At 37.6% G+C, this 487,587-nt stretch overlaps 1 protein-coding gene, 1 long non-coding RNA gene and 1 other non-coding gene across 45 annotated transcripts; 2 read left to right on the plus strand and 1 right to left on the minus strand.

The window, feature by feature from the left end:
- The first annotated feature begins 2,731 nt into the window (after nt 1–2,731).
- TRNAC-GCA lies at nt 2,732–2,803 on the plus strand. Its single transcript has one exon. It is a non-coding gene; the product is annotated as a tRNA-Cys (tRNA).
- A 180,536-nt stretch (nt 2,804–183,339) lies between these two features.
- Nucleotides 183,340–484,515, plus strand: MAP2 (microtubule associated protein 2). 43 transcript variants are annotated; one of them, XM_025278148.3, is made up of 20 exons: nt 183,340–183,626; nt 196,630–196,656; nt 262,110–262,159; nt 335,658–335,724; nt 380,761–380,838; nt 406,794–407,078; nt 431,209–431,322; nt 433,832–433,909; nt 443,480–443,731; nt 445,482–449,237; nt 449,454–449,660; nt 449,834–449,968; nt 452,795–452,856; nt 456,752–456,922; nt 457,832–457,979; nt 462,958–463,298; nt 473,533–473,625; nt 475,548–475,629; nt 480,317–480,429; nt 480,652–484,515. In XM_025278148.3, the coding sequence occupies exons 6-20, from the start codon at nt 406,817–406,819 to the stop codon at nt 480,865–480,867; spliced, it is 6,030 nt and encodes a 2,009-aa protein (XP_025133933.3). In that variant the 5' UTR covers nt 183,340–183,626; nt 196,630–196,656; nt 262,110–262,159; nt 335,658–335,724; nt 380,761–380,838; nt 406,794–406,816; the 3' UTR covers nt 480,868–484,515. The 43 variants fall into 43 exon arrangements, with proteins under 43 accessions (XP_025133933.3, XP_025133935.3, XP_025133932.3 ...); XM_025278150.3 differs by lacking the exon at nt 196,630–196,656 and adding an exon at nt 330,892–330,930; XM_025278147.3 differs by lacking the exon at nt 196,630–196,656.
- On the minus strand, nt 287,623–288,143 carry LOC123332172. Its single transcript, XR_006548935.1, has 2 exons — nt 288,026–288,143; nt 287,623–287,851 (listed from the first exon to the last, which is right to left on the minus strand). It is a non-coding gene; the product is annotated as an uncharacterized LOC123332172 (long non-coding RNA).
- Nucleotides 484,516–487,587: the final 3,072 nt, after the last annotated feature.

Consider the following 487,587-nt stretch of genomic DNA (forward strand, 5'->3'; position numbering starts at 1 on the left):
AGGGAACAAAAAGTGACTTTTTTCTTTAAAAGATAAAGAATTTTAAGTACATTTGACACATCTCCCAGCATTTTATATCAAAGATTTGCCATGTCTGTTTCTGAAAGGGATTAGGATGACTTAGATATGAAAACATACCAGAAAGAGGCATTTAAGCCTAAAACAAACCAGATTCCATTTCAAATAAACAACATGAACTTTAGGTGAATAGATCTAAAGCATTTTTGGGCAGTGAAGTAATTGTCTCCAGGCTCTGAAGCATCTACCACAAATACAGAGAATACAATGGGCTGTATATCTTTCATTTTCTGACAATATAAAGTGGGGTCATTCATCTCTAGATACACATTTTTGCTTAGGCTGATGTATGTGCTCAGTCACTCAATCATGCAACTCCATGGATTGTAGCCTGCCAGGCTCCTCTGTTCTTGGGATTTCCCAGGCAAGAATACTGGAGTGGGTTTCCATTTCCTTCTCCAGGGGATCTTCTGCACCCAGGTATCAAATATGCATCTCTTGCTTAGACTGAAACCCCAGCTTAAATTTAGCCTGAAAATCCTTGTTTACAAAAGGAGGAACTTTCTTCTGGAAAATGTATAGTCAGGAGAATGTGGCTATCTAGGAGCAAGTAGATACTTTCCTTCATCAAGTAAAATCAACTGTGCCAGGAGTAACAGGACTTGGGCACTTGGAAAAAACAGAGTAACTATTACAATTTAAAATTAAAAGAAACAGAACTGAGTTTAAAATGAGTGAAAAGGGACTTCCCTGGTGGTATAGTAGAAAGGAGTCCATGTGCCAATGCAGGGACACAGTTTGATCCCTGGTCCAGAAAAATCTCACATGCCACAGAGCAACTAAGCCCATGCGCCACAACCATGGAGCCTGTGCTCTAGAGCTCACATGCCCATGCCCCAGCTACCGAGCCCACATGCCTGCAACTACTGAGGGCCACACGCCTGGAGCCCTGTGCTCCGCAACAAGGGGAGCCACCACAACGAGAAGTCCGTGCACCGCAAGAAAGAGTAGCCCCGCTCACCACAACTAGAGAAAGCCCACACAGAAATGAAGACCCAGGGCAACCAAAAACAAATAAATAAATAAAATAAAATAAAATTAGTGTAAAGATCTGAATAGGTATTTCTCCAAAGGAAATATAAAAGAAGCTCAACATTATCAGCCATCAGAGAAATGCAAACCAAAAGCCCCATGAAAGAACACTTCACACCCACTAGTATGGTTAAAAATTAAAATAAACAGATAAAACAAGTGTTGGGCAGGATGTGGAGAAATCAGAAGTCTCATATATGACCAATAGAAAGGTAGATACATAGTACAGTACAAGAAAACAATCTGGCAGTTTCTCTAATAGTTAGTTACATTTATTATGCTACCCAGTAATTCCAATGCTAGATATTGACCCAAGAGAAATGAAAACATATGTTCAAAGAAAAACTTACAAACAAATGTCCATAGCAGCATTATTTATAACAACCTAAGGTGGAAAAAACCCAAATATCCATCTACTGATGAATGGGTAGAAAAAATATGATATATTCATACAATGAAATACTATTCAACAATGAAATAACTGAAGTGGGACAACATGGATGAATCTTCTGTTAAGCAAAGAAAGAAAAATCACAAAGGATCATATATTATATGATTCAATTAATAAGAAATTTCCAGAATAGACAAAGACAGAAAGTACTGATGGTTGCCTAGGGGTCAGCGAATTATTTGTAGTATGTGAATTATATCTTAATAAAGCTGTTAAACTAAAACATAGACAAAGGCTTCAGGGTATATGGCTCACAATGCTATAAACAAAATAACCTTAGAATTTTTAAAACCAATTTTCCCTTCCTACTCATAACTTTCTTAATTTCCTGCACTGCAGTAGGATTTTATATTTGATTCTTTAGCAGTGAAGTTGATAAAAAGATAAATTTTTTGAACAAGTGGATAAGCATAAGGTATAAGTGATTTTCACAATGTCCTGCATGATCAGTAACAGATGTGCACAAAGAATCCTAGTTTTCTGATTTTCAGCCTAAATTTGGTCTCTTAGCAACATAACCCTTCAAGTTTCTGGTTCCAAATACTCAAGTCCAGAAAATAGAATTGTTTTAAAAAGCAAGGAAATATAGTCACATGGATGTCTATTAGAATAAAAATGTATGTAATTTGACTCCAGACCTTTAGAAAATACAGTACAAATAGGTCAGAACTCATTCAAGCCAAAGTTAAATAGAATCATTTCTTACCTCAAATTGTGATTTTTGTTGTTGTTCTTCCTTGCAAGAGTGATTTCTCAGGGAAAAGACACAATCTGTTGATTGACAATCAGTGTTTTTCCCCCTGACCTCTCATTCACTGATTTTAAAATTATATTTAGAGCTCAATATATGGTTGGGATGAAGAAATACTTGTGGAAAATAGGAGGACAGGAAGAACAGAATGCTCCAAAACAAACTAGGAGGAGCTGAAGGTTGAAGAGAGCTTTTGGGGGCAACTCAAACCCTCATTTCAATCAGCTCTGTCCTTTTTAATAGCTCAAATGAAGTCTTTAAAGTCATCTCTGTTCTGCAGAGAAAATACAGAGCTCTCTAGCTGAAATGGACAAAGAAAGGCAGATACAGTCCTAAAAATTTTGTTTGGTCTTCTAAACCTTTTTTAAAAATTTTATTTGTTTATTTATTGGTGTGCATATAACATCAATATCTCAGCTTTCCTGGTGGCTCAGAGGATAAAGCATCTGCCTGCAATGCAGGAGACCCAGGTTCGACCCCTGGGTAGGAAAGATGCCCTGGAGAAGGAAATGGCAACCCACTCCAGTACTCTTGCCTGGAGAATCCCATGGACGGAGGAGCCTGATAGGCTACAGTCCACAGAGTTGCAAAGAGTCAGACATGACTGAGCGAATTCACTTTCACTGATATCTACTTTCTATCCATTTACACATAGTTTTTCTTTTTAAAAAAAAAATTCGTCTAATTTTAATTGAAGGATAATTGCTTTACAGTATTGTGTTGATCTCTGCTGTATATCAACATGCATCAGCCAAATGTATACATATGTCCCCTCCCTCCCATCTTCCACCCCATCCCATCCCTCACAGAGCACTGGTTTTGAGCTCCCTGTATCATCCCCCAAATCCCCACTGGCTATCTATTTTGCATATGGTAATGCACATGTTTCCAAGCTCCTCTCTCCATTCAGCTCACCCGGGCTTAACTCACTGTGTCCACAAGTCTGTTCCCTATGTCTGCATCTCCATTGCCGCCCTGAAAATACCTCCAAACCTTTAACTTCTCATTTTTTTGTATTCCTGTTAACATTTCTATTATCTTCCTGTTAGGGCTCAGAGCCATATTTCAGACATTTGGTCTCTGGTACCTAGATGAGTTCCTTCTTATAGAGTAGAGACTCAAAAATGTGGCTGAAGGTATTGGTCTTTGTTTCAGTGGATAGTGGGGTTTTATTCCCCTTCTTTTATACTGTCAGCACCTAAAAATCCCAACTGTTTTGACCTACCTTTGTCTTCTTCCTGTCTCTTCACAAAATGAATTATAGTTCTAGGAATGAGCCCATGTCTAGTTTGGGACCATGCTTTGGTTTTTCTGAAAATCAACTTGAAAAGGGTAGAGGTTGCTTTGCAGCTGACAGGATGGAACAGAAAGGTCAGCAGGAAACAGAAAGGTCAATCACTAAGACTTCAGAAGAAAACACCAAGCTTTTCTAAAATCAAAAACAAACTGCATTTGTTTATATGCTGTCTCAGTTGGCTGTATCTTTGTTGTACACTCAATTCACAATTTGGCTGATTAACCACGTAAAGGTAAGTATTGCTGGCCTCTGGTGACTGGAATTAAAAGGAAGCCAGGCATGGCCTCTTCACAACCCCACGTATACCATGCAGAAAGGAGCTAAACTTTGGCTAAACATAAAAGTATATTAGCAAGTAGGCAAGGAGAAAAAAGAAAAAACAGGGGTCAGTGATTGAGTCAGAGAGTGCACAAGGCAAAGCTGTTCACAGCAGCAATCTTTGGACAATGTGACTATCTGTGGCAGACGATTTGGTCATGTACCTCCATTATTGATTCTCCCTTCTTAAAATTTGATTCTTATCTTTCTTGTTGTTTTCCTAGTGTCTGCTTTTTGAGGATTCACAATTTTACTTCAGTTTTGGGAAGTGGAGTATAAATAAATTTAACAGGAGGCATTGTGTGAGGTGCCATGCTGTGACAAACTGCTCCTTTAAAAATAACATTGTGCCCACTTAAGCCTCACCCAGTGCCCTGATAAATTCTTGAGCGATTTCACTCACTCACAAAGATACCTAAAATATCTTTCCCTTTTTAGACTGCCAAAGCATGTCATTCTCTCCTTCACAACCTTGTTTTCAGTTTATATCCCTCATCCTTCCTGTTTTAAAAAGATTTTAAAAATTTTAAATTTTAAAAAGATCAAAATCAACAACTCTTGTGTTACATTTGATTAATCTTCTTTTACTCTTCTATATGTAACTCACCTTCCAGCTTTCTCTTCAATGCATATCAAATAACAACATCGTCTCTCATTAGCTCTGATACTTACACACAACACCGAGACTACTACCATTATTCCTTGCCTGGATTACCACAATAGTTTCATAATAAGGTTCTCTGCTTCCACCTTTTCCTTCTACAGTCTATTCACACAGCAGCTAGCATGATCCTTTTTAACATAAGTCATACGATACTACTTTCTGCTAAAACTCTGGTAAATGTCTCCATAAAATCAAAGTAAAAGCTTAAGTCCTTAATATGACTTACAAGTCTCTACATAACCCAACTCTGTTATCTCTCTGACCTCCTTGTCTACAATTCCCCCATTATTTTACTCTGAAACACTTACACGGAGGAAGTCAGTATGCTCTTACTCTAAAGCTTTCTCTCTAGCCATAACTCTCTCTGGTAAATTATTCTCCAGATTGCTTGACTAGCAATTTCATAACCTTCAGATCTACTCAGTTAACCACTTTCTGAACATCCCATTTAATACTGCAATCTGCATTTTATACTCCAACTCACCTGGTTCAGTCACCATTACTCTACTTCCTTTTTTAACCAATCGAAATTCCCTCCCTCTAACATACACTAAATTATTTATTGTAGCCTGTCTTTATGCACTAAAATTAAGCTCCATAAATACATGAACTTTTGTTTTGTTCATTGATGATTCCCTTGTCCATTAAACAGTGCCTAGTACATGAAAAATAAATCGATGAGTCTATATATGTTAAGATACTCAGTCACTTAAATGGAGACTTGAGTTGTACTAGTTTAGTCAGTTTTGTAATAATTTGTGTTCTTCATGGAACTACATGGATAGCAGCATGTTGGGTGTTGACACGTATATTTATCATCCTCATTACCTCAACTTAAATAGAATGTCTAATAAAGATTCACTTATGGACCAATGGGTTTTTAAAGAAAAATACCTAACTCATGACAATTGTTTATCATTTGCTTCACCAAATCCTCATGCAGAACAAGAGAGAGAGATGATTAAGCTCCATGATTCATCAATTTTTTCATTATCTGCTAATAGATTCTTTTCACTGTTTCTATTCTGCAAGTCATTTTCCTTTTTATAGTTTCTCCGTCTCTCTCTTCTTTTTCCTATAATAAAGCTTCAATAAAAATGATAAAAAAAATTGGAAAAAATGAAGATAGTTATAAATTTTTTTCTTATGATGAGACCGTTTACGATCTATTCTCTTAGTAACTTTGAAATATACAATACAGTATTATTACAGTCACCATGCTGCATGTTACATCCCCATGATCTATTTACTTTATAACTGGAAGTTTGTAACTTGGTTTGGGAGATGTTGAGTTCAAGACATGTATCAAATGTCTGAGTGGAGATGTTAAATAACCAATTCCTTCCAAGAATCTAAAGGTCAGGAAGAAAATTTATGTGAATATGAAAAAGAAGATATCCTGGCCTACTTCCTTGTTTTATCCATGGCATAGAGGAAAGGAGATGAGAGGAAGCTCGCAAAGGAAACTGAGAAAGAGTAGACAGGGGCATGGGGGAAGAAGAGGGATGAGAACCAGCTGGGGGTGTTATCAGGAAAGCCAAATGAAGGAAGTATTTCAGGACCATGTCAAACATAACCAACATAACCATATGTTATGTTGGAATTGCCTAAATTATATGAAGCTACCATGGGCCCTATTAAAACCCATTACCATTGGAAAAGTTAAAAACACTGTTAAATATACACTTGCTTGCCAATTTTTAGCACTTCTTGTACTTCTTGGATTTTTAAAAACGTTTCGTTTAGGTACTTTACTGATAGAAGCTGAGGAGATACAAGCATAATGATGCATGGTCCCTACTGAGATCTGCAGTCTGATGAGCACCTCATGGTTTTCTTCCATCCTTTGATTTTTCTCCATCTTACCACTTTGTAATTTGTGTGAGAACAGAGTGAGGCAGAAGGACAGAAAACAGCACTCCTGGCAGGGCTACCATGCTGTAAGTGCCCTAGTCCTACCCAGAGAACAATCTGCCCAGAGAACATTCCGTGACTTTTTATTGACCAGTTCAGTCAAGAAAATTCCAATAGAGCTGGATAATACAGTAAAGTTCTAGGGATGAAATGTCAGATACTTCCAGCATTCTAGTTTTGAAAAAGGCAAATATTCATTATAGTTGAAAATCAAATTTGTAGCACAAGGATTAGAAAGAGACTAAAATACTAAATTCTAATTTTGCAAAGAGTTATTTTTCAAAACAAATGGGATTCAATATTAGGTGATTTTTTTTTCAGATTTTTAATTAGACCTTAATTTGGTCATGACATTTTGATAGATTTAGACAACTTTCAGCCTTCCCACAGAGATTCATCATTTTCCTCTTCTGACAATGAGTTCTTCCCACACAGAGAATCTCAGCTTAAAGAGCCTCAGTTGAACAAATATAATTAATAACACACAGCCTTCAACTTCATGTTTAAATGCATTTAAAAGAATTATTAATGACTTTGAAATAATGAAAGAAGTGGAAAGAAATTACTTTTCATTATGAAGAAGAGAATCAAAATATTTCAGGCAAGTCTTTGGGAAAAGTGAAACAAGGAGAAAGGTGTGGGGGAGGAAAGAGAAGGGCAAAGAGGAAAAAGAGACATATTCAGAGCTTTTAATGACTTTATAGGATCTCTGTGCAGGATACCCCCATTTTCATGCTACTCCTCTTTTTCAACAACAGAAATAAAGGAATTTCTGATACCCTGCACATTTCACAAAGAGCCATTTCCCTAGCCATCAGGTTTTAAGCTACTCCTAAGTTATAGGGATAGTGATATGTGCAGTCTCAAAAGTGATAAATGAAATGCATAAAAGGCAGATTTGGTAGATATTAATAGATCAATTGTAAAATTTAAAAACAAGTCAAAGCAACAACAAAGGCACACATGTATTATTAATTTGTTATTTATCTTAAGTAGGTATAAATATTGAGTGAAATTATAACATAGAGAACATTATTTTGTTTTTTATTCTTTATTTTTATTGAAGCATAGTTGATTTATAATATTGTGTTGATATGCTTGTATGTAGGACTTCCCTGTAGCTCAAATGGTAAAGAACCTACCCTCAATGCAGGAGACCAGGGTTCAATCCCTGGGTGGGGAAGAGCCTCTGGAAAAAGAAACGGCAATCTGCTCCAGTATTCTTGCCTGTAGAATCCCATGGACAGAGAAGCCTGGCAGCCTACAGTCCATGGGGTCACAAAGAGTTGGACATGTCTAAGTGACTAACACACAAACACATGCTTGTATGTATTACTAACCAGGAAAATAAATCATAACAAGATATCATTACTTATATAAAAAATAGGATAAAATGTTAAGTCTTGTTTTAACAAATGTTTGTGAAAATAAGAACCAATAGTTCCCTGACACAAGGATAGATGGAGTGTAAATTATTAGAACCACTTTGTAGACAGTTGAGCATTAGTAATATTAACAAAACTCCACCTATCTCTTCTTCTGCTACTAATATATGTGTCCCATGTACAGAATAGTTTATTATACTCACAACCTGGAAATATTCCTAGAATGAAGAATTCCTCTTGCTACACAGTGACTTTCTGATATTTTCAACTGTCTCATAAGTAAGTTACATTTAAAGAATATTTTCTCAGTACTCACCACCGTTCTTAGACTGATTCAGAAAAGGCAAGAAAGATGTGGGAGAGTTGCTGACCACTTTTTAGAAAGTTGGCATCATGTCTGAGAGAGCCACATGAAGAGTTGGACAACAGGATGCCTTTAGACTCATAAGAGACTGTCAGGACTTATAGGACTGATGCTAAAGCCGAAACTCCAATCCTTTGGCCACCTAATATGAAGAGCTGACTCATTTGAAAAGACCCTGATGCTGGGAAAGATTGAGGGCAGGAGGAGAAGGGGACAACAGAGGATGAGATGGTTGGATGGCATCACCAACTCAATGGACTTAATGAGTTTGGGTAAACTCCAGGAGTTGGTGATGGACAGGGAGGCCTGGCGTGCTGTGGTTCATGGGGTCGCAAAGAGTTGGACATGACTGAGCGACTAAACTGAACTGAGGAGACTGTCATGCTGTCATGCTCTAACAGGAGACTGTTAAAGCTATTCTACAAACAGAGTGAGGAAGAAGTTCACATCAGGGATGGTATAGACTAGGGACAGAAAGAATCATAGTCTTTGATGACTGTATTAGTCCATTTCTATGAATAAACTCCTGTGTGTGTGTGTGTTAGTTGACTCAGTCGTGCCTGACTCTTTGACCTCATGAACTATAGTCTGCCAGGCTCCTCTGATCACAGAATTCTCCAGGCAAGAATACTAGAGTGGGTTGCCATTCCTTTCTTCAGGGGATCTTCCTGACCCAGGGATCAAAACTGGGTCTCCTGCATTGCAGGCAGATTCTTTACTGTATGAGTCACCAGGGAAGTCCAAGTTTACCCTACTGCTTGATGTATTGATTTCTTCAGCCATATTGGATCAAGGTTTCTGTTACTTTGGATGAAACTATCCAAACTGCTACAGGAAGCAAGTGTATCAATGCCAGTATTGTTCATATGCATAACTTTCTTCTCCTTTTGTTACAATACATCTAACTACAATATCAAGATAAACTCTTCAGGTAAGATCCGTCCACAGCCCATACAATAATATAATGTATTTAAAAGTATCATAACATAGTTCTGAAACTCCAATACTTTGGCCACATCAAGCGAAGAGTTGACTCATTGGAAAATACCCTGATGCTGTAAGGGATTGGGGGCAGGAGGAGAAGGGGACGACAGAGGATGAGATGGCTGGATGGCATCACTGACTCGATGCACGTGAGTTTGGGTGAACTCCAGGAGTTGGTGATGGACAGGGAGGCTGCGAGTCATGGGGTCGCAAAGAGTCAGACACGACTGAGTGACTGAACTGAACTGAACTGAATATAGTCCTCTAACTATTTGTAATCCTAACAGGAAATTATAGAAATCTTCCTATTGTTATTCTTGAAGACATAAATTGCAGGACTTCCTAGCAATGCCCTCCTATGTATGTGACCATGCTAGGCTAAAATATATCTTGCTTATTTTTCTGAAAAGGAAATTTTAACACTTCAAAAAAAATTTTTTTTTAATTTTATATAAATAATCCAGGTTTTACTAGAGAAAAATCACAAATTATATACAACTAAAAAACTATCCAAATATAGTCAGTCTTTACATTTTGTTTTTATATGCTTTCTGAATTTTTAAGAAACTATGAACACAGACTTTTACAAAAACTGGGCTAATTAATGCACGTTGATCTGAAATATCCTTTTAAATTCCCCATTGTACTAGAAAAACTGTTCCAACCACATAATTCATCTATCTGATTTATCTGGAACTATGTGGAAAATGTCTTTGGATAATTTTAATGAGTACTCATTGTAGAAGGAGTAAATCACTGACCCAGAATCATGGTCAAGTTCTTTTCAGTTATAGTAGCCACCTCAAAAGTCAGTGCTGAAGAAGTCTTGAATTAGAACAACAGGAGACAATTGATTTGACAATCTTTAAAGAAAATAATTCTGGAAATACCATCCATTACTCAAACCAGAAAGTCATGAGCATATTCTGAAAACATGCATTATGTTTATGTTTTTCTCTTTAATTTTGTCAGTTCTTGGCTGAGAGATACAGAAAGGTCTTCCTTTTTCTTATGCATGTTATAGGATATTAGTTTTGCCTTTATCCTTTTCTTTCCTGTGTAGTAGTGTAAACCTACTTAATGAGCTCTGCCATTAAGTGCTGCCAGAAAGTACCAGTAATTTCACTGTCTTGACATCAGAGCTATAAAAATTAATCTATTTGGATAGTTACTATGGAAACAAGCAGATGCTGCCTTTATCTACCAAAGACCATAAACGCTGTTCTCACTCATATCCTATGAAAAGCCCTAGAGGTTAGTGGGCTAGAAGAAAGCTATTAAACCTCAGGGAATGGAAAATATCTGTACATATTTTATTGGAGTGGTTTGGACTCAGTGTAGTTTGCTGGCATGGAAAGCACCTGCCTTGGCATGCATTAAACACAGAATTAACTGTGTTTTAAATTCTTTAAATTTGAGATAAAGAATTCTCTCAAATTCTTTCTCATTGCAAAGATCATCCTGGTTCTCAGTTTATGGCCCTCTAATGTCATCAGTCTGCAAGGTCTCCTTATTTTACTTATTCTTTTTTATTTTAGTTTCTCAATCCCATCCAACTCTACCCACCTACCTTAGGTAGGTAGGCATAAGACATCTGTTTTAGGATATAGTTTTAATGTGACCTAATGCCACCACACCACTCTGCGGGTGGGCTGCAGAGTTTACAAGTTCACCCAAAAATGAATCTCTTTCAGTATCCAACATCCAAATTTGATTTTTGATTATAAGTATGTTTCTGATTATATTTTGATTATAAGTATGTTTGATTATATATGTGCTTGATTAGTAATCTTTTAATTATTGCCATAGCCTGCATCTGAAAATAGACAGCCTTCTGTGACTTCTCTTTTCATTTGTTCTGATTTTGCACTACTCATCCCACAGATACCCTGTGTCCTTCTGTTACCCCAGGGACCTCCGAGTAGTGAACTTTTAAAGCTTTCTCCTCTTTGAGCATCACTGCCATGATCTAGCAGAGAAGGCAATGGCAATCCACTCCAGTACTCTTGCCTGGCAAATCCCATGGACAGAGGAGCCTGGTAGGCTGCAGTCCATGGGGTTGCTAGGAGTTGGATACGACTGAACGACTTCTCTTTCACTTTTCACTTTCATGCATTGGAGAAGGCAATGGCAACCCACTCCAGTGTTCTTGTCTGGAGAATCCCAGGGATGGGGGAGCTGTCTCTGGGGCTGCACAGAGTCGGACACGACTAAAGCAACTTAGCAGCAGCAGCCATGATCTAGATTTTCTCTGCCTCTTCTCTTCCAGAAGAAATGTGACGCTTTTCATAGTCTTATTTCCCTTAAAGAGAAATGGCAAAATAATGTAATGGATTAGTCCATGAAAATGAAAAGTGTTAGTCTCTTAGGTGTGTCTGACTCATGGCAACCACATTGACTGTAGCCCGCCTGGCTCCTCTGTCCATGGAATTCTCCAGGCAATAATACTGGAGTGGATAGCGTTCCCTTCTCCAGGGGATCTTCCTGGGATTGAACCCAGATCTCCTGCATTGCAGGTAGATTCTTTACTGTCTGAGCTACCAGGGAAGCTCTGAATTAGTCCACGCTGGCATCTTAAAGAACTTCAGTTTCTCTGATTACCCTTTCAATTGCTTGCAGGAGATGAACACTATCATCTCAGATTGTTTGCTAGTCAATACAAACCAGCTACCTATAGATTCATAGGCAGCTTTCGGTTTTTTTGTTTATTTTTCTTTCTTCTTTTCTTTTTCTTGGTTCTTCAATTATTTTTGATGAGTATTTATTCTCTAGAACATTTAATTTGTCAATCCTCCTTTTTTTTTTTTTTGCCTTCTCTACTTTGTCTCTAACCAGGAAGCATTAAGCATTGTATCTCAACCGGCCCATAGATCACTTTTGTCCATTTTCAACCAACACCAACAATTTGTAATAAATCCCCAAAGCTGATAACTTACACATTTCATGTATTTGGTATGTATTCCTGTGTTTTAGAGGACCATGCATTATCTTTCTCATCACTTAAACTCAGCATGTGCTGGTGTGTTGGTGGTATAATGGTGAGCGTAGAAGCCTTCCAACATGTGCTGGTTATTTTCTCAGTTTTACTTTTTATCTAATACATTGCTAAATCCGCATTCCTCTTTCTTACTCTATCTCTCAAATATCTCCCTTCCTCTTCAAATCATTGAAGTCCTGATAACCTGGATTTCTTGGCTAGGATGATTTCTATATCCTTCTCTCCAGTCTTTTCTCCAACAGTTTCTTATTTTTTTCTTTTTTGAAATAAGAGATGTGAGTGAGAAGAAAACATATTGAATTGAAAATAAGAAATGGATTCAGCATCCCATTTTACATTATCTGGTTGACAAGTCTAAAGAACACTACTTGACGTGGTTTATTTATCCCTACATATGAAAACTGCATGCAGAAAAAGAAAGTCTGTAAGAATTACACTTCTACAATAAGTTTCTGTTGGGAACATACCCTCCATTTTTCTGATCACATCACTATCTTCTAATCCTATAGAAGCTCAAGAAAAGCACAGAACCACTGGCAGGGGTCCAGTTTGGATGTTTGCAGTTGCATATTCACCCCATCTCTTTCTCCTTGGCCACTGAAGTGAGGCTCCTACCTCCCCACAGAGACTGGGAAAGAGGGGTGCTGTCATATTTCAAAGAGAAGGCTTCTAGGTCTTTGAGAAAGGAAGTCCTGTGTTGTAAAACTGGCAAGAAGTTTTTTAAAAAGATTAATATTTCAAAAGGCTTTCCAGGTGGCACAGTGGTAAAGAATCCACCTGCCAATGCAGGAGATGCAAGAGACACGGGTTTGATCCCTGAGTCCAGCAGATCTCATGGAGGAAGGAGTAGTAAACCACTCCCTCCAAGTATTCTTGCCTGGAGACTCCCATGGACAGAGAGGAGCCTGGTGGGCTACAGTCTATGGGGTCGCAGAGTTGGACATGACTGAGCACGCACACACACACACACGTGCATATCTCAAAAGGGCAAAGAAATAACATGTTACCTAGAGTAAATGCTCTTAGGAAAGGAAGTTCAGACAGGAAGAAATCTAAAGTTTGGGTAAGCTGAAGGGAATTTTTAAGGCAGCCCTGGTCAGTTCATTTCATTCGTGGCAGCATTCATGAATAAATATCCATGCAGTTAAAGGCACTGGATGTTCCCAATGGACATTACCTTAGCTTTAATTGTAATATTCTCCCAATTCATTCCCCAGGCATTCCCTAGAATGAGCTCATTTTCCTCCTGAATCATAACTACGTGGGTACCTCCTGGACTAGTCCAGACACCAGGAGGATACTCACTGCATTAAAATTCAATTCAATCCAATCAAAGGAAAACAGTATTAACTGCACTGCAAAAAAAACATGTCAAGTCCTGCTCAGCATTATTCTAAATAGAAATTTTTCTACTCTCTCCTTTAATGAATTTCTAAATACCCCCAGAGGCTCTTCTCCAAACAGAAGTTGACTTTGTGCATGATGTGTTTGTTAGTTGCTCAGTAATGTCTGACTCTTTGTGACCCTATGGACTGTAGCCCACCAGGCTCCTCTGTCCATGGAATTCTCCAGGCAAGAATATTGGAGTGGATTGCCATTTCCTTCTCCAGGGGATCTTCCTGACCCAAGAATCTAATATGAGTCTCCTGCATTTCAGGAAGGCTCTTTACCATCTGAGCCATCAGGGAAGTTCCACTGCATGATACCAATACCTAAAAACTAGTTTAAAATGGAACAAAGGGACACATGGTGTGAAAGGCTCACAGTTGTAAAAGTATAGAGCAAAACAGTAAAATTTTGAACATAGTAACTTGTTGTACCAGGCTTTAAATATATGCATTGGTCACCGCCTGTCTACTCATTCATTGAGACAGACCTTTCTGCCGACATCACAGCTGACAGTGTCTGCTGGGACACTGACTTGGTTGGCATATATCTGGTCCCACATCTACATATGCTGTTTGCACAACCACCCACATCTTGGCAGCCCAGTTTTCTGAAAAGGTACAGCTGCCTGATGAGATGACTCAGGAGTATACCAACTGAAAACAGCCTGACTTCAGCTGGCAGGTTGCTCTGTGTTCAAGGGCAAAGCCAAGAAAGCAAAGGACTCAAAAAATGTTTGTTAAAAAAAAGTGGTACCTCGGGTTTCCCTGGTGGCTCAGTGACATGCCCCACATGTCGTGGGGCAACTGAGCCCATGTACAACAACTGTTGAGCCTGTGCTCTAGAGCTGGGAAACCGCAACTAATGAGCCCAACTACTGAAGCTCGAGCGTTCTAGAACCTGTGCTCTGCAACAAGAGAAGCCACCACAGTGAGAAGTCTGAGCACCAGAACAAAGAGTAGCCCCCGCTCACTGCAACTAGAGAAAAGCCTGCACAGCAATGAAGATCCAGCACAGCCAAAACTAACTAAATAAATATTTTTTAAAAAGTGGTGCCTCAAAACTCACTATTCCCCAAACATATGACATAGTCTTCTGACATCATGTCTTTCCAAATTCACACTTGTTTAACCAGTAATACTGTGAATTTCTCTTGCTGTTCTGCTATTTTTCCATCTGGCAAATCTCAACAGTCAATTTCACTCAAGAATCATCACTCCTATAAAACCTCTTTGATGTCTCATGAGGCTGAATCAATCTTCACTTCCATATTCCCAGAGCACTTTATATATGCATCTCTCCTGGCACTTACCTCATTTACTTCAATGCTCTGATTGGTGAAAGATGAATAGGGCATATTTCCAGCTCTGAAAGAACCCACAGTCTAGCAGAAGAGACAGAAAACCAATTACCTTCATCAGTCTAAACCCTGATAAATCTGCCTGATCATTGTCCCAGGTATTCCCTGGTTGGGTTTCTTAAACAGTCTTTGCCTTCCAGCTTTTTTTTTTTTTTTAACTTTACAATATTGTATTGGTTTTGCCATATATCAAAATGAATCTGCCACAGGTTTTTAAATTCCTCCAAACTGGGGTAAACTATTTCTGAATTGTTGTAGTTATTTATGAAATAATTTTATTTTTCAAAATAGAATTTTAATCCAAGAGCAAATTATAAAATTTTTTCTAAGCATAATACAAACAAAAAGTTAGCTTTTTTGTCATTAAAATGAGGTAGAGCAACTAAATTTTGTTGACAAAGCCCTCTCACACTCAAGACTCACCTGTGATTCACTCGTGACTTACCTACATAAAAGGTGGAGTTTGTAACAAATAATTTCCACACTTTCAGCCTAAAACTACAATTATTGTCCCAAGAATTTATAGGCATATCTCTTTTAGGGCATAAAAGGGACTTATTTCCCTAACTTTTGGTAGTATTGATGGCTAACAGCTCACAGTTGAGTCTCTGTTCCTGGAAATTATTCTCAGCTGAAGAGTGTCCCCCAGACCAAGCCCAAGGAAAGCTAGCTTCCAGGGGGAATCTAGTGTTCGGTAATGGATTGATGTGAGGATACAAAGACCAAACTCCTTGCCGGCTTAAGACAATTCTGCAAGGCCATCCCAGCTCTAGAGCTCCTGGTGGGTGGCTGAGGCCCTGGTTACAACTGCATCACGGTTCAGTCTCTGCCCAAGTCTGCTTCCTTTACTCTCCATGGGAATGTTGATCTCAAGAGCATTCACCCCCCAATAAATTTCCTGCAGTCAAATCCCCATCCTCATGTCAATTTCCAGGGAAGCTGGCTAGCAACACGGAACACCCTGGGAAAAATATGTAATATGATCACCAGAATGGCTCAGGGCTGAGGTTCTTCCCCTGGCAAGTGTGTTCAGCAGCACTCTGACTGCAACTTGGGTCTCTGACAGATGAAGGGAAATCAGAGGGACCTGAAGCTGTCTCTTAAGGCTGATCGGACTCTTTGCCCAAGAAGCCTATTACTTAACCCGTGCTATGTAACAGGATAGAATAAACCCTGAACCCAGGCAAGAAGAGGGAGAAACGACAGTACCCAAACTAGAACAATAATAACAAACTGCCTAACGGGGCAGAGCAGTAAACCTGCCTTCTCTGAAATGTAATCTAAATATATTTTCCATACCTTTTTCTTACATTGAGATACGCATTTGAAATTGCACCATCTTTGTCACAGAGAGATCATAGATTCTTAGCTAACAATTGTATCTAAATTAATATATGTGGAATTTTGTAAAACTGGGGATTTTCTGTCACATATGCTTGTATACTTTGGTATTTAAAATATTTCATGCTCGACTCTGACTTTTATGAATTTAACAACTGATTTCAAGCCCTGATCTTGTTTCTCTACCACTCAGAACTATTTGGATCATCCATCACAAGCCTTGTTTGTTTATCTATATGAAATAACTTTAAAAAATTTATTCAAATTGCATTAGAATGTAAATATGCTTTAAAAAGTAATATATGGTGCTGCTGCTGCTAAGTCACTTCAGTCGTGTCCGACTCTGTGCGACCCCATAGACGGCAGCCCACCAGGCTCCCCCGTCCCTGGGATTCTCCAGGCAAGAACACTGGAGTGGGTTGCCATTTCCTTATACCTATATAAATGACTTTTTCACTATTAATTACCCTTCACTTCAGGTAGGATTCTTCAGTATAGGCAGTAATGGACTATTTTTAAAGGATAGAATTATAGACAGATATAGTTATAATTCATTAATTCTAATAATTATTGTCATTGTTGGAGGAATACAGTAGAGTCCAGATTCTGGGTTGGAATACAGCTATGTCTGTATCTTCATCTACCAAATCCAGTGGAAGCAGATACCACTGAATCTTGTTCTTGGAGAATAGAGACAGGTGGTTTTGACTGGTCATAAAATTATGCAAGAGAGCTGGTTAATTTATTTCCTTTCTTCTGCCCTAGAGTTATAAGGGAAACTAACCTTAATGGGTTAAAAAAAATTACCAAAACTTTATTATACACTCTTCCTTAAAAAAAAGCTACCAATTATTCTGGATACTATTCTCCTAACCTAGTTTGAAAAATACAAATATGCTTAAAAATACCAATATGATTTGTAACCCTTCACTTGTTGTTTAACCTGGAAGAAAATTAGGAGACCATAAATAAAAAAATGTTTTTAATGAGAGAACACCATCCAGGTGTCAAGAGGTTTGAACTGTATTCCTAGGTCTTACCTGGATAAATGACTCCAGAAAATTTCTTATCTTCTCTGAATATCTAGGCCTTACTTAAAAAATAAAAATAAATTAAAAAATAAATATTTTGAACATTGGGGTACACGCAGCACTGTTTATAATAGCCAGGACATGGAAGCAACCTAGATGTCCATCAGCAGATGAATGGATAAGAAAGCTGTGGTACATATACACAATGGAGTATTCCTCAGCCATTAAAAAGAATACATTTGAATCAGTTCTAATGAGGTGGATGAAACTGGAGCCGATTATACAGAGTGAAGTAAGCCAGAAAAAAAAAACACCAATACAGTATACTAACTCATATATATGGAATTTAGAAAGACGGTAATGATAACCCTGTATGCAAGAGAGCAAAAGAGACACTGATGTATAGAACAGTCTTTTTGACTCTGTGGGAGAGGGAGAGGGTGGGATGATTTGGAAGAAGGGCATTGAAACATGTATAATATATGTGAAACGAATCGCCAGTCCAGGTTTGATGCAGGATACAGGATGCTTGGGGCTGGTGCACTGGGATGACCCAGAGGGCTGGTACAGGGAGGGAGGTGGGAGAGGGGTTTAGGATGGGGAACACGTGTATACCTGTGGCGGATTCATGTTGATATATGGCAAAACCAATACAATATTGTGAAGTAAAAAAAATAATAACAATAAATGATAAATGGTTAAAAAAATAATAAATTAAAAAAAGAAAAAAATATAAATATTTTGGGTTCTTTTTGGTTTGAAAAGCTTATGAATATTATCCAATATATTATTCAATATAACTACAAGAGGCTGCTCTATATACATGCTGCTAAGTCGCTTCAGTCGTGTCTGACTCTGTGTGACCCCATAGACGGCAGCCCACCAGGCTCCCCCGTCCCTGGGATTCTCCAGGCAAGAACATTGGAGTGGGTTGCCATTTCCCTCTCCAATACAGGAAAGTGAAAAGTGAAAGTGAAGTCGCTCAGTCATGTCTGACTCTTAGCGACCCCATGGACTGAAGCCTACCAGGCTCCTGGGTCCATGGGATTTTCCAGGCAAGAGTACTGGAGTGGAGTGCCATTGCCTTCTCCCTCTATATACATATATGCCCATATTAAATATGTTAACAAAGAGACCTCAAGATTTTTACTATGTAATTACATAACCTCACCCACACTCTATCCTCTTGTTATGATTTATTTTTCTCTACCTACATCTGACATATGAAACATTTATGTTTAACCTGTATGCCCCCTCCCAAAAGAATAAGCCCATGAAAGCAAGAAGTTTATTTCTTTTCTTTTTTTTTTTTTACAGTACTACTTGCAGCATCGCTGTTATTGACAAACAAAATATTTCTGTAAGATCTCTAAAATGGTGATGCAGAAGAGATTTCACATAAAGGCTCTGGTAACCAAGTTAAGATAAACCACATCATTTGAACACAGTAAGCAAAATGATTAGTAAATTAATAATAAAATTAATTAAAAATTAAAAAAAATAAAATTTTATTTATTTATTAAAAAAGGTTAGGCCTAATCACACCCTAAAATAAGAACAAATGAAAAAGACAAAGCTTCTCTAAACATAGACATACCTAGCTTTTAGTTCAAAAAAAATGAATATAAGAAAATAAAACTGGAAATTTAGTTTACATTTATACAAATGAATAGGATTACAAAAATATTTTTCAAAAAAAATTCCTTAAGATATTAAAACTTCTTGATATGTTTCAGAATCCATGCTTCTCCTTTGTGAAACATCTTTTCTTGGTTTTGGTCCTACTGGGTTATCAGCATTTATATGGATTAACACTTATACTTTATTAAGCATTATATTTGTTAAAGTATATCTATTATAAGAATTTGGCCTGTAGATACAAGGAATTTTCCCTTTAATATTTAAGGTGTGTGTGCATGCTTAGTTGCTCAGTCGTGTCTGACTCTTTGCGATCCTTTGGACTGTAGCCTGTTAGGTTCCTTAGTCAATGGGATTCTCTAGGCAAAAATCTGGAGTGGGTTTTCGTGCCCTCCTCCAGGGGATATGCCCAACCCAGGGATCAAACTCACATCCCTTATGTCTCCTGCATTGGCAGGTGGGTTCTTTATCCGCTGAGCCATTGCGGAAGCCCTTAATTATGTAAGATAAAGAGTTTTAAATTTTGCCAAATCAAATTATTTTCTTACTCCTTTTATTTATTTTTAAAATAAAGATTATTATTTTGAAAGGTAATACTTCCTCATGGTCAAAAAGTAAGGAAAGTCTATTATGTCGCTATTCATTGTAATCAGTTTCTTCCAGCAACAGCCATTAGCTGTTAAGTTTAGTAAGTCCTTTCTTCAGTCAAACAAATATTTTCACTTGGCCCTTCTATTATTTGTTTTTCTTCCCATTTAATTCTTTAAACTATACAGGACTTATTTTGTTTTATATCAGGTAAAATTCTTTTTATTTCCAAAATCACAAATCACTCCTATCAGTGACATGCGTGGGTTGAAGCCCTCCCATCTCTGCTGATTTGTGGTATCTGCTTTAAGATACATTAAAATTTAACATACAGAACAAATGCTTATGAGTTATACCTTCCATTTCATTGATAGGTGAGTGCCTGTGCCAAACCCTTAATTATCTTATGAAGTTGAGAATGTTGTAATATTTAATATTGGAATATATATTAATATTTAGAGTTACATAAGGAGTTAGCCCTCCATCATTACTCTTCTGTTTCTAAATTTTTCTGGCTATTCTTGTTAGTTTCTTGCTCTAAATGACCTTCAGAATAATTTTGTGAAGTTGCAAAACAATTTAACCAAGTTACTTTAATAGAGACTCTGTGAGAATTGCTCTAAATTATAAATTATTTTGAGAAAAGTTATTACCTTTACAGATAGGTTGTTAGTAGAAAAAGCAGGATTAGTGATAAGCCTTCTGACACTCTTAAGCTGGATGGCTTTTTTTTCTTTTTTCTTTTTTTTCTTTTTTAACTTTACAATATTGTATTGGTATTGCCATATATCAAAATGAATCCGCCACAGGTATACATGTGTTCCCCATCCTGAACCCTCCTCCCTCCTCCCTCCCCATACCATCCCTCTGGGTCGTCCCAGTGCACTAGCCCCAAGCATCCAGTATCATGCATCGAACCTGGACTGGCAACTCATTTCATATATGATATTATATATGTTTCAATGCCATTCTCCCAAATCATCCCACCCTCTCCCTATCCCACAGAGTCTTAAAGACTGTTCTATACATCAGTGTCTCTTTTGCTGTTTCATATACAGGGTTATTGTTACCATCTTTCTAAATTCCATATATATGCATTAGTATACTGTATTAGTGTTTTTCTTTCTGGCTTACTTCACTCTGTATAATAGGCTCCAGTTTCATCCACCTCATTAGAACTGATTCAAATGTATTCTTTTTAATGGCTGAGGAATACTCCATTGTGTATATGTACCATAGCTTTCTTATCCATTCATCTGCTGATGGACATCTAAGAAGTTTATTTTATTCACTGCTGAATGTCTCAGAGTTTAAAATAAGGTTTATCGCAGAGACATTTATTCAACAATAAACATATGATCGATGAAATGAGTAGGTTAATGCATGAATTAATGAATAAATTGAGGCTTTGAGGAAGGAGAAAAGAAGGGAGGATGGAAGGAAGAAAGGGGAGAGAAGGAGGGAGGGGGGAGAGAGGAAGGAAGAATATTCACTTTTTACCTCACTGATACCAACTCCTATTACTCACCTGCACACTCTTTACACACTGGTCACCCTGGCCTCCTTTCTCTTCCTCAGATGTGTTAGACATATTCCCAACTTAGAACTTTCTGGAGTGGATTGGTTTGCACCTGTGTATGCTCAGTCTCTTCAGTCATGTTTGACTCTTTGCGACCCCATGGATTGTAGCCCCCCAGGCTCCTCTGTCCACAGGATTATCCCGGCAAGAATAAGGAGTAAGTTGCTATTTCCTCCTCTAGGGGATCTTTCTGACCCATGAATTGAACCCGCATCTCCTGCTTGGCGGGCAGATTCTTTATCACTGAGCCATCTAGGAAGCCTGGATTGATTTGTAGCAACACATAACTGATAAACCTTGTCTGGTATATTCTTTCTCCAGATATCAATATGGCTGTTTTATCCTCTTCAAGTTTTTGCTCACATGTCACCTTCTCAATAGGACCCACCCTGACCACCATATTTAAAATTGTAACCCACATCCCACCCATCCACACTGTCTGGCTCTCTGGATATGTTTACTTAAACTCTAACACTTCTTAACATTTTTTTCCTCTGAGACAATATTAATACTGTATGATTTACTTATAATTTTTCTTGGTTATGGCATTCTCCTCATATACAACAACCAAAATGTAAGTCCATAAAACCACATATCTCAATTGAATGTATTCACAATAACATGTTAAATAAATATTTTTGAAGTTAAATAGAGATGAATTCAAAATGAGTTAGAAACACTACCACCCAATCTGGCTTCTGGTTTTAAGCTAAAATAAATAACACAGAGTTGATAAACAGTAATTATGTTTAAAATATTAATTTACACTTTTGAAGAATTTGCACAAATATATAAAAGTCTTTATTTTATCTTCCCTAAATAAATCCCTTCAGTTGGCAATGGTAAAAGAGAAAGAGAACTTATAAGATTAAGTATCAGGGATAAAGTATAGTGGACTTTTGTTTATTCTAAATGAAATTTTTTATGGTTAGAAGTCATTGGTACAAAGAACAATAAAATGATTTTTATAGTTTTACTAAGGTGGTTAATACATTTTTATAATGTATTGGCTAAACTCTTATTAACAAAAATAAAGATTTGCAATAGGTAATGTGTTATAAAGTTCACACTATATAAATATGAATATACAAGCATATTGAGGATTCTGTATATATTTGTATTCTCTATACTTTTGTTTCTGTCTACCTGTTTAACTAAGCCTTGTGTAGGTAACCTAATTTATTAGTTTTTTTTAAGGTATCATTAAGTGTCTCATTTAGTTACATATGCACAAACAAATATGTATTATTTTAGAAAAGATAAAATATATACTCACTTACAAGGTACCTTCCTCATTTCACAGTATATTCTTGACTTTTTTCCCTCTCTATCATACATAAAGACCTCCATTGCCCAGGATCTCATTAGGTGGATGGATGAGAGTTTAACTAATGAGTCCTCTATAACAAAGTACTTTCTCAAGCCAAATTAAAACAGATATTTTTTAAGTGACTAAGTCTGACTACCATACATTTAAGATACAGAAATTTGAGACATCTCATTATGTAACATTTCTTAAGGTCACACACAGATATCTATTTTTCACATTACACAAGAACAGAAAGAAAACTTATTAATAAAAAGGTACTGTTCTTGCAGAAGATGTATTACTCTGTGCTGGAAGAACTCTCTGCAATAAGGAAGGTGATATATTGAATGAATATAAATCAAACAATAATTCACAAGATACAAAATCTATTGGATTTCTCAGTTTTGACATTTTGAAATTCTCTGAGAAATCTTTTTCCTGGTGGGAAATACGAAATATTTTTAAATTGTTTTAAGGATAGTCATCATTCTGATGATAACTCTAAAAATAGTGAGATTCAATTGTATAATTCTAACACTGTAAAACAGTTGTTCTTGGGAGTAAATCAAAACCAGTGTTGTCTTAAAACTTTTGAAATTGAACATTTGACAATATATGGACATTTTTAGTATAAGAAAAACAACTGAGCTTTTAGATACTATTTAGAGAAATGCCATTGATTCTGGTTTTTCATTAAATCTTCAGATGTCCTTGCTTTTCTCTCAATATTGAATTTATCAACATAGCCCTTGAACTGCCCTCCATTTAAGACTCTCCTTTTGTTACAATTACAAGATTTCATTCTAGCCTTCTTCCCTGGCCCACTACACTTGGATATCAGAGTAGGGAATCAAAAACATTTATCTTCATAGAGCCCTCACCAGCTTCATTGCAAGGTACTATTATTTTAATTTTCAGATAAAGAAAATGAACTTAATGTCATGACTATGAAGTTGAAGAGTGCACTCAGATTGACTCCAAGAATAATGTCCTTCCTTTAAACTGACAGACTACTCTTGTATGATATGAATACAGCATGATAGAGTAGGAACAAAATGAACTTGGGTTTGGAAAGATTTAGATATAAAACTCACAAACATACAATTTGGATGATGTTGGCAATTAATTTATCTTAGCTTTCCCCACTTATACCCTGCCCCATAACTTGAGGACAATACTTTCCATGTAGCAGTTATTGTACAGTGCATGTCTGGTCCAGTTGGCTCAATTTTTATTACCATTATCTTTATCATTATTTGCTATAGGGCATCCCAGGTGGGGCTAGCAGTAAAGAACCCACCTGCCAGTGCAGGAGACATAAGATATGCAGGCTCAGTCCCTGAGTTGGAAGATCCGTTGGAGGAGGGTATGGCAATCCATTCCAGTATTCTTGCCTGGCAAATCCCATGGACAGAGAAGCCTGACAAGCTATGGTCTATAGGGTCACAAAGAGTTGGATATAGCTGAAGAAACTTAGCACACACACAAGATAATGTAAAGCTCTGTATATCAAAGTGTTCTAAAATAACTTATATGTTTATTATAACTTTCATATGTTATGTGAATCCAGTTGTCACTTTTAAAAACTCAGTTCTGGGAGGAGCTAAGATGGCGGAGGAGTAGGATGGGAGAACACTTTCTCCCCCACAAATTCATCAAAAGAACGTTTAAACACCGAGTAAATTCCACAAAACAACTTCTGAATGCCGGCAGAGAACATCAGGCACCCAGAGAAGCAACCCAAGTCTTCAAAAGGAGGTAGGAAAAAATATAAAAGACAAACAAAGAGACAAAAGGGGGAGGGACGGAGTTCCATCCTGGGAAGGGAGTCTTAAAAAGAGAGAAGTTTCCAAACACCAGGAAACCTTCTCACTGCCGAATCTGTGCCGAGCCTTCGAATTCCGTCCTGGGAAGGGAGTCTTAAAAAGAGAGAAGTTTCCAAACACCAGGAAACCTTCTCACTGCCGAATCTGTGCCGAGCCTTTGAAGCACAGAGGGCAACATAACAGGGAGGAAAAATAAACAAACAATTAAAACCTGCAGATTGCAAGCCCTACGGTAACTCCCCCAGCGGAGAAGCAGTGCAGATGCCTGCACACGCCACTAGCAAGCAGGGACTGGGCAGGGAGGCGCGGTGCAGGCTGCATCGCTTAGAGTAAGGATCTGGCCTGAATACCCTGAGCACTATCTGAGCGGAATAATCTGAGCTAGCAAACCAGACTGTGGGATATCTACCACGTGAAAAGCCAGCCCTAACCTAAGACACCGCCAGGCCCGCACACAGAACAAAAGACTGAACAGAGATAGCTGGCTGCAGACCACCCCCTCCGGTGACAGGCAGCCAGAGCTAGAAGGGGACAATCGCACCCCAGAGAGACATTATCTATAAAACTGTAAGCAGGCTTCTTTGCTAACTAAAACTTCTTGGTGGTCTGGATGGTCAACATCTGCCTGAGAAGGTGCGCCGGTAGTACACCTAGATAACCGAGCGGAGGGGAGGCGATAAGTCGCAGCAATCACGCTCGCCAAACACCTCATCACCTGAGCTGCTCGGACCTGGGAAGAGCACAAAATGCAGGCCCAACTGAGTCTACGCCTCTGAGGACTACCCGAGTGCCTGAACCTGAGCGGCTTGGACCTGGGAGGTGCAGGCAGCCCAAGGCTGGCCACGGATGGTTCCCGGCGGAGCAACCTAGAGCCTGAGCAGTGTGGGCAGGGAGGCTACATGCGCTGTGAGTGGGGGCAGACCCAGTGTGGCTGAGGCACTGCGAGCACAGGCCAGTGTTATTTGTTTGCAGCATCCCTCCCTCCCTCCCCACAGCACGACTGAACAAGTAAGCCTAAAAAAAAAAAAAAAAAAGTGTCCTCCACCGTCTCCTTTGTGTCACAGCGGAAACCAGACACTGAAGAGACCAGCAAACAGAAGAAGCTATAACAGAGGGAACCGCCTTGGAAGCTACACGCAATAGATCAAAACCCTGTGGTTAGAACCGACTACATAGGAAGGGGCCTATAGAACTTGAGAAATATAAGTCGGACCAAGGAACTAGACAAAAATGAACTGAACCCACAATACTCACAACAAAATCAGAGAAAGACCTAGATATATTTTTACTATTTTTACGATCATTCTTTCTTTCTTTTTTTTTCTTTTAATTTTTTTTTAAAATTTAAGTCCTCTATTATTCCTTTAATTTTCACTTTTATAACCTATTACTTTGCAAAAAAAAAACCCTATTTTTTTAAAGCAAACTTCATATATACATTTTTTATAATTTTTTTGACCTTGTTTTTTTTTTTCCTTCTTTTCTTTAACATTGTATTTTTGAAATTCCAAACTCTACTCTAGATTTTTAATTATAGCCTTTTGGTATTTGTTATCAATTTTGTACCTATAGATTTTTTTTTATAATTTCTGTGACTTTTTTTTCTTTTTTCTCTGTTTCTTTCTCTTCTTCTTTTATATAACATTGTATATCTGAAATTCCAAACTCTACTCTAGATTTTTAATTTATGCTTTTTGGTATTTGATATCAATTTTGTACCTGTATTTTCTTTATAATTTTTGCGACTTTGTTTGTTTATGTTTGTTTGTTTTTTCTCTCTTTCTTTTTCTTCTTCTTTTTTTTAACATTGTATTTTTGAAATTCCAAACTCTACTCTAGATTTTTAACTTTTGCTTTTTGGTATTAGTTATCAATTTTGTACCTATATTTTCTTTATAATTTTCACGACCTTGTTTGTTTTTTTTGTTCATTTTTTTCTCTTTCTTTTCCTTCTTCTTTTCTTTAACATCGTATTTTTGAAATTCCAAACTCTACTCTAGATTTTTAATTTTTGCTTTTATGTATTTGTTACCAATTTTGTACCTTTAAGAACCCAATCTTCAATACCCATTTTTCACTAGGGAGCGAGATAACTGGCTTGACTGCTCTCTCTCCCTTTGGACTCTCTTTTTTTTCCACCAGGTCGCCTGTGTCTCCTCCCTAACCCCTCTCTACTCTACCCAACTCTGTGAATCTCTGTGTGTTCCAGAAGGTGGAGAACACTTAAGGAACTGATTACTGGCTGGATCTGTCTCCCTCTTTTTCATTCCCTGCTTTTATCCTTCTGGCCACCTCTGTCTCCTTCCTCCCTCTTCCCTTCTCTGTATAACTCTGTGAACATCTCTGAACGGTCCAGTTGTGGAGTGCACATAAGGAAGTGATTACTGGCTAGCCCACTCTCTCCTCTATTGATTCTGCCTCATCTCATTTGGGTCACCTCTAACTCCCTCCTCCCTCTTCTCTTCTCCATGTAATGCTGTGACCCTCTCTGGGTGACCCTCACGGTAGAGAAACTTTTCATCCTTAACATAGATGTTTTATCAGTGGTGCTGTATAGAAGGAGAAGTTTTGAAACTACTGTAAAAATAAGACCGATAACTGGAAGCAGGAGGCTTAAGTCCAAACCCTGACTCCAGGGAACTCCTGACTCCAAGGAACATTAATTGACAGGAGCTCATCAAACTCCTCCATACTGACACTGAAACCAAGCACCACACAAGGGCCAACAAGTTCCAGGGCAAGACATACCAAGCAAATTCTCCAGCAGCAAAGGAACACAGCCCTGAGCTTCAAGATACAGGCTGCCTAAAGTCACCCCAAAACCATAGACATCTCATAACTCATTACTGGACACTTCATTGCACTCCAGAGAGAAGAAATACAGCTCCACCCACCAGAACACCGACACAAGCTTCCCTAACCAGGAAATCTTGACAAGCTACCTGTACAAACCCACACACAGCGAGGAAATGCCACAATAAAGAGAACTCCACAAACTGCCAGAATACAGAAAGGACACCCCAAACTCAGCAATTTAAACAAGATGAAGAGACAGAGGAATACCCAGCAGATAAAGGAACAGGATAAATGCCCACCAAACCAAACAAGAGAGGAAGAGATAGGGAATCTACCTGATAAAGAATTCCGAATAATGATAGTGAAATTGATACAAAATCTTGAAATCAAAATGGAATCACAGATAAATAGCCTGGAGACAAGGATTGAGAAGATGCAAGAAAGGTTTAACAAGGACCTAGAGGAAATAAAAAAGAGTCAATATATAATGAATAATGCAATAAATGAAATTAAAAACACTCTGGAGGCAACAAATAGTAGAATAACAGAGGCAGAAGATAGGATTAGTGAATTAGAACATAGAATGGTAGAAATAAATGAATCAGAGAGGATAAAAGAAAAATGAATTAAAAGAAATGAGGACAATCTCAGAGACCTCCAGGACAATATTAAACACTGCAACATTCGAATCATAGGGGTCCCAGAAGAAGAAGACAAAAAGAAAGACCATGAGAAAATACTTGAGGAGATTATAGTTGAAAACTTCCCTAAAATGGGGAAGGAAATAATCACCCAAGTCCAAGAAACCCAGAGAGTCCCAAACAGGATAAACCCAAGGCAAAACACCCCAAGACACATAGTAATCAAATTAACAAAGATCAAACACAAAGAACAAATATTAAAAGCAGCAAGGGAAAAACAACAAATAACACACAAGGGAATTCCCATAAGGATAACAGCTGATCTTTCAATAGAAACTCTTCAAGCCAGGAGGGAATGGCAAGACATACTTAAAGTGATGAAAGAAAATAACCTGCAGCCCAGATTATTGTACCCAGCAAGGATCTCATTCAAATATGAAGGAGAAATCAAAAGCTTTTCAGACAAGCAAAAGCTGAGAGAATTCTGCATTACCAAACCAGCTCTCCAACAAATACTAAAGAATATTCTCTAGACAGGAAACACAAAAACGGTGTATAAATTCGAACCCCAAACAATAAAGTAAATGGCAACGGGGTCATACTTATCAGTAATTACCTTAAACGTAAATGGGTTGAATGCCCCAACCAAAAGACAAAGACTGGCTGAATGGATACAAAAACAAGACCCCTACATATGTTGTCTACAAGAGACCCACCTCAAAACAGGGGACACATACAGACTGAAAGTGAAGGGCTGGAAAAAGATTTTCTATGCAAATAGGGACCAAAAGAAAGCAGGAGTAGCAATACTCATATCAGATAAAATAGACTTTAAAACAAAGGCTGTGAAAAGAGACAAAGATGGTCACTACATAATGATCAAAGGATCAATCCAAGAAGAAGATGTAACAATTATAAATATATATGCACCCAACACGGGTGCACTGCAATATGTAAGACAAATGCTAACAAGTATGAAAGGAGAAATTAACAATAACACAATAATAGTGGGAGACTTTGATACCCCACTCACACCTATGGATAGATCAACTAAACAGAAAATTAACAAGGAAACACAAACTTTAAATGATACAATAGACCAGTTAGACCTAATTGATATCTATAGGACATTTCATCCCAAAACAATGAATTTCACCTTTTTCTCAAGCGCACATGGAACCTTCTCCAGGATAGATCACATCCTGGGCCATAAAGCTAGCCTTGGTAAATTCAAAAAAATAGAAATCATTCCAAGCATCTTTTCTGACCACAATGCAGTAAGATTAGATCTCAATTACAGGAGAAAAACTATTAAAAATTCCAACATATGGAGGCTGAAAAACATGCTGCTGAATAACCAAGAAATCACAGATGAAATCAAAAAAGAAATAAAAATTTGCAAAAAACGAATGAAAATGAAAACACAACAACCCCAAACCTGTGGGACACTGTAAAAGCAGTCCTACGGGGAAAGTTCATAGCAATACAGGCATACCTCAAGAAGCAAGAAAAAAGTCAAATAAATAACCTAACTCTACACCTAAAGCAACTAGAAAAGGAAGAAATGAAGAGCCCCAGGGTTAGTAGAAGAAAATAAATCTTAAAAATTAGGGCAGAAATAAATGCAAAAGAAACAAAAGAGACCATAGCAAAAATCAACAAAGCAAAAGCTGGTTCTTTGAAAGGATAAATAAAATTGACAAACCATTAGCCAGACTCATCAAGAAACAAAGGGAGAAAAATCAAATCAATGAAATTAGAAATGAAAATGGAGAGATCACAACAGACAACACAGAAATACAAAGGATCATAAGAGACTACTATCAACAATTATATGCCAATAAAATGGACAACGAGGAAGAAATGGACAAATTCTTAGAAAAGTACAATTTTCCAAAACTGGACCAGGAAGAAATAGAAAATCTTAACAGACCCATCACAAGCATGGAAATAGAAACCGTAATCAAAAATCTTCCCGCAAACAAAAGCCCAGGTCCAGACGGCTTCACAGCTGAATTCTACCAAAAATTTAGAGAAGAGCTAACACCTATCCTGCTCAAACTCTTCCAGAAAATTGCAGAGGAAGGTAAACTTCCAAACTCATTCTATGAGGCCACCATCACCCTAATACCAAAACCTGACAAAGATCCCACACAAAAAAGAAAACTACAGGCCAATATCACTGATGAACATAGATGCAAAAATCCTTAACAAAATTCTAGCAATCAGAATCCAACAACACATTAAAAAGATCATACACCATGACCAAGTGGGCTTTATCCCAGGGATGCAAGGATTCTTCAATATCTGCAAATCAATCAATGTAATACACCACATTAACAAATTGAAAAATAAGAACCATATGATTATCTCAATAGATGCAGAGAAAGCCTTTGACAAAATCCAACATCCATTTATGATAAAAACTCTCCAGAAAGCAGGAATAGAAGGAACATACCTCAACATAATAAAAGCTATATATGACAAACCCACAGCAAACTTTATCCTCAATGGTGAAAAATTGAAAGCATTTCCTCTTAAGTCAGGAACAAGACAAGGGTGCCCACTTTCACCATTACTATTCAACATAGTTTTGGAAGTTTTGGCCACAGCAATCAGAGCAGAAAAAGAAATAAAAGGAATCCAAATTGGAAAAGAAGAAGTAAAACTCTCACTATTTGCAGATGACATGATCCTCTACATAGAAAACCCTAAAGACTCCACCAGAAAATTACTAGAACTAATCAATGACTATAGTAAAGTTGCAGGATATAAAATCAACACACAGAAATCCCTTGCATTCCTATACACTAACAATGAGAAAACAGAAAGAGAAATTAAGGAAACAATTCCATTCACCATTACAACGGAAAGAATAAAATACTTAGGAATATATCTACCTAAAGAAACTAAAGACCTATACATAGAAAACTATAAAACACTGGTGAAAGAAATCAAAGAGGACACTAATAGATGGAGAAATATACCATGTTCATGGATTGGAAGAATCAATATAGTGAAAATGAGTATACTACTCAAAGCAATTTATAGATTCAACGCAATCCCTATCAAGCTACCAATGGTATTCTTCACAGAGCTAGAACAAATAATTTCACAATTTGTATGGAAATACAAAAAACCTCGAATAGCCAAAGCAAACTTGAGAAAGAAGAATGGAACTGGAGGAATCAACCTACCTGACTTCAGGCTCTACTACAAAGCCACAGTCATCAAGACAGTATGGTACTGGCACAAAGACAGAAATATAGATCAATGGAACAAAATAGAAAGCCCAGAGATAAATCCACACACATATGGACACCTTATCTTTGACAAAGGAGGCAAGAATATACTATGGATTAAAGACAATCTCTTTAACAAGTGGTGCTGGGAAATCTGGTCAACCACTTGTAAAAGAATGAAACTAGAGCACTTTCTAACACCATACACAAAAATAAACTCAAAATGGATTAAAGATCTAAACGTAAGACCAGAAACTATAAAACTCCTAGAGGAGAACATAGGCAAAACACTCTCCGACATACATCACAGCAGGATCCTCTATGACCCACCTCCCAGAATATTGGAAATAAAAGCAAAAATAAACAAATGGGACCTAATTAAACTTAAAAGCTTCTGCACAACAAAGGAAACTATTAGCAAGGTGAAAAGACAGCCTTCAGAATGGGAGAAAATAATAGCAAATGAAGCAACTGACAAGCAACTAGTCTCAAAAATATACAAGCAACTCCTACAGCTCAACTCTAGAAAAATAAATGACCCAATCAAAAAATGGGCCAAAGAACTAAACAGACATTTCTCCCAAGAAGACATACAGATGGCTAACAAACACATGAAAAGATGCTCAACATCACTCATTATCAGAGAAATGCAAATCAAAACCACTATAAGGTACATTTCATGCCAGTCAGAATAGCTCGATCCAAAAGTCTACAAGCAATAAATGCTGGAGAGGGTGTGGAGAAAAGGGAACCCTCTTACACTGTTGGTGGGAATGCAAACTAGTACAGCCACTATGGAGAACAGTGTGGAGATTCCTTAAAAAACTGGAAATAGAACTGCCTTATGACCCACCAGTCCCACTGCTGGGCATACACACTGAGGAAACCAGAAGGGAAAGAGACACGTGTACCCCAATGTTCATCGCAGCACTGTTTATAATAGCCAGGACATGGAAGCAACCTAGATGTCCATCAGCAGATGAATGGATAAGAAAGCTGTGGTACATATACACAATGGAGTATTCCTCAGCCATTAAAAAGAATACATTTGAATCAGTTCTAATGAGGTGGATGAAACTGGAGCCGATTATACAGAGTGAAGTAAGCCAGAAAGAAAAACACCAATACAGTATACTAACGCATATATATGGCATTTAGAAAGATGGTAACAATAACCCTGTGTACGAGACAGCAAAAGAGACACTGATGTATAGAACAGTATTATGGACTCTGCGGGATAGGGAGAGGGTGGGAAGATTTGGGAGATTGGCATTGAAACATGTATAATATCATGTATGAAATGAGTCACCAGTCCAGGTTCAATGCACGATACTGGATGCCTGGGGCTGGTGCACTGGGATGACCCAGAGGGATGGTATGGGGAGGGAGGAAGGAGGAGGGTTCACAATGGGGAACACATGTATACCTGTGGCAGATTCATTTCTATATTTGGCAAAACTAATACAATATTGTAAAGTTTAAAAATAAAATAAAATTTAAAAAATTAAAAAAAAGTCAGTTCTTATGTATGAAACAATTGCATTTACCATCACAAGAAAAAGAAAAAAATACCTAGGAAAAATCTATCTAAGCAAGCAAAAGACCTGTACTCTGAAGTGTGAAGCAGTGATGAAAGAAATTGAAGATGACACAACCAGATGGAAAGATATACCATGTTCTTGGATTGAAAGAATCAATGTTGTCAACATGTCTATACTACCCAAGGCAATCACAAATTCAATACCATCCCTATCAAATTACCAACATCATTTTTCACAGAACTAGAACAAAAAATTTACAAATTTGTATAGAAACACAAAAGACTCCAAATAGCCAAAGTAATCCTGAGAGAGAGAAATGGAGCTGGAGTAATCAAACTCCTTGACTTCAGACTAAAATATAAAGCTACAGTAAACAAACAGTATGGTACTGCCACAAAAACAGAAAGATAGATCCATGGTACAGGATAGAAAGCCCAAAAATAAACTCATGCACCTATGGTCAATTAATCTATGACAAAAGAGGTAAGAATATACAATGGAGAAAAGAGTCTTTTCAACAAGTGATGCTGGGAAAACTAGACAGCTACATATGAAAAAATTAAATTGGAACACTCTCTAACACCATATGGGCTTCCTGGTGACTCAGATGGTAAAGCATCTGGCTCCAATGTGGGAGATCCAGGTTCAATCCCTGGGATGGGAAGATCCCCCGGAGAGGAGAATGGCAACCCACTCTAGTATTCTTGCCTGGAGAATTCCATGGACAGAGGAGCCTGGCAGGGTATAGTCTACAGGGCTGCAAAGAGTTGGACATGTCTGAGCAAGTAACACTAACACCATACACAAAAATAAACTCAAATGGATCAAAGACCCATATGTAAGACTGAACTATAAAGCTCCTAGAGGAAAACATATGCAGAACACTGTTTGACATAAATCACAGTAACTTTTTGGATCCACCTTCTAGAGTAATGGAAATTAATACAAATTAAACAGGACCTTATCAAACTTAAAAGCTCTACACAGCAAAGGAAACCATAAACAAGATTAAAAGACAACCCTTAGAATCTGGGAAAATATTTGCAAATGAAACTACTGACAAGAGTTTAATCTCCAAAATATACAAATAGTTCATGCAGCTCTATGTCAAACAAACAAACAAACTAATCAAAAAATGGGCAGAAGATCTAAATAGACTGTTCTCCAAAGAAGACATACAGATGACCAAATAACACATGAAAAGATTCTCAATATTACTAATCAGATAAACACAAATCAAAACTACAATAGGTATCATCTCCCAATGGTCAGAATGGTCATCATTAAAAAGTCTGCAAACAGTAAATGATGGAGAGGTTGTGGAGAAAAGAGAAACCCCTTACATTGTTGGTGGGAATGTAAATCAGTACAACTACTATGAAGATCAGTAAAGAGGATCCTTAAAAAACTAAAAATAGAGCTACCATATGATCCAGCAATCCCACTCCTAGGCATATATCCAGAGAAAAACGTACTTCAAAATGATACATGCACCCCAATGGTCATTGTAGCAGTATTTACAATGGAAGCAACCTAAATGTCCATTGATAGAGGAATGGCTAAAGAAGATGTGTTACATATATACAATGGAATATTACTCAGCCATAAAAAAGAATGAAATAATGCCATTTGCAGCAACATGGATGGATCTAGCAACTATCATACTAAGTGAAGTAAATCAGACATTGAAAGACAAATATATGATAGCACTCATATGTGGAATCTTATTTTTGTTAAAAATGATACAGATGAACTTTTTTTATAAAACAGAAATAGACTCACACATTTAAAAAGCTTATGGTTACCAAAGGGAAAAGATAGAGGAAGGAAGGAATAAATTAGGAGCTTTGGATTAATACATATACATGACTATATATAAAATAGATAAACTATTTATAGGACTAGATATAGGACCTACTGCATAGCACAGGGAACTCTACTCAATATTCTGCAATAGCCTATATTGGTAAAGCATCTCAGAAAGTATGACTATGTTTATACATAACTGAATCACTTTGCTGTATACCTGAAACTAATACAACATTGTAAATCAACTATATTCCCAAAAAATTTAGAAAATTTTTAAAAGAATAAAAATTAAAAAATAAAAAGGAAGGAAAAAGAAGCAGTTCTATGAACTTGTGAAATTTTGCAGGTGGTATACATAATGAACCTATAGAATATCTACTCGTCTACATGAAACTTCTGTGTGAAAGTTTTTCTATATTTCTCTGATAATTCAGAATATGAATCTAGGTTGTGGTTTTTAATGGTTTGAAAGGAATAAATGTAATGTGATACCTAGAGTATTTAATACCTGGACCACTGAGAAATTAGAGTTAATTTGATTTCAAAACTGTATGTGACAAATATGAACTATGGAATTAATAAAGCATAAGTATAGTGAAAGAAAGAAAATGATTTTAAATAATGAGGCAAAAGCTCAGCTAGCAAGAAGAAAAATTTACCACAGACTCTCTATGAGCCTAGAATATTTTTCTAATTGTTTTATTTCTGTAAAGAATAGTCAGTGTGTGCAGCCCTAGCATTGTGCTATGGATTCATTTCTTCTCCCTGGAGTATTTGGGGGGTGGGGTAAGGGGGAAAAGCAGAGGGCAGAGGTATTTCTTTGTCTTTTAGATGTTTGTTTTAAAAGTAATGTTGTTCTTGTTATTTAACTTCTATTCATTGTTGAGGCCTCTACCTGGAGATCACTTTCTCTCAGAAACCTTCCTAGACACTTCTGAAAGAGCCCTGGTATAGTTGCTACAGACTTTCCCAACCAGAGTATTGCTACTATTTCAATTGCTACCAGTCCTCCTAAGGCTTCGGCTTCTATTTCTTTAATACTATTAGCCCCTATTTCCATATTACATTCATTAATTGAGGATTTTTTTTTATTTTATTTTTAAACTTTACATAATTGTATTAGTTTTGCCAAATATCAAAATGACTCTGCCACAGGTATACATGTGTTCCCCATCCTGAACCCTCCTCCCTCCTCCCTCCCCATTCCATCCCTCTGGGTCATCCCAGTGCACCAGCCCCAAGCATCCAGTATCGTGCATCGAACCTGGACTGGCAACTCGTTTCATACATGATATTTTACATGTTTCAATGCCATTCTCCCAAATCTTCCCACCCTCTCCCTCGCTCACAGAGTCCATAATACTGTTCTATACATCAGTGTCTCTTTTGCTGTCTCGTACACAGGGTTATTGTTACCATCTTTCTAAATGCCATATATATGCGTTAGTATACTGTATTGGTGTTTTTCTTTCTGGCTTACTTCACTCTGTATAATAGGCTCCAGTTTCATCCACCTCATTAGAACTGATTCAAATGTATTGAGGATGTTTTATGCACCAATATTGAATTAAATAATTTATGTGTCAGTTAATTAAATCATTTTAAAATTCCTACATGAAAAAGATGCAATGTTATTCTCCTTTTCCTTTAGGAAAGGAAGGTTAACTTAGGTTAAGCCATTGGAATAAGTTTGCCCAGCTAGAAGACAGCAAAGTCAGAATTTGAATCCAGGTCCACATAATTTAGCCATTTTCCTGTATCTTCCCTCTCATAAAAATAGTTTCTCTTCTCTGCTAGCTAGGAAGCTCTGTGAATGCAAGAGGGTCTGTGTCTGTATTTGTTAACATTAAATTTCCTATACTTAAGAGAAGCCATGGCACTTGGTAATAATACATAAGTGTTGAATGGATGCATGTAAAAATATTTGGACATCATTTGAAAACTTTAGGGGAAAACTGATAACTCAAAAACCAGACTCAAATTAAATAAAGGCTCTAGAAGCTAACAGAAAAGTAATATTGTTGTGAAGTAGGTAGCTACTTAATCATACTATTACTTAAGGTAATGCACAATGTAACTACACTGGCAAATTACATTGCTTTTTCATTGCTTATGTTTGACTACAACAGCAAAGCTTTCAGATCTGATTGATGTTCTACTTTCTTCTTTTTTTTTTCATTTAATCCACTGTTACTAGAAAAAAGAACAATATGAAAAATGAACATTTCAGTGTTCATTCATCATTGAGCCCCTAGAGAGAAACACAGACAACTGGGGAGTCTTCCCAATGTCCATGAGAAGCCAATTAAAAACTTTCTCTAGGCATCCTGCAGACAGGCAAAGATATGTGTGGAGTAGCCACAGGACAGTCTGCCAGACTTATCATGAATAGTGGGAGACATACTATCAAGGTTTTCTTTTCTGTTTATATAAAACAACCAGATCTTACTAATTAGTAATTCCCTGAACAACTCAGTATTTATCTAGAACTTGAAGTTTACAAAATGCTTTCAGAGATGGAGTTTCACTTGGCAACATGAAGAGTCACAATCTTAGTTACAAGGTAAGAACATTATCCTCACTACACTCTAACTGACCCTGAGAATATACTACAGCTAATAAATGGAAGAGAAATCATGTCTCCTAATCATTCTCAGCTTGTATTAACTTAAAGCTTAAAAGTAATCAATAAACAATATCATTCTAAAATTATAGCCAAACAGATGATGATGACTCAATCAATAAACACTGCAGAGCCTTCTACTACTGAACATAGTACTTTTGACACAAAATAGGAATTTTGTATTGAAAGGCACGTTTACTACTGCCCATATGGAACTCCTGGTTTTGTTGACAAGATGTTTTCACATTCAGTGTTTCAGAGAGACAGATAATATGTACAAAAATTGTATGAAACAATCTAGAGATGTAACGTCATAGGAATTTAATAGGAAACTAGATTATGTAATAGAATATATTTTAGATATATTTTAGATGATGCAGCATTTAAAAGTCACAGTTTTCCTTTCTGAACACCACAAATGCAGGTATTTCATATGTAATTTTATTTTGTGAACAGAGAAATTTTCTACCAGATAATTCCACATGTATAGTAAATGCACCGCCATAAATTCACATCTTAACAAAAATATGAATCGTTAAAGAAGGCATGATAGGCAATAAAGTATTTTTTACTTTAAAAAGTGAATGAAGACCAAGTAGTAAAGATCAAAAGGATAGAAATAGTAATGAGGAGATGCCGGGAGCCGGCATATTGCATATTGAGTGCATATTGCATATTGAGTGAGGATCTGGAATAGCTCAACCGGAATTCTATCACTGCCGGGAGCCAGCGTGAGGAACTCCGCCCATGACAAAGGTCATGAGGAAGGAGGCTCGGCATACGCAAAGGCGGGATCGAGCCTCAGGAGTCCCCCTGGAAATTCTCGAGCATCTACCCCCCAAACCAGAGTCTGCCTACTTTCTGCTTTGTGCTTTCACCTACACCTCTGACTTTACGGGGGGCTGTCTCCCACTACCTCTCTCTGAAAAAAGAGTTAGCTTACAGCTCCAGTTAATAATTCCTGGGTGTGACAGTGTTTCAACCTACAAACTCCTTTGGAAATCCTCTAGCCTGCCTGAATGGGTTTTTCCGGCCACATGTGATTGTTCAGAGCCTCCCAACTGTGAGAGGCAGGAGATGTTCTAAACTGCCTAAACACAGATTCCTTTGAGTAGTTAAAAGATTGATTAGAAATTGTATTGGTGAAGGGTTTTTCACTTGTTGGGCCAATGTTTGCTGCTAAGTCTCCATACTCCTTACCTACTGTGTCCTTGGCAGTGTATTGATTGATATAATGGGTGTATAGAAATGTAAAATGCAGCTTTGTCCAATGCTTTTTGGAAGGCTGGTGCCTGACTTTGGAATAATCACCTTTAGAGAAAAATAAGTTTCTTAAAATGTTAACAGGCCTCCGGGCCAGAAGATGATGTCAATCACCTGAACTTTTGCATATGATAAGTTTGAAAGCCTGGCTTACATTAGAAACAGGAACTGCTGTCCTTGCATGACTCCACCCCTTCCCCCATTATCCTCTATGCATAACTTAAGGTATAAAAACTACTTTGGAAAATAAAGTGCGGGCCTTGTTCACCAAAACTTGGTCTCCCCATGTCACTCTCTCTCCCAAATTCCAGCTGAGTCTCCATCTGGAGCGCGGAACCCACCAAGCTTGCTAATTATGCCTGGGCTTCTAAGATCCGACCGGGGACGCCTCAGTGTCTCCTCTCCTTCGGGAGAACGGAAGGACGCCTGCGGCCTACGTAAGTGGTGCAAACTTCTTGTCTTGAAGTTTTATTGGTCTCCCGCGTAAACCAAGCTACTCAGCCTCTTTTCTCCACTGAATTTCCTCACTGAGCTATCCTTATTCTATTACTCTTTGTATCCTTAATTAAAGTGTAATTAAGCAGTTGTTTCCTGACCCTCGCCTATGCCGTCTCTCCTTCGAATACCCTGGATCAGCTGAGGCTGGACCCCGGCAAGGAGACTGACAATTAATGTAAGAAAAACTCTTCAATGTACAATGGGAAAAACATAAATGTGCATTCTTGATTCCTGAACCTGTTAAAATAGCTAAAAGGTGAGGCCTGTCAGTGCTATTACAAAGTCAGTATGATTGCACTGGCAGAATCTGTCCAATATAAATATTTTGAAACTCTGGTGTGAGTTGAAATCTTGCAACTTTCAAAGGGGCAGCTCAATATCAATGAGTAGGCAGCATGCTAACTTCTTGATTTTTAAACACCATTATGTATTTAAAAAATAAACATGGATCCTTGGAAAAATTGATGATTCTAGGTCTTTACTAGAAAAACTACAAAACAACCCAGAATTTTTTTCATCAAAGAGCAAAAATATGTTCAAAGAAAGATGGCAACATATTAAAGGGACAGAGAACTCAGCTTGAAATAATCTTCACTGGCCAAACTAGAAACAGTTTGATCATCAAAGGAGAGCAATGCATTGTAACAACTTGACTAACATAGTACTGAATTCAAAACAAAATTACCTCAAACTCTGCAAGTCTTTTCTGACATTCTCTTTCTGAGATGCCCCATGATGCTCTATGGTTTGTAGTCTATTGTATCACATTGAGGCTAAAACACCTTGACAATGAAAACTAGGAATAAATAGCACAAAAAAAGCATGGGTGAAAGGAATCTTTTGTTCATTTATCAGATTCAAAACTTTACATTTTATTGTATCAAAAAGTTAAGTATACTTTCAGCTATAAAGTGTTTTGTAAAAAATGCTATTGCTATTGCTTAGTCACCTCAGTCGTGTCAGACTCTGTGCGACCCCACAGACGGCAGCCCACCAGGCTTCCCCATCCCTGGGACTCTCCAGGCAAGAACACTGGAGTGGGTTGCCATTTCCCTCTCCAATGCATGAAGGTGAAAAGTGAAAAGTGAAAGTGAAGTCGCTCAGTCGTGTCCGACCCTCAACGACCCCATGGACTGCAGCCTTCCAGGCTCCTTTGTCCATGGGATTTTCCAGGCAAGAGTACTGGAGTGGGATGCCATTGCCTTCTCCTTGTAAACAATAGACCCTACAAATTCAAAATTGCTGTTACGACACAAACCATGAGAAAGGAAAACACAAAATAAATTTAAAAAATGAAACTGCTTGTCTTTTTGAGGGCGGGGTCCTCAACATAAATACTTATATTTCCCATAATGTGTATTTACTTAAGGTAGAAATTGAGGTTTTTTGATAGATAATAAACTGAAACACCAGTACTTTGGCCACTTCATGCAAAGAGTTGACTCATTGGAAAAGACCCTGATGCTGGGAGGGATTGGGGGCAGGAGGAGAAGGGGACGACAGAGGATGAAATGGCTGGATGGCATCACTGACTCGATGGATGTGAGTCTGGGTGAACTCCGGGAGTTGGTGATGGACAGGGAGGCCTGGCGTGCTGCAATTCATGGGGTCTCAAAGAGTCGGACACAACTGAGCGACTGAACTGAACTGAAACTGGAATCCTTGGGCATTCTGATTTCTGACAAAATCTGTGTATGAAAATATTCTTGTTTGATGCTTGGCAGTAAGGAAGTGACTGCATGATATCCTCAGGATGAACACTCTCATGTGATGTATGCACACTGCTGTCACTTCTAACTGCAGGGCGATTGGGTTGGTTATTATGATGGTGGTAAAATACCATTTTTAATAAAAATGAAGAAATAAGACCAAATCTTTTTATGTACAGAAATCTTTTATGTATGAAGATGAAAGATAAAAAAGATCCAGGAGTTGAATTTCCTTATTTATGTGAAGATAATGAGTCAGGGACAGGGGATAATCAGAATGCAAATGAAGAAAAAGAAAATATAAACCTTTAGTATTCACCTTTATTTTTATATTCATCATGTTTTATAATACAGAGAAACGTAAAATCATTCAATTTCAATATTTGTCTTTAATTCAGCAAAGACAACCCAGGTAAGATACAACATTTTTCATTCTGCAAGAGTATAATTTATTTTTCATCCAAATTTATTAAGTTTGGCAAAATCGAAGTAAGTAAAATAGCTTCACATATCAACACAGTGTAACATAATTCTGAGGATTTATTTAGTCAGATAAAACTTAAAATTTTAACTATTTTGGTCCACATGAGTAACGAAAAGACGTTAAAGCAACTTCTCTAGGGAAGCCAATATATTGCACAATTGGAAGAAATGTTGAAACTATGTTCATTGTGAATTACTCAAAGATTTCTACAAAATGTCTATAATATTAATTATTATTATATATCTTACGGGATTTCAGTAAGAGGAATTCAGAATCAAAAAATGTTTAAACTGCATAGAAAAAAAAGAGATTATGCATTTTATCATGGATGATACAATTTGTTTTAATTACTGAAATGCTTTCAACTATTCACTCCATAGTCACAGAGTGACTTAGTTACAGAGGTAAGAACAAAACCCTCAAAAGACAAAGAAAGGTCATAAGTAGTACAGGGAAACATTGAAGTCAAGCATGGTGACAATGGAGCATTGTTTCAGTATTATCAGTTCACCTGTGTTCTCTCTTAAACCTCTTTGGGGCAAAGGCCACATCTTAATCACTGGACATTCACAATCTATATATTGCTCCAGTATCTCAGTTGCTATTGTCTCTGTGACCCCATGGACTGTAGCCTGCCAGGTTCCTCTGTCCATAGAATTCACCAGGCAAAAATACTGGAGTGGGTAGCCATTTCCTTCTTCAGGGGATCTTCCCAACCCAGGGATCGAACCCATATCTCCTGCATTGGCAGGCAGATTATTTACCACTGAGCCACTAGCAAAGCCCTCAGTATCTCAGTAAAATATGTTACTTTGAAAATGTAAGATCCAAGGAAAAATAATTTTAAGTGAGAGAATCTTTTATCCGTATTTACCTACAATCCAGACAAAATTCTACTGGTACATCAGCAAAGGCTATAGAGTTCACTCTTTCAACAAAGACAGCAAATCTCTCTCCATGGCCACTATGGCAGAAGGTAGATAGGCAAGACAAGGTTATGGCCCCAGAGTATTTAGGAGGAATGATGCATTGTCAAACATCTGTGGTACAAGTAACTATGTAACAACTTCCATGTGTGGTCCCGAAAGCCACAGGCCTACAAACAGAATGCCATGACTAATATTACCAATCTGCTATGTAATTGTATGATCTGATGTACTTGGAACTAATTTAGTAGATATTTTTTAGCCTGCAGATAAAGTACCAGAGGATTTCGCAAGCATTGTTTTCTCTTGAGATTTCTTTAGGCTTTCAGATAGCTCCAGGCCATGTTATTCAATGTAAAAAAAATGCACTGAAGTTTTGTGCACATGACAACCAAAGGCTTTAAGAACTTTCATCTTGCAGATATTTTTCATCCAGAAAATGAACTGCTAGAATGTGTAATGAGACTAGGAGTTACATTTTGAAACTCATAATATGTGTATGTTTCTAAAACTAGAAACCAGATTCTCTTACTATAGACAGAAAAATAGGCATGCTCATATACATCTCAAGGCCACTCAATTGGCCCAAATACATGGTAAATACAAATAATTAAAAAAGCTCTCTTTTATAGGAAACAGAGTCAATCCAAGCACATTAGTAATGTAAGTGGCTGATTTGTACTTTATTAAAAATGTCTGACTTGTTGGCTGAGAACTGTCAAGTTGAATTGTACAACGACTTTAACTTTAGTCATACAGATGTCATCCAACATTTGATGAGCATCTACTAGGTGTCAGTCCCAGTGAACAAGTCATGAAGAATCAGTTTTACCTTCAGCCCAGAATCTGGAGTGGTGATGGTATAGTTAGTTGCTAAGTCATGTCTAATTCTTATGACCCCATGGACTGTGGCCCACCAGGCTCCTCTGTCCATGGGATTTCCCAGACAAGAATACTGGAGTGGGTTGCTATTTCCTTCTCCAGGGTATCTTCCTGACCAGGGATTGAACTCTCATCTCTTGCACTGCAGGAAGATTCTTTACCACTGAACCACCAGGGAAACCCAAAATCTGGAGTAGGATGCCAATATAACTTATTTGTGTGAGGTGTTAGTCACATGGTCACTATTTACATATGCTCAAAATAAATTACACTGTAATTTTAAATGAAATTTTGCAAATTTTAAATTCAAATTTATATCTTTTGGAGTAATTCAATACTTTTCTTACATTTAATCAAGTCATCAAGCTTATAAATGGTGTTATACTTTCCAAAAACTTAAGCAATATAGCTAGAGAGATTTCTTTTTTTTTAAACCAACAAATATTAAATGCCTAATCAATACTAGTGAAGAACAAGAGAATCTTTCTACAATGGTTATAAAAATTAATACATAAAACAGCAATGGAATGGTGATTAATGATGTGTAACACTTTCTATATGATTACTATATATCAAGCACTGATGAGGGTAAATGTTTTCATTGGGTTGTTTCATGTAATCCTTGCAACATTCCAATAAAATTTTCTCTTGCTATTATCACTTTACAGAATTAGAACTGAGTTTTCAAGGTGCTAAATAACATACTGCTATACTAATTCACAGCTGCTCTATACCTTAAGCAGACTCAAATTCAATTCTCAGATATCATACTGAGATATCATATAATTGGTCATTGGGTTTGCTGTATTTCTTCTTCTGAAAAACAGTTTTCTTTATATGGGACTCTTATACCCCATCAGCCAATAGTACAATTGTTAAGAGCAAAATTTAGCCTGCTCTGTTAAAGAAAAGAGCAGCATTTTTTAATATTCAGAAGAAATGCTTTACCAGAAACACACAACTATTGCTTTCATTTGTCTTTATTCGTGTGAGCTCTATCACCTGTACTTGGCTTTAGAACACAATTATTTATTTAAAAACAAAATTAAAAATGATTAGAAACTTAAATTTTAAATGGGGTTAAGAGGATAATGTTTTTCTACAAGATGAAATACATTCTCCTTTAAAAATGTATTTGAGCATCTATCACAGGTGATACAAAACTGTTTCTAATCTACCATGAAACTAATAGAATTTTAGTCTGCATGTGTTTCCAAAAGAACGAATTTGGTTAATCAGACTTTTCTTACTAAGCGCTTCTTAAATAAATTTATTTACATATGGAGTTTCAGCTCTCATTGAATTAAGATCTTAAATCTGCACCATGAATCCAGTCCTCTTTCTAAAACTCTGTTATCAAAGTATTCAACCTGCTTAGACTTCAAGGAGGCTACACAAACATCTGACCTAAAATTGAACATAGTTTTTCTCTTCATTCATCTTCATTTCACTCTTTCCTAAACTGCTATATTTATCTTAACATTAGTTCAGTTTAGTTCAGTTCAGTCGCTCAGTCGTGTCCGACTCTTTGCGACCCCATGAATCGCAGCACGCCAGGCTTCCCTGTCCATCACCAACTCCCGGAGTTCACCCAGACTCACATCCATCGAGTCAGTGATGCCATCCAGCCATCTCATCCTCTGTCATCCCCTTCTCCTCCTGCCTCCAATCCCTCCCAGCATCAGAGTCTTTTCCAATGAGTCAACTCTTCGCATGAGGTGGCCAAAGTACTGGAGTTTCAGCTTTAGCATCATTCCTTCCAAAGAAATCCCAGGGCTGATCTCCTTCAGAATGGACTGGTTGGATCTCCTTGCAGTCCAAGAGACTCTCAAGAGTCTTCTCCAACACCACAGTTCAAAAGCATCAGTTCTCTCCCACAGAGTCCACAAGACTGTTTTATATACATCAGTGTCTCTTTTGCTGTCTCATATACAGGGTTATTGTTACCATCTTTCTAAATTCCATATATATGCGTTAGCATACTGTATTGGTGTTTTTCTTTCTGTGGGAGAGGGAGAGGGTGGGATGATTTGGGAGAATGGCATTGAAACATGAATATCATATATGAAACAAGTCGCCAGTCCACATCGTTCATCGAACCACAGAAAGGTTCGATGAACGATACTGGATGCTTGGGGCTGGTGCACTGGGACGACTCAGAGGGATGGTACGGGGAGGGAGGAGGGAGGAGAGAGGAGAGTTCAGGATGGGAACACGTGTATACCTGTGGCGGATTCATATTGATATATGGCAAAACCAATACAATATTGTAAAGTTAAAAAATAAAATAAAGAATTACAAAAAAAACAAAAGCATCAATTCTTCGGCGCTCAGCTTTCTTCACAGTCGAACTCTCGCATCCATACGTGACCACTGGAAAAACTATAGCCTTGACTAGATGGACCTTTGTTGGCAAAGTAATGTCTCTGCTTTTCAATATGCTATCTAGGTTGGTCATAACTTTTCCTTCCAAAGAGTAAACATCTTTAATTTCATGGCTGCAGTCACCATCTGCAGTGATTTTAGAGCCCAGAAAAATAAAGTCTGACACTGTTTCCACTGTTTTCCCATCTATTTCCCATGAAGTGATGGGACCGGATGCCATGATCTTCGTTTTCTGAATGTTGAGTTTTAAGCCAACTTTTTCACTCTCCTCTTTCACTTTCATCAAGAGGCTTTTTAATTCCTCTTCACTTTCTGTCATAAGGGTGGTGTCATCTGCATAATCTGAGGTTATTGATATTTCCCCCGGGCAATCTTGATTCCAGTTTGTGTTTCCTCCACCCCAGCATTTCTCATGATGTACTCTGCATATAAGTTAAATAAGCAGGGTGACAATATACAGCCTTGATGTACTCCTTTTCCTATTTGGAACCAGTCTGTTGTTCCATGTCCAGTTCTAACTGTTGCTTCCTGACCTACATACAAATTTCTCAAGAGGCAGATCAGGTGGTCTGGTATTCCCATCTCTTTCAGAATTTTCCACAGTTTATTGTGATATCTTAACACTAATAATCACTATTTAATGCAAGTTAAACATTTGTTACACACTAGCAGAAGAAAGTGAATGACTTTCTCTTGGACCTTTAAAATAGTATGTTCGATTAACTTTGAGCCTATTTAATTGGCAGCATTAACTATGTATTGTAATACAACTGTCTTTCAAAAATACTATCATACATGTACTAATAAAAATAGCAACTAAATATTGAATATTCAAATTGCATAATATCTTCAGATAAGTAAGTGAAATATCAGAACAACCATAACTCAAAATTGAGCCTGAGAATTGTGGAGTTGAAGAAAGATTGGTCTAATGACAATGTTTTAAAAATTAAGAAACTGAAGGTCAAAAAAAGTGTTATGTGTAAACATCAATTTCATTTAGCGTTTAGATTTTTTGAAGCATCAAATACTTGGTCCCTTTTCATATGTCATCATAAATCACCATTTTATATGATTCTCATAAATTCTCATTAGTTTAAAGTTACTTTGAAAAATAACAATTTTTGGAAAATATTTGGGAAAATAACAATTTTCCACTATAGTTTGTTTTTTTAACACTAGATGCTAATTGTGATTATAAATACAAATATCATATATATAATCCTGCAGTGATTTTTCTCTTTGCTCAACAAAACAGCAACTCTCCATTACCTTAGAAAAAGGAAACTGGAACACTTCTGCTGGAGAACATACATTGTTATAGTTCATTTGTACCATTTATAAGCAAGAAATGTTTATAAGTATTTTATCCCAGTAACCCACTCCAGTGTTCTTGCCTGGAGAATCCCAGGGACTCGGGAGCCTGGTGGGCTGCCGTCTATGGGGTCGCACAGAGTCGGACACGACTGAAGCGACTTAGCAGTAGCAGCAGCAGCAATCCATGAGATAGAAAAGGTTTAAGGACCTGTTTTTGTACCAGTGTCATGCAAATTTAGTACCGAAGTCTTTAAAGATAGATAGATTCCTGTGCACTCATATTCCTCCTACTAACTCAGTGGCAATATTCAGGGTAAATTATGAGATCAATTTACATTCAACATGCGTTACTCATTTAGTTAGCTATAGCATGCAACGGAAGTGGCTCGACTTTAGAATCAGTCTATTTTATACTTCTGAACACACTGGTTAAAGTCAAAGAACTTAGAGATGCTTTTCTTTAGTAGGAATAACTTATTTTGATTGACAAGAAATTTAAAGGGGAATTGTATTGGGGAATAATTGAACTTTTATCTAGTCATCTGAAAGCCAGTGTACTGTATTATTTCACGAATCAATAAGGAAACATGCGCCTTAAACTTTCATCAGACGATCTCAGCGCGCCCCCTACCATACAGGGTTTAAAATAAAATGTAACTAAAAGCTGAGTGTAAATCTTAAACTTATTTGGTTCAATAGATCTACAGATGAATGGTCATTTTCATATCCCAGAGGTACCACTGTGAAATACTCCACACATTGTCTAAACTGATATATATATATAGTTACTTTATGAAACCAAACTCTTCACTACCATCGCTAACAATTCTTTCCTCCCTTTGTGTGTTACTGCATGGATGTGTTAGCCTGAGTGCCGTCTCGCGCCTTGTCTACCGTCTCCCTAATGCAGAGTCCTGGCGGGAGGCTCAGAGGAACTGGGGGCCACGGGCTCGTACCTGGATTCCAGCCAAGCCTGGACCAGCCCGAGGAAGGAAGGGGAACGCTCTCCACGGAGCCCCAGGGAAACACCGTACTCCTAAGGCGAGCAAGCAAGTTTGTGAGCTGGAGCCCCGCCAGCTGACCGGCGAGGTTTGGGGAACATCACCGGGGGTGCCTGGCGCCAGGCTGCCTGCGCCCCACACCCGCTAGGATCTCAGTCGTGCAGCGTGTCCGCTCCTGACTAGTGCGGGAACGGGTACAGCCATTGACAACCAGGGGAGTGGGGGGGGGGGCTTTGACTTCTGCAGCTGCAGGAGGGGCTAGGAGGTGCTCCCGTTCCTCCTCGGAGTCGCTGCCATGCAGCTCAGGAGGAACCAAGAACAGCGCATCCAGGGCACGGCTCCTGCTGTCTCCAACTCACACCGTCTCTGCCTCCCTCCTCTCTGTCCCAGGTCCACCCGACCTGTCTCTAGAGCTGCCCTGGCTCCTCCCAGGGTGTCTGAAGGTTCCCTTCTGTGTAGCTGCCTGCTGACCAGCAGCCTCCAAGAACCCGGACAGTGTGGTTGAAGCAGGGGTCCCCGACCTCTGGGATCTAATGCCTGATAATCTGAGGTGGAGCTGATGTAATAATAATAATAGAAATAAAATTCTCAATAATGTAAAGCATTTGAATCATCCCCAAACTATCCCACCTCCTTCCTCCATGGAAAAATTGTCTTCTATAAAACCAGTCCCTGGTGCCAAAAAGGTTGAGGACGGCTGGACAGGTTTCTGGGGCCAGGGGAATTCTCCACCTGTGTGTGGCTCTGGGCTCAAGTCTTAACAGTTCTACATTCTCTGATTATCCCCTTCTGGAAGCATGATAGCATTGCCCTTCCCTGGTGGCTCAGATGGTAAAGAATCTGCCTGCTAAGGCAGATGATCTGGGTTTGGGCCCTGGGTCAAGAAGATCCCCTGGAGAAGGAAATGGCTACCCACTCCAGTATTCTTGACTGGAGAATCCCATGGACAGAGGAACCTGGTGAGTTACAGTCTATGGAGTCACAAAGAGTTAGATGTGACTCTAATACTTTCACTTTTATTTTTACTTCAATATTTATAGTGAAATTTTGTCAACTTGTGGCCTAAAATACTGAACTTGGGCATAGATAAGTTTTAATCTCATATCTATTAAAGAAGTACTTGTGTTTACATGTTAGTCACCCAGTTGTGTCTGACTCTTTGTGACCCCGTGGACTGCAGGCTGCCAGACTCCTCTGTCCATTGCCTTCTCCAGGCAAGAATACTGGAGTAGTCTGGGAAGATCCAGGAGATCTTCCCAACCCAAGGATGGAACCTGGGTTTTCTGCATTTTAGGCAGATTCTTTACCATCTGAGCCAGGAAGCACTTTAGCTAGGTATGAAAAGATAAGTTTTTATTATGGTGGTTGATACTCCAGATATTTAATGAAATTTAAGAACAAAAGCTTCAGCAATCAATGCAAAGAAATAGAGGAAAACAACAGAATGGGAAAGACTAGAGATCTCTGCAAGAAAATTAGAGATACCAAGGGAATATTTCATGCAAAGATGGGCTTGATAAAGGACAGAAATGGTATAGACCTAACAGAAGCAGAAGATATTAAGAAGAGATGGCAAGAATACACAGAAGAACTATACAAAAAAGATCTTCACGACCCAGATAATCACGATCGTGTGATCACTGATCTAGAGCCAGACATCCTGGAATGTGAAGTCAAGTGGGCCTTAGCAATCACTATGAACAAAGCTAGTGGAGGTGATGGAATTCCAGTTGAGCTATTTCAAATCCTGAAAGATGATGCTGTGAAAGTGCTGCACTCAATATGCCAGCAAAGCGGAAAACTCAGCAGTGGCCACAGGACTGGAAAAGGTCAGTTTTCATTCCAATCCCAAAGAAAGGCAATGCCAAAGAATGCTCAAACTACCGCACAATTGCACTCATCTCACATGCTAGTAAGTAATGCTCAAAATTCTCCAAGCCAGGCTTCAGCAATACGTGAACCATGAACTTCCTGATGTTCAAGCTGGTTTTAGAAAAGGCAGAGGAACCAGAGATCAAATTGCCAACATCTGCTGGATCATTGCAAAAGCAAGAGAGTTCCAGAAAAGTATCTATTTCTGCTTTATTGACTATGCCAAAGCCTTTGATTGTGTGGATCACAATAAACTGTGGAAAATTCTGAAAGAGATGGGAATACCAGACCACCTGACCTGCCTCTTGAGAAATCTGTATGCAGGTCAGGAAGCAACAGTTAGAACTGGACATGGAACAACAGACTGGTTCCAAATAGGAAAAGGAGTTCATCAAGGCTGTATATTGTCAGCCTGCTTATTTAACTTATATGCAGAGTACATCATGAGAAACGCTGGGCCTTACGGCAGAAAGTGAAGAGGAATTAAAAAGCCTCTTGATGAAAGTGAAAGTGGAGAGTGAAAAAGTTGGCTTAAAGCTCAACATTCAGAAAACTAAGATCATGGCATCCGGTCCCACCACTTCATGGGAAATAGATGGGAAAACAGTGGAAACAGTGTCAGATTTTATTTTGGGGGGCTCCAAAATCACTGCAGATAGTGACTGCAGCCATGAGATTAAAAGACGCTTACTCCTTGGAAGGAAAGTTATGACCAACCTAGATAGCATATTCAAAAGCAGAGACATTACTTTGCCAACAAAAGTCCGGATAGTCAAGGCTATGATTTTTCCAATGGTCATGTATGGATGTGAGAGTTGGACTGTGAAGAAGGCTGAGCACCGAAGAATTGATGCTTTTGAACTGTGGTGTTAGAGAAGACTCTTGAGAATCCCTTGGACTGCAAGGAGATCCAACCAGTCCATTCTGAAGGAGACCAGCCCTGGGATTTCTTTGGAAGGAATGATGCTGAAGCTGAAACTCCAGTACTTTGGCCACTTCATGTGAAGAGTTGACTCATTGGAAAAGACTCTGATGCTGGGAGGGATTGGGGGCAGGAGGAGAAGGGGACGACAGAGGATGAGATGGCTGGATGGCATCACTGACTCGATGGATGTGAGTCTCAGTGAACTCCGGGAGTTGGTGATGGACAGGGAGGCCTGGCGTGCTGCGATTCATGGGGTCGAAAAAAGTCTGACACGACTGAGTGACTGAACTGAACTGAACTGATAGCTCAACTGGAATTGCATCACCTCCACTAACTTTGTTTGTAGTGATGCTTGATAAGGCCCACTTGACTTCACATTCCTGAATGTCTGGCTCTAGGTGAGTGATCATACCATCTGGTTATCGGTGTCATGAAGATTTTTTTTGTATAGTTCTTCTGTGTATTCTTGCCACCTTTTCTTAATATCTGCTGCTTCTGTTAGGTCCACACAATTTCTGTCCTTTATTGTGCCCATCTTTGTGTGAAATGTTCCCTTGGTATCCCTAATTTTCTTGAAAAGATCTCTAGTCTTTCCCCATCCTATTGTTTTCCTCTTTCTTTACATTGATCCCTGAGGAAGGCTTTCTTATCTCTCCTTGCTATTCTTTCAAGCTCTGAATTCAAATGGGTATATCTTTCCTTTTCTCCTTTGCCTTTGTATCTTTCATTTTCTCAGCTATTTGTAAGGCCTCCTCAGACAACCATCTTGCCTTTTTGCATTTCTTTTTCTTAGGGATGGTCTTGATCCCTGCCTCCTGTACAATGCCATGAACTTCCGTCCATAGTTCTTCAGGCACTCTGTCTATCAGATCTAGCCCCTTAAATCTATTTCTCACTTCCACTGTATAATCATAAGGGATTTGATTTAGGTCATACTTGAATGGTCTAGTGGTTCTCCCTACTTTCTTCAATTTATGTCTAATTTTGGCAATAAGGAGTTCATGATCTGAGCCACAGTCAGCTCCCAGTCTTGTTTTCCTGACTGTATAGAGCTTCTCCATTTTTGGCTGCAAAAAATAAAATCAGTCTGATTTCAGTGTTGACCATCTGGTGATGTCCCTGTGTAGAGTCTTCTCTTGTGTTGTTGGAAGAGGGTGTTTGCTGTGACCAGTGCATTTTCTCGGCAAAACTCTATTAGCCTTTGCCTTGCTTAATTCTGTACTCCAAGGCTAAATTATCGTGTTACTCCAGGTATCTCTTGACTTCCTACTTTTGCATTGCTGTCCCCTATAATGAAAAGAACATCTTTTGGGTATTAGATCTAGAAGGTCTTGTAGATTTTCATAGAACTGTTCAACTTCAGCTTCTTCAGCGTTACTGGTTGGGGTATAGACTTGGATTCCTGTGATACTGAATGGAATCAGTATCCTGTGATACTGAATGGAATTATTTGCCTTGGAAATGAACAGAGATCATTCTGTCGTTTTTGAGATTGCATCCAAGTATATCCAAGTGTACATCAACTAAACTACTTCAAAAGGTAAAATTTTATTCTATGTAATCCTTTGGCCAATTTCCTATAATGCATTTTCTTACTGATCACTGTTATATACTCAAACATACTGAGATATGAAAGTACTTATCTTAAGAAGGAAAAGAAATACCAAGGAGGAAAAGGAATTGTATAGGCATCAGTTGTGGGACCTGATATGCTTTCAATAAAACCAAAATCTTTTTCTTATCATTTTTATTTATCTAGTAATTTTTCTTTGATGTAAAAACAGATGTAACATGAGGAGTGGACTCTTTGCAATAATAATAGACCCCTTTTTCTTTACATTTATTCAATATTTCAGCCCAAATATATAATAACACTTGAGATACATTGAAAAAACTGTATTACGTTTGTAGTGCTTCTGAATTCTCATGTAGAGAGTCAAATCTCTGTCATTCCACAACTTTCCTTCCCTTTCATCTTGGGATGATGAATGTTCTTAGGTTTCCTCCTGTTCTACTCCAGTGTGAACATCTCAATAATGATGTAAGGTAAAGACATGATTATTTATACTTTACTTATTTTGAAAACAAACTGAGGTAGCCTATCTGATGATATTAAGAATTGGACTCTGGCTTATGACCCAAGGATAGTCACTTTACTCAAAGCCAAATGATCTACTATTTAATAAGCACATGTCATAAGAGCAAGAATGGATACATAGCCATTAGTGCATATGCAATAAGTTAAACATGACATTTGCTTTGGAAAATGTTTATGAAAATTAATTTTCAGTTTAATTAGGTGGCATAATTTTCTGGATGCTCCAGAAAACTTACCCTTAATCATATCTCCAGCTTATGAAGATCTTTTTTTCTCTAATCATAATCTGGATATCATAAATCTCCAGAAAACATAGACATTTGATTCTGATAAAAGGCCAGTATTTTCACCTGTAATTGGAGATGGAATATGCTTCACATCTTGAGAGATGACGGTATTTCAGAATAAATATCCTGAGTGTTATAAAGAATTTTAAAATAATTCTTTAATTCTTAAGTGTATAGAATTTCAGTAGACAAAATAGCAATCTGTCAGTGCAGTAAGGCAATGTTTTCTGTTTGATGTCAAGTTCCAACTTTCAATAATGCTGGACAGAATCCAAAAAGCATAGCTGAGAACATATATTGAATATGCTGTAGGCTTTGCAAATATTTAAAAGGAAGTAGAAACATTTAATATTACTGGAGCAAACAAAAATGTCCCCTGGTAAATGTTCTTTATACATGAGGTATTATTTTTTACTGAGTAAATATCTGAAAACAACTTGAGTCAATAAAAAGAATAGTGAAACAGTCAGGATTATACCTATGCATAGTATTTCCAGGATTTTAATCTAACTAAATATACTACTTCATATATTCAGGACTTAAAAGAAAGAAGGATGAACTTAAGAAAATGGCAGTAATGCTTTATTGACTGTCTTCTCATTTTCCTGAATTTAAAATTTTTCTCATTGCTTTTATGAAATGCTTGACTTTAGAGTGCTCCCTACTCTAGAGTGAAAATGCCAGCATATTTCTAATCTTTATATATTTATAAGGTTTTTATTTTTCATTTTGCTTTTACCTAATAAAACAGGTGTGTAACAGACCTGGGTGTGTGAATTAAAGCCATATTTGCAAGATGCTTTGAAATCCGCAGAGTGGTATAATTTAGGGAAAGTATACATATTTTCAAAATTCCCATGTTAACCAGGTCTATCTAAATTTAATTTATAAAGAAACTAAAACAAATTAAAGCACCTATCTAGCATCCTTTATCAAAAATAGATCTAGATTCTTCTACAGCTCAAGTAAATCTTAGATACTGAAGAAAGTTAGCTTTCTCTAGGAGACAAAATGCATCTGCATAATTGAATGGATTCATCTATTTTATTTTGAATTTTTCTTCCTATGTGCACAGAGAAAGTGATTTTCTCAAGCCCCTGGGATGCCCTCAGGACACTAAACACAGTAGGTGATTATATTCTACATTCAATACATTAAAGGCATTTTCCACGAAAGAGGATGAGGACAGGAGTATATGGTACAGGGAACATAAGAAAGGGAATAAAATGCATGCAAGAGAACACATATTTATTAAATTTAACAGAGTTAAGGCATTCTGCTAACTAATATGAGCTACAGAAACTGCACATTGGATCACTGAGAATAGCCACAATACACACAGATGATTCAGATGATGATTTTCTTTTATTACTTCTGTTACTTAACTGTCTGAGTGGGTTGGAATGTCAGTCCTAAAACAACAATTAAAACTTAGAGGCACTTTCAAAACCACTTTGCATATTTATGTGTTTCTGCTCAGTCATTTTTGTGGCAACAGGAAATTGTAACTGCATATATGCACAAGGTTTGCAAAAGTATTTAATCTTCAGTTAGGCAGAGACTATGAAGAAAATGACATATTTGTCTACCTTAAGTTTATTTAAATTGCCAAGAAAGAATTCTTTTAAAATGTGCTTTAATTTGAATAGTAACTATTTTATTTTATTTTTAAACTATACAATATTGTATTGGTTTTGCCAAACATCGAAATGAATCCACCACAGGTATACATGTGTTCCCCATCCTGAACCCTCCTCCCTCCTCCCTCCCCATACAACTTAGATCCTAAAATCCCTTCTTGAGATTTCCTTTTTAGTTTTCTTCATAATATTTTTTAAAAGATGTGTGGTCATAAAGAAACCTGATATTTCAATCAATAGCATTCCGCACAGTTCATATGATTTTGGCAAAAACATACAATCATTGATGACTGTACACCATTAGAAATAGTATAAAGCTAAATGTTAATGGTATGGGGTGAGATTGGCTTGATGTTAAGAGTGTGTGCTACAAAGACAGAAATATAGGTCAGTAGAACAAAATAGAAAGCCTGGAGATAAATCCATGCACCTATGGACACCTTATCTTTGACAAAGGAGGCAAGAATATACAATGGAGAAAAAACAATCTCTTTAACAAGTGGTGCTGGGAAAACTGGTCAACCACTTGTAAAAGAATGAAACTAGAACACTTTCTAACACCATACACAAAAATAAACTCAAAATGGATTAAAGATCTAAATGTAAGACTAGAAATCTTAAAACTCCTAGAGGAAAACATAGGCAAAACACTCTCTGATATAAATCACAGCAGGATCCTCTATGACCCACCTCCTAGAGTAATAGAAATAAAAGTAAAAATAAATACATGGGACCTAATTAAACTTAAAAGCTTTTGTACAATGAAGGAAACTATAAGCAAGGTGAAAAGATAGCCTTCAAAATGGGAGAAAGTAATAGCAAATGAAGGAACAGACAAAGAATTAATCTCAAAAATATACAAGCAGCTCCTGCAGCTCAATTCCAGAAAAATAAACAACCCAATCAAAAAATGGGCCAAAGAACTAAACAGATATTTCTCCAAAGAAGACAGATGGCTAACAAACACATGAAAAGATGCTCAACATCACTCATTATCAGAGAAATGTAAATCAAAACCACAATGAGGTACCATTTCACGCCAGTCAGAATGGCTGCTATCCAAAAATCTACAAACAATAAATGCTGCAGAGGGTGCAAAGAAAAGGGAACTCTCTTACACTGTTGGTAGGAATGCAAACTAGTACAGCCACTATGGAGAACAGTGTGGAGATTCCTTAAAAAACTGGAAATAGAACTGCCATATGACCTAGCAATCCCACTGCTGGGCATACACATCGAGGAAACCAGAATTGAAAGAGACACATGTACCCCAATGTTCATCACTGCACTGTTTACAATAGGCAGAACATGGAAGCAACCTAGATGCCCACTGGCAGATGATGGATAAGAAAGCTGTGTTACATATACACAATGGAATATTACTCAGACAATAAAAAGAATGCATTTGAATCAGTTCTAATGAGGTGGATTAAACTGGAGCCTATTATACAGAGTGAAGTAAGTCCGAAAGAAAAACACCAATACAGTATCAGATCAGATCAGATCAGTTTCTCAGTCGTGTCCGACTCTTTGCAACCCCATGAATTGCAGCACGCCAGGCCTCCCTGTCCATCACCAACTCCTGGACTTCACCCAGACTCACATCCATCGAGTCAATGATGCCATCCAGCCATCTCATCCTCTGTCGTCCCCTTCTCCTCTTGCCCCCAATCCCTCCCAGCATCAGAGTCTTTTCCAAGGAGTCAACTCTTCACATGAGGTGGCCAAAGTACTGGAGTTTCAGCTTTAGCATCATTCCTTCCAAAGAAATCCCAGGGCTGGTCTCCTTCAGAATGGACTGGTTGGATCTCCTTGCAGTCCAAGGGATTCTCAAGAGTCTTCTCCAACACCACAGTTCAAAAGCATCAATTCTTCGGTGCTCAGCCTTCTTCACAGTCCAACTCTTACATCCATACATGACCACAGGAAAAACCATAGCCTTGACTAGACGAACCTTTGTTGGCAAAGTAATGTCTCTGCTTTTGAATATGCTATCTAGGTCGGTCATAACTTTCCTTCCAAGGAGTAAGCGTCTTTTAATTTCATGGCTGCAGTCACCATCTGTAGTGATTTTGGAGCCCAGAAAAATAAAATCTGACACTGTTTCCACTGTTTCCCCATCTATTTCCCATGAAGTGATGGGACTGGTTGCCATGATCTTCGTTTTCTGAATGTTGAGCTTTAAGCCAACTTTTTCACTCTCCACTTTCACTTTCATCAGGAGGCTTTTTAGTTCCTCTTCACTTTCTACCATAAGGGTGGTATCATCTGCATATCTGAGGTTATTGATATTTCTCCCTGCAATCTTTATTCCAGCTTGTGTTTCTTCCAGTCCAGCGTTTCTCATGATGTACTCTGCATAGAAGTTAAATAAACAGGGTGACAATATACAGCCTTGACGAACTCCTTTTCCTATTTGGAACCAGTCTGTTGTTCCATTTCCAGGATACTAACGCATATATATGGAATTTAGAAAGATGGTAATGATGACCCTATATGCGAGACAGCAAAAGAGACACAGATGTAAAGAACTGTCTTTTGGACTCTGTGGGAGAAGGCAAGGGTGGGATGATTTGAGAGGGTAGCATTGAAACGTGTATATTATCATATGTGAAGTGGATCGCCGGCCCAGGTTTGATGCATGAGACAGGGTGCTCAGGGCTGGTGCACTGGGATGACCCTGGGGGGGATGTGATGGTGAGGGAGGTCGGAGGGGGATTCTGGATGGGGAACACATGTGAGCCCGTGGCTGATTCATGTCGATGTATGCCAAGAACCCCCACAATATTGTGAAGTAATTAGCCTCCAATTAAAATAAATAAGTTTTTTAAAAAAGAGTGTGTGCTATAGTAGTAGCATTAAGTTATTTATTTCATTTTTATCAGTGCATAAACATTGTTCAAGATTTTTGTAACAAGGATTTGGGAATACCAGGGTCACCTGATAGAGATTTGTTACCTAATGCCAGAAAGTAAGGAAACCCAGAAACTGTTCTGAACCTTTGAAGAATTGGAAGACTGTAACTACTCAAGACACAATTTCAAGTTAGATGAACCAAAAGAATTACTGTAGTTCTGGGTGTCTTATCCCCTCAGAAGCCAGCTCACCCTTGCTCTCCACTCTAATGACAGTACCCTACTTACAAACCAGGTCCTTGTCAGATCCTCCCTCAATATCCTGCGGTATACTTACCGTTCTTACTTCTACCACCCTCTCTACAACTCAAAATGTCCCAATAAACAGGATCGAAATATATTTTTCAATCACTATGCAACACAGAGCATTATTATTGGATAAGAGTCATGTCATAGGTTGCTGTGCTCTGGTACATCTAGCGATGCAGCTAATAATCAGAGTCATTTGTGAACAACATGCAGGTAACAAGCATATATATGTTCATGAGCACATTCACTCAGTTGAGTCTGGTAGGCAAAGAAGGCGGCAGCTCCAGGAGTGTGGTTCAGGTTGGCTTGCTCCCAGGTACGTGGTCTGTCCTGAAGATGGTGGCGAGTATGTGTGTCACTACAATTGGTGACGCCACAGAACATGGACCCTCATCCCTATTCTTGCAGACTGAATTGAAGGTCTATCTTAATTCTAGTTATCTATTCTGATTTGTCAGAGAAGGCCATGGCACCCCACTCCAGCACTCTTGCCTGGGAAATCCCATGGATGGAGGAGCCTGGTGGGCTGCCATCTATGGGGTCGCACAGAATCGGACACGACTGATGTGACTTAGCGGCAGGAGCAGCAGCATTCTGATTTGTAGCATTTCATGTAACTTCAGTTTTAAGGAGGAAGTGGTGGTTGAAGTTTTCAAAATTATTTTGTCTAATAAATAGATGAAAAATATTTTTTATTTTCATAGGGAAAACGTTTCAAAAATCCGACATAAGTAATTAACCTGGTTACAGTTCTTATACTATAACTGAGTGACATCTTTGGTTTGACTTTATTATCCCTATAAACAGAACAACAAATTAATTTATTGTGTTTTGCTACTATTTAGAAAAAGATATTTCTTTATTCAGACAAAGGGCTTGCCTATTGTCACAAAGATACATATCATTTGTTACCACCATGGAAACCAGTGAAATTGAAAAAATTCAAACTAAATTTGAAACTCATATATACTACTTTCCATTTTTTCATAAATTAATTTTTAGAACAGTTTTAGGTTCACAGCAAAATTAAGCAGAAAGTACAGAGATGTCCATATATCCTTGCTCCCTCACATACACAGACTCTCCCATTATCAATATCCTCCCCCCAACCTCTGGTGAGGTATATTTTTTACAACTGATGAACCTACATTGAAACATGATTATCATCCATAAACTATACCTTACATTAATGAACTCTAATGTAAATGATAGATTATAGATGACAATGGTGTTTCCGTGTAGGTTCATCAGTTGTAAAATATATACCTCTCCAGTGGGGATACTGATTTACATTAGGGTTCAATATTGGTGTTGTATGGGCTTCCTAGGTGGTGCAGGTGATAAAGAACCTGCCTGCCAAAGAAGAAGACAGTAAGAGACCTGGGTTTTATCCCTGAGTCAGGAGCATGGCAACGCACTCCAGTATTATTGCCTGGAGAATCCCATGGACAGAGGAGCCTGGCTGGCTACAATCTATGGGGTTGCAAGGAGTCAGACATGACTGAAGTGACTTAATATACACACATGCATTGGTGTTGTGCATTCTATGGGTTTGAACAAACATCTGACATATATCCACCATGAGAGGATCACAAAGAGCATTTTAACTGCCCTAAATATCCTCGGTGGTCTATCTATTCATATCTCCTTTCCATTGAAACTCAGCAATCACTAGTTTTTTCTTACTGTCGCCATACTTATGCTTCTTTCAGAATGTCATTGGAATCATACAGTAAGTAGCCTTTTCAGACTGACTTCTTTCACTTAGAAGTACATTTAAATTAAATACATCTGAATTTATTTCATTCATTTTTATTGGATGATATTGGTGAAGATGATGATAATGACAATTCTGCAGTAGGATGCTGTGCAGTGTTATATAAAGAATACTGAATAGAATTTTTTGTGTTGTTACTATAATTTTTACACATTTCCTAAATAATAAATGTCATAAATGATATCCAAGCAGGACACAACATGAACCCAAGGGAAATCTCACTGTCTTCTAAAGACACAGAAAAACTTACTTGCTCAGCTCTTTCAAAAACACAGAAAGCCTGTCATGCAACCTGACATTATGTCACATAACAGCTTTGATATCTGATTACTAGAAATATTTAGTGATATTTATGTAAACTGATCAACCAATGATCTACAGTATCTATCTGATTAAAAACACAATGCATTTGCTTTCTTTACATCATTGTTGTTTTGTAACTCCAAAGGGAAAAATTATCACCCTCATGCTATAATTACAACAACCAGAACATTTTCCTACTAATGCTGTTGATTGCTTTAGGCTTATGCTTGACTCTACTTACATTTCCTTCTTTCCTATAATAATGATTTATTTTTATAGAGAATAAGACATGTCATTTAAAGAAATCCTATGTGGAGAAATTAAGGGATATATATGAAATGTCTTAGAATAACATAGAATTTTAGGTATGAGGTGAGGAGACAATGGTAAGTGCTATTATCTGTGAAAAGTTAGTTCTATGAATCTTGAACTCTCGCAATTTTTATTATCAGAAGTTATAAGAACAATGCCTAAATGTCTGGCCTTCAGCTGCTATAAAAAATTTGACAAGATAGAACTCTAAAATCTCACATTCCTTTCTATTTGTATGTCAAAGCTATAATACTATACAAAGTTCCTCACCATTGCATTCATCAAACAGCTTCATGCTGAGAAATCCTCAGGATGACAAGGACTTAAGAAAAATGGAAACAATGTACAGACATCCTCTATTGTAGATATGGGAATCTGATGCTGAGAAGGAGGCTTAACTTGAGAATCTTTAATTTTTACTAACAATAGAAATCGCTGTCTCGGTTTGGAATTCTTAGACTCTTTTGTTTCAAACACTGGAGTAATTGAAGCAGAATGGTATATATAGTCATTCACTTTGTGACAAACGTGAAGCAGTGACAATACTTTAACACTTCTTTAAATCACATGGAGTTACTGTGATCTCCATACGTACAAAAGGAATCTTGATCCTTCTACTTTGTTCTCTACATTGATTCTCAAATATGACTGGAAAGGTTTTACAAAATGAAGATTCCTGGACCTTCATCTGTGGGCTTCCCTGAAATCTCAGTCGGTAAAGAATCCACCTGCAATGCAGGAGACCCTGGTTCGATTCTTGGGTCAGGAAGATGCGCTGGAGAAGGGACAGGTTACCCACTGCAGTATTCTCAGGCTTCCCTTGTGGCTCAGCTGGTAAAGAATCTGCCTGCAATGCGGGAGACCTGGGTTTGCTACCCACTCCAGTATTCTGGCCTGGAGAATTCCATGGACTGTATAGTCCATGGGGTCACAAACAGTAGGACACAAGTGAAAATGCAAAATTTGTTGTTTGAGATACAGAAATATCTATACATGTTTTTAATTTTCATGTAATATTTTCATGAAGTTAGCACATTAGCAAGAAGAATGAATGGACTTCAGATATAAATTGATTTTTTAACCTAGAAATTAAATCTATCTCTTCCTGGAGACTTGTATTCATTTGAGGTAGCTATGTTAGCTCTCTCATTTCTCTTCTCTTCTGAGCTTTCTCTTAATTATTTCTGTGTGACCATTTCCAACCTGGAAATTCTTCTTAATAGAAAAGATGGAAAGATCAATCAACTTATGTATTTTCGTCTATTCAAAAATGTCTATCAAGCAGCGCCTGTGTTCCAGGCACTCATGTGCTGGGGTAAATGGGCACAGAATATTAAATAAGTACATTTTCAAATCCACAAACCACAATTGTGTTACATGCTATATGGGAAAATGCAACAAGCCCTATGCTAGGTAAAAGAGACAAAGAATGCTTTCTCTACCATTATAACAAAACTTCTCCACTAAGATGTAAGGTAGATTTGTGTCATACATTTTAATTTTTATCTGAAGTAAATAATTCTGATTAGCCTGAGTTTATTTAAGATTAGACTCCCTGAAATGACAAGTTTTAGTTGGTAAAGTAATCTGCAGTTAATTGAACCAAACACGATTTTAAGATTCATGGTATATGGTTTTATTATCTTATCCTTTATTATAAAAGGTAGGTTTGGCATTATTAGTCATTTGGAATTTGTTATTAAAGTTTATGATATTAGTGGTTAAAATGCAGTAACAGGGCATAAATGTAAATGAATCTGCAACTAATTAGTTTTAGGATTTATAGTAGTGTCAAATTTGGAGACCAGTGCTTTCCTAGTTTTTCTTTAAAAATTCTATAATCTTTTTCCCTTCACTCACAGGCATACAATCTTACTATGATATAAAGATTGCTTTAATGGTTAAAAGATATCAGAAGTACAAATATGTCTTCTCATGTAAAGTTTATAGTTTAAACTACTAACAACAGGTCTAATTTCCCAAGCAAATGTTAAGGAGAATTGTTTTTCCAGAAATTTTAACCTGGAAGGAAATACAACTTAACATATCATGCTTGGGTGCTAAGTCGCTTCAGTCCTGTTCAACTCTTTTCAACCCCATGGACTGTAGCCCACCAGGCTCTTCTACCCATGGGATTCTCCAGACAAGAATACTAGAATGAATTGCCATTCCCTCCTCCAGGGGATGTTTCCAACCCAGGAATCAATCCCACCTCTCTTACGGCTCCTGCATTGGCAGGCAGGGTCTTTACCACTAGTGCCACCTGGGAAGCTAACTTACCATACTCTTATTCAATAAAATGTCACAAAAGAAAGGAGAGTAATGCAAAAATTGATAATAAATTTTGAGTGAATTTGGGGTAAAGAGTGACATTTTCATTAGATATCTTAGGATATCCCACATTCAAATCCAAGCAGTTTTAGTCACTTAGAATAACTTGAAAAGGGAAATCAAGGCTAAAAATATTATTCCATTTCTCATTACATTTACTGTAGCATAAAAAGTAGTAACACAGATATTAGAGCCCAATTGTCTTGGTTTACGTTTTGGTTCCACCTATTCTAGCTGTGTGACTGGACTAGTTACTTCTCTGTGCCTCAGTTCTCTCTGCTCTAAAATGGGCACAAGACAGTACCTACTGCCACGTACTTGTGAGAATTAAATGAGTGCACACACATAACACAGCACCCATCTGTACAGAATTAGCGTCCAATAAATGTGACTTATGATTATTGTTGTCCCTACTACTATTTCCTCTAGTTCAAAAAATGGTTGGGAAGATTTGACTTCTTTGTAAAAACAGCTTTTGTTAGCTGTCATTTAACAGGCTAAGGGCATTAAAAAAATTTGGAGAAGACTCTTGAGAGTCCCTTGGACTGCAAGGAGATCCAACCAGTCCATTCTGAAGGAGATAGCCCTGGGATTTCTTTGGAAGGAATGATGCTGAAGCTGAAACTCCAGTACTTTGGCCACCTCATGCAAAGAGTTGACTCATTGGAAAAGACTCTGATGCTGGGAGGGATTGGGGGCAGGAGGAGAAAGGGACGACAGAGGATGAGATGGCTGGATGGCATCACTGACTCTATGGATGTGAGTCTGGGTGAACTCCGGGAGTTGGTGTTGGACAGGGAGGCCTGGCGTGCTGCAATTCATGGGGTTGCAAAGAGTCGGACATGAATGAGTGACTGAACTAAACTTTGTAACTTCTCTTTGTTATCTTTGTATTTTATGAACACAATCATAAATGTTTATTACCTTACTTCCATTTCATAGTAATTGGAGAAATTAACTTCTCAAAGTGCCTTAATTTCTCCAAGTGCTTTGGAACTAACTCTCTTAAATGTCCTTAAAATTATTGAGAAAAAACAAATCAGAGTAGACTAAACCCAAACATTTTTTGAGTGTCACTGTACAACTGTATCCATGGTTTGAAGTTTCAGGCATACAAAGTCCATGCTGGACGTATAACTTACCTATACGTGCCACATCTCACATTAGCACTCATGTCACAGTGAAAGCCTCAACTCTGTCTTCAACCAGACATTTCACCAGGATATACCATTAGTCAAAAAATGTAAGCAAGGGTCAGATATTTCAATATAGCTATCAACCCACTGAAGAAACAATACAAATGCATGTTCCGTGAGTCCATGGAACTAAACATACAATGAGCATTAACTCCTTTCATTTTCAACGTACAAGAAATTAACTGAATTTTAAGGACATTTAAATAATCATATTTTAAAATATTTTCCAATTAAGTTTATTCATGTTGATTATTAAGAACACTTAAAAGTGCATATACAAATGAAAGAAAAGCAAAAATCATCTGCATGCTCACAACCCAGAGATAAAGTTATCTGCTCACCCAATACACACTCCCTTGCCTCCCCAAGCCCAGGCATTTGGTCACACAATATAACCCCACTCCCTGGCTACCAGTAATTAAAGCAGGAGTCAATTAGGCTGATCTTGGTTAATCATAGTCCCTTCAGCAGGAATTTATATGTGAAGGCAAGAAAGTTCAGAGCATTTGCTATATTCATCTTTTTTCCATTAAGACTTTAATAAAACATTTTTAATGTTTAAAATGTTTCTTTTATTAAAAATTCTTACTTCTTATGGATTGAGTCAGATGTATTCATTACTCACAGACATTCAAGTTCTCCACAGATATAGTCACAATTTTGTAGTTGTTGATTTTGCTATGTCTCTTAATTTGAGCTCATAATTAATAAGCAATTTTCAAGGTAAATTTCTCATGTGTTATGTATTAGTTTAATTGTAGTAGGACATTTTTCTCAAACCTCTGTGAAACATAGCTTTGGCTTCATCTGTCACAGAGTTCAAGCATCTAAGAATCCCCCACCCCTTTTGCTAAATGATCTCAGCCAAAATGCCGAGCTCTTCAATTTTTCTATAAAAGATATCATATGATGTTCATAAACATCCGTAGTTATATGTGAGAACCTAAATATTTTGGCTAACACTAAACATCTAGATATTTAGAAATATTTGAAAGAATACACAAGTTTTCAAATTGTTATACAAAGACACTTTCTGTCCTTCTTCCATTATTCAATCTATTTAATTTGATCTATTTAATCTATTTCAATTCTTTAAAGAATTGAAATTTTTCTTGACTACATTTGTAAGCTTTGGAAAAGAAAGTAAGTTTGCTTGGCTTAGACCTCTTGGGGGCTAGCTGCTCCAAGAGCATGTGGCCTCTACCAAACAATTTCAGCTGGAGAAGTTCCAAGTGTTTCTTCATCACCAGACCTGAAGGCCAGTCATTCTCTGTCCGGCTAGTAGGTCTACTAGGTATGTGGTAATATAATAATTGCCACCATGATTTTCTGGTAAATCTGCTCTGCAGTTGAGTTTTGGATGAGATTTCTCAAAACACAAGGAAGTGTTAGGGCCTGGAGGGTGACCACAGACCCAAGTCAAATTCAATTTGTCTAAAGAATTTGTGGCTCAGATGGTAAAGAATCTACCTTCAATGTACAAGATTCAAGTTCAATTCCTGGGTTGGGAAGATCCCCCTGGAGAAGGGAAAGGCTACCCACTCCGGTATTCTTACCTGGAAAATTTCATGCACAGAGGAGCCTGGCAGGCTACAGTCCGTGGGGTCACAAAGAATCGGACATGACTGAGTGACTAACACTTTCACTTTCAAAGAGTTTTTAGTTGATCTCAAAACACAAAGAAGAAATAATGCCATTATCATATCTACAAACTCCAACATAAATATTTGTAGCTAAGCAGTCTTGTCTCATATAACTACTTTTAAAGAATGCATTGTTCTACTGAAATTATTTACTTTAAAAACTTCAAATCTCTTGTGTAATGACATTACACTTTAGAACAGGACAGACTGTCAAGATACAGTTCACAGACTACTTTCACGTCATTTAATGTTAACCAACAAAAGAGAAGACTCTACACATGGACATCACCAGATGGTCCCCACTGAAATCAGATTGATTATATCCTTTACAGCCAAAGATGGAGAAGCTGTATACAGTCAGCAAAAACAAGACTGGGAGCTGACTGTGGCTCAGATCATGAACTCCTTATAGCCAAATTCAGACTTAAATTGAAGAAAGTGGGGGAAACCACTAGACCATTCAGGTATGAACCTAAATCAAGTCCCTTATGATTATACAGTGGAAGTGAGAAATAGATTTAAGGGGCTAAACCTGATAGATAGAGTGCCTGATGAACTATGGACAAAGGTTTGTGACACTGTATAGGAGACAGCGATCAAGACCATCCAAAGAAAAAGAAATGTAACAAAGCAAAATGGCTATCTGATGAGGCCTTACAAATAGCTATGAAAAGAAGAGAAGTGAAAAGCAAAGGAGAAAAGGAAAGTTATACCCATTTGAATTCAGAGTTCCAAAGAATAGCAAGGAAAGATAAGAAAGTCTTCCTCAGTGATCAATGCAAAGAAATAGAGGAAAACAATAGAATAGGAAAGACTAGAGATCTCTTCAAGAAAATTAGAGATACTAAGAGAACATTTCATGCAAAGATGGGCTCAATAAAGGACAGAAATTGTGTGGACCTAACAGAAGCAGAAGATATTAAGAAGAGGTAGCAAATATACAGAAGAACTATGAGAAAAAGATCTTCATGACTGAGATAATCACAATGGTGTGATCACTCACCTAGAGCCAGACATCCTAGAATGCAAAGTCAAGTGGGCCTTAGGAAGCAGCACTATGAACAAAGCTAGCGGAGGTGATGGAATTCCAGTTGAGCTATTTCAAATCCTAAAAGGTGATGCTCTGAAAGTGTTGCACTCAATATGCCAGCAAATTTGGAAAATCAGCAGTGGCCACAGGACTGAAAAAGGTCAGTTTTCATTCCAATCCCAAAGAAAGGCAATGCCAAAGAATGCTCAAACTACCACACAATTGCACTTATCTCACACCTTAGCAAACTAATGCTCAAAATTCTCCAAGCCAGGCTTCAGCAACACATGAACCGTGAACTTCCTGATGTTCAAGCTGGTTTTAGAAAAGGCAGAGGAACCAGAGATCAAATTGCCAACATTCTCTGGATCATCGAAAAAGCAAGAGAGTTCCAGAAAAGAATCTATTTCTGCTTTATTGACTATGCCAAAGTCTTCGACTGTGTGGATCACAACAAACTGCGGAAAATTCTCAAAGAGATGGGAAAACCAGACCATCTAACCTGCCTCTTGAGAAACCTGTATTCAGGTCAGGAAGCAACAGCTAAAACTGGACATGGAACAACAGACTGGTTCCAAATAGGAAAAGGAGTACGTCAAGGCTGTATATTGTCACCCTGTTTATTTAACTTATATGCAGAGTACATCATGAGAAATGCTGGGCTGGAAGAAGCACAAGCTGGAATCAAGATTGCCAGGAGAAATATCAATAACCTCAGATATGCAGATGACACCACCCTTATGGCAGAAAATGAAGAAGAACTAAAGAGCCTCTTGATGAAAGTGAAAGAGGAGAGTGCAAAAGTTGGCTTAAAGCTCAACATTCAGAAAATGAAGATCATAGCATCCGGTCCCATCACTTCATGAGAAATAGATGGGGAAACTGGAAACAATGGCTGACTTTATTTTTCTGGGCTCCAAAATCACTGCAGATGGTGATTGCAGCCATGAAATTAAAAGACACTTACTCCTTGGAAGGAAAGTTATGACCAACCTAGACAGCATATTCAAAAGCAGAGACATTACTTTGTCAGCAAAGGTCCATCTAGTCAAGGCTCTGGTTTTTCCAGTAGTCATGTATGGATGTGAGAGTTGGACTATAAAGAAAGCTGAGCACAGAATTGGTGCTTTTGAACTGTGGTGTTGGAGAAGACTCTTGAGAATCCCTTGGACTGCAAGGAGATCCAACCAGTCCATCTTAAAGGAAATCAGTCCTGGGTGTTCACTGGAAGGACTAATGTTGAAGCTGAAGCTCCAATATTTTGGCCACCTGATGGGAAGAGCTGACTCATTTGAAAAGACCCTGGTATTGGGAAAGATTGAGGGCAGGAGGAGAAGGGGATGTCAGAGAATGAGATGGTTGGATGGCATCACCGACTCAATGGACATGAGTTTGGGTAAACTGCGGGAGCTGGTGATGGACAGGGAGGCCTGGCGTGCTGCAGTTCCGGGGTTTGCAGGGAGTGGGACATGACTGAGCGACTGAACTGAACTGAACATTTATAAGTAAATATACTTAGAGTTTTCTTTCCTGGTGAAAATTGCTTAGATTTCAAATGCACAAAAATAAAAGGTTCACATTAGAAATGTGGAATATCTTAAAATTTTGAAAGAGGAATATATTCTAAGGCATTTATGATGATAGGGTCAGAAATAGATACAGATATAGTTTTCCCACTTCTACGATTCATAATACAGCTAATTGACCTCATTTAATTCATTATTTTTTAAACTTATCTGACCATTAAACATGCCAGCTCTCACTTTTTATAAACAAAAAACTAACAGCCCTTTGAACTCATATTTTAGTGACTATCTCTGGAAAATACTTGGCGAATTGAGTGTGTATAAGGATAGTCTATTTGTTTACAGAATTTATATATAGATTGAAAGATCCAAAGTAGTGTTGTTAGAAGTAAAAGAACCATTTAAAGCTGTAAGCCATTTAGTTTTCTTTGTTCACTTAAGGAAACATACTACTTTGACAGAAGCTTAAAAAACTTTTATGAAGCTATGAATCTAACTTTTCCCCACAATAATTTTATGTTCACTTTTTATAACAGTAATTGTTCACCCTCCTGGGGAGGTAGTGAAGTAAGCTAGTCAGAAGAAGCATAGCACACCACTTCACACTGGGCTGAGTCATGTCTTGGTTCACTGGGTTTGGGGGGGAGTTATTACTTGTTAAAATTTTTTCTTCTTTTTCTCACCAGAACCTTGTCATTTTAAAATGTGGTATTTTATTCAAATATTGTCAGACAGGAAAAAGCACAATACTAAAAAACATAAAAAATATTCGGTGAAATCAATTTGCTTTTAAAGACTGTTAGCTGAAGGAGCAATTGCAAATTATTTTTGAAAGCCTTTTGGTTAGCACTTTTGCAACTACAAATCGGAGAAGGCGATGGCACCCCACTCCAGTACTCTTGCCTGGAAAATCCCATGGATGGAGGAGCCGGGTGGGCTGCAGTCCATGAGGTCGCTAGGAGTTGGACACGACTGAGTGACTTCACTTTCACTTTTCACTTTCATGCATTGGAGAAGGAAATGGCAACCCACTCCAGTGTTCTTGCCTGGAGAATCCCAGGGACCGGGGAGCCTGGTCTATGGGATCATACAGAGTTGGACACGACTGAAGTGACTTAGCATCAGTAGCAGCAGCAACTACAAATAGAGATTATGCTCAACTTTCTTTTTTTTTTTCTTTTTTAATTTTTTTAAAATTTATTTTATTTTATTTTTTAACTTTACAATATTGTATTGGTTTTGCCATATATCAAAATGAATCCGCCACAGGCACACACGTGTTCCCCATCCTGAACCCTCCTCCCTCCTCCCTCCCCATACCATCCCTCTGGGTCGTCCCAGTGCACCAGCCCCAAGCATCCAGTATCGTGCATTGAACCTGGACTGGCGACTCATTTCATATATGATATTATGTTTCAATGCCATTCTCCCAAATCATCTCACCCTCTCCCTCTCCCACAGAGTCCAAAAGACTGTTCTATACATCAGTGTCTCTTTTGCTGTCTCGTATACAGGGTTATTGTTACCATCTTTCTAAATTGCATATATATGCGTTAGTATACTGTATTGGTGTTTTTCTTTCTGGCTTACTTCACTCTGGATAATAGACTCCAGTTTCATCCATCTCATTAGAACTGATTCAAATGTATTCTTTTTAATGGCTGAGGAATACTCCATTGTGTGTATGTACCATAGCTTTCTTATCCATTCATCTGCTGATGGACATCTAGGTTGCTTCCATGTCCTGGCTATTATAAACAGTGCTTCGATGAATATTGGGGTACACGTGTCTCTTTCAATTCTGGTTTCCTCAGTGTGTATGCCCAGCAGTGGGATTGCTGGATCATAAGGCAGTTCTATTTCCAGTTTTTTAAGGAATCTCCACACTGTTCTCTATAGTGGCTGTACTAGTTTGCATTCCCACCAACTATGTTCAACTTTCTATCACAGCTTTGATCCACAATGGACTATTAAAAAATCCTAATGATTAAGCAATGTCCATTGCAAAGATGACATAAAAGGGAGAAATATTTTATTTACAGTAAAAGTTTAAAACATTCATGCCATAGTAATTAGTTTACCATGAGTCTAAAATTACACATAAATATAAAACACTTACATATCATGAACTATATATATCTTTCAGACTATTTCACATTTCAGACTTCATAGGTATGTCCACAATGTAATATAGCCATTAAAAGAAATGACAAGTAATTTTCAACTTTACTTGAATCACTTGGTCGTTTATTCTTTATACTAGATATAAAGTAGGAACAGCATGATAGGGTAAGGAACACAAATTTGTATATCATGTTGAAAAATTTATAGCACATTGATGAATAAAGAAACCAGAAATGAGAAACAGCAACAGAAAGCATATGTGAAGACATGGTGTGTGTGTGTGTGTGTGTGTGTGTGTGTGTGTGTGTGTGTATGGGTGACTGAAATGATGATATATATTTTTTTAGGAAAAAAGTCTAAATAAGGATACTGAAAAATCACAAATTTTACACAATATTATTGTGTTTAGTCAGATTTTGAAATGTAAAACCAGAGGCTTAAAAGTAATTGCAGAGATTTTAATCTCACTACATTCATAACAAAGACAGTGGCATTTTAGACCCCTTATTTGATCCTGAATACTGGAATCAAGATTGCCTGGAGAAATATCAATAACCTCAGGTATGCAGATGATACCACCCTTATGGCAAAAAGCAAAGAGGAATTGAAGAGCCTCTTGATGAAGGTGAAAGAGGAGCGTGAAAAAGCTGGCTTAAAACTCAACATTCAGAAAACTAAGATTATGATATCAGGTCCCATCACTTCATGGCAAGTAGATGGGGAAACAATGGAAACAGTGACAGACTTTATTTTCTTGGGATCCAAAATAACTGCAGATGATGACTGCAGCCACAAAATTAAAAAACGCTTGCTTCTTGGAAGAAAAGCTATGACCAACCCAGACAGCCTATTAAAAAGCAGAGACATCACTTTGCCAACAAAGGTCTGTCTAGTCAAAGCTATGGTTTTTCCAGTAGTCATGTATGGGTGTGAGAGTTGGACCATAAAGAAAGCTGAGCACCAAAGAATTGACGCTTTTGAACTGTGGTGTTGGAGAAGACTCTTGAGAGTCCCTTGGACTGCAAGGAGATCAAACCCGTCAATCTGAAAGGAAATCAACTCTGAATATTCATTGGAAGGACTGGTGCTCAGGCTGAAGCTCCAATACTTTGGCCACCTGATGCAAAGAGCTGACTCATTTGAAAAGACCCTGATGCTCGGAAAGATTGAGGGCGGGAGGAGAAGGGGATGAGAGAGGATGAGATGGTTGGATGGCATCTCCAATTCAACGGACATGAGTTTGGGTAAACTCTGGAAGTTGGTGATGGACAGGGAAGCCTGGCATGCTGCAAGTCCATGGGGTTGCAAAGAGTCAGAGATGACTGAGTGACTGAACTGAACTGTAATGCCTTAAAAAATGGCTACAATGATGATAGAAGAAAAAGACCAGGGGAACATTTCAAGAATTTTTCTGAATATAAAATAAACTATTTTATATTAATATTTTAATTTACCCATATTTATTTTTATTCACTTCAGGCAAAAATATAAGTTTAAAACTATCAACATATATAGAGCCTTTCCAAAATAGCTCCTTGTAGATAAACATGTCAAAAGATTTTTGCTTTTTTTGGGGGCAGTAATTGAGAGCACAGGTTGATTAACAGAGCTATAAGTAGAAAGACAGTAGTTGTGATTATTAGAATCATGTGTTAAATATGAATAACCTAATGGTTCCTAATAAATCTACATACCAAGGCTAAAGATTTTCTACTAATCAAAAAATGGGCCAAAGAACTAAATAGACATTTCTCCAAAGAAGACATACAGATGGCTAACAAACACATGAAAAGATGCTCAACATCACTCATTATCAGAGAAATGCAAATCAAAACCACTATGAGGTACCATTTCATGCCAGTCAGAATGGCTGCGATCCTAAAGTCTACAAGCAATAAATGCTGGAGAGGGTGCAAAGAAAAGGGAACCCTCTTACACTGTTGGTGGGAATGCAAACTAGTACAGCCACTATAGAGAACAGTGTGGAGATTCCTTAAAAAACTGGAAATAGAACTGCCTTATGATCCAGCAATCCAACTGCTGGGTGTACACATCGAGGAAACCAGAATTGAAAGAGACACGTGTACCCCAATGTTCATCGAAGCACTGTTTATAATAGCCAGGACATGGAAGCAACCTAGATGTCCATCAGCAGATGAATGGATAAGAAAGCTGTGGTACATATACACAATGGAGTATTCCTCAGGCATTAAAAAGAATACATTTGAATCAGTTCTAATGAGGTGGATGAAACTGGAGCCGATTATACAGAGTGAAGTAAGCCAGAAAGAAAAACACCAATACAGTATACTAACGCATATATATGCAATTTAGAAATTCCTGTATACGAGACAGCAAAAGAGACACTGATGTATAGAACAGTCTTTTGGACTCTGTGGGAGAGGGAGAGGGTGGGGTGATTTGGGAGAATGGCATTGAAACATGTATAATATCATATATGAAATGAGTCGCCAGTCCAGGTTCGATGCAGGATACTGGATGCTTGGGGCTGGTGCACTGGGATGACCCAGAGGGATGGTATGGGGAGGGAGGAGGGAGGAGGGTTCAGGATGGGGAACACATGTATACCTATGCAAAATCAGTACAATATTGTAAAGTTAAAAAATAAAATAAAATTAAATTAAATTAAAAAAATTCTAATAATAAAACTTCCTTTTTAAATTTGAAAAAAAAAGAAAATAATAAAATTAATTCAATAAAATATATAAATGTGAAAATGATCTTTCAAAATTTTTTGAAAATATTTAATTGACAGAGGAAATGTAAAGAGAAGCATGCTGAAGAATTGTTTCAATGGTTTCATAAAAATAGGCTGCAAATATGTCTTGGCTCTAAAATCACTGCGGAAGCTAACTGCAGTCATGAAATTAAAAGACTCGTGCTCCTTGAAAGGAAGGCTGTGACAACTCTAGATAGCATATGAAAAAGCAAAGACATCATTTTGCCGACAAAGTCAAAATTATGCTTTTTCCAGTAGTCATGTATGGATGTGAGAGATGGACATAAGGAAGGGTGAATACCGGAGAATTGATGCTTTTGAACTTTGTTGCTGGAGGAGACTCTTAAGAGTCCCTTGGACTTCATGGAGATCAAACCAGTCAATCCTAAAGAAAATCAACCCTAAATACTCATTGGAGGGACTGATGCTAAGCTGAAACTCCAATATTTTGACCACCTGATGCAAACAGCCAACTCATTGGAAAAGACCCTGATGTTGGGAAAGATTGAAGGCAAAAGGAGAAGAGGGCAACAGAGAATGAGATGGCTAGATAGCCTCACCAACTCAATGGACATGAATTTGAGCAAACTCCAGGAGGTAGTGAAGGACAGGGAAGCCTGGCATGTTGCAGTCCATGGGGTCACAGAGTTGACACAACTCAGCGACTGAACAACAACATATCTTGATTCTTTTGAGATGCTCTCTATAAATGAGTAAAGACAAGAGTTTTTATTTGAACGGAAGTGTTATCATCCAGCACAGGAATACAACAAATACAAACTTCATAAAAGCAGAGCGGAGGTTCTTAATAATGGGATAGCACATTTTGACAGAGGAATGGTTGGGAAGTCCCCACCAAACTAATGCACCTTCAAAAGCTATCTTTTCTAATTCAGTGTCTCCATTGTCCAAAAACAGAAAACAACAGCAACAACAAAACCTATCAAGCTTGTGCATTGACACATGAGCCGAATTTCATTTGGTTTATTGTCTCGCTCAAACAATCCAATCATCACATCTTTTACCCAGATGAAACAAATGCTTTTGTCTTTAATATAATTTGCTACCGTGGTTAAGAGAGACTTCAGTGACATTGAAGTTGTATTTCAGTTTTAGGGGCTTTTTCTTTCTCAATAGCAATGGAGGGATAATAAATTGATCTCAGTCAAAATAACTCATTTTTGTCAAATTATGATAATAAGGAGTTCATGAAAGGTAACAGAATGACAACCTTGGGAGAGTAAGGTTTTTAACTCAATAAATGTAGGCAGTTGTGTTTTCACTGCTTTGTATGTTATGTTTCTATTTTTCTTGTTTAGTATATCCTTTGTAGCACTAGTCTCATTGAAAGCTCAGGAAGCAGACAGAATATGAATGCTGTTTTGTCGAATAAAACATTGTCTATTCTTAATGAGGACAAGCGTTTATTTACTGATCTCCAAGCTTTGAGCACAGGACTCAAAGTTCCTGGTTCATATTCACTGATGTGGATGAACAAAACAGAGTTACACTGGACAGTCTCTGGAGTACCTCATTCAAATTATTCTTACCCTCAGCTTAGTTTAAATGGTAACATTCAGCACTTTCAAAAGAGAAAAACAGTGTAGGAACTGCAGTGGAGTGTGTGGACAAGGAAATCATTCAAGTGACACCAGTTGTCCTTCCCCCTTTTATTGCCCCCAACTGAATAATGGTGTGAGAAGCTAATAAACACCGTAATTTCCTTGGTTTGTACATGGCCCTATGTTTGCCCATGGACTTTATTTTGAGGTAAAATTTTTAAATAGGTAATTTAGTTAAAGGAGCTTTCCTGGTGGCTCAGTGGTAAAGAATCCGCCTGCCAGTGCAGGAGACAAGGGTTCAATCCCTGGGTCCAGAAGATCTCCTGGAGAAGATAGTGGCAATCTACTCCAGTATTCTTGCCTGCAAAATCCCATGGACAGAGGAGCCTAGTGGGCTACAGTACAGGGGTTTGTAAAGAGTCAGACATGACTCTAGCTATTTAGCATGCAAGCACACACACACTCTGTTTTCTGATTCAAAACTGGGCAACCTGGACTAATAATAGGACAACCAGAGTAAATCATATAATTATGTAAAATTTGTGCCATGCTGTCATGGTTTAGAAAGGGTTAATCAAGATTGCCGGGAGAAATATCAATAACCTCAGATATGCAGATGACACCACCCTTATGGCAGAAAGTGAAGAGGAACTCAAAAGCCTCTTGATGAAAGTGAAAGTGGAGAGTGAAAAAGTTGGCTTAAAGCTCAACATTCAGAAAATGAAGATCATGGCATCCGGTCCCATCACTTCATGGGAAATAGATGGGGAAACAGTGGAAACAGTGTCAGACTTTATTTTTCTGGGCTCCAAAATCACTGCAGATGGTGACTGCAGCCATGAAATTAAAAGACGCTTACTCCTTGGAAGGAAAGTTATGACCAACCTAGATAGCATATTCAAAAGCAGAGACATTACTTTGCCAACAAAGGTTCGTCTAGTCAAGGCTATGGTTTTTCCTGTGGTCATGTATGGATGTGAGAGTTGGACTGTGAAGAAGGCTGAGCGCCGAAGAATTGATGCTTTTGAACTGTGGTGTTGGAGAAGACTCTTGAGAGTCCCTTGGACTGCAAGGAGATCCAACCAGTCCATTCTGAAGGAGATCAGCCCTGGGATTTCTTTGGAAGGAATGATGCTGAAGCTGAAACTCCAGGACTTTGGCCACCTTATGCAAAGAGTTGACTCATTGGAAAAGACTCTGATGCTGGGAGGGATTGGGGGCAGGAGGAGAAGGGGACGACAGAGGATGAGATGGCAGGATGGCATCACTGACTCAATGGACGTGAGTCTGAGTGAACTCCGGGAGTTGGTGATGGACAGGGAGGCCTGGCGTGCTGTGATTCATGGGGTCGCAAAGAGTCGGACATGACTGAGCGACTGATCTGATCTGATCTGATCTGATGAAGATTACAGATATGTAAGGGCAAGAGCAAAGTATTCAATAAAACATCCAGGCCAATATGAAAGCCATTAGCTATGACAACATTCCCATTCCAAAGAAAGGCAATGCCAAAGAATGTTCAAACTACCACACAGTTGCACTCATCTCACCCACTAGCAATGCAATGCTCAAAATTCTCCAAGCCAGGCTTCAATAGTACATGAACCGTGAACTTCCAGATGTTCAAGCTGGATTTAGAAAAGTCAGAGGAACCAGAGATCAAATTGCCAACATCTGCTGGATCATTGAACAAGCAAGAGAGTTCCAGAAAAACATCTATTTCTGCTTTATTGATTATGCCAAAGCCTTTGACTGTGTAGATCACAACAAACTATGGAAAATTCTGAAAGAGATGGGAATACCAGACCATCTTACCTGCCTCCTGAGAAATCTGTATGCAGGTCAAGAAGCAACAGTTAGAATCAGACATGGAACAACAGATTAGCTCCAAATCGGGAAAGGAGTACGTCAAGGCTGTATATTGTCACCCTGCTTTATTTAACTTATATGCAGAGTACATCATGTGAAATGCTGGGCTGGATGAAGCACACACTGGAATCAAGATTGCCAGGAGAAATATCAATAAACTCAGATATTCAGATGATATCACCCTTATGGCAGAAAGTGAAGAGGAACTAAAGAGCCTCTTGATGAAAGTGAAAGAGAAGAGTGAAAAAGCTGGCTTAAGACTCAACACTCAAAAAACAAAGATCATGGCATCCAGTTCCATCACTTCATGGCAAATAGATGGGGAAACAATGGAAACAGTGACAGGCTTTATATTTAGGGGCTCCAAAATCACTGCAGATGGTGACTACACCCATGACATTAAAAGATGCTTGCTCCTTGGAAGAAAAGCTATGACCAACCTAGACAGCATATTCAAAAGCAGAGACACTACTTTACCAACAAAGGTCCATCTAGTCAAAGCTATGGTTTTTCCAGTAGTCATGTATGGATGTGAGAGTTGGAGTATAGAGAAAGCTGAGCACCAAAGAATTGATGCTTTTGGACTGTGATGTTGGAGAAAACTCTTGAGAGTCCCTTGGACTTCAAGATCAAACCAGTCAATCCTAAAGGAAATCAACTCTGAATATTCATTGGAAGGACTGATGCTGAAGCTGAAACTCCAATACTTTGACCACCTGATGTGAAGAACTGACTCCTTAAAAATGACCCTGATGCTGGGAAAGATTGAAAGCAGAAGAAGGGGATGACAGAGGATGAGATGTTTGGATGGCATCACCAACTCAATGGACATGAGTTTGAGCAAGCTCTGGGAGTTGGTGATAGACAGGGAAGCCTGGTGTGCTACAGTCCATGTGGTCGCAAAGAGTCTGACATGACTGAGTGACTGAACTGAATGGGATCATGTTTCAGAAATAGACTGTGTCACTATTACACAAATTCAAAAATAAGATCCAGATGTCAGACCAATGTAAGGACATAGGCAAGTTCAGATTTCACCAGGGAAGCAAAAAAAAAAAAAAAAAAAGGACATACATCATAGCCTTATACATTCAATTTCTTGGGCCAATTAGAAAGGGTTCAAGGAAACTAAGTCTAAGTATATGGTTTAGATAATGATACGTGTAAAAAATATGAATGTAGCTTGAACCACACACTGGCCTCATCCTTCAGTACTTGGGACATGCATCTCAAGATTCAGCATAGATGCAACTGGCTTTTAAGTTTCAATTCCAGGGAGTGAAAGTTGCTCAGTCATGTCTGACTCTTTGCAATTCCATGGACTATACAGTCCTTGGAATTCTCCAGGCCAGAATACTAGAGTGAGTAGCTGTTTCCTTCTCCAGATCTTCCCAACACAGGAATCAAACCCAGGTCTCCCATATTGCAGGCGGATTCTTTACCAGCTGAGCCACAAGGGAAGCCCCAATTCCAGGGAAGAGACAGTTAAACTAGTTTTGACTATTTTCTTAGGAGAGTAAATGACAGCTGGCTGATGATGATGCCTCCAAGACTACAACAGCCTTCTAAAGGTCACTGTGGTGACGAGAGAGGGTTGAAAAGCTGGGATTAACTAGTTAGGTGAGCAAAGAGTAATGTCTGTTAATGATGTTCAATGGGTATGTATGTTCAAAATTCAATGTTTATTGAATTTTGTCAAAAGGTTCTTCTGCATCTGTTGAGATGATTATGAGATTTTTTTATACTTCAGTTTGTTGATGTGGTGTATCACACTGACTGATTTGCAGATATTGAAAAATCTCTGTACCCTGGGGATAAATCCAGCTTGATCATGGTGCACGATCCCTTTAATGTACTGTTAGATTCAGATTGCTAGTATTCTGCTGAGGATTCAATGTCTATGTTCATCAGTGATATTGACTTGCAATGTTCTCTCTTTTTTTGTGGTATCTTTGGTTCGGTATCAGGGTGATGGTGGCCTCATAGAATGAGGTTGGGAGTATTTCTTCCTCTGCACTTTTCTGGAATAGTTTCAGAAGGATGGGTATTAGCTCTTCTGTAAATGTTTGATAGACTTCACCTGTGAAGCCATCTGGTCCTGGACTTTTGTTTGTTGGGAGTTTTTTAATCACAGTTTCAATTTCAGTACTTGTGACTGATCAGTTCATATTTTCTATTTCTTTCTGGTTAAGTCTTAAGAGACTGTACCTTTCTGAGAATTTGTCCATTTCTTCCATGTTGTCCATTTTATTGGCATATATTTGCTTGTAGTAGTCTATGATCCTTTGATGATCTTTTGTATTTCTGTGGTGTCCATTGTAACTTTGACTTCTTCATTTCTAATTTTATTAATTTGAACCCTCTCCTGATTTTTCTTTATGAACCTAGCTAAAGGTTTATCAATTTTCTCTATCTTCTCAGAAAACTATCTTTTAGTTTAATTGATCTTTTCTATTGTTTTCTTCATTTCTGTTCCACTTATTTCTGCTCTGATCTTTAAGATTTTTTTCCTTCCACTAATTGGGTTTTGTTTGTTTTTCTTTCTCTAGTTGCTTTACGTGTTAAGGTTAGGCTGTTTATTTGAGATTTTCCTAATTTCCTGAGATAAAATTGTATTGCTATTAGCTTCCCTCTTAGAATTGCTTTTGCTGCATACCACAGGCGTTGAATCATTGTGCTTTCATTTTCACTTGTCTCTAGGTATTTTTTTTAATTTCCTCTTTGATTTCTTCAGTGATACATCAGTGGTTTAGTAGCATATTGTTGGCAGGTTTCCCTGGTAGCTCGGTTGGTAAAGAATCGGCCTGCAATGCAGGAGATCCTGATTCCTGAGTTGGGAAGATCCCCCTGGAGGAGGGCTTGGCAACTGAATCCAGTATTCTTGCCTGGAGAATCCCCATAGACAGAGAAGCCTGGAGGGCTGCAGTCCATGGGATCACAAAGAGCTGGACATGACTGAAGCGACTAAGCACAGCACACAGCATATTGTCTAGCCTCCACGTGTTTGTTTCTTTTTTTTTATACTTTCTTTTCTTGCAGTTTATTTCTAATCTCATAATGTGTGATCAGAAAAGATGCTTGAGATGATTTCAATTTTCTTAAATTTATTGAAGCTCTCTTTGTGGCCTAGAATGTGATCTCCAAAAAACTCCAAAAAACCAAAGCAATCTTGAGAAAGAAAAATAGAGTGTGAGGAATCAGGCTCCTTGACTTCAAACTATTACTACAAAGTTACATTCACCAAAACCCTATGGTAGTAGCACAAAAACAGACATATAGGTCAATGGAACAGGATAGAAAGCCCAGAAATAAACTGACACACCTACGGTCAATTAATTTATAACAACGGACACAAGACTATACAATGGAGAAAAAGTCTCTTCAATAAATGGAGCTGGGAAAACTGGACAACTATATGTAAAAGGATGAAGTTATAATATTATTTAGCATTATATGCAAAAATAAACTCAAAAATGGATTAAAAGCCTAAATTTAAGACTGGATACTATAAAAGTCTTAATAGGAATACATAGGTAAAACACTCCTTGACATAAATCTCAGCAATATCTTTTTTGAGCCATCCCCTAGAGTAATGGAAATAAAAACAAAAATAAACAAATGAGTCCTAACTAAACTCAATATCTTTTGCACAGCAAAGGAAATCATAAATAAAACAAAAAGCAACCCATTGAATGGGACAAAATATTTGCAAACAATGCAACTGACAAGGGATTAGTCTTCAAAATTTACAAAAAGCACACATGGCTTAATATCATCAAAACAAATAAACCAATCAAAAAACAGGGAGAAGACCTAAATAGACACCTCTCCAAAGAAGATATACAGATAGACAAGAATCATGTGAAAAGATGTTCAACATCACTAATTGCTGTTGTTTTGTCGCTCAGTCTTATCTGATTCTTTGAAACCCCATGGACTGAAGCACACTAGGCTTCTCTGTCCTTCACCATCTCCTAGAGCTTACTCAAACTCATGTCCATTGAGTCAGTGATGCCATCCAGCCATCTTGTCCTCTGTCATTCCCTTCTGCTTTTGCCTTCAAACTTTCCCAGCATCAGGGTCTTTTCCAATGAGTTGTCTCTTTGTTGTCAGGTGGCCAAAGAATTGGAGTTTCAGCTTAAGCATCAGTTCTTCCAATGAATATTCAGGATTGATTTCCTTTAGGATGGATGGGTTGGATCTCCTTGCAATCCAAGGGACTCTCAAAAGTCATCTCCAACACCACAGTTTAAAAGCATCAGTTCTTTGGTGCTCAGCCTTCTTTAAGGTCCAGCTTTCACATCCATGCGTGACTACTGGAAGAACCATAGCTTTGACTAGATGGACCTTCGTTGGCAACATAATGTCTCTGCTTTTTAATATGCTGTCTAGGTTGGTCATAGTTTTTCTTCCAAGGAGCAAGGGCCTTTTACTTTTGTGCCTGACGTCACCATCTGCAGTGATTCTGGAGCCCAGGAAAATAAAGTCTGTCACTGTTTACATTGTTTCCCCATCTACTTTCCATGAAGTGATGGGACCAGATGCCATGATCCTTGTTTTTTGAATTCTGAATTTTAAACCAGCTTTTTCACTCTCCTCTTTCTCTTTCATCAAGAGGCTCTTTAGTTACTCTTCACTTTCTGCCACAAGGGTGGTGTTATCTGCATATCTGAGGTTATTGATATTTCTCCTGGAAATCTTGATTCCAGCTTGGCTTCATCCAGCCCAGAATTTCACATGATGTACTCTGCATAAGTTAAATAAGCAGGGTGACAATATACAGCCCTTGACGTACTTCTTTCCCAGTTTGGAACCAGTCTGTTGCTCCATGTCCAGTTTTAACTGTTGCTTCTTGACCTGCATACAGATTTCTCAGGATGCTTACAAGGTGGTCTAGTATTCCCATATCTTTCAGAATTTTCCACAGTTTGTTGTGATCCACACAGTCAAAGGCTTTAACGTAGTCAATGAAGCAGAAGTAGGTGTTTTTCCTGGAATTCTCTTGCTTTTTCTATGATCCAACAGATGTTGGCAATTTGATTTCTGGTTGCTCTGCCTTTTCTAAATCCAACCTGTACATATGGAAGTTCACAGTTCACGTACAGTTGAAGCCTAGCTTGGAGAATTTTGAGCATTACTTTGCTAGCATGTGAGATGAGTGCAATTATGCGGTAGTTTGAACATTCTTTGGCATTGCCTTTCTTTGGGATCAGAATGAAAACTGACCTTTTCCAGTCCTGTGGCCAGTGCCAAGTTTTCCAAATTTGCTGGCATATTGAGTGCAGTACTAATTATTAGAGAAATGCAAATCAAAACTACACAGAGGTATTATCTCACAAAGGTCAGAATGGCCGTCATCAAAAAGTCTACAAACAATAAATTCTGGAGAGTATGTGGAGTAAAGTGAATCCTCCTACACTGTTTGTGGGAATATAATTTGGTACAGCCACTATGAAGAACAGCTTGAAGGTTCCTTAAAAAACTAAAACTAGAGCTACCATGTGATCTAGCAATTACACTCCTGGGCATATAACTGGAGAATGACATAGTTCAAAAGGTTATATGCAACCCAGTGTGCACTTCAGTGCTGTTAAAATAGCCAAGATATGGAAGCTATAAATGTCCATTAATAGATGAATGGATAAAGAAGATATGGTACATATACACAATGGACTATTAGTCATTAAAAAAGTGAAATAATGTCATTTACAGGGGCTTCCCTAGTGGCTCAGTCAGTAAAGAATCAGTTTGTAATGCAGGAGACTGCCTGCAATGTAGGAGATGTGGGTTCAATTCCTGGGTTGAGAAGATCCCTTGGAGAAGGAAAATGGCCTCCCGCTCCAGTATTCTTGCCTGGGAAATCCCATGGACAGAGAAGCCTGGCAGGCTACAGTCCACGGGTTCACAAGAGTTGGACATGACTTGGCGACTAAACCACCAATGTCATTTGCAGCAACATGGTTGGACCTGGCGATTATCATACTAAGTGAATTAAATCAGACAGAGGAAGACAAATGTCATATGATATCATGTGTATATGGAATCTAAAAAAAAAATGATATAAAGGAATTCATTTACAAAACAGAAACAGACTCACAGACTTAGAGAATGAACTTATGGTGACCAGGCATGGAAGATGAGGGTAGGGATACACTGGGAGTTTGGGATTGACATGTACACACTTGCTATTTAAAATAAATAGCAATGACCTAGTACTCAATAGTCTGTGTAATTATTTAAATAAGAAATTAATTTGAAAAAGAATAGATACATGTCATATATGGATGTGAGAGTTGGACTATAAAGAAAGCTGAGTGCCGAAGAATTGATGCTTTTGAACTGTGGTGTTGGAGAAGAGTCTTGAGAGTCCCTTGGACTCCAAAGAGATCCAACCAGTCCATCCTAAAGGAGATCAGTCCTGGGTGTTTATTGGCAGGACTGATGTTCAAGCTGAAACTCCAATACTTGGGCCACCTGATGCAAAGAGCTGACTCACTTGAAAAGATCCTGATGCTGGGAAAGATTGAGGGCAGGAGGAGAAGGGGACAACAGAGGATGAGATGGTAGGATGGCATCATCAACTCGATGGACATGGGTATGGGTGGACTCTGGGAGTTGGTGATGGACAGGGACGCCTGGCGTGCTGCGATTCATGGGGTTGCAAAGAGTTGGACACGAGCGACTGAACTGAACTGAACTGATACAGGTAAGTGGTTCACTTGGCTGTATACCTAAAGCTAACAAAACAATATTAATTAACTATACTCCAATAAAATAAAGATTAAAAAAAGTAATATCTGTGTCCAAATTTATCAACCTCTAGAGCCTATTCCCATTCACTTTGTCAATGCAGGAGGATGACAGAATTTAGGAGGATCATAATTAGGAGTACATATTTGCTTGCATTCCCAACCTCTATCTGCAAATTTCTAAGGCAAATATGAAAAAGGAAAGAGTAATTGTAACAGATAGCAGGGTCTAGAATTCTCTTAGAGAAATGTCTCATTTTGCTGTCTCAATTTAGTTTCATAAGAGTGATAATGACAGATGACCAATTCCCTCAATGAGTTCATGATGTCATCAAGTTTTAAACAAGAATAAGTTAAAAAATTGTTTCAAGAAGTTATTTCATCACTTTGTAGAAGCCTTAGAAGATACCAGTTCAATATTACACTGAAAAAATAAGCTTACATATGTCCTACATCCTTTCAATGAACTGAAGACCCGAAATAACATCTTATAATTTCCCCCAAATTATAGTTAAATGATGATGAAAATAATCAAATGGTTATTTAAAGATAGTACATTTTTAAAACCTCCCAATACCTAGATAAATTTAATACTTACTCAGAGATAAATTGTTGTGATACAATGCTATTCAATCTGCTAAGACTAGATTAAAATTTTTCTTTTGAAGGGCAGTCAAGTAAATTAATTTTGCATTGTCCTCTGATGTTAAATCTTCAATTTATGTCTTTAGGATTTATAGCTCACTTCTTCTTATGTGGTAAAATTACTTGGTTGAACAAAAGAATATATCTCAAAATTTAAAAATCAGCATCATCTTTTCTTTGCAATTTTGGCTGTTAAATGATTCCCATCATTACCTAAACACAAAACTAAATAAATAGGCAATTAGATTTTAAAAATATCGGTTAAATTCCATTTCTTTAAATTGGACTCTTTTCATCTGAATTGATTTCTCAAGAGAAAAACTATCAAATCTTCTTTTTCTATGAAAAGACTAAATCATCTGGACTTTATCATGTATTCACAAATCCGAAACATCTGAAAGTGCAGATATCACACTGTGATTGGTGAAAGAAGGCAGAATACTTGGCTTGTGACATGAAGCAGTGCAGACGTGTGTGATGGGTCCTGTGGTGCTGGATCAAAGGTGCCACATGAGCATAGGAGTGTCAGGGCCGTTTGTTCCATTCTCATCCCAGTGATTTATTTGCAGGTCACTGGAACATACATCAATGGCTAAAAATATGTAGGCATATTTCTTCAGTGATGTTGCTTTCCACTATTTGATGTCATAGTGGTAAACAGGATCTCCCCAGAAATACTTGCTCTCACCATCAGCAACACCTGAATCCCTTATAAGAATCTGTTAGCAGCTTATTGGCTTATAAGAGAAATGGACAGATCTTTCTTAAGAGTAAGTTCACAAATATTAGTTTACCTTAAGAAAAGTCTGAACACAGAATTACTAGATTTCTTCAACTTTCACAATTGCCAAAAATAAAATTTTAAGTGTATTGATTAGCTTAATTCTGAGACTTCCTACAGTGTTAGCATGAGGCCTCTCATCACTCATCTTCCATCAGCTGATCACCTCAATAATCCATCTCTGGTTACCTGTGTAGGGACATAGGTTTTGTGCAGTATTTGTAACTCTTTCCAATTCTTATTACTGCATATTGCAATTATTTAATGTGAGACTAGATGTCTGTCATAACAAAGAATTGTTAGAGAAAAAAATGCTGTCTTTTGCCACCTTCAGTCTACTACTATTCAATATCAAACAACACTTAAATCTTTCATAAAAGGGTGTAAGTAATAGTTTATGTCAACCAGAATAATTCAAACTGCTAAGAGGAACAGAAACTAGGATGATTTGGCAAAGCATGAAAAGCAAATGGGAACCAGAAATTCTCAAGAAGCAGAGTTTAGAAAAGGTTATAAAGAGATAGGAAAGTAGGAATATGATACTAGTATTATGGTTTTGAAAATGTTTTCAAAGATAACCCAATTTTAGCTCACTGAACAACAGTATATTGATTCAATTAGATAGCTCAGTAAACAGGGAAAACCGGTAGCTGAAAGTCCTCCAGGTAATTATGAAAAATTTTAAGTGTGTTTGAGACATTCATGTGTCTAAAAACAAAGCCAAATTTTAGTTTCTCATGTCAACTTAATATCAAGTAGACTAGAAGTAAAAAAAAATATTTAACTGTTAAGACACTAACATACGTGGTTGAGAAAGATTTTTCAATTAGGATGTGTGACTTAGCTTCCCAATGTTAAGAGTAAAAGAAGGGAGAAACTAGATTCCTGTATTTAGTTCTGAGATTATTCTTTAATTCTACAGATATATCTTGGGTATCAATAAAGTTCCCAATAGTGTAAAAACATGAGTCAAGCTCTCTCTTCTCGAAGAGTTCACAACCTAATGCTAAGAGTAACACACAGGCAGTTAATGAGGCACAGATGTAGAGAATGAACTTGTGGACATGGGGTGGGGGCAGAAAGAGAGCTGGGGACAAATTGAGAAAGAAGCATTGACATATATACACTACAATGTGTAACAGTAGATAGCTAGTGGGAAGCTGCTGTATAGCACAGAGAGCAAACAGTGTAGGGCTCTTTGATGACCAAGAAGGGTGGAATGGGACCATGAAAGGGAAGCTCAAGAGGGAGGGAATATATGTATACATATGGCTGATTCACAGTGTTGTACAGCAGAAACTAATACAACATTTATTAATAAAGCAATATCCTCCAATTAAAAAATAATTGAGTAACTAACAGGAAGTGAAACAGAGAGGCCAAGTGTTTACCTCTGTGTGGGACTGTTGGTGGTGGTGGCTTAGTTGCTAAGTAGTGTCCAACTTTTGTGACCCTGTGGACTGTAGCCTGCCAAGCTCCTCTGTCCATGGGATTCCCCAGGCAAGAATACAGGAGTGGGTTGCCATTTCCTTCTCCACGGGATCTTCCCAACCCAGGAATCGAACCCAGGTCTCCTGCATTGATGGCAGATTCTTTACCATGTGGGGCTGTTAGAGGTTTCACAAAAATCATTTGCTAATTTTTATGAGAAGATTTACATGATGCGAATCTTGAGGTATGGTTCAGAGTGTGTTCCTACAAAGAGAACAACCGGAGCCTGGGTTAAGTAGCAGAGAATGAAGTATTCACAAGTCATCTCATTGCTTTCAGTTTAGAACAACCCAGTTTAGAGCAGTTTTTGTCTCTTTCTGTCATACAGTACCACCTAGAATTACTTGCTTTATTAGCTTTATGAGCAAACATTGAGCTGTTAAAGAATGATCAAAGTAAGACTGTTTATAGAGACCAAGGGACATTGAGGTATCCTAATGATCTGAGACAATAATACAGTTTCAATGTGATGAACTTATAAATGGGAGTCTGTATGTATCTTAGAAAACAATTAGGTCTCAAATTCTGAGATTCAAAAAATTACCTAGTCAACACTTTAATGTTGTGGTCTTGCTCTTGAGTTATTTAGAATCCAATTTTTTGTGTGTACTGAAACCACCCCGTGGTAGCAAGTTAGCTATGTTCTAATAATTCCTGAGGTTATTACAGTACTATTTCTCAGCAGATAATGCGCTGAAGTGTTTATTTTCCAGGTCAAGAATCTTTAAGCTGCAATAGTGTACACCATGAGTTTCAGATTATTATAATGTCATTAAAACAAATTCTAAGAATATACCTACTTGTAAAATTCTAATTAGTGTGATTACTATGGAATTGGAAATTATTCTTTTAAAAAATATAAGAACTTATTTTGGAAAATAATCAATGGTAGAATAAGAAACTGCCAAAGTAGCCATTCAGTATGATAAAATACCATTCCCTTGTATTCTGCTCAATATGTTATTTTTCAGGTTCAAAGATACCACATTAAAAATTGCTTTGCAGAATTTTTCTAAGAAAAGCATGATATAAATAACTCCAAATCAACAAAAAAGGGGGAAAAAATCTAAGAAATGTAGACAAATGAGCCAAATTATAACCATTAAGAACTGATTTGGAATTTAGTTAGAATTATATTAGCCCATACCTCAACATAATAAAAGCTATATATGACAAACCCACAGCAAACTTTATCCTCAATGGTGAAAAATTGAAAGCATTTCCTCTAAAGTCAGGAACAAGACAAGGGTGCCCACTTTCACCATTACTATTCAACATAGTTTTGGAAGTTTTGGCCACAGCAATCAGAGCAGAAAAAGAAATAAAAGGAATTCAAATTGGAAAAAAAGAAGTAAAACTCTCACTGTTTGCAGATGACATGATCCTCTACATAGAAAACCCTAAAGACTCCACCAGAAAATTACTAGAACTAATCAATGAATATAGTAAAGTTGCAGGATATAAAATCAACACACAGAAATCCCTTGCATTCCTATACACTAATAATGAGAAAATAGAGAAATTAAGGAAACAATTCCATTCACCATTGCAACGAAAAGAATAAAATACTTAGGTATATATCTACCTAAAGAAACTAAAGACCTATATATAGAAAACTATAAAACACTGGTGAAAGAAATCAAAGAGGACACTAATAGATGGAGAAATATACCATGTTCATGGATTGGAAGAATCAATATAGTGAAAATGAGTATACTACCCAAAGCAATTTATAGATTCAATGCAATCCCCATCAAGCTACCAACGACATTCTTCACAGAGCTAGAACAAATAATTTCACAATTTGTATGGAAATACAAAAAAGCCTCGAATAGCCAAAGCTATCTTGAGAAAGAAGAATGGAACTGGAGGAATCAGCCTACCTGACTTCAGGCTCTACTACAAAGCCACAGTCATCAAGACAGTGTGGTACTGGCACAAAGACAGAAATATAGATCAATGGAACAAAATAGAAAGCCCAGAGATAAATCCACGCACATATGGACACCTTATCTTTGACAAAGGAGGCAAGAATACACAATGGATTAAAGACAATCTCTTTAACAAGTGGTGCTGGGAAAACTGGTCAACCACTTGTAAAAGAATGAAACTAGAGCACTTTCTAACACCATACACAAAAATAAACTCAAAATGGATTAAAGATCTCAACGTAAGACCAGAAACTATAAAACTCCTAGAGGAGAACATAGGCAAAACACTCTCCGACATACATCACAGCAGGATCCTCTATGACCCACCTCCCAGAATATTGGAAATAAAAGCAAAAATAAACAAATGGGACCTAATTAAACTTAAAAGTTTATGCACAACTAAGGAAACTATTAGCAAGGTGAAAAGACAGCCTTCAGAATGGGAGAAAATAATAGCAAATGAAGCAACAGACAAACAACTAATCTCAAAAATATACAAGCAACTCCTACAGCTCAACTCCAGAAAAATAAATGACCCAATCAAAAAATGGGCCAAAGAACTAAACAGACATTTCTCCCAAGAAGACATACCGATGGCTAACAAACACATGAAAAGATGCTCAACATCACTCATTATCAGAGAAATGCAAATCAAAACCACTATGGGGTACCATTTCATGCCAATCAGAATGGCTGCGATCCTAAAGTCTACAAGCAATAAATGCTGGAGAGGGTGCAAAGAAAAGGGAACCCTCTTACACTGTTGGTGGGAATGCAAACTAGTACAACCACTATGGAGAACAGTGTGGAGATTCCTTAAAAAACTGTAAATAGAACTGCCTTATGATCCAGCAATCCCACTGCTGGGCATACACACTGAGGAAACCAGAAGGGAAAGAGACACGTGTACCCCAATGTTCATCGAAGCACTGTTTATAATAGCCAGGACATGGAAGCAACCTAGATGTCCATCAGCAGATGAATGGATAAGAAAGCTATGGTACATATACACAATGGAGTATTCCTCAGCCATTAAAAAGAATACATTTGAATCAGTTCTAATGAGGTGGATGAAACTGCAGCCGATTATACAGAGTGAAGTAAGCCAGAAAGAAAAACACCAATACAGTATACTAACGCATATATATGCAATTTAGAAAGATGGTAACAATAACCCTGTATACGAGACAGCAAAAGAGACATTGATGTATAGAAGAGTCTTTTGGACTCTGTGGGAGAGGGAGAGGGTGGGATGATTTGGGAGAATGGCATTGAAATACGTATAATATCATATATGAAATGAGTCGCCAGTCCAGGTTCGATGCACGATACTGGATGCTTGGGCCTGGTGCACTGGGATGACCCAGAGGGATGGTATGGGGAGGGAGGAGGGAGGAGGGTTCAGGGTGGGGAACACATGTATACCTTTGGCAGATTCATTTTGATATATGGCAAAACCAATACAATATTGTAAAGTTATATAAAATAAAATTTAAAAAAAGAATTATATTAGCCCTAAGTTTCTGTCCTGAAGTTTTGAATAGTAATAAAGAATAAATCAAGAATGAAAAACAGAAGTATTTTTTAATAAAGTAATTATCAGTTATTTTAGAAACAGTAAATACCAAAAAATTATTTACAGATGTATATCAGTAAACTGCTTCCACAGAAATACACATATCAGACAACCCCAAAACTCAGCAGTGTATGACAGGAAGAATTTATTTCTCATTCACCTGGCAAGTTCTGGGCATTCAGCTGTTTTTAGAGAAGATCGAGAGGGATTGTGTTTAGATTATAGGTTTGTGTCTACTCCATGTGCCTTTTGTTCTCTGGAAACCCAGAGGCTGCCCATGATATGCCTTTCTCTTGGCAATGACAGAAATGCAAGAAACCAAGCATCAGTGGGTTTAACTGTTTTACTTTGTGCCAGAAGACACACTACATCCTGGTGTTAAGAGCACATATGATGACTCTGGCTAGATTCAAATCCAATTCCCCACTTACTCTTTGGCCTTGCTAAGAAACTTCAAAAGGGGATAGCTTATAAAATGTAGGTACATTCCTCTCATGCTTTAAATAACTATGTATGTTCTTGGAACACTTTGTCATTATTACTATACTTTCAGAGTAGTTTCTGTAGGAATCTCCAGAATGCCATAGCTTATTTTCTAAGTCCCACAGATTGTAAGCTCTTTGGGTAATGATTTATTTCTTTCCTCCCTGTGGTTACAGAAAAGAGATGGCTGACCAGTTGACTGATGGTGTTAGGAGGTATAAGGGCAGCTAGAAGACAGTAATGGCATCCCACTCCAGTACTCTTGCCTGGAAAATCCCATGGACAGAGGAGCCTGGTAGGCTGCAGTCCATGGGGTCTCTAGGCGTCGGACACGACTGAGCGACTTCACTTTCATGCATCGGAGAAGGAAATGGCAACCCACTCCAGTGTTCTTGCCTGGAGAATCCCAGGGGCGGGGGAGCCTGGTGGGCTGCCGTCTATGGGGTGGCACAGAGTCAGACACGACTGAAGCGACTTAGCAGCAGCAGCAGCAGCAGAAGACAGTAAAGTTGTTGCAACTTTGAAGTTAATGAGACCTCCATGAAAGCCAGCCTCCAACTCTAAGTCAGTATTGACCTGAAAAATTACACTCACAACATAAAGGATGACACATGCTATGGCCCCAGAGTGTCCACATGACAGAGCGAAAGAATAAGTATTTTCTTTAAATGGATGACATTGGTTAAAAACTCAAATGGCTAGTATAAATCTTTCATAACTTATGCAAAATCCAAAGAAAGCACATTTCTCACTGACTCTGAGTAATCGTAGCTTAGAGATAAAAATCAGCATTTGAATGAGACCCATAAGTATGGATGTGCTTCCCAGGTGGTGCTGTGTGTGCTTAGTAGTTTAGTCGTGCCCCACTCTGTGTGTGCTTAGTCCTTCAGTCATGCCCCACTCTTTGCTACCCAAGGACTGTCCATGGAATTGCAGGCAGATTCTTTACCATCTGAGCTACCAGGGAGGGAAGCTCTCCAGGTGGCGCTAGTGGTAAAGAATCTGCCTGCCAACACAGGAGACCCAGAGATGTGGGTTTGATCCCTGAGTTGGGAAGATCCCTTGGAGTAGGAAATGGCAACACACTCTAGTATTCTTACTGGAAAATTCCATGGACAGAGGAGCCTGGCAGGCTACTGTTAGTCCATGGGTCCCAAAGAGTCGGACACAACTTTGAGATTGAGCATGCATGCATGCTTTTGTGCTATTAATATATTTATTATTTAGCCCTTTCAGAAAGTTTACCAACCTCTGATTTAAACAGTGGGTTTTGGCATAAGTTAATTTCTTCGTTAGTTTGATAGGTTAACTATTTTTTTCTCAAATAGTTATTGAAAAAATAGATGCAACCTAACAGTCTAGTGGGCCTTAGGAAGCATCACTATGAAGAAAGCTAGTGGAAGTGATGGAATTCCAGTTGAGCTATTTCAAATCCTAAAAGATGATGCTGTGAAAGTGCTGCACTCAATATGCCAACAAATTTGGAAAACTCAGCAGTGGCCACAGGACTGGAAAAGGTCAGTTTTCATTCCAATCCCAAAGAAAGGCAATGCCAAAGAATGTTCAAACTACCACACAATTGCAGTCATCTCACACCCTAGCAAAGTAATGCTCAAAATTCTCCAAGCCAGGCTTCAGCAATATGTGAACTGTGAACTTCCAGATGTTCAAGCTGAATTTAGAAAAGGCAGAGGAACCAGAGATCAAATCGCCAATATTCAGTAGATCATCGAAAAAGCAAGAGAGTTCCAGAAAAACATCTATTTCTGCTTTATTGACTATGCCAAAGCCTTTGACTGTGTGGATCACAATAAACTGTGGAAAATTCTGAAAGAGATGGGCATACCAGACCACCTGACCTGCCTCTTGAGAAACCTATATGCAGGTCAGGAAGCAACAGTTAGAACTGGACATGGAACAACAGACTGGTTCCAAATAGGAAAAGGAGTACATCAAGGCTGTATATTGTCACCCTGCTTATTTAACTTCTATGCAGAGTACATCATGAGAAACGCTGGGCTGGCTAAAGCACAAGCTGGAATCAAGATTGCTGGGAGAAATATCAATAACCTCAGATATGCAGATGACAACAAGCTTATGGCAGAAGGTAAAGAAGAACTAAAGAGCCTCTTGATGAAAGTGAAAGAGGAGAGTGAAAAAGTTGGCTTAAAGCTCAACATTCAGAAAACTAAGATCATGGCATCTGGTCCCATCACTTCAGGGCAAATAGATTGGGAAACAGTTAAAAACAGTGGCTGACTTTATTTTTGGGGACTCCAAAATCACTGCAGATGGTGACTGCATTCACAAAATTAAAATATGCTTACTCCTTGGAAGGAAAGTTATGACCGACCTAGACAGCATATTAAAAAGCAGAGACATTACTTTGCCAAAGAAAGTTCATCTAGTCAAGGCTATGGTTTTTCCAGTGGTCATGTATGGATGTGAGAGTTGGACTATAAAGAAAGCTGAATGCTGAAGAATGGATGCTTTTGAACTGTGGTATTGAGGAAGACTCTTGAGAGTCCCTTGGACTGCAAGGAGATCCAACCAGTCCATCCTAAAGGAGATCAGTCCTGGGTGTTCATTGGAAGGACTGATGTTGAAGCTGAAACTCCAGTACTTCAGCCACCTGATGCAAAGAGCCAACCCATTTGAAAAGACCCTGATGCTGGGAAAGATTGAGAGCAGGAGGAGAAGGGCATGACAGATGATGAGATGGTTGGATGGCATCACTGATTCAGTGGACATGAACATGAGTTTGGGTAACTCTGGGAGTTGGTTACGGACAGGGAGGCTTGGCGTGCTCCAGTCCATGGGATTGCAAAGAGTCGGATGTCAGCGATTGAACTGAACTGAAGCTTTGTGAAATTGGAAATTTGAGTATTTTTTATAGTAACATAGCACCATCTTGTGGAATATTACATAAACTGTCAGAAAATCTTATTGAACTACTGTTACTGAGAATGTGGCATGCTTTGGTCTAACTTCTAAATTTTACTGAAAATAATGTGTAAAAAAAAAAGTCCAACGTTTTGAATAAAAAGAATTTATAAAAGTTAGAGAATATCTTACCCAAATTAAGATTATTAATTAACCTTACCCAGATTATTTTCTGGATAAGGAAACTGGTCTTCCATAATCAAATAACTTAGTATACTTCCATAGTAAGTTAAATAGTGGGATTTTAGAATTTGTCTATGAAAAATGAAGGTGCATTTATATATATGAGCATGCATGTTTAATATATGGAGTTACAATTTCAGTAGTACTTTTAAAAAAAATCAATTCAGGAAATTTTAATAGAACTTTTTAGTTATAAGAATTCTAGATTTACAGAAAAATTGCAAAGGTAGTAAGCAGGGCTAATTTTCATAGACAAAAATATGAAATTACTTACATGGATACCAAAATTGTAGAGATGAGGTTATTTGGGTTATCATGTTCAGTTCTGCACATGCAGATCAGGAGGAACGGAGAAAAACTGGAACATGTTAAGAAGAATAAATTGCAAATAGGTAGATGAGATAATGTGATTCAGCAAACCATTCCACCCAATAAGCTGCGGAGGGGACTGGGGGCTGGTAATTGTGGAGAAAACATGGTATCAGGTCAGGATGTGAGGCTTTACGTGTCTCAGTGGCTGCTCTGGGAAATGTGGGTTATGCTTCATTTCATGCAACCATTAAGGGAAGAATGAGTTCTGATGGACCAAAGGTGTAGGAAGACAGTTGTTTCATGGCCAATCACATCATTCTAACTGAAAACAGAAAGAGCAATCTGATGAGTAATGAGTTTTCTGTCATAAGGGATACTCATTCAGAAAAATCAGACTCTCCTTCAGAGTTTGGTATGGCAGGGGATACTGTTCAATAGAAAGTTAAGAGATGACATTTGCTCCTGAAACCACTATCATATATTTGAATTTTTATATTTCTGGTATAGAAATACAAGTGGGATGTAGGTGATTCCCAAACCATGACCAGCTAAGGGTGCTCATTTAAAGGTTAAGTATATTCTGATATATCTTGTTAGATAGGTGCCACTTGTGTCTCACTGACCAGGAAGGGCAGACAGGAGGAAATCTGTGGGACATTCTAGAATTTTTGAACATGCTCAGATCTGATGAGGATGTTCTGGACTCTGCTGGTGGAAAATGTTGGTCAGTGTTTCTCTAAGAAACCAAGGAGACCAGAGCAACTGTTCCAAGAACATCCCTTGCTTTCTCATTGACATTTCCTGAGTTGAGATACTATAAAATGTGGAACTTCATAAAATCCAATGCTGAAGACAGTTATTAACATCATAGGATGACTTTGTATCGTAACGATAAGAGCAAGGATTTCGTCCTAGTAGGCAAATTTGATTTTTAGTGCTTTCAGTCTACTGTTTTAAATCCAAGTGTGCTGAGACCCATTTTCATGTCTACCACCCCTCGCAGGACTACCTCAGATGCTCAGTTATATGCTTTGCAGGCTGTGACTCTGCATACGAGGCCATCGCCCACTGCCACATGCATGCCCTTATCACCCTGCTTGGGCTTGTACACACAAGGTCATGCTGCCCCACTGTGAGGTCGCCATTCACACCGAGTCCTCATGTTCAGATGCTCCACACTGGGTGTTCAGGGTCACCCTGCTCAGCCCATTCTGACTTCCATCCTGTGCCTTCTTCCTCCCACATGCATTTCTTCCTCAGCCTGAGTGGGCTGACTCCCCACATCAGATCTCTTCCCTGCCCGGATTCTCTCCTAACTCTCCTATGATACTGCTAGCTTATGGCCCTCTGAGTTCAGCTTCCTTTTGTCTTTGTTCAGGCTCTGCACCAAGTTGCCCTCCAAGGCAGATGGCCTTGTATTCTTTAGTCTCTCTCTCTTCCTCTCTCTCCCTCTCTCTCTGTCTCTGTCTGTCTGTCTCTCTTTCCTCCCTACATTTCACTGCCCTGTCTAAAGCTTTAGGGCTAAACTGCTCTGGAAAAATATTTAGGAATGAAAAGAAAGGGAAGAGAAAGGAAGAGGAAGAGAAAGCACACAACTGGTTTGGTTCCACAATGCAAACAGCAACAGCAACAATGACAGACTCAATGACAGATTCAGGAAATGAAGTGTTGTAAAGGCACATGTTTATATATAGAGGTTATTTATATACAAACTGAGTGTTTGTAAATTGGAAGTCAAACGATCAATGTATTCCACAAGACAATGCTGTCAGAAAGAATAATGTATCCAGGAAAAACATCAGAAAGGATAATGTAACCTGAGTCCACAGCTCTCTATAAATAAACCTTATCAGTCAAATCTTCAAAGTTAACTTTTAGCATATAAATGGTATGCACTCTCAGAGCAAAATATACCTTTTCCTAATATGAGAAACTATATATTTTGAGTAAAATAGAAAAATAATATTCAATAAAGCATTTGTCACTGGTTTCTAAGCCAATGAAAGTTTACATATGACTTCTCAATCCCATTCTTATTTCTGTTTAGTAGTAAAACATGTCCAATTCCCATCTTTAGCATATGTCCAACTCTCATCTTTAGTACAATCAATTGACTATTTACAATTCATCAAAACTCTAGGCAACACTGTTTGCTATTTCTCTGATTGAACTGCATCTCTTATACTAAAACTCATTTTGGAGAAAGCTGTTTTTAATGTTCCATCCACTTTCCTGATGTCACTCACCTGAAAAATCAATTCAAGAAAGGTATTGTGAGTAATTTTTAGTATTATCCATTAAGTTTTACTGTACTTTTTATACTGAAGAACTTAGAATTAAGAACTAACTTAATGACAGCTGTCAGAATGTGTACTTCTCTAAAAGCTTCACTGTTAGCATGTTTTCCTATTTGCACTTTTTATTCCTTTGTGAAAGCCTGCCTAGTTTGTCAAATATATTAAATTTAAGTATTTTTGTAAATTGCTTAAATATAAGTTGTATTCTGTAACTTTTAAAAGGTATATAACTGTTAAATAAAGGGAAATAAAAATACTTTAAATTCTCTGGAAAAAATTAAAATATAAGGCAAACAGCACCATCTACTGATAAATCCACTTATTTATAAGACAGCTTAATTTTAATTCAATGAAAATTAAAGACAAAAATGACAGGAAATATGATTCTATTTATTCTGTGCCATTCCAAAGATTTTAATTCCTAGTCTGTTGTTGATGGTCGTTATTGATACAATGCAAAAGAAAATAAGATCCATTTTATTAGAAAGAGGTTTCAGTGTGCCAGCTACCAGCTTATTGCCTCTCAGTTCCAAATCCATTCCATTCTTGATTGTATGGCTTGTGGAGCTGAATCTTAAAATCGTTTCTCTTTCCAGCCGTCTAGATGGCATCCTGAGGGACACAGCAGGGTAGGAAGGACCGTCTCTTATAATTCCCCTGTGCTTTTCTTTTTTTTTTTCCTTTCTTGCTTCTACAGCATTCAGCTGACAAGTGGGACACACAGCTGAACTTACTCCCAGTGAGCTTCCATGACACATCCGTGGACTTCTTCCCAGAAAGTTCTGCAGGCAGCACACGCGACTTCTCAGCAAGTCCAGCAACACCCTCCCTGGGTGACTGCCAGCAAGAGCAAACGATGGGCTCTCTTGAAACGTACACAGAATTCTTACTAAAATAGACTATATCCTGAGCCTTAAATAAACTCTCAGTATATTGGAAACAAATGAAATCATGCAAACTATTTTCTCTGAACAAAGTGGAATTGAATCACAAATTAACAAAGGAGAGCTATCTGCAAAATTCCCAAATGTCTAGAAAAGAAATGATACCTCTAAATAACCAGATGTCAAAGAAGTTATAAGAAAAAATTTAAATATTTTGAGCTGAATAAGAATAAAATACAACATATTAACAATTTGTGAAATATCATCAAGGCTGCCAGTAATTGGTTGTGCACCTATTTGAGACAACCACTTAAACTCTCAATGTCTTCATTTACCTGACCACGGTTAGCTGGCTGAGTTGGGTCTCTTCCAACTTTGAGTATTTATGAATTTATAACATGAGAAAGCATTAAATTTGAAAACACAACCTCAACAAAACTTTATAGGTCATAGTGTTAAGGAAAATTATGACAGATTTAGAATTTTAATTTCCTTATGAAGTATCAACTGAAACGGAGTTTTAGTCTAGGCTTGCCATTTTTACTCCATTCCTCAAAACCTAAAGCCCATAGTGTTGGCAGACTAACAAAACACTCATTGTCATATAACCTCAGGTGCATTAGTGAAGTAAGACACTCTATAATGTCCTTTGTAATTCTACAGCTGAAAAAAAATGTCCAAACATACAGAAATACTTCAGAAATAAGTGCCCTTGTTACTTATTGTCAGAAATAGAAAATTATGATTTTGTATTTGTAAATTATATTTTATTTTCTTTTGGGTAAAATAGTTCAAACTCACATTTCAAGTTTTGAAAAATAAAAACAGCAGCCTAGAATTCTTATTGCGTGCATATTAAGTTGCTTCAGTCGTGTCCGACTCTGCGACCCTATGGACTGTAGCCTGCCTGGCTCTTCTGTCCTTAGAATTCTCCACGCAAAAATATTGGAGTGGGTTGCCATACCCTCCTCCAGGGGATCTTCCTGACCCATGGATTGAACCCACGTCTCTTATGTCTCCTGCACTGGCAGACAGGTTCTTTACCACTAGCACCACCTGGGAAGCTCAGAGTTACCGCTAGCTCTAGCTAAAACTGAGCTGTAATACGATAAAATAAAATATTGCAAAATAAATTATTCATAAAAATTGAGTTTAAAACATAACTATTTTTTTCCAGATAAGACTCTCTGGTTGGAAAAGAAAAATTGCAGTAGTATAAGCTTGGTCTGATATTTTGAAATTTGCTTAGTAAAAAGCCTCCAAGCTCTTGTCTGCTCTGTCACTGAAGAGGATGAAAAGCTTAAAGTACAGCAAGTACAGGGCAAGAGTCAGGGCAACTAAAAATAAAACACCTTATTAAGCCTTTATTGACTTGAATTAGCTAAAGGTGCCAGGTGCACCAAGTCCTAAGCAAAAATAGTCATTATATACCCTTAAAATCAGATGTTATCAGATAAGAAGTAAAAAACCACTCCAGCTAGAATTGCCACTCATTCTAGACTGATACTAACAATTACATAATTTTAGAAAATTAATTTATTTTACCTTGCTTGGTAAACACTGATTTGTAAAATAAAGACTTCTAGTCCTAAAGTTCCTTGGTCTGATGACAATAGGCATTTTCTTTCTTTTAAAATTTCTTCTTACATCATCTCTTGCTTAAGCATTATGTGGCTTCTGCTATGATTTAATAACCATTTTATTTGTTTATCACTCCTCCCATCTGAAATCCCATTAAAATGATGGTAAATCTAGGACTTCTCAGCCTCCAAAACCGTGAGAAATAAATTTCTGTTTATAAGCCACCCAGTCTATGGTATTTTGTTATAGCAGCACAAATAGCCTATTCTATGCTATGCTCAGTCGCTTCAGTCGTGTCCGACTCTGTGCGACCCCATAGACGGCAGCCACCAGGCTCCCCCTTCCCTGGGATTTTCCAGGCAAGAGCACTGGAGTGGGTTGCCATTGCCTTCTCCAATGCATGAAAGTGAAAAGTGAAAGTGAAGTCACTCAGTCGTGTCCGGCTCTTAGCGACCCCATGGATTGCAGCCTAACAGGCTCCTCCATCCATGGGATTTTCCAGGCAAGAGTACTGGAGTGGGGTGCCATCACCTTCTCTGACAAATAGAGTAAGATAATTAAATTATTTAATAATTGCAAATATATACACAGATCCTGTTTTTCCTGTTTTTTGAGTACTGTAGAAAGACATTTAATAATGGGCCAAAGAACTAAATAGACATTTCTCCAAAGAAGACATACAGATGGCTAACAAACACATGAAAAGATGTTCAACATCACTCATTATCATATAAATGCAAATCAAAACCACAATCAGGTACCATTTCACACCAGTCAGAATGGCTGCAATCCAAAAATCTACAAGCAATAAATGCTGGAGAGGGTGTGGAGAAAAGGGAACCCTCTTACACTGTTGGTAGAAATGCAAACTAGTACAGCCACTATGGAGAACAGTGTGGAGATTCCTTAAAAAACTGGAAATAGAAGTGCCTTATCATCCAGCAATCCCACTTCTGGGCATACACACCGAGGAAACCAGAATTGGAAGAGACACGTGTACCCCAATGTTCATCGCAGCACTGTTTATAATAGCCAGGACATGGAAGCAACCTAGATGTCCATCAGCAGATGAATGGATAAGAAAGCTGTGGTACATATACACAATGGAGTATTCCTCAGCCATTAAAAAGAATACATTTGAATCAGTTCTAATGAGGTGGATGAAACTGGAGCCTATTATACAGAGTGAAGTAAGCCAGAAAGAAAAACACCAATACAGTATACTAATTCATATATACGGAATTTAGAAAGATGGTAACGATAACCCTGTATGCGAGACAGCAAAAGAGACACAGATGTATAGAAGAGTCTTTTTGACTCTGTGGGAGAGGGAGAGGGTGGGATGATTTGGGAGAATGGCATTGAAACAGGTATAATATCATATAAGAAACGAATCGCTAGTCCAGGTTCAATGCAGGATACAGGATGCTCAGGGCTGGTGCACTGGGATGACCCAGAGGGATGGTATGGGGAAGGAGGTGGGAGGGGGGTTCAGGATGGGGAACATGTGTACACCCGTGGCGGATTCATGTTAATGTATGGCAAAACCAATACAATATTGTAAAATAATTAGCCTCCAATTAAAATAAATAAATTTAAATTAAAAAAATAAGTTTACTTTCAAAAAAACAAAAACATTTTAATTAAATATCTAAATGTCATAACCTGACCTAAACATCATACCCTAAGGTACCATGCTATAAGTAACGATGCACATTTGTGGCATAAAGTTATAGAAAAATTTAAGCAACCGAAGAAAATCAAACCTATTTAACAGAAAAGAAACATCATATCCCATTCCAGTATAAATGGTGCCAAAATTATGGTATCCAAACCTCTAAGAATAATGTTTAATTTTGATCATTCTAAATGGGCCCATGCTATTCATATTAACTCAGTTTAGCTGAGTGTGAGAAATAATGACCTGATTAGTATCAATCCTTATAACAATGCCTTAATTTAAATATCACTTTATAAAAACATGCTAAGATTGAATATATGATAAAGCACATAGATAACTGGAACCAGATTTCCCAAGATGGATTTGGGTTCAACACTTATAAACTGTGTCAACTTTGGCAATTTATTAAAATTTTTTCTACCTTGCTTTCCTCTTTTGAAAAATGAGGAAAATAGTCCCTTTGTTGAAAGATTGTTGTGAGAGTCAAGTTGTTATATGTGAAGAACTTATAACTATGTCCAGCATGATAAGTCTTAGGTGTTTTTACATGAATTTCTTATTTAGCCTAAAAAACAAAACAAAAACCTTAGCAGAATTTGTTGTTTAGTTGCTCAGTCATGCTTGACTCTTTGTGACCCCATGGACTGTAGTCTGAGAGGCTCCTCTGTCCATGGGATTTCCCGGCGAAGAATGTTGGAGTAGGCTGATATTTCCTTCTCCAAGGGACCTTCCCGACCTAGGGATCGAACCCATGTCTCCTGCGTCTCCTGCACTGACAGGCAGATTCGGTCATAATCTGACAGGCTTAGATTACCACTAAGCCACCTGGGAAGCCCCTTAGTGGGGTTAGGATGCTGTTATTCTCCATACACAGAGAAGAGGACAAAACTAGAGCTTGTCTCTTTACAAAGAGTCAGTGAGTTCCAAATTAGTCCATGTCAGAAAACTGTCAAGAAAAAGGTTGTAAATAAATCTAACCAACAGCTTAAGTTTGACCCTGGGCAAAGACTGCAAGCTTAGGTTTCTAATTAAGAAAAAAATACGCATAACATTGACCTTACATGGCTTTTCTTTATTATGCTTGAAACGTGTTTATATTGTGTCCGGTTTTCAATTTTTTATACAAAATGTATTTACTGAGACATATTTTCGTTGAAGACTATGTAGAGCCTTTGTCCACATTGCCTGCTTTCTTCCACAACCCCCAGCCGTTCCATACTCATCCTAGCTTGCTCTTTTCTCACATAAAATTGTAAAACTTAATTGATAGAGTGATAATTCTTTCACTCTAGTTCTTTCAGAGGTCCTGTACGCCATGTGCTTTACATAAAATATTTATCTTACAATAAACCAATTAGTAAGATAGTAATTTCATTGCACAGATAAGAACTCCCAGGCTCAGAGATGTTCAATAATATGTTGAAAGTTGTGAGGCAGTGAAGGAGAAAGTGAGGTTCTGATCACTGTGTCCTCATTACAGAGAGCATTCTTCACAAGATGAAATGCAGCCTCTCAAAGACTTTAAAGAAAAATCTACTCTCGTCATCACCAGGTCTGTTTCTCTACTCCCCCTTTTAAAAATAATCATCCTGAATTAACTGAACAATGTAAAAAGTTGTTATATGAGTGTTGCATTACAGTTACATAACACCTATATGCAGAAAAAAGTTAAAAAACAACTGAAGGGCATTAGGAAAACATGTTCTTTGACATTTCCAATTCACCCTATGACCACTGCCATGCAAACAGCCCAGGGTAGCCTGCTGAAGGCTGAGAGACATGTTATTAGCATCTCCTTGGCTAATAGCTATTCAAGAACAGCCATAGAATGCCAATAGGAGGCAATTTGCCTCAATGCTTCCGCTGCGAACACTTTAGGACTGTAGAGCATACATTTGTCCTGCAGAGGGCACCAGTGACCCAGAAAGCAGAATTTAGTGCCTCTCATAAGACAGCCTTGGAAGGAAAAACTCCCCTTACCCCGTGTACTGGCTGTGGACTGTGGGGGTTACTGAATGCCAATGCTACCGTTTCCTCTCCTGGAGATCTGAGTATCATCCAAGACTTTCATGGCAGAGTTTTCACATTTTTATCAAATATTTGATAATCATCTATTTTGACATATGATGAAAAGTGAAAGTGAAGTCGCTAAGTCGTGTCCAACTCTTTGTGATCCCATGGACTGTCACCTACCAGGTTCCTCCGTCCACGGGATTTTCCAGGCAAGAGTACTGGAGTGGGGTGCCATTTACTCTGCCAGAGGATCTTCCCGACCCAGGAATCCAATCTGGGACTCCCGCATTGTAGGCAGACGCTTTACCGTCTGAGCCACCAGATAGATATTATTCATATATCATACATTTGCATACTGTAGTTACATTGAAAACTCTGCAAACTGTTTAGATCATTATTTTTTATTTTTAGAGAAAATCAACATTTTTAGAATATTGGGATGCCCTTCAAGTTCTAAAACCATTCAATCCCCAGTATTATAATACAAAAATGCTAATAGTGAAATTTCCTTACTTTACCCTTCCCAAAAGACCTAGCTGATCTAGTAGAAACCCCAATTCACATACTTAAATACTGTTAAATTGCTTTTTTGTAAACATATTTCTTCCTTATTAAGCTAACATCCTTTTATTCACTCAGGTTGTTTCCTAGGAAGGGAATATTAAACATAAGAGCAAAGCTGATGAAGTGTATGCTCTTTGGCATCAAACTGACCTGGGTCTAAATTCTACTTCTGCCACTTAGTAGCTGTGTAGCCTTGAGAAGTCACATTACATCTATGAGCCTCAATTCTTTCACCTGTAAGTAAAAATAAGGATACTTGCTTCACATAACATTGTGAGAATCAAATTACATAATGTACAGAAATGCTTAGCACAATGTTAAGTGCACAGAATATGTGCTGAGAAAATAATGGTTATATAACTGATTAGATAGATCATATTGATTTGTAACTAGCATGGTAGTAATATTTGTGTAGTGCTTGTTGTAGGGAGGACAAAAACTTTGATATGTGTCACTCTAATATATGAACTATTCAATATTTTATATGGTTTTTAGCAAAATCTTCGACCCCAACATTCACTTTCAAAGAAGAAAATATTTTTAGGGCAAGTCAGAGTGTAGTTATTTAAATATCTATTTGCAAATAAAATATAACTTCCAAAATACTAGAAAAATTTATTCTCTTGGAATTTTTGCAAGATTAATCCTTATAATTTGAACATTTGATTAATAATTGAATACATTTATAATTTGATAAATGATTTAAATAGTTTATAAAAATAATTCATTAATTAAATATAACTGTAGCTAAAGTTTTGTCTGAATTATGAAAAAGTGTGAATTACCAAACTTTCACCAAGTTTGGAACAATCTATTATTAAAATAAGGGCTTCCCAGGTGGCACTAATGGTAAAGAACCTGCCAGCCAATGCAGGAGATAAAAGAGATGTGGGTTTGATACCTGGGTTGGGAAGAGCCCCTGGAAGAGAGCATGGCAATCCACTCTGATATACTTGCCTGGAGAATCCCATGGACAGGAGCCTGATGGGCTACAGTCCATAGGGTTGCAAAGAGTTTGACACAACTGAAGCAAATTTGCACACATTATTAAAATAAGAATGTTAAGTAGGCACTTATAAACTTGAGTTCAATCCATCGATCATGAACTGAGCAAAATAAATTTTATAATCATCAATTAGAGCAAACCACATTAACTACCTGTCAATAACATTTATGCATCAAATTATAGACCATTAAAATAAAACTGCAAAAATTGTAAATGGGATTAGATAGAAACAAAATAGTTGGGAACAATCTCATCTCTGTGAGCTCAGCACAAAGGGAGATCTAAAACAGAGAATCCAAATCAAAAAAATGACTGAGCAGGTCTTACAAATAGGTATCATAAACTGAAAATTAATTGATGCATTTTATTTTTCTATAATTATCCATGACATTTCCAAATACTATTTTCAAAATAAATTGCTAGTAAATATAGAAAAGTAAATGTTAACTTCACTATTATGTTATTGTTGATAGTAATATTAACAAAAATATAAATAACAGAAATAAAATTAGCAATTAACATACACCTATAAGAAAAATTTTTCAAGTAATTGAAGGACATAAGGAAGACTTACTCTTTGAAATTTTCAGTCTTCCCTGTGACCTCTACCATGTGAATGGTGCTGGCTGGCCTACTAATGATGAGAGATGTCCCTATCATCACGCCAGCTAACACCAATGACCAGATATAGGAATGAAGGTATTCTAGACAGTCCAGCCCCAGCCAACCTTCCAGCTGACCCAGAATAGTCATGTGGTTGATGCATTAAAATGACAAACATTTGCTGTGTTAAACCACTAAAGTTTTGGTTGGTTTCTTTCACAGCAAAGTCTAACTGATACAAGACTTAGGCAAGAACAAAGACAAGCTCACACTCTTCTGACATGACCACTTTCAGGCATAGGAGAAACGCATAGCTTTGCTCTGCTGAACTTCTGAGTGTAGCACAATTCTGAAGCTACAACAACCTCCCTTCTATCAGCCCCAGAAAGGCAGCCCAAGACTTGCCCTCAGAATTTTCTCAGGCACGGGTCAGATGGCCATAGGAAGGGAATGTACTGAGTTGGCCAAAAAGTACATTTGGACTTTTCCATACCATTTTAACAGATGAATCTGAACTTTCTGGCCAACCCAATATTAAGCTCTCCAAGTTCTTTTCTTGCATCCCCATTATTTGTCTGAAAAAGAAAAAAGGAAAAGCACTTTGCTTTTTGCAGTTTGGAAAAAACCATAGAACAGCAACACTCTATTCAAAAATTCTATTTGAATTTCTGATCTATTTTCTTAGACTATCCAAGATCTATTAGAGGTAAGTAATCAACCAATGATGGAAACCAAAATTCTGATACAACCTTTTTTATATCTCATGTCTCACTGTGGGTTGTGCATCTGTCATTATAATGCCTCAGCCAAAATTGGGTCTAAAATAGTTCTATTATAATGTCCTTTATGATAATTTTATAGAATCTTTGCAAATAGGAGAACTTTGCCATTATGTTCAAAATGAAGATGCTCTAAAGAGAAATTATGGTGTGTTATTTCTTAATCTGGCTATTGTTCCTTGTGCTTCTCTGTTCAAAATCCTACTGCTAAACCCACAAGTGCTCCATAATCCTAAACCCACTGTTTCATTTCAGTCCTCCTATCACTCAGCTTCTCAGGAGTATTAAACACAGCAGAAATAGTTGGCACAGTTGGTTTGCAGGACACAAAATGATCCTGATTTTCTTGCTACTTTGTAAGCTAACTTTGCTCATCTTTGTTGAATTTACCACCTCCTTCTGATCTCTAAATGTCGGAGTTCTCTAGGTCTTTATCTCCTCACTGTCATTAAACTCTAAGTGATCTAATACAGTAACATGACTTTAAATACCATCCATACACTAGTGATTTTCACATTTATATGATCTGTTCTGTCCTCCTCTTCTGACTTAATTGTCTACTTGATATCTCTACTTGGATACCTCATAGTCATTTCACAAATAATATGTCAAACACAACTTGATCCCCTTCTATAAATCTATTCTTTACTTTTTCTTCTATATCTCAGTAAATAATACTGTCATCCATTGCTCAAGCTAAAACCTTTGGCATCATCTATGAGTCTCCCTTTTCTCTCTTCCCCATCATTTCCTAACAAAATTCTACTTTCAAACTAGCCAAATACAACTACTTCTTATCAATTTCCTTACTACTACCTTAGTCCAGGTCACTATATCTCACACTTAGATGATTGGGTAGTGAGGGTAGTAACTCCTAAAAACATACCAAGTCACTTACTGCTGAAAATCTTCCAATAGTTTTTCTTAACATATAGGAAAAAAATCACAAGTATTTCTACAGCCTTTCAGACCATATGTGATCTGATCAACCTATTCAATTCCATTTGTTGTTTATCCCCATTTGCTCACTAATGTTCAAGTCATAGTGGCCCTTTCTGGTTCCAGAACATATCAAACCTGTGCCTGAATGAGGATTTGCATTTGCTGTCCCATCTGCCTGGAACTCTTTTAAAATTAATTTTTATTAGATTATAGTTGCTTTACAATGCTCTGTTAGTTCCACTGTACAGCAAAATGAATCAGCCATACATATACATATATCCACTCTTTTTTAGATTTCCTTCCCATTTAGGTTATCACAGTGCATTAAGTAGAGTTCCTTGTGCTGTTCAGTATGTTCTCTTTAGTTGTCTATTTTACAGATAGTGTCAATCAGTCAGTTAGTTCAGTCACTCAGTTGTGTCTGACTCTGTGACACCATGGACTGCAGCATGCCAGGCTTCCCTGTCCATCACCAAATCCCAGAGCTTGCTCAAACTCATGTCCGTCAAGTCAGTGATGCCATCCAACCATCTCATCCTCTGTCATCCCCTTCTCCTCCTGCCTTCAGTCTTTCCCAGCATCAGGGTCTTTCCCAATGAGTTAGTTCTTCACATCAGGTGGCCAAAGTATCGGAGTTTCAGCTTTAACATCAGGACTTCCAATTAATATTCAGGACTGATTTCCTTTAGGATGGACTGATTGGATCTCCTTGCCATCCAAGGGATTCTTAAGAGTTTTATCCAACACCACAATTCAAAAGCATCAATTTTTCAGCACTCAGCTTTCTTTATAGTCCAAATCTTACATCCATACATGACTACTGGAAAAACCATAGCTTTGAATAGATGGACCTTTATTGATGAAGTGATGTCTCTGCTTTTTAATAGGCTGTCTAGGTTGGTCATAGCTTTTCTTCCAAGGAGCCAACTTCTTTTAATTTCATGGCTGCAGTCACCATCTTCAGTGATTTTGGAGTCCAAGAAAACCAGGTCTCTCACTGTTTCCATTGTTTTCCCATCTATTTGACAGAAGTGATGGGACTGGATGCCATGATCTTCTTTTTGAACGTTGAGTTTTAAGCCAGCCTTTTCACTCTCCTCTTTCACTTTCATCAAAAGGCTCTTTAGTTTTTCTTCACTTTCAACCATGAGGGTGGCATCTTTTGCATATCTGAGGTTATTGATATGTCTCCCAGCAATCTTCCTATTATTAATATCAAATTATTGATATTTCTCCTGGAAATAGTATCAATAGTATATATGTATTAATCCCAATCTCCCAATTTCTCTTATTCCTCTCCACCCCCATGGAATCCACACATTTGTTCTCTATATCTGTGTCTCTATTTCTACTTTGCAAATAAGATCATCTATACTATTTTTCTAGATTCCACATATGTGTGTTAATATATGATGTTTGTTTTTCTCTTTCTGCCTTATTTCACTCTGTATGACAATCTCTTAGTCCATTCAAGTCTCTACTAATGACCCAGTTTCATTCCTTTTACGGCTGGGGAAAGAGCGGAAACAGTGTCACCTTTATTTTTTTGGGCTCCAAAATCACTGCAGATGGTGATTGCAGCCATGAAATTAAAAGTCGCTTGCTCCTTGGAAGGAAAGTTATGACCAACCTAGATAGCATATTCAAAAGCAGAGACATTACTTTGCCAACAAAGGTCCATCTAGTCAAGGCTATGGTTTCTCCAATGGTCATGTATGGATGTGAGAGTTGGACTGTGAAGAAAGCTGAGCGCCGAAGAATTGATGCTTTTGTTTTTTTTTTTCTTTCTTTCTTTTTTTAAATTTTATTTTATTTTTAAACTTTACATAATTGTATTAGTTTTGCCAAATATCAAAATGAATTGATGCTTTTGAACTGTGGTGTTGGAGAAGACTCTAGAGAGTCCATTGGACTGCAAGGAGATCCAACCAGTCCATTCTAAAGGAGATCAGTCCTGAGCATTCTTTGGAAGGAATGATGCTAAAGCTGAAACTCCAGTACTTTGGCCACCTCATGCGAAGAGTTGACTCATTGGAAAAGACTCTGATGCTGGGAGGGATTGGGGGCAGGAGGAGAAGGGGATGATGGAGGATGAGATGACTGAATGGTATCACCGACTCGATGGATGTGAGTTTGAGTGAACTCCGGGAGTTGGTGATGGACAGGGGGGCCTGGCGTGCTGCAATTCATGGGGTCGAAAAGAGTCAGACACGACTCAGCGACTGAACTGAACTGAACTGAACTGAATATTCCATTGTATATACATACCACATCTTCTTTATCTGTTCCTTTTGCTGATGGACATTTAGGTTGCTTCCATGTCCTGGTGACTGTAAACAGTGCTGCTACAAGGGCTTTCCTGGTAGCTCAGTGGTAAAGAACTGCCTTCCGATGCAGGAAACGAAGAAGATTCAGATTTGACTCCTGGGAAGACTCCCTGAGGGAGGAAATGGCAACCGACTCCAGTATTCTTGCCTGGGAAATCCCATGGACAGAAGAGCATGATGGGCTACAGTCCATGCGGTCGAAAAGAGGTGGACACAACTTAGTGATGGAGCATGTATGAATGCTGGGTACATGTGTCTTTTTCAGTTATGGTTTTTTCTGGGTATATTCCCAGTAGTGGAATTGCTGGATGATATGGTAGTTCTGGAGAAGGCAATGACAACCTACTTCAGTACTCTTGCCTAGAAAATCCCCTGGATGGAGGAGCCTGGTAGGCTGCAGTCCATGGCGTCGTTGAGAGTCGGACACGACTGAGCAACTTCACTTTCACTTTTAACTTTCATGCATTGGAGAAGGAAATGGCAACCCACTCCAGCATTCTTGCCTGGAGAATCCCAGGGACGACGGATGGAGTCAGACATGACTGAAGTGACTTAGCAGCAGCAGCAGCATGGTAGTTCTATTTTAGTTTTTTTTAAAGATGCCTGGAACTCTTAAGAGGCATTTCCATGGAGCATTCTTTCACTTGTTATGATCTTCATTCAAATATCACCAGTTTAAAGCAGCTTTCGCTCCTTTCCTTCTCTATGTTTTTCTACTTTGCCCTTAAAGTACCTGGCATTTCCAAGACACTGACATGATACAGTATATCTATTTGTAAATTTCCTGTCTACTTGATAGAATACAAATTTATGAGGGATTTTTATATATAACTGTGCCACATATATACATCTTAGATGAAATAACATTTTTGCCCATAGGCAAAAATTTAAACAACATAAATAAAGTCAAAAGAAAATAATCAAGCTGTGAAAACAAAAGGTTGCATGTATGTGATACACATAAGGCTAATTAATTAACAATATAAAATGTGTAGCTCAATAGCATATAGGTCAATAAGAAAAATATACATTTTTTTACAAATAAAATCAGGACATGAATAAGCAATTTATAAGATGAGAAGTACAAATTTCCAGTAAACTTTTGAAGAGGTGGAGGGGCTATAGGCATTTCACAAGCATTACCTCAAGCAATCCTTGAAATAACCCAGTGTGGTATGTTTCATTATGATGGTCACCATATAGAAAAAAAATAAATCTAAGATGAAGAGATGTTAAGCAATTTACCAAAGACCAGAATACTAGGTTCAGATGTATATATTATGATATTAAAAATTTTTAATTTTATCTCTATGTGGTAAATATAGGGAGATCATTTTGCAGAGTATGACTCCATTCATGACAATAGCACATCAAAGCTATGATGCCCATAGTGGCACGAATGTACAAATGTACAGGAAAAGTGTCTGGAAAGGTAAAGACAAAACTGATTGACATGGTTCCCTCTGGGGATAAAATCTGTAGCGGCTGGAAGAGTCACCACGTTTTAACTTATTAGTTTTCATGTGTAATTGATTTTTTAACAATAATAAAATACTTATGTATTACTTTTACAGCAAGGAGAGATAAGAAAGCCTTCCTCAGTGATCAATGCAAAGAAATAGAGGAAAACAATAGAATGGGAAAGACTAGAGATTTCTTCAAGATAGAGATACCAAGGAACTTTTTGTGCAAAGATGGGTTCAATAAAGTACAGAAATGGTATGAACCTAACAGAAGCAGAAGATATTAAAAAGAGGTGGCAAGAATACACAGAAGAACTATACAGAAAAGATCTTCATGACCCAGATAATCACGATGGTGTGATCGCTCACCTAGTGTCAGACATCCTGGAATGCGAAGTCAAGTGGGCCTTAGAAAGCATCACTACAAACAAAGGTAGTGGAGGTGATGGAATTCCAGTTAAGCTATTTTAAATCCTAAAAGATGATGCTGTGAAAGTGTCACACTCAATATACCAGCAAATCTGGAAAACTCAGCACTGGCCAGAGGACTGGAAAAGGTCTGTATTCATTCCAATCTCAAAGAAAGGCAATGCCAAAGAATGTTCAAACTACCACACAATTGCACTCATCTCACACACTAAGATTGTAATGGTCAAAATTCTCCAAGCCAGGCTTCAACAGTACATGAACCGTGAACTTCCAATGTTCAAGCTGGATTTAGAAAAGGCAGAGGAACCAGAAATCAAATTGCCAACATCCGCTGGATCATCGAAAAACAAGAGAGTTCCAGAGAGACATCTATTTCTTCTTTATTGTCTACACCAAAGCCTTTGACTGTGTGGATCACAATAAACTGTGGAAAATTCTTAAAGAGATGGCAATACCAGACCACCTGACCTGCCTCCTGAGAAATCTTATGCAGTTCAAGATGCAACGGTTAGAACTGGACATGGAATAACAGACTGGTTCCAAATCGGGAAAGGAGTACATCAAGGCTGTATATTGTCACCCTGCTTATTTAACTTATATGCAGAGTACATCATGCGAAATGCCAGGCTGGATGAAGCACAAGCTGTAATCAAGATTTCTGGGAGAAATATCAGTAACCTCAGATATGCAGATGACACCACCTTTATGGCAGAAAGTGAAGAAGAACTAAAGAGCCTCTTGATGAAAGTGAAAGAGGACAGTGAAAAAGTTGGCTTAAAACTCAACATTCAAAAAATTAAGATCATGGCATCTGGTCCCATCACTTCATGGCAAATAGATAGGGAAACAGTGGAAATAGTGAGAGACTTTATTTTTGGGGAGCTCCAAAATCACTGAAGATGGTGACTGCAGCCATAAAATTAAAAGGCACTTGCTCCTTTGAAGAAAAGCTATGATCAACCTAAACAGCATATTAAAAAGCAGAAACATTACTTTGCCAACAAAGGTCTGTCTAGTCAATGCTATGGTTTTTCCAGTAGTCATGTATGTATATAAGAGTTGGACTATAAAGAAAACTGAGCACCAAAGAATTGACGCTTTTGAAATGTGGTGTTGGAGAAGACTCTTGAGAGTCCCTTGGACTGCAAGGAGATCCAACCAGTCCATCCTAAAGGAAATCAGTCCTGAATATTCACTGAAAGGACTGATGCTGAAGCTGAAAGTCCAATACTCTGGCCACCTGATTCGAAGAACTGACTCATTTGAAAGACCCTGATGCGGGAAAGATTGAAGGCGGGAGGAGAACGGCATGACAGAGGATGAGACGGTTGGATGGCATCACCAACTCAATGGACGTCAGTTTGAGTAAGCTCTGGGAGTTGGTGATGGACAGGGAAGGCTGGCGTTTTGTAGTCCATGGGATCACAAAGAGTCAAACTCGACTGAGTGACTGATCTGAACTGAACTGAACTTTTATAACTTAATAATTCCTAGTTAAAACATAAAAATTACTTTTGAGGGAGAGTAAAAAGAATCTTGCTGTCTTTAAAAATTAATATTTAATTCTCCATTCTATGTGGGGTTCAAAGACAAAGCCTAAGGGGGCTATGCATGAGAGACTTCTGCTTCCACATCATATTAATTTGCCTCTCTCCTTTTTGTTTAGGAAAAAAAAGTGTTTGGCGAATATACAGAGTACATTCAGATCTTAATAACTGATGCCACAAAATACAGAGTTGGCTAAAAATTTCATTCAATTTTTTTTCTGTAAGATGTCCGCAATGAAATTTTTGGCCAATCCAATATAGAGTGAAAACTGACATGTAGAATTGCATAGGTCAGTGTCACACATCAGGAAACAACAACTGGACATGCTCATCCACAGGGTCCATCTTAATTCATTGCCATCAAAAGTTAAATGGGAAGCTAACATCCAATGTCTGTCCTCTAGGAAATGCATAAGGTGCCAATACAAATACTCCCCTGCTGTTACTCCTGTACGAGGAACTAATCAGGAAGAAGAAATTGAGGTCTAGAGAATTCTCAGCCTCTTGATCAGTACTCTTGGAAGAGTCCTCTCTACAGTTTCATAGCAACATTAACTCATAAGTTGCAACCCAGCTGAACTGCTCTATACCTGGGCATCAGGGCACTAGAAAGGATGAGAAATCTTATTTTTATCTGCTTATACTTACACAAAGAAACTTTAGAAGAATACATTAAATACTGATATTAGTGGTTCTTTGTGGGAGTGGGAGGTGAGGACCAAGCCAATTATAGCAGAAATGTGAGACCTTTTATGAATCATATAAATATACATATTCAGAAATATTTTAATTATAAATAATGTACCAAAGAAAACTAAATTGGGTATAATGACGCTTGGTGACAGATTCTGAGGCCAATAAAAAAGCATATTTGGAGATCCTTTTGCCTCATTGGAAAAGACCCTGATGCTGGGAAAAATTGAAGGCAGGAGGAGAACGAGGAGACAAATTCAAGATGGTTGGATGGCATCACCAACTCAATGGACAAGAGTTTGAACAAACGCTAGGAGATGATGGAGGACAGTGAAGCCTGGCTTGCTGCAGTCCATGGCATCTCAAAGAGTTGGACAACTTAGCAACTAGACAACAAAGCTTTGGTTAAAAAAAAAAAATTCTTGCTGGGTCAGTTCAGATGATTTGCCTACAGTTTATAGACTTTATTGTTTTCCTAGGTAGAATCCAGGATCAGGATCTTCTTTAAAACATCCCATTAATTATCTATTAAAAGGTTGACAGTTCTAAGAGACAGTCTCTTCTGATGTAGAATCACTATTATCATATCCATTTCTCCTAATTAGCTCTTTGCTCTGTCATGTTTCTCCTGGGATGAAGTGAAACATAAAACTATCCTATCTTCAGACTTAAAAAAATTATAAATGAGCTTGCTATATTCCTTAAAATTTATAAACATATTTTCTTTTAAACACTGGAAGATTGGGTTCCTCAACTCTGAGAAATGAATCGAGTTGAGGTATGCCTGAACTTTACTGTCCTGCCTCAGCTCCAAGAGAGAAGACTTTAGGGTTTTTTAGAGTTCATCAATTATTGTGCTAGACTGAATTTCCCAGAAACTGATCTTACAAAGAGGAAAAGAGATTCTATGCACAAATAATTTATTCAGGAAGTACTCCCCAACTGATCCTGCAAGGGAACCCTGAAGTATGGGGTACTCTGCAGAGCTGTCCCTAGTAGGGATGAGGGAACTGAGATTTAATATTCCCACAGGGGAGTGCTGGGCCACATAAACTAGGCCTAGGGCAGTGGGCTGAAGGAGAGCCTTAGGTCTGGCCATTGAAAACATTCTGAAAGCCAAGGAGTGAAATGTGTTTGGGGAAGTAGGCAGGGAAAGAAAGTACAGAAATGTGCTAATGGATTAGGGGTTGGGAATGCAATGCCAACATTATCTTACATGATTATTCAACAGATCTTAATCCTAGACTCAGAATGCATTTACATATAATCTGTGGATTATATAATACTGGGGGACAGAATACATATTTAGTAGTTTTGTATGTTCAGGTGAATTTAGACATTTTATTTCCCCACATGAGGAATGTGATAGCTATTTATGTGAATACTTTCTGCTCTTATATCCTGGAATTCAGATATAAATTTTAAATGCAGTAAGAGTAGCTTTCTAATCCCAAATTTCTGATGCAGCATTCAGTCTCTTTTCATGTAGATCTAAAATTAAAAATTTTATTTCAAGTGTTTATTTTGGGTGTGTATCCAAACCATTACCAAATGGTTACCCCAAATCCTTTTAGAAAATAGATGAACTACAAGACACTTAAACAAATAGAAAACCATATTGAAATGCATGTATTTAAATGCTTTTTATCCTGCATTCTCCATTGCTATCCAATATTCGCTATTAGACATCAACTCAGCAAAGTAACTCTGAACCATACTTATATTACAAAATAATTCTAGGACACCTCAAAAGTGACAGTACAAGAGTAGCTCTAAGGAAATCCAGGTGTTAGAGTTTGGGTAGGAGCAACAGCATCCACCAATGGACTGGTCAAGTACAAACAAAACTGGAGTACGCAGCAGCTGGAGGCAATAAATGTTTCAGTTGTTTTCTATGCAATACATCTCAGAAATGTAGCAAATAACATTTTCCTCAAGCCCTCAGGCTCCTAACTAAAAGCTCATTTCCTCTGTTTGAACCGTGGAAGGTCTGTAGGCTTATCCCAACTTGGCAGTCCTCAGATAGAAGCCTGACTCAACAACCAGCTTCCTATTGTCTCTTTCTTTAAACTTTATCAGTGTAGGGAACCAGTGGCTCTTCATATGAATGTGCTAATTACCCATAACAAGTGACTCTCAGAGTTATTTGATGACAAAAACAACAGCAACACTATGGCAAGAAGGAAATAATGTCTCAACAGCCTTACCATGAAATGTAAAGGTGTTAATGGCAAAAGCACTTCTGGGTTTTAGTCGTGTACTTTTTGACTTAAATTCATCTTTAATTAACTGAGCACCTTCTAAGCATATTAACGTATTTAGTCCTTGAAGCATCCCTGAGAGATAGATATAATTTTCCTTATTTTATACTAATATATCATTGACGCTCTGGGATAATAATGGCTTGTGCAAGATAACATGGTATGAAATTGAAGTTATTTATAAAGGATGTATATTAGACATGCTATTTAGACCACCCAGGATCTCAAGAAATAAAAATCCCAGCTTATCCATAATTGTATATGTTTATTGCAAGGATGGATTGCAAGGATGAAGGTGCCTGGGGTGGGAGCAGTAATCGGTTTATGCAACACATCAACTAGGGTTCAGTTATCCAAATTCCATGATAGAGATGAGTCTTTATAAATACACAGAAAATGTGTTTGAGAATTTTCAAGACAGAAATTCTGGCCACACAAACCACCATTTTCCAAAGGGAAGAGTTAGCTTGGGGTGGCTTGGATATCATTCCGTGTGCTCTAGTTCTATGAGGCAGTTTTAGCCAACTATCTTGGTGAGATCAGAAACCTACTGTCCTTATATTCAAGCAAGAGGGACCTCTCCACTGAACCACTCTATTCAGAGAGCTCTGCATATCATGAGTGCTAAGTTCCTCAGTTGTGTCCTACTCTTTGCGACCCCATGGACTGTAGCCCACCAGGGTACTCTGTCCATGGGATTCTCCAGACAAGAATACTGGAGTGGGTTGCCATTCCCTTCTCCACGCTCTTGCAAACTAATAAGTATACTGAAGAGCACAGGATGTGTTCCTGGGGCAGACAACCTGTAACCTGGGTGTCCTCCCTTTCGGTAAACACCTTTCAAGCTCAGGAAAATAAAGCTTCTCAACGTCTTCTGCTCTATGCTATCAAAAGAAAAACACACAGACAAATATCATCAAAATTTATAGGTTTTACTATGCTATGTTGGAAAAATACAGTGCTTCAGAATATGGGAGATATTTGAGCAGTTTCAGCCCTTAAGTAATTGAAAAGATTAAGTAATGTGGCAATATTCTTCTCAGATACCATGTTTTTGATTCTTAAGTCTTAAATATTGTTTCCCATGAACAATGATAGTCCATCTTATTGCTTCCTTTTATATTGCAATTTGTAGAAATTTACAAATCAGTATTTTCAACAGTTGCAAAAGGCTACTGAATAATATTTTGTGGTATTAAATAATAATATATATATAAATAATGAGAGAGACATAAGGAGTCATATTGTTTTATTTCACTGGCAACTGGGAAGACACTGAACACTAGAACTCTAGATAATTATTTTCTTTATAAAAGATTTTTAAATGTACTTAAAATTTTTAAATTAACTTGAAAATCTCAGATTCATCAAAGTAATGCTGTTTCAATTTATGACTTCAACTAATTTGGAGATAATGCTATGTGGGGTTTCATTTGTTTTCCTGATGCAAGATGCCAATAGTTAGGAACCAGCCTACTCTGGGGTCAGGCAACTGTCAAGATAAAAGTGGATATGACCAGTTCAGTGCCTAGGGCTTCCCTGGTGGTTCAGTGGTAAAGAATCTGCCTGTGATGCACAGACACAGGTTCAACGTCTGGGTTGGGGAGATCCCCTGGAGGAGGAAATGGCAACCTACTCCAGTATTCTTGCCTGAAAAATCCCATGGACAGAGGACCCTGGTGGGCTACAGTCCATGGGGTCACAAGAGTCAGACACAACTTAGCAACTAAACCACCATCATAGTGCAGTGACTGGTTACTTCCCCCTTGGTAGCAACGGCTGCTAAGATGGGGAAGGACCAGGATGGGTCAATTTCTTCCAAAAATGGCAGTGTATGTGGCAAACACTGAGGATATTTGGACTCTTCTTTCAGTTCATCTGCAACATAATAAAACCTGATAGAAGATATTTTTCAAGCTTTAAATCAGAGATCAGCTCTCTTTCTGGGACAGGAAACTTTTTATTTCCTCACTAGCAACAGAGGAAGTGAGTCTAGGATCTGCCACAGAGACAAGTATTGGATCACAAGAGTGAATCATCACTCTTCCCTATAATTCTAGAGTGAATGACAGGGTGTGGATGCTTATCCAGACTCCAGTAACAGTCCAGAAACAACTGAGAAGAGAGGTGACCTGAAGGCCATTTGGACAATGTCCTTCCATGACCAATAGTCTTTTAGACTCTCCTTTTGAAAGGAAAGCATAGAAAGAGATGGAGGACTTCCCTGGTGGCTCAGTGGTTAAAAACATCCGCTTGCCAATGTGAGAGATGCAGGTTTAATCCCTGATCCAGGAAAATCCCACACACTGTGGAGCAAGTAAGTCTGTGTGCCACGCTCATAGAGCCTGAGCCTGGGACCCGCAACTGCTGCAGCCTTTGTGCCCTAAAGCCTGTGTTCTGCAACAAGAGAAAGCCACCACAGTGCAGAGCCTGTGCACTGCAACAAGAGAGTAGCCCTGGCTATCCGCAACTAGAGAAAAGCCCAGGCAGCACTGAAGACCCAGCACAGACAAAAATAAATATATATATATATATATATATATATATACACACACACATATATATATATAGATAGATAGATAGATATTTTACCAAAAAAAGAGATGGGGAGATTAATCATTAAACCATTTTTAGTTAGACTTATCCCTTAGCTAACATGAATTATGCAGGGAAATTCAGGGTTGTAAAAATGATTGGAATCATAGCAATAATTAAAGCTACCAGTTATTAAGCCTCAAATATGTGTCAGAGACTCAACAAACATTAATTAACACAGAAAACATGTGATGAACGCATTAATGTGCATTACTAAGATAAGAAAACTGTGATTAAGGAAAGCGGAGTCAGTTATCCAGAGTCCCACAATGTAACTAACTGTGAGCCAGGAATCCCAAGTTTGTCTGACTCCCAAACTCAGGAAAACATTGACCTTTTGCTAAAGCCTGTTGCCTGCTTTGCCGAAGAGAGAATTTGTAGAGAAGAAGGAGATACACAAAGAAAAGTACAACTTAGGGTAATGTAAAAACCATCTAAGATAGTGCTTTTTAAACTTGATACACATAGGAAGAATCCATAGCTTATGTTAAATACTATTTCTGCTTCAGTAGATCTTGGTATAATCCAGTATTCTGCATTTTTTAAGTTTCCAGTAATGAGCATCTGGTCCAACTTCATTATTAATAGTAATGCAGATGAATAAAGTGAGGTGCAGACAAGTTGGGTGACTGGTTCCAAGCCAAGCAATTTTTTTCAATGTAGACAGATTGCTCTGGTACTCTTTCCAATTCCCTGAACAAGTTGTTCAAAATGGGCACATTCCCATTGCCAGAGCATTTCAGTCTACCCACATTATCTATTTAGTATAAATGCTGTTCGCACATCCCTGCAACCTTGTGCTATTATATATACCCATAATCTGACATTCCCATTTTTCCCTTCCTATCTGCTATCATATTAAAGATTGCCTTGCTTTATGAAGTAAATAGACTCCTAGAAATTACATGAAAACTGGTTTTTTTTTTGTTAAATCACACTTTAAATGCTTTGAAAAATCTTTTTCTTTTTTTTTTTCTGAGTAGAGAATGATGCATTCTACCAAATGTAAAAATTTTTAGAAAATCTCAAAAGTTGGGATTTTGCTTACTATAATACTTAAATTGGAAAAATGCTAGAAAATTAATAGAGTTTAAAAACAAACTTAATTTATTCTAGATTCCAATTTGATGACATGGCACAGAACCATTAACGATTAATTACATTAATAATTTGAATATGTAAGGTTATATTATCTCCATTCAGATATATCATCTTGCACAAAGGAGAGCAACCCAAATCTATTTTCCATTTCTTAAAGGTCATTATCTCAATTTGGGGAAAACTTTTTTCTGATCAAAGCATTGTGAGTAGATTTCTCTAGAACCTACTGCAGTGCAGCCTATTCTTGGCAAAAGGAAAAGTAATTCATTTTTTATTTCATAAATCCTTTAAAAATAGTGTCAAAAATAAAAGTGTCAAAAATGAAAGTGATGTGTCATAATTGAATTTCTTATTAGAGATGGGGCATCCAATGGAGTAAATACGTACGAAATGGAATAAAGTCCTCAGGCAAACTGATATCTATTTCTCTAAGAGTCATTCTAATTAGGAGCAAAGTATTGCTCTTGAACAGAATTTGACCTATTATCACAAGCCGCAATGATGTTTATATACACTATTCTTAGGCAAATCACATATTACACTTACTTGAGTCATTTCTTGGGAGCCTTTTGAACTGACTGTGTTTTAAAATCGGGTCTATTTCTTTTGCCTTCCTCTGTACAGTTGCCAGCTCATAAGTAGCTTTTTTATGCCAACCTTAATCAGACACAATCACAGCAACCCCAGCAATGGGATAATGTTCTTCACAGCACACTGCAGCTATCTAGTCTCATTCCATTCTGCTTCTCTCCCTGCTCCTCCCTCCCTCCTGCTGTCTGCTTTTACATAATTTCACTTCCTTGTCCTTTCACTAAAGGATTAATCTGAGAATTAAATATGATTAACTTTTACAGAGTTTATTGTGATTACTATCAGAAAAAAATAATGTCAGCTCTTTTTCCCTCTCCTTCAACCTACACTCCTCCCCCACATGCACAAAATTATTCACTTTAAAATTTCTAGACTGCAATAAATCATTGAGAAAATCAGCACATCACTAGATCCTAGTCAACCTGGATCACTAACTACCTCTTCACATAGCACACGATTGTACATCTCTCTACCTAAGCCTGGGTCCATACTGTCCCCACTAATTAAGATGTATTCAATCCAAGTCCTGTTAAAATGCTACTCTTCCTCCAAGCATCTTCCCCAATGGCTCAGATGGTAAAGAATCTTTCTGTAATGCAGGAGACTTAGGTTTTATCCCTGGGTCAGGAAGGATCCCCTGGAGAAGGGAATGGCTACCCACTCCAGTACTCTTGCCTGGAGAATTCCATGGACAGAGGAGCATGGTAGGCAACAGTCCATGGGTTGCAAACAGTCCAACACGACTGAGTGACTAACATTCACATTCTTTAAGACCCAGCCAAACGCCACTTTCTTGCATCTATTTCTGCTTTTACCTGGTCTGCCTGGCTTTACTCCCCTAAAAAACTAGGCACCTTGAAGTCAGAGCTAATGTCTCTACATACGGACTGTATTAGTGTTTCATTTGTGATGGAAGTCACTACTACTTTGACAGAGCTCAGAGGATAGCAAATATCAATATTCCATAGAGAATCAGTGCTGTAAAAAACACACAGCTTTCTTGGAATGCCACCATGGATGGTACCCAGCCAGTCTCCTGGGTACTCACAACAGGTGTTGAAAAAATTATTGACTCAATTGATCCATGTTGATCACTTTATAACAGAGAGTCTCAAAGGGTGGTATTCAGATTCTGATAACAGAACGAACAGAAGCTCTGGTTTAAAATGGAAATTGCTGAACCCTATCTGAGATTTTCTGAATCAGTATCTTTAGATATATCGTCCAGGAATAAGGATTTTTTTTTTAATAACAACTCTATTTGGATCTTAAGCATACAGGTCTTTGAGAATCACTGATTTAGAGGAAGGACATCTCACCTTATTTATAACCCAGGGCATTAAAGGGCTGAAGGGAAAGAAACAGCTAGCAAAAATAAACATTATACTAAATGCAATCTCAGACTATATCTGACTGAGTCTGATCTAAGGTGGATTTCTCAAAGGTAGAGAGAAGTGTAAAAGAGATCTATAATTCCTGCCAGCTAAATGTTTCCCTAATTTTTGTCACAGTTTGAGAACCACAATTTTCATTTATGAAATTGAAAACTGTTTGATTTTGAAAAGCTGATCAACATGCCAAACTACAGAAAAGATGGAGAAAGATGAAGAAGCAGTTTGGCAAGATGATTCAAAATTAACCTCTTGTTTCTGTATTAAATAACATTCTGCCATTTCCCACACATTCTTCTCTTTTCTAACCTATCTTCCTTATTTTCTTTTAACCCAAGCAGCGTGTGATCTATGTAGTCTGCTGAGTTGATATATGGGGGTTAGCTTTTCCTTAAGAGAAGCTCTTGAAACGGCAAAATCTTGGTTTTGCTATAGGCTGTGCATGATCGTCCCTGGAAGCGTAAAGTCAATGGTCATATAATGAGTGTTTTCTCTTTTCCAGTCAGTTTACATTAATTGCATCTCTTCCAGTGAGTAAATAAAGGCAAACAGATTTGACAAGAAATTTCTCAATAGTTTCTGGTTATAGTTCGTGTTTTCCTGAAAATTGATTAGTTTTTTTTTTTCCTATTTTTCTTTAGAAACATTTACATCTTGATAAAAATGTAAAATGAAATGGATTTTTGGTGCCTGTTTTGGGTAATAGGTGCTACTGAGGCGTGTGCATAGGTGAATACTTTACTTCGGAGAACTGAATCTCCCCACCATCTTACAGGGCTTCGTAGGGGGCGCTAGTGGTAAAGAACCCGCAGGCCAAGGCAGGAGACATAAGAGATGCTGTTTCGATCCCTAGGTCGAGAAGATCTCATGGAGGAGGGCATGGCAATCCATTCCAGTATTCTTGCCTGGAGAATCCCATGGACAGAGGAGCCTGGCAGACTATGGTCCAGAGGGTCACAAAGAGTCAGATACAACTGAAGCGACCTAGCACGTATGAACGCATCCTCTTATAGCTTTAGGTATTGCCACTGGACTTGCTTTGGTGAATGGACAGGGAGTAAAGGAACGAGTCATTTCTGGGGAGCAGCACTTCTCTGCTAGTGGTTGATGCTGCTGGGGCAATTGTGAGAGCATGTGTTAGTACAAAGGTGCCTCTCCTGAGAGAGAAGATCCAGGAACTTGTTTTAAGATTGTGTTGCTTTGTTTTCAGCTTCTTTCAGCAGTTGCCAATTTCTCCTCAAACACTTGCTCTTAATTATTGGGTTAGACTGACATAGAAAACTGAGGAAGACATTGTAAAAACCTTCTTCCTGCTTCACAGAGGTCTTCAGGATGAAATGCTACCTGAGGTTATCTCTTGCCATTCATCCTGTTCTTTCTGGGGTTCAGTCTCCTGGGTATTTTCATTCAATGTTCTCACCTACACGTGCCTAATCTCTTAGGGATTTCTCAAGGTCAAAGTACCTCATTAATCTGTTGTACAGGTCTGCAACTAGCATAATTTAGCTAGCAAAACAGTTTCACTTTCTAGAATTACAGAAACACAGGTTATTTCACCAGAAATGGGAGGAAAATTGGTTTCTTGCTCCTGTATCTAGTATATCTCTCAATCCTGTAGCTAAAGTGAACCTTAGTCCCTCAAAATATTCCAAGAAACATGCTTAAAATACTAAAATCAATCCCAGAATTAGACTAATACAGCACAAGAGTGTTTTGTTATTATTTTCTTATATGTTGATATAGTAAATGTATACAAAATATTTACAACTTTATGTAAATTTAACTATCAGAAAGTGGAGAGTGAAAAAGTTGGCTTAAAGCTCAACATGCAGAAAACGAAGATCATTGGCACCTGGTCCCATCACTTCCTGGGAAATAGATGGGGAAACAGTGGAAACAGTGTCAGACCTTTTTTGGGAGGCTCCAAAATCACTGCAGATGGTGACTGCAACCATGAAATTAAAAGAGGCTTACTCCTTGGAAGAAAAATTATGACCAACCTAGACAGCATATTGAAAGCAGAGATATTACTTTGCCAACAAAGGTCCGTCTAGTCAAGGCTATGGTTTTTCCAGTGGTCATGTATGGATGTGAGAGTTGGACTGTGAAGAAAGCTGAGTGCCAAAGAATTGATGCTTTTGAACTGTGGTGTTGGAGAAGATTCTTGAGAGTCCTTTGGACTGCAAGGAGATCCAACCAGTCCATTCTGAAGGAGATCAGCCCTGGGTGTTCTTTGGAAGGAATGATGCTAAGGCTGAAACTCCAGTACTTTGGCCACCTCATGCGAAGAGTTGACTCATTGGAAAGACTCTGATGCTGGGAGGGATTGGGGGCAAGAGGAGAAGGGGACGACAGAAGATGAGATGGCTGGATGGCATCACTGACTCGATGGACGTGAGTCTGAGTGAACTCCGGGAGTTGGTGATGGACAGGAAGGCCTGGCGTGCTGTGATTCAAGGGGTCACAAAGAGTAGGACATGACTGAGCAACTGAACTGATTCATATATAAGTTGTCTCCCACTCAGTATTTCTACCATGAGATTCATCCAGGAGACTACATACAGCTCTCAATTGTTAATTCTCCATCACTTCAGACCACTGGATATTCCAATGAAATATACATATTTATTTATTTATTACAGTATTGATTAACATTTGGTGTTAGTTCAGGGTTCTTTTTTCACAATTGTAGATGATGTTTATCTGAAAAGTCCTCTGCATATATTTTCATATCAAAGTTGATTCCAATGAGCCATACAAGTAGGTGCTATTGAACTCAGTCTCAAAAATCTGGTTTGGTTGTGGTAAGACACTGCAGAAGCAATTTGGTGCAGAATATTTTAGGGAGGCACACTGTGTCTGAGAGCCCTGAGTGTCTCCATAAATTATCATAGTACATGGAGATAATTTGGGATGAGGAGATAGGAAGATGACTTCAGCATTCACCACAGAACAAAATTGAACCGTATCCTTAGAACTGGAAGCAACTGAGGAAGTAGTGTTCATGCAAGGATGACTCAGCCCAGATGCAGAAATAATGAGAAGCAAAGCCCTTTCCTGAAACAGCTGAATTACAGCCTGAAGGAGGGAATAAGTGGTGAATAAGAACCTTGAAGAAGAAGGTGAAAGATACTCCCCGTGTTAGGTGGAAAGCACCAGTCAAGAAGACTCCAAGCATAAGGAAAGGCAACAAGGCATGAATCAGAAGCATTTAAGAATTATAAGTATTTTTTTCTTTCAAGGGAGGAAGGTATAACATGACAGATAATAATCGGCACTCATAACAATAACTTCTGTCTAAAATCATTGCTCTGTTCTTCAGAGCACCTTGAAATGTTTATGTGCAAAAATTGGCAGTAGGAGTTAAATAACTAAGGCAAATGGAAGGACAGGAATTGAAAATTTGGAAGGGAGACAGAATTCAAGGAGACTCAGAGCTGTGTGGAAGGAGAAAGGAGACGGGGTCACTGGAGTATGAGAGCAGTGAAAAGCATCTTTGGAAAACAGAACAGTAAATAAGCATTTTTAGGTTGCATGCTGTCGAGTCTTCCCTCACTCCCCATAGAGTCTTCATACAGGTCTATATTGCCCTTGTAGCTTTCATATGGATCTTTAAGACAGAACCTAAGGATTAAACAGGAACAACAAAATGGATGGTTAAGGCTTCCCTGGTGGCTCAGTGGTAGAGTCCTCCTGCCAATGCAGGAGAGTAGCAGGTTCAATCCCTGAGTGGGGAAGATCCTGGAGAAGGAAATGGCAATCCACTTCAGTATTCTTGCCTGGGAAAGAATACTGAAGAGGAGTATGGAGACAGAGGAGCCTAGCAGGCTACAGTCCATGGTGTCTCAAAAGAGTCAGACATGACTTAGAGACTGAACAACAACTAGGATTGTTAAGGTATATGTGTAAGCCCATCTGCTACAATCATACAGCAAATGAAGATGGAGGAAGAAGTACAAAGGCCCATGAAAAAGTAAATTCCTGGAATCCAGAGATTAGGGATTCCTTAGGCCATGGAAGTGAAGTTTTATGGCACTCCTATCTAGATTTCCTTGGGCAGGAATGACCCAGCTAACATCTTGATATATTAAATTTTATAGAAGTGTCAATCAATATTTTAGCTACATTAGGGGTTGCATGCATTCTTTCTCATTGTTAAAAAAAAAACTAAGCAGAAACTTGTAAATAAGTAAAAAATGAAAGTCTCTAGTGAAATCTTCACCATCTTTTCCTTATCTCAGTATTATCCCCAGAGATATTCACTGCTAATTATTTGATGGATTTCCTCATGGAAGATTTTCTTTTCATTAGCATTCCTATATCCTGCAGATTATTTCATATGTATATAAAGTTCTATTTTTTTCAATAGTATGATTTCACAAGAGATTACAAATGTGAAATTTCTATATTTTCTGTATTAGGAGGTTGTCTGAGTTCTTAGAGGGATGGTGATCTTCTGAGATCACCATGGATCTCAGAGGATTGAGAATTGGACTCATGGCTCTCTCCAAGGGATGGGAAACACTCTTTCCATATTCTGAATAGAACTTTTTGTCAATGCCACTTAATGGAATATTGCCACAGTGTAAGCCTTTACTAATAGAATGATTGGCAGCACGGGTGAAAAGAGGGAACATTTTGCCCCTTCTCCCACTTGGGTGGAATCCTATTTTTAAGAGTGACTCTGGATAGAGTGGTGTGCCTCCTGATCCCTCTTGAGGCTGCAATCTATATTCTGAGAAAATTAATTAGGGAATTTCATTACCTCTACTTCCCATTTGCAGCTAGGAATATCTTAAGGGAGAATGATTCCTTCATTGACGTTTCAGAATTGCTTAACCAAATCATTCATCATTCTGCCTATAATTTCCTTTTTATGTATGCTTTCCCAGCATCAGAGTCTTTTCCATTGAGTCAGCTCTTCCCATCAGGTAGCCAAAGTATTGGAGCTTAAGCTTTAGCATCAGTCCTTCAAATGAATATTCAGGGTTGCTTTCCTTTAGGATTGACTGATTTGACATCCTTGCTGCTCAAGGGACTCTCAAGAGTCCTCTGAGGCATCACAATTTGAAAGGAAAGGAGACTCAATGCATAAATTATTCTGGGTCTTGATATTCATTTGGGAAAAAAGATATGTTTGAGTCCTACCTCACACTAAGTGCACGTGTGCTGTCGCTTTAGTCGTGCCCAGCTGTTTTGTGACCCCATGGACTGTATGCCACCAGACTGCTCTGACTATGGGATTCTCCAGGCAAGAATACTGGAGTGGCGGAGTGTTTGTCATGTCCTCCTCCAGGGTATCTTCTAGAAACAGGGATTGAACCCGTGTCTCTTGCACGTCCTGCATTGTCAGGAAGGTTCTTTGCCACTAGTGCCAGCCGGGAAGCCCACCTCATACTTTACATATTAATTCCAGATAATAAAAAGTTTCAATGTAGAAAACTAAAAGAAATATAATAATAATAACTGGCATATGGGAAAGTGTAGAGAATCATGCATAATTTGGGTGGGATATCAACAAATGCCTGTATGCAGGTCAAGAACCAATTGTTAGAACCAGACATGAAACAATGGACTGGTTCAAAATTGGGAGAGGAGTAGGTTAAGGCTGCATATTGTCACCCTGCTTATAACTTCTATGCAGAGTACATCATGTGAAATGCCAGGCTGGACAAAGCTCAAGTTGGAATAAAGATTGCTGGGGAAAGTATCAATAACCTCATACATGCAGATAACACTACCCTTATGGCAGAAAGCAGAGAAGAACTAAAGAGCCTCTTGATGAAAGTGAAAGAGGAGAGTGAAAAATCTGGCTTAAAACTCAACATTCAAAAAATCAAGATCATGACATCTGGTCCCATTGCTTCATGGCAAATAGATGGGGAAACAATGGAAACACTGACAAAGTTTCTTTTCTTGGGCCCCAAAATCGCTGCACACATGGACCACAGACTTGTCTAATTCAATGAAACTATGAGCTATGCCTGCAGTGTAGGAGACCCGGGTTTGATCCCTGGGTTGGGAAGATCCCCTGGAGAAGGAAATGGTGACCCACTCCAGTATCCTTGCCTGGAAAATCTCATGGGCAGAGGAGCCTGGTGGGCTGCAGTCCATGGGGTCACAAAGAGTCGGGCATGACTGAGTGACTAACACTTACTTATGAGCTATGGCATGTAGGGCCACCCAAGACTGACGGGTCATGGTGGAGAGTTCTGACAAAAAGTGGTCCACTGGAGAAGGGAATGGGAAACTACTTCAGTGGTTTCATTCCTGCCTTAAGAACCCCATTAACAGTATGAAAAGGCAAAAAGATAGGACACTGAAAGATGAACTCCCCAGGTCAGTAGGTGCCCAATATGCTACTGGAGATCAGTGGAAAATAACTCCAGAAAGAATGAATAGACGGAGCTGAAGCGAAAACGACACACAGTTGTGGATATGACTGGTAATGGAAGTGAAGTCTGATGCTGTAAAAAACATTATTGCATAAGAACCTGGAATGTGAGATCCATGAATCAAGGTAAACTGGAAGTGGTCAAACAGGAGATGGCAAGAGTGAACATCGACATTTTAGGATTCAGCAAACTAAAATGGACTGGAATGGTGAATTTAATTCAGATGACCATTGTATCTACACTGTGGGCAAGAATCTCTTAGAAGAAATGAAGTAGCCCTCATAGTCAACAAAGAGTCCTAAATGCAGTACTTACGTGCACTCTCAAAAATGACAGAATGATCTCTGTTCATTTCTAAGGTAAGCCATTCAATATCACACTAATCCAAGTCTATGCCCCAAACAATAATGTTGAAGAAGCAGAAGTGGAATGTTTCTATATAGACCTACAAGACCTTCTAGAACTAACACCCAAAGAAGATGTACTTTTCATCACAAGGGACTGGAATGCAAAAGTAGGAAGTCAAGAGATACCTGGTGTACCAGGCAAGTTTGGCCTTGGAGAACAAGATGAAGCAGGGTAAAGGCTAATTTAGCCAAGAGAACGCACTGGTCATAGCAAACACCCTCTTCCAAAAACATGAGAGAAGACTCTACACATGGACATCACCAGATGATCAATACTGAAATCAGATTGATTATATTCTTTGCAGCCAGAGATGAAGAAGATCTATACAGTAAGCAAAAACAGGACTGGGAGCTGACTGTGGCTCAGATCTTGAATTCCTTATTGCCAAATCCAGACTTAAACTGATGAAAGTAGGGAAAACCACTAGACCATTCAGGTATGACCTAAATCAAATCCCTTATGATTACACAGTGGAAGCGACAATAGATTCAAGGGATTCGATCTGATAGAGTGCCTGAGGAACTATGGACAGGTTTGTGGCATTGTAGAGGAGGCAGTGAGCAACACCATCCCCAAGAGAAAAAATGCAAAAAGGCAAAGTGGTTGTCTGAGGAAGCCTTACAAATAGCTGAGAAAAGAAGAGAAGCAAAAGGCAAAGGACAAAAAAGCAGATATACCTATTTGAATGCAGAATTCCAAAGAATAGCAAGGAGAGATAAGAAAGCCTTCTTCAGTGATCAATGCAAAGAAATAGAGGAAAACAATAGAAGGGAAGGATCAGAGATGTCTTCAAGAAAATTAGAGATACCGAGGGAACATTTTATGCAAAGATGGGCACAATAAAGGACAGAAATGGTATGGACTTAACAGAAGCAGAAGATATTAAGAAGACATGACAAGAACACACAGAAAAACTATACAAAAAAATCTTCATGACCCAGATAACCGTGATGGTGTGATCACTCACCCAGAGCCAGATATCCTGGAATGTGAAGTCAAGTGGGCCTTAGGAAGCATCACTACAAACAATACTAGTGGAAGTGATGGAATTCCACTTGAGTTATTTCAAATCCTAAAAGATGATGCTGTGAAAGTGCTGCACTCAATATGCCAGCAAATCTGGAAAACTCAGCAGTGGCCAGAGCATTCTAAAATGTCACTTTTAAGCCCAATCCCCAAAAAAGGCAATGCCAAGAATGTTCAAAACCAAACAATTGCACTCATCTAACATGCTAGCAAAGTAATGCTCAAAATTCTCCAAGCCAGGCTTCAACAGTACATGAACCATGAAGTTCCAGATGTTCAAGCTGGATTTAGAAAATGCAGAGGAACCAGAGATTAAATTGCCAACTTTCATTGGAACATCAAAAAAGCAAAAGAATACCAGAAAAACATTTACTTCTGCTTTATTAATTATGCCAAAACCCTTGACTGTGTAGATCACAACAAACTGTGGAAAATTCAAAAGAGGGGAATACCAGATCACCTTACCTCCCTCCTAAGAAATTTGTATGCAGGTCAAGAAGCAACAGTTAGAACCGGACATGAACAACAGACTGGTTCCAAATTGGGAAACGAGTAGGTCAAGGCTGTATATTCTCACCTTGCTTATTTAACTTATATGCAGAGTACATCATGTGAAGTGCCAGGCTAGATGAAGCACAAGCAGGAATCAAGATTGCTGGGAGAAATACCAATAACTTCTGATACAAAGATAACACCACCCTTATGGCATAAAGCAAAGGAGAAATAAAGAGCCTCTTAATGAAAGTTAACGAGGAGACTGAAAAGCTGGCTTAAAACTCAACATTTAATAAATGAAGATCATAGCATCTGCTCCCATCACTTCATGGCAAATAGATGGGAAACAATGGAAATAGTGACAGACTTTATTCTTTTGGGCTCCAAAATCACTGCAGATGGTGACTGCAGCCATGAAATTAAAAGACACTTGCTCCTTGGAAGAAAAACTGTGACCAACCTAGACAGCATGTTAGAAAGCAGAAACATTACCTTGCTGACAAAGATCCATCTAGTCAAAGCTATGGTTTTTCCAGTAGTGAGTATGGATGTGAGAGCTGGACTATAAAGAAAGCTAAGTGCCAAAAGACTAATGCTTTTGAACTGTGGTGATGGAGAAAACTCTTGAGAGTCCCTTGAACTGCAAGGAGATCCAACCTGTCAATCCTAAAGGAAATCAGTCCTGAACATTCATTGGAAGGACTGATGCTGAAGCTGAAACTCCAATACTCTGGCCACCTGATGTGAAGAGCCAACTCATTGGAAAAGACCTGATGCTTGGAAAGATTGAAGGAAGAAGGATAAGGGGATGACAGAGGATAAGATGGTTGGATAGCATCACCAATTCAATGAAAATGAGTTTGAGCAAACTCCAGGAGATAGTGAAGGATAGGGTAGCGCGGCATGCTGTAATCCATGGAGTAGCAAAGAGTCAGACGCTATTGAGTGACTGAACAACAACAACAATCAATGACACAATCTAACTCTTGTGAAAAAAAATTGGTATTATCTATCAAGATATTCAACATACAATTCTGTAGCAAGATTTTACTCCTAAAATCCTACAAAACTAAAATACAAATTGCAGAGATTTATACATGAAAGCATTTATGACAGCCTGGTTATCTACAGAAAACAAATCAGCCTATGGAACTGACAATAGATATTGTGGAATAAATTATGGAATGTCCCATAATGAGTTATTCTGCAGCATTGTTAAAGACTAGACATATCTTGCTACTGGAGATCAGTGGAGAAATAACTTCAGAAGAATGAATAGCCAGAGCCTTAGCAAAAACAGTACCCAGTTGTGGATGTGACTGGTGATGGAAGTAAAGTCCAATTCTATAAAGAGCAATATTTCATAGGAACCTGGAATGTTAGGTCCATGAATCAAGGCAAATTGGAAGTGGTCAAACAGGAGATGACAAGAGTGAACGTCAACATTTTAGGAATCAGTAAACTAAAATGGACTGGAATGGGTGAATTGAACCCAGATGACCATTATATCTACTACTGTGGGCAAGAATGTCTTAGAAGAAAAGGAGTATCCATCACAGTTTACAAAAGAGTTCGAAATGCAGTACTTGGATGCAATCTCTAGAATGACAGAATGATCTCTGTTCATTTCCAAGGCAAGCCATTCTTTATCACAGTAATCTAAGCCTATGCCCCAACCAGTAACACTGAAGAAGCTGAAGTTGAACAGTTCTATGAAGATCTACAAGACCTTCTAAAACTAATACCCAAAGAAGATGTCCTTTTCATCACAAGGGACTGGAATGCAAAAGCAGGAAGTCAAGAGATACTTGGAGTAACAGGCAAATTTTGCCATGGATTACAAGATGAAGCAGGGCAAAGGCTAATAGAGTTGTGCCAAGAAAACACACTGGTCATAGCAAACACCCTCTTCCAACAACACAAGAGAGGACTACACATGAACATCATCAGATGGTCAATGCTGAAATCAGATTGATTATATTCTTTGCAGCCAAAGATGGAAATTTTCTATAAACTCAGGAAAAACAAGACCGGGAGCTGACTGTGGCTCAGATCATGAACTCCTTTTTGCCAAATTCAGACTTAAATTGAAGAAAGTAGGGAAAACCACTAGACCATTCAGGTCAAATCCCTTACAATTTTACAGTGGGAGTGATAAATGGATTCAAGGGATTAACTCTGACAGACAGAGTGTCTGAGGAACTGTGGATGGAGGTTCATGACATTGTACAGGAGGCAGTGATCAAGACCATCCCCAAGAGAAAAAATGCAAAAAGATAAATGGTTGTCTGAAGAAGCCTTACAAATAGCTGAGAAAAGAAGAGAAGCAAAAGGCAAAGGACAAAAAGGCAGATATACATATTTGAATGCAGAGTTCCAAAGAATAGCAAGGAAAGATAAGAAAGCCTTCTTCAGTGGTCAATGCAAAGAAATAGAGGAAAACAATAGAAGGGAAAGATCAGACATGTCTTCAAGAAAATTAGAGATACCAAGGGAATATTTCATGCAAACATGGGTTCAATAAAGGACAGAAATGGTATGGACATACCAGAAGCAGAAGATATTAAGACAAGGTGACAAGAATATAAGAAGAACTATACAAAAAAGATCTTCATGACCCAGATAATCACGAAGGTGTGATCACTCAGCTAGAGCCAGACATCCTGGAATGCAAAGTCAAGTGGGCTTTAGGAAGTATCACTACCAACAAAGCTACTGGAGGTGATGAAATTCCAGTTGAGCTATTTCAAATCCTAAAAGATGATGCTGTGAAAGTGCTGCACTCAATATGCCAGCAAATCTGGAAAACTCAGCAGTGGCCACAGGTCTGGACAAGATCAGTTTTCATTTCAATCTCAGAGAAAGGCAATCCCAAAGAATGTTCAAACTACCGCACAATTGCACTCATCTCACACACTAGCAAAGTGATGCTCAAAACCAGGCTTCAACAGTACATGAACTATGAACTTGCAAATGTTGAAGATGGATTTAGAAAAGGCAGAGGAACCAGAGATCAAATTGCTAACATCCGTTCAGTTCAGTTCAGTCGCTCATTCATGTCTGACTCTTTGGACCCCATGAATTGCAGCACGCCAGGCCTCCCTGTCCATCACCAACTCCCGGAGTTCACTCAAACTCATGTCCATCAAGTCGGTGATGCCATCCATGTCATCCCCTTCTCCTCCTGCCCCCAATCCCTCCCAACATCAGAGTCTTATCCAATGAGTCAACTCTTGCATGAGGTGGCCAAAGTATTGGAGTTTCAGCTTTAGCATCAGTCCTTCTAATGAACATCCAGAGCTGATCTCCTTTAGGATGGACTGGTTGGATCTCCTTGCAGTCCAAGGAACTCTCAAGAGTCTTCTCCAACACTACAGTTCAAAAGCATGAATTCCTTGGCGCTCAGCTTTCTTCACAGTCCAACTCTCACATCCATACATGACCATTGGAAAAACCATAGCCTTGCCTAGATGGACATTTGTTGGCAAAGTGAAGTCTCTGCTTTTGAATATGCTATCTAGGTTGGTCATAACTTTCCTTTCAAAGAGTAAGCGTCTTTTAATTTCATGGCTGCATTCACCATCGGCAGTTATTTTTGGAGCCCCCCAAAATAGATCATAGTAAAAGCAAGAGGGTTCTAGAAAAACATCTACTCCTGCCTTATTGACTATGCCAAAGCCCTTGACTGTGTGGATCACAATAAACTGTGGAAAACTCTGAAAGAGATGGGAATACCAGAACACCTGACCTGCCTCCTAAGAAATGTGTATGCAGGTCAAGAAGCAATAGTTAGAACTGACATGGAACAACAGACTGGTTCCATATCCAGAAAGGAGTATGTCAAGGCTGTATATTGTCACCGTGCTTATTTAACTTATATGCAGAGTACATCATGAGAAATGCCAGGCTGAATGAAGCACAAGCTGGAATCAAGATTTCCAGGAGAAATGTCAATAACCTCAGATATGCCGATGACACAACACTTATGGCAGAACACAAAAAAGAACTAAAGATCCTCTTGATGAAAGTGAAAGTGGAGAGTGAAAAAGTTGGCTTAAAACTCAACATTCAAAAAACTAAGATCATGGCAGCAGGTCCACCACTTCATGGTAAATAGATGGGTAAACAGTGGAAAGTGTGGCAGACTTTATTTTGGGGTGGGGGCTCCAAAATCACTGCAGATGGTGACTGTAGCCATGAAATTAAAAGACACTTGCTCCTTGAAAGAAAAGTTATGAGCAACCTTGACAGCGTATTTAAAAAGAGAGACATTACTTTACCAACAAAGGTCTGTCTAGTCAAGCTATGTTTTTTTTGAGTAGTGATGTATGCATGTGAGATTTAGAGTATAAAGCATGCTGAGAGCCAAAGAATTGATGCTTTTGAACTGTGGTGTTGGAGAAGATTCTTGAGACTTCCTTGGATTGCAAGGAGATCCAACCAGTCCATCCTAAAGGAAATCAATCCTGAATATTCATTGGCAGGATTGATGCTGAAGCAGAAACTACTATCTTTTGGCCATCTGATGCAAAGAACAGACTCATTAGAAAATACCCTGATGCTGGGAAAGATTGAATGGAGGAAGAAAAGGGGACAGCAGAGGGTGAGATGATTGGATGGCATCACTGACTCAATGGACGTGAGTTTGAGTAAATTCCAGGAGTTGGTGATAGACAGGGAGGCCTCGTGTGCAGTCCATGGGGTCATGACTGAGCAACTGAAGTGAACTGAGACATATGTCTATGAAATAAGCTTAATAATTACACATGACTTAGTCCATTTAATGTATTTAGGAATCTAAAATGTTGATACTGCTCACATACACTAAAATCTTGAAAGATATCCAACAATGATCATCCTTGAGGAGGGGGAGACTGGTGAGAAGGGAATGAAGGTTGCTGCTGCTGCTGTTGCTGCGTCGCTTCAGTCGTGTCAGACTCTGTGCCATCCTATGGACAGCAGCCCACCAGGCTCCGCCGTTCCTGGGATTCTCCAGGCAAGAACACTGGAGTGGGTTGCCATTTCCTTCTCCAATGCATGAAAGTGAAAAGTGAAAGTGAAGTGGCTCAGTCGTGTCCGACTCTTAGCGACCGCATGGATTGCAGCCTACCAGGCTCCTCTGTCCATGGGATTTTCCAGGCAAGAGTACTGGAGTGGGGTGCCATTGTTGATAACATTTTATTCTGTAATGTTGGGATTTATTTCAATGAACTTGATTGTTTTCATAATTTTAATAGCAATAAAATTTGAAAAATAGAAACAGCCTCTTTCAAGGCAATGTAAATATTTTTTCTGCTTCTATTGAAGCAGAACAATTCTTTCTCTGGAGGCTCTTAGCTATAGATTCACTGCAAGTGTTTAAGATTCTATGGGACTTTTTCCTGGGAAGATAAACACATCAGTCCAGTACAGGTAGTAGCTATTGTTTAGAACACTGTTGCCAAGTCTGCTCAAATAATTTAGGGTCTCCATCTCAACTCACGCATTCATTAATCTGGGGCAACAAATATGCCTATGTTTTCATAGGTTAAACTACATTTTTCCTTTAAAATATATGTATTTCTCATGATTTTTGTATATGTAAACAATCAGAAGCAATAAATTTTCCTCATTTTGTTTCATTTTTCTGAACTCCATTTTAACCCACATTTGGGTTTATGAAACAAAAAGTTTTGGTATAACCAGGGAAATGAAATTAGATCTACAAAACATATATTGGCTATATGTGTCTATGTGTTAGTCGCTCAGTTGTATCCGACTGTGCAACCTCATGGGCTGTAGCCTGCCAGGCTCCTCTGTCCAAGGAATTCTCCAGGCAAGAACACTGAGATGGGTAGCGATTCCCTTCTCCAGGGGATCTTCCAAACCCAGGGACCGAACCCAAGTCTCCTGCATTGCAGGCAGATTCTTTACCATCTGAGCCACCATAAAAGCTCTATATTGGCTATAAAATAAGAAAATAGTCATTGCTGGAAGAAGTACACGTTTAGATATCTTCTTGTAAAGCAATAGTCAACTGCATCACAGAACCAACTCAAGAAAAGTAAACTTACAAGCAGAGAAAACTGAATTTTGTTTTGACATTGAGAAATTTGACAGTTAAACTTGACAATTAACACAGAACAGATCAGAGTATATCTGAAATAAGGAGGTTGATTTGTCCGATTCATTTTAAGTTATTTACATGTATTTGTCTAAGGCTTCTGGCTGACTCTTAAGAAAAGCTATTTATATTCCAACAATGTGAAAATCAAGTTAAGGAAAAAATAATCTATATTTTCAGCTAAATAAGAAATGCAAATAATTTTACTTCAGAATTATATTAACAATCTCAATGGTGCTCAAGTCATTAAAATCATGTTATGAAAAGCAATATGTACCGCTGATATTAAAGCTGCTTATTTGCCAATGACCCAAAGTAAGTTAACTGAATGTTTACACTGAAGAAAACTTAATAAACTTTGTGATGCTAAACAAGGAAACGATAGAAAATAATGTGAAAAAATCATGTTGTTATTAGTTAGAAAATTAAATACTTGTCTCTGTTTACCGTAATGTTTTCTAGCAACATCTCCCCCAGAATATACTGATATTAAAATGATCATGGTTTGAGGCAACAATGACATTAGGCAGAGCTATGCCCTTTTCTTTGCATGTCACTAAACTCTTCTTTGATGCTGATTTTACTGAAACTTAAAACTTTACTATTGACTCCCATTCACATACTTTCAAAAACATTAGTCAGGTCCCTTCCAATTTCAGCTCTGTATTGTAATTCTGTGTGTATATAAATAGGATGTCTTTCTAATCTTTATCTTCTCCCAATTCATAGCCCAATACATTAACCAGAATGCCTCAGTAATAAGTGCTTTATGAACAAATGACTGACAACCAGTGCGTAGGTTCACTGAAGATGTCCCATCATCTTAACTATAACATGATAATGCACTTTTTATTTTTCAGTACCCAGCAATTAAATGTTCTTGCCTCCATAGAAACCTAAGCTTTTGGTTACTGTGACATGTTAGTGAAAATAAAAGTGTTACATCTCTTCCTCTAGGAAGGCAGTAAATTTTGCCTCAATTCAGTTATAGACTCTTTAACCTGATTTTTAAAAAATGTACTTTTTGAGAGTCTATAGAGTTGTACTAACACATATAAAACTAACCTCAGAAAGTTTTTTTTTTTTGTCACTGCTGTTTGTTTTTTCCTTAAAAAGCTTTTATGGCAGGGTGTGGCGGTGGGGAGGGGAGACTTCCCGGGTGGTCCAGTGGTTATGACTTTGCCATTCAATGCAGGGGTGATGGTTCGATCCCTGGTAGGGGAGCTAAGATCTCACATCTTCATGGGCCAAAACCCCCAAAGAACATAAAACAGAAACAATATTGTAACAAATTCAAGACTTTAAAAATGATACACATTTAAAAAAGTTTTTATGGACATTTAAGGGAAATCAGTGTCCAAATATATAATGCTCTTTTCTTTTCTTTTCTAATATCACATTATGAAAATTTCCCAACTACCAGAAATTTTACTAACCATTTTGGCTAAATAACACTTTTTAGGAAAATTTAATTCCCTTTTAAATGTTACCTATTTGAACATTGGCAAGTGCTAATGCTAAAGCACAAAGTTAACCATTTCAAAGGCAGTTATTAATTTTCCATAATTCTAAATTATTATATTTAGGGTACTATTTACTTCCTGATTCTCCAAAATGTGATTTCTCCACATTTCTTGGATGTTTAATAAAAGAATATGAAATATGCATTTATATCATTTATATCTGACAATTATGTAGCAAAAAGTTCCTAATTATAAATTCAAAATAAAGACAGACAAAAATTTCTCCTGTATCTCTGTAATGATTTTACATGCAAAACATGGTGGGAATCAACAAGCTATTCTGAACACAATAATCAGAACAGATTACCACTGGAAGAATAAAATTTATTATCATGGAAGTGCATGTTATATCTTCCCCCCAGAGAGAAATCATGATTTAATGTTTACATTTTAGTCCTTGCTAAATCTTCATCCTTGTTTCAGAGTAATGGCAATATTCCTGTTCTTACCCTCACATCCCCTGACTCCTCTTCCTTTAGAGGCATCTTGGTCAAATCTTTTCTTCTGAAATAGAAGGATGAAAGAGCTCTCATTAGCTCTTATGACAGATTATGTTGGATCTTCCCTCTGATAATAAACAGTTAAAGAATAGATCAAATAGAGGGAATTTTAGGTACCATTCTACAAGTTTCTAAAACATAGATATGTGCATAAGTGAATAGGTCCTTTTCAGAAAAGATTATGTCAAAACCATGAACTTGTGACTAGGAAAAGATAATATTGAACAATTATTATTTACCAGCATATTCACATGCACTTGCTAAGATTTAGCATGTGGTGGTGGTGGTGGTGGTTTAGTTGTTCAGTCATGTCTGACTCTTGCGACCCCATGGACTATAGCCTGCCAGGCTCCTCTGTCCATGGGATTCTCCAGGCAAGAATACTGGAGTGGGTTGCCATTTCCTTCTCCAGGGGATCTTCCCCACCCAGGAATCGAATCTGGGTCTCCTGCATTGTAGGCACATTCTTTACTGATTGAGCTATGAGGGAAGCCCAATTAGCATATACCTACTACTCAATAACATCAACAAACATCTTCTGAGAACTTATCATGCAAGACACCTGTAAAAAGAAATAAAGACCTAATTTCTATTCTCAAAAAGCTCACAACTTAAAGAGGAAAATAAAAGTAGATTAAAGTGCAAAATTGTATGTCATAATTGCAAGTCAACTTATTGGATTGATAATGACTAGTGGGCAATAATAATAGCAAATATATATCTAATGTTTGTTATGTACCAGGAATCTACTCACAATAAACAACATTGCTACTATTATACTCTCCATCTTACAAATGATAAAAGTGAGGCAAAGAGGTCAGTAATTGTTTCAAAGCTCCAGAGCTAGTGTGCAACCGAGCTGTGATTGGCAGTGGAGCTATGGGCAGAAAGGAGACTAACACAACTTGGTAATAGTGTTTTGATTTGACGGTCTGGTTATGAAGACAAAAAAGAGTCATACATAGCACTCCACTCTAAATGGTAAGTTTATTTCTCACAGAGGTATACGTTAGCAATCTGAAAATTATTTTATACGTGTACTGAAACTCAACAAATAAGTAAGTATACTGTAAATGTTGAGAGCTCCTCACTGTCAAAGAATACTACTCAGCAATGTAAGATTATAAATATGCACAAGGGGCTTGTTAGAATGCATCTTGTGAGAGTGGCTTGGAATTGGAATATTTCTAAGAATTAGGCTTCCCTGGTGGCTCAGACGGTAAAGAATTTGCCTCCAATGCAGGAAATCTGAGTTCGATCCTTGAGTCAGGAAGATCCCCTGGAGAAGGGAATGGCTACTCACTCCAGTATTCTTGCCTGGAGAATTCCATCAACAGAGGAGCCTGGTGGGCTACCATAAGAATTCATCTTATTTTAAGGTATATATTTTAATGCATATTGTATGTGTTGTGCGCTCAGTGGTATCTGACTCTTTGCGACCCTCTGGACTGTAGCTTGCCAGACTCCTCTGTCCATGGAATTTTCCAGGCAAGATACTGGAGTGGGTTACCATTTCCTGCTCCAAGGCATCTTCCCAACCCTGGAATCAAATCTCCATTTCTTATATTTTCTGCATTGGCAGGTGGATTCTTTACCACTGTGCCACCTTGGAAGCTCAAAAAGAGGATAGTGGCTTTGTTGTGGAGAAATCTGACAGGCACCACCTGAACTGATGATCAAGATTAACATCACCAGTCATCAGACATATTGATAACATTCAATTCTAATACAATACACTAAAAAAGGCAAAGCTCTTCTGTGGTTTTCTTCCTCAAAATTCATATTCTCAGTCTAATCATTATGAAACATCAAATGAACCCAACTGAGAGACATTCCATGAAACACCTGACCACTACTCTTCAAAAGTGTCAAGGTCATAAAAGTCAAGGAAAGATTGAGAAACCATCGTATGTTGGAGGAAACTATGGAGACATGACAACTAATAAATACAGTGCACCATCCTGGGTTGAGTTCTGGAACACAAGAAGGACATTAGTATAAAAAGTAGGGAACTTTGAACAAAACCTATAGTTTCATTAGTAGCATTGTACCAAGATTTAATTGCTAGTTTTGATTATTTTACCACTGTTATGTATGATGGTAACACTAGGGAAATTAGAGTGAAGAGTAAATGAAAACTCTTAATACTATTTCAATTCTTCTGTAAGCCTAACATTTTTTGCAAGACTTAGAATGAAATCCAGTAACAAATACAAAATGTGCTCACACAAATGTCCAAGCAGCAACACGCTTAATTGTATTTTTAAAAAAAGAAAACAAAACTAGAAACAACCTTAACATCCATGAACAGTTGAGTGAATAAATATGTTGTGACATTTATACAATGGAATATTACTCACCTATGCAGGAAAAAAAAAAAAAAAACTATAGCATGGATCATTGTCAAAAAATTTATGCTAAGCAAATGAGACGCATCAAAAAGTAACTACTGAATAATTCTATTACTATGAAATCTATGAAATTTTAGAATTAAAAAAACCCCTAATCTATAATGATAGAAAGCACATAAGTCATTGCCTGGAGTTTGTGGTGCTGAAAATAAAATACTGACTGAAAAGAGAGAGAATGTAATTTTGGTGGATGATGAAAATACAATTTGATCAAGGTGGGTTCCATGGATAATTGTGTTGTTCAAAACTTATCAAACCTTGCACTTAAAATGGGTTCATTTTATTGTATGTAAATAATATCGTGGGCTTACCAGGTGGTGCAGGGGTAAAGAATCTGCCTCCCAATGCAGGAGATGCAAGAGAGGAGGGTTTGATTCCCGGGTTGGGAAGAACCCCTGAGTAGGAAATCATAAGCCACTCCAGTATTCTTGCCTGGGAAATTCCAAGGACAGAGGATCCTGGTGCGCTGCAGTCCATGGAGGTCACAAACAGTCAGGCATGACTGGGCTGCTGCTGCTGCTAAGTCACTTCAGTCTTGTCCGACTCTGTGCGACCCCATAGACAGCAGCCCACCAGGCTCCTCCGTCCATGGGATTTTCCAGGCAAGAGTACTGGAGTGGGGTGCCATTGCCTTCTCCTATGACTGGTCATGCACACATAAATTGTATCTCAATAAAATTAATTGAAAACTAAGAAAAAATAATCACCAAAAGATTTAATTTACATGCTTTGCTAATTTTGCCTGGTGGCATAACCTGGCCACGGTTTCTGGTGTATGAATGGATTTCAGTGCCCATGTTTTCCTATTTGGCATTGCCCCAGAACTATTTTCTGTGGAAACATTCTCTGCCAGCCCTGTGCTGAGATAGAAGAGCCGTCTCTCCAGACAACTGCTCTGATCGGCTTCTTCAGTTTCACTGAAAACTTTGATTCTTCTCCTCAATCTGGCACATTATCAAAGCCTATGGATCTGTCCTGAGATAACAATATAAAATATCGCCTTTCAGGTCTCACCAAAAATTGAACCCTGGAGCACCATATTGCTAATTCTCATTAAAATTGTGACCGTTTTTTTTTGGTTTTTTTTTTTTTGGATCTTTGTTGCTGCGTACCTTCTTTCTCTTGTTTGGGTCAGCAGGGCCTACTTTCTAGTTGCCGTGCGCAGTTTTTCATCGTGGTGGCTTCTCAGTGCAGAGCACATCCTCTAGGCGAGAGGGCTCAGTAGTTGTGGAGCACGGGCTTAGTTGCTCCTTGGCATGTGGGATCTTCCTGGACCAGGGATCAAACCCCTGTTCTCTGCATTGGCAGGTAGATTCTTCACCACTGACCTGTCAGGGAAGTCCCTAGATTTTCTTTGAATATATCGTACTTTGGCATGACTATCAGTTGAGTTGAGAAAACTATTAGGGAAAATATAAAACTCAGTATTGTATATACTAATTTATTCAACTTTTAAAAACTTGATTTATGATGTGCTAACATTGAGGAATCTGTGAGAAATCCAAGTGGCTATGTAACATAGCCAATGGAGTTTCTAAGTCTCAGGCAGTGAATTGTTTTAATTGAGAGATGGTAGCCAATATATCGAACAACCTGTGAGCTGTTGAACAACCTGTGAACAACAACAACCAGCTCACAGACACTGGTCCACCAGGAGGGACACCTCTGGAGTGCTGGAGCAGTTATGAAGTATCCTTGCTTTGCCAAGTTTCATCCCTGGTTGCTGGATGTTGTGGACAAGCAAGGAATACAGAAGGATGGAGAAAAGGCATTCAAGGCAATGGCTATTTTATCAATCAGTAAGTTGGACACGACTGAAGCGACTTAGCAGCAGGAGCAGCAAGGAAGTACTTCAGCATTTTAATAACCAGGATGGCCATGCTAATAATGCATTCTCACTGAATAGCAATCATGAATGGAGTTGAACATATTTATTAGTGCACCAGCTAATAGCTTATTTATGAAGACCACTGGGATAAATTTCTTTCAGAATGATATAAAGCTATATAGTTCTTAAGCATCTGGCTTTTTAAAAATGCATCCCAAGGACATTCTGAATCTCAAAAATCTCTTTTTCTCTCTGGCTACTTGGAAGCATGGAACTGTATTTGCAGACAGATTTAACTATGCTATTAAATATTTTAAAAGAAGATACCTTGTATTTCTGCATTTGGTTGTGCTTTATCTTTGTTCTCATTTCTTATCTTTTGAGTGCTTCTTCTTGTAAACCTATTTGTATACTATTCTATACATTTCTTAGGGAAATTTTTAACTTTAATATATTTTCAATTAAATACACATATTATACACACAAAAGGGATGAGTTAACTTTATCTGAGTTGGTGAAAAGAATGATATCTGAACTGGGAATTAAAAGACAAAGGTGTTTACTTAGAAGACATGGGAACAAGGACATGCCAGAGAGAAGTCACTGTATGTTTTAAAGGCATAAATTTGTAACAGCAGGACATGCTGTTGAACTTCAAGTAGTTCATTTTTAATTAGAACAAGTGGGTGGAGGAGAGGTTTGCAGAGGCCAACTCACAAAACAAAAACAATGAGCATGACTCCTGCACCTACTGGCTATGTGCACATGGGCAAGTTATTTAACCACTCTGTCTCAGCTTCCCCATCTGTAAAATGGGGATAAAAATCGTACCTACATCATGGATGATTTTAAGGATTAAACGAGTTAATGCTTGAATTCACCTAAAACAGTATTTGACTGATTATATACATATAAACAAATATATATAATAAATATATATATATATAAATAAATATGTATTATAAACACTTATATATATATATACACATATATATATATATATATATATATATAAGAGTTTGCCCTTTTTGTTACATATGGTCTATTAGGGTAGATCTGATGAGATGCAAACTTAACCCCTCCTATGGTGAGATGAAAACTTAATTCCTCTAACTCCAAGCTCAGTGCTCTTTCCATCCCAACCACTGACTTATTAGGAACCCAAAGAGAGGTGCAAGGAAAGGACCATAGCAAAAGAGAGACAGTAACCACTCCAGCATTCTTGACTTGGAAATCCCAGGGACAAAGGAGCCTGGCAGGCTACAGTCCATGGAGTCGCAAAGAGTCGGACACGACTTAGTGACTATACAACAGCAACAAAATCTCAAACACTACTTTCATCCCTTTGTGATTTTCCTGAGGGCTAGTGCATGCCTTGGAGAAGGCAATGGCACCCCACTCCAGTACTCTTGCCTGGAAAATCCCATGGATGGAGGAGCCTGGTAGGCTGCAGTCCATGGGGTCGCTAAGAGTCGGACATGACTGAGTGGCTTCACTTTCACTTTCCACTTTCATGCATTGGAGAAGGAAATGGCAACCCACTCCAGTGTTCTTGCCTGGAGAATCCCAGGGACGGGGGAGCCCAGTGGGCTGCAGTCCATGGGGTCGCACAGAGTCGAACACAACTGAAACGACTTAGCATCAGCAGTGCATGGCTAGGGAGTCTGTGACTTTCAATATTTAATAAAGCTTCATGCAGCCCCTGCATATCTAAGAGAAAGGAATATCTCAATCTATCATGTAAAACACTATTTCTTAAGATGAGACTAGCTTATGTATTTGAAACATTTAACAAGAACATTATGGTTCTTCTTGTTGCCTAGAGTAAAATTCAAATTTTCAAATGGTTTTAGATTCTAATCATAGTACAGTAGTTCTAATTCTAGACAACAGCAGCATTCTCTGTTCCCTCTCAGGGAAACCTGGCATCACAAGCTGGTTAGATTGTTCCTTGTCTGATTGGAGCTTTGTCAGTAATTCTCATCTCTTACACCTGTCTGTAAGGTCTAAGAGGCAACGCCACTTCAGATCATTGACTCATGGCACTGGAATGAAACTAACAATTGGGAATGAAACTAGAAGTCTTATTGACAACAATGGCATCATAGGCTCATGAACCAGAGCTATGGCTTCACGTTGATAACAAGTCGTGGCTAGAACATTTTCCCTGAAATTAAATTCCTGAGACACTTCTTTCTTGAATCAGATCAACTTCTTCCAGCCTCACCTGTGAGTATAATATATTAAAAACATTAGAGCTGCAACCTGGCGCAGGGTGAAAATGGAGGGGGGGGCGGGTAGAAGGGAAGTTTGAGAGGGAGAAGACATATGTTATGGTAAGGCAGAAACCATATAACATTGTAAAGCAATTATTCTCCAATTAAATAAGCAAAAGAAGATATTGTATAAAAGGAAAAATAAAAACATTAGAGCTGTATATTCCAGACAAGTGTTGCAACCACTATAGGGTGTGTTTTTAAAAAGTGAAACATCAATTATCTTATTCTATTGTGAAGACAAAGCAACTATAGAATAAAACAAGATATATGGACCTAACAATTGCCCTTAAGAAAGAAAATGGTTCTGCTGTTAATAAACACAAGCATTTGGCAGAGAAGACTGCCAATCCTTCTTCGATCTCCGGACATAGTCATTTAACAAATGCAGCCATAAACAATCTAACGCCATCCCTTTTTTGTGTGCTTGTTTGTTTCAAAGTCTGGGCAGGACACTTCACTGCTCTGTATTCCTCTTCTTTATACACCATGAAGATGATAAAAAAAAAAGTACTACTATCTGAAACTAATTAACTTTTAATTGATCTGAATGGTGATAAAATGCTCTATAATAATGACAAGTACAATATAAATTATGGACAAAAAGCAGTCATCTGGCAGACTGCATTACTGCGGAAGCATTTATGATCTTTCTCAAACATTCTGCAAAAGTGTAAATCAATATGGAGGGTGCTAGACAATAGAATGGGTGGAGATGGTTTTCATTCAGAATAAGTGAGAGCCACAAGAGTCTAGGCAGATGGTTCAAAGGTCAAAGAGCTTTCACAGGTACTCACATACACATGAATTAGCATCCTTACATTTAGCATTTACCCATTCAATTCTACTCACCTGAAACTGCTCCTTTGCCTACTTTGTCAGCCTCATAAGACTATAAGCCACAGGGTGTGAGAGAATCTTGGGGTTCATAGACCCTGATAACTATGACAATTACACCGAGTTAAACTTTATAGCAAATGTCACATTAAAAGTGGTAAGCATTGTTATGGAAACATAAATGATGCACAGTGTCTGCCATTAGTAAGCATTTAAGAGAAATGTATGTATTCAGTGAATGAAAAGTTCTGGACAAGGATTCATGGAATATGGACTTAGGTGTTTACAACTTAGGCATGGTAACTACATATTCAAATCATTATATAAATCAATGGAAATATACATGTAAAAAGAGAGTCATTTCTATGAAAACTAAGTTGAATGCTTTGGAAAGAGTCCATAAATGTAAATCCATCAAAAATCTTTATCAATTCAGGTATATCAAGATAACTAAAAATTTAAAGGGAAAATCATAAAATAGGTCAAAGAAATTTGTACTCTAATGTCTTCACAAGTATCTTTAAATTCTCCTTCCTCTTTAAGTAAAATAAATCTGGAAACTGTATATGATATATGATGAATTTTATTTTATCTTAAACTTTTTATTTTGTATTGGAGTATAGGAGATTAATGATGTTGTGATAGTTTAAGGTGGACAGCAAGAGGACTCAACCATACATATACACATATAAGTATCCATTCTCCCCCAAACTACCCTCCCATATGATGAATTTTAGATGTGTATTAGGCAAGAAGATGAAATTCAAAGCACAGAATCCAGAATAAAGGAAAAGACCTGACATAATATAAGCATATTGACAAATTGAAATTAATTTTAGAGCTACTTAAATAAAAATAAACCTAATATGTATTATTTTTAAGCTTTCTCAATGAAATAAGTTTGTTCAGCTACCCAACCAATCATTGAACCTGATGTCAGAAAACAGGACTTTATCTCAAATATACATGAAAGAACTTTACAGATCTTTAAGCTTTATAGAAATTTTACTTATATGCACCGTTGTGTGTTTTTTACCAATAATCTACAAATTTAATAAATAGAGATTCCCCTGAGCACCAGTGAACTGGCAGGCATGTGCTTGGTTATGAAGCCAAAAGGATGCATACTGTGACTTGAAAGGAGAGAATGCAAAATGCCAACAATCATAAATTGGAAGTGGAATCCAAAGAGCCTTCCTTAACCTCAAACTCAGTGGCTTTACCAGGAATAACCAACTAGCTAACTAACTCTTCTCTCACTCTCTCTCCACTCACTCTGTGTGTATGTGTGTGTATAATATTTAGATATATGATATGTATATCATGATTCTGTACACCTATACCATATATAAGACCCCTGTGGCTCAGACAGTAAAAAGTCCTCCTGCAGTGCAGGAGACTGGGGTTTGATCCTGGAGTTGGCAAGATCCCCTGGAGTAGGAAATGACAAGCCACTCCATTATTGTTGCCTGGAGAATTAAATGGACAAAGGAGCCTGGTGGCCTACAGTCCATGAGGTTGCAAAGAGTCGGACACCACTAAGCAATTAACACTATACCATATATACTTGTGCACCCATATCAGATCAGATCAGATCAGTCGCTCAGTCGTGTCGACTCTTTGTGACCCCATGAATCGCAGCATACCAGGCCTCCCTGTCCATCACCAACTCCCGGAGATTACTGAGACTCACATCCATTGAGTCAGTGATGCCATCCAGCCATCTCATCCTCTGTCGTCCCCTTCTCCTCTTGCCCCCAATCCCTCCTAGCATCAGAGTCTTTTCCAATGAGTCAACTCTTTGCATGAGGTGGCCAAAGTACTGGAGTTTCAGCTTTAGCATCATTCCTTCCAAAGAAATCCCAGGCTGATCTCCTTCAGAATGGACTGGTTGGATCTCCGTGCAGTCCAAGGGATACATGTCTATAAATACAGTCACACATGTCTACAAAACACTGAACACTCCACTTCCCCTTAATCTTATTCTTATAAACTCAGTTTCCAGCCAATAATGTGATGTTTCGGAACCAAAATTTCTCAAAAAAGAACTTCACACCTAGCTTGAGCCTTTTTAGATTTTTTTCCTGTGGCACTGTGTTCTCAAACTTTACTTCTGACATTTAAAAAGCCTTGCTGCTGATCTGAAATCATAGAACCTAACACATTAACAATATAGCCTACATTTTACAAACACTTTGAGTCTATTCATTAATCTATATAATATCCTCGCAAAGTGAATAATTATAATTTTCACAGGTTTCCCCCGCCCATGACAAAACTGAGACTCAGTTAAATAAAGTATCGGATAAAAAAGGACATTTATGAAACTTAATTCAACCCATAATTCAACTTAATTCAACACCAGATGGTCAATACTGAAATCAGATTGATTATATTCTTTGCAGCCAAAGATGGAGAAGCTCTATAAAGTCAGCAAAAACAAGACTGGGAGCTGCCTGTGGCTCAGATCATAAACTCCTATAGCCAAATTCAGACTTAAACAGAAGAAAGTAGGGAAAACCACTAGACCATTCAGGTATGACCTAATTCAAACCCCTTAAGATTATACAGAGGAAGTGAGAAATAAATTCAAGGGATTGCATCTGATTGTCTATCAGTCAGCCTGAAGAACTATGGATGGAGGTTCGTGACATTGTGCAGGAAGCAGTGATCAAGACCATCCCCAAGAAAGAGAAATGCAAAAAGGCAAAACTATTGTCTGACAAGGCCATACAAATAGCTGAGAAAAGAAGAGAGATGAAAGGCAAAGGAGAAAAGGAAAGACATACCCATTTGAATGCAGAGTTTCAAAGAATAGGAAGGAGAGATAAGAAAGCCTTCCTCAGCGATCAATGCAAAGAAATAGAGAAAAACAATAGAATGGGAAAGCCTAGAGATCTCTTCAAGAAAATTAGAGATACCAAGGAAACATTTCATACAAAGATGAACACTTGGTATGGACCTAGCAGAAGCATAAGATATTAAGAAGAGGTGGCAAGAATACACAGAAGAACTGTACAAAACAGACCTTCATGATCCATATAACCATGATGGTGTGATCACTCACCTAGAGCCAGACATCCTGCAATGTGAAGTCAAGTGGGCCTTAGGAAGCATCACTATGAACAAAGCTAGAGGAGGTGATGGAATTCCAGTTGAGCTATTTCAAATCCTAAAAGATGATGCTGTGAAAGTGCTGCACTTAATATGCCAGCAAGTCTGGAAAACTCAGCAGTGACGACAGGACTGGAAAACGTCAGTTTTCACTCCAATCCAAAATAATAGCAATGCCAAGAAATGTTCAAATTACCACACAATTGTACTCATCTCACACGCTAGCAAAGTGATGCTCAAGATTCTCCAAGCCAGACTTCACCAGTACGTGAACTGTGAACTTCCAGATGTTCAAGCTAGATTTAGAAAAGGCAGAGGAACCAGAGATCAAATTGCCAACATCCACTGGATCATTGAAAAAGCAAGAGAGTTCCAGAAAAACATCTACTTCTGCTTTATTGATTACACAAAAGCCGTTGACTGTGTGGATCAAAAAAACTGTGGAAAATTCTGAAAGAGATGGGAATCCCAGACCACCTGACCTGCCTCTTGAGAAATCTGTATGCAGATCAAGAAGCAGCAATTAGAACTGGACATGAAACAACAGACTGGTTTCAAACAGTGAAAGGAGTACATTAAGGCTGTATATTGTCACCCTGCTTATTTAACTTATATGCAGAGTACATCATGTGAAATGCTGGGCTGGATGAAGCACAAGCTGGAATCAAGATTGCCTGGAGAAATATCAATAACCTCAGATATGCAGATGACACCACCCTTATGGCATAAAGTGAAGAGGAACTAAAGAGCTTCTTGCTGAGAGTGAAAAAGTTGGGTTAAAACTCAACATTCAGAAAACTAAGATCATGGCATCTGGCCCCATCAGTTCATGGCAAATAGATGTGGAAACAATGGAAACAGTGAGAGACTTTATTTTGGGGGGCTCCAAAATCACTGGAGATGGTGATTCCGCCATGAAATTAAAAGACGCTTGCTCCTTAGAAGAAAAGCTATGACCAACCTAGACATCTTGCTAAAAAGCAGAGACATTTACTTTACCAACAAAGGTCCATGTAGTCAAAGCTATGGTTTTTCCAGTAGTCATGTATGGATGTGAGAGTTAGGCTATAAAGAAAGCTGAGCACCGAAGAATTGATGCTTTTGAACTGTGGTGTTGGAGAAGACTCTTGGACTTCTTGGACTCTTGGACTTCTGGTTGGACTTCAAGGAGATCCAACCAGTCCATCCTAAAAAAAATCAGTCCTGAATATTCACTGGGAGGAGTAATGCTGAAGCTGAAACTCCAATACTTTGGCCACCTGATGTGAAGAACTGACTCATTGGAAAAGACCCTGATGCTGAGAAAGAATGAAGGGAGGAGGAAAAGGGAATGATAGAGGATGAGATGGTTGCATGGCATCACAGATGCAAGGGACATGAGTTTGAGTAGGCTCCTGGAATTGGTGATGGACAGGGAAGCCTGGCGTGCTGCAGTCCATGGGGTCTTCAAAGAGTTGGACATGACCAAGGGCCTGAACTGACTGAATTCAACACCATTATTTACAGAAGGAGAATGACATAGGAAAGATGAAATGATAGTTCAATAATATATACTGGGCCCTTATTATGTGCCTTACAAGTGAAGGAGAAAAAGCAATTATTTCTGTCCTTAATATGATTACAACACAGTGTGATGTATGCGAAGAGAGATTTGTTCAAAGCACAGTTGAAATACAGGGGTAGGAACAACTTACTGTCATTTGTTGTGGGTGGGTAGAAGTGGTAGAAAATTTGTTCTAAAATAACTTTAATGGAGTATCTTGAAGAATAGGATCTCCACTTAGTATACAAAGAGAAGGACATTCTTACAAGAGAAACATCACATATCAATGCACAGAACTCCTTTTTGGTCCAAATAAAAACATAGCAGTGCAGTAGGTCTGAATGAACCCCGAGGTTTCAATAGGAAATTGCAGAACATGATGAATAATCTTTATCCCATCTATGGAATTTTAATCTCCTTTGGACCTCCTGGAGCTACTGCATTCTAGAAGACTTTCTCTATAAGTAAGCACTGCTCCAGTTCATTAATTTGAACAATAAGGAGAATAAATTGAAGGGAAGGAAGAACAGGATTAAGTTGTTGGACTGAGAATGAAAAGATGGTGGCAGTTTCCATTCTTATTTTAGAAGCAGAATTAATAACACTCAATGCCTTTAAATATAATTGATGACTTTCGTTCACTAGTGGCTTCCGACAGTGTGCTGAGCTTTTCCACTCCAAGTCATTCATAGGTTAATTGGGGGACAAGGTAGGATAAAGTAGTATATAACCCAGCTCACTGGACTGCTGCATCAGCAAATGGACTAAGTATAGATTGAAAAATCACACAACTCAGTGTTTTATCTGAAGATATTCTCATTTAAAGTGACAGCAGTGTTTACCTCTTAACTTGAAGTCTGTTGTTGTTGTTAAGTCACTCAGTCACGACAGACTTTTTGTGACCCCATGGACTGCAGCACACAAAGCTTCCCTGTCCTTCACTATCTCCCAGAGCTTGCTCAAACTCATGTCCATTGAGTCAGTTATGCTCTCCAACCATCTTGTCCTCTCTCATCCCCTTCTCTTCCTGACTTCTATCTTTCCCAGCATTATCTTTCCCTAACTTGAAGTCTAGGATTAAGTCAAATTTACACAATCAATATCTACTTCTCTCCTAAATTAAACCCAGATCAAGACTGACTGACCTTTGAATCTGCAGAGGGAACTTGTCCAGACAGCATTTGGGTTCTCATTTCTGCCTTACTTGAGAGAGAAGAAAAAAATGTGAGACATAATAAAGCGCACTTAGTTGCCCTTAATTTACACAATCAATCAAATTGCCAACATCCATTGGATCACAGACAAAGCAAGAGAATTCCATTAAAACATCTATTTCTGCTTTACTGACTATGCCACAGCCTTTGATTGTATGTATTACAACAAACTGTGAAAAATTCTGAAAGAGATGGGAATACCAGACCACCTGACCTGCCTCTTGAGAAACCTGTATGCAGGTCAGGAAGGAACAGTTAGAATTGGACATGGAACAATGGACTCATTACAAATTGGGGAAGGAGTATGTCAAGGTAGTATGGTACGTCAAGGTTGTATGTTGTCACCCTGCTTATTTAACATATATGCAGAGTATGTCATGCAAAATGCTGGACTGGATGAAGCAAAAGCTGGAATCAAGATTGCCTGGAGAAATACCAGTAACCTCAGATATGCAGATGACACCACCCTATGGCAGAAAGTGAAGAGGAACCGAAGAGCCTCTTGATAAAAGTGAAAGAAGAGAATGAAAGTGCTGGCTTAAAACTCAACATTCAAAAAGTGAAGATCATGGCATCCAGTCCCATCACTTCATGGCAAATAGATGGGGAAACAATGGAAACATTTACAGACTTCATTTTCTTGGGTTCAAAAAATCACTGCAGATGGTGACTGCAGCCATGAAATTAAAAGATGCTTGCTCCTTGGAAAAAAAGCTATGACCAACCTAGATGGGATATTAAAAAGCAGAGACATTACTTTGTGACAAAGGTCTGTCTAGTAAAAGCTATGGTTTTTGCAGTAGTCATATATGGATGTGAGAGTTGGGCTATAAAGAAAACTGAGTGCTGAAGAATTGATCCTTTTGAACTGTGGTGTTGGAGAAGACTCTTGAGAGCCCCTTGGACTGCAAGGAGATCAAACCAGTCCATCCTAAAGGAAATCAGTCCTGAATTTTCATTGGAAGGACTGATGCTGAAGCTCCAATACTTTGGCCACCTGATGGGATGAACTGACTCATTAGAAAAGACCCTGATGCTGGGAAGGACTGAAGGCAGGAGGAGAAGGGGACGACAGAAGATGAGATGGTTGGACGGCATCACCAACGTGATGGACATGAGTTTGAGTAAGCTCCGCGAGTTGGTGATGGACAGGGAAGCCTGGAGTGCTGCTGTCCATGGGGTTGCAAAGAGTCGGACAGGACTGAGCAACTGAACTCAACTGAATGTTTACCAAGCCATTGTTTTCAATGATGATAACAGAAAGAGGGATGACTGACTAGCATCGTAGGTGTCTTCAACACATGTCACATGTCTTAAAGGGGCCCTTCATATTTCCCCTAGAGTTCTCCATGGGGAAAACCTATGATCACTTTCTAGTTTGATGTCTAAGAAAATTTCCCTCCTAGTGAAACTCTACACAAGGTTCTCATGATAAGAATCGAAACAAGATTTTTCAGCCATCCAGGAGACTCTGCAGTGCAACACCATAGGCAGTCTGCCTAGATGGCTCACTGGTGTCAGGCACAGGGAAGCTATTGTGTTCCTCAGGTCTGGCCTATTCTTCACCTTCTTACGCATGAGCTTAGGCATATGATTGAACCCAGCTGTGTCTCAGTTTCTCCTGTGTAAAAAGTGTGAGAATTATAATTACTTTCCTCTCAGGGATGTTATGACACTAATTAATGCCTCAGAACTCTGTGACTAAAAATCATTCTGCACAGATGTTAATGACTGTTATTCAAAGAAGAGTCATAAGGCCAACTGCAGTGGAAGAAGGGGGTGGGCAGGTTTTCAGTCTCCTTAATAAAGGCCAAATAGCAGTTAGTAGGAAAAAGATTAAAGAGAAATAAAACAATGAACAAAGGACTTAAGATGAAGGCATTATATTAGCAGACCTCAAGCAACCAGGCATCTACTGAAAATGAATGTGCATATTCCACAACTGAAAATCACTGGAAATTTTAATGGTCTATGGCAATAGTTGGGCCACCTGATACTAAGCACTGACTCATTGGAAAAGACCTTGATGCTGGGAAACAATGAAGGCAGAAGGAAAAAGGGATGACAGGGGATGAGATGGTTGGATGGCATCACTGACAGGATGGACGTGAATTTGAGCAAGGTCTAGGAGTTCATGATGGAGAGGGAGGCCTGGCATGCTGCAGTCCATGGGGTTGCAAAGAGTCAGACATGACTGACTGAACTGAACTGAACTGATGGCAATAGTTCATGACAGAAAATGTTTTTAACCATACTTGAATTCTAGTGGTACAAATAAATTTTGAGGGATTCTGCTATACGCTGTATAATCAAAATGACTAATTCACTTAAAAGTCACCATGTGATTCCACCTGTCATTGTCCTTTTATAATGTTTAGTAGAGTACAGCCATGAAATTAAAAGACATTTGCTCCTTGAAAAAAAAGCTATGACCAACATAGACAGAATAATAAAAAGTGAAGACATTACTTTCCCGACAAAGTTCTGTATAGCCAGATATGATTTTTTCAGTAGTCATGTATGGATGTGAGAGTTGGACCATGAAGAAGGCTGAGCATTGAAAAGTTAATGCTTTTAAACTGTGGTTTTGGAGAAGACTCTTGAGAGTCCCTTGGACTGCAAGGGGATCCAACCAGTCCATCCTAAAGGAAATCAGTCCTAAATATTCATTGGAAGGACTGATACTGAAGCTGAAACTCCAACACTTTGGCCACCTGATGGGAAGAACTGACTCATTAGAAAAGACCCTGATGCTAGGAAAGATTGAAGGGTGGGAGGAGAAGGGGACGACAGAGGACAAGATGGTTGGATGGCATCACTGACTCAATGGACATGAGTTTGAACAAGCTCCAGGGGATGGTGAGGGACAGGAAAGCCTGGCACGCTGCAGTCCATGAGGTCACAAAGAGTTGGACACGACTGAGTGACTGAACAACAACAAGTAGTTATTTTGTAATCCTGCAATCCCTAAATTGCAGAAGGGACAATGGTCAAATGAGAGAATTATAGAATCTCCCTCATCTGTTATTTTGTAATTGAGAAAGGTAAGGTTTTTGTCTTGATGTTTGAAAGGCTATGTTTAAAGATACCATAGTTATTTTCTTGTGATTTCTATAACTGTATCCTTCAGGCTTCTGCCCACGGTTCACTATCTAAACCAGATGTTTTATTCCATTTGTTTTCAATGAGGAAACTGAGGTGCAGAGAAATTAAATAACATCCTAAGATAGTTTAGCAAAATAAGATGCCTTTGGCTTCCAGTCTAGGGATCCTCCATTTATACCTGTGGCTTCCTCTGATGTCATCATTATTTAAGTGTCTAAAGAGGCTTTATGAAACATGAGTGTGCCACTTCCTGAGGGACCCTGCCCTAGGTTTCAAGACTGCAGCTAGACACACTCATGCTCCATTTACTAAGTAGTAGAAGTAGTAGCCAACTTGAATGGCACTAAACAGCAGTAGCAGACCGATAAGAAAAGACTTTACAATATTCGCTGCCACCAAATCACCAGGGTGAGGAAAACCATGCGCTTGCCCATTTTAACAACCATAATTTTGGATAATCTATTATGCATCATCCCTACTAGGTCTAGGAATGACATGACAGTCAAGAAAGGCTAAATCTTTTCTTGAAGAATTTAACCATCCCCGAGGAAGACAGTCATGAAAAAAAAATAAGTACCCAAACAAAGATCTAATTTCAAGGGAGAGTAAAATGAATGTAAATATTTACTTACTATAATACCAAGCAGGTACAAAACAGATGCAATTTTTTAAACAGTTGCATTGCTTTTAATGCAAAAATATCAAATTTCAGCTAATGATCTATGTGTGTGCGTCCTCAGACATGTCTGACTCTTTGCGACCCTGTGGTCTGTAGCCTGCCAAGTTCCTCTGTCCTTGGGATTATCCAGACAAGAATAGTGGAGTGGGTTGCCATTTCCTCCTCCAGGGAATCTTCCTGACCCAGGGATCGAACCCGAGTCTCTGATGTCTGCTGCATTGGCAGGCAGATTCTTTACCACTAGTGCCATCTTGGAAGCCTTAATTGTATGAGGAGTCAAATACCACCAACCCCCATAATTGAGGAGGGTGGACTGGAGAGGAAAAATACACCTCTCCTACACCTTTGTCCAAATCTCTTCTCTCTGATGCTCTTTCACTCTCACACCCTTTGGCTCCACCTCACCAATGGAGAGACAAACCAGTTCTTCTAGCTCTTACAGGCTCTTCACCCAAAGGCTTTATTCTGACACCTTTCCAGGTCTCCATTGAAATAGCAACCTTCTGTTTCTCCACTCCTCCCATACTCCCCCTTCCTCTGTGGGTACACCCATGCATGTATTTTGTGATTTTTTTTTTTTTAATGTTCATGTGTCAGGAGTGGAGGAGTGAGAAAGGCAATAAAACTCTTTGTTCCCTTTTTCAGTGTACTGCCACAGGTAAGCACTTCACAGCTCACCCACTTCTGTGTAATTTCTATTGCCTCGCTGCAATTAAAGAAGCTTCTATAGATACCCAAGACAGGTGCACAATTGAGTTCCTGATGAAACTTTTTCTGCTTGGCTTTGTAAATAGATTTGACAACAGTTTCCAGGAAATTGCGCCTGATGTTTCAAGGCTAGACCTGGCTGTCAAGCATGCTGAGTCATAATCACTGAGTCAGAGAGTTTCATGCTGTAAGGGAATTTTTCTAAGATTAGCCAGCCTCCTTGCTTTGGGATAAGGAAAGCAGCAGGGTTTCCTAGCAAATGATCCTGAAAGGGTAGGAAAGCTATCCCCACTTTTTTTCTTTTATATTTTTTCAATATTTCCCCTTTTTAAGAGGTTGTATTATATACTTGCTTTTTCTTCAAGGTCTTATTATTGTCTCACCAGTCAAATACAACTCTGAACTCAACTACCTGGGAACTAGAAGCTTATAGCTCAGATTATTTTTTCTAATAAATATAATTATGGAAGAAAGGAAGAGGTCTGACATAAATAGTTTAATTAAGCTTTTGTAGGATCAAAATAAACATATAGCTAAATGCTCTGAGACTAAGGTCACAGACTTTAATATTGCAAAAGTAAAACATTAGCCATAGAACCATATTATTCTTTTCCCTTAATCCTTAGATGTTAAAAAATGGCCAAGAGTCTACCAGTTTGTTAGAAATAGTGGCCTACTTATGACAAATTCAAACACTGTTAGGACCCTTAAGTTCCAAATTAATTGGAACCTACAAAACAAGGTGACTTGACTTCTAGTTTTAGAAGAGGCCATCTATCAAGAGTTGAACATAATACATCCATGTAGGGTTCACAATTGAATTAAAATACATATTAAACAGAAAAGTTAGTTATCCTTCTTCAGTAGCAAATATCCAAGCTAAAATCACTACATTAATACGAGTCATACTTCAGAAACTCAGGGAACTCTTGCAATAAGTCTGCAGTCTTCATAAACTGATCTCAATGGGGAAAGGCACAAAGAATTTGTGGCTTGGTGAAAACCACAGAGAACACTAGAAATCAATACAAATACTTAGGCCCTCAATCACATTACATTCATACATTTCTCAATATGTGATGCCAAGGTAATGTTTTAAGTTACATCTTTTAGAAAAACAATGCCATTTGCAGCAAATGAATGGACCTAGATAATGTCATACTGAATGAAGTCAGACAGAGAAAGAGATATATGATATCCTTTATATGCGGGATCTAGGCGACGGTGGAATGATTTGAGAGAATAGCGTTGAAACATATATTATCATATGTGAAATAGATTGCCAGTCCAGGTTTGATGCATGAGACAGGGTGCTCAGGGCTGGTGCACTGGGATGATGCTGAGGGATGGGATGGGGAGGGAGGTGGAGGGAGGGTCAGGATGGGGAACACATGTACACCCATGGCTGATTCATGTGAATGTATGGCAAAAACCACCACAATACTGCAAAGTAATTAGTGTCCAATTAAAATTTTAAAAGAAAGAAATGATTCAAATGAACTTATTTACAAAAGAGAAACACTCACAGACTTAGAGGACGGACATATGAACTTACTGTTATGGGGGCAGAGGAAGAATGGGCAGAAGGGATAGGTAGGGAGTTTGAGATTGACATGTATACTGTTACATTAAAAATGGAAAACCAACAAGGTCCTGCTGTATAGCATGGGGAACTCTGCTCACTGTTATGTCGCAGCCTGGATGGGAGAGGAGTTTGGGGGAGAATGGATACATGTATATGTATGGTTGAGTCCCTTCGCTGTCCATCTGAAATTATCACAACATTGTTAATTGTCTATACTCCAATATAAAATAAAAGATTTTTTAAACATTAAATAAATTAAATCTTTTTTTGCTATTATTGAATAGAAACAAAACTTGATTACATCCCTATAATATGACATTAAGAAAAGTCTACATACTTGTCATTTTTTCTTCAGTATTGTAAAGTTTTCCTAACAAAAGCATTACTGAATGAGTATTGACATATATAGAGTAAAATTATTTCTACTACCTTTACTTCCAAGTTTTTCATCAAAATTCCATAATTCAACTCCATTTCAATTCTATAAAACACTATTCTATTTATATAGAAGATGGTGAAAGGTTTTATGAATGCTATAAAATGATTTTTATATATTTATGCTGGTTCCTAAAAGGCCTATAAAACATTTTCTTTCCCCAAATATAATGTATTTGAGGCAGAGACTAAAGATAGATTGCATTTTAAAAATATGCATTACCTCTTCCTTCCTTCCCCAGTTCCTTTTTATCCATTTGAACAAGAAGGCATGTAGAGAACAGTAGAAAATTCTTTACTATTAAAGGAGTAAATGAGTAACATTCAAAATCAGTGATAAAATAACAGTTGCCCTAAGGACAGAAGTAAGGAAATGTTGGTGGCTCAATTCTCCTATGCAGAAAGCATATTCCTGGGACCTGATGAAGAATTTAAGGAGTTTCAGGCAAAGTATCTGGATCCACAAAATCTTCCCCATCACCTACCTAAGCTAATAAAATCCCGTATGCTGGATCCTGAGACATTTTGAGGACGTAGTCTTCTATTAAAGTGCACAAAGCTGAAAAAGAGTGGGGAGGAGTAAATAAAGGTTCAGGTAGGTGAGATAGAGACAGCTCTGCGAGTGTGAAGGGGGGGCATGAAAGGGAAAGCAAGTAAGCAATAAAGACATTCTCTGACATCTAGAAGCCCCCTGTGCATGCTGTGCACTGGGTGTGATATCTTGAGATATCTAGATATCTTGTGATATCTAGACCTGATTTTTTTACTCTTCCTTATATCTACCCTCTGTTCTACATGCCACTGAAGTTCCTTCTACTAAAGGCAGTGTCCTCTCCTACCATCGACTAAGTATGACTATCCCAAAGAATACTAGCAGACAGGACTCAAATATGCTTGCACATTCTATTGCCTTTCTGCAACAGCTGTGGGTAGAGTGTAATCGAGACAGCACACAGGTCCAGGAAAGATCGAAAAGCCAGGTGAATCAGAGGTGGATTCAATCCATATTTTGGAGCCAAACCTGCACTAGCCAAATCCCTTGCACAAGCAAGATTTGAACAACTGTGCCTTTAAGCCATTGAGAATTGAAGTGCTTTGTTTTGAGGTCTCATTGTAGCAATAGACAACAGATACATTGATTGAGGTTCTGGGAAGAAGGAAACAAGACACAACCCTTGCTATCAAGGGATTTACAATGTAGTCGATGGTACACATTAGTAAACAGAAAATAAATTGCTGTCAAGGATACTATAAGACATCTAACTTGATCTTGGGGACTCAGGTGCCCTAGATGGAGTGACATCTAAGCTTGGAACTGAAGGATGAATAAGAATGAGCAAACTAAGAGGGCTGGAGGAGAGTTATGATTTGACAGAGCACCACAAATCGAGAAAATGTGCAAAGATGTGCAAAGACCTGGGAATATGAGAGAACACAAGATTTTAAAGGAATTGTGAGAAAAAAGAACATGGACTCTGAGGTAGAGAACAACAGCCATATGGCTCTAATCAAAGACCGTACTGTGTAAGAAGGACAGCAAGAATGGATGTGAGGTTTTCATACAGTTACAGCAGAATGATTACCAGGCTGTAAGTCACAAGACCAGAGTTCACATTATTCCTTTCCTAGCTCTTTTCCCTTGAATATGCCACATCTGACACTCTCTTATTTGGTTGTGACTCTAAACTAATCATATCCACTTTGAAGTGTTGGGAATAGTTTTCATAAATTAGATCTCCTGGAGGAGGGCATAGTAACCCACTCCAGTATTCTTGACTGGAGAATCCCATGGACAGTCCATAGTGTTGCAAAGAGTCAGACATGACTGAAGCAACTTAGGAGATGCAACTCATGTAAGTGCTATTATTATGTCTGCTAATAACAATATCCTTCTGTCATGCTCCTTGTTGAGAAAGATAAAAATAATGACTAAAATGGTAAAAGGTGGCATATGAATTTCTATTTTTCAACTTTTAGTATTTTAAAAGTAATTTTAAGAGTGTCTATAGAGATATACAGGGTTTTAATTGTTTTTAAGTTAGAGAATATTCTCAGTACTCATGTTATTCTCCCAACCAAAACATTTCTCTCTCCTCTCCAAACATAAATACAATGCTGAATTCTGTGTTAATAATTCCCTCACTTTTCTTTATAATTGTATCCTTCCTTAAATGATCTACTGTTTAGCTTTGGGTATTTTACTTTCTTACTGCATTTATGCTGTATGACTTGCTTCTCCACTCAACATTAGGTTGTCAGAATCATCTACGCTCATGTGTGTAGGGGATTCTGTAAAGTCTTCAGCACTTTTGTTATCATGCCCAGAGAACCAGGAACATTCTTCACTGTTCTGCTGCACCTGTGCAAGGATGCCTCAAGACTGTCTTCCAAAGAGTGCAATTGCTGGGTCATGTGCGTGCATGCATACTCAGTCCCTCAGTCGTGTCTGACTCTTCACAACCCCACGAACTATAGACCCCTCTGGCTCCTCTGCCCATGAGCTTATATTGGCAAGAATACTGGGAAATGTGTGTTAATCTCTCAGTCGTGTCTGACTCTTTATGACCCCATGGACTGTAGCCCACCAGGCTCCTCTGTCTGTGGAATTCTCCAGGTCGGAATACTAGAGTAAGTGGCCATTCCCTACTCCAGGGAATCTTCCTGACCAGGGATTGAACTCAGGTCTCCTGCACTGGCAGGCAGATTCTTTACCACTGAGCCACCTGGGAAGCCTTAGACTATGTATATTTTCAAAACAAAGAGTGTTAAATTTTTTTCAGAAATGTTACTACCAGCAGTGCCTATTAATTCACCCTGGTTCCTTCCTTGTTCGCATTTGCTATTGTGCATTTCAATTTTGCAAGTCATCTTAAACCCATCTCCTTTCTTTCTGTCCTTCCTTCTGTCCTCCCTTCTCCCCCATCTTCCCTCATGCACTGTCTTCTTTATCCTCCATCACTGACCTGGAGAAGAGATAGTAATGGCTAAATTTTCTAGGATGGAGAGTGGGGGCAGGGGGTGGGGAGCTTGAGATGCTTTGCAGGCTAAAACAGGCTTTGCTACTTCAAATTCTGTGACAACACTGATGTCAGCTTGGCAATCCTTATGGTATTTTTCTCCAGACTGCTTTAGCATCATTTCTGGCAGAACGACATTTAAAAGGTGAACTCGTGAATCAGAGTTAATGGTCAATGTCAAATGCTCTAGAAGCAAAGCTGCTGTTTTGGAAATCTGCACCAGCTATGTTCTGCACCAGCTAGATGCACAAATAGATGAAATCATTCACTAAGGACTGCAATCGCTGACTCCACTGTTTCCATGGCAACGTATCCCAGGCAAGGCATTCCAAAGACTCTTTATTTAAGAAATATCAAATAGCCCCAGGGAGTCACCAGTCATGTCAGACCACCATATCCACAATAACAAAGATTATCCCTTGCCCAGCAGAAGGGGATAATCCTTTCCCAATTTCATGACTTTCTGACACGTCTTAAGAGGAATAAAATCCCATCCCAAAGCATTTCTTTTCATTTTGCTTTCTTGGGACTAATAGAATATTCAGGATACAAAGCAGAAGGAAATGGGGGTTGGAAAATGGATTCACTCTGCTTCCAGTGGTTATATTTATGCAAGCTATCTGGAAATATTCAACACAAAGATTCAGGAGGCCTAGTTTTTAATCACTCCTGCTTACTGCTTGATATTAATGTTTGAGTGTTGGGTTTCTCTTTTTTAAAATGACAGAATTGAACTGGAGTACTTCAAAGTAGCTTCAAGTTATCAACTGAAAAATATGTTGTGTGTTATCTGTCATGTAAGACTTCTATATAAACTTATTCCTCCCTCAGGAAATGATCAATAATAAGAGCAAGGCTGAAGTCCTAAGACCCTGGTCAGTATTGCACCACAATATTTTTGTGCGTTGTATAATATTTTTATTTTGAAACAAGCAAAAAATATATATATATATATTTTTATTCTGTAGAGACCTTTTTGTCAGGATTTAGAAGGATCAGTTTTGTAATTCATCATGGTACAAAATGAAGCTCTTTTCAGTGCTAATCACTACATAGTCATCGTTTCCTTCAACAAATGTTAGAAAGGTAGAGTGCCCTGGTATATGTTCTAACTTTATGAGCAGTGAAAAAAAGAAAGTGCTAGTTGTTCAGTTGTGTCAGATCTTTGTAACCCCATGGATGGTAGCCTGCCAGGCTCCTCTGTCCATGGAATCCTCCAGGCAAGAATACTGGAGTGGGTAGTCATTACCTTTTCCAGGGAATTTTCCTGACCCAGGAATCGAACCCTGGTCTCCTGCATTGCAGGTGGATTTCTACCCCCTCAGCCACTAGGGGAGCCAGCAGGGATGACATAAAATCCAAACATCTGTGCTTACTCACATCACTGACTTCTGTTTAGGGCCTCACTAGCCATTTGAGGAGGTGTTGCCCTAGGATAGGCCTCTAGGAGTGGACAACCTCATTTGTGTTCCTGGATCAGTCCCTTCCTGGCCCTTTCATTGCAGGCACCTTCCATATCCTCTTGGATCTCAGTTTCCACATACATAAAATAGGAATAAAGGTGGTAAATCCACCACAGAGTTAGAACAAATAAATAGGTCAATACTTTTGAATACTTAACAGTTCCTGGCATATCATAAGCACTCAATAAATATTGGCTATTATTACTTTATCATTTCAGAAGCATTCCTTAGGGTACCATTCAGTGCACTCAAGTGCTCATTTAATTGATAGCAGTATAGCTGCCCACATATTCATTTGCCTCCAAAGTAAGCGATTCACTGGTTAATTGCCTAATGCACTTTAGCATAAAAATAACAAAAGTCAATCATGAAGCATTACTATTATCATTTTAGAAACTACTGGGGGAAACTAATGCAGACAATTAATGCGGAAATTTTATTAAATTTAATTCTTTGGAATTCTTGGCAAGCTATTGTTGACATTTATATTGCTTAATATTCAAGAAGCAGTAAAAATAAGACATTCTTAAGTTTTCTTTAAAGAAACTTATTTTTCAGCCAATGCAGAGCCAGTTTCTCTTTTATCTCACTGTCATTCAGACACAAGATTTTTTTTCCATTTCAGTTTGCAAGTGAATTTCAATTTTATAGGAACTTCTGATCCCCTTATTTTCTTCCTTTTTTTCTCTCCCTCATTTCCTCCTTCTGGTCCCTCTCTTCAAAAGTCTCTGTGTACTGCTAAGTTGCTTCAGTCGTGTCCGACTCTGTGTGACCCCATAGATGGCAGCCCACCAGGCTCCCCTGTCCCTGGGATTCTCCAGGCAAGAACACTGGAGTGGGTTGCCATTTCCTTCTCCAATGCATGAAAGTGAAAAGTGAAAGTGAAGTCCCTCAGTCGTGTCCAACCCTCAGCGACCCCATGGACTGCAGCCTTCCAGGCTCCTCCGTCCATGGGATTTTCCAGGCAAGAGTACTGGAGTGGGGTGCCATTGCCTTCTCTGCTCTGTGTACTAAGACTAATTAAAATGGTTCAAAAATGACTTCAGCAATAAGTGCTAGGAACCCAAAGGAGAACTATATTCAATAAAACCATTAACCACAACAATATTTCTATTAGTATTTAATCATTTTTATTATCTGTTTAATTTTAATACTTGATTATTTTATAGCTAGATCAAAGGTGATATTTTGTTTAACAATAAATTTTCTGTGCAAAAGTATTTTTTAAGTTTTTGAAAGTGAATCATCAGTATCATCTTTTTTGGTGTGTATATATATATATATATGTGTGTGTGTGTGTATATATATATATATATATATATATAATGGATTGCTTTTAAAACCATCCCATCTGTAGTTTTCCATTTCCAATAAGGGTGCACTCAGGCCAACTGCAGCAGGAATGCAGTGAGATATTTGGAAGGATTTCTATGTTGTTGTGGCTGGCAAACCCTGGGGTGCTTTACTAAGGCAGAAAGCTCTTTCTCTGAAGTTTTTAGGAACAGAATGAGTAACTTGTCTGGGAATAATGCCATCTTGAAATCTGAAGGACAGGCTGGAATTTCCAGATCATTTAGTATAGTTCTATCTTATCACTTGCTTATCAAACTTTCAATGCATTCATTGATAGCCAGCCTCCTACAAAACACTGAAATAATCAACAATGTGGCTTGCTTGCCTTTCTCTGCAGTGCAATGTTACTCATAATGTTACCTGAATCCTTACCAGGCAACTGGTGCTGTATCTCCCAAAGCCTATGAACCATACACCATGGGAAAAATTAAGTGAATTAGCATCATCCTACATAGACTTCTTTAGTACATAAACACTTACATAGTTAGACTGAATTCTCACAAAACAACTCTGAGGAAGACATTCTTCCAATTTTGCAATAGGGGGATAAACCAGCTTATTCAAGGCAAACCAGATGACTCCAGATCTGTTTCTCCTGCCAAGAAACTAAATTTTTCTATACTGTCCAATAACTCCCAAAATTAACTACAAAGGATGGCCAACTGAGATTTACAGAGACCACTGAAAAACAGGCAGGGAAACTCTTTTAGAGTTAGGGGAGAGGCAGAACTTTTCCCAGCACTCCTCACAATGTGGTGAACAGCCAGCTTCACAGTCTGACTGTGTCTGAGTCCAGGATTTCAGATTTCTCTGAAGCATAGTAGTCTCCCCTAATCCATGGGGTATACTTTCCAAGAACCCCAGTGGATGCCTGAAACTGCAAAATGTACAGAACCCTATATATACAGTTGACCCTTGAATTCAGAGATCTGGGGCACCAACCCCTGTAGCTGGCCAGGCTCCTCTGTCCATGCGATTCTCCAGGCAAGAATACTGGAGTGGGTTGCCATTTCCTCCTCCAGGGGATCATCCTGACCCAGGGATCGAACCCGAGTCTCCTGCATTTCCTTCATTGGCAGGTGGATTCTTTATTGCTGAGCCATTGGGGAAAACCCATTACCATCTACTACTGCAGTATACATTTATTGAAATAAACAAACATACATGTACAGGTGGATGCGTGCAATTCACATGTATGTTATTCAAGGGCCAACTATACTATACTTTTTCCTATACATACATACCTTTATATTTTAATTTAAAAATTAGGCACAGTAAGAGATTGACAATGATAATAAAAAATAGAATAATTATAGCAATATATTGTAGTAAAAGTTATGTGAATGTGGTCTCTCTTTCTCAAAATATCTTATTGTACAAGTTTGACAACTTTTCCATCTTAATGCACTCATCATGCATTGCTGCTATAACTTTTGCAGCTTGAGGTGCAACAGCAAAACCAGTAAAAATTTCTTTTTTCCTTCTTCACAATTTTACAACTAGAAGATTCATTCTTACTGTAGGTCTTAGCAACCTCAGCATTTGATTTTTTTCTCTCCTTATTAAGTCAGGAATTCTTACCTTTTCACTTAAAGGAAGCACTTTACAACTCCTATTGGGCATGTCTGAATTGCCAGAATCACTACTGCTGTGCATTGGGTCCATTACTAGGTAAAATAAATGTTAACTGAACACAAATATGACAGCTGACAGACGAGAGGTCTGCTAAGTGACTAACGGGGCTACCTTGGAAATCAGTCCTGAATATTCATTGGAAGGACTGATGCTGAAGCTGAAACTCCAATACTTTGGCCACTTGATGCAAAGAGCTGACTCATTTGAAAAGACCCTGATTCTGGGAAAGATTGAAGACAGGAGGAGAAGGGGATGACAGAGGATGAGATGGTTGAATAGCATCACCGATTCAATGGGCATGAGCTTGAGTAAACTCTGGGAGTTGGTGATGGACAGGGAGGCCTGGCATGCTACAGTCCATGGGGTTGCAAAGAGTCGGACACGACTGAGCGACTGAACTGACTGATTGACTGACCTTGGACTAAGAGATGATTCACATCCTGTACGGACACTTTCATCAAGCTACCCACAATGATGCACAATTAAAAAATTATGAACTCTTTATTTAATAAATTTTCCATTTAATATTTTCAGACCATGGTTGACCATGAGTAACTGAAATCATGGAAAGCAAAACCGTGGGAAAGGGAGGACTACTGCAATAGCATTTGTCCTTAGGCATTTAATTTGCAGGGCAGTCTGAATCTTGTAGATAAACTGTGGCTATTTTTACATTAGTAAGTTACTCTCCCTCCACTCCATCATTTTGCTCATGACCAGAATAGATCATTTCTTAAGTCTTATCACTCATTTTCTCCACATATTATTATGCAAGTACTTAATATTTGTGGCAGAACAAGAAGAGCAGTACTCTTCTACTTAGACCTCATAATTACTTTGAAATTTCTGCCTCAGCATCTTTACTAGCACTTGCAAAGAAATGTAAATACTTTAACGTTACAAAAGGGAATGACTGGAGTGTTGAATCATACATGTATGTTTGCCTGATGATTCAAAAACTATTAACCTGGAATGAAACTCTTTATCATTATGTTTCAATATGTACTTGGATAAATTCACTGTTAAAAATATTAGCATTTGTTAAACATTTTTGCTTAGAATTTAAATTAATAAATACATTAAGTTACATACATTTAAAATAGTTCAAATATGTAGTCAATGTTTATTAAATAATTTGTTATTACTATTTATTTATTTAATATCATTACTACATGATGTCATGTATACTGAGTGTTTTGCTGACAGTCTGACATAGAGTAATGGTAAAGTAAAAGTTATTACTGTTTTTGTAAATCTAAAGAACATAATCCTATATACTCTTTTATTTTGTTAACTTTTACATTTTTCTTCTCATGGTAATTTGATCCATTGCTATTTTTTAAAAGACTCTGCAATAGTAAACAACTGAAGCTAAAATATATACAGGTTATATTGCAGTGTTGTTAAGACATGCTTATTATCCATTTCACTCTCAGATCTTATCTATTTCAACTCTTTTGTAGACTCTTCATATTAATCTTAGTTATCTTTAACATTAAAAAAGCTATTTATTAATATTTCCAAAAGAACATGGAGATTAATAGATTGAATACAATCTTTTGCTTAATCTGTTCAAGAATCACCTAACAAAAATGATTAAAAAAAATAATTCTGATTATAATTGTGTATGTGTCACAACAATTAGGTTATGTTCTATTGGAGAAGCAAAGATTTTATTTTAGTAATTTGTACATTCATTTATGCATTTAACACTTACACATTATAAATATCAGGAGCTGGCCTCCAACCACATTGGAATCCATTCATTTATCTCCATTTTCTCCACTATCACAAGGGACCTATTCATCATCGTCTCTTGCGTGAACTCTCACAACAGCCTGTTAAGTTTTCCTCCCACCCACAAGAGAGCTCTGGGTTAATTTATGACTATCTTCAGGAGGAGATATGTTAATAGGATGCTGAGTCATTAATTTCCTCATCCATCTTTCTTGGAAGAGATCAGTTTGTTAATTTTTCTGGATATAGATATTAAAGTATATACAGATATTTATATATGGAAAGAGAGAGGAGAGAGAGCAACGGATAGAAACACTAGGGGACAAGAATTAAGTAAAAGAAGGACCATTAAAGTTATTTGAATGACTAAAACATTTCGCCACACTGAAGGAAGAATTATAATACAAATCTAGCTTATTTCTATTCACGTTTATAAGAAAAGATCTCAATTAAACACTACATATTTGTTTAGTCATGTCTGACTCTTTGCAACCCCATGGACTATATAATAGTTCATGGAATTCTTCAGGCCAGAATACTGGAGTGGGTAGCTGTTCCCTTCTCCAGGGTATCTTCCCAACCCAAGGATTAAACCCAGGTCTCCCACATTGCAAGCAGATTCTTTACCAGCTGAGCCACCAGGGAAGCACAATAAAAATATCACTGACCCTTAAAAATTGGTTAGAATGTACCTATAAAATGTACTTGAAGGATAATTAGAGAGAATTTTGTAGAGAAAGAGTGGTTATTGAATCCAATTATGGTCAAGAGAAAATAACACTAGAGGAGGTATTATACTTTGTTTGTTTTAAAGCATAAAGTGTACTTGATGTACCTCCAAAGAGGTGTCTAATTGGTTGTTAGGAAATGGGGGACATAGTCAATAAGAGTGATAAATATTTATAGTATTGAACAGAAATGGAGTGGAAAACTACATTCATGGCACTGAGCCCTTGGACCATATTACAAAGAATATTTGTTTTGAAAAGAATTTTAAAACATCATGACTTTAAAGAAAAATAGTTGGGGGAAGTATTTTATATTTACATATCAACTTCTATTAAATAATATCTTTTGCATTTTCTCATATTTTTATTTCAGCATGCATTTTTTATTATATAGTAATTTATATAATATGTGGGAATAGAAAATATAAATAATTAAAATAAAAATAAATACCCATTTTATTGCTTTTTATTGCATGTAATTAATCTTATATATCATGAATATTTTCCCCTCCATTACAAATTCAAGGCAGACTATGGGTCAAGACCCTGAACTCTGAAGTCAGAAATTCTGGAATTAAATTCTGCTACTTACTATTTGTGTGCTTTTGCTTAGTTAACTTCTCGAAGATTTAATTGCCTTATACAAATAATGGGATGATAAAAGTAACATCTATCTCATAGCACTGATGTACAAACTAATTAGATTACATGTAAAGAACTTAGTATAGTGCCTGAAAGTGAAAGTGAAGTTGCTCAGTCGTGTCGGACTCTTCGCGACCCCATGGGACTGTAGCCTACCAGGCTCCTCTGTCCATGGGATTTTCCAGGCAATAGTACTGGAGTGGATTGCCATTTCCTTCTCCAGGTGATCCTACCAGGCTCCTCTGTCCATGAGATTTTCCAGGCAATAGTACTGGAGTGGATTGCCATTTCCTTCTCCAGGGGATCTTCCCAACCCAGGGATCGAACCCAGGTCTCCCGCATTGTAGACAGACGCTTTACCATCTGAGCCACCAGGGAAGTCCTAGTATAGTGCCTAGCACATACTAATGCTTATCAAATTATTTTTATCATTTTAATGACTGCATATTCATCTCATTATAATGTTATACTCAAATTTATTTTACCAATTCACCTCCAACACTGCTTCCAAATTTTGTCATTATTACCAAAGCTACAATGAACATTCCTATCACAAAATATAATTTTTATTTTTTATGTACTCCTGGTGTAGATGGAATTGCTGGTCAAAAGGCATACCCGTTTGGAGAGCTTTTTAGTCACTTATATTTGGTTCAGGAACAAAAAAAGTAAGACAAAAAAGATACCTCAGTTGTAGAAATATATTAATATATGCCTGATAAAATTTTAACTACACACTGAAGATAGGAGTAAGGGAAAAAAAAAATAGGTTCATGACATTATGCCCTTAGCTGAGGTAAGTTCAATCAAAAGAAACAATGTAGACTACATGTAGGTGACTGGGATAAAACTTACAAAAGCCATCCGTAATAGGTTAAAGGCTAAGCATTTCAGAACATTCCAGCCTTGGGATAGCAGCCTGAAATAATTAATCCTGGCACCAGTTCTTTCAGGAGCACATTGACAGGCATTATCCTATGAAGAGAGAAGAAAATCAAAATATAAAACATGTCAGTACCAAAGGAATGCTGAAATCCTGTTAAGTCTACACACAGAGCACAAATAATATTTTCATTTGTAAATGGAAGAAAAAATAACAGATTAGGATACACTCATTTAGAGGGCTGATAAATTAAAAACAATGGATCAATCAGCTTCTGAAAAAATAATGTAAATCCAAAATAAAATGAAATTGAATAGGATTTCAGCTATGTGTAACCCAGCAAGAGAAGAGATGGGCTGGAGGCTTAGTGAAGAAGTGCGGAAAGTCAGTAGCCAGGCAAGAGCCATGGGATTGGGCATATGTCTTCTCCATTCACATACACTCCTCCATGTTACAATGTGTCTACTCCATAACTGTGAAGTAATGTTGCCATGGGAAGCTCCAAGGTCCCCTGAAGTTAGAATTACAGCTATAGAACACTCTTATTCTTTAAGCAGAACAGTACGTGAAATCACCTATGCAAAGCTTGCAACATAATGCATGATTGATTCCTTTTGTTCTAGATTTGTATGAAAATTGTAAAATTTTCAACACAAGAGAAACTAAAAACAAACTCATGAAAAACCACTACAACAAAAGATGTATTTCTATATTCTTAATTTTAGATACTGTATATAGTTTCTCTCTCTAGATAAAAGATATTGAAATATTAACACTTAGTAAAGCTAGTTTCTACAGCTATAGAAATGGTAATGAAAAACAAGAATTTCAGGGTTCACTGAACCAGTGCATGGGGGGTAAGAAAATAGGTAAAAATACTGCCTAGGTTTTTGTCTCGAAGATGGAATTAGAAAATCAACTGTAAGTGGATATGGGCTAAACATTCTCAAAATAGAGGCCTCAAATAATCCCATGAAGCTAGGAGGCCTTATTCATTAAAAAGCTACTTCCTATTAAGCTCTTAACTACCTGCTGTATATAAAATTTCAATAAGTCTTTCCAACCATTCGATGAGACTACTACTTTCCTACTTTAGATAAGAGAGTTTGGGTATCTTGTCCAACATGACACAGCCATTAAAAGGCAGAACCCAGATTCAAACTTGGCAATTTTTCTGTGATTTCAAAGCCTGTTACTGAAAACATGAAATTTAAAAAAGCTTGTTCCTTGGAAGGAAAGCTATAACAAACCTAGACAGCATATTTAAAAAGCAGAGACATCACTTTGCCCACAAAGATGCATATGGTTAAAACTATGGTTTTTCCAGTAGTCATGTACGGATGTGAGAGTTAGACCATAAAGAAGGCTGAGTGCTGAAGAATTGATGCTTTTGAATCGTGGTGCTGGAGAAGACTCTTGAGAGTCCCTTGGAAGGCAAGGGGATCAAACCAGTCAATACTAAAGGAAATTAACCCTGAGTATTCACTGGAAGGACCGATGCTGAAGCTGAAGCTCCAATAATTGGCCACCTGATGCGAAGAGCTGACTCATTGGAAAAGATTCTGATGCTGGGAAAGATGGAGGGCAAGTGGAGAAGACGGCAACAGAGGATGAGATGGCTGGATGGCATCACTGACTTCATATACATGAGTTTTAGCAAATTCTGGGAGATAGTGAGGGACAGGAAAGCCTGGTATGCTGCAGTTCTTGGGATTGCAAAGAGTTGGACATGAGTTAGCAACTGAACAACAACAACAACTGAACACACTCTACTATCTAACTTTTGGTTACAGACAGTAGCTCATTTCCAAGGTGAAGCAGACTTATAAAACCTGGCTGCCTGTTTAAATGTCAGATTTGTAGCTGGGATCAAAATAGATTATATATAGTCTTGATATAGGAATATCAGGCATCACTCTCATTTACCAAACTTCCAGTTCAACTGTAAATTGTAAAGCTTAATAACTCAGCCAATAAATTGTAGTAGAGATTTACCTACCTATAGCTCAAATAGAACTGATCTCTGTTTCATTTTAAAAATTAATTAATGCCATTAAAGGACTGAGATGTAGAAGAGGCATGAGAACGGGGATGATTAAAATGGAGGATATAAAAACAACAATAAGGACTAGGTGAAGACATTTCAAGGATTAATGATTAGAAAGAAAAAGTGAAATGTGATGAGTGGGAGTAAAAATAGGATACTGAGAAATGTTAAGACCATGTGGTTGCCAAGGAGACACCAAATCGTGCTGTGGATGACCTAGCTAAGAGAAATATTCATCACAGAGAAAATAAATGGTTTTGAGAGAGATATAAAGACCATCATATTCTAAAGCAGCATATGGGGAAATAAGACATACTAGAACATTTGGTTTTTGAATGCAAGGTAACAAAGAAATGTTCGGGAAAAAATAGCAATAGATTTAAGAATGCCAAGGTTGGAGAATTGTCTGTATAAAGGAAGAAATACCAGAGAACAATAAATGCATTTTCAGTAAAGGGCACTGGAGGATAATTATCTACCAGAGAATACAGAGTGACTTTGCTGGTGTCACTGAGCATCAATAACCAGAAAAACAACCTTTGTGCTAACTTGCCCATAACAAAATTACTCAGAGTCCTGAATAACTTTCTGATTTGCAATACTAGATTTGTAAAATCAATTTATTTATACCTATTATTTAATACATTCTGCATTGTCAGCCACCAGGTGACTGCTGATGCTATATTTATAAAACAACATGCAATCACTAACATTACTGTCACTATAGTTAGGAGAAGATATAAGCAAAGCACAGTACAAAGAAATGCATTTTTCTATTAAAAACCAAACTCTTTGGTTTATCTCTACCTATTACATGGCACTGAGCTCAATGCCTTGTATATACTACTTGGTTATGAATCCCACTGAACAAAGCATTAATACTAACTACTCACAATGATAAAGTGGGAGTACTTTTATAATAATAAATTGGGAACAGTTGGAATTTTATATATATATATATATATATATATATATATACAAACTATTTAACATTGTTTATATTTTCTCAAATTTTTATAACTTTGGTTGATAAAACTTAATTTTTAATGGAGCAAATTTTTTTTTGAAAAAAATGGTGGAACTACTTGAGTTTGAGAATATCATTGATGGTATCATCTACACACAACTAATTTCTCACTAACTTCTGTCAACATAAGAAAGAATTGCTCTTTGGTTTACTTGACTCTATTACTTGGTAAATGTAGAAGAACGTGTACATGCTTACACACTGGGCTGGCCAAAACGTTTGTTTGCATTTTTCTGTAAGGCCTTACAGAGTGTGTGCTCCAAAAGAGCATCCTGTACTTCTCAGAAAGAATTGTGAAAAAAAACCCCAAAACAAAAAGAAACCAAACAGATTTTAAAGAAATACATGGAAATTCAATTGATTCAAAGAAAAAGAGAGAGAGAAATTTATACTTAGTAAAGGTACCATTGTGTTTAAAGGGAAAGAAATTTATTGCATATAATATCCAGTTTATTCTTGACAATTGCAAACATTCACATTTCTTTCCCAAATACATTTTCAGATTTTCCTCACTCATGAAATCAATCAACTTCATCTCAAAAAGCATATTTCAAAGAAACTGACCATGAAAATGCATCATTCACCTATTTCATTAGCTCAATTTGGAGCAATATCAGTAATACTATTCTGAATTTCTATAAAAACTTTTCTTTAAGGATAAAGATTTAAGGAACTGTTTAATAAATAGTGATATCAACCATGTAAGTTTTAAAATGCAGCTTGGCCAAGATTTCAAATGTTGGCCTGGATTTTAGTTTGATCTAAATAATAAAAACTACTCCATGGCAAAATATGAATATATTCTATTTGATTTAAAATAAAAATGAATTTCTTGAGATAAGTTGCCAGGTATTCTGGATTCTTCATGTGAAAAGAGCTAAAATAAAACAAATGACATTCAAATATTTTGATTCACTATTCAAGGGACTAGTCTTGTGTTATACCTTATGCTTTAATTTGAGGAGTATCTTTAAATGTACAATATATTTTAGGTGATAGCTTAGTTAACTACTTGGTTTTTTCTCTTTCCCCTAGTAATTTCACAATACAATGGCAATAGACTGGTAGGGGCACTGCATGTGACTAGGAGGCTTCTGGTACTCTTCAATTCATGTCAAACTACATTTATCTATGCATTTTCAATCCTATTAATTAAAAATACAAAGACTTATTCAAAGTCACACAACAGTCACTGCAAAATTACTTGGCTTCTAGATATCTGAAGACCTTGTCTTGTGACCTTGTCGAGTACAATAATTTTTGAAAAATGACACTCTAATTGGAAATACTTTCCTTAATTATATTGGCTACTTTCAGTATGAGGTCATCATTTAAACATGTGTTGGTGTTTTGAGTGAGGAGTGTGTGTGTATGGTTAGGTGGACTTGCAAGGATGAGAACCTGAGAAGCCAGGGTGAAAGTGAAAGTGTTAGTCACTCAATTGTGTCTGACACTTTGTGATCCCATGAACTGTAGCCCATCAGGCTCCTTTATGCATGGAATTCTCCAAGCAAGAAAACGAGTGGGTTGCTACTTCCTTCTCCACGGAATCTTCCTGACCCAGGGAGCTAACCAGGGTCTTCTGTACTGCAGGCAAATTCTTCACCATCAGAGCCACCAGGGAAGCCTAAGAAGACAGGAAGACGGTATAAATAATCTATAATGTGTTAGAAAAACAGTATTTTTATTTATAATTTCTTGCACTCTAAAGTATTGTCCATATTCCTTTTGTATAAGCAAAATAGGCATAAAATAAGGATAGGCAGCTGTTGCAGTGCTGGAGTCTTTTCTCTGAAGAATTGGAGGTTGGTTGAAATATCACATTGTCCAAAGTCTGAGTGTACTCAGTATCAATCATCATAACCCAGGCCTGCTTAAAGTACAGCATCAAAGTACTGTTGTTTGTTAATGGAAAAATACAAAGCCTCTGAATTATCCCCTTTGGCCTTGGGGTAAACCGACTTGTGTGTCAGAAGTAGTTCAACTCTGTGCCTCTTTCAGCACAGCTGTACTCAGATTATGACTTCCTTTCCAAAGGTAAGAACAGCTCCAAGGTACTGCTGATCAGTTTTATTAGTTGGTTTCTAAGCACCTGACAAGACACGGAAGGGCCACCTCGCTCCTCTTGGCAGCTAGAGTGTATGGTATCTTGTGCTGTAATATTCATCATATACATCCTCATAGTGTTGTCACTTCACAAGAATAAATACTGTCATTTTATGTTGACTAGGACATTGCCCTGGTGGCTCAGATGGTAAAGTGTCTGCCTGCAATGCGGGAGACCTGGGTTCAATCCCTGGGTCAGGAAGATCTCCTGGAGAAGGACATGGCAACCCACTCCAGTATTCTTGCCTGGAAAATCCCATGGACAGAGGAGTCTGGTAGGCTATAGTCCCTGGGGTCACAAAGACTCGGACACGACTGAATGACTTCATTCAGGACACTGCCCTGCAAAGCTGGAGGTGCAGCCAAAATATCTTTGATCAGTGAGAGAATATCATTCAGTTAGAATAGGAAAAAAGTGCTATTTTGTACAAGACAATTATACTCTGTAGCAATGTGTATTATCAAATGGCCTCTTTTGAAATGCTGAGTTGTACAGAGCATTGAGAAGAACTAAATCATAATGACTCATCTTTGGAGAACAACTTGCTTACATATTAGAATTTAATCAATTTGGATATAATAAATTTGCACAGTATTTATTTCAGCCTCATTCTACTACCATACACTGCAGATGCTAGAACGCCAAAACCTATACATGCCCCATGCTCTTGCAGATAGGGTTCTGGAAATCATGTTTACTACTTTCTGCCATTTAGAAAGAAATGTGTGAAAGTAGCACCAAATGAATATTGATGATATAAAATAACCACAATAATAAGGTATTTTAGAGTTTAAAATATTCAGAGAAATAAAATATATGACAATTGTACATGAGTCAGAAGGGGATATAAGTGAAATTAACGTGTTTTAAGTTTCTTGGTTTTCTAGGAAGTGGTAAGAGGATGTACGCAGGTTGTAATCACTGGCATATAATCACAAACAGGCCAATAAAAGAATGTACGACTAGCTATCTAATAGAGGTAATTTGAAATAAGAAACAGTTGATTAATCCAGGTAAAGGAGAGAAAGAAAAGAAACATAAAGCACTTGGATAAATATAAAACAATAAGATGGTTGATTAAAACCTCAAGGTAAAATGAATTATAGTAAATGGAAACAGACAAAACAGATCAAAATTGCCAGACTGGGAAAAGAACAAAACTCAATTCAATGTTGCAAAAATTGCTTATGACTTAAAAGAAAGTAAAAGGGACCAAAAGGAAAGATAATGGAAAACGGATACATCATGTGAACACCAGGGAAAAGAAAGTCGATAAAGGCACTCAAGACAAAGGAGGTTTTAAGACATCACCACAAAAAAGACGAATATTTTGTAATTATAAAATAGCCAAATCAACCAAAGACGTATGATCGAAGGAAATGGCAACCCACTCCAGTGTTCTTGCCTGGAGAATCCCAGGGACAGGGGAGCCTGATGGGCTGCCGTCTATGGGGTCGCACAGAGTCGGACACGACTGAAGCGACTTAGCAGCAGCAGTATAACCTCACGGAGAAGGCAATGGCACCCCACTGCAGTACTCTTGCCTGGAAAACCCCATGGATGGAGGAGCCTGGTAGGCTGCAGTCCATGGGTCGCTAAGAGTTGGACACAACTGAGCGAATTCACTTTCGCTTTTCACTTTCATGCATTGGAGAAGGAAATGGCAACCCACCTCTAGTGTTCTTGCCTGGAGATTCCCAAGGATGGTGGAGCCTGGTGGGCTGCCGTCTATGGGGTCGCACAGAGTTGGACATGACTGAAGTGACTTAGCAGCAGTAGCAGCAGCAGTATAACCTCAAATATGTAAAGCAAAAATTGGTAGAATTAAAAAAAGAATTAGATAATCACAGTAGGAGACTTCAACTCATAGCCTTCAGAAATTAATCAAAGAGCTTAACAAAAAGTCAGTAGGAAATAAAAATTTTAAAATACAAATTGAAAGTTGATCTAGTACGTATAGATACAGAATATGACTTAAAAAACTGAAGGCTATACAGTATTTTTAAGTGTAAATGGGATATTTGGCAAAATGAAAGAGTTTAGCCTCAGACCAGAGTAGAGAAAATTTTTTAAAGCTAGAATAATAACAAAACTATTATGTAGAAAAAGTAAAATGTTTAGAAAGGAAATAATACTCTACTAAATAACCTATGGATCAAGAAGAAAATCACAATGGAAAAAAAATAAGACTAAATGATAATTAAAATGACATATTTGTGAGATGGATATAAAGCCATACTTATAGAGAAAGTTATTGTCTTAAACGCATGTATTAGAAAAGACTCTCAACTTCTATATAAGGAAGATAAGAGGAGAATTCCATATAAAACTCAAGGAAAATAGTACAAAGTAAGAAAAATTATTAAAAAAATCAGTATGATAGCAAAGAATTATTTTCTATTTCAACAAAGACAAAAGTTGGCTTTTTTTTTTAATTTTATTTTATTTTTAAACTTTACATAACTGTATTAGTTTTGCCAAATATCAAAAGGCTTTTAAAGTGACTTTAGAAATGGTAGAGCCTTGCTCCTTGATATATAACCAAGCTAAATGTCTATCAACAGTGAAGAGATAAAGAAGATGTGGTTTATACATACAATGGAACTACTCAGTCATCAAAAATGAAACACTGCCATTTGCAAAAACATGGATGAACTTAGAGGGTACTCTGCGAAAGTGAAATAAGTCAGACAGATAAAGACAAATACTTTATGATATCACTTATCTGTGGAATCTAAAAAATAAAAGGAACTAGTGAATACAACAAAAAAGAAGCAAATTAATAGATACAGAGAACAAAGTAGTGACTATCACTGGGGAGAGGGAAGAGAGGAGGGGCAATATAGGAGCTGAGGTTTAAGAGGTATAAACTATTATGTATAAAATAAGCTATAAGGATATACTGTATAATACAAGGAATATAGCCAATTTTTATATGAACTATTAATAGATTATAATCTTAAAAATTGTAAATCACTAAATTGTACAGCTGTAACTTACATAATATTGTACATCAACTATACTTCAATAAAAAATAAGATGACAACCAGCTCAGAGAAGCAATATTCATTAATGTTATGGAAGGTATTTATCATCAAGTGTAAATTACAAACTATCACCATTATTGCTTTTTAGAGTTAATAAAGAACTGTTTTCCCTTTTCTTTAATACTAAGATTATAGCAGTTGGATGAAAAAAGAAAAACAGTTCTTTGGCCTATGTACAGTCAAGAAATCAAGAAGATAATGTGGTGTTCTCTGTTTACCTAGATAGAAGGACACACATGGTCTGGAGTATATTGACCAAAACTCTGCCATGCCGAAGCATGTAATAGAATAATTTGGGTTTGTATTTTGCTCTGTGCACACCTCAGGAGTTCCAAGAAGGCAGCCCAGCCCTTAATATCACACAGGGTACAAGAGTGAAAGCCATCTGAATTCTACAGCTCTTCCTGACTCTTGTCAATGCCTGCACATACTGAAGAGGTATGGCCATGAGGCCTGGAAGCAGATGGGATAGCTGGAGTGCCTTTTAGGGCAACAAAGGGAAAGAGGAAACGTTTTCTTGATACTGGAAAGAGGTCAGGATTTAGAAGGTTCACTGAGATACAGAATCTGGCAAGACAAGGGAGTGTCTGTACAGTGTACCCAGAGAGGTTGGATGCTTTGGCCCTAGTCCTCTTAGAGATTTGTGAACACCAAGCATGGACTAGAAGTGGTGGAGAAGCAGAGTCTAAAAGGACCAAACTAGCTGGATAATGGCCTTCTCCATATATTCCAGTAAGATCTAATGATCCATAAATAGAGCTATGATCCTCACTATACTTTGGCACCATTTAAGATCCTAAACATTTGCACAACGCTTGGGACAGGAGGGCTTCCTTGGTGGTGCAGCTGGTAAAGAATCCGTCCGCAATGCAGGAGACCTGGGTTTGATCCATGGGTTGGAAAGATCCCCTGGAGAAGGGAACGACTACCCACTCTAGTATTCAGGCCTGGAGAATTCCATAGACTGTATAGTCCAAGGGGTTGCAAAGAATTGGACACGGCTGAGCAACTTTCACTTTCAACTTGAGACAGGAGAGCAAAAAAGGTACAAATTACCAATATTATAAATGAAAATTGCATGTAAAATAAGATACCATAAACAATACCAATAAATCTGCAAATTTAGAAAGCAAGACAACAATCTGGAAAAACACAACATATTAAAAACACATCTAAGTAGAAATAAAAATCTAAATACATTTAATAAATAAATTTAATTTATAATTGAACAACTTGCCACAAAGAAAACGTTAGGCCAAGGTGGCATCCTAGAATACTCTCCTAATCATTTTTGATAAAGAATACCAAACCTAAACAAATAGGTTTGATAGGCAAAATTTGCACCCAAAGATTTAAAGAAGGAAAATTCCCAAAATTATTTTATAGGGTTAAATGTCTCATAAACATAGATGTTGGACAATGAATATGAAACATGAATATAAAGTATTAACAATCCAAGTCCAACAACATAGTACAAAGATGATAACATCATAAACCAGTTGAATTTATTTCAGGAATTCAGGATTGGTATAATAACCAAAAATAAACAAATCTTCTGACCATAGTAGCATAATAAAAAAGAAAAATTATAGGATTATCTCAATAGATGCTGTGACAGATAGAATAATATTCCCCTCTTCTGAGGATGTCCACACCCCATCTTCAAAATCTATGAATATGTTATTTACATGACTTCTGGTCCCATCACTTCATGGCAAATAGATAGGGAAACAATGGAAACAGTGATAGACTTCATTTTCTTGGGCTCCAAAATCACTGCAGATGGTGACTGCTGCCATGAAATTAAAAGATGCTTGCTCCTTGGAAGAAAAGCTATGACCAACCTAGACAGCATATTAAAAGCAGAGACATTACCTTGCTGACAAAGGCCCATCTAGTCAAGGCTATGGTATTTCCAGTAGTCATGTACGGATGTGAGAGTTGGACTGTGAAGAAAGCTGAGTGCTGAAGAATTGATGCTTTTGAACTGTGGTGTTGGAGAAGACTCTTGAGAGTCCCTTGGACTGACTCTTGAGAGTCCCTTGGACTGCAAGGAGATCAAACCAATCAATCCTACAGGAAATCAGTCCTGAATATTCATTGGAAGGACTGATGCTGAAGCTGAAGCTTCAATATTTTGGCCACCTGATGTGAAGAACTGGCTCATTGGAAAAGACTCCTTTGCTGGGAAAGATTGAAGGCAGGAGAAGGCAACAGACAGATGATGAGATGGTTGGATGGCATCACTGACTTGATGGACATGAGTTTGAGTAAGCTCCTGGAGTTGGTGATGGACAAGGAAGCCTGGTGTGCTGCAGTCCATAAGATTGCAAAGAGTAGGCCATGACTGAACTGAACATATATATAATATACAAATTATATATTGTATATACATATTACTTATTAGTTAGTTAGTCAGTTCAGTAGCTCAGTTGTGTCTGACTCTTTGCCACCCCATGAATCACAGCACGCCAGGCCTCCCTGTCCATCACCAACTCCTGGAGTTCACTCAGACTCACATCCATCGAGTCAGTGATGCCATCCAGCCATCTCATCCTCTGTCGTCCCCTTCTCCACCTGCCCTCAATCCCTCCCAGCATCAGAGTCTTTTCCAATGAGTCAACTCTTCGCATGAGGTGGCCAAAGTACTGGAGTTTCAGCTTTAGCATCATTCCTTCCAAAGACATCCCAGGGCTCATCTCCTTCAGAACGGACTGGTTGGATCTCCTTGCAGTTCAAGGGACTCTCAAAGAGTCTTCTCCAACACCACAGTTCAAAAGCATCAGTTCTTTGGCGCTCAGCTTTCTTCACAGTCAACTCTCACATCCATACATGACCACAGGAAAAACCATAGCCTTGACTAGACGGACCTTTGTTGGCAAAGTAATGTCTCTGCTTTTGAATATGCTATCTAGGTTGGTCATAACTTTCCTTCCAAGGAGTAAGCGTCTTTTAATTTCATGGCTGCAGTCACCATCTGCAGTGATTTTGGAGCCCAGAAAAATAAAGTCTGACACTGTTTCCCCTGTTTCCCCATCTATTTCCCATGAAGTGATGGGACCAGATGCCATGATCTTCGTTTTCTGAATGTTGAGCTTTAAGCCAACTTTTGCACTCTCCTCTTTCACTTTCATCAAGAGGCTTTTTAGTTCCTCTTCACTTTCTGCCATAAGGGTGGTGTCATCTGCATATCTGAGGTTACTGATATTTCTCCCAGCAATCTTGATTCCAGCTTGTGCTTCTTCCAGCCCAGCGTTTCTCATGTTGTACTCTGCATATAAGTTAAATAAGCAGGGTAACAATATACAGCCTTGACGTACTCCTTTTCCTATTTGGAACCAGTCTGTTGTTCCATGTCCAGTTCTACCTGTTGCTTCCTGACCTGCATATAGGTTTCTCAAGAGGCAGGTCAGGTGGTCTGGTATTCCCATCTCTTTCAGAATTTTCCAAGTTTATTGTGATCCACACAGCAAAGGCTTTGGCATAGTCAATAAAACAGAAATAGATGTTTTTCTGGAATTTTCTTGCTTTTTCCATGATCCAGCGGATGTTGGCCATTTAATCTCTGGTTCCTCTGCCTTTTCTAAAACCAGCTTGAACATCTGGAAGTTCACGGTTCATGTACTGCTGAAGCCTGGCTTGGATAGATAGAGTGCCTGATGAACTATGGGTGGAGGTTCATGACATTGTACAAGAGACAGGGATCAAGACCATCCCCAAGAAAAAGAAATGCAAAAAAGCAAAACAGCTGTCTGAGGAGGCCTTAACAAATAGCTGAGAAAAGAAGAGAAGTGAAAAGCAAAGGAGAAAAGGAAAGATATAAGCATCTGAATGCAGAGTTCCAAAGAATAGCAAGAAAAGATAAGAAAGCCTTCCTCAGTGATCAATGCAAAGAAATAGAGGACAACAACAGAATGGGAAAGACTAGACATCTCTTCAAGAAAATTAGAGATACCAAGGGAACATTTCATGCAAAATGGGTTCAATAAAGGACAGAAATGGTATGGACCTAACAGAAGCAGAAGATATTAAGAAGAGGTGGCAAGAATACACAGAAGAACTGTACAAAAAAGATCTTCACGACCAAGATAATGATGATGGTGTGATCACTGACCTAGAGCCAGACATCCTGGAATGTGAAGTCAAGTGGGCCTTAGAAAGCATTACTACGAACAAAGCTAGTGGAGGTTTTGGAATTCCAGTGGAGCTATTTCAAATCCTGAAAGATGATGCTGTGAAAGTGCTGCACTCAATATGCCAGAAAATTTGGAAAACTCAGCAGTGGCCACAGGACTGGAAAAGGTCAGTTTTCATTCCAACCCCAAAGAAAGGCAATGCCAAAGAATGCTCAAACTACTGCACGATTGCACTCATCTCGCACGCTAGTAAAGTAATGCTCAAAAAACAACTGGATATTCACATGCAAAAAAAAAAAAAGGACCTAGACAGAGACCTTGCACCCTTTACAATAATTTACTCAAAATGAATCATAAAGTGAATATCTGTGTCCCTCCAAAATTCATACGGTAAAACCTAATACCCAATGAGATAGTATTGGGAGGTGGGGTTTGGGGAGGTGCTTAGGTCATGTAGGTGAAGTCGTCAAGAATAGGATTGACACTTTTGTACAAGAGGCCCTAGAAAGCTCCCTTGCTCCTTTCACCATGTGAAAACACCATAAGAAGGTGTTATTCATGAGGAAATGGGCTCTCCCCAGACACAATTTGCTTGCGCCAAGCTCTTGAACTTTTCAGCTTCCAGAACTGAGAAACAAGTGTTGTTTATAAGTCACCCACTTTATGGTATTTTTATTTTGGCAGCCCTAATGGACTAAGAATTAATTGAAAAACACAAAGTTATTAAACCACAAAGATAATGCAGGAGGAAATCCTAGTAAACTTGAGTCTGGCAATGCCTTTTTAAATACAGCACTAAAATCATGATTCATGAAAGAAAAATTGATAAGTTGGACTTCATTAAAATTAAAAAGCTTTGCTCTGTGAAACACACACCCTACTAACCAAAAGTAGAACATTTCATTGGTAAGCAGAATGGCATAAAATGAAGAAGCAACTGCCTTAGGACTCAGCTTGCTTATATATGCACAGATCCTCATAGACAAGAGTTTAAAGCTATGGGGGCTTGATGGAATTTGGTGGTGCCATTCTCACTGCTCTGATGTGGCTGCAAAACAAATAATGAATGCTATTTTGTCTTTGTCTTTTTTTTTTTTTTTTTTTTTTTTTGTAGAAGCAAAAATCCTCCTTGGATTTCTTTCAGTTAGTGAAAACATATACTAATGTAGATCAATAAAAGAGAAGTGGCATGCAGCAAAGTTTTAGAAAGCAGGGGAATCCCTGTATTGGGAAGTTTGTACTTCCTATTCAGTTTTTTGAAACGTAAAACTGTTTTGAGAAATAAAAATCTATTAATAATAATTTTTTTAAAAACCCAAGAAGACAAATTGAGACCTATACCATGTTCATGGATTAGAACAGTCAGTAGCAATAAGATGGCAATAATGCCAAAAATTGACCTATAAATTGAACACAATTCCAATTTAAAAACAGTATTATTTTTATAGCAATGGATAAGGCACCAAAACTTATGCAAAAATGCAAAGTACTAGATGATTCAAAAGAATTTTGAAAAAGAAGAAGATTGTAAGACTTGGCAATACATGACTTCAAGACTAACTGTAAAACTAGAGTAATCAAAACAATATTTTGGCTTATAGACAATGACATTAGGGAGAACTGTGTTCAACACCAGAACACAATATCTTTTTACTTTGAACTCAAAGTTGATGCAGATGCAGGGGAGTTCTACCAGAAGTGAAGGAAGGTAGAAGGAGCACCACTACCTACCTTGGGATGTTTTTCTTGCACAGAACTAATAGGAACTGAGAAATAATAATAGAAGTAATAGAGGATTGATGACAAGCTCTCAGTGAACATCTGCAGCTTTGTGCTAGGTCATGAATGTCAACTTCTAACGCTCTAGTAGGATTCTTACTCCTTCTTTCCATCCATATCATTTAATAATCCCCTAAGACCTCCTTGACTCATCGGAAAAGACCCTGATGCTTGGAGGGATTGGGGGCAGGAGGAGAAGGGGACGACAGAGGATGAGATGGCTAGATGGCATCACCGACTCGCTGGACATGAGTCTGAGTGAACTCCAGGAGTTGGTGATGGACAGGGAGGCCTGGCGTGCTGTGATTCATGGGGTCTCAAAGAGTCGGACACGACTGAGCAACTGAACTGAACTGACTGAACACCTCCTTATTCTAAATCATGCCAGTTTCTGAGGAGGAGTCCCAACTCCTCCAAAATCCTTGTTACTTGGTATGCCCTGACACTTCCAACCTCACTGTGAGCATTGGGACATGGAATGAAGCTGGACAGAGGGAAGCAATACACAGAGCATGGGGTGTGATTTTTGAGACCAGCGTTTCAGATTTTGCTTGGTTTTGGTTTCTAATCTTTACAGTGTCTCATCATTAGGTCTCTTTTTCAAACTGAAAATTGAGGAACTTGGACCAAATGCCTAAGAAATCAACCCCAAGGTTCTATGGTTTTATGATTCTATGGATAATTTAAGTGACAAAACCAAATTATAACTACTGTTGAAACTGCACAGACCACACCCCACTATCTTGGTAACCTTCTTAGCACTCCATGTAGAAGCCAGAAACAATTCTAAATTGCTTCTCACCTCTCTTACTTACAATGAAAAGCTGTTCTATGATTATGAAGATTCCATGGTAAAGAATTATCTGTTTTCTCAGTTGGTCATATTTCTTTCAAAAGTATTTAAGAGGTAATTCTTTTAAATGGTGACATTTCAAGGTCAACGTCTTCTGTGCTAATTCATTATTCTTGTATCATTCTTCATATTCTTCACAGACTTTCATTATCTAATTATATCCTCATATTAAAAACACTAGAGGCGTAGGGCTAACATTTTTTAATCCTTATTTGACACAGTCATACATGAGATTTCTACTAAATGAATTGACCCTGGAACTTGCATTTGGCTATTTAGAATGTACTGTTGTTGAAGGCAAGTATTTTTTTTTTTTTTTTTGGAGGGAGAGGAGTTCTGTTTTATTCACTGATGTTTCCACAGTGCCTAAAACAGTGCCTGACTCACAGCAAATTTAATACACATTTGTAGAAGGAATAAACGAATGAACAAATCTGATTAGTGATCGAACGGGGGTCTACTAATTCTCTAAACCCTCAACCCTTGTTCCTTTAGTACTGAGAGGAGTTAATGTTTGTCGTCATGCTTCCCCCCAATTTTCCTATCCTGGACGCAACTGTCTTGAGGTATGTGGAGGCAAGGCCAGGGAGCTGTCTTCACTGAGGGGTAACCGGAACTCCCACCGTCACAGTGATGGAGAAGGGAAAAGAGAGGCCTCTATGGGGGACGCCTCTTAGAGAGACTAAAGCTGACGCCACCCCCGCTCCTCGCCCCAGCCACTCCGAGTTCACCAAGTATATCAGAAAAGGGTCCAATGGGTCCCTCTGTCCCAAAGGTGCTCGTCTCACTTTGCTTCTGGTGGTGGAGAGGGCAGGGATTCTTTAAAGGGGGCGCCCACAGTCCCAGGCCCGAAGTGGCTGGGGTTTGGCCTGAGCTCTGAGGCTGCCACCCTCGCGGTCCCCGCCGGACGGCGGGCCGACAGCTGCGGAAGGCGGGGCGGCCGCGCTCCCCTCCAGTACATTGTGGCCATGCCCGCGCCAGCCCCGCCTCCGCCACCGCCCGGGGCGCCGTTCAGGCGGGGCTTGTGGGGGGCGAGGGGCGGGGCCTGAGGAGGGCGGGGTGGCCGCGGGGAGCCGGCGGCCAGGGCGGCGCTCAGACTGGGCCGGGAGCTCCGGCTGCGCGGGCTCTCGGCGGCCGCGGCGACAGCATCCTCCACCGCCTCCTCTCTTTCTTTTCTTCCCCTCCGCTTCTTTCTTTTCTTTCTCCTTCTCCTTCTTCTTTTTCTGCCCTGTCCCACCCCCACCCACCCCCCTGCTCCTTCTCCAGAGGACCTTAGGTCCTCAAGTCCCTGAGCGGTGGCAGCGGCGACTGCGGGTGCATCATTTCCGCGCCCAGGTAAGAGAGCCGTTCCCCACCTCTGATTCAGTATAAACGTGCCTCTCCCTTCTCCTGCCTCGCCCACCGCGTGGAGGGAGGAGAAGGAGCCCAGGGAAGGAACGGGGATGGGAAGGGATTTGTCTCATCCCGTGTCTTGGGAGCAGGCACAGGTTGGTGGAGCTGTCTCCCACCTGGCGGCAGCTTCAGGCCCGGCCTCTCTCGGTGTAACTACTACGCAGCAGGGGACCAGGGCTGTACCTGGGCTCTGGATTTGGAGAAGGGTGTGTGACCTTGGTAGGTACCACTTTGAAGCGCCCGGGAACTTACATCGGGTTAGGATACTTGTCTTTAAAGCTAATATTAGCTGAGCTGGGGAAAGATAGAGAATGAATTATACTGGGATAAAAGAGAATTTCGAAGTAGAGGTTTTTTTTGTTTAGGTTTTCTTTTGTTTTTGGTCCATCGAACTGCAGAGAACTGCACACTGACGGATGAGTAAGTTAAAGAAACCTTGTCAATTCGAAATCATTTTCCCTGTAATTGTCCCAGACACAGCTGGAAGAGAAAGATTGACGAATGTTTATAGTTTTAGGAAAATGAAAAATTAATGTCTGGTCTCGATGGAGGGCGGGATACGAAAAATGAATCTGGATGAGCTTGAACGTCTACATAGTCTTTCTTTTTAAGAGATGGGAGTGGGAGGCAGCATCTACAGTCCACCAGTTCTTTTCTTTTTCTTCTTAAAAGGCGTTTTGGGGGCTGCAGTGTAGGGTGTCTTCCTTCCCCAACTTTGTCTTTTGTTTAAGGATGAAAATTTAAAGAAAGAGTGTTTGATAGGAGCCAGGAGTGGGGATGTGTGTTTGGGTGTGTGTAGGGAGGAGGGGATAGTAAAATGGATGGGGTCAGAAAAAAACATCCTTGAAAACTGGAAATGGATGTTATACTGCCTGGCATCAGGGTTTGGGGATTTTGTCAGAAAATTAAAAAGCTTTCATTAGCTACAAGCCCGTTTGTAACAGTTGCTGGGTGCCATCAGCTGGAAGCCCTTAGCATAATGATTCCAGGACATAGACCCTTTATTACTGACTCAGTGTGAAGGGTTTTTGTTTAAAAGCATGCACAGGCGTATGGTGGTACAAACCACAAACACACACACATAAACACATTCGCAAGTATAATATATACCTAATTTTGCAAAAGAGGGTAGTACTTAAAAGACGAGTCTTAAAATATTTATTCTTGAAGATTTGGGGATTATGGTGTGAATCAAATTTGTACTGCAGAACAAATAAATATATGTTGTTGGGTGGTATGTAAGTTTGGATGTGAGGCAAAGGGATTAATGAATATCGGTAAGGTATTAAATGTCAAAAATATGATTTATTTTGAAATGATTGGTCTGGGAGAGGAAATGACTGCTAACTGAAATTGAGGTTTGCAGCCGCAGTGAGGCGATGGAGAACAAAGCCTTTTATGTGAGCCATGTTATGCAAAATGCCCCATGCTTGAGCGGCAGGTACCAGCCCCAGTATAACACATGGCTCTGTAACCCTGTCATTTCACTGTGGGCAATTATAATTTTTTTTTGGCAATGAAAATAGATTAAATAAATAAAAACTCTTTAAAATGCCCAAGAGGAAGATTATAGCCTTTCACTTGAATGTGACACAAAACACCCATTTAGCTGGTCAATTGCTACGTATTTTGGTAGAAATCTTTATGACTCTGTAAAAATATCATGGGCGTTTCAATCACCCCCTCTTCATGCACAGAAACATTTCCTTCCCAAGAAAAGGCGAAATGCATTTTTCTCTTTCAATAAAAAGTATTGTTATGTGTGTGTATTTTAAGGTTGATTTCCAGATAAATTTATCTGAATATCATAGCTTTATATCTGGAATCCACAATTTGCATTGAGCAGAGCTATTGTGCCATTAGGATCAGTGGTACGTGCTGTTTGCCTGTACTTTATTTAATTTCAATTTTTAGTATTTCATAATATGCTACAGTATTATTTAATTTCCTAAAGGTTTTTTTTCCCCATAAGCAGAAAATTGCTTAACATACATCTGTAGATCTGAGCAATTAAAAATTGAGCTTCTTTTAAAAATTTTTTTTATACATGAATGTCCATTTTCTCTGTTTTTCTCCTTTTCCCTCACCTCCATCAAATAACCTGTTTATCGTGACTCTATCTATGCTCTTTTAAGCTTCTAGTTCTGTCTAGATTGTCAAGAGCAGAGCCAGCTTTCTCAGGAATTTTGAATTTGGGATTTGTTCATTCTCTGTAGCAACTCTCCTAGGATGACGTGTTTACAGCACCTTCTCAGGGAGGAGAAGGAGAAAGAATGTGCTGACAGAGCCTGACCCGGTGAAACTGGCACAGCCATTACCTCATCCTAGTAGCTACTTCAAACTCATTGAGAGAGCAAGCACCCTCTCAGTGGAAACCAAACACCAGCAGCACACCCTCGTAACGCAGAAGCCTTTCGCTTCCCACAGCAGCCTCTACTCTGTTGCTCTGCTAAGGTTAAAGGGATATTTCCTCTTTTACGTATTTCTTTTCAAGGATCTTGAACTTGGTCATAAATATGCTGCCAGAAATGAAACTTGGCACAGCATCCCCTAAACCTGAAAGAACAATTTCATTCCTTTACCACTTTTGGCTTAAAATCAATTTGCAGATTTTCTAAACACATCAGAAGGGAAAAGGAAGAAGCATGCTTATTGGCATATATTTGCATGTTTTCTTATGATACACATTTTTTGGTAAAATTTTACTAGCGTCTAGATAGCAGACTGGATTGCTATGCCTTTGAAAAATGGGGTTGTGCTCTTGGACTTTAAAATGCAATAGTTATAATGTTTGCTTAGATGCACATGACCGTATGTACATCCTTAAAATATTCATTGATGTCCCCATAAGATTGAGCGTATGAAACCAACTTGGAGATTTTAGTATTCAAGTTGATCGCTTTGGTTAATGAATTCCTTTCACTGCTTAATTTCCTCTTGACAGATTAAGATAAAGAATCTAAAATAACAGTTACAGTGGATAATAACACTACCCCCAGAACAATGTCATATTCCTTAATCCTAAAAGCAGTCATTTAGGTAAGTTATTAGTAATGCATTAGTGAATGTTACTAAAGATAATATTCTGAAACAATTATAAACTCTTATGTCTCTGGTATATCAGGTAACGATGCTATTAAGCTCTTTGAGTCATGTCTGATTCTCTCAGATATGTCTGTTCTTTTGTACTTCAGTTCTTTTTACGCCTTTCTTAATTTGATCTACTCAATCTAAACCTTCTTAAGTGTGAGCAGTATTTTGATCATTTCACTGATTTTTTTTTCCTCTCCTTTCATTCTGTTCTTTGTAATCTCCTGTTTGAATGTTAGTCTTCTCCAGGCATTTTGTCTTCAATACTGTTACTCTTATTACAAACAGCCTTTACTCTTCATTTAGGAGAGCATTTATTCCAACTTATTTATTTGTTTTGTTAGTTCATTTCAGTCGCTCAGTCGTGTCTGACTCTTTGAGAGCCCATGGACCGCAGCACACCAGGCTTCCCTGTCGATCACCAACTCTTGGAGCTTGCTCAAACTCATGTCCATTGAGTCGGTGATGCTATCCAACCATCTCATCTTCTGTTGTCCCCTTCTCCTCCTGTCTTCAATCATTCCCAGCAACAGGGTCTTTTCCAGTGAATCAGTTCTTCGAGTCAGATGGCCAAAGTATTGGAGTTTCAGCCTCAGCATCAGTTATGTATTTTGTTATGTGTCTATTATATTTCTACTGGATGCAGAATATCTTCCTGGGGACTAAGTGTAGAGACACAAAAAGTACTACAGGGCTCCTGGCTTTAAGAAATCTTCAAATACAGTTAGAGGGATTTGTTACTTTTGTAATGGGGAATAACTAAAAAAAATAACATTTAAATGGGCAGTTATTGTATTTCAGATATGGGACACAAGGGGCTGCACATGGGGACAGTAGTGTCCCAAACCTCAAAGACAACTTTTTGTGTATCAGTATCAGATCAGATCAGATCAGTCGCTCAGTCATGTTCGACTCTGCGACCCCATGAATCGCAGCACGCCAGGCCTCCCTGTCCATCACCAACTCCTGGAGTTCACTGAGACCACGTCCATCGAGTCAGTGATGCCATCCAGCCATGTCATCCTCTGTCGTCCCCTTCTCCTCCTGCCCCCAATCCCTCCTAGCATCAGAGTCTTTTCCAATGAGTCAACTCTTCGCATGAGGTGGCCAAAGTACTGGAGTTTCAGCTTTAGCATCATTCCTTCCAAAGAAATCCCAGGGCTCATCTCCTTCAGAATGGACTGGTTGGATCTCCTTGCAGTCCAAGGGACTCTCGAGAGTCTTCTCCAACACCACAGTTCAAAAGCATCAATTCTTCGGTGCTCAGCTTTCTTCACAGTCCAACTCTCACATCCACACATGACCACAGGAAAAACTATATCCTTGACCAGACGAACCTTTGTTGGCAAAGTAATGTCTCTGCTTTTCAATAGGCTATCTAGGTTGGTCATAACTTTCCTTCCAAGAAGTAAGCGTCTTTTAATTTCATGGCTGCAGTCACCATCTGTAGTGATTTTGGACTCACACGCTAGTAAAGTGTATCAGTATGTAAATGTCCTAATGTAGACCCTGTATACCTAACCTCCTTTTTTCATATATGTATTCTCTCTATATAATTATATATAGAAGGAGAAGGAAATGGCAACCTGCTTCAGTATTCTTGCCTGGGAAATCCAATGGACAGAGAATCCTGGGGGGCTACAATCCACTGGGTTGCAAGAGTCAGACATGACTTACCCACTAAACAACAACATATACAATTGTATAAATATTTGTATATATATAAACTGGGGCTTCCCTGGTGGCTCAGTGTTAAAGAATCCGCCTGCCCAATGCAGGAAACACAGGTTCGATCCCTGGGTTGGGAAGATCCCCTGGAGAAGGAAATGGCAACCCACTCCAGTATTCTTGCCTGGAGAATTCCATGGACAGAGGAGCCTGTTATGTTAATAGGCCTTTTAGAGAAAATAATTAAGCTTCTAAGATCACACAGCTGGACTTCTTTCTTGCTTTCTTTTTTTTCTTCCTTTCCTCTTTACCCATTTTCCTTCCTTCCTTTCTTCTTTTCTTCCTTTGCTCTTTGCTTTCAATTTGTATTGGCCAAAAAACAAAACAAAACAAAACACCAATTTTTAGAAAATAGAACCTACCATTTTTATTGTAATGTATTTTCCATTATATCTATATTTCTCATTTAACATACAGTTTTATGCCAACTTCTTCTCAGGGCTTCATCACTGTCTCGGTCCTTCCTTTGATCTTGACTTATATATACTCTGGCCTTGAACAAACTTTTCCTTGTATACCAGCCTTTGATCCTGCTTCCTTTCTCTGGAAAGCGTTTCTGAATCAGGAAGAAAAGTTACTGCCTTGCGTCTTCCCATTATTTGTACCCAAGCTGACCCAGATTCCCTTATCTTATAGACAGTTGCTTATCCTAGCTGTGTTCTTACCAGCCTTCTTCAAATGACTTGAAAAAGGTAAAAGTGGGGTAGCTGTACAACCTACTGCTTTCAAATGAAAATTTTGATTAGCTCACTGTATTTTGTTATTTTATTCACCTGACATCAAGTAAAATGGAAACTGACTAGTAAAGTCATCTGGGCTTTCCTGGTGTCTCAGAATTTGCCTGCCAGTACATGAGATGTGGATTTGATCCCTGAGTTAAGAAGAACCCCAGGAGGAGGAAATGGCAACCCACTCCAGTACTCTTGCCTGGGAGATCCCATGGACAGAGGAGCCTGGTGGGCTACAGTCCATGGGTCGCAAAGAGTCAGACACGACTTAGTGATAGAGCATGCACACACAGTAAAGCCATTATCTGTCAGGCAGTCCACTGTCTTCATTTTATGCTAGCTAACTATATTGATGTTCCCTTAAGTTGAACTGAATTCATTTAATTTTAAATAAAATATCGCTAGTTACATTGCTGTGTACAGCGTTATCATTAGCCATCTTGAATCCATCTCTCAGTGATCATAAAATATAGTGCTTGAATGTCCATTAGTATATTTCATTGCTTAACTATCCAGTTCTCCTATATTTAAAGCAAACTTGTAAGTAAATATACAAACTTGCTCTTTTAGTTTGAGATAGAATATTCATACTGATACGAACCTTTTATATTGCATTAAAGTATTAATGGGTTTATTGTTGCCCATGTTGTATTGTTTTAACAGTTGCAACAACACTGTATTATCTTGCTAATGGACAACAGTGAAATTATATAATAAAATGGTATGAGAAAATGTTTCCTAGTTTTATTGACTAGGAAGCATCACAATTAAATAATTCTCAGCTTTGAAATTGTATTACTTTATTTGAGTATTGTGCCTCTCAAAGTTGTAATTTAGTCTTTCCCTTCAACTGTGTTTTTGAACAAAACAGTATTTTAAACAATAAGCTGCCTGTTTTTCTGGCGTTTATGAGACCACATTCCTTTGGCCCACTTTGAAAACAAAGAACCAAAAAAAAGTTTTTAGGATCAGTAGTGCATTCTTTTTATGTTAGTGTCATCTAGTATAGCTAGGAAAAGATCTGATTCTGTAATTTACTACACATACTTATTATATCATTTGAATGAAGATTGCAATCTGTTGCATACAAATCTTTGCTATATGGAGTCATAATACCTGTAACAACCTATTAGTCCACGAAATTTGTTCACTTTGTGTTTTCCAAAGTGCTATCATAGTGATATTTGTGTTTGTGTATGTAATAATCACAGGATTGTTGTTGTTCAGTTACTAAGTCATGTCCAACTCTTTGCAACCATGGACTACAGCATGCCAGGCTTCCCTGTCCTTCACTATCTCCTGGAGTTTGCTCAAACTCATGTCTACTGAGTTGGTGATGCCATCCAACCATCCCATCCTCTGTCGCCCCCTTCTCCTCTGCTCTCAATCTTTCCTAGCACCAGGGTCTTTTCCAATGAGTTGGCTGTTCTCATCAGGTAGCCAAAGTATTGGAGCTTCAGCTTCAGCATCAGTCCTTCCAATGACTATTCAGGACTGTTTTCCTTTAGGACTAACTGATTTGATCTCCTTGCAAACCAAGGGACGCTCAAGAGTCTTCTCCAGCAGCACAGTTTAAAAGCATCAGCCTTCTTTATGGTCCAACTTTGACATTTGTATATGACTACTGGAAAAACCATAGCTTTGACTATATGGACCTCTGTCATGAAAGTGATATCTCTGCTTTTTAATACACTGTCTAGCTTTGTCATAGCTTTCCTTCCAAGGAGCAAGTGTCTTTTAATTTAATGGCTATAGTCACCATCTGCAGTGATTTTTGGAGCCCAAGAAAATAAACTCTGTCACTGCTTCCACTTTTTCCCCCTCTGTTTGCCAGGAGCTGATGGGATTGGATGCCTAATCTTATTTTTTGAATGTTGAGTTTAAACCAGCTTTTTCACTGTCCTCTTTTCACCCTCATTAAGAAACTCTTTAGTTCCTCTTTGTTTTCTGCCATTGGAGTGGTATCATCTGCATATCTGATATTTCTTTGGGAAATCTTGATTCTGGGCTTGTGATTCATCCAGCCCGGCATTTCACATGAAGCACTTTGTATATTGTCACCCTGCTTATTTAACTTATACACAGAATACATCATGAGAAATGCTGGGCTGGAAGAAGCACAAGCTGGAATCAAGATTGCAGGGAGAAATATCAATAACCTCAGATATACAGATGACACCACCCTTATGGCCGAAAGTGAAGAACTAAAGAGCCTTTTGATGAAAGTGAAAGAGGAGAGTGAAAAAGTTGGCTTAAAGCTTAACAGTCAGAAAACTAAGATCACGGCATCTGGTCCCATCACTTCATGGCAAATAGATGGGGAAACAGTGGCTGACTTTATTTTTCTGGGCTCCAAAATCACTGCAGATGGTGATTACAGCCATGAAATTAAAAGAGGCTTACTCCTTGGAAGGAAAGTTGTGACCAACCTAGACAGCATATTACAAAGCAGAGACATTACTTTGTCAGCAAAGGTATGTCTAGTCAAGGCTATGGTTTTTCCAGTAGTCATGTATGGATGTGAGAGTTGGACTATAAAAAAAGCTGAATGCAGAAGAATTGATGCTTTTGAACTGTGGTGTTGGAGAAGACTCTTGAGAGTCCCTTGGACTGCAAGGAGATCCAACCAGTCCATCCTAAAGGAGATCAGTCCTGGGTATTCATTGGAAGGACTGATGTTGAAGCTGAAACTCCAATATTTTGGCCACCTGATGCGAAGAGCTGACTCATTTGAAAAGACCCTGATGTTGGGAAAGATTGAAGGCAGGAGGAGAAGGGAACGACAGAGGATGAGATGGTTGGATGGCATGACCAACTCAAGGACATGAGTTTGGGTGGACTCCAGGAGTTGGTGATGGACAGGGAGGCCTGGCATACTGCAGTTCATGGGGTTGCAGAGAGTCGGACACAACTGAGTGACTGAACTGACTGACTGACTGAGTCTGCATAGAAGTTAAATAAGCAAACAATATATAGCCTTGATGTACTCCTTTCCCAATTTAGAACCAGTTCATTGTCCCAGGTCCAGTTCTAACTGTTGCTTCTTGACCTGCATACAGGTTTCTCAGGAGACAGGTAAGGTGGTCTGGTATTCCCATCTCTTTAAGAATTTTCCACAGTTTGTTGTGTCCACACAGTCAAAGGCTTTCAAGTAATCAATGAAGCAGAAGTAAATGTTTTTCTGGGATTCTCTTGCTTTTTCTATGATCCAAAGGATGTTTGCAATTTGATCTCTGGTTCCTCTGCCTTTTCTAAATCCAGCTTGTACATTTGGAAGTTCTCGGTTCATGTACTGCTGTTAGCCTTATATTAGTATTTATATATACCATTTTTTCTTAGTTGAGGTAAATTGTTATACAGTTGATTTATAAAAAATTGAAAATTATACTTTGATGTTCACATGAGAATATTGTTTTTAAATACTCTTTTATAGGAAAAACAATGCTATATGTTTTCATTCATAAAATCAAATTAAACCAATTTCAAATAATTACTATATTTTTCTGTTTTGAGAAATATGATCCAAATTCCATTGTCCATTATTGAATTGAAATGATAAAGCTAAATCTGGTGCTCAATATCAAAGCATCTCCATGTTGATCAAGTGTCCTAAATTGAAATACTGGTCACTTAAATTTATCTTTTAGGAAGTGCATATGACATTGCTATTGCATGGAAATGCAGATTTTCTTTTTTTTAAAGAGGAGAAACCAGTATTGATGGAACTTTAGAAATTTTACTTCTGAGAAAGCACCAAGCATCCTACTGGAAGCTATGTCTCTTATGAAACAACAAAGTAGGTATGATCTAGGGTTTATTTAAATGGGTTTGGCCATTGCATCTCAAACTAAAGCTTGCCTCATTCATGATTGTATGATGTAAACTATTATAGACTATTAATTGGTCTTTGGTGAAATTGACATTTTGTGGATTTTTAAAAAGTGTTTATCACTTTTAGACTCAGTCATAAGTTCCATGATTACGGGGTGTGGTTTTACTTTATTTTGAATAGAACCATATTAAATGAAGGTGGTCCATATCAAAATTGTAAGTTATTAAACTTTATACAATCTAGGACAGTCTCACTGCCTCGTTTCAGCCCTTTCTGAGAGACCTCCATCAGGTTTTGGGAGAAGAATCCTAATTTTTCTATTAAAAAATTGATATTGATTTCTATTAAAAAACTGATATTGAGCAAACCTATTTTTAATGAAATCCCTTCCTTTTGCTTAATATGTTTATAGTCTATATAACAGAGTGACTTTTTGTAACTCTATTAATTAGTGTCTTAGAAGGATTCTGTGCTTGTACAAATGGAAACATAAAGTGTATTTTTCTGTGCCTCTGCCCTGTGGCAGAAGGGACATCAGTTCTTAAGACTTGCGAAGTATGTATAAGTTAGGAGCAAATGGTGTGAACCTCTGATGTGCGTGTAAGGAAACTGGGACAGGGAGTGGTTAAATGACTTTCCTGAGATGCTGAGTGGTGGAACCAGGCCTAAAATTGTTATTCAGGTCAGACTCAGCTCTTGGTAAGGAGTTGCCCATGAAGAACCATCTCACTCTGACTCTTCTTCCAATTTAGTTTATATTCCTGTTCTCTGACCTAAGGGTGGGGTGATCTGCCTGTCATACCTCCCCTACTTTGTGACTCAACTGTGACTTTCACATGAATATAAAAGAAGGAGAGACTCAGCATTTTAAGGCTTTTCCAACGAGCTCCGTGCCAGCTCCACTACTGAACGTGGTGAGACTAAACCTGGTCCAGGAAACACTGACCAGGCTGCTGCTCCAGGTTCATTCCTGTGGTTTGGATCTCTTAGGACAGACATTTAAACTCTCTGGGGATGTGTGCCCAGACTCAAGCTACTTGAAAAGCCAAGGAGCTTTTCTCTGAACTTGAACTATCCATCCTGATGCCTCTAGATTGATTGAGTTTGTGTTTAAACTTGACTCTGTGTACAAGAGAAATCCAACAAAAATAGCCAGGTGGAAGCTTCTTTCTGACCTATAGCACTATGAAATTTTCTCAGAAATAGCTTTCCTTTTGTGTCTTCCCAGCTTTAACATTTTTAGCTAAAAGGAAGTGAGCTAGAAAGGCTGTGGCCTCTATGTCTGTGTCTGCTTCCCTCTTAACTTTCCTACTCTTGTATGTTTTGCTCTTTCTCTGCCTCTAGTGCTCCATGCCTCTTGTTTCTTTGCCTCATACAAGGAGACAGCAAATTAAATAAGAATTAGGTATTTCCATCATTACTGTGTTCAGTAGAGCTTCACCTGTACCCACACTGCTTAGGCATCATAGAGTCTTAAGTTGACAAATATTTGAAAAGCATGATGGGCAAATTGGAGGAAACAAATTGAGCAGAAACCATGCTTAAATATTTAAAGAGAAATATATTCCTAGTCAGTGAAAACTGAAACTATACCACTATTTAGGGAGTGAAGGAATTCTAATGTCCTCTTTCTGTTAGAGAATGTTATATAGTATGTCCTAATTCTCTAAATGGACATATTTAATCATTAATCAAAATTGGAGTTACTGTTTTATCATTGAATGGATGGAACAAAATTCCTTAAAACGTTTTCCATGACCATTTGAGGTAGAATGGGCTGTGCATATTAGCTTCTCCTGAATATCTTTATTTTGAGCCATAATCTAGAAAAAAAACATCTTATTTGCACATAAGTAATCCATAACTAAACCCACTCCAGTTTTCTTGCCTGGAGAGTCCCAGGGATGGGGGAGCCTGGTGGGCTGCCATCTATGGGGCTACACAGAGTCGGACATGACTGAAGCGACTTAGCAGCAGCAGCAGCAGCAGCAGCAATCCATACCTATGAAAGCAAATCTTTTGAAATAAGATATTCTGTCCTCTTCTTCTTAGATGTGATTTACTGAATTTGACCAGTCTGAAATCCAAATGATCCATAAAGAGTTAAAATAATATCATAGTAAATGATGTTCTTGGGAATAATTCATTTTTAACTTTTGTATTATGAATAATCTATACATGCTATTTTACAGGCAATACATATTTGTAAACTTGCTCATGCAAAATTAGTATGTGTAACAGGGATATTATTAATCACTGTACTTGAAAAATTATAGCTTATTATTTTTTAAAATTGCCAAACTCTCTGAAATGTAAAAAATTCTTGTACAGATATTCCTTTTTATGAAAAGAAATTTAGTGTTTATCTTGAAGATTTTTTTAGTTCTAAATAGGAGAAAATTTATTAAAAAAATTTCAGAGTCATCAAATTTAACATTTTTAAACACTACAGGACAAATAGATATTCTCTTTTTCTTCCATTTAAAATATCAGTCTAGTGTGCCCAACGTATTTCAGATATCATGGTTCATAAATCATTTATTTAACAAATGATTGTTGGATCCCGAACATGCAGCAGGAACTTTTCTGAATATTCAGGATATTGGGACAAACCATACAGATCCCTGCCTTCATGGAGCCTATATTCTAATAGTGGGAGACAGAAATTAACTTGTAAACAAATAAATGATTAAGCATTTCAGACATAAAAAATTATTGGAAGAAGTGGAAAACAAAAACATACGATAGAGCTTGTCTCGGATGGGATGGGCTGCTCTTGGAGACATAAATAATGAAAAGTAGCCAAGCAAATGAATATTTGGGGAAAAAGTTTGTAGGCAGAGGGAACAGAAAAAGCAACGGCATAAAGAGCAGGAAGAAACCTGGCATATTTGAGAAACAAATACAAAGCCAGTGGCACTAGAGTCTCGTGGCCATGGTAGAGGGTAACGGGACAGGAAATTAGAGCAGAAGGCAGATTTCAGGCCTTGTGGGTTCTCTTGACCATGATAAATGGTTTGACTTTTATTTAACTGGCAGTGCATTCTTATTTTTAAGGTAGTAGAAGCAATTCTTTTTGAGAATCTCATACGAGTTTTCAGAGATTAATTATGTCTTCTAAATCCCTGTAGATATATCTGTAACATTCACTGATATCTTAAATAACAAGAGAAAAATAATTTAGAAAATTAGAAATCAATGGTAGAGACAAGATTAGACTTCAGTTGATATAGTCTAATAAAATGGTCTAAACATAGGTAACCTAAACGTGTCATTTTCTTGAGATACTGGAGTATTACCTATATAAGTAATTTTAACCCTTGCAGCCATTTTGGGTCTGAAATTAAGTTTTTTGGTTTTTTAAAAATCTAAACAGAAAATTACAAATCCATGTTTGAGAAAAGTAGTCACAAAAATCATTGCAGTTTCAATATGAGTGTATTCTTTGACTATTTCCCCATAGCAGCTTTGGTTATAAACAAGATCAGATACCAAGCAACAACCAATATGGTATCAGAATTTATAAATGAATTAAATAACCTAATTACACATATTTTGCTTCTTACAGGTAATGGCCTAAATGCCCTGAAATTAAGTAAGTGCACTAATCCAATTTCGTGATGATCTTCAATCACCTTTGAGATTAGTGTTCCTCTTCATGTATACATTGCTTATGCTAAAATACTTAAATGTGCTTTTCAAATATTTGTAGACCAAGTGTAATGCTCTACTGAACTTAACATTAAACACAGTGTGCCAGACTTTTGATTGATTATACTTTTGGCATATTTCAGGGCTGTTTATTTTTTTCCTAGACATTTTTCTCAATAGAAGACAAAGCTATTAAATTTTTTGTTCTTTCATGTAATATTATTTATAGGACATTTTCAAAAATCATGTAATTTAGGAGAAAGTATTTTTATTTTGCAAAGAAAAATTGAATTACTCTTGTTGTTCTTCAAGCTTCTTTTCTTGACTTCCATTTTGTTTTGTTTCTAGGGTTAATTAATTATGTAATGTAAATTGCTTTAACATGGAGCAGTTAGCTGGAATGATATTTCTATCTCCCAGACTAGCAGTTCGTCAAGTTAAATATTAAATATATTAATAACAAAACCAACAGATAATTCAAATATATATTAAGCTTTAAATAGTGTTCTTGGGATCTTATTTAAGCATAGTGATAGTGAAGTCGCTTGGTCGTGTCCGACTCTTTGCGACCCCATGGACTGTAGCCAACCAAGCTCCTCCGTCAATGGGATTTTCCAGGCAAGAATACTGGAGTGGGTTGCCATTTCCTTCTCCAGGGGATCTTCCCAACCCAGGGATCAAACCTGGGTCTCCCGCATTGTAGGCAGATGCTTTACCGGTCTTTTAATATTGAGATGTCACTAAATATCAAATATAAACTGTTACTTCAAAAAACTAGTGAAAGGCTTTAATAAAAACAAGAAAGTGATTAATTTTCTTCTATATGTGCAACCATGCTTATGCTGTGGAATGTACAGTATACAACATGTTCTCTAGTTTGGAGTGTAAAATATACAGCATGTTGTTCTCCACTCACTAGAGACATAAGACTTAAAACTAATATCAAAAAGACTATAATGCACACTAAGATAAATGATGAAGAAGAGCGTGTCTCGTAAGTGCTATGTAAATTTAGAGGAGAGAAATATATCACCATGTGCAGAAGCTAAAGATTTTATGTGGGAAGTGACAATGCAGTGTGGGGCTGCTTATGTGGCTGGGTTTAGAAAACACCCAGGTAGGATAATAGCAGAAGCAAAGACACTGAGGTGACAAAGAGCACGGTAAACAATATTGTCTGCAATGGGAGATTTCTTTGGGGAAAGAATAGAATGGGTAAGTGGTCTTGGATGTGTAGAGGTCCTTAAATTCTAGGCTTTACTGGGATTTTGGTATTACCATAAGGCCTTTGGAATCAGTGAAGGATTTTGACTTAGGGAGCAGAGTGAGGAATGCAACCTTTTAAGATTAGCAAGGTGAATTTGAGAGGACTTAGTAGTAGGTCGAGAATTTTTACATATGGTATGGCATAGATACACCAACCTATTTAGAGGGAGAGACTAAGGCGTGATTCTGTACTGATTTCATTGTTAGTGAAGTATACAAAGTATTTCGAACATTAGCAAGAGGGTCAGGTTAGAGAGTATTAACTTAGTCATAGTAAAAAGATGGGCTCATATTTTCCTAAAGCAAATACAATTTTAATTTCTCATGCTAAAAAAAATCACATTTTATTGTATATATCAGATGTAAATGGAGACAGTCTGTAAAGAAGGATGTAAATGGAGCACATGTATTTAACCTTAAGAATATCCATTATATTATTTTAAAGGACCATTTCAAGGTGAAAATTGCTTTTCAGTACTCTGTGGGGTATATTTTTCATATTATAAAGCACATCAAAAACATGAGCAAGAATACTGGAGTGGGTGGCCATTCTTCTCCTCTAGGGGATCTTCCCGACCCAAGGATTGAACACTCGTCTGCTGTGTCTCCTGCAATGCAGGATTATTCATCCACTGAATCATCAGGGAAGCCCCTGGGAGCAACCACTGTAGATTTTGTAACAAACAGAGTAACCATGACTTTATATCTTGTGATAAAGTATAGCTTATTGTGTGATAACTCTTAATAAATTGATTCAGAAAGCTTTTTCTGGAAAAAGCATGAGGAAAAGAAATTGAACAGTGATAGTTGCCTTTTCCAAGTTATGATGCTGCTCAGAGATTCTTAGACCTGCACAGAAGGTTATGTATGTGGAGAATCTGCTCCTACCAGTGAGCTGAGGAGCCCTAGTTTAGGCTAAGGCATGTGTGGAAAATGCTGCTGAAAAAACTGTTGTTGACTTAGACTGGCAGTTAGGCCATTTCTAAACTCAGGTCAAAGTCCCTCCAGAAGGAGTGAAAACTAACTTTTCAATGGCACAGTTCTCTGGTGGTCAAATTTACTATTGTATACCATCATAAAATCTAGGTGTACATGTATCCGCAGCACAGGATGTAGTTAAGATACAAGCACTTCACATTTGGAAAAACTGTATTATACAGTTAGTGTAATATAACCTAATAATAGAATAAAAATGGACCCTAAATTGGAAAAATCTGTACAACTCTAATAAAAATTTCATTTCGTTTTACACTTAAATATTAATTTACTGACTTTTATTTTGTTACCACTGAAGTTAATAAAATTGAAAAGTTAAACATTTGAAAGTGTACAGAGACATAAAGATGACTCATCACTGAAGGTCTGTAAACGTTTCTTCTCCATTTCTGAGGTTAGAAAGGATAGAAGAGAGAATAGAGAGGGGAAGTATCTGTTGAGTACTTGTGTAACTCCAGGCTTTACTTTGCATTGTTATTTCTCAGAGCCCACATTGATGCTTTGTTTTGTTTGTCATTTAGGAGACTACACACACTTAATTACTTAGTTTCACAGCTACTTGTGATTCTAAGGTCCACATTTATTAGTACTTATAGTCCTTTGTGAACTGATAGTCCTTTGAGGGCTTCCCCTGATGGCTCAGTGGGTAAAAAGAATCCGCCTGTAATTCAGGAGGCACAGGGAACATGAGTTCAGTCCCTGGGTCGGGAAGATCTTCTGGAAAAGGAAATGACAGTCCACTCTAGTATTCTTGCCTGGGAAATCTCATAGACAGAGGAGCCTGGTGGGCTACAGTCCATGGGGTTGCAAAGAGTCAGACATGACTTAGCAATTAAACAACAACAAAAACAATGAGAATGAGTGATGCAAATAATCAGAGCTGTTGGAAAGATGAGACTAAGACAATGCTTTAGGAAAAGATGGATATAACTCTACATACTTGGCAGATGTTTGCCCTTCTCAGCCAGTGTGGATTTTAAAAGGAAAGAACAATGGCTTTTGAAAAAAATTATTTTACAATAGAAAGGCAAAAAGCATTTTATTCACTAATATATATGATACTGTGCTTTATTTCTTGTATATTAAGTTTAAAAATAATCCATCAGACTTATTGTGGAGAAAACATTTCTCCTAAATCCTTTAAATTTCTTCTTAGTGCTAGATGATCTTCATATATCCATTTAAATTCTCTGAGAATGTGTTCCACTTCAAATGTAAGTCCTTTGGAGGACGTGATGCTTTGGAAAGGAAGGGAAGAAGAGGGCAGTATGCCCAAAGGATTTGTTGTACCATTTTTCAAAGCAGAGGCCAGCTGTTTGGGAACTAGAATTAAAATGTAAATTATCAAAGGGGAATAATGAGAGCCATTCTTTTCAGACAATGTCCAATGCAATCACAGTGAGAAAAGGGTTCAGGGAGATTTTCTACTATGCACAAGTCACAAATGAATTGAAAGGCTAGGAGGGAAGTGATTTACAAGGAACTAAGTGGACACAACCCACAGATTGTCTAGGACTCTGGGTAGCTGTATTAATTGAGGAACAGTACTTCAATCCTGCTGGGACTGAATCCAAATTACAAGATAACGGTGCACAGAACTGAGGAAGTCACTGCATTAGTACCATAGCAGGACTGTAAATTTAACTATAGTGCTGGCATGAGTTGCATTTCATGTGGTTTTATGAATCAAAATAGAGGTCTCTGAATACAAGGCAGTGCCACATGGGAACAAAATAGGAAGATTATGCATGAGCTTGGTCAAAATTTTTTGTGTTCACAGTAGAACAAAAATCTATGAGAGCTTTCAAATCCAAGGATTTTCACAGATAAATTAGTTTTTATTTGTATTATTATACAAATTTAAGTACTTTGAGAAAAAGTCCAAAGGGCTACACATAACTCTTGTAGGTATATGTTCATTTGAACTTGATCTAATCCTAGTATTTGGTGTCAATCAGACATCATAGATCTGTAATGAAGAAAACAACTATCAGTGAGGAAGGAAAACTAGAAATATATTGATTGAGTTTTGTACAAACTATGGAAGTGAAGGAATAAAAGAACTTTTTAAAAGTTTGGGGCTTGGGGGAGTCTTATACACATTTTTATAAAACATTCATCCATGATTTTGCCTTTTATATGACAATAAGGTTTATATAAGCTAATGAATAATTTCTGTACTATTGAAATAGCTAAGGACTAGGTCTCAGTGAGTGCTTGAAATAATAAGAGGTTTGATTAGCCAATAAATGTTTAAAATTATGGCCTCTTCCTCCTCCCCCCACTGTCACCTAAACACACACACACACACACACACACACACAATATTTTATTTGGTTTGGATCCATCACTATTACTGGTCAATTGGTTCCATTTTTAAAGCTTAGCAAACACCTGTATTCTGCCAACTCTCTATTTTGTATCTCCAGTTTGGGGCTTCTTTCTGAGAGTCGGACTCCTATACTGCACTGCCTGCTGAATGGCTCTACTTAGCATTCTGTAGGCACCTGAAACTCATTATGTTCGTAATGAAACTTATTTCAGCATTCATCCTAGATTCTTTTTACAGTCTCTATTTTAGGTAATGGAACTATTCCAAGTCAGAAACCAAAAGTTATCCTAGACTCCTAATGTATTTCCTAAATATTAATTTCTTTCAAATTTTTCTTTTCATCTCTACTCTCACTGAATCGATTGTCCATTTAGTTTATTGATTTTCTTGCCTCCAACCTTTTCACATTATATTCAGTCTTTAGAATAATGAAAGTGATTTTTTTTAAACTGTATATCTAGCCAGATCACTCTTCTGTTTAAAATCCTCCCTTCAGTGTATTTTTAACATAACTGTAAAGCTATGCAAATCTATAAGCATGATATCTTTTCCATCTATTTTCAGCCACTGCCTGCATTTTGGCCTCTCTCAGAACTACCAAACTTACTATAGGTCTCCCCACAAACTACTTGCTCTATTCTTACCATTATGCCCCCCACCTCCACTGCTGGCCCCGTGGCTATTTGTTTTCCAGACTTCCCAGGTGGTTCAGTGTAAAGAATCCTCCTGACAATGATGGAAACCCACCCCAGTATTCTTGCCTGGGAAATCCCATGGACAGAGGAACCTGGCAGGCTATAGTCCACAGGGTCGCAAAAGAGTCAGACATGACTTAGTGACTAAACAGCAATTGCTTTTATCTTGCAAAACCAGATCAGCTTTTGTATTTCTCTCCTGCTGGATATTTATGCTTTTTGAGGAAAGGAACCGTCGTATTCATTATCATAAATTCAATACCTAGCAGAGGGCCTGGCATACACTATACACTTGATAATTATTTGTTGAACTGAATAATGCTGGTTTATGGTTCTGTTTACCTTTTGCTATTGATTGCTTTGATTAAATGGATGCTTGTCTGCAACACTGAGTTTCCATCCATGGAGTTAACTTTGTTCAAATACTTAAGTATACCAAGTATTTTCCTCATTAATTTATGCTCTTTATCTCTTCTCCATCCACTCAAAGAGCAGTTACTTCATGTTTACACCCAAATCTGAGTAAAATAAAGGCTTCTTCACCTTAGATTATTGCTTTCTTAGTGGGTTCTTGTGAAAGTTCACTGTGATGGAGAACTTACTTGGCAATGATATTAGCATTTCATAAGGTGAATAAGGATACTAGTGTGCTTGAAGTCTATATTGTTTTGCTTTGTTGTTGTTGCTCAGTTGCTCAGTCATGTCCAACTCTTTGCGGCCCCGTGGACTACACATGCCAGGCTTCCCTGTCCTTTACTATCTCCTGGAGTTTGCTCAAACTCATATGCTTTGAGTTGGTGATGCCATCCAGTCATCTCATTCTCTGTCTCCCTCTTCTCCTCCTGCCCTCAATAACCAGCATCAGGGCCTTTTCCAGTGAGTCAGCTTTTTGCATCAGGTGGCCAAAGTATTGGAGCTTCAGCATCAGTCCTTCCAATGAATATTCAGGACTGATTTCCTTTAGGATTATCTGGTTTGATCTCCTTACAGTCCAAGGGACTTTCAGGAGTCTTCTCCAGCATCACAATTCGAAAGCATCAGTTCTTCGGCACTTAGCCTTCTTTATGGTCCAGCTCTCATATCCATACATGACTACTGGAAAAAGCATAGCTTTGACTATACGGACTTTTATTGGCAAAAGTGATGTCTCTACTTTTTAATGTGCTGTCTAGGCTTGTCCTGGCTTTTCTTCCAAGAAGCAAGCGTCTTTTAATTTCATGGCTGCAGTCACCATCCACAGTGATTTTGGAGCCCAAGATTATTTTGTTTAGGTTAACTTAATTTAAAGGTAAGCAGTGATTTACCAAGAAGATTAACCATTGAAACCAACAAACTGATTGGAAGTTTGGTATATTTGTCTCAAATCAGTGATGGAAATTAGGACCTCCAACTTTTACTTTTCTTGGAGACTAAAATAGAAATTTGTATGACTTTTCCATCCAATATTTGTTTTTGCTGTAGGATTAATTATGTTATTTAATCTCAGTAAGAAAATTAATAATTTATGCCTAAATAATATACAGTGAACACATGAATACTAATTAGTATATTATAATTAAAAGACTTGAATTACACTTGCATCACACTGTCAAGTCAAGTATACATTCCAGTTAAATCCAGCCAGTCAGTATTATGTATAAGGAGACAGAGCTATTGGTCTAAAATTTGAACTTGAATTGGGTTGCTAATCTGAATTGAAATCTTTGGTAAATTTTTGATTGCAGTTTAATAAAATTGCTTTTAAGTAGTAAGAGGGAAAATGAAAATTAGAGTATAATTTAGATTCCATTACACTGACTTCTCCAGGGGTATGTGAGTTATTTATTTAACCTGGAATTTAATTATAATGAATATTTTCAAACTGAGTCATCTTTGAGATTGAGACTAGTTTGCTATTCAAATATCCATTGAAGAAATGTGAAAAACACTAGGTTTCTGTATTAAATTTTTTAAATTGGAAGCAATTTTTAAATAGTGAATTTAAAAATTCTAAAACATTTTATAAAATGCCACACCAGAAAATATTTGGTTGTTACATTTTAAAAATCATAAATCAAGGAGCTGTGGGGGCTCCTCTGGTGATCCAGTGGTTAAGTGGTTAAGACTTGCTGCCTCTATTACAGTGGGTGTAGGTTTGATCCCTGGTTGGGGAACTAAGATCCCACAGTCCACTCAGCATGGCCAAAATGTTAAAAAAAAAAAAAAAAAAAAAGAAGAAGAAGAAGAAGAAACTATGATGCTGGATGGATTACCAGCATTACTCTGAAGAAGACATGGTTTGTCATTTTAGTTTGCATGCAGCCTTGCTTGTGTCTGATTCTATAATCAGTAACTTTCCAAGAAGGATATGGCATATTTCTGTATCATTCAGTTTTGGATTTATAATCTAAGAGAATTATTCTAGTAGTCAGATACTAATCACGGTTCAGCTCAGTTCAGTCGCTCAGTCATGTCTGACTCTTTGCAACCCCACGAACCGCAGCATGCCAGGCCTCCTTGTCCATCACCAACTCCTGGAGTCCACTCAAACCCATGTCCATTGAGTTGGTGATGCCATCCAACCATCTCATCCTCTGTCGTCCCCTTCTCCTCCTGCCCTCAATCTTTCCCAGCATTGGGGTCTTTTCAAATGAGTCAGCTCTTTGCATCAGGTGGCCAAAGTACTGGGGTTTCAGCTTTAGCATCAGTCCTTCCAGTGAATATTCCAGTGAATATCCAGCAAGGACTGGTTGGATGTCCTTGCAGTCCAAGGGACTCTCAAGAGTGGTGCTTCTCCAGCACCACAGTTCAAAAGCATCAATTCTTCGGCGTTCAGCTTTCTTTATAGTCCAACTCTCACATCCATACATGACTACTGAAAAAACCATAACCTTGACTAGACAGACCTTTGTTGACAAAGTAATGTCTCTGCTTTTCAATATGCTGTCTAGATTGGTCATAACTTTCCTTCCAAGGAGTAAGTGTCTTTTAATTTCATGGCTGCAATCACCATTTGCAATGATTTTGGAGCCCAGAAAAATAGTCAGCCACTGTTTCCCCATCTATTTGCCATGAAGTGGCCACAGGACTGGAAAAGGTCAGTTTTCATTCCAATCCCAAAGAAAGGCAGTGCCAAAGAATGCTCAAACTACCGCACAATTGCACTCATCTCACACGCTAGTAAAGTATTTGGTTAGATACACTTAAAAATGATGGAGCCCAGACTGGTGTCCTGTGATGAGCTAGAGGGATTGGGTGGGGGGAGGGGAGGGAGGCTCAGGAAGGAAGAGATAGATATATGTGTGTGTGTATAGTTATGACTGATTCAAGTTGTTGTATGGCAGAAACCCAACACAAAATTGCAAATCAGTTTTTCATGAATTAAAAAATAAAAATTTTAAAAAATGGTTCCCTCTTTAAGAAATTTCAGAAATCACTGATAAAAGCACAGTCCTATTCTAGCACATCTAGTGGGCAATAAGGACAACTAATATCATTATTGTCTTTTTGCTTGTTAGAGAGGGGTTTCTGTTTACACTAAAAGAAAAAACAAACCAAACACTGTGGGATGCACAATGTAAATTTCTGCTTTGCCAAGAGTGATAGTGAACATACATGAAAGTAAAACCTACATCATAATCATTGTTCAGAATAGATTGAGAAGAGTGTGGTTTCAGTGTTTGAGTTTTCTTAAAACCCTAAAGCTATGTGACACTGGTTTTTCGGCAGAGAAATTGCAACATATTTAAAATATGTAGCCAAAAATATGGGTGGAGCCAAGATAAAAGTTAGAACTCTTGTTTCTTATGGAAAAGCAAACATCGCTCGGAACATAAGATCCTACTGGGCCCATAGATAGTCTGCTTTGAGAGTAAGATGTCATTTTTATGTGACATCTTAACTATGATGGCTTATAACAGATGATCAAGAAAATCATGTTCTATCAACAGAACTAAACTTGGGAATGATAATCAGATGCATTGGCAAACCTTTCAGACACCCACGTCTTCCAAGAAAATTACTCATAAAAGCAATTTTGCCTTGAGGTATTAGGCAGCGTGTTTTGGTAAAATGTGCGTATACACTCAACCAGAAAACAAAGCATTTCCTTTCTTTTTGTCTATAGACCATAAAACATACCATAAACTAAATGAACAAAAAGCCACATATTTTTTTGACAATCATAAACTAAGTATCTTTGTTTCCTGCCCATTACAGAATGCAATAACAGAATTAGTTTTACATCATGAGATGCATCTGCAAGATGCCACACAAGCAAATGCTAAAAATTATTTGGATTTGAGGGGGTAGATAAGTTTATAATGGCTTATAATTATACTTATAAGTATAATTCCATACAGTAGTTATAAGCTTGACATGCTTTTAGAAAAAGTGAAATTATTTTAGAAAATCGTCACTTTTCATATACTTTCTTGCAGTTCTAGTCATTAAAGTAACAAACAGAAGTGAAGGAAACTTTAATAGACTGCTGAATGTGGTCCTGACAGACTATACCTGGTGTTCTTTAGATTTATATTAGCCTTTTGTCAACAGTTTGATTGTAGTTGCAGCCAAGGGTCTGCCTGGGATTATTTTTCCTCCTTTGACTTAGCTTTAATGTAACGGTGTATATTTTATCTTTTTTATTGAAAAAGAAAAATCCCAAGAATAGCTTGGGTATACTTACCCACCTTGCCACCATCACCAATCTCAGTTTAAAAATTAAAAAAAAAGCTTTGTACATTAAATTATTTTGAAAATGTTGGCTATTTAATGAACAAAAATGAAACACACTGTAAATTTACAGTGGTGGAATTTTTTGGTGTGTCTGTAGTTAACCTAGAACTATCTGGACATGAATGAGCCAAGGAAAGCAATTTTATAGTAACAACAAAATCATCTAAAATTATATTATTAAAATAGACAGGAGGGGAAGGAGATTCTAGCTGTCTTATCTCTCCACCCAAGTTTGAATAAATATACCTGGTTTTTCTCAGATCATGGTAATCAGTTTCTTCTTAGTGGAACTAATAATCGAGAGACTCAATGAGTCCGCTTCCTCACACCATTTTACTATTTTATTTAAGTGGAGCAAATTCTGCAGAATTTAAAGTCTGGCCTCCTATTGAAATTTAATTCGTCCATGCCAAATTCAAATACAGAGAGCTGTATTCATTTCCCAACACTTCAAAAGTTTGACAGTGTCAGTTGGAGAGCAGATATTTTCTTAGATCTTACCTTTCTAGGTACTCTAGGTAGTTTAGGACTGTGTAGGTCCTTTAAAGCCAACAATTATTTTCTTCTGGCAGAACAGTAGCTTGCTTCTGCCCACGTCTTCTTTCCTTTTCTGGAGCTAATATCTAGCTACATGACTGGAGGAATGCAATGAGATACCACAGTAGCTGCCTGGCTTTTTCTCCCAGACCTGAGTTCTACATGGACGTGAGACTTTGGCCTTCCTGTTGTGTAGACTAAGACACCCTTTGTGTTCAGTCTTCTGAAGTATCAGTATTTAGCCTATTACGCTAGCCCATTCCACATTTCTGGAAAATGTGGTAGCCACTACATACCACTGGTACTTATGCCTGTGGTTTATGAACTAGAAAAATATGAGGATGCCATACCTGAAGTGCACCTTCAAAATGTCATTATTAGAGTCCTACTACTAAGGATTTGAACCCACTTCCATTAGGTCCTCTTTGATTTAATGCCTGATTTTCATAGGGGTTAGATAGGGAGCTACCCAAGTTCAGCACCTTGGCCTAACAGAGGCAACTGAGGACCAACTCTTAGGTTGTAAATGCCATGAGCCTTATTTGCCAGTATGCTGCTGCTGCTAAGTCGCTTCAGTCGTGTCTGACTCTGTGCAACCCCATAGATGGCAGCCCACCAGGCTCCCCCGTCCCTGGGATTCTCCAGGCAAGAACGCTGGAGTGGGTTGCCATTTCCTTCTCCAATGCATGAAAGTGAAAAGTGAAAGTAAAGTCGCAAATTGGCTGGATCATAGTAAATGCATAACATAGATTTTCTTAAATGAAAGAAGGAACAATAGGGTAAGAAAGCTGCTTCAGGTCCAACAGACAGAAATATTTAGCAAGGGCAAGCTCCTTAAACCAGAAATACCTGGTGGCTTGGATGGTAAAGAATCTGCCTGCACTGCAGGAGACCTGGGTTCAGTCCATAGATTGAGAAGATCCCCTGGAAGAGGAGGATCTTCTTCTTGGAGAAGGAAATGGCAATCCACTGCAGTATTCTTGCTTGGAAAATCCCATGGACAAAGGAGTCTGCAGGCGCCATGGCCTTGGGGTCACAAGAGTCAGACACGACTTAGCAACTAAACCACCACCACCAGCATGCACTAGCATGCTGGATGCTGGATTTGAAACTGAAACTTTTTTTGCAACCTGGAAGAGGGCATGGCAACTCACTCCAGTATTCTTGCCTGGAGAATCCCCATGGACAGAGGAGCCTGGCAGGCCTACAGTCCATGGGGTTGCAAAGAGTCGGACACGACTGAACAAATAAGCACATGAGCTCCTTATCCCAGAACTACAGAAATGCTTTGAGAAGGACAGATTAAGAAATCCCGATGTTCGAGGAAGCCCCTCCTTCTCTCTATAACCTAAACCTGTGTTTTCATATCAAATCCCACCTCTTCTATCAAGCTTTCCAACTTTCACAGTCTGTACCAGTGACCTCAAACTATTTTGGTGGTTTACCGTATACTAAAACAGCAGTGAGCATATAACCTAACGCATATTGATTTTATGATATTTTTAAAAATTCCATAGATTAAACTGTTACATAATTATAAATATAAAAATAGAAATTAAAAAAGACTGAATTAAGCAGGAAATAAAGAGTAACTTTCTTTTGAAAATCACAATAGCTTTATTAACATCTCAAAGGCAAATATGAGTAAATTTTATCATTAATGAATTTGGATATAAATCTATATTATACACAATCACCTTGTTTCTAATTTCTTTGGCTGACTTCTTGTCAGATTGGTATAGGCTTTAGTCTTGGTAACGTGACATCTGATGTGTTAGATGTGTAGGGACCAGGTGAAGCTGGCAATGCCAAGGACAGTTCAGTTCAGTCGCTCAGTCATGTCCAACTGTTTGTGACCCCATGGACTGCAGCCCACCAGGCTTGCCTGTCCATCCCAGAGCTTACCCAAACTCATGTCCATAGAGCTGGTGATGCCATCCAACCATCTCATCCTCTGTCGTCCCCTTCTCCTCTCACCTTCAACCTTTCCCAGCATCAGGGTCTTTTCAGATGAGTCAGTTCTTCGCATCCAGTGGCCAAAGTATTTGAGTTTCAGCTTCAGCATCAGTCCTTGAAATGAATATTCAGGACTAATTTCCTTTAGAATGGGCTGTTTGGATCTCCTTGCTGTCCAAGGGACTCTCAAAAGTCTTCTCAAATACCACAGTTCAAAAGCATCAGTTCTTTGGCACTCAGCTTTCTTCATAGTCCATCTTATATCCTTACATGACTACTGAAAAACCATAGATTTGACTATGTGGACCTTTGTTGGTAAAGTAATGTCTCTGCTTTTTTAATATGCTGTCTAGTTTGGTCATAGCTTTTCTTCCAAGGAAGAAGTGTCTTTTTATTTCATGGCTGCAGTCAACACCTGCAGTGATTTTGGAGCCCAAGAAAATAAAGTCTGTCACTGTTTCCATTGTTTCCCCATCTATTTGCCATGAAGTGATGGGGCCAGATGCCATGATCTTACTTTTTTGAATGCTAAGTTTTAAGCCAACTTTTTCACTCTCCTCTTTCACTTTCATCAAGAGGCTCTTTAGTTCTTCTTCACTTTCTGCCATAAGGGTGGTGTCAAGAGTCGGACATGACTGAGCGACTTCCCTTTCACTTTTCACTTTCACGCATTGGAGAAGGAAATGGCAACCCACTCCAGTGTTCTTGCCTGGAGAATCCCAGGGACTGGGGAGCCTGGTGGGCTTCTGTCTATGGGGTTGTGCAGAGTCGGACACAACTGAAGCAACTTAGCAGCAGCAGCAGCAGCATCTGTGTATCTGAGGTTATTGATATTTCTCCTGGCAATCTTGATTCCAGTTTGTGCTTCTTTCAGCCTGGAATGAATGAATGAATGCCGACGAATACATTGGTATTTTTCATGATGTACTCTGCATATAAGTTAAATAAGCAGGGTGACAATATACAGTGTTGATGTACTCCTTTCCAGATTTGGAACCAGTCTGTTGTTCCATGTCCCATTCTAACTGTTGCTTCTTGACCTGCATATAGATTTCTCAGGAGGCAGGTAAGGTGGTCTGGTATTCTCATCTCTTGAAGAATTTTCCACAGTTGGTTGTGATCCACACAGTCAAATGCTTTGGCATAGTCAATTAAGCAGAAGTAGATGTTTTCCTGGAACTCTCTTACTTTTTTGATGATATAACAACGGATGTTGGCAAGTTTATCTCTGGTTCCTCTGCCTTTTCTAAAACCAGCTTGAACATCTGGAAGTTCACTGTTCATGTATTGCTAAAGCCTGGCTTGGAGAATTTTGAGCATTACTTTGCTAGTGTGTGAGATGAGTGCAATTGTGTGGTAGTTAGAACATCCTTTGGCATTGCCTTTCTTTGGGTTTGGAATGAAAGCCGATTTTTCCAGTCCTGTGGCCACTGCTGAGTTTTCCAAATTTGCTGGTATATTGAGTGCAGCACTTTCACAGCATCATCTTTTAGGATTTGATACAGCTCAACTGAAATTCCATCACCTCTACTAGCTTTGTTCGTAGTGATGCTTCCTAAGGCCCACTTGACTTTACATTCCCTAATGTCTGGCTCTAGGTGAGTGATCACACCATTGTGGTTATCTGTGTCATGAAGATCTTTTTTGTACAGTTCTTCTGTGTATTCTTGCCACCTCTTCTTAATATCTTCTGCTTCTGTTAGGTCCATACCATTTCTGTCCTTTATTGAGCCCATCTTTGCTTGAAATGTTCCCTTGGTATCTCTAATTTTCTTGAAGACTTCTCTAGTGTTTCCTGTTCTATTGTTTTCCTCTATTTCTTTGCACTGATCACTGAGGAAGACTTTATGTCTTCTTGCTATTCTTTGGAACTCTGTATTCAAATAGGTATATCTTTCGTTTTCTCCTTTGCCTTTAGTTTCTCTTCTTTTCACAGCTATTTGTAAGGCTTCCTCAGACAACCATTTTGCCCTTTTGCATTTCTTTTTCTTGGGGCTGGTCTTCATTACTGCCTCTTGTACAATGTCACGAACCTCTGTCCATAGTTCATCAGGCACTCTGTCTATCAGATCTAATCCCTGAATCTGTCACTTCCACTGTATAATTGTAAGGGATTTGAATTAGGTCATACCTGAATGGTCTATGGTTTTCCCTACTTTCTTCTTTTTAAGCCTGAATTTGGCAGTAATGAGCCAAATTCATGCCATGATCTAAGCATGGCAGCCACTGCCAGCTCCCAGTCTTTTTTTGCTGAGTGTGTGGAGCTTCTCCATCTTTGGCTGCAAAGAATATAATCCATCTGGTTTCAGTATTGACCATCTTGTGATGTCCGTGTGTAGAGTCTTCTACACATAAGTCTTCTCTTGTGTTGTTGGAAGAGGGTGTTTGCTATGACCAGTGTGTTCTCTTGGCAAAATTCTTTTAGCCATTGACCTGCTTCGTTTTGTACTCCAAGGGCAAATTTGCCTGTTGCCATGTATCTCTTGACTTTGTACTTTTGCATTCTAGTCCCCTAAAATGAAAAGGACGTCTTTTTTGGGTGTCAGTTCTAGAAGGTCTTGTAGGTCTTCATTGAACTGTTCAACTTCAGCTTCTTCAGCATTACTGGTTGGGTCATAGACTTGGCTTACTGTGATACTGAATATTTTGCCTTGGAAACAAACAGAGATCATTCTGTCATTTTTGAGGTTGCATCCAAGTACTGCATTTCAGACTCTTTTGTTGACTATGATGGTTACTCCATTTCTTCTAAGGGATTCTTGCCCACAATAGTAGATATAATGGTCCTCTGAGTTAAATTCACCCATTCTAGTCATAGAATATGGTGAAATAGAAGGACATGCACTCATCTTCTCCTGCAAGAACTTAAAAATTACAACTCACTGCTGAACAACAATTGACAGGAGACTGTTGGATCCCACCAAAAAAAGATAACCCACATCCAAGGGCAAAGGAGAAGCCCTAGCAAGACAGTAGGAGGAGCAAAATCGCATTTAGAATCAAACTCCATACCCACTAGAGATGCTCGGAGGGCTCAAAGAAACCTTGTGCACACCGGGACCCAGAGAACCCATAGAGCCTGAGCCAGAATTGTGTTTGAGTGTCTCCTGTGGAAGTACAGGTCATCAGTGGACTGCTGCAAGGTCAGGGGCTCTGGGTGCAGTAGACTTGGGTATGGCATAAGCCCTCTTGGGGGAGGTAGCCATTAACCCCACTATAGAGCCACCAAAACTTACACAGGACTGGGGAAACAGACTTCTTGGAGGGCACAAACAAAAGCTTGTGCACACCAGGACCCAGGAGAAAGAAGCAGTGACCCCCAAAGACACTGACCCAGACTTGCCTGTGAGTGTCCAGGAGTCTCCGGCGGAGGCGTGGGTCAGCAGAGGCGTGGGTTTGGCGGTGGCCGGCTGCAGGGTTGGGGGCACTGAGTGCAGCAGTGCCTGCATGATACCTTTTGAAGGAGGTCTCCATTATTTTCATTTCCTCCACCATAGTTTGGCCTCAGGTCAAACAACAGGGAAGGAACACAGCCCCACCCATCAACAGAAAATTGGATTAAAGAGTTACTGAGCTTGTCCCTGGAGAAGGCAATGGCACCCCACTCCAGTACTCTTGCCTGGAAAATCCCATGGACAGAGGAGCCTGGTGGGCTGCAGTCCTGGGGTTGCACAGAGTCAGACACAACTGAAGTGACTTAGCAGCAGCAGCAGCAGCAGAGCATGTCCTTGCCCAAAAGTACAAGACCCAGTTTCCCCCACAGTCAGTCTCTGCTATCAGGAAGCTTCCATAAGCCTTTTTATCCTTCTCCATCAGAGGGCAGACAGAAAACCACAATCATATAAAACTAACCAATCTGATCTTATGGACCACAGCCTTGTCTAACTCAGAGAAACTATGAGCCATGCCATGTAGGGCCACCCAAGATGGGCAGGTCCTGGTAGAGAGTTCTGACAAAATGTGGTTCACTGGAGAAGGGAGTGGCAAGCCACTTCAGTATTCTTGCCACAAAAAACCCCATGAACAGTATGAAAAGGCGAAAAGATAGGACATTGAAAGATGAACTCCCCGGGTTGGTAGGTGCCCAGTATGCTACTGGATATCAGTGGAGAAATAACTCTGGAAAGAATGAAAAGATGGAGCCAAAGGAAAAACAACACTCAATTTTGGATGTGACTGGTGATAGAAGTAAAAACTCTTCCCTGGTGGCTCAGATGAAAGGCCAATGCTGTGAAGAGCAATATTGCATTGGAAGCTGAAATGTTGGGTCCATGAATCAAGGCAAATTGGAAGTGGTCAAACAGGAGATGGCAAGAGTGACCATTGACATTTTAGGAATCAGAAAACTAAAATGGACTGGAATGTGTGAATTTAACTCAGATGACCATTATATCTACTACTGTGGGGAAGAAATGCCAACTTAAATATTTATAACAATTCATTTGTTCCTCTTAGTAAAAAATGTAAATGGAGTTTCTAACATTTACTTCCTATACTGCAATAGAGCCTATGTATTTTTACTATTATCACTTAGTAGTTGAATATCTAAAACTTTTTATTATTTGCCTTTGCTCAAGTATATTTATATACTTACCCATCAGAATGTCTGTAAAGGACATGAAGGTCTTATCTTACACTTCAGTATCCTGTGTATCATCTGAAAACACCTGTAAATAATGTTCAAAAATTATTTGATTAAGGACTGTAGCTAATTGGAAAACCCTATTTCTTGATAATTTTTGATTCATTACAATAATCTAAAGAATCAGAATCTAATAGGAATTACCTTAATTACCTTAAAATGGGCAGTATGGTAGACGGTATGAAAAAAATATTTGAACTGTCTTGCAATCCATGTACTCCTATACTGGAGTGGGTTGCCGAGATCTCCTGGAGAAGGAAATGGCAATCCACACCAGTATTCTTGCCTGGAAAATTCAATGGACAGAGGATCCTGGCAGGCTATAGTCCATAGGGTCGTAAGAGTTGGACATGACTTAGCGACTAAACTACCACATACGGTAGGTAGTCAGATGTAATTATTAGAATTTCCAAGTTCTCTTATGAAAGAGTTTTCTTTTTTTTCAAAGCTATTAGCAAGTTCGAATTTTACCTTTTATTTCCCCTGGCTGAGTATGTAAGTAAGTCCTTTGGACTGGTAAACCAAGAGATATAATCCAAATTCATATAATTTGAATCTGAACAACTGAGTTATTACTTACTCTCCGAAACTGCTGTTTATACCCTTTGATACTGAGGAGTCATTAAAATGAAGTTGGGCCATGTTAGGGAGGAAAGAAGTTTTTTTATAAAAGATTCATCATTTATTCCTCACCTCCTGACTCTGCCTGCCTGGTTGCGGTCGGGGAGAGGGTCAAGGCAGGGAGTGAATATAACCCTCAGGACCTACTTCATCCAGGCTCTTGTTCTCTCTGACTTCATGCTCTTCTTTAGTCACTAAGTTGTGTCTGACTCTGCAACCTCATGAACTGCAGCATGCCAGGCCCCTCTATCTTCCACTATCTCCTGGAGTTTGCTTAAATTCACATATGTTGAATCAGTGATGCTATCTAATCATCTCATCTTCTGCTGCCCTCTTCTTCTTTGGACTTCAGTCTTTCCCAGTATTAGTGTCATTTCCAGTGAGTCAGCTCTTTGCCATCAGGTGACCAAAGTATTGGAGCTTCAGCTTCAGCCTCAGTTCTTCCAATGAATATTCAGGGTGGATTTCCTTTAGGATTGATGGTTTGATCTCCTTGCCATCCTAGGGACTCTCAAGAGTCTTCTCCAGTACCACAATTCAAGAGCATTAATTCTTCGGTGCTCAGCCTTCATTATGGTCCAATTCTCACATTCATACATGACTACTGGAAAAATCATAGCTTTGATTAGATGGACCTTTGTTGGCAAAGTGATGGCTTTGCTTTTTAACATGCTGCCTGGCTTCTTTTGGGTTCAGCAGAAGGGAAGCAAGAATGGTTGATCAGTGGGTGGGAGAAGAAAAAGGTCAGGTGTTTATCCACTCTCCTCCTCTTCCCTCTGCTGCTGAGAATGCCTGTGTCTCCCTGGTGGATAGGGCAGGCCCCTATTCCTGGCTGTAGCTTTTATGGAGTCTGGTTATACTGTTCTTTCTCTTTGCTCCTATGTCCCAGGGATGAAAATAGCTTTGTACTTTTCTAGTTCCTAGTTGGCAACATCCCTTGTTTGTTTTGTTAACTTTATCCACACCTCTAAAGAATCCCCTCCTCAAAATCCCACTTTTCTGATTGGACCATGACAGATACCCATGCTAAACAAGGTTGGAGTGTTTAATACAGATCTGAAGAAAATTTGCTGCCGAGTGTATGCAGGCACAGCTGCAGGAGGCTAAGAATAGCTCTGTTTGCAGCATCTTTTTTTTTTCTCTTCAGAGTCTTTTGCAATTCTAAATTACTTTGGAGGGGTTCAGTAAGGACTTTATCTTTCACTGCCAGTGTTTCTCTTGTAATCTGATTCTCTCTCTACTCGTTCAGAAGAGCCTGATATTGGAAGTTACCCTTGTTACTTGACCACAATAGTATTTTAGAATTGATGAACTTTAAAGAAGCATGCCCCAGCCTTGCATTTATCGTTTCAACTTTCTCTCTCTAATTTTGTATAGAAAATCTGTATTGATTGTAAGTGAAATTTTAGGCAACACCAAGTTGATGTAGTAATAATTAAGGACCCAGAAGAACATCTTGAAATCAAACAAGGTCTTTTTTCAAGTCTTGCTTTCAGAGTAAACCTGATCATGTCTTTGAGGTTAAGAGTAAGGTTAAGATCATGTCTGTGAGGTCAGAGTCTAGGTAGTTTTCCCCTCTAGAGATAGACCTGTGATCTCTAGAAGCTGACAGAGATGGGGGAGGGTTGACCTATATGCAAATAAGAAAGACCTATTTCTAGGAGCTATTTAGTTTCCCCAGCTTCTTCAAGGAGATAAAACCCGCTTTCATCTAGTCTCCTGGCAGGTCCTTCTCCTAGAAAGGCTTTCCATCCAAAACTCTCCTCTCTCTTTTTGAGCATAGATGAGTTTCTTTAATCTAAAGATCTCCTTATACATTTTGTATTTTCTCACACACCTAAGGGGGGAAAAAAAAACCCTGTGGTATTTTAGTACCCTTTTATGATATTCTGGGGTGTGTCCCTAGGCATCCTATATTCTTCCTGCCTTTGATAATAACATTTCTTTTGACAAAGTATACCTTCAGAATGAAACTGTCAGTTGCAATAGAATAAAAACATAGAAAGATTGATCCAAATTTTTACATTTTTTGATAGCAGTATGTTTGGTCCTGCAATACACAGTCCCATCTGTCATAATGCTCCTCCATCCCTCCAGTTCCTAGGCTGTAGACACCCGTTAGTACCAGCCAACAGTTCTCAATGTAAGTTGAAACATGGAGGGAGGCAGAAAGGTATGCTTTTACTATCTTACCTAAACTCCTTTGCTGAAGTCTTACAGCATTATTTTGTTTGATAATCGAAGGGGATGCATGTAGTTGGTCACTATCCTCTCTACAAACATTGTTGATCTTTCATGTATATAAATAACAGTTACATCTCTCCATTTTCATATTTACTATAAAATAAATTGAGAATATCTAACCATAACCTTGATTTTTTCCTTCATGATTCTTATATTCCAGTCCTGTAGTTATTTTCTTTATCCATGTTTTCTCCTGCTCATCTATATTTTGAAGATAGACTAGCCCAAAAATGAATTCTGAGCTTATATAAAAACACATATTAGACAGAGTGAAAATGTGCCTTATGGTCTTTGTGTTTTGTACTCTGTTATTACATCTCAAAATGACAGTATAATTGTAGAGATGTTATTTTTTCTTTTGTAAACTATCCGAACCCCCGGATATTCTCTGCTTTAATGATGCATAATCAGCCATTATCTATCTTGTATTTATGCTTTTGTTTAAGAAATTAATGACAAACTGGCAATGATAGTTCTAATTTGGCACTTTTCTTGGCACATTCAGCCCTAAATTAGATTTCATATGTCAAAAAGATATTATTTCCCCTTAAGAAATAAAATATGAGTCTGAACATTCAATATAAAAATATTATAAAGTTGAAATGTATAGCTTTAATAAACAACAATGTAACATAACAATTTAAGATGGCTGAAGGTTAGGATTATATATAAATACCCATAACTGTTACTGATTATATTTGTTTTCCAAAAGAGTAAAACCTAAGTCATCCCAAACACATTTGTGCCCATCTTACACTGACAGTCTTGCAGAGAAGGATTCCATACATTCTCTTAGTAACCAAATTTCTTATTTAGAATTATTTTTATAGAATAAGTTATTTTTCCAACCATGGGCTCCCTGGTTCTGCATTTATTCAGATGCAGTGTTATGTCAGGAAAAACAGTGTTTCTCATATGAGTAACTGTTTTATTATGGGCATTAGTAGCATACACAGATGGCACTAGATAGAGTCACCCTTCCACTGGAAATTTTTTTAAAAATAGCAAATTTTAATGCTCTTAGTTCAGTCAGTAGTGAGTAAAAAATCTCAATCCTAAAATCAGAGAAAAAGAATTTTATATTGTTCATGATCTGAGGCAGGAGTTTATTCATCTAAACTAATGTGTTAGAAAATCATCAGTATGTTCACTGAGCGCTAAATATCTTATACATTTAATAACATTAAATTATAATATTTTATATTATAATAAAACAGTAATATGTAGTAGTATGTAATGGCTTCCCTGGTGGCTCAGTGGTAAAGAATCCACCTGGCAATGGCAGGAGACATGGGTTCAATCTCTGAGTCGGAAAGATCCCCTGGAGAAGGGAATGGTAACCCACTCCAGTGTTCTTTCTGGACAATCCTATGAACAGAGGAGCCTGGCAGGCTACAATCCATAGGATTGCAAAGAATCGAACATGACAGAGCATGCAGCAATAACATGTAATATGTAAATATGTGATAAGAGCTAATCTTTACATACTGTATAATAAGGTTTAAGCATGTGCCTTGCGCTCTTTCCAGTGTGTATAATCATTTGCTGTTGCTGCTGCTGCTAAGTCGCTTCAGTCGTGTCCGACTCTGTGCAACCCCATAGACGGCAGCCCACCAGGCTCCACTGTCCCTGGGATTCTCCAGGCAAGAACACTGGAGTGGGGTGCCATTTCCTTCTCCAGTGCATGAAAGTGAAAAGTGAAAAGTGAAAGTGAAGGCGCTCAGTCGTGTCTGACTCTTTGCAACCCCATGGACTGCAGCCTACCAGGCTCCCCCATCCATGGGATTTTCCAGGCAAGAGTACTGGAGTGGGTGCCATTGCCTTCTCCAGTATAATCACTTACTCCTTACAATAACCTCATTAAGTAGATACTGTTGTTAACCTTATCATACAAATGAGGAAACTAAGGTGAAGGAGATGTTAAGTACTTTGTCCAGAATCACACAGGTAGTTAGTAGTAAGGTGAAAATTTTATTCCATAATCCTAACTACAGGAATCCGCTTTCTTCTCTAAAATCAAATCATGTCTGTTCTCTTTCTTGTGAAGTGATTTCAGATGTCCATTTGCTTGAAATATTTAAATTAGGTTACTTAGTAACCTAGTATCTAGTCGTTATTGACTATCACATTTTAAAGGTATGTTAAAATATAATGGATTAGCAAGTTAACTTATCTTTGAAATTGCTCAGCTCTGTTTGTAGTTGTATGAATGCAGGTCTGTATTCACGATAGCCAAAGCAAAGTGCAAATTTTGTTTACTCTTGTTCCATTTCTTGTAATGATCCTCAAATGCTTGAAATAGAGACGCATCTTTAGGAAGATTTTCTGAACAGAATGTAAAAATTATCAGTGTTAAATACTTCTGTAATATGTAAAGCATTAATAAAAATTGCTGCTTCAGATTTCTTTTTAATATCTTTAGAGCTGAATGACCCTGTCATATAAATATTTTAAAGAAAACTTGCAGTAGTGTTTCAAAAATCAGCTTAGAAATCCTAGGCTTGGGGAATGGTCATGATGATTCATGGAGAATAACTGGATTCTCATTCTTGCCTGTTAATCATTCACCTAGCTCTGAACTTGACTGACACCATCCTTGTGAGTACTACCCTCTTCTGCTGCTGCCGCTGCTATTATTAGTCCTACAGCTTCCGCCACTACTGCAGCGCTGTTACGAACAGTTAGTTCCTTAGGTGTCCTAAGTACCAGGCATACTACTCAGCACTATCCACATTTCACTTCATTCTCACAGTCATTTTGTTAGGTTAGTTTACCCCAGTTTTATTGTCAAACCTGAGCATCTTTAATCTAAAGCAGCAATAAAATGAAGTGACTGTCACCTAATCTCCTGAACGTTTTGTCCCTCTCCTGCCGCTGAGTCATCCTTAAAGGGAGTACTTAAATGGCCTCTTTCATGTTGTGAGGCACATTTGAGGGGCTAAATGGAGAATCTTCCCACTTTGACAGAGGGAGTTGAAATGGTTTATAACATTTTCCAGTGCAGTTTAGGAATTATATCCTCAGGCTGGGAGAATTGGTTCCCTGCTCACTGAATTAAAGAATGACATGCCTGGGAAGGACTTTATTTTACTAAAGGAAGTTAATCTTTGGAATGGAAAAATGGTCACATTGCAGAACTTTTAGAAGAATAAAATTATTGTTCCTTTTCCCATTCCATCATATACATACATGCATATACATCCACACGTGGATCAAAGAAAGCAGATGGGTCATTTTAATAAGAACCCTACCCCACCAGTAGGTGACCATCTTAATCAGAGTGTTTATTTAGCGCTCTGTTGTGTAGAAGTGTACTCTACATGCATTATTTCATTTAATCATTCAGTCTATTTTAAAGTGGTAGTTATTATTTTCTTGATTTCACAGATGAGGACACTAAGTCTTAAAGAGAATGAATCTTGAAGACCATGAATGATTTGTTTATGGCAGCTGCCCAGAATAGCATTTATGTGGGTATTGCCATATCTGTTCTATATTCACTGAGTCTTGTAAAATTTTAAATTACCCATTTTGGAAAGATACCTGGTAGCCAAATTATCTCAACTAGAGAGCAGTGAGCCAGTTTGCAGGAAATTACTGTGTATGTGCACAAGAGAATCCTATGTCATCACTCAGTTTTGGAAACAAGAATGTCATAATGTAACAAACTATTGTGGCCTCCAGTAATTCTTTCAGTTTATTTATTTATTTTTTGAATGTGTGGGCTGCTGCTGCTGGTAAGTCGCTTCAGTTGTGTCCGACTCTGTGCGACCCCATAGAGGGCAGCCCACCAGGCTCCTCTGTCCCTGGGATTCTCCAAACAAGACTACTGGAGTGGGTTGCCATATCCTTCTCCAGTGCATGCATGCATGCAAAGTCGCTTCAGTCGTGTCCAGCTCTGTGTGACCCTATGGACAGCAGCCCACCAGGCTCCTCCATCCACAGGATTCTCTAGGCAAGAATACATTTCCTTCTCCAATATGTGGGCTACTTAGAATATAATGGAAATAGTGCTGAATTCATGGCCAAAACAGGAAGGTTTCAACTCCAGTTTTCCTAACTTATGAGTTCTGTGACCCAAACATTTAACTTCTCTCCAAGCATCAATTTCTTATCCATTAAAAAGAATGAGACTATCTACTTTGTAAACTTCATAGGATCATTGAGAAGACCAAATCAGTACAGCATATTAAGGTTCTTTGAAAACCGCAGGATACCTGAGAAGTGTTCTGGGCATGAGGGATGGGGACAGGGGAAGGGTTAGGCCAGGATATGTCCTAAACATATAGAGACTGAGTTTCCTTGCCATCTTTGCCTTTCCTTCTTGAGTTAGGATGGTCCAAAGTGAGTTCAGAACTACGTGCCACAATATTGCAACATGCCACTATCCAACCACGTGCCACTATCCATTGCAACCATTTAAATGAGTTGCACCTGCAAAAGAAGTCATCTTCATGGCATGTTTGTCCTTGATTTTGCTGTGACTGGCAAATCTGCCTTTTTGTTAAATTAATAAAGGTCGCACTGTGTAACCACTGTTGGTTATTAATGTATCCTAAGCATCAGGATAATAATGCAAGCAAACAGGTAAAATTTTTCTCTCTGATAGAAGTCCTTGTTGTTAAGATGCCAAGAATCCCATTTAATAAAGTAGAATAAGTATAAAGGGCTTGGCTTGACTCCCAGAACAGGAGGTTCCCCAGTGAGAATCCAGTTGTTAGCACTCTTCATCTCACTGTTTGGAGTCACGAAAGAATATACATTATCCAGAGAAAACAACACAGAGGATCTGGAGGGAAATTATCTCCCCCACACAATTCAAAGACTGTAGAGTTATACCTCTATTAGATGATAGGATGTATTCAAACTATACCCTTTGTTGATTCAAACTTTAAAAAAAAAAAAAAGGTAGAAATAAGAAGCAAAGGAAACAGGGAGACAGAGATGAATACCAACCAAAATGGGCTTCCCCATTTGTGACTCAGCGGTCAAGAATCCAGCTGTCAATGCAGGAGACCAGGGTTCGATCCCTGGGTCAGGAAGATCCCCTGGAGAGGGTCATGACAACCCATTCCAGTATTCTTGCCTGGGAAATCCCATGGACAGAGGAATCTGGTGGGCTGTAGTTTCTAGGGTCACAAAGGATAGAACACAACTTAGCAACTGAACAAGTGTGGTATTTCATTGTTGTGTGTGCATGTGTGTGTGTGTACATGTGTATGTGCACATCCGCACATGGATGTGCATAGTTTCCTCAGTAAGTTCTGAAACCATTTCTTTCTACATGGAATAGATGAGAGAAATCAGCCACCATAATGTATGAATATTACTAATATATGACTAATTTTGTCCTCAGTGACAATTAGTAAGTATCAGGTTATACCTACTGATGGAAAAGCAACATGGGTAATTTGACAAATTAAAAGCGTTGGGGTGTGATGCTGTTTCATAATGGAGATGTTGGTTTGCTCCAGAAAATCATTGCAGTGCCATAAATTGAGTGACTCAGGTGCCTTTGATTTCAAGAAGAAAAAAATTTGTTAGTAACTGTGATCTGGGTAAACTGGGAAGGAATGATTTTCTTTTCTGTTTGCTCTCTTTTTTCACCTTCTAAATAATTGAAAAGAGATTTCTTTGGTTGTGGGAAGTAGAATCATTTAAGTGGGTCATTATAAAGTGAAAAATTTAAAGATATAAACTAGTTTTGCTAGAAAATAAGAAGCAAAAAACATAATATTCCAGAAAACCTAATAATTAAAGAGGTGTGTTAATTACTATTACGAGAAAATCATTCATAATAATTCAAGGTAAAAGTATAGCTGTTGTTCAGAAGTCTGCTTCCAAAATTAACCTCAAGTGGCTACTTAAATTTCAATTAATTAAATTTAAAGGAAATTTAAAATTTAGTTCCTCAGTTGCATTTTTTCAGGACTCCATATGGCTAGTGGCTACTGTATTACCTCAGAAAGTTCCTCATTTTAGTAAACGTAAGTATGTTTTTAAGATAATACTTACATTTTCTGTAGCACTTTTTCTCTCAACTTCGTTTTAAAATCTTCAGTTGAAGATCATCTTACCATGGTGACTTTCAGGAGTCCAGCCTCTTTAAATGAGGAGGAATGTGTATGTAATTATCTGTTTACTTGCCTGCTCACCCATCAACCCCAGGACAATGACACATGTATGTGAGTGCAGACACAGCCACACACACACACACACACACACACATGCTCATGAGCAACTTGAAGACAAGGCTGTGTCTTTTTTTTTTAATTTTATTTTATTTTTAAACTTTACAATATTGTATTGGTTTTGCCAAATATCAAAATGAATCCGCCACAGGTATACATGTGTTCCCCATCCTGAACCCTCCTCCCTCCCTATACCATCCCTCTGGGTCGTCCCAGTGCACCAGCCCCAAGCATCCAGTATCGTGCATCGAACCTGGACTGGTGACTCGTTTCATATATGATATTATACGTATTTCAATGCCATTCTCCCAAATCATTCCACCCTCTCCCTCTCCCACAGAGTCCAAAAAACTGTTCTATACATCAGTGTCTCTTTTGCTGTCTTGTATACAGGGTTATTGTTACCATCTTTCTAAATTCCATATATATGCGTTAGTATACTGTATTGGTGTTTTTCTTTCTGGCTTACTTCACTCTGTATAATAGGCTCCAGTTTCATCCACCTCATTAGAACTGATTCAAATGTATTCTTTTTAATGGCTGAGTAATACTCCATTGTGTATATGTACCACAAGGGCTGTGTCTTTTATCAATATTTTACTGATATTGTCAGTATCAATATAGATACTGATATTCTCAGTATCTATCTCATACTGATTATCTGGTAAATGATGGAAAAAAAGGGAGATAGAAGAGACGGAAGAAAGGATGAAGAAAACTTTTTATACTGAGTCATTATACAGTCTTTCTATAAGTTGATTCTCATCAACTCAAACTTATTCTTCACTTAGTAATATGGCCCTTTAAAATTTGTTCTGATAAGTCATGGTATGTCTAATTTGTTTTATTTTATAGAAACTAATAAAACCCAGTTTCCTACTATTTCTTAACTTTTATTGTGTCACAAAAAGTGTATATTTAGCAATGCATCCTCTTAATGTTTATGATCCAGTTCCAAGTAAGGTCTGCCTTTCCCAGCCAGGAGATACTGGAAAACACTTTTCTTTTTCTGATTTCTCTCTGAGGAGAAAATAACTATTAATTTACTCTTTCTTTTTGGATTTTTAAAAAGTAAAAGCAAGACATGCTAGTTAATTAGTAAACATCATTATAACATACATAATATAGATCAATGAGGTATAATAATGACACATTTAAAGTAAAACAATCATAAAAATGTATGCACCAAAAGACCAATGCTCATATTTCAGATATCAGGAAACTGGAATCCAGAAAGACAAACTCAGTTGCACAGGATCAGAGAGAAAACCGGGGTTATATCAAACTTTGTTTAGTCGCTAAGTCGTGTCCAACTCTTTGGCAACTCCATGGACTAGAGCTCGCCAGGCTTCTCTGTCCTTGGGATTTCCCAGGCAAGAATACTGGAGTGGGTTGCCATTTCGTTTTCCAAGGGATCTTCCTGTTTCCAGGGGATCTTCCTGACTCAGAGGTCAAACCTGTGTTTCCTGTGTGGCAGGCAGACTCTTTACTACTGAGCCACCTGGGAAGCCCATAAATCAAAGACTATAGGAAAGACCAGATGTAGATTTAGTCTCCAGTTATCCCTTGGGTCACCTACTGCAACACCCATTTTTTAAACTGTTACTGAAAAATATAATTGAAATAATCCATGATAGTTTTCTAGTTCCTTTTCTTTCCTTATCTCTGTAGATTCCTCTTTATTGAAGCTTTGAAAAATTGTAAAATACTATTTGCCTAAGTCAAATAAGAAAATGCAGATTTAGTGAAATAAATAAAATTGTTAATGTAGGGATCACTTATTTCTGAACTATCTCCTGGTCCCCAGAGTTAGGGTTCTTTACAAAGTTTCGGGCAGAAAAACATCTCCCTCATTCTGGAACACCCAATTCTCAGCATGATGAATGTTCCAGGTGCTCAAATCACAGTGTTGGGGAATGTTTAATGAGTCACTAGGGCAGATGGACTATACTATTTTTTATTGTGAACACATCTGTCTACAATAGCATGTCTGGAATTTGAGAGTATACTCCTTGCCATTTTAAATTTCGTGAATGAGTGAAATGGCCTACTAAGATTAATCATTGCATTTCAGTACCAGTATAGGACTAGCATTTTTCTTGTTAATGTGCCTTTAATTTCTGATTTCTGAGGATTAATGACATAGGTACTTCAAATGAAAATAGTATAGATTTCATTAAATATTCATAACCATTTATTCCCCACTCTTGAATTAATGTGGTAAAAGTCCCTCCGTGTGATTACTTACAGTAATTTCCATGAAATAACTTAGGTTTATTTAAATTATGCTGTTTAAGGAAGAAAATGATTATGGACAGAATCTTTTTTGTAATATTATCAGGCAATGTTTGTTGTTTGGGGAGAGTTTGAGAAAGCTTGAAGGAAACTTTATTTCTGTTTTCCTAAAAGAATGAACTGGTAAAGAGAGGTATAACTCTGCAGACATTAAATTTTACACTGTTGGTTAATTTCAGTAGTGATTAATTTGTTCTAATTCAACATTCAATTGACTAGCCTACATTTAGTTACTTATCCTGTGTTTATCACTCATATTTTAATGATAAAAATGCCCAGATTAAAAAAACCCAGCTTATAATAAAGGTTAAAAAATGTGGATTTTTAAAAACAGCCTTGCTAATTACATAAAGTTGTTATGCACAACTAATAAAATTTTAAAAATACAAAGATATAAAATAAAATTGCCTGTTTTATTCCCCTAACAACTGAAATAATTTTGTAATTTTTTTAAAAAAGTATTCTATTTTAAATTAATGTGTATGGCTGTGCCTATGTGTGTTTGTATACTAAAACACACAGATCATTATAATTGCGTGTGTGAATAATTGTATACTATTCTATATGCCACCCTGTTCATCTCATGTCATAAATTGCTACATGCGTTTTATCATGAGTGGGCTCTAACCATTTTTTTGCTGTTGGGCACTTTAGTTGTTTCTAAAGGTCATGGTTTAATATTATCATAGAGCTGGAAAGGGGGCTTAGAGAAGATTTAATTCAGTCCCTTTCCTTGTATGTTCTTTCCTGGTAGCTCAGATGGTATAGAATCTGCCTGTAAGGCAGGAAAACCTGGGTTTGATCCCTGGGTTGGGAAGGTTCCCTGGAGAAGAGAATGGCTACCCACTCCAGTATTCTTGCCTGGAAAATCCCGTGGACAGAGCCGCCTGGTGAGTTACAGTTCATGGGGTCCCAGAATCAGAGACAACTGAGCAGCTAACACTTTCTTGTATAATATGATTTTATAGTTAGGACTAAGGTCTAGAAAGGTTGACTTAGACATTTATTTCTTTAGAAAATAAATGTGAGTTATGTAATTCCAGAAATACTTTTTACTTTAAAAAAATAGAAGTGAAAGAAAAATAAACTTAATCTTCAAGCCACATTCAAAATAGAATAAAAAATGTGGATGAGTAATCTATCATTGGGGTGACTAATATATCATTCGCTATAAATATTTTCTTCCCATTTTAAAGGCAAAATGCATTCATATAACAATTGTTATAGTCTCTACCACAATAAGAGAGGGGCACACAAAATATGGCATTTTATAAAAATTTAAAAATGAATTTCCAGTCTCTTTTCTTCAAGATATGTTAATTGCATGGCTATAAAGTGAGCATATGTTGAAAAGTAAACTTGGATTTTAAAATTCTTTCCATTCTAATACATTATTGCAAAGAACAATAATACTTTTCCCACTCTAGGATGTAAATACTTGGCATTTAAGTTATATTTCATTTCCTTATATAGTATTGCCAGCACTATAATTTATGGCTTCCACATCAGTCTAAATGATAGTTTAGTTGGTAAATGCCCTTAGGTTTAAGACACATGTCAGTTCTTGAGAGTTTTACTTTTTCCGTTCTAATGGTGTCCAGAGGTGGAATTTAGGGGGAAAAAAAAGTGTATTAATAGGCTATGATTTATTTTCCAAGAGTAGTGTGATGAAGACACCAAGTCTATTCAGTGATAAAGTCCTGTGTTTTCTCATGTCTGTCCCAGTTGAGACAACTGGACAAGGAGTCTAAAGAATCAGAAACTTTGAACAAGCCGACTTATACAGAAGTCCCATAACACTTCTGAAGAAATAGTTTTTAGTCCAGAGAATACTATTAGAGTTTTGTCTGAAGTGTTCATAGAGTAAAATTTGAGAATAAAATCAGATTCTATCAGCTAGTGGTGCCTGTCTTTGTGAACAATGAAATGGAATCTCTACCGTACTCTTTCTCTCATCTGTCTCTATCTCATCTCTCTCCTGGGTTCTTTACTAACATTTCTAGCCTCCAGTTTATGTTTCCCTTGAATGTTCCACTGGTACTTCAGACTCAGAACTTATCACTTCCTCCCAACCCTCTCTGTTTTGTCGTGTTTGTTTTTGCACATAATGGGGTTGGTTCAGTACTTGATCCTTGGTGCTGAATAATCCATTCAATAGAATTGCTTATAGATTTGTGTCTTATATCTCCAAGCAAGGTCATTGAGTGTTTAAGAAAACTGATAAAGGGTTTTGTTTGTAGTACAGTGTTTTTTAAGCACACAGAGCCTTAGTTTCAATTGATTGGGAGTTTATCCCTTCAGCTCTCAACCTCACAGGTTTTATGGTTTTTGTGTCTTTGCACAAACTATTCCCACAGATAATGATATGGTATCCTTGCCAAAGGGTTTTATGGATTGCATCCAGTTATCCCAAGTAGATGTCTTTGATCTGAGTACATATTACCCTTACTTAGTAGCTGAGGATACAGGAGACAGAGGCACAGGGCAGTCAAGCAATGTGGATGGGACTCGGAGCCAGTCTGACTCTGGTGCCCGGGGCTGCCATGTGGGAACATTTCTCTGTTGCCCTGAACTTCCAGGATATGTTGCTTCTGAAGATTCTGGGATAACATCCAAGATGATACTATCAGGACCATGCTGTGAGCCCCAGACTGAACCAGATCATGGAATTTGATTAATAAGAATCAGAGTTTTAGCAGAGATCTTGCATATCATCTTGTTCAATTACTTATGCATGAATTCTTCTATGATCTGAGCTCATTCAGTCTTGTCTTGAATTCCTCCCGTGTTAGGGAACTTTCTATCTCTTAAGTTAGCTCTCCACATTTTCCTCATTGCTAGAAAGAGCTTGTGAGAATCAGGCCCCAGCTCATGTTCTTATAGTTTTCACTCATTTGTGCAAGCTCTTCTCTTAAACTATCCACAATATGTCTCACAGTCTTCCATAGGATGGCTGTACCACGATGATAGCATAGACACCATGCCCCTTCTCTGAGTCCTCTCCCTTAGGATACATATCCTTAATTCTCTCAAATGGTTCTAACATGGCACAAAATTTTATATTTTATTTTTAAAATTTATTTTTTGCTGGAGTATAGTTGCTTTACAATGCTGTGTTAGTTTCTGCTGTACAATGAAGTGAATCAACTATATGTATACATATAGCCTCTCCCTTGTGGACCTCTCTGCCCGCCCTCCATCCCACCCCTCTAGGTTATCACAGAGCACTGAGCTCAACTCCCTGTGCTTCATAGCAGCTTCGCATTAGCTATTTTACCAGTAAGTGTACGCGCAGTGTACTTTTTCCAGTGGTGACTAACAGGCCAGCTTCATTTCTTCTCTGTCTTCTTAGGAAGAGAAGAAGCAGTGATATGCTACTTCCTCCCTTCACACTCAGTCAGCCAGTTTGTCTGTCCATCTCTTTCTTTTTCTGTCTCCTCTCCTCTTGCCTAAGCCAGTGTAGCTCATGCTCGCAGACTAGTATTGTGAAAAGTAATTTGGGTTTCAGCTGCATACAGGAAGATTTGAATTCCAGCTTACTAGCTAACTCAGTGCACTTCTGTTTCTTCACCTGCACAATGGAAAGTTGAATTCTTTTCACAAATGGTGACAATTAAATGAAATAGTGAATGTAAGAGTTCTTGACTCAATAATAAGTGCTCAAAAACAATGAATTTCCCTTCTACTGTGGGTCTACATTCTCAAGAGCCCACCTACCAGTTTTATGATGGCTTGCTGCATCAAACACATATGTTTGCTTTCAGAACTTATTCCATATTTTTTTAATATAGCGAATCTTCAGTGTTCAAAATTAGTGTGGCATGTTTGAATTTAAACACTTGTAATTGAAAGAAGTGAAAATCCAAACAATGCTTTGGGTGAGGCAAATGCTGTGCACGAAGAGATGATCATTGGAAACAACTCGTCATGTAGATGAGCAATGCCCCTTGGCACTGTTTTAAAAGCAAAAGAAATAGATTTTACATATGGCAAAGTGCTTATGTATATTTATCCAGCCAGGCATATTATTAATGTGTCTTTAGCTGTTTGAGCTTGTGCTGTACTGTAATTACACATACTTTTTTCCTTCACTCAGACTTCTGCCCTATTCAGAAAAAAAAAATCATTAAAAATTTTTTTCTAAAATAATTCCCTTTCCCCTTCCTGTGTTTTAAAAACAGCTGATGCCACTGAACCACAGTGGGCAATAGTAAAACCTAATCACAAAGGGGTCCCAACTTTCTTACCAGTACCTTCCCATCCTCACCCCTATCAACGCCCTTGACTGTCTGTCTGCATCTTGGTTCCACTCACAATAAGCTTTCAACTTCAAGGTTAACTAGGGGGATCGAATGTGACCACATGACCTTTCTGATTGATTCATCTTTTCCCTAAACTAAGACACCTGGATTCCAAAAGTGAATACTGAAAGGGAACACCTTTCTGAGGGTCAAAACCACTTGCGTGGGATCTTTCTCCTTTTATTCTATCTAATGAACACAAAGCCCTGCTTTAATAACCTTTTACTAACTGATTTCCCTGCAGCTACTCTACCTGCCTTCCTCCATGTCCACCATATTGGAGTAGACGTAATTTTGTAAAAACATGAATCTATCAGTTTCCATGTCCTGAATAAATGTCTTTAGTGGCTTCCCACTTGTCTTCTGGCTTCTCATTTGTCCTGACCTAAGGATCAAGCCCACGTCCTTTGTGTCTCTTTCACTGCAGGTGCATTCTTTACCAGCATGATATCCCCAGTACCTTAGCATAGTCTGGCATATGTTAGCATATTCTTATCTTTCATACATATTAATTTGCATAATATTAATTGATAATAGTTGAATAACTAGTAGTTATAGACAACTAATAAATAAAAGTAGGAGCTGCTATAGGAGGGGAGGGCTAGTAATTGCTTGTTGACCAATTGATCTATAATTGTAGGTAAATTTAGTAAAGGAAGTTAGTATCATGTGACTACTTACTAAAAGGTTTGTAAAGCAGTGGGAGCATTGTATCCAAATAGTTCAATAATTGGTATCATTCCCCTGCCGGCCCCTCCCCCCGCCATTTAATAGCAAAATAAAGAGGGGAAAGAAAAGTCTTCTATAAGGAAGCCCACTTTCCTCCACTGGATATATGTTATTCAATTCAGTTCAGTTCAGTCTCTCAGTCGTGTCTGACTCTTTGCGACCCCATGAATCACAGCATGCCAGGCCTCCCTGTCCTTCACCAACTCCCGGAGTTCACTGAGACTCACGTCCATCGAGTCAGTGATGCCATCCAGCCATCTCATCCTCTGTCGTCCCCTTCTCCTCCTGCCCCCAATCCCTCCTAGCATCAGAGTCTTTTCCAATGAGTCAACTCTTCACATGAGGTGGCCAAAGTACTGAGTTTCAGCTTTAGCATCATTCCTTCCAAAGAAATCCCAGGGCTGACCTCCTTCAGAATGGACTGGTTGGATCTCCTTGCAGTCCAAGGGACTCTCAAGAGTCTTCTCCAACACCACAGTTCAAAAGCATCAATACTTCGGTGCTCAGCTTTCTTCACAGTCCAACTCTCACATCCATACATGACCACAGAAAAAAACCATAGCCTTGACTAGACGGACCTTTGTTGGCAAAGTAATGTCTCTGCTTTTCAATATGCTATCTAGGTTGGTCATAACTTTCCTTCCAAGGAGTAAGTGTCTTTTAATTTCATGGCTGTAGTCACCATCTACAGTGATTTTGGAGCCCCAAAAAATAAAGTCTGACACTGTTTCCACTGTTTCCCCATCTATTGCCCATGAAGTGATGGGACCAGATGCCATGATCTTCATTTTCTGAATGTTGAGCTTTAAGTCAACTTTTTCACTCTCCACTTTCACTTTCATCAAGAGGCTTTTTAGTTCCTCTTCACTTTCTGCCATAAGGGTGGTGTCATCTGCATATCTGAGGTTATTGATATTTCTCCCAGCAATCTTGATTCCAGCTTGTGCTTCCTCCAGCCCAGCGTTTCTCATGATGTACTCTGCATATAAGTTAAATAAGCAGGGTGACAATATACAGCCTTGACGTACTCCTTTTCCTATTTGGAACCAGTTAGTTGTTCCATGTCCAGTTCTACCTGTTGCTTCCTGACCTGCATATAGGTTTCTCAAGAGGCAGGTCAGGTGGTCTGGTATTCCCATCTCTTGAAGAATTTTCCACAGTTTATTGTGATCCACACAGTCAAAGGCTTTGGCATAGTCAAATAGATGTTTTTCTGGAGCTCTCTTGCTTTTTCAATGATCCAGTGGATGTTGGCAATTTGATCTCTGGTTCCTCTGCCTTTTCTTTAAAACCAGCTTGAACATCTGGAAGTTCACGGTTCACGTATTGCTGAAGCCTGGCTTGGAGAATTTTGAGCATTACTTTACTAGCGTGTGAGATGAGTGCAACTGTGTGGTAGTTTGAGCATTCTTTGGCATTGCCTTTCTTTGGGGTTGGAATGAAAACTGACCTTTTCCAGTCCTGTGGCCACTGCTGAGTTTTCCAAATTTGCTGGCGTATTGAGTGCAGCACTTTCACAGCATCATCTTTCAGGATTTGAAATAGCTCAACTGGAATTCCGTCACCTCTACTAGCTTTGTTCTTAGTGATACTTTCTAAGGCCCACTTGACTTCACATTCCAGGATGTCTGGCTCTAGGTGAGTGATCACACCATCGTGATTATCTTGGTCTTGAAGATCTTTTTTGTACAGTTCTTCCATGTATTCTTGCCACCTCTTCTTAATATCTTCTGCTTCTGTTAGGTCCATACCATTTCTGTCCTTTATCGAGCCCATCTTTGCCTGAAATGTTCTCTTGGTATCTCTAATTTTTTTGAAGAGATCTCTAGTCTTTCCCATTCTGTTGTTGTCCTCTATTTCTTTGTGTTGATCACGGAGGAAGGCTTTCTTATCTTTTCTTGCTATTCTTTGGAACTCTGCATTCAGATGCTTATATCTTTCTCTTTCTCCTTTGCCTTTAGCTTCTCTTGTTTTCACAGCTATTTGTAAGGCCTACAGCCATTTTGCTTTTTTGCATTTCTTTTCCATGGGGATGGTCTTGATCCCTGTCTCCTGTACAATGTCAAGAACCTCCATCCATAGTTCATCAGGCACTCTGTCTATCAGATCTAGTCCCTTAAATCTATTTCTCACATCCACTGTATAATCATAAGAGATTTGATTTAGGTCATACCTGAATGGTCTAGTGGTTTTCCCTACTTTTTTCAATTTAAGTCTGAATTTGGCAATAATATATGTTATTATTACCTTGAAAATGTTGTCCATTCTTTGAGAATAAGGGTTTTTAAAAATTCCAAATAAGGAAACATTTTAATGATAACCTTGAGAACACATAAACCTGGTCTCTTGCATTTTCTGATTTTAGAAAGTCCTAATAGAAACTCATGCAAATGAACTATTTCATTTTCACAGCTACAGTGCAGAGGAATAAGTCGAATTTTACAGTTAAAAGAATTTCAGAGTCAGCTGAGCTGCTGTTTATTCCCTTCCTCCTCTTCATTGTAAAGATTTTTCCATTAGGGTTAATATACTAGGTATGTTATGAAAAGCAAGCAAATGCGTATTATGGAGCTATTGATTTTTAATTTTCATTTGGAGCCCCTCTGGGATCTTACTAGTGATGCCCTCAGAGCAAATGTGTGTCTGGGCAGTCAGCCAGGGATTTACATCAGCAACCAGGTTTATTAAGGAGAAAATGGGTCCCTTAGAATTATTGCAGGTATATAGCAGCAAGCTGAAAAGTACAGTCAGGCTTTCTGCTTCCTTTTGGCCAGAGTTCTAACTGGCGGAACCAGCCCTGAGTTTTGTTGGACTTGTAAAGTGACCCTCCTAAAGCTCAGGGCTAAGTGACTGTCAGGAAAAGTGAAAGCTTTCAGTCCACACTTTTCATTTCCAAAAGATTGAAAGCAAAATCCATCAAATTACTGACAGAGGTATCAACCTTGAAATGTGTGTAGTGAAAGAAAAGCTGAACACTAATTGCTAATGACTGTCTGCCCCCTGAATCAGGTTTGAGGGAGGATTGATAAAAGCATAGGATTGAATAACAGAAATGAAGGTTCAGACGATTCTGAAGAATGCTCTTGCCATCGCTGAAGTTGCTTTGTCATTGGTTTGTGTCTAAGAACAGACAACTCTGAATTTGGATAAAATAGTTACTGCACACTATTTGATGTGGGGGTTCTCAAGTGGCTCCGTGGTAAAGAAATCTGTCTGCCAATGCAGGAGACACAGGTTTGATCCCTGGGGCAAGAAGATCCCCTGGAGGCGGAAATGGCAACCCATTCCAGGATTCTTGCCTGGGAAATCCCATGCACAGAGGAGCCTAGCAGGCTACAGTCCGTGGGATCGCCATGAGTTGGCCACAACTGAATGAGAACACGCACACACCGTATTTGATAGAATTGAAGTATTGAGTTTGTAGGAAGTTTAGAGATCTTCTAGGCTGGTCTTGTTTTATAGAAAAACAACAACAACAACAAAACTTGTGGATTGGTAATTGTCAAGCCAGTATGAGGGATTTCACGTGGTTGGGGTATATATTTGTGGTTTTTCTGCTCTCCTGATTCTCCGTGTATCAGCCTGAGAGTTTTGATGGCTGGGACTGTGATCCGAGTTCCAGGGCCAGGGTACTGCTCTCTGGCCTGCCTTGGGTCAGACCCTTCTCAAAGTCACAGAGCATTGTCCCTACCTCAGCCATTATTGGGCTTTCCACCCAGCATAGTGGTATGTTTGTTCTGGTCTATCTCTACCACCTAATATCATTGCTGAAACTGAGTTTTGTTCATCTGTGAATTCCACATATTTTACACAGTAGTTGGCAGGCTGTGGTAGTGCACAATAATTATTCTTTGCTGAGAAAATAAATGATAAAAAACTGATCTGTAGCTTTCTACTCAGTGACATTTAGATGATTTATCAACAAGTAAATATATTTTCCCTCTTCATTTTTCTGAGTATTTTTATGGAGACTATTTAGTTGATGAAAATCAATTTGTTATAGAGCTAGGGACTTTAGGGTGAGGAGGCTAGATCAGGGCCTAGGAGTAGAAGGTGCTCTAGTAATATATATATTTGAGGGTTTGGCATCAATTAAAAGTGTTTTTATCAGGCGATCTGTATAACTTTATAATATGAGTTATCATTCTGAAATGTTAAATTTTAATTTAAAAATTTGTGCTTGGCAATAGCAACAGATATGAGATACAATTGTTAATGTCACTGTTTAGTTGCTAAGTCATGTCTGACTTTTATGACCCAATGGGCTGTAACCCACCAGGCTCTTCTGTCCATAGGATTTCCCAGTCAATAATCCTGGTGTATGTTGCCATTTTCTTCATCCAATAAATCTTCCCAACCTAGGGATTGAACCTGTATCTCCTGAACCCATGAGATACAATAGAGATATATACATAGGTTTTCTACTTATTAGTTTGGCCTATTAAATAAAAGGTTACAGAAATTCTTAATAGAGTCCTCTGAAGTGTGTTTGAGACTAGTTACTACAGAACTTAGATATGAAACAACTAGTAATAAATTAGAACCTATTGGAAAATAAAACTAAAATTTATAAATCAGTAAATTATAAAGTACTCTCTTAAAACACCTTGGCAAACAGTGACTGAACACATCTTTGCTGTTGCTGCTGCTGCTAAGTCGCTTCAGTCATGTCCGACTCTGTGTGACCCCATAGACAGCAGCCCACCAGGCTTCCCCATCCCTGGGATTCTCAAGGCAAGAACACTGGAGTGGGTTGCCATTTCCTTCTCCAATGCATGAAAGTGAAAAGTGAAAGTGAAGTCGCTCAGTCGTGTCTGACCCTCAGAGACCCCATGGACTGCAGCCTTCCAGGCTTCTCCTTGCATGGGATTTTCCAGGCAAGAGTACTGGAGTGAGGTGCCATTGCCTTCTCCGGAACACATCTTTATGCCCTAGAATTTCATAGAATATATTGTTAAAAATAATATTGCATATTTCCTCTTAAGATTTCTAGGGGAAAATACTAATATTTCCAGTTTACTGTATTTATTTACCCTAGGCAATCCTTGCATTACTGTTTTCTTTGGTTTCACCAGTTGATGGTCTACCCCTTCTTGCTTTATGCACATTTTGCCATCCTGATTTGTGGTGTTTTCTGACATTGAACCAATCCAGGGTCAAATTTAGAAATGAGTATTCATTACCTTAAATGCTCCCTACAGTGGTTAACCCAAGAAGAGCTTGAGATATGGGCATTCCGCCAGGAGGTGAACCAAAGCAATTTTGGTTACAGCTGATTTGTGGTTTGATCTTTGCAGATGTACTGCACTTTGATCTCAGTTTTAGGAAGTCATTGCAATTCAGTGGAGCCAAATGTGGTAAGTTCCTGAAGATAGTGACTTCAGTGCCTATGTTTTATCAGCTGGATATCTTTTCTTAGCCAGAATGAAAATTATGAGTTCTTCACATAATTTATATGATAATAGAAAGGCAATTATATAGCTTTTAAAATGATTAATGATTGGCTATTCCATTGGCCCACAGACAATACATAATCTATAGGAAAAGGGTTCTCAGTATTGGTATCTGACAGATGGTTTCCCAGTATATTCAGTATTCCTGCAATTGGAGATCAGTATTGTTATGAGGAAGGGTGAGGGAACTCTTTTTTGTATATATTTTTTCAAAGATATTCCAAATTGTGTATGTTATTTATATATATATTACAAATTATATTTGTCATTACACAAATGTATAGTACTACAAAAATTAAATTTGCATATGAATAACAAATAGCAAGTTAACTAAGTCACAATAGGACAAAGGGGTGCTGCTTACAGTTTGAAATAGGTGATTTTTCTGCTAAGTAGAATTAAGTAATATTTTACTACACAGTAAAATGCATGGATATTGTTACTTCAGGCTTACACATATAAATATGTGTAACTTTAACCCTAAAAATGAGTATAGAGAAAGCACATATCACTTTCTTAATTCAGACAACAGCACTTCTGAGTATAATTTAGACACGTTTTATCCTTTCCCTCCCAACCAGGATGATTTCAAATATAATTTAAAAGAGAGACTTTTGCAAGTGAAGACTTTTCACTTTGTTAGGCTTCCTTGAGTTTAAAGTGTTTTCTCTAGTAATTCTCTATGTGTATGGAGAGGAGTGAATTTTAGCTCTATTCCTTATCTTGATACAACAGGCTGGAAAATTATTTATGGTTGTATATCCTTAAATGCAATCTATTATACTGAAGCAATTTGCTTATGTCATGAAGTTTTTATAAAGGAGATAACATCCTTTTATGCATTTATACACATACACATATCATAGATAAATCAAACAGTGAATGTAAAACCATCTTCTAATCAGTTCTTAAAAATACCTATTTGTAAGATTTTATCTTTTATTTACTATAAAAAACATAAATTATGGGTGGAATTTTATTCTTTTTTTTTCAGTGATATGGTTTATTTATTTCAATAAATATTTTTAAAGTGATGGGGAAATTCAGCTTCACCCTGAGTCATTTAAACCATCTTCAAGTCAAGATTTCACGTAATAACTCCCTCTGATCATCATTTTGTTGTTCAGTTGCTCAGCTGTATCTGACTGTTTTGTGACCCCATGGACTGCAGCACGCCAGGCTTCCCTGTTCTTCATTATCTTCCAGAGTTTGCTTAAATTCATGTCCATCAAGTCAGTGGTGCCATCCAACCATCTCATCCTCTGTCATCCCCTTCTTCTGCTCTCAATCTTTCTCAGCATCAGGATCTCTTCCAGTGAGTCAGCTCTTTGCATCAGGTGGCCAGAGTATTGGAGCTTCAGCATCAGTCCTTCCAATGAATCTTCAGGAATATTCAGGATGTGCCCATCACTGCATGTATTAACAGTCCTGGCCGCCTGGCAATGGGTACCACTGCGGGAGATGGGGTGAGCTTTTTTGAAGGCAGATTCTCCTGGGATGTAGCTTTTCACTTTGAAGCGGAGTTGTTCCTTTGTATTGGGACTTTCCTAGAAAGTCTTCTTCTGCCTCTGCTGTGATCCTAAGGGTGTTGCTGTGACCTCCATGGGCCCCCATAGGAAAATCTGTGTCTGTGGACAGGACTGGTCACTCCCACATTTTGACAGAAGTCCCTCAGAAATGGATTCACACTCTGCAAAAGAGCAATCCCTGCAGCCACCTTGGGGTATCTAGTTCTGCCCTTTGTTGCAAAACTTCTATATAATCCAGCTCCTCCTTTGCTTTCTTGGAGCAGTTCTCTCAGGGTGACTTGAGAAGCTGCCTCCCAGGCTTGAAGTCTAGATCACTGGCGCATTATGAAAGATACAACTCCGGAACAGCCACCTGGGAGAGGTACACAGTGCAGAGTCTGAGAGGAGAGGACTCTTTGCAGGCTGCCATTGTCCCCAATTGTCCACATGGTCACCTCGGAATTTTATTCTTATTCTTTTTGTTTAAACCACTGTATTCAACTCAACTGAAAAGCCAAGTGTGCCCTTTCATTCCCACCCCTATGCAGTTGTCCTGAGTGCACAATCCTTTATGAACATTAAGGAAAAAAAATTTAGTGGTAAATGTTTAATAGATATATTTTTAACTAAGAATATGTATATTAGGGAGAGCCTTACAAAACTTATAACCAGAAATTATCTCAGTAGTGAAATTCAACTTAGAGGTCAAATCAATATTGCTGTGTTCAAATGGGAGAAGGAAATGGCAACCCGCTCTAGTATTCTTGCCTGGAGAATTCCTGTGGACAGAGGAGCCTGGCAGGCTGCAGTCCATGGGGTCGCAAGAGTTGGACGTGACTTGGTGACTGAACCACCACCACCCACCGTGTTCAAATGGGAATAGCCACCTTTCTGGTTTTACGCATATTCATAAAAAGTTTTTGTGAACTATAGTTGTTAGCTTCTATCAGTTCTAAAATGAGAATCAATCTTTGTGTCTCTGCATTTTTCTGGTTTTTAACAAATTTTTACCTTTATGCTATACAATCATCTCAACTGTGTTGAAAGATATATGTGTGTGTGTATATATATATATATGTATATACATACACACTAATTACAAGAGATATGAATAAGGTGAGTCTTGTATTCTAGAGCCTTCTATGAAAAGTCTCTAGGAACACTGTAAGAGAGAACTAATATGAAGTCAGGTAGTACATGGTGCGTATTTAGTAAACAAAGCTTTCTCTTTTTCTCTCAGACTTAAGGACACTTTCCATAGTAAAATAATTTTATACTTTTAGATGGAACATATTTTCTTATAGTGAGAACTTCTTAAGAAACACATTCTTTCAAGATAGAGGAAAGATCCTTTAGAAGAAGTAAACATTTAAAAACATCTTTTAAAAATTGTTGTGAATTTTAAGTTGAGACCTCCTTTAACGATATGATTGTGGATACTAATTTTGGAAATAAGAGGCATATCTATCTAAAAGAGATAGCAGTTAGTTAGAAACAAGATCCATTGACCTCAACATGAGATTGTCTCCCTTACTTTGGAATGAAGCATCTTAGTAAACAGATGCTAAAGCAAGAGCTTCATCCACAGAAGGAGGTAAAATAGCCAAACCTGCAGCGGTCTTCCCCACAATTGTTTTTTTTTTTTTTTTTTCCCCTTCATTTTGCTATACTTATAATTCAGGCCGTCATTTAGGAAATACATTACTGCTTACCACTAGCTATCTTGAAAGTGAAACGTACTATTCTGGTCAAAGCCCCATTTCCCTAATGGTGATTAAAACTGGGCAGAGAGCCCGATGTAATAAAAACAGTCTCAGAGCTTTTTCACTAACCTTCGTCTGGGAAAAGCAACATTGGAGGTTTTATTTCTTGAAAAATGCACAACGTCCATATGATTAAATGCTCTTCAGTCTCTTTGCAGCCACAGGCTGCACATCCAGGCCTTAATTGTGCCAGCTGTTCTCTTAACCCATCACCTAAATATTGCTCTCGAATGTAATCTGTCTTGATAGAAAGCCTTTTAACTTTTCTGTTTTACAATTCATCTTTCTTATATGCCAAATGAAACATCTTCTTTCATTCGAGAAAAGTGAGCTCTTGGGAGGAAAAAAATAAAAACAAAGATTTTTTTCTTTATTCTGTGTGTATTAAGGCAAATCCCTTTTCCTGTCTTAATTGAAATCAGTTAAGCGTTCACGAACTTCACCACAAAGACTGAATGAGCTATTTTTCTTTTTAAATGAGGCCAAGTCTTGTTGGCACCCGTGACGAAGACCATCCTGTGCAAGGGCAGGTTGCCAGCAGGTTTCACATTCAAGGCCAAGGTTTCACTGCGTTTGCTCAGCTTCTTCCATAGTCTGCAGTGAAGCCACGGTGAAGGCCAGGGACATGCCTCCTGCACTTGTATTATTGTCTGTGCTTTTCAGTTGGTGGATTTGGAAACAAAGAAAGAGATCCATTCACTTTCTCTCTGGCAAAAAAAGGAAGGGACTGGGGAATGCTGGGTGAAAGATACATAATAACCCAGGGCAATTTTGCAACCTCTTGTGAGGCTTAAACCATTGCAAAATAAAGAGTCGTGTTAAAAAAAATAAAGGATAACCTTAACTGCTAAATGTGAAGAAATCAAACTGTAACATCTAAGTATGGCTCTATCTTTAAAAAAAACAATCAATTAAAATAAGAACAGACTAAAAATAAAACAAGGGTTTTTTTTCTTTTTGTTGGCTTAGCTACATACATGTGAGCTACATACATACATAAAGCCTTATTATGCTTTAACACTGTAATTACGCTTACTGGGGGGGAAAAGGGCATTAGGTGATTCTTTAAACAAAGCAAAGTGCATTTTAAATGGCTGTTTAAGTTTGTTTCTGTCTCTGTATCTCCATCTCTTCCCCCCCCCTCATTTTTCCTTCTTTCCGTTCCCTCTGACAGTTCTGACATTAAAAATATTGCTAGATTAATTCTGTTGCATTAAGAAAGTACCTCTCAGGCCAAAGTTTTGTAAAGCCTGGTTTAGATAAGTGGGGAGAAAAAAAGGAAAAATAAACAAAAGATCATAATAAACATGTCATTATTGCTATAATTACTTATAAGGGAAGAACACCAGTTATAGTAGTTAGGAACCCAGCTTCTGAAATCAAGCAGCTCATATTCAAATCCTGATCATGGCTCTTATATGTGACCTTTAATGCCTAATACCTTCATTTTTAAAACATGGGTTAACACAATATTATCTACCTCTGAAGTTTATTAAAAGGTCCATGTGAATTAGTATATTTAAAGTACTTAGAAGAGTGCCCAGCTTATAATACTCAGTAAGTATTAATGTATTTAGCTAACTAAAGGCAAATATTCAGTACTGCTAAGTCTTCAAAATGTTTCTGTATATTTGAAATACAGCTTATAAAACTTCTTTTGAGGAGATCCTGAAATACGAGCAGGATTTCGTACTTTCGTACTGCTTTATGGACACCCGGTACATCACAGCTACTTTGACTCTCCCGTTGCATAGTCCACTTTTCAAATGTATGTCAGTCAGGTACATGTAAATAATTTAGTTTCTGCTGGTGTTTGTCATACATTATTAAAATACCAACTTTCTGTTGGTGTCTTCAAATTGGTAACTTACAGCTGCTATCTTCAAATGATTATAAGGTCCTACATTTTTACTTTGCTGGTATGTTTCCCATTTCTCCTCCAAATTTAATCATCCGAGTATACATTTTTAAATTAGTGTCTTGGATATTTGTCTTAAATTTGAAGTTGCCTAGATTTTGCTGGATATCTTCACTGTAACTGGATATAAAATTCAGTAAATTGAAAAGTCTTTTCTAAGGTTTGAGAAAACTTTATAAAGAAGCATCTAGTATTTATCCAGTCACACAGTTTTATTGACTTGTCTTTACTTAAACAGTGTTCTTTATTGAGAAGCAATTAATAGAGTATTCTGGATAATGAATAAGATGAATATTAATCTCTGATCTTCTAGCACATACTGATTTATTTTCAAGTTACAAAAGCAAGTAATTATTTTCCTTGAAGTAGTTTGCAAAGGATACACATCTCTTATTTTTATAAGGCTCTATATTTAGTTAGAATTAACAAAAGAAGGAATTCTGTGGGTTTTCATTGAAATTCTCATAAGAATCTGCTGAAATAATATTAATGCTATAGATAATTTATATAAAAGTTCATTACAGCAACTGTATTGACATTTACACTACTCCATCAATGGTCAGTATACTTATGTCATGTTATGATTTGATTAATGTATAGGAACTGTGTCAATAAAGATATTATTTGGTCAGTTGTCTAGGACTAGACACTTAAGAAAGAGCTTAAAAAGCTCATGCTCAAATGATATGGTAGTTAGAGTTACTGTGCTGTTTCCTGTCTCAGACAATGCTGATTTCAGAGAGTTCTCTGAGCCAATGAATGATAGATATATGAATGAGTAATATGGTCTTGGAGACAACAAATTATAGAAAAATACAGAGAATTCTGTTATTTTAAATGCAATATATCTGATTTCCAGCTCAAGATGGACGGAAAACAGCATAACTTTGCACTGTATAAAACACTATTTTGGTGCTCAGTGTTCCATCACCAAAAAAAGGAAAAAAGAAAAGATTCAGCCAAATAAAATTTTAGGTAATTAAATCTTTAAAGAAGACTGTCTAATTATAACCTCTCAGCCTCAGCAGGTATAATTGTTGAACATTACAACCTGTTCCAAATTATACATCAAAATACAATTGAGTTACTAGTAGGAAGCCCAAGTGATTTTTGTATGATTAAACTGATGAACTTTTATTACTGCTACTGTTTGCTCTGTTTTAATTCAATAAATCACATAAATTTAATTATGGTGTGACAGTTGAAGCTGCATTTGACATTTTTCACAATTTTTCTCACCATTCCCTAGTTAGTAATGTACATAACTGAAATAGCTGATAGACCTTTAGTGAAGTATGCACATTGACTAAGAGTAGTTAATTAAAACTTAAAATCAATCAGTGATTGTATCAAATTTTATATAATCAATGTATCAAAAGGAAAGCATAATGATGTTCAGCCAAAATGAGAGACTTCCTTAGGAGAAGGAACTTGAGAATGTAGTAATGTAGTCTTCTAGATTGATAGACTTCACTTGGTACTATAGCTAATTGGCTTTATTAACTAGGATCTTTTATTCCATTTGGAGGTAAATTACTAGATTCTGTTTTACAGAAGAAACAAGAAGGCTACTGTATACTTTTTGTTCTTATGCATTTTACTTTTGAATAGTGTTGAATTGCTGGCTGAGTCAATGGATACCTGGCAAAATATTCAAGTATGATTATAAGCTAGTGTTGCTTTACTTGTTGTTGAAATCACAGTTTTTGCTTTAAAATGTAACTTGCAATTGAGATGTTCTAAAGCTTTTTTTTTTTTTTTTTTTTTTTCCTTGATACCTGGACTTCCCTGGTGGCTCAGATGGTAAAGCGTCTGTCTACAATGCGCGAGACCTGGGTTTAATCCCTGGGTCGGGAAGATGCCCTGGAGAAGGAAATGGCAATCCACTCCAGTACTATTGCCTGGGAAATCCCATGGACAGAGGAGCCAGGTTACAGTCCATGGGGTCGCAAAGAGTTGGACACAACTGAGCAACTTCACTTTCACTTTCACTTTTGTTATAGTCCATTGGCAGGTACTGGCCAATCATGACCCTGCTTTATGTATCAGTCAAAACATATTATTTGAAGTTAATTATAAGATTTGATATCAGTATTTAGCCTAGTCATCATTATATTTCATGTATAAATAGGAAAAATCTTAAGTGAGTTTAAAATAAAAATATTTGTAAGTTCTGCTGGTATATGGATGAAAGGATCGTGATGTTCTGATGAAATCCTTACATTAGTCTTGATCTTATTCTTGTTCTCACTGACTTGTGTTCTTTCTCTCCCTCTTCCTATAGCTATGTTTCCCTATGTTAAGTGATTTGACCAAAATATCAGACAGTTTTAGAATCACTGTTGATACCCCCATCTATTCATAATAGTATTTGTAGTTCCATTGATCATGTGTTTTAGCTCTTACTAAATTGTGACTCCGTGAAGGTTCTTTGCATGCCTTGTATCTCTTAGAGCATGTAACATCCAACACTGCACATGGAATATTTGCATAAATGAATGTGTAAGTTTATGCTGATGAAAAGATAGTAATCATGGATAGTTCAGCTTTATATTAAATAAAATCATTAATGTCACCATCAGAAATCTGATCTCAGCTTAATTGACTTCAGTGTTACTACATTTAGCCTAGCAGAATCAACCTTATGAAAAACTAGGTTGACTCTTTGTAATTTGACATATGTGGCAGTGTATTATTAGTGAGGATAACTATCAGTCACAAGATGTAAGCCAGCTTGCACAAGCATGTTATGGAATGAAGGAAATTTATTTATGGAGCCTCTGTGATATGCCAAACATTCTGATTTGCTCTGAACATACATTGTCTCATTTAATCCTCAAAGTACACTGGGAAATAGGTATGGTTATCACCATTCTTGACTGGACTTGACTAGACTAGTCAAGGCTATGGTTTTTCCTGTGGTCACGTATGGATGTGAGAGTTGGACTGTGAAGAAGGCTGAGCGCTGAAGAATTGATGCTTTTGAACTGTGGTGTTGGAGAAGACTCTTGAGAGTCCCTTGGACTGCAAGGACATCCAACCAGTCCATTCTGAAGGAGATGAGCCCTGGGATTTCTTTGGAAGGAATGATGCTAAAGCTGAAACTCCAGTACTTTGGCCACCTCATGCTAAGAGTTGACTCATTAGAAAAGACCCTGATGCTGGGAGGGGTTGGGGGCAGGAGGAGAAGGGGACGACAGAGGATGAGATGGCTGGATGGCATCACTGACTCGATGGACGTGAGTCTCAGTGAACTCCGGGAGTTGGTGTTGGACAGGGAGGCCTGGCGTGCTGCAATTCATAGGGTCGCAGAGTCGGACATGACTGAGCGACTGATCTGATCTGATCACCATTCAAAAAATGAGGAAACTGAGATTCAGACATACTTAAGCACTAACTTCTAAGCAAATTGTAGGATTCAAGTACATAGCCTGGGAGAGCTGCCTTGAATTTGTGTTTGCTTCTAAAACATCTGCTTCTGCTTTATTGAGTACGCTAAAGCCTTTGTGTGGATCACAACAAACTGGAAAATTCTTCAAGAGGTGGAAATACCAGACCACCTGACCTGCCTCCTGAGAAATCTATATGCAGATCTAGAAGCAACAGTTAGAACAGGATATGAAACAACAGACTGGTTACAAATTGGGAAAGGAGTACGTCAAGGCTGTATATTGTCACCCTGCTTATTTAACTTCTATGCAGAGTACATCATGAGAAATGCTGGGCAATATGAAGCACAAGCTGGAATCAGGATTGCTGGGAGAAATATCAGTAACCTCAGATTGTCAGCAATAAACACAGATGATACCACCCTTATGGTAGAAAGCGAAGAGGAACTGAAGAGCCTTTTGATGGAAGTGAAAGAGGAGAGTGAAAAAGTTGGCTTAAAGCTCAACATTCAGAAACCTAAGATCATGGCATCTGGTCCCATCACTTCATGGCAAATAGATGGGGAAACAATGGAAACAGTGAGAGACTTTATTTGGGGGGGGCTCTAAAATCACTGCAGATGGTCACCGAAGCCATGAAATTAAAATATGCTTGCTCCTTGGAAAAAAAGCTATGACCAATCTATACAACATATTAAAAAGCAGAGACATTACTATACCAACAAAGGTCCATCTACTCAAAGCTTTGGTTTTTCCAGTAGTCATGTATGGATGTGAGAGTTGGACTATAAAGAAAGCGGAGCGCTGAAGAATTGGTGCTTTTAAACTGTGGTGTTGAAGAAGACTCTTGAGAGAGTCCCTTGGACTGCAAGGAGATTAAACCAGTTAATCCTAAAGGAAATCAGTCCTGAATATTCATTGGAAGGACTGATGCTGAAGCTGAAACTCTAATACTTTGGCCACCTGATGTGAAGAACTGATTCATTTGAAAAGACCCTGATGCTGGGAATGATTGAAGGCAAGATGAGAAGGGGATGACAGAGGATGAGAAACATGGATAGCATCACCGACTTGATGGACGTGAGTCTGAGTAAGCTCCAGGAGTTGATGATGGACAGGGAAGCCTAGTGTGCTGCAGCCCATGGGGTCACAAAGAGTCAGACACGACTAAGTTACTGAACTGAACTGAGAAGATTAAAATATATTTACATTAATAAAATTTGAATACTAATAAATCACATGATATTAATCTGATTAAAATGAAACTATCTACTTTTTTAGAATCATAGCCAGTTTTTTAGGAAATATGACCACCTGAAACAGGTTGTAGCTGTCTTATTATTGTGATTGTTATCTTGTTATTTCTACACTTACCCTGTCAATTAAGTAGGAGTGGATTTTAGTATCCTTATTTTAGAACTTAGAACCAGAAGAACAAAGTTGCATGTTAACAAAGCAATTCATTTAGAAATAAAGTCATGAAGGTATCCTTCAGACTTAAAAATCTAAAATTATTGATATCACACTAATGACTAAACATGATCCATAATTCTTAGAATATTTTTCTTATTGCAGGACTTTCATACTGTAACAACAGAGGAAAATATTGTATAAAATATTTTGAAAAAATAATTTATAAGAATCTATTTAAAATATTTTTGCTTATATTTTTGTTGCTAGACATAACACATGTTCATTTTTATTAAAAAACTTACAAATACAGAAAAGTGAGATAAATCTAAAAGAAGAAAAAAAATCCTAGTATTGAAAAGTGTACTGTGTTTTAATGTTGATATTTTAACTAGTACTGGTACCAAGATTCAATGGTATATTTACCCTTTGTTGAAGAACAATTGTTCTTGAATTACTATATTTTGTTGGTACAGTCTACCTGTTAAGGTTCCTGTTTATATATAGGAAAAAATGCATTTTGAAAGTTGAGGCCAAAATGTCGTAATTTGCCTCTCAATTTGCCTTCTGGCAATGCCAGACTTTATAGTAATCATTTGAAAAATTTTCAAGTCACATCAGTGTGCTTTGCCTTCAGAGAGCACACACAATTTACTTTTAACCATCCTTTCATCATGGGGAAGATTAAATACAATGCATGGAGCCTGGAAAGGTGGGTGACAGCTGGGAGAGATTTCCATAGAGGCCTCAAAGCCCTTCCAGAAGATTGATTGTGCAGTGTTTTCTGCCACTTCCTTTTAGCTTTACCCAGGTTATCATCCCATCAGGAAACTTGGTGCTGGACCTCATCATGTTGCTGACAATTTAGATGACCTCAGGACATTCCTTTAATCTTCTCAAGCTTCATTCTCATTCTCAAAAGTACAAGTAAGGACTCTTAGGCACTCTAATCCATCTGAAGATATTATAAAGAAAGATTCATTTGTGTTTGCGAAAAGAAAAAAAAAGTTTTCACTCTTATGTTTTCCATTTGTATTGACTTAAATCAGTAAACGGACTTGCTCTGAGTGTGGTAGGAAGCATAGGCTGCCTTCTTACAACAGTGAGCATTTACTGACATGTGGCCGGTGTTTTCATTTCAGTACCAGGAAATCAAAGTAGTTTCTTTGATGCCTCATTACACTGAATCTTATCTTTCTCAGTAAGTTTGCTTGGGAATGAATTACTGCAAATCAGTACATACTTATTTTGAGTTTTTACTCTTCCTTTAGTAGCATGACTTTCTTGATTTGGGACTGGATAGAAAATAATGCCTCCTCAATTATTTAAACATCCCTTGTTGATGATTAGCAATAGTTAAAAAAATTATGTGTGAAAGAATTTAAATCTGGCTCTGTTTCCATAGCTCATTGAAACTGGCAGATGGGAACACAATAGCAATTGTGCAGCATGACTGCAACCCCAACACACACACAATACAAGTTGATAATTGGGTTCCTTATTACAGACAGGGAAGGGCCTGTTGACTTTCTCTAGTTCTGAGGAGTGTGTACAGTTACTCTGCTGTGGCACTGGATCCATCAAGCACTGAGTGCTCTGAGAAGTGACAAGGTGACCCGCCGTAGAGGCTGGTGCCGGCTGCGCTCGTGTGAGTCACAGGGGACAGCGTTTTGGTGTTGCCCGACTGCTGTCAAAGCTTATTTCCCTCTCTGTTAACTGGTTGAAGATGTGTGTGCCAAGAGGAATTTTATCAATCAGTGGTGTATTATAAACGATTTTGTCCCTGGCCCAAGCAAGAAGAGTTCATCAATTCTTTATGGGTGGATTACAGATCCCACCTTCTGTAACTTTTCATTATGTTAAAAGTTTGGAAATGAAGCACATGTTATTATTTGGAAGCATTTCATTATGCGAGGATATCAAACATTAGATTATTTGTTTCCTTTGGTCTCTGGATTATTTACTTTCTTGCATGACATTTGACACTTTGGCAAGCTAGCAATTGAAAATAACCCATTACTAGAGATTACCTTTCATTGGGAAGCAGGTGTCATATTTGATAATGAGTCAGAGTCAACTGAATCTAGGTCAATACAGGATTAAGCAAAACTATATATGTGGAAAAACTAATGTCCTATACATACAAGATGTTTGTCTTCATGTTGTACCAACACTATTAGTAAAACCCATACTATTTCCCAAATTGTACTTTTTGTGCACTTTCAGAATTCAAATGTATTTGTTGTATTTATACTTTTCAACTTAAGGATGGTTGTAGGTCAGGCATCTGCCCATTGAAATATTTTCATCTGAAAAACCATTAGGTGAGGGTCTAGCTTTCTTGCTGTGATTAGTGGCATTTCAGCTTCTATCCCTTTCTTGCTTCTGAAACTGGGGATGGAGAAAGCTCCCACCACAATTCATTCACTCACCCCCTACCCTGCTTTATTTTCCTCATAGAGGTCATCATTCTCTTATGTGTTTATATTCACTGGAGGAATCAACCTCTAAAAGGGCAGAAAACTTTCCATAACTTATTGCCAATCATTATTTTCCAGTCCTTGGAAAAGTGCCTACCATGAAGCAGTTATTCAAAAATCATTAGTTATCCTGGATGGGAGGGGAGTTTGGGGGAGAATGGATACATGTCTATGTATGGTTGTATTCCTTTGCTGTTCACTTGAAACTATCTCAACATGGTTAGTTGAAAATACAAAATTAAACTTTTTTTAAAAAAATTAAAAAGTCATTAGTTAATAGAGTGTATAACTAATTCCCTAGTGTATTCCATTTGCTTGGGAACACATTCTTACAATAAAATAATGAAGCTGTGTCTTGGATCACAGTCAGACCATAAAACATTCAAATTAGCTATGCAGTACTACTTCAGTTAGAGTAAGGATTAAGTAGACTGCATTAGGAATTTAACCACCATTTGTAATATTTTCCATATAGTTTTAAATAAATGGTTAACATATTATAAGTCTAGGACCACCTGTATGTGAAGAGTAGGGAAAAGATGTGCAGTTAATTTAAGCTATTTTTATTCCACTGTACTGCTTTTTGGTCCACTTTATGTTGGAGAAAATTTGAAGCTCTAACCCTTAATTGGGACAGTTGAGGGATGACAGAGGCTGAAAAACTACTTAACATTTTACATGTGGTAACAGCAGATGTTTTTTACATGAATGTTTTTAGACTTATAGGAAATCCTAACTTGTTGTAGCTGCATTTGTTCCAGAAATAGGATTTTCAATTGTAATATATAAATTATGACCTCATTTTTGGTCCCTTATATATAGCATATAATGCAACAAGAATATTAAAATTGATGAAAATTTTCTTTATAATAAATAATGCTGAAGTCAATCCATTTATACCTCTTTTTGAGGGTTTGACATCTTTTATTAAATTATGCTGGAAATTATTTATAACAACAACATCTACAGGAGTTAAATATACCAGAGTTCACCCTGGAGAAAGCTTTTGACTCAGAGAAGTGGGTCCAGAAATGTGTGGAATGCTCCAATTTGGCTTCTTAGTGGATGTACTAGGGTTTTCAGGAAATTAGAGCTTTGGGGAACAGATTTATTTCATTGTTTAAGGATTGCCTTATAGTTTTTCATTCCTTTGAAATTCAGGTTTTACTGAGATGACAAAATGACTTTTTGATAATCTTAGGAAAATGTGTACTTTCTGAATTAGAAAAAAAAATCTAGATTGTAGGATCAATCTTTGAAAAAAGCATCCTGATGTTAGACTTCCTGTACATACCTCCTGCTCAATGAGTGCTCACACGTATTTCACATCTTTTCAAATCTCAGCTGTAAATCCAAGTGTTAATCAAAAGGTGCTCCATTAAAGATTTTGAACAAATAGTTGATAGTGCATTCACTTTGCTATAAAACCATTTCAAAGGAAACCTTAGATTTTAAAGACTAATGATCTGAGCTAGCAGATAGGCTTTCTTGCAGAAAATAAACTTACTGGCTTTTGTCGATTCCATTTTCACTCATGTACTATTTCTTTATCAAAATAAATATAGCATTATTCAGATGCATTTTGGCTCTCAATAAACCATACTTTTTACTGGTGTTTTTCATCATGAGCCTTGAATAGATCAACTTCTTAAACCATTTATATGCCTAACATCCATAACACAAATATAACAAGGAAGAAAAAAAATGGAAGGATCTGGGATAAAAATATATTAGACCCTTTTGCTGCAGACCTTTGAGGTAGTGTCAGCAGAAAGTTTATATTTTTTTTTCTGAGTTTGGAATTCATTTTAGCTTAATTTTTATTTTATATTGGAATATAATTGATTTAAAATTTTGTGCTACTTTCACATGTACAGCAAAGAGATTCAATTGTACATATGCAACAAAAAGTTTCTTAATAAATGCTGCATCTTCCAAAATTTTTGTCCCACTAAAAATACTTAGAACTACAGGAGTCTGGGGTCTATTTCAAAATTGTGTCATTTGTTTTCTTACAGAGTTTTCAAAGCATTACCTTTATTGTTTCTGCCTGAATTTGATTATGCCAGAATTCTGTAAGGAATTGCACAGACACATGAGTGTCTAAGGGCTTCCCTGGTGACTCAGGAGTGTAAAGAATCCACCTGCAATGCTGGAGACCTGGGGTCGATCCCTGGGTTGGGAATATCCCCTGGAGAAAGGATAGGCTACCCACTCCAGTATTCTTGCCTGGAGAATTCCATGGACAGAGAAGCCTGGCAATCTACAATCCATGGGGTCACAAAGAGTTGGACATGACTGAATGACTTTCGCATGAATGTCTAAACTTAAAAGCAAAAGGTGAAAAAAAGCATATATAAATATACACAGGCCATACACCAGATATGTATATATTTCACCTTATCTCTGACTAAAGTTGTCATTTTTACCTTAATAAATGGTATTTCTATAAAATTAATTAATTAGCAATCTTAATCCATAGGTGGTATTGTTGTTGTTTAGTTGCTAAGTTGTATCTGACTCTTTTGTGACCCTATGGACTGTAGTCTGCCAGGCTCCTCTGTCCATGGGATTCTCCAGTCAAGAATACTGGAGTGGGTTGCCATTTCCTCCTCCAGGGGATCTTCCCAACCCAGGGATCGAACCCAGTCTCCTGCATTGGCAGATGGATTCATTACCACTGAGCCACCTGGGAAAGCTCAATCAATAGGTACTATGGATTTAATCTTTATAAGCCTGCTGCTGCTGCTGCGTTGCTTCAGTCGTGTCCGACTGTGTGCGACCCCATAGACGGCAGTCCACCAGGCTCCTGCCTTCCTGGGATTCTCCAGGCAAGAATACTGCAGTGGGTTGCCATTTCCTTTTCCAATGCATGAAGGTGAAAAGTGAAAGTGAAGTTGCTCAGTCGTGTCTGACTCTTAGTGACCCCATGGAGTGCAGCCCACCAGGCTCCTCCGTCCATGGGATTTTCCAGGCAAGAGTACTGAAGTGGGGTGCCATAAGCCTAGTTTCCTATTGGAAATAATGTCCGCTTTATTTGTTCTTGTGAGGATTAAATTAATAATGTTTGCAACATAGTTTGTACAATGTCTGGATTATATTTAACAAGGATTGTCTCCTATTATTGCTTTTGTATTAGAGATAGTACTGTAGTTTTCATAAAACAGACTCCATAATTGAGCATTTAAAACTTCTTCAACTTAAATGGGTGGCTATTAATACTTCTAGTTGCTGACTTGCTGTGTTACCTTTTCTCCCCCGCTGTGTTGTGGCAGTAGACGGGTAGATACAAATCCCAGCGTGGAACTGGTCCTCTTTACCCTTAATCTCTACTTCCAAGCACTGTCACAGCAGCTACAGGGAACATGTCAGCTTATGTGTTCAGAACATTCCATTAGGCACCATAGCTAGTGCTTCTCCTCCGACAATGTCATTTTATGTGAACAATACAAAGTCTAGAGGTGAAATTAGTTGGAGTGCCCATGACTCAGCTTCTTTTTTCCAGGAGTGACTCATTCTGCATTTATAGATCCCTGACTTTGTGCCATACACCACTCTAAGTGCTTGAGATACAAATGTGGATTTGCTGGGTCACTGACCCAGAGCAGCCCACAGCCTGGGCAGACAGGATGTGGCATTCATGGTAAACAATATGGGCTTCCATACAGTTAGTGCTCTAATGTTACACCTGTCTATCAAGGAAAAGTGTGATTAAATATACAATAATGTGGGCTGGCTAGACAGCTTAATTCTATAATTTGGAACATATATTTCTGACCCTATATTGATGTATTTTAGCACAGTTATTATCTCCACAATGTTCATTCCTTTTTGTTTTCTTTCAGTGTTAGGTAAGATTTCACTCTTTTGCATATCACATAAAATCTACCCTTTATGAATAAGTTAGTTGTCTGATGCATACCTTACCTTGATTATCCTGGCAGAAACTCACAATGTGTGTTAAAAAAAAAAAACCAACCTATCACCCTCTCCTCTTGCTCAGCAGCCTGATCTGCCTTTAGCCTTCCCTCTTTCTAAGAACGACAACATCTTTATGGGGGTCTGTTTGTCTCTAACCCTCAGAATTCTCTTGGCTCTTTTTCTTTGTCACATGCCTTTTCATAGCCAACCAGTTCCTAAGCCCCATAGGTTATTCAGTTCAGTTCAGTTCAGTTCAGCAGCTCGGTTGTGTCCGACTCTGTGACCCCATGAATCGCAGCATGCCAGGCCTCCCTGTCTATCACCAACTCCTGGAGTTCACTCAAACTCATGTCCATCAAGTCGGTGATGCCATCCAGCCATCTCATCCTCTGTCGTCCTCTTCTCCTCCTGCCCCCAATCCCTCCCAGCATCAGGGTCTTTTCCAATGAGTCAACTCTTCACATGAGGTGGCCAAAGTATTGGAGTTTCAGCTTTAGCATCAGTCCTTCCAATGAACATCCAGAACTGATCTCCTTTAGGATGGACTGGTTGGACCTCCTTGCAGTCCAAGGGACTCTCAAGAGTCTTCTCCAACACCACAGTTCAAAAGCATCAATTCTTCAGCGCTCAGTTTTCTTCACAGTCCACCATAGGTTATTATACACTACTTATACACACTACCCTGGACTGAACTCAAAATTCATGTGTTGAAGCCCTAAGCCATCAATGTGTCTGTTTTTAGGAATAAGGGTTTCAGAATATTCCCCTTCTTGGATCACAGCCTTGCATGGCAAAGGGGCTTGTATAATTCAATGAAACTGTGACCCATGCCATGCAGGGTGACCCAAGATGGACAGGTCATAGTGCAGAGTGCTGACAAAATGTGGTCTGCTGGAGGAGGCAGTGGGAACTCACTCCAGTATTCTTGTCTGTTAATGTTAAATAAGGTCACAGAGGTGGCTCCCTAATATGACAGTGACTATGAGAGAAGAGAATGAGAGGGTAGCTTATCTATAAGCCTTTTACCAAAATCTGGTTGAACTGGCGTCTTGATCTTAGACTTCAGCCTCCAGAGTTTTGAGAAATATATTTCTATTGTTTAAGTCACTCAGCATATGGTATTTTGTTATATAGCCTGAGCAGTCTAAGATGCTTGTGTCTGCAGTAGTTGGAGCCTTCTTCCTTCTTTGCATCAACACTGTCTCTACGCAAACTGACGCTTCATTACCCACCACTTGGACTTCTGAAGGAGATACCTAAATGGTTTACTCTTTAATATCTCCTCATCTCTGATCTAGTCTACACAGTGATGTCACTTAAATATTTTAGTCATATCATTCTTGAAGAGAAAACCTTCAGTGGTTCACTTTAGTGGAAAAAATTGAGTGACTGAGTGATAGTCACTCAGTCATGTCCATCTCTTTGTGACCCCATGGACTGTAGCCTGCCGAATTCTCCAGGCAGGAATACTGGAGTGGGTTACCATTTCCTTCTCCAAGTGGGCAAAATTAAATATATTTAATTCTCTATTCTCCTCAGATTGTCATTCAAGATCGTTTCTTCTTATACAAACCCAACCTAGACTTTCACCCAATTGTTGCTCTTCTTGTGTGTTATACTCCAGCTAGGTGGAGCCCCAGATACCCCTTGGTCTTTGCTTTTTTCATTACTTTTTACTGCTAAGTCCTTTCTCTGAGTCTACTGTCTGAGTTGGTCTCATTTCCATTCTGTCTCCACCTATCACAATCCTTTGCTTCCTTCAAGGCTCAACTCAAATGCACCTCTGAATCCTTATCCTTATATAATAGGATTTCATTTTTCCCCTCCTTTGTTCTCCAGTGTCCCATAGCTCTTTGTTGATATTTCTTAGTGACAAAGGTATATTCTGCTTTGTATCATTGCCTTTTGTCTTTTGATTTTTCATAACTACCTCTATCCCACTAGATTCTAACTAAGCTTTTAGATGGCAAAGAGCTTTTGATCTTTGAAATAGTAAACAATACTATTTTTTAAACTGTTCTGTATTTTAAAATATAAGGATTGTATTTATTATTAAATAATAAGCACTTAAATATATTTTTAAAAATAGAATCGATTTTTAATTTTAATTTGCATACTGTAGTATTCCTTACATTTGTATGTTCAGTGAAGCTCAAGCAGTAATTTTTCTATGACTCTGGCAGTTATAGTTTCTTTTCATTGAGACTCTTGTGTAACTTTAAGAAGGGAGAAGTACAGAAAATGTGAAAGATTTTTCAATTGAGAGTTGACCTTCGTAATCTAATAGCAAAAATATGTCTATTATTTTCAATTTTTATTCTTTGTGAGATGTAAACAGAAATACTACTGCCTGATATTGAGTTTATAATTCAACCTGACCATCACAAAATGATGTATAATAGATCGATGTAAGATTATTTCTCATTGGATAAAGAGGGGAAAGAAAGATTTAGCAATTAATTCTCAAGATTATTTTCTGACATGATCTCTGACTTTTTGTTGTGGAGAAAGAGACTCAGAGGATGAAGAAGTGGTGCTTTCAATATGCTGATAAGTTAAGCGGCCTAAAAGCAGATGCTGAATCCTATTGAAAAGAATTTCATTTGAGTTATGCTGAGGGCATTGTTTAGCAAAATACTACACAAAAAGTCTTGACCTCTGTGTGTGAAATGGCAGATGTTCACAGTGAGGATTGAGCCTTGGGGCAACATAAATCTTCACTATTCTGTGCCTATTTGCTCGGTAACTGGGTTGAGTGGGGAAATAAAAGGTTCAGAGAATTTTTTACAAAGCAGCTGCTCCAGGCACTGCAAATGGATGTGCTGCCCTTAAGATAAGAAAAGCAAACAAGCAAACAAAATTCCCTAGACAGTTTGAGTTCACCAGGTCAAAAATGAACACCTCTGCTCCCTCAGAACTTTTATATTACACATTTTCAATGCAAATCAGGTAGGTCAAGGATGGGATTTTTTTCCTTATCTCTGCTAAAAGGGGAATTTTCAACCATTTCTTTACATTTGACAGCGGCATCAGAAAAGTACAACACTAAGCACCTTCATTCATTTAACAATCACTTATTGATATTCTTCTGTGTGCTAAGCCAGTGGGTTCAAATACAAAGTTCACATAATAGAAATAGTACTGATATCTTGAACAGAGTTTGTATGTCACATATGCTACACTGAAAAGAAAATAAAAATTTTGGGAGATGGGGATGGGTTAATGGGACAGTGATGGGGGTAGGTCAGAGTATCCTCCTAGTCACATTTGTTGTTGTTCAGTTACTCAATCGAGACTGACTCTTTGTGACCCCGTAGACTGCAGCACGCCTGGCTTCCCTGGCCATCACCAACTCCTGGACCTTGCTCAAACTCATGTCCATTGAGTCAGTGACGCCATTCAGCCATCTTGTCTTTGTCATCTCCTTCTCCTCCTGCCTTCAATCTTTCCTGGCATCAGGGTCTTTTCCAGTGAGTCAGCTCTTTCCATCAGGTGGCCATTATGGATCATATAAAGCAGCCAGTTTTGTGAATTATAAAGCCTGACTTTTGAAAAATTCTACAAGTCTCATTTAGTTTTTACTTTGACAGGATGGGCTTCCCTGGTGGCTCAGCTGGTAAAGAATCTGCCTGCAATGCAGGAGACCTGGGATCTATCCCTGGGTTGGGAAGATCCCCTGGAAAAGGGAATGGCTACCCACTTCAGTATTCTGGCCTGGAGAATTCCATGGACTATATAGTCCATGGGGTCACAAAGAGTCGGACACGACTGAGTGACTTTCACTTTTGACAGTATATATTTGACTATATACTCTGTTGGTAAAGAATCTACCTGCGATATGGGAGACACAGGAGATGAAGGCTTAGTCCCTGGGTTGGGAAGATTTTCTGGAGGAGGAAATGACAACCCACTCCAGTATTCTTGTCTGGAGAATCCTTTAGACAGAGGAGCCTGGTGGGCTACAGTCCAAAGGGTCACAAAGAGTCAGGCATGACTGAGTGACTGAGCATGCACACATATATTTGAAAGTTTATGCAGAACAGATAAAATCCAGTCTATTTGAGTCTAAAGATATCAGGATATCAATTTAGTATGCCAAAAACTCTTAGCAAGTAGCAGTTGTGATCAAATGGTAAGTTGAGACTTAAAACTGCATATAAATTAACATGTGGTTCTATGCAGTCTTTCCTTGACTCCAAGCAACTAGGGGAACCACTTTTTCTTAGGGAGTAGTGACATATGGTCACTGTGGTTAACACGTATACATGTATAGTAGGCCACTCCTGGTTCTTTGTCTTTCAGCCCCTGGTGTTCCTGTGTACTATTTTAGCTACCTCTTGCATGCCCAGAAGTGCACATGAACATGCACACGTACGTGTACATGGACACACAGTCATATATGTGCAGTGTGTTGAACCACTGTCCTTCCCAGTCTCCTAGTATATTTTCTCTGATTTTAAGAAAATAATTTCTCCCTCTCCTTTTATGTCTCTCTCTTTACTAGTTTTTTTCTTAAAAATAAAATAAAATAAAATAAAATCTCTCCTGATTTTTCTTTTCTTTAAATTTGTGGAACAAAATTGAAACAAAACAAAGTACTATGCTTAACAGAGAGTGTCCCAGACTTTCTCAGTTTATGACATTCTGAGTGTGTTGGTAATTTTTTCATGGCACCCCTAGGCTGAAAGAAATACCTCACAGTTTTGTTTAATTAGCATAAAAAGTATTTAGGTATTAACTTAGTCACCTTTTGAAAAAATAATGCATATAAATTGAAAGAAAAAATAAAAACCTTTGTATTTTCTACTTAGAAACTCACAGTTACTTAATAATGGGATATGTGTGCTTGTTGGGTACTGACCAGCCTTCAAACCTAAGAGCCAGATTGGACACTCATCCTCATTTCTTACTCCACATTGGTTTTAATGCAATGTTAGTATTTGCCTTTATACCACAAACACTGTCAAAAACTGAACTTTGGGTGTAGAGTTAGATTATTTATTTGACTTTTTTCTTGTTTCTTGAGGTATGCCTGTATTGCTATGAACTTTCCCCTTAGGACTGCTTTTACAGTGTCCCACAGGTTTTGGGTTGTTTTGTTTTCATTTTCATTCGTTTCTATGCAAATTTTGATTTCTTTTTTGATTTCTTCTGTGATTTGTTGGTTATTCAGCAGCGTGTTGTTCAGCCTCCATATGGAAATGCAGAACCCCAGGGTTAGTAGAAAGAAAGAAATCTTAAAAATTAGGGCAGAAATAAATGCAAAAGGAACAAAAGAGACCATAGCAAAAATCAATAAAGCCAAAAGCTGGTTCTTTGAAAGGATAAATAAAATTGACAAACCATTAGCCAGACTCATCAAGAAACAAAGGGAGAAAAATCAAATCAATAAAATTAGAAATGAAAATGGAGAGATCACAACAGACAACACAGAAATACAAAGGATCATAAGAGACTACTATCAGCAATTATATGCCAATAAAATGGACAACGTGGAAGAAATGGACAAATTCTTAGAAAAGTACAACTTTCCAAAACTCGACCAGGAAGAAATAGTAAATCTTAACAGACCCATCACAAGCACGGAAATTGAAACTGTAATCAAAAATCTTCCAGCAAACAAAAGCCCAGGTCCAGACGGCTTCACAGCTGAATTCTACCAAAAATTTAGAGAAGAGCTAACACCTATCCTACTCAAACTCTTCCAGAAAATTGCAGAGGATGGTAAACTTCCAAACTCATTCTATGAGGCCACCATCACCCTAATACCAAAACCTGACAAAGATGCCACAAAAAAAGAAAACCACAGGCCAATATCACTGATGAACATAGATGCAAAAATCCTTAACAAAATTCTAGCAATCAGAATACAACAACAAATTTAAAAGATCATACACCATGACCAAGTGGGCTTTATCCCAGGGATGCAAGGATTCTTCAATATCTGCAAATCGATCAATGTAATACACCACATTAACAAATTGAAAAATAAAAACCATATGATTATCTCAATAGATGCAGAGAAAGCCTTTGACAAAATTCAACATCCATTTATGATAAAAACTCTCCAGAAAGCAGGAATAGAAGGAACATACCTCAACATAATCAAAGCTATATATGACAAACCCACAGCAAACATTATCCTCAATGGTGAAAAATTGAAAGCATTTCCTCTAAAGTCAGGAACAAGACAAGGGTGCCCACTTTCACCATTACTATTCAACATAGTTTTGGAAGTTTTGGCCACAGCAATCAGAGCAGAAAAAGAAATAAAAGGAATCCAAATTGGAAAAGAAGAAGTAAAACTCTCACTGTTTGCAGATGACATGATCCTCTGCATAGAAAACCCTAAAGACTCCACCATAAAATTACTAGAACTAATCAATGACTATAGTAAAGTTGCAGGATATAAAATCAACACACAGAAATCCCTTGCATTCCTATACACTAACAATGAGAAAACAGAAAGAGAAATTAAGGAAACAATTCCATTCACCATTGCAACGGAAAGAATAAAATACTTAGGAATATATCTACCTAAAGAAACTAAAGACCTATATATATAAAAACTATAAAACACTGGTGAAAGAAATCAAAAAGGGCACTAATAGATGGAGAAATATACCATGTTCATGGATTGGAAGAATCAATATAGTGAAAATGAGTATACTACCCAAAGCAATTTATAGATTCAATGCAATCCCTATCAAGCTACCAACGGTATTCTTCACAGAACTAGAACAAATAATTTCACAATTTGTATGGAAGTACAAAAAACCTTGAATAGCCAAAGCTATCTTGAGAAAGAAGAATGGAACTGGAGGAATCAACCTGCCTGACTTCAGGCTCTACTACAAAGCCACAGTCATCAAGACAGTATGGTACTGGCACAAAGACAGAAATATAGATCAATGGAACAAAATAGAAAGCCCAGAGATAAATCCACACACATATGGACACCTTATCTTTGACAAAGGAGGCAAGAATATACAATGGATTAAAGACAATCTCTTTAACAAGTGGTGCTGGGAAAACTGGTCAACCACTTGTAAAAGAATGAAACTAGAACACTTTCTAACACCATACACAAAAATAAACTCAAAATGGATTAAAGATCTCAACGTAAGACCAGAAACTATAAAACTCCTAGAGGAGAACATAGGCAAAACACTCTCTGACATACGTCACAGCAGGATCCTCTATGACCCACCTCCCAGAATATTGGAAATAAAAGCAAAAATAAACAAATGGGACCTAATTAACCTTAAAAGCTTCTGCACAACAAAGGAAACTATAAGCAAGGTGAAAAGACAGCCTTCAGAATGGGAGAAAATAATAGCAAATGAAGCAACAGACAAACAACTAATCTCGAGAATATACAAGCAACTCCTACAGCTCAATTCCAGAAAAATAAATGACCCAATCAAAAAATGGGCCAAAGAACTAAATAGACATTTCTCCCAAGAAGACATACAGATGGCTAACAAACACATGAAAAGATGCTCAACATCACTCATTATCAAAGAAATGCAAATCAAAACCACTCTGAGGTACCATTTCATGCCAGTCAGAATGGCTCGATCCAAAAGTCTACAAGCAATAAATGCTAGAGAGGGTGTGGAGAAAAGGGAACCCTCTTACACTGTTGGTGGGAATGCAAACTAGTACAACCACTATGGAGAACAGTGTGGAGATTCCTTAAAAAACTGGAAATAGAACTGCCTTATGATCCAGCAATCCCACTGCTGGGCATACACACTGAGGAAACCAGAAGGGAAAGAGACACATGTACCCCAATGTTCATCGCAGCACTGTTTGTAATAGCCAGGACATGGAAGCAACCTAGATGTCCATCAACAGATGAATGGATAAGAAAGCTGTGGTACATATACACAATGGAGTATTACTCAGCCATTAAAAAGAATACATTTGAATCAGTTCTAATGAGGTGGATGAAACTGGAGCCTATTATACAGAGTGAAGTAAGCCAGAAAGAAAAACACCAATACAGTATACTAACGCATATATATGGCATTTAGAACGATGGTAACAATAACCCTGTATACAAGACAGGAAAAGAGACACTGATGTATAGAACAGTCTTTTGGACTCTGTGGGAGAGGGAGAGGGAGAGGGTGGGATGATTTGGGAGAATGGCATTGAAATATGTATAGTATCATATATGAAACGAGTCACCAGTCCAGGTTCAATGCACGATACTGGATGCTTGGGGCTGGTGCACTGGGACGACCCAGAGGGATGGTATGGGGAGGGAGGAGGGTTCAGGATGGGGAACACATGTATACCTGTGGCAGATTCATTTTGATATATGGCAAAACCAATACAATATTGTAAAGTTAAATAAAATAAAATTTAAAAAAAAAAACAAAAACTGAACTTTGAAAAGCTATGGCATCATTGAATGGGATGGAAAGCTGAGTGCTGAAGAATTGATACTTTTGAACTGTGGTGTTGGAGAAGACTCTTGAGAGTCCGTTGTACAGCAAGGAGCTCAAACCAGTCAATCCTAAAGGAAAGCAGTGCTGAATATTCATTGGAAGGACTGATGCTGAAGCTGAAGCTCCAATACTTTGGCCACCTGATGAATAGAGCTGACTCATTTGAAAAGACCCTGATGTGGGAAAGATTGAAGGCAGGAGGAGAAGGGGATGACAGAGGATGTGATGGTTGTACAGCATTACTGATTTGATGGACATTAATTTGAGCAAGCTCCAGGAGTTGGTGATGGACAGGAAAGCCTGGTGTGCTGCAGTCCGTGGGGTTGCAAAGAGGCGGAAACAACAGAGCGACTGAATTTAACTGAGCGAAGCTGAGTTCCTTCACTGTTCACCTAAAATTATCATAGCATTGTTAATTGGCTATACCCCAATATAAAATAACAAGTTTTTTAAAAAAGAATTTCATTTTCAATCATTTTTTACTAGTATTTCTTTTATATTTTTAAATAAAATTGTATATATTAAAGGTTTATAACATGATTTGATATACATATACATAGTGAAATGATTACTACAGTCAAGCTAATTAAAATATTATCTTGAATATATGAATATTACTTTAGACTATTCTTTTCATTAAATAATCATGATTTTAGTTTAATTATCTTTTGGACTTAACCTCTGAGTCTAATAATGAACCATTTCTAACAATACCACGTGGAACATATTCGAACTTCTAACCTATCACAAACACACTACTAGAACCTAACGATTATTTTTTTTTGATTGGAGATTTATCCAAGGATGCTCCCTGCTGCAAGCCAAGAATCCCTCTCTGTCATCGTAAAGTCATTTTTTCTACTAAGTGTTCAAAATACAGGCTGACTTTTGGAATAAAAGTTGGGTTTGCTTTTGTCCTTGGTTTACTTTCTCGTTCCTTCCACTTGACAACACACTTCTCAGCATGATTTGGTGGCAAGATTTAGGTGTAAGAAAATAATGAGAAGATTGCTAGGTTGCTATTGGAATCGTCTTATTAGACTTTTGTTGCCTTTTAACAGATTGTCGTGTTTTTCAGTTGCTTAGTTTTGTCTAACTCTGCAATCCCATGGACTGCAGCACTCAAACAGATTGTTGATCCTGCACTTTTAATCTGCAAACTGTCAGTGGATGTTAAGTTAGATTAAGGATTGAATGCATCAGTTTTATTATTTTTAGTTAAACATCTTTCAAGATAAGTGGTAGTATTTTCAGTACAGAATTTGTTTAAAAAATATTTATGCTTGACATTTCAGATTATAAGCATAAGCATTTCTATTTTAATAGAAACTGCTGGAAATAGAATAGGATATAATTTGCACATCTAATACATGTTTTTAAATAAAATCTAGAAGATATATCAGTTTAAAGTTTCATAACTACGTAATGCCCTTGTAAATGGATGTGGATGTATTGTCAGCCAGTAAATTTTATGTATGAGGATTCAAGTAACTTCATCTTCTCTTTTTACTAAAGTAAAAGACTAAATCTTTCAATTGATTTAATTTATGGTATGTTATTCTGTTTATCTTTCAGATTTTATTGATCTGATCCAACCTGTCTTGTGACTGCTAGCTGGAATTAAGGTTGGTGATGTGTTTATATATTAAATTCTGAATAAACTGAAATAAAATAGAGGCTTGATGAGCCTTTGTAGAGTTGGGTCAGAATACTTTTGCAGGTTGTGGTAAGAAATTTGTAACTTGGTGAGAACTGGATACATTTCAGGTTTGCAGACATGGTTTCCTGAACAGTGTTTGTTTTCTTTGTTAGTATTTCTTTGGGTATCAAGTTTTATTTCTTTTACCTGCCTTACTTGCAGAATTTTGATTAAAGAAAAAGATTCAAATTTAAGTCATTCATTTAATAAACATATCAAAAGTATGATTTCTTTGCAACGTGGCTAGTGTTTTAAAGAATGGTCAGCTTTCTGAGTTTGCAGGGAAATACTTTTGAAGCCCACAGTTGGGTAGCCACATTTCCTAAGTATGGTAGAGCTGAAAAATTGCTCATTAATTGCATATTTCAGTTAATTAGCGGAGTTTTAAGATGCCATTCTTTTGCTCTGTTTCCTTGTTAATTGGTTTTAGGGGAGACTCAAAACTAGCTTAATGGAGTTTAGAATAATAACAGAGCCTTAGAGGACACTGACATAAATAGGCTTAGAATTTCATTTATTCCCTCCTCCTTTCTTCTCTAGAACATGTATTCATAGTTTAAAAAAAAACTAAACTCTGAATAAAATAACTGCTTTTGTTGCTAATAAAAGAGCAAAATGCCAGATGCTGCTAAACTTTTTGTATAGGTTTTTGGTTAATAATTTAACAGAAAAACATTGACTTTTCCTTTGTGCTTATATTAATCAGGTATTTAGCCTTCAAATTGCAGTGTCTGGATGGCTCTAGTGGTAAAGAACCCTCCTGCCAACTCAGGAGACATAAGAGACTCGGGTTCAGTCCCTGGGTTGGGAAGATCCCCTGGAGGAAGGCATGGCATTCCACTCCAGTATTTTTTCCTAGAGAATCCCAGGGACAGAGGAGCCTGATGGGCTACAGTCCATAGGGTCTCACAGAGTTGGGCACGACTGAAGCAACTTAGCACGCAGGGGCAACACATAGCAGGCACACAGTAAATATGTTACCTTTTCTGGCCTCATTTTGACCTCATTCTTCCACTCCCAACACATCTGTCTCACATGCATGTGCACGTGTGTCTACACACACACACACACACACACACACAATTATTATTTTTCCTTTTCATGTACAAATTGTGCTTTCTTATCCTTGAAATCAGGATAGACTGTAGCAAATAAGATATGTTGGAATCATGCCTACTGATAATTGGCAACTAAATAAGGAGAAAAAGGGACATGTGCATAAAAGTGAGAGTTAAATTTGTAACCTGCATTTGTTTCATTTTGTGTTCATATAATTTGGAGTTGAACTTATTGAGGACATTTAGGCTGGTTTCTTTCATATTTACTCCTGAGCATGTTCTGTGTGAACTTGCGCATGTTTAAACATGGAATGCTTGTAAGACTTTTTGCTACTCTTCTTTCCCTGCTAGCTTCTACTCATTTGCCAGTAAAAAATAACAGCTAGAATGAGATTTTTGCAAAGTAGAAATCTTTTAATCAGGAATATTTTCAATGCACAAGGTTGAATATGAAGTGTTGTTTTTAAATTTTAATTAAAAGTAAATTGTATTTTGGTCTCTTCTTTTTGGATTTTTATTTGTGGTTGGTATGGTCAACATCACAACTTGAAATCTCATTTCATTTTGGCTACTCTTCAGAAAGGAACAAAAAACCGAAAGAGACATGTAAAAGGAAAAAAAATAAAAAAAATTTTGTTAAATAGAAAAGTAAATAACTATAAGAGTAATACACAAAAACTTTTAAAATCTAATCCTGTATTCATTTTCTGTATGGAGAATTTCTTTTGTGGGAGTGTGAGCATAATTTAAATGTGTTTGGTCTAACTGTGAAAAGTCAGGATGACTTACATACTCTAAAATAAATACATTGATTAAAATATACAGTGTTCATAGAAATGGAAGCATATTTAAGGCTCTCATATTACAAAGTCTTCCCAATTGAATATATTGTATTTTTTCTCTTTCCAGCTGAGAATGAAAAGATATTTAAATTAAATTTGATAATTAATTATCTAAATTATGTTTTGGAAAACCAGCTAGATGGAACAAAGCTTCTGAAGGATACATCAATTCACCAGAAACAACCAGATTCTCAACACAAACTATGATATATAATGAAAATTACTATTCTTTTCTTAACTAGAGCTACGTTCTTTTGCTTCAGGATAAAAGAAGTTTCCCTCATAGAAAAGCTTCTTTTTCTATAATAATATTAATGGAGTAAAATGAGTAGTATTGCTGGATAAAAGCAAGTGGATTCTTTACCAACTGAGCTATCAGGGAAGCTCAAAGTTATAGATAGCTATATTTAAAGTGGAATATCAGAACCATGCTTAAACTTCTGCACAATAAAGGAAACAATGAACAAAATGAAAAGGCAACCTCCTGGATGGGAGAAAATGTTTGCAAATCATATGTCTTGTAAAGTGCAAATATCCAAAATACATATGAAACACAGATAAATCAATAACAAAAAACAAACACTCTGATTTAAAACTAGGAAGAGGATATGATAGACATTTTTCCAAAACAGACATACAAATGTCCACCAGGTATATGAAAAGATGCTCAGTGTCACTAATCATCAGTTCAGTTCAGTGCATTCACTCAGTCGTGTCCAACTCTTTGCCACCCCATGAAATGCAGCACGCCAGGCGTCCCTGTCCATCACCAACTCCCAGAGTCCACCCAAACCCGTGTCCGTTGAGTCGGTGATGCCATCCAACCATCTCATCCTCTGTCGTCCCCTTCTCCTCCTGCCCCCAATCCCTCCCAGCATCAGAGTCTTTTCCAATGAGTCAGCTCTTCACATCAGGTGGCCAAAGTATTGGAGTTTCAGCTTCAACATCAGTCTTTCCAATGAATTTCAGGACTGACTTCCTTTAGGATGGACTGGTTGGATCTCCTTGCAGTCCAAGGGACTCTCAAGAGTCTTCTCCAACACCACAGTTCAAAACCATCAATTCTTTGGTGCTCAGCTTTCTTTATAGTCCAACTCTCACATCCATATATGACCACAGGAAAAACCATAGCCTTGACTAGACGGACCTTTGTTGGCAGAGTAATATCTCTACTTTTTAATATGCTGTCTAGGTTGGTCATAACTTTCCTTCCAAGGAGTAAGCATCTTAATTTCATGGCTGCAATCACCATCTGCAGTGATTTTGGAGCCCCCAAAAATAAAGTCAGCCACTGTTTCCACTGTTTCCCCATCTATCTGCCATGAAATGATGGGACCAGATGCCATGATCTTAGTTTTATGAATGTTGAGCTTTCAGCCCACTTTTTCACTCTCCTCTTTCACTTTCATCAAGAGGCTCTTTAGTTCTTCACTTTCTGCTATAAGGGTTGTGTCATCTGCATATCTGAGGTTATTGATATTTCTCCCGGCAAGCTTGATTCCAGCATGTGCTTCTTCCAGCCCAGCATTTCTCATGATGTACTCTGCATATAAATTAAATAAGCAGGGTGACAATATACAGCCTTGATCAGATCAGATCAGTCGCTCAGTCATGTCCGACTCTTTGCAACCCCACGAATCGCAGCACGCCAGGCCTCCCTGTCCATCACCAACTCCCAGAGTTCACTGAGACTCACGTCCATCAAGTCAGTGATGCCATCCAGCCATCTCATCCTCCGTTGTCCCCTTCTCCTCCTGCCCCCAATCCCTCCCAGCATCAGAGTCTTTTCCAATGAGTCAACTCTTCGTGTGAGGTGGCCAAAGTCCTGGAGTTTCAGCTTTAGCATCATTCCTTCCAAAGAAATCCCAGGGCTCATCTCCTTCAGAATGGACTGGTTGGATCTCCTTGCAGTCCAAGGGACTCTCAAGAGTCTTCTCCAACACCACAGTTCAAAAGCATCAATTCTCTGGCACTCAGCCTTCTTCACAGTCCAACTCTCACATCCATACATGACCACAGGAAAAACCATAGCCTTGACTAGACGGACCTTTGTTGGCACAGGAATGTCTCTGCTTTTCAATATGCTATCTAGGTTGGTTGTAACTTTCCTTCCAAGGAGTAAGCATCTTTTAATTTCATGGCTGCAGTCACCATCTACAGTGATTTCGGAGCCCAGAAAAATAAAGTCTGACACTGTTTCCACTGTTTCCCCATCTATTTCCCATGAAGTGATGGGACTGGATGCCATGATCTTCGTTTTCTGAATGTTGAGCTTTAAGCCAACTTTTTCACTCTCTACTTTCACTTTCATCAAGAGGCTTTTTAGCTCCTCTTCACTTTCTGCCATAAGGGTGGTGTCATCTGCATATCTGAGGTTATTGATATTTCTCCCGGCAATCTTGATTCCAGCTTGTGTTTCTTCCAGTCCAGCGTTTCTCATGATGTACTCTGCATATAAGTTAAATAAGCAGGATGACAATATACAGCCTTGACGTACTCCTTTTCCGATTTGGAACCAGTCTGTTGTTCCATGTCCAGTTCTAACTGTTGCTTCCTGACCTGCATACAAATTTCTCAAGAGGCGGATCAGGTGTTCTGGTATTCCCATCTCTTTTTCCTATTTGGAACCAGTCAGTCGTTCCATATTCAGTTCTAACTGTTGCTTCCTGACCTGCATACAGGTTTCTCAAGAGGCAGGTTAGGTGGTCTGGTATTCCCATCTCTTTCAGAATTTTCCACAGTTTATTGTGATCCACACAATCAAAGGCTTTGGCTTAGTCAATAAAGCAGAAATAGATGTTTTTCTGGAACTCTCTTGCTTTATCAGTGATCCATCGAATGTTTGCAATTTGATTGCTGGGTTCCTCTGCCTTTTCTAAAACCAGCTTGAACATCTGGAAGTTCATGGTTCACGTATTGCTGAAGCTTGGCTTGGAGAATTTTAAGCATTACTTTACTAGCGTGTGAGATGAGTGCAATTGTGTGGTAGTTTGAGCATTCTTTGGCATTGCCTTTCTTTGGGATTGGAACAAAAACTGACCTTTTCCAGTCCTGTGGCCACTGCTGAGTTTTCCATATTTGCTGGCATATTGAGTGCAGCACATTCATAGCGTCATCATCATCAGGAAAATGCAAATCAAAACCACAGTGAAATATCACTTCATACTTGCTAAAATGGTTATTATCAAAAAGACAAGTAATAACTGTTGGAGAGGAGGTGGAGCAAAGCGAATCCTTGTGCACTGTTGGTGGGAATGTAAATTTGTGCAGCTACTATGGAAAGCAGCATGGAGGTTCCTCAAAAATTTAAAATAGAGCTGTCATACCATCTAGCAATTCCATTTCTGACTATTTATTTGAGGAAGGTGAAAACACTAATTTGAAAAAAAATATGCACACCCATGTTCATTGCAGCCTTATTTACAATAGCCAAGATATGGAAACAGCCTAAATGTCCATCAGTGGATGAATGGATAAAGGAGATACAGACGAGAGTCAAAATTTACAGTCTTCCAGTTATAAAATAATTTGTAGGATGTAATGTACAGCATGGAGACTACTGTTAATAATACTATATTGCACATTTGAAAGTTGCTAAAAGACTAGATCTTAAAAATTCTTACACTGAAAAAAATTATGTAACTGTGTATGGTGATGAATGTTAACTAGACTTATTGTGGTGAACATTTCACAATATATACAAATATCAAATCATGTTGTACACCTGAAACTAATATAATGTTGTGTGTCAATTATACCTCAATAAAAAATTTTAAATGTCCATAAAGTATTTCATCAACTCTAAGATACACATTTTTACATTAAACTATGTAAAATCAAAAACTACCATAGTTAAATTAGCAATTTTTTTTTCTTTCTAGGTGGCAAATAAAGTGTGTCTTACAGTGGGTTGTATCTTAGATTCTATGAAATATAGTATTACTGAATTTAGATTGAAAAAAACTTGAATAAATTTCAAGTTATTACAAAAGAGAATCAGAGTAGAGTTCGGAAACTATAAAGTCAAGCTTGATACTGATTCTTAAAAACACTTTACACCACATTTTTTACCATTTAAAACAAGGTGAGTTCATTTTTTTAATTTGTTTTCTCTTTTATTATACTGCAACCAGTATTTTGGTGTATTACCCTCCAGATTCTGACTTGTTTGTTTTCACAAAATTGAAGTTAAACTTTGTATCCAGTTACTCCTGATTTCTTGAAAATGCAGTTTTAATGACTGTGTAATATTTTGTCCTATTCCCTAATTCTTTTTACCATTTACTCATTGTTGAGCATTCAGATTATTTTCAATATCTCATTATTTCTGCCCAGACCTGGATCTCTCTTCTTATTCTAGTTTATCCCTCTGACTTGAATTCTTGAATGCCTTGTAGAAAAGTTGTCTGACTGTATTATTTTATCTTTAAAGCTAGAATAAAAATAACTTAGACTTCATTTAAGGATTAAATGAGATAATGCATACTTATGGACCTTAAATAGGGAAGATTTCAAGTCATTTTTAAATTCTCTATCAAAGTTCTTTTCTTTTCATAGTTTTTACTTTATTAATACCTTCTGGTATTTCTCCCAAAATGGAATAAAACCAATGAAGATCATTAAATTATTGTCATAAAATAAAATATAAAATAGAAGAGGCCAGAATATAAATATTTTGTTTTTGAACTGATCAAAAAGTAATTTCTATATGCTCTACTGAGTGGTATTATCTCTTTTATTAAAGATACTGTCAACCAACTAAGCACCATATTTTACAATTAAGCAGACTTTCACTTAAAAAAAAAAAAAACAGTGTATAAAATGCTAATATTTTCAGGATATCCTTGTGTCTTACTAGTAAGCTGCAGTGGTTTGCTTCCCAGAGTCAAGACAAACAAGCCTTTGACCAGCTACATAGTCAGCCACTATGTAGTGGCTTTTACCTTAGTCTGTTTACCTTCTAACTTGCCTCATGATGGTTCACACATCTCTTATAGCATTCACCCTTGTTTCTTTATATTATATGTTATGATTATTTCCAGATATGTCTTATCTTCCCTAGCAACTCAGAATCTGGGGTCTTCTCTCTGTGCCTTCTGTCCTGGTAGGCCTTGTAGGAGTGGACGTCCTGAAAATGCTTATTGAATGAATTGTAAAGTATAGAAGCAAAAATAAACAGTTTTATTACATATTTGTAAGCTACATATATGTGTGTGTGTATGTGTGTAGTTGTTATTTAGTTGCCAAGTTGTGTCCGATTCCTTTGCAACCCTGTGAACTGTAGCTCACCAGGCTTCTCTGTCCATAGGATTTCCCAGGCAAGAATACTGAAGTGGGTTGCCATTTCCTTCTCCAGGGGGTCTTCCCAACTCAGAGATGGAACTGGCATCTCCTTCATTGGCAGGTGGATTCCTTACCACTTATATCCTTCCTTATATAAATGGGCAGGGAAACCCATTTATATATTCATATGTGTGTAGATATTGGAGAAGGAAATGGCAACCCACTCCAGTGTTCTTGCCTGGAGAATCCCAGGGACGGGAGAGCCTGGTGGGCTGCCATCTCTGGGATCGCACAGAGCCGGACACGACTGAAGCGACTTAGCAGCAGCAGATATGTTATAATAATTATTACCTACTGTATTCTTTCTTTTGGTGATAGGGAGTTGAGCAAAAAAGCAAGGACTTTAAACACATCACACAAAAGATATTTGAAGCAGAAATAATTACTTGGTTCAAGTTGGGGAATTTTTAAAAAGTAAAGGTATGAGAAGGGTGATTGCTTTGTCTTTCTACTTTATTCATACATTGAGCATAATATAATATACTTACGGATGAAAACATATTTGGAATTCTAGTTATTATATTGATATGTGATAAAGTGAATTTGAGGTTCTAGAAAGATTTGTAGAATGCCTAATTATTTCTTTACCTTTTTAAGGAGAGATACAAAGCTGATAGACTGGAAAGGCCAGTTAGTTGTTGGAGAATTTGCTTTCTTTTGTGCAGCTTTCTGAAATCTGAAGCATCATAAGTACTTATTTTCTCCTTTTTTATTAAAAGTAATCCTTTCCTGTTACAAACGTGACAATCAACAAATAAGCTTCATGACATGATATGGAATGGGAGAGGTAGGGAGGAGTGGGGCTGGGGGTGAGAGGTAAACTTGCTGTCAATCTCTCAATCTCCTCATGTGAGCCAGTGAAATACCTCAGGAATATATTTTTCCAGAATTGTTCTTTTATTTTTTGACAGAGTCTTAACATACCGAGGAAATAGGTTTATTGATGTCCCAGAGGACAAATAGGAAAACACAACCCATTGGAAATATATTAAATAACAAATAACAGATACTTTTTTCCCACATGAGAAAAACAATATTCTAGCTGATTCTTTTTGTCTTAGCTAAATATGAAAAATGAAAGTGAAGTCGCTCAGTAGTGTCCGACTCTTTGAGACCCCATAGACTGTTGCCTACAAGGCTCCTCTGTCCATGGGATTTTCCAGGCAATAGTACTGGAGTGGATTGCCATTTCCTTCTCCAGGGGATCTTCCCAACCCAGGGCTCAAACCTGGATCTCCCACATTGTAGATGGACGCTTTACTGTCTGAGCCACCAGGGAAGTAATGGCTACAACAGACAACCCCTTGGATATGTTTTTATACAAACCTCATACTTAGGAAATCAATCCTGTGGATTTAAGTCATGGGCCAGCTGATTTTTATTCTTTCCTGAATTCATCTGAATGAATGCCATTCCAAAAAATGGTACAGCTGATCTTTTTGCAGACCATTTATTTCTTTAAAGAATATCATGACTTTATTTGGGCCTATCTTATTAAGGCAGTTTGGAGAATTTAAAAACATAAGAAGTACATTTGTAAGAAGGAGTCCATTCATTTAGAAATCTTTTATTTCTTTTATGGCCTACTTATTGCAAAGTAAGAACTTTATATTATTAAAAACGGATATGCTTTTTTGTTCCTCAACTTCTATAAATCTACATGAGACTTACTAAATTTCATCAGTTATTCATCCAAGGATAGAAAAATCATCATAGCAGAAAAAGGGATATACATATAATAGAAAAAGGGATAATACATATGTATTAGATAGATACATGGATATGCATGCTAATGTTGGACGGTTTTGCCAATGAACAGCACAAGGGCTTTGCTTTTGGGCATACTTTATAGGCCATTACTATTAAAGCAGATAAAATTGTCTGCCTTTTCTGAGCTTATTCTGTCTAATTATTTAGCAATGTAAAAATGCTAGTTGGAAAATCATTTTGTGATAATAAACCAAAGTAGATTTGGTTTCAGTCCATATTATTCAATATCTTGTGACCATCAACTTATGTTGCTTTAGAGACTTTGTTGACTTTTCTTTCTACTATTTAAATTTATTTAAAATAGGTTTGAAGAGCTGAATTAAAAAAAAATCCTTACTATATTATACACATACATCTGTCTATACTTGAATATCTACCCTCTCTCTCTTTTTCTCTCCTTTTTGCCCTCTCTTCCTTCTGTCTTCCAGTAAAAGTTGTATATTTGTTGAATAAAGTTTATAATTCAAATATAGAGAAAGCTAACTTTTAGATTATAAAGATATTTGAAACTTTAAGTACTATCATCTTCATTTTATGAATATAGATAGTCACTAAATCAGACACAATTTTTATAATAGACTATTCCTCTGTGAAATGTTTTTTTGTTGTTGTTGTTTTTAGAAGCTACGTCATGTCCAACTCTTTTTCGACCCCATGGACTGTAGCCTGTCAGGCTCCTCTGTCTGTGGGATTTCCCAGGCAATCCCCTGGAGAAGTGGGTTGCCATTTCCTTCTCCAGGGGATCTTCCTGACCCAGGGATTGGACCCACATCTTCTACATTGCAGGCAGATTCTTTGCTGCTGAACCACCAGGGGGGCAAAAAAATTCCTCTGTGAAATGTAATATTAATAGTTCTTAAAAATATCAAACAGTCTTCTGGAGGGATAAAAATAAGTAGAAAACTACATATTTATCCAAATGTAATTACTTGCTTATGGTATATGTGTGTGTATACTATTCAGTAGTGCCTTTATTTACAAGATATTCATATTCAGAAAGATAAATGAGAGTGAACTTGATATCTTTTGCCTGAAAATATTTTACATATAGAGTGGAAAAATTTTTTCAGCCTTGTCCTTACATTTATTGTCACGTGTTAGTGCCTTGTCAAAAGTAGCTCTCTAGGTACAAGAGGAAGGTTTTATAATGAATTAGTCCACTTAAAAAAAAAAAAACAAAAAACCTATATTGGCATCTTTAAGGGGTCCTTAGGCAGCCATAAAGAATTATCAGTTCCATAAAGGAGATTAAATTAGACAAAAGGAATAGAAACCATGTATGCGTCCATGGAGGGAAGGGGGGAGCTCATTTCTGAAATCATTAGGGAAAGTAACATAAGAATTCCCTTCTCTAATTGTGATTTGTTCTTTTTATTTCTAAGTTTTTTTCATTGTTTAAGAATTATAGGTAAGTTTGGAAATATGGAAAAAGTAGGTCACTGAGTAAGATGTTTAACTTGGTTGGCAACTTTATAGTCCCAACACTTTAAATTTCGTCTCTTTTAGGGACTCAGAGATCTAACAGGCCATCTGGCATTAATATCACATAATAATAATATTTGCCTTTTGGGGTTCTCTAACTCTTTTAACTATTTGGAAATGAAGATGTAAATCTCTTCTATTAGTAGTACATTTGAGGCATGTACAAGCCATGTAGCCTAAGTGAAATGAGTTCGAGAAATTGTACTTATGTATTCAGCCTAGGCAGAGAAGGCAATGGCACCCCACTCCAGTACTCTTGCCTGGAAAATCCATGGACGAAGGAGCCTGGTGGGCTGCAGTCCATGGGGTCGCTAAGAGTCGGGCACGACTGAGCGACTTCACTTTCACTTTTCACTTTCATGCATTGGAGAAGGAAATGGCAACCCACTCCAGTATTCTTGCCTGGAGAATCCCAGGGACAGAGGAGCCTAGTGGGCTGCCGTCTATGGGGTCTCACAGAGTCGGACACGACTGAAGCAACTTAGCAGCAGCAGCAGCAGCATTCAGCCTAGGATATCATATAGATGTTCCAGTGGAAAGTCATCAGCTTTTCTTCTATTTCCTACAGGTATTTCCTAACATAAAAAAAAAAAAAAATCCATGTTACTTAATAATTACTGAAGTTACTTTAAAACATCTCTTAAATAATCATCCATCAACTATAAATATACCCCCCACCCTCCTCACTGAGAAGTTACCTAAAGAACTAATATTTCACTCTATCAAACATAATTCTACTCATCTGACATACCTGGAATTGCTCTTTTTCTTTTGTTTTTCTTTTATGTTATAGGGGCTGAATTTTATTAATTTTCTGATTTTTTAGAAGTTATAAATTTGTTAATTTTCTGATTTTCCCATGTCGGGGCAGTTTTTATAAACTTTCTTGTTGGTTACTACTAAGGTGCTCAGTGGCTTCCCTGGTGGCTCAGTGGTAAAGAATCTGCCTGCAATGCAGGAGAAGGAGATGTGGGTTTGATCCCTGGATTGGGAAGATCCCCTGGAGGAGGAAATGGCAACCCACTCCAGTATTCTTGCCAGGAAAATCCAGTGAGACAGAAGAGGCTGGCAGGCTACAGTCCATGGGGTCGCAAAGAGTTGAATATGACTAAAGTGACTGAACGAACACACACATACACACACACACACACACACACACAGACGGTGCTTAGTTGCAGAAGAACAAAGAGACCAACTGGAAAAAGTTGTTTTAACTTTGTGTTTAGAAAATATAAAAAGCTCTTTACCTTTACGTGAATATAATATTTCTCTGTGTAGTTATTCTTTGTGCACAAAAGAGCAGGGAAAAAAAAAATCTCATGATGGATTAGATTCCTGCTCATAGTTTAAAAAAAAATGGATATACATAAAAGTAGTTCAACAAATACTTTTTGAAAGAGAAAAATTGGAAGGTTGAGACAGAAGGGGAGATGGAAAGGCAGAATCTTGGTCCAAAGTAAACTTGTCTTGCAACCATTTACCTCAAAAAACTTTCTGAAAGAAAAAATAAATAATGAACTGGTAAAAAATATCTCTGATCTAAGCATGACATAGTAGTGGCGAAGATACTATGTTTAATCCGAAGAGAAACCATTTACCTCAAAAAACTTTCTGAAAGAAAAAACAAATCAAATCACATTTCAAACACTTTTATGTCTCCCCCTGGCATTTTGCCGTACACTGTGATGACAAAACATTACATTTCTGAGTTTCCTACACTGCTTTGTTGAACAACGAAGTAATTTACTTGCATCTTCTTTATATTTACCAAAGGAACCAAAAATGGTTCCTTTGCTCTCCAGTAGCTTGTTGTCTAAGCATGTCGTCTAAATTAAGGGAAGGGAAAAAATGAATACACATAAATAGCAGCTAATACATGGCAATGCAATCAAATACTAAGTACAGATATAACTTTCTAGAGAGATCCAGAAAAGATGTACTTCATTGTGATTCACAAGGACCTTATAAGAAAAGGAAGTTCAGCTGGGTTTAAAGGTGAACAATTTAAATAGATACAGTGGAATGTGAGAGCTAGAAAAAGAAGGGCTTATCCTAAAAGGGGTCTACAGAAGCCAAGCCAAGGCACAGAGAAGGGGCTAGGACTAGAAGGTTAGACCTGGAACAGAGGTTGCAAGACAGGTTTACTTTGGACCAAGATTCTGCCTCTTCCATCTCCCCTTCTGTCTCAACCTTCCAATTTTTCTCTTTCAAAAAATATTTGTTGAACTACTTTTATGTATATCTATTTTTTTTAAACTATGAGCAGGAATCTAATCCACCATGAGATTTTTTTTCCTGCTCTTTTTGTGCACAAAGAATAATTACACAGAGAAATATTAATATGAGGGCCTGTTCCAAGAGCTTCTGTTAGTAAAATTATGTTTTATGTTATATTTTTTAGAAGAAAAAATAAATACCAATATCTTGACACATGGGAGCCAAATGTTCCAACTGACATTCATGCTGTCTGGATTTGTTTTATTTTGGAATGAATATTACCAAGCTTGTTTGCAGTTAAAGGTAAATGAAAGAGTAAAATTAAATATTTTATCTCTTTAATAAATTTCACTTGGGAAATTTGGAATTTCACCATTTGAATTATTTGTTAAATTATCTGAAAGGCCTCCACTCCGGGGAGAAGGGTTAATTGGAATTGAAATTGTTGGGGAAATATAATTAAAAACAAAAACCTCCCCCAACCCAGAAATCCTTTCCACAAAGTTAGTAGACAAAGAAAACACTCCTGTTAATGAATAAGCATTAAATTAGAATGTGATGAGCATCCAGAGGCAATCCACTAAGAGAATGCAAAGACCAGAAGAAATTTCAACCTTCTAAATAGCCGAGCAAATACAACCTGTCATATAGAACCTTTCAAGATAAATAATAACTAGTCCTCTAGTAAGAGGACTGAATTTACTTGGCAATTGGGGTGACCATCTGTGTTAGCTAATTGATTTTCTTCTGTGGAGAGAGAGGCTTCTAGTACCTTTATAAGGGGAAGTAGTTTTACAACTTGGAGCAAGATTGCTATTGCTATTGCTATTGCTGTCACTTCAGTCGTGTCCAACTCTGTGTGACCCCATAGATGGCAGCCCACCAGGCTCCCCCGTCCCTGGGATTCTCCAGGCAAGAACACTGGAGTGGGTTGCCATTTCCTTCTCCAATGCATGAAAGTGAAAAGTGAAAGGGAAGTCGCTCAGTCATGTCTGAGTCTTCGCGACCCCATGGACTGCAGCCTACCAGGCTCCTCCGTCCATGAGATTTTCCAGGCAAGAGTACTGGAGTAGGGTGCCATCGCCTTCTCCTGGAGCAAGAAGCCAACCTAAATTAGGCTCTAATACTCTCCAGCAAGGGAGATAGAGGAGCTATTACCCCTTGAGGCTTGCATTTCAAAAAGATGTCTCCCAGGTCTTTGAAAAAACATTTCTGAATGTGAGCGTGGCCTGAGACTTAATTAGCCCATTATGAAGATTTACATGTGTTTGAAAAGGATAATGGAAGAAATTGTAAAAGAAAAATGAAAGGGGAAAGTCTCTAAGCTTTTTTTCAACAGGGAGAGTTAAGCCCCTTATTTTTAACTTGTATTTGCCCTTACAATGAATGCGGCTTCCCCAGTGTCTCAGATGGTAAAGAATCTTCCTGCAGTGCAGGAGACCCAGTTTGATCCCTGGGTAGGGAAAATCCCCTGGAGGAGGAAATGGCTAGCCCCTCCAGTATTCTTGGCTGGAAAATTCCATAAACAGATGAGCCTGTCGGGCTACAATCCATGGGGTTGCAGAGTCAGACACGACTGAGCGACTAACACTTTCACTTTATAATTAAAATATTGTTTCTTAAGAAAAGTATTTAGGGGATGGTTTTAGTTCTTCAAATATACTGCTGTGGTTTAGTCACTAAGTCATGTCCAGCTCTTGCAACCCCATGGACTGTAGGCCTCCATGCTCCTCTGTCCATGGAATTTCCCAGGCAAAAATACTGGAGAGGGTTGCCATTGCCTTCTCCAGGGGATCTTCCCGACCCAGGGATTAAACCAGAGTCTCTTGTGTCTCCTGCATTTGGCAGGTGGATTCTTCACCTACTGAGCCACCAGGGAAGCCTGGTGTGCTGCAGTCCAAGGGGTCTCAGAGTCGGACTTGACTGTGCAACTGAACTGAACTGATACTCTAAAGAAAAAATAGAATTCAAAGTAGAAAGATTTAAGTACAGTCATTCCTCGTTCCTTGCACTCTGTAGTAGCCTGGTTGCTGGGTAAATGAGTGGGGTAGGACTGCCCAGATTTAGCTTTTATAAAGGAAGGTGGGCCTCTGCAGAAAGCAGGATGGACAATTAAAAAAAAAAAAAAGCATAAACTACTCTTTTAAGTGTGTTTGAGATCAGCCATTCACAGCTTTCTGGTGCATTTAACTTTAACTCCCCTCATCTAAAGGACCTCTGGTGCTCATTCAAATGCTAATATTTGGCCATCTGCTTTTTAATTTTTTTTCCTAAGCAAGACAAGCTGGAGGTCATGTGACCCTAATTATAGCAATTATGAGCTTTCTGGGAGCAATCATTCAGGTTGCACCCAGAGTGAGCATCTGCTGATGATAAATGGATCAGGAGATTACTAAGGCCAGGCTTTCCTATAAGACATCCAGTGATTCATTTCTTAATATGAATAAGTATACAGAGCTAAAACCCATATGCTTTAATAAGAGGGTACTTTTTCCAAAGGGTTACTTTTTTCTTACAATTTATCTTTAAATTTAGTGAGAACAGTTTAAAATGCATACTTTTGTGTGTGTGAACATAATTAGCATTCTAAAGAAGGACATGGAGAAAACTCTAATAATGACTAATAATGAAGCATCAGCCTTCACCTACACCAATTTTATTTCTCTGTACGAAGAGAAAAGAATGTTGCCAGGGCTTAGTAATCTTTCCAGCTGAAGTCTTATTCTATATTATTTATTTTACTTGTAATTATAATGGTGTGTATTTAAGGGAAAATTCTTTAGACAACCCAAGACCTTCTGAGAGTTATTCTTTAACAAGGCAAAATATTTTCCCTTTTGTAAGGCCCTTTACTTCTTGAGAAATTATAGTTTCACAGGATAGTTTTCAGCAGTATCGTTTACCTTGCTCCCTTTTCAGACTCACAGTTTTAAATGTCATTGGGTTTATTTTGAACCTGACCCATATCACACAGAAACATTTGAACACAACTGCTCTTGCTGATTGCATGTTGGAATATGTGGCAGTATCTTGTCCATGCTGTCTGGATGCAATCATGTTGATTAATGTCAGTGAGATGAAAGAGAATGCACGGCACCTTCTTTTGAAAATCGCTCATTATGCCAACCTGCCTCCCAAGTCGAGTTCAGAGCTTTTTATAATTTTCTATTTTAATATTGAGTCAGGCTAACCTTATTTCTAGCGTGTGTAAAGGGACACCTAGTAAATTATTGATTCTTTAAACAAATGCTGTTGGGAGCACAACAGTGTGCCAGGAAGTGTGCTGGAAGGGAACATGGCCGACATAGTCTTGCCCTTTCTTTCTGAGGCGGTAACTTGAACAACCTTTGGAGTGAATCTATGTGCTAACAGCACGTTTGTGTGATGTACCTAAACATAACGTGCAGTTTGCTAAATGATTTATTAGGGATTTTAGAATCAGCATCAACTGATGGCTTTTAAAAGCCTTTTCTGTGGCAGCACCTCTCAAGTGCCCTCCTCTTTTTATCATTAGTAGGAAACCACATAATTTATTCTTCAGAAATAAAGGATGTCTGATTGGATCATAACCTTTTCCTCCCACCTTCATCTGTCTGTCTTTATGCTTCTTCCTTGCTTCTTGTAAAGTCTTTAATATTCTTTTAAAAAAAAACAAAACCCTGCTTCAGCTGTAATGATGGATATTTCTTTTCTAACTTCTTAAAGAAAGAACAGGAAAGAGTTTGGCATGTTAGAACTCTGTCAGCTGGAACTCTGCCTTTTGTAACGATAACATGAAAAGTACATTTATGATACACTTTTGGGATCAATAGTTTAAGCTTCATGTATTCCATTCTATAGTATATATTAAAGGAGAAGCTTCACCTGCTGAATTCAATAATTATTGTTTACATAAGTACTGGTATCCCATGATATTATTATTTTTAATAAATGATAGATTATTTGATAATGCAGTTCAGTTGTTCTGCTTTACAAGACTTCATAAAGTCATAAATCATATATAAAAATCATTTGACAGACCATATGTTCAGAGTTGGAGTTCAGAAAATGTTATCTTCATTGATATAATTCAAATGAGGAGATTTTGTTGTGCTCATCTTTAGAGAAGCAACAAAATGGTGGTGAGCTGCTTGTTACACTGGATATAAAACCAGACCACTCATTTCAGCATCATTTCTACAGTGCTCTGGTACAAAGGAAGGGGTTTCTTTGTGTTTCACCAGCTGGATCTCACCTGTGATAGGAGAGAACATAATAAGAAAAGAGAGTAACTTAGACATCAAGAGCTAATCAGAGCAGAAAGGTGTGGCTATACACTTCTGAATCAAGGCAGATGCCATAGCATTATGCATATGCCCAGGGTAAAATGATGGATTTTGGCATAAGACAGTATTTTGAGCTCCAAAAATAGGAAAAAGAGTGAACTAGAAATTGATACACGTGACTGTGCATGCTATGTGTGCTAAATCCCTTTAGTTGTGTCCAACTCTTCTCAACCCATTAGACTCTAGCCCACCAGGCTCCTCCGTCCATGGGATTATCCAGGCAAGAATACTGGAGTGGGTTGCCATGCCCTCCTCCAGGGAATCTTTCCAATCTAGGGTTCGAACCAGTGTCTCTAAGGTCTTCTGCATTGGCAGGTGGGTCCTTTACCACTAGTGCCACCCAGGAAGTACAGGAGACTATAAATGATCCAAAATCATGTCACTGAAGTAGGTTGATGAATCTTAAATCTCAGATGGAAGAAAATATTGCCCGCCAATTTATGTGATATTTCAAGAAATGTTTGTGGCAAATACTTTTCAAAATAACTTGAAATTGTTATGACTATCATCAGTATTTTATGACTTGGAGTGACTGATTGGGGGTTTAGATCAATAGATAAAATAAGTTTCAAAATTATTAGTATGTGCAAGAGGGTTGCAGCTGTAGGTCTCTCCCAGAGAGAGTGTTACGGCCTGCGACCTCAATCCAAGAAATTGACATCAGTAGAGTCATTAGAGTCTTTTAAAAAGTTCTTATGTGGAAGCTTTTTTTTTTTTTTTTGTCTTTTTACCTTTGGTCATATCTTAAAATTTCCTCATTTGGAGAAAATAATGGTTGATGCTACCTTCTCAGAAATAAAATATTCAAACATATTGTGACTTATGGACAGAAAGTACAGATCAATAGATCAGTGAGGCATCAGCTTACTGTAGCCCATAATTCTGGGCAATGAAACAAAAGTAGTCATGACTCTAATGAATTTACAGTTGTCTTTTCTTGTTTCTCTATGACTACCTGAATCTGGTCTTTAGATATGACATATTAAGTGCTTCTGCACAGCCTGCTAAGGCACAAATTAAATTCTGATGTTTGTATTCACCTTAAATCAGCTAATACCCATAAGTATTTCTGAGCCTCGTCTCTTGTACCTCCTCTTCCTTTATTCTCCATTTCTGCTGTAGGGATGCATGCTTAGTCATCATTTTCTCTGGGGAGTCTTTGCTCCACTGGGCTAGATGTCTTGGCTCTGCATGCCATTAACTCTTCAAATCTCATCTGTTGTGGCATTTAGGTTTATTTCCATTGCTTAATCAACTTTTGTTTTTCTTATTGGTTAGATTCTAAGTTCTTTGAGGCAGAGACCATATATGCCTTAACATTTTTTTCTTTCTGGAAGCTTGTACCCTGCCCAATACCATTTCCTGGTGGCTCAGCCGGTAAAGCGTCTGCTTACAATGCAAGATACCCAGGTTCGATCCCTGGGTTGGGAAGATCCCCTGGAGAAGGACATGGCAATCCACTCCAGTACTCTTGCCTGGAAAATCCCATGGACGGAGGAACCTGGTAGGCTGCAGTCCTTGGGGTCGCAAAGAGTCGGACACAACTGAGCGGCTTCACTTTCACTTTAAATTTTAGTTACTCTCTGCTGCTAAGTCGCTTCAGTTGTGTCCGACTCTGTGCAATCCCATAGACAGCAGCCCACTAGGCTCCTCTGTCCCTGGGATTCTCCAGGCAAGAACACTGGAGTGGGTGGCCATTTCCTTCTCCAAAGCATGAAAGTGAAAAGTGAAAGTGAAGTTGCTCAGTCGTGTAGGACTCTTAGCGACCCCCTGGACTGCAGCCTACCAGGCTCCTCCATCCATGGGATTTTCCAGGCAAGAGTACTGGAGTGGGTTGCCATCGCCTACTCCCAGTGTCACTTTAATTGCTATTGTTGGGTTGTTGTTATTATTGCTGTTGCCTTGCGTTCCCCTCTCTATTGCTGTTGTGAGCATCTCTATTCATACCATCCTGTCTGGGCTGCCATCAGTCTGGGCTTTCTGCATGTTGAAGGCTGAACCTACCTGGTAGATCCCCCACTCTCACATCTTGACCTGCGGAAGTCCCTTCTTGTTCCCCATTGGAAGCCCCTATAATACTTAACAGTCAATGAAACCACAATATATTTGTCCTTAAGGAGCTTGATAAATAAAAAGAAATCTCTTCAAACTGCATAAGGACAATCAGCAGACCTGTTCAGCTCCGTTGGGTTTTTATTTATTTTTTTCCTTTATCAGGTGGTCTGAATGGACGATGGAAGTGCCCTAGATTTCCAGATTTGTCTTCTACAAATTCAGTGTTAAGCAGTTAGAGCTTTTCATATTTTTAAGCATAACTTTTATAAAACTCTATTTTGAAAAGCTATGACTAACTATGGATATACATAAAAAGAAAGTTAACGGAAATAAAGTCTCCTTCATATCTGTTTTTAAGGCTTCTCTCATTTAGAAAAACAAAAGCAATGCATTGCTTGCCTAACAACGACTTGTGCCAATGTTACTTCCTCCATGTGCTAAATATTCAACATTTAATTGGGCTTATTAAAAAAATTAATGTATCAAAAGCCTACATAATGCAGTGTGAGTAACTGTTGTTACACAGCTTATTTTAGCATCGTAGAAAGGTTGGCATGGAAACTTGGAGAAGACATTTTAGATACTCAATGCATAAAGATTTTCAATTGAACTTCCTGGTTATCTTATTTATTCCTATTTAGAATCAGTTTTAATGTTTGTTTCTATATAACATTAGGAGTATAGTTTTTTTTCAGGGGCAGAAGCAACTTCTTTAATTATTTAAAAGAAATATATTTTATTAGAAAATGATAAGGAGGTAGGCAGGGAATAACTTTTAAGAGTTAAGCAGTTTAATTCATGGATAAAAATAAACTGTGGAATCATATGGATTCCAATGCTGGTTCCAGCAGTTTATGGCTATATGACCATTGCTATGTTAATAGTCTCAAAAAAGTGAGATTGAAACTGATTTAATAGCTGCAGTCCATGGGGTCACAAAGAGTCGGACACAACTAAGTGACTGAACTGAACTGAATAGTAATAATCAAAGGAAGTAAATGATGTCATATATGTAATGCACTTAACAGAGTATCTTGCAGAAAGTATACTTTCATCAACTTCATTTTTATATTTCTAAAATACAAAGAAAATGAGTAAAAAAAAAATCCACAAAGTATTCTGATTTAGATTCCTTTTCATCAGCCAAACTCTTCAATCCTAATATCTTTTGCCTGAATGTGGTGAAGTGGTGACTAAAATGGCACAAGACCTTCACTAATTTATATATAATAAGTTTTTGTGGATTAAAACAAGGATGTGACAAAAGATCCATGTTAGTTTTTTTTTTTCAATTCATTACCTGTTGTGTTTTTCTGTAACTAACTGGAGCTCTCTTACACCATGATAATTAGTGACTGTCAACACACCTTGGCATCTGGAAACCTGACTTCATTACTTGCCTCTTCTGCTAAGCAGTTTGGATAATGAATTTCAACTCTTGAGACCTAAGTTTTCTTGTGTATAAATCAAATGGAAATAAGTCATATGTTTTCTTTTTTTTTTTTTTCCATTTGATATTTATTAGATAAAAAGATCTTAGGACTTGGTCTTTTGAGTGTTGAATACAGAAGTCAATTTCTCTTCTCAAACTTTAAGTCAAACAGTAGAGAGGGAGGTTCAAAATACACGGTAATATTCCGGGAAAGCAGCTCTCTGGAAGTAATCCTGCCCTTTTAGCAATTGCAGATTTCTCTGGTATAAATACTCCTGCTGCTGCTGCTAAGTCGCATCAGTCGTGTCCGACTCTGTGCGACCCCATAGATGGCAGCCCACCAGGCTCCCCCGTCCCTGGGATTCTCCAGGCAAGAACACTGGAGTGGGTTGCCATTTCCTTCTCCAAGTCATATGTTTTCTAACATAGTTTTTAGATACTGTGATTGGAACAAACCAGGATGTCAAGACAAGGTCTGAGTTTCTGAGCACCATTTTTTTCTTGACACCACACTATAATTCAAGTATGATATTGAAAATTATATAAAGGTTATTTTCCATCTTTTACAGCTTTGAAATTTGCCATCTCTGTGGATATGCCCAGAGGCTGTCAGATGTTTTTATAAATGATTTTTTAAAGAAAATTATCTACTAATTAAAAAAAAAGCAAACTTAGAATCACAAACTATTCTGCAAGTTTGATGACACTGGGTTTCCAAAAGCCTCTAGCAAATAAATGACAATTGTTTCTAAATCAATTTTGAGAGATACAGAGATCAGTTTTCCATATCCATATTTAGAAACAGCATTTCTTAGGCATAAAACAGTTAAAAAGCAATTGGTATGTTTTATACCAAAATGGGGCTCCCAGCTGGTGCACTGATAATAAAGAATTCACCTGCCAGTGCAGGAAATGCAAGAGACATGGGTTCAATCCCTCCCTGGTTCGATCCCCTTGAAGCAGAAAATGGCAACTCACTCCAGTATTCTTGTCTGGACAATTCCACGAACAGAGGATCCTGGCAGCTACAGTTCATGATGAGGTCACAAAGAGTCGGACACGACTGAGTGACTGAGTGCACACACACATACCGAAATAACCAAACAATATGAGTGATCTATGATAAGAGAATAACTGGAGGGAGCAACTTTCATATTACAAAATTTGCCAGTGTGGAGATAACTGCTAATTCAAGGAAGGCTATTCTCTAGGTTGCTGAGCTGAGTGGGGATTCAGCCAAAGCAAGTCTGTTACTGAATGCACTGACCCTTGAAATGACTTGTTAGGGACAAAAACAGTTATATCTTTAGAAAAAATATCATGGCATGATTATATAGACCTTATTCTTCAAAAGCTCTCACCCTGCTAATCAAAGTTTCACTAAGATATCAGAAAAATCTCAAGGAGATTAAATTTAAAAATTTCACTAAATAAAAAGTCTATTGTCCTTTCAAAAAATAAATAGTCACATGAAATTCTTTAAGACTACATATGTAGCTTTGTCCAAACTCCTAGTTTCTATGTTAATTTGTAATTTTTTTCAACCCAAGAAAGTCTGGGAAAAAAATCTTCCCTATAGTAACTGATTAGTTCCATTTCCTGCAGCACTTCTTTTCTTGTGGTTGCTGGTTTTCAGCCAATTCTATTTTTGTGTTTATTTTCTCCATTACATTCCTTTTTTTCTGAGTAGAAGAATTTTTGTGTTTTTCATTTTGTCAAAATAGAATTCTTCTCATGTCATGTCATGATTTTGATATTTTCAAAGCTTAAAAAGCAATGCAGAGGAAATATGTCTATATAATTAAATGTACCACGGGCTTTTTAAAAAGATCTGATAATTCAGAAAGTATTTTCAACCATCAGTGGATCAGGAATGTCCAATTGCTTTTTTCCATAAGTCTTATGCTTTGGAGTGTAGCAGTCAGCTTGATGTAGCTGTGGTTTAAAAGAGGAAACTAGGAACTGACCTCATGAAAATGGAGAAAATTAAGAGATTAACTAACAGTAATATACAAACAGCATATTTCACTGTGAGTGCCGAAGAGTTCTCAATGTGGAGGGAAACAGAATTCATGTATATGCCCACATAAGGAGCACATGGAAAGAAGTGTTTGAGACTTTTTTCAGTCTTTGTTTTGGGTGTTTTTCCTTTCCTTTTTTTCTTCCTTTTTCTGATATGGTCAGAACAAAGTAGACTTAATTTGGATAAAATACATGAGCATTTGCATTTTGTGGTGTAAGCATTTATATATTTAAAAAGGTAGGGCTCTGCCTGACAGGGAATCCTCATTCCTTCTGCCTCTTTACTATATGATGAAAAAAAAAAAAAGTTACCTTAGAATTCATAGAATTTTCTTCCTAATTGAACCATCTGTGCTAGATGCTTTCAGAGATGTTGACTGACCTTAGTCCTATTTTCTGCCATCCTGAAAGTGAAAGAAGGAAGCGTTGCTGTAATTAGAACAACTACATAAATAGTGTTACTGTTTCCTGGTCGTGATCATTGTGTGCTAGAGGAATTTCATTTGAGACCTAAAATATGAAATATGCAAATCTATTTCCTAAGCCTGATCTCTCACAGCATATCTGTGGATGGGATATAGTTCAGAATCTATAAACTGACTGATCACAAAACCAATAAATGCTTTCTCTTCTCTCCCAGACTTACTTGAACAAGATCTGTGAATGTATGAATACAGTAGACTTCTAAGTTAGAGGGCTCTCATGAACTCTACACCCTTTCTATCTGGAGTTCTTTGTACTAATCTTGGCATCTGGAGGATAAATAATTGCTAAGGTTACCAGTTGGAACGGTCTCAGATTCTTGCAGCAGCTCTTATGTCTGATATCTGGTGGGCATCCTTCCCACATCACCCTGTGTGAAAAATGAACACTTAAATTCAACCTACCCTGCCCTGTTCTTCTTCTCCATAGCATTTATATATTATAGATATATCTGATATGTTTTACATCGATTTGTATAATTACTTATTGTTTATTTCCCCTAGCCACAGTGTTCAAGAAAGCTGAAGCATTTTCTATTTGATGGGACACTAATGAGTACCTAACCCCCAGCTCAGTTTGTGGGCACATAATACATGCTCAGTCAATATATAATATGTTGAAAGAATAAATCTAGTGGCTATCTTTGTTACGGACCATGGTTCTTGGCCTCCTTAATCAACAGAAATTGATCAAGGGTCAGACAAGAAATTCAGGCAAGGCTTTATCGGGATCCCTGCTGCAGTGAGAACAAGTAACAGGTTCACTTGCCAGCTTGCTAGCTGAGCGAGGTAGGAAGAGCTGGTTCCTTAACTGGAGTGAGTGTAGGGGTGTATCCAAGGGCTGGAGGGGTGGCTTAGGTGGTTTGCCCACCCCTCCAGCTGGTGGGTGTGTTCAGGGGGCCACAGTACCCTGCTTTTCCTCCCAACTCTCTTCTTGTGTCCCTGGCTCTTCATGAGTGGGAGTTGGGCTGTTTAGTCTCTTTGTAACTTGTGGTCTGGAATTTGCCTGAACTGTTCATGCCTGCAGGCTTCCCATGTGACACTAATGGTAAAGAATTTGCCTGCCAATGCAGGAGACATAAGAGACTTGGGTTCAACCCCTGGGTGGGGAGGATCCCATGGAGGAGGGGATGGCAACCCACTCCAGTTGCCATGGAGAATCCCATGAACAGAGGAGCCTGGCAGGCTACAGACCATGGGGTTGTAGAGACTCGAACACAACTGAAGCGACTTAGCACACACACGTGCGTGCATGCAGTTACTTTTAGTCCCTTATATTTCCTTTTTATTTTGTTGCTCGAGGAGATGTTTGTCCAGGTCTAAGCAATGCAACACTACAACAAAAGGTCCCAGGTCCCAGCCTGTCTTTCTCATCTTCGTGCATTCACTGTTGTCCACTGGTCTTTGGTCTTCCCCCTCAGGCACATCACTTTGCCTCTCTTCTCATGTCACTTCCCATAGTTCCTGTCTTCAGTAGTGGCTTTCTTCAATACAGTGAGTTTACATAATTTATTAGGGAACCATGTCTTCTAGATTTTTCTCAGGTGCTTAGTCTGACACCATTTGTGGCTGTGCCTTCCTGGAGGGAAGATGGAGCTCCCTCTTTGATGTCCTTATGTTCTTCCTTAATATAGGACAGTGGTTCTCAAGTGTGGTCCCTAGACCAGTGGCATCAGCACTACTTGAGAACTTATTGGAAATGCCCCAGATTTAGTGAGTCAGAAACATGTGGATTGCACTGCAACAACTGTTTTATCATCCCTCCAAATGATTATGATGCTTAAATTTGAGAATCAGTGATAGGACACAAGCTGCATCCCTGACTTTGTTTTTAACTTTTCAGAAGCCCTGTAATTTCTCTGAGTTTATTTCTTCAGTGGACCCAGTAAGCACTTATTATACTACAATTGCTATCTGGGTTAAAACAAGTGTTTAAATTTTATTTAGTAAATTGTGAGCATGCTGGACAGAATCTATTAAATTATGTACTTTTATAGAATTTTGCAGTGTAGAAGGTATCATATTTTTCCTAGAAAATATGTAAAATCAAGCTTCTAGAATACTCAGTTACAGTCCTCAACCCCTTGTTATATGCCTGCCTCCTTCATCCTCATGGCACAAGTAATTTCATCCCCAGAACCTACTGGAGGTGAGCCATAGTTCTTCAGGAAAGACATTAAAAATAATCAACTGGATCTAAGGCTAAAAAATACAATATTTTAGAATGAAATACTACACAGATACAATTCTGTTTTAGAGAATTACATAGAATTATAATTCTACTATTGAATTATGATAAGAGTTAGGAATGAGTGTCCATCTTTTAATTTTTGTGTACTAGATCTTTGATGTACAAAATAATAATATAATATTGCATTTATTTCCTAATTAAAATCATTTTTATCATTTATGAGATCTTTTAGATGCTGTATTTCACTCTTGATTATAATTTGATTAACATATTGATAGTTCAGTCTTTTGCAGATTTGGCTTCCAGCCCCCAAGACCTTTCACTGTGGCTGAAAGAGGACCAGGTCTCTTCCTCATGAAAACAATTGGAAGCATAGTGGAACCCATGTCTTCTTAGGACCTGCAGAAATACATACACATATTTCTGCTCAGTAATTTTTTTTAAACACTTTTAAAAGCAGAATCACATCTCCAGCCTCTCTTTCCAGAGAAGACCAAATTATGGTTTCTTAAGAATCTTTGTATCTGAATGAAGAGTAAGGAGGTACTGTTTGTCCTTCAAAATGGAATTTACCTGGTTTAGATGAAAACTCATGAGGGTTGGAGTGAAGAAAATGGGGTCTTAGATGAAGCAGGAGCAACTACTGGAGTGGGTAGCTATTCCCTTCTCCAGGGACTCTTCCCAACCCAGGGAGCAAACCCAGGTTTCCTGCATTGCAGGCGGATTCTTTACCATCTGAGCCACGAGGGAAGCCCAGGTGAAGCAGCATCAGGTTTTAAAGGTGCAACATTAGAGCAACAGGGGCATTGCATTTTGAAGGGAAATAAGCATGTTTGGGAAGATTGGAATTCTATTGTTTTCAAGATTATATTTTAATTAGCAGAGTATTCAGTCTAAATCGATGTGTAGTCAATGCATTGCATATTGACAAAACTGAGTAAGCACATGTCTTAGCAAACAATTATGTGTTTGCTCTGATAAAGAGATAGTAATTGAACTCATGGGATGAGGAACATTGCCTGGTGTGAGAAAGAAAAAAACATATTTCCTATGAAAATCATGGCCATTACTGTTAAGTCCATTAAAGTAGCTTTTCCAGAAAAAAATATGGGCCTGATAATTAGGAATGTTAGTAGGGTATCCAGTCTTATAATGACAAAGGGCTCTCTAAAATTCCTTCTTAATTGTTTTTAAAACAGAATTCCATTTAAAATAAGTAAAAGGCAAGCAGATTCATCAGTCCCTGAAGGATATTAACAAGATGACAAATGCTTCAGAGAGAAGCAATAAATACTTTGAGTAAATGCGTATGTCACTAAGTACCTATAAGCTATTTATGTCTCATTTTAACTATCAACTTTAATTATACTCCTATCTATTTTAGACCCATCACTCACTTCTGGACAGCTGAAGTAATTTATTAGGATTACATATAGCCTAACATTTTTTTCTTTTCCATTAGTAACTGTGGAAGGAAAACAAATCCAATAACTTTGTGAGTGTTGAGAGCAGAGTTTGTCTCAGTTATATTTAAATTTGACTAGATCCATGAAAGAATGATGAAAAAAACCTGAGGTAAAAGTAAATTTAAGTTAGTCCTAGTTTGGCATGTTGATCCATCATCACCAGATACCTCTGTATTTTTGACCTGCCAGCCTCAACATACAACTTTTATTTTGTGTCCAAGGTGGCTGCTTCAGCTCCCACTGTCTCATCACACATATATCCTGCAGAGCAGGAAGAAGAAAGATCAGGAGAAGGGATCCTGTCCGTGGCCTAGGCATACCTCTTCTACTCAGTCCTACTGACTAGAACTTAGTTATTTGGTGATACTATGCTATCAAGGTGAAATGGACCTCTGTTCAAAATAAACATGTGCCCAACTAGCATTCAAAGATTCTTTTGATGAAAGAGAAAGAAGAGAATGGATAATAGAGGACAGTTTGTAGCCTCTGCCTCACTCAAATTAGCTCTATTTACTTTGTTAATCAGTGGAGGAAGTACAGGTTATTAGAACTGCAGTAAATGTTCACCGTTCAGTTGCATGATTACAGGACAAATACAGGCAGGAAATTAAATATCTCCCCTAATTGTGTAATTTGAGATCTTAAAGTTGCCTGTTATTTATAAAGTTGAGTATTTTTCTCAGCTTGAATTAAATCATAAATCCTAGTAATCTGTGTTGATAAGAAGTCAAATATTTATGAAGTTCCAGACAGCATGCTAGGTTCCTGAAAGATGCAAACATATTTTTTCTTTATAACCATCCAATAATACAGGTATTTACCTTCTTTTGTAGTTGTTTCTCTTTCATAGAAACTTCTCAGTGTCACTGGCACTGATACCAAGCAAGGCCCTGTGGGGCTCCTGGGCACAAAGTCTTTCTGTATCCCCCATTTTTTTGATTACAGGAAATAGCCTTCATTCAGCCTTCATGGCCTCCCCTGAGTTCCAATGAGCACAAACAGTTGTCAATTAGGAAAAGGAGGGGGTGTTAGACAAGAAAGAAATAAAGTCAAGAAAAATAACAGTGCAACCTTGGGGCAAGGTTCTGGTTCCCCATCAATACACACAACATTATTTTTGAGGTGTTTTGCAGATACCCAAACCCCCTCCAGGTTGGAGAAGTTACTGATTAACATGGTATGCTGCCCATAAGCATGTAGACCTCAGACCGGTTGGAACCTGAAGGTTGATGATGCTGACTCCTACTCATCACATCTATCAGAAGAATGTCCTTGAGCTGATCACACTCTCTTTGAACCATTGCTATAAAATTTCTGCATATCCTCTCCAAATGAGGACACAGTTTTGAGCGCATTAGCTTGTTGTGACCCCATTTTCCTCACAAAGCAAGAAAGCTATTCTTTTCTGTTTCTGTTTAGTCACTCAGTTGTGTCCAGCTGTTTGCGACCCTATGGACTGTAGCCCTCGAGGCTCCTCTGTCCATGAAATTTTCCAGGCAAGAATGCTGGAGTGGGTTGCCATTCCCCTCTCCAGGAGATCTTCCCAACCCAGGGATCTTACTGGTGTCTCTTCGTCTCCTGCTTTGGCAGGCAGATTCTTTACCGATGAGCCACTTTAGCCCAAAACTCGGTTTCCGAGTTTAATTCTGTGTAAGGGTACAGAGGTCAGATTTGGCCTTAGCACTGCCTTTATTTCATCCAGCTTTAGATTCTACTTGTTAAGGATAGTGCCTGTAGGTCCTGACTGAAATGAATGACACACTGCCTCTACTATTAATATTTTTGCTGATGCCATGAAATATATCTTTTAAAAATTTATAGACTATCCAAAGCCATATACATATGTGTGTGTATATATATATAGATAGATAGATAGATATTGATATGTTTCAGTTCTGACCAAATCTAGGTAAATTGTATTGAGCAACTTAGGTGATATGATACCTAGGAAATTCCAAACAGCTTTTCTTCTTAAGAAAAACAAGAAAAGGAAAACAGCAGATTAATAGAATAGAAAAGACAATTTCCTTCTCTTTGTTTTTCAGTTCTTACTGCACCTGAGTCTCCTTGTGTTGTGGGCTCATTTTTTCCGTGTTTTGTGTCCCAAAACATCTGCTCTTCCCCTTTCAAAATGTTTTCCCCATCATTTTATAGCATGGTTTTTAAAATTGTTTAAGAAAGCACTCAGCCACTGAGTGCCGCAGTAAACAAAATGCAAACAGTACTCTTATGAGCCCAAAACAGACTTTCATGAAATGTCATAAAATAATTAAATGTGCATTTGCCATATTTATGCATATTAGCCTTGAGAATACTGAAACAGAAGTTGAGTAGAATTTGCTTTCAATACTCTTGAGATATTTATTGTTTGGGTAATATGACTCATTTGTCAGCAGGGTTTAGATGATTTTTTAAATGTATTTGAAGTAAATGCTGAGACGAATAATAAAATTTACAATATATGGATCACTGGTTAAAATTGTTCTTTATAATGCTAAATTTAAGTGAGTTTAACTAGCCAGGAACAGTTTTTGTTGTTAAACAACATCAGGTAGTCTTATGCAACCAATCTTAGGTTGCTCATGGAAGAGTCTCATTGAGAAAAAGTGACTTTAAATGATGTCCTTCCTTTTAAAAACATACATGTTGATCATTTCCTTCCTTTTACTAATTGGAAAAAGGAGCCCTTGGTATGACTTCAACTTTTACATGATCTAGGTTTTACTTATTTCATGTAAAATCTTCATCCTCATAATCATTTTCTTATCAACATGCTTGATTTTTCAGTTCAGTTCAGTTGCTCAGTCGTGTCTGACTCTTTGCGACCCCATGAATTGCAGCACGCCAGGCCTACCTGTCCATCACCAACTCCCGAGTTCACTCAAACTCATGTCCATGGAGTCGGTGATGCCATCCAGCCATCTCATCCTCTGTCATTCCCTTCTTCTCCTGCCCCCAATCCCTCTCAGCATCAGAATCTTTTCCAATGAGTCAGCTCTTCGCATGAGGTGGCCAAAGTACTGGAGTTTCAGCGTTAGCATCATGCCTTCCAAAGGACACCCAGGACGGATCTCCTTCAGAATGGACTGGTTGGATCTCCTTGCAGTCCAAGGGACTCTCAAGTCTTCAATACCACAGTTCAAAAGCATCAATTCTTCGGTGCTCAGCTTTCTTGATTTCTCAGTCTAACTCTCTTGATTTTTAATGAGCGCTAAATCCTGACCACAGCCTTCCCAGGTGGCTTAGTGGTAAAGAATCTACCTGCCAATACAGGAATCCTAGGAGACCTGGGTTCGATCCCTGGGTCAGAAAGATCCCCTGGAGGAGGAAATGGCAACTCACTCCAGTATTCTTGCCTGGACAATCCCATGGACAGAGGAGCCTGGTGTGCTACAGACCATGGGGTCATGAAGAGTCGGACACAAATGAGCAACTGAGCATGCATGCAGGCAAACCCTGACCATGTGTTACTTCATTGAATCTTTCTAATGGTTCTAAGAACTAGGTCATAAAATTATCCCCATCGTAAAGACGATATTTAACAATTTCCTCATGTTCTCACACCTTATAACTAACTGTGCCTAGACTTAAGTGGAGATAGTTTGAAATTCAGAGACTGCCCATATGACACCCTTATACACTAACTCACAGATTTTTAAATCTGGAACTGTCCACGTTTATATGACCTTGTTTTAGTGCTTTCTCACTAAATCTTCTATTTCCATTTTAATGGCCTCTTGGAATTTGGAATCACAAAATAATACCCTACACCCTATGTCTGCAGGCTTTTTGCATTTGTCATTTTGGCTCAAATGGTTGATTGTTTTAGTTGACCAACAAACTTGATGACATTTTTACCAGTGAATCAAGTGGTAATTTTTAATGTACCTTAAAAACTAGGCTTACCCTGCTCTTTGGTGAACTCATGAAATAGCTTTACTTTGCCCACGTCTCACCCTTCCCTGGTGGCTCAGAAGGTAAACAATCTGCCTGCAATGCAAAAGGCCTGGGTTCGATCCCTGGGTTGGTAAGGCCCCTGGAGGAGGGCATGGCAACCCACTCCAGTATTCTTGCCTGGAGAATTGCATGGACGGAGGAAGCTGGTGGGCTACAGTTCATGGGACACGACTGAGTGACCAAGCACAGCACAGCACCCTTCCCCACACACCACTTTCCCTCTTTTTCATTCAAGGATTCTACATTGCACTCTGCTCAGTTCCCCCTTTCACCACTTCACAATCGAGTCTCATAAAATTAGACTTTACTTACACACTATTTATTCTTCCCTACTGCCCCCACCTCCCTCGTCAAGATACATTTTAAAATATTTTTTTCTGGTTTCTGAATTGTTCTGTTTTCACTGTGGAATTTTTGAAAGTACAGAACAGAGTGAAGAAACAGACACACAGCCCCTAACTCTACCACCCAGATGCCTCTACAGTATGCATTTTGGCAAATTTCCTTCTAGTTTTCTTTTGTTGTTTGAAAAATTTCTAAGGCATGGGGACTTATTTTAATAGGATGCGGTCTTTTAAAACAAAGACTTGATTGTCAGAGCTTACTTCCAGTTCAGATTAGACACAAGTTTCTGGTGGTTCAGTGAGAAACTACATTGGTTTGTGTTAGGGACATTGATGTAGTGCCCCTTCTCCAAGGGGAGGCAGGAAGGTTGCTCACAGATCAAGATCATTTCTGAGAGAACTGGAATGATACTGGGTAAGCACAGCTGGTTCAGCTGAGAGGTGTTTCTAGGAATTCTATTAACACAAGGAGGGTGGAAACAGGGAGCTGACCTAGCTGGAGGAAATGGGAGCTGAGTGTTGGCAGAAGGAACCAGGGAATCTCAAGAGAGGAGGGCTCCAAAGGGCCTGCCAGCTGTCTGGCTGCCCTAAGGGCCTATGCAAATACCAAGATAACCTGCCAGACTGGGTGGAACCTCCACCTTAAAACAGGCCAGCTTGATTATTTCTGAGCCCTGTAAGTAACTTTTGTTAATTTGCCATTAATACCAGCTAACATTTCTTGAGTATGTGTCCAACACTGGCTAATCTATTTCCTGGTGTTATCTTGTTTACCTTTTAAAACAAGGTGATTACTGTTAGGATCTCCATTCTACACATAAAAGTCAGAGACCTTGAGAATTGATGGCTTTGCCCAAAGCTACTAGGATAGAGGAATAGGAGTTCCAACCCAGGGATTGTCCCACTCCAGGGATTGTCCCACTCCAGAGCTCTGATTTTTAACCATCACATGGTCTATGATTTAGTCTTCTGGGGAAGGAGGTAGTGGTGAGAGTCTAATCTACTAAAAGAAATTGTGTGTGTGTGCATGCACATGCATGCATGTGTGCATGAGTACATGCATGCATGTGCATGCTGACGGGAAATGGGTGGATTTTCTGAATGTCCTCAAATTATTATACAAAGGTAACATTGGTTAGTCCTTCTAAGTTATTTTATATAAATGTGATCTATAAATACATCAGATATTCATACTGTATCCTGATTTTGATGTATCTTGGGCTATTCATTCTGTCAACAACTCTTTGTTTTTTGAGCTGAACTTTAATTATGTTCAGATAGAATGTGGAATTATTTAACAAGAATATTTTTCTCAAACAATACAAGAGTTGTAAGTCAGTATTTAAGCGAATCACCAGTATCACATAGTAGTTTCAAAGATAATCTGTAGTGACATTATGAAATGTCCCTGAGATTAAAGGATCATGTACCCTGACTTACATTTTATTGAATGGAATACTTGCATATTCTATTAGTTGAGGGGATTCCACTCATTTAAAGTATACCATTTAGTGGCTTTTAGTTTATTCACAGATATGTGCAGCTATTATCACAGTCAACTTTAGAAGATTTTTATCATGTCAAAAAAGAAATCTTCAACCCTTTAGCTGTTACCTCCTGAAACTGCACCCCCCCAAATAACCATTAATCTACTTTCTGCCTCTACAGATATTTCCCTCTTCTAGATTTTCATATGAATGGAATCATGTAATTTGTGGATTTTTTGTGACTAATAAAATAGTCACTATTTTATTGTGACTATTTTCTAAGTTCAACCAGTTTGTAACATCCACTCACTTACTCTTTGTATTATTTTCTTTTCTAAGGGTTCTCATCCTTGATGACATTAAAATGTAAACCCTAATTATCCTTGAAAACTTCACCAGATATGCATAGCATTTCCAAGGAGTATTGCCGAATGCACGTTCATGTGCCCAAAGCACAGTGAGGCCAAACAAATAGATACATCAAAGTTTGGAGCAGAGAAAGGCTTATTGCATGATAAAGCAAGGAGAATGGGCAGCTGCATTTGGTAGTTTTTATAGGCAAAATTTAGGGAGAGGTCTGCAGGGTGTGTAACTTTGCTCTGATTGGTTGGAGCTGAGGTAACTGGGTGGTGTTCAGAGAATCTCAATCATCAGCTTCCTGGTTCTAACTTGTCTGGGATTTCCAGGCTTGTGCTCAGCCTGAAGTTACCTCCTCCTTCTGGGTGGAGACCTCCTTTCCAGTAGAAGATCTCAGAGATACACTTTTATGTATCCCTTGAGAAGAAACCATGACCCTGCTTTATCTCTGCATTATTGTTTCTTGACTTCTTTGTTTCTGTGTTCCCTTTCTTCCCTAATTAGTAACTGTTTGAATCTACCCTTTGGCACTCAGGATAGGTTTAATAGGCTGAAGCCTTTTCTTCTACAAGAAACAGGACGTGGAAGGCCCAGGAGGGCCCCACATGGTGTTTCTCAGTTTCAGTCCCCTCTTTGATAGTCCTCAGTCTTAAGGGGAACACGTGTTGGGCAAGAAAGGAAATAACATTTTAGATCAAGAGGTTAACCATAAGCTCAGCAAGGGAACTCTGTTTTAGAGGGACTGAGAGGGGTGTTTGGGGAGCACTTAGAATCCTAAATTTTGCAGTGTTGTAGGCAGGTCTGGTTCTTGGAGAGCTTCAGGTACACTCTGGACTACTTCAGAGATGGTCACTTCCTCCTCAACACCTTTTCATTCATCATAAATACAGTTTTCAGCCATGCAATTTTGGTTCAGTGCAGTCTTCCTCTATAATTTTGTGAAGTGTTTTATTGCAGAGGAAAACTAATCAAAGGCTTTGAAATGGAGTAAAAAGAAAGCTGTGAAGCAAACAATGAAAATGCAGAATGATTAATACCTTTGGGTGAGGTTTCTAGTTTTAACCTTCGCTAATAAAATTGCAAAGCCAGAGTAAAACTGATAATAAATAATATATCACTACTGATTTACTTTTCAGATTTTCTCATTTGTACTGTGCTGTTTGTGTGCTGGATACATTAGTATGTTGTATATATAATATGTTGTAGGTATTACTTTTTAGATATTCTCAGCTGTACCAAATTAAATAGGTTTATTAATATATAAGCTAGTATAATTTCAAATTTTACTTATTCTTTGTTCTTCATTGTCTTTTCTGTAAACTGACCTGTTACATAACATTAAGTGAAGTGGGATTAAATGTTTAGATCTTTGCTTCATTCATTGAACTTTAACAAATAATTATACAAATATTTAGTAATACATATGAGATGGCTGGATGGTATCACCTAGTCGATGGAAAAGACTTTGGGTGATCTCCAGGAGTTGGTGATGGACAGGGAGGCCTGGCGTGCTGCAGTTCACGGCATTGCAAAGAGTCGGACATGACTAAGTGACTGAACTGAACTGAACTGATGTAACCTAAAATGAAGTTTATCACCCCTAGACATGTTTCATCAATTACATGAACAAAAAGATATCACTCGCTGACATGTTATGAGAATTAAAAGGGCTTAGTTAATTATCATGACCTTGTAGTGCCATAGCTTTTAATTAAATTTTTAATAGAGAAAATATCCATGAATGTATTATAAAATGCGAGATGTCAAGATATATATTTCTACCCCCCCTTAAGATATTCTCTAACTTTTCTTCAAGCCGATAATTACAGAAAGCGGTTACTGAATATTTCTGATGTCCTCTGAGCTCACTGTCAGTGATAGATTTGGGGCCAAATCTACTATTCGGAAACCAACATGTCTTTTGTTTGGTTTGGTCAAGTAAACAAATATATCTGCCTTGAGTTTGTCAATAAGAAATTTGCACTATTCTCTCATTACAGACATAAAAAAGCAGATTGTTATTTTGAAATTCATATTTAAATTTTTGACATTTATTATTAAATGTAAATATAGATTATAATGTAATTTAAATAATATTAATAAGTGAATTCTTTTCAGAACAAGATAACAAAAATTCTGAGAATCAAAAAACCTTAGAAAAAGACAACCAATGAAATCTTTTATCCTAAAATTAAGTCCTCATATGGGGGTATTCTTTAGAGAAAGAGTCCTTTAGGAATAGTAAGATCACAAAATTGTTTCTGCATTTAATACTCAAATGAGCATCTCAGTATAAAGGCCAATATGTTGTTTTCCTTAGATACTCAGAATTGAAAATATTTTTTCCTGCAGAAATATTAGCTAGTTTAAATGTCTAGTCCAGATATTCTGATTCGTGTTAGTTCTCATTAGTGGCTGAATCATAAAGGAATGGAGATGAAAACAGAATTATTATAATTACACTAAACAGTTTGTTATGTACAGAATGGATTCATATATATTACAGAAACACTGTTCAATTAATGCTAAAGTTATTTACTGTGGTCTTTATACTTGGTACTCTGTAGGAACAGAAAAAATCCATAAATTTTAAGGTAACCTCCAAAGTGGTAATGATTCTGGACAGTCATAAGCTTTAAATAAAAACTTAAGTTTTGGGTCTGGAATATCATCAGTTGCTAAAATGATACTGCTTTCTCTCTTTTACATCAGGATCACACAGAAAAGTATCATTTTAATCATTTTAATATTTTGTTGCAAAGCAGTTATACAGGTATAGCCTTGAATTAAAAATTAATTAGGCTGTTAAAATGAACTTGATTCTTAAAGAAGGAAACTACCAATTATTTTTCCACAACTAACAATAACAACAATGATGTTCTTTGTTAGCTTTTCTAACACATATTTACTTAGGAGTTGGTTAACTTCCTTCTTACTAGCAAACATTAGGGTAGTCAACAATAACTTGATTAAATCAATGGGATCTGTGTGTACTGGGAAAGAAATATCCATTTGTTTTTTCAGCATCTGAAAAAACATCTCTGTTACACAATGTGTTTTTATTAACAGCAAAGGCAGAGGAGAATAATATGGAAATTAGTATATGTTTTAACCCAGAGTATGCCAGTCATTTGCATTCATCTTTTCCAAAGTATACCTCATTTTTCTACAGTCAATTCATGACCAATACTTTTTGTCCTCAAAGTCACACGCAGAGAAGAAAACAAGTATTCTTCTGCCTCTTTGCTCTGACTCACTGATTCATCAACTTTTTGGATAAAAAATTATTAAACATTAAGCACACTTCATTACTGTATACTGTTTTGCTGAGAAGGATTTGATGAACTTGGCATGTGAGTCAATGATATAAAAGAGCAGAAATGTCAAAGTCATGGTAGGAAATTCACTAACTCTTTGTCTTAATGTTTGTCACCACAAAGGTCATAAATCCAAAATGTCAACCTACTTCACTGCCTTCTTCCCTCCTTCCTCCACATGTTACTTTCAACATGCAATTCATCTATCTCATCATACCATAAATGGTATTAACCACCTATAAAGTATTCCACAGACACAATATTTATAAGCACAAATCCATAAATTAGAGTCCCCTCAGGAAAAATTCACCAACAGGTTTGTGTGTGAGACTCAGCCAGAGATGACCTGTATTCATGGTCAAAATATTCAACACTGATATTCAAGTGAAGTGGATCGTTTGAATCCCCCAGACTGTGCCTTTGAGCAAGTTAATTAGTCTTGTGAGTCAGATACTGTCTTCCACCTGAAGATGAGAGATAAAATCATAAGTAGTGTATTTGGTACAAGTACCAGACACTAACTATGACCTCTATTATCATTTCAGTGTCTATTGATGCCTCTGTGAATAGCTGAAGGGAACAGAAATAAAGCTCATATTGGTCAGTATTGCACCTTTATGATAAAATGCATTGAAGACTGAATCAGAAGCAGGTGAAGGAAATAGGTAATATATTCAAGAATATCGAGAGAGTCCTCACAGTAAACACAGAGTTATTTCAGACCTATAAAAGGTCTTAGCTTAATTACACATTGATCAACAAATACTAATGGAATGACAACTGATTTTTCAATACTGTGCTAGATATGATGGGGGCCACAGTACAGGCGCATAAGCAATGTCATTGCTCTCAATGCCCTTGAAATTCAAGGAGACAAAGTGAATATGCATACAGAAATGAAATATACACACATACACAAGCATAATTAGCTTCTAAAGTGCATTGTCTAGAAAACCATACAATTTGTCTTTTATGAAGGTTGGATGCGAGTTTTTGGTTCATTTAACCATTTAATCTAAATAGTCTCAGTACAGAAACAACCAGTATTTTTTTTCTTCATTATGCTTCTATACACTTCTAGTTGCCTTGTTCATTTACCCATGAGCCTTCTCATATAAATGAATTCAAACTATGTTGAAAATTTTATTGTTTCATACCTTTTAGTGACTCATTTTTAGTTGAATTTGGGGCTGCTTTAGAGTTCAGCTTTATAATTAGGCATGGAGGATATGAGTTTACCTTGGGAAAAAGTGGTTTCACTTGATCATCATTTTAATTCAGAATGTATTAGGGAATTTTTGAATAAATATTTTCTGTAATTTAAGAAGCTTAATTAGGGTAATGGATGCAGTAGGCAGAAATCTGTGCTTTATAAAAGAAATGAAGTCTTAATTATCCATTATAACTACCATTTATTGACTGAAGTCTCTGAGCAGAAAAGATGATCTTAAAAATGACAAGAATAACAAAATGTCAGTGAGAGGGATCTTTATGGCAGTGGGGAAGGAAAAGCAAGACTTTTTCACTTTGTCTATGGAGGGGAGGGCTGTATGTGGGATGATTTTATTCATAGAAACCTTTACAATAGTCATTGTTTTATGTCTATCTTTTGAAGCTGGTTCCTTCTTCTGTCTTCTGTTGATGTTCTCTATGTTCCCATATCACTATCAGGCTAACTAACATAGAGGGTGGAACCCTGAGCAAGTCATTTACTTCTGAAGCCATAGTTCTTCTTTAAAAGGGGAGTGAATTCTTCATCATAGATATTTTCTGAGAATTAAAAGAGATAACCTATGTAAAGTACTAGCACTCATTAAACACTGATGTATAATATATTAGCTATTATTTGCTTGTTGAATTTGTGGGAGAAAGTAGAGGAGTGAAATCACAATCATGGACTACTCACTCTAGATTCTTCATCCATTTTCAAAAGATTTGCTTCCCATGTGTCTCAGTGGTAAAGAATCCACCTGCCAAGCAGGAGATGTGCGTTCAATCCCTGGGTCAGGAATATCCCTGGAGAAGGAAACAGCAGCCCACTCCTGTATTCTTGCCTGGGAAATCCCATGAACAGAGGAGCCTGGTGGGCTGCAGTCCACCAGGAGTCAGACATGACTTAGTGACTAAACAACGACAACTCAACCATGTGATTTAGTTCTGTGTGGTTAGCAAACTACAAATATTTGTATGGAAATAGTAGCAAATATTATATGTACATGAAAATACATTTGTAGCAAGTATTTGGTTTTTCAGGACTTGAATAGGCAGTATCCAGACTGCATCAGCCTTTTTATTTTGATTTTATTTGATATTTTTTTGCTGTGTTGCTTGCAGGATCTTAGTTCCCTGACCCAGAATTGGTAGCTATGCCACCTGCAGCAGAAGCACAGAGTCTTGACCACTGGACTGCCAGGGAAGTCCCTGCATCAACTTCTTTAAAATAAGAATATTCTTTTTCTGGCCATTTTACTGTTAATTAAACTGTTAGAACATGAGTAGTGGAAAGTGCAGATAAAGTAAAACCCAAGCTATTTTTGTCACTTTTTGAAGAAAAACACTGCTGTTAATTTTTTAAGGAGGATTTCAGCTGTGGGATAATGGTAAGACTTCTTTTTTTGGGTGAGTAGGGGGAATGTGGCAGTGTTTACATTATTTTACACATTTAAGTTAGGTTTTTATACTCTACCAACTACTGAAGGTAGTTGTGAGTTTCCTGCAAATTACTGAACCTTAATTTACACTTCACTATCTGTCTGTCTTAATGATTTAATAGATTCTGTCCTATAGAATCCTACTGTAGAAGAAATCCACTTTTGGAAAGATAGCCACTTTTGTAAATAGTACCCACAGCCCTAATATTGGCTCTCTAAATCAGAGATCTAGTAAAATACAAGAGCCAAGTAATGATTATTTTTTAATGCTGTTTTGTTTTTTTCTTATTTTCAGACTGTAGAGCATTGAATAAATATTAATCAGTTGTCCTAGTGACAACAGTATTATGGTAATATTGCAGCTGAGGGTATTGTAACATTGTTAGTCAAGTCTCATGGCTAGTATTCTATTAACCTGAGAGTTTGTTTTCTATATAGTGAAGCATGACTTTCTCCCACCGAAGTAAGCGATGATAAGAAAAATCAAATTAAAACTTATCTTATTGCCTGTTTATAGCAAATAATTTGGTGCACATGTAATTTTTTTGGTTATAATTTGAACACCTAATTAAGAAAAATAAGTTAGGTGAAGTCCAGAATTTTTTTGTAACATCAAAGCTGCATAGTTATGTAATATTAATTGTGGGTTGAATGTGAGAAAATGAATGATATTGAATTAAATCCACATATAACACTTGATGGCCACATGCTGCTGCTGCTGCTGCTGCTAAGTTGCTTCAGTTGTGTCCGACTCTGTGCGACCCCATAGATGGCAGCCCACCAGGCTCCGCCGTCCCTGGGATTCTCCAGGCAAGAACACTGGAGTGGGTTGCCATTTCCTTCTCCAATGCATGAAAGTGAAAAGTGCAAGTGAAGTCGCTCAGTCGTGCCCGACTCTTAGCGACCCCATGGACTGCAGCCTACCAGGCTCCTCCATCCATGGGATTTTCCAGGCAAGAGTACTGGAGTGGGTTGCCAGATGGCCACATAGAACACTTTCATAGCAGAAAGTGAAGAGAAACTAAAGAGCCTTTTGATGATGGTGAAAGAGGAAAGTGAAAAAACTGACTTAAAACTCAACATTCAAAAAAAGAAGATCATGGCAGCCAGTTCCATCACTTCATACAAATAGATGGGGAAAAAGTGGAACCAGTGACAGATTTCATTTTCTTAGGCTCCAAAATCACCGTGGATGGTGACTGCAGCCACAAAATTAAGACTCTTGCTCCTTGGAAGAAAAGGTATGACAAACCTAGACAGCATATTAAAAAGTGGAGACATCATTTTTCCCACAAGGAAAGATTGAGGGCAAGAAGAGAACAGAACAAGACCTTCAGAGTTGATTGACCTTCCCTTAAGAGTGAAGAAATACAAAATTTGAGTCTCAAAAAGCCATTCTTTGTTAAAAATGAGATGAAGAATATGATATTCTATGCCTTCCCAAACAATATGGTTCTGTTATGTAGCAGTTCTCCAAATAATCCAGATTTTAGAAGACTCAAATAACTAAAACTTTTTTTCACTTTTTGCTAATTTTGTCTTTGAGTAAAATAGGAAGATTGATGAAAGTGTGAAACTACGGGTTTAAATAGTCAAGTAGCCAAGAAAATGCTTCAAGTGTGGAGCATACCTTGTATCTTTTCAGCCAATAATTATGTTTTTATTTTAGATACTATAAACTAGCATAAATGCATCCTCTCTTTCTAAGATAGTCATGTTGGCTGGTGCAAGGGTTGTGTGGAGAGATAATGCTCTCAGAATCATGACCCCTGAGCAGAAGTAGCTTCGGAGTGATTGTACGAAAGGGGCTTCGGCTTTCCACTGCTCCCCACCTGATCTTCTCAGACAGCCACTCCCTTCAAGAAGAAAACCAACAAATGATTCATTTGAATTAAAAATAGTATGTTTGCCCTGCCAATTTAAAAGTCCCCAAACCACCTCCTCTACTCCTTAAGTTCCTATAACTTTGTAGTTATCACTACTTTCAAGGTAAATGAGTTCCAAATAGTCAGTCACTCAAGTGACAGCAATGCTTAAAATACCAGCAGATTTTCCCTTCTCCAGGGGATCTTCCCAACTCAGGGATTGAACCCAGGTCTCCGGCATTGCAGGTGGATTCTTTACCAACTGAGCCACCAGGGAAGCTTAAAAGATCTAAAGAAGGAAAAAAAAAAAGATGTTTTTAATAAAAATAACTATATTTCATATTAATATTGAAGGTTCTAGAATTACATCACCTGGGTTTGTATTCCTGTTTTATCACTTTGCTGTGTGTCTTTGAGCATATTATCTAACCCCTCTGTGCCTGAGTTCCCTCTATCATAAAGCAAAAATAAAACCACTGAGCTCATAGTGGTTGCATGAATAAGGATTACATGGGAAATTCTATTATATCTCAGTAATAAAAAAAAAATCCATGTTACTTAGCACAGTGATGTTAAAATAAGGATTAATTGTTGCTGTAATTTCCATTACTGCTATTATTAAATGTTTGTCATATTGCATATAAACAAATTTGTGACTGCTTGAAGGCTAGAATTCTTTCACATTTTTAATACTAGAATATAGTCAGTCTTTTTACCAAAAATGATATTCATTGTGCACCAATCTTCAATGGAAGAAAGGAAAGAAAGAAGAGCACAAGACTTCTCCTTTTCCATTTTTTTCCCACTCAAACAATGAAGCTTTATATAGTGCTTTTCTCAATAAAGCACCAGAAATAAATTGACTGCTGTTCATTATCTGGACACAGAGTGTCCTGATTGCTTCAGTTCATCTAGTCATGTAAATTATTCCACACTAAATTAAGCTTTAGGATCCAAGCATCAGTAGGAAAATATTTCCTGAGTAGATTAACCAAATGTACGTTATTGTAATAAAAACTTCTAAGGCAGTCCTACAAGGAACAAAGCACTTAGCTTTGGTGGGGAACATGAGGGGTTCCACAAACCTTGTATTTTTATCTAGGTTCAAGGAACTTGTGCTCAGAGGGACAATTAAGATGATGACCTGTCACGAAGAAGTTGCATTTTAAACTTTGTCCTCTTCCTGCTGTTCACCAGACCTTCTGTTTCCTTTCTATATTTTTTCTTTGCTAAACAAATAGCAGAACTTATGCTCTTGGCTTGATTCACACATGAATTTATGAATCATTTGGCAAATTCAGGGAGAAGCTTTTTCAGATGTCATAAAAAAAAGTATAAAATGTCATAAAAGTACAAAAACATGTTAGTCAAAAATGAAATCAATTGTTCAATGATACCATTAGATATCCAGTGTCCTTGTATCTTTTTCCATCTTTATATATTTTTAGGATGTTCACTTTTTTTAGTCCTACTTTTTGCCTCACAGTCATGGCTGCTACACCTTTAAGTATCATATTTATATTCCAGGCAGGAAAAAAGAATGGTAAAAAGGCATTCTCTGTCCCAAAATTTGTTTTAATAAAAGGCTGTTTCTAAGAATTTTTCTTCTGTATATTATTAGCCAAAACTGGGTCATCTCTTCAACCCAACCAATCACTGGCCAAGGGAATTGGCTATTGAGTAAACAATGGAGAATGTCTAGAGTACCTCTCTTTGGTTAGTGAAAAAACCAGTCTTGTCCCTAAAACAGCCTTGTATAAGTCTCACATTAGCTGTAGAGAAGTGTTAGTTAACTCTGGTGGTTTCTACCTTACCAAGCTGTACCCCTCCATTAATCAATCAGGTGTTCATTGAAATTCTCTCTAGAACTGTGTTATTATTCTTGGAAGTCAATTCTAATTATTTTCAAGTGATGATTAGAAACATATAGTGTATATTATAGTATATCTGTCTACTGAATGTCTGAAAAAAATCCTTCATGAAGAGATACTTCTATTTCTTAGACCTTTAAAGAAACTGATATAGATTTAAATCTGTCAGAAAACTTCTTGAAGCATATTGTTTTCTTTACAGCTACTGTATATTCTGTTGTGTGCTTATTTTCATGGTAACAATCACAAGTTGGATGCTCTTTTTAGCTATATCAGGACGAGGCTGAATAGGCCAGCTGAGAGCTATTTTACAAGAAAATTTAGCAATCACTTTGTGGTAATGGATATTGGTTTGTGGCACATCCGTTCCAGTTTCTGCCTTGTTAAACACTTTAAAAGCAGCTTCAGTTTACTGAGCTTCTCTTTCTGACCCTCTGGGAACTACAGGTTTTACACATTTTTGCGACTGGTAGTGAACAAAGCCAGGCTAATCTGGATTGCATATTTTACCCATTGACATTATGTAGAGAAGTCTACCTGGCTACTTTTTAATAACTTTTGATTCTCTGCTGCTTCAAGTACTGGAAAACAGTGATTCTTTATAACACAAAGTTCCTACATAATCTGTTTGTATATTGTTCCACAATATTTTTAAAAGGGATTTTTTGATGGTTTAGAGAAAGGAAGCAAACATTTGGTTAATTTTGTCATTATCAATTCTGGTGGAAGCTATAGCAGTCAATTAGTCAAGTTTTATTTTACATCAGAAACACTTAAAACATGATTACTGTTGGAATAAGATACTTAATAAAATGCCAGATTTTAAAACAACACCCTTTGTCTCCCTCTTTTCCTCTGAGACTATCAAACTGTACTGAAAACATTAAAGCTGTTCACAGGATCTGTTTGATGGAAAAAGAAATGTGCAGGGAGTCCATATGTTTACGATTATAGCAATAAAATACATCCTGCTTTATAAAGTATATTAATTCTAAATTTCAGCAGTAGACTGTTATGAGTGCTGTATTAAAATATATTATTAGGGGGTGCTTCTTGGTGGTCCAGTGGTTTAAGACACAGGTTCGATCCCTGCTCCAGGAAAACCCCACATTCCTTGAGGCAACTAAGCCCCTGTGCCACAACTACTGAGCTTGTGCACCCTAGAGCCCTGCTCTACAATAAGAGAAGCGCTCTCCCCCACCACTGCAACTAGAGAAAGCAAGCAAAGCGACGAGGACCCAGCATAGCCAAAAATAAATAAATAAATAATATTTTTTAAAAATGTATTATTAGGTCTAGTTAGAAAAGTTAATTGAAGGATTCAAAGAAATCAGAAGTTTATTCCATATCCCTTTCACAAAACTGTATCATCTCTCTGATACTAATTGCTGTATTTGACATTTTCTCTGAACCTGAAATAATACTTCTGAATACTAATGATAAATGTGAAACAGACTCCTGGAGAGTATTTCTTCATTTCTAAGCCAGAGTTAACCAGACATTGCTAGAACCTTTAGGAAATATTGCAAGATACAATTTCTAGATGATTAATAAATAATCAAGATTAGTTATTTCAGTTAACTAAAGGCTGTAACAGTTGCAACATTCAGAAGACCTAAGAATAGAACTGGTTTTGTCATGGATAAAATATTTCTGGAAACACTTCCTACCTGTCACAGTTCTCATAATGTACTTTTGCTTAATTTAATATAATTAAGTAATAAAACTTCACAAAGTTTAGTCATCTCAGTTCCCTCAAAATGAATGCTAGATTGTATATATAACTTGCATCAGGGATTTTAATGTAGGTAGGCTCTCCTAGTTACACTGAGAAGGTCACCCTGAGCCCTTCTCATATTTCTTCTTGTTGCATCCTCAGTTCAGTTTTGTTCTAAGCAAAACAATCAGAAGAAGATATATGATGCTGATGCTGTCCGTTTTCAAACACCATAAAGGACATCCTGTAAAGGATTTCATGTCATCATGCCACTAACTCTACTGGCAGAGGGAATAAAGATTTGATTGGGTACAAAGTTAAAGGGCTAGAGAGAAAAACATTCAATCCATCCTTTTTATTAATGGAAAATTGAGGCCTACAGAGAAGAAAAGCTTGCTTATTATCAGATAGAAATGGACGGTGGTATGAGTATCTGTTAGAAAGCATCATGTCGTCTTGGTGGTCCACCTCTTTCTCAGTCTTTATTTTGGATCAACCACTCTTACTAGTTTCAACTATCAACTGTCATTTCATTCCTTTACATGTATACCTGTGGCGGATTCATTTTGATATTTGGCAAAACTAATACAATTATGTAAAGTTTAAAAATAAAATAAAATTAAAAAAAATAAAAGTAGCATACATAAAATAATGTATTTTAAAAACTTCCTTTTATATTGCATTATTAATTCTGGCAGCTGACTGTATTTACTCACTAAGGTGAATTTCATAATCATTCAAGTGTTTTAAATGTGCTTATCATGTCCTTGCATAGAACCCAAAGAGGTCTAAAGTACCTGTTCTGTTTTAGAAAACATTTTGGTAATTTCATTATATGCAGAGTTAATGTAGGTAAAATGCATAATGATATTTATTTTCAAGATTTTGTATTCTGATGTAAGTAAGAATTTCCATCTTCAAGACTGGCAGTCTGGTAGAGGAAGCACTTATGTTTTGAGCAAGCTACAGGCACTGAACAGCTCTCACTGTGGAAGTCATTTCCTTTTTAGGAAAACCAGAGTATGGTGTGACCAGTTTAAGAAAGGGAGCTACCTTTATTTGGATGGTATGATGTGCTTTTATTTTGTATACATCAAATTATGTATTTCACATATTGGTCTTATGAAGTATTTATTGAGTCTAGGCTACTTAGTTTCCTGAGTGGTTTACAACTAGCAAATAACAGAACTCAATTTTAAACTTAAGACTGCTTCCAAAGACATGCATCACTCAGTACACCATTACAGCCAGAAAGATTAAACAACTCAATGTGAATAAATAGACTTTTTGATTTAATGAATTATTTCTGTTATGGAATGATGGCACGTGAAGTTTCTGCCAGGCAGAAAGGTTGCATAGGTGTTTATTAAGAGCATGTATTCTAATTTTTTTTCTGTGCTGTAAAAATTGTGGAGAGGAACTTTTATAAATAAAAATGCCTATAATAAAATTAGGTTTAATTATAGACAGGCCTTAGCTCTTTTCACTGTTCCTAATTTACTGTAAAGTTGTCAATCCCTCCCCTGTTTTGAACAAAATGGTCTTTCCAGCCACTTGGAACCTTTACTTATAACGACTTCCTGCCTTCATTCCATCTACTTCTATTTTTAACATTGGGGTTTAGAGACAGACTTAGCACAGTGCCAGGAACGTAATATATTTAAATAATGTGAATCTGTGCTCTTAATAACATCAGAGTTTAAAGTACGCAATCTGATGGTTCTAACCCTTTTTGCAGTTGTGTGTCAGTATCATTTCCTTTTCCTATATAATTTCTTCTTTTAAAAGTCCTATGTGTTATGCCTAAAACTTGCTTTCAAATCCTGACTTTTAACATTAACTAAAATTAAGATCACTTTCACTTGCAGGATTTTTTGAGAATCTAGAAAACACTATTTGAGAGAACTGAGTCATCACAAAACAGAACGAAAATATTAATAAAACACACACATTTATTTTTAAGAGGTAGAGTGGTATAGTGAGAAAAGCCCTGTACTGGGAATAATGAAACACAGATCCTGCTTTTGCCTTCTCCAAAAATCAGATGCCTGAGTTTATGAATGTATATATGGGAATAAAACAATCCCTGGGCCCAGCACCTTTACAAGATTCTCATGGAGAATGTAAGAGATATGATGCAGAAAAATACTTGGTAAACAGCACATCGATGTTCAGGTGTCAATGACTGTTGCTTTTATGAATACTACCACCTAAACTCGTGAGGGCAGGAATTGGAGCAGCTGCTCAGTTGAAGTCTAACTGGTTATTTCAAGTAATTTTTCCCCCTATTTTTGTGCCCCTCTTATTTTTGGACTGTCCCTACTACATTTAATTAATTGGTCCTCATCCCAAACTCAGGTATTTGGGAATGTTACCACTGCCTAATGAAGTGTGAAAGTTATGCCAAAAGGAGGAAGAATCTCAAACTTTTGAGAGTTAGTAGGGCTTCCCTGGTGGCTCAGTGTTAAAGAATCTGCCTGCCAATAAGATGAGGGTTTGATCCCTGAGTTAGGAAGATCTCCTGGAGAAGGAAATGGCAACCCACTCTGGTATGCTTGCCTGGGAAATCCCTTGGACAGAGGAGCCTGGTGTGCTACAGTCGATGGTGTCACAAAAGAGTCGGACAGTACTGAGCGCATGATGGGTGAATACTCATACATACACACTATTCAGAAGTGTATGTAATATTTGCTTGATGAATTTTATTTAGAAGGTCAGGACTGTTTGCTTTGGAGGCCCCTGGTAAATCTTATGGAGGCACTGAACTACAAAGGGATGCCAGTCTGTACACACACACACACACACGCACACACGCACACATTTATTCATTTATTTGCTTGTTTCTCTGCCTTGTTTCAGAAAGGATTCAGTGTTTCAGAAAGAATTTAAGGTTAACCTTTCAGTGAGTAAATATAATTATATAGTCTTGATTCACAGGGCTTCTAACTAAGTAACTAGAAAATAACAGATGATTTTTATAGGAGAGGGCTCACTGCCCACTGCAGTCATGATTATCCTTAATTTTATGATCTTATGTCTTGTTTTGTTTGAATCTGTATTACTGCCTAGAACTCCAGAGGTGTTCATTTGATAGACAAGGATTTATTTCCCTTTATAAATGCATATATTCTGAGAAAGCTCATATGCTAGCAGATGTCCATTCAATTTAGTTATTGGTTTATTTGTTTCAAAAGTTGAAGTAGAATCTGATGTGGGGATGAGTTTCAATGGAGTCTGAAATGGAAACAGTTTTGTATCATGGAAAATTCTACGAGAATGGAAAGATGTGATGAATGGGGTTCTTTATTGATGTCAAGGCTTGTAGTTGGGCTGGAGATAATTGAGAACATAGAGTACTGCAGGAAAAGTTCTAATTTTCTGATAAAGATGACACTTACATATAAATTTTCAATATAAAGGGATCAAAACAGAAATTCAGCTTTAATTCTTCACTTTACAGTCCAATTCTTTCATACGTCCATTCAGCGTCTGTGAAGCAATTAGAGTTCCTGCATAGTGTTCCCGAAAAGTACTTTCATCTCAGTTTTGTACTGTGGTTCAACCACATTATGAGTTAAATAAATTTCTGTGGGCTACCAGGAAACCCAAGTAATATCTAATATTTTTCATAAACTGGGGAAGGCTGATATTCCACTCCTGTTCTTCATTCAAGAATAAATTTAAAAATCTAGTCACATTCTTAACTTCTGTAGTTTGTAGAGCATGTCAGTCATAAGCAGAGAGGGTTTAGCAGCTGTGTTCTTATCCTATTAACAGTTTAGTTTTGGGAAAGATTTTCTGCTTTAGGATAAGTTGGGAAGAGAATGGTGTTTTAAAGTATTCTTTCTTTTGATGATTTGCGATTCTGTTTATCGTTTGGGGGAGCAAGTTATTTTCTCTGCTTCAGTTTCAATACTTATGAAATGGAGATAATATAGTACCTGTCTCCTAAATGTGTAAGTGTTATGTAAGCCTTGTAAATTGCTGAGCACAGTGTCTGGCACACAGCAAGGGCAACAATTCTTCCCTGTACTGCTTAGAGAAAAACATAGGGACTAAAAAATAATGCCAGATCTTGGCCTGATACACTTTACACACACACACGCACACACACACAGCAACATAATCTGGCTTATTAAAAAAAAAATAGAAACACACAGTGGAAGAAACAGTCAACATGGAAAGAAGCCTTTCAGTTAGCAGTAACCCAGCATACGACCACTACAGTCAGTGCTGGCATATTAAGCCCAGAAATGTTCTAATCTACTCCCTAAAAATTCTAAAATGTGACTGTCTTATAAGCCACATCTAAAAAATGATACCTCTAATTGCTGATTTTCTTTTAATTGTTAAGCAATGCAAAAGAAAATAAAACAAGAATGTAATGTAATGTAAACTTTAATGAATGTAAACTTTCATGCTCATTATTCTTCTAAGGGAACTACAAAGTTAGTCATTATATTAGAATTGACAAAAAATTCCTGTGCTAGTTAAGTGATTATAGCAAGGTTACAAGATACAAGATTGACAAAAGTCCCTTGACCAAGTAGAATTTGAAATTAAAAATACAATACCATTTACATTGCCATTCAAAAAAACAATGAAATAGATGTACACCTAGCAGAATGTGCACAAGATCTATATGAGGAAAACTACAAAACCCTGATCAAACATATCAAAGAAGTAAATAAATGGAAAGATATTCCATATTCTTGAATAGGAAGACTGAATATTGTCAAGATGTCAGTTCTTCCCAGACTGAACTATAAATTCAATGTAATTCTGATCTAAATTCCAGCAAGTTACCTTGTGGATATTGACAAATTGATTCTATTCTAAAGTTTGTATGGAGAAGCAAAAAGCCCAGAATACCCAACACAATATTGAAGAAGACTAACAAAGTTGGAGAGTTTTAAGTCTTCTTTAAGTCTTGTAAGTCTTCTCAGTTTTAAGAATTACTATAAAGTAACAGGAGAAGGCAATGGCACCCCACTCCAGTACTCTTGCCTGGCAAATCCCATGGACAGAGGAGCCTGGTGGGCTGCAGTCCATGGGGTCAGGAAGAGTTGAACACGACTGAGCGACTTCACTTTCACTTTTCACTTTCACGCATCGGAGAAGGAAATGGCAGCCCACTCCAGTGTTCTTGCCTGGAGAATCCCAGGGATGGGGGAGCCTGGTGGGCTGCCATCTATGGGGTCGCACAGACTCGGACACGACTGAAGCGACTTAGCAGCAACAGCAGCAGCAACAGTAATTAAGACACTGTGGTTTTGGCAAAAGGATACACAAACAGATCAATCAGAACAGAATAAAAAGCCTGGAAATACACTCATAAATACAGTCACTGGTCTTTGACAAAGAAGCAAAGGCAATACAATGGAGCAAAGATAGTCTTTTCAACAAATGGTGCTGGAACAATTGGACAGCCACAAACTAAAAAAAGGAATCTATATGCAGATCTTATACCTTTTATGAAAATTGGCTAAATATATATCACAGACCTAAGTAAAAATACAAAATTATAAAATTCCTATTAGATATCATAGGAGAAAACCTAGATGATCTTGGGTATGGTGACCTTTTTTAGATATAATGCCAAAGACATGGATCATAAAAGAAATAATGGATAAGCTGGATTTCATTAAAATTGAAACCTTCTATTCTAAAAATGAGAATGTTAAGAGAATGAGAAGATAAGTCATAAAGTTGGAGAAATTATTTGCAAAAGATACATCTGATAGAGGACTGATATACAAAATATGCAAAGAACTCTTAAAATTCAATAATATGAAAACAAACAACCCAATTTAAAAATGGGCCAAGAACCTTAAGAGACACCTCATCAAAAAAAGATAAATAGATGGTAAATAATTATTTTGAAAGATGCTCTATATTTATGTCATTAGAGAAGTGAAAATTAAAGCAAAAATGAGATTTCCCTACACATGACTACACACCTATTAGAATGGTCAGACTCTGGAACACTGACAACACCAAATACTGGTCAGGACGTATGGAGCAACAGGAACTCTTATTCATTGCTGGTGTGAATGCAAAATGGTACAGTCATTTTGGAAGGCAGTTTGGAGGTCTCTTACATAACTAAACATATTACTTCTACTAAATGATTCAGTAATCATGCTCCTTGGTATTAACCCTAAGAATTTGAAAATGTATGTTCACACAAACCTTGCATATGGGTGTTTATAGTAGCTTTTATTCATGATTACCAAAACTTGAAAGCAAACAAGATATCCTCCAGTAGGTAAATGAATAAACAAACTATAGTATACCCAGTCAATGGAATATTATTCAATGCTAGAAAGAAAGGAGCTATCTAGCCATGAGATGACATAGAGAAAACTTCATCTAAAATACATTTTACTAAGTGAATAAAGCCAATGTGAAAAGGTGACACACTTTGTATGATTCTAACTTGATGACATTCTGGAAAGCTAAAAAATATGGAGACAGTTAAAAAAATCAATGGTAGCCAGGGGTTGGTGGAAGGAAGCAGAAACAGGAAGGAGGGCTGAATAGGTAGAGCCTAGAGGACTTTCAGAGCAGTGAAAATACTCTATATGCTGCTGTATTGATAGATACGTCTCACAATATAATTGTCCAGGCTTATAGAAGGCACAACAGGAATAGTCAAACCATAATGTGAAGTACGGACTTTGGGTAATTATGATGTGTCAGTGTAGTTCATCAGTAGTAACAGATGCACCACTTTAGAGGGAAATCGGGAATATGGATACAGGGAAAGGCTGTGCTTGTGTGGAGGCTGGAAGTGTATAGGAAATATCAGTAGCTTCCCCTCAATTTGCTGTAAACCTAAGACTGCTCTACAACAATAAAATCTAAATTAAAAAATTAATATGGTAAAGACATTAGTAATGCACCGTAGCCTTTGAAAAATCACCTTCTCACATTCCGTATTAATTCAAAATACATTCAATGAATTACTATTGAGGTTCATCTAAATTCTTAAATGCCATTACTTTTAATTCTAATCATGAGATCAGGCAACTTATGTCATCGTCTTGAATGTGTTGAAAGAATTAAGAAACTAAGACTTAGTCTAGAATGTTATTCTGATGGGAGAATGTGTCTGGTAAGAAGAGAAGACTATTGTCTAGTTCTTCACAGATAGTATAAAGGTAAATAGCAGGAAAATACTTTCTATTTAAACTGCCGTATTCCAACAAAATATAGTCATACACAAGAGTGAATCTGGCATGAACAGTCTTGTCCAGCATAGCTGTTATCAAACTCCAGTATCAAACATCACTGGGAGCTTCACTGATCTTCCAAGTGGGCTTACAAATACTAAAATTAGTCTGTAAAATGAGTTCCTTGTTCTTGAATCTTTAGAAGCCCTAGATCCAAAGGGGTCTGGGAGCTGAGGATGAGTCAAGTGGTCTTCAGCTTAGATTAGATCTGTTTTTATTTGTTGTTGTTCAGTGGGTCTGATGGTTTGCAACCCTATGGACTGCAGCAAGCCAAGCTTCCCTGTCCTTCACTATCTCCTGGAGTTTGCTCAAACTCATGTCCATTGAGTTGATGATGCCATCCAACCATTTCATCCTCTGTTTCCCCATTCTCGTCCTGCCCTCAATCTTTCCCAGCATCAGGGTCTTTCCAGTGAGTAGTATTGATGCTTGAAGGGCACCAACAAAACTCTGTGCACCAGGACCCAGGGAAAGGAGCCGTGACCCCACAAGAGACTGAGCCAGAACTGCCTGTGAGTGTTTGAGGGTCACCTGCAGAGGCATGGGTCAGTAGTGGCCTGCTGCAGGGACCAAGGCCCTGGCAAATGGGAGGTGTGGCATAATTGCTTGTGGAGGAGGTTGCCATTAGCCCCACCATAGAGCCACCAGGTGGGCGATCCACAAACTGGAGAACAATTATACCAAAGAAGTACTCGTACTATTGTGAAAGTTCTAGGCCCTGTGACAAATTTCCTGACCTGGGGATCCAACAAAGGGTCGGAAAATCCCCAGGAAATCTGACTTTGAAGTTCAGCAGGATTTGATTATAGAACTTCCACAGGACTGGGGAAACAGAGACTCTTGGAGATTGCACACACACACAAAAGCCTTGTGTGTACTAGGACCCAGGAGAAAGAAGCAGTGACCCCCTAAGAGACTGAGCCAGGCCTGCCTGTGAGTGGTTAGGAGTCTCTGGTGGAGTTGTGGGTCGACAGTGGCTTGCTGCGGGCTCAGAGGCACTGACAGCAGTAGTCCTGGGAGGCCTGGTGTGCTGGCATGAATCCTTTTGGAGGAGGTCACCGTTACCCCTACCACTGTCAGGCCAAACTACAAGAAGGGAAGAAAGCTCCACCCATAAGCAGAAAATTGAATTAAAGATTTACTGAGCATGGCCTTGCCCACCAAAGCAAAACCCAGTTTTGCCCACAGCCAGTCCCTCCCATCAGGAAGCTTGCACAGGCCTCTTATCTGCATCCATCAGAGGGCAGACAGAATGAAAACCACAATCACAGAAAACTAACCAAAATGATCACATGAATCACAACTTTGTGTAACTTAATGAACTATGAGCCATGTCATATGGGGCCACCCAAGATGGATGAGTCATGGTGGACAGTTCTGACAAAATGTGGTCCACTGCAGAAAGGAATGGCAAACCACTTCAGCATTCTTGCCTTGAGAACCCCATGAACAGTATGAAAAGACAGAAAGGTATAACATTGAATGGTGAGCCCGCCAGGTTGGTAGGTGTCCAGCATGCTACTGGAGAAGAGCAGAGAAATAGCTCCAGAAAGAATGAAGAGGCTGAGCCAAAGTGGAAACGATGCCCAGTTGTGGATGTGTCTGATTGGTGAAAGTTAAGTCCATTGCTGCTTTTATTAGGCAGGTGAAAATAAAAGATTCAAGATGAGCATAAGGGTGAGAGGAGCAGTGCAGGAGAGTAGAAGAAGGTCAGAATTGTGGCCTCAGGACATGGAATTAGAATCCAGCTCATTCTGCCCTGTGCTTTCCTGCGTTCCTATGAGAAACTATTGAAGGACTGATGACATTGAACTCTAAATATTTTAACCCACCTTTCTCCCCCACTTTATTGTAAGCTTTTTACAACATAAACAGTATCTTTATCCTCTCAATATCTTATTTGAATAATTTTACAGCTTTAGAAAGGTTGAAAGAATAGCACAATAAATGTTTGTGTATTCTTCACTACATACTGATGGTTAACATGTTACCATATTAATGTTATCCTTCTCTTACAGTATATTATCTGTATGCTCAGTTTTCTTCTCAACCATTTGAAAGTTGCAGACATTATGATCCTTCACCTTAAAATATTCATTTTGTTTTCTTTAAACACCCAGACCTTCTCAGGTCCACAGTACCATTACCAGAAATAAGTTTACAGTATATTCAATAATATCATCTAACATGCAACCCATATTTAGATTTCCTGAATTGTCTCTAAAATGTCCCTTATTCCTTTTTTTTCCCCTTTAACTCAAGAATCAATCAGGGTGCCATGTTCCTTTAGTCTCATTTAATCTAGTGGAGAACTCCCACCTTTTATGTTTTTTTCATGACATTAATGTTTCTGGAAATTTCAGACCAGGGGTCTTGTAGAATATTCCACACGATGGAATTTTTTGTTAGTTTCCTCATGATTAGTTTCAGAGTATATTTTGGGGTAGGGATGGGGAATAGGCAATCTTGGAACTTCCTGGCACTCAGTTTTTTTAAATGCACATTTCTCCCCCTGTAATGAGGAAGATGATACTTTGAGGTCATGGGAATATCTTTTCCTAGCAACCTTTAACCCAATAGTTTTAGCATAAATTCATGATTCTTACCTGTGCTAATCATTATATTGAAGGATGCTTTGATAATTTGAATATGTATATATGTATCATTCTACTCCTGTTAAGTAGCATTCTTCCCTAAAGAAGACTTTTCCACCACTCCCCTTCTCTAGGATTGTCTCTCTGTCTCGCCTCTCTCCCTCTTTCCACCTCTTCTGTCCCCTCCTCTACTTCTGATAGAGTATCACTTTGACTAATATATTTTATTTTACAAGTTGCCTTATAATCTAGTGCCATCATTAGTATATTTGATGCCTACATTATCTCAAATTTGGCCACTGACAGCCTTTCCAAGAAAGCACTGTTGTCCTTCTGACAAACCCCATTAATCCTTCAGCACTTCCCTGTTTTACGGGACAACAGGATGCCCAGGGACTCTGTACTTTCCTTGCCCCAGACCTGGGGTTACCCACTTTTTACCAAGAAGTTCTAGTTCCTTTTAGTGATGAATGGTATTTAGAAATTAAGACTGAGATGTCATTGCTTAAAAGGTAAAAAAATGGTAATTGATGTGAGAGTACTTAGTTAAAAATGTGAAGCACCACACTATCAAGACTGTTACTCATGCCATCAGACAAGTATTCAGTTATTTGGAGCAGTGCTAAATAGCAGCTCCAGTATGAGTCTCTTAGTGCTTAGAGGATAATTAGGAGACAGAAGACACATGGGAAGCAGGGGGAGAAACATAGGCTAGCTTTGTCAGAATCAATGTGAGACCTTATCTTAAGGCTTTAAGATAGTAAATAGAACAGAAGAAAAGACTGTTGCCTGTATCCTCACCTTTTCTCAAAGGTGCTTTGTTATTTAATTCTTTAGATAGAAAAGTGCAAAGCATTTTATTTTGTGGATCAACTGTAAACTTTTTGAAAACTGAATCATTCATCTGAAAAATGATGAGACAAATGTGTGATTTCTCCTGCTTTTACCTTTTTTACATTTATTTAGAAGGTTCCAAAGGAACAGTGTTGTTTAAAGAATTATGAGATTTTTAAAAATCTGCAAATAGATAACTTCTTTTAATTTCTCCAATGGATGTAGTACCTACATCACGTTTAAGGAGTTAGTGAAGTGGCATCTTTGAGTTTCATTGTAGGTAAATAGATTGATGAGGGTTTTGCTTCCTGTGACTTTATTACAAATAAAGACCATGCCTACTTGTCTATAATTTCATTTTTAAAATTCAAACCAGAAATATCATTTGGTTTAATTTCCAGGCTTTCCTATTTGTGCTGCATCTCTTTATACTCTCAAATTAAAACTTTTTAATAACAGTTTCCTATGAGATCATAGATGATGATCAATTGGACAGAAGACAGAGATGATAAACAGGTAATGCTTAGCATCACATTAATTCCAGGGAAGAAATGCAAAATAGCCCAGATGTCTAGGAAACAGCAATTCTTTTCTTTTTAACTTTTCCAGGACTGTTTCTTTTGACCATGGTGGTAAAGGGAGGCATGAGGATTGAGTAAGGAAGACTGACACAGAGACCCAATGGTTTTACAAGTTCTCTTTTCAGAGGAAGCGAGGCTTAAAATGGAGAACAGAGGAGATGTGATGGTATACTCTATGTTGGCATATCCTGTACTTCTGTATTTTTGGTTTTGCATAAAATTCAGATGAAGGGATGTTGAATGCCTGTGTGTTTGTTGGACAGCTGAACTAAGCGAGGAGAGTGATTGGGTTTACTAGTGCTTTCTTCGAACTGTTTCAAGAATTCCTCATTTCCCAACAGTGAAAGGAATGGGTTACTCCGATCAAGAATTCAAAACATATGCAGAAAAATTTAGGCTCATGGCAAAACTCGTGCTGGATTGTCTGGTTCATGAAGTTTCTCAGTTTACTAGCAGTTTGTCCTTGAGGCCGTCATCTAGACTTTTGTGTCTCAGCTTGCCCCCTTATAAAATGGAAATAATAAAAGACTTTCTTTATACAGCCTCATTAATATGTATAAAGTGCTCACTGTAGTGTAGCCAAATACTCGGGAAGATCCCCTGGAGAAGGCGATAGCACCCCACTCCAGTACTCTTGCCTGGAAAATCCCATGGACGGAGGAACCTGGTAGGCTACAGTCCATGGGGTCACAAAGAGTTGGACACGACTAAGCGACTTCACTTTCAACAAATATTAGCTGTTACTGTTATTATTTGCATTTGCCTAAATAGAAATATTAAGAAAATAACATCACTTCTCATCAACATTGGAAAATTTTGAAACAATCCAGTCAACAGATTAATCAGATAATCTGCAAATACTCCTCCTTTGGAGGCTGTCTGCAGCCAGTTTAGGATTAAGGACCCCCACACCCACCACCTGCCATCCCCATTCCCAGAATAGTTCTCTAGCTCACAGTGGAATCTCTTGATCTCTCTCAAACTAAATCAGCAGTGGGCCTTGGACTCTTGAGCTCTGAAATCAGTCCCAGGCTCTACAGACCATGTTCATATTAACATGCATGTGAGCATATCTGGTGTGGGTGCCAACTGTGCTCCCCAGCTCCCTGACAGAGGTTTTGGCCTTTAATCAAGATAAAACTCTGAAAGCTAAAGCAGTGTTCCACTTTCATCTGACATAAGCAGGTTTCTTATTCATCTTATAGTTGCTTTGCACTTGAAAGAGAAAGCGTTTTTCTGTGGCTTTCAGTTTATAAGCATCAAGAACAAAACTTCCAGTAGGTGACAGCAAGAATGCTGATGACACCACTATGATTTTATGAGCAATATTTGTAGATTTTATTTAAAGTATATGTCATAAATCCAATCTTGGCATCCCCTTTGTATCTTCATTTGACTCTTAACAGTCAGTGTGAAATGGAAGCTCATCTTAAAATGTCTTTGATTGGAGCAATTTTCTTTCTTCTGGGTGTTACCTGTCATTACTGATTGTATTAATAGCTAATAAAGAAGGGAAAATAGGAAAGGAAATATGAATAAAAACTAAACAATAAAATCATGTTCTTTAAAAAATGAATTTCTAATTTTGATATAATCTTTAATTATAGAAGATATTAGGGCTTCCCTGGTGGCTCAGTTTTAAAGAATCTGCCTTTCATGCAGGAGATGCAAGTTCAATCCCCTGGGTCGGGAGGATCCCCTGGAGAAGAACTTGGCAACCCACTCCAGTATTCTTGCCTGGGAAATCCTATGGACAGAGGAGTCTGGTGGGCCACAGTCCATGGAGTTATAAAGAGTTGGACATGACTTAGCAGCAACATGCTGAAAAGCAGCAACGACATTGTGATAATGCATTGTACTTGTTCCTAGCACAAATTCAAATCCATGCATAGTTTGACCCCTCAACCTCTTTTTTGGGACTCCATTGGCTTCATTGGCATAAGAGACAAAATACCTTTGCATTTGATGAAAACTAGCGTTTGTTTTTTCAGTCTTCTGTGGTCAGTATTTCTTCATAACCTTTTGTTGTTACTGCTTTTATTGTTGCTGGTGTTGTGTGAAACACAGGTGCAAAGAACTGGGTTCTTCATAGTCTTCATTTTGGGGGGCACCTGATCATCAGAACATGAAAGTCCCCATTCTTGGTTCACATTATTTTAAACTTGCCCTTTTATCTCTGACCTCCACTTCTATTCTCTGCTCCCCATATACCCTCATTGCAATATGCTTGATGTTCCTCTGTCCTTGGTAGAGATGCCATTCTGTTTATGCCATTTCCGTTCAGTACGCCATACATTACCGAGGTCACAGCTTCCATCAGCTGCACACAACTCCCAAGTCTCCACCAAACACCATTGACTTGTCCTTACCCTTCACTGTAAGCACGTGTCTTCAACCCCCGGCATGGTAGACGCCACATTCATCTACTTCACACAGGTACACACTTGACTAGCCCACGTGTCGTTAGGCCTCAGGAATACTCTCTTCATTTTCTTTTGTCTGTTATTAAATCCAGACTTTAAAGATTATTTTTCATTGATGGTGTCCAATAAGCTGGCTGGATAACATGTATTGACAGCAATTGCAAACTCAATGGAAAATGTCTTTACTCTGTAGAGTGAACTGTATGTGGATTTCCTTTAATCAGCTGTTTCCAGGCATGGTTTATAAATTCTTTAAAATATCAGTCACAGGTAGTACTTCCTAAACCAAAGGATTTTTTTTTCTTATATTTGTCATACAATTTTGTGATTTTTCTCATTGGAGCCTTTAGCCCTTTATTTACTAACTTACTTAGAATGTGTAACAGGAAGTTGTAAATCCATCCTTACTCATATACAAAGCATGTGTCCAATGCTAATGGGTATCATTTGTTAATGAAATATGCACTCTTTAAACAAAGGTTAGAATTGAGCATTGTCTTCTCCTATGATTTGCCTACATGCAGTATCAGGGATTCTAGATCAAAATTCTATCTTTGAATCTCTTGTCTCTCTGAATGGATGTTAAAAAGAAAATTATTCCAAGCCAAGCTATTTTATCTGAGTAGTCAGTCATTTAACGTAAAGAAGCATGCAGGCAGCCAGTCAATAGTGAGGAGATGATCTTGGTCTGTTTTTCTCTCTCCCTCACTCAGAGACGGACTGCTCATCTCCAGACCATAGGCATACTGAAGGTGACATTCTCTGTTTCCAAGATAATCCCCACAACAGGATGCACTTAATTTATGCTGTTGATGAGACTGCACTAAACTGATTTGCATATCATCAATACATGTAAATCCTGAGCAGAGGGCCAGCCATCCAAATTAGAACATTCCCTATCAAGGACTTGCTGTGTCCAGCAAATTCTGGAGTAATGCTGATTGCCTGTGGTTGGTGAATATTGATGCTGTTCAAGATTTATAAGGCTGCATTGGAGGGCACACGAAACTTAAGATTTCCTTAGAACAATGTCGCTGTTTAAAACTACTCTTGTTCAGACCCAGCTGGGCATTCGGTAATGCCAGCCATTGAATGAGATCTTTCAAGTGCCTCAGCCTGTCTCACCTGTCAGACTGGCTCACTGGTTTATAAATGAAACCCTGTTTACTTCTAAAGCTCTTGGTCCTCTAATCCTTCTTTACCTTTCTCCCATGTTCTTCCTTTTCCCCTTTTGATTTGAGTATCTTAACCCTCCTAACACACACCACTATTTTTCATTTACTTCTTTTCTCCAGGTTATATGTATAGCACTGAGTCCATCTTAGCATTTCTGTGCTATTTTATCAAGTCCATTTTTCCTTGCTCTTTTTTTTCTTTCTGGTTTTTCCTTGTGAAATAAGTTTCTCTTTCATTGCACTTGCCTTCTAATGGAAAGTCCTGACTGCCAGTTTCTCAAAGTTCCCCTTTGTGTGTTCTGTGTGCATATAGCATAGCTTTCACTTCCCCTTCTCTCATCAGCCAATCAATCATACATTTTATTGAGCAGCTCCAAATTAAAATATGAAACTAGAGAAAATTATAATCAGTCTTTGCTATCTAGAGAAACTTGTCATTGAGGCACCTACTGGTTTTTCCTAATATGGCATCTATGTGCCTACAGGCATTTCAGCAGAAGGTATCTGTAAGTTGGGTATTCTGTTGCCTTTTCTTTATTTCTTTAGTTCTGCTGGGTTCAAAATAAATCCCATACTTAGTACTACAGTGACCACAATAACTTCATATTTTTCTCCCCATCTTCAATTCCAATTTTTCCTGTCAACATATACAAAATGAAATAACATTAATTTTTTGCACCAATGCAAAAAAGAGTCTATTAGATATTATACAGAAAAAATGGTGTAAAACCCATGGAATCTGCCCTCAACTAACTTGAAAGCACAGGACTTTGTTAGAGGAAAGTTTGTTTACATAATTCCTTAAGTGTTTTCCTGTTTTCTTGACAGCACTCTCTCTGCCTTTGGGGTACAGGAGAAGGAAGATTTGGAAAGGGGTTCAGTTCAGTTGAGTTCAGTCGCTCAGTCATGTCCGACTCTTTGTGACCCCATGAATCACAGCATGCCAGGCCTCCCTGTCCATTACTATCTCCCGGAATTCACTCAAATTCATGTCCATCGAGTCGGTGATGCCATCCAGCCATCTCATCCTCTGTTGTCCCCTTCTCCTCCTGCCCCCAATCCCTCCCAGCATCAGGGTCTTTTCCAATATGTCAACTCTTCACATGAGGTGGCCAAAGTATTGGAGTTTCAGCTTCAGCATCAGTCCTTCCAATGAACACCCAGGACTGATCTCCTTTAGGATGGACTGGTTGGATCTTGCAGTCCAAGGGACTCTCAAGAGTCTTCTCCAACACTACAGTTCAAAAGCATCAATTCTAAAAAAAAAAAAAACCAAACAAACAAAAGCATCAATTCTTCAGCACTCAGCTTTCTTCACAGTCCAACTCTCACATCTATACATGACCACTGGGAAAACCATAGCCTTGACTAGATGGACCTTTGTTGGCAAAGTAATATCTCTGCTTTTCAATATGCTATCTAAGTTAGTCACAACTTTCCTTCCAAGGAGTAAGCGTCTTTTAATTTCATGGCTGCAATCACCATCTGCAGTGATATTGGAGCCCAAAAAAGTAAAGTCTGACACTTTTTACACTGTTTCCCCATCAATTTGCCATGAAGTGATGGGCCCAGATGCCATGATCTTCGTTTTCTGAATGTTGAGCATTAAGCCAACTTTTTCACTCTCCTCTTTCACTTTCATCAAGAAGCTTTTTAGTTCCTCTTCACTTTCTGCCATAAGGGTGGTGTCATCTGCATATCTGAGGTGATTGATATTTCTCCCAGCAATCTTGATTCCAGCTTGTGCTTCTTCCAGCCCAGTGTTTCTCATGATGTACTCTGCATAGAAGTTAAATAAACAGGGTGACAACATACAGCCTTGACAAACTCCTTTTCCTAGTTGGAACCAGTCGGTTGTTCCATGTCCAGTTCTAACTGTTGCTTCCTGACCTGCATATAGGTTTCTCAAGAGGCAGGTCAGATGGCTTGGTATTCCCATCTCTTTCAGAATTTTCTACAGTTTATTGTGATCCACACAGCCAAAGACTTTGGCGTAGTCAATAAAGCAGAAATAGATGTTTTTCTGGAACTCTCTTGCTTTTTCCATGATCCAGCAGATGTTGGCAATTTGGTCTCTGGTTCCTCTGCCTTTTCTAAAACCAGCTTGAACCTCTGGAAGTTCACAGTTCACGTACTGCTGAAGACTGGCTTGGAGAATTTTGAGCATTACTTTACTAGCGTGTGAGATGAGTGCAACTGTGTGGTAGTTGGAGCATTCTTTGGCATTGCCTTTCTTTGGGATTGGAATGAAAACTGACCTTTTCCAGTCCTGTGGCCACTGCTGAGTTTTCCAAATTTGCTGGCCTATTGAGTGCAGCACTTTCACAGCATCATCTTTCAGGATTTGGAATAGCTCAACTGGAATTCTATCACCTTCACTAGCTTTGTTCGTAATGATGCTTTCTAAGGCCCACTTGACTTCACATTCCAGGATGTCTGGCTCTAGGTGAGTGATCACACCATTGTTATTATCTGGGTCGTGAAGATCTTTTTTGTACAGTTCCTTTGTGTATTCTTGCCACCTCTTCTTAATATCTTCTGTTTCTGTTAGGTCCATACCATTTCTGTGCTTTATTGAGCCCATCTTTGCATGAAATGTTCCCTTGGTATCTCTAATTTTCTTGAAGAGATCTCTAGTCTTTCCCATTCTGTTGTTTTCCTCTATTTCTTTGCATTGATCGCTGAGGAAGGCTTTCTTAAAGGGGTAGGCAAAGCATAAAGATTAGGGGAGGAAAGAAAAAACTGTAAGAATGTGGCGGTTTAAGAAAAGAGTTAGTGGCCTTAGGGATGTAAAAATTTCTCTCAGACACATTTGTTGGCCCAGATATTCACAATGGCTACCTTTGTAAAGAGCATATTGTCACACTCCATTTGAAAAATAAGTCACAGTAGATGAACAATGTCTAGAAAAAAATCTTGAGTTAATTCTCCCAGAATATTAAATATAATTAAATCTTATTTCTTTAATTATACATTGCTATTAGAAACAAAAGAGAAAAAAAGCCACAAAATTATGGAAAAAAGTAGTATAAATAAAATATTAATATAATTTCTAACACTGCCATCTAGAATCCTTTCCACATGAACTCTTTTTAACAAACTTGATGGCACTGTCAAGAAAGAATATTCATTTTAGGTATTGATCATGTAGAATACTTCCTTTTAATTTAAAAGCTAATGAATCTTTTATCTAGTATCTTTTATAGCTTAGAAATCTGATGATAAGGAAGAAACATAGACGTGCCCCCACTGTCCATTCCAGTTTCCCTTTCTTTTCACACAAGGGATTTGATATCCATCATTATGTTTTCAGAGAAGGCAGTGGCACCCCACACCAGTACTCTTTTGCCTGGAAAATCCCATGGATGGAGGAGCCTGGCAGGCTTCAGTCCATGGGGTCGCTAAGAGTCAGACACGACTGAGCGATTTCACTTTCACTTTTCACTTTCATGCATTGGAGAAGGAAATGGCAACCCGCTCCAGTGTTCTTGCCTGGAGAATCCCAGGGACGGGGGAGCCTGGTGGGCTTCCGTCTATGGGGTCGCACAGAGTCAGACACGACTGAAGTGACTTAGCAGCAGCAGCATTATATTCTTTGGTTCCAATCAATAGGAGGATTTAGGACCTTAAAACACGTTTAGATATACCATTGAATGTATTCTGGGTATTCAAAGTGTATGTAGTTCTGACAAGCTGTTTTATTTAAGCTGCTGTTAACTAAATAACCCATATGTGTGCGTGCTAAGTCTCTTCAGTCATGTCCAACTCTTTGTGACCCAGTGGACTGTAGCCTGCCAGGCTCCTCTGTCCATGGGATTCTCCAGGCAAGAATACTGGAATGTGTTGCCATGCCCTCCAGGGGATCTTCCTGACCCAAGGATTGAACCTGTGTCTCTTATGTCTCCTAAATTGGTAGGTGGGTTCTTTTTCACTAGCATCACCTCTGAAGCCCAATATCCCCAATTAATACTCTCCTCCCATTTGTAATGTACCCCTGGTAAAAGGACTAGAGGAAAAGGAATGAGAGGTACTAACATTTCACATGTATATCTTGGTGGCAATCACCCAAGAGTACTCTCCCCTAAATAGCAGAGAAAATAAGTATGAATTTCATAAATTTTCAGAATGTGAATTTTGGCTATTAACAAAATAAATTTTTAAAATAATATACATTTTTAGAAATCATTTCATGTATGACATTGCATTTATTTACCATCACAGTAGACATTTTATAATTCGAACTGTAAATGCTCAACATTGCAGGAAAATGCTGTAGAAGCTTGCAGAATTCAAAGCTTTCAGAATAATCTAGTAATGTTAAGGTTAAAGACTGCCTACCCATGAAATTAAAAGATGCTTGCACCTTGGAAGAAAAGCTATGACCAACCTAGAGAGCATATTAAAAAGCAGGGACATTACTTTTCCAACAAAAGTCCATCTAGTCAAAGCTATGGTTTTTCCAGTAGTCCTGTCTGGATGTGAGAGTTGGACTATAAAGAAAGCTGAGCACCAAAGAATTGATGTTTTTGAACTGTGGTGTTGGAGAAGACTCTTGAAAGTCCCTTGGACTAGAAGGAGATCCAACCAGACCATCCTAAAGGAAATCAGTCCTGAATATTCATTGGAAGGACTGATGCTGAAGCTGAAACTCCAGTCCTTTGCATCCAATCCAGATGTGAAGAACTGACTCCTTTGAAAAGACCCTGATGCTGGGAAAGATTGAAGGTGAGAGGAGAAGGGGACGACAGAGTATGAGATGGTTGGATGGCATCACCGACTTTATGGACATGAGATTGAGTTAGCTCCGGGAGTTGGTGATGGACAGGGAGGCCTGGCCTGCTGCAGTCCATGGGGTCGCAAAGAGTCAGCCACAACTGAGCGACTCAACTGAACTGAACTGAGTTCAAATGGATTAGTACTAGCTTACCTCTCAATTACTGCTAACTCTCCAGTTCTCCGAAGTTGCTGATTATTGAAGGAGTGACAAGATTTAGAATATTGAGGTAACAATCTTCAAAGCTTGGAGAACAGTAAACAAAATAATTCCTTTTAGCAGTTTTCAAAAAGATATAAGGATTTTATATCTAATATCATGCAATGCAACATTTCATTTTGTGTCCTTATCCAGTCTTCTGTTAAACTCTAAATGTTCCTGCTTGTGGAGACATTAGATAAAATACAGGTTCATTTCATGCTTCCAGGAAGATCAGCCAAGAAATTCATAAGTCCTGAAGATGATTCTGCTTGACTGAATGTCAAGTGAAAATTTTATGAAGTGAGAACTTCTCAACACTAATTCTCATAATTTTCTTTCATGGCTTGCCCATTTGTCTTGTAAATATGTTTTCCCACAGGCTGGTAGTATCTCCAGTAGTGAAAGAAAGCAGTTTGTATCAACTTTCAGGTGATTGGAAAGATGAAGACAAATATGTAATGTAACTTCTAACTAAGGATTCACAAGCAAGCAAAAAATAACTAGAATAATTTTTGTTAAAATACATAATAAATAGATGAACAGAGAGCTAATTTAAAAAATCTAAAGTTAAAGGAAAGATGTACTCAAAATGGCTATAAATGTGCCAAAGATGAAAAGCCTAAAACTTTATATTTGTTAACCAAGACATAAACCAAATAAAATATTTATATTATGAATTTAGGGATTTCTGAAACTGAATGTTCTCAGCTGATAAGCTCAGAATTCAGAATTTTTAGGAGGTAATTCCTGGTTTTTATATGAGTTTTAGTGTTATAATTTTAATTATTTGTTCATATAGGTATGAGTTCAATGAATATTTACTATGTAGCAGTTACATACTAGGCCTAGTTCTAGGTACCTGGGATACATTAGTGAACAAAACATGCAAAGAGTTTGCCTTCATGGAGCTTACAAGTGAATGAGAAGAGAGAGCAATAAAGAATAAAAATAAGTAAACTATATAGTGTATTAGAAAATAAGTACTGTGTAAAATAGGATAAAGAAGATAAAGAATGGGGATTTCAGGTTGCAGTATTAAATAGCATGGTTAGGTTAAGCCTCCTTGAGAAGTTAATATTTGAGGATAGACTTGATGGAGGGAGTGGAATTATTTGGAAGAAACATGCCCACAGGCAGAATCTGACTATAAATAAATTTAATTTAAACAAGACATGCATTGTGTAATATGGAATTGATATAATGTTCTTTGATGTAACCTTTAAGATTCACCATGGTATTTGATTATTCCTAACTTTGTCTAATAAAGTGAGGGTAATGATTGGCCAAGACAGATATTTTATTATTACAATCTGTACTTCTAAAATAGGTTAATTGGAACAATATATTTAAAAACATACACAATAAACTCAAATTGTCAAACAGTGAAGTATTTTAAAAACACATGAGCATATATCTCACAAATGTGACACTGTACGCTCTAATAATAGACCAAATAGATAGTGAATAAAATTATGATGTCTTCTTCAACTGTAGGAATGTTTGTGTTCACACATATACATCATTTAACTATGAACTGATGGAATTTGAAATAATTCTGAAAATTAAAATTCTTGTTTCTAATGCTATCTCTTTCATGCACACCTAGAACAATACATAGTCTGTTTAAAATTCTTAATTCTATGTTTAATTTTTCTCTCCATTTCTGATACCTTGAAATTGTTAAGCTGAATTACAAACTAATTAGTTCAGAAGTTTAGGGACTGAATTTCTGCTCCACCACTTACCAGCTGTATGTTCTTAGACTGTAACTAAACCTAACTGGGCCTCTTTCCTCAGCTGTGAAAGGGAGATTCATAACTCTGAATTATTGAATAAAATAATGTGTTCAAAGGGATTGGCACATTATTGGAATTTAATACTTTATATGAGAAGCATATCATATGCTTTTTTAATTGGTCTGTATCAGAATAATTGCATATAAACAACTGAAGACCAGCCAGAGGCCATATATAACATCAGGCATTATGGTATCAGTTCAGTTCAGTCACTCAGCCGTGCCTGACTCTTTGTGGCCCCATGAATCACAGCACCCCAGGCCTCCCTGTCCATCACCAACTCCCGGAGTTCACCCAAACTCATGTCCATTGAGTTGCTGATGCCATCCAACTATCTTATCCTCTGTCATCCCCTTCTCTTCCTGCCCTGAATCTTTCCCAGCATCAGGGTCTTTTCAAATGAGTCAGCTCTTCGCATCAGGTGGCCAAAGTATTGGAGTTTCAGCTTCAGCCTCAGTCCTTCTAAAGAATATTCAGGACTGATTTCCTTTAGGGTGGACTGCTTGGTTCTCCTTGCTTGTTGGTATCATGGTGATTATTTTTTGTTTTGGTATCATGGCAATTCAGAGAAACAGCTTTGAAAAAAACCCAAAGTTAGTAGAAGGAAAGAAATCATAAAGACTGGAGAATAAATAAATGAAAAAGAAATGAAGAACACTGTAGCAAAGAATAATAAAGCTAAAAGCTGGTTCTTTGTGAATATAAACAAAATAGATAAACCATTAGCCAGACAATTAAGAGAAAAAAGACTCAAATCAACAAAATTAGAAATGAAAAAGGAAAAGTTCTGACACCACAGAAATACAAAGGATCATAAGAGACTACTATACACCAATAAAATGGACAACCTGGAAGAAATAGACAAGTTCTCAGAAGAGTACAACATTCCAAGACTGAATCAGGAAAAAATAGAAAATAGGAACAGACCAATCACAAGCACAGAGGAAGAGCTTTGTGGCTTTGTGTGCTAGAAAAGTTATGGAATCATTGTAAAAGAGATGCTCAGTAACATCCAACTCTTTGTGACCCCAAGGACTATAGCCTGCAAGGCTCCTCTGTCTGTGGAACTCTCCAGGCAGGAATACTTGAGCAGGCTGCCATTTCCTTCTCCAGGGGATCTTCCCGACCCAGGGAATGAACCCCCATCTCCTGCATCTCTTGCACTGGCAAGCAGATTCTTTGCCACTGAGCCACCTAGGAAGTCCCTGTAAAAGAGGACAGAATTTTAAATGGACCAGAAAGGACGTGTAAGATCGGGATTGGAGAAAAAGAAGGAACCTAGTAATTATGGTGAGAATCAACGAGCAAGGAATTTGTGTGAAAGAAACAGTTTTGGAAGCATCTTAACTGTTCATTCTTTTGTCATAATAGTGCAGTTTGGTGTGTGTTGTCACAGACATGTCATACTTTGACTTGTTGATATACTTCTAAGATAGAGATTTTACTACATAGCTTTTCACTTCATTGTTTTTCACTTCACAGTTGCCTGTTAATCTATTAAAACCCTGTATGAAATATCTTCTCCCTTCTAAGTAATATATCCCCTTACAACTCATTTATCTAACAAACATAATCATCACATGCAGCCATGGTTGCATGTCACATTTTTAAAATATATGCTCACCCCAAAACCCTTTTCCATAATGTTCACTAATCGGTTCTAAAATGTGTCGTAAACAAAAAATTTCTAAACCAATGGCACCATAATATTCCACTATTACCATGAAAAATAATTGCTAGTTCAGTTCTTTAAGTCATAGTCTCATTACCCTTGAAAAACCATGTTGGCAATAAAAAGCTCTCCAGATGTTGAAAGCTATAATGATAGAACAACCGAAACTCTGATGCACTGCTGGTGGGCGTGTAAATTGATTTGAACACTTTTGAAGACAGTTTGGCAATATCTAGTAAAGTTGAATGTATGTCTACTTTATGACCCACTAATTCCATTTCTAGGTGTATACCCCAGAGAGCTAAATATATTTAGAATAACAAATTTAAGAGTACTAGGTAAAAGTATAATTATTATTTCTCTTACTAATTTTTAAAGTGCACATTATAGTAATTATAGTCAATTTTCAGAAAGCCATTTCAAAGCATTTTGGCCATGAGACAGTACTAATTTATTAATTTTTCTAATTTAAATAATCTAATGATTAAAATTTAGCATATTTAAGACCAATAGAAGTATGATTTATCAAACAAGCTCTTTCTCAGCTGATATTTAGGAGCTGATGGTCCCATGCTAGGTACTTTGCAGAATCTAAAGAAAGTAGGAGACAAATCCCTGTTTTAAATAAATGTGTATCCTTTCATGGAAATTACCCAAAAAATTGATTCCGTGGGAAAAAACGATTTTTAGTACAAAAAGACTATATTCATAAGGAAGACTGAATATATAGAACAAGTAAGTCAATACAGAATCCAAAAACTTCTCTTGTCCTTAAATACTCCAACTTAATAAATAATATTGTGATTTTCACACTTACTGTTTGAAAGATATTTTTTGAGTGCTAGATATTCCAGGCACTGTCTTAGTGTTGCTTTAGAGATTAGTGGCCCAAACATGTTAAGATGACTTCCTTCATGACCTAGAGAGTGAGGCAGGTAATAAATGAAAGTGAAATGAGTTAGTCACTCAGTCATGTCCGACTCTGCAACCCCATGGACTGTAGCACCCCAGGCTCTTCTGTCCATGGAATTCTCCAGGCAAGAATACAGGAGTGGGTAGCCATTCCCTTCTCCAGGAGATCTTCCCAACCCAGGGATTGAACCTGTGTCTCTTACATTACAGGTGGATTCTTTACTGTCTGAGCCACCAGAGAAGCCCCAGGTAATACATAGTAAACATAAAAAATAAAACTTTATGGTATGATAGAAAGTGGTAAGTGCTATGGAAAAAGGGAAAAGTGGAGCAGGGGATGAAGGGCTACAAAAGGGACAGGACAGCAGTTTTCATTATGGTAGTTAGAAAAGTCCTAGTTTGGAAAATGATATATGACCAAGAACTTCAAAGAAGTAAGAAGGAAATACCTCCATTATCCATTCCTAATGGGCTTAAAGGGTGATAGAGAAATACACAGACCCATATCCGTAAGGAACAAATCCAAGAGTCTTCCAGAAGAACCACAGGGGTAAGCTAAACCGAACTTGGGATTGAGGGATTCATAAAGATGAGGACCTGAGATAAAGCAGATAACCCAGTGGCAAAGATAGCATGTCTCATCAAAGTGAGAAAAGGAATTGTGAACTTAGATTTCTGTTTACTTCTGTGTTCCCCTCAATATAATTGAAGTTCCTTGAGTAGGAAATGTTCTCTTTTTTTCCCATACCTAAATCCTATGAATGTGTGCCATTAAAATTGGTTAAATGAATTGGCAAATGGTGCTACATGACACTTGAGCCTCATAAGCATAAATATAAAACATCATGCAAGTCTCTCAATTATCTGGTGTCTTAGTGTTATCAGAGTAGAACATACTTAAAGGCAAGAATTATGTTTTACAACTTGGCATGAATGAAATACGCTTGATATCCAGGAACCTGGATATCAGAATATTACTGCATTAACACTGGGTTTTTCAGAAACTTGCTTACAAGAATATTGGCTGCTTCTGGAAGCCTAGCCCATAAGAAATTTAGGGTAATTCTGGAATCTTGGTCTCCATGCACCTTGGCTTATAGGAATCCTGCATGAGTCTGAAACGTTGTTCTCGGATAGGAGTCTCATGTAATTCTGAATGCTTTATCAAAAGAATCTCATGTGGTTTGGGAAGGTTGGTTTATTGGATTTTGTGATTCTGAATTTTGGCTTGTTAGAATTTTATGTGAATCTAGAATTTTCGGTTGAAGAAATCTTGTCTAATTCTATAACCTTGGCCAATGAGAGTCTTACATGATACAGAATCCTGGCATATATAATAGCACAGCATTTTAGAACTTTGGCCAGTAAGAACTCGGTCTGAGCATATAAGGGCTTTCCAGGTGGCTCTAGTGGTAAAGAAGCTGCCTGCCAATGCAGGTTAGAGGTAACAGACATGGGTTCAATCCCTGGGTTGGGAAGATCCCCTGGAGGAGGGCATGGCAACCCACTCCAGTATTCTTGCCTGAAGAATCTTATGGACAAAGGAGCCTGGCATGCTGCAGTCCATGGGATTGTACAGAGTCAGACAGGACTACAGCGATTTAGCATGTACGCACACATGAGCATATAACTGGTGTGTAGCAACATGATGTGGTTTCAGAACTAGTTAGTTCAGAACTAACTTTAGTAGTTATAAAGTGTGATTGTGAAACCTTAAAAAAGAGAATTTTGTGTTACATATAGAGCTTATTCTACAAAAGACAAATTAAAGTAATACTTCCATTAACAAATGGTAAAAGTGAAAAGGAAAAGAATACTCATTCTCATTGACTGAACCAAGTCTCCACAAATATTAAAATGATTCCCAAGGAGTATTAAATATTTTTGGAAGCTGAGCTAATTTTTAAACTGACCAAGGCCATTATGTGTGCTTTATGAGATCAAATGACAGTCTTGTCCATCATTTTTTTTTTTTTTGCTTGCCTAGAAGTGAACAATAGAGGACAGCCTATTAAAACAAAATATTTGCATTGAAAAAATAACCTTAATGTAAAAAATCACTGAGAAAAAAAAATTGTCATGTCATAGAAAGATTATATTTAAAGGGACATTTTTTAAAAGAAAAAATCCTAACCACTATGGAGGATTCACGGAAACCTGAAATCTCTTGTAATTATTACCTACGGTAACCATATTTTTTTACTGTGATTAATTTCTTGTATAGCTGACATGCTGAGGGCAGAGGGTAGTAGTGGTAGCAGCAGCTATGCTTTAAATGTCAAAAAAAGCAACATGACTCTACTTATCAAAGAGTTGAACACGATTTAGCGACTGAACAACAACAAATCAATGAGTTAACCTAAGAGCAATGACTCATAAGAACTGAACATCTTTCAGAATGTTTTAGAAAGGAAATAAAAGCAAGGTCAAAATCCTACTCACATTTTTTTACTGAATATCTCAGAAAGATTTTAACAAATATTGCGCCTCCCAGTGGTTGCTTTGAGTATTTTTTTCTTTCTTTCTAAAAAATTTTACGTGAGCTCTCAATTTTGCAGCTTCATTATTGGTACCCCAGGAAGGTTCACATTGTCTATAACTAGAAGGAACCTTGGGAGGCTGATTCAATTCGATTGCCCAATTTCATGCTTGCAGAAAGAATGATGCCAGGGATGAGAGAGTGCTTAGTATATGATGATTAAGTTCAGAGTCAACAAGATAGGTTCACAACAGGGCAATCATGCTTTATTCATCTGATTGCCAGACTGGAAGTAAAAGAAAAGCAGTGACATAATTACTCCAGATTCCCTAGACCTGGAATACAGTACAGCATAGCTATTAAGCAAAGCTGGTCTTTGGAATGATTGCAATGCATAGTTTTAAAGAGGAGGATCACTGCTTTAGCAAATAAAAGAAGACTTACAAAATCACAGACAAAAAGGATGTTTCTGGAATCTGTTTTGCTTGCAGACAGAATGGAAGAGAGCACAGAAAGAAAGTTACTTGGCCAGAGAAGAAAAACAGGGACCTGAACTAGGAGACTAGGATGGTGTTTCTGTTGGATCTCCAGCCAGCTTTGTGACCTTCGTCAGATTCCTTGGGCCTCAGCTTTCTCACCTGTGAAACAAAGGGTGTGCACTAGGCTGAGTGGTGTCCATGAATACGGGATAGTGTCAGAGGCAAGAAATATCAGGATCCATCTCATACAAAAGAACCAAACTTATGAAAGCAAAATTAGCTAGTGATCCAAAAATGGAGAAGAACGGTGGCTGATACAGAATGCATATTCATCCTAACGCATTCAAAATCTAATATGAAAAACTGATAGAGACAGTTCTTTCCAGAAAGAAAAAACATGAAACATCTTTCTGTCTCTGAATTTCCTCCACGGTAGCTTCTCCTTCCATCTCCTCTATCATCACCTTATTTTTTTCCCTACTTTCTGTTTCCGGTAACCATGGTGATGCTCCCTCCCAGCAACCTTCTTTGCAGCCGGCCTTTTTGGTACACATGGAATTTTGCTCCATTCACTGATGCAGAGAGCTAGCTAGCAATGCTATAAAAATTTATTTATTAACATTTCCCCCCATCCCTTTTGTCCATTAAATAAATGCTGGGAATGATTTCATACTTAACCTCCCTACATAAGGGGCACTGTAAAATAGGGATATTCAACTGTTAATTTCAGTTGCTAACATAAAGGGGATACTGATTATGCCAGAGATTCAGTTCCCTGTCTTGGTCCTGGGGGACTGTAAAGTCTCACTACTCAAGCTGGTTGCTACCTCTCTTTGCCTTTGTATGTGAAATAAAATAGATTGCCTCCAGAAATCACACATCAACCCTGGTTTCCTAATCCTCTTTGTTTTTGCTGCATTCTCCTTTGTAAGGAAACCATTGCCAAGGGCATAATTATCACAGTTACAAGGGGATCAAATTTTCCATAAGAAAATATACATGATTGTGCGCATTTCTCTAATGAACCTATTTATTTGGACTATAAATAAGCAGTATGTGATACTCAGTTTTAAAACTATTGTAATTATCTGTCAATGACAAAACATTAAAGAATCTTTCTGATGTCATAAATGCAGATGATAAAAATTCTCATAAACTATCATTTAGTTATGTCCAGTTTGTGGAGCCCAACTTATTTGTAATCCTGTATGCCAGCAAACGGTTTCTCTGTTTAAGCACAGGGGTTGTGTGTGTGTGTGTGTGTGTGTGTGCGTGCGTGTGTGTCTGGCATTAACACAAAGGAGAACAGATGATGACATTCATAGGCTTATAGACTCGACTCCTGGGGACACACTTGGATGGATGCAATTAAGATGCCTGTCAGGCATTTGATACCAGAAGCCCCTGTGCAAACCGCTAAATCATACGCCAGGGCTGCATCTTATTGTCAGTGAATGATGGCGGCACCGGGTGGCTTGTCATCATTCTCGAAAATTCTGAGGCTAGTGAGCTCTCTCTCCCTCTCCCACTCGCCTTATTTTCCTTTTCGCCACTGCGGGGACTTTTTCTAATTTGCAGCTTCCCTTTCCCGACACACACAGACAGGAGCTGGTGGCTTGCAGACTGCGTCTGTCTGGAGCTAGAGAGCCTGAGCCAGACCGCGGAGATCATGTTCCGGGACAAGGATTCTGCTGCAGTTCTCAAAGGCTAGACTGGGGTGGTATCGCTGCATAGGCGCTGGTAATGGTTTGGGGTTTTTTTACATTTTATTGTGCTCTCTTTTTAATCCTTTTTTTTTTTTTTGAAAGGATCTGCTTTTTGTGATCTCAAAGTGAAATGCTTTTAAATTCCTTACCGAGCTTCCTAAAAAAATCAAGTACTGCGTTTTTTGTGCTACAGATCTCAAGACGTAGATTTCTTATCTGGATATAAAGAATGCTTTTGCTTACTGGTGAGTTACAGTTTTTAATATTGAGTTAATAAATCTATACATGAATTTTTTTCTTTTGTTTCGGTAGATCCTTCAGATTGTTGTCTCTGATGAGGAAACATTGATTGGAAACTACTCATTCAGAAAATTAAAAGGTACCACATGTTTTGTTTGGGTGTTTAAATGAGGGAAAATCAGGGAGGATTTGGAATGTTTTATTTAACCTCTCTATGTTTGATATTTTATCCTTAAGCCTACGCTGATCATTGTCTATAGCATGTATGATTTGCTTTGCAGAGAATGCCATTATCCAAGGCTGTTTTGATTCTAAGATGTCTAAAGAATTGTGTTTTTTGTCTGTATTGCAAGTTGTTAGCAAGTATCAATATTTCTGGCTTATTTGGGGATTTCTATCATTGTAACAACTTTAAAAATGTCCAAAATTCTCTCCTAATAAAAAATTCAATAACTTGAATTTAAGAGAAATATGCCAAGTAATGATTTTATCTGAAGGAATCTTGCTATTAAGTGATATTTTTTAAATGGCTAAATGAAATGGCTTGCCCTTCCCAGGTGGAATAAGCGCTAGAGACTCCCAGGAATGACTCAGTATTGTTGGGTTTTGCGAATAAAATATTTTAACTTCTTCACTGATGATTTAGTCTTTGGTACTGTATTATTTTAAAGGCTGAGGTTGTTTGTTATTGAAAGAACTGATTTTATATGTTTTATTTAGCATTGACAGCATAAGAAAGTAATCCTTCATCTTGTCATTAAAAGCAGTTGAATCATTGATCCTGGGCCTTATGCCTTCCATTAAAAATATGAATTTTCAAATTCAGCATCAGGATATATATTGATTGGAGATACCAGTTATGGGTATTACCTTTTCCTTAATTCTTTAAGATGAGCTTTGACTTGAACGAATATTCACGTTGATAAAACCAGAATTTGTAATTTGCCTTTTAAAAAATGGAAGACATTTTCTGCCTTGCTGAGAAGATCAATACATCTTTTAAATCTTTCCTTGGTATTCACATAGGATTTCTCCATAAGACTTACCAGTCCAAAATATTTTTGAAAGGGAGGTTCTTTTTTTTTTTTAATGTACTTAAAAATGGCTAATGTTTAACTACTGGTGTTGAAATACCAGAAGTATGCAAGTGTACACCTGTGACTCTGAATATTTGTGGCAGTTGAAGGAGATAAATGTCCTTGTTTAATTTTCTCTGCAGTGTGTAATTATGAGAACTTTAATTTATTCATTCCACAATCGCTTATTAAGAGTCTTGCTGCTGTGGGTAGTTATTGTGGGAGAGAGGGAAGGGCAGATGCCATGTCAACCCCTTCCAGAGTGTAGGCACCATCACATAATATTTTTGCACAGAAGAATGAATTCATTAAAATAAATCAGTGTGTTCTAAAAAAGGAAATTGCATTATTTCAGATAGTGAACAAAATCTAATAAACTTGTCTCAGAAATATATGAAATAGATTTTATTTTTTCCTCAGAAATTTCTCAGTGGAATCATGTATGAAATACCCAAACAGGACTGACTATTCCTCCTGGATATTGTAAAACCCTTAGGACCATTCTCTCTTTGTTGGCTTCACTCAGAGTGAGTGAAAACATCTCATGTTTGGTGGGAAAAAAAATCTATCTGGTATTTGCCCATCTAACTAAATATCTACAGTTTATATTTCAAGTGAGAATCTGTTTCCTGATCTTCAGACTCTTTTAGTTACTCCCTATATTAATTTTGAACTTTGGGGTATTTACGTGAATTGAAAAAGGTTGAAGCTACTATTTAGCCACTAAAAAAATGTATTCATTATATTGTCAATAGGCATTAATCGGCTCTGTTTCAATTTTTATCTGTGTATTGGAGAGGTGGTGTATTACCTCACAAATCCTCAGATTCTTATATCTTCTAGAACCATTTTAAAATTCATCTTGGGGTATGTTGATAGATTTGGGGTAGTAAATCAAAATGTATTCAAATAGTCTGTTACATTGTCAAATCAAAATAGAATTTGGCTACTGGACAGCAAGAGAGTCAGGGACCTGTATCACGGTTTTTCTAATCAATATCGTCTTGACGTGAGTTAATTCCTTTGCTGATTTGTTTTTCACTCGTATCTTCAGCATGTAGAATAGTCCCTGGACCACAGCAGAAATTCAATAAATATTTATTTAATTATGTGATGGATAAATGACTCGTCAATATTTTCTCCCGTTACTTTTTTGTTCTCGTTTTTCATGAGATAACAGGCTGTAAAACAGACATTTTGTACTTTTTTTTCAGATACCCCTAAAATTAATCAAAATTCATTAAATAATTAATGCCAGGTAGAAAATCAGGCAAACCATGTATAAAAAATTTCTTCAGGCTATATGCAAAAGTATTTTTTTTTCTGGTTTAAGGTTAAGATGGAAAGAATTTTTGAAATGTCCCCTTTCACTTTCACCAGCTAGGGTGCTAAACTGCAGCATGAGTTTTGCTTTATGGATGCTTCCTAAACACTATTCCCAGGCTTGGCATTATTTACTGCTCGGCATGTCTTCAGCCAAAATTTTGGTGTCGCAGACGGGGATTGAGGGGGGTGCTCATTCTCTCTCTCAATGTAATACCAAGAATGATGTCATAATCTTCTTAAATGCTTGCTTGCTTATTAAGGACTACTAAGTATGACATCACTTTATATATATATGCTTACATACGTGTATATGATCTGTAAGGAAAGTTCTAGAATCATAATAGCTTTAGGGAATGCTATTCTTTCTTCTCACTTATTTTTATTAGTAAAACTATAATTTTTGTTATTAACTATGTGTTAGATAATATCGTAAGCCCTTAAGGTATGGTATTACATTTTAACTCTCCCTACAACTCTGGGAGTTGGGTATGGTCTCCATGTTATGAATGAACTGAGATTCCAATTGGGTAATCAACACAAGACTGGCCCAAAGTCCTTCATATTAACCACAGCATGCTTCATTTCTTTCTGGTAGATTTTTTGGCTCAAAGTCATTATTTTAATACTTTATTATGTACACAAAATATATGTTACTGAAATAAGGTTAAAAGAGTATCCTTGTAGATTCTTGTTTTTATTTATTAGGTAGGAGTGAATGCATCTTCAAGTACTTCACTATAATGTTCAAACTCTGGTATATTTTATATTTTTAATATATATTTTATACTTAACCTGAGGATTTTTGTTCTTGGAGGATGTCAGATAAATTAGAGAATTTTGAAATAAGTGCATAAGCATCTCCTAAGTCATTACAGTCAAGTCATATTACTGAATTGCATCATCTATATAAGAAAATCAGCCAGAAAAATTCAAGTACTAAATAGTATAACTGATTCCATATCTTGCAAAGGCTCTTTTTAATTGAAATAATAGTAGAAGTTTCAAATGGCCAAAGCAGATAAACAAGCAGGGAACAGTGTGAAGATACCACACTCAACCTTAAATTACGACTCAACCCAGAGAAATACCTGAGGACATTTATAATCACACAGATATGTATTAGGATACTGTCCTTGAAAGGGAATGTATACAACAGAACACCTTTTGAGCTCAGTTGGGTGCAGCAGATTAAAACCAGAAAGTAGCATCCAGGCTCATTAGTACCATAAGAGACACATGAATAATTTCTTAAGGGACTTCCTTACAGGGCAGGACTGCTAACAGCTGAGCAGAGACACAACAGTGGAGGACGACTTTTGAGGTGGAACTTAGGGACGAACAGATGTATTCAAGGGAGAGAGAATGCCTAGAGGAGCTCCAGAAAGAACACACTAACTTAGCGAAGGGACCAGAGAAAGTGAACATGCAAGGAAAGCATAGATTGATCTTATTTATATTCTAGAATGCAGGGCAGAAGAAGGGGAATCTTGGAAGATAAGGATGGAAATGCATGTGAATACTGTTAGGTTGTACCATACGAAATGCCTAGTACTTTACTCTTTTTGGCTACAAAATAAAAATTTCATTCAGCTCAATCAAATACATTGAAAAATGACTGTAAATGCCAAGTCAAGGAAATGTTTTCAGTATTCACTGAAAAGCTATGGACTGTGTTTTGAATAAGAGACCGCAATGACCTGCACTGTATTTTCAGAGGACTTACTTTATAGCTCTGTATGTGACAGGATTGTGTGTGAGAACATACTGAAGAAAGCATCACTTTGGAAGCTGTCATGGGATAATCCAGGAAAAAATAAAGGCTCCAAGAGAGTGTTGACAGTGGGCATTAAAAAAAGAGGTCATGAAAATGAAAGATGTTTCTGGGCTCAGATTCATACACTGAGAATAGCAAAGCCTGGATTGGTAGGAGGAGTGAAAAGCAAAAGGATTCATGGTAACTCTACCATTTGAATTCAACAACCAGAAAAATAAGGGGAGAAAGGTAGGTAAGAGGTGTTTTTGGAAAGAGCTTTCCTTTTATTTTTATTGCATCCCTAGTCTCTGACAGACAGTCTAGTACATAGTAGACAGCCAATACAGGCTGACTGAATGATGAGAGAATGCATATGGAGAGGCCAGTTTAGGCCATGAAGGTGGAGGTGGGTGGTCCAGTAAATTGCAGGACATGTAGATCCAAAGCTGAGAAGATGAGTCAGGGAAGTAGGATGTGAATGACATTGTCAGGAAAGATAAGAAGAGGGCCAGAGAGGAAAGTCTTGACAGCATTCACATTTAGGATACAGAACGAGGGATGGGATGACAAAATCAAAGGAAGGTGTTTTTTTTTGTTTGTTTGTTTTTTAAGCAAAGAAAAAAGACAGTTGAAGTAATAAAAAACAAGGCTAAAGTGCAAATTCTTCAGAGAAACTGAAGAATGAAAATAAAAGACTGCTGAACTTACTATTTCAAGTTATGTTTTCTATTATAAAAAGCAATAAATCCGTATTTTCTAAAATTTAGAAGAGTATAAGGAAGGAAATAGTAGCCATCCATAACACAAGCCAGAGATTTTGCTTGACACTTTCCTGACCTTTTAGCTTATTTCTTTTCATTTGTTGTATTTACATTTACATAATGAGGATTATGACAATACAGTTTGAAACCTGCATTTTCTCAGTCATCTCACCACATTTTTCCACCTGCATAATATTCTATCCCATAGACATTGAACACATTTATTCCCCATTGTTCGTAAGTTTTCACTGTCATTGCAATTCTGCAGTGGGATACTTTGTATATCCCTCTTACAGGATATTTTGAGTGATTTCCAATGGATATTTCCTAACAGCAGAATCACTGTATTTTAAATTGTCAAATTCCTGGTCAGATATAATTTGCCGGTTTCAAAATTAGCCCCAGCTTTACTCCAAGAAAAGGAATCTAAAATTACATTAGGCACCTGCCATGTGCCAGCCTCTGTGACAGGCACTTTAATTATCACAGTGACTCCAATGTAGATTCTTAGGTATCCACTTAAAATGAAGGGCCAGGAACTAAGGACAACCACACAGGTTTAGCACCAATTTTGAATTGGGTCTGACTCAGACCAATCAAACTGTGGGGACAGAAGCAAGATTTGGAGAAGAGGATAAGTAAATAGGGATATGAAAATAATAGAAAACATGCTTAAGAAGACCAGGGTTCAAAGGAAAGAGAATAGAATATACAAGGCATGGAGGCTGGTGACTACCTCCCCCCACCCCCACTTACTAACAGGGGAAGTCCTAAACTGAAAGGAGGGGGCAGATAGAGATAGCAGGGTGAGGCGCGGGGAGGATGCTATGTTTGGAAGCAGAAGGAGGACACATTTAAGGAGCAGGATCTTAGTGGAAAGGAGATAGAGAGCGTAGACAAGGATATGGCCTTGGTAGGCAAAATTCATCTTCCCTACAGATGAAAGGGGAGCAGAAGAAAGTGAGAGTTTCTAGTGGTAAAGGGAAGATATGGGGACCTTACGTATCATCCAGACTTTATCTCAGACTGGAGGAAAATTTACTTATTCATTCAGTGAATGTTTTTTGAGCATCAATTTCATGCCCTTTTCCTGCCCTAATGGAAGTTTCTTTCTAGACAGGGGAAATAATCAGTGGATAAGCAAAATTAAAGGATTACTGAGTCAGTCATATAGAGAATGGGTAATCAGGTATAAGAGTAGTTACTGGGAGGTAAACTTCTCAAACTTTACAGCAGAGTTGAATCCACTGAGAATCTTATTAAAATAAAGATTCAAGTCAGTGGGTCCAAGGAGGGGCCTGAGATTATATATTTTTACCAGCTCCCAGGTGATGTTGGGATTCCCAGGTGGCTCACTGGTAAAGAATCTGCCTACCAATGCAGGAGACATGGGTTTATTCCCTATGTCAGGAAGAAGATCCCCTAGAGAAGGGCATGGAAACCCACTCCAGTATTCTTGCCTGGAGAATCCCATGGACAGAGGAGCCTAGTGGGCTACACTCCATGGGGTCTCAAAGGAATCAGACATGACTTAGTGACTAAACAACAGGTTATGTTGATGCTGCTGAACCGTGGACCATGCTTTGATTCGCAAGAGGTTAGATGGCAAATGTCCAGACACTCCCACCGCCCCCAAAAAACTTCAGAATAACTGGAGCTGTTGTTATGAGCAAGTCAAATGTGAGTCCTCCTCTTCCTACAGTAGCACTGCAAACTTACAAGCCTCTTTGATGATGTAAGAGAGATTTGTTCCTTTTAACTTCTAAACTTTTTCAATTTTAGCCAGTTACTTTATGAAAGATCCATTAAACCAGTCCTAATGAGCTACTGACATTTCCTTCTTTCTGCCCATGCTCAATGCTTATTATGCTGTATAATGAATTCTTGTGGCTCTGGTTTGGGGATGTGATTGCATATAACCCTGGGCCAGTTTCTTAATTCCAGTTCTGTTCCCTGCTTCATAATTTCTTTGGACTTTTAACCTCTTCTCTGCCTGAATGTTCAGCACCATCCTGGCCTGCTAAATTCTCTGATCTGTTAGCACTTCACATCCCTTATGTTCCTCTGTGCTGAGTAGCAAAGCTTCCCGATTTTCACATCCCATCTTCTTGCCACCCATACCCTAACATAAGTCTTGGAGGACTGTGCATAGTCACAGGAGGCTATTGAAGATAGTCTTTAATTTCAAGAATGCATATTTTTCCAACATAATCATCTCCCTTTGGAGGACTGTTTTGGTTGGTGACAGCAACCTGCATTCCTCTGAAGGAGGGATGCATGTATTGGTAGACAATGTTTAGAGGGGCTGTGTTCACAAGAAGTCTTGACAGACTCCATCTTGAGGGATGTTATCTTTCAGCCACCACTGCTAGGCTCTCAATCCTCCCTTATAGCTGCAGGAGCACGGGTGCCTTTACTTGTTTGATTCCTTGCACAGCACACTTTTCAGCTACGAAGTAGGTAGGTAGGTTTAGTCACTAAGTTGTGTCTAACTTGTGACTCCATGGACTATAGACCGCCAGACTCCTCTGTCCATGGGATTTCCCAGGCAAGAATACTGAAATGGGTTGCCTTTTCCTTCTCCAAAGGATCTTCCCAGCCCAGAGTTGAACCCAGGTCTCCTGCACTGCAGGCAGACTCTACCAACTGAACCACCAGGGAAGCCCCATGAAATAATTAAGAAAATAACAAATCAAATAAATACAGCATTTTATTAAGAAAAAAAAAATCTTGAGTGCCTATTAAACATTTGTGATGTCCTCATACTTATAGCATTTATCCTTTGCTTAAAAGGCTGTTTCTATCTCTTAAGTCATACCATGACCAGATCTTTAGACCTTGTCACTGTCATTCTGTAATTCAGTGTTTACTTTAACAGCCAAATAGGCAAGAGCAGTGCCATTAGTGGTTTTAAGTTGAAAATTCCAGTGAAATATAAAATTTGTTTTCATATGAACAGAAGTCAACTTAGATAGAAAAACCTTTTCAAGGAGAAAACTTGGGGAAAATCCTTGAGGAAAGAGACCATGTCTTAAGACCTCTTATTGCTTCTTAGTCTTCCTTGCTGTCTACACAGAAAATGCCCTTAATAATATGTCAAATTGAAGCTAAGAAAATGAGCATGTATGTGAAACTCAAGTCTTTCTCTAATGGACAGTGTTGGTCTTCTGTGCATAATCAAACTGGGGTGGTAAAATTCCAGGCTTAAATACTATTTTTATGCTTTTTTGTCATCCATTCAATTGTTAAGAGTCTTGGGGTATACAGGATAACCTTTGTGTTTCTGACACAAACTCTCCCTCTCCCGCCACCGCCCCCCTCCCAAGTCTGAATCAATCTTCAGTTTTTGTGGATTCCATTTGGATCTGCCTCAGATGGTTTGAATTAACCTTTCTTCAGATTCTCTCTGGTGTTAATGACTCTGGATTATGACCATTTAAAGCAGCGGAAGTACATTGATCCATGTCTGGCGATTGTTAAAGCAAAGCTACTTCATTTAACAGATTATGGCCAAAAGATAGTTCTTTGCATTGTGTAGCAACTTGGGAAATGATGTTTCTTTTCAGGAAGATCATATGTTTTATTTACAAGGTGAATATTAGCACTTAGTTTCCTTTAAAAAGATTTTCCCTTTGCACTGTAGAATTTTCTCATGGTGAGAGTTCATGGTTATGTAGAGAGAATAAGGTGCAACACACAGGCATTTAGGATTCCTCTCACAAAGTGCCTAAGAGCAACTGGCTAGCACAATTTTGACCATAGCCACAGGTGAATTTGTGATATTCTAGAATCTTAAAATGTACAACTTCACTGCTGATACTTTAAATAATTGAGGACAGAAATTCCTAAAATGACTGACTTTCCAAGAATTTCACTGATACTCAAGGAAATATGAGATCTAACAATGAAAAAATTTAAACAAACACTCATGGTCCTGACTAATTTCATTTACTCTCGTCCACTGCTGTACTTTTACATTCTTCTCTGCTCTGCTCAGTCGCTTCAGTCGTTTCCAACTCTGTGCAACCCCATAGACAGCAGCCCACCAGGCTCTGCCGTCCCTGGGATTCTCCAGGCAAGAACACTGGAATGGGTTGCCATTTCCTTCTCCAATGCATGAAAGTGAAAAGTGAAAGTGAAGTCGCTCAGTCGTGTCCAACTCGTAGCGACCCCATGGACTGTAGCCCACTAGGCTCCTCCATCCATGGGATTTTCTAGGCAAGAGTACTGGAGTGGCTTGCCATTGCCTTCTCCGACTTTTCCATTATAAGATGGTAAATAGTAAATCAAAGAGATGTGATAATGTAATATATATAGTATATAGCTTAATATGTGCTTGCATTTTTCTTTCTACTCTGTATGTTTTGCTCACAAAAAGACCCAGGATATAGATTTTGGATCATAAAATTGTTACATAATGTGACCAGCTAAGAAGTTGCATTTAGATCTTTTAAAAAATCAGTACCTCTTTTCAAATTATACGAAGCATTTTCCAATACATGGCATCCCAAAATGCACAACAGTCTGGGGTGAGAATATCAGGTCTTGTTATATTTATTAATTACAGATGAGAAAACTGAAGTTGGAAGAATGCAATGAGCTTCCCAAGTCACTCCACTAAAAAATGGTGAAGGTGGGATCTTACCCTTGTTCTGTCCTCCAAACCTTTACTTTCTACTGCTCTGTAGCCAAAACAGAAAAATTAGTGGATTGTCCTAAACCTATACTCTTTTAATAATGCACTGACTTGACTGTGAAAATAAAAAGCCCATTCCAAGTTAGTTGTGACCTCCACTTGGTGGATTGCCCTGCCCTGCCAGAAGACTCCTGCCCTTTAGAATCCTGGATGAGCCTGGCATGGAGCTGTGTAAATATTAGTTATTTACTGAGTACTATTTACTAGCTATTTACCAAGTATGTATTTAAATACTAGTTATTTATAAAAACAGTTATTACTGAAATGGTTTTAAACTTTTCAGTTTAAAGGGAGTTGAAAGGGAGATAAGTCTAAATATATCACAGAATATGTAATTTTATGTATTTAAAAAGCATGTGATGGAGGGATAGATGAATAAAAATTCATTGTTTAATTCTAAGTTTCACAGAATTTTAGTCAAGTGGTAGACAACTCAGCAAGAACCCAAGATCACAAAGAAAATGATTAAAGCTTCAGAAAATCACATCTATGTGATGTTTCATGGTGTTTCAACATAACCAGACACTTCACTTGAGCATCCAAGGTCTACACTGACTCCTCCACATCCCTCATTATCCTTGGCACACACTCAATTTTTTAATTATATATTTTTAATCATATGTTGACTTCCCAGAATTTTTTCCTGTTTCTCTGATTGATGCTTTTCTGTAATTCATTTTTAGAAGGAAGTTTATTTAAAGTATGGAATATTCTTTTACATCTCTCTCAGAAAGATACCTATAAAGTTCTCTTTTGTTCCCTGAATCATTTCTAGTTCTCCAGGAGTTACTTTTTAAAGTATTTTTCTTATTCATGGCACTGTTTTTTCTCAAATGTCTTGATTTGAAAGGTTTTTGTTTGTTTTAAATGAATGAAGAACTAGGTGAGGATCTTAGGCAGCTAATTATAAGTTTCCTCTGCAGTTGTGCAGATCTGTAGTCTCACTCACTGTGAAGGCTGACTGCAAGTTTTGGGGGAGTGAACAGAGTCTGTCAAGCGACAGACTCCCAGGAAGAGCATGGAGGTGGGACCAGTGAGTGAGCTGGTTAGGGTACCCACAGTTCCACAGTGGTGGTTCAGTTTTGCATGGATTTATGCTTACCAGAACTGTGTGTAAGACTGTTCGCCTGCTTTCATTAAAGACTAGTTTTTATTTTTACTGCTGGGGGTCAAAAGCATCTTCTGTCAGCTGAATATGTACTAGCAAAGGAGAAGAAGAGAAAGGATCTCAATCGTTTAAATACATTTCTTAATGAATTGCATGATATTGGTTTCATAGCTCCCTTGGACTCTGTATTTTCAGCTTGGAGTTTCAGGTTTCCTTGGGATAGACATGAATTTCTAGCAGCAGTTTCCCTGGTGTTTTTTCTCTTTCTATCTCAGCCTACCTGCTTTCTGACTTCTAGAATATCTTCAAACTCTTGTTAGAGTTACATTATTTTTCAACATTTTTACCATTTTAAAGGAGAAAGGGGATGTGATCATTCTTCCCTCACTGATCATATTTAATTTTTCTTACTCTGAATTTTCACAACATCAATATGTGTTTACATTGCACTTTTTTTCCACTAGTTAAATTGTCCTGCATTTACTATTTACTAGCTAATGGAAATATTGTTTCCCTTTTGGGGGGCTTTTTTTCTATAAAATAAAGAAAGGTGCTGTTTGATTTTCAGGGTTCAGATGGAATGTATAAACACATATCAAAAGCTATAAAGTGGAAAATAAATATAAGCTGTCTTTGTCATGGGTCCAGAATAACAAATAAATCCAGACCTCCCTAACCAATAGAAATTGCAAGGTGATACCCAGTAGATACTAGAACTAAAATGCTATATGCAATTCAAAAGAACCAAAAATTATGTGTTAGTAGGAATACTAAAATAAGCAATTGTTCATGGATATGTTTTTTTACCTAATGAAAAGACAAAGATAAAAGCAGATCAAGAATGTAGTAGGTATAATATAGTTAAAATAAATGTAAATTTAGGTTTAGCATAGGATATACAACTTAATGTTATATGATCATTTTGGTTGGTAAAATTAAGAATGTGAATATTTAGGTAATAATGAATATAATATAGTACAGTTAATTAGCTGTCACAAAAATATTATTTCATATGGGTTCAGTTCATTGAAGATTTTCTTCTCTCAGAGAGGTTGGGACTTGAAGCACCTAATAAAAGGAAAAAAAATTTTAATAACAGTAACAGTAGAGTGGCTTAATGGTAAAAATTGAAAAAAATGTTAAGACAAAATTAAGTGTAGAAAGAGTCACAGCGATCTTTGACGTCAGCATAGTAGGAACCATTTGTGGAAAATTGATAAAAGGGGTATTTTTTCCTAAATTATTAATACTTAAGCCCAGCATCTTATTGATAAACTTTATTATTAGAAACAAACTGAGAACACATCAAACAGACAAAACGTAAAATACTGTGAAAGTATGTGGAGTGATGCATATAGGATGTGCTATCTGACTGCTATTAATTCTCATTTTCTGCATGCAATTATTATTCAAAAGTTGAATGTCTGTAGAGGATAAGTCACCAGCCATAGTTAAACGTTAATGGATCCAGTGACATAATTTAAATTCAAGGCCTCATTCAAAGGAATGTGAATAAAATGCATTTGTTTGGGTTTTTATGGCCACTATTAAAAGTAAAGGAAATGAAACCATAAACAACTATGTTCAAATATTGGCATAGCTGAATCGGCTTTGTGGCAGTACAAAACCATAGTTATTGAAAGGGACGCTCTGTTTAACTTACCCTGCCCATCTAGATTGTAGTTGAGGTTAAAAAATGTACTTGGCAACTTCGGCAAAATGCAGAGTGCTATTTCAAAGTGAGTTCATTTTGATGTGGTTCAATTTTCTGTCGTTTTAAAAGCCTGGTACAATTTACACATTTTATTTTTTTTCCTAAGCCATACCTAAGACCTTAGCTCATAATTAATGTGATACAGATTACTTTTGCTGTCAATATCAATTATTTATTTCTTCCTCAATAGTAATAGAACCCCAACATTTTAGATCACATGGCCATTCAGAATAGGACCCAGAATTCCAGTCTTGTGTATATGTCTAACTATACGACTAATTTCTGGCCAGTGAGACATGAACAAAAGTTGTTTGGGAAATAATTGCTTCAAAGGAAACAGTATGCTCTTCGTCACTCCTTCTTCCTTTCTGCTGGTGGGAATTCAGACCCAATGGCTAGACTTTCAGCAGCCATTTTGAAAATGAAATCATCTTGTCATGAATTTTCATTTCATTTAAGCCACTGTTATTTGGAGTTTTCTCATTACCTACAGCCTACCATAGTCATCATTTGTATAACAACTTTGCAGTCTTATATTTACTTTCAAAGGCTCTGAAATGTCATTTTAGCAAGTATTGATGTCTATATAAATAATGTTTATATTAAAATTGTTACGTATGAAACGAGTTGCCAGTCCAGGTTCGATGCACGATACTGGATGCTTGGGTCTGGTGCACTGGGACGACCCAGAGGGATGGAATGGGGAGGGAGGAGGGAGGAGGGTTCAGGATGGGGAACACATGTATACCTGTGGTGGATTCATTTTGATATTTGGCAAAACTAATACAGTTATGTAAAGTTTAAAAATAAAAAAAAATTAAATTAAATATGTAAAAAAAAATAAATAAAATAATGAATTCACTGGGGAAAAAAAAAAAATTGTTACCTAAAATATAACAGTTCAATCAGTTACTACGTCCCATCAGTTCTACTTCCTAAACATTTTTCAAATCCGTCCATTTTTCTATGCCCAAATACTATTAGGTAATCTCCCATCATCTCTGATCTTGACAACCGTGACAACTTCCTGCATCAACACTTGCTCTATACAAGTCATTATACACCTAGTAACTGGATGTATCTTTTAACAGTCAATATAATCATGATATGCCTGTATTTAAAACCATAGTATTCATAATAATAGAGTCAGGAGTCTATAAAGGCCATCCATGATCTGTCCTCTTCATGATTCTCTAGCTGGTCCTGAGTTTGTTGCCATGGGGTTATTGCACATATTTTTTTTTTTTTTCTCTTGCCTGAAGCACTAATACCCTTCACTTCCCATTCCTCTCTTATTTCCTCTGCCCCTCTGCTTACTCAAGTCCTGCTCATTAGTTAGGTCTCAGATGTCATGATTTAGACTTAAGCCGTTCCCCAGCCTCTAGTGTAATACAGGCCTGAGTATTGCATACTCCCATAACACTCTACATTTCTCCCGCTTATATTTATCCACTTAATGCATATCTGGCCCACAAGACTAGAACCTCCATGAGTGTCTCTCCCATTCCAGAACCCACTGAAAGAACCAGTACAGAGTAGGTGCTCAAAGAACAATGTTGACTGACAGACTGATCCTTTATTTTCCTCCTTTTCCCTAAAAAGCTTAGCTAACTAACATGTGAACCAGAGTTTCACTTACCAAAACCCCATCCATTCTGAGTCATCCAAGCCATGTATGTGCGCTCTCCTTTTAATTATTTTTTCTCCTCTTATCTCTTTTTTAAAAGACTATTTTTTAAGAGCAGTTTTAGGTTTACAACAAAATTTAAAGGGAGGTACAGAGATTTCCTATATAGGTTCCTCCCCTGCCCCCCACACACACAGTTCCCCCATTTTCAGCTTACTAAAAAGTAGTATGCCTTTTAGTAAGGGTGAATATTGACACACATAATCACCCAAGGTCCATAGTTTTCATCCTTAAGGTTCATTCTTGGTGTTGTACATTCAATGAGTTTGTAAATATATAATGATATATATGTATCATTATAGTATCACACAGAGCATTGTCACTGCCCTAAAAAATCCTGTTCTCCATCTATTCATCTCCCCTTCCTACTAATAATTACTTTTCTTGAGATCATATACTAGACTTTAATTATAGTTACGTGTTTACAGAATTCTAAATTACTATGTGTGAACACATTATAGAAAATATGAGCCTTAAAAAGTTTTTTTTTTAAATAATAACACCCTCTATTTAAAAAGTTATTTATTATAATTGCCTTCATCCCAACAGAGCAGAAATTTCTGGAGGCTATGGCTATTATTGCTTTTTGCAAGCAGAATGTCTGGCACATAAAAGGCATTTAACAAATGCTAGGTTATAATGTAGGGAAATAAGTACAGACTTTGAAGTTAGATACCCTTGGGTTCAAATTCAGGATCCGGCCCTTATCAGCTATGAGAAACTGAGAACTCATCAAGCCTCAGTTGTATACAACAGGAATGATAATAACAACCTCATTAGGATATTGTAGGAATTAATGAAGATAATTTACATAGCAGAAGCTCTGTAATTGCTCATATTTGATTATTATGACTTTCCAAGTTTATATTTCTCCACCCCTTTCTTAACAGACACAGCAGATTCTCAGTAGTTTATGTTGTTGATGCTGTGATATAAATTGGCTAAAGACAAAACTTAACACTAAATAAAAGATAAGATTTACAAAAGGAGCAAGATTTACTGTGTGCCTCTCCTCTGTTCTGCCCACCCCACCAACACAAAAAAGATTCTGTCAGGTGAAAAGCAGCAAGACAGCAAAACTAATACAGTTATGTAAAGTTTAAAAATAAAATAAAATTAAAAAAAAAAAAGAAAAGCAGCAAGACAAAAAGTGGAATTATTTTAAACCACCCAAGGTCACCAGAAAAGCCTGTAAATTCTATACATTCTAAATTATACCACCTGAGGCACTCTGCTCTTAAGGAGAGAAGCTGGCTTGGGGAGATGTTAAGAGTTCCAGCTGTCTCCATTGAGGCTTATCTGCAATGCAGATTTTTCGGAGCCTTTCCTAGCTATTTCAGCCTCCAGACCTACCAGCTGTTCTCACTCCTCCCAGATGGCTTAATAGGATTTATCTGCCCTACAACCTGCTTCTGGGGTCATTCACCACCAGAACTAATTCTGGATAGATTTTTTTCCCTCTGAATCTGCAACAAAATCCCATACCAGTCTCCAGACTTGCCAGAGTCCTTTATTGCCTGATTCAAAGGAAGGTGACTTATTGAGTAAGTATTTTCCACTCTACCTCTGGCCTCATAGATGTGATATTTTACAGGGGGTCTGCTAGCCCCTGTTGCGGAATCAAAAGTGACACATCTCCTTGTGGGGCTGGTGGAGCCAAGACAACATGTGTGAGCTTGGAGGCTGGTGCCTAGAATTTGCAGGCTTCCCTAGGTGTTAGCTACGAGGGATTTTTCTCATGGCTCAGTCAGTAAAGAATCTGCCTGAGGATTCAATGCAGGAGATCTGGGTTCGATTCCTGGGTTGGGAAGATCCCCTGGAGAAGGAAATGGCAACCCACTCCAGTATTCTTACCTGTGAAATCCCATGGACAGAGGTGCCTGGTAGGCTATAGTCCGTGAAGTTCCAAGAGTCAGACATGACTTAGCAACTAAACCACTATCCCCTGGGTGTTAGTAGGCTTCCTAGGTGTCACTAGTGGTAAAGAAACCACCTACTAAGCAGAAAAACACATAAGAGACGTGGGTTCGACACCTGTGGAGAAAGAAATGGCAACCCACTCCAGCATTCTTGCCTGGAGAATTCCATGGACAGAGGAGCCTGGTGGGATACAGTCCCTGGGGTCGCAAAGAGTTGGAGAATACTGAGCAATTAGGTGTTAGTTCTGCTGGGGCTGACCTGATTGCAAATGCTGCACTGTGGCTTCTCTCAGGGCTCCGTCAGTTAAGCCAGGATTGTGACTATATAGCCCTTCCTGGAAGTTCAGGTTGTGCTTAATTTGTGTGCACAGATTCATGCTCAGTTTTTTTTATGACTAGCAAGCATATTGTTGAGAGACTAATAGCTCATGTCAGTTCAGGTTTATGCATCTGGGGGAATAGATTTCTCAACAGTAAGTTTCAGTTGTACTTGCCTCAGAGTTGTGTTGAGGCATAAAGGTCACATTGATTGTGAAGTACCTTGCAAGATTGTGACATAGTTCAGTTCACTCGCTCAGTCATGTCTGACTCTTTGCGACCCCATGGACTGCAACACGCTAGGCCTCCCTGTCCATCACCAACTCCCGGAGTTTACCCAAGCTCATGTCCATTGAGTCGATGATGCCATCCAACCGTCTCATCCCCTGTTGTCCCTTTCTCCTCCTGCCCTCAATCTTTCCCAGCATCAGGGTCTTTTCAAATGAGTTCCCTCTTCGCATCAGGTGGCCAAAGTATTCGAGTTTCACCTTCAACATCAATCTTCCCAATGAACACTCAGGACTGATCTCCTTTAGGATGGACTGGTTGGATCTCCTTGCAGTCCAAGGGACTCTCAAGAGTCTTCTCCAACACCACAGTTCAAAAGCATCAATTCTTCGGCGCTCAGCTTTCTTTATAGTCCAACTCTCACGTCCATACATGACTACTGGAAAAACCATAGCCTTGACCAGATGGACCTTTGTTGAAAAAGTAATGTCTCTGCTTTTTAATATGCTGTCTAGGTTGGTCATAACTTTCCTTCCAGGGAGTAAGTGTCTTAATTTTATGGCTGTAGTCACCATCTGCAGTGACTTTGGAGCCCGAAAAAATAGAGTTTGCCACTCTTTCCACTGTTTCTCCATCTATTTACCATGAAGTGATGGGACTGGGTGTCAAATTTTAATTTTTAAAGACTTAGGCTTTGTATCTATAAATTAAAATTAGGTTAGAAAACAGACCTCCTACTTAATGATATTTCTACTGCATGTTCTTAGTTATGGTCAATAAATGAAAGCTGGTATTCCAGTTGTTTTTACTTATATTTATAGTTAGTGACAGACACCAGTTATAGTTCATCAATTAATCTGTCCCAATTCTCCCTCTTTTTTTCTTTCTTTTATTTTTTGTCAAAATAATGTAGGATTTCATTTTTGGAACATTTTCCTAGAGAGTTATTCTTTGTTCTTTTTGGGTTTGACCTATGTTTCATGCAGTAAAATAAAATTTTGAATCTAGAGGGGAAAATGCTATTTATTTTCATGAAATATTTAATATTCCTTCACATGTAAAATATTGTTTTTAAAAATGTGAATAGCTATTTATTATTTACACAGAGAACTTTTATGGATTATATCCAAAATACGATGACCTTGTAAATTAATATGCTGTAGAGATCTGCTCCTGGGAGTTTAATTTTTTTATGTCTTTTCACCCGTTTGTTGCTAATGACTTACCAAGTATGTAAATGAGAGAAACACTGATTGATTCTGGGTTTCATCAAAAATGGTTCTTAAGTTTCCTGCGAATCAGTTCTGGAAGGTTGAGTCACCTTTGACAGGAAATATATTTTTCTGTTAGGACCTAGAAATAAGAAAGGATAAGGGATATTCAGCATCTTAGTCCCCTTTGAAGGAGTACTAATTATATTTTTAAAAATAAATTTTCATTTTCAAAGACACTTTGTATTTATAAACTAAAATTAAATTGTAAAATAGACTCTCTGCTTAATGGCATTTCAGGAAAGGGGTTGTTTACTTATGTGATGTGCATAAACTCTTCCAACCTTTAAGGTTCAGCTTCATAAATTCCTCCATTCACAGACATTTTGTGTGAAAAATCTCCAAAACTAATTTACACAACATTTTTCTCAAGCATATAATGTTATTGTTGTTGTTCTAAACTGCCAGTAGATCTTTTAAATTTAATCTGAAAGAAAATTGCCTGATATATCTAAAGCTTCAGTTTTCAGCTCAAATGAGGCTCAACTATATATTTGCTTTTTATATTCTCCCCAAAAATGAAACAAATCAACTCTCAGTTAAAAAGAAAAAGTTGGCAGATTGCCTTTACTATTGAGGCTAAAAATTTTGTTGTCTTTTTAAACAAATATAAAACTACTAAAAATGTTTATCTTCAAATTCATTTCAGTAGAATTAGTAAATACGCCAAGAGGCAGTAGGCTACCCATTCAGTGACGAACTAAATGCTGTTGAAAACACCGCGTTTTATTTCACATGCTCCTCTTCAACTGGCCCAGAGTCACCTTGGCCTCTCTTAGCTGTCAGAAGATTAGCTTGGCCTCCCTCAGCTGTCAGAAGATTGAACCTTTCCTAAGCTCACTGGATCACAACCCCAGCACTTTGAAGAGCTTCTGCAAATAGGAAGATTAATACAGAAATAAATCCTAGACTTCTTTTACTAGTACTGATAGTTAGTATCTACTATTGATGAAAGTACGTATTTACACTGGCAATCTCTTTTAATGAGCTCGAAGAACAGGAACCAGCTCTCCTGACAACTGAAGGAGACCAAGAAGACTCAGGTTATTGTAAGAACCAGGTAGACTCTGAACATGCCCAAATTGGATTCTTTCTTACCAAACTCAGGTTCAGCTGCTTGCCACTCACAGACCAATTGGAGAAGCAACTGTCAGTAGAAAGTCAAAGTGTTTTAATAAGAAAAGCTGGCATCTGGGAAGAAGGTGGACTTGTGTCCAGAGACCAACTCTGAAGATTTTGCTCAACCACTGAGAGTCTTTTTTTTTTAACTTTCTATTTTTTATTAGGGTATAGCCGATTAACAAGCAGTGTTGTGTAGTTTCAGGTGAACAGGGAAGGGCCTCAGCCACACATGTACATGTATCCATTCTCCCCCAAACTCCCCTCCCACACTCAGCTATGACAGTTTTTAAAGGAAAAAATCAGGAAGGGGAAGAATCTCAGTGAATCATGGAGGCAGGAGGTTGAGTTTTGCATCATTTTCCACTGGGTGCAAACAAGCTGACTCTCTCTTGAAATGCTATCTCACCCAAGTGATAAGCCTGCAGGAATCTTAAGAGGGCTGCTGGGGCTAGAGAGCAGATAATTCCTTAACTACTTAATTCTTCATACTTAACTTCTTATATCTCGAAAAAGGGTCGACAGGTTAGGCAAGGCATGGTATACATTTAGGAAGGCATAAGTCAGGATTTAGTTTCAGTTGCCTAGTGGTCTCATTTCCTATAATTACATTTTTAAGATCAGAGAGGGGAAGAAATGGGTAAACAAGAAAGGGACTGAAAGACTGCTTTCATCCCCACCCCATTAGGATTTTCATTAAAGTGAAGAGCTACTTATGGAGCTTGGTGCCAGTTCTCTGAAGTAAATATTGTTGTTTTTCAGTTCCTAAGTCATCTCCAACTTTTTGCAACCCCATGGACTGCAGCACACCAGGCTTCCCAGTCCTTGACTATCTCCTGGAGTTTGCTCAGATTCATGTCCATCGAATCGGTGATGCCATTCAGCCATCTTATCCTCTGTCATCCCCTTCTCCTCCTGCCCTCAATCTTTCCCAGCAATCAGGGTCTTTTCCAACAAGTCGGCTCTTTGCATTAGGTGGCCAAAGTATTGGGGCTTCCGCTTCAGCGTCAGTCCTTCCAATGAATATTCAGGGTTGATTTCCTTTCGTATTGCCTTGTTTGATCTCTTTGCTGTCCGAGGTGTCTAAAGAGTCTTCTCCAGCACCACAGTTGGAAAGCATCAGTTCTTCACCTCTCAGCTTTCTTTACATTCCAACTCTCATATCCATACGTGACTATTGGAAAAACCATAGCTTTGACTATAAGCACCTTTGTCAGCAAAGGTCTGTACTTTGTAATAAACTGTAATCAACTGTCTAGGTTTGTCATAGCTTTTCTCCCAAGGAGCAAGCGTCTTTTAGTTTTCTGGCTGCAGTTACTGTCCACAGTGATTTTGGAGCCTAATAAAATAAAATCTGCCACTGTTTCCACTTTTTCCCCATCTATTTGCCATGAAGTGATGGGACTGGATGCCATGATCTTAGTTTTTTGAATGTTGAGTTTTAAGCTACGCTTTGCACTCTCATCTTTCACCCTTATCGAGAGACCCTTTATTTCCCCTTCACTTTCTACCGTTAGGGTGGTTCAGTTCAGTTCAGTCGCTCAGTCGTGTCTGACTCTTTGCGACCCCATGGACTGCAGCACGCCTGGCCTCCCTGTCCATCACCAATTCCCGGATTTTACCCAAACTCCGGGCCATTGAGTTGGTGACGCCATCCAACTATCTCATCCTCTGTCGTCCCCTTCTCCTCTTGCATTCCATCTTTCCCAGCATCAGGGTCTTTTCAGATGAGTCAGCTCTTCACATCAGGTGGCCAAAGTATTGGAGTTTCAGCTTCAACATCAGTCCTTCCAATGAACATTCAGGACTGACTTCCTTTAGGATGGATTGGTTGGATCTCCTTGCAGTCCAAGGGACTCTCAGGGTCTTCTCTGACACCACAGTTCAAAGGCATCAGTTCTTTGGTGCTCAGCTTTCTTTATAGTTCAACTCTCATATCCATACATGACTACTGGAAAAACCATAGCCTTGACTAGACAGACCTTTGTTGGCAAAGTAATGTCTCTGCTTTTTAATATGCTATTTAGGTTGGTCATAACTTTTCTTCCAAGGGGTAAGCACCTTTTTATTTCATGGCTGCAGTCACCATCTGCAGTGATTTTGAAGCCCAAAAAGATAAAATCTGCCACTGTTTCCACTGTTTCTGCATCTATTTGCCATGAAGTGATGGGACCAGAAGCCATGATCTTAGTTTTCTGAATGTTGAGCTTTAAGCCAACTTTTTCACTCTCCTCTTTCACTTTCACTAAGAGGCTCTTTAGTTCGTCTTCACTTGCTACTGTAAGGGTGGCTGTTCATCTGCATATCTGAGGTTATTGATATTTCTCCCGGAAGTCTTGATTCCAGCTTGTGCTTCATCCAGCCCAGCGTTTCTCATGATGTACTCTGCATATAAGTTAAATAAGCAGGGTGACAATATACAGCCTCGACGTACTCTTTTTCCTATTTGGAACCAGTCTATTGTTCCATATCCTGTTCTAACTGTTGCTTCCTGACCTGCATACAGATTTCTCAAGAGGCAGGTCAGGTGGTCTGGTATTCCCATCTCTTTCAGAATTTTCCACAGTTTATTGTGATCCACACAATCAAAGGCTTTGGCATAGTCAGTAAAGCAGAAATAGATGTTTTCCTGGAACTCTCTTGCTTTTTCGATGATCCAGTGGATGTTGGTCATTTCATCTCTGGTTCCTCTGCCTTTTCTAAAACCAGCTTGAACATCTGGAAGTTCATGGTTCACATATTGCTGAAGCCTGGCTTGGAGATTTTGAGCATTACTTTACTAGCATGTGAGGTGAGTGCAATTGTATGGTAGTTTGAGCATTCTTTGTCATTGCCTTTCTTTGGGATTGGAATGAAAACTGACCTTTTCCAGTCCTGTGGCCACTGCTGAGTTTTCCAAATTTGCTGACATATTGAATGCAGTACTTTGATAGCATCATCTTTTAGGATTTGAAATAGCTCCACTGGAATTCCATCACCTCCACTAACTTTGTTCGTAGTGATGCTTTCTAAGGCCCACTTGACTTCACATTCCAAGATGTCTGGCTCTAGGTCAGTGATCACACCATCGTGATTATCTGGATCATGAATATCTTTTTTGTACAGTTCTTTTGTGTATTCTTGCCACCTCTTCTTAATATCTTCTGTTTCTGTTAGGTCCATACCATTTCTGTCCTTTATTGAGCCCGTCTTTGCATGAAATATTCCCTTGGTATCTCTGATTTTCTTGAAGAGATCTCTAGTCTTTCCCATTCTATTGTTTTGCTCTATTTCTTTGCACTGATCACCAAGGAAGGCTTTCTTATCTCTCCTTGCTATTCTTTGGAACTCTGAATTCAAATGGGTATATCTTTCCTTTTCTCCTTTGCTTTTGGCTTCTCTTCTTCTCTTCTTGGTATTTGTAAGGCTTCCTCAGACAGCCATTTTGCTTTTTTTGCATTTCTTTGTCTTGGGGATGGTCTTGCTCCCTGTCTCCTTTACAATGTTACGAACTTCCGTCCATAGTTCATCAGGCACTCTCTATCAGATCTACTCCCTTAAATCTATTTCTCACTTCCACTGTATAATTGTTAGGGATTTGATTTAGGTTATATGAATGGTCTAGTCATTTTTGCAATTTCTTTAATTTAAGTCTGAATTTGGCAATAAGGAGTTCATGATCTGAGCCACAGTCAGCTCTGGGTCTTATTTTTGCTGACTGTATAGAGCTTCTCCATCTTTGGCTGCAAAGAATATAATCAATCTGATTTCAGTGTTGACTGTCTCATGATGTCCATGTATAGAGTCTTCTCTTGTGTTGGAAGAAGGTGTTTGCTATGACCAGTATGTTCCCTTGGCAGAACTCTATTAGCCTTTGCCCTGCTTCATCTTGTACTCCAAGGCCAAATTTGCCTGTTACTCCTGATGTTTCTTGACTTCCTACTGTTGCATTCTAGTCCCCTATAATGAAAAGTGTTTCTTTTTGGGTGTTATTCTAGAAGGTCTTGTAGGTCTTCATAGAACGTTCAACTTCAGCTTTTTTAGCATTACTGATCAGGGCAGACTTATTAGGGTGGTATCATCTGCATATCTGAGGTTGTTGATATATCTCTCTGCAGTCTTGCTTCTAGATTTTGAGTCATCCACCCGGGCATTTTTCATGATTTACTTTGCATATAAGTTAAAAAAGCAGGGTGGCAAAACACAGCCTTGGCGTACTCCTTTCCCAATTTTGAACCAGTCCATTGTTCCATATCTGGTTCTAACTGTTGCTTCTTGACCTGCATACAGTAAATATTACACATTGGAAATTCGCTACCAGATCTTCAAATAGCTTTGCAACATGCCCTGTTTTCTGGAAATAGGAAGCAAAATGGCAAGAGATGCTTTGGTGACCACACATTGATGGCAGCCCCAGGAGGAAGGCTAATGACTCATACTGACATCTCAGTTCAAAAATCCATAGCTTGAACTGAGACTGTTTACAATAGAAACTGCTTAACCTTACAAATCAAAGAAAGATAAGACATCCTTGACAAAGAGGACCATTCACTATGCATAGTCATTCTTTTACTCAACCCTACCAGGAGTCCAAACAGCTTCAAGCATGGGACAAAAATAGTTGAGTAGGATTACTTATTCAGATCTTGCCTTCAGAACTGATCTGAATAAGTTTCTGGGCAGAATCAACCCCCTCATTTATTTAAGCTATTGTACAATATGGAAGTACAATCTGGCATGGCTATTATCATTTTTTTCTACTTAGCATGTTGCTCATGACAGATGCCCAAGGAGACTATGGCACTAATAACAGAAAGAACTTGATCATCTCCAGTGTGACTTCATAGTTATTGTCTCATTTGATGTAGAAGCTTGTGGAAAGTGGGACTTAGCACAGACTATTGACCTTGTATGTATAGAAAGGGGAAGCAGGGCACAGTGAATGTTCAAGGGCACATTTTCAAAGCTTTTCTGCTTGATGGTGGGCAGATTCTTTTGCTCCTTGTTAATAGCTAAGTGGGGAGAAGCATTACCCCCACTCTTTAATCCCTCTATAACCATTTCTCATCTCTTTGTACCATCTTTTATTTGACCACATAACAGGGGAGCCATAGTTTTACACATTTTTGACAGAATCTCTCAATTTTTGAAATAAATACAATACTATAAGAGAAAACTTCTTGTTAGTAACTGTCTCAATCTTTTTATCTGTGAAATAACCCACGATTGCTGCCACAGGTTTCAAAATTGATTCTAACAATCTTAGGGGTGTGTGTGCTCAGGTGGCAAAAAAAAAAAAAAAAAAGATTTGGAATGTTTGTATAATGCCGAGGTAAAGCCACAGATGTCCTCCTTTCGCTGGAGGGAGAAGTGTGAAGTCGCCTGGGGGGACATGTTACACATTCCAGTGAGCTGAGGGTTCTGCCTTGCTGAGCTTTGGCAGGTCTCATGGTCTGCTGGAGGATTTTGTTTTGCATACTGTGTGCGTTCACTAGTCTACAATAATTTAGCTCTGAGAACCACTGGATCTTTCCAACATTAAGGAGAGGTACCAAAATGAGGCTACCAATCAAGGTAGGGACCAAGACAGATGCACAGACTTGCATTGTTAGGATTATTGCATTTGTTTAATCATAGCTTCAATTTAGTATTGTTAGCAGATACTGAGGTGTTCATTAAATCTGTGCCCAGTGCCCTTGAAATAAGAATGCTGTACAAATCCTGGTCTTAATCTGCCCTAATCCAGATAAGCTAATTTGGTAGTTTGACCCTTGAGTTAAGTAAAATGACTATCACACAGGAAGTTCAGTACCCTAGCTACATAATCATAAACTGTAGCAAAAAAGAATTTTGCTCCTATCTTAAGAATCTTACCAACATTCATTTTAATGATATATTTATTCTCTGGTATGAATATCTGTAGTAAAATATAATTGGAACTAAGAAAAGTGAGATATTCTTCAGTGTGACTATCTTGCTCTCTCTCAGAAGCTTTTTGTCAAGGATTTCCATAAAACTATCTGATATTTTACTGGAGTAACTTATAATGGCATTCTGTTTTACAGGATCTTCCTATATTGTGCAGGCAGGCGAGCCTTTAATGCTTTGCATGCAAATCTTGTTTGCAGGGAGAATTCTCCTAGGTTCTTTTATTGCTTAAGCAAAAATAACAAATAATTATCCTGCTATAAAAGAAAATACTGATAATTACAGTTTGTTAAGCATGTTGTAGAAGAGGACAGGAAAGATAAAATGTTGGTGTCGGCAAATCCCAAAACAGAATACTTCTGCTACTGAAATAACTCCCACATTTAATGGCCTCCCTACAGAAATGCTAAGAACTTCAAGGGCTGTTGACAAGACTATAGGGTTATGGTATATTATGCACAACCAAAGAGGTGGAGATTTTAAACATAATCAGGGATTTCCCACTATAGTTCAGTTAGTGCAGCAGAAATATACTGAGAGAGAATCCAAAAATGAATAAATAAGCTCTGAAAGAAATATTTAGATAGAAGTAACCGGGCTGTTCTATAAAACAGTTTTTTAAATGCAGTTTTTTTTCGCCTGCTATTAATTAGTAGTTTTTTTCCACTAAACTATTTCAGTGATAATCCAGTATCTTAGTTTTGTATGACATTTAGACAGCATTTATTGAAATAGATTTATTTAAAATTAGATCTTTTGCATTAAACATGTAGAAGAGGCCCTCATTAACTGACAATAATTGGTATCAGAGTAGGGGACACTTAATGTACCTCATCTTCAAACACAGATCAAATTTCATTAAAAGCATAGTAAAAAAAAGTGTGAGGCAAGTTTTGATTTGAAAATTTAAAATTAGATGTTATAAGTTTGCTATCATTCTTTATAGAAATTTTTATAATTGTAACAATATGCAGATTCTAAAAAAAAAGGAATGAATCAAATGTTTTTTGTTGTTGTTAAGAATCATTTCACCACAAATATTAGAAAACAGTTCATCCTTCGTGTTCCATTTGACCTTTACAGTGTCTCCTTAAAAAGATGTTTTTGTAAAAAGTTCAAGAGCTTAATTAATTTTCCTAGTTTCTTTATAATTATTATAATATACAAATAATTGTCTGCTAAAGTGAGTATTATGTCCTCATCCTTGTGGATTTTCTGTTCTTCCCTGAGAAATTGATCTAATCATGCCAGGTCTTCATTTTTCCATAGTTTGTCTGTTACTTGACCATTTCTCTAACATTGCCTTCAGGTTCTTCAAGAAATCCTGCATCTTTGCAAGACTTGGAATTTCAACTTGGCAGTTGATGGTATTAAATTCAGGTTGCACTGTCATATATTAGCATCTTAGACAGTCATCTGGGGATCAACTAAAGAACAAGACTTTGACCTTCTAAGAAGGGATAGAAACTAGTGTTAGCCAGAGAACAGATGGCGGTTCTTGGGCATACTCATTTTATAAACGTTCAGTTCATTAGTCCGTGACCAGTGTTCATGCTATGATGAGAGAATCGAATTGAAAAGAAATTTTCCAAATTGGGAAAATGGTCTTCCTAACGTAAAATCATATATCAAGCCTTTTCTTTAATAAAATATGCATTGGCTTAATACCATAACAGAGAGCCATTAGTAGTAAGTTGCTCAATCGTTCTGATTTCTGATTATTTTGGAAAACTTATTTGAAAACTGTTTCTAAATACATGCCCAAGGGTAAAAAAAAAAATACAGAAATATACAGAGTTGCCTGGTATGACTACACCTATTTAGTATTCAGGCACAGAAAAGGGGCGGGTTTCCTCTTTGTAGTAACATGTAAAGAAAGAATAAGGAAAGTGAAGAAGTGCTAAAAATATAGTAGATTCACTTTGTGCACCCACTGTAATCAGAGACTATTTAACAGGCATCCATCACTATTAGGTTGGGCATATAGATAATATCTAAAAAAATCTGTAATATCTAAAAAAATCTGTACAAACCCTTCTTTTGTTTTGATGACATCATTTTAAATATAATAAATAATTGACATTTGATAGTTGAGATCATGTCTATGAGTCATTTATTTTTGCATCTATGAGGCTGCCTTTCCTTTTTGAAGCTGAGTAACTGCATAATTAAATTGTCATTTAAAGAAGCAATAACCACAGCAGAAAGCCAAATGCTCGAGTGACTCAAATGGCATATGGTAAAGCAGGACTGATATTTGTATTTTAAGAGGAATCGACAGTAAACTTACAGCATTAATGATATTAAATGGATCATTTGCTGTTGTCTTCCTATTAAACTCAAACAGAAATATTTGTTAATCTTAAGTGCATTTTGAAGTTGTTCTATTTTTAATGATCAGAAAAACTAATAGCATCTTATAGTTAGTATAATGAAATAACAACAAAACTCATCTAATCTCCAGCACATTTTGTGTTATATTATATATATTTACGGAGAAGGCAATGGCACCCCACTCCGGTACTCTTGCCTGGAAAATCCCATGGACAGAGGAGCCTGATAGGCTGCAGTCCATGAGGTCTCTAGGAGTCGGACACGACTGAGCAACCTCACTTTCACTTTTCACTTTCATGCTTTGGAGAAGGAAATGGCAACCCGCTCCAGTGTTCTTGCCTGGAGAATCCCAGGGATGGGGAGCCTGATGGGCTTCTGTCTATGGGGTCGCACAGAGTCGAACATGACTGAGGCGACTTAGCAGCAGCAGCAGCAGCATACATATTTAAGGGACATTTCCAGTGGCCTTCTACTTTCAAGTAGGGTTAGGAAATATATAAACATTGGATATAATTTAACATTTACAACATTTTCAAAGATTGAGGGATGTTCTGAATATTTTGTGTTTTTTTTCTGCCACTATCATAAGAGATATATACTTAAATACAAGTAGAAATGACCGTTTCGTCAACTAAGATAAGTTACTGAAGAGATAATATGAAATTTTATCTTAGAGCCAGTCCATATCAAACAGACTTTGGAAACACTGTGAATTATTTCCTAGCTTTCAGTAGTCTCAATGTAATAGCATATGGCTGCCTTACTCCTCCGGGTATGCTCCATTGCTGGATTCTGACTAGTCTGGTACCTTTTTACTCCAGAATCCTCCAGAATCCTTATTCTGAAAGTCCCAGGCTGAAAGTTACTGCTTAAACCTGGTCCTGTTCCTAACTACGGCTTCTACCACCTTCTCATTCCCTTTGCTATCCAAACTCCTTTAACATATCCACTCCACTTACTGCCTTGTTTATCTGTCCCATTCTCTTCTTAGCATTTCACAAAATGGTTCTCTTTTCACCCTACTACTAGCTGAAATGTTATTTGAGAGATCCCCTGTGTTAATCTTATTAAAATACTGAATGGTTGCCTCTTAGCCTTCATGCTGAATGACTTCCCTTTGTCACAGCAATGATACAGTAGAAAGAGCACTGAAAACTTGATTTCAGTCTTGACTCTGCCACCCACAGCTGATGGTGAGATCTCAGACAGGTTATAAAACATTATGAGATTGTCAAAGATTAAATACTATACACGTACATAAGAGAATTATTCAGGGATACCCATTTCTTCTTGAAATCTTCTGCTTCATTAGATTCTGCAATGCTAGCTTGTCTTGTTTCTTTATCTTTGTCTTCACTAGCTTTTCTAACCCTGCCACCCTACCATTGGTCCATCCCAAGACGTTCATTTCTCACATAGTTGATGAGCTCATCCACTTCGATTCAAGATTAATCCTCCTAAAACACAAGTGATTTATAACATCTTATCTAAAACCTTCAATACATCTCTATTACTACAGAATGAAGTCAGAGACGGTGTTTCATGCATTTTTTTGGACAAGGTCTAGGTAGACGGAGTATATAATTAAGTGTCTAATATATAGTATCAAAAGAAGTAATATTCAGAATGAATATTCTGAATGTTTTATTCTATTATAGGAAGGATTTCCACTGCTTAGGCTTAACTCTTTGAAAACAAATATCTTTAAAAATTAATATTTACTGAATTAGTTTAGATTTTAATGTTAACACTATGAATTAACATAGCCACTGGGTCACTGATTTTTTTTAATAATAGCTACATTGCAGTATAACACACATATAAAGTTGAATGTTTTAAATACATAATTCAGTAATTTTAGTATATTCAGAGTTATGCAATCACCTAATTGTTGGGCTTCATCATTTAATCATCTAATTGTACTACTAATTTGAGAACACTTCATCACCCCCGTAGAAACCCCATACCTGTTAGCAGTCACTCCCTATTTCTGCTTCCCGTATACCCTGTGTTTGTGTGTGTGTGTGTGTGTGTGTGTGTGTGTGTGTGTGCGTGCACAAGAGCATGCTCACATGCTCACTCACTCAGTCATGTCTGACTCTTTGTGACCTCATGGACTGTAGCCCACCAGGCTGCTCATCCATGTGATTTTCCCAGCAAGAACACTTGAGTGGTGGTGATTTCCTCCTCCAGGGGATCTCCCCAAGAAATTACTAATCTAATTTCTGTCTCTGGATTTGCCTCTTCTAGACAATTAATATAAATAAAGTAATACAACATAGTCTTTTGTGTGAGATTTCTTTTACTCAGCATAGTATTTCCAGGGTCATCTATGTTGTAGTAAGTATAAGTACTTATTGCTTTTCTAACGTTGTAACATTTCACCGAATGGATTTGCCTCATTTGGTTAATTCATTTTGTATTACTTGATGAGCATTTGATGTTGAATCACTGATTTTAGGAGGCTTCCCTGATAGTTCAGTTGGTAAAGAATCCACCTGAAATGCAGGAGACTCCAGTTCAAGTCTTGGATCTGGAAAATCTGATGGAGAAGGGATAGGCTACCCATTCCAGTATTCTTGGGTTTCCCTTGTGGCTCAGCTGGTAAAGAATCTGCCTGCAATGCAGGAGACCTGGGTTCGATCCCTGGGTTGGGAAGATCCCCTGGAGAGGGGAAAGACTACCCACTCCAGTATTCTGGCCTGGAGAATTACATGGACTGTATAGTCCATGGGGTCATAAAGAGTCGGGCATGACTGAGCGACTTTCACTGATTTTTAAAGCTGAAAGGGAGCCCAGTGATTATTTACTCAAATACTCTCCTTTTATGCACCTGAAACTGAAGCTCAAGAGGTACTCCTAGACCTTTATCTAGATACTTATTGTTTCTTATTATTTTAGATGCTAGGTTTTTACAATATAATGCAAGCATTCATTCATTCATCCATATGGTTAATAAATAGTCTTGGGGAACCAAGTTCCTTATGGCCTGGGTAGCAAAAACAGTTATAATCCTTGTCCTCATGAAGCTCACAGTTTAGTGGGGAATAAGCTGATAATCAAATAGTCACATAAATAAAAACAGAATTATTAACAGAACGATGATAAGGGCTGTGTAGGAGAGATTCAGGAATTGACCTTGTCAGGGAGGATAATTTAGCTGTGATCTTCAAATAAGTGATAATTAAACAGGTAAAGTGAAAGTCGCTCAGTCGTGTCTGAGCATGGCATATTGGGAGTGGGAGATGGGGAGAGGCCAGGAACCAGTGTAACAGAGAACTGAGGGGAAGGGGAGCATGGTATAAAATGATGCTGGAGCTATAAGTAAAGCCAGGTACCCCAAGACAGGGAAATGGTTTTGGTCTTTTTCCTAAGTGCACTGGACTGTTGAAGTATTTTAATCCCAAGGGTAATGCAAACAAAAAGACTGGGCATTGCCTACAGTTCTCTCCTAGGGCTTTGATGCAGTACAGAAGATCACAGTTGCTGGGTAATACATAGCTGTTTTGCCGAAACTTATGATAGAATTTAATGTGGTAGCATTTAATTTAAAGTTTGCTTTTATCAAATTCCCTATTATCTGAAGTAGAAACTTGTGTTCTTTTCATAGAATAGACAGCCTCCTTATTAGAATTTCCCAATTCAATTTTGTAAAGAACTATTTTTTCTAACCCTCCTACAGAATAAGCAATCAAAACTACTTGAGAAGTAATAAATAGATATTTAAAGGTCACATTTATTTTTTCATTGCACAATAACAGTGTTTTGGACTTGTAAAAATCTAGAGTGCAGAAATAGTTTTCTAAATAGCAAATGGTTAATACCTAATTCTTCAACCTAAATGCTGTTAACTTGGTCAGTTGCCTCCCAGGCAGTGTATGAATAGAACCGGGAAGCTTTTGTACAAATGCAGGTCACTCCTGCATGCATGCTCAGTCACTTCAGTTATGTCCAACTCTGTATGACCCCATGGACTGTAGCCTGCCAGTATGCCTACATGGATGTGAATCCAAAGCTTTCATTAAATTGTATACAGTCTACCAATGCACAAAAAGCTAAAAATCAACCTTTTTGAGAAGAGAAACAATCCATAAAATATTAGGGAAAATATTAGGATTTATTTTGTATCACTTAATGGAAGTTAAAGCATCATAGTCAAAAAAACAATAACAACAGTATTAAGAGCAATCACTTAGCTAATATCTTGAGAACGATATCCTTACATTTTTAAAAATGATATAGTGATAGTCAAAATAATCCTGATTATGCCAATAGGTGGAGAAGGGAATGGCAACCCACTCCAGTGTTCTTGCCTAGAAAATTCCATGGACAGAGCAGCCTGGAGGGCTACAGTCTGTGGGGTCCTAAAGAGTTGGACTGGAGGAGGAAATGGCAACCCACTCCAGTATTCTTGCCTGGAGAATCCCATAGACAGAGGAGCCTGGCAGCTTACAGTCTATGGGGTCACAAGTCGGACACGACTGAGCAACTAAGCACAGCACAGCACATGCTGTTAGGATTAATTATTTATTATACAGCAGTTACTTGCAGACTGTGGTCCCCAGATCGCCCTCTTAGGAATCATATTTAGCACTTATGATGGGTATAGATCCTGGAGCTGTGCCAGACCTCTGGAATCAGACTCCCTAGAGTGGAAGCCAAGAGTCTGACTTTTTAACTACGATCCCAGGTGATGGTAGTGTCTACCCACGTTTGTAAAGTGTTAAAAAAAAAAAATACTAAATAGCAACACCTTTTCTCTGTTTTGATAAACCAGCCTTGCCCAATTCATTGGGCTTCCCTGGTGGCTCAATTGGTAAAGAATACTCCTGCAATGGTGGAGACCACCTGCAGTGCAGGAGACCTGGGTTCAATCCCTGGGTTAGGAAGATCCCCTGGAGAAGGAAACGGTGATCTACTCCAGTATTCTTGCCTAGAGAATCCCATGGACAGAGGAGCCTGGCAGCCTAGTCCATGGGGTTGCAAGTGTCAGAAACGACTTGGTAACTAAACCATCACCACCCCCCAGTTAATTAGGTTGGATAGTAGTGCTAGTACCATGGAACAAACACTAAATATGTGTCAGAAGCTGTCCCTAAGCTACCTACCCCCAGTTCTTAAAAGCATTCTGCAGGGAAATATTAATAGATATTACTATCCACAATTTATAGATGAAGAAATTAAATGACTTGCTACAATAGAGGTCCTGCTGGCTCCAAAGCCTTTGTTTTCACTCTGTCAAGCAACCTCTTATTGTAACTGCTGTATTAGTGACCCACCTCAAGAATTATCCAGAAAAAAAGAAAATGAGTGGAGTTATGTATGAATCTTACAGTCCCAGTTAACATCCACTGAAATCCATGGTCATCAACAATTAAGAGTTGTGATGAACAGCAGGTAACACATGAGCTTCTTTTGCTAAGTACAGCCGTCTGACACATTTCTAAAAGAAGCTTCCAGAGGTGACACTTCATAGATAGGAATAGTGTGAATATAAGAAAATTGCTTCCTGTTGTTCCAATTTAACAAGCAGAGAATATAAAGGAAAAACCAAGAGTTACGTTATGCAAAATGACACTAAAATCTACCAGTATGTTCAGTTGCTAGGTCATGTCCAACTCTTTGGACCAAGGGACCCAGCATGCCAGGTTTCCCTGTCCTCCCCTGTCTGTGGGAGTTTGCTCAGATTCATGTCCATTGAGTCAGTGATGCCATCCAGCCATCTCATCCTCTGCCACCCCCTTCTCCTTTTGCCTGCATTCTATCCCAGCATCAGGGTCTTTTCCAGTGAGTTGGCTCTTCACATCAGGCAGCCAAATCACCATCTAACAAAAAAAAGAAAGTTCATTGTAACCCAGTAAAGGTGCTGGAAGACATGTCTGTAGGGCTTCTTTAAAACATGAGCTTTTACCAGGTTTTTGCCTAAGGTTGATCAATCTGTGATATATATATATGATATCACTTGAATTATGCTTTGTTTCATTCAACACCTTCATTGGACACTAATAATGAAATTACTCAAATTTTTAAAATCTTGACAATCATTTTTTTTATAAGCTTTTATTTGAGAAGAGTCCAGATCTCTTTGCTAATAAATATAATTTAATCAACTCTTGAAATTTGGAGAATGACAAAAACCAAATTTTCTAATTATTATTCTAGTGCCAATTTTTGAAATGTTTGCATTTCTGTTATGAAATCATCAGATTAAAAAATTTAATTTGACTCTTAAGGAAGCTTTCTTATAATGACATGATTTATTTGAAGATAACTTCACAGATTATTTCTTTGGGGGAAAGAATTTTAATTATTTAAGATAAACGACGGTTGGTTTGGATAATGTTCAAAACTAATTCTCTGGGAAACTGGAAACCAGAAATTTCTCCTGGGGCTGATAGACTGGGCTTATCACCCATCATATAATGATATAAATACTATTCCTTTTAGTCCCATGGGAAACTTGGCTGTTCAGTAGCCATCTATAGAAAATACTATGTTAAATTAATGAGAGAACTATTCAATACACATTTATATTTACACTGGAACTTTATTTTATTTTATTTTATTTTATTTTTAATTTTATTTTATTTTTAAACTTTACAATATTGTATTGGAGGAGGGAAGAGGGTTCAGGATGGGGAACACATGTATACCTGTGGCAGATTCGTTTCAATATAGGGCAAAACCAATACACTGGAACTTTAGAAAACGCTATGTTAAAATTTCCTTGGAGAAGGCAATGGCACCCCACTCCAGTACTCTTGCCTGGAAAATCCCATGGACGAAGGAGCCTGGTAGGCTGCAGTCCATGGGGTCGCTAAGAGTTGGACACAACTGAGCGACTTCACTCTCACTTTTCACTTTCCTGCATTGGAGAAGGAAATGGCAACCCACTCCAGTGTTCTTGCCTGGAGAATCCCAGGGACAGGGGAGCCTCATGGGCTGACGTCTATGGGATCGCACAGAGTTGGACACGACTGAAGTGACTTAGCAGTAGCAGCAGCAGTAGGTGATGCTACGGTCAGTAGAATGTTCAAGAACATGGTGAGAAATGAAAGATCTTTTGTGATTAATGCCTTCTTTAAGACATTAAAACATCATTTCCAAGTTTCCAAGGGAATCTTTTTTTAATTAATTTTTTATTGGAGTTTAGTTTCTTTACAATGTTTCTGTTGTACAGAAAAATGAATCAGCTGTACATATACATATTTCCCCTCTCTTTCGGACTTCCTTCCCATTCAAGTTATCACAATGTATTACGTAAAGTTGCCTGTACTATACAGTGTATTCTCATTAGTTATATGTATATATTAAATTTTTGTTTATCTGTTTTATTTTTGGCTGTGCTGGGTCTTTGTTGCTGTCCAGTTGTTTCTCTCTAGTTGCGGCACATTGCCTTATAGTGGTGGCCTCTATTGTTGTAGAGCATGGGCTCTAGAGCTCGCTGGCTTCAGTAGTCATGGTACACAAGCTTAGTTGCCCTGCAGCATGTGGGATCTTTGTGGACCAGGGATGAACTGGTGTCCCCTGCATAAAGAGGCAGATTCTTAACCACTGGGCCACCAGAGAAGTCCAGTTATATATTTTATACATAGTATCAATAGTGTGAAAGTGAAAGTCGCTCAGTCATGTCTGACTCTTCGTGACCCCATGGACTGAATTCTTCAAGCCAGAATACTCGAGTGGGTAGCCTTTCCCTTCTCCAGGGGATCTTCCCAACCCAGGGATCAAAGCCATGTCTCCCACATTGCAGGCGGATTCTTTACCAGCTGAGCCACAAGGGAAGCCCACATCAATAGTGTATATGTGTCAATCCCAACCTCCCAATTCCTCCCCCACCCCGCTTTCCCCCTTGGTGTGGGACAGTGAAGCTTGTATTAATAACTTCCTTCTAACACTTACAAAGTTCCTTACTTTTTGTTCTTGCAATGGAAATATATGTGTTTTCTTACAAACAATTTAATAGAAATCTGTATTTCAGATTTTGTTTGTTGTTGTTTAGTTGCCAAGTCATGCCCAACTCTTTGAGACCCCGTGGACCTGCCGAGCTCCTCTGTCTGTAGGATTTCCCAGGCAAGAATACTGGAGTGGATTGCCATTTTCTTCTCCAGGATTTCAGACTTTAGTGTTATTTTAAAGTTATATATGGACCCTTTCTGTCTATGCTGTACTGTAATAGCTATCAGTGAATTTCTGGAGGCTATTGGTAAGATTACCTTCCACTAGATCAGGGTCTAATCCCCCTCTGTGGTCACTAGGAGATCGCCAAAGAACCAGGGAGAGTAGTTGAAGAGCTCGGAACAGACTTACTGTGTGTGGGGAAAGTAGCGAGTTCATGCTGACCATATAGAGCATCCAAAATGTGAGACAAAGAGGAGATCAAACATGGCTTCCACTCTCTCTCTTAACTGTCTTTACTCTTTTGTTTTTCCTTAAAGTTTTCTTTTAGCTGAATGACTTTTAACTTGAGATTACATTGAAACTAGGATGGATGTAAGATGGGAAAAATAAAATCATCAACAGATTAACTGAACAAAACAAAACCACTATCCTGTAGTATCTGCACTCCGTCACTAAGAAGGTACTTCTAAAAGCCCTTAAAGTCAAGACTCGGCTAAAGATGATATAATGCCCATCCCTAGGTACAGGGGGCACTCACAGGACAGGCTGCTGGACTTCACTGTTTTAGGAAGATCCTTGGAGATGGGTTGGTCAGTTGGCATGTGGGGAGAGTAGCATGGCACACAGAGTTAGCCCGCCCTAAGCCTCCCAAGATTTTTGCACTGTAATTATGGGAAGCCACATTTTTAAAAGATAATACATTTAAAAAAAATTTGGGAAGCCACATTTTTAAAAGATAATACATTAAAAAAATTGTTTCATATTGGAGTATGGTTGAGTAACAGCATTGTGTTAGTTTCATATGTACAGCAAAGTGATCCAGGTATACATTTTTAAAGCTGCAATAATTTTGTTTAAAAATGGTTGCATGTTCACTGGCCTACAGTAGTTTAAAAAACATTCTCAGAGTGTGAGGGTAAAACCCTACCTCTGAAGCAAAATTTTGTGTCTGCAAATACCAAAGGTGGCTGATGTGATCCTGGGGAGCTCAGGGGAACCCAAACAAGGCATTGGCAACCTTCACTTTTCCTTCAAAACAACTGTAATTAGAGCAGCTGGAATATTTGCCATCTCTTTGGTTTATTTGCTTTTCTTTTAAAGCTTAGACTTTAGTCTTATTTTTTATGTTTGTGTTTTTTTATAAATCAGTCACGTATGGCTTGATTATAGATGTCAAGTGGCTACTGGGAGCTTTAGGTCAATGCCTTTCGTGAACACGCAGTGCTCGGTTTCCCTGACATCTGGCTCCAGCCCTGCTGTCCCTGTCTCTCTGTGCCCCTCCTCCTGTGTTGATTTCTGCCCTTCTCCTCCCTCCATTCCAACTGCCCTTAAGCCCTGTGGTGTCTATTTACTTACTTAAATCTTAGCCTGTTAAATAAAGCATAATAATAGAATACTCTTCTGAAAAGAGCAGAAAAGAGGGAGTTACATGGCCACTGACAGAATAATAGAAGAGGTGGAGAAAACATTTTAAAGAACTCCCCAGCAGAGGATCCGTTTCCTCCTTTGCCTCCTATTTATAGGAAGGCAACCTCCCCTCTCCTTTCTTTGTTACTAGTAGCTCCAGGCCAAGTCTTCCCCTTTCCGTGACATCTTAATGCTCTGTCCTTGTGTGTTTTAATATTTCTAAGATTACTGTTGGGATATATCTTGGATACACAAACACTGTTATAGAATTTCCAAAACACCCAGGAATGCTAATATAATGGGTTCAGGTGAATTTCAGGGCTAGCTTTTATTTTGATATATTTTCTCAGCAAATAAGTCATATTCTCACTTCATTAAGAAATCTTGGCTTTTTCAAATGGGTCATTACTGGCAATTTCTTTAGTAATAAAATGTTGGCTGCCACTGTTCAGAAAATAACTTGATAAAAGGAGATATTTCAAATTAGCATTACAGAAGTGGGGAGGGGTGGGTGCTTTCTGAGGCTCCACTGTGCTAATTAAATTCTCATGGGTTGCCTCTTGAACAATATGCAGCAGAAGATGAAGAACCTGAACCAGCTGGAGATCACCCTTAATTGTAAACTCCACCCCAAGACGCCAGTCAGTTAATGAAATCCCTCTGCTTTCAGAGCTTTTAGCTCTTTGGGCAAAAAGTAGATTTGCCAGAATTTCATTTTTCCGGTCAGATGACTGGAGAATAGTGTGTATTTTCCCTCTCTGGTGGAGCCTCTTTTAGAAAAGAGACATTTAGCAATGTATGTCTTTTCAAATGATCCAGCAGTCAAGAATGTCATCCTCAGAGAGTACGGGAGCTCCAGCAGTGAACATCATCAGTTGACTGAATTCTTATTTCTTTAGGCCACAGCTGGAATTTGCGAGCTCACAGTGACCCCCAAAAATAGCCTGGTGCTCTGTCACCCGGTTCAGCCAAATGCTTTCCTGGGGTGCTGCTGTAGGTTGACAGTTTGCTCCCAGCAGGTGAAGTCGGGGCTGTTAGTGAATGAGATGCTTTCTTTATCGAGCACAATATTTCCCAAAGCCATCCTGTGTCCTAAGAACTTACAAAAGGAATTTGGCAGCCAAGGGAAAAAGAGAAGGATTGAAGCTGAGAAATTTCACATCAGCGTGAACTTTGTACAAGCGAATAGGCAATATCTTCACGCGTGTATGTAGTTGTGCTAAGTGGCGAAGAAATAGTATCTGAAGGCTGACATTGACGCAGCACAGCTGCCAGTGCGCCTTTCTGCAGATGATTTTATTTAATTCTTGCAGTAACTCTGTAAGGGAAAGTGCATGGATAACCTCCATTTTACTGATGATAAAACTGAGGATTCAGAAAGCCGAAAGGTCTGCCCCGTAGTCTGCAGCCAGTAGGTCATAGGCCAAGGTGTAACACAGCTTCCGCGTCCAAAATATGTGTTATTTTTATTTCAAAGATCTGATTTAACCAAGTTCTCATCAGAATGCTCAGGGAGATAAACTATTATCATCACTGCTATCATTTTTTTGTTTATTCATTCATTCAACCTTTACTAATCACCCATTTTCAAATCGGGAAAACAGTAAGCCAGGTAGAAAGGACTTTCCATTGCTTAGAACAGAGAAATTCATATACGCAAAATTAAAGTATTTAATTTTTTGGAGTACATACCTCAATTTTTTGTCTTCGGATGAATATTTATTAAGTACTTGCTTCTAGACAGGAAGTATAGTAGTACAAAAGAGAATATATGCAAAAGAAAATGGCCCCTGCCCACCTAGAGCTTACAGAGTAGTTGGGGTGGGATGGGGAGGATTTTAAACAAATAAATAGTACACAGTGCTGTTGATAGGCTAAGGAAATAGAAGTGGAAATTGCTAATACCTCTTGAGACAGTTTGATAATATGACAGCCTTACTTGAAGTGCTTTGTATGTTCTTGTATGGCTTAATATTTTTTGTCCTTCAGTTGCACTTGTTTTGATTTTAAAATATTCTGGGAAGAAAAAGAATCCATATATTTGATAGGAACCAATGACTTCTAGAAATCAATAGTGGCTCAGTGGCCTGGTGACTCAGTGGTAAAGAATCAACCTGAAATGCAGGAGATGAGAGTTCAGTCCCTGGGTCGGAAAGATCCCCAAGAGAAGGCCATGGCAATCACTCCGGTATTCTTGCCTGGGAAATCCCATGAACAGAAGAGCCTGGTGGTCTACAGTCCATGAGATCGCAAAAGAGCAGGACATGATTTAGCAACTAAACAACAACTTCTAGTATTGAAACAAAGCAGAGAAAAGGGTGGCATGTGAATTTGTTTCCATTTCAATAAGCTGCAAGTAACAACACAAGGTGTGCATGCATGCTAAGTTGCTTCAGTCATGTCCAACTCTGTGCAGCCCTATGGACTGTAGCCCACTAGGCTCACTGTCCATGGGATTCTCCAGGCAAGAATACTGTAGTGGGTTGTCATGCCCTCCTCCAGGGGATCTTCCCAACCCAGGGATCAAACTCAAGTCTCTTATGTCTCCTGCATTGGGAGGCAGGATCCTTACCACTAGTGACCCCTGGGATAGTTCATATGAATGCCAAATAAAAACAAGAACCAGGAACCAGTGGACAGAGACATTCTTGGAGGTGACTAGGGAGTGTTCTTAGAGAAGAGAGCTTCAGTTCAACAAGGCGTTGCCAGACATAGAGGAAGTATGGAAAGGGGGAGAGGGAGAGACAAGGAGGCAAGAAGAGGACTTCACAGAAGAAAGATATAAAGCATGAATGAAAAGGGCATTTATTAGGTCTACAGAGTAACTAGTCTAAGATGTGAGGGCTTGTGTTGGTAGAAAATCAGAGATAAACTTGAAAAAGTACAGTCACAGTATGCAAGTCCTTGCAGCCAGGCCAAGAAACTTAGATTTTGTCACTTTGACAGAAGAATTTTGAATCTGAGAGGGACATCATGAAGTGGCATCTGGCATAGTAAGATATATTCTGATTTCTGAGCAGAAAACAATAGTGCAGCACATCAGGAAATGAAAACACTGATGTGGGTAGCCTCTTGATGCCCGAGGTTCTCTATATTCAGGGTCAATGCATAGTAAGAAAACATTTTAAAAGATGAATATTTATATAACAAATATATATCCAATCAGAGTCAGCATTTGTTACTTTAGCAAAATAAGTTTTTAGCTGGTATCGCTGAGCATTATTTTTTGTCAACCCTTTTCAACAAGGAAGGAATCTAAAGATGGCCCTAAAATAGCCACTGGGTATCTCATCATGCCTTTTTTACTCTTGTGATGGCGAATTGTACTGCTCACCCAATCTCCATCTAACTTTCATGTTTCTCAACCCCTTGCATTTAGCCATAGCCCATGTGGTTGGTTTAGTCCGGAGGCTGTGAAAGGCAGTGATGAGTGTCATTTCCTTGTTGAAGCACCGAGGGGCCAGTGCACAACCTTCCAGATATCTTCCTCTCCTGGTGCAGTAATCTCAGATGCCACGAGTTAGTAGAGCCACAAGAAGAATATACAGTTTGCTGGGTCATCACCATGGTGTGAGCTGGCCTGGAGAGTTACTCTGCTTACATCAGGATTTGCATGAATAGTTTATAAACCTTCATTCTCTAAAGACTCAGTGACTTAAACCTGACTTTTCTGACTAATCCAATCCTTTAGCCTTCACCTATTTGTATCCTCTTTTTACTGCCCTGAACTATGTTGAGAGTCTTTGGACAAAACTAGCTAATTTCTATTAAGTCATCTTAATGCAGTCTGCTAGTCCTTGGAAATAGCCTGAAATAGCAGGTCTGGGGATTAAAAGGGAGAATTCTGTCTATCTTACCTAGATTCTCTGGTCAATTGGAGACTGTATGTTTTGAATAGGACTTATGTTAACTGTCCTCAGTTCTTTCAAGTGTGCATTTTTAAGCATATTTCCTTTGCAAGAAACATAATGTTCTCCTAAAAGAACTTTGGCAGAAAAAGAAGATCCTTTCTCCGATTTGTTCAACTAGCAGTGAGTTTGGTTCACTGTGACTTTCAGTTACTCGTGGATAATCAGTGATAATGAACTGCTTCTAAACCTTTAGGGGATAGAAATGGTTGAGTAGCACATTGAACTAAATGGTTTATGTTGGTAGCTACTCTCCGTTTAAAGACTGCTGGGTTGTGGATATTTTCTCAGCGGTATTGGCCACTTAGTTGAAATCTTGTTATCCTGGTCAAGTGCACTGAATTACATGAACTGTTCAAAATCTCATAAAGCATATTGATAGAGGTAGAGAATGATGTTAATGTTAGTTTATTTGAGAGCTAACACTAGCTGATGAGGTTAAGCTTAGCCTGCAGAAACGCTTTTCAGGATTCCAGCAATCTCAAGCACCTCAGTGTTTAGGTTATCTGACAAAAGTCTGTCAAAACATGCAAAATAACCAAATGAAACTTAATGCTAGAATGTATTTCAAAGGTTAATGAAAAGTATACTCTGGTCTAGCAATCCAGGAAAGGTTTCATCATTATTTTATTGCTGAATGAAACGTGGGTTCTTGTATCATTGGGAAAAGCACACCTTGGCAATATTTTCTCCATGAGATTCTGAAAGTCTACATCAATTTATCATTCTAATTTCAACCCTATACATGTCACATACCTTGCATATAAATATACCACAGCTAAATATATATTATATGCAGCCTAAGTGCACTATCTGCACATCCTATTTATCTGAATAACCCACCTGATAAAAGCTGAATTGTTTATAGCTGAACAAGTGTTTGTCTTGGGTTCCTCCTTCAATGATACTCGTCTTACTTTGCGAAGCCAGTGCACATCCTGTTCTCTATCACATGACTTTGTCAGGTGTCAGTCATGATTCTCAATAGTGTTCAAATCCAGTTCTAAGCGGTTCTGAAAAGTGGCATAAGCAAACCTGATACAATCAGTGGAGCAACTGAGTAAATTTCAGTTTGTTCAAGAAGCTGAATATATTGAATAATAGATGTGCTAAGTAGTTTCAGTAAATTGCAATTTTCCATAGATGAAATACCACTTTTCAGGGAAACCACAAAGCCTTTATGGTTGAACTTGTCCTTAACCAGAGTTGAAGACCTGAAACCAACTCTTGGGGTCTATCAAGTCTGAAAGGCTTGGCTACTTTCTAGCTGTATTATGCTGGGAAGGGCATTTAAACTCTCTGGGCCTCAGTTTTCTCATCTGTAAAATGGGGAGAATAAGAGTTGCCTACTTAGAGGGTGATGGAGAGTAATAAGTGAATTAATGTATATGAAGTGCTTGGAACATTGAATGTCTGGCAGATTAATAAATGCCATATAAGCATTTGCTAGGATTATTTTAGGGATGTTTCAGCCACTGTAGAAAATACTAAAACTATGGAAAATAATATTCTTAACAAAACTGTGCTAATTTAAACCTTTTGATATGGAATAAAAATGACCACCTTTAATTGCACTGTGTTAATTTAAAACAGCTGTTCAAGTTTATATGCCTTATGGAATAGGCCATAAGTTGCTTTTTAAAAATAATTCCCAAATGGCATTTATCTTTTCTCATAAAATAAAGCCTAGAAAAAAGATAGTCATTTTAATTTTCTAATAAACCAAAGAACTCCACAAAAATATGGATGATGGGTAAATGGGGCATTATTTTTATGATGAATGAATACTGGGTACGTTCAGCTTTCCAATAATCATCTCATGCTGTGGCCAATAATTCTCCAATTCCTGTGGAGTGAAATTAGCTTTTAAGTGTTTAAGGCTGGAATTTCTCTCATTCATATATAACTATTGAGTTAATTTTTGGAAAAAAACCTTTAAAAGCCAAGAGATTGTTTTTCAATATTGTTTTTAGTGTTACTCAAATGACAAACATGTCCCTTGATAACAGATGTAAGCAAATATTTTCTCTGGAGGGCCAGATAGTAATATTTAGGATAATATATAAATATACGAAGGACCACACAGTCTGTCACAACTGCTCTGCTCTGGCAGTGGAGCGTGAATGCATCCATAGACAACAAGGAAATGAATGGACATGGCTGTGTGCCCAAGACACTATATTAGGAAAAACAGGCAGCATCAGGATGGATCTGGTCTGTGGACCATAGTTGACCTCTGTTCTATAGAATTCCTATTTTTACTAGGCTAAAATATACATGCACACATATATAATTGTGTACTTGCACACGTATACATGTGTGCATGTTGATTTGAGAATCATAAAGATGAAACGAAAAAAAATATGCACATTGAAGAATTTAAGAAAGGGCTTCCCTGGGGGTCCAGTGGTTGAGAGTCTGTCTTGCAATGTAGGGGACGTGGGTTCGATCCCTGGTCGGGGAACTAGGATCCTGCATGCTGTAGAACAGCATGTTGTACATGCTGAAGGCCTGTGCACTTCAGCTGGGGAGCCCACCAACCGCTAGAGAGTCCATGGACCACAATGAAAGATCCCACATGCCTTAGCTAAGACCGTAAGCAGGCAAATAAATAAATTGTTTTTTTAAGTTTAAAAAAAGAATGGAAGGAAAAGAAGGAATTTAAAGAAGAAATAAAGGACGATACTTTATTTAGTATTCATTGATTAATTATGCAAAGACTCTTTCTGAACACAGTCCAGAGCTAGTTTACCATTTTTATTTTGTTCTGAAATCAACCTATGAGGTTTCACTTGCTTTTGATCAAAACTACCCTTTAAAATTCCTTAGTCTTGTTATTGTGTATAGAACTCTATGTAATAGAGTCTTATTGTGTATAGAACTATATAGTAATATATATATATATATATATATTCCAAATTTGAGAATCACTGAGCAAGACTGAAAAAGATAGCTGTGTACAGAGTTCTGGGTGGTTGAATATTTTTTTCCTAAAATATCTATCAAGTTATTTGAGGGAATGGAGAATTCAACTATATTTCTTCTTGCCTGCAGCAGTTTCTTCATTTTTAAAATGTTAAGCCTTTCTGTCTTTAATGTGCATTAATAGATTTGTTTTCTACTGTACATTGTATGTGAATTCCTGCAGGTTAAGTGACTTATATATGTAAAAGCACTTAATACAGGTCCTTACCTGGTCAATGTTTGTCACTTTTGCATCAGACCCCTGTCTGTTTATGTCCATATACACATTTTTCTTTGAGGAATCACAGAGAAGAACTGAACGCCCTGTTCTATGTCTTTCCAAGTTTGCCCTTTCTTCTGGGTCTTTAAGAAGAGTTAATAGTTATCTGTTTGATTCTGAGGGCTTCTTACTATTAGAGCAGCATCTTCCTAGAGAATGTGATGGGGTCTGTTTTACCAGGTGTGAAATCACATAAGCCTTGGTGAAGACACACAGAGATGCATAGCTTTAATCACCTATACCAAAAAAAAAAAAAAAATAGGTTTTCGTTTAGTCACTAAGTTGTGTCCAACTCTTTGTGACCCCATGGACTGCAGCACACCAGAATTCCCTGTCCTTTGCTATCTCCCAGACTTTGTTCAAACTCATGTCCATTGAGTTGGTGATGCTATCCATTTATCTCATCCTCTTCATCCCCTTCTCCACCTGCCCTCAATTTTTCCCAACATCAGGGTCTTTTGCAATGAGCCGGCTCTTCGCTCAGGTGGCCAAAGTTTTGGAGCTTCACCTTCAGCATCAGTCCTTCCAGTGCATATTCAGGGTTGATTTCCTTCAGAATTGCCTGGTTTGATCTTTTTGCAAAAAGATCCAAGGGACTCTCAGGAGTCTTCTCCAGCACTACAATTTAATTGTAAGAGCACAACTTAAAAATGGGTCTCGGTTCTGCCCCTTGCATTTAGTGGAATTCTAAGCAGAACTACTAATCCAGAATGACTTTTAGTATCCTGAATGTCAAAATAAGTTTAGTACTCTAGAAAGAAAATGTAATTAGTTGATTAAAAAAAAAAATTCCCTTCCATCCTGGCTATAGAGAATCTATGCAGACTGGGCTAAAGGCCCAGTCCTTTAAGGCTTACTGGACATAATTAACAGTTTACCAGGATGAATATATTCTCTTGGGAGAGATTACAATTGCCTGTTATTTATTAACGAAAACAATTTAAACAAATTAAAATATTATGTATTATAATAAAATTTAATTATATTAAAATATTTAAAATATTATTCACTGGAGTGAAGCTAAAAAGTAAAAAAAAAGTCTGCAACAGTTAGCATTTTTACTTCTCTCTTCGAAACACTCAGAAAAGGACCTTGCTCTTTGTAAATGCTCAGCATATAACTAGTAAGAACCATCATGAAATTCATCTCATAGTCTCATATTTACACAATATAAGAGTAAAGCCATGAGTTGAATTTGATATTGACCTACATAATATAATTGTAACACGTGGATCAGAGATTAAATTATTAATTTCATAAATTCTTTTTTTTTTACAGAAAGAAACCAGAACATATTATCAACCCTTTGAGAACACAATATAACGAACTTTACCATTTTACCACTTCTTTGAACAGGTAAGACCCTGGCCTCTCTAAAGTAAAAGACTTACACATAATTGTGAAAAATAACCACTTATTAACTGTATTTTTTTTAAAAAATCTTTATTAAATAAATTTTAGTTCATTTTAATAAGGGAAAATATACATGCCTTTTATAGCTAATAGATTTAGGATTATTAAAATGACCTTTTGTAATGTTTTGAATGCTTTCATAGTAAAAGAACAAAAAAATATTTCTCTGAAATGAGGACTGAATTAAGCCTGTCTCTCCTGCTATGGCTAACAGAACCAACAGTGTTTTCTCAACACTTACTATGTGCCAGGTGTGGTCCTATGTGACTTAGCCCATATTAACTAAATCTATAACAGCCCTGTGAGTAGCTATAAGGATGCTCATTTTGTAGATTGGGGCATGAGGCAGAGAGAAAGGAGGCAGGTAGTTGGAGAGATTCACCCAAGGTTGTATGCTTGGGTCTGGGAGCAAGTCACTGGGAAAAGTATCAGCCCAGCTATTATCGTGAGGCTGGTTGTGATAGAAATGTCTAGTCATCAGATTCTCCTTTGTTTTGAGTTGGTTCTCTCTGAATTTAAGGAAGAAAAATTACAATGCATTTACCAAAAAGTCACGACAGACAAAATTTATTTGATGTTTGTACTTGTTACTTTACAATTGTTGTGTAAGTAAATGAAGGAACGTATATATTTTAGCTCAGTGTACAAGCAGAAAGAATATTTTGTTTGATTTCATATCTTTCTTTAGACTCAATTCCTATGATAAAAGCAGAATAATATTACTTAAAAAATAAAGATGAATGATTTCTTGTTCTAGGAGATGAAAAATACATTTTCATTAAATTTCTTGCTGTTGGAACTACTGAATATACAATCTTTTTTTTTTTTTTTTAAACCTCAAACACTGTATTAGTTTTGCCAAATATCAAAATGAATCCGCCACAGGTATACATGTGCTCCCCATCCTGAACCCTCCTCCCTCCTCCCTCCCCATACCATCCCTCTAGGTCATCCCAGTGCACCAGCCCCAAGCATCCAGTATTGTGCATCGAACCTGGACTGGCAACTCGTTTCATACATGATATTACACATGTTTCAATGCCATTCTCCCAAATCTTCCCACCCTCTCCCTCTCCAACAGAGTCCATAAGACTGTTCTACACATCAGTGTCTCTTTTGCTGTCTTGTACACAGGGTTATTGTTACCATCTTTCTAAATTCCATATATGTACGTTAATCTTAAATTGGCCATAGCAATATGAATTTTACTGGTTTCATTATTTCTTTATTATTTTATTTTTAATCAAGAAAATCTACAAAAATTTCAGAGTGAAATATAGGAAATATTGGGGCTTCCCAGGTAGTGCAGGGATAAAGACTTCGCCTGCCAATGCAGGAGGCACAAAGAGACATGAGTTCAATCCTTGTGTAGGAAAAGATTGCCTGGAGGAGGAAATGGCAACCCAATCCAGTATTCTTGCCTGGAAAATCCCATAGACAGAGGAATCTGGTGGGTTATAGTCTGGAGTCACAAAAGAGCCAGACATGACTGTGTGACTGAGCGCACACACGTGCACACACACACACACACACCAGGAAATATTATGATAAATACCCAAGTATCAGCCCCATGAATTTGAAATAATGCTAGCATTCAGCTTTGTTGAAATCTTTTCTAAAGAAATAAACTTTTCCTTTCTTCCTAAAATGTATCACAACCCTGAAGATGATATAGCCTTCCAGTGTTTAATGACTTCCTAACTTTAAGGACATATGTATGAGATAATATTCCATAGGATCATTTACATTTTGACACTTTACGTAAATGGTGTCATACTGCAGATATTATTTGTACCTTGCCTTTACCCAGCACTGTATTTAGAGATTCATCCATGTTAATACATGAGGATCTCTGATTGACTCATTCTGTCACAAGGTTGACTCATTTGAATGTTTTAGTCATCTGGTGCTCAGTATTGTTATTTATTTCTAAATAACTTTCAGCATTTGGAAGATTTAATGCTAAAATGGCTTAAGTGTGGCTTTCAAAGCATCTCTTGAATTTTATAAGAGATCCAAATATCTTAATATGTGATATCATGCCAATTCTGTTTCTGTTTCATTTTTTTCCTATTAGAAAAACTTTTGGTTATGGGCTTCTTTTTTTTTTTTTGGCTCTGAGTAGCTTGCTCAGTAATGGTATTCATATTTTTTACTGCTTTTGCCATAATGCAATAATTACAATCTCTTTTATTTCTCCATGGATGAAATACTGACTATTCCCAAATACAATATTTGGTAATATTTACAAGGGTAAATGTTACCTTTGAAATTTAAAAGATGCATAAAAGAAAAACACTCTTATTTGGCCCATATTAATTGTTCATATTCCCTTCAAAAATCATGAGAGAAACTTTTAAAAAAGGATTTTTTTTCTTATTTTTCTCTATCACTACATTTAATTTTATAGTTCATTTAAGGTAAAAGAAATATCAATATATATACCAGTAAGATTTATAGACATTGAATATTTTATAATTTTTTTATTTTCTTTTTAAATTTATTTTTGATTGGAAGATAATTGCTTTACACTGTTGTGTTGGTTTCTGCTGTACAACACTGTAAATCAACCATCCCCTCCCTTTTGAATCCCTCTCCTACCCCGACCCCATCCCACTCTTCTAGGTAGTCACAGAGTACTGAGCTCCCTGTGTTATATAGCAACTTCCCATTATCTATCTGCTCTACGTATGGTAATATATATGTTTCAAAGCAACACTCTCAATTCATCCCACCCTCTTATTCCCCCACTGTGTCAAATAAACAATTAAATCAAAAAATGGGCGGAATACCTACACAGACATTCTCCAAAGACATATAGATGACCAACAAACACATGAAACGATGCTCAACATCACCAATTATTAGAGAAATGCAAATCAAAACTACAATGAGGTATCACCTCACACTGGTCAGAATAACCATCATCAAAAAAATCTACAAACAATAAATGCTGGAGAGGGTGTGGAGAAAAGAGACCCCACTTGCACTGTTCTGTTTCCTGAAGGGAATAAATTACTACTCAGAGGGTTGGGAGAGAAAGAAGAGATAAACTAACCTTTGCTGGGCAAATATAAATACACGTAAGATTTACTGTACAGCTTGCAGGTCACGAGTGCAATACAATTTTGCAGATGGGAAATTGAGCCCCATATATTTCGGGAAACTTACTAAGACCGTACAGTGGTTGCATAGCCTATATTCAAATTCATCTGTCTCAGACTTCAAAGCTAAGCTGCCTACCAGAAAAAGAATGCGGGAAACATAACCAGTTTGATAAGTAAATAGCAGTTTCATTTATTCCACCAATGATATTAGGATTGTTTTTTGAATGTTGAGGGGACTGATGGGAGAAAAGTAAGGAAGGCACCATATCTACCCAGAGAGAAAAACAGGATATTGATAATGGCCTTCAGTGACCTATAAAGGTGACTATTAGATATCTCTCTTTTGCTATGCTATCTTAACACTGTATAGGATAACAGGAGTGAAAATGCTTTGTAAATGTCAAAATCTTTGTAATTGTGTCTAATATTACTGATTATTTTGTAAAATTTAGAATTGAATGTTTCAAACTTAATACATATAATTCTTAGGGTAAAGATTGATATATCTCTCTGACATTTAGGTCTTACTACTTCATTTAATATCAGCATCTTTTTGACACAAACGCCCCATGTAAACATTTAGAGTATAGTAAACAACCCTGACAGTTGCATTATTTCTGGACTCCACTACCTATTAGAGGCATAGTATTTAACCTAATTAAGCCTCATCACAGATGGTAACAGTAAAAGCTCATCTCTGTCCAGAATCTAACCATTTTTCATTGTCTTTACCTGTTTTGTTGGAATCCACTCTCTCTCACCTTAGCTAATGGAATAGCCTCCTATGCTCAATCTTGTTCTTGTATAATCTATTGTTCACATAGTCTGATCTTTTATGAATCAATTGATTTGACTCTCTCGTTCAAAATTCACCATTGGCTGTCTTTAATAGTCAGAAGAAAACCCACACTCCTACTATGGCCAATAAGGTGCTGTATCAGCTGACACCTTCTACCTCCCTGACGTCATCGCCATATCCTCTCTATGTAATGTAATGTGATATTCTGACATTGTGATATTCTGGGCTGTCTCTGGACTGGTGTCTCTGTATTGGTGGACCTTCACTTTTTGAAGGACTAGAGAGGTATGCAAGGGTTACATTATCTTTTATGAATACCAGTGATGGTTGTTGCCCTTTTCAGGATTCTTTCAGTTTGCCCATAACTTCTGGAATGCTGAGGAACTTTCCTGCCTCTTTTTGATGCATAATTTAATAGCATTTTGACAATATTGTATCCTACTGATATGTAATCTTGAATCTTAATTTATAGCATCAGAAAAACAGAGACAAATTAGCTAAGTGGAAATGGGAAAACGATTTTAAAAGCAGAAAATATTTATTTTCATATTCCATGTCATCTTTTGTCTACCTAATAATATTAATATTTGCCACAGCCTGACATTTCTTTGATATTTCTATATCTTCAGAATAGATTTACACCTTTTCCTGAAATGTTGTTGCGTGAAGTTTATCCTTTAAGACAATATTCTGTAAAAATAGGCTGATTTTTTTTATTTCATTTTTACAATATTCCTTAGGAGCAGCACTTGATGAGTATTTACACTGTTGAGAACATTTGGCAAGAGAAAGACAAACAGTAGGACCACAATACCCCAACAGTTAAGGGAAAGCAAAAGAAGACCTGCTATTTTCACCATCCTTTCTGAAAACAAGTACCTTTGACTTGTGCTGACTACAAGTCAAATGTAGTCACAAGCTGAATGCTATCTCATCAGCATTCAGCTCTGGTCTATGGCACTCTGTGCAAGCAATTTTAAAGGCAGATTTAAGCATTCTAAAAGTAAATTGTATTGGTAAGTTAGAATATCAGATGTTCCCTGTATGAAAGCCTTTTCTAATCTCTACTATCAGCTGGCAGTCGTACCCAGACCCCAAACCATTCTGGCTGTAACTGAGTAAGAATCTATTCCAGGGGTGAGGTTTTGAAGAGGGATGTCTCTTGGTTAACTCGAGACAGAAACAGGGAGATTTGCCCACATACTCTGGCACGAGTTAAAATAACAATAACAGTCCTCCTACTCAACAGCCTGAGTCATAAGCACATTCTACTGAGTTCTCTGCAATTCTGAGCAGATTGTTTGGGCTGCAATTCTGTAGGCAGAGGTGGGAACCACCTGCTGCAAAAAGGCTATAGTTCTTGTTCAGAGGATGCTGTTATTAAGCCTGGCCTTTTCACAGTTTGGCCAGATGGAGATAGGAAAAGACAAAATTTTGGTTCTGATGAGCACTTTTTCTAATGCTCAGAATAAAAGTAATGGTTATTATGCATTTAGTCCTTTCGTTTGGCCATGACTACAAGTTCCTTAATAAGGGAGGCTTACTGTGGGAATTCTTAAAAGATGGTTGCCTTCAGAAAATTCTGTAGACCTATTGCAGTAGCCTTTCTCAGTCAATTTGGGGAAGGAGTGAAAGTCAATAAGAAATCTCATTTTTGCTTAAGCAGAAGAGGGAAAATTCTTTTCTAATCACTGAAGTGCTTTATAATGCACGTGCTGAACACTAACCCCTTCAGCACGGGCCTCCAGTGGGAAAGATTGAGGGAAGGAGGAGAAGAGGGCAACAAAGGGTGAGATGGTTGGGTGGCATCACTGCCTCGATGGGTATGAGTTTGAGCAAACTCTGGGAGATAGTGAAGGACAGAGAAGCCTGGTGTGCTGCAGTCCGTGGGGTTACAAAGAGTCAGACAACTGAGCAACTGAACAACAGCAACATTTATCTGAACCTTTGATGAATTCCCATCTTCCTGACTCTTACATAATCCGGTTTTCCACCATGAAGCTTTTTCATATATATCAGATCATTTCTCTCCCCTTCTTAAAAGTTTTCTATAATATAAAGTTTCAAGCTCAGTAAGACTCTTCAAAACAGGACTCTAAGTAGCCCCTTTTGGACAACCACCAATCCCTCTCTTTCTTTCCTTCATTCTAACCATAGGAGACTACTTGTTGCTTCTTCAGCTTCAATTATTTCTCTTTGTGTACCATGTTTGTCTCATATTGCTTATTGCCTTTGTTATTTCTACCTAAATATTCATTTTCCCCTTGTTTGACTTATAAAAGCCTGTGTCTTTTCAATTCAAATGTCATTCCTTCTATGAAGCTTTTTTCTCCAGGCTGAAAGGTAGTATTAATTGTGCCTTTTGAGAGAGGAACCACTTTCATAGCCCTTTAATTGTATCTAGACTACAAAATAATCATCTTGCTGTATAATAATTTCATCTTTTTCCTCAGTTCTGTATAATCGTCAAAGGCAAATGTTTTGTCTTTGTTACATTTGTGCCTCCAGAACCATGTTATTAGATTTGAAACAAACTAATATTTAATACATTTTTGTTAATAGCTAATAACAACAATAAATTATTAGTAAATAATAACTGAAAGAGTGAATAGGTGATATATAAGTGAGGAGTTAAAGAGGTAAAAAACAAATGAGCTATAACTCAAGGTAGCAGATTTTCAAAACAGGTTTTATGATTGTGGTTGTTTTTTAATTGTCGTTTCTTTTGTGTGTGTGTGATTGTTATGGATAGAAAAAAAAAGTATGTTTATAGTCAGAAGGAAGGAAGAAGCTGACACTGTGATTTTGCAAGATAATATTTAAGGAGATGTTGAGGGAGAATGAAGAGGGACTGTGGAGACAGGAAGTAGACCAGATGTACAGTCTTCTATCTGCTACCATCTCAAGAAAGGCAGTGCTTTCACTTTGTCCTTGGCGAATATCAGACTGTCCTAAGATTCTCTGAAAATAGTTGCAAGTTTTTCTCCACCTTGGCCACAAGACAGGCATTAGAATAGGACCAACCTGATGGCTGGGCTCTTTGCTCCATCCATACCAGAAAAAGAGAGGGGCGTGAAGAAGGTAATATAGGCGGAGCAGCAGGAAATGTTCTTGCCTCAAGCTGACTCTTCCTTCTCCCATTCCAGCACCCATGACCTGTCCTAGCTGCTGTTGGGATCTGTTGTGCAGGCAGCAAATAGAAGTTGGTTACTGAAATTTGTTTCTTTTAACCCTGTTACTTCTATTAGTCTCGTCCTTTTTTTTTTTCTAATCTCATTATATATTTCTTCCAATTTTTCTCTAAGTACATTAGTCAGGATTGGCTAATTGCTAAAAAAAAAAAAAAAAAAAAAAAAAAACTAGATTCAAAAGTGTGTTACAACTTTATTTATTGTTCATTTAACAGTCCTGGCTGAGTGTTTGAATTCGGAGGATGTCTTTCTTCTTCATAGTCAGCCTGGCATCCAGACTCCTTTTATTTATAGCTTTGCTTTGTTATTGTCTCCATTAAGCTGGTAGAAGGGAAAATACCACAGGGGAGCACATGGAAGTATATATGAGCAAAACCTAGAGATGCCTGTTCACAATTCATTGGTTACAGCTGGGTCATGTGGCCACATTTAAGTGCAAGGGAGATTGGTAAATGTAATCCTACTGTGTGCAATCCTAGGGAAAAAGAAAAGAGATTTTGATAAACTGCCAGTAGTCTCCAAAGGAAAATCTGTCTATGGAATTAATATATTTGAACAGTTAGATCAAATATTTCAAGCCCTGGCAAGAATAGATGCTATTCATATGTGGAGATAAAACTATGAATCACAATTTCAGTATCATGTTAAAATAGTAAATGTAAATACATCAGTTTATCAAAATTAATTCTTACAGGAGTACACAAATGAGATATGTTAAAAAGCCCTCCTTATAGAAATGAATGTTGTGTCCAAAAGGATAATGACTCAAAAAGCATAGTGCCTGATACTACTATTGGTTTTCTTCAATAGCTGCTTGCTAAAAGTATCAAATGATTAATTTATAGATGTAAGAAGCATCTTTGTAGGACAGGGCTTCCCTTGTGGCTCAGCTGGTAAAGAATCTATCTGCAATGTGGGAGACCTGGGTTCGATCCCTGGGTTGGGAAGATCCCCTAGAGAAAGGAACAGCTATCCACTCCAGTATTCTGGCCTCGAGAATTCCATGGATTGTGAAGTCTATGGGGTCACAAAGAGCTGGACATGACTGAGCAACTTTCACTTCACTTATAAAACAAAATTAATTGTATTATGGTAAATTTCTAAAATGCATTATAAAAAGACATGAATTGAGATAGTCAAATAAAAACTCATTTTTAACTGAAGAAAAGGTGTCCTTTTCAAGAAAAAATAAGTAAAGGTATAATATTGAGGAATATTTCCACTTTTGTAAAAATTTTTAAAGAGTTTTGATATTTGAATGAACTTACAAGTAGTATAGGCCCCATATTATGTTTTTCACTTGTTTTATCAGTACTATTTATTTGGAGAGTAGTAAATATTGTCATTTATATGGAGGGTAGCCATGCATCTGATTATTTTATGGGACTAGAATATGGTGTCATAGTATTGTATAAAAATCATTCAATTTTGTAGAATATTTAGCTAATATTTAGCTAATTATCTGCTAATAATTCTATCACAAAGTTTCAGGTTCCTGTGACTGTGGAACACTTGTGTTTTCATGTACATACTGCGTTGTAGTAAGTGTATGATCACTGATTTCCTTGAAGGTTAAAACTCCTTTCGCTTTGAGAATTGGTAGCAATTTAACCAAGTTCTCATGGCATCAGAGAACATTTTAAAATGAAGATAGCTTAATAAAAATAGCTCTTCCTACAAGAAAAACAATTTAATGTGTAAGAAGAATGAAAAGTGATCAGCAGAAATCCATCTTGGCTGAACCTGCAGGCTGATCCCTTCTGAGTGTCTCTGTCAGATCTTTCTTTCTGAGCAGTATAGTGATTTACTTAAACATGCTGATTTCTTATGATTGATTTGTTTACTCTTTTTCTTTTCTCACCCACCTTCCCATCCATACACACTTTTTTTTAATGAATGTCAAAGATTCCAGTTGTACTGTGTGCTCAGCAATTACTACAGAAGGCAGTTTGATTCTGAGACAGTTGTAGTCTCTGTGAGAGAAATTTAGAATTCACTAAAGCAAATACTTTAGTAAGGGGGCGCCAAAGCTTGACTCATTTAAAACCATTGTGAGCCAAGCTCTAGGAAAGATCCGGTAGTAATCAATCTTGAATGAAGAGCAAAGGGCCAAAACAATCAAAAGGACGTTTTTTCCAAGACAGACCACTGTGATACTAGAAAGTTCTTGCTACTGGGAAGCAGCATGTTAGCCTTTTTGTTTGGGGTTTATGTATTCCTTTTTGTTTACAACTTGAGTGGGTCTTGCCTTTGAAGCCTAAGAATTCTAAAGGAAGCTTTGTTTTAAAAGGAAGAGAAATTGCAAAGCAGAGTAATTTAAGATAATGTAACATAATATACATGCACACTCAAATATAATATACAGACATTTACCAACTGTGGATCATTTAAATATACACTACAGAAGGATTGTTTGAATGAAACATGAGAGCAGGGAAATTTTTCAATGAAGCTATGTAGGGAAGTAACATACTGATGTATAATTTTTATATAATTTTCTCATTGCAGAGCTGAGTAACTATATTATGTAATTTAATTAAATCCCCTTTATTTGTTTTTGCTTTTGTTTTCTTTAGGAAACAGAGCCAAAAATATATTGCTGCAGTCTATATCAAAGAGTGTTCTGCCTGTTTTCCTCTAGTAGTTTTGTAGTGTCTGGTCTTACATTTAGGTCTTTTATCCCTTGAGTTTGTTTGTTTGGTTTTTTTTTAATCTGGCTTTGGAGAATGGTCTCATTTCACTTTTTTTACTTGTAGCTGTTCAGTTTTACCAGCACTACTTATTGAAAAGACTTTTTTCCTCCATTGTATATTGTTGCCTTCTTTGTCATAGATTAATCAGGTGGGTTTATTTCTGGGCTTTCTGTTCTGTTCCATTGATCTGTGTCTGTTTTTTGCCAGTATCATGCTGTTTTGATTACTATAACTTTATGGTATAGTCTGAAATCAGGGAGTGTGATTCCTCCATCTCTGTTCTTCTTTCTCAAGATTATTTTGGTTATTTGGGGTCTTATGTGTTTCCACACAAATTTTAAAACTCTTTTTTCTAGTTCTGTGAAAAATGGCCTTGGTATTCTACTTAGGGATTTTATTGAATCTGTAGATTACCTTGGGTAGTATAATCATTTTAACAGTATTGATTCTTCCAACCCAAGAACATGGTGTATCTTTCCATTTGAAATATTTGTACATAGATACTACATTGAAAATCCTCCTAATTCTTATTTTTCAAGAGTTTAAATCATGGCAGGTCTCTTTTGCTACTGTTGTTTCTGGTGTCTGAAATCTGCTTGTCTATTGGCACCCTGTGACCAGAGCTGCCATCCCCTCTCAGATGATGACTACAGCAGTCTTCTACTTGCCTCTCGGTTTCCCCTCTTTTCCCTGTTGTGGTCTGCCTTCCACACAGCAGCCATAAGGTATTTAAAAAGTTCTTACCACCCTCCTCAAAATTCTGCAGAGGCTTCTCATCATACATTTTCTCCAGCTTTTTTGAAACATAATTGACATTTTACATGTAAATTTAAAGTATTCAATATGATTTGATACATTTACATATTGCAAAATGATTACCACCAGAGCATTAACTGTCACCTCCATCACCCCATATAATTGTGTGTTAGTCACTCAGTCGTATCCAGCTCTTTGTGACCCCATGTACTGTAGCTTGCCAGGCTCCTCTGTCCATGAAATTCTCCAGGCAAGAATACTGGAGTGAGTTTCCATTTCCTCCTTCAGGGGATCTTCCCTACCCAGGAATCAAACACCCGTCTCCTGCATTGTAGGCAGATTCTTTACTGTCTGAGCCACCAGGGAATCATTTATTTTTTATGGTGGGAATGTTTAAGATCTACTCTGTTAGCAACTGTTAATGTATACAGTATACAGTATTTGGATCCCCAGATGTTATTGGTCTTATAACTGAAAGTTTGTACCCTTTGATCAATATTTCCCCATTTCTCCCTCTTAGAAATAAATCCAAACTCTTGACCCAAGTTCTGCAGGATCTTACACAACCTGGTTCCGCTTAGTTCTCATAGCACTCTTCCTGCATCTTACTCCAAGTCAGCCTCACACATAAGAAGTTAATTCACATCTCAGAGCCTCTGTATTTACAGCACCACCTCTTTCCTGGAGCATCCTTATCTGATTCTTTAAATAGCTAGCATCCTCCATGTTATTTAAGTCTCTGCTCCAAACTCATCTCCTCAGAGATGTTTCTCTGACCACCTTACAGAAAATAGTGGTTTCCTCTTGCCCTGTTATCTTCTCATTTAAAATTTTATATTAAATATGTGACATGTGAGGTTAAATAATTTAATATAAATTAATATTTAGTTCATATTAAGTTTAATATTTTAACTAGGTATTTGGTTACTGTATGATTACCTTATTAAAATGTAATTTTCATGAGGGTGGGAATTTTGCATGACCTATGGGGCACTGAGTGACTTAATTTTGTCTCAAAATAAACATCTTATATCCTTTCCCCATCTCCAATCCCACTACTACTACTTTAATTCAAACTCCTATATGCCCTCTCATTGATTATCACATTATGACCAACTATCTGCTTTTCCTGATTCTGATAATAATCTTCTATAACCCTTCCTACGGCTTATTTTATCATTCACTATCAGTTTAAAGTTTCTCAGTGGGGAACCATAATGATAACATTTGTACTACACAGCCTGACAGGATCTTCATCATCTGGACCCTTGCTGGGCATTCTGAAGCAGCCTTAATGTTTTCCAGCATGTTTCCAGTTCTGTTCTACCCCTACATCATATTACGCTGATTTTGTGCTTAGAATTATGCCACTATCCACTATGAATGCCCTTGAAGATTGAAAGCACATTTTGCCATTATGAAGTCTCCCATGACTTTTTTATTTCATAGGAACTGCCATAGAATCCCTGTTTATCTGTATTAAGGCATTTATCATATTATCACTTAAATACATGTTGACACGTTGATTTCTCTCAGTACCTTCTAAAGACCAAAAGCTGAGTCTTGCTGTTGTTGTTGTTCAGTTGCTAAGTCGTGTCTGACTCTTTGAGACCCCATGGAGTATAGCTTGCCAGGCTCTTCTGTCCACTGTCTCCCAGGTTTTGCTCAAATTGTCCATTGAGTCGGTGATGCTATTTAACCATCTCATGCTCTGCCGTCCTCTGAGTCTTGCTAGTATTTGCATATCCTCAGCATCTAGAACCAAGCCTGTGACATAATAGATGTTCAGTACATACTGATAAATTTCACCAGAAAAGAACATTTTCTAACCTAGCATGTCTCTTTTCTGTTCATGATTAAGGCACTGTATCACTTTTTTTTTTTTTTTTTGGTTAAGAATGAGTGAGACAGTCTCTTTTCTTATTTATAAGTTCTTCCTGTAAAGACTTTTATTTTGTCCTAAGAAACACAGGAGGATTTCATGAACTTTGTTTTGAACAAAAATCTGTTGTATTGAGGGCTTCTGAGGTGATGCTAGTGGTAAAGATTATCTACCTGCCAATGCAGATGACATAAAGAGATGTAGGTTTGATCTCTGGGTTGGGAAGATCCCCTGGATGAGGGCATAGCAATCCACTCCAGTATTCTCGCCTAGAGAATCCCTTGGACAGAGAAGCCTAGCAGGCTATAGTCCATAGCAACTCAAAGAGTCAGACACGACTTAAGCAACTTAGCACACATGCACAACCTTTAAAAAGAAGATAATGTAGGTAATCCATATGCTTGCTTCTTGCTGAGAAGCCATTTCTTAATCTATAGATTTACTTTTGATACCCAAGTTCTTCAACATGGAATTGAAGAGAATTTCAAAAATGTTTTAGAGATTGTGGTGCCAGAGACAGGAAGATTTTCCAGATTTGTCTATTGCTTCTGTAAGTATACTAAGGTGAATTCTTGGATATATAGATTAGAAATATAAAAATCAAAGAGCACCAACCTAAAGCTCAGACACTACTGCTGTGTTCCTTTTGCCTCAATTCATTTGGAATCCCAGAAAGATGAGGTCCAGTCCACACTGGCCCTTTCTTTCTTTCCTTTTTGAAAGCATTATTACCAGCAACGCTTCTAACCTTCCCAGAGATTTATCATCGGCCTTATCTGTCATCTTCTCTCCCCTTTTCTAATGCCATTAAAAAAGCATAAAATTCCTATCCTTTTCAATGCAGTGGCTATATATAGTGTCAAAACTATATTGGGTTTAATAAAAAGTAAGCACTGCTCAAAGAATATATTTTAAAAATTAATATGCTTCCTCAAAATTTGTGTGACTGTCATAGAAATGTATTTCACTAAAAATTAATTTAACATTTTTTACATTACAAATCATGGTCTATTTGCTCTTGACCAGGTCCCATCTGCCTTAATTGCCTATGATGGGTCTATTTTTATATCAAGATATTTTTACCTATTAGTGCAGCATACAATTTTGCCACATCAGTGCCTATAAATGCATTAAGACTTCTACATGTAAGACTGGAATATTTGTCTTTGTAGACAAATTATTGTGACTGTTTCTTTACTTGAATTTTTTCAGCTCAGTTTTTAATCATCTCGTAAACACAGACTTATTACATATATTTCAGGCCTGGAGGATTTAGCAAATTTATGCCACATCATATTCCAGAAGGTTAGCAGAATACAAGTGACAAGCCATAAAAGTTAAACTGATTTCTAGAATTCACTCCAGGGTACACAAAGATATGTCAGCTCAGAGAGAGAAATCAAAGCAGTATATGAGGACTGACTGACCCAGTTGGATCAGACATGAGTTGTGAAGGAATTCCAAATGATAAGGATTTCTTGAGCTTTTTTTTTTTTTTTGGTCCAACTCAACTGATGGAGTGAACAAGGATACTTGCAACTTAACTCAGAATTCTCCTGAGTCACAATTACAGATACACAGTACAACATGGCACACAGCCTGCTCCAAATCCAAAAAGAAAGAAAATGGGAAAAAGTTGTTCTGCTTTGTATGACTCATACTTTACTTTTATGTGACTCATATTTTACCTTTCCCTGGAAGAAAACTAGCATTTATTATAATTAACTAGATTTTGGACTCTCCCTGGATGCTATAGTTTAGTATATTTAAAAATGAAACTTATACAAATATTTTGCATCTATCCATTTTTCTTTTCGAATATATATGACTCAGATCTATATTCATGTAGCACCAACAGTGGCCTCTATCATTGCATTAACTGTGTTACCTTATAACATATATATTTCAAATACATCTGACCTCTTCAGTATAGTGTAAGCTGTTTGCGGCCCGAATCTATAATTTAATCATCGTTATATTCTTAGTGTCTAACAGAATTCTTGGTGTGAACCTAATGTTTAACAAATGTTATTGAATTAGATTCTAGAAAGTGTAATAAGTAAACTGATAATTGATAGCAATCTGAAAATTAAACGGGAGCTCAATACATGCTTTGTTAAAGGAATTTATTAATAGTGCCTCTTAAGGAAAAGTTCAGTTCTTCAGTCTATTCAAGGCTCTCTTTTCTCAATATTCTCCATTTCTTTGCTTCCATGTCTCATCAGATGAATCCAGATCTAACTAGGCCATATGTCTTTGTAATCCACTGTCACGTTTCAAATGACAAAAAAAAATGAATAAAGAAAACTTTAAAAGTGGCGTCAAAAGAACTTCATGAGGTTCACACTGAACAAAAACAAAGCCAAAAAAAAAAAAAAAAAAAGAATTCCATCCTTTTTTTTCAGTGTTCATCAAAAATCAAGCAAAATATTTCTTAACACTGTATGGTCTAATGAAAGAGCACTCTTCAGAGCATGGTATATAACTAAACTTAACATATCTGAACTTCAGTTACAAACCAGACTCAAGAAAATAATAAATTGCCTGTCAGAATAGTATAAAGCATGATGCTTCTCACAACAAACAGATGGCTAGTAAGGTTTGTAAATAGGTAGATAATAGATAGGTAGCTAGATAGATAGATAAAATAGAGAAACTTTATAAGCAGTCTGGTAAAAAGAAGACAGTTAGGTTTTGTTTTAAATGATTACATTTTTGAACATGGAATCTACCCTCTCATTTCAATACTAATCTCATCACCGCAGTCCAGATCTAGATGCTCCTTTTTTAAAGTGACTTTCTTTAAGAGTTGCTTCCACATTTAATCATGCATCCTTCCAATTCACTTTTAATACCACTGCTGGATCAATCGTTCTAAAAAATAAACTTGATTATGTCACATGTCACATCTTTTGTTGGAGCCCTCTGGCTTTCAGGAGGAGTCTAAGCATGGCTTACTACGCTTCTTAATTTTTCTACCCTTGCCTGCCTGTCAGCCTCCTTTCCCCATGTCCCACTTAACCTCTGGACCACAGAGAACAATCTTCTGCTTTACATGTGTTCCTCATTCACTCGTGTAGTAAACACTTGTTATCAAACCTACTCTGTGCCACACTATATTAAGTGTTGGTAGTGGGAATATGAAATGCTATCCCTCCAAGAGCTCACAGCTCCTTGATGAAGACAGTATGGGGAGGAACATCTAACACAGGGTGAAAACTGGACTTTGAGAGGCCAGAAGAATGCTCATTATGGGTATCTTCCTGGAAGGTGTTGCCTGCTGCTGCTGCTAAGTCGCCTCAGTCGTGTCCAGCTCTGTGCAACCCCATAGACAGCAGCCCACCAGGCTCTCCCGTCCCTGGGACTCTCCAGGCTAGAACACTGGAGTGGGTTGCCATTTCCTTCTCCAGTGCAGGAAAGTGAAAAGTGAAAGTGAAGTCGCTCAGTCGTGTCCGACCCTCAGCGACCCCATGGACTGCAACCCACCAGGCTCCTCCATCCATGGGATTTTCCAGGCAAGAGTGCTGGAGTGGGGTGCCATTGCCTTCTCTGGGAAGGTGTTGCCTAGCCCAAATCAAAAATAACGCAGTTTGCAATTGTGATCATCCAGGCTCTATCTTCCTAGAAAACGTCCCTCCTTTCTTTGGCTAACTTGTCCTTTAAACTCAACTCAGTGTTCCCTCCCCCGGGAAGTTTTGATTAACTTCCCAGGGTGGTAAGAACTGTCCCTGTGCCTCCACAGATTCTTGTCTTTATCTGCTTCACAGCATGACTTTTTCTTGTTGGTTTGCCTGTGAGCTCCTTCTGCATAAGGGCCGTATGTTTTTTCTTGTATCCCTAGTGCATTCCCTATGACACAAAGAGCCTTTCTTTTAATGTTTGATTAATGTTAATTTCTCAAAAAATTAACTGGCTAATGAATTAAGATTTGTAATCTCAGTCGGAAAACATTTTAGAAGTCATATAGGCCAACATCCCCTTGAGTCTATAATGTTCATGACAGGATAGGCATTCAGCTTGTGCTTCAGCACATCCATTGACAAAGAGTGCATTATATTCAAAGATGTGCAGAAAACAAATGCTGTGACTGAGTATCCTAGCAGCCATATACACTTAGTGTATTTAGGACAAGACTGTAATCAGAACATGTTCAGAGGCAGAGCTTCAGTCACATAGCTTGTGTTTGTGGAGGAGGAGTTGTTCATCAAAAGATAAAGAGACTGAGCAGATCAGACAAAGAGGCAGAAAAGAGCACAGTGGCATCTTGCTTATAATTTCACAGGACTTCATCCTTCCTTCTGTCTTAAATAGCTAAAAGGAGATCCCATTTATGGAACACCATCAAGTATTTACTTTTTAAATAAATCCTTAACTTCCAAGTCTCCACCTTTTTTTTTCATGACTTCCATTTTCTTTTCCAACTTTTGGGGTTTTAGAGGGGTTATTCTAGCATCTTATTTTGTGATATATAGCACAGCCTCCAGGTTTACCTGGGTCATGGCCCTGCTCCCACCTCCTTTAAAGAAATCTCTGAAGCATATTGTCCTCAAGTACTAATTGCTGTACTTGTAGCCCCTTAATGCACAACCAGTGCCTTCCCTGTAAGGTGGTCCTCAGGTGTCTAGAACTAAAGGATCTTCATTTGGTAATGGTGCCAGTAAATACTTACGACAATCTGGAATTCTACAGAATAGTCCTTAGATTTGCACCCAAAGGAGATTTACAGTGTGTTATTATGTGACACTGGACAAAGTCTTACAGGTCTGGAATCAGATTTCAAGCTGAAAAAGTTTGAAACAAAATTGTTAATTGTCAAATTCCAAGTGACAATTTGCCTCTTAAACTCTTATCCTAGTACTTAAATTTATGTCTAAGGAAGATTTTCTTAAACTTATTGTGACTGAATTTCTCTTTATATGATAAAAGAAAATTACTGATGTAGGGGTCAAAATTGATCCATTCAGTGACCTGATGCTTATGAAAGTAATGCTCAGATTTTGTTCATGTCTAAGTTTGAACACCTAGTAAACGAGAAAGCCAGCATTCAATCCTGATTTTCTGATTAGAAATCTATTACTTATCTCACTGTATCTCTAGTATGTAGGTCCTTAGTGAGATATCATCAGTAGAAGCTGAAGCTTCAGAGCATTTAAATACTATTCATTTCTGATATGTATATTTATTGGTTCTTTGGCATCTGGTCCCATCACTTCATGGGAAATAGATGGGGAGACAGTGGAAACAGTGTCAGACTTTATTTTTGGGGGCTCCAAAATCACTGCAGATGGTGACTGCAGCCATGAAATTAAAAGACGCTTACTCCTTGGAAGAAAAGTTATGACCAACCTAGATAGCATATTCAAAAGCAGAGACATTACTTTGCCAACAAAGGTCCGTCTAGTCAAAGCTATGGTTTTTCCAGTGGTCATGTATGGATGTGAGAGTTGGACTGTGAAGAAAGCTGAGCACCAAAGAATTGATGCTTTTGAACTGTGGTGTTGGAGAAGACTCTTGAGAGTCCCTTGGACTGCAAGGAGATCCAACCAGTCCATTCTGAAGGAGATGAGCCCTGGGATTTCTTTGGAAGGAATGATGCTAAAGCTGAAACTCCAGTACTTTGGCCACTTCATGCAAAGAGTTGACTCATTGGAAAAGACTCTGATGCTGGGAGGGATTGGGGTCAGGAGGAGAAGGGGACGACAGAGGATGAGATGGCTGGATGGCATCACTGACTTGATGGACATGAGTTTGAGTGAACTCCGGGAGTTGGTGATGGACGGGGAGGCCTGGCATGCTGCGATTCATGGGGTCGCAAAGAGTTGGACACCACTGAGTGACTGAACTGAATTGAACTGAAGTTCAGAAATATATACAACAGTGAAATATAGATTGTATACCATAGTTACATAAAGCTCCTTACCCAGTTTAATGTAATAGATTGTTTTCAATGGAATGGGTATATGAAGTTAGAGTCCTTATCTGGATTGCCTCCTTTTCCTGTACCTCATTCCACCAATTTGACTGCTTGGTGAAAGATCTAGCAGTGGAATGGATGTAGTAGGTTTGGCTTCTCATTCCAGATCTCCCTGGAAGAATCTAACTTGGTCAAATAATTTACTCTCTCTGGCTTCAGTTTTTCAATATGTAGCAAACTGTACATTGAATCCTATTGCTAAAAGTTTTTATATAAGAGCCACAAAGTAATAACAACAAATAAAAGGTAACATTTGTTGGGTACTTTCAACTTGCCTGGAACTCTACTTTATCTGTTTTACCTTATCTGATTCTACCAGTACCCTAGCACTGGCTTGTTGTGTACTCTGCGTTCATTATCATCAGAAATAATGATGCATTCACCAGCTCTCTTGATGTGAATTGTTTATTAGTCATGGTGTGTGATGAAGAATGAATCATCCTGAAAAAAAATAAAAGGATGAATCATCCTTGTTGGTATTTTACAATCAATCTGAAAAGAGCAGAGAAGACATGAAACAATTATTTGGATTTTCAGATATTCATGTCATCTTAATTTTTTTCTTAATTTTTTTTTAATTTTTGTACAGAGATGAAGAGAAAATATATAGAGTTATAGTCAGTTAGTCCACAACTGTTTAAGCTTAGAACTCCTCAACACTTGGAAGTAGAGATATGGATTCTACATAAATTTCTATTTTTAGTGGCCAAAACAGAAGTTTCTGTTTTGTAGTACTGACATGGATAGTTAATAGTGTAAGGCATAATTGTGCCTGCATGGAAAGGGGAAACAATATTCATAAGCTTTTATATAACTGGTTGTTTTATTCTTTGTTCATCCTTGGATATCTATCAGTACAAAACTATAATCCCAGTGTTTTTATTGAACTGGCACATTGCATGATGACAGGGCAGAACGTATCACAGAAAACATCCTAGAACTGTTCATGCCAAGTGCATTATGAAAATGGAGACATGTCTGTCTGGCACACAATATATTTTTCCTTTAGATTTTCCAAGCTTTCTTTGTTTCTCCCTTTGCCAGTTTTTTAGAGTATTTAATGGTGCCTGGTAATAACTATAATCAGGGACTATTTCTGTGCTTTGTGATCTTTCTAATGTTGTAATCCAAAGAAAAACAGTGAGATTTGTGGTTTTATGGGAATCCCAAGAGGAAAAGTTATACTTTACTAAATGACATTTTCAGCACACATGTCAACTATCTAGATATTAAATCATTTAGTTAGCTTCTTTGAGGGCTTTGCTAGTTCAAACCATCACATATACACACCATGCCTGCTACCCCACATCCATCTCCAAATTAATCTAACAGATGAAGATTATAACTAGATTTAAGATACTTCAGGCATGTGTACTTTTGTCTTAAACCATTAATGAATGCCAAGAAGTATCTAAAATAAATATTCTAAAGGCATCTTGAAGATGTTGATAAACTGACCAAGGACTAGTCTCTGTTTTCACAGTATGCAGTAGGTTTTTTTTTAATCACAGACAATGGGTAACTTTAATCATTCTTCTGAAATATTTCTGCTTCCTTCAAGTAGGATTAGACACAACAGAGAATTGGCATGTTCCCAAGAAGCTCACTGAAAGCAGTCACTGAACTCCATCCCATCGTTCATAAATATCTTGGGTTAAGGCAGTGAAAGACTCAGCTTCTATTTGTCAGATTGATCACCTTGTGCTATCAAGATAATTGCTTTAATGCTTTACTCCAGTTATTCCATAGGAGTATTTCTTGTATGTATTTCTGTCACTCCCCACTCTGTTCTGAGGTCCTATGTGGCAGGTTTGCCTGAAAGTACCAATCTTCAAACTTCAGTATGTCAGAGTAACTTGTTAAATCTGTTAAAATACCAATTTCCAAGCCCTAAAACCAGAAATTCTCACTTTCTGGGATGGAGATGTGCCATGTTCTCAGTCATATCCGACTCTTTGCGACCTTATGGACTATAGCCTGCCAGGCTCCTGTGTCCATGGAATTCTCCAGGCAAGAATACTGGAGTGGGTTGCCATTTCCTTCTCCAGGGGATCTTACTGACCCAGGGATCAAACCCACATCTCCTGTGTCTCCTGCATTGCAGGCTGATTTTGGCTGGAAACACTTCAAGTTACATTGGAATGGATGATCATCACCGAAGGCCATTTTAGCTTCATGATTTTAAAGCTTTTTTCTCTTAAAGGTATTTCTAAACCTGTATGTTGCACAGTCACTATTATGTATGCAAAGTCTTATTTGGGTCTAGAAGTTTGTTCTGCTTGATGTTATTTTTCGTATGCTCTCAATGGAGTTAGAACTTAAATCTCCGTTCTGTCATGCCTGAAAATTAGGTTTCAGAATGAATCTTCTCTCGTTGGTTGGGTTTGTGTGTGTGTGTGTTCAGTCACTCAATTACTTCTGGCTGTTTGTGACACCATGAACTGTAGCCAGCCAGATGTCTCTGTCCTTGGGATTCTCAAGGCAAGAATACTGGAGTGGGTTTCCATTTCTTTCTCCAGGGGATCTTCTTGACCTAGGAATTGAACTCATGTCACCTGCAACTAGTTGAGCTACTGTTGGCCAAATACCCATAGCTGACAGAACCAATCTGGAGGTGTTAATTTAACATTCAACAACTGTTTGCAGCCTACACATGGCTTAGACAATAAAGAATCTGCCTGCAATGCAGGAGACCCGGGTTCAGTCCCTGGGTTGGGAAGATCCTCTGGAGAAGGAAATGGTACCCCTTCCAGTGTTCTTGCCTGGAAAAATGCCATAGACAGAGGAGCCTGGTGACTATAGTCCATGGTGTCACAAAGAGTTGGACATGATTGAGCGACTAAAACTTTCAAAGATTCTTTTTTCATATTTATCCATCAGTGAAATGAATCAGAGAGTATAGCCATGATCAGTGGATTCAACAGCTGGTGTGAAAAAATCATGCATGTTCTTACCAAGGAGCATTAGATTGAGAAATCCAGGTCTAAGCCTTATAAGGCTTAGGAAACTGGAAGAACTGGAATTTTAACAGCTGGGATTTTGATGAAATAAGAAATATCTGTCCTTAGAGAACTTTCAAATATCAAGAGGAAATTGTTTAATAATAAGAGGTAGCAGAGATTGAAGCTCACCACTCAAGTCTATAACAGTATTTCTGGTGGCACAAGATCTTCTCTTGACATTTTTTCCAATGGTATATCTTAATTGGGAAGATTACTGGGGCCCTGCATTATGTCACATAATAGCCATGATATGATAGAGTCAAGTGAAATATTTCATTCTCATACAAAATAGATATTGGAACTTCTTGGATTTCTTTTTAAAAATCCATATTACAGATATCTATATCCTCATTCATATTGTCATTTGTGCTTAGCCCTAACAGCTAAGATCTCATTGCAACTTATTATGAATTATAACTCAATGCCTTGGACTTAGTACTGTTTTTAAAAACTTAGTAATTTCCTTGCTCACGTTATCAAGCTAGGCTTTTGGGAAGAGGAGAAGGTGGAGAGTTCCAGTAGCTTCTCAGCTTGCTTTTTCTATCCAGAAGATTGTGCAGCAGATGTCTAGCTGTTCAGTGCTTAGGAGCAGGAGGTTATGTGATCTTTTGCAGTATGGAGAGAGGAGAGTATTTCCCTTTACATAGTAGGAATGGGATGTTACAATTCCTGCTACCTCACAAATTTTCTTTTATAGACTTGGAAAGGATTTGCCTTTCTCTCAGTTTTCTTATCACCGTTAATTCCACAAGCATGATTTTCAGAGATTCAGGTAAAAGTAATACTATACATCAGGAAGAAGAAATTAAAGGAAGTTGTGATAACTTTTAACTATGTTCTAACACCATTCTGAAGAGTAGAGATTATCTGTGACCCCAAAACACTGATTGGGTGTTTAAGTGAAATTTATCATGAATGGGTGGTATTTTAATAATATCATGTTGTTATTTTAAGGGAGTGGGTCTAAATAATGTCTCCTCTGATTCCAGATGCTTTTCATTAAAACTGAAACAAATCTTTCCAAATCATATTTTCTGTCAAAAAAGTTTTGCCAGAGCAATGCCAGTTCTAGCTTGAAATCTCCTCAAATGCTTGTCACTTAATAGATAGTTAGGCTCTGTATGTTTCAAAAGCCCAACAAATTAGAAAGTGAAATATGACTAATTACCTGTGTTTGAAGGAGTATTATCTGAATAGTCTCATCAGGAATCCAGATGATGCATTTTAGATAATAAACTCACTTTATTTGTACATCTGATAGCAGTGGAAGTCAGTGTAGCCAGCCTTGCCTTTCTTCTTCCAGCGTTAGTTTTTATCGACTAACTATAAAGAAAGAATTAAAAACTTGAAAGTATTAAAGACTAAGGAATTCACTTTTGAATACCTGTTCTCTTGAAAACAAATTATCATGTTTTAAGTGGATGATTCTCAAGTAACACACTGCTCATTTCAGTGTTGGATTTTAGGTTCAAGATGAAGATTTTTAGCCACTGAGAAATCTTTTCCACCTCTCTCTGGGGGAAAAATTGTGACATTTTGCTGGGAGTTGCAGGTGCTCATATTATTTTATATCCTTTGAATGTCTGTGGCAAGAACTCCCAGGGGTAAACATGGGCTGAAATGCAAATCTAAGTATTTTCCAAATCCTTTTGGAGATGTTAATAAACGTAGCATCAAATGAAGGTTCTGTAGCCAATTACTTGGGATGCTTCGCACACCAGTGCCCTACCCTGAGATTGCCATGTGCAGTAAAAGAGCAAAAGCTGTCAGAAAACTTGTATTATACATGTCCATGTAACTCAGCATTGCCCAAGCTTATTTGAGCACTTTACTGCTAGTGGTCTTTCTCCCAAAAATGTAATCAAAGACTAATCATGAAAAAATGTCAGACAGATTTCAATAGAGAGACATCTATAATTGACCTGACCAGTATTTTTTAAGGTTATTCACAACAAAGAAAGTCTGAGAACCTCTCACAGCCTGGAGGAACCTGAAGAGACATGGAACTAAATGTAATGTAGAATCTTGGATGAGATTCTAGAACCAAAAAAAAGATTAGGTAAAAACTAAGGGAATCTAAACTATGAATTTTAGTTAATAATAATGCATCAGTACTGTTTCATTAATTATAGCAAATGAATCACACTAATATGTTAATGACAGGAGAATTTGAGTGCAGAAGATACATAGGAACTCTATATTATCTGTTCAAATGTTTCTGTAAATCTGAAATTGCCCTAAAAATAGAAAACCTGATAATCTTTTTAAAAGCGATATTAACAAGTCATGTACTTCTTTGTGGGAAAGTTTTTCTATTTATAAGTGTTCACTCTGCACAGAAGCAATAGTTTGGACCATTTAAGAATGTGGGGATCTTATTTAAGCTGTTCTGGTACAGAAAAGGTAAAGAAATCAAGGCACGTAAAGGTAAGGATGCTGAGCCAACAGTCTCACTAGCAATAAAATATTATGATCAAGGTCACAGTTTGAATGTAGATCATTTTTTCAGCCCATTAGACATACGGAGATGCCAGAACAACTCAGAAGAAACACAGTCCTCAGACTCCCAATTTAGGTCCTTTCTTATTTGACTAGAATACAGCAGTGGAGTGGGATCTAGAACATTGCAGAACCATCTTTATAAAAGGTTCTGTTTTCAGATGTACACATGGAGTGGTTAGTTCTTAGGACACACTCCTCCCATTAGGCTCTCCTGTCCCAAACATTGGCTATGCCTGTCTTGGAACGTTCAATCATTTCTCTGTGATACATGGGCAGAAATTTGTAAGTAACTCTTATTATTGGACTTACCAGGTTTTCAGGCTCCTCTTCATATGCCAACAATTCCAGAAAAACAACTGAAAGTATTTCATATGTAGTGAGTGGTGGTATGATGACTGTTAGTATTATTATAATAACAATGGCAAAGGTAGAAACTACTATTTATTGAGCTTGTTGGGGGCTGTGCTGAGTCCTTACTTTGTTTAAATTTGCAACAAAGCAATAAACTAGGCATCATTGTCCTCATTTTACAGATAAAGATACTCTTGCATGCACGCAATTCTTTATACGTCGTCAGTGATGTGGGGATGCACTTTGATTTATTCAGAAGCCCTTCAATCAATGTTTTAAAAACTAAATTGCTTAAATCCTGTTTAAATGCTCATAGGGAAGATAAGTATAACCCTTATGGGAAGCAATTGTAGGGGTGTGGGGAGGGGCTTTGGCGTTGTCAAATTAGTTCAAATGAGTTAACTCGTGTAGTTCTTGGTATGAACAGAAAATTAGAATAGGGACCTTAGAATAGCATTGAAATTCAGTAAAATAATAATAATAAGATTCTTGCTAGAAATCTGATAGAAAGCTTACTTTCGTGACAGCTTTATTTATTTGTGATGTCTCTAAACAGAACGTGGTAGCTAGAATTGGATTTGTTTTCATAGACTTTTTGTTTGTTTATTTGGAGAGTTTGGGTTGAGTTACTATTTTGGGAAAAAAAAAAAAAGAAAATGTTCTTAGCTTCCATCAGAGATTCTGATTGTCTATGTCATCATCAGGGTGGGGACAATAGACCATCAGTGAAGCTACATTGCTGGCAACAGCATTTCAAAACAGTGATGTATCACTTCTTGTCAACTACATCTGTAAATTTAGTGGCTTCAGCATATAAGTGAAGGCTGTGCAGTACCTACTGTTGCCTTATTAACACATGCAGAATACCTACTCCATGACTTATTCAAACTTTACTATAATTTATGGCCACCTAATGAATATTAATGACTTAACTGAATTGACTTAACTGTGACATAATACTGTAAGTTGTGACATAGGCCTAATATATTTATTCTCTATGTAAGATTTATACCAAGAGAAAATGCCATTCCCTTTTTAATCTATAGATAGAGCTTAGAAAAGTTTGCTGAAAAATTAAGTCAAAACTCTCTTTCTCTTAATATTCAGTATCCAGAAAGATATATCTTCCTCTGGTTTGAATTAAACGTCTTTGAAATTGAAAGGACTAATATACTGACCATTGTCTTTTCTAGATTTCACAGAGGGTTGTGGTTTTAAAGAGTATTTGGAATAATCTTCCATAATCCAGCATGTCCCGTGAGCCATTCTTTTCCCTACTGTTTTCTATCCAGTTTTCTCATATTACAGATTTTCCCTATTTTCCCTGTTGAGTCAGGGTCATATGTCAATGAAAGTTAGCTCAGATATGTCCTTAAATGCCAAACACTAGTTTTAAAAAATAGAGTATATGAAACGAATGGTGATCTTATATGAAAAAAAAAAAAAATAGATATTCCGGAAAAGATCTGTTAAAAACTAAGGTGTTAACAGTAGCTACCTCTTGATATTAAAAGTGGGTTATTGAATGTGTTTTCTTGACCATCAGTTGCTGGTGAGTTTGCTGTCAATTTTCCCTCTTCTAGTACTTCAGATAATCTTTCTCCAAGGTCATGGCTGCCATTTTTCTTCTTCCAATCACAGGAAACATCCCAGGACATTGAAGAATGGCAGATGATCGGAAAGATGAAGCCAAGGTGCCTCACTGGACCTCAGCTCAACTTACAGAGGCATCCGCCCAACCACACCCACCGGAGATCAAGGATCAAGGTGGGGCAGGGGAAGGACTTGTCAGAAGCGCCAATGGATTCCCCTACAGAGAGGATGAAGAGGGCGCCTTTGGAGAACATGGGTCACAGGGCACCTACTCAAATACCAAAGAGAATGGAATCAACGGAGAACTGACCTCAACTGACAGAGAAACAGCAGGTAACTAAGGGCTCTTCTGTCACCAGTGCTTGCTTTGTGCTTTGAAGTCTGTTTACGCTTCAAGTGAATTAGTTTACAGCACTGATCTTTCTCTAGTGCTAGGACTGAGATTCTAGTCAGTCAAGGGAAATAGACACTGAAAGGAGAGAAAAATCATAGGAACTAGCTTGACATTCCCTCAGATCAGTTATATTCTCAATCTTGTCTCCTTTTTAATTTTTAATTTATTTATTTTTGGCTGTGCCGAGCAGCTTGCAGGATCTTAGTTCTCCGACTGGGGATCAAACCCAGGGCCCTCACAGTGAAAGCTCAGAGTCCTAACCTCTGGACCACCATGGAATTTCCATTTACCACCTTAATTTTAGTAGACAAATGGCTTGGTGTGTGTGTTGCTAATAACTGTCAGCATTTTAAATCACTGAAAAAAAAAACTTCACTAACTGGGATTCTCTTGAATGATATTGGACTTAAATCTGATTAATTGATAAGATGCACATTTACTTTTTAGGGCAGGAAGAAATGTAGTCTGTCTCCCAGCCGTAAAAAGGAGAAAAGAAAGGAAACCAGCACCTGCATACACGGGAACCATTTAATACTTCTTTGGATAGCTTTTTAGAACTAATATACAGATGCTTAAAGGATAACAGAATATAATTTAATCTTAAAGTATGATTTCTACCACAGGTTTGTTGATGATATTGTCATTAATGGCTTAGAGAAACATTCAGTTCAGCTCAGTCTCTCAGTCACGTCCGACACTTTGCTATCCCACAGACTGCAGCACATTAGTCTGCTCTATAGTGTTCTTTATCATTATTTTCCTTTTCTCTGTAATTCAGAATTTAATGTATTTGAAGACAGTAATTTGCTGTCCAAATGCTACTCCCTGCTACTCCAAAAACAGTAAGTAAACTGCTAGTAAGAATAGCTCTGTCTGCTTCAAGATCATCCCTTACTTATTCAAGGATTAGTTTTCTACAGTCGATTGGTTAGCTACACATCCACTGTACACTCAGTTCAAATAATATATTTAAATTTTAATGGGCAAGTATGAAAGGCATTTCAAATAACTGAAATTACATACATACATACAGTGTGATTCTTTTCATTTAACAAACTACTGTTGAACATTTTCTACATATAAGCTGTGCCAGGACGAGTGCAAAGAATGGGCTCTGGACTTCCCAGAGCAGTTGATCTAGTGGCACACATGAGACCTGTGTGTACAGTTAATTCAAATACAGAACACAGAACATTAAGTGACACATGAGCAGTATAGAAAGGCAAAGTTGAAGAGGGGTCGTTTCCAAACTAAGTTCCCAAATCATGTACAGAAGCATCTTGAGGTTCCACAGCAGACGCACAAGAGTGTGGCAGAGTGTTTTTAAATACCCAGATGAAATTCTGTGATATTCAATAGCTGTCAGATACTGCATGAACTATTCATTTAAGATAGTTTGATTTCAACATTAGGTCGTACCACATTCTTCTTCATGATGTCCTGTCTTTTTGAAGCTGGGATTTGGGGGTCTTTTCGAAGTTACTGTGATAAAAAAGCAAATACCCTGTAGAAATGTATGTGGAACAGAAAAAAGAGAGTGGTAGTGTCCAAGCTAATTCAAGGATTTGAAAAGCTGTGCAGTGCCCTATAGACACCCATGTCCCATTAGTAAGAAATTGTGGATAAGAATGAAATAAAAATACTGTTTTTACTTTTCATGGTTACAGGGAAGATTAAATGAGATAGAGTATATAAAGTAAATGACTCAAGAAATACTGTCTATTAAGTACCATTGTTATTGTGATTATCAGTGGTGGTAGTGGTGTTCATATAGACAACAGGACACCCTCGATCAGGAACTATTTTTCTACAGTCAAGTGTAATACAATTTGAAGAGGGTGTGACTTGGGTATCAGAGAACTAACTGGGAAAATTTTGAAGCGATTGAGGCATGAGGAGTTGAGAACATGTTAGAAAAAAATGATTGTGAGAATAAAGGAGATAATGTGAGAAACCAAGATTTTTCTCATCATTGTCCCCTGTAGCACTTGACATTATACCTCAAGGACTCAATAAATGTGTGTTGAGTGAGTAATTGAGTGAATGGTACAAAAAGAAGAAAGTTCTTTTCAAATTAATGGGGGAAGCTATTGAAAAGCCTTAACTTTGTCTCTTTTTTTTTTTTTTTATTTTATTTGATATTTGGCAAAACTTTGTCTCTTGAACTCTCACCAGTTGACTCTCACTGACTATTATGGAGGCTTATTATATACCCAAGAAAAAAATCACTTGTAATGTGCTTGGTCAAGCAGGAGAGAACCAAGATCACTCACTATTTCATTTTTTTCAGTAGTCTTAATTAAGTATTTGAGAGCATCAGAAAAAAATCTATTTGTCAGGTCAGTGTGGCCTTGCCAACTTCTTTGAGAAAATAACATAAATTAAAAAGAAACTAACAGATGGTTCTTTAAATTGTGGGTTCAAGACCGTCCAGAGTTAATTTTGAATTCAGCTTAACATATATCAAATGAATATTACATTACCTTTGGTAGACTGATTATGTAAATTTTAAATGTATATTCATAGTGACAAAGGTTGTAAACAGTGATGTTTTCAGTCCCAACGATGATGTAATTTTAAACCAGCCTCCCTCCAGAAAAAAGAGACTGAGTATTGAATCCATCAATCATCCATGTATGGAAAGCAGCAGGAGAGGAAAAATGTAAATTGTTAACTTCTCACGACTGAGCGACTTCACTTTCACTTTTCACTTTCATGCATTGGAGAAGGAAATGGCAACCCACTCCAGTGTTCTTGCCTGGAGAATCCCAGGGACGGGGGAGCCTGGTGGGCTGCCGTCTCTGGGGTCGCACAGAGTCGGACACAACTGAAGTGACGCAGCAGCAGCAGCATACCTACAGAGGATTTTTCAGTGATAAGTTAATGTACAATTAAATTTCTCTCCAAACTTTAGCTTAATAAAATAATAAATTGTATTATCGATGGGTTATATATAATTGTTCCACAAATTGCAAGCAAAAATCATCCCCAGTAAAAAAGGAATATTCTTAAATCTTAGATATGATCTTTAAAAATGCTATCCTTTGATAATGGAGACCATTGATTGAGCAGGCATTATATTTTGAGGTGATTATTTGAGTGAGGACCAGGTTATACATTACCCCACTCTCTCATCATTTCATGTAATTTATCAGTATATTGCAATTTCTCCTATATGGATGTTTTTCAGGATTTTGTGAACATGAAACATTTCCCATGACATCCTCAGCTATCTGTTACAATGTCCAGACCATGGCTGATCGAAGCCAAAGATCTTTCTTCTACTTTTCTTTTCTTCTACTTGCATTCTTAGAAATAAATCTTTTCCCCAACATTGTTAATTCATCTCTATAAACAAAATCACATAAATGAATTGCAATCATCAACTCTCCCTCCTCTTTCCTTCATCAGAGGGCACTTACTTTAACCAAAGGTCTGCCTCATTCTCTCTCATCCACCACTTTCAGTGTTCACCTTCATGTCTGGACCATAATAACTTTTTAATTTTTGAAGGTGCAAGGCCATGTCAGCTTACCTTTGATCTTATGCACTAAGATGGTGGGAGAGGAAGCAGCGGGGAGGGGTTGCACAGAAAATGCTGGAAGGAAATGACACTTTATATTTAATTTACAACTTAGATTCTTGTCTCTTTCCTTACAATTTAAAGCTAATCCATAGAAAGGTAGGTAGAGTTATATACTCACCTAGTATCACATAACTTTTTACTTTAAGAATTCTTCTTACATTTACTTATTAAAGTGTCCTTTTTAGAAGCCATGCCACTGGAGCCTAAAACAACAGAAGAGAAACCATAGAAAATCCATGAAAAATTGAGCCACTTAGGAAAGTTATTTGTTATTGATAAGTGAATACAACATAATACTGAAACAAGTCATTTTTAAATCATTTTCCACCATAGTTAATAAGAATAAAGGCTTGTAATAAACCCTTCTTTTCTTTTCCACCTTATCTTTATTGAGGAAAGCAAACAGAATGCATTTCAGTCCCCATAGAGTTTCAACTCTGAGTGATAATTAGGAGCCTCATATTTAGGCTTCTTATTTGTAGGTGGCGCTCAAATGCATATTACAATTTATATCAAGATAACATCTGGGCTTCCCAGGTGGCGCAGTGGTGAAAAAATCCACCTGCCAGTGCAGGAGATGCAAGAGACGCAGGTTCAATCCCTGGATCGGGAAGATCCCCTAGAGTAGGAAATGGCAACCCACTCCAGTATTCTTGCCTGGGAAATTCTATGGATAGAGGACCCTGGTGGGCTACAGTCCATGGAGTTGCAAGGAGTCAGAAAGAACTGAGTGACTGAATACGCAATACGCAAGACAACATCAAGATAACTAGATGTTATCTTGTAAGATGACCTCTCATATTTCTCCTATTTATGGGTTTAGTGACCCATCCAGGATACTTGGCTAAAGCCAGCACACAGGTCTCCTGCTTTATGGGGCCATGCTCCTTCCACTGCCCCATGCAGCTAGACGCCCAGCAGCAACAATAACCAGTCATAGCCAAAGACAGTTCTTCCATTGCAGAACGGTCATATCCATGTGCCTTTCAGCATGACGGCAAATTTATTCCCAGTTTTCAGCTTGAATGGAGAAAGAAAGGAGGCAATTCTGAGATGTTTACAGGTGCCAAAACTTTGAAGTATTTAAAATGGCACTTTTTAAGTGATTTTGACTATTCTGAGGTACAATACTTTGAACACTGGTTAAAAACAAAAACAAAAAAAACACAACAGCAGTCACAGTGTAAAGTGCCTTTGTGATTATCACAAGTCACCGCCAGGTCTCTTTTTGAGTAAATTTGAAGATTAAAGGTCAGTCTTTCAGTAAACTACCCCTTGATTTCCCAAGGGTTGCAGTGTTTCTCCAGCATTTCTGGGGCATTTCTCCAGATCTGCTCCCACCAAAGCACTGAGATCTGTAAGGCCCTTCAGGGTTATCAGTCACTTTTTCCAGAGCTTTCCAATGGAGATGCACCTTCTAAAGTTCAACGCGCCCTTTCACATCCTCCTGATTCAAGCAGACCAGTCATGAACATACTTGGATATCTAAGTTTTTTGTTGCTGAAATTATAAATTTCAGACTGAAATGCATAGTGGAGAAAAAGGTTATCATCAGTCACAAGCAAAAATCTGAATATACCTCTACACTTCTCTCTCTCCCTTTCTAATCTTAGAAAATTTGAATCTGCATTTTCTCACCCCATAGTCCCCTCCCTCCATTCCCACATTTTAGATTTAACGGTAGGAATCACCATCCCATTTAAACTATAGTATATTATATAAAATATATATTAATGCACACAGAGCAAAATAGCGCAGAACCATTTCTCATGTGACGTGACTGAAGCCGGCCCCACCACCCCCCAAGGCAAATAAATAGGCTGGCCTAACAATACAAAAGGTTGCAGATTTTCCTTTTCTTGTTGCCATGCCAACCACTCATTGCTCTGGCTGCCATTTCCCCAAGCTCCGCAGAGGAGTGTGCAGAGCAGTTATTTAGCATTCAGGGTGGATCTGCAGAAAAGCACACGGCCTCACCGCAAAGTGTCTGCACCTGGCTGCGCCGATGGACAAGGACAGAAAATGGGGATCTTTGCAATGTTTTCCTTCGAAAGGTTGGGCATCTGGGTCTAGAAAAAGTGAGAAAGACAAGAATTGCTAGAAAAGGCATGAGGTTTGTATTTGTCACGTTTGCTTTGTCCTGTGTGCTCTCTGTACGGTTTGAAGCAGGTTTGGAGTATTAGCTTCAATCATATGTGACTTGCCTTGTTGGTAAATAGAAGGGGATCTGAACCTAATTGGGGGCTGTCTTACCTGGACTTTATAATGAAGAACAGCCTCTCAACCTTGGTAAGGTTGCTTGCTTATAGCAGATATTGCTAAATACAGCTTAAAATGTTTTACAAATTAGAAAAAAAGATAGGTACCAGATACAGTTGTTTATTTAAATGTGCAATTGTAGGTAGTTCTTTCTATAAAAAAATTACCTTGTATCTTTCTTTGCTCTTCAGCCAGAATCTTAGAGTGGAATGTGATTGTTTGAAGCCAGTAATTATGAATCAAAATTTAAGGAAAACTTGGTTTCTCTTGACTCCTTTTAATTAAACCCAGTGACTCAACAAATAAAACCCATGATTTTATTCCTTGGAATTTTAATTGCCTACAAACACTTCAAGTTGTGAAGAGTAAGGCTTGATCTAACGTAATATAATATTTTAAAATTAAGATTAATTTGCATATGCATTTACTCCCATGTATGTTCCTCCAGAAAATTCCTCCCATGCACTTGTGGAAATCATTCTTGTTTCTTTATTGTCTTGTTTTGGGTTAAAGTCAGAACTAAATCATAGACACTAATATATATATATATATATAGATATATATATATACACACACACAAACACATACACACACATATATATAATTCTCTTTGGTCCACTGACACTTTGAAAAATTATTGTTTTGAATTTGAATCTTAATGCAACAGATTTGAGCTAAGGAGAGTTCAGAACTACTTGTAAAAATTACTCTCTCTTGTTTCTAACTGTAAATATAATTTAATAGCATTGTATTTTTCACTTGAGCCTTTCTCGTAATCCTGTATTTTTTTAAAGACCTTATCAAATTTTCTCCTAATATGCTCCCATGTTGTATCATCGTATTTTTCTTTCAATGTATCCAAATTATTTGAGGTTTTTTAAAATCTCCATTTAGAGAAGATTTCTAAACAGTTCATAAAATCTTTTTTGTTTGTAGTGAATAGATGACAATAATCAGTCATGGAAGCCAGTCTTCCTGATTTTTTTTTTTTGGACCCTCTAAGCCTATGTTTCAGTGAGGATTATGCATGACCTTTATATGTCCCTTGCTCAATTGCTAAGAATTCTCTCCTCCCAGAAAATAAAAGAGAAAAACCTTAATAGTAATTTGGAACAAATAAATTAACTAATATCTGGAGAAGATTCTTCATCAGTCACTAAGGTGTGTTTTTGAAAAGTATGAGATATATATATAAATTTGATTATATTGCTTGCATATACCTGAGAAAACTGTCTGTCACTGTATACCAATATCCTCTTGAGGGTTGGCTCCAGGTTTGGTTTTATCGCTACTGGGAGGTTAGTAGGTCAGAGAGTACCTAGCAGTCATCAACACCTCCCTCTTTTCTCCCCAAGCTACTTGGGATGAACCGACTTTCTGCTTCAGTGTATCAAGCCCTCTCATTCCCTCACACTTCACTGCACCTTAGCACATTACATAAAGCACTGCTTTGATTGTCAGGGGAGTCTGGAAATTCATACCAGGAGCAGATGAACAGAACGACGGGTGCTGCGTTGCAGACCTGGTAGTTTAAGCATGATCTGACTTGACATCATGACTCCTGGGGGGGAAAGACACCAAACCGCCCAGTGCCCTCCCTCTGTGTGACTCGCCTTACAGAATGAGTCATGGTTCAGCAACACTCAGAGAAAATAAGAGTTCTAAACCCAGCGACACTGATGAGCAGACAAAGAGGGAAGCATATGTTCTAGGCTCTCATGGCAGCTTTTACCAAGTATGCAAATACTAGGTAATGCTACTGTGCAAATGTTAGAAAGGAGAGTTAAATGTCCACTTCTACAGTTGATTTCATCAATGCTCAAACTTCAGAAAACATTAGGCAAAATGGGTACTAAGGGAGCAATCAACACATGATTCAGAGAAAAACCATGTGTAATAGAGATGATTCAGCCTCAGCACCCTGAAAATTAGATTCAGTATTTTCAGTCCAGGTTTTGTGTTTGGAAACACAGGTCAAGGTAAGGCTGGGAGCTGAGCACCTCTGATTCTTGCATAAGTAACTCTAGCATGAGTAGTCAGTTCTCTATTTGAACTAACAATGTTCTTTTTTGCAAACCTAGTTAATTTGCCCAAGCATTCTGTTCTGGTTTCATTCAAATGCCGCATCATGAAACAAGTGACAGAGGACTCATTTGAAAGGGTACATGCAACAGAAGAGATTATCAGAAATCCATGATCAAAGGTCCAGAACTGATTCATTTTATTCTCTCAAATGAATCTCTTCCTCTTTCAAATACCGCTGTGTACCATGTTTATGTCTTGCTAATAGCCCTGGGTATTCATTGGAAGGACTGATGCTGAGGCTGAAACTCCAATACTTTGGCCACCTCATGCAAAGTTGACTCAATGGAAAAGACCCTGATGCTCGGACGGATTGGGGGCAGGAGGAGAAGGGGACAACAGAGGATGAGATGGCCGGATGGCATCATCGACTCAATGGGTGTGAGTTTGGGTGAACTCCGGGAGTTGGTGATGGACAGGGAGGCCTGGCGTGCTGTGATTCATGGGGTTGCAAAGTCGGGCACGACTGAGTGACTGAACTGAACTGAATAGTGTTGATCGTAAGTGTTTTGAGGTGGAAGCTGTGCTTCATTCATCTCCATGTCCCTTCTGGTATATAATGCAATGCTTATACTCCATCAGTTCAGTTCAGTTCAGTCGCTCAGTCGTGTCCAACTCTTTGCGACCCCATGAATCACAGCACGCCAGGCCTCCCTGTCCATCACCAACTCCCGGAGTTCGCTCAGACTCATGTCTATCGAGTCAGCGATGCCATCCAGCCATCTCATCCTCCGTCATCCCCTTCTCCTGCCCCCAATCCCTCCCAGCATCAGAGTCTTTTCCAATGAGTCAACTCTTCGTGTGAGGTGGCCAAAGTACTGGAGTTTCAGCTTCAGCATCATTTCCTCCAAAGAAATCCCAGGGCTCATCTCCTTCAGAATGGACTGGTTGGATCTCCTCGCAGTCCAAGGGACTCTCAAGACTCTTCTCCAACACCACAGTTCATAAGCATCAATTCTTTGGCACTCAGCTTTCTTCACAGTCCAACTCTCACATCCATACATGACCACTGGAAAAACCATAGCCTTGACTAGACGGACCTTTGTTGGCAAAGTAATGTCTCTGCTTTTGAATATGCTATCTAGGTTGGTCATAACTTTTCTTCCAAGGAGTAAGTGTCTTTTAATTTCATGGCTGAAATCACCATCTGCAGTGATTTTGGAGCCCAAAAAAATAAAGTCTGACACTGTTTCCACTATTTCCCCATCTATTTCCCATGAAGTGATGGGACTGGATGCCATGATCTTCGTTTTCTGAATGTTGAGCTTTAAGCCAACTTTTTCACTCTCCACTTTCACTTTCATCAAGAGGCTTTTTAGTTCCTCTTCACTTTCTGCCATAAGAGTGGTGTCATCTGCATATCTGAGGTTATTGATATTTCTCCCAGCAATCTTGATTCCAGCTTGTGATTCTTCCAGCCCAGCGTTTCTCATGATGTACTCTGCATATAAGTTAAATAAGCAGGGTAACAATATACAGCCTTGACGTACTCCTTTTCCTATTTGGAACCAGTCTGTTGTTTCATGTAGTAGGTGCTAATAAATATTTTTGAAAGTGAGATAAAGAAGAGAGAACCTGAAACTATCACAACACTGTGAATCAGCTGTACCCCAATACAAAATAAAAAGTTCAGAAAAAAGAAAAAGAAAGGAAGAGAGAAAGTATTCATGTTCAATTCTGAGACTAGAAATTACATAAACAAAATAGGGCTACAAAAACTTTGAATATATTTGTATAAATACTGTGTAAGCAACATATTTGTGGGAAAGATGATGTTAGGAATATTGGAACTAAAGAGGCAGATGGAGGAACATGGAAGGAGGCTGGATTCAGAGTAAAAACTGTAGAAGTGTTGACTAGCTCAATCAAGTTGGAATTCTGAAATACTGTTGTAAAGAGAGTGTCATGGAAGGATATAGCAGAAGACTTGTTATGTTCTGCAAATGGGAGTGAAGATTTCTAGTGAATAAAACATATCTTTGACTTAAGATAGAAGTAAGACATCTGATTAGAAATACAGTCTTGATGATGAAAACACCTGAACTGGGAAGAGTATAAAAAATCAGCATATATGACCTTTATGGGACACATCCATAATCTAACAGCTAAGAAATACACAGATATTGAACAACTTTTCTTGTTCATTCTTGCAAAATACAGTCTGATGTAAGAGTTGGCCTCAATAGAAAATGATACTGAAATATCCTGCAAACAGAACTCTAAAATGCACACCTTTGTTGATCTTCTGGCTTGAAGGTGAAGATTGCCTCACTACTATAAATCAGAAGACCACATAAATTTCATTTCTGACAAATGGACAAACTGACTCTTAAAGAAAATGGATGCTCTAAGTCATAGACTTAATTAAAGGAATTATACTAGTTAAAGGAATATACTAGTATTGTCTTGGAGAGATGTTATATATCCTATTTTTGAAGGTCAATCTGATTAATATATCACCAATGGGGTCACAAAGAGTCGGACACGACTGAGCGACTGATCTGATCTGATCTGATCTGAATGTTATTTTACAGTACTTCATCTTTGAGTCTATAAAATTACTTGAAAATGATAAGTTCTTAGGTAATAAACAGCATTTCCCTATTGAATAACAGGGATATTTATTCACTAATTTGAGGGAAAATGTTTCAGTTTCAATCAGACACACTTCTCTAGTTTTCTTATTTTAAAAAATCTTAAAAGCTGCATGTAATTGAAGATTTTTTTTTCTTTTTGACATATTAAAATGAAAGATGCTCCCATTTACATTTTCTAATTTTAATTATTTCAGTATTTAAAGGACAGTATTTAATTAAGCTACTGTTAATTTTATAAGCAGTTTTGAAATGAATCAGTTCTTTGGATACTTTTTCTCCTTGTTGCATTTCCATGCTACTATTCTTTATCTTAAGCTAAAGTGTAGATTTTTTTTCTTTAAAAATTATCTATTGGTTTTTTGAAAAACCAAGATTTATGACTAAAGCTTTGGAAAGATTGGAATAAATCTGTTCTCCTGAGAGCTTTACCAGAATTGATTTTTCTCAAAAAAAAAAAAAAAATTGCACTAACTTGGCTGTCTCACAAAGCATGTAAGACAGTTCTTCCAGGCCAGTTGTCATCCAATTCTTCTGTCTTGATTGTAGTAAAAAAAAAAAAGAGAGAGAGAGAGAAATGAGTTTAAAGCAAGTACAGATGCCACTTTCAAAAGTTGCATTTTAGGAGAGGAAGTTCGTCCAATTAGGATAACAATGATATCTGTGCTCTTGAAAATATTTGCCATCCCACCTTTGACAGTTTTAAGTGTCACCCTTGGCACCCACAGTTTGCAAGTATTTCTAGAGGTATGCTTGCTATCAATATGAGACCCACTACATAGAAGAGATATAGCTTGAGATAAGTAAACAACACTGAAGCAAAATCATCAATGTAAAATTTTATTTCAACAGATAATTAGAGGGTATTTTCTAAAGTAGTATTTGTATGTTATTTGTAAATTTCTGAAGATTACTTTGAAATTACTATTAATTGTTTTTGTCTTAACATAAACTTTTTGTATCCCATAGTTGGAGAGAAATTCATTTAATAGGATGTTTCATGGAATGCATCCATCAATCCAGAATACAAAAGATATTTTTATTCTAGAATAATTTTTGGCATAAATTTTTAAATTTATTTGTCTTTGCTTTTTACTATCATAATAGTATAAATATAATTTTAGACTTGACACTTATTTTCTTACTTAAAAAAATTATCTTCTTATTTGCAAATTCTCTTGATTTTGCTACTCAGAGACCCTGGAAAAGATTCTTAACTATCAACAATTTTGCTTTTTGGAATTTTTCCAAAGAAACAGTCCTCCTTATCTTATGTTATGGCTGAGCTCTAGTTAACAAATATTATTAAAGACTAAAAGAAGGATGACTCAAAATTATCTCTTTCTAATTTTTTGTTTTCTTTTCTATCATACATAGCATTTTAGTTTTCAGAATTTCATAATGTAATTAATTCCACTGTCCCTTTTCCTGCAGTATAATTGAAACATGGTTCTAGGTTATATATATTCAGTTATAATTTGTAATGATAAAGACTTACCATGTGTACTTAGTGACTTAAAAGTCCGCCAAGTCCTTTCAGGACTGATATAAAGAGAATATTTGTGAACAACATTTTATATAACTCCAGTGCTAAAAATAAAATAGGCAGTTGTAAAAGAGAAACACTTAAAATACTTACATTTCATGAGAGACTGACTAAGAAGAATCAAATACAGTGGATGTTGTATATTATTATTTACACATTCATTCTTAGAACTATGTTAGACGCTTAAGCAAACTAATTACACAGAAGTCATGTTGGTCTGTCTGTTTGCTGGTTGAAGGGACACTATGATGTACTGTGACAAAAGCAATCTTCCCACCACATAGTTCCTAAATTCTGTAGGGTTCTAGGTCACAGGCCTCCAAAGATTTCAAATTATTACCTTGGGGATGAGATGGAGCCAACAAAATGTAGCTAAGCTGATGATTTTTACCTTTTTATTGTAACAGTTTTTCCCTAGATGAAATCTTTCAGTTTATAGAAGTAACTGGTAAAGACTCTTCCTGATATATAGAGCACTTACACTTTAAAACTTTGCTCAATGATTTTTTCTTTTTTGGAATCTAGAATGTTTTTCCATTTTTTCATTGTGTTCTCTGTCTCAGACATTCCTGGTTTTGCAAATGTAGAAACAATAATTTCCCCATATGATTCTTAGACTCGCGCTGGTGCCCAGGTCTTTTGAGGTACCAAAAACAGATAAAACTTTGAAGACACAGATGGACCTTTATGCATCTATGCTGGCACATGCATAGATTCACACACACATACACACACATGTGTGCAAGTGCTGTTCTGCACACACAGTACATTTTGTATTGTTTATCACATAGTTACTCTAAGGGTGAATTTTTTCAATCTCTCTTAGTTGTATTGATATTTCATCTCTTCATTAATGTTATTAATAATGTCTTCTGCTACATTCCTTTGTGTGATATGCTTAAGACAATACAGACAGTAATCCAATTTATCTCAAGTCTACAAGGAGTAGTACGATTGTAATGGTTTTGACAAAATGCAAAACCTGAGCATTACAAGGCTCTAAAAGCATTTTATCAGTTCCCTCAGTGCCTTAATTATTGTACTCAATTTATTGATATTAAGCAGTTAGAAATTTTCAGAGAGCCATATTCCCCAAGACATTTCTTTCCCAAATTAATTTAGAATCAATAAAATAGTGCAAGCTGATTTAATTAGTAAATGTTTACTATATGAAATACAAACAACACTACAAATATGCACATGTTACTACATTTAGATCCTCCAATACCACCAACAGCACAAACCTTTAATTAGAATATATAATTATAAAGCTAAGCCATATTTGCTTGCTTTATTTCTTCTGCTGTACCCTTAAAACTAGAAGTGAAATTTTCCAGTAGGTACTGTTTTTGATTTGTGCTTTGCCTTTCTAATTAGTTTTGATTCCATATATGTTGTTCTTAACTTGCAATATCCTTCTACTGATAACCATCTTAATTTACAAAGTCTTTCCCTTTGAGTAAATTAAACATTAGGCCAATTCTATCCAAGTTCTAAGAACTTCATTTGAGTAGATTAAATTGGCCATCTAAACAAGATTATGGATTTAAGCACATCGGTTGGAATAGGGAAAAAAGAGAAAGAGGGAAAATTCTCCTATAGTCATACACTGTACTCCTAATCCTAGCCCAAGTGGTTGCAAATGCCTTTCAGAAGAGGACCATGTGAGTGACTGTGAATGTACAGATCAGCCAACATGTGTGGCCCTTACTAGAAAAATCTTAAAAAAAAAAAAAACATGTTCTTCAATGAGATTGTCCCACTTTCCAGTACAATTTAAATATAGGAACACCATATCTTACTCGTCTTCATAGCCTTGGTAATGACTAAGCATAGTTACATCATCTGGAGTGGGTACAATATAACTTAAATTTAAGTACCCTTCAGAATGAACTTTGTGCAGTCATGATTCCTCATCTTAAAATACATTTATCTCCATAGACTAACATTACTGTAAAGGTGCTTTCCCTCATAAATTTATCCTTGTTTTAGTCAGTAAATCTTTGGAATTCATCTTTGAAAGAAAAAGCTGGTACGCAGAGATCTACAGCTGTCGTGTTGGCCAGGTGGCTAGGGTGACCCTTTGAGATCAATGAGAATCTAATTAGGAAGGGATATGCCAATGCTGGCCTCTTTAATAAGTACTAAGGTGCCAGAGAAACAAACAAAACCACAACAACAACAAAAACCAATCTGCTCTTTTAATTTCCTTCATCAACAGTTGATCACGGGTAACAGCTTCAGAGAGACCATTCAGTCTCCAAATTAAGCTGGAGCAGAGGCAAGGAACTTTCCTTCTTTCCCTGTTTTTATGAATTTATCTAGGGTATTTGTTTAGCCGAGTGCTTCAAACACAGTGCTTTCCTTGTTGACTAGTTTCCATCAGCAGCAGCAATTAGCTTCAGTTTCCTAGGCAACCATTCTCTACCCCACTGAGAAAAACCTTTTCTTGACAGGAGCATTCTGTCTAAAATTGTTTTGTTTTCCTTCTTTCACAAGTGTACGGTAGGCTTACTTGTCATTTCTTTCAACATAGCACTATTATACTTATTATTCTTAAAAGCAAAAACACTATGGCTTTTATATTCCATATGGTTGAATTTATTGTCAACATCTCTTACTTTTCTCTTTACCTGAAAGAAATCAACAAAAATATATTCTCAGGCATATGCCAACTTGCTTGGATTTTTTTTGTTCACAGTGTAATCAGTGAGCCTTTACATATTCAAGTCATCTCAACTGGTTGTGATGAAAACCCAAAAGGTACACATTAAAATCAGACTTCTTTGTATACCAACAATGTCATATGTTGCTCAGAACCAGGTTGGAATTGTCAGGGCCACTGAGAAAGTTTCAGCTCCATTGTTTATAAATCAAACAAACGATATAGATAGATTAATATAACAAAATAACTAAACCAAAAATAGGTGCTAAAAACAGGGCCTGACACTGGCAACAGAATTCGACGTGATAAAATAATGTGACCAGGAGTGCATAGTGGTGTAGCATGAATCAGCATCATGGAAAAAACTGGAGGACTGCAAACCGACTGTAAGTGCTGAATACCCCTGGGTCGGGAATATCTCCTGGAGAAGGAAATGGCAACCCACCCCAGTATTCTTGCCTGGGAAATCCCATGGACAGAGGAGCCTTGTCACAGAAGAGTTGAACACAACTTAGTGACTAAACAACAGCAACATGGTATAAGGATAGAGTAAAGTTTACCTTATCGTTTTAGTTTCAAGAATAACTGGCAGGAGCCCGATACAGTCTGTTAGACAATGACCCAAAATTCAAGCAAGAAGATACTCACTGGGGAAAATGACAGAATTATCCTAATGTATGACAGAAACTGTCATTCTTTACCTACATTTTGTCAGTCAAATGACGATAGTAGACTTGATGATAACAAAACTGTGAATGAGATTAAAATAGTAATATATAATTTAAATAAGCACTTTATACATATATATGTGTGCGTATATATATATATATATATATAAATTAATTTCATTTAGTTGTCCCAATATACCAAAAGATGAATATCACTTCAGTTCCCCTTTTTAGATGGGGAAACTGAAGCTTAGAGAGAGTATTTACTTGCCATTAGTAAGAGCTAAAGACAGGGTTTGATTCCAGATTTTCTGACACCAGAATCTACTATGATATAAAATATCTGTACTACACTGGTATAAATCAAAATGATATTCTAATGAGATAGTAAATTGCCTTTATCCATGATTTTGCAAGTTTTCCAACTTGGGAAATATGTTACTTTGTGGAATATATAATATTGACAGGAAATAGAAGTGCCTAGTGTAGCAACTTGTTTAATAACCTTGTATTGCAATATGATGTTTATTCATCATGTAGGAGAATGTAAATAGCTTAGCATCATGTCTCCAAGGTATTATCAAGTAGGTTTCTGTGGATGAGAGTATGTCTCAGTTTCTTATACCTATTTACTTCTATTGATGGTATATGCTTCCACCAATAGATTTACCCAGTAACAAAAATAAACATGCTTTCCAGAATTCAGTTCAGTCTTCTCCTGAGGACTGCTTTGATCCTCTTGTGAATACCAACCCCATGTCTGTTATTCAGAATATGTTTACAAGACAGACTTCACTTTTTTACTTGTAGCTGTTTATCTCTATATTGATGATACAGTGTCACCTGTTGCTGTATTCCCTGGATTTTATCTTTAAATCCTTTCTTTTATATAAGCCTATAAGCAATGGCACCCACTCCAGTACTCTTGCCTGGAAAATCCCATGGATGGAGGAGCATAGTAGGCTAAAGTCCATGGGGTCTCAAAGAGTTGGACATGACTCAGAGACTTCACTTTCACTTTTCATAAGCAATAACATGATTTAAAGGTTATAAAATTGATTTGTTTTAAAGAAGTTGTTTTTAATGTTTTCAGTCTAGCTGATTTTTAGACAGATCATTTATCAGATCAGTTCCAAGTTATCCATTCATTTTGCGTAGGCATGACAAGACTTTATGGCCACATCATGAGCTACTTTTGTATTAGTTATAAAAACATAATGACACTGCTGGTAAAATTATACCAAGTTAATATTCAAATACTGGTTGTAAGGTTTTCACTGAAATTGGAAATCCCTGACATTAACAAAATAAAGAATAAAATGCATATTACACAACGTCCTTAAGACAATTTCTAACATAGACTAAAAATGTCCACTTCTGAAAATTTTAGATGTTCAAAAGAAACATAACTGATCCTTTCAGAATTTCAGACTACAGTAAGATGTGGCATGTTTTGAGCTGTGAGTTCAGTTCAGTTCAGTCGCTCAGTTGTGTCCTACTCTTTGCAACCACATGGACTACCGCAATCCAGGCCTCCCTGTTCATCACCAGCTCCTGGAGTTTACCCAAACTCATGTCCATTGAGTCAATGATGCCTTCCAACCATCTCATCCTCTGTCATCCCCTTCTCCTCCTGCCTTCAATCTTTCCTAGCATCAGGGTCTTTTATAATGAGTTAGTTCTTCACATCAGGTGGCCAAAGTATTGGAGTTTCAGCTTCAACATCAGTCCTTCCAATGAATATTCAGGACCAGTTTCCTTTAGGATGGACTGGTTGAATCTCCTTGCTGTCCAAGGGACTCTCCAAGAGTCTTCTCCAACACCACAGTTCAAAAGCATCAATTCTTCGGCTCTCAGCTTTCTTTATAGTCCAACTGTCACATCCATACATGACTACTGGAAAAACCATAGCTTTGACTAGACAGACCTTTGTTGGCAAAGTAATGTCTCTGCTTTTGAATATGCTGTCTAGGTTGGTGGTAACTTTTCTTCCAAGGAGAAAGTGTCTTTTAATTTCATGGCTGCAGTCACCATCTGCAGTGATTTTGGAGCCCAAAAATATAAAGTCTGTCAGTGTTTCTACTGTTTCCCCATCTATTTGTCATTAAGTGATGGGACCAGATGCCATGATCTTAGTTTTCTGAATTAAGCCAACTTTTTCACTTTCCTCTTTCACTTTCATCAAGAAGTTCTTTAGTTCTTCGCTTTCTGCAATAAGTATAGTGTCATCTGCATATCTGAGGTTATTGGTATTTCTCCCAGCAATCTTATTTCAGCTTGTGCTTCATCCAGTCAAGCATTTCTCATGATGTACTACATATAAGTTAAATAAGCAGGGTGACAATATACAGTCTTGTTGTACTCCTCTCTCAATTTGGAGCCAGTCTGTTGTTTCATGTCCAGTTCTAACTGTTTCCTCTTGACCTGCAGACTTCTCAGGCAGCTTGTCAGGTGGTCTGGTATTCCCATCTCTTTCAGAATTTTCCACATTTTGTTGTGATCCACACAGTCAAAGGCTTTGGCATAGTCAGTAAAGCGGAAGTAGATGTTTTTCTGGAACTCTTGCTTTTTCAGTGATTCAATGGATGTTGGTAATTTGATCTCTGGTTCCTCTGACTTTTCTAAATCCAGCTTGAACATCTGGAAGTTCATGGTTCATGTACTGTTGAGCCTGGCTTGGAGAATTTTGAGTATTACTTTGCTAGCATGTGATATGAGTACAACTGTGTGGTAGTTAGAGCATTCTTTAACATTTCCTTTCTTCGGAGCAAAAGCAAAAGCAACACCTATTTGTGGATGTGACTGGTAATGGAAGTAAAGTCTGATGTTGTAAAGAGCAATACTGCATAGGAACCTGTAATGTTAGATCCGTGAATCAAGGCAAATGGAAGTGGTTAAACAGGAGATGGCAAGAGGAAACATCGACCTTTTAGGAATCAGCAAACTAAAATGGGCTAGAATGGGTGAATTTAACTCAGATGACCATTATATCTACTACCATGGGCAAGGATCCCTTAGAAGAAATGGAGTAACCATTATAGTCAACAAAGAGTCTGAAATTCAGTACTTGGAAGCAATCTTAAAAACAAAAGAATGATCTCTGTTCATTTCCAAGGCAATCCATTCAATATCACAGTAATCAAAGTCTATGCCCCAACTAGTAACGCTGAAGAAGCTAAAGTTGAAGACCTACAAGACCTTCTAGAACTAACACCCAGAAAAGATGTCCTTTTCATTATAGGGGACTGGAATGCAAAACTAGGAAGTCAAGAAATACCTGGAGTAACAGGCAAATTTGGCCTTGTCAAGATCCATGTTAACTCTCAGTGAAGTATAATGAATAGTACTTTGTCAATTTATGCATAATCTGTATTCATCTTTAATCTTCTGAATGACTAAATCCTACTCAAAATTTTATATGTATAATGTTTGGAAGGAAAAATTAACAGCAAAAAATTAGAAAGTAAGAAAGGGAATAAGAATGTAGAACAAGTAAGCAATGAAGAATTAAAATGTAGTCTAATCTTTCATCACAAAAAGAATGTTTCATGTTGCTCATTGTCCTCAGCTGTGGATAAAGGTTATCATGCTTCTAGAAACACTGTCTAGAAGACCCTCGATAATTGGGACTTACTGGCTGAATCTAGAGCAGGTGGTAGCCCAGAGCCTACACTGCCAAAGAAGTTTGTATGAAGCCGGAAAATAAATAAGTTACATCCCTCTAGCTTTGTCTAGGGAAAGAAAGCAACAATAACAACCAGAAAAACTGGCCATCAACATAGGTAATCACAGAGTAATCATACTATCCTATAATTCAACATAAATAGCCTCATTGGGCTGGAACTCTTACTGCATATCACCATTGCTCTTTCTTTAAGTAGAAATATAAAAGTAGAAAACTCAGAACAGTGTATGACTGAGAGAAAATAAAAACATCTTGGTGAAGAACTAGTGGGAAATCTTTTTATTTGAGTTCTTGATGTGCCAGGCCTGTTGTATATTTGAGTTCCTCACAACAACCTGTGAGATGGGTATTACTATCATTTCCATTTATTTTGGTTGAGGAATTGAAACTCAATGAGTTTGAGTAAAATTCCAAAGATGAAGTAACTAGAAGGTAGCAATGCTGGAGTTTATGCCCACACATCTCTGCTTTAAAGTCCATGTGACTTTGTCTAATGTACACCATAAAAGATAGTAATACTCTAGATAGAAAGATATGATAGAAGGCTGGATGGATGGATGGTGGCATTTAATAAATACTTGTAGAATGAATATATATATATAATTGCATAATTAGCTATACTTATATATATATATAATCACACACATTGTAACATCGTTTTTACAGGTCTGATTTTTTGACTGTCTTCCTTTGTCTTTTGTATATGTTTGACATGTTTACCATTAGTCTTCCCTGAACTTTACCTGAACCCTGAGTAAATTTGCCCCTGTTCCCAAAGCCAGGCTATAACGATAAGGCTTCCTCAGGAGATCTGCTGATTAGGCCTCCATTGGGAAAAGGCCATCCTTCATGGGGAAAGCTTCCATCTCTACACTGATGACAGCCTTTGCTTAGAGAAAGATTTTTAAATTGACTGGACCATTTGAAACCCCTGAGCAACCCTATATTTGTGTTTCCCTGAATAAAGTGTTAAATTATAATAATATTAGAAAATACACTTATTTTCTATTTTTAAAGTTTTAACAATATTATTTTCCCCAGAATGGAATATAACGTGTCATGAACTTGGTTCCCACACAGCCTATTTGATTATTCTAAAGTAGCATTTCTTATAATCTGTGAAATTCCTTTGTTAAAAAAAAAAAAAAAAGATCAGTTCTCCTAAGATTGGGCTAAATTATTTTACTAGTTTTGATTAAATACCTACAAATATAAAATCAGTTTATTCAACCATGAAACTCAAACACGTTTAAATTAACGTTCTTTGAAACAGCAAACCCAATAAAATTCAAATGTCCTGCTACTTTCCATCTAAATTAATATTGTTTTGCTAAAACTAAATTATCACTCATAAAACATGTGGTACCAGCTGATATAGTGCATTTTACTAAAGTTGGCCCTGTCTAAACTGATTGGAGACAAGTTATGATCCAATTTTCCCTTTATTTATCTCCGTTTAGAATATTTTGAAAGCCTGTACAGTGCCTAAAGATGTCATTTGACCTACACCTCATGTAAATGCATTCTTTATTAAGTCCACCTGTGTTCTCATTAGCCAAGAATGTGTAAACTAATTCTCCATGGTGTCAGAATTATTGTAAATACACTCTCAAGCAAAATGACTAGTATAATTATGTAGCTCACTTGTAATTTGTTCACATAAATTAGCAGATATTTGTATTATTTTTATTGGACTGTCTTCCCAATTTAAACAAATTTAATTTTTTAACTACTCTCAGATCCTGGAAAATTCTTCAGAAAGTACAGAAGAATTTTGGAACCCCATTTAAGAAATACTGTTCTAGAATGCATCAAAATCTTAAGAATACAATAAATTTTATAAATGGGGGGGTTAAGTTAGTAAATATAGTAACAGGCACAGATTACTTCTGAATTTGTGTAAATATTATGAACAAGCTTTTCATGTTGATTTTTCATCCTTTCAAAAAATTCTGTTAAAGGTCCAATCTGGATAAAGTTCAATGAGAGAAGCTTCGAGAATTGCAACAATGCCAGAGAGAAAATCCTTGACTTGGGAAACTACATAGTAGTGGAGATAAGACTTGTGTACCAGCACAGTTTCACACAAGATATATTTCCTAAGTGCTATAGGGAGATACTAATGTACATACTGCCAACAGGGAGATGCAGGAATGATCCAGAGGATGCATTGGTTTTATATGTATCCCATTTTCTGGAGTGCTTGTTCCACCTCTCCACTGCATTCAGTTCTCCATAAAACACTTGGATGCTAGAAGTGCTAAAATTACTCTATTGATTTTTAAATGTCTGAATTTCATTGAAAGTTAATATATGTAAGTGGCAATTCACAAAACGTAAACTAATTATTTTTGTTATATAATTAAACAGTGTAGACAACAAAGAAGTGTCTCCAAGTGGATTTAACTTTCTGTGGCCCATTTTGCAGTATTCTTTCCATTGATAATGTCACTCTGGGAGAGTAGCCTTTCAACCCAGCAGCTTGACTTCATGAAAACACACTGCCCTTCTTCCTCCTCTGTCCTCCCACCAAATAGCATAGCAGTTACAGTGCTTTGATGATTACAATGCTTAATCCTTACAATGCTTTGATGATTGTTATTGTCACATATTTACCTGCAAAAGCTAAAATGCTAATAAAATAATGCCATCTCTTAGAAATAAAATATTCATCTTCTTGAGGTAAATTATCTGTTGCAGTTTCTAACACAGTCTTCAAGATATATAGGTAGGTAGATAAATGGAGGAGCCTGGAAGGCTGCAGTCCATGGGGTCGCTGAGGTTCAGCAGATGCTGTGACAGTCCAAAAACTAGTGATTGGGCATCTCACAGACTGATCAGTTTAATGATGAACCTCCCTCTCACTCTAGCTTTTTAAAATGAAACTAGTGCACCGCCTATATGACTGAGCGACTTCACTTTCACTTTTCACTTTCATGCATTGGAGAAGGAAATGGCAACCCACTCCAGTGTTCTTGCCTGGAGAATCCCAGGGACGGGGGAGCCTGGTAGGCTGCCATCTATGGGGTCACACAGAGTCGGACACGACTGAAGTGACTTAGCCTAGCCTAGATAAATGATTAGATAGATAGATATTGGTCAATCGCTTGTTACATAGTCTCCAAATATAATCAGGAATAGCAATAGTGTACGTTAGATACATGAATAGACAAGCAGATCTGAGAGTGTGTTTCCTTGGTTCATACCTTTAAAGGAGTTCATATATTTCCTTTAGTAATTCACACATGATTGCTAAAGAATTTTTTGATTATTTTTCCATTATTCCTTCTGTTCTTCTGTTTAAGAGGAAGAACATCATAACAGTTAGAAAACCTGGGTTCTAATATGTTTTGCCTCCATCAGCTGTGTGAACTTGAGCAAATCTCACAAATATACCCAGCCTTTGTCTTCTCATCTGCAAAATGGGAAAATTTAGACAAACTTCTCTCAAAGTTCTTTTAGCTCTAAGATTATGTGATACTATCTGATCCGATGAATTAAATTATATAGGTTAAAACATCCTTATAAAGATGAATTGTATCTTTGCTACTTGATACTGTAATTATTCCATACTTGTTTTTGATAGTAAAGAAAAAGGATCCTTCATCGTTGAAATTAAAATGAGTGCAAAGTAGACTAATTTCCTTGTGGTAGATTTTTTTTATAAATATGATAAAAAAAATTCTGTAGAATTTTATCTCTAATTTAGAAAATATTTTTAATCTCAAAAGACTTCTTTCCTTTTTAGTTGATGATATATGGATCATCATTGCCTGAATTTTTTCTGAGAAGGTTATATAAAGTTAGCATTGACATGGTTCAGCAGATGCTGTGACAGTCCAAAAACTAGTGATTGGGCATCTCACAGACTGATCAGTTTAATGATGAACCTCCCTCTCACTCTAGCTTTTTAAAATGAAACTATTGCACCGCCTATAGGGCTTTCCTGGTCGCTCAGCAGTAAAGAATTCATCTGCTCACACAGGAGATGTGGGTTTGATCCCTGGGTTGGGAAGATCCCCTAGAGAATGAAACGGAAACCCACTCTGGTATTCTTGCCTGGAAAATTCCATAGACAGAGGAGCCTGGTGGGCTACAGTCCATGGAATCACAAAGAGTTGGACATGACTTAGTGACTAACAACAACAACAATTACACTGACTAAGTTGAATATATATCATGGCCTTAAAGATCTTTACTGCTACTGCTACTGCTAAGTCGCTTCAGTCGTGTCCGACTCTGTGCAACCCCATAGACGGCAGCCCACCAGGCTCTGCCGTCCCTGGGATTCTCCAGGCAACAACACTGGAGTGGGTTGCCTTGCCTTCTCCATTGTGTGAAAGTGAAAAGTGAAAGTGAAGTCGCTCAGTCGTGTCCAACTCGTAGCGACCCCATGAACTGCAGCCTAACAGGTTCCTCCATCCAAACCATCCACTATTGAGAAAAGGAGCAGCTCTTTAGAAAGGGACTATCTGATACATCATTTCCATGTATTCCACTCAAATTTTATCTTCCCAGGTTTTTCTTAATCTCTCTTGTTCATACTGAACCCAGATAATGTTATTTAATCACAAATTCACATTTTGAAGCATCTTCTTATGATTTTAAATCATGGTATTTGTTCAGATTAGCATAGAAGAGTGTTTTACTGGGTATAAAATAATACATTGTTTCTGTTTATATAAACAGTTTTTTTTATTATTATTGTTTAAGCTGCCATACATGTTGTTTGCTTTAGTTCTATGTGCATCTCACTTAGCTCCCAGAATGCTAGCTCCTTTTATTTTCTTTCTCTGTCTCTCTCTCTTTTTTTTTTTTGGTTTATGTGTTTGTGTGTGTGTGTTTATCTGCAACTTATCCTATTGCACTTTTTAGGCAGAAAGAGAAATATAATTCGAATTGACTGTATTGTTTGATTAATTTTCCTCTTTGCCACCTGTTTTTGATGGCTCATTTTATTTTCTTTTGTTACTATTTATTACAGAGGAGGTGTCTGCAAGGATAGTTCAAGTAGTCACGGCGGAAGCTGTAGCAGTCCTGAAAGGTGAACAAGAGAAAGAAGCTCAGCCTAAAGATCAACCTCCTGCTCTGCCTTTAGGTAAATGAGAAAGTCTCAGGTCAGGGGCAGTGTCTGCTGCACCTCAATCACAGGATCAAGCCTTCACATTCAAAGATAGGCCGTATCTCGTACTCCATCTCTACTTGTGACATTCATCAAACGCCTCTGTTGGGATGCACTGGGACCTATTTTCACTTTTCTCAACAGGCTCATTGTGGCGTTTCAGTAGTCTTTAGGACAGTCAACTTATAATTACACTTTGACCCTAAATTGCCCTTCATTTTTCTTTTCCAGACCACTAGAGATAGTTATTGGAGAAGGCGGTGGCACCCCACTCCAGTGCTCTTGCCTGGAAAATCCCGTGGACGGAGGAGCCTGGTAGGCTGCAGTCCATGGGGTCGCTGGGAGTCGGGCATGACTGTGCGACTTCACTTTCACTTTTCACTTTCATGCATTGGAGAAGGAAATGGCAACCCACTCCAGTGTTCTTGCCTGGAGAATCCCAGGGACGGGGGAGCCTGGTGGGCTGCCATCTCTGGGGTCGCACAGAGTCGGACACGACTGGAGTGACTTAGCAGCAGCAGCAGCAGAGATAGTTATTAAAAAAATAAAGCCAATGCACTTTGATGTCATGGCCCCCACTCATAAGGAAAATGTTCTAATGCTTTAATTAGAGATGATTGTTTCCCTTTATGGGTTTTGGTTAATGATTGTCTATACTACAGTCTCTGGGGTCTCCCTGAAAAGGCTACCAAAACCTATAGCCAGAGATTGTTAGAATCATCAGTGGCTAGTACCTTATATGGGATACAATGATGGAATCCCAAATGAGGTACTAGTCTTCACTTTGTTCATTTAAGGGCAATACATTAGCCCTCTGCCTCCATTGCAAGTCAAATGCCCTACAGGACCAAACAGGTAATATAATGGTGCTCACCAAGGAAAACGCTCTCAGCAAAAGGCTTGGTGCCCCTACTCTCAATGGATAGATAGATGCTAGATGTAGATGTATACACATGCAGAGACACATAAAAAAGGAAATTCTCTTGCAATTCAACATATGCTTATTTCACAAGTATGTATAACTAACCCATAGAAAGATGTGGTTTTTAAAGCCTAAAAATAGTATAAATATTGTTCTTTCAGTCTTATGCATCTTTAATACTTGATTTTCTGATAAGCACTGCATTGTCTATTAAAAACTAAACCACAAAAATTTCTCCTCTCTCAATAATAATTAAAAATAATCTAATTATATTCCATAAAATGTTCTTTGATGATCAAGGATTATTTTCACCTAAAACAGAGAGGGAAAAACTTATCTAAAACATTAGCTTTCTTTCTATTGTTCTTTGAAATGAAAGGAAACCTTACTTTAAAAAAATTTTTTTAAATTTTTATACAGTTGGAAAGTTATTTTCCGTTTATAGCTATTACAAAATACTGGCTATATTCCCCATGTTGTACAGTACATCCTTGAGCCTATCTTACACCCAGTAGTTTATAGCTCCCATTCTCTACCCCTGTGTTGCCCCTCTTCCCTCCCTACTGGTAGCCACTAGTTGGTTCTGTCTTTTTTGGTATAGATACTAGTTTTCTGTAGTTTTTAGATTCCACATATAAATGATGTGCACTATGTGTCTTTCTCTGTTTGACTTACTTCACTTAATATAATGCCCTGTTAGTGGCAAAATTCCATTATTTTTTAAAAGAAAAATCTCACTTAAAAAAAAATAAAACTTTAAAATATCCCTTAGAAGCCCACAAGGCTTATTTAAAAAAATTTTACCACTGGCCTTGACTGATAAATATTTCCTTTTAAAATCCCTTACCTTCGTGTGACTGGTCATAAAGAAGGTAAGTGTCTTCAAGAGGAAAACGGAGTTAAGTGTGAATGAATTTCATCTTTTAGAACATTTCTCTTTGGTCTTCTTTCATGTGTAGTGCCAAGGCCAGAATATTTCTCAGCTCCCACTAGTACATGTTTCTATCTGAAGGTTGCCTCAGGCTGTGACAGCTTCGGTTTTCTTTTCTGAGAATACATACAGAAGATGGATTTGACATTATACTCAGTAAACAAAATGTTGTTTAAAAAATGCATCTCCTAAAATAGCTGTGATTAGTTTCCAGATCAAGGTAAACAATAGTTTCCAGCTCTAACATAGTTTTAATCAGTCAATTCAAATCCAAACTAAAATGCTTAACCTGGCTGGGTTTGAATGTAGTAAATTAGGATCAGAATTAAATATTTTATTAATTGAAAGAGCAGATAAAAATTAATGAGATTAATGATAGAATTTTAGAAGTTATCTCTAATCCATTTTTATGGAGTGATTTTTTTTAATATTAAGTGCTTTTCTTTTTTTAGGTTTTCAAAAATTTATGAATCAGGTAATGGGGCTAAAATAAAATGAGTCAAATGCAACTTACTATTGAATCTTTCCTTGAATTTGATAGAGTCCTTTTTACAGATGGCACAACTCCTACACGTCCACTGGGCTAGTAGGATTAATTGTTGTATCTCATTTTTCCATTGTTTGATCTTTAGCAGCTGAAGAGACAGCTAATCTGCCTCCTTCTCCACCCCCATCACCAGCCTCAGAACAGACTGTCCCAGTGGAGGAAGGTAAGGCCTGTTGGACTCTTTGAGGTTTGTCTTCTTTTAAGGGTAAATAAACCTCAACCCATAAGTGCTGGACTTTGGTATTGGTTAGTATGTGACCCAGCTTGGGAGCTGTCTGTTTCAAATAATCAAGAAGAAACAAAGGCTTTAATTAAATGTATTATCATTTCTGTACATAAAATCAAAAGTTGATAAATATGGTAAATAGGAAAAATCTGCTGGATAAAGGAAAAGATAACTTTGTGTTTAAGTGGCTAGCTAGAATAACTACAGAGAACTAGTTTACTTCATGTAGAATGTTTTAAAGAGTAGATACAATTTAATTTTATAAGTGACTGAATAAAAATAAATATATTGATGAAGTCAATAGATTTGTTTTGGAAGGGTTGGCAGGAGCTGTCTCTGTTTTGCTCACTATTGTATTGCCAAGGGCTTCCCCAGGGCCAGACCTGTAGCAAACTCTCAATAAATATTAATGAATAAATGAAGAAGTCAGTGAACAAATTTGATATTGAGAGTATTGAACTGGAAACTGAGATCATGGCTTCTTTCCTGCTGAGACCTTTTATTGTCCATGAATCTATTTATGCATTCAGTCAACATGGAATGCCATGTCAGCTTTTCACTTTGCAATGAAGAAGCAGACAGATGCCTCTGAAGAATATCCATTTAGAATCTGAGATGAAAGACACTATTTAAAAGCTAACTATTATTGGTTCTCTGAATTAGACCAGTTAACTTTTGTCTATTGTTTGAGAGTTACAGGAGAAGAAAGCTTTTAAAATTTATTGAAAGCTTGCTTGTGTCAATATAATTTACTTTTCATATACTAAATCAGAATATTAATACTTTTACATTTTTGTCATTTGTTGACTTATTTTTCCTTTTGTTGTACCAATATAATTTACTTTTCATATACTAAATCAGAATATTAATACTTTTACATTTTTGTCATTTGTTGACTTATTTTTCCTTTTGTTGTACCTTTTAGAGCTCATTTTATTGTGTTAAAAATTAAATAAGGTCATAAAAGAATCACTGTCTTTTTATAATCTGTAATTAGGTTTGTTTACATTATTTTTTTAATTACTAGAGGTTATTCTAAATTACTGAACTATAAACTAACAATAAATATAATTTATTTTTGTCATAGATTTATAAACTTAAACCTTTTTTAGTAAGATTTTTTTTTCTTATATTGAGGCCTTTTTTCCTATGTTTACTGCCTGAAATAATTAGTCTAAGGAATAAAAGAAAATTTGAGGACTATAAGCATTGCATATAATCAGTGTTATTATAACCATTGATGATTAGTTAATTCCCTGAAAATGTGATTTGATCTTTTAATTCATAGATTTGAAAGATCCTTTCTGGGCCTTGATTTTATCTGTTCATGTCTATGGAGCACCTACAAGTTTCCTTGCACTCTTCAAATTCTCTAAGTATACACTAGTAAGCAAAACAGACATGATCCTTCCTTGTAAGAAGCACAAAGTCTGGTGGAGAATGGAAATCCAGTAAGTAAGTTCAACACTAGGAAGGAAAAGAACAGGGAGCTTTAAAGTAAAAGAAGAGTAATCTTACTTTATTGGAGGGAGAAAGGAGCTGAACTCAGAAGCCTGAGGAAGTGTTGGCCAAGGAAAGATGGAGAAAAGGGGCAGAGGGATGAGGATGTGCAAGGGCTTTCAGGTGGGAAAGTGCATGAAGTGTTCTGGGAATTGAAGGAGTCCCAGGGCTAATGTGTGAGAGATGGGTGGAGGAGAGGAGTCTGGGAGTGAGCAGCAGCTGGCTTGGTTCAGGCTCCTGGATTTTACTCTGAATGTAATGGAAAGCCTTCCATGACAGCTCTGCTTCCCACAGGTCACTGAAAATGTTTCTGAACCCCTACTTAAAGCCTTTCCCGTGTCAGGAGAGCCTCTTAACCAAGAGAGGGGTATGACGTTGACTCCCAAGTCACCTAGAGGTCAAGTAATTCATTCTTCTTACTGTTAAATGTGAGTTTGAGTTATAAGGGCAACAGGGTCTTCCCAGCCATCTGAGACTCATCCAGTCTGTTTCTGGAGGGTGTACCATAGATATAGTGAAAGTATACATTAAAAATAGAATCACTTTCATATCTTGGTAACTTAGGTATCATATTCCAAAGTAACTGTTTCTTCACATTTCGGGATTGTTTTCCTCAAGATGTTTCAGTATATTTGGGGAAAATGTCAACTTACTTCCTACTGAAAGTAATTTGAAGATATTTTTAACATTTTCAAACTGAATATGTATTTTTATTTAATTTTTTTCAAAAGAAAGCCTCAACCTATACAAAATCCTAATGGTTTGCTTTTAAAAAGATAATCATATTTTTTAGTTATATAGAAAAAATATGTAATTTCAAACTCCACTGATTTAAAAGATTAGGTAATATTTTTACCTTAATTTTATGAAAGGCATGTGATCTAGGCAATCAAACTAGTTCCTCTCTTTTATTTTATACCACTCTTAAAGTATGTATAACAACATTTGTTTTGTTTTATCAGAAAAAAATTAGTGAAAATCCACAAGACAAGAATCAACTTTTCAAATTTTCAAATCAATTGGTTTGTGAAGACACAGCCAAAGTTTTTAATATATTGCTCATAGCACATTGACTGGAAAGAAAGCAGGTAGATTTTTCCACCTAGATTTTTTACCCTCCTCGAAACACCCTTAAAGCAACTTCAATCTAAAGGCACAGTGAATATCACAGTTCAGTCCTTTTATGTAAATATTCTTAGATTAAATTGAGTATTTCATTGATTTTGAGGATAGGCTTTTTATTAATTAGCAAACATTCTAAAAGCTGTTCTTTCCCAAAGGGGAAGCATGGATGCTTCTACTAAAAATAATTTAAGATATTAATTACTGTCATGTATGAATATTCATGTATTATAATTGGTGTAATATTCATAAGACTATGTACTTATTCTGGGGAACAAAGAGATTTTGATGAAAAAAATTAAGTAAGTAGCACACTTAGAAAGGAAACACAGGTACAGTGAACCAAACTGAACTAGTTATTATATTTTCAAATTAAGTTCCCCTTTCTTTTTGGCCTAACCATAATAGTTACCACTTGAACTGAACTGTTAGAATTTGGAAGCCCATGCAAGAGCAATGGAAAAATCTGAAAACAGAACCAGGAGTCCTTCCACCCTCTTAGGTTTGCTCAGAATCCTAGGCTGATGATTTCCTGTGTCAGTGATGTGGCTGGCGCACTGTAACTGTTAACCGGAAGCAGTTTCCCTCCATATCATTCTAGGGCAGCAGACACAGTTGGCAAACTGAGAAGTCCTCAGTCCAAAGCTTGTAGACTGGAAAGGGCTTAGAGAAGTTGGGACACTATGTAAGAGGAGTCAGCTGCTCTAGGTTAGGCCATGGGGTAGAAGCTGTGACGCCGGCAAGATCACCAAGTCGGAGTCACTAATACCCCAAGATGTTCAATCTCTCATAAATGTGACTACTCATTGTACTCAAGAGGGCTCACAGATCAAGACTGAATTTTGTGTGGCAAACTTTACCCAATATAAATTTTCAAGTGCTTCTTTTAAAGAAAATTTTGTATGAAAGCAAATTAGGGGAAATGTAGTTCTCCACTAAAACCAGGTAAGCTTCATTTTTAAAGATTATCATTATGCAAAGGAACTATGTAAAAGTCCAAGGTTCACAGTATATTATTAAATGAAGCAGACTATTTTGTGACATAACCAAGTGTCCAAAAGCAAATGTACTTATAATAAAAGGAGACATTCAATCCTGGCTTTAAAGAGCAAAACTGTTATGAATTCATTTTTCGTAAATCTCCTAAGTCTAGCTTTGATGTATCAAATCAAAGTAAAGAGTAAAGGTACATGACAACTTGTCTGATAGACTAAAGATAGAGATATTAACGTCTATGGAATCAAGAATGATTCTTGGTGCTTTCTCAAATACCTTCCCATTTAATCCTTCAAGCAACCCACACAGAATACTCACATAGATAATACTCACTTCCACTGTTGCCCAGGATGTCACAGCTAATAAGTGGCTTATCCAGGGTTTAAATTCAAATCTGCTGTGCTCAATTGCTTTGGTCGTGTCTAACTCTTTGCAGTTCCATCGACTGTAGCTCACCAGGCTCCTCTGTCCATGGGATTCTCCAGGCAAGAATACTGGAGTGGGTTGCCATGCCCTCTTCCAGGGAATCTTCCTGATCCAGAGACTGAATCTGTGTCTTCTGCACTGCAGGCAGGGTCTTTACTCACTTAGCCACCTGGGAAACTGAAGTTGCTACAAACACCCTCACTGCATCGCTAAATCTAGCTAGGCTCTTACTGTGGGACAATGAGAGTGAAGTCATCTTCTAATGAGAGTATTTTGGTTACAAGCCACTGGATTGATTTCCTTTTTTTCCAAACAACTCCCAAGTAAATAATTCATTCATTTATAATGTATTCATTTATAATTATTATATATATAAAATTCATTCATTTATAAATTTATTTATTGTGTGTCACACCTCCATTTGGGTGAACTGACAGCACCTGCCATACACAATCCTATAGCAAATGAAGATCTCTTGTCTTCTAGCATTATTACTGGAAGCCCATGCACTGGTACAGTCTCTGAACTTTAGCCAGCGAACATGGTCCTCTAAGCATCACTTCACTGGCACATCTCTGGGACATGTACTGTAGATGGACTTCAGGCTCATAGGTCCTAAACAGAGACTTGGAGTACCCCAGAGGGGACTGGGCTTTGCCAGACATTCTTTTTGAAGTTGCCTGGCTAAAAGCCAGACAAATACTACAGAGAAGCTACTTTTCCACTGAAGCACTCAAAGTTTTTGTTGTTTTTGTTGTTCCCTGATTAGCCAAAGTTTTCAGAATAGAAAGTACTGTTTCTTTGAAATGTTCTGGATCTGAAGCAAGACTCTGGGTTGTTTTCACATCTTGTCACTTTCAAGAAACAACAAGAAAGAGGAAGCCAAAATCTTCAAAAGGCTAAACTATCCAAGGAGAATTGCCTTTAAACTATCATCTCTCAGGTTTAAATTCTTTAGTTTTGAATTGTAGTCTGCTGTCCTCCCTAGAAAATGTTGAAAAGCAGAGAGGCAAATATGCCATTTTCACTTATTGATTATCCATGTAATCTGTTTGAATGTATTAGAAGTTTTAGAAAAAGTTTGTGTCCCTGGGGAGTCTACAGCCTCGGGAGTCACTAGAGGAGATATGAATGGCTGGGACTTGTGACAAGCCCAAGACTTATGATTCAGCCAGTGTTGTAGGCCAGATCTCACCCAGTCATCTGCTCAGCTGAGAAATCATGCCGAGTTGAACTAACAATATCAAATATAATTTTAGGTTTCTTCTATCCCATGATATAATAAGCATTGTGGCTGGGAAAGTTCTGAGCACCCATCTAGAAACAACTTCCATGGAACAATCAGTAAATAATATGTTCAAAAGATTAAAAACATTCTCTCTTCAAAATATTATTTTAGTGTCCTTATGATTTCAGGTTTATTTCCAGTTATCAGCACTCAGTTGACTGAAAATAAGTTATTGTGCTAAAAATTCAGTGCATTTTCAAATTAATGCTGTAATTCTGTCCACTTAAATTTTGATAGAAATAAAAATTATACAGATAGCTACTGCATTTTGATCTTATTGAAAATTACAAAAATTTTTAATTATTTCTCTATATAGGTAAATAAATAGTGGTTAACAAATTTAGTAATCAGCCATGTAGGCCTGAATACATACAGTGTCTCAGCCAGATATTGTTCTTTGTGATCATTCTTTAGGCTTATTGAAATGCTAAGCAAATTGATTGATATACACTCATATTTCTAAGGAAATATATTTAAGTAATACAGATTTCTAAGCTAAGACGTGGGAAAGAAAAGAAATGAGAGCAGCTTCTTTAGCATTTCCATGAGAAATATACAATGAGGGCTTTGAAATATAAAAACAGTAGTACAAGTGAAACTTCATAGACTACAATTGTGATGGGTCAGAAGCCACCTCAGTAGAAATTCTCAGCTAACTGTATCTCTATTAAGCCTTCCAAAGAGAAGCAGAACACAAGAAAACAAGTGTATGTTGCTAGGTAATTTCTAATACTTTCACAGCCATGCAGATAAGAACTAGGGTTCAAAAGGATGCCTAGGAGTTTGCATCCAAAGAAAAAGCTATGCCAGTTGTGTTCCCCTAAGCAAGACAGGAAAGAAGCATAATGCATTGTAGATTTTTCTTAACAGGATTGAAATTAAAAATTACTTTCTGGTAGAAGTCATGAACTAAAAATTAAATCAACCAAAATGCTAACCACGCGCGCATACTAGATAATGAAGGTTGTACTTCCACAGGCCCAGTTTCTCTCAGAATTGTACAGGCGTCAGGTCCTAACAGCTTTCCTCTTTTATAACTTACAAATGTATTGATAAAAACATGAGAAAATGTACATACTTGAAAGAATTTCTTCTAACAAATGCATTTGTTTTGTAGTGCTTTGTTTCTTTCCCAGTGTTTCTGTTGTTATTTTAACTCATTTGAGGAAGATGTAAAGATAATTTCTATTATGCAGTGGGAGTGTCAGAGCATTGGGTTCATTTAGATCAATGACAAGATTCCAAAAGGGAGCGTTTAAATTCAGTGGCTACTGAAGCATGAAATTTCACTGTCTCCCATCCTCCGCCAGCTTGGTCTCACTCATCCCTCTCCATCCTGCTGTGCTGCTTCCGTGACCCCATGTCCTGTGCAAATGTTTGTCTCGTCCGTCTGATCTTGTGTCTGTCTTGTCCAGTTTTCCCTGCAGTTTTTTCCTGTGTGTCTGTTTGTAGATGAAGGGGCTGAGGATCAAGTGGGTCCTCTACACAGGTTCCCCAGCCACGAACCTGCCACCAGCGGGGAGAGGCGTAGACTCCTAGCCCCCTCCATCTCGGTGTCTGTGCCTGATGATGACCCTTCCAATTCCGATGAGGAGTACTATGAGCATCCTTTGTTCAGCTCACAGTGGACTGCCTCTAGTGTGCTCCCCAGTGGCCCAGCGCAGAGTGCAGAGGCCCACTTAGGCCGGGAGAAAGGTGAACCAAGCATGGTCCCCTTAGCTCCTCCTCCCCTGCCCGCAGCTTTGACCACGTGCATCACCTTAAGTGTGCCTCCATGTGTGGGTGGGAGGGACAGGAGCCTGTTTTTTCCATATGAAAGTGAAGTCCCTATATCGCTCATGTCCATCCAAATGCCTCAACAATTTATATGGAAGAAGGCTGATTTAAGACATGTGAGTGCTTCTTTTTTTTCTTCGCGGCTTCTGAGAAGGAAGCAAAAAAAGTTCAAACAAGTATGACTTCTTTCTACCCCTTGCAAATATATCAATAGGGAAAGAATGTATCTTCTTACCCAAACCAAAGAAGATGACCCTTAATATAATTTTTCCATATTACTAGAACAGACTTAGAGAGTTAGGTTTCTATTTAGTGCCATGTTAATGTGATAGCCTTTTAAAAGAGAAATAATTGTTTAGGGTAGAATAAATGTTATGGAATGAATTTATTTCTCCAAATCACTTAAACATCTACAGAAAATATAGAGGCTTCCTCAGGTGACTAAATCTTGGTTCAAATAAGTAGAGGTGGGCTAAAATGAAGGAAATGCTCCCAAGCTTTTGTCATTCCAGTCTTTTGAAGGTGGAGACCTTGTGTATAGTAAGCTGTGGAGAGGATAAAATAAGTGGGCAGTGGGCTGCAATTTATCTCATTCTAACAAGGTAGTATTATATAGAAAAAAATAGGGCTAATTTTTTTTTGTTTAGGTAAATGTCATTTTGAAATGGGGAAAAATAACTTGCTTAAGTGAAGAGTTTATTTTTGTATGGCATAATATTTAATGTACAGGCAGATAGTTCCAAGGCAAGAGCACCAATGGTTCAGACATTCTGATAGAAAAATACAATGTATATTGAGTAAACTTAAACGGACTTAAAATAATTAAGAAAAATATGTGAATTTTGAATAAAGAACAGGTGTGGAAATAAACATGATTTATACAAAATGAGAAACTGGAAAGCTAAAAAATTACATGGATTTAGAAAAAATGTAAAATAAATTGATTTCATCCAATAAGGTGACATTAGTAAAGCAGCTATATTAAAAGTCTCTTAGCTTTAATCAAAATCTCTAATTCTATGGCATTGTAAAAATTGCCTTAATAATAAGTTAGAATCTGAATTATTAAAATGTTACTGACATAGTTAAATTACAAAAATGAAAGTATCTGTGCGTTAAATGTGAAGAAATAGTAGCAGTTCTCTCTTTTCCCCATAAGGGCTTTAATGTTTCTCAAAAAATTTCTCTCCTTTCCATCTATAGTCTTCTTCACAGATCCATTTAAACAATATTATGATTGTTCATAGGAATTTCAAAAGAATCATTCATTTGAAGAACTATAAGACAGCTTAAATATTTCCCTCTAATTTCTTAAGCAATAAAATGGGATTTATTTTACTGATATTTGAAGTGTAAATGAGAAACAAATGACAGCATAATTCATGGCTTTTCATAAATTTGTTTTATTACATTTTAATTGTTAATATTTTTCTGTGTGATATACATCTTTGGGGAGGATATTTTGGCAGTTTTGTTGCCACTCAGCTATCTCTCCTTGGTGGTTTTGTTTTGAATTGCAGAAATGAAACTTTATAATATGCACATTTTCTTTCTTTCTTTAGTGTCAAAGAGAACTATACAAGAACTATACTACTGATATTTCAGTGGTTTGAACAATATGATAACAATCGTGTCCCAGAGGTAGACTTTTCTAAATTGCAATGAAATTAACTTTTACCTGGACCTTGTTTTCAAAATATTTTACTTACTTCTTTAAAAATTTTTACATTCTCCAATCATATAATGCAATGAAGGTCAAATTAATTGAGTTAGGTAGTCTTTGGCCTTAAAAATACTAAATAAAGTATGTCTTAAAGAGTGTTAATGGATTTCCTGATAAAGTTGATAACAAAGTGGTTGATTGGATATTATTCTGTGGCCAGGCTTTTTACTCCCAAAGATCCCTTTAGTGAAGTTTGCACGTTTTAAATTAAGTAATCAGGAATTCGTATGTAGGGGCTTCCTGCATTGGAGAAAACAGCACATGACTTACAAACTTAAAGGTTTGTTGCAGCACATCAATGCATCTGTCTTTTCACAACCATCTGTTATCTGGCAGCGCCATCTCTTATTTCCAGCCAGCTTTCCACATTGTGTGCGACTTACTGCCATTTCCACTAAGGGTAATAGAGCAATAAAACCTTTCAGCTCTCAAGTTTTAAAATAAATAGCCTTTTAATGAGACTTTAAAAGGCATCATTATTAGCCGATTATATTTACTAGTTTTCCAAGCAATACATAATGTCCATTGCGTTAAGATATTAATTTGTTCATCCAAACAGTAAAAGAGGTTCTTGTGAGGTCAATAAAATAGAGCTGAAAGCGTTCCTTGAATAATATTTCTGTTGTTTCATATATGTTTCTATGGTCATGATGTCAACATCTTTTTCATCCCTAAGAAGAAGAAACGCTAGAGAGTCCAGTGGCTGAGGAAGAGAAACCTGCCACTCTTCCTGAGAAAGAGTGTGGGGCTGCCAAGGTCTCAGACCAGCCCAAGGGCCTCAGTGAGGGCCAAGTGGAGTCTAGTGCGGAGGCCCAAGTAGTTCCTGCAGACAGCGCCCCAGCAGGGGCCCCACAGGAGAAAAGTGTAAAAGAGGTCACGGTCACGGAGGTGTCTCCAGAAGTAAAAACCCCTTCCTCTGCCGGGGAAGGTGTGTCTTTCTTAGGATTTGCATGTGTTTTGTTGCAAGAGATCTCTCCAGCAGCTTATCAATCTGATGCCTTTCCAATGCTATTCCATCGCTGGGTCGTCTCATGATACCAAGACCCCTGTCTGAGACTTAAAGAGCAAAGAGTGTGGCTTGTGCAGGTGCTGTGTGGCAGCTTGGTTTTCCACTGCTGCAGCTGATTCCTGGTTTTACTTTGCCATGATACAATACGCTTTGCAGCCAGGCTGATGACGCTGTGTGAGCTTTTTTTCCGCCCCCGCCCCCCCTCATCTCAAATGTTTGCCAGTCACATTGCTAATACATGTATATTTTTATTTTTATTTTGGGGGACAGCAATTCATATGCTTTTCTTTCAAACCGTAGAGGTGGATTTTGGCACATTATTACGGGCTTCAATTGTAGAATGGTTTTTGTCTGCAACCACAATGTGCTAATTTTTTTTATGCTTCAGTGAATACTGGTTTAGTTTCCTTAAAAGCACCTGCTGATGCTTCTCGTATCATTTCCTTTCCATGGCAACCAAACCCTTTGATCATCACCATCTCTCTTGAGTTTTCATTCATCTAAACTTTACTAAAAAATTCATAAGGTATTTATTTTCTATTGTGACAAGACAACACACAAGTATTTAAGTTAATGATGATCCATACACTTGCCCTTCAACAGATGACTGAATTTTATTAATTTTCCCCAAATCTTCTCCAGACAATTAACATTTAGGCTTAGTGACCACAATGAAATAACTTTGGCTGTAAAATACAAGTGACACTCTGGAGCCTTTTGAATTGGTGAACAAATAAAAATTACAAAGACTCATTTAGTCTCTGTGAAGCATCTCTAAAGCCAATATTGGTCAGTGCTTCACCTGTTGGTCACATTCCAGGAAATGAGGTCATGACCAAGGAGAAAAAGGCATTTTAATAGTTTACTCTTATTAAAATTTTGTTATTCATGTAACTTCCTAGTATTAACAGTATAATTCAGATTTTCTTACATCTATCATACAGACTAAGTAATGATTAGGATTTAGGAATTTTGATACATGGTAGAAATTGTCTTGTTAATATTTAGGTCATATCAAACAAAGTCTATAGCAATTATTTATTTGTATTCCTGAAATTTAATCTTAGATGACTTCTAAAAGTTTATTCTAGGAACATTTCAATGCCCCCAAAACTGGTCTTGGCATTTGTTAGTCAAGTTAGCTGAAATTATTTAACACATATTATTATAAATTAATTGGCCTTCTGCCTATGGGCTACCAATTCACTTTGCAATGAGAAAAGAAAAAGTTTGGCTGAAACCAATTCTTTTCCATATTTAGATTATAGATTATATAGATTATTTTGTACCCTAATGTTAACTACTTATTAAATTTTCTTTAATTTGTAGTTTTTATCTGTAGAAGGCATATGACATTTTTTTCTACTATAGGACACATCAAGTACTGTTTAGAGAGACCAAACAAACAAAGGAAAAAAGAGTATTCAAAATATACTCTTATTTCAATTTCTGTACACATTAATTCACAGTGGGAGTTTATTGTAGCAATCATACAAATGTATCTCAGTCCTGACATTTTCATTTTAATTTTTAAATGAATAGCATGCTTGCATGTTTCATAGTTTTTCTTTCAAGCCTACCATTCATTTGCCATTTCAAAAAATAATTTTAAGCTTACTGCCTGAAAGCCCTTGCCTATTATGTTTAAAAATCAACCCAATTACTTCAGGTTTACTTACAGCCTCGAAGATGGAGTTTCATGATCAACAGGAATTGACTCCCTCTCCAGCCGAGCCACTAGACAAGAAGGAAAAGGAACCAGAGACAGAAAGTAAGCCTGGTGAAGACCTTAAGCATGCTGCCTTAGTTTCTCAGCTGGAAACAACTAAAACTTCCCCTGATAAAAAGGACGTACAAGGCATAGAAGAAGAAAAAGCACCTCCCACTCTGTTTGGGCACACTCTTGGTGCCAGCCTAGAAGATACAAAACCCAAGACAGAACCAAGCCTAGTGGTACCTGATATTGGCCTTCCTGCAGAGCCCACAGCTGCAAAAGAGCAGAAGGACTGGTTCATCCAAATGCCAACAGAAGCCAAAAAGGACGAGTGGGGTTTAGTTGCTCCTGTATCTCCTGGCCCTCTAACACCCATGAAGGAAAAAGATGTACTTGAGGATATCCCAAAATGGGAAGGGAAACAATTTGATTCTCCCATGCCGAGTCCCTTTCAGGGTGGAAGCTTCACTCTTCCTTTTGACATCTCAAAGCATGAAATAGTTGCAGCAGCATCACCCTTTGCTCCCGCCCTGTTACAGCCAGATGACCAAAAATCTCTGGAAGAAACTGATAGCCCAGCAACTGCCAAAGATAGTTCTAAAGTTGAAGAGCCCCAGAAGGATCAACCTGACAAAATAGCAGAAGCACCAGCCTCAGAGGCAGTTGCTGCACCCAAAGATGCTCACGTTTCAATTGTGGAAGAGTGTGTCCCAGAGAAAGTTTCAGGAGAAGAGAAAGGGATGATAAAGGAAGAGAGTGTGCAGATAAAAGAGACTCCCACCCTCAGTGGACAGGAATCTACACTTGCTGAAAAGGAACCTCACCTAAAGCTTGAAGAAAAACCAACCATTTCTGACAAAGAAGCCATGCCAAAAGAGAGCGAACCCCCAAAATTGATAGATGAAGAAACAAATATAATTCAACCTTCCACCGAACACACTTACTCCAAAAAAGAAGAGAAGGGCCAGGAGCCTCCCACAGATATATTAAAACAGGACTCATTCCCTGTAAGTTTGGAGCAAGCAGTTACTGATTCAGCCATGACCACTCAGACACTGGAAAAAGTCATGACTGAACCAACTGCACTAAGTGAAAAGAGTGCCACCCAGGAGCTCTTTGAAGAAAAAGTTGCTGACAAAGATCATAAGGTAGAAGGAGTTGGAGTTGTAACATCAGCTGAACTTGACATGCCATTTTATGAGGACAAGTCAGGAATGTCCAAGTACTTTGAAACATCCGCCTTGAAAGAAGAAGTGACCAAAAGCATCCAGCCAGGCAGTGATTACTATGAACTAAGTGACACAAGAGAAAGTGCCCAAGAGGCTTTTGATACTGTGTCTCCCATGCATAAAGATGGCGACAAGGCACTTCCAGAAGAAGAACCCCAGCCCAGTGCTCCGGCACAAGAAGCAGGGTATAGCACTCTCGCACAGAGTTATCCATCTGACTTACCAGAAGAACCCAGTTCTCCCCAAGAAAGAATGTTCACTATTGATCCAAAAGTGTACGGAGAGAAAAGGGATCTCCACAGTAAGAATAAGGATGATCTAACGCTAAGCAGGAGTTTAGGACTTGGTGGTAGGTCTGCAATAGAACAAAGAAGCATGTCCATCAATTTGCCCATGTCTTGCCTGGATTCCATAGCCCTTGGGTTTAACTTCGGTCGAGGGCATGATCTTTCCCCCCTGGCTTCTGACATTCTAACCAACACTAGTGGAAGTATGGATGAAGGAGATGATTACCTTCCAGCTACAACACCTGCCGTGGACAAAGCCCCTTGCTTCCCAACCGAAAGCAAAGAAGAAAAAGAACAGGTAAAGGAAGAAAAAGATACTGGAGAGGAAAATGCCCGAATCGAGACATCATGTGAGTCGCCTTTCCTAGCCAAAGATTATTACAAAAATGGTACTGTCATGGCTCCTGACTTGCCTGAAATGCTAGACCTGGCAGGCACACGGTCAAGATTAGCTTCCGTGAGTGCAGACACTGATGTTGCCAGGAGAAAATCAGTCCCATCAGAGACTGTGGTGGAGGAGAGTAGCACTGGCTTGCCCCCGGTCACTGATGAAAACCACATCATCGTTAAAACTGACAGTCAACTCGAAGACCTGGGCTACTGTGTGTTCAATAAATACACAGTCCCCCTCCCGTCACCTGTTCAAGACAGTGAGAATTTATCTGGGGAGAGTGGTTCCTTTTATGAAGGCACTGATGATAAAGCACGAAGAGATTTGGCCACCGATCTTTCATTAATTGAAGTCAAGCTGGCAGCTGCCGGGAGAGTAAAAGATGAAGTCAGTGCTGAGAAGGAAGCATCCCCACCTATCTCTGGTGACAAATCAGGACTGAGTAGGGAGTTTGATCAGGAGAAGAAAGCCAATGATAAGCTGGATACTGTCCTAGAGAAAAGTGAAGAACATGCTGATTCAAAAGAGCATGCCAAGGAAACAGAAGAGGCTGGTGATGAAGTTGAAACTCTTGGATTAGGAGTGACCCAGGAGCAAGCTTCAGCCAGAGAACTGACAGTCTCTAAAGATGCATCACCTGTCATGGCTGAGAAAGCAGAGAAAGGTCTTAGTTCAGTGCCAGAGGTAGCTGAGGTAGAACCGTCCAAAAAAGCTGAACCAGAACTGGATTTGGCTGTGAAGAAAGCTGAACAAGGTCAGTTAGATATTAAAATCAGTGACTTTGGACAGATGGCCTCAGGGCTACACGTAGATGCTGGAGAGGCAGCAGAGCTTAAACTTGAGGCTACCCAGGACCTCGCCCCCTCATCCACAGCCCCTCAGGAGGTAGATGCATTTATGGGTGTTGAGTCCAGCCACTTGAAAGAAGGCACCAAAGTTAGTGAAACAGAAGTCAAGGAGAAGGTGGCTAAGCCTGACTTGGTTCACCAGGAGGCTGTGGACAAAGAAGAATCCTATGAGTCCAGCGGTGAGCATGAAAGCCTCACCATGGAGTCCTTAAAAGCCGATGAGGGCAAGAAGGAAACTTCCCCAGAATCTTCTCTAATTCAAGACGAGATTGCCATCAAATTGTCTGTGGAAATACCCTGTGCACCTGTTGTTTCAGAGGCTGATGTAGCCGCAGATGACAGAGCTGATGTCCAGATGGAATTTATTCAGCCACCAAAAGAAGAAAGCCAAGAGACCCCAGATATTTCCATCACACCCTCTGATGTTACCGAGCGGTTGCCTGAAGCTGCCAGAGCTGAACCAGCAGAGGCTCAGAGCGAGGAAGAAGAGATCGAAGCCCGGGGAGAATATGACAAGTTGCTCTTCCGCTCAGACACCCTTCAGATCACCGACCTGGGTGCCCCAGGTGTCAGGGAGGAGTTTGTGGAGACCTGTCCTGGTGAGCACAAAGGAGTGATTGAGTCTGTCGTGACCATCGAGGACGACTTCATCACCGTCGTGCAAACCACAACTGATGAAGGGGAGTCAGGTGCCCACAGTGTGCGTTTCGCAGCCCTCGAGCAGCCCGAGGTGGAAAGGAGACCCTCACCCCATGCTGAGGAAGAACTTGAAGTAGAAGAGGCAGCTGAAGCCCAGGCTGAACCCAAGGATGGTTCCCCAGAGGCTCCGGCTTCCCCTGAGAGAGAAGAGGTTGGACTCTCAGAATATAAGACAGAAACCTACGAGGATTACAAAGATGAAACCACCATTGATGACTCCATCATGGATGCTGACAGCCTCTGGGTGGACACTCAAGGTGTGCATTATATTTTTCAATTTTCTACTCCCAAGTAAAATCCAGTATCCTAGTAGAAAAACGTTTTTGGTTTTTTTTTTTTTTTTTCCCATTTTAGACATTTTAAAATGTCCCTTTATCTCTTATTTTGCATTTTGTTAGACAGATGGAGGATTTTGTACATTTGTTACTAATGTTGTCGTTGTTGTTGTTGTCATGGTTTGCTCTGATCCACAGATGATGATAGAAGCATCATGACAGAACAGTTAGAAACTATCCCTAAAGAGGAGAAAGCTGAAAAGGAAGCTCGGAGATCATCTCTTGAGAAACATAGAAAAGAAAAGCCTTTTAAAACCGGGAGAGGCAGAATTTCCACTCCTGAAAGAAAAATAGCTAAAAAGGAACCTAGCACAGTCTCCAGAGATGAAGTGAGAAGGAAAAAAGGTTCATTTCACAATCACTTCTTTATCAATGTTTTTGAAGTAATTCATTATTACTCTTTTGTAGAAGAAACTGCCTAACCGTGGTAACTAATGACTGATGAAATTTTGTTCGGTTTTGCTCCAAGTGTGTATTCTTCTCCTGATGGTATGCTTTCTGTGTTTTCTTATTCATAGCAGTTTATAAGAAGGCTGAACTTGCTAAAAAAACAGAAGTTCAGGCCCACTCTCCCTCCAGGAAATTCATTTTAAAACCTGCTATCAAATATACTAGACCAACTCATCTCTCCTGTGTTAAGCGGAAAACGACAGGTGACTGTTCAGTTCTGCAATGTGGCTGGCAAACATAGACATGTATTTTTTTTTTTTATCTCATTACCTTAGCAGCTTCATTTTGTTTTTCTTCCGAGAATCTCAGCAGTCATGAACAATTTCGCTATTAAGTGTCTTGTATCATTATTCTTTTTTTATCCCCTTCCCTACAGAAGAGGTCATGACCATCTGTTTCTTTGTCATGCTCAGACTTAACAGTGATTGTATCTTGGCATTGTGCTCTAGTGTCACGTTCTGGGGATTCCTGTTTTCATTCTGTGTGTTTGGTTAGACGATGGCGATGAATATAACCGTGGTATGCATTCTCATTATTTTGCTTATTTACCTCCCTCATGCTTAAACCCATACGTATTTGTCCTAGTTTCTATATTGTTACTGCCAAATCTGTTACTGATGTTGATGAATTTACTGAGGACCACCAAGAATGCATAGGGATTTTGAGATGGAGAATGAGAAGCAAATCTGGGATAAAATTGTGGTTGGAAAATTACTTTGCTTTCCGATGATGAAAGGAAAAAAAAAAGGAAAAAGAAACTGTTTGGTAATCCCATCAGAGTTTATTTTTCATATCCAAAATTAGCTAGGCTTTCTGACAATATTGCATCTCTTGGTTGACATTTTGTCCTTGGAATTTTCTTAAAATGTGTTGGATTTAAAATACTAAATTCCCCACTATAATGTAGTAGTCAAAAATTTAATAAATTTAATAAACCCCTTCCTCCAAATAGCTCAGAATTTAGGTTTATTTTCTATCTTGCTATCTTCTTATTGTTCTGTTGTCTTCAAATGTACTTTGTTTTTACTGTTTAAATAAGCAGTGGAATAAGGAGCAAAACATGTTACAAATCATAATAAAAGCCCCTATGTAATATCCATAATGTAAACTCTGTTCCTCAATTTCAGTGCAAAGTATATATTTGAAATGTATAATCATATTAGGGTACTCTTAATTATGTTTTATTTTAGTATTGATTAAATGGCACACTTGCAGTTTACAAAGGAAGGTATCAGAGCTTGAGTCAGAAAGCAATATTTTTCATTCCATTATATACACATTAGAAGTGCCTTTACGTAAATCTTTGGATGGCTTTAAAGGATTAGCAGCAGCATTAACCCTTGTAAGAAGAAGAATATCAAGGCATTGATGTTTTATGATAGCTGCTAAAAATTTCAAGCATTTTTAATTTGTGTTCTTCATATAGGAAGTATCTCATGTACTTCCTTCAAGAACTAGTATATGAGGCAGGATTTGAAAGTAGAAGGTTTATAATTATACACAAACCTTGATGATGAAAGTTTAGAATGAGGAAGTAAGAATTATGAATCAACATGACATCTCTAAATTTTATATCTCACTTAGTACATTTTCATTAAACTTGGAATTTTTCTATTTAGAAAAATGCTTCCACGGGCAGAATCTCTTGGTTTGGGCATAAAAATCCCATATGCCATCGAAAAGATGAAAATTATATTAGGATTGTATAATTTCAGAGGAAGTGTCAAATGGTTTGATGAAGTACCCACGTGTCATTGGTATTCAATTTGCCACACTGAGAGTAACTTGCCTTTTTACTTCGTTTATTAAAGGAAATTTAAGACCTCTGGACTAAGTTAGGATCTTGCTCTTTTTTATTCAGATATTAAGATACTCAAACTAAAGGCATACACCAAATGAGTGCCGCTGACTTAAACCAAAGCATATATGTCACAGAAACATGAGCTAAATTATAGAAATAGTAGAGAGCCATAATTTGCACTGCTTCTTTGAAAAAACAGTTTCAGAATCTGTGAATAATCTTACTAGCCAGTCCTAAATAGCATAGAACATATTGTAGGCCACTATTATTTTTGTGTTAGAACTGCATATGGCATGAGAAACCTTTTTGAAACTCATTTGGAGTGCTTATAAGGATAAGTATTTTTTCCTGAGAATTTCTCTCTTGCGAAAGAAAATTAAAGCAAACACACCAGCTTTTTATTTTTTAAGTTCAATTGTTAAATAGGGATAATTTCCCCAAACACAAGGGTTGTGTTCAATTGTGAAAATAGTTAAGTCAAGTCAGGTAAGTTGTCAACAGAAATTATGCCGGACATAATGGAGTTTAAAATTGAAACCAGAGGTATAAAACAGCAGCAAGAAAAACAACAGTAACAGATGTGGTAATAATTTCATACAGGAAGTGCATGTGTAGAACATGGTCTATTTTATTGAACTTGAAATTCTTCTCCTGTTTTCTTGACAAGCTATTTTTCTTCCCTTCCCTTCTCATGTGGCACATTTCATGTCAAACAAATGTGTCTTACTATTATGAAATGCCAGGGGTGTAGAGGAAAAGGGGTTGGCAGACTGTAATAGTTTAAAATATAAAATGCAGAAATATGCCAGTGGCTACATAAAGAAGGTTTGGGAATCTCTGTGAGTATTCTTATGTGATGCCCACCCTAGAACCAAACACTCCCCTTTTCCTTAAATTCTGCAGCATTCGGATAACTGTCCTGTGATTTCCATTCTAAAGGATCTATAGTAATTTAAGGGTACACTGGTAACAGAAAATTACTTGGTGTGCTTATCTGTGCTTTGGTAAACACTGGGTTATAGTAATTAGCACACTGTAGTGGGAGCCACATGCTGTAATATTGTTATTATTCAGATTTCTTTAATTATTGAATTTGAGTCTCAGTGTAAACAAAATCCACTTTACGTTAGTCTGTTGACAGAACTGAATATCCAAAAGGTATGAAAAATGCATTTATGTGATCTTTAGCCACTAAGTGTGGGGTTGTTTGTGTCTCCTCTTTCAACAGCAGCAGGTGCTGAATCAGCTCAGGCTCCCAGTGTATTTAAACAGGCAAAGGACAAAGTCTCTGTGAGTAAAATACCTCTTTCCTTATTCTTTATTTGAAGTTCCCTTTGGTATTAGTGGTAGTGTTTTAATAATTTTAGATAAAATTTAGATTTTCGATATCTACTCTCTTAAATCATTCACTCACCCAGCATGATTCTCGATGGCATTCGAGCATGTCCTGATATCTTCTGGAATGTGATGGTAGCTAGTGAGGGTAGAGCTGGGGTGAAGGCTGCCTCTGTTGTTAGTAAGAAGAAACATATGAAACACCACAATGATATGGAGAAAAATGGAAGAACTCAATTTATTTGCTTTTCATAGAATCAAGATAAACCATTGTAATCAACACCACACTATATTTTACAGCACTTTTTCATTGTTGTTATTATACATTAAGAATGTGAGAATTTTAAACAATGTAGATAAGTAAAAATATATTATTATCTCCTTATCTAAAGATAACTGCAGTTACCATTTTGATGCAAGATATTAATTTTTCTACATATTTATAGGTTTAATAACAAAGATGAAAGATGTGTATCAGTTTTTTAATTATTCACTAAAAATTTTCTATGTCATTAAACATTCTTATACATCATTTAATGACTATATAATGCATTTTATATTTTTACAGTGATATGCTTTATCAGTTTCCTATTATTTGGTATTCAAAGTTTTCTGTTATTTTGGTGGTATTACTGTGGAAATCTTTTTTGGCTGAATGTGTCCATATACATTTCCTTGGTAGTTTTATAATAGTGAAATCATTGTTTCAAGAAGAAAGTCTGCACAACTGTCTTGTAGAAAGGTTCTAGACTTGTATGTGCTCCAGCTGTATATGAACATGCTTGTATTCATTATTACTAGATATTGCTTTTTCTTTATTTAACAAGTGATAGAGATGAAATATTTTGTTGTTTTAATTTGGTGTATTAATGATATTTAGCTTCTTTTATATTTATAAATCTTTTGTATTTCTTATTTTGCAAATTTATTTTTTATATTATTAATCATGTTTTTTAAACTTTCAAAAGACCAAAGACAATACAAAGTGTTTCTTTCTTTCTTACTGAAAGGAAAAAAGGAATCTAGTGAATTTTAAAATTATGACAAATAATTTGAGTGATATCACAATGTTCTGGGTCTTAGACATAATATATAACATGTAAATCACAATTCTTTGTTTAGCTTTCTAAAATCTAATAAAATTTTAAACTTCTACTTTTTGTTTATTATGAAAAACAGGAATTCATTTCTGTGACAGCAGAACCTTTTATATCCTCTTGAAGCCAAGGAGCTTTATGTTGGTTAAAAAATTATTTGTATATCTGATTATTGTATAAATGTTTTCAGACATATTACTGAAAATAAGGCAATCCATTTATTGCATTGGTAATTTTCTTTGACCACGCTGTTATTTCAAGATTTACATCTCTTTACCTTCTATTTCTAATGGAGACTAGTGTATTGTGGTGGTTAAGAGCAGGGCTATGAAACAAACCAGATCTAAGTTTTGAACATTTATTAACTATATATAATCTTTTTCTTCCTGTGTCTTAATTTGCCAAAAATAAGGGGAAGAGTGAAAATTCCTATATAATAAGCACTCTATAGTTCTTAGAACATATTTATTTCAATAAATAGCAGTGGTGATTATTATTATTATTTAAAAAGTAGAACTCTTTAGGAGCAGATACAGAAAGTAAGTCTGAGTTTTCTCCTGACTATAAAAATAATTTTTAAGTATACCCTGTTTGCAAAACCTTTAAGAAATTTTCAAGTCCCTTGGTTTTATTTTGGTTTGGCTTCCTTTTCATTCAGTTTTTTAAACCCCTTAGTACTTATATTTTACATTTTCAAATAAAACATGTATTAAAAACAGATTGTGTTTAAGAATTAGAAATTCAGACTATCAGTAGGTACAAAACAGTTGAGTCAAAACAACTAATGGAAGAAATGAATACTTCCTACCTTGTTATCCATTAAACAGAATTAAAATAAAGTCATTTTCAGAATATATTTTTTTCTCTTTCAAGTTTAAAGTAAAAATGAAAATTCAAAAGAACTAATTAGCATAGAAAAGCAACAGTCAGTGATTTTTTTTTTAATATGAAAGGTTAACCTTTGTTAGAATTTCTGGTCTTAACATCTAACTAGAAAATCAACCATCAAAATCAAGGATCCTACTCAATTTGGTAAGAATTTGCCTTCCAGTGAGGCTGTGAACATAGCACGTTCTGTGCAATGGCTTCAGTTTCTTTTGATTTCATAATGTAATGGTCAACAGTCGTAACAGTTTATGCAAAGAATATAAAAATGGCTCCAGTCATTACCCACTTACCATGCTGTGTTGCTTCCAAGACTGTCTAGTAATTCAAATTATTTTCATAAATGTGTTTCAACAAGAATTAGCATTCAGTGCCCACACTTGTACAGAAACCAAACAAAACCTAACTTTTTTCCTTGTAAATGCCCATCTCAATCTTCTGACAAAGAGAGATTAGACCACCATTCTTTCTAACTTTTTCTAATTTATTCTCCTTTTCCTTATAACTTCATCCTCCTCCTATAGTTTCCTAAAATCCCAAGATTAACTCTTATTTACCTCTGATATTCACTGTATCTATCAGAACAGTTCTCTCCGATTTTTCAACTGATCTTTATTGTGAACCTGATCTATCAATATAATCTTTCATCTCATTTAAGATTTTTTTGTTTGTTTGTTCCTTTTATTTTGGTTTTGTATCTAGCATGAGATTAGTAGATGTCTTTCATCATTTAAGCCAATCCAGTTACTTCACTTTTCTTTCCTATACCACACTTTTGAAACTTGCTTATTTGTGGATAATGTCAATCAAAAAAGAATGACTTATGCTGACCCAGTTACACTTCCCACTTAAGGTGCTGGGTCTGTAAAACAAGAAGTGATTTGTGCAATCTGTGAATACTTATGTCTATGTCAAAGTGGTTACAAAGGTTAAAACTTGAGATTAGAAACGTTAGTTTTAATTGCTTTTATTGTAACAGCTAAATAATATTAATTATTTGAAGATTAAAACCTCCTCGGCTTTGTCATACTGGTCTGTATTTTAACAGTCTCCCCCCAAGACATGTAGCATGCTAGCATAGCCTTCTCCAAAAGCTGTGTATATACATACATCCAAAGCACTTACACTTGTACTTGACAACAGTCTCCCCAGGGATTATCAACACCTGTGAAAGTGTGATTTTCATGGGCCGTCTAGCCAGTGCTGACTTTAATTTTTAGAATTTATAACACATCATAGAAAATGTGTGATTTATTAACATAAAAATGTTTCTAATTCTGTGGTACAACTTGGTCCCTGGTGTGCATTTAACTCATAAAATGAACTCATTGTATTTAAAATCTGCAATTTTCTGATGGAATCAGTGTAGACAACCTAAAAATACATTTTCTCAGCTTAAAAATATATTTTCCATTATTAGGCCTTAAATATACTTGTTTGACAGTTATTGAAATATACTTTGTTCTACAGTTCTTGAAATGCAATCAAAATATTGATTATATATACCGTTTAAGTGCTGTGTTTATTAAAGGAATCATTCTAGTAGAGTCTCAAGATATTTTCCAAATATGGTATCATTATAAGTTCTATGGCTTAACCAGAGACCTTATACATAGAATTTATAAATAATATTTTAATCTATATTCTCATTTTCTGAATATTCTTAGTTCCAGTTAAAAAGAGGTATTCACTGAAAATCTCTTGTTCTCACATAATATACATGTCTGTCATTGATTATAACCATTTATCATGTGTTCTTATTAAAAGTAGACATTTAATTTTTTATATGTTTATATGTTTTTTTAATTTTCCTTCTACTTCATAGTTTGGTTTATTTTGTGCTTTTGTTTGTTTTCTTCCATGGCTAGAATTCTACCTTGTCAAAGATTCCTGCCTTACAGGGTAGCACAAAGTCCCCAAGATGCAGCTCAGCCTGCCCTAGCGCGACTAAAAGGGCTACATTTTCTGACAGTTTATTCATACAGCCCACCTCAGCGGGCTCCACAGACCGCTTACCATACTCAGAATCAGGGAACAAGGTAAGGCAGCAAGCCAACCAAAGGTGCAGAAAGGAATATAATTTGGGAGAAGGACGCAATTCAGTAAATGTCTGAAAGCCAAGAGTTTCAGTCCTAAAGTGTTTGACATATAAACAATATACCCTATTAAAAAACTGATATCAATTAAATGTTTCAATAGTTATAAATAGCTTAATCATTAAAAAATGGAAGTTGTGTTTTTGTAAGATATACAGTACATATTATTATTTTATATTTAATAAAATTTCAAATACAAACAAAATGTATTTGATATTACATATGACACATATAATCTAAGGATACCAAATTACATAAAATATAATAGACAGTTTGGGCTCAGCATCAGAAACATCAGGATTTAATACTAAATCTGCTACATCCCAATTCAGTGATTCTTACAAAAATTACATAAACTGTTGAAACCTGTTTCCTCAGCTCTAAAATGCATATAATATTTTGGGATAAAAATTAAATAATCAATGAATGTAAAGTGCTTAACGTTCTTGTCACATAAGTGCACTATATACAGGAGTGATCATAGTTAAATACTGTGCGTACAGTGCCCTTCTGCCAGTCCTTTCTTAGTGATACAGTATCATGCTGATGAAGACTTGTCAGTAAAATTATTAATTACCTGGAGACTACTTCAGCACGGTTTTACTCATGTTATCACTTAGACTTTGAATTTCACAGTCAATTTTTAGCATTCACTCCAAAATAATATATTTTTGTATTCTGAACTCTTTCTAAGTTGTAAAGCAGAAATACTTATTAAATATGTACAAGTCAGTAGTGTGGATTAAAAGAAATTCCTCTATTGGCCCAGGAGGATAATTAGCCAGAGCGATATAACCTCTTTGTATATGAAGATTCACGGGAACCCAACGTCGTTCTGTTTTCTCCAATCAGGATGGAGTTACCAAGAGCCCAGAGAAGCGCTCTTCTCTGCCGAGACCTTCCTCCATCCTTCCTCCTCGCCGAGGTGTCTCAGGAGACAGAGATGAGAACTCCTTCTCTCTCAACAGTTCTATCTCCTCTTCTGCGCGGCGGACCACTCGTAGGTTTATTTTGGTTTGGCTTCCTTTTCATTCAGTTTTTAAACCTTAAGTGGAGTAGCTTATAACATACTTATATTTTACATTTTCAAATACAGCCTGTATTTACATCGGATTATATTTGCCCTAAGAATCAGAAATTCAGACTATCAGTGCATCCAAAACACTTATTTGAGTCAAAACAACTGATGGAGAAAATGAATATATACTACTTTGTTATTGGTTAAATAGGATTGAAGTTAAGTCATTTTCAGGATTGTTTTTCTCTTCTTTCAAGTTTAAAGTGAAAAAGATAATTCAAAAGGACTAATTAGCATAGAAAAGCAATAGTCAGAGTTTTTTTTAAATATGAAAGCTTAACCTTTATTAGAATACCAAGTCATAAAAACTAACTGAAAAATCAACAATCAAAATCAAGAATCCTGCTCAATTTGGTAAGAATAGGGGCTTCCCTGGTGGCTCAGAGGTTAAAGCGTCTGCTTGTATTGCAGGAGACCTGGGTTCAATCCCTGGGTCGGGAAGATCCCCTGGAGAAGAAAATGGCAACCCACTCCAGTATTCTTGCCTGGAAAATCCCATGGACGGAGGAGCCTGGTGGGCTACAGTCCATGGGGTTGCAAAGAGTCGGACACAACTGAGCGACTTCCCTTTGACTTTGACTTTGACTTTGCATTCCAGTGAAGCTGTAAACATAGCATGTTCTGTGCGATAGTCTCAATTTCTTTTGATTTCATAATGTAATGCTCAGCAATTATCACAGTTTATGTAAAGAATATAAAAATGCTCCAATCATTACTCACTTACATACTGTGTTACTACCAAGACTATCTAGTAATTCAAATTATTTTCATAAATGTGTTTCTATTACCACAAAAATAGCTACTATTTATTAATCATTTATAGACGCTGAAATCTTAAGATACATTTTTCAGTCAATTCAATTAAAGTGCTGATGGTCAGGTATTAACAACCTTATTAAATCTACTGATGAGCAAACTGACCTTTTAAAGACTTGTCCAGTACTACACAGCTAATAAGTGGTTGAATTTGGTTTTCAGCCTACTGATAAATTCACAACCTGTCCTCTTAATGTCTTCTCTATATTTATTTAGTACTAGGGAATTGTTCTGTAGAGTCACTCAGAAAATAGTATCCCTGTCATTTAGAAACTATTACAAAATGATAGAAACATTTGGAGAATAGCATATCTGTCATTTAAAATCCCTATGAAAGTGGTGGAAATTGCTACTACTATCACATTACAGTTGATTTCAGCACTTATTTTTTAAGTCTTTAATAGTAATTGCCCCACAATGTGGGCAATCCAAATGTGGCTATTTTGTATGACTTAAACTGGTTTTTTTTTTTTTTGCCTATAATGAAAGTATTTATTATAATGAGAGCAGTTGTGTCCCAAAACATTTAGATTCATGAAGCATTAATATCATTTGAAATACATGCCAGGAATACTTTGAAATCACTAAAACTCTTTTCACCTTAACGCATATAAAGTATTCAAATGAACTAGCAAAGAAAACCTTTAAGAGTGAGTTATCTTCAGAGAGGAGAATTTAACTCCAAATATTTGGAGTTAGAATTGGGCATCAACAATAACCCCAGGGATGCTGAGCCAACACAAAGGCACCAAGTGTTCCCCAAAGGCGCACCTTGAACTGCACTTGTGTTTGTTGCTATGGAAGCAAAATGGCACTTTCTCACACAAATCCCAACTTTAAGCCACTGTGCTCTGCTTTTAAAATGGCATGCTAAGTCGCTTTAGTCGTGTCCACCTCTATAGAAATTGCTTTTTATGTCCTGAGCCAACTCTGTTTTGACTTTTTAACTTTACTTACATTCATAAGCATATGGCATTGTATTATTTGGTAATGAACATAACTGATACTCTGATAATATTTTATCCCTACATAGCAATAGCTAAAAGACATAGGGACAATTAGCAGAACAAGCAATTTGCCTCTTCCCATCTCATCTCCTTAAGGTAAAGAATATGCCTGCGGGAGACCAAGGTTCAAGCCCTGGGTTGGGAAGATCCTCTGGAGAAGGGAATGGCAGTCCACTCCAATATTCTTGCCTAGAGAATCCCATGGACAGAGGAGCCTGGCAGGCTACAGTCTGTGGAATCACAAAGAGTCGGACACGACTGAGCAACTAACACTACTATTCCTTAACTGCACAAGGGAATGTTCTAGCATTTTGTACTGCTATTGAAAAGATTTGAAAGAATGCTATGCAAGAAGTTTATTTAGCCGAAAGGGAGGGAAAGACATTGTCATTGTAGAATTGACAAGATAAGTAAGAACAAACTGTAATAGAGTAACTCATAAATATTTTTGAATCATTTTAGTAACTTAGATTTAATCTTTTCTATTTCAGAACACATAGGAAACACTCAAATTTTTCATTTTTGATGACTAGAATATAATTTATTACAATAAAAATGGATTGATATCTATTGAACAGCAGTATTAAGAGCTTCTTAATACTTGTGACTGATTTTTTCTCATTTTCCAGATATAACACAGAACCTTCATCCTTTACATATTCAAAACATAAAGCCATTTACTCTTGTTGCTATTGAGTCGCTAGGTTGTGTCCAACTCTTTGCAACCTCGTGGACTGTATATAGTACATCAGTCTATTGTGTCCTTCACTAGCTCTGAGTTTGCTCAGATTCATGTGCATTGAGTCACAAAATAACTCTTAAATATTTCTTTTAGTTAATATTGTTATGTATATCTGGAATATTGCTTCAACTCAGCCTCAATTACAGTAAAAAGTACCTCCATACATAGAGAAATTTTGAATCAAGTTCGTAACATTAAAAAAGAAAATATGTTGAGCTTCTGCTGTGTTCAGGCCCAACAAAAGACACCAGTGCTAGGTAGAGGGACAAAGAATAAAGGTATGATCCCCCTCCCCAGAAGACCTGAGATATTCAAGAAAGATGAAATGATGGAGAATACATTTGAGGGAGAAATAAGTTTTCTGAAGAGATTTTTCAGAACATACTCACTGGCTCAAACCAAGATCAAAACCTTGGCCCATAAACAAACTTTGTAGCCAGGAATCTACAAAAAGTCAAGTTGAATGTGATTGTATTACCCTGGTCTTGAAATGTCATATTTGTGGAAAGCAATAAAAATCACTAATTTATCACTTTACTCTTCTCAAATCCCATTTCATATTTTCCGTTGAAGCCTCACCTATGTCTTTCCCTTCTACTAAAAGACCAAAAGGACACAGGGCAACTTTCCTTTGATATGTGAAAACTGTTCACTGAGAGAGGAATAGAATTGTTCTGTTTCTCCAGGAGACTGAGCATGGGTAGATTTATTTTGTCTGCAGACTTAAGCTTACTCCTTGTAAATATTTAAGCAAAGATTATTTATAATTGTCCCCCTTCTCAGGAAGAACTTTCTACATTGATGATGAATTATATCAGGTGACTCTAGGATTCCTTCTACTTTACTGATTTTAAAGTTGATGAGTTATATCTTTATCCTCCTCAAAATTTCTAGAAGATTCATTGATTTTACAAAGTTACATTGCTGTCATTTAGTCACTAAGTCCTGTCCGATTCTTTGCAACCCCATGTACTGAGCCCTCCAAGCTCCTCTGTCCATGGGATTCCCAGGATTCACTTCAAGAATCCTGAAGTGGGTTGCCATTTCCTTCTCTAGGGGATCTTCTTGACCCAGGAATCCAACCTGCATCTCCTGCTTTGGCAGTCAGATTCTTTACCACTGAGTCACCAGGAAAGCCCCACAGAGTTACATACTTAGCAGTAAAAACTAAAAATCATGCCCTTTCTATAAAATATTTTTAAAAGTGAGAGAATTTGTATAATATAAACAATGTAAGTCAGTATTCTATTATTGGAATCAATGCATTAATTTAAGAGAAAAGACTTTTCAATTTAAGAGGAAAGTTCAACATATATTAAGAAGCTGAGTATCATATCTGTCTTAGAATTTAATGTCATCTGGGTAAATGAGCCTTAATGTCCTTATTACTGAGTAAGAAATAACAAGAGCTGCATCTACTGTGTATGCGCATGTTTGGTTATCAAATGTTTGGTATTCACAAAAGTTCTTTGAAAAGGTGAGAATCTCCTATTTTAATGAGAGTCTCCTAAGGTGTGTCCTCTTTTTTATATCATTATTCTTTTAAAAAAGCATTTGAAATGGCATTTAAGCACACATTTTAAAAGATAATATGAAAGAGAAACATAGCATAGGAAAATGGGGGAAAGAGTTAAATGATAAAATGAGGGTAACATCAAGTTGAGGCAAACAAATGCATCTTACAGCATCTTGTATAATAGACAGTGAGGGATTATTGATTTGACTCCAAACTGCAAACTAATACTGAAAGTATGGGATAAAACACAATCAGGTACAAGATTGACTGTGAATAAATTGCAACATCCCACTTTTCAAAAGAGAGAGCTAGATTTTTTTAAGCTAAATAGTTTTCTACACAGGCCAAAATCATGTGATCTAAATACACTGTTTTGTGTTGTATATCCACCTGGATCTTGGAATAAACTTTCTGCACAAAGGAATAAATAATCCACACATCATTCAAAGAGTCTTCAGTTTATATGAGTCCACAAAGAATATTAAATGTAGACTCTTTTTCCAACTAAAGGCAGATCCATATGCTTTAATGATCATGCAAGTAGAAAATATTTTTGACATATCATAATGAAAATTCAGAATAAATCAGGAAAACCCAAGTATTATCTTCACATTGATAGCAATGCATGTTCAAAAGAAGGTCATCAATTTGTGAACCTAAAAATACGAGATTCTCACCTTTTCAAGCATTGTTGTAATTCGTAAATATCCTAAACCCTTTAGAAATTAGATGAATTATAAGTTCTAACAATGGATGGGAAAAGGGATGTCTCGGGGGAGAACTTTCTGACACTGTGGTTTGGGTTCGGTTTTAATACAGGGTCAGAGCCAATTCGCAGAGCAGGAAAAAGTGGCACTTCCACACCCACTACCCCTGGATCAACCGCCATCACTCCTGGCACCCCACCAAGCTATTCTTCACGCACCCCAGGCACCCCTGGAACCCCCAGCTACCCCAGGACCCCTCACACACCGGGAACCCCCAAGTCGGCCATCTTGGTTCCCAGTGAGAAGAAAGTCGCCATTATACGCACGCCTCCGAAATCTCCTGCCACTCCCAAACAGCTTCGGCTTATCAACCAACCACTGCCAGACCTGAAGAATGTCAAATCCAAAATTGGATCCACAGACAACATCAAATACCAGCCTAAAGGCGGCCAGGTAAGAATCATATGAACACACGTATTTGCTGCCAAAGTAAAATCCCCGTTACTTACTGTGTTGCCATCCTCACATGACAGGCTTACAGTTGTTAAAAGAGAGATGGAGGTTTTATAGCATTACTGGTTGTGATTTATTATTAGTAGTTTGGATCTTATCTGAGAAAGCTACCTTATAAAATATATTGTAAATAATATGCCGTGTCCATTCCTTCTGGTTATTATTAGATAAAAATTGATTTAACCGTAGAGGAGAATCTTTTAGTTGATTACCTAATAGATCCTGTTTGAATGTTTCTCTATTGACTTGTGGATTTTAACTTAGGAGATATAAGTTTCATTTCTGGTATAAATTTGAGTATTATCTGGTATGAATTTCTGGTATGATACTGGCTTTGAGCTCATTTGACCATCTTTTAGTGATACTACTTTTATCACCTTCCTTCTCCTCGAGGATTTCCTATGATATTTTCTACCATTTCCCCATGTTCATTCCAAATCAGAGCGTGGTTCCCCAAGTTGTTTCTCAGCCTGCTATTGCCTAAACATTGCAAAGGGCAGATTTTCACATTGATAATTAATAGATGACTCTACATGGGTATAAGAAATTCTGTTTCAGAATAATTGTGTTAATAGAGTTGTTAGTAAAACTCTACCTATTGACTCTTAACTTCAGCTTCAGAGCAAACATTTATATATATTTTTTCCAACCAGAGAGCTTGAGTTCTACCTTAACCTAAACATTGCTTTCACACTGTATGTTTGGACAAAGCAATTAGCCTGGAAGGAGATAAAACAAATATCACCTAATGTTTCCCTTGTGATATTGATATGCCCATAGTCTGACTTTTATTCTAAATGAAGGGATGAAACACCCATCCTTGAGTAAAAGAAGTGGAAAGCAATAGTTTCCTTTATACATTAACAAAGTATAATGCCCTTGTTCAATATATCAAAAAAAAACTTAAAAAAATCTTTTTTTCCCTCTCTTTTACTTGTCTCTTGTATCTTCTGCCACTGATTTCTGGTATCCCTCTCTCACACCAAAGAAAATACATTTTCAGCAGGTTTAGAAGAAATGTCTTGCCAAAACATGAAGCTGTCAAAGACTCCCACTCAGCATTAAAACAAAAATTTAATGTTGCTTTTTCCTTTAGCAACAGACTTCTCTGCTTTCTCATTATGATTCTGTTCAAGAAAGTCCAGAGTTAAGAAAAAATCAACCAAAGAAGGGAGGAAGGACTCAGAATTCCATTTTTAGAACAACTGTAACATTCTATAATAATATAGTCACAGAAAAATGCTTTTTTTATAGAAGAATGTAATTAAAATATGAGCTATAAGAAACCTTTTTAAGCAAAAACAAAACAAAACAAAACAAATTATATCACATTTAAGCCTATAATTCCCCAAATCTCATACTCTTGCCTTTATCATAGTTTTGCACATCCAAGAGAAGGAAATATTTCAAGCCTTTTGGAAATATCCAAATGTAACACTATTTTATATTTATACATAAATAATTGAAAAGAGGAAGTTTAATAAAATAAATTTATACCAGTTTGCAAGTTTATCATTTTTGTTCTTTTGAGCTACCTCCTAAAATAGAGTAGTTATAATGTGTATTTAAAATCAGTTCTCTTTTTGTGAATATCCTAGTGTTCTAATATTTTCCTTAATTACATGTGAGGTTTATTTGCCTATCTTCTGGAAAATATTGATACTTAAAAGAATCTATTTCTTCTTAGAATCACAAGGGAGTTAATTATCTCAAAGATATTTTATTGAAACTAGAAAGAAAATTGAATAAAAAGTAAATGCTTATTGATATAATTCGACAATAAAGATTTTATTCAAAGGACTTTTAAAGGTCGAAAGACAAAAAGTGGTTTTGGCCTCAGCTTTGCTAGAATCATTAAGTTAACCAACCCCCAAATTTGAAGACTTAAATTTATTTTCTCTACTTCTTTATATCTTGCTGTGAATATTTCTGTGTCTAATTTTAATTTTCTCCTATATTTGTTAATTCATAAAGTTGATGTAAAGACATTCTCCTGAGGTGAACTAGTGCTGCCCTAGAGATTATGGTAATTAAGGACTAGTAAATACATATGCTGGGAGGGATTGGGGGCAGGAGGAGAAGGGGATGACAGAGGATGAGAGGGCTGGATGGCATCACTGACTCGATGGACATGAGTTTGGGTGAACTCCGGGAGTTGGTGATAGACAGGGAGGCCTGGCATGTTGCGATTCATGGGGTCGCAAAGAGCCAGACACGACTGAGCGACTGAACTGAACCGAAATACATATAACACAGAAAATTAAAGAAAGAATAAAATTAGCCACAAAATCACCATGTCAATTGAAGAAAATCTTTTGTTCCCTGCTGCTAAGTTGCTTCAGTCGTGTTCAACTCTGTGCAACCCCATAGACGGCAGCCCACCAGGCTCCCTATCCCTGGGATTCTCCAGGCAAGAACACTGGAGTGGGTTGCCATTTCCTTCTCCGATGCATGAAAGTGAAAAGTGAGAGTGAAGTCGCTTAGTCGTGTCCAACCCTCAGCGACCTCATGGACTGCAGCCTTCCAGGCTCCTCCGTCCATGGGATTTTCCAGGCAAGAGTTCTGGAGTGGGGTGCCATGGCCTTCTCCATGAGGCCAGTATTAAACTAATGCAAAATTATCCTATTGCAACTTCAGATGACTTGGAAAAATTCTACAGTAGTGGAATTATAAAGTGACTTTTGTTGGAGAAATGGGAAGTGTTTCCTCACCAAGATAAGACATAGATGATAGGAGTATATTTGCCTACTATTTTGTGACAGATGGCATCAATGTATTTAAACTGGAGAGGAAAATGAATTAGAAAATTTGGATGCAGTACAGTTGAACTGTCTTTGTAGGGAACATATTTTACTCAACATTTAACACTATGCTCCTAAAAGCCTCCTTACAGTGTATGGTCTTCCCACATACAGAGGGTGAGGAGAGTTTCTTTTTCTTTACATGTTAAACTGGGGATTTTCACTGGATTTTAAAGGTTCAACTTTATAAGACAACTAAGAAAAATTTTTATGTAAAAGTTTCTTAGAAATTATCAAGATAGTAATAATATGCCAAAGACCCTTGTTATTAATATCTGGTTAAAAATCCATAAACTGGGGAAATCAAAGCCAGTAGTATGTCGTCTCCAATAGTAAATTATATGTACTAGGATATTTGACCAACCCAGAATCACTGAAGAGAATAGGACAATAGCGGTATCTTCTGTAGGAGCCCAGTTTTGTAACAGACATATGGCATCTATAATTATTGAGAAAAATAGTCACACAGCTCTTATTAGTGAGATGGGAGTAAATAGGTAGATACATACAACCTTCATTCATATAATTCAGAGCATCTCCACATACTCTATTGTCAAAAAATTTGGTGTGGTTTGATTGTATGTAAAAATTTAATTTTTAAAGCATTATTATTTTTGTATTAAAGTTTGTACAGTCACTAAATATAAAGAGAAGAAATCTCTAATGGAAGATATATGTGTCTTAGGGATTCAACAACAACCTTCCACGTTGGGAAGCTTTTATTATTTGTCCCAATTTCAATGTTTATTGCTCTTCCATATGTATAAGTTGTGTGCTTATGGCTGTTATCTCTTCTGTTAAAGTCCAGTTTTCCTTTGGCAAAGCGACTCAACTCAGAGCTCAGTTCAGTGTGGCAGGTCAATGCCTAATGGACTGGATAAGCTAGGTGAAGCTATGAGGAGCTTTGCAAAAAGCAATAAAGTTAATCTTTTCAGCTAAAATATAAATTCAGTCTACTGGTAAGAACATATGCAATCTTGAATTCACTATAGATAGTAAGCTTGGTTAATTTAACTCAAGGCATAGGTAAAGCTATCTTATTAAGTATATTAATTTGAAGCTGTCTCACTGTACTTAGCTCCTTAATCTACAATCATCTAAATCTAAATTTTAAAATAGTGTTAGTGTTTTAAGGACTCGGCTGCTTGATTTAAACAAAGATAGGAAAATAACCAGTTTCTCTAAATGTGTGGCATTAAAAAAAATAAACAATAGCTGAATGAATGGTACTTTTTCTGTCTATGGGTCAGATCCATCGAAACAGATACATTACCATAAGTAAAGTTAATAGGCAATAGAGATTTGCTGTATGACACAGGGAACCCAAATCCAGCTCTCTGTAACAACCTAGAAGGGAGAGAGCTTAGCAGGAGGTTTAAGAGAGAGGAGACATATATATATCTATGGCTGATTGATGTTGATGTATTGCAGAAACCATCACAATATTGTAAAGTAATAAAGTAATTATCTTCCAATTAAAAATAAAAGTAAAACAAATTCCTTTATATACTCTTAACAGACTCCATAAATATTTGTGCCACAAAGGGCAAGCTAAAGGTGAGTGAAAAAGCAGTGTTTTTGAAATAGAAGCAATGAGAGAGAGTAAGAAGAAAATGAATTGAATGAAATGTAGAGTAGAATCTTTTTTGTATTTTTTATATAAAATTGTAGGCAATATCCTGCGACTTTTTTGGCCTTTCACATGCTACCTTGAATAAGTTGCTTTCAGTTTTATATTCAAGGGGAAAAACAAAATAAATTCTGGAGTCAACTAATAAATTATGTTGAAACAGGATTTTTTTCTTATCATATAAAATTATGATGATCAATTTTGTGAAGGTCTACTAAGGTGCTATTAATATACATAGGCACATTTACAGAATCAAAAATTTTATAAACAGAGAAAGATAAGCTTATTTCAATCTTTTTCTCATTTGCAGATTTATTCTTTAATCATTTACAAAGACTCTGCTGTGTACTATATGACACATGACACATGGCCTGAACAATCTAAGCAAAAGTGTTTGTTTTTCTTGTCCTCTCCTGGTGTCCTGCCTTTATTTGATTTAAAATTTTTTTCCAAGCCATTTCTTTGCATCACCTTAGGGCTACAAATAAGTACTAATTAAAAAGTATAATAAAATACCCGACTAATTGTAAAATACTGTCAGTCAACCCAGCATGAAGAAAAGCTGTTCACCAAAATATATTACATAATATTGACAGGAAATTTTTTTTTGCAACCAAAGTCATCATTATCTCAAAATGAAAGCTCCTTGAAATCAGGGACTCTGTCTTTATGCAATAGAACTTTAATAACTATAATTCAAGTACTTTTGTAAGGTAATGAAAAGTTTTCAAGCTAGGCTTCATAAATATTAATTATTAAAAACTATGGAAAAATTATTACTTTGGGTATACAAAGCTGAGACCTATAGACTCTCTTTTTGTTTGTTGTTCATATACAAACCAAACAAGGACATGGGAACAGCCTTGAATCTCAGGTTGTTTTCCGACAATTGAACAGACTCTTGAAAAGTTAGTTTATTACCAACATGGCCTAATATTCCTTACACTATCTTAAAGTTTTAAACTAAAGAAAAAATGTAATGTCAAGAAGTTATGGCATATGAACTTTATAAACCTCTTTGTATGTTAATTTTCATGAGTCACAATGACTGTCGTGTTTGTAACTTTCCTTCCAATGTCCATGGACAGACCACTTAACCTATGTAACCATGGGTCTAATGGCTAAACTTAATGTCTCTTCACCAAAACGTTATTTCCAAATTTTTCAGCATTATCTATTCACTCCAGTATTTCTCAATGTAGTTCTACTTTCTGTGCTTTGTGACACAGCCTATACAGAAAGACTGAGCTCTCACCTAAGTGGATCCTCTACCATGTTCTTTTCCTTAGAGCTCTGTGGAATTGTTTGTTTTGACATAAACTATTATTTCTGTTTAAATGTGTATTGAAATATACTTATTGTTTATATTTGATATACTTAGTTTTGAAGATGTTATTGGTTAGTGTAGGTAAGTGTTAACTAAAATTCACAGTGGACTATAATGTTTATATACCTGTGTGCATTTTGACCAGAGCACCAGGTTGTTCACAGATGAATATTTGAAGAGCACTATCCAGAGAACTTTTAATCTTCAGGAATATATATGATATAATAATATTTTTATTTTAATATATGATGTCTATGGACTCTATATAGAGGGTAGATAGTTTTCATTAAAATTGAATGTTATGGAATAGGAAATACTTTTGAGAAAGGCAGAAAGTGTTTTTATTATGCAAGGATAAACAAAAACTTGATAAGCATTCCTAAGAAATGAGGCAAACCCAAAGGAAAAGCTTAATGCTCTATAAAGTTGAAGGGAAGTCAATTGAATGTCACTCAATTTTGTGTAAGACTGCCTTGGATGGGGAAAGAAAGAAATGATTTTGTAATTGAGGTTCATACCTAGAGGATGCCTAAAGGGCCTAGCACCAGACTGTAAAGGAACTGAGAACAGAATCCAACTTTTAGACACCAAGTTACTTTCCATATCTTGCTATCTTGAGTTGACATGTGGATATTTTATTTTTAAAAAGCAGCAGCAGAATGTCAAAAAAAAATCAGATTCCCATTGCTCAAGGAATCCATTTTGACATCGCGATTACTAACTTTGTTTTATAAACTGTTTTACTCAAAACTAAAATTGGGATTATATTTTCTTTCATTTTTCATGTTTCATGTTTCCAACTAACCTCTAGTAAGAGAGATCTATTCCTGCCTGCAAGCATATCCCACATTTTGTATTCCTCCTCTTTCTTAGAGTAACCCCATTTGGGGGAGGAAAAAAAAAACTCATTTCTCTACAGGAGCAATTCAGCTTATATGCAGAGAGAGTACAGTGGCAGATCGTTTCAATTGAACCATTTGTGATAAAATTCAACTAGAATCACATCAAGAATATCCAGAAAGTAACTCTTCTGTTCTTTCCTAGTGTAGTGGAGGAATAGATAGAATTAACTAAGTTAAAATAAAATAATTCTGATTAAATATTCAGTTGCATTAATCTATTCTTTATAACTCTTCATGCTTACAAGACCCTTATATGAAAGAAAAATCAGTGATGTTTGCATAGAAGTCACCAATATATGCCCAAAAGAATGAAATCCTTTTCTGCCAATCCCGCACTTAGGAACTGGTTTGCCTGAACCTTGAAAGATGATCTGTTACATATTCAACTTGGAGTGAGGGCATTCTGTCAAGAGATAATAACATAAAGACATCATGGGGATGAACTTGAAAATATAAACAAGGCCCTTATAGTATAGACTATAACACAATCTGGACAAAATGTAACGTATTAAAAGAGAACTCAAACATCAGTATTGCTGCAAACCTTGGTTGCCTGGTTATTAGTTTTATATTTTGTCTCATTTTATAAGCAATAGGAAATTTGGTAGAATTTTTAATAAGGCATAGCTTTTGGAAGATGATCCAGTTGCTTGATATAATAATACATTTCACTGTGCTATGAAATATGCAGAAGGAAAGAGTCTCTCATTCTTTGCATTAATAGAGAAGGTAAAATTTCTGATGGAAAAAATTAACAAAGATTAAAATGTGGTTAGAATTAATGTTGGATAATGATTATTTGACTATTTTTCCTTTATATTATAAATATAAAAAATTATTTCATTTGTAAAATAGAAGTTCATTATATTTTTTTAGGCAGTCTCCAAGATATTAAAGTAATTTTCCCTTGACATGGGCTTTAGGAAAATAAAAGTCCAATGAAAATTTCTTCCCAAAGAAAGCAGTTTTCATTTCAATTTATCCATAGAGAACAGAGAGTTAAAACTCAACTCTGATTAAAAAAAAAAAAATCTGAAATAAAGCTTTAACCTTCACAGCAGCCATCTGTTTTTCTATTTTGTGGGTGGGATGGTTTCTAAGGACTGCCAGTATTTGTGGAATCAACTCTCTAAGGTGTTATTTGTCAATGATCCTAGAGATGTTTGGCATGAAGTAGTTTGTAATTGTGCTAAGGCATAAATGTGAGTTACATGGCTCAGGTACAAGTTGTCAAGCTAGAGTGTAAATCTCACTGAACATCAAACATTCACAGCCCTGAGTGGTTTTATTTCTGTCCATTCAACCATTAAGCAAAATGGTGAATGTCATACTTTGTCTCATTTTAGACAGAAGCAGTATACTATGAAGTTTTTGCAATTGTGGAAATATGTAAAGGCTGTGCTATAAATGCATGTCAAAGTGAGCAAACATAGATTAGTAAAATCTACCATCAAAAAAGGCCAGTTAGGTTTTTTACGAGAAAATCTATGATTCTCTTGAAAATCTAAAGAAAAGCAACAGAAGTTGGCCTTGAAGTTTTAGGATTTAAGATTTGAATCATCTTTAAGTAATCCTGGCAATATGTCCTCTTTGGGTTTGAATCATTTGCTTTGGAAAATCATAAAAAATGTCAAACAGTTGATTAAACATTAGAGTCAAACAAATTTATGCAACTGAATTTGGAATTTCCATTTTTGCAACAAGTGAGTCAGATTTAACATTTGGCTTTTGATCACTTGGTAATGAGTCACTTGATTGGTACTCTTATGATCTCTAAATTAAAACTTGTAAATGAAATATGAGACTCTGTATATCCCAAGGATTAGAAAAATGGCTTAGATGAATTCTTTTTCATTTCCAAAATAAATAGCTCCTTATGCAGAATACTTTAAAGTATTACTATTAGAAAAAAAACAAATCAGAATTATTTGCTTTCTAAGAATAACTTATCTGTGAGGTTTGAAATGTAATGGCCCTTGTTGACTTGTTTATCTGCATCTGCAGTTTACTTGAAACCCCTAGAACAACTATGCTTTTTGTTAGATACAGACTTTGTGACATTGCCATTTTTTTAATTGGAATATTTATTATGCTCGAAAGAGTGGCCACATCACCCTGTCTTTTGAATTCAGATTTTGACAAGAGTCTCTTCCCTTGGGCTGCTGATGAGAGCTGTCGATGATGCTTCCCTGTAAGGAACAAGCTATCTTGTCAGTGTTAGGCAGACGCTGCAATTTAAGCTTTGTCTAGTTAAAAATAGTCAAGATTCAGTGTCCTTTTGAATTTTGTACTCTTTTTTGCAAATTAGAAGAGATGTGATACCATTCTTGAGAAAGCTGTATATCTAGGGTAAATTTATTTTGCTTTTTTTTTATGTATAAGAGGATAAACTGTCCCCTAAAATACTGGAAATGTGATATCTCTCTAGCTATTGGGGGGTACTTGTAGTCAAAATGAAATAAAACAAACAAAAAAATAACAAACCTTTCCTTCCATTCTTACATTGCTTGTTTTGGAGGGCTCTCCAAAACATTCAAAATTCAGAAGATGCATGAAAGAAGCTACAAGAGTTATTACTTTGCACATTACTTTACACCTGAGTAATATCTTTCCAGATCTGGATTTGCTGTTGTCCTCAAGATGAACACTGGACTTCCTGAAAATAGAAATGAAACACCTAACCTCAAATCTGTTGGGCCCAATCCAGATCTGGACTACCTGTACATGACCTGGTTCAGGTCAGCTAGTTAACAGTCCTTGGTTTTCTCCCCTGTAAAAATGGAAAGGATGCTATCACACCAAAGTCAAGGATATTGGCTATTTATGAGCAGGTGTCAGAAAGTGGCCTTTCAGAAAGCTACTAAACCAAACCTGCAAGGGAATCATGAAGCCTTCCAGTAGAGGAGGCCCAGAGTCTCCTTGTTGATGATCTTGGGAAAACCAGAGCTTCTTCCCTCAGATGAGTGAGAACCCTAACCTGTAGCAGTCAGCCAGACCAGTGTGAACCTCATCATTCTACATGGACCAGTCATAGTCCACTCAAGTTTAACCAGGTGATTTACAGTCAGGCTAACACTCCAGAAGTTGGGGGGTGGGGTGGGGAGAGCACTGGCACATCCTTCAGAAACCAGGGCTGAACTATTGGACCTTCCATGGAGGGGACCTGAGTCCCAATGTTGCCCACAATATCGAAAACCTCCTCACAGATAATTTACTTTTCTGTTCCTATATTGTTTCCAGATTACAGCAGCCTACGTAGAGCCAGGGTATCAGGCTCTCAAGCACTGGCCCTTGGAGATGGGGGTGAGGGGTGCAGGAGAAAAACACTTCATATTTACATGATAGATTTGCCTTTAAGTTTCAGTGTTAGTTTTTCTCATAAATGATAAATGTAAGTGGAAAGGAGTTTGGAGGCTCTTTGGTGCTAACCCATTTCTGGTTCCCTGGTTCCCAATATTCTATCCCAGAATTGTGAAAGAAAATGCACAGTGAAGTTACTTCCAATTCCTTTTAGGTTAGGATTTTAAACAAGAAGATTGATTTTAGCAAGGTTCAGTCCAGATGTGGTTCCAAGGATAACATCAAACATTCTGCTGGGGGCGGAAATGTAAGTAGAAGCTTGTGTCAGAAGCTGTCCTGATTGTGTGGCGCCAATCTGCACAGCCGGCACTTCGTCTCCTTTCTCACCTCCTTCCCAACACCTCCCAGCACACTCCCCACTTCTTGTTGCTGCGCCACAAGTCCCCCTGGTTTGGGAGCTTGTCAGCCTTGCATTTTCAGTGATGGGCTTTCCATCCTTCCCTCTGAGATCACTGGTGAATTTCTCACTTTTTAAAGGGGGACACCATGGTTTTCAGGGAGATGGAAAGCCCATTTCACCTGCTAATTTGTTTGCTGGCCTTTGGCTTTAAGGTATTTTCTCATGCTGTCTCTGCTCTCTTGCAAAAGTCAGCTGAGCACACACTTTTCTAGCTCCATTTGAGTTACTCCTGAGGCAATGACTGATGTATGAAAGTATCCAAAGTGTATAATGTCGATCTTTTGTGCTTCATTATTCATGAGAGTTGGGATAATACAAACCTGGTGAAGCATGGCTCATCTGTAATTCAAAGTGAAAGGATTCAAGTCCCAGTATACTCTTTGTCTTGATTTTTTCTTTTAATCCCTGTCTCTTAAATTGGGTGGAAATAATATTCTCTGAGAGGAAGAGAAAGATGAATTCATGTTTCTCAAAAGTATTTGAGGAAGAGTTGAAGCAGGCAGACTCAAGCTAAAGTAGGCATGATTCTTTGTTAGCATTAGAATAATAAAAAAGGTGAATAGGGTGACTATACTACAGATCCAATCACCTAGACTTCGGATTCTAGCCATCTGTGACTCAAGTAATTTATACAGTATCAAAGCCAGAATTCTTGCTTATCTAGTAACTCTTGGTTTCTTGCTCCTCGGTTGGGCAGAGATGGAGTCAAACAGTGAAAAAAGAGACAAGCAAGTGCCTGATGTTCAAGGCAGCTCCACTGAGCATGAAAATATGCCATATGGGAGAACCCCAGCAAGATTTGCTGGGCTCCTTCTAGGGTCAGGGCTGAGCCTCAGGCTCAGTATTTACACTGACAGGCTCCCCTCATCCCTGGTGCACTGACTGTAAGTACACACCATGTACTGCTCTCACGGAAGCAATCTCAGTCCTGGAATTAATAGGTGATTTTGAGAATATCAGAGGATTGACCCAGATGACCTCTATAATATATAAATGAAGGAAAGGATGGTTTTTAAAGTTATTAGAGAAGCTTCCAACCTCCAAACCAATAGTCTGAAACTTTCCCCTAGAGAAGAATCACTTGTTCAACTGTGATTGATTTGATTGGGGAAGATTCCTTAGCCCCATTTCCAGTGCTAGATTACATAATTCCCATGTATTTCTGATGTAAATGAACCAGGAACCATGCTTGGAAAGCACCCTTTCAAATATTAGAAGAAGAATTGATTTCAGTAAAACCCAGAAGAAAAACAAATGCTATCTTTTTATCATTTGGTGTGCAATAAAAATTGCATTTAGCCAAAATATGACAAGAGTGTTTTAGAAAAGCATGTTTAGAGCTTTCTTCTTGTATCTTAAAGCAGTGTTGGACTTCTTGTTTGTATGAGCAGTTTTGGTCACTTTCATGTAAAAATCACTTTCTAAAGAATACTTTCCCTCTTCACTTGGCTCTTTGCTTATGGAAAGGTTTAATACAGAGTGGCTTCTTTCTCTGAGTGGAAAGCTTGCCTTCTTAATACAGAAGTTCTATCCCTTTGTGGCATGATCTGTTTTCTACTAATAAAATCTTCTCTTCTAGGATTTTCTTTACTTGTGTTTTTCTTTCCAACCAAACATACGGGAGAACGTATGGAAGATTGGGTTTTCCCATGTCTGTGTATATGTTGTTGTATGTTGTGAGTTTGGGTATATTTCTAGATTTTACATATGAGCTTGGGGGCTTATTTACATCTAAACTATTTTAAGCCTATTTTCTGTGGTTCACACAGGTACAGATTGTGACCAAGAAGATAGACCTAAGCCATGTGACATCCAAATGTGGCTCTCTGAAGAACATCCGCCACAGGCCAGGTAAATCAGTATTTTTAGTAATCTGAGAGAGATTAGACTGAATTCAAAAAATCGACAAGCAAAGTTTTTGTTGCTGTGAGATATCTGATTGGAAGGACCTTTCCACATCCTGATACTTCATGCTTGTGTTAATAGAAACTTAAATTAGAAATTTTGAGGCATTTTCATATGGACAAGTAAACTCAGTTACCATAAACAGGCCACATATCCTAGGACACATTAAAAATGAAAAGATACAGGAGATGCATTTATCTGTATGTACTCAACATGCTTATTGGAGCTCTTTTGAAATATATAGTCTATAAAATAATATTGGGCCATATATTCTTACGTAATTCATGGACTGAATGCAGCATTTCAAAGGTTTTGCAAGAAATTGTTTTTCTACATTATGTGGGGGAAAAAAGGATTGTGCTTTTTAACAAAGCTGAAGAAATTTATTTTTCTGTTGAATTTCTCAGATCTAGGTCAATAAGCATTGTGAATCTTCAGAATGCAATGTCTCCCCAACTTATTTGACCACAGACTGCTTGTTTTTCTGGAATATCTCATACGTTTAGTTCAGTTGCTCAGTCATGTCCAACTTTTTGCGACTCCATGGACTGCAGCACACCAGGCTTCCCTGTCCATCACCAACTCCTGGAACCTGCTCAAACTCATGTTCATCGAGTCGGTGATGCCATCCAACCGTCTCATCCTCTGTCATGCCCTTCTCCTCCTGCCTTCAATCCCAGCTTCAGGGTCTTTTCCAGTGAGTCAGTTCTTCACATCAGGCGGCCAAAGTATAGGAGCTTCAGCTTCAGCATCAGTCCTTCCAATGAATATTCAGGACTGATTTCCTTTAGGATTGATTGGTTTGATCTCCTTGCAGTCCAAGAGACTCTCAAGAGTCTTCTCCAACACCACAGTTCAAAGCATCAATTCTTCAGCACTTAGCCTTATTTATAGTCCAACTCTCACATCCATCCATATATGACTACTGGAAAAACCATGTATTTCATAATATCTCATTATTATGAGATATCTCATATCTCATTATGATATCTTAGGATATCATAATATATATTATGATATTTTATGATATATTATTATGAGATATCTCATATCTCATAAGTCTAGTGCCCTAAGGTAGAGTGTATATTCATATGTGCTAGTGATTTTTCCCTATTTAATTTGTGAATTTAATGTATTATGTGTCATTTTTTTCTAAGTATCATGTACTATATGTTTTTGCTAAATTCCACCTCCACGCATATGTAAATAATGGACGATTGTCAAATTTGTAAATTTTCCTGAGACTATTTTGTCATAACTTATATATACCATTGAAGGACAAAAAATTGATTTTAACCATCTATTCTTGACATCTTAATTAAACCAGGTAATATCTTATTCCCATGAATCATAATCTGAAGTGTTATCAGAACAAGGTAAAAGAACAACTGACCCCAGTGAGATTTCTGACCAAAAGATTATTGAGAAGAATTTTTTTAGTTGAAAAACAAAAGGTTTCAAAAATGGATAAGTATTGGAAATATGTCTAGAAATTGGGCTTCACTTTGGCAAAGGGTGTTAATAAAGCAATTCAAGGAGATAGAAACTACATATAAGGAATTTTCATTACTGATTTCAGAATTGTTATCTGGAATTAGCCATCTATCATTCATGAGAGAGAAGGGACATGTTCCCAAATGGGTATCTTCACAGCCCCCCATCTGTGCCTTATATCTACAGACATTTAGCTGATTTTGTCCTGTGTCAACAGTATGATGGAAGTATTTGGGTACACTGCCTACCTTCTTCCAGAATACAAAAGAAAATATTGGACTCTGTAATTCCAGATGATAAGTATACATTTAGTTCAGTTCACCTAAAGTCTTGATGCACAGAAAAATCTTCTATATACAAGAAAATATCATGTGTATGTTTTACGAGTCATAAAGGCTATTGTCATGGACTCCCACCTATTTCTCACTCTTACTTCATAATAAATGAATCAGATGACCAAGTTCACAAAGACGTGTTAACACAATGAATGATCTTTGACAATAGCAAGCTTTTCACAAAATTACTTTGGATTGTGGAATGTCTCAGAAGGAAATAAGGAGGAAGCAATTCATCACCTGGAGGCACAAATTGAAATAGCTAGTCTTTTGACTTCACTTTGGAACATAAGAAGCTTGATGGGGATTATAATCCTCTGTAGTTACTGCTCCTAATGGGGCCAGAATTTTTCAGAACCAAAGGCAGAGATCTCTGATTTCAAATGAGCTTCTCTAACAGTTCTATAAAATTACCTGGCTACCCACTCTAGTATTCTGGCTTGGAGAATTCCATGGACTATGCAGTCCATGGGGTCGCAAAGAGTCGGACACAAATGAGGGACTTTCACTTCACTTCAGTAGAACTGTGACAAAAATAGACTTCTCAAGCTTCCTTTTCTGAATATAGTTTGGGTCAATATTACATTGTTTTTCCCCTCTCTCAAAATATAGTCTAACAAAATTTTTAATAGGGTTATATTGGCACAATATATAATCATAAAACTTGAAAAGAGTTTCTATCAGAGGCTATGAAAATAGAAAAGTAAGATCTCAAGAAAGTTGATCTGTAGTTGAAAATTCAGTATCCTCTAGCCTCTAACCAATATAACTGTGTTTTATGAATCACACTAATCCTGTCACAACCAACAGGTGAGACCCATGGGGCCAAGTAAAATGTTGGTAGAATAACACCCCTGCAGTAATGCATCTTTTGAGGGAAGGACAGCTTCATGTCTCCTACAGGAATGAGTTAAATAGCATCATACACATCCTAAGTCTTCAGAAGGAGTATGAATGAATCTTCAAAATGTAACCCAGGGACTTCCCTGGTGGTCCAGTTGTTAAGTCTCCATGCTGCTCCCAATGCAGGGGGCCCAGACTTGATCCCTGGTTGGGGAACTTGATCCCACATGCTGCCCTAAGACCCAACACAGTCAAATAAATAAATATAAATTTTTTAAAATGTAAACCAGTAACATTATACAATTTCAAGGGGGCCCTGGCCAGGTAATTGGGTGTTAATATAAATTTCTAGGTATCACATGAGAAAAACACCGCAGGAATAAGAGACCTGTGAGGTTTTAACAACCCTTTCTTTCTCATCTATGGAAGTAAATAAGTATCAAGAGTCCAAAATTGAAAAATCTTTACCATGTTTCCATAGAGTCCCTCAGGTATTTTTTCCAAATCAAAATCCCAAAAGAGATGCAATAATAATAGAGGATCACATGGCTTACTACTGGCGTTATGAAAAAAAAATATGCGTACAGCTAAAACCAAGTTGCTAATGAAAGTGAAAGCTAGTCTCTTAGGTGGAAACAGGTAAAGGTATCTAATCCAGATTCTTCCCAGGTCAAAGACATCAGCAGACAGGCCCAAGAATAAGCTAAAGAACAACAGATACCTACTCGACGTAGAACTGCTTGCATTCACAAGCCTGAAAAGGTGTGCAGAAATGGAGGTGCCACAGAAGGGTGGCTCATGGCACTCTCATCTATCAGCAGATCCTCAATTTTCAGACTAATTAACATTTAAGAAAATGGCATCGTCAGAACTCCGTCTCAATATTATCAGATCAGTGTCAAATTAGTCCTATGGCATCTGGACAAGAATGGGATCTCTAAGATTCCCTTCCTATCACTCCATCTACTAATTAAAATGGAAGCTTTTAGCACTTCAGCCTCTGACTCCAGTTTCATCAGTCAAGGTATCAGTGCTGAAAATTTACAAGTGGCAATATCACGCATATGTACACAATTGCTAGCCTATAAGTGACCTATTACCATGAAGAAAAATAGAGAAGTGCTTCCTTGCAATTTAATTTGCTCCCTTAAGAATAAGAGACAAAAGGCTCCAAGTTTGAGAAAGGATACACATGGTACTTTCATTGTGTTATTTTTAGTTTTTATTACATAGATAAGAAAAATACCGCTGATATTTTAGGTTAGCCATGAGTAGAGAAAAGAATTAATATGTAAAGCAATCCAGGGAATGATACAAAAAGGATGTCACTGCCTTAGATGGATGTATGAATGTGCGAGTTGGACCATAAAGAAGGCTGAGGACTGAAGAATTGATGCTTCTGAACAGTGGAGTTGGAGAAGACTCTTGAGAGTCTCTTGGGCTGCAAGGAGATCAAACCAGTCAATCTTAAAGAAAATCAATCCTGAATATTCATTGAAACAACTGATGCTGAAGCTGAAGCTCCAATTCTTTTGCCACCTGATGCGAAGAGCTGACTCATTAGAAAAGACCCTGATGCTGGGAAAAATTGAAGGCAGGAGGAGAAGGGGACAACAGAGGATGAGATGGTTGGATGGCATCACCAACTCAATGGACATGAGTTGGAGCAGGCTCTGGGAGTTGGTGATAGACAGGGAAGCCTGGCATGCTGGGCTCTGGGGTCGCAAAGAGTCAGACATGACTGAGTGAACAACACCTTACTTAGATGGTATGGGGAAAATGGTGTAGACTAAAAATTCTAAAAGATTGCTTTTCCATCTATGGTCAGAGGGTTAGTAGAGTTCATTAAGTTTGTGATTTGCCATGGTCTACCTGCTATAGTCATTTTGGGGAATTAGTCACCAAAATAGAAGATTTAATGTTAGCAAGGCATTTAAAAGCCTTTCTCATCTCCTCCGTAGGTGGTGGGCGTGTGAAAATTGAAAGTGTGAAGCTAGATTTCAAAGAAAAGGCCCAAGCTAAAGTTGGTTCGCTTGACAATGCTCACCACGTTCCCGGAGGTGGTAATGTCAAGGTAAGACACAAGACTGTGAGCAGATCTTGCCTTTTAAAAAAATCCTTTTGAAATATTCTTCATCAAAATAGGTCCCAGATTAAAGACCTGGACACCCAGGAAGTAGGGATGGCAGAGCTGAATAGAAGTGACATGAACATCAGCTCTGGGATACAGAGAAAGAGCTAGGGGACAATTTAAGATGTTTGAGTTAACCGAGGACTGATGCTTGTCTTTAAACAGATTGACAGCCAAAAGTTGAACTTCAGAGAGCATGCTAAGGCCCGTGTGGACCATGGGGCTGAGATCATTACACAGTCCCCAGGCAGATCCAGCGTGGCTTCCCCCCGACGACTCAGCAACGTCTCCTCTTCTGGAAGCATCAACCTGCTTGAATCCCCCCAGCTTGCCACCCTGGCCGAGGATGTCACTGCCGCACTCGCTAAACAGGGCTTGTGAATATCTCTCATTTAGTATTGACGTCATACTATTTAGGCATGAGCTCTGGCAGGAGTGGGCTCTGAGCAGGTGTTATATTCATTCTTTACAAACCATAAAATAAATAATCTCATTCCCAAACTGTAGTAATTGTTACAATTTTATAAAAAAAAATAGTATATGCAGAAATTGACTTGATTTCCATTTGCAACAGGAAAATACTGGCTTTACATGAGTACAATTGGACAATTTTTTTTTTCGCTCTGCTGTTTTGCATGGAGTATCATTATTTTAAAAATTGCATTTCTACCTTTCATGTGCCTGAAGGCTGTCTACTACATTCTGAAAGGCCTTGTTAAAATCCAAACTGCTCATTTCACTATTCTGTTGCTGGGTGAAAAGATAAAAAGTTGCCCCTTGTAACTTATTACAGGTTAAATTAAATCAAGGAGTCATTGCAGGAAGGGAAGAGCATGTAAGAAATGGGTTTTTTTAAAGCATTATTTTGTATAAATGGGAAGAAAGATTCAATTAAGTTATTAACGTTTGGGACCTGGATAATTATATCAGAGTATAAGTCAATCCAATAAATTATTTAATTAATTAAAAAATAGTTTCGAAGCATTTGAGCTGTGGTTGAGGAAGTGACATAAAGTGCATCTCTTAGGAATGAAGCACTTTCATTAGGATGGACTTGTGTCTGGTTAGGATGTCAGTTGATCAGCTAGATTTGTGTCCACACTACCAGTTTCACACCCTTTCCATCTGTTTGATACAGTATTATAGATATAAATATATATATATATTTCTCTGTGGCCATTTGTGATACTTCCTCATACTTGAATATTATACTTCCTTATTCACAGTATCTGTGTCTCCTGCACCCTTTGGTGTTGCAATTTTAGGTATGTGAAAGTAGATGTTAGCAGGGTTCTCTCCCTATTAAAAAAAAAAAAGTTAAAAAAGACAAAAAGTTTTAGCATGAAGTTGCTTTCTGTAACAACTCAAAACTGTAACCCTGTTTTAGTGCCAGATACAAGTTTCTCCCGTTAAAGTTTCTCCCGTGATGCTAGAAAAAATTTATTTTTCTTTGCTTTCACCAACATGGAGTTTGTGGGGGTGGGTCCAGTTATACATAAAAGGGGTTTACAGATTGTTGGTTTAAGATTATGGGTTTGTCTTATTTTGAATCACAGAATATTTTGGGGTTTACTCCTATAATCATTCATGGAATAGACTTATTAAGATTTCTTTTTCTTTTTTTTCCATTTGCTAAAGTTGAAATTAACAGTGGGAGTTTGGGACATGATATTCCATTCTTCCAAGCAGTACCTGTTTATTCAGTTATCTGATAGAAAATGTTTGGCCTCCATACCCGAAGTAAGATCCCTTGATCAGAAAGGGAAAATACAGTATTTTGAGAAGCTACAAAATATTGGAGATGCAGATATCTAAATCAGTTTTTTCATAATTCCAACATTGCAGTCTATAAAGGAATACTGTATTACTATTATTTATCAGTAGCTAATACAGTTCTGACTTTATATACAGTCTAGACATCACAAATCAACTAATTCTTTAAGAATCATTCATCTTAAATTTATGAAGAAGCAATGAAATAGTCATTATTAGTCTGAGTAGGGCAATGGGTTACTAGGATGAATGGATGCTTTTTAGTATTTTATCTGTTCTTTTTCTTGCTCAGGGCTGGTAGGCTGGATCTGAAAAGTTAAAGGCAAGTGTTTCAATAGGGTTTGATCCCTTTGAGTCAAATCAGTTCTCAAGCATAAAGGAGGAAATGATGAACATGGACTGAGGCAATAAGCTAGTATAGTAGCATCTAAGAATGAAGCTAAAGGATGGAAAGACAGAGAGACATGGGTGCCGTGTTGTGACCCATTGGAAGTTACAGCCAACATGACTTCCATGAAAGAAACTCTGTGAGCAAAAGTGCACCATTCACTCTCAACTAAGAGATTTTACGTAGGCAAACATTTCTGAAACTATAGATCAGTTATTTAGGATAGTCAAAGATTTAGAAAGGACTGATTAGGACTATGGGTGTGTCTATTTTCTGCCTAATTATTGCTGTGAGGTTTGATTTGACCAATCTGGGCATTTTATTCATCAGCTTCCTTTGAAATGCACCAGGAAATAGGAAAAGAAAGAATAGCTGTGTGGAGACTTAATGGTATTTTCTTATGTGTTAGGTAGTGTTAGATAGTGATTAAAGCTCTAGAAAGAAGTTAACAGCTGGTTAGAACAGTTTTAACCTGTGAAACATGTATTTTTTTCAACTTGGTTTAAAATTTTTATAAACACTAAGTAACCATGTTCTACATATTAAAATTGTTTTTTTACAAATACATGTCTAAAATAAAGATTATATAAGGTACCCAGTGATTAGATTTGGCATTAAAACAAATGTTTGCTTCAAATCACAGCAAAATTATAATGACTAAATACCCTCACTTTGTATGGAAATTAATAATTCTATAAAATGAAATTGAAAATTGGTAGCAGTAAAAGAAAGAAATACAGGCTAAATGTCTTCTTTGGGGGATAAGGGGTGGAACCCATCTTACCTTTACTCTCAAGATTAACGACACAAATTAAGCTTTTTGAACACCACTCTTGTGGGGACATCCATACGCTGATCTAGAAATTAAGGCTTCATAGTCTCAATTCTAGATCAATTAATGCCAGTTTCTCTCTGGCTTTTGCCTTGGAGAACCTGTTTAAGGAAACATAAGTAATCCAGAGCTGTGAAGAGTTAAAAGGCCCACTCAATCTCTCTGGGTCACCTGCAACCAATAATTGGGTACCTTTCAATGATGCAGGAGAGATCCGAGTTCATGATGAGTTTCAAAGGCCATGTTCATTTAGGAACCAACTCTCTCTGGATTCTCCTGCTGAGTTCCAGCAGGGTGATGGGCTGAAATCCCACCCACAAGCAAGACACCTGTGGATCACCAACGAGGTATAGCTGAAGAAGGCTGAAGTGAGAACTTGGTTAAATGGAAGAAAGTACTGACAGTAGCTGGCCTTCTCCACATACTCACATAGTTTTAGAGCAGGAAATGGGATCATCAGGCAAAATAAGAGATCAAGTCACTATTATTAAAGAAATCATCTCAGTGTGGTTGATTTTTTTACATAGCTGCAATTATAGCATTTTCTCCTATTTTTTACACTATGAAAAGGAGGAAAACAAACCATTCATGGTCTAAGTAGCTAGAAAAGGTAGATTCATGGCTTGAAAAGGCAAATTCTAGGCATTCCTTCCAAGATTAATATGTTAAATCAGTATTGATGTTTGTTTTTTTAAACCTAGGGTTTTTAGCCTGGGTATGTAGATTGAGGCCAAGTCCCTCTGCAGGAAAAAGCTTATTTTTAAACTCAGAAAATGTCAATCATGATACTTCAACTTTAGCAAAAAGAAAAAAATCAACAAAAAGTATACTCTGTATGCTGGGATTCCAAGGTTCCAACATGCCGCTACAAATCTGTGGGGGGTTTCTTTCTTCTGATAATTCTAGAGCCTGTTACCATAGAAAGGCATTTCTTCAATGGCTGGTTGTAGTTAGTTCATGTTTTTCAATCAAAATTTGCAAATGTATTTGTTGCTGTATAGTGATTGTTTTGCAAAATAAAATTGCTTGTCACCTATCTGATAGTTTCAGATTGTTTCTTCTTTCCTGGAAAAAGAACATAAAACATAATACATATTGCTCAGTCCAACCAAAGAAAAATTATGAAGAGGAGGCTTCAGTTATCTGCTGAATGCTGACTATGTGTCAGGCCCTATCACCGCTGTATTAGCAGGATGCTATCTGTTGCAAGTGACAAACTCAAATTGGCCTAAGCATAAAGGCTACTTTATTGAGTCAAGTTTCCCATCAAGGCAAGAAGAGTATCTGCCTCAGGCGAGGATGTATCCAGTCACTCAAAAAAATGTCTTTAAAAAGTTTGCTTTCTTTAACTCTGGACCCAGGCTCTCAAAAGATGTCATAGGAATTCTTCCAAAGTTTAGTTCTCCTTCCTCTATGTTGGCTTCATCCTCATACAGACTCCCCTCTCTTAATGAGCACTGGAAGCTCCAAGTCTCATACCCTCCCAAAGAAAGCCTCTTTCCTGGCAGCACTAGCCAAATCCAGGGTGTGAAAATCATCGCATTACTTGGGTCACCTCTTCGCTTGTGCTAAAGGGCAAGGGGAGGTCACAGACCTAACTCTATCACAGATGATTGGGGTAGGTGGAGACTGAAGAGAGAAGGGGGTCTCATCTGAACTATCAATACATAAACTAAACGTGGAGAGAAAATATTTCCTCCAAAGTCAAGTCAGGCTGCTCCTGCTAGAAGAGAGAGAAAACCGATGCTCATCGGCCATGGAAACAGACCTCCTCCCATGCATGTACCCTGTACTCTATGCATCCTTTAGCTCCTTGCTGCTTAGAGTGTTCCCAGCTTCACCTGAGAGCTTGTTCAAAATGCAAAGACTCAGGCTCCACCCCAGACCACTTTAACACTCCCCTAGGTGATTCGTGTTCCCTTTAAAGCTTGAGAAGCCTCAGCTTTTCCAGTCCTCTCTAACGTGCCTAAGGAGAAGGGGCTCCATGGCAGACTGCTGCTGCTGCTGCTAAGTCGCTTCAGTCGTGTCCGACTCTTTGCGACCCCATATAGACAGCAGCCCACCAGGCTCCCCCGTCCCTGGGATTCTCCAGGCAAGAACACTGGAGTGGGTTGCCATTTCCTTCTCCAATGCATGAAAGTGAAAAGTGAAAGTGAAGTTGCTCAGTCGTGTCTGACTCTTAGCGACCCCAGGGACTGCAGCCAACCAGGCTCCTCCATTCATGGGATTTTCCAAGCAAGAGTACTGGAGTGGGGTGCCATTGCCTTCTCCCCGTGGCAGACTACTCACAGATAAAAATTACCCCTAAAACTGTTTGAGAGGATACCGTCAACTCTGATGTCAGAGAGTTCAGTTATCAAGTGGTGGAAATGTGTGACTGGCGAATGACTCTTGTCCTAGATAGAGACTTTGCAAACTCATGTCATCCTCCCTTGGCTGAAACCTACTTCTACCAATAGTGTCAGCGCCTTCTTTTGGCCTGCCTTTTGGCAATAATGCAATTTGGTATAATTAGATAAAATCACTAATCTTTGGTTAATAATTTTTTAAGACTAACATCTGTGTTTTCCTTCATAAAGTATATCTTTACACCACAGAAGATTAAGACATTTGGTAGCACAAATCACAATAAAAATCTTTTTTCGTTGTTAACTGAAGTACAGTTGATCTCAATAATGTGTTAGTTTCAAGTGTACAGGATAGTGATTCAGTATTTTTGGCAGATTATATTTCATTATAGGTTTTTTTAAGATAATGAGTATAAGACCCTGTGCCGTACAGTGAATCGTGTTGCTTATCTATTCTGTGTATAGTAGTTTGCATCTGTTAATAGCACATTCCTAACTTGTCCCTCCCCACCTTCTTCTCGCTTTCCAGAACCAGAAAAACATAGACATAGAAAGCAAAATGAGTTTGCTTTCTATGTCTGTGAATCCTTTTCTGTTTTGTAATACATTCATTTATATCATATTTTAGATTCCACATACAAATGATATATTATTTGCCTTTCTCTGTCCAGCTTATTTCACTAAGCATGATTCTCTCTACATCCAATCACTGCTACAAATGGCAACATTTTATTCTTTTTTATGGCCAGTATTCCTTTGTATATGTACACCACAGCTTCTTAATCCAGTCATCTGTTGATAGGCACTTGGGTTGCTTCCATGTCTTCGCTACTATAAATAGTACTGTTATGAACACTAGGGTGTATGTATCTTTTAAAATTAGTGTTTTCAATCTTTTTAACTATATATCCAGGAGTAGAATTGCTGGATCCTCTGGTAGTCCTGGTGGTGCCTGTTAAAGAGCCCACCTGCCAATGCAAGAGACTTAGATAGGGTTTGATCCCTGGGTCAGGAAAATCCCCTGGAGGAGAACATGGCAACCCACTCCAGTATTCTTGCTTGGAGACTCCCATGGACAGAGGAGCCTGCCAGGCTCCCTACAGTCCACAGAGCTGCAAAGAGCCAGACGCAACTGAAGTGACTTAGCACACAATGCATGGTGGTTCTATTTTTACATTTTAAGGAATCTCCATACAATTGTTCACAGTGGCTGCACCAATTTACATTTCCAACAACAGTGTACGAGGGTTTCCTTTTCTCTACATCCTCTCTAACATTTGTTATTTGTAGACGTTTTGATGATGGCCATTCTGACAGATGTGAGGTGATACTTCATCGTGGTTTTGATTTGCATTTCTCTAATAATTAGTGATGTGCCTTAATAAAGGGTTTTTTTTTATCATTATTAACAAGGGAAAGAAGAGATGAGTAACTCAGATGTAGGATGGCGGGATAACTCCTTATATAGCTTATGGGGGGAAAATGTTCCTCTTTTATGATGTGGCACTTAACTTGTAGAACTATGACCCAAATAATTCAAGGCTAGAATGTTGTTCATGTCAAAAGCACACTTTCTAGTATCCTAAAATTGTTTCAAAATACTGTCCTTCTCTAGGTTTTCTTAAATACCTTGGAGAAACGTCATAGACATATGCTTAGAGCCTCCTTTATTCCTTTAATGCCTTTTCCATCACAAACGCACCACAGCTGTTCCCACTTCATTCTCATTCTGTTAAAATCTCTGCCCCAGGCCTCACTGA

Source organism: Bubalus bubalis, chromosome 2, assembly GCF_019923935.1.
Source record: "Bubalus bubalis isolate 160015118507 breed Murrah chromosome 2, NDDB_SH_1, whole genome shotgun sequence".
Taxonomy (NCBI): Eukaryota; Metazoa; Chordata; class Mammalia; order Artiodactyla; family Bovidae; genus Bubalus; species Bubalus bubalis.

What these genes read in the sequence shown, in the direction of transcription:
- MAP2 (XM_025278148.3), top strand. Translation starts at nt 406,817, where the DNA reads ATGGCAGATGATCGGAAAGATGAAGCCAAGGTGCCTCACTGGACCTCA. An exon ending in ACTCAGAATCAGGGAACAAG is followed by an intron (nt 456,923 to 457,831) that starts GTAAGGCAGCAA and finishes TTCTCCAATCAG; the next exon opens with GATGGAGTTACCAAGAGCCC. An exon ending in TTCTGCGCGGCGGACCACTC is followed by an intron (nt 457,980 to 462,957) that starts GTAGGTTTATTT and finishes GTTTTAATACAG; the next exon opens with GGTCAGAGCCAATTCGCAGA.